We start from the raw sequence: 576716 nt of genomic DNA on the forward strand, positions 1-576716 counted from the left end.
AGTCATTAAAGAGATGGTACATGAATACACATATATAATGAGTACAGGATATGGTAGTAGGTGCCAGGCGCACAGGTTTGGGTCAAGAACTGCAATGCTGATGTTTTTTTTACACTCAACAGTTTCCCGTGTATATCAACAATGGTCCATCAACCAAAGTACATCCAGCCAACTTGACACAACTGTGGAAAGCATTGGAGTCAACATGGGCCAGCATCCCTGTGGAATACTTTTGACACCATGGGGGGGGGGGGGTGCAACTGTGTCTGTGTGTGTGTGTGTGTGTGTGTGTGTGTGTGTGTGTGTGTGTGTGTGTGTGTGTGTGTGTGTGTGTGTGTGTGTGTGTGTGTGTGTGAGAAAGTAAGCTAGCCTAATTCTTGAAACATATACCCCCAAATGTTGTATTTGACAATAGGATACATTTGACCTATCCCTGCTCCCTCTCAACACTCATTCTAACATTACACCTCTCAACTGCCTTTTTCAATTCTTGATTCTCTTTTTCTGCAGGAATCTTCTAGCATGGATGGATGAGGGAACAAAGGGGAGGAGTACAGTAGTTATCCAGTCTGCTGACTAAGGCATTTAAATAGCCTATGCTTTGCTGTCTATCTCTCTCCGTCTGCCTGCCTGACTGCCAGATTGCTGAGGGGCAACATAGTCGATGTACAGAGCCTTGCAAAAGAATTCACCCCCTTTGAGTTTTTCCTATTTTGTTGCATTACAACCTGTAATTTAAATGGATTTTTATTTGGACTTCATGTAATGGACATACACAAAATAGTCCAAATTGGTGAAGTGAAATGAAGAAAATAACTTGATAAAAAAAATATATATTTATATTAATAACGGAAAAGTGGTGCGTGCGTTTCTTTCACCCCCTTTGCTCTGGAGTCCCTAAATAAGATCTGGTGCAACCAATTACCTTCAGAAGTCACATAATTAGTAAGATTGCACACATGTGGACTTTATTTAAGTGTCACATGATCTGTCACATGATCTCTATATATACACCTGTTCTGAAAGGGCCCAGAGTCTGCAACACCACTAAGCAAGTGGTACTATGAAGACCAAGGAGCTCGCCAAACAAGTCAGGTACAAAGTTGTGGAGAAGTACAGATTAGCGTTGAGTTATAAAAAAATATCCTTAAATTTGAACATCCCACAGAGCACCATTATATCCATTATTAAAAAATGGAAAGAATATGACAACAAACCTGCCAAGAGAGGGCCGCCCACCAAAACTCACAGACCCAGCAAGGAGGGCATTAATCAGAGGCAACACAATGCCAAGGGGGGTGAATACTTTCGCAAGCAGCTGTACTTGCTAGGCAAGTCTAATTTAGTGAAGACCTTAGGTGATGATTATCATGATTCATTGCTGTCTTTACAGTTCCTGAAACATGTCAATGGTCTGATGTATGGCCTTGGCAGCAATGCTTGGCCACACACTCAGTTACCAGTGACCTATTCTGTCACATCTCATGGAAAAGAGAGCAGAACTACCCCTCCTTAAATCCATAATCATTGACAGTAAGTTTTGTGCCAAATGTTTTTTTAAATCCTGCTGATACTCTGATTTTTAGTGTGTATTGATTCCTACTAACCATCTTTGTAAGAGCTAGGTTTGTACTAGCTATACTGATGCTCATAAAAAATGTAGCTGTATAAGGTCTCACTGAAACTGGATTCCAAAGAGACATGCTATTCAAATGCCCGTGATTGCCTGATTTTACACTCTTAGCACCTTTTTTTCTATCTAGAACTGAGAAGGGTTCATCCGCTGTCCCAATAGAACCCTTGTAAGAACCCGTTTTTGTTCCAGGTAAAACCTTTCTGGTTCACATCAACGTAAAGGTCAAAATAATTAAATGGACTGCTCATAAAAAAAATTCTACCAAACAGTGATTATTAAATTATTGACTGGTCATTTCATTAGTGTGCACATGAAAGAAACACAAGTGTTTGATGCAATGCAAACCAACATTGGCTCAAAAGCAAAGGCTGTAGTTAACTTAGTTTTCTAATACATAGTTCAAACAGGGTATTACTTATAGATAAAAAAATGTAAGTATTATTTGAAAATAAAATAGAAATTAGGGATGCAAATACTGACCAAAAACAGTTACAGCACCTTTTTGGAACATTTTTGCTAATTTTTTACAAATATATTTTGCACACCTTGCTGAGTTGGTTGTGTTATCTGCATAACTGTAGTGTCTTTTTAAAATTATCATTAGGCATTATGAAAATTATAAGAGTTGAGGCCGACCAATCCAATGACAGACCAATCCAATTAAAAGCAATAGAGCTGGTTGGCAGCCATATTGGAAAATATGTACCCTATGGTTAAATCAGCAATAGCTAGGCATTATTGTGTAGATTTGACCTATCTTTATGCAAAGTTTGGTGTACTCATTATGAAGGCTTTTTGGGAAAAGAGATTACCATGTGATAGAGCACATTCGAATACTGTCCATTCTGGCTCAATATACCTCAATGTGTACATGTATGACCTTTGACCCCCACAGGTGGGCCCATAGAGACATCAAATAATAGAATGTGAACATATCAAATTCCCTTAATTTAAGATTGTTCCCTGATAAATATAATACAATTTCCGTACTCTGATCCTGTTGGCCTAACTCACTGAATAGGGGTCATAACACACAATGCAGCGATAGACACATTTAGCTACTTCCGATACATGGCTATCATACCAAAATATAACCCAGACATGGACCTTATGTAAAGGCGTTCTTCGTTTGTTGAAAGAGAGTCGGACCGAAATGCAGCATAGTGGTTACTCATGTCTTTAAATGAAAAAAAGTGACGATACATGAAATAACTTAATAAATACAAAACAACAAACGGAACGTGAAACCTAATACAGCCTATCTGGTGAACACTACACAGAGACAGGAACAATCACCCACGAAATACAAAGTGAAACTCAGGCTACCTAAATACGGTTCCCAATCAGAGGCAACGAGAATCACCTGACTCCAGATTGAGAACAGCCTCAGGCAGCCAAGCCTAACTAGACACACCCCTAAACATAGCAATCCCAAATCCTATAAAACCCCAATACGAAACCAAACACATAAACCCATGTCACACCCTGGCCTGACCAAAATATATAACGAAAACACAAAACACTATGACCAAGGCGTGACACCTTAATGAAAATCATAATTTACTTTGCCACTCCAAAGTGGACAAATATGTGAAATTTGTCTGCCTGGTTCATGGACTATCAGGGCAGTAGTGGTTGGAACAGAGTGATCTTATCCTAGTAGACATTATCAGTTTTCAGAGCGAGAACATGGATTCTCTCTTTAGATATACACACGTGTGGTTCTACATTGGGGTATGTACAATTCTATAAAATTTAAATTAATTAAATTGAATCAAAGGATACTGAAAGAAATTGCTGGATGGCAGAGTAGTTTGAATTGGGTCATATCATTGGTTATTTAATCTGTGTGAAGGCGGCATCTATACAATTGCATGATCCAACAAAGGAGCACAATCTGATTTACTTGCCTCATAGGCAGATTTCAGTGTAGCCTGGGGATGATCTGCCTCATCCTTTATGTCTTGCTTTTCTTAGTCTTCCTCCTCCCCTTCCTCCACACAATCTTTAACATTTTAAATCACCATATGCTGATCCTATTCAATTCTTCTCAATGTTTCAATAATCAATAATATATTTAATAACTTTTAATTACCTCTTTAAGGAGGGGTCTAGATCATGGTAGTGTTGAACATTTATGCATTTTTGTGTCCTTAGTTTCTACTTGGCTTTTGATGGAGACTTAAACCTCTTAATGTACATGTTTTAATTCCCCCAGAGTCTGAGGGCAGTAAACCTCCCCGCAGCGCACAACATGTGTTCCTCAGGGATATTGTATATTATGTGGACAGGAAGACTGCATCAACCCTAAACTGTACATTGACATGCAGTATGCTTAGCACTGGGAGTAAGGTTGTATTGTTATATTGGCGCGTGTGAATAGCTGTTCCTACCATTAACGGCATTTTCCCAAAACACTTGGCACTATCAATACAAACTTGACACCATGCAAACTGTAAAGTGGGCCAAGATAATATGTGCAAGTTGATGAAAGAATATTGAAAATCCTTGAAATGCCTAACCTCATCAAAATGTTGAGCAACACCTGACCTACCACTGACGTGCTGGTGGACTGACATGTTGTTTTATCTCTCTTGGGTGCTGGGCATTATATTGTAGATGCTGTTAGAGATTCCCCTGCACTTTTGTATACTTTATAGCCAATAGTTCTAAAAGTAGCATTCACGAGCTGAAAATTGCATACTAAGTCACATGTGTAGTAGTGTAAAGTACTTTAAAAATACTTTAAAGTACTACTTAAGTTGTTTTTTGGGGGTATCTGTTCTTTACTATTTATATTTTTTACAACTTTTACTTTAACTTCGCTATATTCCTAAAGAAAATAATGTACTTTCAACTGCATACATTTTCCATGACAGCCAAAAGTACTCATTATCATTTTGAATGCTTAGCAGGACAGGACAATTCTCAAATTTACACACTTAGCAAGACAAAATCCCTGGTCATCCCTACAGTCTCTGATCTGGCGGACTTACTAAACACACATGCTACATTTGTAAATGATGTTGCAGTGTAACCCTGGCTATCTGTAAATAAATGTAAAAAAAGTACAAGAGGGGCTCCCGAGTGGCGCAGTGGTCACTACAGACCCTGGTTCGTTCCCAGGCTGTATCATAACCGGACGTGATCGGGTGCACAATTGGCCAAGCGTCGTGAGGGTTTGGCCGGTGGGACTTTACTTGGCTCATCGCGCTCTAGTGACTCCTTGTGGCGGGCCCGGGCACCTGCAGGCTGACCTCGGATGTTAGGTGAAGTGTTTCCTCTGACACATTGGTGCGTCTTGCTTCCAGGTTAAGCAGGCGGGTGTTAAGCGAGGTTTGGCGGGTCATGTTTTCGGAGAATGCATGACTCTGGAGGCGAAGGTCAAGAATGGTTTGCTTAATATTATGAATTTGAAATTATTTACACTTTTGATACTTAAGTATATTTAAAACCAAATACTTTTACTCAAGTAGTATTTTGCTGGGTGACTTTTACTTTTACCATTTTCTATTAAGGTGACTTTTACTTTTACCATTTTCTATTAAGGTATCTTTACTTTTATTCAAGTATGACAATTGTGTACTTTTTCCACCGCTGCATATATGTGCTCCACGTCATTACTATCTCTCGCTCTGCTGTGTGCATCTTGCTAGCTGTCACACCAATGTTTTTATATTCTATTTAACTAGGAAAGTCAGTTAAGAACAAATTCTTATTTACAATGACGACCTACCCCGGCAAAACCCAGACGACACAGGGCCAATTGTGCGCCACCCTATGGGATTTCCAATCACGGCCGGATGTGATACAGCCTGGATTCAAACCAGGTACTGCAGTGACGCCTCTTGCACTGAGATGCAGTGCCTTAGACCGCTGCGCCACTCAGGTGAGGGGTTGAAGCTTATTGGCTGAAACTCTGCTTGGGGTCTGGTCCATGTGGGAGTAAATGTCGAGAAAATGGTGCCGTACAGCCTCCAGAAAACAGTTGATTTCAAACTAGGGAAATCATCGCGAATTGAGGTAAGACAGTAATTCTCATATTATGCATGTATGAATATCACACATCCAGCCCTCAGCGGTAGGTTTAAAAAAGACCTAATATTCACCAAAGTTCCAGAGCATGTCTAACTGGCATTTTGGTCTCTTCTGAAACACAAGAGTAAATTATATCATACATAGGACTGGTGGAGTTGTCACACATGCAGCTAACAAAAATATATGGAATTGTCTGCTCTACCCAAAATTACAACCAACCAATTGCAGCATTACCACAAAAATTGAAGGGGGAAAAGTAAGGAACTTTTCTGTCAGCCCCGCATTAAAGATATTAAAAAATTGTGATGAATAAAACAATATTCCAGTATAATTTAAGTACCCAAAAATTGACAGCTGTGCCGTATAGATTGCAAAATAGTTTCAACGAGATTTGTGGTGTACTGATTCCATGGCACATGGTTTATGAAGTGATATACAAAACGACTTCAAATTCAAAACATCAAATTTTTCTATTATAATACAACATAATTGCAACCAATATAATGTTATACAGTTGAAGTCGGAGGTTTACATACACCTTAACCAACTACATTTAAACTCTGTTTTTCACAATTCCTGACATTTAATCCAAGTAAAATTCCCTGGTCAGTTAGGATCACCACGTTATTTTAAGAATGTGAAATGTCAGCATAATAATGGAGTGATTTATTTCAGGTTTTATTTCTTTCATCACATTCCCAGTGGGTCAGAAGTTTACATGCACTCAAATAGTATTTGGTAGCATTGCCTTTAAATTGTGTAACTTGGGTCAAACGTTTTGGGTAGCCTTCCATAAGTTGGGGCAATTTTTGTCCCATTCCTCCTGACAGAGCTGGTGTAACTGAGTCAGGTTCGTAGGCCTCCTTGCTCGCATACGCGTTTTCAGTTCTGCCTTACAAATTTTCTATAGGATTGAGGTCAGGGCTTTGATGGCCACTCCAATACATTGACTTAGTTGTCCTTAAGCCATTTTTCCACAACTTTGGAAGTATGCTTGGGGTCATTGTCCATTTGGAAGACCCATTTGCAACCAAGCTTCAACTTCCTGACTGATGTCTTGAGATGTTGCTTCAATATATCCACATAACTTTCCAGCCTCATGATGACATCTATTTTGTTAAGTGCACCAGTCCTTCCTGCAACAAAGCACCCGCACAACATAATGCTGCCACTCCTGTGCTTCACGGTTGGGATGGTGTTCTTCGTCTTGCAAGCCTCCCCCTTTTCCTCCAAACATAACGGTAGTCATTATGGCCAAACAGTTCTATTTTTGTTTCATCAGAACAGAGGACATTTCTCCAAAAAGTATGATTTTTGTCCGAATGTGCAGTTGCAAACCATAGTCTGGCTTTTTTATGGCGGTTTTGGAGCAGTGGCTTCTTCCTTGCTGAGCGGCCTTTCAGGTTGTCGATATAGGGACTCGTTTTACTGTGGATATAGATACTTTTGTACCCGTTTCCTCCAGCATCATCACAAGGCCCTTTGTTGTTCAGGGATTGATTCACACTTTTCACACCAAAGTACGTTCATCTCTCGGAGACAGAACGTGTCTCCTTTCTAAGCAGTATGATGGCTGAGTGGTCCCATGGTGTTTGTACAGATGAACGTGGTACCTTCAGGCATTTGGAAATTGCTCCCAAGGATGTACTAACTAACTAATTTAGTTATTAATTAACATTTTTTTTTTCTAAAGCCTTGTCTGAGTTCTTTTGATTTTCCCATGATGGCAAGCAAAGAGGCACTGAGTTTGAAGGTAGGCCTTAAATTACATCCACAGGTACACCACCAATTGACTCAAATGATGTCAATTAGTCTATCAGAAGCTTCTAAAGCCGTTTTCTGGAATTTTCTCATGCGCAAAGTAGATGTCCTAACCGACTTGCCAAAACTATATTTTAGTAACAAGGAATTTGTGGAGTGGTTGAAAAACGAGTTTTAATGACTCCAACCTAAGTTTATGTAAACTTCTGACTTCAACTGTATATATCTGGGATACAACCTTCCCAGCTCTGTAGATTTTGCTGTAAAGAGTCATCAGATAATTTATTTTGGTACTGTCCATATGTAGCTTGTTTTTGGTCACAGGCCCAGGAATGGCTGTAGAATTTCAACATTTACCTGGAGCTAATGCTGCAAATAGTAATACTGGGTGATTTGAAAAGTCAAATCGATCAATTATATAATAGTTTTAGCAAAAATGTTTCTTTCACTTACAATATGTAGAAACTGAGAATAGAAAGGTTCAGAACTTTTGAAGCATCACAGCACATTTGAAAAATGTATGGCAAATAGAAATCCAATATGGTGTTAATATTTAGATGGGAGGAGCTGAAGGGTGGGACTAATAACAAGATAACAAATGTATATAGATTCTGAACTTATGTACAGTTGAAATTTCAATTTGCTATATATTTTAGAGACACTAAGTGTATGGTGACTGTATGCAAATGAGGCCTGTGACCATATTGGTCCCATGGCACATCTCTGAATAACAATTTTCCCCTACAATTTTGTTCTTTCATATGTTCTTCAATAAAACATAAAGCCATAAACAAGCTGGTAGTCATTACAGTATATAGCGGGAAGCTTCATTTGATTTGGTATGTGCACTGTCGACGCTCCAAAGCCATGATGTCTGTCATGTTCAGTTGTCTGTATAGCTGCTGTGTGGAAATAGTGTTGAGATATTCGGTTGGCACAGTGTGCGCTTTGAGCACAATGTTTGAAAATATATAATTGTTGTAGATTACCATAATACAATCCTACAGTGCCTTCAGAAATTATTCACACACCTTGACAGTTTCCACATTTTGTTGTGTTACACTGTAAAAATAGAAAGTCTCTAAACACCACCATTGTGTGCTGCAACAATGGAAAGTAGTGCACCTAAACTGAGAGATTTTCTTTGGAGGGTGCTTTAATGTAAACCCAATGTCAGTGTTTTAATTCACAGAATGTGATTTAAAACATACATTAAGTGCCTTGAAACACCCAAATATGGGGCTTCAACCTGAATATTGGTGTTTTTATTGTGTAGTGAAAACACTGAGTGTTTCAGTGCATGTAAAAGGCAGCATAGGACACAACTGTTTCTCACAATGGTTTAGAAATGCAAATAGACTAAATATTAATTGATGATTAGGGCCTATTTTGTGGAATTCCACCTTTATATATTTTCAATGCTTTATTTAGACAGCTTATTAACAGGAGGTGGTAAGATGGTGCATTTCATTGCAATTTTACCCACTCAGCCACACAAAAAAAACAATATTGCTGGGTGAATTGAAATTGACTCACTTAATAAAAATAAATGCATGTTGTGCAGAGCCTGTGGTCTAGCGGTAACACACCCTGTTAAGACATGTCACCCCTCTCCCCACCGAACACCAGGGTTAAATTCCCCACTCCAACCCTTCAATCTGTTTCTCCCACCCCCTCTACATCCCATTTCCAACCCTTCAATCTATACCCCCTCTATATCCCCTTTCATAACTGTCTCAAAGTGTCAAAATACCCCCCAACTATATATATATATTTAAGTATGCAAGTCCTTTCAATGATTTGTTCATTTCATTTTCACAAAATAATCTTGGAATAAATCTGACAATATGTTTATTTTAATATTAGTATTAAGCCTTTTGTGCCATGAGGTGTAATGGATATCAAAACCGTCAGGCAAATTTACATTCAATGAGGACAGAACCTATTCCCACATTCATGACTGTCAATGGAAGAGGCATGTGCAGAATCCACAGTTCTAACCTCCAGTTAGTGTTGGTGGTTTGAACACTGAGCTTGACAATACCTGCCAAAATGATAAAATACATAACTATTGTAAACATTAAGACACTAGACAGGATTCAAAACATAATGGTGTTTAGAAGCTTTAGAGAGGAAGCTTCTCTTTTGGTGCCGTTATCTAATTCTGCATTAATCGGGACGGTTGTTGCTAATGTGACTAGAATGACATTGTATACAACAGCTAACTTTCCGGGACACAGACATGTCTTATATGGGCAGAAAGCTTACATTCTTGTTGATCTAACTGCAGTGTCCAATGTACAGTGAAGAACTACCATGCTATTGTTTGAGGAACAAAAAACATATCACCATAACTGGGTTGATACATTCACCTCTGAAGGTAAATACTGTACTCGCATTCAGTTATCTTTCTCTGATTTTTGTCATCCTGAGGGTCCCAGATATAAAAAGTGTCATATTTTATCAAACAACAATTTTTTTTTTGTTCAAACGTAGGAACTGGGGTCTACAGTTTGACCCCACTGCTGTCTCTGGTTCCAAACCCAACCCACCCGGCCATCAAGATGTGTGAAAGTTAGTGTATTAGCTAATGATCCATCATGTATGATATTTCTGGGAGTGTGTAAACAAAAAAAAATATTACCATAGTATTTTGGTATGTTCTCTATGGTTATGTACTTGTAAATGTATCAATTGACCAATTTGGCACATTTGTGCAAACTCCTGGCAGACTTGATACAAAATATTGTGCAAAAATGTCATTCTTAACTGGATCAGTCTGAAACATTGCACATACTACTGCCATCTGGTGGCCAAAATCTAAATTACACCTAGACTCCTATCTGAAAGTATGACCATCCTCTTGCATTTCAAAGATGAAGGGGAAAAAAAGATGCATGTTTTTTTTTTTTGTATGATCTTTTACCAGATCTAATGTGTTACTCTCCAACATTAATTTCAGATTTCCACAAACTTCAGTGTTTTCCTTCAAATGGTGTCAATATGCATATCCTTGCTTCAGGTCCTGAGCTACAGGCAGTTCGATTTGGGTATGTCATTATAGGTGAGAATTTAAAAAAAGGGTATGATCCATAACAGGTACTCGATACACAAATAGTGCTTGCAATATTTTCTGTTAGTGCTCATAGCCCCTGGAAAGTTGTTGCACAACACTTGATTAAGTGATGTTACAACACCATGTTATGTTTCAAAACATCTCAGAATTACGTGTTTCAATACAGAATTCGGCTCCTTTAAGTTGGTGGCAGCTCAGTTGCCACTAGTTTTGGTGATATAGAGCACTTCATTTTAAGTGTACAGCTTGAATTTAAAATAGTTTAAATTGGTCACTGGCCTGTCTATACACAATAGCCCATTTTAAAGGTGTCAAAAAGTATGAAAAGTATTGTCAAGTATTCAAACCTAAATAAGTTCAGAAGTAAAAATATGCTTAACAAGTCACAATTTACATGGACTCACTCTGTGTGCAATAATAGTGTTTAACATGATTGTTGAATGACTACCTCATCTCTGTATCCCACACATCCCTCAGTCGAGCAGTGAATTTCAAACACAGATTCAACTACGAAGACCAGAGAGGATTTCCAGTGACTGGCAAAGAAGGCCATGTATTGGTATTAAAAGCAGCCATTGAATATCCCTTTGAGCATGGTTAAGTTATTAATTACACTTTGGATGGTGTACCAATACACCCAGTCACTACAAAAGGTACAGAATTAAAAATATTCCAAAACATTTTGTTTCCAACAAGGCACTAAATTAATACTGCAAAAAGCAATTCACTTTTTGTCCTGAATACAAAGTGTTATGTTTGGGGAAAATCCAATACAACACATTTGAGTACCACTCTCCATATTTTCAAGCATATTGGTATTTGGATCATGTTAAAGGGTATGCTTGTAATAGTCGAGGACTGGGGAGTTTTTTTAATACAAGTAATGGAGCTTTGCACAGCCAAAATCCCAGAGGAAAACCTGACTGTCTGCTTTCCACAAGACAATAGGGAGATTAATTCACCTTTCAGCAGGACAACAACTTAAAACACATGCCCGACTCTACACTAGTTACCAAGAAAACAGTGAATGTTCCTGAGTGGCCAAGATAGTTTGACTTAAATCTACTTGAACATCTATAGCAAGACCTGGAAATGGTTTGTCTACCAATGATCAACAACCAATTTGACAGAACTTGAACTATTTTGAAAATGATAATTGGTAAATGTTGCACAATCCAGGTGTGGAAAGCTCTTAGACTGAAACACAGCTATAATCGCTGCCAAAGGTGCTTCTACAAAGAATTGACTCGGGTGTGTGAATACTAACTGTATGTACTGTAAATTTGATATTCTAGTTTTAATATTTGCAAACATTTCTAAAAACAGGTTTTCAGTTTGTCTTTATGGTGTGTAGATGGGTGAGGGGAAAAAAAGTTAATTTAATCCATTTTAAATTCAGGCTTTAACACAGCAAAATGTGAAGTCAACAGGTATGAATACCTTCTGAAGGTATTCTATTTGACAGCAGGCATTATATAATCTTATCTTTATACATTCTACGAAACAATAATTTGCCAATTCAGTATGAGTAAATGCATAAGGCGCAACATTCACTGGGGATGGTGGATCAGGTCCCCCCACCCCACCACCACATTCTGAAATTGCATTTTTGCTATTTTTATTATTTTAGGCATATGTGATGCAGCTCACTTGCCAGCCATGGTTCCAGCAATTTAGCTCCCTATAGGCAATATCAAATGTGCAAAAATAAGTTCAATAGTTAAAATTACCAGAGATTCTCACATGGCCCTTATATTAAGCTATCTGTATTACTGGGCTATATCAGGCAACATGCTAGATGTAGTTTGAAGAGAGCAGAGTAGGAGAGACTTGAACTATTTTTATACCCTACCTTTTAGGAGTGGAAAGATTTTCAGATGGAGAAATATGGGTGCTCAATATTTAGGCCTATTTCTAGGCAATGTAGTAAACTATTTAGGAAGTACATTTCCTTTTGAAAGATAACTACCCTGTTCTTCTGCACCCAAACATAGGCAATAGCCTACTCCTATTTAATTGAGACCACATGTGCACCTGATCTTGCAGCTTTGGCTACTGAACTTGAAGCAGCAAGAATGATGACAACACTTTTTTTTAACGTTTTGCATAGGCCTAGAGGGTATAGCCTACCTTTTTAGGGGGAGGTTTTGCAGTCCGAGACAAATGAGTAATAAATACTTATTGAAAATTAAAAGGCGCCTTCAACTTTTCAATTATGTTTTTTGATTGCACTTTGATCGCACGTTCGTTGAGCGCCCTCCACTTTCAATTATTAATATTTATTTACACACTGTAGTAAACTAGTCTAATCATACACTGCTCAAAAAAAGGGAACACATCCTAGATCTAAATGAATGAAATATTCTTATTAAATACTTTTTTCTTTACATAGTTGAATGTGCTGACAACAAAATCACACAATTTTCAATGGAAATCAAATGTATCAACCCATGGAGGTCTGGATTTGGAGTCGCACTCAAAATTAAAGTGGAAAACCACACTACAGGCGGATCCAACTTTGACGTAAAGTCCTTAAAACAAGTCAAAATGAGGCTCAGTAGTGTTTGTGGCCTCCACATGCCTGTATGTATGACTTGGAATGCTCCTGATGAGGTAGAGGATGGTCTCCTGAGGGCCTGAGGGCCTCCCAGACCTGGACTAAAGCATCCGCCAACTCCTGGACAGTCTGTGGTGCAACGTGGCGTTGGTGGATGGAGCGATACATGATGTCCCAGATGTGCTCAATTGGATTCAGGTCTGGGGAACGGCGGGCCAGTTCCTCTTGCAGGAACTGCTGACACACTCCAGCCACATGAGATCTAGCATTGTCTTGCATTAGGAGGAACCCAGGGCCAACCGCACCAGCATATGGTCTCACAAGGGGTCTGGGGATCTCATCTTGGTACCTAATGGCAGTCAGGCTACCTCTGGTGAGCACATGGAGGGCTGTGCAGCCCCCCCCAAAGAAATGCCACCCCACACCATGACTGACCCACCGCCAAACCGGTCATGCTGGAGGATGTTGCAGGCAGCAGAACGTTCTCCATGGCGTCTCCAGACTCTGTCACGTCTGTCACATGTGCTCAGTGTGAACCTGCTTTTATCTGTGAAGAGCACAGGGCGCCAGTGGCGAGTTTGCCAATCTTGGTGTTCTCTGGCAAATGCCAAACGTCCTGCACTGTGTTGGGCTGTAAGCACCACACCCGCCTGTGGACGTCAGGCCCTCATACCACCCTCATGAAGTCTGTTTCTGACCGTTTGAGCAGACACATGCACATTTGTGGCCTGCTGGAGGTCATTTTGCAGGGCTCTGGCAGTGCTCCTCCTTGCAAAAAGGTGGAGGTAGCGGTCCGACTGCTGGGTTATTGCCCTCCTACGGCCTCCTGCACGTCTCCTGATGTACTGGCCTGTCTCCTGGTAGCGCCTCCATGCTCTGGACACTACGCTAACAGACACAGCAAACCTTCTTGCCACAGCTCGCATTGATGTGCCATCCTGGATGAGCTGCACTACCTGAGCCACTTGTGTGGGTTGTAGACTCCGTCTCGTGCTACCACTAGAGTGAAAGTACCGCCAGCATTCGAAAGTGACCAAAACGTCAGCCAGGAAGCATAGGAACTGAGAAGTGGTCTGTGGTCACCACCTGCAGAACCACTCCTTTATTGGGGGTGTCTTGCTAATAGCCTGTAATTTCCACATGTTGTCTATACCATTTGCATAACAGCATGTGACATTTATTGTCAATCAGTGTTGCTTCCTAAATGGACAGTTTGATTTCACAGAAGTGTGATTGACTTGGAGTTAGATTGTGTTGTTTAAGTGTTCCCTTTTATTTTTTTTTGAGCAGTGTATTTACGTTAATTTAATGTTTAAGTTAATTGCCACATGATTCTCCACCCATGTAGGCAGCCCACAGTATTTCATTGAGACCACACATACTAGGTGTACTTGATTTCACACCCAACTAGGAGAGGTAGGCTACTGAAGTTAGTGTGTAAATAATGCGAAAATGTGTGCTTTTAATACAATAGGTAGGCTAATGCATACAAAACAGAAAAAGGATTGTTTCCAAATAATCTATGGGACAACAAATATTTTCATCCAAAAGTTGTTTTTCTGACCGCTCGCAGCATGAGAAATTCTGACCGCTCTGCAATGATCTGTCGGACCTGCAGGCATCCCACGGGAATGCAGCCCTCTAGTGCACAGTCAGTACGCAACACTATGTTCATCATGTCTTAGCAGGATCAATGTTGACAGGGGTCCCAGCGGGGTCAGACAGCCAGGAAAGACCAGTCTACAAAGCTCAGGTGAATTTTGCAGTATATTAACAATATCAGTGGATGATACAAAGTTCCATCTTGAGTAGATGGGTAGACCTACTGTAGCTACAGGACAGCAGCTTAAAGCTACAGTCTGAGATCTGGGAATAATGGTCACTTCAATTATTGAACCATTGATTTATATTATTGTATAATACAATGTATAAATGTACACCAAGGTAATTCTTTTTCATGATTCATCTAAAGAGGATCAAATGGTGATTAAGGTCAGGCAGCCTGGGAAGACCAGTCTGACGGAGCAGAGGTGAATTTTTGCAGATACACACTTTATTCTCTCTGCGGCTAACACTGAAGAAGCCAGATAATATTTTAAGGCAGTCTGACAAACCTCAAGTTAACTTCCAAACTGTATCAAGGGTTGATAACAGCTTTTCCTGATGACACAAAACATGTAAAACAAAAATGTGAGGAAGTCCTCGTAGAAGCTATTGATGATGAATGGATACCGATGTTTGACTGCCCAGTCATGTTTATCATAAATTACTGCAGTTTAAGACCATCCATAGAACATAATTTATGCAAGTGAAGCTGAATTACATGCACTCAGAAATGTCATTCCTCTACTGGAGGTGTAAAACACAAGGGGACATATTTACATTTGTTATGGTCTGGTGAAGGCTGGCTGAATTCTGGATAAGAGTATGTTCAGCATGTGTACAGATTCTCCCTGCTTTTGTAAATAAAGACAATCAAAAGTTTTAGTAGTTCATTCGTTAGGCTATTGGTGAAAGGTGCAACACATTTATTTAATTACCTTTTGATCCAGCTCTGTCTTAAAGACTGGAACTTAGAGAGAGAGAAAGAGAGAGGAATCCTGACTGGCTGCTGCAGGCTATGAAGGTCTAATAAAATGGCCTCTGCTCTGTTACCATCCACATGGACATGTTTACTCTCCCTGGAGAGAATAAAGTTGTACCCCCCCCCCCCCCCAAAAAGCTGTATGTTAGGTAGAGTTGAGCTGTAGATGATCATATTTAATAATGATCTTACCTAGCTTTATGATGGACATTTTTCTACTTTTTGTTCTAAATGGAGACCGCATATTGGATTGTGAAATGATTGCACATTTTTTTTCTAGTGGATTGCAACCTTAAGATGGTGTGAGACATGTGGTCCGTGAGGCAAGCTATGCTGATACAACTGAGGAATACGCTGGGTCTGGTGTTATCAAAGTGTGCATGGATCTTCAACCAATTTAGTTACATGTAAGTCACTGAGCTGGCTCTGATTGGCATATGTCCACATTATTAACAAAGTAATCCAGCTCAAGGTGGCACATGAGAAAGCAGGTAGTTTAATGAAATCTGTCGCTTTGAAGCCACATTGTGCAAATTAATGAGGCAGTGCAATCAAAAACTAGATTTTCCGGTTTTATATTTCCACAATATGTGGAACACTGAAATTGGGAAGATTATAATAATGAACTTTTAGTGTAAGTTCTGTTTGAAAAGACCACTTGAAATTTCAGCTTGTTTGGCTGGGTGTTTAAAAAAATATGTTTTGATGTCAGCAGGCAGTATAAGTTGATAGCAAAGAGTTTGCCCTCCTTTCTGCCAAGAAGAGCTTGTTTTCAGGTTACATAACTCTCCCATTAGGCTCCTCCAATTAGGCTCCTCTCTGACCACTCAGTGACAGTCCTAGCTAAATTATAGCTCCTTAACTTGAGAAATTGCATTTTGCTATCTTTTTCTTTTTGGCCATTTTAGTTGAAAACAATGACAGTAAGTAAGGTACTTAATTGTTACCTAGAAATTATTTGATATTGGGATAAAAACAGCTGCATTGGACATTTAACTGAGGTATAGCTTAGTCTAGCTTTTCCCTGTGGAATACAAATGGGATGAGCCCATATAGCATGAAATAAACCAGATACATCTGACTAATGGAACAGACAGAACCAGAGTCTTCACTTGAAGAGTAAAGGAAAGCACAAAGTCCAATCCAAGCTTAAAAGCCAGTGGTTGGGCATGGTCTTGAATTGCTGTGTATCATTTAGTAATTTTCCTCTCTAAAGTGCCAAAACATTTGCTTCAGTAGCCCTAGATACAGTAGTTATCTGACTTGTATATTATGCTGCCACGGGGACTTCAATACGGGGAGAAACTGATGTTCTTTCATGCACCTGGCATGTTTAAGTCCCTTGGCAGCAGAGTATAAGATAACAACATTGCCTAGCTGATTGGAGACCAATGGTGGACAGCTGTCATCTCACAGGCACATCTTGACATGAAATTGGACTATAGTATCTTCTGTCAGCAGGGCCTCGAGTCAAGAGGGCTGGGAGCGTCACTTATGCAACAACAAGAGGGCTAGCGAAATGGTCTGTTACACAAGATACATCTATGCTCCAATCTCAAAAGTTCACCTTATCAAAAGTGACTTTCCTCTCTGTGGTGATGAAGTTATGTTGTGCTGTCTAAAGAAATAGAATACATTGTGTAAACTTCACTTACCAATGTTGGCTACATAGGTCATTTGAAATGGAAGGGTATTTGACGGGTGTGATATCAAACAAATCAGATAATTATGTAATATTTATATTAATAGTTAATGATTATATACTTAACACTAATACACTTTGTTTCTATTAAATGTCTGTGTGAACTGAGAGGAGCCAAAAAACCTACAGCTGGCATTCCATAGATAAGATGTGGTGGGTATCACCGAGATAGAGAGCCTGGAGGACAGCACAAAGGCCTCAGTATTCCTAATTTATCCTGGCATCTGGGAAACTACACCAGAGGCAGATGACCACAGGATGAACCCAAAGTGGCTTATGGTGCCCCTAATCTATATGGGAGGGGTGGAACGACGCATTCTTGGTATCAGCTATATAACAACTGCGTTGTCTGTAAAGGTTGGGCTGTTCAGCCCAACAGTCAAGACTGTTGAGTTGACTGGTTTCATTATTGCAATAATTCATGGATTACATAAAGATGATTGTTTGAATGAAATGACCAATTCTCTCCCAGTACTGAATTTCCACAACATAGGTTATTCTGCCCAATGCATTCAGAAGATGACAGGAACACACAGTACCCATCTGTGCTTTAGCCAACATGTTGGTCATAGTTGTCCTAACACTCTTGCTTTAAGGCATCTGCAGCAGCTATATTTAAATGTTGGTGCTTCAGTCTATGTATGCATCGAAGATCAAATGATGTTGCCCTCAGCTTGTTGACTTAAGTCAGGGATGGGCAACTCTAGTCCTCGGGGGGCCTGAATGGGGTCACACTTTTTCCCCAGCTAACACAGCTGACTCCAATGATCAACTAATCATGATCTTCAGTTTACAATGCAATTAGTTTAATCAGCTGTGTTTGTTAGGGATGGGGGAAAAGTGAGACACCCCCCCGGCTGCCGGGGACTGGAGTTGCCCATCCCTGATTTAAGTGGCTGTTGACTCACAAGAAATGTCTTTCTACCCAAGGCCTGTTTAGCTGTTTTTGCAATCTCCTGCTTTGACACTGATAAGAGAATCACAAGGAAAGTACAGACAATGTTTTCAAAGGAAACAACACTATATGAATGAATAGTTACACTACTGCACCATAATCAATAATTGAATTTCCTATTCCGGCTGCAGTGTGCATCTCTACAGTAATGTAAAACAAACTCAAAAGTCCACCATGTGACTATATAAAAAGTATATGGCACCCATGTGAAGGGTGCATGCTCTTGGTACTAAACCAAAATAAATCAAGTAATCTTAGAAATGTATAATTTAAACATGATCAGTCTTCAGGATGTCATATAATCAAAGTTCAACTACTTCCAAGCTAATAACTCTGTTCCCACCCTTGGTAAATTTGTCTTACTGTGTGAACTATAATGAACAAAAATATAAGTGTAACATGTAAAGTATTGGACCCATGTTTCATGAGCAGAAATATAAGATCCCAGAAATGTTCCATAATCACAAACAAACATATTTCTCTCAGATTTTGTGCACAAGTGTGTTTACTTCCCTGTTAGTGAGAATTTCCCCTTTGCCAAGATAATCCATCCACCTGACAGGTGCGGCATTTCAAGAAGCTGATTAAACAGCATGATTGTTACAAGTGCACCTTGTGCTGGGGACAAAAGGCTACAATAAAAGGCAAATGTGCAGTTTTGTCACTCAACACAATGCCACAGATGTCTCAAGTGTTGAGGGAGCGTGCAATTGGCATGTTGACTGCAGGAATGTCCACCAGAGCTGTTGCCAGAGAATGTAATGTTCAGTTCTCCACCATAAGCTGCCTTCATCTTTTTAGAGAATTTGGAAGTACGTCCAACCGGCCTAAAAACGCAGACCAGGTGTAACCACTCCAGCCCAGAACATCCAAATCTGGCTTCTTCACCTGCGGTATCGTCTGAGACCAGCCACGTAGACAGCTGATGAAACCGTGGGTGTGCATAACTGAAGAATTTCTGCAGAAACTGTCAGAAACCATCTCCGGGAAGATCATCTGCATGCTTGTCATCCTCAGCAGGGTCTTGACCTGACTGCAGTTCGGCGTCGTAACTGACTTCAGTGGGTAAAAGCTCACCTTCGAGTCTGAAATTCTCAAGTGGAATTTACAAACTTTTGAAGCCTTTCTAAACCTTGAATACACCACAAGTTAGCAACAACAGGGTGATCAAAGGAAAATCCTACATCTGTATAGAGATGAATTTATGATAAGATACAGACCTAAGGGGATCTGGTTGGTAAAGCCAACCTAATACCATGCCATGAATCAGCCTTGTCAGCTCACGTTTTATTTTTCACTCTTAAAATCTGTTTTCAATTTGTTCCATGGTGAGTGTTTTGTGAAGATTTGTCTAGTGTTGGCATGCTTGATGCCATACTTTTCAATATCCTTGTTTTGATGTATTTTTCTATCTGTTCTTGATTCAGTAAGGAAAAGATCAGTAAGAGAAGTAATCCCAGCCAAGAACAGTTGTATTGAATGCTATACTGTCTGTATTTCAAATGATCTTTGAGGGGTTATACACTCGGGTTACATAATTGATGCAGCATGTGGGAGTCTGAGGTGGTGAATGTCATATAAAGTATTTAACCATCGTTGTATTGCTGTCTTCACACCAATGTCCCACTGAGACACATCTGCCCTCCAGCTGGTGTCAGGAATAATATCTACAGTTGAAGTCAGATGTTCACATAAACTGGAGTTGAATGTATTTGGCTAAAGTGTTTCACATTTCCTGACATTTAATCCTAGTAAAAATTCCCTGTCTTAGGTCAGTTCGGATCACAACTTTATTTTAAGAATGTGAAATGTCAGAATAATAGTGGAGTGATTTTATTTCAGGTTTAATTTATTTCATCACATTCCCAGTGGGTCAGAAGTTTACATGCACTCAATTAGTATTTGGTAGCATTGCCTTTTAAATTGTGTAACATTGGTCAAACATTTCGGGTAGCCTTCCACAAGCTTCTCACAATATGTTGGGTCAATTTTTGTCCCTTTTCTCCTGACAGAGCTGGTGTAACTGAGTCCGGTTTGTAGGCCTCCTTGCTCGCACACAATTCTACAGTTCTGCCCACAAATTTTCTATAGGATTGAGGTCAGGGCTTTGTGATGGCCACTCCAATACCTTGACATTGTCCTTAAGCCATTTTGACACAACTTTGGAAGTATGCTTGGGGCCATTGTCCATTTAGAAGACCCATTTGCAACCAAGCTTTAACTGATGTCTTGAGATGTTGCTTCAATATATCCACATAATTTTCCAGCCTCATGATGCCATCTTTTTTGTGAAGTGCACCAGGCCCTCCTGCAGCAAAGCACCCGCACAACATGATGCTTGCCGTGCTTCATGGTTGGGATGGTGTCTTCAGCTTGCAAGCATCCCCCTTTTTCCTCCAAACAGAACGAGGGTCATTATGTCCAAACAGTTCTATTTTTGTTTCATCAGAAGGACATTTCTCCAAAAAGTACGGTCTTTGTCCCCATGTGCAGTTGCAAACCATAGTCTGACATTTTTATGGCGGTTTTGGAGCAGTGGCTTCTTCCTTGCTTAGCAGCCTTTCAGGTTATGTCGATTTATAGGGAATTGTTTTACTGTGGATAGATACTTTTGTTTCCTCCAGCATCTTCACAAGGTCCTTTGCTGTTCTGGGATTGATTTCTATTTTCGCTTAAAAGTACATTCATCTCTAGGAGACAGAATGTGTCTCCTTCCTGAGCGGTATAATGGCTGCGTGGTCCTATGGTGTTTATACTTGCGTACTATTGTTTGTACAGATGAATGTGGTACCTTCAGGTGTTTGGAAATTGCTCCCAAGGATGAACCAGACGTGGAGGTCTACAATTTGTTTTCTGAGGTCTTGGCTGATTTCTTTTGATTTTCCCATGATGTCAGGTACTGAGTTTGAAGGTAGGCCTTGAACTATATCCACAGGTACACCTCAAATGATGTCCATTAGCCTATCAGATGCTTCTAAAGCCATGAACTTGCACAAAGTAGATGTCCTAACTGACTTGACAAAACTATAGTTGGTTAACAATACATTTGTGGAGTGTATGTTAACTTCCAACTTCAACTGTATGTCCTTCACAGAGAGAGAGGAAGAACAAGAGCCTGTTCAATGCTCATACATACCAAATGGAACTCTGTCATTTAGCAGATGCTTTTAGCCAAAGCGACGTAGTCATGTGTGCATACATTTTATTTATGGGTAGTCCCGGTAATCAAACCCACTATCCTGACATGGCAAGCGCCAAAGCCATGCTCTACCAACTGAGCTACAAAGGACCTTTCAAAGCATACCTCATTTTTTAAACCTTTTTATTTAACTTGGCAAGTAAGAACAAATTCTTATTTTACAATGACTGCATACACCGGCTAAACCCTCCCCTATCCCGGACAACAGTGGGCCAATTTTGCGCCACCCTATTGAACTCTTGATCATGGCTGGTTGAAACACAGCCCGGGATCAAACCAGGGTCTGTAGTGACACCTCAAGCACTGAGATGCAGTGCCTTAGACCGCTATACCACTCGGGAGCCCAAATATACAATGCTGAAAATGTGTTTTTAATATAATGTACTGTTCTGATACTTCTAGATGGAGAGAAATCCCAAAGCCTGTAGCACTATCAATCATCCCATTGTAGAGATTCTTAGAATGAAAAACAACTCACCATGTTGCGATTGTCGCTTGGATTTATGTACTGGCACATTGTTTTCACAATTCTTCATGTTTCTGCCAGCTTACTATGCCCAGAAAAAAAGTCCTCTACATGTACAACAACAATAAAATGCATAAAAATGCCCAGAGTTGATAAGCCAATACTTATCAGAGGCCCATGAGGGGGACCTTGGTGCCAATAAACGTCAACCCACACAGGTTGACGTTTATTGGCATTAGTCTTGTCCTGGAGGCAGAGCTGAGCAATTTCCACTCGATGGGCCAGCTGCAAAGTCAAAATTTAAAACAAATTAGATTTTTGGTCTTATTTGAAGGTTAGAGTTAAGCATAAGGTGAGCAATGTGGTTAGGGTTACATTTAAAATAATATTTTATGACTTTGTAGCTGTGCCAGCTTGTGAGTATCCTGCAGAGCTGCCTCCAGTACACGAGGCATCCCAATAAATGCCAACCTGCAGGTCTTTAGGTCTCTCCATGACAGAGGGATTACTTAGTCTGTCTGATCATAGCAAATGCAGCACAACTAAATCATGAGGTGGTTGTAAACAATGCCCCACTTCTGAACACAGGGACAGCTCAGTTCACGGCACACATACCAAAAACCTAGACCTGAATTTATATACAGTGAAATGTAGTGAGATGTTGCACATTAAGTCCTAGATTCAATCAGAACGAGCTAACCGGCGATAGGCAACATCCTCATAGCTGATGTTTTGTCAGGGGTGTTGGAGCTGTCAAATTGGTGAGCAGCTGCTCTTGTGGTCATTGTCACAAAGCCATACCCGTCCCACTTGCGTTACAAGTTCAGAAAGAGAAAGTGTAGACTAGCTTTTATATAGAAATAATGATGCTGAATTTGAAATCCTTATGTTGAATGATTTTCAATCAGCCTAATCGATTACACATTTCGATTTCACATTTCAGCGTTCGGACTTGTAAACAAGGCTGCATTTAAAAAAAATTATAATCCGTTCGGTCAATGGCAATGTCTGCTTAGGTATAGCCTAATGCCGGGGGAGCTTCTTGTGAATTTGACAGGTCTAATGTAGTTCAGCCGCTATGCGGATGTCGGCTAGTGTGGATCTGATGTAATCTAGCTCTAAAAGTATCACACAAGCGCCAACAATGCAGTCTCAGTTATTTTACTCCAATAAGTCAACTGACTATGCTAATACAATGCAAATACTGATTTACTTGGTTATGACATGTTAGACTGTTTAGCTTGAGTGACTACAGCATTACTACACAGGTAGAAGAGAAACTTAGGTAAGAACTGGTGTTAGGTAATACCTTAACTCACTGATGTACCGCCCCACAGAACCCGCACGGCAGGGGGGCTGACTCATCTCTGAATGAAAATGTTCCCCTACAAAGCCTTTTTTATATTTTCTTCAACAACAAGCAAAGCCTTAAGCTAACCGATACTGATTACAGTATATGGAATTTATATGAAATTTGATTGGGTACTGTATATGCACTGTCAAAGCCATTATGTCTGTCATGTTCAGTTGTCTGTATAGCTGTTGTGTGGAAATAGTGTTTAGATACTAAGTTGGCACGAGTGCTTTGAGCACGATGTATGAAAGTGCCTTCAGAAAGTATTCACACCCCTTGAATTTTCCCACATTTTGTGTTACAGCTTGAAATTAAAATGGATTCATTTGAGTTTTTTGTTTGTTTTTTGTTGTCACTGGCCATAATGTCAAAGTGGAATTTGTTTTCTGAGAACATTCACAAATTAATTCAAAATAAAAAGTTAATGTCCAAAACATGCACCCTGTTTGCAACAAGGCGCTAAAGTAAATCTTGCAAAGAATGTGGCAAATTAACTTTCTGTCCTGAATAAAAAGTCTTACAGTATGTTTGGGGCAAATCAAATATAATGCCTAATCAAATGTCAATCTTGATATTTTGAAGCATGGTGGTGTCTGCATCATGTTATTGGTATGTTTGTTGTCAGCCAATACTTTTTTCTAAAAAAAAATTGCATAAAAATAAATGGAATAGAGAAGCACAGGGAAAACCTGGTTCAGTCTGCTTTCCAAGAGACACTGGGAGACAAATTCACCTTTCAGCAGAACAATAACCTAAAACACAACACACACTGAAGTTGCCTACCAAGATGACATTGAATGTTCCTGAGTGGCCTCGTTACAGTTATGACTTATCGTCTTGACAATCTATGACAAGACTTGATGATGCCTATCAAGAAACGATCAACAACCAACTAGTCAGAGCTTGAAGAATTAAAAAAATAAAATGTGTGCTTGCTAGCTGGTTTTAAAGTATTTATGGTTTTGACAAGATCTGAAAATTGTAATGTTTTAGTGTTTGTAGCTGAAATGGTTATAGAGCGGTAGCATTTAACAATTATATCACCGTTATTTCTGGAATTAAATCAATGAAGTTATGATTGTATATTTTATATAGGTTTTAAAGAATGTGAAGTTAGGACCTCATGAACATGTGAAAGTTGGTTTGGTGTCTCTAGCTTGAACAGTTCAATAGTTGCTGTTGGCACCTTATTATGTAAATGTAGGCTAATTTAAAGTTAGAAATGATAAAAGTTGTAAAAATTGTGAAGTTAGGTTAGCCTGAACATAACAATGGGTTTGATGTCTCTAGCTTGAGCGGTTCAATAGTTATTTTATGCTAATGTTTACAGCTATAGTCTATACACTTTTATTTAAAGAATTTCAAGATGGGATAGCCTGAACATGAGAAAGTTGTAGCCTGTAGTTTTTAATGTAGGCAAAAAACGTATTTATGTGCCAAAAATAACCTCACTCAATGTCAACAAAATGAAGGAGCTGATCGTGGACTTCATGAGACTGCGTCAACGAGGCCGCAGTGGTGAAGGTGAAAAGCTTCAAGTTCTTTGGTGTACACATCACTGACCATCTGAAATAGTCCACCCACACGTGCATTAAAATGTGGAAAAAGTCAAGCGGTCTGAATACTTTCCAAGGGCACTGCGGTCATGGGTGAACAGGGAGTACAAGAGGAGTACAATGCATTTGGAAAGTATTCGGACCCCTTGACATTTTCCACATTTTGATGCACCTGCCTGTGTGGCTCCACTCCGCCAGGGCCCTCACCACCTCCTTGGAGGCTGTCTCGTTGTTGATTATCAGGCCTACCACTGTTGTGTTGTCTGCAAACTTGATGATTGGGTTGGAGGTGTGTGTGGCCACGCAGTCATGGGTGAACAAGGAGTACAGGAGGCCCCTGTGTTGAGGATCAGCATAGTGAAGTTGTTGCCTACCTTCACCATTTGTGGGTGGGCCTTCAGGAAGTCCAGGACCCAGTTGCACAGAGCGGGGCTCAGACCCTGGGCTCCGAGCTTGAAGGGTACTATGGTTGTCACAAATGTTCCTTCCCAATGATAACAATCACTAGCCTTGACCAATTCCCCCTAGGTTGTAAAGCTAGGCTTAATAAGAATTAGGCAAAGTCCCAGATATATGCAAAAGATTGGTTCTTTGTTCAGAGAACGTTCTGAAGTCAAAAATGCAAACAGTAATTTTATAACCCCCACATATATACTCCCCCCCCCCCCCCCCCCCCTTATTTTCTACCAGCCTTGGCAGTTTCACGCCGTTCCGCTCCTCCCTAGATTAGAGGCCTTGGATGGGCCCTCTTTCCGGTTGTCAGCTTTTTCAGAGCCATAACCAGGTCATGTGTAGTCTACCAGCCTCTGTTTTCTCAACCACACATTTCTTCCTCATAACCTGTCCCACACATACAGTGGGGCAAAAAGTGTTTAGTCAGCCACCAATTGTGCAAGTTCTCCCACTCAAAAAGATGAGAGGCCTGTAATGTATCATAGGTACACTTCAACTATGACTGACAAAATGAGACATTTTTCCAGAAAATCACATTGTAGGATTTTTTATGAATTTATTTGCAAATTATGGTGGAAAATAAGTATTCGGTCACCTACAAACAAGCAAGATTTCTAGCTCACAGACCCGTAACTACTTCTTTAAGAGGCTCCTCTGTCCTCCACTTGTTACCTGTATTAATGCCACCTGTTTGAACTTGTTATCAGTATAAAAGACACCTGTCCACAACCTCAAAAGGTCACACTCCAAACTCCACTATGGCCAAGACCAAAGAGCTGTCAAAGGACACCAGAAACAAAATTGTAGACCTGCACCAGGCTGGGAAGACTGAATCTGCAATAGGTAAGCAGCTTGGTTTGAAGAAATCAACTGTGGGAGCAATTATTAGGAAATGGAAGACATATCAGACCACTGATAATCTCCCTTGATCTGGGGCTCCACGCAAGATCTCACCCCATGGGGTCAAAATGATCACAAGAACGGTGAGCAAAAATCCCAGAACCACACGAGGGGACCTAGTGAATGACCTGCAGAGAGCTGGGACCAAAGTAACAAAGCCTACCATCAGTAACACACTACGCCGCCAGGGACTCAAATCCTGCAGTGCCAGACGTGTCCCCCTGCTTAAGCCAGTACATGTCCAGGCCCATCTGAAGTTTGCTAGAGAGCAATTTGGATGATCCAGAAGAAGATTGGGAGAATGTCATATGGTCAGATGAAACCAAAATATAACTTTTTTGGTAAAAACTCAACTCGCCGTGTTTGGAGGACATAGAATGCTGAGTTGCATCCAAAGAACACCATACCTACTGTGAAGCATGGGGGTGGAAACAGCAGTCATCTGCCGCAGTCATCCCCCTCTTCAAAGGGGGAGACACCCTGGACCCAAACTGTTACAGACCTATATCCATCCTGCCCTGCCTATCTAAGATCTTCGAAAGCCATGTCAACAAACAGGTCACTGACCATCTCGAATCCCACCGTACCTTCTCCGCTGTGCAATCTGGTTTCCGAGCCGGCCACGGGTGCACCTCAGCCACGCTCAAGGTACTAAACGATATCATAACCGCCATTGATAAAAGACAGTACTCTGCAGCAGTCTTCATCGACCTTGCCAAGGCTTTCGACTCTGTCAATCACCATATTCTTATCGGCAGACTCCGTAGCCTCGGTTTTTCGGATGACTGCCTTGCCTGGTTCACCAATGACTTTGCAGACAGAGTTCAGTGTGTCAAATCGGAGGGCATGCTGTCCGGTCCTCTGGCAGTCTCTATGCGGGTGCCACAGGGTTCAATCCTCGGGCCGACTCTTTTCTCTGTATATATCAATGATGTTGCTCTTGCTGCGGGTGATTCCCTGATCCACCTCTACGCAGACGACACCATTCTATATACTTCCGGCCCGTCCTTGGACACTGTGCTATCTAACCTCCAAACGAGCTTCAATGCCATACAACACTCCTTCCGTGGCCTCCAACTGCTCTTAAACGCTAGTAAAACCAAATGCATGCTTTTCAACCGTTCGCTGCCTGCACCCGACCTTGAATATGTGGACATCTATAAGTACCTAGGTGTCTGGCTAGACTGTAAACTCTCCTTCCAGACTCATATCAAACATCTCCAATCTAAAATCAAATCTAGAGTCGGCTTTCTATTCCGCAACAAAGCCTCCTTCACTCACGCCGCCAAACTTACCCTAGTAAAACTGACTATCCTACCGATCCTCGACTTCGCGATGTCATCTACAAAATTGCTTCCAACACTCTACTCAGCAAACTGGATGCAGTTTATCACAGTGCCATCCGTTTTGTCACTAAAGCACCTTATACCACCCACCACTGCGACTTGTATGCTCTAGTCGGCTGGCCCTCGCTACATATTCGTCGCCAGACCCACTGGCTCCAGGTCATCTACAAGTCCATGCTAGGTAAAGCTCCGCCTTATCGAAGTTCACTGGTCACGATGGCAACACCCATCCGTAGCACGAGCTCCAGCAGGTGTATCTCACTGATCATCCCTAAAGCCAACACCTCATTTGGCCGCCTTTCGTTCCAGTTCTCTGCTGCCTGTGACTGGAACGAATTGCAAAAATCGCTGAAGTTGGAGACTTTTATCTCCCTCACCAACATCAAACATCTGCTATCTGAGCAGTTAACCGATCGCTGCAGCTGTACATAGTCTATCGGTAAATAGCCCACCCATTTTTACCTACCTCATCCCCATACTGTTTTTATTTATTTACTTTTCTGCTCTTTTGCACATCAATATCTCTACCTGTACATGACCATCTGATCATTTATCACTCCAGTGTTATTAATCTGCAAAATGTTAATTATTCGCCTACCTCCTCATGCCTTTTGCACACAATGTATATAGACTCCCCTTTTTTTCTACTGTGTTATTGACTTGTTAATTGTTTACTCCATGTGTAACTCTGTTGTCTGTTCACACTGCTATGCTTTATCTTGGCCAGGTCGCAGTTGCAAATGAGAACTTGTTCTCAACTAGCCTACCTGGTTAAATAAAGGTGAAATAAAAAATAAAATAAAAATGCTTTGGGGCTGTTTTTCTGCAAAGGGACCAGGACGACTGATCCGTGTAAAGGAAAGAATGAATGGGGCCATGTATTGTGAACTTTTGAGTGAAAACCTCCTTCCATCAGCAAGGGCATTGAAGATAAAACGTGGCTGGGGCTTTCAGCATGACAATGATCCCAAACACACCGCCCGGGCAACGAAGGAGTGGCTTTGTAAGAAGCATTTCAAGGTCCTGGAGTGGCCTAGCCAGTCTCCAGATCTCAACCCCATAGAACATCTTTGGAGGGATTTGAAAGTCTGTGTTGCCCAGCAATAGCCCCAAAACATCACCGCTCTAGAGGAGATCTGCATGGAGGAATGGGCCAAAATACCAGCAACAGACTTCCAGAAAACGTTTGACCTGTCATTGCCAACAAAGGTTATATAACAAAGTATTGATAAACTTTTGTTATTGACCAAATACTTATTTTCCACCATAATTTGCAAATTTATTAAAAATCCTACAATCTGATTTTCTGGATTTATTTTTCTTCTCATTTTGTCTATCATAGTTAGTGTACCTATGATAAATTACAGGCCTCATATTTTTAAGTGGGAGAACTTGCACAATTGGTGGCTGTCTAAATACTTTTTTCCCCCACTGTACATTATTGGATTATAGTCTTAGAATTGTAATACATTTCACACCATTAAATACGTTTCGGGGTGGAATTCTTTAGTCATTACTTTAAACATATACATTTATTTATCAATGGTGTTGAAAGTGTAGTCAATGAACAGCTTTCTTACATAGGTATTCCTCTTGTCCAGACGGGAAAGGGTAGTGTGCAGTGCGATGGCGATTGTATCTGTGGATGTAGGATATTCTAAAGTTAGTCTTGCAACTTAATTACCAAGGAAAAGGACCATTTTGTAAAGCTACCACTGTACTCCTATTTTCATTCAAACCCATGTTAATATATGCACATTTACATATAGTTCCAAGCATACATAGTATTAAATATCATATTTAATATTTAAATTGGACCAGTCTGAACATCTCAACGTTGGTTTCGTTTTGATAGCTTAAATAAGAGAAGGGGGGGTTGCCATTGAAATGCATTGGGAGCTCACTTAAATATTGTTATAGTTCAAAAAGTATAAATGCTATCTAAAATATGTTCCTAATTTAACCTCTAGAGAAGAATAAGACTATGCAGGAAATTTTGCATGCACACCTAAAAAAATATTGTACAATCCAGGTGTGCAAAGGACTCACAGCTGTAATCACTTTTAAATGTGATTCTAACATGTATTTACTCAAGGGTGTGAATACTTATGTAAATGAGAGATTTCTGGATTTCATTTTCGGTAAAACATTTTATAATTCAAGAAACATGCTTTCACTTTGTCATAATGGGGTATTGTGTGTAGCTGGGTGAGAAATTAAAATATATTTTAATACATTTTTAATTCAGGCTGTAACAACAAAATTAGGAATAAGACAAGTGGTATGAATATCTTCTGAAGGTAATGTATATACTTTGGTTGTCTTAATAATCTCCTCCATTCACTCCCATACCTTACCTATGAAACATACTGTAGGCTACGTTAAGTCTCTAAACATTGGCCCTCTCATATTCTGAATGCTTTCATATCAAAACAAATACCATACAGAAGCCATTTTAAACAGGGCATGACAATCTCCTGGCATATGATAAATGTAGCATCCCACAGACTGATAGTTTGGATCACTGCTGTGTTCTGCATCCACTCGGGTCATTATTGCACGTTCAGGTTTAAGATTGGCAGGAGCAGTCTATTTTCTTTTGTGGCTGTAGGGTTATTATCAGGGTTGATTTTAGTGTGGCACTGTGTCAGGCCATCTAATGTACCGCAGGCCCTGCAGAACTTCCTGCTGCTGTTTGGATACTGGCTGGTGATGCACCAGGTCTATCTGCTGCAACGGGCAGCTTGGATGCATCTGCAATATCTGTCCACTTGCTACAAGGCATCATCTTCTGTGGCATAGTTCCTGTCCTTGGCTTCTTTGAAATGTTGAAGTTCTGTCAATCATGTGCTCATTGCACACACAAACCTGGGAAAGTATGGTCAAGGACCAATCTGTTAGATCTACTCCAAATTGCTGATATCTCATGCATTTATTCCACAACAGTGAGATGGGTGCAATGATAATAATCTGAGCTGTACATAAATAAATACGAATCCACAAGAAGTACTGTACATAAGAAAATATGTACAATTTAAAGCTCGTCAATATGTATTTGGCATGACAAGTACGATGTCTTGTTAATTGCAATTCCACAGTGAAGTGGTCCTGAACACCAACAGATCAAATGTCCTATATCAGAACATCAGAGGGAATATTGATTCCACATGTTCAGAATACATTAGATATAGAGTGCCTAGTGAAAGTCTCCACACCCCTTAGTCTTCACATTTTGCTGCCTTATAATTAAGGTCTCTGTTCAATATGTATCGTTGAAGCGTTACAGATTGTGCATTATAAATGTAAAGGAAATTTCCGATTGAGCCGACATTTGCAACGTTTACCTTGAACGCAGTCTCAGCAAACACAGGAACATTGCCTTTAAATTTCAATTGGGCTTTAGGGCTGAACTTTCACGCTCAGCTTGAAGTCATTAAATCAAATGTATGCTGCCACAACAACACCTGAAAATACAGAGGATCAACAAAATTGCAATCACTCCACATTAATAGCCTGTATGACAGTGATAAAGCCTGCTTAAGAAAATCCACTACAAATCATCCATTATGTTTGTAACAAGGCCATTAAGTAATAGTATAAGACAACACTGCAAATACCATTTTTTGCCTAAATTAAAAACTACGGGCTTGGGTCAAATCCAATATAACACAACAGAATGAAACCATCTGTATTTTCAAGTATTGTGGTGGCAACATGTTATGGGTATGCTTGTCACCAGCAGGGACTGGGGAGTTGGTCAGGATGAACAACACCCCACAGGGCAGACATCCCAACAAAAATTAGCTTGAGAATCGGTGACAAGGTTTACATATTGCTATCCATTATTTATTTCCAACCAAATTTACTGAGCTTGAGATTTTTTTACAAAACCCATGGATAATTGTTGCCCTAAGAGTTATGCAAAGTTTGTAGAATATTATTCAATGTGATGCACAGCTGTAATGACTGCCAAATTTGCCAAGTATTAACTCTGTGGTGTGAAGACCTATTAATCAAGACATCTTTGTTTTTTATGTAAAATGAATTAGGATTTATTTTGTCATTTTTTCTTTCACTTTCAAAATGTGGCGTAGGTTTAAAAATGTTTTTTTTATTGGCACTGCTCAACTAACCTGATGATCCACTTGTTCTATATCAAGCCGTGAAGTATGATATCTTCAACAACAACAGGTGATTTAAAGACTAGACATTTGAGAAGGTAAAATCAACAGCAATTTCTCATAAATTAAGATATAGTGCTCTAAACCCTTGAAAGTGTCAACATGTCAACTCTAGTCTTCCCAAATCCAACATATTTAAAGTCATGTTCATTCACCTGTAAATGACTATTTTTGCTTAGTAAGCTTACAGTATATTTAAATTGGTAGCCTTGCAGCCTTGGTCTATGTTAGTAGAAGTACAAACATTTCTACAGTGCCTTCATAAGTTATTCACACCCCTGGACTTTTTGTACTTGTTGTTGTGTTACTGCCTACATTTTTGTTGTTGACTAACCTACACACAATACCCCATAATGTGAAAGTGGAATTATGTTTTTCAAAATGTTTAAATCAAATTTATTTATATAGCCCTTTGTACATCAGCTGATATCTCAAAGTGCTGTACAGAAACCCAGCCTAAAACCCCAAACAGCAAGCAATGCAGGTGTAGAAGCACGGTGGCTAGGAAAAACTCCCTAGAAAGGCCGAAGCCTGGTTCCTCTCTAGGTTATGTGGGGTGGCCAGTCCTCTTCTGGCTGTGCCGGGTGGAGATTATAACAGAACATGGCCAAGATGTTCAAATGTTCATAAATGACCAGAATGGTCAAATAATAATAATCACAGGCAGAACAGTTGAAACTAGAACAGCAGCACGGCCAGGTGGACTGGGGACAGCAAGGAGTCATCATGTCAGGTAGTCCTGAGGCATGGTCCTAGGGCTCAGGTCCTCCGAGAGAGAGAAGGAAATAGAGAATTAGAGAGGGCATACCTAAATTCACACAGGACACCGGATAGGACAGGAGAAGTACTCCAGATATAACAAACTGACCCTAGCCTCCTGACACAACTACTGCAGCATAAATACTGGAGGCTGAGACAGGAGGGGTCAGGAGACACTGTGGCCCCATCCAAGGACACCCCCGGACAGGGCCAAACAGGAAGGATATAACCCCACCCACTTTGCCAAAGCACAGCCCCCACACCACTAGAGGGATGTCTTCAACCACCAACTTACCATCCTGAGACAAGGCCGAGTATAGCCCACAAAGATGTCCACCACGGCACAACCCAAGGGGGGGCGCCAACCCAGACAGGAAGATCACATCAGTGACTCAGCCCACTCAAGTGACGCACCCCGCCTAGGGACGGTATGAAAGACCCCTAAGTTTACAAGTTTTATTTATTTATTTATTTTCTGAAATGGCTTGAGTCAATAAGTATTCAACCCCTTTGCTATGCTAAGCCTAAATAAGTTCATGAGTTAAAAATAGCTTACCAAGTAACAAGTTACATGGGCTCACTCTGTGTGCCATACTAGTAGTTTAACATTATTTTTTTGAGGACTACCTCATCCCTGTACCACACATGTACAATTATCTGTAAGGTCCCTTAGTCGACCAGTGAATTTCTAAGACCGATTCAACCATAAAGACCAGGGGAGGTTTTCCAATGCTTTGCAAAGAAGGGCACCTATTGGTAGATGGGTAAAAAAAACGGACATTAAATATCTCTTTGAGCATGGTGAACTTATTAATAACACTTTGGATGGGGTATCAATGCACCCATTCACTACAAAGATACAGGCGTCCTTCCTAACTCAGTTGCCGGAGAGGATGGAAACCGCTCAGGGGTTTCACCATGAGGCCAATGGTAACTTTAAAACAGTTAAACTCTAATGGCTGTGATAGAACTGAGGATGGATCATCAACATTGTAGTTACTCTACAATACTAACCTAACTGACAGTTTTAAAGAAGGAAGCTTGTACAGAATAAAAATATTCCAAAACATGCATCCTGTTTGTAACAAAGCACTGAAGTAATAATGCAGAAAATGTGGCAAAGCAATTCACTTTTTGTCCCGAATACAGTGTTATGTTTGGGGCAAATCTGATACAACACATTACTGAGTACCACTCTTCATATTTTCAAGGATAGGGATGGCTGCATCATGTAATGGCTATGCTTGTAATCGTTAAGGACTGGGGAGTTTTTCAGGATAAAAATAAATGAAATGGTTCCAAGTGAATGTTCTTGATTGGCTGAGATACAGTTTTCACTTAAATCTACTTAAAAATATATGGCAAGACCAATAAATGGTTGTCTAACAATGATCAACAACCAATTTGACAGAGCTTGAATAATTATTTTAAGAATTGTGGGCAAATGTTGCACGTTCCTGCTGTAGAACGCTCTTCGAGATTTAACCAGAAAGACTCACAGGGATGTGGGATGTGGGATCAGGGATGTGAATATGAGAAAATTAGCAAACATATCTAAAAACATGTTTTCGCTTTGTCATTATGGGGTAGTGTGTGTGTGTGTGTGTGTGTGTGTGTGTGTGTGTGTGTGTAGATTGCAAAGAGAAAATAGATGCCATCCATTTTGAATTCAGGCTAACAACAAAATGTTAAATAAGTCAAGGGGTATGAATACTTTCTGACGGCACTGTATATAAAAGTAAAGGACTTTTTATATTGCAACATTTGAGTTGTTACTGTGTATATTACAGTAAGCCTGATCAAGATCTCACAGATCTCCTGACATCAAACCCCGCAACATAGAATTTATCCAGTTGAATTGAATGACTGTAGGCAGTATTTGTTCTGTATATACTGTATATTCATTTATGGGAAAGGAATTAATTTAGTTGCAAAGAGTGTGGAATTCAATGAATGCAATGCATGAAGGTTGAATAACTGAAATGTTATCACTAAAAGGATGTTTGATTCAACTATTAAAAATACCAATACCATACTTTCAATTCATGACCTTGCTCTCCATGCCTAATTACGCACATGAAGCAGTGGAGGCTCCTCAGAGGAGGAAGGGGAGGATCATCATCCTCATTGAATTTCATTCAAAATTGTGACACATTTAAAAAGATGTCATTTTTAGATAAGTGTACAAAATATATTCACTTCACTAACTGATTAAAACACTGTTTTGCAATGAAGGTCCACAGTAGCCTCAACAGCACTCTATAGAGTAGCACCATGGTGTGCTAGTCAGCTAGCTTCCGTCCACCTCTGGGTAATTTGACTTCAATACACAACCTAGGAGGGTCATGGTTCTTACCCCTTTCCATAGACTTACACAGAATGTATGACAACTCCCGGAGGACATCCTCCAACCTATCAGAACTCTTGCAGGATGAACTGACATGTTGTCCACCCAATTAAAGGATCAGACAATGAATCTAGTACTGCAAGCAGGAGCTACAGTGAGACACCAGGACAATAGTTTAACAGTTTTGAACAAATTAATTTCTTCAAAAATGGAGGAGCAAGCGAGAAAGACGGCGAGGGAGATTGTCTTTTTTTCCCCCCTTTCATTTACTTAGCTAGCAAATGCAGCTACTGTAGCTAGTTTAGTCTACTCAAAACACCCGGTTCATGTTAGCTAGCTGGCTTTGATTATCCAACACTTCCAAGGTAAGCTTTTGATCTTACTAATTTACTGCCACCAGGGCCCGCTGGTATAACTACTAAACTGCTCACTGGCTGTACACTGTACAGCATGATTGTAGCTGGTTTACTAACAAGTTACTTCTATTAGCTACGTTGACTATGACTGTCATGCCCTGATCTGTTTCACCTGTCCTTGTGCTTATTAAACATTGTTACTTCAACACAGTCTGCATTTGGGTCTTATCTGAAACATGATAGTGATGTTACTTTAGCTAATATGGTGACAATGATGTAGGCTGTGTGTAGCAGTTATGATATGAAGGTTTGAACTGTAAAGATTTTTTCACCTGGTCACAGACAGCTGATGTGTTGATCTCGGTAGTCCACAAGTGAATGGAAAAGGTGAGAGGAGGAGAGCGCATAGATACGTGAATGAATACAATAAGCTGTTTACAGTTGAAGTCGGAAGTTTACATACACTTAGTTTTTGGAGTCATTAAAACTCGTTTTTCAGCCACTCCACAAATGTATTGTTAACTTCTTGGATATAGGGGGCGCTCTTTTAATTCATGGATAAAAAAACGTGCCCGTTTTAAGCGCAATATTTTGTCACGAAAAGATGCTCGACTATGCATATATTTGGCAGCTTTGGAAAGAAAACACTCTAAGGTTTCCAAAACTGCAAAGATATTATCTGTGAGTGCCACAGAACTCCAACATGATACTTCAACCAGGAAATGGGCAGAATTTTCAAAGCTCTGTTTTCTATTGTCTCCTTATATGGCTGTGAATGCGCCGGGAATGAGCCTGCTCTTCCTATCGTTTCTCCAAGGTGTCTGCAGCATTGTGACGTATTTGTAGGCATATCATTGGAAGATTGCTAGCTAATGTTCAGTGTCATTATCCTCGCAAGGTGAAGTAATATAAAATATTGAAAACAGGGATACCAATAGTTTAAAAAAAAGTGTAACCTGAAATCTATTTATTTGAGCAATTGTATAATATAATAATTTAAAAAAACATTAGGAACACCTTCCTAATATTGCACCCCTCTTTTGCCCTCAGAACAGCCTCAATTAGTTGGGACTTGTACTCTACACAGTGTCAAAAGGATTCCTCAGGGATGCTGGCCCATGTTGACTCCAATGCTTCCCACAGTGTCAAGTTGGCTGGATGTCCTGTGGGTCATGTACCATTCTTATTACACACGGGAAACTGTTGAGTGTGGAAAAACCCAGCACTGTTGCAGTTCTTGACACACTCAAACCGATTCGCCTGGCACCTACTGCCATACCCCATTCACTTAAATCTGTTGTCTTGCCCATTCTTTTGTTTTGCCCATTCACCCAATGAATGGCACACATACACAATCTGAATATTCTTTTTAACCCATTACAGTCTAAGCCATGTCTAAGACGGGGGATGAGGGGGGGGGGTTCTACTAAACTATATGGAATTGTTTTAAGGAAGTCAGAACAAAGATCATTTTGCTGTTAAGACCCCTTAACAGCAAAAAGACCCCTTGAGGTATCCGCTACGGAGCCGCAGTCAAACGACCACCCCTCATCACTCTCAAACGCTCCCTAAAACACTTCTGTGAGCAGGCCTTTCTAATCGACCTGGCCCGGGTATCCTGGAAGGACATTGACCTCATCCCGTCAGTTGAGGATGCCTGGTCATTCTTTAAAAGCACCTCCTCCCAGCTGCCCACTGCACTGAGGCTAGGTAACACGGTCACCACCGATAAATCCATGATTATCGAAAACTTCAATAAGCATTTCTCAACGGCTGGCCATGCCTTCCGCCTGGCTACTCCAACCTCGGCCAACAGCTCCGCCCCCCCCCCCCCCCGCAGCTCCTCGCCCAACAGCTCCGCCCCCCCCCCCCCCCGCAGCTCCTCGCCCAAGCCTCTCCAGGTTCTCCTTTACCCAAATCCAGATAGCAGATGTTCTGAAAGAGCTGCAAAACCTGGACCCGTACAAATCAGCTGGGCTTGACAATCTGGACCCTCTATTTCTGAAACTATCCGCCGCCATTGTCGCAACCCCTATTACCAGCCTGTTCAACCTCTCTTTCATATCGTCTGAGATCCCCAAGGATTGGAATGCTGCCGCAGTCATCCCCCTCTTCAAAGGGGGAGACACCCTGGACCCAAACTGTTACAGACCTATATCCATCCTGCCCTGCCTATCTAAGGTCTTCGAAAGCCAAGTCAACAAACAGGTCACTGACCATCTCGAATCCCACCGTACCTTCTCCGCTGTGCAATCTGGTTTCCGAGCCGGTCACGGGTGCACCTCAGCCACACTCAAGGTACTAAACGATATCATAACCGCCATCGATAAAAGACAGTACTGTGCAGCCGTCTTCATCGACCTTGCCAAGGCTTTCGACTCTGTCAATCACCATATTCTTATCGGCAGACTCAGTAGCCTCGGTTTTTCGGATGACTGCCTTGCCTGGTTCACCAATGACTTTGCAGACAGAGTTCAGTGTGTCAAATCGGAGGGCATGCTGTCCGGTCCTCTGGCAGTCTCTATGGGGGTGCCACAGGGTTCAATTCTCGGGCCGACTCTTTTCTCTGTATATATCAATGATGTTGCTCTTGCTGCGGGCAATTCCCTGATCCACCTCTACGCAGACGACACGATTCTATATACTTTCGGCCCGTCATTGGACACTGTGCTATCTAACCTCCAAACGAGCTTCAATGCCATACAACACTCCTTCCGTGGCCTCCAACTGCTTTTAAACGCTAGTAAAACCAAATGCATGCTTTTCAACCGATCGCTGCCTGCACCCGCATGCCCGACTAGCATCACCACCCTGGATGGTTCTGACCTTGAATATGTGGACATCTATAAGTACCTAGGTGTCTGGCAAGACTGCAAACTCTCCTTCCAGACTCATATCAAACATCTCCAATCGAAAATCAAATCAAGAGTCGGCTTTCTATTCCGCAACAAAGCCTCCTTCACTCACGCCGCCAAGCTTACCCTAGTAAAACTGACTATCCTACCGATCCTCGACTTCGCGATGTCATCTACAAAATGGCTTCCAACACTCTACTCAGCAAACTGGATGCAGTCTATCACAGTGCCATCCGTTTTGTCACTAAAGCACCTTATACCACCCACCACTGTGACTTGTATGCTCTAGTCGGCTGGCCCTCGCTACATATTCGTCGCCAGACCCACTGGCTCCAGGTCATCTACAAGTCCATTCTAGGTAAAGCTCCGCCTTATCTCAGTTCACTGGTCACGATGGCAACACCCATCCGTAGCACGCGCTCCAGCAGGTGTATCTCACTGATCATCCCTAAAGCCAACACCTCATTTGGCCGCCTTTCGTTCCAGTACTCTGCTGCCTGTGACTGGAACGAATTGCAAAAAAAAAAAAAAAAAACGCTGAAGTTGGAGACTTTTATCTCCCTCACCAACTTCAAACATCAGCTATCTGAGCAGCTAACCGATCGCTGCAGCTGTACATAGTCTAATGGTAAATAGCCCACCCATTTTCACCTACCTCATCCCAATACTGTTTTTATTTATTTACTTTTCTGCTCTTTTGCACACCAATATCTCTACCTGTACATGACCATCTGATCATTTATCACTCCAGTGTTAATCTGCAAAATTGTAATTATTCGCCTACCTCCTCATGCCTTTTGCACACATTGTATATAGACTCCCCCTTTTTTTCTACTGTGTTATTGACTAGTTAATTGTATACTCCATGTGTAACTCTGTGTTGTCTGTTCACACTGCTATGCTTTATCTTGGCCAGGTCGCAGTTGCAAATGAGAACTTGTTCTCAACTAGCCTACCTGGTTAAATAAAGGTTAAATAAAAATAAAAATCCAAAAAATATTAAATGATTTGCTGAAAGAAATTTGGCCTTACTGCTATTAGCCCATAAAATCGCATTGAATAACAGATTCACTACATTGAACAACAGATAGTTCCCCAACAAAATCTAAAGGAAGTTTGTTCTGAAGTGTCTGTCCTATATCTAAGAGTTATAAGAAAGATCAGGAAATTGTTTTGTACATGTATTTAATACCTTATTTTGGGCACTAAACTGTCTGCACATATGCTGTACTTCCATAAAAACAAATAACTGGTACAGGAGGACCTTTTCTGACAAGTCTTGTGAGGCCTGTATGCAAAACAACCGTCATGTTCGTGGGAGTCTCAACTTTCCACAGAGGGGTCATATTCGTGTGTAGCCCCAGCTGTTCGGACGATACAGACAGACGTTGGTAGATCGGCTGTACCGCCATCAGATGAGTTCCAATTATAGGCATCGTAGAGGAAAACTGAGAACCCCATTGTGTTTGTTAGGCATCTTTCCATAGAGAGGTCATAGTTTGCAGGCCAAACCATTCAAACGATAGACAATTTTGTGAGAAAATTGATTTTCGGGATGCCTAATGGTCTGACAAACATCGCTCTAGCACTGTCACCTTTCGGAAGTGCGACATTGGCAGATGAGGTGGATTGAGACGCATCCAAAACAGATATCTTTAGCTTAAACTCACAGATTTTAATGGATTTTTTAAAATTAGATTTCCACAGTGGAGCGTACATCAACTCTAAGTAACCTGTCTCCTCCCCTTCATCTACACGGATTTAACAAGTGACATCAATAACGGATCATAGCTTTCACCTGCATTCACCTGGTCAGTCTGTCATGGAAAGAGCAGGTGTAACTCAGTATTTGTATTTCGTTTATACAGTCTTTTTTGCTCATCTTTATCAAGGGTGTCAATAATTATGGACCTGACTATATATCTACATTATTCTATGTTTAATCCATCTGTAATAGCCCCTCTATTCTCTGAGTGCATTCTTAGATGTGGAGCCTAATTGAAAGAGAAATTGGGTCAGTTCAATTAACTCAACCCTGTCAGCATCCAAACAATCCCAGAGAAAAATGATGCCGGAGATGGCCGCCGTTTTACGCTCTCCAAACCAATTGTGCTATTATGTGTTTCTTTTCGCGATATTTGTAAATTATTTTGTACATACAGTTTCTGCAACCGTATCTCACATAAGAAAAGAGCTTCTGGATATCAGGACAGCGATCACTCACCTTGGATTAGACAAAGATTTCTTCAACAACAACAAGCAGGACTCGCACAATATTCTCCAAACACCCCACAGGGAAGACATCCCAATTATTCTCAAAAGGAAGCAATGCGGAGGACGAAGAGCCGGATGCCTCGTCCGGACCCGCAGAAGGCAACTAGGAAAGCTGCCGTTACCGTCAATATTACTCGCCAACGTGCAATCATTGGACAATTAACTAGACGAGGTACGACAACAAATATCCTACCAACTGGACATCAAAAACTGTAATATCCTATGCCTCATGGAATCGTGGCTGAATGACGACATGGGTATTTCGCTAGCGGGATACACGCTGCACTAGCAGGATAGAACAGCACATGGTAAAACGAGGGGGGGGGGGGTCTGTGCATATTTGTAAACAGCAGCTGGTGCACGAAATCTAAGGAAGTCTCTCTAGATTTTGCTCGCCTGAAGTAGAGAAGATTGTGATAAACTGCAGGCCACACTACTTGCCCTAGAGTTCTCAGCTATACTTTTCATGGCTGTTTATTTACCACCACAGACAGATGCTGGCACTAAGACCGCACTCAGTCAGCTGTATAAGGAAAAAAGCAAACAGGAAACCTCTCAACCAGGGACGGCGCTCCTAGTGACCGGAGACTTTAATGCAGGGAAACTTTAATGCAGGGAAACTTAAATCAGTTCTACCAAATCTCTATCAACATGTTAAATGTGCAACCAGAGGGAAAAAATTCTAGATCACTTGTACTCCACACACAGCGACGCGTACAAAGCTCTCCCTCGCCCTCCATTTGGTAAATCCGTCCACAACTCTATCCTCTTGATACCTGCTTACAAGCAAAAATTAAAGCAGGAAGCACAAGTGACTCGGTCTATAAAAAAAATGGTCAGATGAAGCAGATGCTAAACTACAGGACTGCTTTGCTATTACAGACTGGAACATGTTCTGGGATTCTTCCGATGACATTGTGGAATACATCACATTAGTCACTGGCTTTATCAATAAGTGCATTGAGGACGTCGTCCCCACAGTGACTGTACGTACATACCCCAACCAGAAGCTATGGATTACAGGCAACATTCGCACAGAGCAAAAGGGTTGAGCTGCCACTTTCAAGGTGCGGGACACTAACCCGGAAGCTTACAAGAAATCCCGCTATGCCCTGCGACAAACCATCAAAGAGGCAAAGCGTCAATACATGGCTAAGATTGAAGCGGCTCCGACGCTCGTCGGATGTGGCTGGGCTTGCAAACTATTACAGACTACAAATGGAATCACAGTCACGAGCTGTCCAGTGACACGAGCCTACCAGTCTTGCTAAATCACTTCTATGCTCGCTTTGAGGCAAGCAACACTGAGGCATGCATGAGAGCATCAGCTGTTCCGGACGACTGTGTGATCATGCTCTCCGTAGCCAACGTGTATGTTGACCTGTTTAAAGGTCTTACTCACAAGGCTGCGTGGCCAGACGGATGACCAGGATGTGTGCTCCGGTCATGTGCTGACCAACTGGCAGGTGTCTTCACTGACATTTTCAACATGTCCCTAATTGAGTCTGTAATACCAACATGCTTCAAGCAGACCACCACAGTCCCTGTGCTCAAGAACACAAAGGCCTGCCTTAATGACTACAGACCCGTAGCACTCACGTCCGTAGCCATGAAGTGCTTTGAAAGGCTGGTAATGGCTCACATCAACAACATTATCCCAGAAACCCTAGACCCACTCTAATTTGCCCACTGCCCAAACAGATACACAGATGATGCAATCTCTATTGCACTCCAAACTGCCCTTTCCCACCTGGACAAAAGGAACACCTATGTGAGAATGCTGTTCATTGACTACAGCTCAGCGTTCAACACCATAGTACCCTCAAAGCTCATCACCAAGCTAAGGAACTTGGGACTAAACACCTCCCTCTGCAACTGGATCCTGGACTTCCTGATAGGCCGCCCCCAGGTGGTGAGGGTAGGTAGCAACACATCTGCTACGCTGATCCTCAACACTGGAGCTCCCCAGGGGTGCATGCTCAGTACCCTCCTGTACTCCCTGTTCACCCACGACTGCATGGCCAGGCACGACTCCAACACCATTGTTTGCTGACGACACAACAGTGGTAGGCCTGATCACCGACAACGACGAGACAGCCTATAGGGAGGAGGTCAGAGACCTAGCCGGGTGGTGCCAGAATAACAACCTATCCCTCAATGTAACCAAGACTAAGGAGGTGATTGTGGACTACAGGAAAAGGAGCACCGAGCATGTCCCCATTCTCATCGACGGGGCTGTACTGGATTAGGTTGAGAGCTTCAAATTCCTTGGTGTCCACGTCAACAACAAACTAGATTGGTCCAAACACACCAAGACAGTCGTGAAGAGGGCACGACAAAGCCTATTCCCCCTCAGGAAATTAAAAAGATTTGGCATGGGTCCTGAGATCCTCAAAAGGTTCTACAGCTGCAACAACGAGAGCATCCTGACAGGTTGCATCACTGCCTGGTACGGAAATTGCTCGGCCTCCGAATGCAAAGTACAGCCCAGTACATCACTGGGGCAAAGCTGCCTGCCATCCAGGACCTCTACACCAGGCGGTGTCAGAGGAAGGCCCTAAAAATTGTCAGACCCCAGCCGCCCCAGTCAGACTGTTCGCTCTACTACCACATGGCAAGCGGTACCGGAGTGCCAAGTCTAGGACAAAAAGGCTTCTCAAAGGTTTTTACCCCCAAGCCATAAGACTCCTGAACAGGTAACCAAATGGTTACCCGGACTAATTTGCATGGTATGCCCCCCCCCATTCCTCTTTCACCCTGCTGCTACTCTCTGTTTATCTTATATGCATAGTCACTTTGACTATACATTCATGTACATACTACCTAAATTGGCCCAACCAACCAGTGCTCCCTCACATTGGCTAACCGGGCTATCTGCATACCTACATGTACATACTACCTCAATAAGCCTGACTAACAGGTGTCTGTATAAAGCCTTGCTACTCTTATTTTCAAATGTCTTTTTACTGTTTTATTTCTCTACTTACCTACACACACACACCAACACCTTTTTTTCCCGCACCATTGGTTAGAGCCTGTAAGTAAGCATTTCACTGTTGTATTTGGTGCACGTGACAAACTTTGATTTGATTTGAACAATCCCACTTTCACACACACACACACACACACACACACAAACACACACACATACACACATACATACATACAAATGTCTGCAAATGCCTTTTGGATCCTACTCCTACAAGCAGATAACACAGTCCTGAAATAAGACCTTTGGCAGTTGTTCAAGATAATCATTACTGTGTTCCTTCTACCCCCTCTCATTCTCATAATTTTTTCACATTTCAAGATATTTTAATATGTGCTAGCCCAAAAATGTTAATTTGAATTCTTTCCAGACATGTCATAAAACGTGTACCATCCTGTTTGTGATAAAGACAATTTACTTTAAGAGATGTTCCCAAAGGAGCAGCTTAATTATTATCACCAAGATGATTATATTATATTATTATGAAGATATTATTTGGTATGTGCTCTCTCTGGCAGCTTACATACAATACTTTTAGAACCAGGCTTACACAACTCTCTAGTCCAGGGATGGGCAACATTGAAAGGGAAGGGGGCCACACAAAAACTGAACTCATCATGAGCAGCTGCAGTGGCTCTCGGATCAGCATACTCACGTGCCCAAACATGCAGCCCCAGCCTTTTGCCCCCCCATCACACCTTGTGAGCAAAATATTTTAGCAGTCTTGAGAGTGGAGAGAAACATTTGAGTTAATTTCTTGCAATTCAACACATTTTGCCAGGGGCCATAGAGAAAATGGTGCAGCTTTAAAGCAAGTTGCTGCAATTCTACACATTTTGTAGAAATGTATATTTGGGATGTTTTGGATACTTTAAACCCTTTGGATGTTTTGGATACTATAAACATTGTATGATTACTTAAAGTAAAATAGTTTATTTCCCAAGATAATTTTACAATGTTAGCTAGAATGCCCAATGTAAAAACGCTAGCTCAAACTTCCCTGACCTAAGTGTCAGCTGACCATTCAGGATAACATAATACAGATCAATGAAATTAGACTGTTTTAGACAGAATAATTGAGTAGCTAGTTAGTATAGAGTTGTAATTAACAATGTAGTTGAATACAAGTGGGTCGGCATTTCATTTTGTCTACAAGTAGCCGTACGCCAGAGTCAATGTTCAGAGGTTCACACTTTTCTTCTGATTTTGATTGATCAGTGGGGAGACCTAGTGGCCAAAATGACATGAAAAGGGATCAAATACACTATATACAAAAGGTATGTGGACACCCCTTCAAATTTGTGGAATCGGCTAATTTAGCAACACCCGTTGCTGACGGGTGTATAAAATCGAGCATACAGCTATGCAATCTCCATAGACAAAGTATGTGAAAACCTGCTCGTCGAACATCTCATTACAAAATCATGGGCATTTATATGGAGTTGGTCCCCCCCCACTGCTATAACAGCCCACTCTTCTGGGAAGGCTTTCCAATAGATGTTGGAACATTGCTGCGGGGACTTGCTTCCATGCAGCCACAAGAGCATTAGAGAGGTCAGGCAATGATGTTTGGCGATTAGGCCTGGCTCACAGTCGGCGTTCCAATTCATTTCAAAGGAGTTTGATGGAGTTAAGTCCTTCCACACCGATCTCAAAAAACTATTTCTATATGGACCTCTGCATGGGGGCATTGTCATCCTGAAACTGGAAATGGCCTTCCCCAAGCTGTTGTCACAAAGTTGGAACAGCCTCAGACCATTATTACTCCTCCACCAAACTTTACAGTTGGCACTATGCATTGGGACAAGTAGAGTTCTCCTGGCATCCGCCAAACCGTCGGACTCCCAGATGGTGTGGGGGAAATTCTAAAGAGTCTGTACATTCTTCTAACAACAACTTTATTATGACATTTGCAAAAATGGAGCAAAGAACAATCACTCAAACTGGTTCAGAGTTCAAAGCCCAACAAACAGAGTTGGCTCTATGCCGATTTGAAAACTCATGAGGTCACATACTGCGGTCGCACCCAAACGGCTCTTAAATCTGTATGCTCTCAGATTTAGGACTAAGTCACACAAGACAAGTTTGTATCAGTAAAGAATACTAGCATATAGCAATGCACAATTATTTTAAGAAAACTCCATAGTATGTCTAATTAAACAGCATAGTACGTAATTACTTTCCTCCACAATGGTGAACCGTGATTAATCACTCCAGAGAACGTATTTCCACTGCTCCAGAGTCCACCACTACAGCTGATGCTTGGCATTGCGCATGGTGATTTTAGGAATTTACACGCTATGCGCTTCATTACTCAGTGGTCCCGTTCTGTGAGCCTACCACTTTGCGGCTGAGCCATTGTTGCTCCTAGACATTTCCACTTCATAATAACAGCACGTACAGTTGATCGGAGCAGCTCTACAGGGCAGAGATTTGACGAACTGACTTATTGGAAAGGTGGCATCCTACCGGACATGAGTTGGGCTTGGTTGCTCATGGTGACATGTGGTAGAACTTCCTGCGAACTTCAAAATGGGTGTCTACCCTCAGACCAAGAAGGAAGGATGGTTAGGGTGGTTGAAGTCTGACAATGTTTAGGGCCTTTCTCTGACACCGCCTGGTATAGAGGTGTTGGATGGCAGGAAGATTGGCCCAGTGATGTACTGGGCCATACGCACTACCCTCTGGAGGGCGAGCAGTTGCCATACCAGGCAGTGACGTAATCGCTCAGGATGCTCTCGGTGGTGCAGCTCTAAAAATTGAGTATATGAGGACCCATGCCAAATCTTTTCAGTCTCCTGATGGGGAATAGGCTTTGTAGTGCCCTCTTCACAAATGTCTTGGTGTGTTTGGACCATGTTAGAACTTAAAGCTCTCAACCTGCTCCACTACAGCACTGTCGATGAGAATGGGGGATGGTCGGTTCTCCTTTTACTGTAGTCCATAATCATCTCCTTTGTCTTGATCATGTTGAGGGATAGGTTGTTATCCTGGCACCACACGGCCAATCATTGAAAGTCAATATATAAATAAATAAAAGAAATAAAATTTAAAAAAAGAGTTCTTAACAGGGCGTGATTTTTTTTTTACCCTCGCAGGTGTCGTTTCCTTCAGACATGAGCTCGTCATCAGAGCAGATTTTGAGCACGTTAACCAGCATCTGTCACCTCCTTCCTATAGGCTGTCTCATCATTGTCGGTGATCAGGCCTACCACTGTTGTCGTCAGCAAACTTAATGGTGTTGGAGTCGTGCCTGGTGAACAGGGAGTACAGGAGGGTACTGAGCATGCACCCCTGAGGGGAGCCCGTGTTGAGGATCAGTGTGGCATATGTGTTGTTACCTACCCTCACCACCTGGGGGCGGCCTGTCAGGAAGTCCAGGATCCAGTTGCAGAGGGAGGTGTTTAGTCCCAAGTTCCTTAGCTTGGTGATGAGCTTTGAGGGCGCTATGGTGTTGAACGCTGAGCTGTAGTCAATGAACAGCATTCTCACATAGGTGTTCCTTTTGTCCAGGTGGGAAAGGGCAGTGTGGAGAGATTGCATCATCTGTGGATCTGTTGAGTCGGTATACAAATTGGATTGGGCCTAGGGTTTCTGGGATAATGGTGTGAGCCATTACCAGCCTTTCAAAGCACTTCATGGCTACCGATATGAGTGCTACCGGTTGGTAGTCATTTAGGCATGTTACCTTAGTGTTCTTGGGCACAGGGACTATGGTGGTTTGTGTTGGTTCTGTTTTTCTGTACTCCGTTTTATTTACTTAACAAATAAGGAACACTCAATGTGCACTTATAAATCATAATTTTAATCAAAATACAGCTGTAGACAGAAGTCATATCAAACATGAGTTCTGCCCCATAGGAAAAGTCCAAGTTGATTTTATCATGCTTGAAGTCAACCCCCGATGTCACTGCATACGTCATTACCGGCTACTCATCAGATCAAGCCCATGCATACACAGCTATACTAACTTGCAAGAGATATAATAGTTCCCTACCTACGTCCCCGATATCGCTGTCTTTTTCACATGCAAATGACTGGGATTTGTGCCTTGTCAGGTGTCTGAAGTAAATCCTTCACGTCCAACTCGTTAAAGAAATAAATCTGTGTCCAGTACGAAGTGAGTAATCGCTGTCCTGATATCCATAAGCTCTTTCCGTCATAAGAGACAGTGGCAGAAACATTATGTACAAAATAAGTTAAAATAACGCAAAGAACACTCATTTGGTTTCAAACTCTGATCATCTTATTGCAGAGTACTTTGTAAAAGTTTCACCCAGCTGTTTTTAGAGAAGTTTGAATTGCAAGGCATGCTATACATGTAGGATATAATCTTAACTTTTTCAGTTGGACTTTTCTTTAATGGATTTGACGAAGATTCATATTTAAACCATTCAAATTCAATTCCGCATTTCAGACTCAAAGCAATAGCTAACTATAATCTAATATTAGCATGATTTATGCGAAGAAGAAGAACATTATACGTCTTTTCCGAGATAATTAAAATGTTTTCTGTAATATTATATAGCTTTAAAATCATGACATTAAGTACTTTTGAGGAAAATGGGCATGTTTCGACGCATTCCCTGACTTTTAGAAGGGATTGCGGGACTATTTGCTTAGCAACTGAGTGACGCAGCATTTCTGAAGGACACATATCCCACAGTATCCCACAGTATGGCATTAAGCCAAATAATCCTACAATAGATAGCCTGGTCCTTGTCAAACCCCATTCAAAAGGGTCGGTCTATAGACTGCATGATGTGCTACAGGCCCACATAGAGGTATCCACAGACACTATTAAAAGGGCTTGTGAACAAGAACTTGGTTCAGAAATCTCAGATGAGGACTGGGTAGAAGGTCTCAGGAATATAAACCACAGTTCAGTGAATGCCAGACACAACCTTGTACAGTTTAAACAACTTCTTCAGGGAAAGGCCTTTTTTCTGAATTTCCGCCTGACTGACATGCCCAAAGTAAATTGCCTGTTACTTAGGCCCAGAAGCCAGTATATGCAAATAATTGGTAGCATTGGATTGGAAACACTTTGATGTTTCTAAAACTGTTAAAATAATGTCTGAGGCTATAAGAGAATTGATATGGCAGGTGAAAATCTGAAGAAAATCCGACCAGAAAAAAAATCCGACCAAAAAACATATTTAGCTCCCAGGCTCTTATAATGGGTTCCTATTATTTCTATGTAAATCCATCTTCCAGATAGCAATTCCTATGGCTCTACTAGATGTCAACAGTCTTTTATTCAAGGTTTCAGGCTTGTTCTTTGAAAAACTAACAAGTATTTGGCGTTTTTGTACTCCTTTGTCTGCATGTTGAATGAGTGGATTACTGAAATCGATGGTGCCAACTAAAGACTTTGGGATATAAAGAAGGATTTTATCTAAGAAAAAGACCATTCATGTTGTAGCTGGGACCCTTGGGATTTCAAACCGAGGAAGGTCTTCAAAAGTACAAGCATTTGTGTAAGTTTATCATAGACTAGCATAGCATTATGCCTTGCTAGCAGCAGGCAACCTTGTCACGAAAATCAGAAAAGCAATCAAATTAAATCGTTTACATTTGAACTTGTTTTCACTCACGAGACTCCCAGGTAGATAGCCAAAGTTCATTTTTTCCCAGAAGATTATTTTTGTAGGTGAAATAGCTCCGTTTGTTCTTCACGTTTGGCTGGGAAATCGCCCGGAAATTGGAGTCAATACAACGCCGAAAAATATTCCAAATTAGCTCCATAATATCGACAGAAACATGGCAAACGTTGTTTATAATCAAACCTCAAGGTGTTTTTCTAATATCTATTCGATAATATATCCGTCGGGACAATTCGTTTTTCGGTAGGACCGATTTGGAGTAATGGCTTACCTCTGTATTTTACGTGAAAATCTCTCGGAGCCACCATGTGACCACTTATGCAATGTGGCCGCCTACAGCTATTCTTCAACAGAAATGCGTAAAACTACGTCACAATGCTGTAGACACCTTGGGGAATATGTAGAAAGCGTAAGCTCGTTGATAGCACATTCATAGCTGAATAGGGACTCATTGGAATGCAGCTTTTTCAAAACCTGGGGCACTTCCGGATTGGATTTTTCTCAGGCTTTTGCCTGCAACATCAGTTCTGTTTTACTCACAGACAATATCTTTAGTTTTGGAAACGTTAGTGTTTTCTATCCAAAGCTGTCAATTATAGCATCTTGTCCTGACAAAATATCACGTTTAAAACGGGAACGTTTCTTTTCCAAAAATGAAAATACTGCCCCCTAGTACGAACAGGTTAATGAACATGACCCAGGACAAGCATCATGATCCCACTATTTATAAGGGCAACGCCTATGGACTCTATGTGCCATTAGCACAAATATGCTATTGTTCCTGAGTATTATCATTAAAATGTAATTTGCTAATGGGAATAGGTCAAATAGATTAGTATCAGATTCACAGATTCACTCTAAGGATCAGAGGGATCCCCCTCTCCATTCAGCAGGGGCATCCTTCCAGTTCTCTGCTGCCAATGACTGGAACGAACTACAAAAATCTCAAACTGGAAACACTTCTCCCTCACTAGCTTTAAGCACCAGCTGTCAGAGCAGCTCACAGATTACTGCACCTGTACATAGCCCATCTATAATTTAGCCCAAACAACTACCTCTTTCCCTACTGTATTTATTTTGCTCCTTTGCACCCCATTATTTTCATTTCTACTTTGCACATTCTGCCATTGCAAATCTACCATTCCAGTGTTTTACTTGCTATATTGTATTTACTTTGCCACCATGGCCTTTTTTTGCCTTTACCTCCCTTATCTCGCCTCATTTGCTCACATCGTACAGTGGGGCAAAAAAGTATTTAGTCAGCCACCAATTGTGCAAGTTCTCCCACTTAAAAAGATGAGAGGCCTGTAATCATCCTGTAATCATCATAGGTACATTTAAACTATGACAGACAAAGTGAGAAAAAAATCCAGAAAATCACATTGTAGGATTTTTAATGAATTTATTTGCAAATTAGGATGGAAAATAAGTATTTGGTCACCTACAAACAAGCTCTGACAGACCTGCTCTCACAGACCTGTAACTTCTTCTTTGAGGCTCCCCTGTTCTCCACTCGTTACCTGTGGCACCTGTTTGAACTTGTTATCAGTATAAAAGACACCTGTCCACAACCTCAGTCACGCTCCAAACTCTACCATGGCCAAGACCAAAGAGCTGTCAAAGGACACCAGAAACAAAATTGTAGACCTGCACCAGGCTGGGAAGACTGAATCTGCAATAGGTAAGCTGCTTGGTTTGAAGAAATCAACTGTGGCAGCAATTATTAGGAAATGGAAGACATACAAGACCACTGATAATCTCCCTCGATCTGGGGCTCCACGCAAGATCTCACCCCGTGGGGTCAAAATGACCACAAGAACGGTGAGCAAAAAGAACCAGAACCACACAGGGGGGCCTAGTGAATGACCTGCAGAGAGCTGGGACCAAAGTAACAAAGCCTACCATCAGTAACACACTACGCCACCAGGGACTCAAATCCTGCAGTGCCAGACGTGTCCCCCTGCTTAAGCCAGTACATGTCCAGGCCCGTCTGAAGTTTGCTAGAGAGCATTTGGATGATCCAGAAGAAGATTGAGAATGTCATATGGTCAGATGAAACCAAAATAACATCATGTGGAAATATCATGCTTTGGGGCTGTTTTTCTGCAAAGGGACCAGGACGACTGATCCGTGTAAAGGAAAGAATGAATGGGCCATGTATCGTGAGCTTTTGAGTGAAAACCTCCTTCCATCAGCAAGGGCATTGAAGATGAAACGTGGCTGGGTCTTTCAGCATAACAATGATCCCAAACACACCGCCCGGGCAACGGAGTGTCTTCGTAAGAAGCATTTCAAGGTCCTGGAGTGGCCTAGCCAGTCTCCAGATCTCAACCCCATAGAAAATCTTTGGAGGGAGTTGAAAGTCCGTGTTGCCCAGCAACAGCCCCAAAACATCACTGCTCTAGAGGAGATATGCATGGAGGAATGGGCCAAAATACCAGCAACAGTGTGTGAAAACCTTGTGAAGACTTACAGAAAACATTTGACCTCTGTCATTGCCAACAAAAGATATATAACAAAGTATTGATAAACTTATTTTCCACCATAATTTGCAAATAAATTAATAAAAAAATCCTACAATGTGATTTTTCTGGATTTTTTTTCTAATTTTGTAGTTGAAGTGTACTTATGATGAAAATTACAGGCTTCATCTTTTTAAGTGGAAGAACTTGCACAATTGGTGGTTGACTAAATACTTTTTTGCCCCACTTTACGTACTAAAAATGTACTGTTGGTGCTGTCCTGGGTCCTGAAGCTACTAGTATCAAACCAATGAGAAAGCTTTTGAGCTGAGGGCATGTGAAGGTCATTGATTGTATTTGAATACATTCATTGTATTTGTCACATGCTACGTAAACAGGTATTTTAAATTTCACCAAGAGTGAAATTCTTCCTAAGGACCCTTCCCAACAATGCAAATAGAAATAGTGTGTCTATGTTGTCAAAAATGCTCTGACTCCAATTGTTAAAAATAGACCAGCTCTGAATATAAGGATGTTACTTTGTCATTTGACTAGGATTGTCTCAAAGCATTTTGCATACAAAACCATAATAACTATAGCTGTCCCAATGTCCTTTTTATGTACGATATCCAAGATTTAGGAAATTGTAGTTAGCAATCAAGAATGTTCTAACACGTTTTATTACCCAGTAAAATATAATTATTGGCTAGTTGGATTGTGGGTCTACCCCATTCATATACCAATGAGCCTTTTTAAATTGTGATATTTCCCTTAATTTGCACAAAATAAGAATGACTAACATTTCCCTCTGGTCCTGCAATTGATCATCAATGTTCATACTAAGACAGGAGTAAATGTTTCCAAAAACCCTTGATGAAATTGGTGGAGAAATGAGTCGAGTAGAATTTGCTGAAGTTTGAAAATGGCAGACAGACTTAATTTGGGAAGCATCTGCATTTGCACCAGGTTTGGGCACAATTACATTTAAATTCCAGTAAATTGAGGAAGGAAACATAATACCAATTCCAAGCGTTCTTAATTTAACCCTTGTGTGGTGTTCGGGTCTGTGTGACCCATTTTCAATGTTTACTAAAATAAAAAAATTATACAATAAATGATTTTGTCAACCTGAGACTCATTGGCCTTGGCTCATTTTCTGTGAAGAACACAACCCTACACAATTATATTACATATGTGGTGTTGCAGGTCCACTGGACCCGAGGGTAATAAGTGTGTGTGTGTAGGAGAAAACAAGTAAAAATTAAGATAAAAGGTTTGCTATGTGCCTTCATTGTCTTCCTCCTCCCTGGGCCTGCTGTTTCAACATATCACATCTCCCTCGTTTCCCTTTGTGTGTGGGAAACTACACAATGTCATTACAATACATTATTTCGATACATTGTAAAGAAATCTATATTTTCCCACACTCTACCCCAGCCAGGTGCAAATTGGGGGAGATGGACACAAGAAATAAATAGCTTTGCATGTGTGGCATCTTTCCATAATCAATCAGTATGGAAAAAATAATCTATGCTCAGAGGGCCTTAAATTATTTTTGCAGAGAGAGAAGCTATATCATCCATTTTGGAAGATGATCAATTTTAAGAATGAGGATCATGGCTCTGTTAATTCAAAGTCTAACAGTGAGTTGGAAGAAGATGAGATTGAACATCAGCCAGCCCCAGGACCAGCCCGTCAGCAGCCAGCCCCAGGACCACCCCGTCAGCAGCCAGCCCCAGGACCAGCCTGTCAGCAACTAGCTCAACAGCAGCCTGCAGCAGGAGAAATATGCATGTCAAAAAATTGTGAAATTGAATGGTCTTCTTGCCACCTCAGCTGTTGAATACATGAAACAGGCCTATCAATTCCTCTAGGTTTGTGTTCATGGCCAACATGTCCCGAGGGTCAATAAGTGCCAAAGGCAAAAATGTGGTACTCATGAGTACGCTGAGGGGGGGGGGGGGGGGGGGGGGGGGGTGTATTACGCCACTCAAAAATACAACGCCATGAAAAAGGCACGGGGACAAAGTCCAGAACAAACACATATAGAAAATACACAGGGATGCAACCCAAAGAAAAGAGCGAGGTTTAAACCTTTAACAATTATACGGGATGAGACCCGTAATAACAAGTGCACAATGCACGTAGCGCGTTAGCTGAAACAACAAAGCACAGGTACTCACAAGAATAACAGATATGGGAACAACAACCGAAAAGGACAATGGGGGAACAGAGGGCACATATATAACATACTAATCAGGGGGAATTGGGAACCAGGTGTGAGTAATGAGACAAGACAGTCCGGGGTTGGTGGTAATGAATCCAGTTCAGTGACGCCTCGAAAGCCGGTTACGTAGACCTCCGGAGCTGGTGAATGGAATGAGCAGCAGTACTGGGGGATCCGTGACAATACCGACATGTTCTTCCTCATAATCAGAAAAAGTGTAGCATCACCAGAATCTTATCCTCATCTCTCTGGAAACAAAATCATTAAAAAAAAAAGATTAAATATGACTTATGCGATTCTTGGCAATGAAACTATGGCCGAATGCCTGTTCTTGAAGTGAGAGAGAGCCCCTATGGCTTTCCCTGACCATGATGAATATCTTCATTCAGACTGATTAATATATAATTATTACACATCCACACAGAAACATGTACAGATGGTCAGTTAAAGAAGAACACATTATGGCTAAAATGAACTGCCTTAAAATTAAACAATTTCAAGTGGATATCATGGATATTCATCTATGGTTTATATTAAGGCTAAATACACATTGTTTAGATTTTTTGGGGGGGATATTTATTTATTGGTGTGCCAGTTAAAGGGTTAAATTATTCTGGACAGATACCTCTACAGACTTATTAGTGTATATTTCATTGATAGAATCCCCAGATTTAAATTGACTCTCATGGTCTTGGAATGTCAAATGCAATAGAATGTATGTAAATATGTTTTTTCTTCATTTTATGCTCTTTTTACTTTCATGAGGTCATGGTGGGGCGGCAGCGAAGCCTAGTGGTTAGAGCGTTGGACTAATAACCGGAAGGTTATAATAACCGGAAGGTTGCGAGTTCAAACCCCCGAGCTGACAAGGTACAAATCTGTCGTTCTGCCCCTGAACAGGCAGTTAACCCACTGTTCCCAGGCTGTCATTGAAAATAAGAATATGTTCTTAACTGACTTGCCTGGTTAAATAAAGGTTAAAAAAAAAAAGTTTTGTGTAATCACTTTCGGGTTGCAATTCCACTGCAATCTATCCCCTATAGCCTAAAACAGCAAGCAATGCAGATGTAGGAGCACAGTGGCTAGGAACAACTCCCTGGAAAGGCAGGAACCTGGGAAGAAGCCTACAGAGGAACAAGGCTCTGAGGGGTGGCCAGTCCTCTTCTGGTTGTGCCGGGTGGAGATTATAAGAGTACATGGCCATTTAGGCTAAATTGTTCTTCAAGATGTTCAAATGTTAATAGATGACTAGCAGGGTCAAATAATAATCACAGTGGTTATTGAGGGTGCAACAGGTCAGCACAGGGCATTCAGAGGTCGAGACAGCAAGTGCGGTAGAGGAAGAGACAGAGAGATATGGAAAGTCGAAAACAATTTCTCATTGCAAGGAATCCGCAATATTTCATCCCTGGCCTAGGTTAGGTCAAATGTGATCTCATACGTCTTCCTTCACATAGAAACTGTAATCTCTATGAACCACTTATCGATTGAACAGAGACTATACACCCCTAGGTGAAAGTATAGCGGCATTTCCTTCGAATGCAGTAGGTTCCAGTATCACCTTACACACCAATTTTCCCACATCTAAAACAGGGAGCTATCTCCTTTCGCTTTGTTGGTTTTACGCTACGTTACTTTGTCTTATCTTGGCCATTGAAACTATAGGTAAGTAGGTGAAACTATAGGTAGACAGACTGGGGACAGCAAAGAGTCATCATGTCAGGTAGTCCTGAGGCATGGTCCTAGGGCTCAGGTCCTCCGAGAGAGAGAAAGAAATAGAGAAAGAGAGAATTAGAGAGAGCATACTTAAATTCACACAGGACACCGGAGAAGACAGGAGAAGTACTCCAGATATAACAGACTGACCCTAGCCCCCCAACACCTAAACTACTGCAGCATAAATACTGGAGGCTGAGACAGGAGGGGTCAGGAGACACTGTGGCCCCATCCGATGATACCCCCGGACAGGGCCAAACAGGCAGGATATAACCCCACCCACTTTGCCAAGCACAGCTCCCACACCACTAGAGGGATATCTTCAACCACCAACTTACCATCCTGATACAAGGCTGAGTATAGTACACAAAGATCTCCCCCACGGCACAACCCAAGAGGGAGCGCCAACCCAGACAGGAAGATCACATCAGTGACTCAACACTCAAGTGACGCACCCCGCCTAGGGATGGCATGGAAGAGCACCAGTAAGCCAGTGACTCAGCCCCTGTAATAGGGTTATTTGCAGAGAATCCCAGTGGAGAGAGGGGAACCGGCCAGGCAGAGACAGCAAGGGTGGTTCGTTGCTCCAGAGCCTTTCTGTTCACCTTCACACTCCTGGGCCAGACTACACTCAATCATGACCCACTGAAGAGATGAGTCTTCAGTTAAGACTTAAAGGTTGAGACCGAGTCTGCGTCTTTCACATGGGTAGGCAGACCATTCCATAAAAATGGAGCTCTATAGGAGAAATCCCTGCCTCCAGCTGTTTGCTTAGACATTCTAGGGACAATTAGGATGCCTGCGTCTTGTGACCGTAGCGTACGTGTAGGTATGTACGGCAGGACCAAATTGGAAAGATAGGTAGGAGCAAGCCCATGTAATGCTTTGTAGGTTGTCAGTAAATCCTTGAAATCAGCCCTTGCCTTAACAGGAAGCCAGTGTAGGGAGGCTAGCACTGGAGTGATATGATACAATTTTGGGGTTCTAGTCAGGATTCTAGCAGCCGTATTTAGCACTAACTGAAGTTTATTTAGTGCTTTATCAAGGTAGCCGGAAGGTAGAGCATTGCAGTAGTCTAACCTAGAAGTAACAAAAGCATGGATTAATTTTTCTGCATCATTTGGACAGAAAGTTTCTGATTTTTGAATGTTACATTGATGGAAAAAAGCTGTCCTTGAAACAGTCTTGATATGTTCGTCAAAAGAGAGATCAGGGTCCAGAGTAACGCAGAGGTCCTTCACAGTTTTATTTGAGACAACAGAAAATCCCTTTGTTTCTTGGGACCTGGAACAAGCATCTCTGTTTTGTCCGAGTTTAAAAGTAGAAAGCCATCCACTTCCTTATTTCTGAAACACAGACTTCTAGCGAGGGCAATTTTGGGGCTTCACCATGTTTCATTGAAATGTACAGCTGTGTGTCATCCGCATAGCAGTGAAAGTTAACATTATGTTTTCGAATGACATCCCCAAGAGGTAAAATATATAGTGAAAACCATAGTGGTCCTAAAACGGAACCTTGAGGTACATTGAAATGTACAGTTGATTTGTCAGAGGCCGAACCATTCACAGAGACAAACTGATATATTTCCGACAGATAAGATCTAAACCAGACCAGAACTTGTCCGTGTAGACCAATTTGGGTTTCCAATCTCTCCAAAAGAATATGGTGATCAAAGGTATCAAAAGCAGGACTAAGGTCTAGGAGCACAAGAACCGATGCAGAGCCTCGGTCTGACACCATTAAAAGGTAATTTACCACCTTCACAAGTGCAGTCTCAGTGCTATGATGGGGTCTAAAACCAGACTGAAGCATTTCGTATACATTGTTTGTCTTCAGGAAGGCGGTGAGTTGCTGTGCAACAGCTTTTTCTAAAAATGTTGAGAGGAATGGAAGATACGATTATAGGCAGATAGTTTTTTATATTTTCTGGGTCAAGGTTTGGCTTTTTCAAGAGAGGCTTAATTACTGCCACTTTTAGTGAGTTTGGTACACATCCGGTGGATAGAGAGCCGTTTATTATGTTCAACATAGGAGGGCCAAGCACAGGAAGCAGCTCTTTCAGTAGTTTAGTTGGTATAGGGTCCAGTATGCAGCTTGAAGGTTTAGAGGCCATGATTATTTTCATCATTGTGCCAAGAGAACTAGTACTAAAACACTTGAGTGTCTCTCTTGATCCTAGGTCCTGGCAGAGTTGTGCAGACTCAGGACAACTGAGCTTTGGAGGAATACGCAGATTTAAAGAGGAGTCCATAATTTGCTTTCTAATGATCATGATCTTTTCCACAAAGAGATTCATGAATTTATTACTGCTGAAGTGAAAGCCATCCTCTCTTGGGGAATGCTGCTTTTTAGTTAGCTTTGCGACAGTATCAACAATAAATGTTGGATTGTTCTTATTTTCCTCAATTATGTTGGAAAAATATGATGATCGAGCAGCAGTGAGGGCTCTTCGGTACTGTCTTTCCAAGCTAGTCGGAAGACTTCCAGTTTGGTGTGCAACTGCATCTAGGGTTTTGTGCAAGGTTAAATTGAATTCCTCAGTTAGGTGGTGAACTGATTTTTGTTCTCTGACGTCCTTGTAGGCAGAGGGAGTCTGGAAGGGCATCAAGGAATCTTTGGGTTGTCTGAGAATTTATAGCACGACTTTTGATGCTCCTTGGTTGGTCTAAGCAGATTATTTGTTGCGATTGCAAACATAATAAAATGGTGGTCCGATAGTCCAGGATTATGAGGAAAAACATTAAGATCCACAACATTTATTCCATGGGACAAAACTAGATCCAGAGTATGACCGTGACAGTGAGTAGGTCCAGAGACATGTTGGACAAAACCCACTGAGTCGATGATGGCTCCGAAAGCCTTTTGGAGTGGGTCTGTGGACTTTTCCATGTGAATATTAAAATCACCAAATATTAGAATATTATCTGCTATGACTACAAAGTCTGATAGGAGTTCAGGGAACTCAGTGAGTAACACTGTATATGGCCCAGGAGGCCTGTAAACAGTAGCTATAAAAAGTGATTGAGTAGGCTGCATAGATTTCATGACTAGAAGCTCAAAAGACGAAAACGTATTTTTTTTGTAAATTGAAATTTGCTATCGTAAATGTTAGCAACACCTCCACCTTTGCGGGATGCACGGGGGATATGGTCACTAGTGTAACCAGGAGGGGAGGCCTCATTTAACACAGTAAATACATCAGCCATGTTTCAGTCAGGCCAGTCACATCAAGATTATGATCAGTGATTAGTTAATTGCCCGGCGCCAGTGTGGCGGCAGCGTAGCCTAGTGGTTAGAGCATTGGGCTAGTAACCGGAAGGTTGTGAGTTCAAACCCCCGAGCTGACAAGGTACAAATCTGTCGTTCTGCCCCTGAACAGGCAGTTAACCCACTGTTCCCAGGCCGTCATTGAAAATAAGAATGTGTTCTTAACTGACTTGCCTGGTTAAATAAAGGTAAAATTAAAAAATAAATAAAAAAATTGACTATAACTGCCTTTGAAGTGAGGGATCTAACATTAAGTAGCCCTATTTTGAGATGTGATGTATCACGATCTCTTTCAATAATGGCAGGAATGGAGGAGGTCTTTATCCTAGTGAGATTGCTAAGGCGAACACCGTCATGTTTAGTTTTGCCCAACCTAGGTCGAGGCACAGACACGGTCTCAATGGGGATAGCTGAGCTGACTACATTGACTGTGCTAGTGTCAGATTCCACTAAGCTGGCAGGCTGGCTAACAGCCTGCTGGCTGGCCTGCACCCTATTTCATTGTGGAGCTAGAGGATTTAGATCCCTCTCTATGTTGGTAGATAAGATGAGAGCACCCCTCCAGCAGGCCAGGCTTGGTCCTGTTTGTGGGTGAGTCCCAGAAAGAGGGCCAATTATCTATAAATTCTGTCTTTTGGGATGGGCAGAAAACAGTTTTCAACCAGCGATTGAGTTATGAGACTCTGCTGTAGAGCTCATCACTCCCCCTAACTGGGAGGGTGCCAGAGACAATTACTCGATGCTGACACATCTTTCTAGGGTATCTTAGATTACTTCACTCCCGTCTATAATACACATCTTCTATGAACTATTTTCTAAAATGGCACTACACACTTCCCCGGATAATAATTAATTGGTCACGGAACTTAACACCTTGTATTTAGAACCGATACCATAGCGTCTGCAAATTTATTACTGGAGAATACGGATGACTTATTTCCACCAATATCCCTGTTATTGATAACACACATCACCAAATTTATTCACACTTGTCTTCCTATTTCCACATAATCTGCCATGGTTCACCACCCCAACAGGGCACAAAACTACCCTCCCATTCACACACACACTTACACCCTGCGCTTTTACGGCTGCTGCAACTGGGCCCTTTGTCCTCTCGTTAAAGGTTTAGCAGGGAACCAATCCCACCCAGAATTTACCCCCTAGAACTTACCCAATGCAGGTTCCAGCCTGCTCGCGTTTATCTTCCGGGACTCACCCTATTCTTAATGTAGTCACTATTGCCCCCCACTATCCCAACCACAATTTACTCCCTAGGACTTACCCCACAGGTACTGCTAGTACTATAAAGTAAATGGTGAATTCCTAGTAGGTTGGTTCCTGCTCGAGTTTATCTTCCGGGACTTACTCTATACTTATAGTACTAGCAGGAACCAACCTACTAGGGATTTACCCCCTAGGATTTACCCTACAGGTACCAGCCTGTACGAGTTTACCTTCCGGGACTTACCATTTACCGTAAAGCTACGACCAGTCGTTTTACAATGAGCCTATCGAATTAAACTCAGGCTCTCCAGATCTGTATCCCATAATTTGTTCAGCCTACGATTCTCATCTCCCCAAGATGTCAAAATGAATGGAAACCGATATAGGAACTAGCCTACCTTGTTTGTTGCCAGCTCTGCTCCACTGATCTGGACTCTTTTATTTGACTACAAATCGTGGTGAACCCTGCTCGCAGCCACAACTGTTAGGTTCTAATTTCAGAGACAATAACTCAGACACTAGAGAAGTTTAACCAAATTTAATTCTTCCCAAAGGGCAAATGGAATAGAGAACAGGTGGAAATGATAGGCAATTAGCAAGACACCCACAATAAAGGAGTGGTTCTGCAGGTGGGGACCACAGACCACTTCTCAGTTCCTATGCTTCCTGGCTGATGTTTTGGTCACTTTTGAATGCTGGCGGTGCTTTCACTCTAGTGGTAGCATGAGATGGAGTCTACAACCCACACAAGTGGCTCAGGTAGTGCAGCTCATCCAGGATGGCACATCAATGTGAGCTGTGGCAAGGTTTGCTGTGTCTGTCAGCGTAGTGTCCAGAGCATGGAGGCGCTACCAGGAGACAGGCCAGTACATCAGGAAATGTGGAGGAGGCCGTAGGAGGGCAACAACCCAGCAGCAGGACCTCTACCTCCGCCTTTGTGCAAGGAGGAGCAGGAGGAGCACTGCCAGAGCCCTGCAAAATGACCTCCAGCAGGCCACAAATGTGCATGTGTCTGCTCAAACGGTCAGAAACAGACTCCATGAGGGTGGTATGAGGGCCCGACGTCCACAGGTGGGGGTTGTGCTTACAACACAACACCGTGCAGGATGTTTGGCATTTGCCAGAGAACACCAAGATTGGCAAATTCGCCACTGGCGCCCTGTGCTCTTCACAGATGAAAGCAGATTCACACTGAGAACATGTGACAGACGTGACACAGTCTGGAGACGCCGTGGAGAACGTTCTGCTGCCTGCAACATCCTCCAGCATGCCCGGTTTGGCGGTGGGTCAGTCATGGTGTGGGGTGGCATTTCTTTGGGGAGCCACACAGCCCTCCATGTGCTCGCCAGAGGTAGCCTGACTGCCATTAGGTACCGAGATGAGATCCTCAGACCCCTTGTGAGACCATATGCTGGTGCGGTTGACCCTGGGTTCCTCCTAATGCAAGACAATGCTAGACCTCATGTGGCTGGAGTGTGTCAGCAGTTCCTGCAAGAGGAAGGCATTGATGCTATGGACTGGCTCGCCCGTTCCCCAGACCTGAATCCAATTGAGCACATCTGGGACATCATGTCTCGCTCCATCCACCAATGCCACGTTGCACCACAGACTGTCCAGGAGTTGGCGGATGCTTTAGTCCAGGTCTGGGAGGAGATCCCTCAGGAGACCATCCGCCACCTCATCAGGAGCATGCCCAGGTGTTGTAGGGAGGTCATACAGGCACGTGGACGCCATACACACTACTGAGCCCCATTTTGACTTGTTTTAAGGACATTACATCAAAGTTGGATCAGCCTATAGTGTGGTTTTCCACTTTAATTTTGAGTGCGACTCCAAATCCAGACCAGATGGGTTGATAAATTTGATTTACAATGATACTTTTTGTGTGATTTTGTTGTCAGCACATTCAACTATGTAAAGAAAAAAGTATTTAATAAGAATATTTCATTCATTCAGATCTACAGTAGGATGTGTTATTTTAGTGTTCCCTTTATTTTTTTGAGCAGTGTATATACCCCACTTTGGACACTCCAATCCTTACATCTTATGGTTCGACAGGAAGAGGGTAACTGGATACTAAACCATTATTACTCCATTCAGGGGATCTGACCTGACCTCCTGACCTCAACCACTCCTTAGCCTAATCCACAGATGTCCATCCGCTCCCCTATAGCAATCCTGTGATCTCCTCTTGTCCACCCAGCACAGTCCACAGCCACTCAGTCTTTCTACAGATCTCACTCCTTTATATACTATGCGTCTGATCTACCAATGTTCAAAGTTTAGCCCGAATCCAACAATATTAAAAAGTTCTACCCGATGACATCATCAAAAGTGAAAACATTTTAAAAACAGTACTATAAGATCACAGTTATTTTGGAAGCAGGAAAATTCCTTCATTTGGGCTAGAAACTCATTGCAGGTTTTGAAAATCACAGTTTTTTTCAGATTTTAATCCTACTGTGTAATGTCACAGTGAAGCATTTAAAAAAAAATCAAATCAAATGTATTTATAAAGCTATTTGTACATCAGCAGATGTTGCAAACTGCTTATACAGAAATCCAGCCTAAAACCCCAAACAGCAAGCAATGCAGATGTAGGAGCACAGTGGCTAGGAAAAACTCCCTGGAAAGGCAGGAACCTGGGAAGAAGCCTACAGAGGAACAAGGCTCTGGGGGGTGGCCAGTCCTCTTCCGGTTGTGCCGGGTGGAGGTTATAAGAGTACATGGCCATTTAGGCTAAATTGTTCTTCAAGATGTTCAAATGTTCATAGATGACTAGCAGGGTCAAATAATAATCACAGTGGTTATTGAGGGTGAAACAGGTCAGCACAGGGTCAGTTGGCTTTTCATAGCCGAGCATTCAGAGGTTGAGATGGCAAGTGCGGTAGAGGGAGAGAGAGAGAGATATGGAGAGTCGAAAACAACAGGTTCGGGACAAGGAAGCACATCCAATAAACAGGTCAGGGTTCCATAGCCGCAGGCAGAACATTTGAAAGCACAACCAGGTGGACTGGGGACAGTCAGGAATCATCAAGCCAAGTTGTCCTGACGCATGGTCCTATGGCTCAGGTCCTCCGGGACGGGAGGGAGAGAGGGAGAATTAGAGGGAGCATACTTAAATTCACACAAGAAACCTGATAAGAGAGGAGAATTACACCAGATATAACTGACTGACCCTAGCCCCTCGGCACAGACTATTACATCATAGTTACTGGAGGCTGAGACAAGGGGGGATCGGGGACACTGTGGCCCCGTCCGACAATAACCCCGAACAGGGCCAACCAGGCAGGATATTACCCCACCAACTTTGCCAAAGCACAGCCCCCACACCAATAGAGGGATATCAACAGACCACCAACTTTCTACCTTTAGACAAGGCTGAGTATAGCCCACGAAGATCTCCTCCACCGCACAATCCCAAGGGGGTACAAAACCGGACAAGAAGATCACATCAGTGACTCAACCCACTCAAGTGACGCACCCCTCCTAGGGACGGCATGGAAGAGCACTAGTAAGCCAGGGACTCAGCCCCTGTAATAGGGTCAGAGGCAGTGTCTACTGTCTACATATGTGACAACAGCACTTTTCTGTGATCTGTGGTTGGTACGTCGTGGTTCGAGGCTCCAGGTTTTTGCAACTTTTCTTCTGGTCTTTTTAACCACAGATCACAGAAAAGCGCTGTTTTCACATATGTAGACAGTAGACACTGGTTTGGTGCTGGAGAGAATGAATATTAGGTTGAAAATTGGTGCAATAGCACTTTAAGAGCAACAGACTGGCTTTCTAATGTGATTTTATCATTGAGTGTTCTTCAGTTAAACCCTGTCTGTAGCCTACATCAGTTGAAGACACAGGCAAACAATAATAATAATTGTTCAACATGGGACAAGAGGAACATCTCCTCTCTGCACAAACTCCTGGTCATTACGAGTTATGAGTGCCCTTTATATGAAAGTTTGTTCAACATTTGAAGAGCTGTCTGACCTGTACTGAAATTTTAGTGATGGCATTGGTAAGAAAATAGTTACACTATTGCCCCCTGTTGATTTTATATTGTAATTACATACACTAATGCACTTTCTAAGCACTCAATAACTACCTGTTCACTGAAAAGTGTTGTCTGAAATAGTACATACCAAGCTGAATATTAATAGTTTATTTTTTTCATTTTTAAAAATCCCAGCCCCCGTCCCCGCAGGAGGCCTTTTGCCTTTTGGTAGGCCGTCATTGTAAATAAGAATTTGTTCTTAACTGACTTGCCTAGTTAAAGTGACGGATTTGGTAAGAAAATAGTTACACTATTGTCACGCCCTGACCTGAGTATTCTTTGTTTTCTTTATATATTTTGGTTAGGTCAGGGTGTGACGAGGGTGGTATGTGTTTTTGTCTCATCTAGGGTTTTTGTACTGTCTAGGGGTTTTGTAGATTTATGGGGTTGTTTACTATCTAGGTGTTTATGTAGGTCTATGGTTGCCTAGATTGGTTCTCAATTAGAGGCAGGTGTTTATCGTTGTCTCTGATTGGGAACCATTTAGGCAGCCATCCTCTTTTGGTATTTTGTGGGTTATTGTCTATGTTATACGTTAGCACATTGTTTCTTTAGCAGTCACGTTTGTCTTGTTTATTTGTTTATTTGTTTATTTGTCTATTTGTTTATTTGTTTATTTGTTTGTTTGTTTGTTTGTTTGTGTGTTCTTCATTTTTTTTCCCGTCATTTAATAAAGAATGGATTTACACCACGCTGCGCTTTGGTCACGATCTTCGTATGGAGTAGACAACTATTGCCCCCTGTTGATTTTATATTGTTCAATAAAAAAGTTCAATAAAAATACAAAAATAAATGTTTATTGGTTTATGGATGGAATAACCACCCATCTGTTTTATAATTCAATGTTGAATGACCTCCAAATTCTCTTAGGCAGGTTTTTGAGATATCAATAGACAGCAAACCAAAATACAAAAAAAACTGTTGAGCAATTAATATTGAGGGGAATGGGAATCCGATATATGGTTTATAATTTACAAGCTCTAGATAAGTCAGTGAGCACTAGAGACGTGGCTAACTGCATCACATCATACATATTCTTTACTCAAGCACTAAATTATTAAACTAGGGTTAGGGTTAGGGTTGGGTTTGAGGCTAGGGTTAGGGTTGAAACCGGATGTGGACATTAAGCTACAGTAAAGGTGTGGCGTCAGTGTGTGTGTGTGTTGGGTTGTCAGAACTATGTATGAATGTGTGTGTAGAGTCCAGTGTGTGTGCACAGAGTCAATGCAGGTAGTCTGAGTGGCCATTTGATTAGCTATTTAGCCGTCTCATGGCTTGAGGGTAGAAGCTGCCTGTGTGCCGTTTCTGTGACTTCTGTTGCACTGACAGCTTCCACTCTTGTTTGCGGCATAATTGAGTGGGGAAAGTTATTGAAGCCATCAAAACCATAGAAAATCTTGGTGGCAGAACTCTGCAAAGGCCTGAAAAGTAGCTGCATAAATATAGGGACAAAATTGGCAACACTGATTGTTTTCCTGTCTCCTGCTGGTCATTATCCTTTCTCTTACCGGGACAGTTATACCTACATTTAACCCAGTACCTCTTTCGCCCAATGAATATTCGCCTTTGTGTAATGATTGAACTCCCACCGCTTGTGGGACATTTATTTTGAAGGCACGTATAAATATCAACTGCACGAGGACAGAGAGTGACTGACAGGCTGACACACACATCACAGTTATAAGTAGTTAGCTAGCTAGAAATTGTGCAAAAATGTGTTTTTCAAAGAAAAGAAAAGTAGACAATGAATGTAGGGTGTCCAGCAAGAGTGGACATCGAAATATGTCTTTATTGAGGTATCAAGGAAAGCTGTGTGCTTTGGGTTCAAAGAGAGCATTGTCTTGACAGACAACAACTTGTCTCGACACATCCAGACGAAGCATGCAGAGAAATATAGAAATGTGTCTTCTGAGCAGAGGACAAGTGCATCAAAATAGTTTATTTCTCAGACTTTTCACAAAACTGCATACAGCAAACAACGGAATTGCGAGAGCTAGCTATGTACTGTCCCACAAAATTGCTAAACATAACAAGCTGTTGTTGTCAGCTAAACATAACAGGCTATAACAGCTGAAAGACAAGGTAAAGGATTTCACCTATTTCTCCTTGGCCCTGGATGAGAGCAGTGATGCATGTGACACGGCGCAGTTGTTGATATTCTTACGAGGCATAACCCCAGACTTTTAAATTACAGAGGAGCTTGCTTCAATGCAGTCAATGAAGAGCACAGCCACAGGGAAACATTTATTGGAGGAGGTTAATAAGTGTGAGACAAAGCTGGGACTGAGTTTTGAAAAGTTATCCAGTGTGACCACTGATGGGTGCCCAAACTTGACAGGAACATTTTTTGGCCTTTTGAAAAGGATACAAGATCAAGTAGCTGAGCTCGACCCAGATCAGAAAAATATTTTCCTGCATTGCATTATTCATCAGGAGGTGCTCTGTAAATGTGTACTGAAAATGAGCCATGCTGTTGATAGTCACTAAAGTGGTAAACTTCATAAGAGCAAAATCTTTAAACCACAGGCAGTTTGTCTCACTGTTGGAAGAGACAGAGTTGGGTCACGCACACAAATGTGAGATGGCTGAATTTGGGGAAGTGGCTTAAAAGGGTGTGGGACCTGAAGTCAGAGATTGCTGAGTTTTTTCAAATGAAAGGAAAATATGTGGATTTCCCTCAACTGCAACACAATATGAATGGTTGGCTGATTTTGCCTTCACTGTGGACATCATGGCTCTCATGAATGAACTGAATTCCAAACTACAAAGGAAGGGCCTTTTTGCACATTAGGTCAACAGCCTTGTCAAAGCCTTCAAGGGAAAATTCCTCCTCCTGGCCTACCTGCCAAGTAGAAGCCAACAATGTCACACACCTTCCGACACTACTAGTCTGTTCCCTATCAGATGACCAGTGGGAGAAGTATACATCACTACTAGTCTGTTCCCTATCAGATGACCAGCGGGAGAAGTATACATCACTACTAGTCTGTTCCCTATCAGATGACCAGTGGGAGAAGTATACATCACTACTAGTCTGTTCCCTATCAGATGACCAGTGGGAGAAGAATACATCACTACTAGTCTGTTCCCTATCAGATGACCTTCTGACACTACTAGTCTGTTCCCTATCAGATGACCAGTGGGAGAAGTATACATCACTACTAGTCTGTTCCCTATCAGATGACCAGCGGGAGAAGTATACATCACTACTAGTCTGTTCCCTATCAGATGACCAGTGGGAGAAGTATACATCGCTGCTGCGTGCTTTGAACAGTGAGTTTTCTCGTCGTTTTGAGGATTTCAAAGTGTTGGAAAATGACATGCTGTTGGTTTACTCTCCTTTCACCTTCAACGCTCTCACTGACCTGCAACTTGAGCTTATCGATCTTGAGTCTGATGCAGTGATTGGAGAACAATTCAAAACAATGTCACTGACGAGGTTCTATGCATCTCTCAATGAACGAAACTTTCCAAAGATTAGGAGTCATGCTCAGAAGATGTTTGTACTGTTTGGGTCCACCTATGTATGTGAACAGACATTTTCAGTGATGAAATATAACAAGTCAAGGCACAGGTCATCTCTTACCGACTCTCACATCTCAGCAATCCTGTGCATAGCAATGTCAGAAACTATACCTGACTGCACAACTCCAGTCAATGCCCGTCAGAGACTTCACTCCTCACACTGATTGAGTAGTTTAAATGTAATGTTGAGCTCTCTCTCTTTCTTGTGTTTTTGTGCATACCCATTAACAATAGTTCTGTCCATGGTACTGAATGCACTGTGTACTTTCCCTCCATGTAGTTCATTGCATATTTAATAATGAAAATACCTACCAAAAGGAGAATATGGATGTGATTTATTTCTGTATTTCTGTTAAAAAGTAAAATAAGTAGCATATCTGGATGTGATTTACAGTAGGTATATCTGTCAACACAGTCATACACATGATGTGTAATCCTGTAATATGATTCTGGCCCGCAAAAATATATTCTAATGTGGCCCTCCATGGAAAATAATTGCCCAGGCCTGATCTACATTGATTGAAGTGGATTTAACAAGTGACATCAATAAGGGATCATAGCTTTCACCTGGATTCACCTGTTCAGTTTATGCCATGGAAAGGGAAGTTCTTCATGTTTTGTATACTCAGTGTATATTCCTGGAATTGTTATACTATAAATGACTCTCAAAAGATTTAGGCTTATTTCATAGAGATAAATATCCATATCTAGATGAATATTACCCGTTTTAGCATGGACATTGCTGTTGAGGGCTTCCACCATTTAAAAGTAGTCAACTGGGTGGGGATTTCTATGGGTTAGGACTTGAGAGTGATTATTGTCAAATTGGGTTGCCTATGTGTTGTAAATGGCTTTAAGCTACAAATGCCATGTAGTTGGCACAGCAGATGATGGCACTGCCCATGCTGTCACAGAATGGCATCTCTATGGTTGGGATGCCCTCTACTGTATGTTTATTTACTCACCTTTTATCATCAAAAAAATTCTGCATGTAAATATTAACTACCAAACACACACCGATCCTCAGTTAGATCCTGATGGTAAAGGCCGGTTTCACTACCTGTCTGCATGCCTGCCTTTCTAATTGACTTATCAATACCCCAGGAGTAGTGTACATTAATTGTAGGGTTAGGGTCAATTATGTATTATGTAGCTCATTGGTTAGGGTCAGTGTACATTAATTCCAGACAGAGATGTCTCCATCTGCTAGACGCTGGCTTCATTACAACTCCAATAAGGCTGGTGAACAGTCTATTCTGTTGGCATGGTTCGCCTCTTATTTCCACTTACATTCAATTAATTCCCACACTTGGAGTATAAGATGGGACACATAAATAGGATTTAGGCCTGGATTCAATCAGATTGAGTGGTAACCCTTGTTAGTCGACAAACGCATAGCGTTTAATTGCTTTTGTTTTTGGAGTGTCGGAGGTGTAATTGCGTTAGAGCTGTCAAATCCACAATCCGCCCCTAGCGATATCTTTTGCGGATATTGCCATTTGATGCACCGAGTCGCCTTAGTAGAAATCCCATTCAGCTGTTACAAATTCGAACACTGGCATGTGTGATGTAATCTACAGCACGAGTATGAAACAAAAAAAGTATGAAATGTATTCAGTACTTTAAGTCGCTCAACATAAGAGTGTCTGCTAAATGACTAGAATGTAAATGTAAAATAATTAGGCTGATATAAATCCCTATTATTTACATGCATTATTTTTTATTTGAGTGTAATATATTTTTTTAAAGGCTACACTTTCTCGATCTGAACTTCTCGTGCGGCTGGTGTGGTTTCGGGTGTGGTTTCACGACCATGAACGCAAGAGCAGCCGGTCACAGATTTGACAGCTCTAACACACCTTCTAAACAAAAGCAATGAAAAGCTTGTTGGCTAACGCAATTTACTGCGGATCTTAACCAAGGCCTGTATCAGGTAGGCCTAGGCAACCTGTGTCGTGTATAAAAAGAGACCGACAATACAGAGGCAGACAGAAATGACAGCCCATTACAAGCGGTACATTTTATTATGGGATAACAGCACATAAAACACATCTTAAATCGATGTGTCCAATGCACTTTTAATAAAGGTAATATTAAAGGTACAGTTTCTAAGTACAATATAACAACATTCATATTAGAATGGAAAGTATTTAAAAGACAACATTACATTTCTTATTTTTCTTTACAGCTGTATTTACAAAATGAATCAAAATACTTATTTCCATATTTAAGAATCAGACAAGAAGGAGCAAAACTACTTTTGTGAATAGACTACCTGCTAAAGAGAGTTCAGAAGAGCTGGATAAAAAGGTACATGATCATCTGTTCCCATCGTAAGATCAGTAGCAAACATGTGATTTAAAAATTTGTGACAACCACACACTGGTTTCGTCTTTTTTTTTCCCACAGTTCATACTTCTTTCGCATGAAGCAATATCCCACCCACACACCACCCTCATATTAAGTTACCCCAACCCCTTGAGCTCACATTAAACACAGAACATTAAAGAAATTCAGATGTGTTGTATGCATATTTTGCATACACATATGAATAGTTGAAATACAATGCATTAGTCAATTTTCTGTTCTCAATAAAGAAATCAAAATGTTATGATCATAAAACAAAGTGAAAAACATCTATGTGGATTGTCCATTCTTTTGTAAAATCCAGAACCTGGTTCAGCAGGTCATCTTTTATGCAATATTGTCAGCCAGAATGTAAATCATCGATTTGACCATTTTGCATTACACCCTTCCCAGTTACGCTACTCAGATAAGAGGGAGAAACTTATTTCTATTAACTCTAATATATATCATGGTGCCTTAAATAAACTAGGAAATGATCTAGTACTTATAATGACAGAATATGAAAAACATTGAAACACATGAGTGACAGAGTTCACCTACTTGTGCAAATACATTGTCAGTTGAGTACATGTTTGGAAAACAAAACAAATTGTACCATTTATGCATCATGTAACACTGAGAGGCACTCAGTGTAGTACATTGTGTATTATTGCAAGCATATACTGGCTACAGAGTGAAAAGAAAAAGGTTCAATAAACTTGTAGCCTCTAATGGAGATATTTTTCATGTACATTTTTAATAACAGCACAACTGTGGTGCCAAAGTTCTAAGCTGGTCTCAAGAAACTAATGTTTCAGGGCAGTCTAACTTTGAAATCAAGAAGCTATAAAATGACCATGTTAAATGGACAATTGCACAGTACTTTTAAGTAAAGTACTACACAGCTAAAAGGTAAATACTCAGCATTTGCCAGTATGACCAGCTCCAGCTTCAGCAAGTGGTTTTTACAATCAGAACAAATAAAAACACAATACTGCTGTTTCAGCCTGCAGATGATTTTTTTTCAGAAATCAGAAAAGCAACCTTAAATAACCTGTTAATTAGCAGATACTGGATTCACTAATCATTTTAAAGTGAGAAGGAAATAAGAGCCTTATCCCAGGACTAGCACACTGATACAGGTACTGGCTGGGTAAATTTACCACTATCATAATCATTATCATGATTATTTATTGAGTCCTAATATCAAATAATGCACCAATACTCAATGAAATGAATGAACTAATAGGGTTGCCTAGTCTAGGAATCAGGACATTGTCCACAAGCACCACACATCAGAATAACACGAAATAAATGTTGGCACACCCTACCGCTATCAAACGAATTCTAAAGGAGAGAAGCATACTAGAAACAGAGATATTGTACAGCATGGTGTATTTGATAAACTGATACATATTTGCACTGAGTAGGCCTTAGTAGCAGTATATTCTTCTTACCTATACAGAATGAAGTTACAAAGTTACCTTTATACATGTGATCAATAATTAACATTAAATATTGTGGATTAAAAGCAGATGATGAGGGAGAGAGAAAGAGAGAGAAATGAATATATACAGGCCAGGCCATATGTGGTTGTTACCCTCCACCTGGGAACAGAACCAGTCAAATATACAGACGAAACAAAAACAACCAGAACAAAATAACACAAATTAAAACCAAAAGTGATAAATTAGAGGTGTATTTACATGCAGATGTCCAAAGCCTAAGCACAAAATAACAAATAATACACCACATATATTATTGCTTGACATTCGTTTATGGCTAGAAGTTTTTTTTTTTTCTCAATTTTTTGATATATATTTTTTTACTATATTCTAAAATGTTTTGTTATCTTAAAACTGTATCAGATGTGCTTTGGAAGATGAGAGTATTGTTAAAATGCTATGAAATTGACTGATAGATCTGGGTAACACTTCAAAACTCCAAAAGACGGCACAGTTGTAAACATGACATTACACCTATCATTACAATCTATATTCTATGGCAAATAAATAGGAGTCCCATGCCTCAGGCAGTCAAAGGATCAACATAACACATATGACAAGCAGAATGGTGAGTTGTTTGCTGTCTCTTTTCATAACAATTATTCTGCACTGAACACATACGACTGAGTGGTTAGTCATTTGCCCCAGTGCGCTTTGAAGGACTATAAATTGTATAGAGGCATTATGTCATGCTTATAACACTTAAGCGCTACACGGGATGGATCAATCTGAGTGTTACCGAAACCTTTCAAATCCAGGGAACACTAAGCCTTTCAGGCTCCTCATCCACATAACCCTGTTCCTCTTAGTTTATTAAAAAGCCTTGTCTGGGGTGTCTTATGCACACAGTGAGTAAACAAACACACTTACACACACGCACACTATTGCTTGTTTACACGAGTGCCACAGAGAGCAGAGACAGAAGGAGCATAAGGTGTTATTTACATTGATAGACTAGCAGACTCAGTGATCCTTTGCTAAACATGTCTCAAATGACAGCATGCATGATGACTTATCCTCCCACACCATGTGGGTGCAGAGATGTTTGTTGAAAGAGTCACAGACACAAAGGATCCAATGCCTCTGATTTATCCCCTTTGTCTAATCAATACTGCTAACAAACTGTACACGGAACATAGACAAGAAGGACATAACAACACAGTGAACAGAAAGTGGTAAGAAATGACTGCTTTTTTGTTCTGGGTTGATGCTGCAATTGCTTGACAAAGAGACCTTTAATTTAGGACCAGTTTGATCGATATAGAGACAGAGAATGACATCTGTGTTTCGGGAAATGGGATTCCACTCTAGTGGCTTCCCGGCAGAAACCCGTACTAGTTGCACAAAGCTACCACATAGTTCTTGGCTGAGAATATGCTGCTTCCCCTGTCTGTCTGTCTTTTTGTGTCTGTCTGTTAACTCCCTGAGCATCCATATCTCTCCCACTGGGCCACAGGCCAGGCCCACTGTCACCTGGATTGTCAGTCACTGGTTGAGACAGACTGGGTTTCACTGGTTAGTAGTCTGAGGCTACTGGTTTTCACCTAGACCAATACAGAGATTATTACTTAGGTACAGCAGTAATACAGCCTAAAGAAGAAATATTTAATATTGCGTAAGTATATTTGGTTTATCTAACAAAGAGGGTAATCATAAGTTGGTGACATTGACCCTGGTGACACCATTTTAGTCCAAATGTAGTATGTTATTATTGGAATTGTATGCAATATAAATAAACTGCATATCAAATAAAACATATTCTGTATGGCCAATGGGAAAACTGACTGTAAAAAATGGGAAATAAAGTTTGTGTTTATTATGAGCTTGACTTCTAGGGCATAGTTAGAATTTCTGGTGCTTAGCCAACAGCTCCTTAAGTACTGTCCATCAGCAATGGGAAATATGACTCAGCAATGAATTCTACATGTTCTTCTTAACCACTTATTATCGAACATCCCTGAACAACACATGAACTCTACCAAATGAGGACCAACAACACAACAGGAACAATTTCAAACAGAAAGCGTGAAATAACTCTTCCCTGAGGGGTGACAGCACAAGACTTTCTGTCTTGTACAAATTGCACAGCAGAGGAATCATGGTGTGCAAACAGAAAAACAAACCAAACCACTATGGTAAGGGTTGTGTCAAAACTGTAGCCATGCTGTGTTGGGTAATCTAAAGGGATATCAGGATTATAATGGGAATTCTATACAAGCCACCACTGAGTTTTTTTGGAATGTCAGATCAATCCATTCTATATTATGGACAGGTAGACGGCAACGCAGGAGCAGAAACTACTGTATGGCACATCCAGGTTTTCTTTTCTACCGCTTCTCTACCACACTGACAAGAAAGACACACAAAAAAAAACAGAACCAACGACAACGAAGCATTGACGATAGCACTTGTTCTACCATTGTCATGTTTCTTTCCTAGTCATACACTACAAACAACAGCTTCTCTAATTATTGCGGGAATATAGTAAGTGCTACCTGACTTCTCTTTCTCTCCCCCTCTCTTTCATGAGTTTAATTCACTATACATGTTACAAAAATAGAAGCTTTACTACCAGACAAGGCTTTGAATATTACAATTCCTTCTTCCCCCTTTCCTTTTCTGTCCCATAACAAATGTCATAGCTGGGCTGAGGCCTTAGGGAAGAGACAGTCACAATCACTCTAACAAGATAACAAGATGGATCAACAGCTGGTCAGAGAGGGCTGTGTGTGGGCCGCTCTCTCATAGGCATTATATTTCTGAAGACCTCCATCACCTGGCCTGCTGTGTCGCTACTCTCCACTAGATGGAGACGTTGGACTGAGTACAAACGAGCAAACAGCTTGAGTACAAGGTCCATGTGTGCTTTTGTTTGAGATTGTATGCATGTGTGTCGGGGGTGTTATGCTAATAAGTGATGGGGTGAATGTGACCTGCCTGCCTCTCCAGACCATACCATGCTAGCCATCTCACAGGCAAACCCAAACTAACCAAACTAACCCAACCTAAACAAACCAACCCCCACCCAGACCAGCAGTGTCTGCAGCTCTAAGGACAAGCCTCTGTGACCATGGTTCAACTGGTATTTCTTGTGCACATGCAACACATCACTAGGTAATATACATGTCTTAAATTAAAGAAAGGTGCAAATAAAAGTGCCTTATCAATTCAACAATTAAGAAGTCAGACTACTAATTTCATACTGTTATTTAAAATAGAATCTATAAACATGACTTTTTTTTGTATAGTAAGTACTTATGACCGTATACCCTGTAGTATATTATAAAACAGGTGGGATGGACCCTTATCGTTGTGGCGGTGCCCAATGTTTCTCCAGGGCATCTGTCCACACAAGGTTCAATAGCAGATGGCCTTGCATGATTTCACTAAGCAACCATGATGGATGGAGTCTTTGACAGCTAAAATCATTGCGTTTTGACTAGAATTACCAGAATTCTACTTTTCTTTTTAGACGATTGTCCATAGAGAGGTGCCGTTTACATTGCCACGCAGACGGAGCATCTCTCAAAGTCACTGCGAGTTTTCATTCTAAGCACTGCATTCCAAACATACAACTGAACACAGGAGAACAGGGGCTGAACTTGACCAGGACATGCACATTAGCAGCAATACATTTCCATTAGGAGATTCTAACGTGATCTTTACCAAGGATTAATGGAGGGTACACATGCCCAGACAGCTATCTTCATTAGGGTATATGATACAGTATAGATTTAATAACAAATAAATATTGACATGGATCTGTTTTCCAATGCAATAAGACATTGGACATTGGAGCTCCAGAGGGGAGGTGGAGAGCCAGATCATTGGTGCTGAGGGGATTTTCAGGTTAGGCATGTGCATAGCCAAATTCAATAAATTCAATAAATTCAAATTCAATATCATTTTCTCTATACAGTCAATTCTAATCAGTGTGAGACATCCTGGGAACATGCTGGAATGATGTGCATGAGAGAGTCAAGTTCATCCAGAGAGAAAGCATTGTCTCCAACTTCTCTTCATGTCCCTGGGGCTTAGAGTCCCACCTGGGTTCCAAACAGAGACAACTAATCCCAATGAAATAAATGGAGAGAATCAAACACCCACAACCCTCCCCTCAAGAAAAAAAAGAAAGAAAAGTGTGCAGCGTGCCGGCCGTCCTGGTATGTGCAGGGCACCGTTAAAGTGTCTCAGATTCATGCTCCCCATGACATTCCCCACGGTGGCCACGCTGGCACCTGGCCAGGCTGCTGGCTACCCGTCAACGGGCATGGACTGCTCAAAGTCCGATCCAAAGAGCTCCTTATATAAGGGGGGGAAGTGGGCACGCACAATGTCTGGGTATATTGCTTTGAAAGCCGTCAGCTTCTCTGTATGCCTGCTGCACAGCGCTCGCAGTGTTGACACCTTGCATATCAACTGCGTTGGGGAAAGAAAAGAGACAGGCTGTTATTTAGATACACAGTAAGTCAAGGACATGGAGATCTCATGAAAATCTCTTCATTCACTGTCACAAACTGACCGGTAAATACTTATACAGGCACACACCAGGGGGACATCATGACACCTCACCTTGTGGCGCTTGTACACCTTTCTTACATACAGTATCTGAGTATCTCTGCTCCAAAAATCTGATGCCAACTCTGAAATGTACTACTTGATTTAAAATAATGTTTGTTCAATAGTGGATAACTGCTTTAGTAGAGATACGTTCTATATACGGTCCTTCTGTGAGATGACAGAAAGATGTAGTGGATGAGAGTGGGTGTGTAGACAGACAGTGGGTGTACCTTGGTGAGTATGCCGTCCTCTCTGTGGTTCTTCTGCAGGACATGCTGCAGTGCCAGCTGGATCTTCTGCTGGAGTTTCTCCACCTTCACCTTCTCCTGGAGCCAGGACCGGTCTACGCAGAGAAGAAACACACCCGTTATCATCACTACAAGGTTTTCTGAATCTACTGTGGGATAAAGGTGTAATACTCAGTAAGACAGCAATCAGTAATACTGATGAGTGAGCTCTGTGTCTAATTGAGGAACATGCTGGATGGATGGTTTTCAATGGAAGTTTGTTTAGAGTAGTTTCAGGGTAAGAAGGTAAATAAGAGACCCTGCAGTGTGTATATGCATGTCCCCCCCCGCCCCGCTTGTGTTTGTACTGCCAGTGACACCTACCTGCAGACATCAACACGAATGCGGAGAACAGGGCAATCTCATCCTCAGACAGGTGCATAGAACACAAGTTCTTCCCAAACTCGAAGACGGAGCTGATCAAGTCGTCACAGCCTGCCACAGCAAAGGATACAGACACAGAGAGATGGTTGGGGATGAGGATGAGGCAGTCTCACTCTTGATCTTTATTGGGAGAAAGGCACACAGGCAGAGAGAGGAGGTGCAGTGCACTGACAGCACAGGGGAGCGTCTGAGGCGGAACTGGCAATGCTTTTACTGACTTTTCCCTCCCAGACTAGTCACATTCTGGCAGTTTCGTGGCATTACGCAACCCAGAATGAGGTCACTAATGAGTCTTTTAGTTAGATCAATTATTGAGGATTGTGGGAGACAGGCTGATGCCAGTGCAGCTCTGGAACCCCATCGCTCTGCCTCCCCAGGCCCGAGCCTCTTCTCTATCTGGAGCAGTGTCTGACTGACTGTCTTACTGACTGACTGTCTGACTGACTGACACTGGAAGGCTTGTAATGGAGGTCACACTCATGACACTGAATAGCACAGCATTGTTACTCTTCTGTCTTGCACACACGCACAATTGTGCATACACAACACACACACACAGATCTGTTTAGGCTTTCATACTACACTTTCACACTGCCGCAAGGACACATTCATTTCCTCCAACGGCATTTGGATGCAAGGGAAAATACACTGTGGAGTGTCTTAGGCATGACAATGGCATTCAAAAGCAAATGCTATTTGCTTACACCTGCCATATTCTATGGCGCTTTCAATGATGGTTTTGATATAACTCTCCCAAAAAGCAAACTGGATTTCTTTATTCCATCTTAACAGGAGCCATATGCAGCAGCAGTGGCTCAGTAACAACTCTATTCTGCCATATGTATCCACTGGGGAGAGGAGAGATCCAGGTGAGGCAAGGATGAGTTCTCAGTGTTAGCTTCCTGGACCTCAGAACATTGTGGAGGGACATAAAGAGATACGACCAACTTTGACTGTTATATAAAGCAATGCATGCTTACACAAACACACACACGTGCACGCCCCAATGCACTGCACACACGTGCACGCCCCAATGCACCGCACACACGTGCACGCCCCAATGCACCGCACACACGTGCACAGGATTGAACATTTGGAGCACTTACCTAATGACTTAAACACATCAGGCCCAGCATACTTTCCATCGAAATAGACTGTGTTGTTTTGAGAGTCGAAGGCACGGCACATTCTCACAAACACAACCTCCAAAGAGCCTGCAGAGACAGAAATAACATCATGCTAAACCTGGGTTCTTCTCTTCTACAGATCCAGTTAGAGTTGCCAGTCAGGCATCACTATAGGCCCAACACATCATACGCACTATTTTGTGTTTTCTCCTCTGTCATTTATGTGTTATACCCCCTATTCCTTTTAAACAGAAACCCACGACATGGAACAAGTCATATCATTCCATTTATACACATCTTTCTCTCCCCCTATAAGAAAGGATGTTGAAACATGATGCTGTATACTGCTGCGCTGTGTGGGACTGGATCAGAGGATAAAAGAGATGTAATAGAAGCTGTTACTGCGCTTTATGAGGCGGCACTGGTTTAAAATGTCACGGTAGACAAGGGATCTCTGTCACCATTTCATTATTACTATTGTGTGTGTGTGTGTGTGTGTGTGTGGTCAACGTGGCATCTAGCTAGTGTCTCAGCTCAGGTAAAACTGTAGTCCCTCTAATGCAGGGTTCCCCAACTGGCAGCCCATGGGTGATTTGATTTGTTCTCCCAAGTTTTCTGAATGAAAAGATATAAAATAACGTTACAAGTGTATTTATTTTTGTATCATTATTTTCTTGTTGCACATAAAAAAACAGCAAATCATCTCCAAGTGATTTTAATTCTGGAAATCTGTTCCAAGGTATTCCCACGCATAATAGAGAGATAAACTGTATGTGATCGTATACAAATGTAAGCAAGGTTTGAAATGATTATGTTTTAGTCAAGTATTATATCTGTTTGGGCTTCTTGCGATCAATTTACAGTTTACAAATGATTTGTAATTATGTTCCGGCCCCCTGACCATCCGTTCAATAAGAACTTGTTGATGTTCCCTGCTCTAATGCCGATAAGCCTGTGTCCTGTTATACAGCGGAGGGACAGGAACAGAGGGACAGAGGGAGGAGGCAGGCAGGGTGGAGTCTCCTGGCTTTGTGAAACACAGTCAGTCTGTGAAGGAGGCTTTGTGAAGTCAGGTCAGCTACGCCCTTGTGACAACGCCTGAGGGGGAGACGGGAGTTTGAGGGGTGGTGGGGGAGAGACGGCGGTGAGCCGTGTTGACGGGCTGTCATACCTGCTTTCAGCAGCACTATCTGATCGTTCTGACACAGCTCCATGAAGCCGTCGATCCGCTTGGCAAACTCCACCACGTACTGGATGGCCTCTGTGATTTTGATAGCACACAGCTGCCACATGACCTCTCGGGGCTAGAGGGACGGAAAGAGAAAAGGGTTATCTGCTGTAGAACAGATGGGATTAGCTCTGTTGTGTTTGTAGAACAGTGAGGCAGGTAAAGCAGTTCTAGTGTGAGTACTGCTTTGTGGTAGTGATAGTGGTGATGCTGGTGGACGTGTAGTGTACTGTCCAGTACCTTGGTCTGGTAGCTCTCCATCTCCTCCTGCAGGAAGGCCTGCCAGGTCATCTGCTGCAGCTCCTCTCTCAGGTACTGACACGTCTCCATGTGAGACTTGGAGATGTTCTGGGCCAGGTGCTCTGCAACACAACCAAACAGCACAGCACAACACAGCACATCACAACAGTGTCAGACCTGAACGCTGCTCAAGGGGAATGGGAGGAGCTCACATATGAACTATGCCACATGAAAATATGATTTATTTACAAAGCTTCAACTAGGAGGTGGAGAGCTTGGGCTTTATTTGACTGGGAAGACGCTTGTTGACATTTCCTTTTACTGCCTCCAGGAAGCTCCCAGCTGAAGGTTCTGCCAAACCCAATCTAGTTATGCACGGGGAGGAGGGGCGGGCGGCTGCACAATATTACTCATTGAAACAAAGGTCACATTTGCTCAGAGAGAAATATTGAGTATAAGAATTTAAATGGTTTTGAAAACACATCTGTTAAAAGGAGTTCCAAGGCACAGGGGAGCCTAAAAAAATGATTTCCCCAGACGCGTGCCCTGCTGGATCCTGATTGGCCCTAATTAATGGAAACTAATTACAAAAAAGAGGCTCTTTTAATGAGTGTTGGAGATGAGTCTCCAACCGCCTGCTATTTTAAGCAACCTTTGTGTCATTTGCCCCACGGTTGAGTTGTTCTCCCTCCTCCTCCCCCTTCTCCTCTCCCATCTCCCCCTTGCTCCTCACCTAGCTCAGCCATGGACACAGTGGGGGATGTCTCTCCGTTGGTAAAGGAGCAGTAGGGGAAGAAGCCTGAGCCGGGGGCGAAGTCGCAGATGGGCTCGGGCTTGATGCCGTTGATGTCCAGGCCGGACTGGTCAGGGGAGGGCTGGATGTCCAGGTAGAAGCTGCTGACTGCTGAGTCGGGCTTGCTGCCGTCGGGGGTGTGGCCATCCATGTAGCCACTGAGGTCGTCGTGGAGCTCTGTGAGGCCATTGGCCGAGAGGCCGTAGGTGGGTGTGAGTGGCTCGGCCTCGCCGGGCTGCTGCTGGTGGTCACGCTGCGCCTGCTGCAGCCGGTGTTTCTGCACCTCCGCATACAGGCTGTCCCGCTGCTTCTTCGACATGCGCCCAAATTTCACCGCTGTAGGTGAGAGAGAGAGGGAGGGAGAGAGGGAGGGAGGGAGGGAGGGAGGGAGGGAGGGAGGGAGGGAGGGGGAGAGAGAGAGAGAGAGAGAGGGAGGGAGAGAGGGAGGGAGGGAGGGAGGGAGGGAGGGAGGGAGGGAGGGAGGGAGGGAGAGAGAGAGAGAGAGAGAGAGAGAGAGAGGGAGGGAGAGAGGGAGGGAGGGAGGGAGGGAGGGAGGGAGGGAGGGAGGGAGGGAGGGAGGGAGGGAGGGAGGGAGGGAGGGAGGGAGGGAGGGAGGGAGGGAGGGAGGGAGGGAGGGAGGGAGGGATGGAGGGAGGGAGGGAGGGAGAGAAGGAGGGAGGGAAGGATGGAGGGATGGAGGGAGGGAGAGAGGGAGAGAGGGAGAGAGGGAGGGATGGAGGGAGGGAGGGAGGGAGGGAGAGAGGGAGAGAGGGAGGGAGGGAGGGAGAGAAGGAGGGAGGGAGGGAGGGATGGAGGGAGGGAGAGAGGGAGAGAGGGAGAGAGGGAGGGATGGAGGGAGAGAGGGAGAGAGGGAGGGATGGAGGGAGGGAGGGAGGGAGGGTCTCTCCTTTACTACTGACACATTGACATAACACTCACCTGTGACTCCAGTTTAGCCTCTCTATAACAGGTAAGATTTGTGATTTCAGGAAGTATTAGTGGAGCAATCAGCATTATGAAACCTTCAACACTAACATCCTACTTGCATGAGAACTACCCCGGGAGAGCAACCTACACAACCTACACAGCTTACAGGCCACTCAGACACGAGACAGTTTGTTTAATAGAGCCCTGCACACTAAACAGAGCTGGTCCTGAGAGTGAGCCGCCTCAGCTCAGAGTTCTGGGGTCTGGCAGAGTGTCAGATGGCCCGTGTGTGGACAGAGTAGAAGTAAGCGGAGCAGAGGGGAGCGCGGGCAGATGGACTCTGGTGTGCTGAGTAAATGCAGGAGTCACCTTGGCCTGTCCTGATTGTGTGTTCGTGGTCTGTGTGTGTGTGTGTTTGCGTGTGTGCTTGCGTGTGTGCATGTGTGTGTGTGTCCATGTGTGTGAGCAGCGGAAAAGCTCTAAAGGCCTGGCCTGATTACAGGCTCCTCTGATCCCTCCAGCCCAGCCCAACCCAATTCAGCCCAGCAGGAGGTCCCTTCTCCCCCATAGACACTCACCTGTGTGCTTCCATTACTGCGCCTCAGCTGCACCAGTCCAGCACTAATGACACCTCCTAACGACCCTCTGTTCATCAACCCTACTTTCTGTCACACCTGCCAACTTACTGCACAGCCACGCCAGTTACTGGTGGAAATTACACAGACAGTGACGTCTGTCTAGTCCACACTTCCCTACTCTAGCCACTCTGGTGTTTATGATATAACAATCTGTCACATCTATCTTTCAATAAAAAAAATATCATAGAACAATTGGATTATCTACCCATAATGCCCTATTCACTTGCATGTGTTGTCCTGTCTTGCAAGTGTGTCTGTCCCCTCCCCTCTTGTTGACGGTGGTACGTACCGTCCCTTGACATGCCCACTGCCAGACATTTCTGCAGCCGGCAGTGCTGGCACCGGTTGCGGCTGGTGCGGTCGATCAGGCAGTTCTTCTGACGGGGGCATGAGTAAGCCGCATTGCTCTGCTGACTCCTCCTGAAGAAGCCCTAAGACAGGAGAGCGAGAGGGAGTGGAGACAACCATGCTTACAATATGAACCACAGTGGTACTGCTGTATCCAATGACTGATAGGCTTTTATTTCTCTAAACGTTGCGTTTAACTGGGTTCTTATTGACAGTATTCATCACTATTGAGGGTATTGTTGTTGAAATAATGTAGAATACTGAACTGCCATTGTGTTGCAGGCTATTGTGTTCTAGTGTCAGTTGTATAGAGAGCTATGTCGTTTTATTGAAGGGGTGGTGTGTTTTAACAATCTTTATTGCAGGGGGTAGTGTGTTTGGGTATGATCATAATTGTAGACAGTATTTTCTATAGTTTGTGTAATTAGTGTTGATTAATAACAGGGCTCCAACACGTGCAGTGCTAAAAGATGTCATACACACACCGATTGGAATCCTCATCCTTTGACTTAATGAATTGATTCCAGCACATCATTAACATGCCCCACTCCACTTCTCCATACACATATGTCTTAATTATCTGCTCATTGGCTGTTTAATTACAAGAAAACAGCTGACAGCTGCCGAGTTTCTTTATAATGGCAGCCATTACAGGAGCCAGGCTAGAACTGCTGGTGACAAGCAGCACTCTTTAATAATGCTGTGATTTATGGTCCAAACTCTTGTACTCGCACATATCATTAAATGCCTCTCTGCCTGGAGTAATTAGCAATCATTAAAGATACATTTCAGCAGTTTATTCTTTAGCGTTTTGTTTCTCCAAGGCAGCTAGCTCTTGTCTGAGGGAGCGAGATAGAGAGAGAGAGAGAGACTCTGAGGAGCAGCTGAAAGAGCTTCTGTCTCTCTGTAATAAAGGTGCCTGTTGGAAGAATATTAATGACTCGCCTAGTGACAAGCACAGGAACACAGAATACACTAGAAGCACAAAATAAATCCCCTCACTGTGAATGGCTGGTATATTTGAAACAGTACAAAATCGTGCTTCGTTAAAAGCAGCATACTGTAACAGCCCAAAATCCTCAAAAAGTCTAAGCACTTCTTTTGCTGATTTTATTTGAAGGAAAAGCAAGCTGCAGCAGAAGCAGAAACACTGAAGCAGCATGTCCCTGAGAGGGAGAGTCTGTACAAAGCAGAAACACTGAAGCAGCATGTCCCTGAGAGGGAGAGTCTGTACAAAGCAGAAACACTGAAGCAGCATGTCCCTGAGAGGGAGAGTCTGTACAAAGCAGAAACACTGAAGCAGCATGTCCCTGAGAGGGAGAGTCTGTACAAAGCAGAATCACTGAAGCAGCATGTCCCTGAGAGGGAGAGTCTGTACAAAGCAGAAACACTGAAGCAGCATGTCCCTGAGAGGGAGAGTCTGTACAAAGCAGAAACACTGAAGCAGCATGTCCCTGAGAGGGAGAGTCTGTACAAAGCAGAAACACTGAAGCAGCATGTCCCTGAGAGGGAGAGTCTGTACAAAGCAGAAACACTGAAGCAGCATCTCCCTGAGAGGGAGAGTCTGTACAAAGCAGAAACACTGAAGCAGCATGTCCCTGAGAGGGAGAGTCTGTACAAAGCAGAGGAGTCACTTTGTCCTGCTAAAAGTGGAGCTCTGTGATGTCCTCTGTATGGCTTGACCACTTTAATGATGATGCTCTCTGTGAGTTTACACTTTATCGTCTCTCGAAAGATCGTTTCAAAAGTTAGACAACATGTTCAAATGTATTTCCTTGTAAGTTCGACTTTTTCTGCTTCCTGTCCCCCCACCCCACCCCAACACCCACATGTTAGTTCTCTAGGTGCTTACCTTACAGCCCTCACATGTTATCACACCGTAATGGATGCCTGATGATTTGTCTCCACAGATCTTGCAGGGAATTATTTCGATTTGAGCTGGAGAGAAGAAAAGAAAAAAATCAAAATTTTGCTGTCACAGTAAAACGCCTTCAGTATGTTTAGCATGTTGGTACATGAAAGAGCACTGCGCATCAAAAACATCTCATCCAGTGGCTTTGACTCCTCACTTCCACACAACATTAAATGAATATTTACTGAGTCGTGCATGAAGGAGGCCATTTTGAATCTTCACTGAGTCACCAGCCAACCACTGTAAACACAGTGTCGATTTACATTGCAGGCACAAATGACGCAGACTACCACTCACCCACATAACTGAACTTATTCCCCAGTGGAGAAAATTACTTAATGTTATCTCTTTAACTTCAAAACCCTCCATACCCAGCAGAAAACCCAGTATGGCCACAAAGAATGATAACCTTCCTATTGGGATGATGAGTAGCTATATGAGGCCCGGTGAGGTGGGAGTGGATGAAGGCTGTCACTTCAGACAGTAGTAAAGTGCAGTAGAGTTCAGTGAGGTCGATAGTGTTCCGCTGCTGACAGGCCTGTGGGTGATTTAGTGGGCATAGAGGACACAGTCATGGGGGGGGGGACAGGTCTCATCCATCCCGGCCCCCTGCACAGGAGCAGAGCAGCAGGCCACAGGGCAGCGGAACACAGAGGTATCTCAGACACAGAACCCCCAGCCTGTCCTACAGCTCTCATGCTTTATCACTGCAGCCTCTGACACAACGTCTCTCTCTGCCTCCACACTAGATCTCTATCTATAACCCAGCTCTCCTCCACAGTGCTAGCATCCCAGATTGCCATTGTTACAGTGACCTACACTGAGAAAAGATTACAGTGGGTTCTTTCCCTGCTCTATAGTGGCTCCTTACCCAAATGCACATACAGTATAGCCAATCAGAGCAGAGAGCACTATCAAACAGCCTACTCTTACTAGTGCTGAAAATGTATAATTTTACTCATGACCCATTCTAAACATCTAAAACCAGCTACATGTACTACATCCATTATAGTATGGCAAGGTATTACATCAGTCTCTCCCCTAGCTTTATACACCAGGCCTAGAGTCTGTCATATAGGCCAGAGTAGATAGAAGCTCTGTACTACTTTAGTACACCTTCACATCCAATCCCTTCAAATTAATTTGATCATATCAAATGGGTTCCATCCAGAGGACTCAGAGCCCATTTAATCAGCTGCCTGGGAGCGTCTGTTGTGTCATGTGGATAATGTCGGTGTCCCTGAAGCGTGCCCAAGGGAGGGCCGCTGTTCCACCAACCCTTTACCACTATACACACTGTCCCTCCATTCAAGAATCTCTGTTAGCTGGCTCTGTTAGCACTGCAGAAGTCAACAAGACCTCACCCCTAGATGCAGAATTAGCCTACATTTCAGTCAAATGAACAAAGACAGCAGTGGCACACACACCAGTCAGTTATCATATGGAAAACACCTCGGATGACTTGGTATCCTGCTGTTCAATAGGGGATAATGCCCATAGTCTGCCTAGACTACAGGGAAAACAAACCAAGAGCCAGGTTTTGACACGCTTGCTGAGAGGGTTACTTTATAAATGATCATTATTAATTTCTGCATTGTGTCGAGACGGTTGTCATTTTGGTTATCTCTGTTTGAACACTGGCATTATGGGCAGTGCACTCCATTGTTTGTTTTTGTGCTCTCCCTGCATGAGCATTAGCGGTGCAGTGTGTTGCGACTCCTTTAACATTTTCAGCCTCATTACAAACATAATTTGTTCTGACATGCACTCACAACAAGTGAAGCGTGCTGTAATTAAGGCTGGCTGGGGTTGTGGTGGAGAAACAAGACTGTATTGGTGGGCGCCGGCCACTGGGTGGCAGTGCAGGGCTGTCACTCTGACTGTGTCTGTAGCTGCATCCTCTCCTCTGAGCCCAGCTTCCAGCTCCCAACTTCCAGCCCTCTCGCTTTCCCACGGGCTCCAGGCTCTGAGCTCCAGGCTTAGATTGCTGCCCAGGGTAGCTGCTGAGATGCCTTCATCTCCCCTGAAGAGGCAGGGCTGGCTGGATGCTCGCTCAGGCCTGACAGAGGCTGTGCCACATCAGGTGAATGCAGAGGGAGTGGAAACGCAGGGCTGGGCACACACTGATGAGGATGGCTCACAAAGCCCTATCTGCAGCAGTGAGGCCCTGAATGCACACAGCCTCACCAGACAACACTACTACACAAGCCTCTGAATGCTCGGTGCACTCAACAGTAAAAAAGGGTTTGTCTCCAGTCTAACTGTGGTAGGCTTTGTGGTTTGCTATGTAAAAGAAGAATCACAGTGAAATAAGCTGCTTTCTGGTATAGATTCATGAGGAATAAATACAGAATAATAACAGCATGAAGATCAAATAAGCCATTAAGTCACCTAAGCCATGGGTTCACGTCAATATTTGTAGCAAGCTGCCATCTTGAATGGCTGGTCCTGGGGCTCCCAGTCAGACTACAATTCGGATAGTGTGAGTGGTTTAAAATTAATTCACACAGGGGGCGATGGTCAAACAGAAAGGCCTTGTGCCTAAGTACTTCAGATCTGGAAGTCAATAGCTATTGACAGAAGCCATGGTGTTAACTGCCATTGTGAAGCTCGCTGCTGGCTCTGTGTCTGGGCTTGACCAGCGCTGCTCACTGCTGATGATCACATTCACAGCGCCTGCCTGTCTCCATGCCTCTCTGCCTGCCGTGCTCCCTCCCTCCCTGCCTGCCTGCCTCCCTGCCTGCCTGCCTGCCTGCCAGCCCTGCCTGCTCTGTTTAGGACATCAAAGCCAGGCACAGTGAGACGGTCAGCCATGCTAAAGCCCAACTCAGCAGCCTCCCATTCCTCATAGCGCTGTGAGATTGCCTCCACACACAGGCCACATCAAAGAGAGGGGGGACCTGCTGACGCACACAGATAATGTACTGTGAATCATACGGCAGCATTCACAAAATACCCATCTACAGAAAGAATGAAAAAGGTAATGACAACTTCTGGTGTGGGTGGCTTTCAACTTTCACAATGGCTAGCGCACGGTGAGAGGACTGTGTAGTAGCCAGGCTCATGTAGTAGTGAAGCCTAGGTTTGTCATACGCCACAACTTGTTAGAGATGCTGTCTGTGTCCATCGCTGTGCAGTTCAAGGACACTGATTCACATCACATAAATGCCCTTTGGAGACTGAGGATGTCAAGCCCTCTCTGTGTCCACCTCTGCCCTTCACTGTGTACCAAACCACCCTGAGATCAAACCCCACACGAAGATAACACTGAACTTATTAATCCCAGGAAATGAACAGAAAACTGTTTACAAAATGAAACAAAGGTTTTGCCTTCCACATGCTAACTGCTCCCCGGGACCCTGTCATAGCGTACTGCGTTCTGTAGCTAGCGCTTTAGACCTGACATAAGCACCACAAAGACAGTTGTTGTCAGAGTGAGCATTTTCACCTGCGCCTCACAAATATGCTATAGTTTCATTTGTACCTGGAGAGCGTCGTTCAGGAGGGAGGAAAAGCCTGGTGTTGACTAAATATATTGAAGGTATATCAATTATGTAAAAAGGTTGATCCTTTAATGGTGAAAAGCTGATGTGTATTATTCATGTTACAACGCTACTCATTGGAGACAGATTGTTATCTACAGTTTAGTAGTGAACGTGCTCCACATCATCTGAGGCACAGAAAACAACCATAAGCAGTTTTTTATTTTCTAATGGTAAAGCCTTTTCCGAATGGCATTCTTCACACCCACATGATCCCAGATCTTACTCAAGTAAGGTTTTTTGAATTTGTGCTATACAATTGAAATAGCGGTAGGAATATGTGCAGGGCAGTGCAAATACATAAACAAACCACTACAGAGGCTCTCCAAGTTATTCCTACTGCACACTCAGATTTTCCTGGACAACTGGACTACTGACATGACGTTTAGAGGATTAGGATGCTGCCTTACATTACAGACACAAACTGAGGATGAAAGCTTAACCCATTACTGGGCTGTGGCACAGCTTCTAGATCATTTCTCACGGATGACTACGTCTACTACAAGGGTGTTACATACAGAGTAATACATTATACAACATATCTCTGAGTGATGGAAGACCTCATAGAGTAAGGTGTAATGTCTCCATCTGTCTCTTCATTGGACACAACATCTGTGCCTTCTAACACCATTAGATGGACATTCTTTTTTTCAGTGCATATTTGTGGTAAGAGGCAGAAAATGTAAGACTGCAGTTGTAGTGGTGGGCATGTTTTAAGGGTATGGATGTGGTTCTGGGAGGGGGGGGGGGGTTGCCTGTAAGTTGACAGCTGTCAGTGCCCAAATGATGCAAACCAGTGTGCTCATGTTGGAGATTATGTAAGTGATTGGACAGCAATGCTGCGCCTGTACAGGTCGGCATTATGGGCAGATTAGCAATGGCTCTCCAATCCAACAAACAGGGACAAATAACACAACAACAACTAGGCAAATGTTGGAAAATAACACTTGAATACACACAGGGCTCCAATGCAGAAATATGTTAGTAGAATCTCTATCTAGATACAGTTTACACCGGCAAAATACCATTGGTACGACGGGTCAGTCGACTAGCTGGCAAGTGCACAGTAAGTCACATTTTTATATCGTAGTTTCCCCACATTTTGACTGCAAGATTAATTTCCCCCTTTGGCAATGGAGATCAGCTGTAGTTTGATAAAGATAGTCTATGCTAAATTGAAACCCATGATAGTCAGACAGACAGCCAAACAAGAGCTAGAATCAGATCCTGTCTCTTTTCATCTGCCAAGGCGCTGCTGTCATGTTGGTGTCTAACGGAACAGAACGAGCACTTTTTTATTCCCAATTGCACAGCAGAAGAAAGGTTATTTGAATGTCAGTGGCAAAGGACAGCAGTGGTACAGAGCACAGACAGAATAGTATAAATGTGTTATTTGTTTAGGGACTGGAGCCTGTTGGCTTATTACCATGAGTCTGTCCTCGTGACATTTCTACTTCAGTGCAGCTCAGAGATATCAGATTCAGATATTCACCTGCAGAGGAAAAGCCAGTATCATAATTTTAAAGCGCCTCTGTCCGTTCAACACACAAACCGGCCAACAATATTTAGACCATGATGACTAGAACAGAGAAAAGCAGAATTTAGGCATTATTAATGTCTCTATGCTGCCTCATGCTAATTCCTCTCCATCAACTAATAGCCTAAGCTATGATCCTCATCACTCAAGATATTCTACTTTCAGTGGAACCGCTCTGAGCTTCCCTATTATGCCTGTATAGCACTGCAAACTGAAATGACTTTGCTAAAACCCAGGTCTGGACGATAGCCCTGGGCTGCTTTTGGGATGAACTCATGCGTGTGTCTCTGTGTTTGTTTGTGTGTGAGGCCATTAATATTTCAACACCGCCCAACTCGAGATGCCTGTACAACACAGCAGCACTTCTCTGCCTCTGTTTTTACCTGACTGCCTTATTGAAATGCATTCTGACACCCTCAATGCGGGGGAGCAGAAGAGGGAAAGAGTATTCCCAAACCACAGCACGAGACATCTCTCTCCATGTCTTTTACTCCGCCAGAGGAACAGTAATTTGGGATTTAATTTATGTGTTGTTATGGCAAAGATTGACGAGCTTCCTGACTGGGAGTCTGTGTGTTGCACTCTGGGGGAAACAACAAAAGCCTTGGTTTACAGAGCAGACGAGTGCCGTGAAGTGGAGAATGTGTGGTGGCGCTCTCCTCCCGTCCCCGGCACGGCCCGCCCTCCTCCACCTGAGCTCCCTCTCTCTTTCTCTCTCTTTCCTCTCTCTCCCCCTCGCCTCCCCCTTCCTCTGATCAGTGACAGGTGAAGCTGGGCCCTGGTACAGGGGACTCCAGTGCCACAGGGCATGCCCCCTCTCCCTCTTTCACTGTGTATCTGGGTCCCAGTCCCAGAGGAGGACAGGAATAGGAGGGAGAGAGAGCCACACTGCATGCTCTGCTCTGATGCCACAACACAGTCAATCTGGAGACTGCTGCACGCACTTATGTATTAATTCTGATTCTGCCTGCTCTGCCCCTGATCCCAGTTAGTCATAGTGAGCCGTGAGAGATGGGAGGCAAACAATTTGCAACAGTTAAATGGAATGAAATGAATCTTCATTTAAAAAAGCAAATGTTTACACGCTTTTAGAACACACGGTGTGTACTTAGTCATCTCTCATACAACACTGAATGTAGAGTGTTTATTCTGTTGGCAGATACATACTGAAACATGGCACTGGACTGGAGTGGAACTCAAAATCCCAGAGGACCAGAAGATAGACTGCTTCAGGAGCCATCCGTTCGAAAGCTGTTTAAATTCAGAGCTATGGGAGCTATGCGTCTTCTCTCCTGCTCCGGCTTACAAAGTTTTGTTGGCCACTTGAGCTGAGCAGGCTGTGGTTAAAGGCTTGATTGAGGCTTGTCATCAGCACAGTGCTCTTAGTTAAGAACCTCTCTACCTCCATATCCCTGGAGGCCAGGCCAACATACTGGCATCGGAATACACAGAGACATATAAGGAATGAAAGCTTCAAAACATCCAGTGCAATTATACAGTGAGAATTTTACATAACAACAAAGAAAGTTGTTCCATTGCACAGGGGAATTCACCACTGTCACGCCGTACCACTTCCTTTCTCCTGCAATTGCTGCATTAATATGCATTTCTGTAAGAAGCTTGACTGCTGCTGGGCTTCATTGAATATGATCCTTACTATAAACTCTATTCTTCACAGACAGATGTAAAGTTATGTATGACAACATACAGCAGACTGACATCCAGACAACACCCTGTGGGTGCTGCGTGTGTGCTAATAATGTGGTACATTTGGATATTACATCTATGTGGAACGTGTGTGGTACTGAACCTACGTGTGGGGTACTGAATATGTGTGTGGGACATGTGTGTAGTGTGTGTGTGTGTGTGTGTGTGTGTGTGTGTGTGTGTGTGTGTGTGTGTGTGTGTGTGTGTGTGTGTGTGTGTGTGTGTGTGTGTGTGCGCGTGGAGGGAACATGTGTATAAATCCTGTCTGCTGGGACATGCCCATGGCAGACGGTGTGTGAGAGGCTACTGTCCCTCCGTGGGGGTGGAGGGGGGAGGCTGGAGGTCCCGGCTCAAGCTGATGCCCAGGGTCAGTGGGTGAAGGGCACAGAGCCAGAACACACATGGAGAGCAGGCAGGGAGATTACTTCAGCTGACAGTAATTGTCCCTCTGTGCGCTCCTTAGGAAAACCTGTTTCCACACACTGACTAACTTCCACAGATTGGCTCCAGATAGCAATCATCAGCTTGAGGGAAGCTCCACATGAGCCAGAAGTAATGGAAGGGATACTGTATTGTAGGCAGGGGTATAAGGCTAACGTAGCGAAACACTTGGTCCATACCATCTACACACAATATAATAGTAATTCCCAAGCATATGAACAGGGATGCCTTTCCCTCTGACCCTCAGCTAAACATCATGGTGGCCTTGTGTGTCAAGACATGAATCAAACAGCAACCACTGAGTATGTCACAGTCCTTCCTCACTATAATATCAGCTTACACAACATGTCCTGTGGATTGTACTGTGCAGCACAGTGTGATGTACCTCACGGCTAGCTATCATTCTGTTGCTAGAGGGATGTTTATGGATGCAGCAGAAAATACTGAATTATAAGAAGTTTTGAAGATAATAGAATTCATACATTGTGACAGAAAACACTTGTTGAAATTCAATTGGGAATGATACAGATACAATAGATGTGCTGCTGAATAAGTGGTTGCTTTGAATGACTTCCTTTTAGAGAATGTTGTCAGAGTGCTTTCACAATGGATGTCATTATATTTATGTCCGAGCCTCCATTACACAACAGTTAATAATTGTAGTAGACTGACTAGTATCATTACACCACCTCCGCCACTCTGTTTGAAGGTCCTGTGTTCTCATCAGCACGGAAAGAGAAGGCAAGGACAGGCAAGATGAATTACATCAACGGCCAGGTGATACTTCCAGGGACGTGCGATTGAGACAAATGGGCTTGATACATTAGCGGGGATACTAAGTCCTGTCCCCCACAGATCCAAGGGAGATAGAGCTGAAACTAGAGGCACCCAACCTTTCCAGGGATCAGCGGTGTCACGGAGCCTCAGAAAGAGAGCTTTTTCAAACACTGGAACCAGTCACTGTCTCACTACATTTTCACGTGGCAGTTTTGTCTTCCACCGTGCAAGCCCTATTCAGATAACTTGACTTGATTCTCTCCTGCAGGTGCAGAGAGTGAAATGGAAAGTGTGTGAGAGCGAGAGACATTACTGTTCCGTTCAGGAAACCCTTCGCTTTTAGTGTCTTACACTGTGAACACTTCCATCACACATCATTTATCTTTAATGACACTAAATGTGCAAAATGATTTGACTCCCAAACACTTGATTGCCATAATGTTAAATATTTATTTCTGATCAAATTTGCAAGGCACATTAAAAATCTATTTATTTATTCAATTTTCCTGCTGGTAGTATTAATCTGTCTGATTAAAGCCAAATTAATTCATATGAATGTGAATGTAGTCCTTATCATTGTAGAAACTACTTTTATAATGCTGTAAAACTACCATTTATTATCAGGGAGATACTGTATCCTATTGGATTCATTACCATTAAACAATGTTATTTTTTTTTAAATACACATTCCTGGGCGTGCAGAAGTACTATTTATTTTCCCCCCATTCCCTGCAGAGGACCTGCACCACAACAGTAGTTCTATGCTCTTTCCCAGTTGAGCCATGCTGTAAGAAACACATTCCTAGATAACCGAGGAGTGTGACAACTCGTCTGCTACCACACAAAGGTCAGACTGCTTAAAGCGTGTGAGGCACAGTCCCGCTGCACCACTGTTTTCATAGCCCTATAAACACTGGTCTGGTTTTGTTCAACATGGCAGGATTAAGCAGCCATGCAAAAAGCATCCTTCTCACCTTGCACACTTTGTTTGTAGAAGGGGGGCAGAGCAGAGCATTCACTGCCTAACTGCCTGCTACCTTAAGGTGAACCTGCTTCGGTGACTGTCAAGGAATGTACCATGGAGCTTAATCCCAGGCAAATAAAGAAGCGCTATGATTAATGATGGCATAAACACATCCCAAAAGCCCTGGAATAATAATCAGCTCTTCAGCCCATTCTGTTCCGATGCAAAGTCAGCACACTGGGCACAGACGTCAAATCAACGACTATTCCACATTGGTTCAAAGTAATTTAATTGAAATGATGTGGAAACAATGTTGATTGAACCAGTGTGTGTCGAGTGGGGGCTGACAGACAATAAATCCCTCCCCACCCCACCACCTCGCATCGCCTCAACCAGGAAGCCACCATGCTTTGTTGCTTCATCAACACCAGGAAGCGGTCAATACTTTCCACTGGAGAAGCAGGATACACTGTACAGGGTAGACTGGGAGAGAACTACTGAGCTGGAGACAGACAGGGACTTCCACAATAATACAGTGGCTCTCCTCTCCTCCCCCTCCTACCAGAGCCTGCCAAGGCCACAGCTGGCCCTCAGAGCAAGGCCCACAGCGCTTGCCTGTCACACCCACTAATGAAGACAGGACGGTTTGTCATGAAGCTTCTTTTCTAACACAATCCTGACGAGTCTGTCAACCTTTTTTTCATTACAAGTTCTCAGAAGACAGGAAGACCCGTGCAAAAACAGACCCGTGCAAGACCCATGCAAAAACAGTTTAGTTGACGTCAGGAAAGAGAAAAAAATCTTAGCGCTGGTATATACAGCAATAAATCACAGGTCCAAACCAAACAAGGCCAGTAAAACATCATCAGGAGCATGCTCCTGCCCCCAGGTCCATGTGTCCCTGTCATCTCTATGGAATGTGCAGCTTAACAGTTGGTTCCCCCAAGACAACCCCGTCTCTGATTAGGTCTCTTACAGTATAAAGGGAATCAGGGAAGTGAGGAGTCAGGTCTGATACAGGCAGAGAGGGGAGTGGAGAGAGAGGGGAGGATAAGAAGTCGGGGTCCAGGCCAGGGTGGGAGAGCGTGGGACATGGAGCTGGGGTGGGAGGGCTCCCTCTCCAGGAGGCTGCTCGCCAGCATGAGCACAGAAACAACCCCCCTTGCCTAATGAGGGGTGAAGTGGAGCCCCCTGTGGGACCCCCCCAGGCACATTCATTAGGACATGAAAAAGCATTTCCCGAGGCAGAGCAGGCACCCGCTTCGTCCTGGACATGTTTAATTTAGGGCCATGTGAAGAGAGGCCAGAATGGCCATGTCCGATCTACAAGGCCAGGGGAGGGGCTGCTGAGCCTGAGGAGGAGAGAGTACTTTACTGCAGTGGTTCCCAAACTGTGGGTCGGGACCCACTTGTGGGTCGCGGGATGACATTTTCTGTGCACACACACATATATATATATATATATATATATATATATATATATATATACAGTACCAGTCAAAAGTTTGAACACCTACTCATTCCAGGGTTTTTCTTTATTTTTACCATTTTCTACATTGTAGAATAATAGTGAAGACATCAAAACTATGAAATAACACACATGGAATCATGTAGTAACCAAAAAAGTGTTAAACAAATCAAAATATATTTTATATTTGAGATTCTTTAAAGTAGCCACCCTTGACCTTGATGACAGCTTTTGGCATTCCCTCAGCCATATTAATGAGGAATGGTTTTCCAACAGTCTTGAATGAGTTCCCACATATGCTGAGCACTAGTTGGCTGCTTTTCCTTCATTCTGTGGTCCAACTGATCCCAATCCATCTCAATTGGGTTGAGGTCGGGGGATTGTGGAGGTCCGGTGACCTGATGCAGCATTCCATCACTCTCCTTGGTCAAGTAGCACTTACACAGCCTGGAGGTGTGTTGGGTCATTGTCCTGTTGAAAAACAAATGATAGTCCCACTAAGCGCAAACCAGATCGGTTGGCGTATCGCTGCAGAATGCTGTGGAAGCCATGCTGATTAAGTGTGCCTTGAATTCTAAATAAATCACTGACAGTGTCACCAGCAAAGCACCATCACACCTCCTCCTCCATGCTTCACAGTGGTGACCACACATGCAGAGATCATCTGTTAACCTACTTTGCATCTCACAAAGACACAGATATAAAATTTGGGCGGATATGATGAAACTGGCTCTCATGATGACCGCCACAGGAAAGGAAGACCCAAAGTTACTTCTGCTGCAGAGGATAAGTTCATTAGAGTTACCAGCCTCAGAAATTGCAGCCCAAATAAATGATTCACAGTGACAGACATGGTTGATTTACAAAAGATAGCCCTATTTGGTAAAATACCATGTCCATATTATGGCAAGAACAGCTCAAACAAGCAAAGAAAAATGACAGTCCATCATTACTTTAAGACATGAAGGTCAGTTAATTCGGAAATTTCAAGAACTTTTAAAGTTTCTTCAAGTGCAGTAGCAAAAACCATCAAGCGCTATGATGAAACTGGCTCTCATGAGGACCGCAACAGGAAAAAAAGACCCAAAGTTGCTGTTCATTAGAGTTAACTGCACCTCATATTGCAGCCCAAATACATTCTTCACAGAGTTCAAGTAACCGACACATCTCAACATCAACTGTTCAGAGGAGACAGCGTGAATCAGGCCTTCATGGTCGAATTGCTGCAAAGAAACCACTACTAAAGGACACCAATAAGAAGAACAGACTTGCTTGGGCTAAGAAACACAAGCAATGGACAGTAAACCGTTGGAAATCTGTCTTTTTGGTTCCAACCGCCGTGTCTTTGTGAGCTTCAGAGTAGGTGAACAGATGATCTCCGCATGTGTGGTTCCCACCGTGAAGTATGGAGGAGGAGGTGTGATGGTGTGGGGGTGGTTTGCTGGTGACACTGTCTGTAATTTATTTAGAATTTAAGGCACACTTAACCAGCATAGCTACCACAGCATTCTGCAGCGATACACCATCCCATCTGGTGTGTGCTTAGTGAGACAATAATTTGTTTTTCAACAGACTGTGTAATGGTTTTTTGACCAAGAAGGAGAATGACGGAGTGCTGCATCAGATGACCTGGCCTCCACAATCACCCGACCTCATCCCAATTGAGATGGTTTGGGATGAGTTTGACCGCAGATTGAAGGAAAAGCAGCCAACAAGCGTTCAGCATATGTGGGAACTCATTCATGACTGTTGGAAAAGCATTCCCGGTGAAGCTGCTTGAGAGAATGCCAAGAGTGTGCAAAGCTGTCATCAAGGCAAAGGTTGGCACCTTTGAAGACTATAAAATCTCAAATCTAACTTGATTTGTTTAACACCTTTTTGTCTACTACATGATTCCATATGTGTTATTACATAGTTTTAATGTCTTCACTATTATTCTACAATGTAGAAAATAGTAAAAATAAAACAAAACCCTTGAATGAGTAGGTGTGTCCAAACTTTTGACTGGTACTATATATAGAACGAAAAACTGGTAGAAAAACACTTTCAGTGTAAACTTAAATGACTAAAACCAAATAGAAAGTATGTAGAAAACATAATGTACCTATGTATATATATGTTGTATAATAGCCTATAGTCTTTGAGAACTTACAATCAACAAAATAAAAGCTAGACAATCAGGCCCCCATTTATTTTGTTATAATATTTAAGGATAAGATCACAGCATTAGTCAAAATGCGTAGAATTGCAGGAAATCCGCTAAAAACTATCATTTTTCTCAGCTCCATTAAAAAATGTACAGAAATGCAGAAAAATGTGCTTTAAAAGTGCAACATTTAATTTCAACTCCATGGCAAAATATTTAGAATTGCAGAACATTTGCTTTAAAACTTCAACATTTTCTCTCCACTGCAAAGATTATATTTTTTACTTTTTTTACGCTCAACTCTTATGGTCGGTTGTGACTCAAAAGACACCTCAATTGGTGGGTCACGAAGCAAAAAAGTATAGGAACCCCTGCTCCTTAATAAATTCTCCTACTGATAGTTAAAAGCGGAAAGAGGTTGTAAGGGTTAACAGCATGCCAAGCCTATAATGGTCAGATAACTACATTAAACAGGAAGTCAAGTACATAAAACAATATAAAATCAAATTATCCACTGTATGGCTGTATGAGGTAACCTCAACTAAGAGGGTGTTTTTAAATTCAGTTTAATTCATTGCATTTTGTTGCATGTTTCTGTTATCGCCTCTCATGCTCAAGGCAAAAATAATAGATTCATTTAGCTAGTGGTGGTTAGTGGAATGGAACTAGGGATTATGATAATGCAGCTTCAAGGTCTGCTGGTAGAATAGTAACAAGCATTTTGTTACACTACAGGAACTCGCAAATACAATCAAGGTATAATATTCTAAGATATCATATAAAACAAATTCTATATCTGTAAAATCTCAATGCTTTGTGAACAAAATAGAGAAGGCACAGCTTCAGTCCATTAACACTCCAACACATAAGGAGAAGAGGGGCATTACAGGGTATCACTCCATGCGACATAAAATACATCCTTCTTATCGCTTATCCCTGTTCCTTATGAATCATCTTATTTATTAAGACTGTCTCCTTGCCTTGTTAGATATGTAGAACCAATCTCCCATAATTAGCAACTGCTAACCTTTGGGATGCTAATCCCCCGTGAATTCTGGATTTGTACATCAAAGCAAGACTCTCCCATATAGCTGGTGCTTGAAATTACAGTCGATTTCAAACCTGCAATTATTTGTATAGCATGGATGCAAACAGCCTCCTCTTTTATGTCTCCCAGAATCCCGTGGGTTTGCAGTAAAAAAAAAAAAAATCCTTAATCCACTCCAGTGGAATCCAAATATAGAGTTAACACTGGATTCCAAAATTCATATGTGCACGTAAAGTAGAAAAAGCTTCCTCTTTTGCATCGTAAAGATTTGATTTCTTTGGTGGCTTAGATGCATCCCATAAAAAGCAGGCAATTGCTATGGGGATAAAATCATTGCCAATTGTCAGCTGTCCTTTTCCCAGGCATTCATTGAAAGTTAATTAAACAATCAATGTCTGCCCCTATGTCTAATGTACTGGCTTGTCCAGGGCTGTGTTAATGGCGTGCTAGCTCTGATGTTTAGATGCTGCTGCTATTTGAGCCCTGTCTCATTCAAGGTCAGGCTAAATCCATTGAGTTGGGAAGGTAGAGATTATACAAAGAGGGAAAACATCTGAGAGAGCCCCCCCCCCCCACCCCACACACACACTCACACACTCACACACTCACACACAGGAAGCGGGAGAAGGCATCTTTGAAAATCCACAGAGAAGGTGCCTCCAGCGTAAATCTTCCCTAATGAGAGACATGAGTAACACATGTGTCAAAGATGTGCACCAAAAGAGAGAGGTGGGCTTTCATTCTGTTGATCTAACACATTTCTCCTTCTATCACATCAATGTCGTATGTTGTTGTGGATAGGTGTCATAGACTACATCCAAAAAGTGGATTGGATCAGGCCCATACTCAGTCAAATGTATTTGAGTATACAGTGAAATCCAGACATGTTTATCCTTTACATTATAACATTTTCTGACATCCACTGGGGCTTAAAGATATTCTCAGGTACTTTTGTATACTTTTTAGCCAGTAGTTCTGAAAGTAGCACTCACAAGACAAAAATTGTCCCTGAAAATTGCGTACTACACTACATCACATACTGAATATGCAGATATGTGCTACACGTCATTGCTCTCTCTCGCGCTCTGCTATGTGTGCATCATGTGCCTCTTGCTAGCTGTCACTCAAATGGTGAGGAGCTGAATCTCATTGGTTGAACTCGAATTGCTAGGGACTGGACCACATGGGGGAAAATGTAAGGAAAATGGCACAGCACAGTTTCCAGAAAAACTGTGTCTTTCAAACTATGGATTTCGTGGCTAACTGAGAGAACCATAGAACCATAATTCTGCTCATAGATTATGCATGTATGAACTACACATTGACACATCCAGCCCAAAGCAGGAGGTTTAAAAATTACTTAGTAGTTGCCAAAGTTCTGAACCATGTCTTTAAGGTATTTACATGCACGATCAAAACAAGGATATGCATCACAAAGGTGAAACAGGAATCAGAATAATGGAAATATACTGAACCAAATTATAAATTTAACATGTAAAGTGTTGGTCCCAAGTTCATGAACTGAAAAAAATCAAATGTATGCACACATTTGTTTTACATCCTTTTCGTGAGCATATTTTACAAAGATAATCCATCCACCTGACAGGTGTGGCATATCAAGAAGCTGATTAAACAGCATGATCATTACACAGGTGCATCTTGTGCTGGGGACAATAAAAGGCCACTCTAAAATGTGCAGTTTTATCAAACAACGCAATGCCACAGAGCGTGCAATTGGCATGCTGACTGCAGGAATGTCCACCAGAGTTATGGCCAGAGAATCTAATGTTAATTTCTCTACCATAAGCCGCCTCCAACGTTGTTTCGGAGAACTTGGCAGTACGTCCAACTGGCCTCACAACCGCAGACCACGTGTAACCACACCAGCCCAGGACCTCCACATCTGGCTTCTTCAAGTGAAGAATTTCTGTACAAACTGTTAAAAACTGTCTCAGAGAAGCTCATCCGCGTGCTCGTTGTCCTCACCAAGGTTTTGAGCAGACTGCAGTTCAGCGTTGTAACCGACTTCAGTGGGCAAAGGCTCAACTTTCATGGCCACTGGGACTGGAGAAACATGCACTTCATGGATGAATCCTGGTATCAACTGTACTGTGCAGACGGCAGATAGCTTGTATGGTGTCGTGTGGGAGAGTGGTTTGCTGATGTCAACGTTGTGCACAGAGTGCCCCATGGTGGCAGTGGGGTTATGATATGGGCAGGCATAGGCTACAGACAACAAACACATTTGCATTTTATTGATGACAATTTGAATGCACAGAGATACCGTGATGAGATCCTTAGGCCCATTGTCCTGCCATTCATCCGCCACCATCACCTCATGTTTCAGCATGATAATCCATGTCACAAGGATCTGTACACAATTCCTGGAAGCTGAAAATGTCTCAGTTCTTCCATGGCCTGCATATTCACCAAATATGTTTTCCATAGAGCAAGTTTGGGATGCACTTGTTGGCTTATGCCAAACCATCTCAATTGGGTTGAGGTCGGGTGATTGTGGAGGCCAGGTCATCTGATGCAGCACTACATCAATCTCCGTGGTAAAATAGCCCTTTCACAGTCTGGAGGTGTGTTTCGGGTAATTGTCCTGTTGAAAACAAATGATAGTCCCACTAAGTGCAAAACAGATGTGATGGCATATCGCTGCAGAATGCTTTTGGTAGCCATGCTGGTTAAGTGTGCCTTGAATCAGACCAAAAGACTTCCACTGGTCTAATGTCTATTGCTTGTGTTTCTTGGCACAAGCAAGTCTCTTCTTATTATTGGTGTCCTCTAGTTGGGGTTTCTTTTCAGCAATTCGACCATGAAGGTCTGATTCACACAGTCTCCTCTGAACAGTTGATGTTGAGATGTGTCAGTTACTTGAACTCCGTGAAGCATTTATTTGGGCTGCAATCTGAGGTGCAGCTAACTCTAATGAACTTATCTTCTGCAGCAGAGGTAACTTTGGGTCTTATTTTCCTGTGGCGGTCCTCATGAGAGCCAGTTTCATCACAGAGCTTGATGGTTTTTGAGACTGCACTTTCAAAGTTCATGTCATAAAGTAATGATGGACTGTCGTTTCTCTTTGTTTATTTGAGCTATTCTTGCCATAATATGGACTTGGTATTTTACCAAATAGGGATATCTTCTGTATATCAACCCTACCTTGTCAGAACACAACTGATTGGCTCAAACCCATTAAGGAAATAAATTATTTTAACCTATTCACACTTACCAACACACGGGTGTGATCATTCTACAGTGGCCCCTGTAGCGTACGATCAAACCGGTGTGATTACAACGTGTATTTAGAACGTCTAGTTTCGAATGACTCAACAATCAGCATTTGTGCTGGCCACACAGTTTTTCAGAAACATTTTGCACAAACACCTTCCTTACAAAGTTATGTCCAAAATGTGAGCAGTTTATTTTTGGATGCAATTTTCAGACATTCACAGAAGTAGCTGCAGCATAAGATAATCATCCAAACCAGAAAATATTAGGCTACATTTGTCCGAGCGCTAACTGAGGAAAGATTGATGTAACACAAGCGGTCATATTTGTATAACTCTCGGCTGACATAAACTACAATATGAATTAGCTAATAGCAATTACTATTTATAATTAATCACATCACAGGTGAGCTCACCATTGATCAAAATAATTGAGAAAAACAAATGGAAACTAATTCGAAGATGGGTAGCTTGTGCCACCGTCATGCTTGTTTTTTTCTCATCAACCAAAGATAATAAGAGGAGACAAAATTAGTTTGGTCTATTTATAGTATGCATGTTGAAGGGGGTGTGTCGTCTACGATCATCCACTTCCCTTAATTCACTTCTGGAAGTTTACCCGAAAGATGAGTGAACCATTTCTTCACCTCATTATAACATATTTGGTCTGGCAGATTACGTGACACCCAGAATGCATTGTATAATGCCAACAAGCATACATAACTGGCAAATAGCTTAGCTCATTATAATCAGTACAACCTTCAAAAAAGTATTTTACACACATCATAGGTGTCCATTACAATACATGCAATATTCGGAATGCATTATTTGTGACCAGTAATTGAAAACGTGAATAAAAGTGTAAATACATGATGCTCCATACATACATACTGTATGCGCCTACAGTAGAAATGACAACACAATATACAGAAAATAAGGAGCTTACTTTGATAGGAACACACACATGTCCAAAGTTATTATGTGTAAGGAAAACAACAAGGAAGGCAAAGCGAGCGCCAATAACAAAATGTTCCAATTCTAGCAAGACTGCGCAAATATATGCATACTTGATATGCACAATCAAGAGAGAAGTTCATCCGGGTCAGTAAAGCCCAAACATAAATTGTCCGCAATGCTGAAATGGACTACTTCTATGTGAATTAATGAGGAGGCGGAACACACCTCAATTCAAACTGTTGTTAGTAAATCCATTGATAACTTGAAACATAGCCTATAGATAATTAGCAGGCAGCGCATGTTAACTGTCCTTGTAACGCTTGTCATCTGGGGAAGGAGGTGAGGACCAAGGTGCAGCGTGGTAAGTTTTCATATTTTACATATTTTAATGAACACTGAAAACAAACAAATAAACAACCAACGAACAGTCCTGTAAGGTGCAAACCAACACTAAACAGAAAATAACCACCCACAAAAGACAATGGAAAACAGGCTACCTAAATATAGTTCTCAATCAGGGACAACGATTGACAGCTGCCTGTGATTGAGAACCATACCAGGCCAAAAACAGAAATAGAAAATCATAGACAAACTAACATAGACAACCCACCCAACTCACGCCCTGACCATACTAAAACAAAAGTCAAAACAAAGGAACTAAGGTCAGAACGTGACAGTCCTGTTGCGTAATAATCACATTTTGGAACAGTGAGTGCGTTCTGACATCACGTGCATAAAACAACTCACACTGGGGGCGACCGTTAGAGATATTTGGAGCTGACGTGTGAAAAGGTTAACAAGGCACACCTGTTAATTGAAATACATTCCAGGTGACTACCTCATGAAGCTGGTTGAGAGAATGCCAAGAGTGTGCAAAGCTGTCAAAGGGTGGCTACTTTGAAGAATCTCAAATATAAAATACATTTGGATTTGTTTCACACTTTTTTGGTTACTACATGATTCCATATGTGTTATTTCATAGTTTTGATGTCTCCACTATTATTCTACATTGTAGAAAATAGTAAAAATGAAGAAAAACCCTGGAATGAGTAGATGTGTCCAAACCTTTGACTGGTACTATATGTGCAATGATATCAGATTTATAGTCAGATAAAAAGGTTACATATGAAACACTCTGAGTACTGGCTTTGAGCGATAGCAATAACCTTGCATGTAGCGAAACAATGATTTATGCACCTTGGCTTGGGCAGAGCACAGTAATGTAAATGGGTATGGTGACTGGGCGGCTGCTACCTGACTGTAAGATTGATGGAGGAGACTCAGAGAAAAGACTCTCGGAACTAAATTGCTTCATCTGTTTACTATTCCATCTGGAGTTTATGAAAAAGACAGACAAACAGAGGCTGATATATTGCCCTCGTGTCACGGTATGGCAGGAGCATTCACACACAGATTCATCTCTCACTTTAGAAGCCAAATGATACGTCTAATTTGCTGCGAGCACAGTTATTTTTAACTTCTCCAGCTGTCAGATAATGGAGCTTGACTGTCAGCGCTGGTGTGTATGTTAAAAGGTTGCAAACTCTTTTCAATTTACCGTTCCCTTTGAGCGAATTACAATACGCACATTCCATTAGTTTGGCTGATTGACGTTCCTTTTCCCTTATCAAAACCAAAGGGAGATTAAAAAGAGAGTTGACTAGATGGAAATGGAGACTTCCAAACAGCTATCTGAATTTAGCTTTGACATGCCTTGCCAATAATTACAATGCCTTGAATATTTCTCAGAAATCACTTGGAAGAACAGGCTGTTTCTTTGCTTATTAATTGGATAGAATAATGTATTTTCCAGACTAGTTCTGAATAATCAAGCATTCTAATGCTACGAAGGCCTTGGGTCCTTACTATTCAATGCCTTGTGCTGTTCACAGGTTTTAATGGTAGGTCCTCTACAGTTGACCTTCTTGACCAATGTGAAGACCTGACAGATTTAAACACGCATAGAAATTACAAATCTTGATTGTAATAGCTAATAGGGCTGACCCTAATTTGTCGACTGGTCGATTGTTTGCTCGATTGGCTGCTTTTTGTTTTAGCCAATATATATAAAAAATGTTATGGCATATGAGACACCTGTCTGATTCGCGCCCATCTTACTGAACTGATCCATTGCAGAGGCTGAGACTAATCTATTGCGGAGGCTGTGTAGATGGCACAGTCCAAGAAGAAGGGGAGTGTGGCTAAAATACACAATGCAAGTTTCTCTCCTGCCAATTTGTGCACATTCATTGCTCATAACTTAATTGTGTGAATTGTTTGCCTTGATCGTTAGTGTCTATCAATTCCCCATTACATATATCACCAGTAGTAGCTTACATTTACCGTCAATTCCTATCATTTCTAAACTACAATGTTTGTTTGTGGTAATTTATGTTAAAGTATTCAATATATTATTATTCCAAACGTTTACCCTTCTCATTGTCAAAGGGTACACTGTGTTTGCAGAGCACTCAACTATGCTACACTTGCGAGAAACAAGTCTTGGTTTATTTCATTCCATTTACGAGTTTTGTCAATTTAGTCACTGTCTTTAGTTTGGGGCGTTACTGTCAATGTTGAGTAAGGACGCACACCTGATTACGCATAGAAGTAGGCCTATAGGCTACCTGGCATGCGCGCAAATATAGGCATATAAAGAAGACCATTTCTCCCTTTCGATAACCACTCAGCATGAAAGGGGAAAATGTCATGCTCTGATCCAGTGGAAACGTCATAAAATATGTCTACCTGATGAGCACTAATCCCTTGCGCAAAATAGCCTACAGCTGTGTATGTCCCAGCTCACTGGTGTGGGAAACTGAGGGCCCAGAATATTTCATACAATGTTGCAAGTTAGCTAGTGCTAGCTTTAGGCTGGACCTAAATTGATAGTTAATAATGTTTCAAGTTCGTTGCAGACAGGCCATGCATAGCCAATGTGATTTATAGAATATTTATTTCCATCAGGATATTTTCTATCTGCAGGCTGCAATGTTTTTATTTGTTGGCTTTATGTAGGCAATTTTTACATAGTTGGAAATATAATTAACTTTTTAGATTTGTATCATTTTCATTTAGAGTTGGATAAAAAATGTATTAACCACGTGACAATGATTTTGATATACGAAGACGTTATTATAAGTTAAATTGTTCCACGAAAATGTGCATATGAAAACTATAACTGGCACACAGATGGGTAGACATTTTAAGATACATTGGCATTTCACATGACAAAGGTTGCTGTCTCCTCCTGTAGCCTATTACCGGCAACTTCAGGAGAATCTGGGAAAGCCAGCAGGAGCAGGAGGAGAATGGTCAGGTTAAGGTTTCTCTCTTTTGGTTATCTTGATCCATGGCTCCCTCTTGAGTCATTCGTGTCATATTTCATCAAACAGCATCAGACAAGCATATAGTTGATTTTATTAAAACACAGGGGGGGTGTCTATATATGGAAAAATACACTTTTAAACATTTTGACCAATCGATTGGTCGAAAGAACAGACGACTTTCGGTCTACCAAGATTTTTTTTAGTTGGGAACAGCCCTAATAGATATGTTAGGCAAAGACAACAGGACAACACAAATATGTCCCTTATGGCCCTGCAAGTATTTTAAAAAGCAACAGAGGCTATAAAACGTTGACTCTTTCAAAAGGTCAGTTATATAACATCCAGTCAAACTGTCATTAATCACTCCATCCAATGGCATTGTGAAGTTGTGGCAGCTAGGGCCAGGGGTCTAATTGATGTAATCTAGATGAGCACTAATGGATCCTGTAGCCTCAGCTCATCAGATAACAGTGTAAATCACAGGCCTCTGAGTGGGTGTGGAGGTAAGGCTACATTCACAGGCAGTGCCCAACTGACAGCTACATTTACATGGCCCGGAATTGATTAGGTTGTGGTAAGACATTGGCTTATTATGTCCTTACAACCATAACAAGATAACATAACAAGGAGGGTGGGGGGGATCTAGCCTACTCGCAACACAGTACATCAAACCGCTAAACACGGAGCTCCCATGAGAGAATTTCCCACTGTCCTAATAACCACGTGACCTGACCTCTATTGTTTGCCCACTAAAGAGAACTGCAGCAGGTTATGTAAATGCAGCGAGCGACAGGCACATAAGGGAACTGGGTCTGATCACTAGGCCAGGCCTGGAATAGTCGCCCGCCTGCCTGGGCATCCTGGTCTCTGAAAATAAGCCTAGCATGTCGAGGCCCTGACACACCATGACAGGGATTAGGCCTAAACTGGCCATTCGGGTAAAACAAGATAAATACCAAACTCAGCCACAACACCGGGATTTCCACCCCTCAGCTAAGGTGAACATACCTGGGCTCGGGTTCACCTCTGTACAATGATGTCCTAACCTGTATGTCTAACAGCGAACTACAGGGGTTAGCAAACAGATTACTTTCAGTGGATGTTCCATCAGAGGCTAAAGCAGGCCAAGAAGGAGAATTTCTGGAGCTATAGTTCACCATGACAACACGACTAAAAAATATTGTAGCATCATATGGCAAACCTTACTCGTATCGTATACACTACATATAATGCAAGTCTCGTCTTGCTGCAGCTGGGCCAAAGTCAAGTCATATACTGTGTGTGCAGTACTTCATTGATTGGATTCAGATCCTATGACCTCACATTAAAAGCATACTTATGCCAATGATTTTGTACTTTTTAATTCTGAGAGAGAATAAGAATCATGTGTTTGTGTTCATCGATCATGTAAATGCAAGACATAAGTGTGCCAAGACGATTTCATAACAAATTATTCTTGTTAAATCATATTTGGATGTTTGCTGCAGCCAACTAGCTGGAACAGCCTTTCTGTCACACCCTGAACTGCTTCACCTGTCTTTGTGCTTGTCTCCACCCCCCTCCAGGTGTTGCCCATCTTCCCCATTATCCCCAGTGTATTTATACCTGTGTTCCCTGTTTGTCTGTTGCCAGTGTTTTTCCCCTTGCTCCTGTCTGTTTCTAGTTCCTGTTTTCTAGTTTTCCCGGTTTTTACCATTCTGCCTGCCCCGACCCTGAGACTGCCTGCCGTTCTGTACCTTTTGAAATCTGATCTTGATTACCGACCTCTGCCTGCCCTAGACCTGTCATTTTTCCTGCCCCCTGTTCTAGTAATAAACTTCTGTTACTTCGACACTGTCTGCATCTGGGTCTTCCCTAAAACGTGATAGTACGAACTGGCCATGACTGACCCAGCAGACTCGTACCAGCTCCGCAACGCCATCTCCTCCCAAGGAGCCACCATTGGATGGCACGAGGAGTTGCTTCGTGGTCTTATGGAAGGGTTCTAGACCTTAGCCAAATGCCATGACCGTGCGTTGAACACATTGCTGGTGCGATTCCGCGGGTTGTCTGTTAGGCAGCCTACCACGACGGTAACCTCCCAGTCCCTCAGTAACCCAGCTGTTAGCAGCACTGCCTCCCCATCCACCCCAGTTTCCTGGGAACCCTGCTTACCTCCCCGGATGCTTCGATGGAGAGTCGGGCACCTGACGTTTCTCGCTCAGTGTTCCCACATCATCGAGGTTTGCCCTCCTCCTTCCCCGCGAACCGCTCTAAGATAGCGTACCTCATCACGCTAATGTCAGGGAGGGCCTCTCGCCTGGGCTATGGCAGTATGGGAACAACAGTCGGCCGTACGCTTCAAATCAAATCAAATCAAATCAAATGTATTTATATAGCCCTTCGTACATCAGCTGATATCTCAAAGTGCTGTACAGAAACCCAGCCTAAAACCCCAAACAGCAAGCAATGCAGGTGTAGAAGCACGGAGGAGGAGTCTGAAGGAGTTCATGGCGGAGGTAAAAGGAGTTTTTGATGCCCCATTGTACGACTATGGGAACGAAGGAAGGAGAGAAGATTCGATTTCACTCGCCCGCCCAAGGATTCCACCTCGCCTCCGAGGCATCCCGGAAGTCCCCAACGGCTCCGTTGCCGAGAGGACCCGAGGCTACCCAAGTTCCCCAGAGAATCTCCGAAGTCTGCCGATTCACCTCTTCCCGAGCAAATGCAACTAGTCAGAGCTAATCTGTCTCCAGCCAAACGGCTATGCCTGTATAGCCAGACTACTGGTCATTTCGTCTCCACCAGTCCACTAAAAGACCAGGCTCACCGGTAGGAGCGAGTACTATGGTGGGCCATACAGAGAACTTTTCCTCTTCCCTTACTTGCACCCCTTTTCATTCCATTTTGTTGTGGGGGAACAAGCCGAAATCTCTCCGGGTACTCATCGACTCTGGGGCCGATGACAGCTTTATGGACGCTACCCTGGCGTCCGAGCTTGCCATCCCCACTCGGCCCCTCTCCATTCCCATGGATGTTAGAGTGCTGGACGGGAGCTCTATAGGCTGGGTCATCCACAATACCACCCCCATCAACCTACGTGTGTCAGGGAACCACAGCGAGACCATCCAATTCCTGCTAAGCCTGTTGAGGCTAGGGGGCAGCATTTTCACTTTTGGATGAAAGGCGTGCCCAGAGTAAATGGCCTCCTACTCTTTCCCAGATGGGAATATATGCATATTATTATTACTGTTGGATAGAAAACACTATGAAGTTTCTAAAACTCTTTGAATTATGTCTGTGAGTATAACAGAACTTATTTGGCAGACAAAAACCTGAGAAGAAATCCAAACAGGAAGTGAGAACTCAATTTAGATAACACTGCCATTGGATGTCCACCTTAGATATGGATGAGCATGCACTTCCTAGGGCTTCCACAATATGTCACCATCTTTACATTCTGGTTGTATGATTCTACTATAAAGGTGGGGCTCATAATAGCTCTTTGAGTGGGTGGTCTGGCAGAAAGCCTCGGTCTCATTACGCGCGGTCACGAGAGAGTGTCCTCACGTTCCTCTGCTTTTCTTCAGACAATGGAACCTTATGGCTGATTAATGTTTAAAACATCCTAAATATGAATTGCATACATCATTTGACTTGTTTCCACGACCTGTAACGGAACTTTTTGAGTTTTTGTCTGGAGGAATTGCTCGTGCTTTTGGAGGATTGAATGCTGGGCTGAACAAGCTAACAACAAGTGGCTAAATTATGGGCTTTTTGGAACTTTATGGAACAAATCAGTAATTTATTGTCGAACTGGGATTCCTGGAACTGCCTTCTGATGAAGATATTCAAAGGTAAGTGAATATTTATAGTGTTTTTTGTAGCTTCTGTTGACTCCAAAATGGCAGCTATTTCTTTGGGTTCTGAGCGCCGTTCTCAAATTATTCTTTTTCCGTAAAGTTTTTTTTCAAATGTGACACAGCGGTTGCATAGAGGATACATGTTTCTTTAATTCTGTGAATAACACTTGCATCTTTATCAATGTTTATTGTGAGTATTTCGGCAAAATCCCCGGATGTTTTGGAATCAAAACAGTACTGCACGTAACGCGCCAATGTAAACTGAGATTTATATATATATATATATATATATATATATATATATATGCACATTATCGAACAAAACACACAATACATGTATAACATGATGTCCTATGAGTGTCATCTGATGGAGATAATCAAAGGTTAGTGATTCATTTTATCTATATTTATGCTTTTGTGACTGTGAAATATCGCTGTGTGTGTTTTTGAATTTGGTGGTCATCTAACATAAATATATGTTGTGTTTTCGCTGTAAAACATTTTAAAAATCGGACACGATGGGTAGATTAACAAGATGTTTATCTTTCATTTGCTGTATTGGACTTGTTAATGTGTGAAAGTTAAATATTTCTAAAGAATCTTTATTTTCAGCTGAATGGGAGGGGGTGTTCCCTTTAGGGAACTCCTTCTGCCCCCCTAGCCCCAACAGGTTTCTCCTCAAGTTCCTGTGGTATTGCGACACAATCCCCTTATTGACTGGTCTGCTGGTGCCATCATGGGCTGGAGCCCGTTCTGCCACGCTCATTGCCTGAAGTCAGCGCAGCCTGCCACGGGACGTCTTCCTGGGGGCTCGGAAGTCGCCTCGGACCTTTCCTGCGGAGTACCAGGACCTCCAGGAGGTGTTCAATAAGGCCCGGCCACTTCGCTTCCACCACACCGACTCTATGACTGCGGGATTGACTTCTGCCCTGGGGACAACTGTACTCTCTGTCGGGTGAGGAGACCAAGGCTATGGAGACCTACATTGAGGACTCCCTAGCTGCAGCGTTCATCCATCTTTCTGCCTTCCCCACCGGGGCAGGGTTTTGTCCTTCTTCTCCACAAAGAAGACCTCTGCGCCGGCGGGGGAGGCCTGTGCATCGACTACCGGGGCCTCAACGACATCATGGTGAAGACCCGCTACCAATTACCACTCATCTCCTTGGCCTTCGAGCCGCTTCAGGGGGCCACCATGTTCTCCAAGCTAGACCTACGGAATGCCTACCACCTGGTGTGGATACGTTCTGTACCTTTTGGACTCTGATCTGGATTACCGACCTCTGCCCCCTGTTCTAGTAATACACTTTTGTTACTTCGACACTGTCTGCATCTGGGTCTTCCCTAAAACATGATACTTTCTTAGAAAATGTATGAAATAGTCTTACTTGTAAACTCAATTAAATAGCCTTAATAACTTTTTTCTCTAGCCAAGATATCACTGTACAGTATTTACTGAGACAATGGCATTGTAAAATGTCCCTATTTCAGGACCCTGTTTTTCAAAGATAATTCGTAAAAATCCAAATAACTTCACAGATCTTTATTGGGATATGTTTTGTATTGCGTCAGACAACAACATTGATGAATACGCTGATTCGGTGTGCGAGTTCATTAGAACGTGCGTTGAAGATGTTGTTCCCATAGCAACGATTAAAACATTCCCAAACCAGAAACTGTGGATTAATGGCAGCATTCGCGTGAAACTGAAAGCGCAAACCACTGCTTTTAATCAGGGCAAGGTGACCGGAAATATGACCGAATACAAACAGTGTAGCTATTCCCTCCGCAAGGCAATCAAACAAGCTAAGCGTCAGTATAGAGACAAAGTAGAATCTCAATTCAACGGCTCAGACACAAGAGGAATGTGGCAGGGTCTACAGTCAATCACGGATTACAAAAAGAAAACCAGCCCCGTCACGGACCCGGATGTCTTGCTCCCAGGCAGACTAAATAACTTTTTTGCCCGCTTTGAGGACAATACAGTGCCACTGACACGGCCTGCAACCAAAACATGCGGCCTCTCCTTCACTGCAGCCGACGTGAGTAAAACATTTAAACGTGTTAACCCTCACAAGGCTGCAGGCCCAGACGGCATCCCCAGCCGCGCCCTCAGAGCATGCGCAGACCAGCTGGCTGGTGTGTTTACGGACATATTCAATCAATCCCTATCCCAGTCTGCTGTTCCCACATGCTTCAAGAGGGCCACCTTTGTTCCTGTTCCCAAGAAAGCTAAGGTAACTGAGCTAAACGACTACCGACCCGTAGCACTCACTTCCGTCATCATGAAGGACCATATCACCTCCACCCTACCTGACACCCTAGACCCACTCCAATTTGCTTACCGCCCAAATAGGTCCACAGACGATGCAATCTCAACCACACTGCACACTGCCCTAACCCATCTGGACAAGAGTAATACCTATGTGAGAATGCTGTTCATCGACTACAGCTCGGCATTTAACACCATAGTACCCTCCAAGCTCGTCATCAAGCTCGAGACCCTGGGTCTCGACCCCGCCCTGTGCAACTGGGTACTGGACTTCCTGACGGGCCGCCCCCAGGTGGTGATGGTAGGTAACAACATCTCCACCCCGCTGATCCTCAACACTGGGGCCCCACAAGGCTGCGTTCTGAGCCCTCTCCTGTACTCCCTGTTCACCCACGACTGCGTGGACACGCACGCCTCCAACTCAATCATCAAGTTTGCGGACGACACAACAGTGGTAGGCTTGATTACCAACAACGACGAGACGGCCTACAGGGAGGAGGTGAGGGCCCTCGGAGTGTGGTGTCAGGAAAATAACCTCACGCTCAACGTCAACAAAACTAAGGAGATGATTGTGGACTTCAGGAAACAGCAGAGGGAACACCCCCCTATCCACATCGATGGAACAGTAGTGGAGAGGGTAGCAAGTTTTAAGTTCCTCGGCATACACATCATAGACAAACTGAATTTGTCCACCCACACGGACAGCATCGTGAAGAAGGCGCAGCAGCGCCTCTTCAACCTCAGCAGGCTGAAGAAATTCGGCTTGTCACCAAAAGCACTCACAAACTTCTACAGATGCACAATCAAGAGCATCCTGGCAGGCTGTATCACCGCCTGGTACGACAACTGCTCCGCCCACAACCATAAGGCTCTCCAGAGGGTAGTGAGGTCTGCACAACGCATCACCGGGGACAAACTACCTGCCCTCCAGGACACCTACACCATCCGATGTTACAGGAAGGCCATAAAGATCATCAAGGACAACAACCACCCGAGCCACTGCCTGTTCAGGTGCATCAAAGCTGGGACCGAGAGACTGAAAAACAGCTTCTATCTCAAGGCCATCAGACTGTTAAACAGCCACTTACAGGCGGTAGGCAATTAAGGTCACAGTTATGGAAACTTAGGACACTAAAGAGGCTTTTCTACTGACTCTGAAAAACACCAAAAGAAAGATGTCCATGGTCCCTGCTCATCTGCGTGAACGTGCATTAGGCATGTTGCAAGGAGGCATGAGGACTGCAGATGTGGCCAGGGCAATAAATTGCCATGTCCGTACTGTGAGATGCCTAAGACAGTGCTACAGGGAGACAGAACAGACAGCTGATCATCCTAGCAGTGGCAGACCACGTGCAACAACACATGCACAGGATCGATATATCCGAACATCACACCTGCGGGACAGGTACAGGATGGCAACAACAACTGCCTGAGTTACACCAGGATTGCACAATCCCTCCATCAGTGCTAAGACTGTCCGCAATAGGCTGAGAGAGGCTGGACTAAGAGCTTATAGGCCTGTTGTAAGGCAGGTCCTCACCAGACATCACCAGCAACAATGTCGCCTATGGGCACAAACCTACCTTCACTGGACCAGACAGGACTGGCAAAAAGTGTGCTTTTGTCTCACCAGGGGTGATGGATTTGGAGGTGGAGGGTCCATCATGGTCTGAGGCGGTTTGTCACAGCATCATCGGACTGAGCTTGTTGTCATTGCAGGCAATCTCAATGCTGTGCATTACAGGGAAGACATCATCCTCCCTCATGTGGTACCCTTCCTGCAGGCTCATCCTGACATGACCCTCCAGCATGACAATGCCACCAGCCATACTGCTCGTTCTGTGTGTGATTTCCTGCAAGACAGGAATGTCAGTGTTTTGCCATGGCCAGTGAATAGCCCGAATCTCAATGCCATTGAGCACATCTGGGACCTGTTGGATCGGAGGGTGAGGGCTAGGGCCATTCCCCCCCAGAAATGTCTGGGAACTTGCAGGTGTCTTGGTGGAAGAGTGGGGTAACATCTCACAGCAAGAACTGGCATATCTGGTTCAGTCCAAGAGGAGGAAATGCACTGCAGTACTTAATGCAGCTGGTGGCCACACCAGATACTGAATGTTACTTTTGATTTTGTAGCTTCTGTTGACTCCAAAATGGCAGCTATTTCTTTGGGTTCTGAGCGCCGTTCTCAAATTATTCTTTTTCCGTAAAGTTTTTTTTCAAATGTGACACAGCGGTTGCATAGAGGATACATGTTTCTTTAATTCTGTGAATAACACTTGCATCTTTACCAATGTTTATTGTGAGTATTTCGGCAAAATCCCCGGATGTTTTGGAATCAAAACAGTACTGCACGTAACGCGCCAATGTAAACTGAGATTTATATATATATATATATATATATATATATATATATGCACATTATCGAACAAAACACACAATACATGTATAACATGATGTCCTATGAGTGTCATCTGATGGAGATAATCAAAGGTTAGTGATTCATTTTATCTATATTTATGCTTTTGTGACTGTGAAATATCGCTGTGTGTGTTTTTGAATTTGGTGGTCATCTAACATAAATATATGTTGTGTTTTCGCTGTAAAACATTTAAAAAATCGGACACGATGGGTAGATTAACAAGATGTTTATCTTTCATTTGCTGTATTGGACTTGTTAATGTGTGAAAGTTAAATATTTCTAAAGAATCTTTATTTTCAGCTGAATGGGAGGGGGTGTTCCCTTTAGGGAACTCCTTCTGCCCCCCTAGCCCCAACAGGTTTCTCCTCAAGTTCCTGTGGTATTGCGACACAATCCCCTTATTGACTGGTCTGCTGGTGCCATCAGAACAGACAGCTGATCATCCTAGCAGTGGCAGACCACGTGCAACAACACATGCACAGGATCGATATATCCGAACATCACACCTGCGGGACAGGTACAGGATGGCAACAACAACTGCCTGAGTTACACCAGGATTGCACAATCCCTCCATCAGTGCTAAGACTGTCCGCAATAGGCTGAGAGAGGCTGGACTAAGAGCTTATAGGCCTGTTGTAAGGCAGGTCCTCACCAGACATCACCAGCAACAATGTCGCCTATGGGCACAAACCTACCTTCACTGGACCAGACAGGACTGGCAAAAAGTGTGCTTTTGTCTCACCAGGGGTGATGGATTTGGAGGTGGAGGGTCCATCATGGTCTGAGGCGGTTTGTCACAGCATCATCGGACTGAGCTTGTTGTCATTGCAGGCAATCTCAATGCTGTGCATTACAGGGAAGACATCATCCTCCCTCATGTGGTACCCTTCCTGCAGGCTCATCCTGACATGACCCTCCAGCATGACAATGCCACCAGCCATACTGCTCGTTCTGTGTGTGATTTCCTGCAAGACAGGAATGTCAGTGTTTTGCCATGGCCAGTGAATAGCCCGAATCTCAATGCCATTGAGCACATCTGGGACCTGTTGGATCGGAGGGTGAGGGCTAGGGCCATTCCCCCCCAGAAATGTCTGGGAACTTGCAGGTGTCTTGGTGGAAGAGTGGGGTAACATCTCACAGCAAGAACTGGCATATCTGGTTCAGTCCAAGAGGAGGAAATGCACTGCAGTACTTAATGCAGCTGGTGGCCACACCAGATACTGAATGTTACTTTTGATTTTGTAGCTTCTGTTGACTCCAAAATGGCAGCTATTTCTTTGGGTTCTGAGCGCCGTTCTCAAATTATTCTTTTTCCGTAAAGTTTTTTTTCAAATGTGACACAGCGGTTGCATAGAGGATACATGTTTCTTTAATTCTGTGAATAACACTTGCATCTTTACCAATGTTTATTGTGAGTATTTCGGCAAAATCCCCGGATGTTTTGGAATCAAAACAGTACTGCACGTAACGCGCCAATGTAAACTGAGATTTATATATATATATATATATATATATATATATATATGCACATTATCGAACAAAACACACAATACATGTATAACATGATGTCCTATGAGTGTCATCTGATGGAGATAATCAAAGGTTAGTGATTCATTTTATCTATATTTATGCTTTTGTGACTGTGAAATATCGCTGTGTGTGTTTTTGAATTTGGTGGTCATCTAACATAAATATATGTTGTGTTTTCGCTGTAAAACATTTTAAAAATCGGACACGATGGGTAGATTAACAAGATGTTTATCTTTCATTTGCTGTATTGGACTTGTTAATGTGTGAAAGTTAAATATTTCTAAAGAATCTTTATTTTCAGCTGAATGGGAGGGGGTGTTCCCTTTAGGGAACTCCTTCTGCCCCCCTAGCCCCAACAGGTTTCTCCTCAAGTTCCTGTGGTATTGCGACACAATCCCCTTATTGACTGGTCTGCTGGTGCCATCATGGGCTGGAGCCCGTTCTGCCACGCTCATTGCCTGAAGTCAGCGCAGCCTGCCACGGGACGTCTTCCTGGGGGCTCGGAAGTCGCCTCGGACCTTTCCTGCGGAGTACCAGGACCTCCAGGAGGTGTTCAATAAGGCCCGGCCACTTCGCTTCCACCACACCGACTCTATGACTGCGGGATTGACTTCTGCCCTGGGGACAACTGTACTCTCTGTCGGGTGAGGAGACCAAGGCTATGGAGACCTACATTGAGGACTCCCTAGCTGCAGCGTTCATCCATCTTTCTGCCTTCCCCACCGGGGCAGGGTTTTGTCCTTCTTCTCCACAAAGAAGACCTCTGCGCCGGCGGGGGAGGCCTGTGCATCGACTACCGGGGCCTCAACGACATCATGGTGAAGACCCGCTACCAATTACCACTCATCTCCTTGGCCTTCGAGCCGCTTCAGGGGGCCACCATGTTCTCCAAGCTAGACCTACGGAATGCCTACCACCTGGTGTGGATACGTTCTGTACCTTTTGGACTCTGATCTGGATTACCGACCTCTGCCCCCTGTTCTAGTAATACACTTTTGTTACTTCGACACTGTCTGCATCTGGGTCTTCCCTAAAACATGATACTTTCTTAGAAAATGTATGAAATAGTCTTACTTGTAAACTCAATTAAATAGCCTTAATAACTTTTTTCTCTAGCCAAGATATCACTGTACAGTATTTACTGAGACAATGGCATTGTAAAATGTCCCTATTTCAGGACCCTGTTTTTCAAAGATAATTCGTAAAAATCCAAATAACTTCACAGATCTTTATTGGGATATGTTTTGTATTGCGTCAGACAACAACATTGATGAATACGCTGATTCGGTGTGCGAGTTCATTAGAACGTGCGTTGAAGATGTCGTTCCCATAGCAACGATTAAAACATTCCCAAACCAGAAACTGTGGATTAATGGCAGCATTCGCGTGAAACTGAAAGCGCAAACCACTGCTTTTAATCAGGGCAAGGTGACCGGAAATATGACCGAATACAAACAGTGTAGCTATTCCCTCCGCAAGGCAATCAAACAAGCTAAGCGTCAGTATAGAGACAAAGTAGAATCTCAATTCAACGGCTCAGACACAAGAGGAATGTGGCAGGGTCTACAGTCAATCACGGATTACAAAAAGAAAACCAGCCCCGTCACGGACCCGGATGTCTTGCTCCCAGGCAGACTAAATAACTTTTTTGCCCGCTTTGAGGACAATACAGTGCCACTGACACGGCCTGCAACCAAAACATGCGGCCTCTCCTTCACTGCAGCCGACGTGAGTAAAACATTTAAACGTGTTAACCCTCACAAGGCTGCAGGCCCAGACGGCATCCCCAGCCGCGCCCTCAGAGCATGCGCAGACCAGCTGGCTGGTGTGTTTACGGACATATTCAATCAATCCCTATCCCAGTCTGCTGTTCCCACATGCTTCAAGAGGGCCACCTTTGTTCCTGTTCCCAAGAAAGCTAAGGTAACTGAGCTAAACGACTACCGACCCGTAGCACTCACTTCCGTCATCATGAAGGACCATATCACCTCCACCCTACCTGACACCCTAGACCCACTCCAATTTGCTTACCGCCCAAATAGGTCCACAGACGATGCAATCTCAACCACACTGCACACTGCCCTAACCCATCTGGACAAGAGTAATACCTATGTGAGAATGCTGTTCATCGACTACAGCTCGGCATTTAACACCATAGTACCCTCCAAGCTCGTCATCAAGCTCGAGACCCTGGGTCTCGACCCCGCCCTGTGCAACTGGGTACTGGACTTCCTGACGGGCCGCCCCCAGGTGGTGATGGTAGGTAACAACATCTCCACCCCGCTGATCCTCAACACTGGGGCCCCACAAGGCTGCGTTCTGAGCCCTCTCCTGTACTCCCTGTTCACCCACGACTGCGTGGACACGCACGCCTCCAACTCAATCATCAAGTTTGCGGACGACACAACAGTGGTAGGCTTGATTACCAACAACGACGAGACGGCCTACAGGGAGGAGGTGAGGGCCCTCGGAGTGTGGTGTCAGGAAAATAACCTCACGCTCAACGTCAACAAAACTAAGGAGATGATTGTGGACTTCAGGAAACAGCAGAGGGAACACCCCCCTATCCACATCGATGGAACAGTAGTGGAGAGGGTAGCAAGTTTTAAGTTCCTCGGCATACACATCATAGACAAACTGAATTTGTCCACCCACACGGACAGCATCGTGAAGAAGGCGCAGCAGCGCCTCTTCAACCTCAGCAGGCTGAAGAAATTCGGCTTGTCACCAAAAGCACTCACAAACTTCTACAGATGCACAATCAAGAGCATCCTGGCAGGCTGTATCACCGCCTGGTACGACAACTGCTCCGCCCACAACCATAAGGCTCTCCAGAGGGTAGTGAGGTCTGCACAACGCATCACCGGGGACAAACTACCTGCCCTCCAGGACACCTACACCATCCGATGTTACAGGAAGGCCATAAAGATCATCAAGGACAACAACCACCCGAGCCACTGCCTGTTCAGGTGCATCAAAGCTGGGACCGAGAGACTGAAAAACAGCTTCTATCTCAAGGCCATCAGACTGTTAAACAGCCACTTACAGGCGGTAGGCAATTAAGGTCACAGTTATGGAAACTTAGGACACTAAAGAGGCTTTTCTACTGACTCTGAAAAACACCAAAAGAAAGATGTCCATGGTCCCTGCTCATCTGCGTGAACGTGCATTAGGCATGTTGCAAGGAGGCATGAGGACTGCAGATGTGGCCAGGGCAATAAATTGCCATGTCCGTACTGTGAGATGCCTAAGACAGTGCTACAGGGAGACAGAACAGACAGCTGATCATCCTAGCAGTGGCAGACCACGTGCAACAACACATGCACAGGATCGATATATCCGAACATCACACCTGCGGGACAGGTACAGGATGGCAACAACAACTGCCTGAGTTACACCAGGATTGCACAATCCCTCCATCAGTGCTAAGACTGTCCGCAATAGGCTGAGAGAGGCTGGACTAAGAGCTTATAGGCCTGTTGTAAGGCAGGTCCTCACCAGACATCACCAGCAACAATGTCGCCTATGGGCACAAACCTACCTTCACTGGACCAGACAGGACTGGCAAAAAGTGTGCTTTTGTCTCACCAGGGGTGATGGTCGGATTCGCATTTATCGTCGAAGGAATGTGCGTTACACCGAGGCCTGTACTCTGGAGCGGGATCGATTTGGAGGTGGAGGGTCCATCATGGTCTGAGGCGGTTTGTCACAGCATCATCGGACTGAGCTTGTTGTCATTGCAGGCAATCTCAACGCTGTGCATTACAGGGAAGACATCATCCTCCCTCATGTGGTACCCTTCCTGCAGGCTCATCCTGACATGACCCTCCAGCATGACAATGCCACCAGCCATACTGCTCGTTCTGTGTGTGATTTCCTGCAAGACAGGAATGTCAGTGTTTTGCCATGGCCAGTGAATAGCCCGAATCTCAATGCCATTGAGCACATCTGGGACCTGTTGGATCGGAGGGTGAGGGCTAGGGCCATTCCCCCCCAGAAATGTCTGGGAACTTGCAGGTGTCTTGGTGGAAGAGTGGGGTAACATCTCACAGCAAGAACTGGCATATCTGGTTCAGTCCAAGAGGAGGAAATGCACTGCAGTACTTAATGCAGCTGGTGGCCACACCAGATACTGAATGTTACTTTTGATTTTGTAGCTTCTGTTGACTCCAAAATGGCAGCTATTTCTTTGGGTTCTGAGCGCCGTTCTCAAATTATTCTTTTTCCGTAAAGTTTTTTTTCAAATGTGACACAGCGGTTGCATAGAGGATACATGTTTCTTTAATTCTGTGAATAACACTTGCATCTTTACCAATGTTTATTGTGAGTATTTCGGCAAAATCCCCGGATGTTTTGGAATCAAAACAGTACTGCACGTAACGCGCCAATGTAAACTGAGATTTATATATATATATATATATATATATATATATGCACATTATCGAACAAAACACACAATACATGTATAACATGATGTCCTATGAGTGTCATCTGATGGAGATAATCAAAGGTTAGTGATTCATTTTATCTATATTTATGCTTTTGTGACTGTGAAATATCGCTGTGTGTGTTTTTGAATTTGGTGGTCATCTAACATAAATATATGTTGTGTTTTCGCTGTAAAACATTTAAAAAATCGGACACGATGGGTAGATTAACAAGATGTTTATCTTTCATTTGCTGTATTGGACTTGTTAATGTGTGAAAGTTAAATATTTCTAAAGAATCTTTATTTTCAGCTGAATGGGAGGGGGTGTTCCCTTTAGGGAACTCCTTCTGCCCCCCTAGCCCCAACAGGTTTCTCCTCAAGTTCCTGTGGTATTGCGACACAATCCCCTTATTGACTGGTCTGCTGGTGCCATCAGAACAGACAGCTGATCATCCTAGCAGTGGCAGACCACGTGCAACAACACATGCACAGGATCGATATATCCGAACATCACACCTGCGGGACAGGTACAGGATGGCAACAACAACTGCCTGAGTTACACCAGGATTGCACAATCCCTCCATCAGTGCTAAGACTGTCCGCAATAGGCTGAGAGAGGCTGGACTAAGAGCTTATAGGCCTGTTGTAAGGCAGGTCCTCACCAGACATCACCAGCAACAATGTCGCCTATGGGCACAAACCTACCTTCACTGGACCAGACAGGACTGGCAAAAAGTGTGCTTTTGTCTCACCAGGGGTGATGGATTTGGAGGTGGAGGGTCCATCATGGTCTGAGGCGGTTTGTCACAGCATCATCGGACTGAGCTTGTTGTCATTGCAGGCAATCTCAATGCTGTGCATTACAGGGAAGACATCATCCTCCCTCATGTGGTACCCTTCCTGCAGGCTCATCCTGACATGACCCTCCAGCATGACAATGCCACCAGCCATACTGCTCGTTCTGTGTGTGATTTCCTGCAAGACAGGAATGTCAGTGTTTTGCCATGGCCAGTGAATAGCCCGAATCTCAATGCCATTGAGCACATCTGGGACCTGTTGGATCGGAGGGTGAGGGCTAGGGCCATTCCCCCCCAGAAATGTCTGGGAACTTGCAGGTGTCTTGGTGGAAGAGTGGGGTAACATCTCACAGCAAGAACTGGCATATCTGGTTCAGTCCAAGAGGAGGAAATGCACTGCAGTACTTAATGCAGCTGGTGGCCACACCAGATACTGAATGTTACTTTTGATTTTGTAGCTTCTGTTGACTCCAAAATGGCAGCTATTTCTTTGGGTTCTGAGCGCCGTTCTCAAATTATTCTTTTTCCGTAAAGTTTTTTTTCAAATGTGACACAGCGGTTGCATAGAGGATACATGTTTCTTTAATTCTGTGAATAACACTTGCATCTTTACCAATGTTTATTGTGAGTATTTCGGCAAAATCCCCGGATGTTTTGGAATCAAAACAGTACTGCACGTAACGCGCCAATGTAAACTGAGATTTATATATATATATATATATATATATATATATATATGCACATTATCGAACAAAACACACAATACATGTATAACATGATGTCCTATGAGTGTCATCTGATGGAGATAATCAAAGGTTAGTGATTCATTTTATCTATATTTATGCTTTTGTGACTGTGAAATATCGCTGTGTGTGTTTTTGAATTTGGTGGTCATCTAACATAAATATATGTTGTGTTTTCGCTGTAAAACATTTAAAAAATCGGACACGATGGGTAGATTAACAAGATGTTTATCTTTCATTTGCTGTATTGGACTTGTTAATGTGTGAAAGTTAAATATTTCTAAAGAATCTTTATTTTCAGCTGAATGGGAGGGGGTGTTCCCTTTAGGGAACTCCTTCTGCCCCCCTAGCCCCAACAGGTTTCTCCTCAAGTTCCTGTGGTATTGCGACACAATCCCCTTATTGACTGGTCTGCTGGTGCCATCATGGGCTGGAGCCCGTTCTGCCACGCTCATTGCCTGAAGTCAGCGCAGCCTGCCACGGGACGTCTTCCTGGGGGCTCGGAAGTCGCCTCGGACCTTTCCTGCGGAGTACCAGGACCTCCAGGAGGTGTTCAATAAGGCCCGGCCACTTCGCTTCCACCACACCGACTCTATGACTGCGGGATTGACTTCTGCCCTGGGGACAACTGTACTCTCTGTCGGGTGAGGAGACCAAGGCTATGGAGACCTACATTGAGGACTCCCTAGCTGCAGCGTTCATCCATCTTTCTGCCTTCCCCACCGGGGCAGGGTTTTGTCCTTCTTCTCCACAAAGAAGACCTCTGCGCCGGCGGGGGAGGCCTGTGCATCGACTACCGGGGCCTCAACGACATCATGGTGAAGACCCGCTACCAATTACCACTCATCTCCTTGGCCTTCGAGCCGCTTCAGGGGGCCACCATGTTCTCCAAGCTAGACCTACGGAATGCCTACCACCTGGTGTGGATACGTTCTGTACCTTTTGGACTCTGATCTGGATTACCGACCTCTGCCCCCTGTTCTAGTAATACACTTTTGTTACTTCGACACTGTCTGCATCTGGGTCTTCCCTAAAACATGATACTTTCTTAGAAAATGTATGAAATAGTCTTACTTGTAAACTCAATTAAATAGCCTTAATAACTTTTTTCTCTAGCCAAGATATCACTGTACAGTATTTACTGAGACAATGGCATTGTAAAATGTCCCTATTTCAGGACCCTGTTTTTCAAAGATAATTCGTAAAAATCCAAATAACTTCACAGATCTTTATTGGGATATGTTTTGTATTGCGTCAGACAACAACATTGATGAATACGCTGATTCGGTGTGCGAGTTCATTAGAACGTGCGTTGAAGATGTCGTTCCCATAGCAACGATTAAAACATTCCCAAACCAGAAACTGTGGATTAATGGCAGCATTCGCGTGAAACTGAAAGCGCAAACCACTGCTTTTAATCAGGGCAAGGTGACCGGAAATATGACCGAATACAAACAGTGTAGCTATTCCCTCCGCAAGGCAATCAAACAAGCTAAGCGTCAGTATAGAGACAAAGTAGAATCTCAATTCAACGGCTCAGACACAAGAGGAATGTGGCAGGGTCTACAGTCAATCACGGATTACAAAAAGAAAACCAGCCCCGTCACGGACCCGGATGTCTTGCTCCCAGGCAGACTAAATAACTTTTTTGCCCGCTTTGAGGACAATACAGTGCCACTGACACGGCCTGCAACCAAAACATGCGGCCTCTCCTTCACTGCAGCCGACGTGAGTAAAACATTTAAACGTGTTAACCCTCACAAGGCTGCAGGCCCAGACGGCATCCCCAGCCGCGCCCTCAGAGCATGCGCAGACCAGCTGGCTGGTGTGTTTACGGACATATTCAATCAATCCCTATCCCAGTCTGCTGTTCCCACATGCTTCAAGAGGGCCACCTTTGTTCCTGTTCCCAAGAAAGCTAAGGTAACTGAGCTAAACGACTACCGACCCGTAGCACTCACTTCCGTCATCATGAAGGACCATATCACCTCCACCCTACCTGACACCCTAGACCCACTCCAATTTGCTTACCGCCCAAATAGGTCCACAGACGATGCAATCTCAACCACACTGCACACTGCCCTAACCCATCTGGACAAGAGTAATACCTATGTGAGAATGCTGTTCATCGACTACAGCTCGGCATTTAACACCATAGTACCCTCCAAGCTCGTCATCAAGCTCGAGACCCTGGGTCTCGACCCCGCCCTGTGCAACTGGGTACTGGACTTCCTGACGGGCCGCCCCCAGGTGGTGATGGTAGGTAACAACATCTCCACCCCGCTGATCCTCAACACTGGGGCCCCACAAGGCTGCGTTCTGAGCCCTCTCCTGTACTCCCTGTTCACCCACGACTGCGTGGACACGCACGCCTCCAACTCAATCATCAAGTTTGCGGACGACACAACAGTGGTAGGCTTGATTACCAACAACGACGAGACGGCCTACAGGGAGGAGGTGAGGGCCCTCGGAGTGTGGTGTCAGGAAAATAACCTCACGCTCAACGTCAACAAAACTAAGGAGATGATTGTGGACTTCAGGAAACAGCAGAGGGAACACCCCCCTATCCACATCGATGGAACAGTAGTGGAGAGGGTAGCAAGTTTTAAGTTCCTCGGCATACACATCATAGACAAACTGAATTTGTCCACCCACACGGACAGCATCGTGAAGAAGGCGCAGCAGCGCCTCTTCAACCTCAGCAGGCTGAAGAAATTCGGCTTGTCACCAAAAGCACTCACAAACTTCTACAGATGCACAATCAAGAGCATCCTGGCAGGCTGTATCACCGCCTGGTACGACAACTGCTCCGCCCACAACCATAAGGCTCTCCAGAGGGTAGTGAGGTCTGCACAACGCATCACCGGGGACAAACTACCTGCCCTCCAGGACACCTACACCATCCGATGTTACAGGAAGGCCATAAAGATCATCAAGGACAACAACCACCCGAGCCACTGCCTGTTCAGGTGCATCAAAGCTGGGACCGAGAGACTGAAAAACAGCTTCTATCTCAAGGCCATCAGACTGTTAAACAGCCACTTACAGGCGGTAGGCAATTAAGGTCACAGTTATGGAAACTTAGGACACTAAAGAGGCTTTTCTACTGACTCTGAAAAACACCAAAAGAAAGATGTCCATGGTCCCTGCTCATCTGCGTGAACGTGCATTAGGCATGTTGCAAGGAGGCATGAGGACTGCAGATGTGGCCAGGGCAATAAATTGCCATGTCCGTACTGTGAGATGCCTAAGACAGTGCTACAGGGAGACAGAACAGACAGCTGATCATCCTAGCAGTGGCAGACCACGTGCAACAACACATGCACAGGATCGATATATCCGAACATCACACCTGCGGGACAGGTACAGGATGGCAACAACAACTGCCTGAGTTACACCAGGATTGCACAATCCCTCCATCAGTGCTAAGACTGTCCGCAATAGGCTGAGAGAGGCTGGACTAAGAGCTTATAGGCCTGTTGTAAGGCAGGTCCTCACCAGACATCACCAGCAACAATGTCGCCTATGGGCACAAACCTACCTTCACTGGACCAGACAGGACTGGCAAAAAGTGTGCTTTTGTCTCACCAGGGGTGATGGTCGGATTCGCATTTATCGTCGAAGGAATGTGCGTTACACCGAGGCCTGTACTCTGGAGCGGGATCGATTTGGAGGTGGAGGGTCCATCATGGTCTGAGGCGGTTTGTCACAGCATCATCGGACTGAGCTTGTTGTCATTGCAGGCAATCTCAACGCTGTGCATTACAGGGAAGACATCATCCTCCCTCATGTGGTACCCTTCCTGCAGGCTCATCCTGACATGACCCTCCAGCATGACAATGCCACCAGCCATACTGCTCGTTCTGTGTGTGATTTCCTGCAAGACAGGAATGTCAGTGTTTTGCCATGGCCAGTGAATAGCCCGAATCTCAATGCCATTGAGCACATCTGGGACCTGTTGGATCGGAGGGTGAGGGCTAGGGCCATTCCCCCCCAGAAATGTCTGGGAACTTGCAGGTGTCTTGGTGGAAGAGTGGGGTAACATCTCACAGCAAGAACTGGCATATCTGGTTCAGTCCAAGAGGAGGAAATGCACTGCAGTACTTAATGCAGCTGGTGGCCACACCAGATACTGAATGTTACTTTTGATTTTGACCCCCCTTTGTTCTGGGACACATTATTCCAATTCTGTTAATCACATGTCTCAGTTGTTGAATCTTGTTATGTTCACACAAATATTTACACATGTTAAATTTGCTGAAAATAAATGCAGTTGACAGTGAGAGGACGTTTATTTCTCTACCTGTTTGTTAAGATTTCCACACATTACGGCACATTGCCAATTGGCCAGCTCTGTCCTGTATTGTTAATAAGCCTGCGTATTGGCAGGATCTATTTTCTCACCTCATATGGCAGCAAGTCAACATACTCAGGTGCCAACGGCTTATTACTCTTTAAGGTTTACATGAGTACGGACTAATGGTGGTGGGACCATATTTGGGATCCAATGCTCAGGGGAAACCCAGTCCATCTCTACAACCTCCCTACATGCTCCCTCAGTGAGACCAGGCTTCTGGCTTAGTGCTGCTCAACATGTAACACCAGACCCTTCATAATTCTAAGCAAACCACAAACACGAAGAGCAAGAAAGTTAATGTATCTTTCTCTCTCTCTCTCTCTGAAGAACACATCATATCATTTCCAGTCAGAGGCTGTACTGGTGGCATGACTGGCATCCCATTGTAAAATAACACATGGCTCGGGGAGTTTTCTAAAAAGCCGTGGCAATTCTTCTCCTTGCTAGTTAAATTACAGAAGAGGTCGTGGCGGGGGACTCCTGCACTGCTCCAAGTCAACGGCAACAATTCTCCTGCCGTGTTTGTCAACATGGCTGCCTTGTGTAATTGGCATAATTGTCAGGTTAGAGCCGGGAACAAACGGGGCGTCCTCTTGGCGAGCGAGGAGCAGTGTCATTAAAGGGCCGCGTTTCTGGAGGCGCTCCCGGGGACATATATACGAGCATGTTGGAAAGACAGCTCGCCTGATAAAATGGCTGCCTCTTATCTCTGCTATGCATATGAAAGGCTTATGCCTTCTCCATGACAGATTCTACGCCTCGTCACCGTGGGATTTGCCCAGATACATGAGAACAGAAGCAGTGAGAAAAAAAACATAGCCCCATCTTACCACTGTCAACATCCAAATTGGTGTGTGTCTGTGTACGGAGGCTACTCTTGTGTGAATGAGAGAATTAAATACAGAGAGGGGGAGTTTTAAAGACATTCCCTCTAAAATCCTTTGTAGTTAAAGTTGAAGTCAGAAGTTTACATACACTTAGGTTGGAGTCATTAAAACTCTTTATTCAACCAATCCACACATTTCTTGTCAACAAACTACAGTTTTGGCAAGTCGTTTAGGACATCTACTTTGTGCCTGACACAAGTACTTTTTCCAACAATTGTTTACAGACAGATTATTTCAGGTATAATTCACTGTATCACAATTCCAGTGGGTCAGAAGTTTACATACACTAAGTTGACAGTTCCTTTAAACAGCTTGGAAAATTCCAGAAAAGGATGTCATGGCTTTAGAAGCTTTTGATAGGCTAATTGACATCATTTGAGTCAATTGGAGATGTACCTGTGCATGTATTTCAAGGCCTACCTTCAAACTAAGTGCCTTTTTGCTTGACATCATGGGAAAATCTAAAGAAATCTGCCAAGAGCAACAAAAAAAATGGTAGACCTCCACAAGTCTGGTTCATTCTTGGGAGTAATTTCCAAATGCTTGAAGGTACCACGTTCATCTGCACAAACAATATTACGCAAGTATAAACTCTTTGGTGCGAAAAGTGCAAATCAATCCCAGAACAGCAGGAGACAGGTACAAAAGTATCTATATCCACAGTAAAATGAGTCCAATATCGGCATAACCTGAAAGGCTGGTCAGCAAGGAAGAAGCCACTGCTCCAAAACTGCCATAAAAAAGCCAGACTACAGTTTGCAACTGCACATGGGGACAAAGATCATACTTTTTGTCCTCTGGTCCACTGGCCTCTGGTCTGAAGAAACAAATTGAACTGTTTGGCCATAATGACCACCGTTATGTTTGGAGGAAAAAGGGGGAGGCTTGCAAGCCGAAGAATACCATCCCAACCGTGAAGCACGGGGGTGGCATCATCATGTTGTCGGGGTGCTTTGCTGCAGGAGGGACTGATGGCATCATCCAAAATAGATGGCATCATGAGGATGGAAAATTATGTGGATATATTAAAGCAACATCAGTCAGGAAGTTAAAGCTTGGTCTCAAATGGGTCTTCCAAATGGACAATGACCCCAAGCATACATCCAAAGTTGTGGCAAAATGGCATAAGGACAAAAAAGTCAATATATTGGAGTGGCCATCACAAAGCCCTGACCTCAATTGCATAGAATATTTGTGGGCAGAACTGAAAAAGCATGTGCGAGCAAGGAGGCCTACAAACCTGACTCAGTTACACCAGCTCTGTCAGGAGCAATGGGCCAATATTCACCCAACTTATTGTGGGAAGCTTGTGGAAGGCTACACAAAATGCTTGACCCAAGATAAACAATTTAAAGGCGATGCTTCCAAATACTAATTGAGTGAATGTAAACATCTGACCCAACGGGAATGTGATGAAATAAATCATTCTCTCTACTATTATTCTGACATTTCACATTCTTAAAATAAAGTGGTGATCATAACTGACCTAAGACAGGTAATTTCTACTAGGACTAAATGTCAGCAATTGAGAAAAACTGAGTTTAAGTGTATTTGGCTAAGGTGTATGTAAACTTCTGACTTCAACTGTATATTAAGTGGATAACAAAATATGTGTTCATCTTATCCTTTACTTTGCAGCAATTTAGACAACATTTTCAGCACGGAGAACTTTGCAAACCAAGAACGAGCTTCAATTTTGTCCATAATCTGTGGTGAATAATACATATGATAATTATTTAGTAAGTATAATTATCATGATGAGGTGGGCCATTCTGAAAGCTAATCACTTGTATCTTCACTGCTTGGTAGCTTAGCACGCTTATTAATCTGTCAACACTCATAACGATGATTTTTTTTTCTCCAATTGCTCTTTTACTCCCAAAATAAACAGGATGGCTCTTTTGAGTTACAGCTGTATAATTTGTTGGTGTAGCAAAGGCATTTATCTATACATTTATTTTCAATTTGAGGTAAGCTGCAGTCATGAAAGCTAAATCACTAGCAGGGAGAAGATTATTATAATTACTTAGCAGCTGTCGCACACGCAGCATGAGCCGTGTGAGTACAGGATATGTCAGAATATAGTTCAAGTAGCAAGGCAAACGTTATTTTGTTGAATTGTTCAATATCCACACACTGAGGCCCAGGTATGAGCGTCTCAAACCAGTTTAGCCATCACAGCACTACTTAGACATAAACGGGTATCCATAGGCTGCTGGGTATATAGAGAGCTCTTCTGAGCTCCTGACAGAACAGCAAAGCATTCACTCACAAATTGTTTGAATAATGAAAAATGACTTCCATCATTTAAGGAAGCCTTTACTTTGTCTCCCTCTATGAGGCTTGAGGCTTCAACCAACAGATTGATCTTGGGATCTCCAGTGTACAGTACCAGATTGTGTAATATAACCTACAGGAAATTAGGCTTTCTTTCACTGGAACATGACCAACAAGATAGAGAATGAGCATTAAGCCAGACTAATGTTGGCCAGTCCCTGATCATAAGGTCAGGTTTAGACCACTAGAAGAATAGATGGGTGTGGGAAAGTAATGAAAATCCAGTACTGGACTATATTCCTCTTCAAATCGGAGACGAAAACTGGGATTTTTCTAGGGGTGAGAACTGCGATACGATATTGTAACGATACTTAGGTGCAGTTCTCCCACTTAAAAATATGAGAGAGGCCTGTAATTTCCATCATAGGTACACTTCAACTATGACAGACAAAATGAGAAAAAAAAATCCTGAAAATCACACTGTAGGATTTTTAATGAATTTATTTGCAAATTATGGTGGAAAATAAGTATTTGGTCAATAACAAAAGTTTAGCGCAATACTTTGTTATATACCCTTTGTTGGCCATGACAGAGGTCAAACATTTTCTGTAAGTCTTCAAGGTTTTCACACACTGTTGCTGGTATTTTGGCCCATTCCTCCATGCAGATCTCCTCTAGAGCAGTGATGTTTTGGGGCTGTTGCTGGGCAACACGGACTTTCAACTCCCTCCAAAGATGTTCTATGGGGTTGAGATCTGGAGACTGGCTAGGCCACTCCAGGACCTTGAAATGCTTCTTACGAAGGCACTCCTTCGTTGCCCAGGCGGTGTGTTTGGGATCATTGTCATGCTGAAAGACCCAGCCACGTTTCATCTTCAATGCCCTTGCTGATGGAAGGAGGTTTTCACCCATTCATTCTTTCCTTTACACGGATCAGTCGTCCTGGTCCCTTTGCAGAAAAACTGCCCAAAAGCATGATGTTTCCACCCCCATGCTTCACAGTAGGTATGGTGTTCTTTGGATGCAACTCAGCATTCTTTGTCCTCCAAACACGACGAGTTGAGTTTTTACCAAAAAGTTCTATTTTGGTTTCATCTGACCATATGACATTCTCCCAATCTTCTTCTGGATCATCCAAATGCTCTGTAGTAAACTTCAGACGGGCCTGGACATGTACTGGCTTAAGCAGGGGGACACGTCTGACACTGCAGGATTTGAGTCCCTGGCGGCGTAGTGTGTTACTGATGGTAGGCTTTGTTACTTTGGTCCCAGCTCTTTGCAGGTCATTCACTAGGTCCCCCCGTGTGGTTCTGGGATTTTTGCTCACCGTTCTTGTGATCATTTTGACCCCATGGGGTGAGATCTTGCGTGGAGCCCCAGATCGAGGGAGATTATCAGTGGTCTTGTATGTCTTCCATTTCCTAATAATTGCTCCCACAGTTGATTTCTTCAGACCAAGCTGCTTACCTATTGCAGATTCAGTCTTCCCAGCCTGGTGCAGGTCTACAATTTTGTTTCTGGTGTCCTTTGACAGCTCTTTGGTCTTGGCAATAGTGGAGTTTGGAGTGTGACTGTTTGAGGTTGTGGACAGGTGTCTTTTATACTGATAAAAAGTTCAAACAGGTGCCATTAATACAGGTAACGAGTGGAGGACAGAGGAGCCTGTTAAAGAAGAAGTTACAGGTCTGTGAGAGCCAGAAATATTGCTTGTTTGTAGGTGACCAAATACTTATTTTCCACCATAATTTGCAAATAAATTCATAAAAAATCCTACAATGTGATTTTCTGGATTTTTTTTCTCATTTTGTCTGTCATAGTTGAAGTGTACCTATGATGAAAATTACAGGCGGGAGAACTTGCACAATTGGTGGCTGACTAAATACTTTTTTGCCCCACTGTATGTCTGCTGCAGAAAGACAATTAGTTTTGATCAGTCATGGATATAAAAGTACTTAAAACATGTTGGCTCTCTATTTTAAAAAGAAGATGGAAAACAAGCTATTGGAAGAAAAATACTAGCGTTTGGCACAGGTACAGCCAACTAGCACTAGCTAATGTTACCTAGCAAAAAAAATGATACTGAGTCAAACCATTAATATAATATCGTCTGAAATAATATTGTGATAAGTAACTGTAATGATTTTTCCCCCATCACTAGATGTGTCCATTGAAGATATGTCTGAATGAGAACATAATGACAGCATGTCTGTGTCTCTGGGGTTTTCCTCTACCATTTGCTTTAGTGCCTGAATTCCCCTGACGGCCATGTTTATGGCTGCAGTGCCATCAGAGTGCTGAACGGGCCCTGGGACGCTCCCCTCAATCATTACTGCTCCCAACAGAACGACATGGGGGAGACACTGGTAGGGCTTAGGCATATACAGTTGAAGTCAGAAGTTTACATACACCTTAGCCAAATACATTTATACTCAGTTTATCACAATTCCTGACATTTAATCCTGGTAAACATTCCCTGTCTTAGGTCAGTTAGGATCACCACTTTCTTTTAAGAATGTGAAATGTCAGAATAATAGTAGAGAGTGATTTCAGCTTTATTTCTTTCATCACATTCCCAGTGGGTCAGACGTTTACATACACTCAATTAGTATTTGGTAGCATTGCCTTTAAATTGTTTAACTTGGGTCAAACGTTTCAGGTAGACTTCCACAAGCTTCCCACAATAAGTTGGGTGAATTTTGGCACATTCCTCCTGACAGAGCTGGTGTAACTGAGTCAGGTTTGTAGGCCTCCTTGCTGGCACACGCTTTTTCAGTTCTGCCCACACATTTTCTATAGGATTGAGGTCAGGGCTTTGTGATGGCCACTCCAATATCTTGACTTTGTTGTCCTTAAGCCATTTTGCCATGCATTGGTCATTATGGCCAAACAGTCCTATCTTTGTTTCATCAGACCAGAGTTTCCTCCAGCATCTTCACAAGGTCCTTTGCTGTTGCTCTAGGATTGTTTTGCACTTTTCGCACCAAATTACGTTCATCTCTAGGAGACAGAACGCGTCTCCTTCCTGAGCGGTATGACGGCTGCGTGGTCCCATGGAGTTTATACTTGCGTACTATTGTTTGTACAGAGAAACTTGGTACCTTCAGGCGTTTGGAAATTGCTCCCAAGGATGAACCAGATTGTGGAGGTCTACAATGTTTTTTTTTCTGAGGTCTTGGCTGATTTCTTTAGATTTTCCCATGATGTCAAGTAAAGAGGCACTGAGTTGAAGGTAGGCCTTGAAATACATCCACAGGTACACCTCCAATTGACTCAAATGATGTCATTTAGCCTATCAGAAGCTTCTAAAGCCATGACATCCTTTTCCAAGCTGTTTAAAGACACATTCAACTTAGTGTATGTAAACTTCTGACCCACTGGAATTGTGATACAGTGAATTATAAGTGAAATAACCGATCTGTAAACAATTGTTTGAAAAATTACTTGTGTCATGCACAAAGTAGATGTCCTAACCGACTTGACACAACTATAGTTTGTTAACAAGACATTTGTGGAGTGGTTAAAAAACGAGTTTTAATGACTCCAACCTAAGTGTATGTAAACTTCTGACTTCACCAGTACTTCCATCACAGGCTCACATTAACCAGGCTCTCTGCTTAACAAACAGGTCCTTTCAATATTCATTTGAAAGTAGACATTTAAAGAAATGTTCCGCTAGGCTTCGATCGGCTTTCTTGATCCACTTTAATAATGTTTACATATCTTACATTACTCATCTCATACTGTATCTCATACCATCTATAGCATCTTGCCTATGCCGCTCGTCCATCACACATCCATATATTTATATGTACATATTCTTATTCCATCCCTTTAGACATGTGTGTATTAGGTAGTTGTTGTGGAATTGTTAGATTACTTGTTAGATATTACTGCACTGTCGGAACTAGAATCACAAGCATTTCGCTACACTCGCATTAACAACTGCTAATCATGTGTATGTGACCAATAACATTTTATTTGATGTCACTGTTAGGTCAATTACAGCAGAGAGCCACTCTGCTTTCATCATCCAATCCTTGACCAGTAAGGGTGAAACAGCCTACAAACAACAGTTTTTCTTCTAGCCTGCCACTTCACACTTACCTAGCGCACATACTGTATTTGATTACAGCTGAGAACTGAGCAGCTTGGCTGGCAGTTCAACAGTGGGGGGAGGTGAGGTGACCTGATGGAGCTGGGGATAAGATACAGTGTCACGACTTCCGCCGAAGTTGGCTCCCCTGCCTGTTCGGGTGGTGCTCGGCGGTCGTCGTCACCATCCTACTAGCCACTACCGATCCCTTTTTCATTTGTCTGTTGGTTTTGTCTTATTAGTTTCACCTGTGTGTATTTTAGTTTAATTTAGCGTCCTTATATATAGTAGGTTGTCCCGCCCTTGTTTTGTGCGGGATTGTTTTTGTTACTCTGTTGTATGGCGGTTTTCGTGTGGTTATTCTCCGGACTATTTTGGTCCTGTGTTTGGGCTGGTCTATTGTATGCGCCCTGTGTGTTGGCGTGACCGTTTTTGTGCGCCGGAGAATAAATTGACAATCTACTGAAACCTGCTCTCTGCGCCTGATTCCACCCACCACTCCTAGTAAATCGTGACATACAGTGCCTTCAGAAAGTATTCATACCCCTTGACCTATTCCACATTTTGTTGTGTTAAAGCAAATTCAAAATTGATAAAATATATTTTTTAAATCTCACCCACAAGTGGCCTACAATGACTCAGTGAACCCAATTACAGAGTCAAGTTACAGGTGCTTCTCTCAACATAGTGGAACAACTGAGGAGTGCTTCTCACCGGCTCCAGTCTGACAGAGAACAGCCGTAATCTGAGCCTGAGCTACAAGCTCTCTCCTCTCCCAAATCACTATCCACCTCATGTTCATGTGCTCCAGCCAGGTTTAGTCAGGGTGGTGAGTTTTGTTAAATATATACCATGCGTGACATTACCTTCTAGGAGCTGCATTTTTCAAATAAAGAAAGTATTTTCACTCCGGCAGCTGCAGGCGTTTACCGACAGGAGTTCATGTAGCTGCCAGGAAATGAGGCTGTGCTGCTCCAAATCAAGATCAGATACATCTCCAGACCTTATCTCTGCTATCACACGTTGTGTCTGCTCTTATCCATTGAGTTTCAGACCAGTGGAGCCACTCTCTCCTTGTGGCCAGGCCTCAGATCTATCCTCTGATTGAGAGTGCCAATTAAATGGCTTGTGATGGGTTGGAATAAACAGCTGCATAATAGGTTGTTGGAACTGGTGGACCTTTGACCACAATAGCCACCATTTTCACACAAAAGGGATGACCCTCCCACATAGACTGTACTGTATGGAGCATTCCCATACAACACCTCAGCATCTCTCCCACGCATATAGTATATTTTGCCAACCTACCAAGAGCATGGATAGCTCTCCCAGGGAGACCCATTGGTGAGGTTGCATTCACAAAACCTTACAGTTTTTCCACACCTACACACAAGCAACAACGTGTAATGCAATGCATAATGCTGTTCAGAGATCCTGCCAGGAATGAGGTAAAAGCAAAGACTTAGCCATACTAAGCTCTCATTCCACTTCCCATCAAAATGCTTCCTTTAACGCAGGAACAAAGTAGCTAGACTCCAAGGGAACATTACAGACAACTGTCAGTGACTGCTACTCTGACCACACATTCCCTATGTCAGAACCTGCAGGAAGGGAAAATGTGCAATATTCTGATAATAATATTCCGTGCACAGTAATGCAACTCAGGACACTTCCCTACTGGCCAGAAGGAGGGGAAATGAGAACAGGTAATTATCAAATGGCCTGAAGGCGAGAAATGATAGAGATTGCAGCGAGCGGGGATATTTAGCCCTGCTAATGAAGGCCCATGTTTAGGGAGCACCCAGGCAGAAGGGAGGAGGGGGAGCCTCACTGTGTACAGACAGGAGGCAGGTCCTGATAAGACCGTGTTACATAATGCGGTGGTCAGACCCAGCCTGCCTTTCTGTCTGTTTAGACTGCAGCTCACTGTCCTTATACTTTATATCCCTTTATACGCATTCACACACTTAGCATTGACTGGACACAGTGGAGGCTGCTGAGGGGAGGACAGCTCATAGTAATGGCTGGAATGGAGTGAATGGAATGGCATTAAACGTATGATGTATTTAATACCATTCCATTAACTCCGCTCCAGCCCTTGCCATGAGCCCGTTCCCCTCAATTTAGGTGCCACCAACCTCCTGTGCTGGACAAATGGAGATGGGTTAACATTGGCTGTGAGGAGTAAAAGGTGGAAAAATGTACCAACAGTATCAATAATCAATATAAAATTAGCTAAACAAGTTAAATACATAATTATTATTAATATTCAGTAATGTAAATCTGATTAAAGTAAATTCCTCCATTGACTGTTGAACAGAGAGGTGGTTATCAAACTAAATTAGCTAAACATTTTAATGGATCTTATGGAAGTGAATACCATGTTCAGTCAAATTCATTGTCTTGTCATCCACTTACCACTTCCAATGTTCAGTTTGAGTAATAGCATTGAGAAGTTACTGTTAACATGCCTGTGAATGTTTTGGAGAGACAGTCTGTCCGTCTGCCGGCCCGGTCCACTTAACCCCACAGAGAGGTCTCTATGGTCGCCCGTCTCTACAGCAGTACTTAAGCGGTGAAAAATGAAAGTGAGAGATTTCTTATTTTGTATATGCAGCACTTCCCCCTGACGAATATGAAATGTTAAACATGTCATTAGGATTCACATGCATTCCCTTGCCAGATTTGCTTGCAGACATCAGAATTGCTAAATTTGATGATTAGCCCAAGAAGCAGGGCTGCTTGGTCTGTGAGGGAATTAATGGAAAAAGGAGTCTGATTTGTCTAGATAACCTTGAACCCCCAAAGCCCAGCTTCCTGTGGATGTGCGCATTTCAATCAGCAATTTTTGGATCATGTTAATCTGAGCCTGTCTCTGTCCGTCTATCCGTCCGCTGCAGCCTGTGTAATAGCCTAGCTACCTCTTACCTGCCTTTATTATGACCTACGATACCCGCCAATCAGAATCACAACCTGACTGCCACACATTGTCAGTAAACCATTCCCTTTATCTGTAATGTAAAAGGAACCAATATAACAGAATGGCTTCAGAGCAAATAGATTAACAATACAATTACTTTGAAAACTAAAGTGGTCAAATCTTAATTCTATGCAACATACTTTTACAGTACAGCTCCTCTTCTAAATAATTAGCTCCAGCTGGAGATAAGGGATTGTGGACACATCGTCAGACATGCTAAGGAATAAAGCGCTTGACAGGGCAATGACTCAGCAGAGATGTGAAATTACAAATTGGCCAGGGTAAGCAGTTTAGCTTTGATAGTGATTTGACTGGACTGACTGTTCAGTCCTACAGTATAGGGCTAGTCATGGATACATGTATATTCACAGACACAGGTGTCCCCCCCCCCCCCCCCACATTAGGGCATTAGGGGCGGCGCCCCACTTGTGATTGGTCCCAAAAATATTAAAAGACGTTCAACAAATATATAGAAATAGTCCTAATATTCTAGATGTCAAGGTGTCATTAACAGCAGTGTGTTTCCAGTCATGTTACAGTATATATGATGAGGAGAAGCTGAATGTGAGTAGTGGGTTCTGTTACAGGTCCATCATGAGAGCTGGCCTCCTGCTATTAAAACAATCAGATTGGAGATCTATCATTGGACGGGAGGGATGGAGCGACGGGGGTGGAGCACTCACTGTTTCCTGTCACAGCCTCAGCAGTGCACAGACACTCTTCTTGCACACCGCCATCTTTCACCCAGCCTCACACTTGCCCGCCCGCCGTGCCCGGCCAGTGCACGCCGCAGACAACACATCTATCTGCTCCCCATAGGGCTGCTTGGCACTGAGGCCTGTTCAAAAGAGACACAAAACCTAGTGGCTTCTCTCACATAGTGTACTGCAAGCACATGCTACTGAGTACCAACACACACACGCACAACGTTCACTTTTCACATAATTAAATGCTTCATTTAAAATCAGGCTTTGATGATTTCTCTAGTAACACCTTGTCATGGCGCGCGGCTAGGCTTGAGGGAGAGGGTGGTAATTGCATCCCTGTAGAATGGCTGGTTAACTGGGAGGATATGCAGAGCAGTAGGGATTTTCCACACAGCATAGGTCCACTGCTTTCCTTTCTCCAAAACACTCACAATACCCAGGGTGGGTATACACAAGAATGTAGTGTGTGTGTGTGTGTGTGTGTGTGTGTGTGTGTGTGTGTGTGTGTGTGTGTTCATGACGAGAATGTCAGTGTCTCTCTGTGTGTGTGTGTGTGTGCGTGTGTGAGTTCCAAGCATAAGCGAACAATTTAACAGGCTAATGTGTGACCACAACCAAATGTGTTTCATGATGTTTTCCCCAACTGAAAATACCACCTCCAATATTTTAAGCCTCCAGGCCTGATTTGACTCCAACCTGAAGATGCTGCATTTGTCTTTGAAAGGGAATAGAGCGATGGATAGATGCAGCAAAACAGATGGATATGTTGGATGCTTGCTGGAATTATAAATGGCATAATATGATCCCAAATGACCTTCAGGAAATATTCTCCTATCACAGGAGTACACAGTGAGTCCTCCACATCCATATTGTAGTGAGACAACAAACATGGGTCAATGGAGAAACACTCAGCTGTCATTACTGTAATACTCAGCTGGCATTGCGCTCTTCTATTTCGCTCAAAGGCGCTGCAGATATCCAATCACATTAAACACAATCATATGTTCCAGGAATAGATTTGAGATTCATGCAGCAAACACACTAATTCCATAAAACCCAATTTGTTTCCTCCACAAAGGGAGCAATACACTGAAATTAATCTGCAGAAAGCCTTTCCTGTAGTTAAAAATAAATAAAGGTCTCATCATTTGAGGCTTGTATATCTTTGTAGTCGCTCAAGGGATATGCTTTTGTGACATGAAAACTATCTTATGAGTACACATCTATAACATCCATAACATTTCTGTTGCAATGGATAACATTCAGTGTACAATAAAACCTAACTCTCCCTGGATTGCCTTGAAGTGATCCTGAAGTATTAAAATAGGCATATTTTCGGAGTTTCTCCAAGAGAGAGTGAATAGATAATAAAAAAACAGTATTTTACTCCATAACCTACAAATCGATGTGTCGCAGGAGGTCTATGTTTTGAATGTAATCATCCTAAACAATTTTCTACAAGTATGATACCGCACTGAACAGCAATACTACCAGGTAATTGTGATATAACAGCTGTAACCATATAAGTGAATGTTTGCCTTTATGTGAGTGCAATGTGCAATGAGTGCAAAGTTTGTTCAGTTCTTAGATATATATCAGATGGTTTGGATGAATGTGCAGCTTGTGTTTTTTTGGCGAATCAATTTCATTTGTCCAGAAATATTTGACTATAAAACATCCGCATCCCTACTGTTAGGCTTGAGAACGTAATAGCGGTAGTTAAGCTTTGATAAAATCCAGCATGTCTTTACAGAGCTCCATCTGAGGGAGAAAATTATCAAACATATCTTCTCACAGACTCACACTCTTCAAGAGAATAAGTGAATAAATTATTTGTATGATTTCTTTGCATCCATACACACACTGTATATACCCTGTTTAATTACCATAGGAGACGCTAATGAGATAAATAATATGAACGGAGACAATAGCCCAGCGTGTTTACTTAAGATTGCTCAAGCTTGGGAAAAACAAATCCCTCATGTATAAATTACAATAATCCCAGAACCAGAGAATCAAGAAACAACATTTTCCACCTTTAGATCAAAGTAAAGCACCATCTAATCAATGCGTATTAAATGTGTCAAAGATCAAAACAGAGTTCTCATCCTTGAATTGCCCATTGAGCTGGTATCATATCCCAAAGTACAGAACTTTGCCACAGATCATCAGTCTGATCATTGTCTATGGTCTATTTCAGGGAGACCAAACTGGGGACAGTTTGTTTTGTCCTGCCAGAAGGTTCCAGAAAAAAAAGAAGGAAAACGATTCTAGTCAAGTGAATGCGGCCCTTAGTTCATAGAACCGCGGTTACATGAGTAACCTCCGATATCCGCTTAACCTTTTGACGCATAAAGATATTATCAACTGGTTACCAATGTAATTAGAGCAGTACAAATACATGTTTTGTCATACCCGTGGCATACAGTCTGATATACCACGGCTATCAGACAATCAGCATTCAGGGCTCGAACCACCGAGTTTATGAATATTAATAACGGCCCTTACAAAGCGAGTTATTTTTGCACGCGGTACCATAATTCAATGCTGCTGTTCTAGAACTTGGTTGTTGAATTTTGCCGCTATTCTCTGCACCCCTCACTGCATCAAGACGGCATTTTATGCTTCATATTAGGCTTTACAAATCTGTATTTTTTAACCACTCAATCTCTTATTCTTCCTGCCTATAGTAGTAGATGCGAGTATCTAAAGTATTATTGATAATTATTTAATTATCATTATCATCTATATTACATGTATTATTATCTGAAAGAGGCTTTGGTATTAGCCCGTGAGAAAGGGCGGGAAACTGCAGGAGCTGAAACCGCTGTGATTGATACAATAGTGGGGAATAGCATATATTACATATGCTGACCATGGGAAAAGCTGGCATCCTAAATACTTTATGTTTGTTTTTTAAATTAATTTAATTTATTCATCCCCGGGGAAAAAACTAGGCTACAGCAGTGCATACATTTTAACATCAAGTCAACCTTATATCAACACTGGACATGTAGCTTACAGATGCCTGCCTCGTCGCCAAGTGAGGAAGATATTTCGCAATCATCAAATTTGGTGAGTATTATGGCTTGGGTAGGTTTTAGCCTGGTCGAGGCAGAGGAGAGTGAGCAACAAAATGAGGTAGTTTGTGTGGATGATCAGATTGAATGGTGTGTGCGTGTAATCAGCTACAGTACCAGTCCAAAAGTTTGGACACACCTACTCATTCCAGGGTTTCTTTATTTTTTACTATTTTCTACATTATAGAATAATAGTGAAGACATCAACACTTAGAAATAACACATATGGAATCATGTAGTAACCAAAAAAGTGTAAAACAAATCAAAATATATTTATATTTAAGATTCTTCAAAATAGCTACCCTTTGCCTTGATGACAGCTTTGCACACTCTTGGCAGTATCTCAACCAGCTTCATGAGGTAGTCACCTGGAATCCATTTCAATTAACAGGTGTGCCTTGTTAAAAGTTAATTTGTGGAATTTCTTTCCTTCTTAATGTGTTTGAGCCACCATCAGTTGTGTTGTGACAAGGTAGTTGTGGTATACAGAATATAGCCCTATTTGGGGGGAAAAGACCATAGTCCATATTATGGCAAGAACAGCTCAAATAAGCAACGAGAAACAACAGTCCATCATTACTTTAAGACATGAAGGTCAGTAAATATGGAAAATGTAAAGAACTTTGAAAGTTTCTTGAAGTGTAGTCGCAAAAACCATCAAGCGCTATGATGAAATTGGCTTTCATGAGGACTGCAACAGGAAAGGAAGAGCCAGCGTTACCTCTGCTGCAGAGGATAAGTTCATTAGAGTTAACTTCACTTTAGATTGCAGACCAAATAATGTCTTGACAGAGTAACAGACACATCTCAACATCAACTGTTCAGAGGAGACTGTGAGAATCACGTCTTCATGGTCAAATTTCTGCATAGAAACCAGTACTAACGGACACCAATAAGAAGAAGAGACTTCCTTGGACCAAGAAACACAAACAATGGACATTAGACCGGTGGAAATCTGTCCTACATTGGCCATATACCACAAACTACCAAGGTGCTTTTTTCAGGGCTCGAACCACCCGGTTTATAAATCTAATTATAAACCGGGTGGTTTGACCCCTGAATGCTGATTGGCTGAAAGCTGTGGTGTATTTACAAAAAAAATACTTTTTACTGTTCTAATTACATTGGTAACCATTTATAATAGCAAAAATGCAACTCGGTAGTTTGTGGTATATGGCCAATGTACCATGGCTAAGGGCTGTATCCAGGCAATATGCATTGCGTCGTGCCTAAGAACAGCACTTAGCCATGGTATATTGGCCATACCACACCCTTCGTGCCCTATTGCTTAAATAAATATCTATTTGCCAGCACGCGACCCACCACTATATTTTGAACCAGCAAACCCAACAATGTGAGCACCCCTGGTCTATGTGATAGCACAGGTTAACTGCTAAAACAATGCATGTTGCTTTAATGGTAAGTAATGGTAGCAATTAAGAGGCCAGTAAGGTTTCCAAAATATGCAGAGGAATTTCATGTAATTTGATAGTGCAACATTTTTTTTTTTCGACAGGCAGTTAAGCAAGAAAGAAAATAATCTCACACATGCAATCACAGCTCACAAATAAATAAATATCTTTCTCTCAGACACAGACTCCATAAAACCACATGCCCCCTACCACACGAGCAGCAGAAGCCAAGTGAACACATCCCTCTCTCGATGTCTCTCACGCACTCAGTGAAAAAAAACACACAGGCCCTCCCACACCCCCCATGTTTGTGTCTTGGAGGCTGTCTGTGGTTAGGGCTCACACACGGAACATGTTGTGTCTCTCTCATCACAGCAGTGGATCTGCCGAAACATTTCATTTACCAAAGGAAGCCGAGCACAGACGATAGCCATTTGTTCCGTGAGCACTGTTGGTGTCTCATCTGCTCCTCTGTTAACCTTAGTTTGGAGCACAAATATAGTCATCGCAACATAAGCTTTAAATTAGCTTTCAAGTGTGAAGGGATGTATGAATACATGAACGCAGGAAGGTTCTCTAGTGTGTGTGTTTCCTAGTGATCATACAATATACTGCTCTGCTGATCCATACAGTAGTATATACACAATACATATATTATATTCTAAGTCTAGTGGATAACAGATGACGTAGTAAAATTGTGGGTAAAGTGCTTAACAGTGGGAAGTCATTAGAGTGCAGCAGTGGGCTGCACAGCTTTGATAATAATTGAGAACACTGTTTGGGCAGATTCCTCCTCAGTCCCCCTAAAGTCACACATGAAAGGCATTGACTAATACAGCCATCAGCGCAGGGGAAACAGGACCAAACCATGCATCGCTCCACTCCCCTCCAACTATTGACAAAAACAAAACTTGAAGAAGACAGCTGCTGATTTGTAACTTGGCGACAAACCCCTTCAAGCAAATAAAGCAGTCATGCCAGTTTTTCTGAAAGAAAAAAATCCATTAGTTTCACTGCTGCCAAGGTCAATTAAACAGCTGGAAAATTTTGCCTAATATAGAGTTCAAATAAAATCCCCCAAAACACGTTATCTTAAGCAATTTATTTCAATTCATCTGATGCTTCTATTCCCTGTATTGGTGTCTGGGAGCTTTGCCCAAATTGGTCTCCTCCTATAAGAGGGTGATCATAAGCACATCCTGGGACTTTGAGGGAGGGACTGTGCTGACGCTGCTGTTGTTCAAGGGGCTGGGCCGGGCAGGGATGCAGCAGCCGGGGAGCCAGGCAGACAAGGACCTGCGCTCAGCACATGGAGCGCTCTCATCCAGGAACAAGGAGAGCCCAGGGGAACAAATACAACTACACCCCCCCAAAAAACGATTTCAAAACAACAACAACAAAACAACAACCCAAAAAGCCTCTTGAGCCAGCGCTGGGTGATTGCCAGCTGCACTCCAGATTACCAGGTTCTGAGAGAGCCTTTTTGCAATCTCTCTGAGATGTATCATCTCCAGCTCCTTATATTAATCAGTTCAGCTGGAGAGGGATGGATGGCGACATGCAAACTGCTCAGCACGACGCGAATGAACTCATAATCAGCAATCAGATATTCTATGTAGCCGGTGGGGGTGGGATGGGGTGGGGGGCTCAACTCAGAAAGGTCAAGGGCCTCTCCACTGCCAGCCTACCACCATCCACCCTCTCTCTCTCCCTCCCTCACCCACATTGGCCCTGTCCGAATAGCCATACTAGTGTACTACATACTTAAATTGCAGGTATGTACTCATCATCGCATACTATTTATAACATAATGTTTAGTGAAAGTTAGCCTTTTAGCTAAAGTAAAGGCACGGCAGGCTGCAAAAACAGAGTGTTTTTAAAGATGTACGATTATTTGACAATTTTAAGGACAACAAAAAACGTCTTATATTTGATCACTGCAGGAGACTATTTGCTCATCTTCTTTGCCATCATACATTTGTTTTTTTGTTTACTTTGAGAGAACTATCAAATCTCGAAGCACTCCTTTAATCCGGTTTAAATGCATTGCGGGTGTAAAATTCCCCAAAAGTCTACAATTCATACATACTACATGAGAAGCCGAAATGAGTATGACATCTGGGGATTTAAAGCATACTACATTTTTGAAAATGTCACATACTATAAAACGGCCTACTATTTAGAATGCTAGTATGGGTATTTGGACACGACCACTGTCTCTGTGTGATTCCTCATGTGTTGACCACACTGCTCCACTCACTGTATAGTAGAGGAGGTCAAGGCAAAAACACTGGAATGTTTATTTGATGCCATTATAAGTGAACCAAACAAATCTGTGAGGTCAAAAGATCTATGCAATTTACATCACACTGGTTTGAATACAATGGGCTAATTTACAAATAGAAAAAAAGGAGGCAATAAATTATTGGCTTGGATGAAGAGGTATTTTTTCAATAGCATTCTGCTCCTGAATATGTCCTGTGTTTTCAAACTACAGCATATTTTAAATCCTTTCATCTAGTAATTAGTACTGAAGCAAGCAGCATTTACTTTAATTCCAACAAATATATGTGCATAAAAATCAAATATAAGTGGTCTGTTGCAACAAGGCTGTTTTCCAATGTTATTTATGATGATCATAATAAGATGCATTTCACACAGCTTAGGTTGGAGAAGTCGTTCCTAAAGCCCATAACCTTGAGAGATACTTTCACTCTAAGGCTTGCATGGGCCTCTATCAGGCATTCCTCCATTATCTGCTCCATTCTGCTGTGTTGTGGCAACACATGACCAGAGTCAGGACAGAGGCTCTCAGATGGGGAGGGCCCACATGTCACAGTTTCATCCTGTTTCTTTCCATTACCTGCATGTGATGTGAAGTACCCCGCTGGGACAGCACCCCCTAGTGCTGCGGAGTACTACTCCACCTGAGTGGTTGTGTTTCTCTACACGCTGAAGGACATGCAGGTGCCTGATCAGAGCTCAATGATGCCATTCCACAAGTAGCCCCCCTGAAGGCCTCTTTAGGGACATCTAATCAAACTGCTCACTCAGTTCCCTCTCTTTTGTAATCACGTTGTGTCACGGTATGCCTGTTGCGACGATCTTTGTTCAATTGTTTTTTATGCCTGTTCCCTGATTTCATCAACATTCCAGTCACTACTCATTTATCATCTCTCATTCCCTCCCTGGATCCATGTATGAGCTATAGCAGTTCTCCATGGAGAGGAGATGCATGCCCCAGCATGTCCCACCTCTAACCTCTGGCATGAGGTACCCCTGCCTCCCTTATCGGGGTAATCTAGTGTAGCTAGCTGTAACATGCACATAACACAACATAACAGTGCTGAGTAGAACAGGGTGGTGATCCAGTCAGAAGGGCCTTGCTTATGTTATGTGTGTGTTATTTCTTACATTATTAGCCCAGAACATTTTTGTGTTGTTACATACAGCCGGAAATAACTTTTGGATATAAGAGTGGCAGTCACTCACCAGCATTACGACTAGGAATACGACTTTCCCAAATTGGATCCTTTGTTCGTACCCCCCAGGGAAATTGAATTTATCCCAGAGGCTGCTCTGAGACGCCATCAGCGGAGAAGAGGTATTGGGAGTGGACTTCTAGTTTGACTCAGGAGGTGTGCACACCATCCACTGCTTCCAAGTATATTACTCGCTAATGTTCAGTCTCTGGACAATGAAGTAGATGATCTCAGGGCGAGGATCTCCTTCCAGAGAGACATCAGGGACTGTATCATACTCTTTCACAGAATCATTGCTCTCTCCAGATATACTGTCCCCGTCCACAAAGCCAGCTGGGTTCTCAGTACATCGCATAGATAGGAATAAAGAACTCTCTGGGAAGAAGAAAGACAGGTGTGTATGTTTCATGATTAACTACTCATGGTGTGATTGTGATAACGTACAGAAACTCAGGTCCTTTTGTTCACCCGACCTTGAATACCTTACAATCAAATTCAGACCGTATTAACTCCCAAGAGAATTCTCTTCAGTTATAGTCACATCCGTGTATATTCCCCCTCAAGCCGATAACACAGCGGCACTCAAGGAACTACACTGGACTTTGTGCAAATTGGAAAGCTGCTTAAACACTTGACCACCACTACTCCAACTTCCAGGATGCCTACAAGCCCACCCTCACTCCCTCCCGCCCTCCCTTCGACAAATCAGATCATTACTCCATTTTGTTCATCCCTTCCTATAGGCAGAAACTCAAACAGGAAGTACCCATGCTACGGTCTATTCAATGCTGGTCTGACCAATTGGAATCCATGCTTCAAGATTGTTTTGATCTCTCAGACTGGGATATGTCTGCGTGATATGTCTGTGTGTAGCCTCTGAGAATAACATCTATGTATACACTGACATGGTGATTGAGTTCATCAGAAAGTGTTATTCCCACTGTGACTATTAGAACCTAACCAAATCAGAAACCGTGGATAGATGGCAGCATACGCGCAAAACTGAAAGCGCAAACCACCGCATTTAACCATGGCAAGGTGACTGGAAATATGGTCAAATACAAACAGTGTAGTTATGCCCTCCGTAAGGCAATCAAACAGGCAAGAGACAAAGTGGAGTCGCAATTCAATGACTCAGATGCGAGACGTATGTGGCAGGGTCTACAGACAATCATGGATAACAAAGGGAAACCAGCCATGTGACGGACACCGACGTCTTGCTCCCAGAGAAGCTAAACACCTTCTTCACCCGCTTTGAGGTTAACACAGTGCCACCAATGCAGCCCACTCCCAAGGACTGTGGGCTCTTGTTCTCTGCAGTCGACATGAGTAAGACATTTAAATGTGTTAACCCTCGCAAGGCTTCCGGCCCAAACGGCATCCCTCGCTGCGTCCTCAGAGCATGCGCAGACCAGCTGGCTGGAGTTTTTATGGACATATTCAATCTCTCCTTATCCCTGTCTGCTGTTCCTGTACCCAAGAAAGCAAAGGTAACTGAACTAAATGATTATCACCCCGTAGGACTCACTTCTGTTATCATGAAGTGCTTTGAGAGTCTAGTTAAGGATCATATCACCTCTACCTTACCTGACACCCTAGACCCACTTCATTTTGCATACCACCCTAATAGATCCACAGACGATGCTATCGCCATCGCACTGCACACTGTCCTATCCCACCTGCTGTTAATTGATTACAGCTCAGCCTTCAATACCATAGTACCCTCCAAGCTCATCATGGCTTGGGGCCCTGGTTCTGAACCCCGCCCTGGGCAACTGGGTCCTGGACTTCCTGACGGGCCGCCCCCAGGTGGAACATAGAAAACAACAACTCAGCTTCACTGATCCTCAACACAGGGGTCCCACAAGGGTGCATACTCAGCCCCCTCCTGTACTTCCTGCTCACCCATGACTGCTTGGCCACATATGCCTCCAACTCAATCATCAAGTTTGCATACAAAACACAACAGTTGTAGGATAAATTACCAACAATGATGAGACAGCCTACAGGGAGGAGGTGAGGGCCCTGACGGAGTAGTGCCAGGAAAATAACCTCTCCCTCAACATCAACAAAACGAAGGGCATGATTGTGGAAACAGCAGAGAGAGCACACCCCTATTCACATCGATGGGGCCGCAGTGGAGAAGATTAAAAAATTCAAGTTCCTCGGCGTGCACATCACCGACGATCTGAAATGGTCCAACTACACAGACAGTGTGGCGAAGAAGGCGCAACAGTGCCTCTTCAATCTCAGGAGGCTGAAGAACTTCGGCTTGGGCCCTAAGACCCTTAAAAACTTTTACAGGTGCACAATTGAGAGCATCCAGTCGGGCTGTATCACCGCCTGGTACGCCAACTGCACAGCCCTCAACCGCAGGGTTCTCCAGAGGGTGGTGCAGTCTGACCAATAATTTGATTTGATTTGATCACCGGGGCCACACTGCCTGCCCTCCAGGACACCTACAGCACCCGATGTCACAGGAAGGCCAAAAAGATCATCAAGGACAACAACCACCCGAGGCACAGCCTGTTCACCCCGCTACCATCCATAAGGCGAGGTCAGTACAGGTGCATCAAAGCTGGGGTCGAGAGACTGAAAAACAGCTTCTATCTCAAGGCCAGCAGACTGTGAAATAGCCATCTCTAACCGGCTACCACCCAGTTACTCAACCCTGCACCTTAGAGGCTAATGCCCTATATACATAGACATGGAATCACTGGTCACTTTAATAATGGAAGACTAATCACTTTAATAATGTTTACATACTGCTTTACTCACTTCATATGTATGTACAGTATTTTAGTCAATACCACGCCGACATTGCTCGTCCTAATATTTATGTACTTCTTAACTTCATTCTTTTACTTTAGATTTGTGTGTATTGTTGTGAATTGTTAGATATTACTGCACTGTTGGAGCTATGAAGACAAGCATTTCGCTACACCCACAATAACATCTGCCAAATATGTGTATGGGACCAACAGGATTTGATTTGATGTCACTCTTAGGTCAATTACAGCAGAGAACCCCTCTGCTTCCATCAGCCAAGCCTTGACAGATACGGGTGAAACAGCCCACAAACAACAGTTTCTCTTCTAGCCTGCCACTTCACACTTACCTAGCGCACATATTGTATTTGATTACAGCTGAGAACTGAGCAGCTTGGTTTGTCAGAGAAAAGCAGTTCAACAGTGGGGTGAGGTGAGGGGACCTGATGGAGCTGGGGATAAGGTACAGTGCCTTCAGAAATTATTCATACCCCTTGACTTATTCCATATTTTGTTGTGTTACAGCAAATTCAAAATTTATAAAATATATATTTTTAATTTCACCCATCTACACACGCACATTTCTGGGGAAGGGTATAAAACAATTTCTAGTGTTTAACGTTTCCAAGAGCACAGTGGTCTCCATCATTCGGAATTGGAAAAATATGGAACTACCCAGACTCTGCCTAGAGCTGGCCATCCGACCAAACTGAGTAAGGGGCCACACAAGATGCAAGATGAACCTTGGTCAGGAAGGTGATAAAGACGCCAATGACCACTCTGACAGAACTTCAGAGTTCCTTGGCTGAGATGGGAGAATGGTCTCTACAGCACTTCACCAATTTGGGCATTATGGGAGAGTGGCCAGATGGAAGCCACACCTGAGAAAAAGGCAGGACAGCACACCGGGAATTCACAAAAAGGCATGTGAAAGACTATAAGATCAATAGGCAAAAGAGTATGTGGTCTGATGAGAGAAAAATGTAACTCTGGCCTGAATTCAAAGCGCTATGTCTGGAGAAAACAAGGGACAGCTGATCACCCGTCTAACAACATCCCTGGTCCTGTGTGGCTCACTTGGTAGAGCATGGCACTTGCAACGCCAGGGTTCACTGACTACTCTAAGTCGCTCTGGATAAGAGTGTCTGCTAGATGACTAAAATGTAAAACTTGAAGCATGGTAGCAGCATCATGCAATGGGGATGCTTTTCAGGGACTGGGAGGCTGGAGGGATCAATGAATGGAGCCAAATAAAGACAAATCCTTGATGAGAACCTGCTTCAGAGTGCAAACAACCTTAGAAAGTAAATCTTTGTCCTAGTCTAACAGGACAATGACCCCAAGCACATAGCCAATGCAACCCTGGAATGGCTTCAGAACAAGAATGTGACAGTCCTTGAGTGGCCCAGACTTTAATCCCATAGAAAATCTGTTCACCAAAATACTCAAGGAAGAATGGGAGAAAATCCCTAAATCCTGATGTGCAAAGCTGATACAGACATACCCAAGAGGACTCAAAGATGTAGTTGCCGCCAAAGGTGCTTCTACTAAGTATTGACTCTGGGGTGTGAATACTTATGCAAATTTGATATTTCTGTATTTCATATTGACTTCTTTTGCAAACAATTCTAAAAACAAATGTTCACTTTGTAATTATGGGGTATTGTGTGTAGATGGGTGAGAAACAAATGTATTTAATCCAGATTGAATTCAGTCTGTTAAACAACAAAATGTAGAATAAATCATATGAATACTTTCTGAAGGCACTGTATCTGACATGGAGGAAGAGAGACTAGAGAGGTTTGTCTCTGGCCTTTTTTAATGGGTTTATTTACTGCAGCATTGGAGAGGAGCACAAAGGTAGCTAGCAGGGGAAACAGCTGAACAGTGCAGGAGGCTCTGGGGAGGGATGTATTAACTCTATCTCTCGAGTCCCTCACCTACACATCTCTATACCCCCATCTCTCCATCTCCCTCCCCCTTCTCTCTCAAAGCAACCCCGGTGCCAACACCTCTCTCCTTATGTGTCTTTATTCCTCAGCATTTGAGTCAGACAAAACGCAAAATCAATAATGCTTTTTCTTCCCCATTTCCTCTTTGATGCAACTTCAAAAGGCCAGTGGACAGCCCTCTAGAGATCTGTGGAGAAAAAAAGGCAATGCTACAAGACACGCACAGAATAAAAGTACTCAGAAAACCATTCCCCTCTTCAATCTGTTAAATCGCTCTTAACTTCTTTGCCCCGGCAGGAGGAGCTTGGGAGGACACTGCAGGTGCAGGAGAGTGCCAGCAAAGAAGTCAGAGAAACACACCATGGATGTAATATCAGATCAATAACATACAGTATAGATCATAAAATGACTGTGTTGAAATTATATCCATTGTGAAAATGTATGCATATCATGGACATGGTGTGATTCACATCCAGACAACAGGTCAATGGATACTGAGACTACAGATAAACACTGATACTGCATACAGAGCTGTCTCTATCTAAAGGCCCTTTGAAGACTGACAGCAACTGCTCTTAGTGCACAATCCACTGGCTACTCTCAATACACTTCTCTAATATCTCTCTCTCTCGCTCTCTCTCTCTCGCTCTCTCTCTAAGCTGAAAAACAAACATTTCTCTAAATGTATGTGTAAAATGATCTATTTCTGTATGTGAATGTTGAGGTGGAGTGATTGAGTGGTGCAGGACCAGGTGGACCTGTACTGAGTGTTATGAGGTGTGTGGAGGGAGGGAGTATTACAGCACCTTTGTAGGGTAGGCACTCCTAAATGCTATAGGACGGGAAGACACTTCAAATAATCCATATGTGTGTGCACTTAAATACAGAGTGAGAGTTAAAGCAGAAAATGACCTCTTACATTAGAGCTATCTGCTCAGCAGGGAACTGTCAAATCAGAAATGGGATAATATTGTAATACTACAGTATATCCTGAGTTATCGACTTCATGAGCCACTGTGTTTGTATGAGACCACACCTTGATTAAAAATAAGGCAGGAGAGTGTGATCTGATATAACCTCAAGTTAGTGAGTGAGTTAATCTGTCAGGAGTGTGAGGTGTGACTAACATTGCCAATCTGTCAGGCATACTCAAGTGCTAGAGTGGAGGGCATATCATGGCACAGTGTAGCCATAGCCACAGCCATAGCATACGGCAGGGTACAGGGTAGGAGTATAAGTTCGGGGTTCTGCCCTGTGTTAGGCTCAATCTCCTTCCTGCAGTCTCCTCTATCACTCCAAACTGCACATCCCTGTCCTCAGAGTCTCTATGGAGCTAAATAAAAAATCCATGCTCTCAATGGGCAATCAATATCTCATTAACCAGTCCGTCCACACGCGGCCAGGCAGCCAGGATGTGTGTCGGTCAGTCGGTCGGTCTCACAGCGCGTTCCAGACAGCGGCACACCTCACACTCTTTAATAACCTGTGGAAATGCGACTCCGCGCCCTCACCCAAGGCATTGTGCAGGAAGAGATCTGAGCATACATGGCTCCTAAACACACCAAATTTCTCTCTAAGAGACTGCTGTTAGCTTACTAACTACTCTTACATTGCCATTAGTAATAATGGATGGCTGGATGGGCTCTGAGAATACGAAGTCGAACTCAAAATATTTTTCATAAACACATAGGCGATTTAATATAGTAACATTAAAACCAATGAGGTAAATTATACTATAAAAATACATTATAGTATAAAAGGAGATTATGTTTTGAGATTTTATTTTATTTTGATTATAACACATTTTTAGGATTAGGTAAAAAAAAATGATGATCAGTCTCTCTTGTCATGGTGAGACTATTCAGACAATATTATGTAAATGTTTGTTGATCTGATATGAATGAAAAACGGGACTTTGTAAGAAACATCATTCTTACCTGGTCACTCTTATTTTCAACCCTCACTTTTGGGCAAACATTTGCCTTCACGTTGATCTGTTTTGATTTTAGACTGGCTTTCTGTGTTCTCAGTCCCTAACTGGATAATAGCCAATCTTGTTAACCTCTGCTGTGATGCTGGAACCCTGCAGCACACAGCGGTAGTCCAGAGCACTTCACCCGCTTGCTGATAGGAAGAGACAAAGAGCACCAAAGCTACAGCAAATATTTACTGCCTTATTAACATGGAATTTATCTGTACGTTTTCTCCATCCCCTGAACAATGTTTACAGTCTAGTAGACACTCGTGGTAAATCACATAGTTATGCACTGTCTGTATGCAAAACAGAAGCTTCATATTCATATCTTGATGACAGGTTAATTATAGTAGATGAAACACACTTTATTTTTTTCTGTCTTTTGGTACATCAAACGTCTTTCTTTAATTATGTAATTAATATTTTGAATTTTCATCTTAATTGTGCTGAGTAGGCTGGCTAATTTGCATGGGGTAATGAGAGGGATGTTTCCATTACAGGTAATTAGGTACTTGTGAGGCAGTGGTGTGGCTGTGCGACTGGAAAGAGAAAGAGAGAAAGAGAGAGAGAGAGAGAGAGAGAGAGAGAGAGAGAGAGAGAGAGAGAGAGAGAGAGAGAGAGAGAGAGAGAGAGAGCGAGGAGAGAGAGAGGAGCAGCGACCCCCCCTCTTCCATCAATGGAGGAGCGCGTCCTCCATCATACGGCCATCCTCCATCGGATCGGTTCAGCGATGGACCAAATGATGGAGAGAATGGAGCGATGGGAGAGGAGTGATCTCCCGACTTCACCCCCAGCTCCTCCACTGACGATGCAACCCACTTCTCCTCCGGCGCCATCCGGTCCCAGCGCGTTGCGTCTCGCGCCCCCGAGGGAGTACGATGGAGCGGCAGCTGGGTGCCAGGGGATTTTGCTCCAGCTCGAGCTATACCTGGCTACCGTTCGTCCGACTCCCTCGGGTGATGAGAGTGTGAGCCTCCTCGTCTCCTGACGGGTAGAGCCCTGGAATAGGCCAACACAGTCTGGAACGGCCCAGACTCGGCTCGGGAACACTACCCGGAGTTCACCCGCCGTTTTCAGGCCGTGTTCGACCACCCTCCAGAGGGCCGAGCGGCGGGTGAACGACTGTTTCACCTCAGACAGGAGACGAGGGGCGCGCAGGACTTCACGTTGGAGTTCCGGACCTAGGCCGCTGGTGCGGGGTGGAATGACAGGGCCTTGATGGACCTCTACCGGTGCAGCCTCCGGGAGGACGTCCGCAGGGAGCTAGCTTGTCGGGACACCACACTCTCCCTCGACGAACTTATAGACTTGTCGATCCGGCTGGACAACCTGCTAGCTGCCCGCAGGCGTTCAGAAGGGGTCCTGTCAGTTCCACCTCCCAGCCCTCCTGCTCAAACTCCGATGGAGTTAGGAGGCGCTGCATCAAGGGGGCCTGGAGGAGGAGGCTCCTCCTGCACCCACTGTGGTCGGAGAGGACACACTTCCGACCGGTGCTGGAGGAGCTCGTCTGGGAGTCGAGATGGCAGGCGGAACACTTCTCGGTCACCCCAGGTGAGTCAACACCAAACTCACCCAGAGCTCACTGTTGGTCACATGTTTTTATTAATTTCTTTCCCTGTGTTTTCTCCCTCTCTCCAGCGCTAGTCGATTCAGGGGCAGCTGGGAGTTTTGAGGATCGCAGACTCACCCGTAGGTTGGGAATTCCGTTGGTGCCGATAGATCCGCCCTTCCCCGTGCACTCCTTAGACAGCCGACCGTTAGGGTCAGGGCTGGTCGGGGAGGCCACGGTTCCACTGGACATGGTAACGCAGGGGGATTATAGGGAGCGGATCAGTTTCTTCCTTATCGATTCACCTGCGTTTCCAGTGGTGCTGGGGGTTCCCTGGCTGGCCAGTCACAATCCCCAAATTTCCTGGAAACAGGGGGCTCTCCAGGGGTGGTCAGAGGAGTGTTCAGGTAGGTGTATAGGAGTTTCCATCGGTACCACGTCGGTGGAGAGTCCAGACCAGGTTTCCACGGTGCGCATTCCCTCAGAATATGCCGATTTGGCTATCGCTTTTTGTAAGAAAAGGGCGACCAAATTACCACCCCATCGACGGGGGGATTGCGTGATAAACCTCCAGGAGAAAGCTGCACTTCCCAGGAGTCACATGTACCCATTGTCACAGGAGGAGACGTTGGCAGGGGTACATTCGGTCCTCCATGTCAACCGTCTCCTCTTTTTTGTGAAAAAAAGGAGGGAGGTCTGCATCCGTGCATTGATTATCGAGGTCTCAATTCTATCACAGTGGGGTTTAGTTATCTGCTACCTCTCATCGCTACGGCGGTGGAATCATTCCACGGAGTGTGTTTCTTCACAAAACTGGACCTCAGGAGTGTGTATAATCTGGTGCATATTCGGGAGGGAGATGAGTGGAAAACAGCATTTAGTACCACATCTGGCCACTATGAGTACCTCTTCATACCGTATGGGTTAAAGAATGCTCCAGCCATCTTTCAATCCTTTGTAGATGAGATTCTCAGGGACCTGCACGGGCAGGGTGTGGTTGTGTATATTGATGACATCCTGATCTATTCCGCCACACGTGCCGCTCATGTCTCCCTGGTGCGCAAGGTACTTGGGCGACTGATGGAGCATGACCTATACATCAAGGCTGAGAAATGTGTGTTCTCCAAATGAGCCGTTTCCTTCCTGGGTTATCGCATTTCCACCTGGGGGGTGGTGATGGAGTGTTACCGCGTTAACGCCGTGCGTAATTGGACGACTCCGACCACGGTAAAGGAGGTGCAGCGGTTTTTAGGGTTTGCCAATTACTACCGGAGGTTTATCCGGGGTTTTGGCCAGGTGGCAGCTCCTATTACCTCACTGCTGAAGGGGGGGCCGGTGCGTTTATGGTGGTCTGCCGAGGCGGACGGAGCTTTCAACCGGTTGAAGGAGCTGTTTACTGACGCTCCCGTGTTGGCACATCCGGGCCTCTCTTTGGCGTTCATAGTGGAGGTGGACGCGTCAGAGGCTGGGTTTGGAGCCGTGCTATCACAGCGCTCGGACACGCCACCGAAGCTCCGCCCCTGAGCGAAACTATGATGTGGGGGACCGGGAGTTGTTGGCTGTGGTGAAAGCCCTGAAGGTGTGGAGACACTGGCTTGAGGGGGCTTTGCACCCTTTCCTCATCTGGACTGACCACCACAATCTGGAGTATATCCGGGCGGCGAGCAGACTGAATCCTCATCAGGCTAGGTGGGCCATGTCCTTTACCAGATTTAGATTCACGATCTCTTATAGACCAGGATCCCTCATCACTAAGGCCGACACGCTGTCCCGTCTCTATGACACTGAGGACCGGTCCATCGATCCTACTCCCCTCCTTCCAGCCTCTAGGCTGGTGGCACCGGTGGTATGGGAGGTGGACACGGACATCGAGCAGGCGTTACGCTTGGAACCTGCGCTTTCACAGTGTCCTACCAGTCTTAGGTATGTGCCGCTTGGTGTCCGTGATCAATTGATTTGGTGGGCCCACACACTACCCTCTTCAGGTCATCCAGGTATTGCGAGGACAGTGCGGGATCTTAGGGGGAAGTACTGGTGGCCTACCTTAGCTAAGGACGTGAGGCTCTATGTATCCTCCTGTTCGGTGTGCGCTCAGAGTAATGCTCCTAGGCACCTGCCTAGAGGGAAGCTACAGCCCCTCCCTGTTCCACAACGGCCCTGGTCTCATCTGTCGGTGGACTTCCTTACCGATCTTTCCCCCGTCTCAGGGGAACACTATGATCCTGGTCATTGTAGACCGGTTTTCTAAGTCCTCCCATCTCCTCCCATTGCCTGGTCTCCCTACGGCCCTACAGACTGTGGAGGCCCTATTTACCCACGTCTTCCGGCACTACGGGGTGCCGGAGGACATAGTTTCTGATTGAGGTCCCCAGTTCACGTCCCGAGTTTGGAGGGCGTTTACGGGGCGTCTGGGGGTCTCGGTCAGCCTGACCTCTGGTTACCACCCCGAGAGTAATGGGCAGGTGGAGAGAGTTAACCAGGAGGTGGGTCGTATTGCCAGGACCGGCCAGGAGAATGGGCGGGGTACGTCCCAAGGGCGGAGGTGGCACAGGACTCACTCCCCCACTCCTCCACGAACATGTCACCATTCCAATGCGTGCTGGGCTACCAGCCGGTCCTGGCTCCGTGGCATCAGAGTCAGACCGAAGCTCCTGCGGTGGAGGAGTGGGTGCAGCGCTCTAGGGAGACCTGGATGGCAGTCCAGGAATCTCTCAAGCAAGCTGGTGGATGGCAGAAGAAGAGCGCTGACCACCACTGCAGTGAGGCCCCTGTGTTCGCACCAGGGGACAGGGTCTGGCTCTCGACCCGAAACCTGCCCCTCCACCTGCCCTGCCGGAAGCTGGGGCCGCAGTGTGTGGGGCCATTTAAAGTCCTGAGGATAAACGAGGTGTGTTATAGATTACAACTCCCTTCTTACTATCGTATTAATCAACTCGTTTCATGTGTCTCTCCTCAGGCCGGTGGTAGCTGGTCCCCTACAAGAAGGTGAGGTGCCGGAGGTCCCTCTGCCTCCTCTGGACATCGAGGGGTCCCCGGCGTACACGCTACGAGCTTTTCAGGTCCCCCCGGGTGAGGGGCCTGCAGTACCTCGTGGACTGGGAGGGGTACGGTCCGGAGGAGAGGTGCTGGGTACTGGTGGGGGACATTCTGGATCCATCACTACTAAGGGATTTCCATCGCCTCCATCCGGATCACCCTGCGCCCCACCCTCCGGGTCGCCCTTGAGGCCAGGGTCGGCGCGCTGCAGGGGCCGCGAGTCAGGAGGGGGGTACTGTCACAAATCCCGCCGAAGGTGGTTCCTCTTCCTGTTCGGGCAGCGCTCGGCGGTCGTCGTTGCCGGTCTACTAGCTGCCACCGATAGCCTTTTCTGTTTCAGTTAGTTTTGTCTGATGTGTTACACCTGTTTCTTGTTTGGGTTTTGATTTGGGCTATTTAAACCAGGTATGCCCACCTGCTTTGTGCGGGCTTGTTTTTCTGTTCATGTGGTGTGTATTCTCGTGGACTATTTTCTCCGGACTGTTTGGTCCTGCTTTTGGGCTGGTTTAAGTGATGTGCCTTAGTGTTTGGCGTTACCGTTACTTGTTGTTCTGGATTAAAAGATCACGATTGAACTACCTCTGTTCTCTGCGCCTGACTTCTCCACCCACTACTCCTAGAAGCCGTGACAATAAAGGATATGAAATCATATTTTTTATTCTTTCAAATGTATTTCAGAATATAGACACTCCAAAGTATAAAGCGTATAATGACAACAAGATGTTGTCTGTACCATATTGTTAGGGTCTTACAGGAGGCATGTATAGGTCGAAAAAGGGCCTAACATTACCACTTTCATCATGATGTAACAATCAAATAAGTATCTATTTGGAAAGGCTTCAAATCCTCAAAAACCTATTCCAGCTCATTGATGTATTGTGATACGATTTAACTGAATAATGACACTATTGGTTAAAGGATCCAATGCAGACCTGCCCGTACACAGTAATTAATACATCTTGATTCAATGCAGACCTACCCTTACACTGTAATGAATACATCTTGATTCAAGGCAGACCTACCCTTGTACAGAAATAAATACATCTTGATTGAATGCAGACCTACCCTTACACAGTAATAAATACATCTCGATTGAATGCAGACCTACCCTTAAACAGTAATAAATAGATATTGATTGAATGCATACCTACCCTTAAACAGTAATAAATAGATATTGATTGAATGCAGACCTACCCTTAAACAGTAATAAATAGATCTTGATTGAATGCAGACCTACCCTTAAACAGTAATAAATCTTGAAAAGATCTTGAAAAATAACGGAAATTGCATCTGGAATAAAAGGGTAAAAAATGTATTTGATTTTGCACAGCTACACCAATAAAGAAATATATTTCTACATTTTCCATCTTCAAAATAAGTCTATATAAAAGGGTATTGGGTTAGAGGGCTGATCTTTCAAATCTGCCTCAGTGTCACAAAATGTCAATCTCCCACAATTTCACACATCTCTGTCAACTACGTAATCTCACTCTATCACAGGAATTTCACACATTGTGATCAAGTGCGCGGTCAAAACTTCACACAACTGTCCCTCTCGGGAAAGAGAGGTCAAGATCATATTCTCAGAATTGTCAAGTCTCAGTGTAATATATATTTTTTTAAAGAATGTAGTGGAAAATGCAAAAACGTTTCCACACAATATATGTATTAGAAATGCAGTGATTGGTGAGGATGTATTGTAGCATCTAACACACAATGACAGCTGCCTGAGCTTCACAGTGACTATTTTCTGTGTGTTTGTGTGTATGTGTAAGAGCACGTAATGCTTGGGTATGCATATGTGTATATGCAAGAATGTGTGTGTGTGTGTATGTGTGTATGTGTGTGTGTGTGTGTGTGTGTGTGTGTGTGTGTGTGTGTGTGTGTGTGTGTGTGTGTGTGTGTGTGTGTGTGTGTGTGTGTGTGTGTGTGTGTGTGTGTGTGTGTGTGTGTGTGTGTGTGTGTGTGTGTGTGTGTGTGTGTGTGTGTGAAAATGGATGTGAATGCATTGTTCGTGACCCACAAGGTGATGGTGTGTGTGCCTGCATGTGTATTTGTGCATGCATACATGAGTTTGTGTGTGTGACTGTATGATGGTGGGGGTGGGAGAACTGGGATTAATCATGCAGGATCACGACACTGAGACTGGGAGGAGGACCCAGCATTGCTCCCATGGCCATGCTTGTATACCCAACTCCCAAAAATAGGTCAGTGGAACACAAGAAACACAGCAGTATCAACTCAAAGAATCCTAGTCTGCCAGTTGCGCCAGCCAGTGCCTTGTCGCCCCGTCTGTAAGCCACGTTCAACACTACCAGTCTGCCATGCAACTCTCCCCTCCGAACAGACAAACACGTCCTCTGGAATGGAACAGAATTAATACCCAAGGATAAAGAACTGCTAAAGGGACCCCTGAACCCCCCTGAAACCCCCGTCCCGTCCATCCCCTCCCCTCGTCCACCCCCCTATGTCTACCCTTCAAAACTTGTAATTGTCGCAAGAGCTGGAGGGCTGTATTTCTCATCAGAAAGAGATCAGTGCTATAGTATGACCACACTGACTCTAATTTATTAAACACACACCAGCACAGAGAAAGCACACATAACAGATACCATGAGAGTAACAGTCCTATCCACTTAAGAGAAACATCCCAACACACACGTCTTATCATCTGTTTTGAATTTCTAACTTGGTTTCCTCCCAGAATAGATTTTTTTCCCACAGCTTAATTCCCTGGTAATAAACACATTCTGAGGCAGTCTCTCTCTCTCTCTCTCTCTTTGCAGGAAACTGAAATGGAGAGTTGGCAGGCAGTGAATAGAGAGAAGCTTCACTTCCCTACTTGTTACTCTAGCTGCCTATTGCACCGTGGAAACAGCATGCATGCATTCTGCTCTTACCTTTCATAGCTGAAATCACAAAATACATCATTAAGCTCCGAGTCCATAAGAGAGCACTATCACCAGCGCAAAGCCCTCCACTGCTGTCTCAGCAGCAGCTGGCCAGCACAGCTCTGTCTCTCAGCCTCCGAGCATGAACACACGAGAATCCATGTGACTGTGACATCAGCACTCATGTCCGCCTGTTCCCACCCCCTGCCTTTGATTGGCAAAGCAGGCAGCCAGTGGGGGCGCTGAGAGCTCAGGCGCTGTTTGCATTGCTAAGGCTTGTCTGAGGGCTCGCTAGACACAGCACACTTTCACTATCTTGTCTGGCTTATCGTTTAGTGCCAGGATAAAGTCATAACAATTTCTCTGCCAGAAACAAAAATTCCATTCCCTTTTTTGCTTTCATAATGTAAGGAAAATAGGAAAACTAAGGAAAGAGAAGAAAAAAGTTCAAGAGAGACTCGAATAGAGAAAAAAGGGAAGATAAAATAAGTAGACGAATACATTCAATGAGAATGAGGGAAGGAGATAATATAGAAAACAGAGAGCAAAAGGGAGATAATCTAGAGAGGCTGTCTAATTCCCTGTGGCTCAGTGATAACAGAAGTCCTCTCTTCATCTTCTCTAGATGGTACTACTCATTCTGCCTCCAGATGTCTACCTGCAGAGCAGAGGGGGGGCCTTACAGAGCCCAGACGGACGAGTGGAGGACGGATGAGTGGAGGTTCAGCCCATCCCCTGACCTCTCCACAGGACTCAAACACCTCTCACCTCCTCTCCCCCTCTCCCACGGCTCACACACGCAAGCTCTGGCAGGTGAGAAAGGGGAGATAGTGACGAAAGGGTTTGGCTGATCCCCTCCACCCCACAGTGACTAGCGGATGAGTTTCTCTCTATTGTTTTCTCTCACCCTCTCTCACCCTCTCTCTCTCTTGCCCTCTCTCTCTCGCTCCTCTGATAATCTGTTCAGACCCCTTACCAGCTGGCACTATCTGACACAATATTCTGTTCATAGTGCCATCCGGCTCTGGCCAATAACCGGGTTCATTTTGAATTTCCATATCATCCCTTCTCAAGAAATATTCAAAATACTTCAATGCATTATTTAGACATCTTTCATGCTAATAGTTTGGACTGGCAGTTTTACCAAATTAATTAGTTCCATGTGTATATGTCTACAGCCAACTTGTCCTATTGGTACTGCTGCAGGAAGGGTATACTGTGTATACAGTAGGGATCACGACCTATGATACATCAAGTATGCAAATACCTCCTGCCCATGACGCCATAAATCTAGCAAATGAACGTGTTTCATTACGACCTCTACATGATCCATTAGAGAAACTATAAACACATTAGCTCCTGTTATGTCAACACGGGTCTGTCACTGCACACAATCTAATGAACAAAATATAATTCAGCTGTAGATATCATCAAATGAAGCGTGTCATGGTTACAAACGAGTGAACGTGATGAGGTGGTAAACACATTTAATTCCCCCGTCACACTGAAACCTAGTGTCTCTCAGGTTGGATAACCACAATACCCTGTGTTGCTCTCTATATAAGTCAGTCTGCTGGCCCACGCAGAGCCAGCTTAAACTGTCACTTTCAGCACAGAAAACACTGTGGTGTGGTTGCCTTGGCTGTGTGCTACTAGTTGCTACAGTATTATTTTAGTATTACTAAAATCAGGAGCCATCTCACTGCTGTTGTTGTGAGGTCCTTGTTTATAAAACAGCATGGCTTTGGCCCCTGGGTGGCCAGGCCCCACTGTGACCTCACATACACTCTCTCCTGGCTGCACTCTGCTCTGCACTTTCTTCCCAGACTTTCAGATGACTGCAGATAATAACAGTTTAGTCTAAAGGCTGCTTATCTCTGAGGAAAGGAACATCTACACTACACTACACTGTCTGTGTGTGAAAGAGAGAGTGGGAAGGATAGAGTAGAGTTTGTTTGTGTGCATTGTGTCTGTATGTTTACTGTACGTGAATCTGTATGACTTTTGTAAAACCTTGGTTGAGGACAATGTGTGAAAGCACCCACCGGGCATCATTGACACAATAAGGATCAGACAAGCTAAATGCCTTCTATGCTCTCTTCAAGGCAAGCAACACTGAACCATGCATGAGAGCACGAGCTGTTTCAGATGACTGTGTGATCACTCTCTCCGTACCCGATGTGAGTAAGACCTTTAAACAGGTTAACATTCACAAGGCCGTAGGGCCAGACTGATTACCAAGTTGGCAAGTGTGTTCACAGATATTTTCAACCTCTCCCTGACCAAGCATGTAATATCTACATGTTTCAAGCAGACCAACATAGTCCCTGTGCCCAAGAATGCCAATGTAACCTGCCGGGGCGGCAGGGTAGCCTAGTGGTAAGAGCGTTGGACTAGAAACCAAAAGGTTGCAAGTTCAAATCCCCGAACTGACAAGGTACAAATCTGTCTTTCTGCCACTGAACAGGCAGTTATCCCACTGTCCCTAGGCCGTCATTGAAAATAAGAATTTGTTCTTAACTGACTTGCCTAGTTGAATATAAATAAATAAAATGACTATTGCTCTGTAGCACTCACATTTGTAGCCATGAAATGCTTTAAATGGCAGGTCATGGCTCACATCAACACCATCATCCCATCCCTGGAGGCATACCACCTCAACAGACCCACAGATTATGTCATCTCTATTGGACACCACATTGCCCTCTCCCACCTGGACAAGAGGAACATGTGAGAATGCTGTGCATTGACTTTAGCTCAGCATTTAACACCGTAGTGCCCTCCAAGCTCATCACTTAGTTAAGGACCCTGGAACTGAACTTCTCTCTCCACAATTGGATTCGGGACTTCCTGATGGGCCGCCCCCAGGTGGCGAGGGTAGGCAAAAACCCATCCGCCTTTGCTGGCCGTCCACATGGGGGCCCCTCAGGGATGCATGCTTAGTCCTTTCCTGTACTCCCTGTTCACCCACACAACATTGTGGCCGTGCACGACTACAACACCATCATTAAGTTTGCTGACGACACCACGGTGGTAGGCCTGATCAACATCGACGATAAGACCCTATTTGGCTGTAATATTATCACCTCTCGAAGAGCATACTCACAACTACAAATGTCTGATTATTCCATGCAAAATAATTGAGCACATTTGCACAGTGGCAGCAGGTAGCCTAGTGGTTAGAGGGCTGGGACAGTAACTGAAAGGTTGCTGGATCAAATCCCTGAGCTGACAAGGTAAAAATCTGTCATTCTGAGCAAGGCAGCTAACTCACACCTCCCTGGGTGCCGTGGATGTCAATAATGGCAGCACCCTGGACCTCTCTGATTCAGAGGGGTTGGGTTAAATGTGGAAGATTCAGTTACACAACTGACAAGGTATTGCATTTAGCTCTATCATCAGAGTTATACAGCAAATAACTAACATGCTTTCAGGAGCCGTAGATATCAATTGATAGTGTCCTGTAATTCCAGATTTGTGAGGGTGCCACCAGATGAATGTAAATTGTTAAGGTAAATTGTTAATGCTATTTCTGACTTTCGTAACACTCTCCTTGGCTGGTAAATGGCTGTATGGGTTTCTGTGGCTAGGTGCTGACCTAACATAATCGCAAAGTGTGCTTTCTCCGTAAAGCAATTTTGAAATCTGACACAGTGATTGCATTAAGGAGAAGTTTATCTTTATTCGTATGTTTAACACTTGTATCGTTTATCAATGTTTATGATGAGTATTTCTGTAATTTGATGTGGCTCTCTGCACTTTCACCGGATGTTTGTTTGAGACAATACCTATGTAAACTGCGATTTTTGGATATAAATATGAACGTTATCGAACAAAACATACATGTATTGTGTAACATGAAGTCCTATGAGTGCCATCTGATGAAGATCATAAAAGTTTAGTGATTAATGTAATCGCTATGTCTGACTTCTGAGCCCTCTCCTTGGCTGGAATGGTGGTGGCATGGTTTTCTGTGACTAGGTGCTGACCTAACATAATCGCATGGTGTGCTTAAGCAGTAAAGCCTTTTTGAAATCTGACACTGTGGTTGGATTTACAAGAAGTTTACCTTTAAAATGGTGGATAATACTTGTATGTTTGAGGAATTTAAATTATGGGATTTCTGTTGCTTTGAATTTGGCGCCCTGCAATTTCACTGGCTGTTGTCGAGGTGGGACGCTAGCGTAGCGGAGCAGGTCGAGAGCTTCAAGTTCCTCGGTGTCCACATCACTAAGGATCTATCATGGTCCACCAACACAGTCTTGAAGAGGGCAGGACAACGCCTCTTCCTTCTCAGGAGGCAGAAAAGATTTGTCATTGGCCCTCGGATCCTCAAAAAGTTATACAGTTGTACCATTAAGAGCACCTTGACTGGCTGCATTACTGCCTTGTATGGCAACTGCTTGGCATCTGACCGCAAGGCGCTGCAGAGTGTAGTGTGTACAGCCAAGTACATCACTGGAGTTCAGCTCCCTGCCATCCAGGAACGCTACACCAGGCAGTGTCAGGGGAAGGCCCTAAAAATTGTCAGACTCCAACCACACAAGTCTTAGACTGTTCTCTCTGCTACCTCACAGCAAGTGACACCGATGCACCAAGTGTGGAACCAACAGGACCCTGACTAGATTCTACCCCCAAGCCATAAAACTGTGAAGCATTTTTTTATTATTTTGGCTCTATACTCTGTATGTAGCACATGGGGATGTGTGAAACTTTCTCTCAGCCTTAAGTGTCCCGCTTGTGTCGCCTCATTAGCTACCTATTGAGGTGGCACGATCGGCTAAGACACTTGAGGAGGGCGGTCACGTGTGTTTGCGAGGCAGAGGTCCAGAGTTTGCGCCAGGTATGGGCTGAATCGTGAGAAAGTGGTATTCGCTAAGCAAGCAGAGTGACATCCTTTACAGTGGTGCCTAGTGACTCAGATCTACAGTTGTGCTCAGCTCAATGCCGGTGTCGCTGTTGAGTAAATTTGAGAGGTGAATGTAACACATGGGGATGTGTGAAACTTCTGTGTCCTGCTTGCATTGCCTCATTAGCTACTAAGCTGTGTGACGTACTGTACATTAATGTGGATTCTACCATAATTACGGGTAATCCTGAATGAATCGCGAATAATGATGAGTGAGAAAGTTAGACGCACAAATATCATAATCCCAAGACATGCTACCCTCTTACCATTACAATAACAGGGGAGGTTAGCATTTGGAGGGGAGGTATGATATTTTTGCGTTTAACTTTCTCACTCATCCTTATTAACGATTCATTCAGGATTATCTGTAATCATGGTAGCACCTACATTCATGTAGAAGTGTTTAGAAACATTCTATTCTTATTTACAATAAAAGTGACTCCAAAAATGACACAATACATTATTTACCATTAATTTCTATTGGGCACAAAATTCTGAAACACAACCAAAACAAACAGAAAATGCATCCAATAAATGTTTAGAGTCATAAGTTTGATGTAGTAATTGTGTGCTGTGAATTTGAGATCAAATACTTAACTTTTTATTGCTTTAATACACATACGTATAAGTGAATTTGTACCAAAACCTTTGCGCCCGTAAAATGGGGGGACTATGTACAAAAGTGTTGTAATTTCTAAATGGTCCACCCGATATGGATACAAATACCCTCATTGTCAATGTTTGATTTCAAATTCAAACTGTTGAAGTATAGAGCCAAAAGAAGACACCATGTTTCACTGTCCCAATAATTACAGAGGGCACTGTAGTTAGTCTGGGTAGCTATGTGGTTAACTATTTAACTATCTGCATTGACCCTTTTTGCACAAACCTTTTTTACTCATCACGTACACTGCTGCTACTGTTTACTATCTATACTGTTGCCTCGTGACTTTATTCCCAGTTATGTGTGCATATCTACCTAAATTATCTTGTACTCCTGCACATCAACTCTGTACTGGTGGCCCGTGAATATAGTTAGTTAGTGAATATAGCTAGTTATTCTTACTACTTTTCTATTACTTCTCTATTTTCCTTCTCTCTGCATTGTTGGTAAAGGCCCGTAATCAGAATTTCACTGTTAGTCTACACCTGTTGTTTACAAAGCATGTAACATATACTATTCTATTTGATTTGACTGTCAAAGCATACAAGCCACAATGCATCCTGAAAGTGTCACACTATACTGTAATAATCTGTCTCAATGCAGGTTTTCTGGATAAAGCTTCTGCATCCTAGGCACAGTGAGAAGAGCAGACATACTGGACCAGCTGACTTACAGCTACAAGTCAGGAAATACCTGGTGTTTCTGAGGACAGCTGCTGCCAGAAATGCCACTTCCTCTGTATGCACAATGATGGAATGCTCCCCTGACTACAGCCCATTCACAATGACAGTATGCCAATACTGAGGTGTTGCTGAACTCATTACCACATTGCTTAAATTACAAAACAACTGACAGTTAATGTCTTTATATGAATGTGGTGATGTAATGTAAGATCAATGATGTCTGTAATCCATGAACTATGCAATGGTACACTGATGTCATTGGTTTACCTTGTCTTTTGTGTGTTATACCACCTCTTCACGTTATGACATTGAATATCCTCCACGGTTATAGTCAATAAATATCCCAGGTGATGTGACTCTTTGATCTCTATTCAGTTCCATCTGGAGATGGACTAGTACCCATCATTTCTTGTTTACTGAACCTATCCCAAATCAGAGGGGTAAAAATTAGCAATGACTCCTTGATGTGTGTGCAGAGCCAGTGTCCGTTTTTCCACAGATAACCAGCTCTTGATGCAGTCAAGAGCTGACCTGGGCTGAGCCGGACTGCAGTGGGTCCACACTCACTGCCTCTCTGCATAAACACCGGCCCAGTCAAGTGTCTTGCGCTCCTCTGTGATTAATTCTAGCAAATGTATTTATTGTAAACAAGCCCTGTGGGATGGAATTCAATTGAGAGGAGACTCGGAGCCTCCACTGGTGCCCTGGAGGAGAGGACAAGAGCCGATAATGGCCTCATTAGCAGTCTGTCAGTAGCCATCCCACATCCCACGCCTTCCCTCACTGCCTGGCTGGGCTGGCTGACTTGGGACGCAGCTGACCCATGTTAACTACAACAGTACCACGCCACTGCCCTAACACTCCACACCACAGAGCATAGAGAGCATAGAGAGCATAGGGACTAAGTGCTCATCATCCTCTGTCTCCCAGGATTACAACACATATCAGAGATACAGATACAACGACGAATGGTGAATAATCCATACAGCGACATGGACGATGTGGAGGGGAATGTGTATGTGTGTATTGCCAGCCCCCAGCTGAAGTGGAATTAACAAGATCCAACAAACACCCAATGAAAACAATACAGATCAATTTAATATAAATTCCAAGCAGTGGAGGGCATAATATCAAACCATAACAGCACCGACCCATACGAGACAATCATAAACCAATTTAGAGCCATTTCAGGCAATTTCCTGCGGCTTCCACTTGTGGGGAAGACTTCAATAAATCACACAGACAACAAAAGGAATATCTATTTCAGGGAAAATAGGAGACTATTGGGGTTCTTTCTGTGGGGTGGGAGCAGAGCATTTAAAGAGGGGTTTGGAGAATTTAGAAACATACATCTATGCCGCCATGCCTGTGGAGGAGTGTCATGGTATAATGTATACCTAGAGAAAATGCTGTGGAAACATTATTGGTAATGGACTTTCCATTGAGCATGGTGGGCTGTGCGGTGTGGACTGAGTCAGGTGGCTGTAGAGGAGAGTGGTGGTGGTGGGCTGCTGACTGACTGACTGACTCACAGTGACAGTGTGATCAGTGGACTCTCCATTAGTGACTGTATAATGCTCTCCATATGAGGAGCACCAGGCCAAGCCAGTATCAGCCACAGCCCAGCTCACAAACCCACCCCATATTTATAGAGCAGTAAGGCCACACAGACGAAAGACAAAAGCCTCAGTAAAATGACATGTAAGAGCTGGTCCACCATTACTACAACTGCATGGGGAGGTGCATTAGGTTACGCCATAACTGACATTATAACTGTATACACATAGTCACTACAGTCTATTTACTATAATGTGGGCGAATAAAACAGCTACAACCTCTGGTACTAGGTCTACTAAGAATGTCTGCTAAATGACTCAAATGTAAATGACTCAAATGTAAAATGTACTATCACCATCATTTATAAAGTATAGCTACAAAATGCTATTTGGTCTCCATGCTCATCCAATCTCTGAGAACAATCATACATTCCATATATTTAAGTCAATTACATGAATTTGATTTAGATTTTACAACACAAAGCTCTTATGTGTTAAATAAGGATGATAAGAGAAGAGTTACGACATCTACCACAGAAGAGGGTTCAGTGGACTTGAAAAGATGTGCGTCATGATGGAAATAAACTATGGAAATGTCAAAAGACCAAGATTTTTTTTAAATGTTGTGAAGGGAAGTACATGTCTGCTCTAAATTAAATGAGGACCCTTCCAGGTATTAAAGAATACGGGGACATTTGGCAGTAAACAATTTGATAAGCAGTAAACTCCTCTAATTGAAAACATCCGATGCCCCCCAGCAGCTAGTTTGTAGTGGTTTGACGTTGTTGTTGTTGTCATCGCTCTGTTCAGTTTAATAGAACTGGGATGCCATGATGATCTCTTTGTCTTTGGGCATTTCTTATTTTGTAATATGAGTAATGTGAGAAGGAGACAAAATGTGTTTACAAGATGCAGAATAGGATCGGCTCCTCATTTGATCACGATGGGTCAAAACAATAACTCATCTCTGTGAAAGGTATTTGATTATGGATTACAAGGAGGTTGCTATTAGAATAGAAAAAGTAAATGTATCAGTAAATCAATTAAACAGAATTGTGCCCACTTCAGATGCACAGTAAATTCATGAAGATCATGACAAAAAGGAAAGAAAGCTGCCTTTGAGCTGTAGAAGCATATTCGATAGCACTGACAACACGTCCAACAAATATGAATACACATCAAATTGTACAATCATGTGTCCCGAGTCCCTTTTGCACAGAGCTGCCTGTGGGGATAGAGGGGGAAGCCATATTAGGCTTGACAGAGAGGCAGCATGAGAAGAGGGAGAAGGAGAGATTATAGGAGGCATTGCAGCCATGCAAGAGGCTTAGCCTGCCTAGGCGGGAGGCGGAACCCTGTGAATTCAAATGAACTGGCAAGACTCCCCAAAACCAGCCTTTCCATCTCCAGCAGGACAGAGTGGAAGGTGATTAGGCACTCTGCACCCCTCTGTAACTCTTCCACGACAAACCAAATAGAGCAGGTCATTTTCCCTGTGATAATTATGTCCATAACCAGTCATGAGGGATTGGTAATGGACCTGCTTATTCTTCATGTGCTGCAGAGGCGCCGGCTAAGGCTGTCGTGGGGAAAAGCATGATTACGTTTATTTAGCTGTTGTTGAGGGGTGACTCTTGTAAGAGCAGCGGTGGCTGGTGTAAAGGCCAGCAGGGGAACTTGGCCTTTGCGGGGAAGTTAACGAATTAACTTCATTATTGAGGCACATACCAGAGAGACCCCCTGGAGTGTGTGATGCATTACCTAGTGTCAAACCGACACACTCCCCCAACATCTCCAATGTAGAGCAACATCAACTCTGGGGGAGGTAGGCATGTAAACTAAAATAGTTAACCTTCTGACTTGAAAGGAAGAACAAAAAAAGTGCAACAAACAAGCATGTTCACAGAAATGGTTTCTATATATTTCTGTTTCAAACAGAAATTCAATGAGCTCCTGAGTGAAGCAAAATGTGTATCCCTGCTTGTAAATTAGAAAGTGCACTAATGGTTTTCTGTCTTAATTCACCAAGCCCTTCTCTCTGGATACACAACGATGAATAATGAGGGAAGCCTGCTCCTGTGACTGCTCTGTACAGAACACCTCTGACGAAAACTGTTTTAGCCTTAAAATAACAATGTTCTGTGTTTATTAAAAAGAACTCTGCTCAAGCATGAAAGTAACTTCTCCAAAGTTCACAGCACTCTATAAAACCAGCGACCCACCAGAGGGACTAACTTTTAAGAAGGAGGGAGATCTTCAGGCTTTGGATGAACACCGCACTTAGTCTTCCCCCTTCTGTTGGGCCTTGCTGGAGTTTCTCCATGGAGCACGGCGGATCTAGCAGTAGCACTTAAAGCCGGTGCGCTCTGAACACTTGTACTCTTGACTTATGAGGATGCCATGGGTGCGGTGGATTGATTCATCACAGGGTGTGCTCCTCCTGCACTCTTGCACATTAGTAATGTGGTCCGCAGAGGAGGAGGCCTGTCACTACTCTGTACCTGGACCCCACGAACAAGGTAGGTCAACAGGAGACGTCAGCGCACTGGCCCACTTTTAGTCTTTCACAGCACCTTTAAGTTTCCACGGGCTCCACCAGCCCAGAGCATGGAGAGACAGACATGCTGAGCTGGGCATGGGCTGTACATACAGGACAATCCACAGACATCAGGCTTGATATGAGCAATAGGTTATTTATGAGTTATTTATGAGTTAAATGTGTGATTTAACTTCTATCTTCATTTTTTGTATCATATAATAATTGAAAGTCGGTCCAGCAACATAACAACAAAGGAATGAGTGTGCCTCAAAGAAGACATACTTGTAAGTGAGATATTGTGCCCTCCAAACCAACACAGGCCTGAGGGAATTTCATCAGAAGGCTGGGTAGTCTTGTTATGAGCACCAAGCACATGATCATCTGTTCTTCTTTCATATAATATAGAGCCACTTTAAGTCAGTATAAGCTTTTGACCTGAATACTGCAGGTAATGCAAGTTAAACACCTACTTCTGTATTCATGTTTGTCATTTTACTAGTGAAGATTAGGTAAAAAAAAGGCTATTTGAAACCAAAACACAGGATTAAAGGATAATGCTGCTATGTGTCTTCTGAGTCGACCTTGATTCTGTAATCAAGCACTATACTGTAACAGCATGTTTCTCTCACTCTTATAGTCAATACACTTTCTGTACAGCTGCTCACTTAGACTTAATGGCAAACACTTGATGGTACAATTCTGGCTGAGGGAGAAAACTATTTTGACCAGATTTTCTTTTAATTCATTTTTATTTCACCTTTATTTAACCAGGTAAGCTAGTTGAGAACAAGTTCTCATTTACAACTGCGACCTGGCCAAGATAAAGCAAAGCAGTTCGACACATACAACAACACAGTGTTACACATGGAATAAACAAACATTCTGCCAATAATACAGTAGAAAAGGTCTATATACAGCATGTGCAAATGATGGCAGGTAAGGCAATAAATAGGCCATGGTGGCGAAGTAATACAATATAGCAATTAAACACTGGAATGGTAGATGTGCAGAAGATGAATGTGCAAGTAGAGATACTGGGGTGCAACGGAGCAAGATAAATAAATAAATACAGTATGAGGATGAGGTAGTTGGATGGGCTATTTACAGATGGGCTATGTACAGGTGCAGTGATCTGTGAGCTGCTCTGACAGCTGGTGCTTAAAGCTAGTGAGGGAGATATGTGTCTCTAGCTTCAGTGATTTTTGCAGTTCGTTCCAGTCATTGGCAGCAGAGAACTGGAAGGAAAGACGGATAAAATATGATAATAGATAAAATATGTTTATGATATAAATTTGGAATTCAAGTACATATCATTTTGTTTTTTGTTTTTATTATTATTTTAATGTTCATCAATATTTGAAGGTGTTACCTTAGCTATAAAGAGAAAAGAAAACAAAGTGAAAGTAGGAACCTCACACAAAGACAGGCAGCGTTGTCTTTAGTCTGTCTCTAGGCGAATAATCACTAGTGAATTGATTTGAATTACGCAGACTCTGACTTTAATGACCGTGGGGTGAGAAATGAAGTTGATCTTTAAAGTGAACAAACCTGCAGTCAGCCACGGCATCATTAAGGAGACTGCCACTTAATCAGAGAGAGGACACAAATTTAGCAGGAAGCTAACTATGCAGGAGGTGCCCTCGACCTATTACAACGCATCATAACATCGCATATGAACAGGTGGGTTATACAGCACACATCTCTCAGCCACCCTTATTTTACTGACTCCCTCTCTTGCACAGTTTTCATTTTTTCACCCCCCTGCCGCAGACACAGTAGAATAAGAACCTTCCTTTGATGTCTGGGATCCCATAATGCTGAGGCATTGAAATCCACATGCTAGTTATCTGTGGAATCTTAATGATCACGGCTAACAACACTGCATAAAAGCACCCAAACACATTAATAGCACCAGAATAGCACCAGATTTCTAATGAAAGTAATCCAATACAATGTTCACATGTGATCAACACACACTAGAATGTATAGATCACAAAGAGTGTTTTTCTTGTCAATAGATGTGTTGCCTTTCTGTATCGCCATGTCTTAACTGAATAAAAGTCTGCTCTATATTTCAGCTTCCTATTGCATTATGCTATAGTGTATTTCCTTTTAAATAGCAGCAGTTTGATCCCTAAAATAAAAACAGATAATATTGCCTCTTCAAATCCCCATTACTTCTATGCAGTGTTATTTTTTTGGTCTTCTTCTGCTAAATAAACAATCACAACTATGACAATGAACATCTTAGTCAGCATAGTTTATTCAACAATATTACATCTGAATAATTCAGGAATTAAATTATATATGTTAATTCTGGGCCAAATGATTCAAACCTGATATCATTGCATCTGCATTTTCATAGTTATTATATATAATTGCAAATCTCACAATAGAATACTTCTGGATATTGTCAATTTAGTACTACAATTACTTTCATATTTTTCCAGGTGTTCCATAGAGAATGGAGGCAGGAAAGACCTTATTAATGTTAGCCTGTGTGTGGTCTGTGAGTGGGAGAGGTGTAGTAGCCTGCCTCTTCTCCATCTCTTCTCCCGAAGTTAATGATGGCACAAGGACATTTAATTATGGCACCCATCTTAAAGCTTCCCCGTCAGCATCACTCAGGATCATATCCGGAGGAGCTCTATGACCTCCTCTTCTGTCACCCTCCATGAATCAAAGCTTTCATTACATGCTGACACTCTTGTCCTGTATTGGCTGGACGACGTGCACCCTGGGAAAGTGATGAGGCAGATAACCTGCTCTCATGCAAGGCCGGTCTCTGTGGCATGGTCATTGCGTGACAGTCTGCCCTACCCTGTCCTGCCCTGCCAGCCATGCCAGCCTGCCTACCCCACTCCACCTCGCCATGCCATCTCAGCAACCCCTCAGCCCCTCACCTGCGATGGCAGGCAGCCTGCCGAAGAGAAATCGCCCACAGCAGATGGGGAAAGTTATTTTAGCTGGCTCGTCCGAGCATTGTGTCCTTGTCACATGTCACTTACTCTTGTTTTCTGGTCTGACACGACTTCAAGACAGGGCCTTTCAGGTTGGGGTGAGACACAAAGAGACAGGGTGAGGAAGAGCTGACGAAGCCTCTCTTCTCCTCTCCTCTCCTCGCTCCGGCTCAGGCACTCACAAAGACACAGCACTGGAGAGGAACCAGATTAAAGCCCCACAAAGACATCCCCCCCCAGCCCTACAAAGGCAGTCCTCCAGCCCCAGAAAACGCTGTCGGAACCCCCTACCAGTCCCCCACAGCTCCCCATGTCTCTCTTCCTTTCACACACACAGTGGACCCAGAAGGTGATAAAGAACCCAATCCATTCTGAGAAACTTATGCAAAGAAAGTGCATTTTCCAAAGGCCATTTGCAATTTTACAAAATAGCAGACATAATGCTTTTACTGAAAAATGAGGACCTGTCATATTGTGTGGGAGGAAAAATTGAGAAAAATAATGCTGGCCTGGTTAACGACAAATAGATAGCTCTATTGATTTCCTTTTTCGAGCGGCTGTCCATCCCTCACTGTGGTGATTATACTGACCTATTTCACCAAAAAATATCTGTCTATTGTGGATTAAACCAAACTGTCCAAAAATAAAATATTGTTTTCACGGAACAAAGAAATAGACTAAAGTGAAATATAATATATTGTAAAGAAGAAGAAAAGATGGTGAGTGTCAATTTGAAAAGACAAAAACTGCAAGTTTGAGGTTTGAATAAGTGTTCAGCAGCAGAACAGGCTTCTCTTGGTTCGGGTACTCGACCGACACCCAGCAGTATTGGTACCAATTTAAATCAATAATAACATAATATTTAATTCTCAAATCTATTTTATAACATAAAAAGTATTCAGTAAATGCTTGCATATTATATGCAAACAAACAAATATTTAATGAATTGTAAGAATATTTGCATTTGCGATTAATTGTTTATTTCAAAACAAAGTACAATATAAATCTATGAAGTCATGTCATCATTTTTTGTTTGTGTTTTCCTCTCTGAGTCTGAGTACTGCTGTATGTGATGTAGCAGTACTCAGGGTTGTGTCTGTCACTAGTGACTAGTAGTATCTCACTGTGTAGCTGTGGGACTCTGCCTGCCTGAACTTCATTATCAGCCCCAGCTAAACAATGTACGTGTGTACTGGATGCACTCCCACATGAGTGCAACTAACAAATCCCTTCAGAGCTGAATCAAGGCAACAATATGATGAAATACCTTCAAACAAACACTGAGCGGGGAACATTGAGCTATGCAGAGAAGACTCACTCTGCCTCAGGCTATTCCACAGGAGTATGTCTGTTGCCAAGCAAAATTAGATAGCAACTGGGACATATTATTCTTCCAAATTGGCAGCGTACAGCATGATTAAGGACCATACAGCTCATGTTCGATTAACCACAAATATTTATGCTCAGGGTAGCAATAAATAACCCCTCTCAGCAAAGAATAATTGGATCTGACATGTCATAATAACAAGTACAGCAGATGTTTAACATGGGGTGGTATCCATCACCTAATCATGTCAAACACACCAGGAGTGGTGTGTAAATAGGTGCTAGTAGTTTATTTTTATTTCAACTTTATTTAACTAGACAAGTCAGTTGAGAACAAATTCTTATTTTCAATGGCGGCCTACCGAGGAACAGTGGGTTAACTGCCTTGTTCAGGGGCAGAACAACAGATTATTACCTTGTCAGCTCATGGATTCAATCCAGCAACCTTTTAGTTTCTGGCTCTAACCACTAGGCTACCTGCTGCCCCAGTAGTACATCTGCTTAATGTTAAAACACACAATTTGAATACAATAGACCAACCATTTCAAAGGTATTAGCTACATGAACAAAAATATAAAACTATAATAGCATATGGATATCATTGTTAAATCGTAAAAGCTCCATATTATGATCGATTTAATGATACCACGCTATTTTCCAGACAGTTTTCAGATCTATTGGGTGTGCTGTGATGTCTAAATCATGTGGTTGAGTTGAACAGAGCAGGTAAATAAATGAAGATGAAGGGACGAGGCCATGTTTCTCAATACGTGGGGGCTGCCTGTCGTGCCAATGGAGATAAATACACCCTAGAGCACACTCAGTGTATTTATGAGTCTGAGCTATATAGTATGTAGCCTTCTCCTCTACTCTCCTTTCTTCTCTTACATTTGACATTTTAGTCATTTAGCAGACACTCTTATCCAGAGCGACTTCTCCTCTCCTATGCGTCTCTTATATGTCCCCTCTCCTCCATCTCCTTTCTACATCTGTGATACTGTCTACCTCTGGCCATTCGATACAAAAAATACCTAGGGCGTATCTCAATACCAGTACTTTCGTTAAAAATAGTAGGCATGTCGGGTATGCAAAAATAGAATGTTTTGAATGTCTGGATGTCATACTCATTTAGTTTTTTCATCTAGTACAATTTGCTGCATGCTGTTGAGGATGAGAAATGTATTTTCAGACCCACGTGTGTTTGACAACAGTTGATAATCAGCTGATAATTTAATAAGGGGGCACGCTACCAAAATGGACGAATGGCGGGAAACAATGCAATTGCGCATTAGATTATGCATTCTCAGTATGCACTGTATTGGAAAACTGTAATGTATACAGTAATTTGGGGCATTATCAACAGTAAAATACTGTGTAATGTTTTACTGCAGCATACTGTAATTTATCGGGCATTGTGGGAAAATGATGTGGATGGGGAAAGAATTGCTGTACTTGGAATGGTACCAAAATTAAACAACACAGAACCGTACAGTATTTTTGGAGCCCCAAAACATTTTGACCACTAGTGGGTCAGGGTTGGGCTCAATTCGAATTGAAGGCAAGAAGTAAACTAAAATGACAATCCAATAATTAAAAAAGGACATTTATTTTCAATGACTTCTCAATATACTGAAAAGTAGAAGCTATTTATTTCAAAAGTTTTTACATTTCTGAATTTTAAATTTAAATCACTTCCTGAATTGACTGCCTTCAATACGTATTTGAAATCAACCCTGTACCGGCTGCATGGTATTGTTGTTTGTGGCTCATTAAAGGGAAACTTCACCGCTCCTCTTTGTCACTTTATATGTCCATTAATATGGTATTAACATATCATATGTGTCATAAAATCATCCCTACATGCAAATACAGGCATTAATGCAACAGGCCATACATACATTTCCTGGATGTAAGCAAACCACATTATCCAGAATTCATAGCGATATCAGGACGTAGTACTGCTCCGGTGGATCCAGTTCATGTGGAAAAAATATCAAAATGCCTGTGTTTGTAGCCAGCACTTTCAGCCAGAGGATTTTGAAACTGATGGGGTTGCCAGGTTGTCGAACGTTGAAAAGTGATGCTATTCCACAGATTTTCCCCTTCACTTCAAAGAGGAAGGCCAAGGAAGGCATTCGATCAGCCAACATCAGTCTACTGGACCGTATCTAACAGTTGGCCAGCTAGCTAAACAACTACTGCAGAGGCTGTTCTATTTTGAGTCCTATCCCATCAACATAAAGCTCAGCACCAGGAACTAGTGTAAGTCACCTTTGCTAAAACTTTCCATGACTCCAAGATGAGAAAATAAATCTACTGGAGCTAGGCATGAACATGGTCCGTGTCTTGTTGTCATAGCTGTTGTGTTTAAAAGTAAGCTACACCTTCTACTGTAGTCTTCTCTGTATTATGGAGGCTTAGTTGATTGTTCATGCAAAGCTTGAAGTCTAAATTTAAGAAAAGGAGGCATTAGGTGTGTGGCGGCAGGGTAGCCTAGTGGTTAGAGCATTGGACTAGCAACCGAAAGGTTGCAAGTTCAAATCCCCGAGCTGACAAGGTAAAAACGACAAAATATGTCATTCTGCCCCTGAACAGGCAGTTAACCCACTGTTCCTAGGCCGTCATTGAAAATAAGAATTTGTTCTTAACTGACTTGCCTAGTAAAATAAAGGTAAAATAAAAAAATGTAACTGACTGGTGTCTCTTGGTGGTGGGCAATGTTTGTGAAGGTTAGTATGCCTGATCTATGGACATGAGGAGGGTGGGTAGATAAAGTATAGTTCCTTGAAAAAAAAAAAAGTAGTAAAATGTTGGCTAATCACTGACTACTGTGTGTTCTATTGATTCATCCTGCTGCTGATGACCTGGACACCAGCTTTAGTAGTACAGAACCTATAGGCCCATTGGATGAAAGCTTTCAGTCGGAAACGAGTTCAAGTACAACATCATCTGACTCTGAAACAAGCCAGGACAGACTAAAAGCCCAATACCCTCTTCAGAACACAAAATTCAAGACAAAGTTTATTTGCTCTGGATGCAGGAACAGTTATGGCTATGTACATACAAAAAAATATATTCTACTAACGCCTATAATAAATGCTATGGTTCTACAAAGGAAATACTTGCATATGGTATTGGTGGGGAGTCGACTCCTTGCTTGTCAACTCCCATATCTGGGTGCCAATCTCCTAAGATTCAGTATTTTTGCAACGGAAGAAGTTGCCGTAGTCTACTTCAAGAACACAAGCTCTCACATCTTTCACAGCAGAGAAAGAGGAGCGAGCTAGCGAGGAACAGAGAGAGATGGGAGGGTGAGCCAGGCAAAGGTAGGCATGTCGGCCACCAGGCAGACAGTCAAAACCGTGCATCGGTAATCAAAAGTTCACTCATGACCACCAGATGCATCAAACTCCGCGTTCCGGTGTAATTCATTCATTCATGGAGCAGTCCGCAACGCTATGTTGGGGATGCCACACTAGGCTGCGGTGTATTGTGTACTGCATGTGTTCAATATTTTCAACTTGTGAGTTACTTTACCGTGCTCTAGCTTTTAGCTAGCTGAAAAGCAAAGTACCTGAGCATCAAGTATGTGCGAAAAATGCAGGCTAAACATCTGGCAAAGAAAATTCATATGGATCTGGTGGACATTGGAGGTGAAGTAGGGGCAATCAATGAGCACGCTGAGCTATTCTACATGAAACAGACCGGAGACCAAACACACACTAGCGTTTTTCATAGTGCAGAGAAAGAGCAGGCGAGCCAGCGAAGGACAGAGAGGATCAGGGCAGGCAGACAGACAGACAGTCAGAACTGTGCACATAGCCTATATTTTGGTATCTGCATCTCGCAATGTCTTGTCTAGCAATGCCTCGTAAATTCACCAAAATTAGGCTATCAATTAGTATGGTTTCTTCATAGTGCCAGTGAATTAAAGTTGAACATCGCCAAATGCATCAATTTAATTATGCCTAAAGCTTATTTAATGAAACCCTGCCTGGCTGTTGATGTCCTCTCCAACCCTATTCTTGAAGAGCTACCTTCCTGTAGGTTTTCGCTCCAACCCCAGTTGTAAATAGCCTGACTCTGCTTATCAACCAGCTAATTATTGACTCAGATGTGCTAGATTAGGGTTGGAGTGAAAGCCTACTGGATGGTATCTCTCCATGAACAGGGTTGGAGAACCGTGTCCTTGGCAATAGATCGCAAAGCAGGCCAACCCAGCTAAACTTTTTGAAAATGACAAGTTCACTTTCTCATCAATAAACACATCTCAAGTGCAAATACGGTTCAAAGACTCAAATCAGCAGGATCAGCAGCATTGTTATTAGGAAGAACATCGTCTACCATGGATTGCTAAAGTAATGACTGTGATCACACTTCATACATTTAAACATTATGGGGACACCTATACTTTTGGCAGCCAAGCAAGCATGAGTTATCAGTGTAGCAGTAGCCTATTATTGTCTAGGAAGGATGTTGACATATCTTCACGACTACAATAAAAGCCTACATGCTTCCGCCATAAGAGTCAATTCAATTAAAAAATATATGAATAACAGGGTTTGGAAAAATTATTCCTGTGTGAATCGTCCTCTGGAATACCGCACATGCTTGGATAACAATTACAAAAACAATGTCTCTAGTAATACCCACCCGAATAGGGCTATAACATGGCAAAGAATAGGCTTAACATCGTAAGTGGCGCCCAATCATCCCATGGGATCCGTCAAGGCTACACAGCCTATATTCTAGTTCCTACACATCACCTTCTATATTCAAACAAAATAGGCATTTTATTGGCTAAGTTGATGAGCAAATTGGCAGCATCATGCTCATGTCAGTCCTCTAGAATGCATATGTAGTCTTCCTAGTAGGACTCTGCAATAATGAGTTTATGTGTACGTGCGTGCGTATCCATTTCAGAGTGTTTTGGGACTCGAGCAAGAGTCAACTTCTTCGACTCCAACCAAAGGTGTCAGAGTCGAGCAAGAGTCGACTCCTTTCAACTCTAACCACAGGATTCGGAGTCGACTCCAAAAATCCTGGAGTTGTGCACCACTACCATGGTGTGTTTGGGTGGTGCAGTAAGGTGTTCGCGGTCCCTTTGATACAAGGGGAGATTGTTCTTATGAGACCTTTCACATTTAATTTTGAGAGTAATCAACTTCTTTGTATCCAAGCGGTATTGTTTGTGAAAGAAAGACAAAAAAACACTATTAGACATTTATGGGCAATCATTGTGTACTGTCTGTATTCTTACTGCAGCATGGTGTAGAACAAGGCTGCCCAACCCTGTTCATGGAGATCTACCGTCCTGTAGGCTGTAGTCTTTACAAAGACAGGGACAATTTGTCAACCTAGACAACCTACAATGTCCTAACAGATAGAAACATTATTGAGACAAGTTCAATGGCTCTGTTGAACAAGGACAACCATATCTACTAGGTGCTAGTCTGATCACGCAATCGGCGAAACACAAAGGCCACAATAATTGCTACAAAACATGACTCATTTTTAGATCAGACTGCATGCTCAATACTGCTATATTGTATAATTATGTATGGAACACTTCTCGTCACTCAGAATTATGTAGGGAGACTGGAAAAACACCCTAAATAGTGTATTTCGGTGAAGATTTTCTTTAACATATTTTGAGGTGGGCCTTGTAAGTAGCTATATTTGTTGCAGCCATTAGTGAGAAGGCTGTACCAGTTTAACTCATATGTGTTTATGGTGCCTTCTCAATTTAAAATGTATAGGGGACAGATTGGAGTGACAGCAAGTCTTAAACGATAATGGTTGAGTCTTTTTTTGGACTTTAGCCGCTGCCAGTTTGGAATCCTTTGGCCTCTAGAAGTGTAAGGGATATAAAACGCCAAATATTATTTGATATGCTGTAATGTACAAACACATTAACTAGAAGCCAAACTGCATGCACCAATGCCCAGTAATTACATTGAAATACTGGGAAAAATACAAACCTCTTCTCCCTTCAATGAATTGAGTTCATTTATTTATTCCTTCATTACGATTAACCTTTTTACAGTATAATCCAGTACATTTTATGGTATTGTACTGTGTGTCATTACACAGTACTTGCATTGCTACTGTATTAAGATTACAGTAGGTATACTGCAAGATGAAATACAGAAACATACTTGCCAATGAGCTACCTGTTAATTGCTGTCAAATTCACAGGAACCCCTTTACAGTGTGGGTGAGCCTAGTATGTTTATTTTCTGCTTACTGAATTAGTTTACACAAAACAGAACATTCTAAATAGTATGTAGTGCGATTAATACACAATGTAGTTTTAACAAGTAGTAGGCAAGACAGATTTTGGACATGTCCATACTTTAACCTGCTGAAAATATCAAATTACTGTCAACAGTGTTATCCAAGCGTACTGTACTTACAGTAAAACAGAGTTATCCAAATCAAGTTTGACAAAATATCCACACACAATTAATTTAGAGAAATCAATGGAGTCAGACATTTTGCATCTGTCTTGCCTACTACCTGCTAAAACAACATACATAGTGTACTAATCACACTACATATTACAATACAAGACATGCATTTGCTTACACCTTAACAATGTTTTAACATTTCATATTACCCGCAAACAGTAGCCTTTAGCTAGGTGTACATTTTCTGGAGATTATTCTGGGATTAGCGTTACTCATTGTATATTTATTATAACTTTTGTTATTAAGTGTTTTACTTTTCTATTAATTCTCTATTTACTTTCCTCTACATTGTTGGAAAGGGTTCATTACGTAAGTCTGTTGGTTACGAAGCATGTGACAAATAACATTTGATTTGATTTGATTAACCATAATTAATAAGGAAATCTCTCTGAGGAGAGGAATAGCAACATTGCTAGACAAGCTATGTGTGCTCTCTGGCCTATCAGAGCTGTGAGATAATACACTGCTCAAAAAAATAAAGGGAACACTTAAACAACACAATGTAACTCCAAGTCAATCACACTTCTGTGAAATCAAACTGTCCACTTAGGAAGCAACACTGATTGACAATAAATTTCACATGCTGTTGGAAATGGAATAGACAACAGTTGGAAATTATAGGCAATTAGCAAGACACCCCCAATAAAGGAGTGGTTCTGCAGGTGATAACCACAGACCACTTCTCAGTTCCTATGCTTCCTGGCTGATGTTTTGGTCACTTTTGAATGCTGGCGGTGCTTTCACTCTAGTGGTAGCATGAGACGGAGTCTACAACCCACACAAGTGGCTCAGGTAGCGCAGCTCATCCAGGATGGCACATCACTGCGAGCTGTGGCAAGAAGGTTTGCTGTGTCTGTCAGCGTAGTGTCCAGAGCATGGAGGCGCTACCAGGAGACAGGCCAGTACATCAGGAGATGTGGAGGAGGACCAACCCAGCAGCAGGACCGCTTCCTCCGCCTTTGTGCAAGGAGGAGCAGGAGGAGCACTGCCAGAACCCTGCAAAATGTGTGTGCTTACAGCCCAACACCGTGCAGGACGTTTGGCATTTGCCAGAGAACACCAAGATTGGCAAATTCGCCACTGGCGCCCTGTGCTCTTCACAGATGAAAGCAGGTTCACACTGAGCACATGTGACAGACGTGACAGTCTGGAGACGCCGTGGAGAACGTTCTGCTGCCTGCAACATCCTCCAGCATGACCGGTTTGGCGGTGGGTCAGTCATGGTGTGGGGTGTCATTTCTTTGGGGAGCCGCACAGCCCTCCATGTGCTCGCCAGAGGTAGCCTGACTGCCATTAGGTACCGAGATGAGATCCTCAGACCCCTTGTGAGACCATATGCTGGTGCGGTTGGCCCTGGGTTCCTCCTAATGCAAGACAATGCTAGACCTCATGTGGCTGGAGTGTGTCAGCAGTTCCTGCAAGAGGAAGGCATTGATGCTATGGACTGGCCCGCCCGTCCCCCAGACCTGAATCCAATTGAGCACATCTGGGACATCATGTCTCGCTCCATCCACCAACGCCACGTTGCACCACAGACTGTCCAGGAGTTGGCAGATGCTTTAGTCCAGGTCTGGGAGGAGATCCCTCAGGAGACCCTCCGCCACCTCATCAGGAGCATGCCCAGGCTTTGTAGGGAGGTCATACAGGCACGTGGAGGCCACACACACTACTGAACCTCATTTTGACTGGTTTTAAGGATATTACATCAAAGTTGGATCAGCCTGTAGTCTGGTTTTCCACTTTAATTTTGAGTGTGACTCCAAATCCAGACCTTCATGGGTTGATAAATTTCATTTCCATTGATCATTTTTGTGTGATTTTGTTGTCAGCACATTCAACTATGTAAAGAAAAAAGTATTTAATAAGAATATTTCATTCATTCAGATCTAGGATGTGTTATTTTAGGGTTCCCTTTATTTTTTGAGCAGTGTATATACTGAACAAAAATATAAACGCAACAGGCAACAATTTCAAAGATTTTGCTGAGTTACAAATCATAAACTCACAAAAAAAGTCATGTCCCTTTTTCAGGACCCTGTCTTTCGAAGATAAAAAATCCAAATAACTTCACAGATCTTCATTGTAAATGGTTTAAACACTGTTTCCCATGCTTGTTCAATGAACCATACTTTTTTTGTGAGTTTATGATTTGTAACTCAGCAAAATCTTTGAAATTGTTGCATGTTGCGTTTATATTTTTGTTCAGTATATACACTGCTCAAAAAACAATTCATGAACATGCATCTGTGGAACAGTCGTTAAGAAACTAACAGCAACAATTAAGATCACAGTTATGAAAACTTAGGACACTAAAGAGGCCTTTCTACTGACTCTGAAAAATACCAAAATGAAAGATGCCCAGGGTCCCTGCTCATCTGCGTGCACGTGCCTTAGGCATGCTGCAAGGAGGCATGAGGACATCAGATGTGTCCAGGGCAATAAATTGCGATGTCTGTACTGTGACACACCAAAGACAGTGCTACAAGGAGACAGTGGCAGACCACGTGTAACAACACCTGCACAGGATCGGTACATCTGAACATCACACCTGCGGGACAGGTACAGGATGGCAACAACAACTGCCCGAGTTACACCTGGAAAGCACAATCCCTCCATCAGTGCTCAGACTGTCCGCAATAGAATGAGAGAGGCTGGACTTAGGCCTGTTGTAAGGCAGGTCCTTACCAGACATCACCGGCAAAAACGTCACCTATGGGCACCAAACCCACCATCACTGGACCAGACAGGACTGGCAAAAAGTGCTCTTCACTGGCGAGTCGCGGTTTTGTCTCACCAGGGGTGATGGTAGGATTTGCGTTTATCGACAAAGAAATTAACGTTACACTGGGACCTGTTGGATCGGAGGGTGAGGGCTAGGGTCATTCCCCCCAGAAAAGTTTGGGATCTTGCAGGTGCCTTGTTGGAAGATCTTGTGCCTGTTGGTCCCAGATACCTTTAAAAAAAGGTAGGGGTGTGGTTTAGAAAACTAGTCAGTATCTGCTGTGACCAACATTTGCCTCATGCAGCGTGACACATCTCCTTCGCATAGTGTTGATCAGGATGTTGATTGTGGACTGTGGAATGTTGTCCCACTCCTCTTCAATGGTTGTGCAAAGTTTATGGATATTGGCGGGAACTGGAACAGTCTATCGTACACGTCGATCCAAGGCATCCCAAACATGCCCAATTTGTGACATGTCTGGTGAGTATGCAGGCCATGGAAGAACTGGGATATTTTCAGCTTCCGGGAACTGTGTACAGATCCTTGCTAGAGTATCACGCTGAAAGGTGATGACGGCAGATGAATGGTACGACAATGTGCCTCAGGATCTCATCACAGTATCTCTGTGGATTCAAATTGCCATAAAATGCATTTGTGTTCATTGTCCGTAGCTTATGCCTGCCCATACCATAACCCCACCGCCAACATGGGGCACTCTGTTCACAATGTTGACATCAGCAAACCGCTCGTCTACATGACGCCACAGACGTGGTCTGCGCCATACACGTGGTCTGCGGCTTATGGTAGAGAAATGAACATTAAATTCTTTGGAAACAGCTCTGGTGGACATTCCTGCAGTCAGCATGCCAATTGCACACTCCCTCAAAACTTGAGACATCTGTGACAAAACGGCATGCTGTTTAATCAGCTTCTTGATAGATGTCAGGTTGATGGATTATATTGGCAAAGAAGAAATACTCACTAACAGGGATGTAAACAACTTGGTGTACAACATCTGAGAGAAATACATTTTTTGTGCGTATGGAAAATTTCTGCTCACTTCACATGGCACCAACACTTTACAATGTATTTACACTTTACAAAATATTTTTGTTCAGTGTAGATCTGATTACAGATTTTCAGGTCTGCTTCAGTCTTCTGATGAGAGATTAGAGGTGAGAAAGCTTATCTGTCTGTGTAATCAGCTGGTCCACCTGATCCACAGGTCTACACCCTCTCCCTCAAAACATTTTAACACAAACTTACTCAACTCACAGGTAGACAATAGGACTCTCTTCTGGAGGTTGTGAGAAAATATGGTAGCTGGTGGCGCTCCTCAGGTCCTCCTCAGGTTTCATTTTAATGCCAATATTATAGGCTACAGTAAATATATGTTTAATTGGCCACCAAATTAACTGCAAATAATATACATTGACTTTCACTACTTATTTTTAAACCACTTCTGTAAACCACTTTTGCTTTTGAATATCTCAACATTTACAGTTCATTTTCCCACATTTTGTTGAGTTGGTGGGATAAAAAATGGATTTAAGTCATTTTTTTGTACACGATCTAAACAAAATAGTGGGAGAAAAATTCTAACGTGTAAAAAAACCTAAATAAACACGAATATATCTTGATTACATACAGTTGAAGTCGGAAGTTTACATACACCTTAGCCAAATACATTTGAACTCGTTTTTCACAATTCCTGACATTCAGTCCTAGCAAAAAGTCATTGTCTTAGGTCAGTTAGGACCCCACTTTATTTTAAGAATGTGAAATGTCAGAATAATAGTAGATTTATTTCAGCTTTTGTTTCTTTCCTCACATTCCCAGTGGGTTAGAAGCTTACATACAGTTAATTAGTATTTGGTAGCACTGCTTTTAAATTGTTTAAAACTTGTTGACGCTACTCTTCCCGGTAGCGGGATAATTGTCATCAGCAACCGCTGAATAGCATAGCGCCACAGTCAAATAATATTACTAAAAGATATTCATATTCATGAAATCACAAGTGTAATTTAGGAAAACACAGTTTAGCCTTTTGTTAATCCACCTGTCGTGTCAGATTTTTTAATTATGCTTTACAGCGAAAGCAATCCAAGCGTTTGTGTAAGTTTATCGATAGCGTAACATAACATTATGTACACTAAGCATTATGTAGCTAGGTCACGAAAATCAGAAAAGCAATCAAAAAATGTGTTTACCTTTGATGATCTTCGGATGTTTTCACTCACGAGACTCCTAGTTACACAACAAATGTTCCTTTTGTGCCATAAAGATTATTTTTATACCCAAAATACTGACGTTTGTTTGTCGCGTTATGTTCAGAAATCCACAGGAAAGAGCGGTCATGACAACGCAGACACAGAAACATGTCAAACGTTTTTTATAATCAATCTTCAGGTTAGTTAAAAAATATATATTCGATAATATATCAACCGAGTGTGTAGGTTTTTCAATAACAGCGGGAGGAACAATGGCGACTTTACTCTTTGCGCAAAACTCACTCTGAGAGCCCCCACCTATCCACTTATGCAATGTGATCCTTCACGCTAATTTTTTCAAAATAAAAGCCTGAAACTATGTCTAAAGACTGTTGACACCTTAGGGAAGCCATAGAAAAAGGAACCCGGTTGATTTCCCGTTACATGGAGGATAGGCATGCATAGGAACAGAGAGGTTTCAAAATAAGAGGCAGTTCCTGATTGGATTTTCCTCAGGCTTTCGCCTGCAATATCAGTTCTGTAATACTAACAGACAATATATTTTTTTACAGTTTTAGGAACTTTAGAGTGTTTTCTATCCTAATCTGACAATTATATGCATATTCTAGATTCTGGGGCTGAGAAATAGGCAGTTTCAAATGGGTACGTTTTTTAGCCAAAAACAAAAATACTGCCCCCTAGGTTTAACTTGGGTCAAACTTTTCGGGTAGCCTTCCACAAGCTTCCCACAATGAATTCCGGTCCATTCCTCCTGACAGAGCTAGTGTAACTGAGTCAGGTTTGTATGTCTCCTTGCTCGCACACGCTTTTTCAGGTCTGCCCAGAAATGTTCTATGGGATTGAGGTCAGGGCTTTGTGAGGGCCACTCCAATACCTTGACTTTGTTGTCATTAAGCCATTTTGACACAACTTTGGAAGTATGCTTGGGGTCATTGTCCATTTGGAAGACCCATTTTCCACTAAGCTTTAACTTCCTGACTGATGTCTTGAGAAGTTGCTTCAATAAATCCACATAATTTTCCATCCTCATCTATTTTGTGAAGTGCACCAGTCCCTCCTGCAGCAAAGCACCCCCACAACATGATGCTGCCACCCCCGTGCTTCATGGTTGGGATGGTGTTCTTCGGCTTGCAAGCCTCCCCTTTTGTCCTCCAAACATAACGATGGTCATTATTGCCAAACAGTTCCATTTTTGTTTCATCAGACCAGAGGACATTTCTCCAAAAAGTACAATCTTCGTCCCCATGTGCAGTTGCAAACCGTAGTCTGGCATTTTTATAGTGGTGTTGGAGCAGTGGCTTCTTCCTTGCTGAGCGCCCTATCAGGTTATGTCAATATAGGACTTGTTTAACTGTGGATATAGATACTTTTGTACCTGTTTCCTCCAGCATCTTCACAAGGTCCTTTGCTGTTGCTCGCACCAAAGTACATTCATCTCTAGGAAACAGAACGCGTCTCCTACCTGAGCGGTATGATGGCTGCGCGGTCCCATGGTGTTTATACCTGCGTACTATTGTTTGTACAGATGAGCGTGGATGAATACGACGTGTGGAGGTCTACAATTTTTTTTCTTTTGATTTTCAAATGATGTCAAGCAAAAAGGCACTTAGTTTGAAGGTAGGCCTTGAAATACAGTGCCTTGCGAAAGTATTCGGCCCCATTGAACTTTGCGACCTTTTGCCACATTTCAGGCTTCAAACATAAAGATATAAAACTGTATTTTTTTGTGAAGAATCAACAACAAGTGGGACACAATCATGAAGAGGAACGACATTTATTGGATATTTCAAACTTTTTTAACAAATCAAAAACTGAAAAATTGGGCGTGCAAAATTATTCAGCCCCTTTACTTTCAGTGCAGCAAACTCTCTCCAGAAGTTCAGTGAGGATCTCTGAATGATCCAATGTTGACCTAAATGACTAATGATGATAAATACAATCAACCTGTGTGTAATCAAGTCTCCGTATAAATGCACCTGCACTGTGATAGTCTCAGAGGTCCGTTAAAAGCACAGAGAGCATCATGAAGAACAAGGAACACACCACGCAGGTCCGAGATACTGTTGTGAAGAAGTTTAAAGCCGGATTTGGATACAAAAAGATTTACCAAGCTTTAAACATCCCAAGGAGCACTGTGCAAGCGATAATATTGAAATGGAAGGAGTATCAGACCACTGCAAATCTACCAAGACCTGGCCGGCCCTATAAACTTTCAGCTCATACAAGGAGAAGACTGATCAGAGATGCAGCCAAGAGGCCCATGATCACTCTGGATGAACTGCAGAGATCTACAGCTGAGGTGAGAGACTCTGTCCATAGGACAACAATCAGTCGTATATTGTACAAATCTGGCCTTTATGGAAGAGTGGCAAGAAGAAAGCCATTTCTTAAAGATATGCATAAAAAGTGTTGTTTAAAGTTTGCCACAAGCCACCTGGGAGACACACCAAACATGTGGAAGAAGGTGCTCTGGTCAGATGAAACCAAAATTGAACTTTTTGGCAACAATGCAAAATGTTATGTTTGGCGTAAAAGCAACACAGCTCATCACACCATCCCCACTGTCAAACATGGTGGTGGCAGCATCATGGTTTGGGCCTGCTTTTCTTCAGCAGGGACAGGGAAGATGGTTAAAATTGATGGGAAGATGGATGGAGCCAAATACAGGACCATTCTGGAAGAAAACCTGATGGAGTCTGCAAAAGACCTGAGACTGGGACGGAGATTTGTCTTCCAACAAGACAATGATCCAAAACATAAAGCAAAATCTACAATGGAATGGTTCAAAAATAAACATATCCAGGTGTTAGAATGGCCAAGTCAAAGTCCAGACCTGAATCCAATCGAGAATCTGTGGAAAGAACTGAAAACTGCTGTTCACAAATGCTCTCCATCCAACCTCACTGAGCTCGAGCTGTTTTGCAAAAAGGAATGGGAAAAAATGTCAGTCTCTCGATGTGCAAAACTGATAGAGACATACCCCAAGCGACTTACAGCTGTAATCGCAGCAAAAGGTGGCGCTACAAAGTATTAACTTAAGGGGGCTGAATAATTTTGCACGCCCAATTTTTCAGTTTTTGATTTGTTAAAAAAGTTTGAAATATCCAATAAATGTCGTTCCACTTCATGATTGTGTCCCACTTGTTGTTGATTCTTCACAAAAAATACAGTTTTATATCTTTATGTTTGAAGCCTGAAATGTGGCAAAAGGTCGCAAAGTTCAAGGGGGCCGAATACTTTCGCAAGGCACTGTACATCCACAGGTACACATCTAATTGACTCAAATGATGCCAATTAGCCTATCAGAAGCTTCTAAAGCCATGACATCCTTTTCCAAGCTGTTTAAAGACACATTCAACTCAGTGTATGTAAACTTCTGAACCACTGGAATTGTGATACATTGAATTGTAAGTGAAATAATCTGTCTGTAAACAATTGTTGGAAAACGTACTTGTGTCATGCACAAAGTAGATGTCCTAACCGACTTGCCAAAACTATAGTTTGCTAACAAGTAATTTGTGGAGTGGTTGAAAAACGAGTCTTAATGACTCCAACCTAAGTGTTTGTAAACTTCCGACTTTAACTGTACGTATTCAATCCCCTGAGTCAATATATGTTAGAACCACATTTGACAGCCATTACAGCTATATATATATATATATATATATATATATATATATTTCTGGGTAAGTATAAGAACTTTGCACACCTGGATTGTACAATATTTGCACACTATTCTTTTAAAAAAATCTTCAAGCTCTGTCCAGTTGGTTGTTGAAACAATGATAGACAGACATTTTCAAGTTTGCCATTGATTTTCAAGCCGATGTAAGTCAAAACTGTAACTATGCCACTCAAGAACATTCCATATCGTCTTGGTAAGCAACTCCTTATTGTCCTGCTGAAAGTTGAATTTGTCTCCCAGTGTCTGTTGGAAAGCAGACTGAACTAGGTTCTTCTCTAGGATTTTACATGTGCTTAGCTTTATTCAAATTATTTTTATTCTAAAATACTCCATTGTCCTTGCCGATGACAAGCATACCCATGACATGATGCAGCCACCACCATGCTTGAAAATATGAAGAGTGGTACTCAGTGATGTGTTGTGTTGGATTTCTGAAGGCACTGTTATTGTTTATCATGAGTATAAATACAGCTGCCAAACTTCACAATTTTTGGGCCCTTCTACAGCCCACTCTGCCTTGCAGTAGGACCAAATAAACACATTCTCTATAAAGCTGTCAGCGAAAATGTACAGAAAACCATACTTGATTCCTTACTGAGAATTATAGCTTTATGGTTAAAGTTATATGGCCTGCTGGAGTTGGACCACCCCAAATGGTGGATGGAGGTAGAGGCTCTAGCCCAGGCCTGTACATTTACTCTCATTCTTTTACAGTCTGAATGCTGAGAGACTATGATGGTCAGCAGCACATGAAATGTCCATTACCATCCAAAATACTTCACTTCATAGGGTGGAGTGCCCAGACGTATAGGAGAGAGGAGAATTCGTTTTGGATAAGAGCATCTGCTAAATGACTAAAATGTAAAATCTAAATGTAAATGGAGGAGGAAAGTGGAGGAGAGGAACGTCTGCCAGTGAACAGCTGCCCCTGTAATTTATATTGATGATGGGACTGGCTGGCGTGGCGGTCTGGCAGGGAGCTTCCAGGGGTTTGATCACTCAGGCAGGAAAAGAGGAGAGAGATAAGATAGAGGGATGGGCTCTGTCTTTGGGCTCTCTGGGCTGAATGGATGGGGAGGGAGGTTTCTCCCTGAGTCTGCTCAGCTGAGACCACAGAGACACTCAACACTGGCCAGTCTGGCCCTGCAGGAGACGCAATAGGAGAGCCCAGTCTGACTGAAGTGATGGTAGTCAGGGTGTAGTTGTAGCTGGAGAGACATAAATAGTGCCCTAGTATAGCCAGCCTTAAACCACCATGTTGGGTGGAGCTACTCTATATCCACCTCATTATGACTACTCCAGCCAGAAGTACTAGAGCTCCTCTTCTAATCCACCAGATCTTCCATCACAGTGTCCGTGACCATTAACTGTCCTTTGAATCATTCCCTGTGCATACACATCTTTTGACTCAGGACTATCGCCTCTTCCTGACTGCACTGCATATCAATCAGCGACTTGTTAAAGCGCTTTACTTTGATTTCTTGACACGGATCAGATTTGAATATTTCTAATTGAAATGAAAGTGTGCAGTCCAGTCTCTGCCCAGGGCTTTGAACCCAGACTCCTAAATCATGCTCTTTGATTTGAGGCCCCTTCCGGTGTAGAGGTGCTTAGCTCTGGTCTAATTAAGACAGCAGTGGGTTATCGGATAAATGGTCAAAGGACTCTGTTTTACCTTACAGAGGAGAAGAGGTTGAATATCAAACACACACACTTCAAACAAACACTCCATTCATCCCTCTGGCCAGGCAAATAGCTTAACATAAACATCTACCTGACCTTAACGTTATTTTCAGAGACAGAATTTATGTGACTGCTTCACTCAGGTAGGGCTGGCTAGAGGACCAGCTAGTGCAGGCCAAAGACCACTTTTTTTGTGTTTTACAGGGAGTGATCTAACCCTGAGACAGTCAGTCCACTTTTACAGAGTATCCCTACGGTCTTCCCTCTCCACAAGTTTCATCGTGATGAACAGAGTGAGAGTATAACCTTCAGAGCGCGACTCTCCCACATATACACACACAGATGGAAACATGCGCGCGCACGCACACACACACACACACACACACACACACACAAAACACACACACACACTACAGTTTTTAGATGCATTTATGTTTTTGTATACATTTATGTCATATCTACAGTCTTCAACTGAACAGTTCTCTAGGAAACCATCATTTTTCAACATAAATATTGTGTGGCTTCAGGTAAGAGGCAGAGAATCTCTGAGATTGCCTACTGTTGGCATTTACATAGCATTCATAGCACCATGCTGTGTCACAAACCATTCCTGTATCTCTGTATTTCTCTGATAGCATCTCTCTTTCAGAAATGCACAGCACTTGTAGTTAACCCAGCCTCTAAAGGTTTCAAACAAACCACATCCTTGTATTTTTTTAAGTTGCAAGCCTTGCAGAGAACAAAGAGGAGCTTCAGCAAACTGTCTGGCTGGGATATCAGAGCATGATTTCAGACAGTCATATGACTACATATCATTTCAATATCCTCTCTGCCGTTATTAAAATATTCTCTCCAGTTCTGCACACAGATAGGAAATAATGAAGAATTGCAATAATAAAGAAAAGTTGACTTGGGAAAATGTCAAAGTACGAGGTCATGTTGCTGTTGGAGGTCAATGTGTGATGAGAATATTACAGTACATACAGTAGTAATATAAAAACACAATCATTGAATCTCTTTTCATCCTAAGTATAAGGTATACTGCTGTGTCTGATTTGAAAATAGGTGGTTTTATAAAAGCAGGCCAGTAGCTAATATGTTATGTTGTTGTATTCCATAGTTTTGCAATAATGTGGGCTAATGTCCATATTTCAATCATTTTGGTATTAATTTCAAACCAGAAGTGGAATCAGATGGTTTGTACTCACAGGTATGTGTCTTCTTTGTTACTGAAATACCTGAAAAATAAAGGGAAACAGACTTGTTAGAACCACATTAAATCTGAACATTGAGGACAGTCATACAATATCCCTGTGCCTATATAACGGGGGTCAGTGTGCTGCTAAAAGCTCAGCTTCCTCCACTGCCCAATACTGGGCTCGAACCAGTGATCCTCTGCTTCGCCACACATGTGACCGCCCTTCTTAACAACGTTCTAATGGTTAAAGCCACCCAAAAGGTACCTCTTGGATCGCTCCATCCGCAACGTTTCAAGCTAGCTGTGGAGTGAGCTTATGTTACGTTCTTAACTCCGTTACACCTAATAACACCTAACGCCACATGGCTGTGTTGCTATGTGACTGTGCTGCTGTGGCCCTGTGGTTCTCCTGTCTCTTGGCTAGGTCACAGAGATTATAGAGGTCCCATGCAGGCTCAGGGCAGTGGTGTGACTGGCCCACCTACAGCCCTCCTACTGAAAAACGCATAGCAACAACCCTGGCAAGGTTGCTCAAACCCCACGGACAGCATCCAGATCATGATTTATTTTGTATTTTTTTCTAGAATATAAATCTGCACAAACACTGTAATGCCCCCATGTGTGACCTCACAGGGCCTATAGTCTGTACATGAGTAAGTCTGTTCCCCAGAGCGGAAGACAGGACGGCGGCGCTGTGACTTCACTCTGAGTCAGACCTGTGTTTCTGAGGGTGAGGCAGAGAGGGAGCGGTACTGGCAGTCCTCAGCCTTCCCCCCTTCGGGTGTCAACTCATCGTATGAGCCTCCCTGGCTCCAGATTTGTCTCCGGCTGCAGCCCCTCTCGTCTGCAGCGTGGGCCTAATGCCCTGAGAGTCCGACGAGGGCCAGCGCACAGCCAACCATGGGCCCCAGCGGGCTCCGATGCTCATGCTTTGCAGGGCGAAAGAACACTAATAGATCCCACTTGTCATGCGGAAGCAATGGCTAATTTTTCTACAGCTTGCATCTGAAACTCAGGGGATGGCGGGCTGACATGATTCAATAATTCTCCGGCAACTGGCCGGAGATAACAATGTTTCAGACATGTTTGAGGGGAAACGAGTCAAAGAGCAACGAGGGGGAAAACAAATACTGTAAGCTTGTCAACTCTCTGTACACAGACACACATTGGATATCAGGTCCATTGAGCAGAAAGAGAGAGGGGAAACAGCAACCTAGAGGCCATGTCTCTGTGATCAGGCTATAGCATTGTTCCAGTGCTCACGGCCAAAGTAATTGTCCAACTGAGTCATTACACAAGAATAATAAACAATTGGTAATCCTCCTTTAATTCCAGGTCTCAATCAACTAAGGGTATTCAGTGTTAGCCTCAGAGGCCATGAGGGAGTAGTAGCGTCAAGGTGTTGTAAGAGCAGCCAGACTTAGACCTCTAACACCATGTAAGGAACCTCTCTGGTTTCATGTTGGGGATATACAGTATCAGGGGCTTTTTCCTGGCTTCTCTTCAGATCTTACAAACTCTATTATAGACACATAAAACAGACATTTTGAGACTTTGTAAATCGGGCTCTGGTTATTGTTAGACATACGATACTAAAGCATGAGTTGTACTCTAGCTATTTCAATGAAAATGCACAACACAATTTCACACTTCGAATGTAAGGAAATTGGTGGAAAAAGCATGGCTGAGTCACATTCTTTCCATTAGATCACAATATTAAATCAGCTCGCTGTTCCGTAAAAGTCTGAAATGTATCTCAACATTTTGCTTCCCCCAGAAAAAGCAATAGACCAGATACAACTAAAGAATGAACATTGTGAACCCTTAGATAAGGGGATTGAAACTAAGAAGTCCAGTAAGAGCAGATTTTGTTCTCTTTCAGTTCCTAATTCTCTGAATATGGCTGAGGTCCAGCAACTAGTAGTGGTCCGTGTGACTTAATCCCTGCTCTCCCTGTTTCTCCTTACACTGCACAAGTGGTTCTCAAACTGGGGGCTCGCGATAAGATTTTGGGGGGTCGCGAGTTCGAAACTGAATGATGAATATACATATTTTAATAGGCTACATATACAATTTGTATTTTATCTGTATACCTTTGCCTAATCTATCTGGTTATTAACATAGTCCTATGTTATTGCACAAAATTATTCTCTCAATAAACATCTCATCTGTGCTTCAGAGCCAAAAAGTTGTGTGGCTTGACTGTTCATCAGCATTGGTTTGCAAAGGCAGGTGAGCCCATATCCAGATTAGTGACCGAAAAGCACTGGTTTCATTTTATCCAGTTCTGCCTGCCAAGAACAGTATGTTTATATTATCCAAATAAAATACAGTTTAGCAATCTGCTACAGATGCATCTTTGCCAGAAACTGGCAATTGAATTGATAATTTTCACATTTCAGATATGCCTAGTCTGGGTCGCTACTGGATATATGTCTGACTATATTCTGATGAATTTGTTATGATATTTGTGAGGTAGAAAAAGGATACAGATAGACCATGCTTTCCAACCTCTGCTGTATACAGGTAGGCTATATGATCCTGCTTGATCTGGACTTCAGAGAAATGACATATCCGTAGTTGATATTGGTTGCTAACATAAATTACTTTCAGCTCAAAATGCAGGTGTAAAACAGAGGTAATTTCTATATATTGCATTCAGAAAATGCATCACCGTTTATGGCTGTATTGACAGGCTACATTTGCATAACATTGGTGCTTTTGCGAGCACGGGAGTTGGGAGCTTTGACACTCCTTTTTAGGGGTCGCGGGTCAAAAAGTTTGAAAGAATTGCACTAAAACATACCACACTACACTACATTATACTACCCTACATTTTACAGTACTACCCTACACTACACTACATCATACATTACACACCTACATTACACTATCCTATACTACACTACAATACATTATACTACCCTACGCTACTCCACATTATAAACTGGGTGGGTCGAGCCCTGAATGCTGATTGGCTGACAGCAGTGGTATATCAGAATGCATATCACGGGTATCACCAAACATGTATTTTAACTGCTCTAATTATGTTGGCAACCAGTTTATAATAGCAATACGGCACCTCAGGGGTTTGTGGTATATAGGCAATATCCAGGCACTCCGCTTTAAGTCGTGCATAAGAACAGCCCTTAGCTGTAGTATATTGGCCATAAACCACGCCCCCTCATGTCTTATTGCTTAATTATACTACACTACATTATACTACATTAGACTACATTACATTATACTAAACTACATTATACAATACTACATTATACTAGACTACAATATGCTACATTATAAAACATTACACTATATTACTCTACATTACACTACCCTACAGTCCTCTACACTACATTACACTACATTATATTACACAAAATTATACTACACAACATCATACTACATTACATTAAACTACACTACATTATTTTACACTTTGCTACACTACACTAAATTATATGGCACTACATTATACTACACTACATTATATTACTCTACACTACATTATACTGCACTACAATACATTACATTACACTACACTACATTATATTACTTGTACACTACATTATACTACACTACATTACACTACACTATACTACACCACACTATACTACACCACATTATACTACACAACATTACACAACACTACATTATACTACACAACAATATACTACACTATATTACACTACTACATTATACTACACTACATTATATTACACTGCACTACATTATAATACAGAACATTATACTACACTACATTAATTTACAATGCACTACATTATACTACACTACACTGCATTATACTACACTACATTACACTACATTATATTACCCTACACTACATTATACTACATCACATTATATTACATTACACTAAACAACATTACATTATACTACACTACCCTATACCTCATAATTTAAAAACATGTTTTATTTCACCTTTATTTAACCAGGTAGGCCAGTTGAGAACAAGTTCTCATTTACAACCTCATTTACAACCTGGCCAAGATGAAGCAAATCAGTGCGACACAAACAACACAGAGTTATACATGGGATAAACAAACGTACAGTCAATAACACAATAGAAAGATCTATATACAGTGTGTGCAAATGTAGTAAGATTAGGGAGGTAAGGCAACAAATAGGCCATAGTGGTAAAACAATGATGAGGTAGTTGGATGGGCTATTTACAGATGGGCTGTGTACAGGTGCAATGATCGGTAAGCTGCTCTGACAGCTGATGTTTAAAGTTAGTGAGGGAGATATAAGACTCAAGCTTCAGTGATTTTTGCAATCGGTTCCAGTCATTGACAGCAGAGAACTGGAAGGAAAGATGGCAAAAGTAGGAGTTGGCTTTGGGGATGACCAGTGAAATATATCTGCTGGAGCGCGTGCTACGGATGGGTGCTGCTATGGTGACCAGTGAACTGAGATAAGGCGGGGCTTTACCTAGCAAAGACTTATAGATGACCTGGAGCCAGTGGGTTTGGAGACGAATATGAAGCGAGGGCCAGCCAACGAGAGCATACAGGTTCTAGTGGTGGGTAGTATTTTGGGCTTTGGTGACAAAACGGATGGCACTACATCCAATTTGCTGAGTAGAGTGTTGGAGGCTATTTTGTAAATCGCCGAAGTCAAGGATCAGTAGGATAGTCAGTTTTACAAAGGTATTTTTGGCAGCATGAGTGAAGGAAGCTTTATATTACACTACACTACACTAGATTACATTATACTACACTACAGTACACTACACAACATTATACTTCCCTACACAACATTATACTACACTACCCTATACTACATGAAAGTACACTAAACTCCATTATATTATATTATATTACACTGCACTATATTATATTACACTACACTACCATACACTACATTATACTACAATACATGGCAGTACACTACATTATACTACCTACTGTACATTATACTACCCTACACAACATTAATACTACACTAACCTACACTACCCTATATTACACTACATTAAATTACATTACATTACACTACATTATACTATACTACACTACCTTACTACACTACATTATATTGCACTAAACTACATTATATTATACTACACTACATTATACTGCACTACATTACATTACACTACCCTACATTATACTACATTATACTACACTACAATATTACATTACATTACACTACACTACACTACCCAACATTATACCTCACTACCTTACACTAAACTACCGTACACTTAATTTTACTACACTACATTACACTAGCCTACACTACACTACCCTACACTACACTACCCTACAATGCACTGCACTACTATGCACTGCACTACACTACACTGTATGTCAGCCCCATCTGAATCCTGCCGGCTCAGTCCTATCAGCTATCAGTCTTCCATCCTCCTCAAATCACAAACAGCCATTATGTCAATGTCACTAAGAGATATGAAAATCGTTACACCAAAGATTTACTTGGACATAGAGGAGGAAATCATTACTGTCAAAACAGTTACAGGCTCGCTTAGAAAAATGGCCTGTTGTTAGGCAGGGGAGGGGAGAGGAGGAAGGGGTGGAAAGCTTGCCCACTTCCTCTATGTGTCATTCAGAGCACTCTGATTGGAGGTGGCACGGGGGAAGGGGCCACAGAGCCAATGAGTGAATCAGGCTGTGGGAGGGGAGGGTGGGGCTAGGCTCTGGGCACTGACATTGGTGATGCCTGCCAGTGTATGTCTACTCTACTGGATGGCAGGTTCAGAGGTTACTTTGTAGGTGAGTCTCTCCTTGGCAGACAGACAATCTAACACAACAAGCTTGCCGTTAAAAGACCAAAGTAGGGTGTATACAAATCAATGGCCATTACATTGATGTTCCCTTTAGCCAATACATTTTATTAGCGTTTCATTTTGTTAAATGAAACTTCCCTCATTTGACTACTGAATTTTCTAGTAGAGATTACCATTTGTCACAATGGAAGGAGGGGACAGCTGTCACCTGGAAGTCTTTGATCATTCTGATTCCACCTCAGAGTGGTAAACATTCACAGCACACATTCTGCTCCTCAACATGTTCTCTCCAGTCTCTTCTCATGAGAATCGTCCCCTCATCAAATCTGAAAGGAGACCGTGTGCAGACGGCTGGAGGTTAACCTCCACCACATCTATCTGCAGGGGGGCACACATCCTGTAAACATGCCACTGAAACAGGAGTGAAGCGGGCAGGGGAGCGGGCTGGGGCCAGGCATCGGAGTGGTGCTTCTCCAGCACTGCAGCTCAAAGTGACAGCACTGTAATGAAGTCTGAGGCACGCGACAGGCCGTACGTCATAATTTCAGGTTCCTTAAAGCTTGACAGGGAATGATTATCATGGATGGTTATTGTCACCCTCCCTCCCTGGGAGACGCCGGTGCGCTCAGGGGTTGTTGCACCGTGACATTCAAAGTTACAGTCTCCTTCATATAATGGAGCTGTCCTCTCAGCACGCTAATGGGAGCGATTCATTTAACCTGTGCCAGAAACACACAGACGAGGAAGTTCCTAATGCGAGGCCCCTCCCGTGGGGACGTCACACTCTCCCCCTGGCTGCTCCCTGCCTTCCTGCTGCTTGATTCATTGACTGGAGCTCCTCACTTATCATCATTCACTGCTCAGTCTGGGGAGACATGGAGACACTCTTCCTCCAGTCCGCTTCCCGCTCTGCTCAGCACGCCTACGCTCCACGCCCAACACGCACAAGGACACGGCTAGCACGGATCAGACCAGGCCAAACCAGCACAGCAGTCCCAGATACAGGAGGCCCCACACACTGGTGTCAGGTAGGGAGTAGCTGTATTCTCCTGGAATCATGGGCTATTGGATACAGGTACTCAAAGCCCAGAGTCCATTACTAGGGCCCTCTTATCTAATACACATCGAAACTGTAGATACCATTCACTTTCAAAGTAGTTTACTTCCATACAGAGAAAAGAGTACAATATACTGATTTGAGTTCCCAATACAATGAATAATTACATACCATACACAATTCGCTGTAAAAGCTCAATTAGGGAGATCAGTGCAGTGTTCTAACTTTGGCAGGCTTTAGGAAGGCTAAGTTTCATACACAAAGTAATTCCAATAAGCGTCCCTTCTGCAGTGACACACTTAGCCTTATTATACTGGTATAAACTATAAATGCAAAAATGTAATGATTAAAAAAGCATAATGATTCTAATCAGCTGCCCCCTAATATACTAAAACACTTAATCCATGGAGAGGCCAACTATCTGGGGAGGCGTAAGAGAAAAATGACTTCTCTGTCTCTAGGCGCTGTTATTTCTGGTCATTTCTAATTGGTTTTAACTAAAAGCAACCACTCAGAGAACTCAACAGGTTACTCCAATGCATCGCTATGGAATTATCTGCAAATAGAAGATTTACATCCAAATTAGTTTTAGAGGACACCACAATTGTCTTTCAAGAGAAGAGAGGAAAAAGAGGGAGAAAAAAACAAACCTATATTTCTCCATATATTTCTCTTTAATATATTTCTCTAAGCCTGAATATCTGAAATTATTAGTGACCCACTGATCACCAGATAGAGTCCTTGCAGACTCTTTTCTCTCTACAGTATTTTTGCCAGACTCCTGTACAGTTCTCCCCCAGGGTAGTTCTGCTTTATTGGTCCTGTGAGTCTCCAGGTGAACCCTCAGTGCTGTGTGTTTGGAGCTGTGTGGTGGCTCGTGAATTATACATAGTGGCAGAGGAATAGACGTGGCCCAGGAGGGCCACGGGAACAGCAGGCATGGCTGGGAGGCAGATTGAACACTCTGACAGAATTTTAATTGTACCGCAGGGAGTGGAGCGATAAGCGCTATTGTTATTGGTGAGAAGCCGCAGCCCAGGTTCCCTCAGCTGAGTGCTTAAACAAATGGTGAGCGTCGCCAAACAGTCCCGTAACGCTGCCGCAACGTTCCCGGACTTAACGAGGGATCGTGTGGCAATTTTGTTGGAGGCCATTGTGTGGAGGAAGGTTCAGAACATCAACGCAATATTAATATTTACAATGATAGTAAATAAGTTGTGAATCTTTAAGACCGTAGCTGACTGCCAGGTAATGTTTCCTAACACTCTCAGAGGAACAATAAAGGTGAGCAGTTTCAAGAAAAGGAAAATACTTGAAGATTTAAAAAAAAAAAATCTAATCAAATCAAATGTTATTCGGTCGCATACACATATCTAGTAGATGTTATCGCAGGTGTAGCGAAATGCTTTTAAAAATGAACAACTTCCTTTTCATTAAAAAAAAAAGTCTGGCATTTTGTTCAATGTTTCTGTGTGATGCTCTGTTGAGTGGTGCAGGGGAAAAGCCAAATGACAGTGTTTCTCCTGCTTTGAAATGCTTTTCTTTGATCCTGCCTGTAATGTAACTCCCCTCTGAGAGCTGGTCCCTGGAGGCCAGCGGATACAGGAAGCCCCTCAGCGCTGGTCAAAGTGAGGCCAGGGGCACAACACAGGCAGGCTTCTCTGTGTTTGGACTATCTGAGCAGGCAGTTCCCAGCTCTCAGTAATCTCCCTGGGATCCAGCCTGAACCACATATGAAACCCAATACCATCTCAGCCTGAACCATAAATATAGCCCTTACAGACCACCCTGATGCACTGTACTGTACACCAGCCTGCACTGACCACTACTGGGTGTGTTAATAGGCTCACACAAAACAACACAGTTGGACTCCATGGATTCTGGAGAACATACTTCCTCGCAAGGATAAAAATAATGTCTATGACAAACAAACATTACAGTAGTAAATGTATGCTTTTATTTATCGAATTATATGGCGCCAAGGGTCACCCATACTAACTTGAAACTACATACTACATACACTTGAAACTACATACTGATCTCGATGAGAAGAAAATAAATATTGGGGAGGTTCTCTTCTGCACTGCTCAACCAATCCAGTAAATGTGGAGGAGGAGTTACAATGGAGGAGGAACATCCGGTGGATCGTGAATTATACATGACTCGGGAGAGTCTAGAGCAGAACTGGACATGAGAGAGGAAACAGAATGTCCGTCAGTCTGAGGGTTAGAGGCTGTGACCTCTGACCTAGGTTCCTGCTAGAATGTACTTTCTTTCTGTGAAACACACACAGTACAATCAATTCTTCAGCCTTTTAACAGGAATACCTAGAATAGGAAGACCTTGAGATCGTCGAGAGAATGGAACTGAACGGTGGCCAGAAAAGTTAAGCGAGCAAAGGGCTCATACACTTTTCGCTATAGCCAATCTCCTCCCATTCTAACCGGAAAGGAAAGTCAACATGATTACACATTCCTGCATCACCTCAGAAAGGTTACAGAAGGAAGTTCTCCCAGGTTCAAGCTGAGACCCAGAAAACCCAACCGTTCCCTGAGGATAAGACCTTATTAATTCAGAAGTTCAGAATTAACTGAATCCTACACATGTAGCAATGTAATACATATATTTTATTCATACTGGAGTTAATCATATCGCAGTCATTAAATGTCAAACTTGCAATACTAGATCATTTTTTGCAATGTGCTCCCTTGGGCTAACCTATTCAGTAGGCATAGAAAAATAACTAACAAAGGAGATAAAGCTCTCCGATCACCCTTTTCAAAGCTTTGGGTTCTTCTCTGTGTGGTCTGCTGTTGTTGTGCATGTGCAGCACTAAAGATGTCTCGCCACACAGACATCTCTACAGGAAACCACAAAAGCAGTTCACATGCTATTAGACTGTGTTTCCCAGAGGTCTATATCACTATCACAGATATCATGCTGCTAGACTGCGTTTCCCAGAGGTCTATATCACTATCACAGATATCATGCTTCTAGTGAGGTGCTCATCAGACTGACCTGTCACAATCCTGATAAGAATCTAGTCTCTGGACTTCTCACCTGTCATGTCCAACATGTTTTATCTTCAATTCTACCCCTACAAAACTCTTTCCATCCAATTTTTACAAGTCAAGATAGGCCTACAGGACTATATCTACAACATGTTGTACACAAAGGAACTGATGTGTGCACTGATAATCTGTCCCATGACAAGTAGTTAACAGAGCTGTCTAGCAGGTACCTATTTCAAAATGACACATTAAGGAGGCAAAGAAAACCACTGAAGATTTTTCAAAACGACATACATGTCATACCGTCAATCTTATCTACATTCGTGGCCAAAAGTTTTGAGAATGACACAAATATTCATTTTCACAAAGTCTGCTGCCTCAGTTTGTATGATGGCAATTTGCATATACTCCAGAATGTTATGAAGGGTGATCAGATGAAATACAATTAATTGCAAAGTCCCTCTTTGCCATGCAAATTAACTGAATCCCCAAAAACATTTCCATTGCATTTCAGCCCTGCCACAAAAGGACCAGCTGACATCATGTCAGTGATTCTCTCGTTAACACAGGGGTGAGTGTTGACGAGGACAAGGCTGGAGTTCACTCTGTCATGCTGATTGAGTTTGAATAACAGACTGGAAGCTTCAAATGGAGGGTGGTGCTTGGAATCACTGTTCTTCCTCTGTCAACCATGGTTACCTCCAAGGAAACACGTGCCGTCATCATTGCTTTGCACAAAAAGGGCTTCACAGGCAAGGATATTGCTGCCAGTAAGATTGCACCTAAATCAACCATTTATCAGATCATCAAGAACTTCAAGAAGAGCAGTTCAATTGTTGTGAAGAAGGCTTCAGGGTGCCCAAGAAAGTCCAGCAAGAACACAACACATACTCCGAGAGCAACTTCTCCCAACCATCCAGGAAAAGTTTGGTGACGAACAATGCCTTTTCCAGCATGATGGAGCAACTTGCCATAAGGCAAAAGTGACAACTAAGTGGCTCGGGGAACAAAACATCGATATTTTGGGTCCATAGCCAGGAAACTCCCCAGACCTTAATCCCATTGAGAACTTGTGGTCAACCCTCAAGAGGCGGGTCGACAAACAAAACCCCACAAATTCTGACAAACTCCAAGCATTGATTATGCAAGAATGGGCTGCCATCAGTCAGGATGTGGCCTAGAAGTTAATTGACAGCATGCCAGGGCGGATGGCAGAGGTCTTGAAAAACTCTCTTTGCATCAACTTCATGTAACTGTCAATAAAAGCCTTTGACACTTATGAAATGCTTGTAATTATACTTCAGTATTCCATAGTAACATCTGACAAAAATATCTCAAGACACTGAAGCAGCAAACTTTGTGAGAATTAATATTTGTGTCATTATCAAAACTTTTGGCCACGACTGTAGTATTGGGTAGGTCATGTGGAGGAACTCTGGTCCATAAGTATAAATGCTGAGCAAATAGGCACGTGTCTACTGAGTCCATTGAGAAGCTTCTTGTTACTTATGTGTCCTCCCAGGTCTCAGAAGAGTGGACGGAAGTGTGTGCTGATAAGGACTTGTGTGTAATTATTCAGAAGGGAGAGAGCTGGCCAATAATGCAAACTGGCCTTCTGAAGCCTCCCATGTAATAACACATCCTGGGAGATGAATTACATGGCCGTCAATACTCTAATTAATATCCTGCTCTTATTGAACACTCTCTGCTGCTTCAAACAGGGAGCGGCAGCAGCGTGAGAGTTGTCTGAAGGTTTGTGAGCAGCACTGGAGAAGAGAGAGAGAGAAAGACAGAGAGAAAGACAGAGAGACAGGGCGAGAGAGAGAGAGAAATAGAGAGAGAGAAAAATAGAGCGAGAGAGAGAATTAAAACAACAGCAGATGTAAGCTCACTACACTTGCTGCTACAGCAAATCACTGCAGTCATGGCTGGCATTTAGTGCGCCATCTATTTTTCATGTATTTCATAATTAAAACCTGCGCGTTCTGCAAGCTCTCCATGTTCCATCCAGATCAAAGGTAGTCCTATTAACAGGGAGTTCATCACAGGAGCCACTCTTCCATTTCCAGGCAACAGAGCCGTGCTTAAAGCACAAATATCCTGTAATTACACACGTGTGATAAGGGGAAAGCTATGGAGCTGGACTATGATTAATACAAATCACAGTTCCCTCTCTGTTTTTCAAAGCTACCACAACATAGGACTTTACACACACGACTACTTTATAAACCATCCACGGGAGATACAGAGCTGGATGAAAGACTGAATACATATTTCACACTGCTACAGTAGCGGTGGTGTAGATGAATGCTGCTTCAGTGTGCTGCGTCTTTACCACGTAAATCTAATGAGAGGACGGGACTGTAGAAAGTCACACACAGCAGAGACGAGACACAGCGCTTCCTTACTGTGAGGAGAGGGGAAGTTAGCCTCTTTCCAATTGTGTAATCAACGGAATGGGCTGTGCTTATTTATTTGTCCCATTGACTCCTAAGTAACACAAGCCCACAGGGCTTTCCGTCTGCCTGTGACACTCTTTCCACCACAGAGAATCAGCTGACTAACACAGGAACACAATCACCTCTCCTGCAAAATGAAGCCTGCTCAGATTAGTGTTAGTCCTATAATAGTTACCATATTATAATACTAACTAGTAGTGATTTCAGTATCACTGTCATCATTTACAAATATTTCATCCTATCCATGCAGATATATCACAGTGCAAACTGCAAAAATATGCCATGAACAACAAACAAACTACGGGTCACTTGACTACGGGTCATATTTTTTAATTTTTTAATTTTTAATTTTACCTTTATTTAACTAGGCAAGTCAGTTAAGAACAAATTCTTATTTTCAATGACGGCCTAGGAACAGTGGGTTAACTGCCTGTTGAGGGGCAGAACGACAGGTTTGTACCTTGTCAGCTCGGGGGTTTGAACTTGCAACCTTCCGGTTACTAGTCCAACGCTCTAACCGCTCTAATGCCATTATAAGGTCCTACATTTCCTTTATTCCTTCATTCCTACAATATCAGTCAAAAGTTTGGACACACCTACTCATTCAATTAATTTTTTACTATTTTCTACATTGTAAAACAACAGTGAAGACATCAAAACAATGAAATCATGTAGTAACCAAAAAAGTGTTAAACAAATCATCTGCTTGAAGATAGCTTTGCACGCTCTTGGCATTCTCTCAACCATGAGGAATGCTTTTGCGGAGATCATCCGTTCACCTACTCTGTATCTCACAAAGACAGGGTGGTTGGAACCAAAAATCACAAATTTGGACTCATCAGACCAAAGTTCAGATTTCCACCGGTCTAATGTCCATCGCTCGTGTTTCTTGGCCCAAGCAAGTCTCTTCTTGTTATTGGTGTCCATTAGTAGTGGTTTCTTTGTAGCAATTTGACCATGTAGGCCTGATTCAGGCTATATCACATCCAATCGTGATTGGGAGTCCCATAGGGCGGCGCACAATTGACCCAGTGTCGTCTGGCTTTGGCCGGGGTAGGACGTCATTGTAAGTATTAATGTGTTCTAAAAAAACGTGCCTAGTTAAATAAAGGTAACGTGTCCTCTGAACAGATGTGTCTGTTACTTGAACTCTGTGAATACTTTATTTGGGCTGCAATTTCTGAGGCTGGTAACTCTAATGAACTTATCCTCTGCAGCAGAGGTAACTCTGGGTCTTCTTTTCCTGTGGCGGTCCTCATGAGAGCCAGTTTCGTCAAAATTCTTGACATTTTCCATATTGACTGACCTTCATGTTTTAAAGTAATGATGGACTGTTGTTTCTCTTTGCTTATTTGATCTGTTCTTGCTATAATATGTAGTTTTGATGTCTTCACTATTGTTCTACAATTTAGAAAATAGCAAAAAATAAAGAAAAACAGTGTGCCCAAACTTTTGACTTGTACTGTACGTCGGTAATTTAGTTGTTTATGCCTTCTAAATGAACCAGCCCCAGTGTGGAGCCCAATTAACAGTAGAACACAGCCAGCTACCTTCCTTTGGGCTGGCCAGGTCAACCACAGTTCACACCATTGTCCCACACTAACAACTGTAGAAGGTAACAGGAAGGGCTGCTGGTTTATTGAGTAGAATGACAATCCTAATATCCATGCACTGGCTTCCTCTGTAAGCAATGAAAACAGAGTAACCGGAAGGCCAGTAACATAATATGTCAAAGGCCAGGGACAGTTACAGGACAGGTTACTGAGAGAACAGTAGCCAGATTGAGCATTAGCACCCAATATATGGGACCGTCATCACACTGCCCCCCACCTATTAAATATCAGATTGGACCAATACACATCAATGATGATGATGCTAGTCAGACAGACTTGACAGCAGGTCAACCTTTTAACCTTCCCAATGGTGTTTCAAACACTTCCTGGATTTCTGGCCCATGACAGCATTTCAGCCACACTGGACAATATTTTCTCATTATTGTAGCAGATACAAGATGAATTGAATGTGCTCAAAGACACACTGACAGAGATGTGCCGCACAAGCATATGCATGAGTGAAAAAATAATAATATGGACGCATGTGCACAAGCATGGGCTCATGAATGCATGCATACAGACATCACCCATCACATTCAGACAGCCTACATACACAAAGCACTTAAGAGAATGCAGAAAGCATAAGGGGACCGGAGTGAAACCTGGGACATGTCTACATTATAGCAGCTCTGGCCATACCATCTCAGCAATATATAAGAGTAGTAGCCATGGCGATCAGTAATAATTCATGACAAAGTCTATAAGCATTCCATTAGGTGCAAGCAGCTGTCATAAACATCTTAATTAATTTACAAAGCAGGCAACTAGGGAATTATGGCAACGTAGAAATCAGCTTCCTGCTGCCGCTCCATAGCACTGGAACAGATCGGGCTTTTACATTTTTAAACGTGCCTTTCATGTTCTCTAGAGCACGAAAAAGCCTTTGAACAGTCAGCTTGTTAGGAGATGCACCTAGCAGCCCAGTACCTTGGGATCATCCCACTATTCTTTTCATACAGTGACAGGAGGTTGTGGGTTCACTGTGCTACTCGGGCTCTACACAAGGGCTCTTTATTCCTCTGTTTCTGTGTCTGCTGTCCACCAGGATCCCTCTTCCTTTTCTTACTGTTGTTCACTGACTGCTGCTGTTTTCCCTTGTTTGCATTTTCCTGCTTAATCTTCTCCCTCTCCCCCTTCCCTCTCCCCCTCCCCTATCCCCCCCACTCCCCCCCTCCCTCTCTTTCCCTCCCTCTCCCCTCTCCCCCCCTCTCTCTCTTTCCCTCCCTCTCCCCCTCTCTCCTTCTTCAGATCCATATGATTTCAAGCCTGGGGAACAGGAATATCTGTTCTGTGTCTTGTTTCACATTAAGGGTCTCAGTGTGTTGGGAGAAAAACAAGAGCTACAATCTATAGCAAGATTATGAGGTTCATACTGTCACTGTGTCAGTGTCCACTGTATGGAGGCATTTATTAAAGGTACAATGCAACCGTTTTCATCTGAATATCAAATCCTTTCTGGGTAACAATTAAGTACCTTACAGTGATTGTTTTCAATTAAAATAGCTTCTTAGTAAAGAGCTATTTCTCAAGCAAGAATTTTGCTAAGACTGTCTGGGAGTGGTCTGAATGGGGAGGAGAAAACTGAAAAGTAGTTTGGAACTCTCTTTCTTATTGGTCAATTAACTAACTAACTGCCTGGTCTTTTTAAACAGCTCTTACACTATCAGAGTATTACTCCAACCTAATCTAAAACACTGGGCCTTTAACATTTTGGCGAATGTCTCATTTGTCTGTTGTTGTTGTTTTTTTTTCATTTAAAATGTCCTGTTCTCTTAATCTCCTATTAAGATAGTCACAGGTTCACATTCTCAGTAAAACATTGGTCGCTGAAAATCTGAGCCATTTATTTTGTGTTAAGTGTGCCAGTGGGTAACATGCCTAATAAATAAAGACAATTAGTCCGATTTCAAGACTAAAAACAATGATTTTAGATCCTCAAAACAACAGCTGCTTTTGTACAAATCATGTAAATGTCCTCCTGAGGATATCTGCAGGGACTGTCTGGGGAAAATGGCTACAGTGGTGTGTGTGTGCGTGCGTGTGTGCGTGGTGGGATAGGGAAAAAAAGTCCTCTTACCGGGAAAAAGGCTGGATTAGGCTGGAAACTCTAATGTGTGTGTGTGGGGGGAGTTTAAGACAGATTGAGAATGACAATATCAGCTGTTTGTGACATAAAGTAGGGCTGACCCATCACTTTGAAGTGAGGCCATCAGCTGTTTTCCCATGCAGCTAAGTTGCTGTGCCATAGAAACAGTACTCTCCATTTTTTTTTTAAACTAATGATGAAAAATGTTACCAAATTTCACATCAATATACTGACCAAAGAAATGAACCAACTAACAGAGATTCACGATGTCTATGGCTACCAATTGAACCCCATATATTCCCCATGCAATGACTACTACTCATTTACATGCTGCAGTACATTTTGTGAGTGATGTTTTGGAGTAGTTTCCATACACTGGAGTTTGTTTACGCCTCATCATTTATTCATTCTCTATTCTGTATTAAGTTGGCTTCTACTATTTAGTGACTATCATTTAATTTCACAGGGATATTCACAGCACTTTATGCTTTATTCAACTATTAGAACCCAATACAGTGGAAATGTTTTATATAACTCACTCATTACTATGCATTACTTCACATATACCCTATACCTCTGCATTGCTGGTTGCCATATTTAGTCAAATTTGTGAAATAGACACATAAACAGATGGTTTCTGGGCCTGTCCTCTGGAGGAGTAGTGGCATGATGATGTGTGTGAGTGCGTGTGTGTGAGTACTGTGTGTATGCCCGCCTCTCACCCCTCTGGAGAAACCGTGCCATCTCTTGACATGTTTTTGGGGGAAGGGCAGTTATATATTTTTTTGTGCTGGGAGGCTGTCAAGATGGCTCAGCATCAGGCCCTGGCACAGTGACACACTGACCTACAACCACCAAGGAGAACTTAGCTTAGTCTGCATGAAAGAGGGAGAAATAAATAAGAACTATTGATTTGAGTAAGGGAAGCATTTTAAACAGCATTAGTCATCATGGCTGTGTGTGTGTGTGTCTGTGTGCGTGTGTACCTCACAGAGCTGCTGCTAGCTCTTTAATTATTTCTCAGGATCCAGACTAACTCAGCGCAGCACTGCGTGAAGAGTGCTTATTGATTTTGTCTGTGCAGACAGCCAGGACACACTTACTTCATGGCAACTCAGTGAGCAGGTGGCAGAAGGGGAAGACAGAGATGGTGCTTATCTTCTATCAGGTGTCAATGTGAGAGAGACACTACAGCTCCTTTGGTAAAAGAGATGAACTCTGCATCAGCGATATGCCACTCACACCATGAAGATGTGGGGGCGGGTGTTCGGGAGTGGGAGGGTCATGTGACTGATTTTTGTCACACTCATGAGTGGCATATGTTATGACAAACCAACAGACTCTAAGAAGTCCCTCCCATGGGAAGTCTATAGCCTATCTGTGTAGAGAGGAAGAGAGGCCTGGGTACAGTTACAGACTGGCTTGTGAGTGATCTCTGCAGTGTGAAGTTCCGTGTCAGTGCTAGTTGTTGTGGCAGACTGGGGCTTAAGTGGTCAGGCATGTTCTTCACACTGTAAAATGAGCTATTTCAATGTATTTCCTGCCCACAAAAACAACTTTCAGAATCAAAACACGATCTAAAACCAAAAACAACACAAAGCCACAATCGAACTGAGAGAAAAACCAATCCAACTTGCTTTGCTTGGTGGATTTAATTCACTGACTGTAGTAATGATGATGGGATATTATTTTTCTGCCTCAACCGACACGCAAATAAGAAATGTAAATATGTCTAAATGTTTAGAATAAACATGAGTGTGTTGACTACTGAGGCTTTGTGATTGTGGTTGTCTGGATGTTATAGAGCTGTCTGATAATCCTCTCAGAGCACTGACGTTCTAGAGTTGTGCTGTGCTATGGGCATATTGTTATTTTATGAGTGGAGCTGAACAGAGCCAGAGCCCTGTCTAAGCTGAGAGAGACAATTCCCTGCATGGCTACACAGTACACAGACATTGCATTTAGAAACAGGTCTTAACTAGATAACGGCTGCAGTGGTGAACCTACTCACTCTCCAATGCATGCCATCTCCATGCACGGAAAACCAGGGTTAAAAATGCATTTGGTGGAGGGGAGATGGAGGGTTAGGCTCAGTGGAGACCTGGTGAGTGGAGTGCTGCTACTGTATGCCTCATCACGGCTGCCTCCTCTGCGCTCCACTTACATCATCTACACAACTAGCGAGGGGAGGCGAGAACGGCAGGGGGCAGAGCCACAGGGAGCTCACGTCCAATCGCATTTGGCCATGTGGAGAGACAAAAACGGCAGTATGAGAGGAGCGAGGAGCTCCAGCCGCAGCCATTTGTGATGGCTACGCGTTGAGACGCCTCTTCGACGCACTGATAGACGAGGAGAGCGATAGCTAGTCCCCCACTATTTACAGAGCCAGGCTGAATGTAGATGCAGCAGACGAGGCATGGAGTGCCAGTACATTAGACGTGCACTGATCCAAGACCATGGCATGGTTATTTATTAATTAGCTGAGCTTAGCTAACTGCCTGCTTAGATGAGCTGCTAAACCCACTTGCATTTTACCCATGGTTGTAGCTTCAGCCCCAGTCCCAAGACAGCTACATTTTTTTTGACGTAATGCAGGGCTTAATATAATATAGCCTAGTAGCTTTTTGTAATATAGTAGCTTTTTGTTCCTCAAATTGTCTTCAATTCAAATTCAAATTCAATTTCATACAGTAATAGCAAAAATCTGAGTCCTTGATGTTTCTATTTCCCCAAAGATCACAATATTCTAAAACCTGAAACAAGTTCAATATAAAAATACAGTTAGCAGACTGTCTGTTGTAATACAGCCAACTGTAAATCCAACGGTACACACACTTGGCAGCAAAATGTAGCATCATTACATTGTATCTGTAGAATATAATAATTGGCATAGTATATAAAAACAAAGAACATTCACACATATCTCCTCACAGCATTGTATTGTTGTGAGTAAATACACTCCAACATAACATGCCTTTCATGTTTTACTTTTTGAGTTCAATGGCACCCCAATACTGTGCACTGACAATATATTTTTATTTTGTGTGTGCCAATTTGAACACCTCACAGTTGGGGTGTCAGCACATTGAAATGGTGTATAGAAACACATCCTTTTAACAGAGAAGAAACACATCTCCCCAGTGAATCCCCCTCTTGTCTTCTCCAGTGTGTTTTTGGCAGGCCGGGTAATACACAGGAAATAGCTGGCACATACAGTAACCCTTTCTGTACCTGAGCACAAAGGCAGCAGAGCTTTGGAACACATCTTAGCCTGGAGTTTGGGCTTAGGAAACAAATGGCTAGGATTTCACATCAGTGAGAGTGAGATGGGGGTTAGACTTTCCATTTGCTTATTTTGTTGATGCAGGCTTTATAGTCTGAAGTGTTTTGGTGATTTGTTTCATTACTTCAGAAATAATTTAGGGAAGTGCCACGGAAAGGCAGTCAAAACTTCTGGAAGCATTTAGGAAACTGGCAGTGAGCAGGGAGGTGGAATGTCGATGTGGTCATTACCAGGCAGTTTCTTTCATCATTCCGGAGACAACCTCGCACATACGCTCTGTTTCAATGTCTTCTCCAGCACTGAGCTGAGAGAGCCTAAGCCACTTGGACAGTTCATTTAGGATAACGCCATGATGAGAAAGAGGAGAAGTTCCTGTGCATATGCCAAATCATGTCTGATAAATGTAGCCATCCTAAATGCTGCCTTCAACTAAAAAGGCATTTTCGAGTTGAGATGCAAAAATGTCAGCCAAGACACAACACAAGTGATTATTTTCATAACCTGCCGAAACAATCTGAAACATATTAATTATAATTATTTCATGAATTCAAATGAAAAACACAAAGAAGGAAAATTCACATAAAAAGACGGAATACAAATTATCTGGGAGATTTTTTCCTTCCTTCAGTCTTCGGAAAAGAGAAACGCATTTCTGCCTTCATCTCTAAATTGGATGCAATATATTGCCTCTCCAAAGCTCATTTTTCACTGGCTTGCAGGATCCATAGGCCACGGCAGGAAATGTGTATCTGCCTGCTTCCCCTGGCCTCGGGTGCTAATATGTGGAGACTGGCCCTGGGTTATGGAGCCCAACCAATAGAAGAGGAGGTAGAGGGACAGAGGAAAGAATCAATCCCTAATCGCTGAGAAGAAGGGGGTAGGTGGGAACGGAGGACATGAGTAGGAGAGAAGAGAGAAAAGAGAGAGAGAAAGAGGAGAAAGACGAGAGTGTTTACCAGCAGACATTTGGGCGATGTCAGCTGACTGCCAGCAGCGCTCCAGGATGTAAGGGGGAGAAGTGGAGTTATATAACGACAATGTTAAATCAATCTGCACACACACAGAGACAGCGAGAGAGGGAGAGAGAGAGAAACATAGACAGAGAGAGAGGGAGAGGGAAACATACTGTAGACAGAGAGACAGGGAGAGCAAGAGAGCGAGAGAGAGAGAGAGAGAGAGAGAGAGAGAGAGAAGGAAGAAAAACAGAGGAGGATAGAGAGATAGGAGGAAGAAAAACAGTGGGGGAGAGATGACTGGACTAGACAGATCGGAAAAAAGAGGACAACAAAAGCAACAGGGACAGCATTGACAATAAAATCAAAGAGAGCCTTACCCCAGAAGGGCAACAGGGAGAGGTGTGTGGACTAGGCAACTGGAAGGAGATCTCATGTGAATAGTTCAATATGCATGATGGGGTGCATCCAGTTCAGTGCATCCATCATGTATGCATTATCTTGGCACTTTGTCCAATGTAAGCAATGCTTGTATGCTCCTGAAGTCACATGGCTGCCTGTGTACCTCTGAGCAGCAAAGCTCTTGGGTGCTGTCCAAGCAGGCAGAATGATGTTTCAGATCAGCCAAGCCTCATAGCTAGCCAATACCCACTGAGTCCACTAACAGCCTTTAAAAGTCTGCTCAACGCCATAGAGCCCACCCAGATACTATCTTAGAACAGCAATGAGTTATTGGGCGGCAGGTAGCCTAGTGGTTAGAGTGTTGAGCCAGTAACCGAAAGGTTGCTAGATTGAATCCCCTAGCTGACTGTAAAAAATCTGTCATTCTGCCCCTGAACAAGGCAGTTAACCCACTGTTCCTAGGCTGTCATTGTAAATAGGAATTTGTTCCTAACTGACTTGCCTGGTGAAATAAAAAAATAACCCGTCTATGTCATAATACTGTCATTGTAAAAATATATTTTATACTCATTATTTCATTTAATTTTATAATGACAACAAGAGAGTCTGATTTGTAATATCTCATAATATCTCTCCATCTCCACACATACGCGCTGCTCACACACAAACCCACACACCCACCCACTCACACTTTAAGCACAGTTAGCTCAAGGTGCATTCTGTTCTGTGACCTTGCTGTTACACTTGTACGGAACAATGAATAACTATCACATTTCTTTGGCTGACAGCTGACACCAAGAGGCCCAGGTGATATACGAGACATGACAAGTGATTCTAATTAAATGTAGAGATGGTGGATGTAAAGTGGCAGGAAGGGAACACATCCTGTCCAGGCTGAGAGTGCTGGGCGGACCAGAATGCACTGCTCCAGATGAGATGAGCGGGGCTGTCAGTGAGGGCTGCCTCAACCTCAGCTGTCCCCTAAACCTGGGCTCTACTCCCTTGGGCAACCGACAGGTTTCAGCTGGAGGGGAAAAGGCACACCACAAACCTCCTGCCCTTCCACAACAACAAACACATGACACACTGTGAGGCATCACCGATGCAAAGCGAATACCAGGATCATGTGCATTTGTCACATTGTTGATTATTAACAAGGTACAAAGCACAGTGGTCTGACTGTATCCCAAGCCCGGGTGAAACCTGTCATGGACTACGGAGGAGACACAACGGCAGACACAGTCAACATGAAATGGTAAGAAAGACGCCCCACTGTTCAAACTGCCTCCCCATGTCCCTTCACCACCCAGGTCGGGCTGGGAATAAAGAGGCAGACATGGAAAGTGTTTTTCCGAGACAGAAGCATTTGTTTTGTCAGGAGACGACTCAGCGGTACTCAGGGTAACATGAGTGTGTCAGTGTGTGACACAGGACTGCACTTTCCAGAGGACATTCAGGTGGCCTTCAGCCACCCAATCAGACCCCAAAGGACAGCCACACCACATCGGTTAGCCCCCGACCCCCCTGGAACGACTTTGGTCCCCAGTGTCACGGTCAGCCGGCTGACAGCCAATCTGGATCCTCCACTCGTCTCTGTCGTCAGTTCGGGGAACGCCAGATGGCGTCCGCTCAGAAGAGAAGGAGCAGTAGTCTGTCATAAACCCATCTAGATATGCGGCCAGAAAATATGTGTTTGATAATACAAAGTCATGCCTCGCTGCTTTCTGTTCTCTCCTGCAAAGTCTGGTTTGCAACCTGTCTGTTTTTCCATTATGGCAGCAGCATCATGTCTGGAACATGGAAAGGCCTTCTCTCATATTTGAACACACTGGACAGTGAGGGGTGTAACACTGTACAGAACAGTATTGGGTGTAGACTGTCCAGAACAGTAAGAGGTGTAACATTTGTTGGATAAATTGGAGAAGTGACAGACATTACCTCTCCCCTTACTAATCCACTGTAATGAATGTAATTGGCAGAAAGACAGAGGCACGGCAACTAGTGGAAGGTTTTAAACAAACACCTCTAAAAAATGGGTAACACTGAAAGCAGTGACCTTAGACTACACTGGTCAGAAATGACACATTCGTGGAAACTTCCGTGTTTTCCTGTTCCTCCACCAGAAACATGGAGATCAGCAGCAGAATAAAGAAAGAAAGAGGTCCTTGCATCCAGTTTCTCCCCCACATATTACAGTATTAACATAAGAGGTATTCCAACAGGCTGTGTGCCAACAGAGCTGACTGAATCAGAGGAGAAAACATGACATAACAAACAATCAGGGAAATACCATGTTACTGGCATTGGATCTAAAGGTCTTCTGAAAACACATCAGGATTAGTTTACTGACTACTAGCAATCAACGTGTCCCATTGCCTTGTTAATTGAGACTCACAACAGAAATACAGGTATACTTGAATTGAGGGGATTTGCTAGAACGGAGGCGGATTCATTTCTGCTTTATTATCCCCAAACTTGTGTGGTGAAATGAAAAGAAAGGACACAGCAGGAGGCTTGGAGGCCTTGATAAATAGAGAAAAAGGGACTTGTTTTTCCTTTAGTTACAATGTGATGATATCTGTTTAACAAGGGCAAAAGGCCCTGAGATTAAATCACATTTCAAGTGTCTTGCAGCCCTTTTCTTAGCACTTTTCATATCCTGCCTCTGCTGTCTTTTTATGGGGCTTGCTATTGGTTGACCTCAGTCCATTCCCTCTCGCTGACCCTGAGCTACCAGACCCTGCTACTGGCCCCGCCCCCTGCCCAGCCCACAATCCCTCTATTTTGGGTGCTTCACAAAGCCGCTGATGTGATTAGAGAGGATGATGATTACAGTTACATAACAGCATCAAATACATTTACGGCCTGAACACAGCACAGTGGCAGCAGGAAATCACTGAGGCTCTCAAATCTCTCTTTCTCTCTTGGTTGCTCCTGTGCGCCCTCTCCCTCCCCCGCTCCCTCCCTGCACCTAAAACCCTCTACTCCCAGTGCACACATACACCCCCCCCCCCCCTTCTCAATTAAAGTCACATCAAAGGATTAAGGTGAACTAGGTCAGTGGAGCATTTCTGGGGGAAAAATGAAACAACCCTCGTCAGATGTCACCGTGGCAACATTGTACACTGACAGAGGGGAGGACCCAGACCCGGACCAGGAGAGAGTCATGGGAGAGCTGAGGGTGGAGCAGCAGAATGATCTCACTCTCCCTGGGCCAGGCCCAGGCCTCCTCTACTCTCCGGCCCTCCCCACCCTGCTGCTGCTGCAGTGCAGCTCACAGGAAGGCCCCCTGGGGGGAGCCTGGGGCGCTGGGCACTGATGGTGGCAGAGTTGGATGACCTCTATAGAGCAGCTCCTCTCAACTCACTCACCCCCATAGATCCTCTTCAAATGCAGGATTAGAGCGGTGCTCGTGGCCATGAGAGGCCCATGGCTCCGGTGCCAACAGCAGACAGAGGCTGTGCAGGTAGAGACAGCAGAGACAGTGTAGTCTTGTTGTAAGGCAGTTTCAGAAGTGGCCTCCATGCTGTGTGATGGAGATTTTGCAGGGAGCTGAGCAGGGAGGGCTTTCCCCGGACGGACAGCCAGCCAGCCAGACAGACACAGAGAGACATGGTGATCTGGAGACAGAAAGGGCTCTATACTATTGTACTGTAAAGTACAGTATGTTGGTGTGTTCCTTACCTAGTGCTCAGCCTGAGATTTAGACAAGCTGATGTAAGGCGTGGTCAGGTCAGGAGAGCCAAGCTGCAGCCCCACCACAGTCAGAAGGATTTGCAGCACCATGTCTAATTCTCCCTGATGACAAAAGGGCCTTAGAGCAGGTCATGAAATAATTCCTTTTGACATAATACAGTCCAAAGACTTCCCCATCTTGAGCTCATAATTCATAAGTCTTTCTCACTCTCTCACATCGGAAAGAAAAGGCTGTTTTCATATGCATACTGAGGTGTATGTAAACCATGGCAGTGTAGCACAAGCCTCTGTTGGGTCATTTCCTTGAACCTTGTTTGTTTTTCTTGTCTTTCCATTATCACTGAAAAGATCTTATTGATGATTTTTCTTATTTTGTCCAATAACCATTATGGGACAACTAATACAAATATTGTAGTATCAGTCTTGATGAAGCATGAAACAAAGCATATAAATCAATGCATTCTGCTGCAAAGAATGAGCAGACTCTCTTTTCACTTTAATGAAGTAAACAACAGTGCTTTGGTAAGTTATGGTTCGCTCATCCATGCTTATAATTCCATATTGGAATAGTTGAAGACGGCTCAGTGAGTGTGTTTATTCCATTATTCTATTCAGAGCGAGGTGCCCAATAAACATTTATCTGGGATTCAACTAAAGCCCATAGAAAGGCCGTGGTCACAAAGAGGATAGGTCTGTTTTCTATATAATATTTCCTCTTGCAGATGGATGAAGCCCAATTCTGACAAACGTGAATCATAAAGGACACACATCCATGAACAGTAAGACCTGTGCTCTATAGCTGTGCTCTATACCTGTGCTCTATAGCTGTGCTCTATACCTGTGATCTATATCTGTGATCTATAGCTGTGATCTATATCTGTGATCTATAGCTGTGATCTATAGCTGTGCTCTATAGATGTGCTCTTCTAATCAACTCCAGTTTATTCTATTGAACATCTCTCAACACACGTTGTGTGCATACGTTATTAACTAAATGAAAGTAAATGGCTTCTCTCTAGTGCAGGGGTATGCAGTATTATATAGCATTATTAGTATTATAACAATGTTAGAATGATTGCCAGATGATGATATAATCAGCTTCAGATGGGAGAGAAAAAGACACTGACAGACGACGGCTGACTGGTCTGGTGGTTGAAATCAAAAGCTGTTGATCCTGAAACATTGACTACTGATGAAGACAGGTAGGGGATGTCAACACTATTAAGGCAATGCCAAGGCAGTGGTTTTAGCTTGAACCCATCTCTTATTACTGCCTCCGTAATGAGCCTATCATAACATATCGTAGCCATCGTTTCAAGTATACCTGGGCAGCAATCGAGACGCCTCTATGTGCTGTGTAACAGTTTACACATCAGGAATTCCAACTGTTACCAGATAAGAAGGCAAGTGGAACAAACATGATCAGTTGCGAGACCAAACGGAGGAGTTCATGGTTTAAACCAGCCAGGGAGCCCATTCGTCTTGCCTATCACGCCACAGGAGAAATGACAAGTTGTGAGGCAGATCTCTTAGATTAAAGCTGTCAAAGACAACTAAGTCAATATCTATGGAGAACACAGATAGGTCTGCTGGGCCTGTTTATATTATAATATATAATGAGGTAAAAGGCCTGGTAAGCATGACACAGACATATAGTCCTAATATACACTGAGTATACCAAACATGAATAACACCTGCTCTTTCCATGACATCGACTGACCAGGTGAATCCAGGAGAAACCTATGACCCCTTGTTGATGTCACCTGTTAAATCCACTTCAATCAGTGTAGATGAAGGGGAGGAGACAGGTTTAAAAAAGATTGTTAAGCCTTGAGACAATTGAGAGATGGATTGCGTATCTGTGCCATTGAGAGGGTGAATGTGTGAGACAAAATATTTAAGTGCCTTTGAACGGGGTATGGCAGTAGTTGCCAGGCTCACCGGTTTGAGTCAAGAACTGCAGCACTGTTGGGTTTTTCACAGCCAACAGTTTCCCGTGTGTATCAAGAATCTATCAAGAATGATCCACCAGCCAAAGTACAAACCTGTGAGAAGCATTGGAGTCAACATGGGCCTACATCCCTGTGGAACGCTTTCGACACCTTGTACACCGAATTGAGGCTGTTCTGAGGGCAAAAGGGGGTGTAACTCAATATTAGGAAGGTGTTCCTTATGTTTCGTACACTCTGTGTAACTCTGCCTTGTTCCTCAAAATACAAGGTGGTTTTAGGCTCAAGCATTTAGATGGATTCTTTCATTCATCCTTTGAACAATTGTCTTAAAAATAACATAAATGCCTTTTGAGAATAAATTAACATCGTAAAAGCGTATTACAACTGTTTCCATTTAAAGGCATGTAAGAGTCGTCTGTCTAGACTGTAGTTTGACAATATTCAATTCAGAGGTCTGCCCAGAGCATCCACGGTGGTACACTACACAGGACAAATGACCAAGACTCACAAGAAAGGACTCTGTAAGAATCTCTAGAGTGGCTCAATTCTGTGTAACACTTGTCGAAAATGTAGATATTATTTAGAAGGAGAAAAAAATAATGAAGGGATAAATATTGCTGGCAAGACTAAACCAATCTGGCCCTTTTGGGAAATGGCTGTGACCGTGTGAAATTCCACGGCCTCATTGCTGGGGGAAGAATGTAAAAAATATATATACAAAAAAAAGGGATGAAATCAGCTGTAATCTATGCATTGTGAAGGCAAAAGACAGGTTAGTCAGATTTACGTCATTATTTGTTTGGCCTTTCCTTTTTCCTATCCCACAAACCCTCCTTCCTGCTTCCTCTTTCAGCCGAGCCTTTAGGAAATGAATCGGTTTACATTCGGTTCCTTATTTAAATGAAGTAGACAGGAGGCGGGAGGGTATTTTAATCACTTATATAAATATTTACATTCACATGGGCTGACCCCTGGAATAGACTATTACTTCATCTCTCTCACCCAAAGGCCCCCACCTCACATCCAGACACGCTTATTTACCTCCGCCACTCAGCCATTCAATAAAATTCCTCCCAGCCCAGAGACATTAGCATAGCCACGCATAGCTCCACGGGCCAGACTGAGACTATTCCAGCACCACTTTGTTCTCGGCTTTGTTCTGAGGGGACACATATAAATGCCTGCTATGTAAGACTCGTGAGCGGAGTATGGGGGGGTAGTGTGGGCTCACTGGAGAAACTGGCAGGTCTTCTGCGCCTTCCCTCAAATGCTTTGACAGGGAGTAATACATTGATCATAGCATTGGGGTGTGTTGCCGACCTTGAGATTTCCAGCTTAAGTGCCTGCCTGCTGGGCAGTGGAGCGCTGGAGGAAGAGGAGCGAAAGTGGTTATCGCATCGCTAAACTGCACCGTCTAGGGTTATGCTGGGAAAGCAATGCATGTCGGTGATCAGGGATGGATCTCAGAAGAGACAGGGCTCCTGCATCTTTAATTGTTCAGAGGAGCTGAGCCTCATCACAATTATAGAGCATTCAGAAAGACTCCAAACTCATTTAGCTCTCCCCATTAGGGAACAGGATTCCACTAAACACAAATTCCAATTTTGCCGCCTGCGGCAAAAGACCTTAAAAAAAAGATTAATAAGATAAGATATTTAAGAATATCCAAAAGAAGGAATAAAATATTTGTTATTGTAAGTTAAACATATATCAATGTGTCAGTAAAGTGCTGGGGAGAAGGGAGGAGGTGTAGGGGAGGAGTGGGACAATGTGTTGGCATGTTGGAGACAATCGGACAACACCCCAAATTACTCTCCATTCCATGGCTCAGTATTTCATAAATGTGTCTTCCTAAACATGGCTGTGAATGAAAATGTATGCCCACCAGAGACCAACCTATACACAGAGCAATACACCTAGTATTCCTAATGAACCCCCTGCTCTTCCTCCCCCAGTACCTCTAATCTACTTTCCCTGTGCTTGATGAGGAGAATTACAGCTCTAAATGAAACACGTTCATCCAATGAGAACCGTATCATGCATGAGACGCATGATTGAAGAACCAATAACTCATTAAAATAACAAAACACAAATGAATTAAAGCAATGTTCTACACCGCACTTGTCACAGATTAAACACATAAACAATTTGTAATTCTAATCAGGAGAATAAGTGTACAAGCCTGAGGATGGTGGCATTCTTGGAATATTAACCCAGTGAAAACAATAGGGCCTTAGAGTGATATTCTGGCTGTTGATAATAGAGGCTTCTGGATGACCTCGCACAATAGGTCCCTGGATAGGTGTCCCAGGCCACCTGCAGTAAGTGCAACTCAGAGTGCAGTGAAATGCCATTGCTAACCCTCAGTAAGACGCAGCAGCTCACCATGGTAGCCAGTGTGAAGGACTGGTGTGACCAGGTCCAGCTAGCATGGTGTGCCGAGAGCCTCCCTATACACCCAACCTCACACTTTAGTCAATGCACAGGTGCAGATCAGCCCAACTCCATCTCTCTCCCCTTTCAATCTCTCTATTGATGCTGTCAAGGGCCATGAAGGTGTAGAAATATTTAGGCTAAAGCAAGCACACCATTGTTTTACCTTCCAACAGTGTACATTTATTTTATTTTTTTTACCTTTATTTATACAGGTTTTTTCTCATTGAGATAATATCTCTTTTCCAAGAGAGACCTGGTCCAATAGCAGCAGGGGGAACAACGTTTCAGACAAAAACAACTTACATACACTAACACAACATTAAACAAAACTATAAACACACATACATTACAACAATTACATATTACATTAAAAACACAAACATCTTGACTAAAAACAGCTGTCCTAAAGACAATTACACTCTTCTATGACATATATATCGATCAAGTGTTTAAACTCCACCAACGAAACTAGATCATCACATTTTAAAATGTTCAGGAGAGAATTCCAGGACCACGGTGCTAAGTAACTAAAACTATTTCTACCATGACCTGTTCTAATTTTTGGTACTGTTAGAAGCAAATCAGAATGGGACCGTAATTGATATTTATTTACTGACCTGACTAAAAAAGAACAGAAATAAAATAAATAAAATAAAATATAGCCTTGTCAATCAGTGTATACCAGTGTTTAAGCCTACGCAAGGTCAATGACGACCAGCCAACAGTGCTGTAGAGATCACAATGATGTGTTAGACGTTTCTTTTGTAATGAACCTGAGGGCTGCATGACACACTGAATCTCTCAGGTTAGTGGCTGAGGCCTGCATATATATATATATATATAACATCACTCAAATCTAAAACCGACAGTAATGTACATCGTACCAGCTCCTTCCTGGCCTCAAAAGAAAAACAAGCCTTATGCCGGTAATAAAATCCTATTTTCAGCTTGAGCTTCCTTATCAAGTTCTCTACATGCACAGTGAAGCTCAGCTTATCATCAAACCACACACCCAAATATTTGTACACTTTAACTTGCTCTATAGTATGTCCAGCCAATGTAGCAATGACATTTGAAAATACCATGCATTTTGTTTTACCCGAATTTAGAATCAGCTTTAAATCATACATATTCTGTTGTATGATGTTAAATGCTCTTTGGGCATTTTCAAAAGCTAAAGATAAACTTCTACCACTTGAATAAAGAACAGTATCATCTGCATAAAAATGAACATCCGCTGTTTCAATAAGATCCCCAATGTTGTTGATATAGAAAATGAACAACAGTGGGCCCAAAACAGAACCTTGCGGAACACCTGACTCACCTGACTATGGACTCAGATTTACACCCATCCACCATTACACATTGTGTATGATTTGATAGGTTATTTATAAACCAATCTAGAGCATGACCAGTAATTCCACAACATTTTAACCTTAGCACTAACACAGCATGGTCCACGGTGTCAAAAGCCTTTGACAAATCAATAAAAACAGACACACAATGTAACTTCTCATCAAGAGCACAGTGGATGTCATTTAAAACCTTACTGTTCACTGTCAGAAGATAACATGTTTACAGATAAGTCTTTATCCTTATTTTGTTAACTGATAGTTGCTGACTGGAGGGTATTTTTCAGCAGATTACAAGTTCAAAAACAATTTTAAGGGCTAAGGGTTCAGCATGTGACTCTCCTAGTACTGGGAAAAATATTGGAGCATAAATATTTTACCTGAAACATTGTAGTGTACCTTCACTGGCCCTGTTTAGTTAGATGGTGTCAATCCTCGTTTACAGTGCCTAGTCTACACTCCCATTGCACAGTATTTACATGTTGCTGCTTTAAAATTACATCTAAAATGGATTCAATTGGATTTAAATGGATGAAAACCTTGGGATAGATTTTTTTTCAGCAGGACAATTATACAAATTGTAATGCTAAACAGCACCAGAATGAAAATCTGAGACGATTTGAATATTTCTGTCCATCAATGAATCCCAACCAAATGTACTGAGCTTGAGCAATTTTGACAACAAAAAAAAAATATATGTTGCCCTAAGAGTTGATAGAATGTTATTCAAAATGACACACAGTTGTTGTTAACTCTGGGTGGTGAAGACATACGCAAACAATACATCTTCATTTTTTATTTGTTATTCATTTGTAAAATGTTCTTTTTTTCACTTTGAAAATGAGGAGTAGGTTGTGAAGATCAGTGGGAAAATAATCAAATCTAATTTTCAGGCAGCAAAATGTGAAGACTTACAGTAGCAAGGGGTGTGTAGACTTTCACTAGGCAGTGTAGGTAAGACATACTGAAGAAAACCGTCACCACTATGCACCTGTAGAGGGCATTGTACAGCATAACCAGAGAACTGTGTCCCTGTAACATACAGCACATGCCTCCTAGTGTGGAAGACAGAGAGGGTGACTCTACTGTACAGTTTGTCACCATGAGTCTCTCTCAGTGTAATCTACCCCCCTCAATATGTCTCTTTAGTAATCATGATCACATACAAGAGGGGGGAAATCAACATAATTTCCTTAATTCCAGCACATCTGCTTCACATCTGACCAGCAGTCATACCGACAGATTTGGTAAGGATTTCTTCCCCTGCTGTGTAGAATGTAAACAGGCCGTTTGTAGCACGTTGTTAACTTAAACGATATGTGAGCCTCTGGGCAGAGTTGGCCCTGTGGCTGGGCTGAGCTGGGCTGGACTCAGGAGAGATTGTTCTCCTGGATCATGTCAGCTGTACCTAGAATGCCTGGTCTCAGACCAGCTCTGGGACCCAGAGCAAACAAAGGCTGGGATCACTTGGCAGCATGGAGTGTGCACTCGAGAGCTAAGGTTGCATAACGCTGCTGCCCACTTCAAGACTCCTCTTAATGAGGAGTGAGCCTTTCAATTCTACTCACAATGAAGAGGGGGTGAAACGAGAGAGAAAAAGACGACTGTAGGAATCCAATTTGTTTTTTTCCCATTTGAGATAGAGTTGTCGTTTCTAAGCAGATCACTATGGAATGCTGTTAATCCTCTACTAAAGTTAGTAAGTGGTTGTTTGAGACCTCTCTCATTCAGCTGGTATTCTGGCTCTCATCCACAGGATTGGCATAATTTATAAGAGTAAACATTGTGCCTGGCGACAGGTATCAAAGCTGCATAGACCAGCAGCTCCTGAAATCACACAGATACTTCAATACATGGCATGTAGTCATCTATCTCCTTCTCCTTAGAGGCAACTGAACCAACCCCCTATTAAAATGGATAATACCCAGCGGGCCAACTACTGTTGTCTATACACCTCCTTTCACAGCCAGACTTACGCTGCAGCTAAAAAAGGGAGACAGCCGAGCCTATTTAGGCATAGGTGTGCCGACACTGAGTGACACATAAACTACGCCCACGTGTACAGTATAAGTGAATAAATAACGTAGCTAGTTGTGTGGTGCCCTTCCTACGTACTTTAAAAGGTGCCGAGAGGGATTTCGTAGGTATACTTCTTTGTGAGGTCTCTCCTCTATCACCCTGCTTTGTGTGCCTGAGGGGTGGGTTTAAGAGGTGGTGTATTATCTATGGATCTTGCCAGCGCACTCTCTGGGATAATGTTCTTATTGGACGTGATCCACCAGCTGCAGAATTCATGCTGTCTTTGCTCAGAAAAGCAGAGGGGTGGAGGTGTCGGGTTCGTTTTTCTCCCTCAGACTAAAAAATTGAAAAGATAGCAAAGGGTTTCGGAAAAAGTATTCAATCTGCTCAAAGAATCAACACAACAAAGCAATGTATAATTCAAATGGAAGTTCATAGGACACTGTATTAAGTGTAAACTAACTGAATTACTAGTTAGACTGAAATATTTTATAAAGGGGAAGGATTTCAATAAAGACATTGAAACTGTGGCTACATGAGTCTAACACTGAGCCTGCTCTACAGTATGCACCTGTTCCACAGTGGTCCAGACAGACAGACAGACAGACAGACAGACAGACAGACGTCACATGAACCAAAAAGAGATCTTGAAATCTGGTGTATAATATAACCCAGAGGGATAAACAGTGCCATAACAGCATTATAACGTAACAAAAAACGATAATAGAGTGAGTGTCCACTGTATGAGCATACTCTATGTACTATGTACACAACTTCAGCAGTCAAAAAAATTACTACACAGGCAGCACCAGGAATGTACTGTATCTTGCTTTAAGACATTAAACTTCTCATTACACCGGCATCGGCCCCACAGCATCAAATCTAAGAATATTTTGAAGAAGAAATGGAATGGTCTATGAAAGCTTCAGGTGACAACAACAGACTATATCAGCCCCCAAAGATCTGATGAGGTCTATCTCAGGTGACAACAACAGATTCTATCAGCCCCCAAAGATCGGATGAGGTCTATAAGCCTCCAAAGATCTGATGAGGTCTATCAGTCCCCAAAGATCTGATGAGGTCTATCTTTTGCCCAGTGGCTCGCAATGTGGGGATCCATTTCAATCTGGAGAGGTGATAAAGAGTCAACAATGTGCAGTAAATACACCATGTCATGTCTGAAATGAACTGGGGAGAAATGATTTAAGCTTGAAATGTACACAGACTGTATTAATGCAGTCCTTACTCTCAGTCTTTTGGCACAGTAATATCAACACTTTATGTAATATCTACCGTGTCTATATTCAGTTTCGATCAGGGGTGAAAGTAGATGTAATTTCTTCCTGGTACGAGAAGTGCTTGAGCATGCACCAAAACATGTACAGTATGGGTCTAATCATGGAATTACACGTAGAATCCCTATTAATTCAATATGATCTCGGTGGGTCTAGTCATAAAAATGTGTCACTTACATTTAGAAATGTATTGCCTTTTATTCTGGCATATACCAAACCAGTCATGATGTTTTCATCTGATTGTCAAACAGTCACTTCAAAGCGCTCCTTTACTAGTCTACCCGTGCACATTCATCCACTCGCAACATATTTCCAGCCTCCAAACAGTGGTGAATGGAAAGAGACATCTGTTACACAAAACACTAATTTGGCAATTGTCATTAAGCCAGAATGTTTGTGTCCTCTGCTGTCCACGCTCGGTGTCGGACACTCATCTCTGGCTTGGCAAAATTTAAGAGCGTTTGCTATACCACCCATTTTCAAGTCCATTTGCTGATGTTTAATGCCTCTGACATGCGGTAATGATAAATAGTGGTGTAATAGTCTACAGTTTTCTTGGCATTTTTTATTTTTTTTACTAGGCAAGTCAGTTAAGAACAAATTCTTATTTACAATGACTGTCTAGGAACAGTGGGTTAACTGCATGTTCAGGGGCAGAACGACAGATTTGTACCTTGTCAGCTTGGGGATTCGAACTTGCAACCTTTCGGTTACTAGTCCAACGCTCTAAACACTAGGCTACCCTGCAGCCCCGGGGTGGTGTACCCCCACTATTTATTTTGCAGAGACACTGTACTAGACCTTACCACCTTACTTTCACCCCTGGTTTAGATATATGCTCCAAGAGGAGTGAACTATTTATTATACACACTTACAACCCTTTATAACAATATATTAATAAAACCTGTTTGAGGGCAGTTTCAATTCCCAATTCTCAATTAGTTAATCTAAATGAGGCAGTGTCATTTTATAAAACAAATGTGTTCTTTAACAAACAGAAATAGCAGGGAGACAGTGATGCCAGAGCCAGCCTGTTTGCCAGACTGAGGTGATTGACTGTGTTATCTCTGTGGCCGGCTGTGTAGCACCCTGTCCACTGGGTTGGTTCTTGCAACTCTATAGCTCTGGGTCTTTCCTTTACCTCGGCACGGCAGCCAGTCAGCAGTACAGTCACTACCCCGAGCAGAACACCGCAGAGCTTCTTCTCTACACTCTAATTGCCTCCATTACTGTATCTGCAGTCAGATAAAATGCTAATTTCACAGCACATTAATTTCTCCGGGCTGAACAATAAGCAACACAAAGCCCAGGCTGGCTGTCGTTTTCTGGGAAATCGTGTCTACAGCGCTGGGCTCCTTCACAACAGAGGAGGAGTGAGAACGCCATTATGCACAGGTCAATGAAATGAAGGAAAAATCCATTGATTCAACATTTGAAAACAAAACAGAGAAGCGGCAGAGGGGCATGGTGATTTATCAGCCTCAGACGGCCATGGCAGCCAGGTCTAGAGAGGAGAGCCTGGGAGAAGACTGGATAGGAGAGCAGGGGAGAGGACTGGAGAAGAGAGCAGGGAAGAGGACTGGAGAGGAGAGCAGGGGAGAGGACTGGATAGGAGAGCAGGGGAGAGGACTAGAGAGGAGAGCAGGGGAGAGAACTAGAGAGGAGAGCAGGGGAGATGACTGGAGAGGAGAGCAGGGGAGAGGAGAGGAGAGCAGGGGAGAGGGCTGGAGAGGAGAGCAGGGGAGAGGGCTGGAGAGGAAAGCAGGGGAGAGGGCTGGAGAGGAGAGCAGGGGAGATGACTGGAGAGGAGAGCAGGGGAGATGACTGGAGAGGAGAGCAGGGGAGATGACTGAGAAGGAGATTAGGGGAGAGAACTGGAGAGGAGAGTAGGGCAAAGACTGGAGAGGAAAGCAGGGGAGATGACTGAAGAGGAGAATAAGGGAGACAACTGGAGAGGAGAGCAGGGGAGAGAACTAGAGAGGAGAGCAGGGGAGAGAACTGGAGAGGAGAGCAGGGGAGGGGATTGAGGCTGGGGCTAGAGCTGAGCACATGAGACGTACGGCAGGCCACTCTAGGTCTGCTGCTGCTCACACTAGCCTCTCAGTCTGTGTAGTCAATTACAGAATCTTTTAACCTCTATCTAATTTGTAAATATTTGTGTTCTTACATTATTAATGTTGGTAACAACATGCACATTTGCATGATATCATTTCACATTGAGCTCATGTGGAGATAAAATAATATATATTCTTATATCATCATTTTTGCCTTCAGGGTTTCATTGACCATCCAATATTTTTCTTGCTTAATAGAACCCGTCCAAGTACGTCAACCTAATGTTCTCATATTGCATGCATGGCTTAATGCACCCTCCTCCTCCCTCCCTCCAGCACCACCAACTGTCTATGGATTAGCAAATCCACATCCCACTTCACGAATCAAAACGTTTAACATAATAGCTTCCGTCCTCTAATAGCTACACAACACATTTCATTTATTCAGCCATAGTTTTTTAATAAGTAATTATCAAATTCTGCTTAATTCTATTCTACCCTCTAGCATAGCAAGAGCACTGTAGGCTACTGTACAGTTAACTCCATGCATAATGTCTGTGTGCCACGAGCAGTGTGAATCTTCCTGAAAGAGGCAGATTTCAGCCCTGGAGAGAAGAGAGGAGAGGGGTTGGACCCTCCACTTTGTGATAAGCTCTTCATGTGAAGCGCACTGGAGGGCACTCAAGAGTGTGCAGTGTGCAGCCGCAGCAGCAATATAAACAAGTGATGTCACACACCTTTCATCAACACTGTGATGATAAACTTAGGATGTGGGTTTTATTCATGTCACACCTCTTTGAGTGGCAGATTCCTCCAACATCACAGCGGATGAAAGAAGTAAAAGGCTGGGACTGTGTCTCCAATGAGGACCATATGCAGGCACTTAGGAGAGAGCCACCTCTTTGAAGTTCAACCCAGCAGTTTGTCATCCCCCCATGTGTATTGTGTCAAGACTATCACAGAAAACAGGAACCAAAGGTAGAAAGAAAGGGAATGTTTTATGGAACTATTGTTAAGCATGTACTGAGTTTAAATGGCAGGACAACGGCAGATTTTTACCATTCTGGGGAATGGAGGAATAAACAGCCCTTAAAACACATCTGAAATGTCACAGACTACAAATTGCAAAAACCTATTGTGTAATTTAGCCTATTTAAACACAAAATGTATGTTTCAAGTGAGAATTAGGTAAGTCTGATGCAAAAACAAAAAGGAAATGATTGCCTACTTCACCCCAATTTGTATAACATTTTTTTTTAAAGTAGTGTGTAGTTTCAGTAGTTAGCTACACCGCTACATGGCATCAGACTCGCCTGGACTCCATCACCTCCTTGATTACCGGCCCTTTATATGTAACTCCCTTTGGTTCCTTCCCCAGGAGTCATTGTTTCTGTTTCAGTTTCATGTCTGTGCGTTGTTCATGTTTCTTATTTTGTATTATGTTTCGTTCATTTATTCAATGTATTTACTCCCTGAACTTGCTTCCCGACTCTCAGCGCACACGTTACAGAATGACGCATCACCAAAGGGAAGCATCAGAGGGTGTTTTTAGTTTTTTTGTGTTGGAGGTGATGTTGAATCCAGGTGTCTGAACCGTAACTACCTGGGAGGCCTCAGCCGGTCAAGTTTCTGCGCCTCAGTGGAAACTTGACTCAGTGCGTTTTGTCCAACATGTCTCTGGACCCACTCACTGTCACAGTCATACTCTGGACCTAGTTTTGTCCCATGGAATAAATGTTGTGGATCTTAATGTTTTTCCTCATAATCCTGGACTATCGGACCACCCTTTTATTACGTTTGCAATTGCAACAAATAATCTGCTCAGACCCCAACCAAGGAACATCAAAAGTTGTGCTATAAATTCACAGACAACACAAAGATTCCTTGATGTCCTTCCAGATTCCCTCTGTCTACCCAAGGACGCCAGAGGACAAAAATCAGTTAACCACCTAACTGAGGAACTCAATTTAACCTTGCGCAATACCCTAGATGCAGTTGCACCCCTAAAAACATTTCTCATAAGAAACTAGCTCCCCGGTACACAGAAAATACCCGAGCTCTGAAGCAAGCTTCCAGAAAATTGGAACGGAAATGGCGCCACACCAAACTGTAAGTCTTCCGACTAGCTTGGAAAGACAGTACCGTGCAGTACCGAAGAGCCCGTACTGTTGCTCGATCATCCTATTTTTCTAACTTAATTGAGGAAAATAAGAACAATCCAAAATTCCTTTTTGATACTGTCGCAAAGCTAACTAAAAAGCAGCATTCCCCAAGAGAGGATGGCTTTCACTTTAGCAGTGATAAATTCATGAACTTCTTTGAGGAAAAGATCATGATTATTAGAAAGCAAATTACGGACTCCTCTTTAAATCTGCGTATTCCTTCAAAGCTCAGTTGTCCTGAGTCTGCACAACTATGCCAGGACCTAGGATCAAGAGAGACGCTCAAGTGTTTTAGTACTATATCTCTTGACACAATGATGAAAATAATCATGGCCTCTAAACCTTCAAGCTGCATACTGGACCCTATTCCAACTAAACTACTGAAAGAGCTGCTTCCTGTGCTTGGCCCTCCTATGTTGAACATAATAAACAGCTCTCTATCCACCGGATGTGTACCAAACTCACTAAAAGTGGCAGTAATAAAGCCACTCTTGAAAAAGCCTAACCTTGACCCAGAAAATATAAAAAAACTATTGGCCTATATAGAATCTTCCATTCCTCTCAAATTTTTTTGAAAAGACTGTTACGCAGCAACTCACTGCCTTCCTGAAGACAAACAATGTATATGAAATGCTTCAGTCTGGTTTTAGACCCCATCATAGCACTGAGACTGCACTTGTGAAGGTGGTAAATTATCTATTAATGGCATCAGACCGAGGTTCTGCATCTGTCCTCGTGCTCCTAGACCTTAGTGCTGCTTTTGATACCATCAATCACCACATTCTTTTGGAGAGATTGGAAACCCAAATTGGTCTACACGGACAAGTTCTGGCCTGCGTTTAGATCTTATCTGTCGGAAAGATATCAGTTTGTCTCTGTGAATGGTTTGTCCTCTGATAAATCAATTGTAAATTTCGGTGTTCCTCAAGGTTCCGTTTTAGGACCACTATTGTTTTCACAATATATTTTACCTCTTGGGGATATCATTTGAAAACATAATGTTATCTTTCACTGCTATGCGGATGACACACAGCTGTACATTTCAATGAAACATGGTGAAGCCCCAAAATTGCCCCCGCTAGAAGCATGTGTTTCAGACATAAGGAAGTGGATGGCTGCAAACGTTCTACTTTTAAACTCGGACAAAACAGAGATGCTTGTTCTATGTAACATTGCAAAAATCAGAAACTTTCTGTCCAAAAATGATGCAGAAAAATGTATCCATGCTTTTGTCACTTCTAGGTTAGACTACTGCAATGCTCTACTTTCCGGCTACCCGGATAAAGCACTAAATAAACTTCAGTTAGTGCTAAATACGGCTGCTAGAATCCTGACTAGAACCCCAAAATTTGATCATATTACTCCAGTGCTAGCCTCCCTACACTGGCTTCCTGTCAAAGCAAGGGCTGATTTCAAGGTTTTACTGCTAACCTACAAAGGATTACATGGGCTTGCTCCTACCCATCTCTCTGATTTGGTCCTGCCGTACATACCAACATGTACGCTACGGTCACAAGACGCAGGCCTCCTAATTGTCCCTAGAATTTCTAAGCAAACAGCTGGAGGCAGGGCTTTCTCCTACAGAGCTCCATTTTTATGGAACGGTCTGCCTACCCATGTCAGAGACGTAAACTCGGTCTCAACCTTTAAGTCTTTACTGAAGACTCACCTCTTCAGTGGGTCATATGATTGAGTGTAGTCTGGCCCAGGAGTGGGAAGGTGAACGGAAAGGCTCTGGAGCAACGAACCACCCTTGCTGTCTCTGCCTGGCCGGTTCCCCTCTTTCCACTGGGATTCTCTGCCTCTAACCCTATTACAGGGGCTGAGTCACTGGCTTACTGGGGCTCTCTCATACCGTCCCTGGGAGGGGTGCGTCACCTGAGTGGGTTGAGTCACTGATGTGGTCATCCTGTCTGGGTTGGCGCCCCCCTTGGGTTGTGCCGTGGCGGAGATCTTTGTGGGCTATACTCAGCCTTGTCTCAGGATGGTACGTTGGTGGTTGAATATATCCCTCTAGTGGTGTGGGGGCTGTGCTTTGGCAAAGTGGGTGGGGTTATATCCTTCCTGTTTGGCCCTGTTCGGGGGTGTCATCGGATGGGGCCACAGTGTCTCCTGACCCCTCCTGTCTCAGCCTCCAGTATTTATGCTGCAGTAGTTTATGTGTCGGGGGGCTAGGGTCAGTTTGTTATATCTGGAGTACTTCTCCTGTCCTATTCGGTGTCCTGTCTGAATTTAATTGTGCTCTCTCTAATTCTCTCTTTCTCTCTTTCTTTCTCTCGGAAGACCTGAGCCCTAGGACCATGCCTCAGGACTACCTGACATGATGACTCCTTGCTGTCCCCAGTCCACCTGGCCGTGCTGCTGCTCCAGTTTCAACTGTTCTGCCTTATTATTATTGGACCATGCTGGTAATTTATGAACATTTGAACATCTTGGCCATGTTCTGTTATAATCTCCACCCGGCACAGCCAGAAGAGGACTGGCCACCCCACATAGCCTGGTTCCTCTCTAGGTTTCTTCCTAGGTTTTGGCCTTTCTAGGGAGTTTTTCCTAGCCACCGTGCTTCTACACCTGCATTGCTTGCTGTTTGGGGTATTAGGCTGGGTTTCTGTACAGCACTTTGAGATATCAGCTGATGTACGAAGGGCTATATAAATACATTTGATTTGATTTGATTTGAGGTGACCGGTCCGCTCCGGATCCCAGGGATCGTCCGTTTGTTTGGCATCCTGCGGCTGGAGCTGAACGCCCCGGGGGTTTGGGTACCGTCATGTATGCTCTCTCTCCGGCGCTCTAGTTCGCCATGCTTCTGCGTGTCCGCCAGACTGACAGGTTTCCCACGTATCAGCAGAGATGACCGGTCCGTTCCTGATCCCCGGGATCGTAATTTAGGTCGGTGTCCTGCGGCCGGAGCCGCGTGTCGGGGAGGGGTTACTGTCACGTGTGCTCCCTCTCCGGCCTCTAGGTCACCAGGCTGCTCATTATGGCGCAGACCTGTCACTATCGTTACACGCACCTGCGCATCATCAGACTCACCTGGACTCCATCACCTCCTTGATTACTTGCCCTTTATAAGTCACTCCCTTTGGTTCCTTCCCCAGGCTTCATTGTTTGTGTTTCTTGTTATGTATTATGTTTTGTTCGTTCATTCATTAAATGTATTCACTCTCTGAACTTGCTTCTCGACTCCTAGCACACACGTTACAAGCATTGCAGTACCGGACAATATTAAGTCTGCCCAAATGTGCAGAATTGGTCAATTGATACATATTCAAGTGCATAACTATAAAGATTGAGAACATACAAAAATAATATGGTAATACAAAATGTTAGTTTACACACTCCCAAGAATGTCATACATGATGGATCATTGGCTTATATACTAACTTTCACACATCTAGATGGCCGGGCTGGGTGGGTGTGGAGCCAGAGAGAGCAGGGGTTTAAACTGTAGAACCCAGCTCCTACATTTGAAACAAAAAAAGTACTTTATCAAACAAAACTATGCTACATTTTACAAATCAGAGCAAGATTACTGAATGTAAGTACAATATTTACAATATTTTGATGTAATATGCCAGGGAGATACAGTTGAAGTCGGAAGTTTACATATTAGCAAAGGCTAGCTTTTTCAAGCAGAAATTCGCATCCTATATCTCCAAACTCTAAAAAGTTTTGGGACACTGTAAAGTCCATGGAGAACAAGAGCACCTCCTCCCAGCTGCCCACTGCACTGAGGCTAGGTAACATGGTCATCACTGATAAATCAATGATAATCTAAAATTTCAATAAGCATTTCTCAACTCTTCCCACCCCAAAGCTGTAAACACGGGCACCCTCATAGCTATCATCCTAACCAACTTGCCCTCTAAATACACCTCTGCTGTTTTCAACCAAGATCTCAGGGATCACTGCCTCATTGCCTGCATCCGTAATGGGTCAGCGGTCAAACGACCTCCACTCATCACTGTCAAACGCTCCCTGAAACACTTCAGCAAGCAGGCATTTCTAATCGGCCTGGCCGCGGTATCCTGGAAGGATATTGATCTCATCCCAGCAGTAGAGGATGCCTGGTTATTTAAAAAAAATGCCTTTCTCACCATCTGAAATAAGCATGCCCCATTCAAGAAATTTAGTAAGAGGAACAGATATAGCCCTTGGTTCTCTCCAGACCTGACTGCCCTTAACCAACACAAAAACATCCGATGGCGTTCTGCATTAGCATCGAACAGCCCCTGTGATATGCAACTTTTCAGGGAAGCTAGAAACCAATATACACAGGCAGTTAGAAAAGCCAAGGCTAGCTTTTTCAAGCAGAAATTTGCTTCCAGCAACACTAACTCAAAAAAGTTCTGGGACACTGTAAAGTCCATGGAGAATAAGAACACCTCCTCCCAGCTGCCCACTGCACTGAAGATAGGAAACACTGTCACCACTGATAAATCCACCATAATTGAGAATTTCAATAAGCATTTTTCTACGGCTGGCCATGCTTTCCACCTGGCTACTCCTACCCCGGTCAACAGCACTGCACCCCCCACAGCAACTCGCCCAAGCCTTCCCCATTTCTCCTTCTCCCAAATCCGTTCAGCTGATGTTCTGAAAGAGCTGCAAAATCTGGACCCCTACAAATCAGCCGGGCTAGACAATCTGGACCCTTTCTTTCTAAAATGATCTGCCGAAATTGTTGCCACCCCTATACCTAGCCTGTTCAACCTCTCTTTCGTGTCGTCTGAGATTCCCAAAGATTGAAAAGCAGCTGCGGTCATCCCCCTCTTCAAAGGGGGGGGACACTCTTGACCCAAACTGCTACAGATCTATATCTATCCTACCATGCCTTTCTAAGGTCTTCGAAAGCCAAGTCAACAAACAGATCTCTGGAGATCAGATCTCACCATACCTTCTCTGCTATGCAATCTGGTTTCAGAGCTGGTCATGGGTGCACCTCAGCCACGCTCAAGGTCCTAAACGATATCTTAACCGCCATCGATAAGAAACATTACTGTGCAGCTGTATTCATTGATCTGGCCAAGGCTTTCGACTCTGTCAATCACCACATCCTCATCGGCAGACCCGACAGCCTTGGTTTCTCAAATGATTGCCTCGCCTGGTTCACCAACTACTTCTCTGAGTTCAGTGTGTCAAATCGGAGGGTCTGCTGTCCGGACCTCTGGCAGTCTCTTTGGGGGTGCCACAGGGTTCAATTCTTGGACCGACTCTCTTCTCTGTATACATCAATGAGGTCACTCTTGCTGCTGGTGAGTCTCTGATCCACCTCTACGCAGATGACACCATTCTGTATACTTTTGGCCCTTCTTTGGACACTGTGTTAACAACCCTCCAGGCAAGCTTCAATGCCATACAACTCTCCTTCCGTGGCCTCCAATTGCTCTTAAAAACAAGTAAAACTAAATGCATGCTCTTCAACTGATCGCTACCTGCACCTGCCCGCCTGTCCAACATCACTACTCTGGACGGCTCTGACTTAGAATACATGGACAACTACAAATACTTAGGTGTCTGGTTAGACTGTAAACTCTCCTTCCAGACCCATATCAAACATCTCCAATCCAAAGTTATATCTAGAATTGGCTTCCTATTTCGCAACAAAGCATCCTTCACTCATGCTGCCAAACATACCCTTGTAAAACTGACCATCCTACCAATCCTCGACTTCGGCGATGTAATTTACAATATAGCCTCCAATACCTTACTCCATAAATTGAATGCAGTCTATCACAGTACCATCCGTTTTGTCACCAAAGCCCCATATAGTACCCACCATTGCGACCTGTACGCTCTCGTTGGCTGGCCCTCGTTTCATACTCGTCGCCAAACCCACTGGCTCCATGTCATCTACAAGACCCTGCTAGGTAAAGTCCCCCCTTATCTCAGCTCGCTGGTCACCATAGCATCTCCCACCTGTAGCACATGCTCCAGCAGGTACTGTATATCTCTCTAGTCACCCCCAATACCAATTCTTTCTTTGGCCGCCTCTCCTTCCAGTTCTCTGCTGCCAATGACTGGAACGAACTACAAAAATCTCTGAAACTGGAAACACTTATCTCCCTCACTAGCTTTAAGCACCAACTGTCAGAGCAGCTCACAGATTACTGCACCTGTACATAGCCCACCTATAATTTAGCCCAAACAACTACCTCTTTCCCTACTGTATTTAATTAATACATTTTGCTCCTTTGCACCCCATTATTTTTATTTCTACTTTGCACATTCTTCCATTGCAAATCTACCATTCCAGTGTTTTACTTGCTATATTGGATTTACTTTGACACCATGGACTTTTTTTTGCCTTTACCTCCCTTATCTCACCTCATTTGCTCACATCGTATATAGACTTGTTTATACTGTATTATTGACTGTATGTTTGTTTTACTCCATGTGTAACTCTGTGTCGTTGTATGTGTCGAACTGCTTTGCTTTATCTTGGCCAGGTCGCAATTGTGAATGAGAACTTGTTCTCAACTTGCCTACCTGGTTAAATAAAGGTGAAAAAAAGGTTTGTAGGCCTCCTTGCTCGCACACGCTTTTTCAGTTCTGCCCACAAATTTTCTGTAGGAATGAGGTCAGGGTTTTGTGGTGGACACTCCAATACCTTGACTTTGTTGTCCTTAAGCCATTTTGCCACAACTTTGGATGTATGCTTGGGGTCATTGTCCATTTGGAAGACCCATTTACAATCAAGCTTTAGCTTCCTGACTGATGAGATGTTGCTTCAATATATCCACATAATTTTCCTCTCTCATGATGCCATCTATTTTTGAAGTGCACCAGTCCCTCCTGCAGCAAAGCACCCCCATAATATGATGCTGCCACACCCGTGCTTCACGGTTGGGATGGTGTTCTTTGGCTTGCAAGCCTCTCCCTTTTTCTCAAAAGATAACAACGGTCATTATGGCCAATTCTATTTTTGTTTCATCAGACCAGAGGACATTTCTTCAAAAAGTAAGATATTTTTGGAGAAATGTTGCAAACCGTTACAAACCGTAGTTGCAAACCGTAGTCTGGTGGTTTTATGGCGGTTTTGGAGCAGTGGCATCTTCCTAGCTGAGCGGCCTTTCAGATTATGTCGATATAGGACTCGTTTTACCGTGGATATAGATACTTTTGTACCTGTTTCCTCCAGCATCTTCACAAGGTCCTTTACTGTTGTTCTGGGATTGATTTGCACTTTTCGCACCAAAGTACGTTCATCTCTAGGAGACACGTGTCTCCTTCCTGAGCGGTATGACAGCTGCGTGGTCCTGTGGTGTTTATACTTACGTACTATTGTTTGTACAGATGAAAATGGCACTTTCAGGCATTTGGAATTTGCTTCCAAGGATGAACCAGACTTGTGGAGGTCTACAACTTCTTTTCAGAGGTCTTTCTGATTTCTTTTGATTTTCCCATGATGTCAAGCATAGAGGCAGGTAGGCCTTGAAATACATCCACAGGTACACCTTCAACTGACTCAAATTATGTCAATTAGCCTATCAAAAGCTTCTAAAGCCAAGACATAATTTTCTGGAATATTCCAAGCTGTTTAAAGGCACAGTCAACTTAGTGTATCTAAACTTCTGACCCACTGGAATTGTGATACAGTGAACTATAAGTGAAATAATCTGTCTGTAAACAATTGTTGGAAATATTACTTGTGTCATGCACAAAGTAGATGTCCTAACCAACTTGACAAAACTATAGTTTGTTAACAAGAAATTTGTGGAGTGGATGAAAAACGGGTTTAATTGACTCCAACCTAAGTGTATGTAAACTTCTGACTTCAACTGTATGTATATTGTAGCTAAAAAAGTAATACTAAGTGTATGATGTGTGATCTACCAAGAACCCGATGGTCACTTTGACAGAGCTCTGGAGTTCCTCTGTGGAGATGGGAGAACCTTAAAGAAGGACAACCATCTATGCATCATTTCATCAATCAGGCCTTTATGGTAGAGTGGCCAGACGGAAGCCACTCCTCAGTAAAAGACACATGACATCCCGCTTGGAGTTTGTCAAAAGGCACCTAAAGACTCTCACACGGAACCCAAACCAGCTGCGTGCGTGCGCCATCATACGCCATCATGCATAAATGTATTTTTTCCACCCACACCAAACGCGATCACGACACGCAGGTTAAAATATCAAAACAAACTCTGAACCAATTACATTAATTTGGGGACAGGACGAAAAGCATTAAACATTTATGGCAATTTAGCGAGCTAGCTTGCACTTGCTAGCTAATTTGTCCTATTTAGCTATCTTGCTGTTGCTAGCTAATTTGTCCTGGGATATAAACATTGAGTTGTTATTTTACCTAAAATGCACAAGGTTCTCTACTCCGACAATTAATCCACACATAAAACGGTCAACTGAATTATTTCTAGTCATCTCTCCTCCTCCCAGGCTTTTCTTCTCTTGACTTCAAATTGCGATTGGCAACTTTCATAAATTAGGTGCATTACCGCCACTGAGATCCTTGATGAAAACCTTTTCCAGAGCCCTCAGGACCTCAGACTGGGGGGAAAACATTCACCTTCCAACAGGACAACGATCCTAAACACAAAGCCAAGACAACACAGGAGGGGCTTCGGTACAAGTCTCTGAATATCCTTGAGTGGCCCAGAAAGAGCCCGGACTTGATAGTTGTGCAGTGACGCTCCCCATCCAATCTGACAGAGCTTGAGAGGATCTGCAGAGAATAATAGAAGAAACCCCCCAAATACAGGTGTGCCAAGCTTGTAGCGTCATACCCAAAAAGACTCGAGGAGGTAATCGCTGCCAAATGTGCTTCAACAAAGTACTGCGTAATTTGTAATAATTTAGCAAAAATGTATAAAAACCTGTTTTTGCTTTGTCATTACGGGGTATTGTGTGTAGATTGACAAGGATATTTTTTTTTACATCTATTTTAGAATAAGGCTGTAAGGTAACAAAATGTGGGAAAAGGGGTCTGTATACTTTCCCGAATGCAGTATAGGACTTTGCTGGCATGTATCTAAAAAAAGTGGTTGAGTTTGATCCACCAGATTTACGTGCTAAAATCGCCACTGGTGATCTTATGTGAAGTTAATGTGATAACATGTAAAATAACATGTGATAACATGCAACTACACATATGAAAACGTGATCACATGTGAAGTGTTCCAAAAACACATTTTGACATTAACCCAGTTGTTCTGGGTCTGCACTGGCACAGGCTCCTGCCTGTTTCCATTCAGACTTTCAGAGGCCTGTTGTGGAGCTGACAGACTGAACACGCCTATGCTGGCTGGGGACTGGGTGGGGTGGGAGAGAGGGAGGCTGTTGGAAGAAGGGAAAAGAGGAAGGAGACTTGGCCACAGGGCCACAGGCAGTGTGTGGGACAATGAATAGGCTGCCTCTGATGCACCCAGTGTGAATCAATACATTTACATTTTAGTAAACGCTCTTATCCAGAGCGACTTACTAGAGAAATTAGTGTTAAGTGCCTTGCTAAAGGGGACATTGACAGATTTTTCACCTCGTCAGTTTGGGGATTCAAACCAACAACCTTTCGGTTACTGGCCCAACTATCTTAACCGCCAGGTTTGGGTTAAGTCCCTTGCTCAAGGGAATATTGACAGATCTTTCACCTAGTCAGTTCAGGGATTCAAACTATCGACCTTTCGGTTACTGGCCCAACTCTCCTAACCGCCAGGTTACCTGCCGCCCATGTCAGTATGAGCTCTGCTAACAGCTTCAATAAGGGTGGAGGTGTTTATCTGCTTGTGTTTATCAAAAAAGGGGGAAGTGGTAGATTGATTTCTGAACCAAAGATACCTCTCAATCTTTGTAGGAGTGATGCATGGCAGGTGGAATGACATGATGCATACTTACCCTTCTTTAATTAAACCGTTACTGCAGCGTGTGGCGAGTTACTGGGAATTACATAATGCACTTCAATCCCACAGGACAGGGAGAGAGGGAAGGAGGGAGGGGGTTTAAGTCCCTTTCATCTTTTCATCTCCAGAGTTAGGAACTGGAAGAAGACTGTAGTTAGCTCTCTCTCGCTCTCGCAGCGCCCTGTTTCTACCGCCTTTAGAGGGGCTCACGAGATCTGCATTAAAATGCCTGTGGAAGCCTCAAGCCCCCAATCCCCAGCGCTAAATGCAGGAATTTCTAAGAATCACAGTTCAAACAGAAACACTCAGCTGTCTGCTCTCACATTTCCACAAGATGTCCCTAGACAGGGGCTCCAAAGACTAGGGTTGGGCACGGCTGCCTACAGTGGGTGCTTCAACATACAGTACACTGGATTGTGTGAACTGCTCCAGCAAATGGTTATATATTTGTGTCTGTGTCTGACGATGAGGGGCAAGGGTTGATTTGGATATTGTAGATCCATCATTGTATGAGAAACAAAACAAATAAATCACTTTGTTGGAAGCAAGAGACTAAAGTTGAGGTCAAATACTGTATGAATTATGTTGCTGCTACCACGGTCCCACAGGGAGCAATTATTGTGTGAGTAATCAAAAAGAAACACAATGCCACAGAAACCTGATGAGGAAAAATAAGTTGTCAGGGACCGGAAATGCAAGCATGTGTTTGTGTTTATGAATGTATTTCTCTCATGTCTTGCAGAAGAATCCAGATGTCGTACCTCGTCATAAACATGCACTGAATAGATGTGTCACTACAAGCCCAGGTCATATATCATGGCTTGGGAGCTAGGAATCTTCACTGAGACAGTCACACTACATACCACTATTGTCCTCACACTACTATAAAAAAAATGGTACAAGCCACAGGAAGGGCACGTGCACAAGTACATAGATATATTATTCCATATCTTCAGTGTGATGGAATGTTTTCCCTCACAGCCAAGGCAGGAGAGTGTATAACTATTGTCATTCACATACAGACAAATCCAACCGAGACACACTCAGATTTGGGAGCCATCAGTCAAACCCAGAGAGACAGACCACTCAGAGCCTCCTCACTGAGGAGGCCCGTCTATGTCAAGTGGACGGGGGGAAATCATCACATGAAATAGGCCCTATTCTCTGGCTGCAATCACAGGGGCCCTCATATGATCATGGCAATATAGCAATCAAGCAAGGGCTTTTGTGTGTGTGTGCGTGTGTCAGCTCTACCGGGGCAGGCTTCCTCCACTCCAGCAGTGTTTGCTGAAATAAATCCTGCATCTCCAGCCGTGCCAGATACCAGACGCTGTCCTTGCCAGCTGTCTGCCACGCCGCATTGACTGCTGTCGGACGCACTGTGCTCAGCTCCTTGTTTTTACAACAGTACCGGCGTGGACGCCTGGCACAGCTGTTTCCTGGGTCCCCATGGCAGCTTAAAAAAGGCAATAAATCAATCTAGGCACTCAATACAGGCGGGAAATTGACCAATTAAAGTGTCCCAAGATGCTTATGTTCAGGCAGTCAATTTGATAAATTGTCCATCTATTTATAACAACACTGTCTCTCTGTGAGAAAAATCCACTCTTTGGATCCAGTCCATTAGTGTTTTTATCTGGTAAAAGATACAGCCTTCTGCGATTCCACTCCTTAATCACAAATCAACGATCCTGATTCAGCCATAGTCCTAGCATGGCCGTGGTGCCGACAGTACAATATGCCAATGTTGGCAGTACATTTTTTGTTGTTCACATTGCACAGATCAGCCTCATTAAAATACTCCTGACCAGGTAGTAGTGTTGCTTTCTTATGTTTGGCTTGTGCCTGTTTCTAAGTTTGTAGATAGCTAATGTTAGCTAACTAGCAAGTTGTACTAAGGTTGTTGCTAACTACTTCAAATTTGTAGTAAGCCCTTGTTTATACTAGCCAGATGGCCATAACTGGATAACTAGCTTAGCTAGCAATGTCCCAGCAAACAGGGGACATCCTGAGAACATTCTGCGATGTTCCCATTGGGTCCCTTAAGGGTTTCGGCACAACATTATCCCTCTGACGTTCTGAGAATGTTCTAAGAACGTAGCGTAATGGTCCCAAGGGAACGTTCTCTAGGGGACTTTTGTAGTTCCCTGTAAGTTCCGTGGACTCTACAGAGGACCATGTCAGGACCTTTTTAGGACATTCTCAGGACATTCATTTTACTAGTCCATAGGACGTTGTGTGATGGACCCAAAGGAACATTCTCTGGGGGACCTTTGTCTAGTGCCCTGTAAGTTTCCAGGATGTCATAGAGGACCATGTCAGGACATTTTAAGGATGTTCTAAGCACATTCATTTTACTAGCCCTTATGACGTCGCTTGATGGTCCCAAAGGAATGTTTTCTGGGAGAACTTTTTCTAGCTCTTTGTAAGTTCCCAGGATATCACTGAGGACCATGTCATGAAATCAGCCATTGATACAAACATGGTGGCATAGCAGTAAGATCAGAATGCAGTGAACTAAGAGGTTGTGAGTGTAAATCACAGGTGAGGACATGTTAAATCATAATTACTGTAGGAGTCAGTGTGTCAAATATGAAAGTTGAAAACACTGTATGTGATAAGCACTGTTTGTGTGTGGTTATCCCTATCAAAAGGCAAAGCGCTGTGACTGGATTACCAATCATGCTCTTGATGGGCTTGGCTTTAATTAATCTGATGACTGTAATTTATTGAATCAACTAACTACGTTTAATTGTTACCCGATTAAATTAATCATGTAACAATTAACTCATTTGGAATTTGGGGCACCACAGAAGAAGTCGTTTAACGAGTTACCATCTCCTGAATTAAACTCAAGATTATATGTCTAAGATATATTGTTAACAGTTATTTATTAATCATTACCTCATATCATTCTCATTCTGAATGTCGCAGACTTCTTGAATGGGCAAGAACCCCAGCCTTTTCTGATTATTCAGTTCTACACAAATTGATTGAATTATGTATTTACTAACTAAATAATAACACAGAATACACATACATACTTACATGACACAAAAGTCCCTAGTGGACTGACAAGATATGACGGCTTATTACACAGAGATGGAGAAGGGGGTGGGAGAAATAGAGAGATAGGAGAAAAAGGGACATTTATCATACATTTGAAAACTACGCTCACATTAACCATATACCTTACAAATGAGTCGCTGCCAATTTAGTAAGAAATGCAATGTATTTACGCGTAGATGTCTTTGTTCGTCATCTCTCTGTTGAAACCAATAGATTATTCTATGGGGAATGGCTCGATGGGTGTAAGGCTCTGGTTGTCCACCAGAGGTCACAATATCCCTCTTCTTAGTTGTCCAGCTTTGTAGTGTTCAAATAGAACAGATCTCCAGATGCACAAATGGTTGTCTGAGATGGGATTTCCTTCCTTCCCACCTCGTGTCTTTAGTCAAAGTTCTAGGACCACTTTTTCATGCCCAGCTGCATACTGGCAATGTCATGGTCTAGTCTAACTTCTTCACCTCATGTGGAGATTCAAAGTTCTAACCATTTTCAGCATTGGAAGCCACAGCTTCACGTTGTCTGGTCTTAGAGTTTAACGTTTAGCTCAAGTTTCACATCTGCTGGTCTGGTATGTTAATTGTTAACGAGTCCTTTTAAGCACTCTTATCGAAAAGCGCTGTTCCATAACACTGACACGCTCTTCTGACTTCATTTGGAGCGTGGCTTAGTTAATATGCAAAGGACATGAAAAACCATTATCTCATTGGGAAACCAAAGTCATATTACTATCTTAACAAAAATAGTTGCATCATTCTTCATATTGTATTAACATCATATTGGATGGAACCTTGACAGCTAGAATGTGTTTCCTTACTAAGTTACAGTATTTGGTTCATACAGTTTTTAATAACATCACAAAATGAAAAGAAATATGACATGATTACTCTTTAGATCCCCACTTACCATTCTTACCATTCCTATCTTAGAAATATTGTTCCAATATTCACTTATTTTGGACATTATAGTTTTGGCGGCAAAAGTTTCCTGGTGCACAAAGGCATTCCTTTGGTTGATACCTAAGAGCAGGAGAGGGTTCTCTGCTGAATAAGATTTATGATTGGCGCGAGGTGTCATAAAACCGGCCTAGCCCCCCCCCCTGTCCTCTGCTGTAGGAGAGAGGGGGGTCTGGCTATCCGTCAGCCATTTGCCAAGCTGATCTGAGGCCTTGGATCCTTGACCAGGAGAGTCATGACATGTGTAATGAAACTAGGGTGTGCGTGCCCTGGGTAAAATGGTCCACGGGACCATGACACAACATCCCAAGAAATTCCTAACAACGTCCTCAACACATCCCTGGGACTAACTGGGAACGTCCTAAAAATGTTTGTGCAAACTCTTGCTTTTACCTCGATTTACAGCTACAGATTGGTCATATTTTATTGTTACTGCTATGAGTGTTGTTCTTTGGCTGGGCATAATACAGAGGCACCATTTCAATGTTATTCCTCCTGCCTTTCAGATACTTTACACCCAAAAAAACAACCAGGGACAAAATTAACTCTGAAACATGTAAAGTACTACAGGTGTGCAGGCATCTGTTTGCAATCTGTCCGTGAGCTGTTCTTTTTCATGCTCTGTCTAAAAAGCATTTATTGGTGCCTTATGCATTAGCAAGGCTGAACATTATCCTCATTCCCTTGTTCTTCTACTGATTATCAATCTCTAGACAACAATCAAATAACAGGCTGGATGCACCTGCACGGCTGTGTCTCCATATGCCGATCTCATAACAGCTATTAGTTAGCTTTCCTCCAGATCCCATCACTGTTTGATCAATGCTCAGGCTAGAGTGAGCAAGACTGGAGTGGAGGTCATAGATCATGACTAGGGAGTGGAGAGGTGAATGGTGGTTTTACACTGCCATGGGCTAAATGTGGTAATACCTCATTAGAGAAACTCCATAGCGTACTCTCCTGACTATATGCAAAATAATAATCTAAGCAGATGCACAGTGCTCCTCCCTCATGTTATTCAAAGCAGAACTCCTGATCATCATTATCATACACAGTAGTCTGAATTATAGACTTGCCTGCAGACCCAACGGGGCATATAGCAGGCCTACCATACATATTACAGTACCTTTCTTTCTCCCTCCAACCCAGTTGACTGAATGTCATATACAGTATGTACACATTCTGGAAGGTGAACATTCTGAGAAAATATATTCTGTTCCTAAACTGTCACACTTGTCCACGGGAATAAATATGAATTTTAAGGAATAAATAGGAATAGGACTAAACAGTCGTGAGGTCTGGTGGACTAGACTAGAGGGTTTTCAGTGAGTGCTGTGTCATGCTGTGAGCCCTGGGGAGGCCCCTGGAGTGAGAGGGAAAAACCCCACTTGTCCTGTGACTCACAGCCCTCGCCTCTCCTCTGCATGGCTGCACACACCTTTTCACTGCAGCTCCCCGCCCATTGATTGATCTGAGCCCCAGCTCCATTGGATCCACTGTTCCTCTACTACCACTACAGCACCCATCTGTTCACACACCCTTATCAAGACAACAGCTTTAACCCGAGTAGATGAGTTACTAGAACAATGTACTCTTTGGGACAGATCCAACTAAAAGTCATTTACGACTGTCATCTATAACCGTAATTATATCTGAGTGAACCCTTCACAAACAGAGCGCAGCAGACACAGCTTTGGTTTAATTTGGAATAAAATATTTTATTTAAAAAAAGGCTGTTTGGATGCATTCCTACCACCTAATTGCCACATAATTACATATATTTAAATACTACAATAGTTGGAGTTCAAACACTTCCATTTTGATGCTATCAATTACCTCTTTATTCGTCAATTTCAGCCCCTTAAATATTAATATGATTCCATAATGAGGCTGAGTGGTCGGAATCACTCACTGTCCCTTAAGGCAGCTCTGCTGTGGACCACGAGAGCACAGGCCTTGTCTGATGAATATAATCAGCACATTAAACTACACTTCACCACTCATTCCCGTCTGGTTAAATATTTTGTCTTCTTCTATGTCTGGGGAGAACAGTGAAAGGCTTGGAGCCCAATCTGCAGGTGCCTACTTTAATAACCACATTTTCATCGGTTCTGTTTGTGTACAACACTGCCAAGACAAATTAAAACATGCCTCTGCGTTTTTAAGTGTGTGTGTGTGCATCCAAGCATGTATGTGTTGACTCTGAATTGCCCTACAAGTACAGTTTAGTGTAGAGGACACCACATTTGACATTTAACAAGAAGCTAAAGCTGCTTAAACAATTACCAGCAGACAAAACTGTCATTTTGTGCCTGATTCTTACAGGGATTCCTCCTTGTCTCCTATTGGCCTAGAGCTGCAGCTCCTCGCGCTTACAAATGAGCCCTGTGATAAATTCTGAGGGGTCAATGGTTTACAAGCAGAAGGAGGACCTTTTAATTACTGCCTGATGAGGGCTGAAAAGAGACACTCCTCAGTTGACTGCAGCCAGCCAGTAAGAAATTTGTCATTTAAGATCATTGACATTATTGCATTTCAAAAAGCAATTTCCTCAAATTGCTGAAGAAGTTTCTAAAATCAGACATCCAATTAGAATGTGATTTTTGTGGGTGGAATTAGAGGAGTCACTGTGCTATCAGGACTGTTTGGGGTGCAGACAACCCCGACTCATCTCCAGTGAGAAGCTTTCATGTGTAGGACCCCATATCACGCAACCCTCACAATCTAATTAGCTGCTCTCAAATGGTAGAAGAGTGGTTTTGAAGTGCTGCTGTAAACGGCAGGAGATAAGTTGCTTCTGTTATTGCTACATTTATCGACAGATCCTCCCTTTTAAGTGTCATGTGAATATGAGCGACCATGCGACCAACTCTTCGCTACTAAGACAGAAAGTTTATACAATGTGAAATTTGCACCATATTTAACACCATCACAGGGAAAAATAAATCAGTATACTTTGCATACAACTTTTGACAGGACCTTGTATCATTTCTATAGTACTGCGAACTCATGATACTCCATAACCTTTTACAGATGTAGGATCTTAATTTGATCACTCTTTTGTTGCTGAGAATTTTCTTGCACAGCAGAAAATGTAAATGTGTATTGTATTCCAGGTTTAAAAATGCTTCTAAAGACTGTAATTTTCCCTTAAAAAATGTCAGACTTGATTTGATCTAACGAAAAACATATCAACCCCTACAAAAAATTTCCATTACTTATAATCCACATAATAATTCATATTTCCTGTTGCGGCAGGATTATTTTCCTGCTGTAGCAAACTGGTTCAAATTAAGATCCTACATCTGTACGTCCTTTAGCGAAACGCAGTGACTGCAGAATCATGCACATTCACAAATACAATAGTCACACAAACACTCACTCACAGTCATAGACAGACACACACACACACACACACACACACACACACACACACACACACACACACACACACATACACAGTAAGTCTAGGCAACCAGTGAACCATGAAACATCTTTATCTCTCTCTGTTCCCATAGCAACGAGTGAAATCATATTCCCCTTACAACTTTGTTCCCCACTCAAAAATGTTACCATCTGCTAAAAACATATAGAGAAAAGCGAGCCAAAGAGAAAAGTTATGTGATGAATATTTCAGAGGGCCTGCGCTGGCGGCTGCAGGCTTTATGGTCCCTGGCCAACAGCTTCCCAGGGGACAAAAAACTGCCACCTCCTTCCCCTCCATAGATAAAGCTCACAGGGATGTTCTCTTTGGTGAGAAGGCTGTTTACTGGCAGTTCCATAGGGTCTTATTCTTTTACCGGGCTTTATGTCTCTCTTTCCATTGTATGTATTTCCTGACACATGAGAAACCCAGATCATTTTATGGAGTGCTATACAAGGTCATATTGTTCTGAGCACTGTAACACTCTTTATGGCCATGGACCCTTACAGTAAAAAACCTTCAATCTACAGTCTAGAGCTGCATGTTCCACCACCACCAGAAATCCTCAGACACAGCAGTGAAGACCGCTCTCCTCTCCTGCCCACTCTGGACCTGTGCCAGAGAGCTTCACATGGGCTGAAACCCCATTGTGTTCCAGTGAGTTTCCTCCTGGTGCAATACATCATGTGCGGACAGAACACTGCCCAGGAATAAAAGGGACAACTGAGGCCGTATATTAAGTACAAAAGCATCCAATCCATAAATGTCAGCATTAATAGCCAGGCCAGCAATTACATTTTTCATCTACAATGAGGCCAATTAGAAGAGTTGAAATGAGCTGTTGGAAAGATGCCCATTCTTTATGGCCGTGTCACAAGACACAGCCACATTATTTATTCCCCCCGCTGCCCCCTCACCTGCCAGAATTTATGGCTTACAACAACCTCATTATCGTGGTTAATCTGGATTATTATATATGTTCCTCCTCTCCTGACCAACATCAACAGTTTGTGGAGCATATGTGGCAAGTCTGTGGTCTTCTGCTGACCTTGTGTCTAACATTACTCTGGAGGACTGAGACTCCGCACAACAGATGGGCCAGACGAAGTCCAAGCACTGGGTTCAGGGGAGTAAAACAACACAGGAAAAATATACTGTACATCACTTCCAACACATTGTTTGATTTAGATTTCTGGGAGCAAAATTTTGTTTGGTTTTACGAGGCTAAGACGTGACATGCGGTCCAAAGGAAATGTTTGTCTTTTTTGTTGCAAAGTGTAATGAGAACTTATGTTCAACCACAGACATGTAACACGCACTATGGTGCATTTCTGAGGTTAGTTTTCTTCAGTGTGGTTTCTGGAATGTACAGTATGTACTTATACTTTTTCAGCCCAGTTTACTGCAGAAACTTGACTCAAAGTGCATTTCTGAGTGCAGTTAAATCACCATCCAATATATTCTAGAAATTATTTTGTTGACATATAATCTAGAGAATTATAATACATCGAGCAAACGTGTGAAATCCTTTAGTTGTAAATTGTCATCATCAAACTTTTACAATAAATTGTTTATTTGACCAGAAACTGGTAAATGTAAAATGTTCAATATGATAACAGAATGGCTGAAGATTGTATAAGGTCACAACATCATGCTGTGGAGGAGCCTGTGTGGTATATTTTGCATTGGGTTTGCTTTCAATCTTGCCTTTGTCCTTCTCAATGATTGAATATAAATGTACAGGTGCAGGACAAAGGTAACCACTCAGCAATTGCTGCAACTGCTTTCAATTGCACCTGTTGAATGCCTGTTTGCTTTTTTCATCCTACACTTTCTCTCTACTTTGAAAGTCTCATCAACAGACAAACTGGCAGGGACATACGTTGCAGGTAAACCAGACATGTGTGACTGGACACTCTGTCAAGCAAATGAGAACAGGTGTTCACATTAAGGTTGCAAAGAGAGGGTACATTACTGGAAATGTTTGACGTTTACCAGTAAACTAACAAAATGTTGGTATCGTTCAAGGATTTTACGTAATCTATCACAAGACATCTAGTGGCCCTTTTGGGTAATTCAGATTATCACAGGCGTCTAATCATCTCTGGCCCTCCCTACAGGGAGGAGGTGAGGGCCCTCGGAGTGTGGTGTCAGGAAAATAACCTCACACTCAACGTCAACAAAACTAAGGAGATGATTGTGGACTTCAGGAAACAGCAGAGGGAACACCCCCCTATCCACATCGATGGAACAGTAGTGGAGAGGGTAGCAAGTTTTAAGTTCCTCGGCATACACATCACAGACAAACTGAATTGGTCCACTCACACAGACAGCAACGTGAAGAAGGCGCAGCAGCGCCTCTTCAACCTCAGGAGGCTGAAGAAATTCGGCTTGTCACCAAAAGCACTCACAAACTTCTACAGATGCACAATCGAGAGCATCCTTGCGGGCTGTATCACCGCCTGGTACGGCAACTGCTCCGCCCTCAACCGTAAGGCTCTCCAGAGGGTAGTGAGGTCTGCACAACGCATCACCAGGGGCAAACTACCTGTCCTCCAGGACACCTACACCACCCGATGTTACAGGAAGGCCATAAAGATCATCAAGGACATCAACCACCCGAGCCACTGCCTGTTCACCCCGCTATCATCCAGAAGGCGAGGTCAGTACAGGTGCATCAAAGCTGGGACCGAGAGACTGAAAAACAGCTTCTATCTCAAGGCCATCAGACTGTTAAACAGCCACCACTAACATTGAGTGGCTGCTGCCAACACACTGACACTGACTCAACTCCAGCCACTTTAATAATGGGAATTGATGGGAAATGATGTAAATATATCACTAGCCACTTGAAACAATGCTACCTTATATAATGTTACTTACCCTACATTATTAATCTCATATGCATACGTATATACTGTACTCTATATCATCGACTGTATCCTTATGTAATACATGTATCACTAGCCACTTTAACTATGCCACTTTGTTTACATACTCATCTCATATGTATATACTGTACTCGATACCATCTACTGTATCTTGCCTATGCTGCTCTGTACCATCACTCATTCATATATCCTTATGTACGTATTCTTTATCCCCTTACACTGTGTATAAGACAGTAGTTTTGGAATTGTTAGTTAGATTACTTATTGGTTATTACTGCATTGTCGGAACTAGAAGCACAAGCATTTCGCTACACTCGCATTAACATCTGCTAACCATGTGTATGTGACAAATAAAATTTGATTTGATTTGATTTGATGTGACATTATCACATGTAAAATATATGAAATAATAAATAAGATGATTTGAAAATAATAGAATGACAAAGCTGTAAAACATTATCCTAAATATAAAACATCGGATTAGTGAATACAATTGGTGTTTAATAGGGTTTCAGAATAAAATATCCTTTCAAATTTTAATTTGACTATGTCACTATGCATTTGTTGTCAATGTTTTGATGCAAAACTGGTGGCAGTTGTGAACACAGTCAATAGTTGGAAGAGTTTGAGAGTTAATAGAAAATAATACCATTGTTGATTTGATCCTTTTTTTCATTAATTAGGCAATTTTTTCTTGAACCATATCTACTGGAAACTCATGGACAATATGGACACAGATATAATAAATTAATAATATATATGAATCATTGTTTAAAAGTTTTTAAAGTATAAACTACCAAAGTTAGGCTAGACTGCCATAGATTTAACATTTTAGTAGACGCTCTTATCCAGAGCAACTTACAGTAGTGAGTGCATCCATTTTCATACAATTTTTTTCATTTTCGTACTGGTCCCCTGTGGGAATTAAACCCACAACCCTGTTGTTGCAAGCGCCATGCTTTACCAACTGAGCCACATGGGTCCATTTTGTTATAATTACCAAAATTCCTGAACATTCCGGTAACTTTGGGAAATTACCGATAGCTTTGCAACCCTAGTTCACATACTTAACATGTACAAAATATAGTACGCAAAGGGAGGATGGTGGATGCGTAATATTGGTTCAAACATAAATCCTGCATCTTGTCCTCACTGTGTGACTAGATCCCTAGACTTAAAGGGATAGTTTGCCCAAATTTCAAATTGACATATCAGTTTACTTGCCCTGTAATTATTCTATGGACAACATATGACATCAATCAAGTTTCTCTGCGACTGTTTTCACATGTTAATGTAATAGCATTTGTGTCACAAATCCCATTCTAGTCACAAATCCCATTCATGGGACCGATATTAGCATTGTTCGCGCATCATGTTCAAAACATCTTTAATTAAGTTACTTTTTGGGCTTCACAATCATTATTAGATACTTTCGGATTATTTAAACATGATGCACAAAACAATGCAAAAATTGGTCCCATAACTTGAATGAGATTTGTGCCACAAATGCTAAAACGTTAGCATGTGGAAACAGTGCCAGGGAAACTAAACCAAAGCATTGATTGCTGTAACATCTTGTCCATAGACTGCTTACATGGTAAGGAAACCAATGTGTCATTTTGTAATTTTGAGTGAACTATCCCTTTAAGTCCAAACTTTCCTCCCCTATCCCCTCTACCTCCCTATTGTAGCTTACATAGCCCAGGAAAGAGGAGGTGGCATGGGGGGGGGGTTTAATTTGGCACTTGTGGCCCCATGAGGAGACAGCTTTGCCTGTTAAATAATCAAAAATAGAGTCAAAATGCCCCATTTGGAACAGCGTGTTTCCTAATGTAAAAGTGGTAGGTGGCATATTTCAAGTGGGCTTTGATTGATCCCCAGCTGTTTGGGAAATTGTCCCTCTTCCCTGAATTGAGGTCAGAGTGATAAGCATTGTGGGCACCTCCTCTAGGTGTGCTTCTCACATGCCCTCATCCAGGTGTGTGTGGCACCGCTGAGGTAGAATCACCCTAGCCACATGCACTTTACTGAGAGTCTCTCTGCGAGAGCACAAACTCAGTGGCAAGAAGGTGAATAAGACAACTTGAAAACAAGGCTTAAATAATAAGCAAGCTTAATCATAAAGGTAGGCTAATTGTTAGTACGAATTTACTAATAAAATATTAATAAATTACACAAACCATTATGAATGAACTATATGTTATAATTACAATGATCAAATTGAAATTGTAAAAAATGTCACCTTTGCTTTGTATTTACATAAAGCGTACCATATATCAGGCATTTCAAAGCTGGTTAAGTCACCTAACATATTGTCTTAACTCATACTCCTAAACAGTGTAAAACACTACTGCGTGGTTACATTTTCTACATTTTCCTTGAGAAAATAATCTGATGATTGAAGATGTTGTCTTGATGTATTTTCCAATCACTTATAATTTAGAGGAACATTTTCAATATGAGATGAGATTTTTACCTGTACCCTAGATCCACTAAATATGACTGCCATTTTCTGGTACGAGGAGCCAACTGAAGTATCCTGAGTTTCATCTGAGTTTGTAGGATTCATTGTTTCCTTAAGGCCTAAATACACCATGAGAGTTTTAGACAAAGTTAATCAAAGAACAAAGGAATTCTGCCATGAAAGGCAAATGCCATTTACACCAAGCAGCATTAGCACCAGTGGCAGCTGTTATTTTTTTTTTCTATTTCAGTTATTTTTCCAACCTGGAGGATAATCAAAGCCTTCCACAAAAGTAGGGGGGACAGTGACAGAGAAATGAAATAAAAGCTACATGAGCAGTCATACATTTCTAATGGAACTCTTTTAATCTTGAAAGGGAGACTTTCAATAGTGAATTAGTCTTTTTTGTATTCCTTTAATGCTTCCCAGAGAAATATGCAAATCTCTAGCTAATGGTAACAGCAGTGACAAAGGAGCAAGTTCTACTCTGCTAGTCTGTGCTATCCAACCAGGGGTCCTCTATGTGGCCAGCATAATGAACTGCCTGCAGCCTAACAGAGCAGAGCTGGGCCTTCTGGAACCACTCATTAATGAAGACATCTGGATGGCCTCCACAAGACACAACTCTATCTTCTCCTAGCCAACACTTTAGTCAAGGCTTTGGTCAAAGATTCACTTCACAAGGTTGTAATTTTAACCAGGGTATTGAACGGATTCATGAACTATTAGTGTATTGAAACGGTTTGGAATATTTTTTCTTTCCATTTGTCCTTTCATATTTCTAGTCCTGGTTTTTGAGTGTGTGTTGCTAATGATACAATTGTTACTATAGTTACAGTATTTTAGTCATGGAATTAATGTTATTCTGAATTTCAGGAGCCTGGCAGATCCCTGGCAGTTTGTGTTTTAAAATGTAGAATTTGGGGATGGAGCTTTTGGAAAGGAGCAATATCACTGTAATTTACAATAGCTTCTACCTAATAGCATTTTCAATATTGAGACATTTTGGTGGAAAGAATAGTATCATATTATAGTATCATATTTTACAGTCTATAATTCTCAAATGAAAAACATTTGAAAGCTGAACGCAAATGTGTGCATGTGTAGGAACTAAATGTTGTAACAAATTGATAAAAAATATGCTTCAATGTAGCAGTACATATTTGCAAAAATAGGCACATAACTAGCGTCATATCAGTTTGGAGTTTCAGAGCTCAAAATAATGTAGGAATTATACACTGGCAAGGGGCAATATTATTGTTCACTGAAGTAAAGCTATATTGTAAGTTATGGATAGTCATGCAAAATAACACTTTCGATACATCATAATTATTGAAAGATCAATATCAAATACTGTACTAATGCAGGGAGAGACTTCAATATTCTGTTTCATATCCGTAACTGTATCCATCATTAGGGTGGCAGATAGTCTGACGTTTAAGATCTTTAGAGCAGTAACAGAAAGGTCACTGGTTTGAATCCCTGAGCCAACTAGGTGAAAAATCTGTTGATGTGTCTTAACCCTAATTACTCTCGATGTGCGCGTTCGCTAAATTACAAAAACAATATTTAAACCAAAGTCATGAGAAATGATGAAAATACATTGAAATAAGCATTACAAATCCATACTTTTTAATTTTGGGGGCTGGCTGGCTGGGTAGAAACGTGGTTAACTAGTAGAGGCTGAGATAATCCTTTTATCTAGATCCCTGCTGGAGGGTATACCAAACACTCCCTGATTAAAAATGGAAACGTGGGCAACCAACAGTTTAAGAATCATGGGCTCTAAACAGATAAGGTGGAACGTCGTGTTGCTATGGCAGTGCATATGGAATGACTTACCACACTGTTCACCCTGTCTAATATATTCACATTTATGAAATATTTCATAAGTAGCATAGCAAATGCTAAATATAAAATCCCACGGAGATGCTCTACCCTTTCGCAGTTGGAGTTGTGGAGAAATTGTTCTCAAGCTACAGTGCTTTTGATTTCTTCATCTTCCTTCTCCTCTATAAGGGAAAGCCCTGCGAAAATGTTCCAGCTCTCCACACTGCCAGATAGAACCAGTGAACAAAAGAGGTGATTTGATCTGTTCATGTGGGAAATCAGATCCCCGTCTGAGATGTATCCAATGCGCTCCAGGATACTGTTAAGCAACGGCCACAAATAAAGGACAATTATCACATAGAAATGCAGAGAGGGAGGGCTTATATAAGGAATAGAAACATGTAAATTGTCCATTAGATAAATCAGAACTCTCCAACAGAGAGAGTGGGAACACCATATACTGTAGCAACCAAGTAAAATAAATGCAAAAAGGTATTACTAGTCACGGTGTGTGTATTATCAGAACTGCCTCCTACAAAGCACACACAGTGAGGTATAGCAGAGGACACATTCCCCCCTCGCTCAATCTGGTGTGACAGAGCAGGACAACTGCACGGCCCTTTTCTCCTGTCAATACTCCCAGCATCCATTTTCACCTGGCTGATACCTTTTACTGGTCAAGGGATGAATAAATCACACTTAGTGTTCTCCCCTGGTACTTTGACTAAAAAAAAACATCTCAACATGAAGGAGGACTGCAGTGTTTCCCTGTCATCACTGCCCCTGAGGTACGGTGAAACATTTCCGCCCATAAAATATCATTTTTCAAATAACCTTATTTCTCTTGTAATCTATCCGCCACAATGGATGGCTTCTGGGATGCGTTTAATTTCATCTGAACACAAACAATCTTTCAAAGGATTTAATAACAGTTACACAAATTAGCTTCATTAATAAGCTACTAATAGAATAATAGTGCTGCCATCTTATGCAGCTCAACAACAGTAAAGGTGTGAGGCAGGAAAAAACCCATCTGGGACTATTGTCTCTGAGCACTCCGAGCTTCATTAACAGAATGCTCCAGAATGCACACATACAATTAAAATATGCTGATCACTTTCTCATTGTTTACACTGTAGTTATCCATACCCTATTTTTGCACATGCAGTGACACATAATGTATTATGTAAATAAGCAAAGGCAATCACAAAGAAGTCAATTAGGTATAGATGATACTCACCAATATTAATTTGATCATACAATAACGGTCTGAAGTCAAATTGGTAAAACCGTGAGATCTTGTTGGCCCACTTACAGTACATGCTCTGGCATTCATAAGCAGCCCTATAAAAGAACTGTCAATTAATAATCATATCAATGGATGGAATCAGTGAATGAATGGCTGCAGCAATGTTCTGACAGGCACAACTAGCGCTGCATAACAAATTTGGCACAATAAGACAAAATAACAATGAAGTCATTCACACGTTTAAACGACTTAGGGCTCTATTTTAATCTTAACGCAGGCGGTAGTGCTATAGGTTCAGGGGTGTGTCAGAAATATTTTTGCCATTTTCCCTAAGGTCTGAGTTTTGAAGAATATAAAGTTGTGGGTTTGTCTAGGCTTGGCCCCTCACTGGCCAAACAGAATGCACTCCATGGCTAAATATGTGGTGTATTTACGGTACTCCAATTCCAATTCCAATGTTAGTCCGTTCTAGTTTGTTAAATGGCTTACAGAAACGAAATAACTAAATGTAGACCTATCCCATCTTTGCTAAATAGGTTCATTTGAATTCATTTGCATTCCACATTGTTCTAAGTATTTGTATGGCTTCAATAGCATTCACACGGACATAGGGGCTAGGCCTACTGTAAATTGCATTATGGCTGAGCATGGACATAGGGGCTAGGCCTACTGTAAATTGCATTATGGCTGAGCATGGACATACCAAACATTGTAAAAAAGCAAGATTCAATTCATTATTGATAAGGCATGAAAATAAATGTATAATTGTAATCAAATTCTAAACAAAACAAAGACATGTTTTAAACAGGCACCATAATTCCTCCCCATGGACATGTAATACTAAAACAACGCCGTTTATGAAGGGTTTTACACACATCCAAACTTTTCACAGTAGCTGGACAAAGATCCAATATAAAGAGAAAGGGAGAATGTCTACTAACCTTTATACTGCTCCCAAATAGGCCTATGGTTTATGAACATAATTGGAATCATCTTACAGATCAGATCACATTCACAAATCTCCAGAAATTCAAGCGCTCCACAGACTATGTCACCATAAAACCAGGAAGATGAATCATTCTAATACGTTTACAGGTTACAGATAACTTCTAAATACGAGGTTCACCGGTATTCACCAAGGTTCTCATCTCTCGTTTCATGATGGGCATGGGCACGTAGCCTACATCATGGAGGGGGTTTTAGGCACGTCCAAAACGGGACCTGCAATGCTAAAGTAATGTGGACCTGTCTACAGTGCATAGATAAAAAGGGAATGTCAGCTCACTGTTTTGTTCCTCTCAAACTTTATATTTTATTAAAGCTTTGGTGATTAAGATTAAGATTAAGATTTACTTCCAAGCGGTTTCAGGAGCCAAACCCTTTATCGACAGTCTTGACTACTTTGCGATTCCATTCGGCAGGCGAATAAAAGCCTTCGTTGAGAGGAGGCGGAGGTTATTCTTGTTTTTTAATCAAATCAAATCAAATGGGAAGAAAAATAAGTATACAGGCACCAAAAGCACATTAGGCTACTCTTGTTCCATGTGCATATGGCCAGTGTGCGTCATGGCTGGACAGGCTGCGTTTCCGCTGTCAAAGTTCATGGCATAACCAACTGTGTTACCACTAAAACCAGCTTTTGGTTGGTTTTAAATATCCATATCAGTGCTGTGAGCTGAATTAGACAGGTAAATTGCCGAACCTGTTATTAGGGCTGGAAAATGCCAGAGCGGCAGTTTTTACACGGTGAATTGCAAACTAACGTGCGTTTGACACTAGCGCTGCCTTAACACATGCTGAAAATTGCGCCCTTTGCATCTTGTTTGAACGACTTTGTTTATTTTTTTTAACTAAGTAATTTAAACAAGATACAAAATCATTAAAATAAAATACTAAGTCTTTTGATTGAGATAATTCCAAGAGTAATTTATAAAAAAAGATTTGCCTTGGGCTTCAGGGCTTGTATACAACTTATTCCCCTTCAGCAAAAAAATATCTATATTTTCAAAGAAAGTTCACAAATAAAAATGACAAAAAGTGATGGATTTTAGTAAAGAAAACAGTAGTTAATTAATGATGAATTAGAGATGAGGTGAAGCATCATAAATTCAGACAACAAGGGGTTGTCTAGCCGATGAAAAACAGCACTCCTGGATCTGATCTGCCTGTACCTGTGTGTATCTTTCAAAAGCTCCCTGACACTTTATCTTTTCCATCTCGCTAGATTACACCTCCAGGGTTCAGGTGGGAATCAATCATTGCTATTATTACCTGAAGTCACAACATGCATCTATCACCGCTAAGGTTACCATAACCTCAATATTAGCCGAGAAAAGCCTCTCTAATAAACAGCAGAACGGATGGCCCGGGTGGTGGGATTTCATCTTCCTTTCACTTTTAATAAGGTACTCTGAGGAATAAAGATTACAGGCCATATTTAGCATGCAGAACAAATCAGCCTCTTCCTCCCCTCCCCTCTTTATTGTAGTTAGTCATTAGGATCTAGGCTGGGGTTTCTAGTTCTAGTGGAAAGAGGCATTCCCTGGTTCAACAGCTAACCAGCCACGCTGCCTGTCTAACTGCCTGCTACCTGCCCGCTCTGCTTAGTTCTCCTGCTACAGTATCGTATCGCCTGCAACGTCTGTTAATAAGGCTGGGTGTATGGAAACAAAGTGGTGTGGCTCATCATGCCCAGCTAGACCAGTGGGAATCACAGCACTGTAAACCGTGAGGGCATGACTGGTTCAAGATGATTCTCCTCTTTAATAATCCATTATTACACAATAAAGTATGTGTAAAACAAGATGCAGAGAAAAGGGGGCAATAGGTTAAAATGGCTAAGGATTAAGAGAATTTGGTCAAGTAGGAATCTCAGACAGCATCAGTGCAGGAGTTGACACAAGGTCATGTTTACACACAGCACCCCCTAACATGAATCATTCATTTTCGTTCAAATGAATATCAACAGCCAAATAAATTACCATCACTGCAGCCAGAGTATCCATAATATACCTTCAATTACACTATCATTAGGGCATCAACTCTGATAATAAATTCTAAGAAATTAAGTTTGAATATATTCTAAGGAATTTTCACTTTGAAACCAGTCTTGTTATTCCCCTGAACCTCCAACAACAACACTCATTACAGTGGCTTGAAAACCAGAAGTGGAGACATGTAAATATTTAAAGCTCCCACAAATATATAAATATTCATTCAGGAATTATTTGATGCACTAAATAAATAATCCCTTGTTAAATAAATGACAGCCTAAATAAAATTTTAAAAACAGGATCTGGGGAAATGGAGAATTAGACAGGGACGGATTCTGGCAAGAGGAGAAGGAGAGAAGGGATAATGTCAGCTACCACCCCATTTGAATTCCTAATGGCAGACATGCAAACGCACTGAGCTAATTAAAGCCCAGCAACCAATTAGATGAGCTTTAGCTGCAACTTTAGGGGGAGGTACCGTGGCAGAACCTCATAGGGGAATATCGATATCTGTTCAGAAGGTGGAGCAGAGGAGAGAAGCCACCGAAAAAACACATCTCTGATGCCGCTACTACTGCCCAACGGTGAAAGGGATAGCAGTTAACAGTTCTATGGGTTTTTCTTTCCAGACGTTGCTGGATAAACATGACCCCTTTCCATAGTGCCATGTGGCAGTGACTCACTGAGGATGTGGAGCAGTAGAGGAGGGAGGAAAACCCAATCTATTCAGGAGTAATTCAGTAGCAATATAGTATCTCCTATAGCCTTCTGCTACGCTGTTGCTTCAGCGTGAAACTATTAGCCTATATCAAACTAAAGATTGGGACATGCATTAAAAATATAATACACATAGCCAACGTCTGGGTGATGTTCTCATCAAAAACCTGATTGATACATATAGATCCTATATAATACCTGTCTGCTGTTTGTGCTAAACCTATCCTCTACTGACAGGACAGGAAGTAATCTTATGTCTGGCCTGGGACCATTCTCCTCTCTGTCTATCTTTCTCTCTCTGCTCTCTGAAGGGACAGGCATTTATGCTGCCTGAGCCTGTCCTATCACACACTGTGCGACAGGAACAAGGCTTTTGTGATGGCCATGATTTGTCTTTTGTGTTCCCAGGTAGAATTAAGATGAAATTCTACAGGCAGTCATTGTGTTCCGATCTTCAGAACACTCCAAAAATATGTTAGGTTTTGAAGGGGTGAAATGAAGCCTGCGGGGCCTTGGCAGGCCTTGCTCTGTTGGGAAATACACTGGGGAAATACAATGGGAACAATTTTGTCCTCAGTTTTTTTTTTACACTCCACTATACCTTAGTCAGTCCTGCCTACTTAGACTTTTTTAAAGGCCCACTGTTGTCAAACATATGATTTTCCTCAGTTTTTTATACATTTCCACACTATAGGTTGAAATACTGTAATACTGTGAAAACTATGATAATGCCCTTTTATTGTAAGAGCTGTTTGAAAACACATTTCTGCCCGTTTGGGTGGGATGGAGTTCAAGTCGACCGCTGTACTGCAGGCATTGTTTGCAGAAAAAAGGATTCCCTATTATATAGTAGTAAAGGGGAAAAATGGGTTCAATCTTTGTGTAAATAAATACACTTTTCGAAGACAATCATGGTACCAATATTTGCTTCTACTGTACCAGATGTATGCTTCTATTGCACCTATTGCACCAGATTATTCAAAAATTGGAAGTTCTAAGGATAATTTAGTAGCATATGGCAGCCTGCAGTAGTGTAAACTGCATGTTATCGCTACATAAATCTCCCACAGACCACTCCCACAGACCACTCCCAGACAGTCCTAGCAAAATTCTCACTTGAGAAACTGCTCTTTTGCGAAGAAGCTATTTTTGTTTCTTTTTGAAATGTTTAATTGAAAACAATCACATCAAGGTACTTAATCATTACCCAGAAATGATTTGATATTGGCATTGGACCTTAACAGAGCATTATTGTCTCGCTACATGTTCTCTGCCTCTATTTTCCAGTGGGTTTCTGAGAAGAAAGATGACAGCAGCCATTTTGCCAGAGTCTGCCAGACCCTTAGGGTATATCAGCCCCATCCCTCAAAGTGTTCCATATGCAAATAAAGTTTGGGATGGCGGCTTTCAGATGTGATAATTATGGATTTATTTGTAAGCTGTCACTTCTCTTAATGCTCAGGGATATCAAAATAAGTTCAAATAGAAGCATCAGAGAGGATCACATTTGCTGGAGTACGACAGATTCAAAGAACACGCGAAACCCATGACGCTGAAGGTCTGTCAATAAGCAGTCTTTTAGACAGCAATGTGCAACTGAGACCTTCATTGCATACAACCTGGTTTGAAAAGTGCCGCTAAATATATTCAGATTTTCCACATTTTGTTAGTTATTCCAACATCAAGGCACTTTTATCAACGGGTGACATACTAACAAAGACAGAGAACACATCCCCCCCATATGGACTGTGTAATAGAGTACAAGTCACATTCTCTTTGATAAAAATATACAGGAATATCTGTTTACATTTTCACATTGTGGAGAGGGTCGGATTGTGCTCAGTGTTGATTTGTAAGAAACCTTTCTGACATATGTTTTTAATATCCTGTTTCCCTTGAAAATCGGACCATGGCTACCATTCAGTATCACTACAGGAGAATATCATTGAACAAACGTGAAGATAGCACAATATATTTATGTCCATGCACAAAAGGAGGGAGAAGAGCAACTACTTGAGACCTGACACTTGCATTTAAAAGGACAACAAAGCACCTCGTAGTGATGAGAGGAGCGCTATAGTTCCACGTGGAATGGCTCTCCTCAACAGAGGAGAGAGAGAGAGAGAGAGAGAGAGAGAGAGAAAGAAAGAAAGAAAGAAATAGGGAGAAAGAAATATAGAGAGATGTTCCCAGCTTTGGCAGCAGGGGAGGTCAGGGTATTGTGTCTACTGCCTACCTGAGACTGCCTCCCTGATGGAACTTAATGGCTGTGCCTGGAGAGTGCTATGTCCCGCCTGCAAAATGTTCAAACATTGGCCTGTCCTCTTCTAGGAGAGTTCTCTGTCACTGTATAACTGCACATTAAGGGATGATAAAAACCGATGGAATCTACCCATCCATCTTGATTTTCCTGTGTTAGCGGGTGGGACAGTATTAGACCAGAATACCTGCCCCTCGGTGGAAGAACACTGGAACTGTAGCTCTGCTCTGTGTGACTGCCTTGCAACGGTTGCAGAGGAAGAGACTGCCTAGCTAACACATCGGAAGGAAACAAATACCAAATGCAGGATTGTGAGGCCTTTTTACTCATTTTCTTTAACATAAATATGGTAATTTTGTTAGACACAAATATGTTATTTTGTTAAGACACAAATACAATCATCTGTTGATGTTGACTGACATACAGTTATAATATGTAGTTCACGTACCTTGCTTGTTCGTGAGTCCACCTACACAGAAGTACATATTTGGTCAATGATATGAGTGTACGTTTAGAAAGTGAGCGACATCTATTTTTAAATAACTCAATGAGTGTTCTGGATTATGAGACAGGCATTATGACACTTACCTTTTGTACATGATCAGGTTGATGAAGCAGCGAGGCACAGCACACATCATCACCAAACAAAAACAGAGAAAGGAGAAACACATTAATAATGTGGACATACAATAGCACCAACAGTGACAATTCAAGCAAAATATTATTTTACATTGCTTTTGGAACTCTCTCTATTTCAGTGGTCCCTGGTGTACTGTAATTTATGACTGGTTGAATGACAATAGACTACATTTTAATAGTGGATCTGTTTGGGGAGTAGAGTCAGCCCTTCGCTGGTTGCAGGTTGTGGTGAAATAAAGTACAGCACTTAAAAAGCACAGCATCATTTGTTTTGCAGGTTCTTTACCTACAGTATAAGCCTTTACTAAAACTCAGACACACGCTCAATGGGTAACCTTCACAGTAATACCAAGGTGCTACTTCACAGTGACACTTTGCCTGCCTCAAAGCACACTCACTCACTCACACTCTCTAGCTCCAGCACACAAGATAGCATCTGATGAGTCGTGCGATCTAATTGAAGTGTAGATTACTATCACTTGTGTGCTTGCCAGCTCAAAATAATACAAAATCATGGAGGGAGAAGATAGGAATGTTGGTCCACTGTGGTACAGCACAGTAGCTGTCCAGACTGACGCAATCTGCCTGTCTCTGGAAGACACCCTGGTGCTTAGAAAGAGAATGGCCCCCTCTGCAGTCCAGCTGGGGGGTGAGTCATCTGTGACAGACAGGTCCAGACATGTCCCTCTCTCACAGAGACACTGAGGACTTGGTGTTGAGAGACATAAAGTGTTGGAGGATGTGGGCCAGCGTCACTGAGAGCTGACTGGCAGCTGTGACGGGAGTGACATGTCAGCAGTAGGGTAGTAGGGGACCCTGGCTGGATGAGCCTAAGCACTTACAGTTCAAGGACATAGACACATGAAGAGACTTAGAGCCTGGCAAACTATACAAACAAACATGATCCTGCTCTGCTCCTGTGGATCCCCAGGATGGGATGGGATATGTCTGGAATTACACTAGAAATCTGCAATTATGCAGAGATAGTTGACATACAATACAGGACATACAAATCAAATCAAATGTTATTTGTCACATGCGCCGAATACAACAGGTGTGCTTACATACAAGCCCTTAACCAACAATGCAGTTTAAAGAAAAATAAGAGTCAAGTAAAAAATAGCTAAGTAAAAATAAAAAATAAATTAAATATATAAATATATATAAAGAGCAGCAGTAAAATAACATTAGTGAGGCTCCCGAGTGGTGCAGTGGTCTAAGACACTGCATCTTAGTGCAAGAGATGTCACTGCAGTACCTAGTTCAAATCCAGGCTGCCTCACATCCGGCTGTGATTGGGAGTCCCATAGGGTGGCGCACAATTGGCCCAGTGTAGTCAGGTTTTGGCAGGGATAGGCTGTCATTGTAAATAAAATTTGTTCTTAACTGACCTGCCTATTTCACTAAAGGTTACACATATACAGGGGGTACCGGATACAGTCAATGTGCAGGGGCAAGTGTAACATTGACCTGCTGTAACAAACCCTTGGTGGAGAAAGGAATTCTAAGACCAATCAACAGAAATAGAGTGGGAGATGATGAGAGAAAGAGACAAATAGAGATAGAGAAAAATAGATAAAGCACCAGAAAGGGGAAAAAATGATCAGGTTGAAGTGAAGGAATAAAGTCTGTCAGTACTCTCAGGAAGGAAGGCCTCATTACTGTACCTCGTGGGCACTCACTCCAGTTGGCCTTTGAAGTTCTTTGGGGTACACCCTTCCATGAAACGAGCATCGTTAATCCACTTGTTAATCAAGTGTGTTCCCGAGCTCATGTCTGAAGTGCCCCTTTCCTCCTTGGGAAATCCAAAGCTTTGAAAGGAGATTGTAGATCAAAAGAGAGGGGATATTTTATCTTATAGACTATTCAGTCAGAGCAACATAATACTGCTTGTAGCAAATCCTACATTTGTGTACACAAGCTCATAATGCAATTTCACATCATGGAATGAATAGGCCTACTGAATTAATATTAAAGAAAGCATTCATGTAATTGCAAACAGATCTTGCAGCTATGTTCTTCTCGATTCCGTAAAGGACTGAATGAACAGTGCATTCAGTCCTTTACAATACAAACCTCAAGATGATTAAAGCACATCTCCTTGGACTAAAAGAATACACAGGAGAAGATTAAAATAAAAACCCTTTCAGGTTTTGAAAGAGGGAGCTTATGTGAGAGAGGGGCTGGGATGGGATGGGTGGGGGCCGTCGTCTCATGGTTGTCTTCCCCGTTTCTCTGCCCGCCCCTGACGAGAGTATTCTCTCACTTTTCTCCCCAGCAAACAGGAAACAGTCAGACAGATGTGAGAATAGGACGCCTCCTCTCGTCTCCTATCTCCTCCCAGCCCTGTGGGCTGCTGCGAGGCAGTGCCATGAAGGCCTAGCGCAGTGACTCCCCCCGCTGCGCCTACAACTCTCCTTTTCAGTTCAATTAATGAGCCATAAATAACCCAATGAAGGTGTCAACAAAGAGTGCAATTTATCATGGCTTTCACCACTGCACTTCATGTGAGGAGAATCCTCATCCGCTCAGCCAAATAGAGACAACAACGTAATAAAAATATTTATTCAGTAGCCGAACACTCCAACCTCAAATTTATCTTGAGCAGAGTGATCTTCACAGGTGCGGTGATTTGACAAATATGTTGGGAATCGTGGGCCTGCTCCTATTGTTAGGGTATCACAGACAGACTGGAAATACATTTGGTTAAGAGCGAGCGACAATATACTCACTAGGCTCCTGTGAGGCTGCCAAGGAGCCGGTGTTAAAGGCACTTCTTTCTGTCGGGGACTACTCTGCTACTCCGCACTGTAGATCATAAGGGCAGTTGTCTCCCTCAACAACAAAAAAACTAAAATAATGGGGAATTTCTGTTTAGTCCTATAGAGTTGGTATAAGCTGCGGGAAGAATGACTTTATCAGTGTGTCCCACAAATGTCACCTTGAGTAAACTATATGGAGGAAAAATATACAGTACTGAATAATATACAGTAGCCTGTGAATTGAAGGGCTGCTAGAAGCAAGCTGCAATCAGAGGTAGTATGGTGTAGTGCTTCTGAGAAAAGAGGAAAACTTATTGAATAATATATGACAGCTGGGTTTTTTGAATACAACATTAAAAGTGATGACATGAGTACAAACGCAGCTATGCTTCATCTTAGAACCCCAAATCAAAACCTAAGGCTTAAAAGCAATGTTAAACAGCCTATCTTCACAGTGAGATCATTTGCAGGGAAAAAATAAGCAGTGGCTGCTGAATACATGTGAATACAAGCATTTTCAGCCTTGAAGCTAAGCCGGAACTTGAGTGCATATGAATCCTGCTAAACCAATTAATGGTTCCTGTTAACCCACTCATCTTTGGAGAGGATTGTCTTTCTAAATAACACAGGAACACGTCCCCTCTCAAGCAAACAGCCCACACACACTCTGACAAAGACTTGCAGATTTTCACTTGAATCTGGGGGCTTTTTCTTACACATCTCAAGCACACTCTTCAACTCACAGATCTTGCGTAACATCCCCAATACGGAAAGCCTTTGTCTCGGTATCGATTGAATCCCTTAATCTGAACGCCTCCATACACCAGACACTTTGATGGTTTGTGATACAGTGCATTCGGAATGTATTATTCTACCTTTATTTCAACAAGGAACACAGACTGAGACCAAGATCTCTTTTACAGCTGGGCCCTGCGTATGCATGTTTACACATACAGTTTAGGTACAATGATTAAGAAACTACACAAGACAAACAAAACAATCACACATACTGTACAACAACAAAAATACAGCAGCAGATTGTTACATTTACACACAGGTTATTCCCCTAACAGCACAAGAACTTGCATTACCCGAAGCAGTTACAAGCAATACAAAAATCTAAATCCTCCAATAAATGTTTCAAATGAGCAAGTATTCAGACACCTTGACTTATTCCACATTTTGTTGTTACAGCCTTATTCCAAAATTGATTAAATTGTTTTCCCCCCTCATCAATCTACACACAATACCCCTTAATGACAAAGCAAAAACACGGTTTATATTTAAAAAAATGAAATATATTTACGTAAGTATTCAGAACCTTTAGTATTTTGTTGAAGCACCTTTGGCAGTGATTACATCCTCGAATCTTCTTGGTTGTGACGCTACAAGCTTGGCATCACTCTATTTGGGGGGTTACTCCCATTCTTCTCTGCAGATCCATTCAAGCTCTGTCAGTTTAGATGGGGAGCAGTGCTGCACATCTATTTTCAGGTTTCTCCAGAGATGTTAGATTGGGTTCAAGCCCAGGCTCTGGCTGGGCCACTCAAGGACATTCAGAGACTTGTCCCGAAGCCATTCCTGCGTTGTCTTGGCTTTGTGCTTAGGGTCGTTGTCATGTTGGAAGGTGAACGTGTGCCCCAGGATGAGGTCCTGAGCGCTCTGGAGCAGGATTTCATCAAGGATCTCTCTGTACTTTCCTTCGTTAATCTTTCCCTTTATCCTGATTAGTCTCCCAGTCCCTGCCTCTGAAAAATATCCCCACAGCATGATGCTGCCACCACCATGCTTCACCGTAGGGATGGTGCCAGGTTTCCTCCAGAGGTGACATTTGGCATTCAGGCCAAATAATTCAATCTTGGTTTCATCAGACCAGAGAATCTTTTTTCTCATGGTCTGAGAGTTGGGCTGTCATATGCCTTTTACTGAGGAGTGGCTTCCGTCTGGCCACTCTACCATAAAAGCCTGATTGGTCGAGTGCTGCAGAGATGGTTGACCTTCTGGAAGGTTCTCCCACCTCCACAAAGGACCTATGGTGCCCTGTCAGAATGACCATCAGGTACTTGGTCACCTCCCTAACCAATGCCCTTTTCGCCCGATCGCTCAGGTTGGCCGGGTAACCAGTTCTAGGAAGAGTCTTGGTGTTTCCAAACTTCTTCCATTTAAGAATGATGGAGTTCACTGTGTTCTTGGGGACCTTCAATTCTGCAGAAATGTTTTGGTACACTTTCCCAGATCTGTGCCTCGACACAATCCTGTCTCAGAGCTCTACGGACAATTCCTTCGACCTCAAGGCTTGGTTTTTGCTCTGTCAACTGTGGGACCTTATATAGACAGATGTGTACCTTTCCAAATCATGTTCAATTCATTTAATTTATGACAGGTAGACTCCAATCAAGTTGTAAAAACATCTCAAGGATGATCAATGGAAACATGATGCACCTGAGCTCAATTTCGAGTCTCATAGCAAAAGGTCTGAAAACGTATGTAAAAAAAGTATTTATGTTTTTTATTTTTAATACGTTTGAAAACCTGTTTTCGCAATGTCATTATGGGGTATAGTATGCAGATTGTGTGACGGAAAAAATTAGTTAATCCATTTTAGAACAAGGCTATAACGTAACAAAATGTGGAAAAAGTCAAGGGGTCTGAAAACTTTTTATTTATTTTTACAATTACATTATTAACTAACTATGCCAAAGGGATATTAAAGGGAAAATCCACACAAAACATTTTTTGTATTTTTTTCATTGGTCCATTGTTGATACAGTCCCAAAAGGTTTTGTATATCAGCAGTCAAGTTTTCTAGGTTGTTTCATTTTTTTTAATTTAACCTTTATTTAACCAGGTAGGCTAGTTGAGAACAAGTTCTCATTTACAACTGTGACATTGCCAAGATAAAGCAAAGCAGTGCGACACATACAACAACACAGAGTTACACATGGAATAAACAAACATACAGTCAATAATACAGTAGAAAAAGTCTATATACAGAGTGTGCAAATGAGGTAAGATAAAGGAGGTAAGGCAATAAATAGGCCATGGTGGCGAAGTAATTACAATATACCAATTAAACACTGGAGTGACAGATGTGCAGAAGATGAATGTGTTAATAGAGATACTGGGGTGCAAAGGAGCAAGATAAATAAATAGCCCTGTTTTTAGCCTGGATAATACTCGCTAGACTACCAGTATCGGACTGTCTCTCCACAACAACGCCGGATTCCTGCCGTAATCCCTGGACCACTACTTCTGATCTTCACAGCTAGCTTGCAGCTAGCTAGCTCACAGCTTGCAGCTACCGTGGCACCCAGTACCGAAGCTATCCCTGAGGCCCACCTCCCAGCCTACTCAACTGTTCACCCAAACCCCACTCATACACGGCTAGAGCCCAATACTCCACCGGATCCTTGCTGTAAACTCTGGACCTTGGCACCGGATCACCGCTGCTACCGATTGGCTATAGTGGTGAACACCACTGCCACGAAGCTAGCACCAGTTAGCCATGAGCCAGGCGCATCTCCCGGCTAGCAAACTAAATTCTACAATACCTCTTTCGCCATCTGGCTTGGATTCTCTGTCGACACGGCGCCCCGCCGCACCACCACGACTGGTCTGCCGACGAATACTCCAGTGGCGGCTTCCCTGTTCCATCTACTGCTGCCCCCTGGACACTATGATCACTTGGCTACATAGCTGACGCCTGCTGGACTGTCCATTAATCACGGAACTCCATCCAGTGTTATTTTTTATCTGTTGGCAACAGCCACGAACTCAGGCTCTGTGTGTAGTTAATCCAACCCTCTCTGCCTAGTCATCACCATTTTACGTGCTGTTGTTGTGTTAGCTGATTAGCTGTTGTTGTCTCACCTGTTGTTTTAACTAGCTCTCCCAATCAACACCTGCAATTACTTTATGCCTCGCTGTATGTCTCTCTCAAATGTCAATATGGCTTGTATACTGTTGTTCAGGTTAGTTATCATTGTTTTAGTTTACAATGGAGCCCCTAGTTCCACTCTTCATACCTCTGATACCTCCTTTTCCCACCTCCCACCGGTGACCTCACCCATTACAACCAGCATGTTCAGAGATACAACTTCTCTTATCATCACCCTGTGCCTGGGCTTACCTCCGCTGTACCCGCACCCCACCATACCCCTGTCTGAGCATTATGACCTGAATATATTCTACCACGCCCAGATATCTGCACCTTTAATTCTTTGTCCCCAATGCTCTAGGCGACCAGTTTTGATAGCCTTTAGCCGCACCCTCATCCTACTCCTCCTCTGTTCCGCGGGTGATGTGGAGGTAAACCCAGGCCCTGCATGTCCCCAGGCACCCTCATTTGTTGACTTCTGTGATCAAAAAAGCCTTGGTTTCATGCATGTCAACATTAGAAGCCTCCTCCCTAAGTTTGTTTTACTCACTGCTTTAGCACACTCTGCCAACCCTGATGTCCTTGCCGTGTCTGAATCCTGGCTTAGGAAGGCCACCAAAAATTCTGAGATTTCCATACCCAACTATAATTTTTTTTGTAAAGATAGAACTGCCAAAGGGGGAGGAGTTGCAGTCTACTGCAGAGATAGCCTGCAAAGTAATACTTTCCAGGTCCATACCCAAACAGTTCGAACTTCTAATTTTAAAAATGTATCTCTCCAGAAATAAGTCTCTCACTGTTGCCGCCTGCTACCGACCCCAATCAGTTGTCTCCAAGGTGGCATAGCAGTTCAGACGTCTTTTGTCCTCGTCTTGTCGTGTCCTGTATATATATATATTTACAACTTTTTCACATACATTTTATTTTTATTTTCCATCAACTCATCTTCAAAACACTCTCCTGCAACCCGCCTCACCAATGTATATTTATAAAAAAGTATTATTTACCTCAGATCTGTAATCCTCCAAGAAGCTAGCCAGAAACTCCAAGAAGCTAGCCTGAAACTAGCCAGAAGCTAATCCAGAAGCTAGTTCAGAAGCTAGTTAGCTCCTTTACTGGCAAATCGTTAATATTCAGCTAACCACGGTTTGTGGTCATCAGCTATCCTTTAGCTCGAAAATCTATCGCCAGTTCTGTACGGCGCAGCGCGGCTCGGAACGGAACATACCGGACCAATTTTTCTCTCCATGTCCCTGGACATTCATACCCGGATCTCACAGCTAGCTAGCTGCTATCCGTGTGACCATCGGAGCTAGCAAGCTCCGTCAATCACTCCTGAGTTCCATCAATCACACCTGGGCTGCAGTCACCTATCCGGACCCGTTTTACTGCCTTCGCGGAGCCCCACCGGGCCTTCACAACTGGACTGCCGACGTTATCTACCCGAAGGAGTTATTCGGCCGGCTCCTCCGTCGCGACGTTACCTGAACGCCCATCTGCGGCCTGCTAACCGTTAGCTGTCTTACCGGCTGCTATCTGAATAGACAATCGGACAATTTTTTAATTATTATTTTTTTTAATTATTTTTTTAATTATTATTATTATATTTTCTTCTTGGGCCTCTATAACTATATCTATTGTTTTTATTTTTGTTGTTGTTGTGTGATTTGGATTAATCCCCTCTACCACACGGAACCCCACTAATCTACTGACGGAACGTAAGGGGTGGCTAACAGACCTCCATCCTATGCTAGCTTGCTACCGATGCCCTGGCTAGCTGTCTAAATCACCAACCAACCTCTCCACTCACCGGACCCTTTTGATCACTCGACTAAGCATGCCTATCCTTAATGTCAATATGTCTTGTCCATTTCTGTTCTGGTTAGTGTTTATTGGCTTATTTCACTGTAGAGCCTCTAGTCCTGCTCACTATACCTTATCCAACCTATTAGTTCCACCACCCACACATGCAATGACATCTCCTGGTTTCAACGATGTTTCTAGAGACAATATCTCTCTCTTCATCACTCAATACCTAGGTTTACCTCCACTGTATTCACATCCTGCCATACATTTGTCTGTACATTATACCTTGATGCTATTTTATCGCCCCCAGAAACCTCCTTTTACTCTATGTTCCAGACGTTCTAGACGACCAATTCTCATAGCTTTTAGCCGTACCCTTATTCTACTCCTCCTATGTTCCTCTGGCGATGTAGAGGTGAATCCAGGCCCTGCAGTGCCTAGCTCCACTCCTATTCCCCAGGCGCTCTCTTTTGACGACTTCTGTAACCGTAATAGCCTTGGTTTCATGCATGTTAACATTAGAAGCCTCCTCCCTAAGTTTGTTCTATTCACTGCTTTAGCACACTCTGCCAACCCGGATGTTCTAGCTGTGTCTGAATCCTGGCTTAGGAAGACCACCAAAAATTCTGAAGTTTTAATTCCAAACTACAACATTTTCAGACAAGATAGAACTGCCAAAGGGGGCGGTGTTGCAATCTACTGCAAAGATAGCCTGCAGAGTTCTGTCCTACTATCCAGGTCTGTACCCAAACAATTTGAACTTCTACTTTTAAAAATCCACCTCTCTAAAAACAAGTCTCTCACCGTTGCCGCCTGCTATAGACCACCCTCTGCCCCCAGCTGTGCTCTGGACACCATATGTGAACTGATTGCCCCCCATCTATCTTCAGAGTTCGTGCTGCTAGGCGACCTAAACTGGAACATGCTTAACACCCCAGCCATCCTACAATCTAAACTTGATGCCCTCAATCTCACACAAATAATCAATGAACCTACCAGGTACCTCCCCAAAACCTTAAACACGGGCACCCTCATAGATATCATCCTAACCAACTTCCCCTCTAAATACACCTCTGCTGTCTTCAACCAAGATCTCAGCGATCACTGCCTCATTGCCTGCATCCGTAATGGGTCAGCGGTCAAACGACCTCCACTCATCACTGTAAAACGCTCCCTGAAACACTTCTGCGAGCAGGCCTTTCTAATCGACCTGGCCGGGGTATCCTGGAAGGATATTGATCTCATCCCGTCAGTAGAGGATGCCTGGATATTTTTTTTAAATGCCTTCCTAACCATCTTAAATAAACATGCCCCATTCAAGAAATTTAGAACCAGGAACAGATATAGCCCTTGGTTCTCCCCAGACCTGACTGCCCTTAACCAACACAAAAACATCCTATGGCGTTCTGCATTAGCATCGAACAGCCCCCGTGATATGCAGCTGTTCAGGGAAGCTAGAAATCATTATACACAGGCAGTTAGAAAAGCCAAGGCTAGCTTTTTCAAGCAGAAATTTGCTTCCTGCAACACTAACTCAAAAAAGTTCTGGGACACTGTAAAGTCCATGGAGAATAAGAACACCTCCTCCCAGCTGCCCACTGCACTGAAGATAGGAAACACTGTCACCACTGATAAATCCACCATAATTGAGAATTTCAATAAGCATTTTTCTACGGCTGGCCATGCTTTCCACCTGGCTACTCCTACCCCGGACAACAGCACTGCACCCCCAACAGCAACTCGCCCAAGCCTTCCCCATTTCTCCTTCTCCCAAATCCATTCAGCTGATGTTCTGAAAGAGCTGCAAAATCTGGACCCCTACAAATCAGCCGGGCTAGACAATCTGGACCCTTTCTTTCTAAAATTATCTGCCGAAATTGTTGCCACCCCTATTACTAGCCTGTTCAACCTCTCTTTCGTGTCGTCTGAGATTCCCAAAGATTGGAAAGCAGCTGCGGTCATCCCCCTCTTCAAAGGGGGGGACACTCTTGACCCAAACTGCTACAGACCTATATCTATCCTACCGTGCCTTTCTAAGGTCTTCGAAAGCCAAGTCAACAAACAGATTACCGACCATTTCGAATCTCACCATACCTTCTCTGCTATGCAATCTGGTTTCAGAGCTGGTCATGGGTGCACCTCAGCCACGCTCAAGGTCCTAAACGATATCTTAACCGCCATCGATAAGAAACATTACTGTGCAGCCGTATTCATTGATCTGGCCAAGGCTTTCGACTCTGTCAATCACCATATCCTCATCGGCAGACTCGACAGCCTTGGTTTCTCAAATGATTGCCTCGCCTGGTTCACCAACTACTTCTCTGATGGAGTTCAGTGTGTCAAGTCGGAGGGTCTGCTGTCCGGACCTCTGGCAGTCTCTATGGGGGTGCCACAGGGTTCAATTCTTGGACCGACTCTCTTCTCTGTATACATCAATGAGGTCGCTCTTGCTGCTGGTGAGTCCCTGATCCACCTCTACGCAGACGACACCATTCTGTATACTTCCGGCCCTTCTTTGGACACTGTGTTAACAACCCTCCAGGCAAGCTTCAATGCCATACAACTCTCCTTCCGTGGCCTCCAATTGCTCTTAAATACAAGTAAAACTAAATGCATGCTCTTCAACCGATCGCTACCTGCACCTACCCGCCTGTCCAACATCACTACTCTGGACGGCTCTGACTTAGAATACGTGGACAACTACAAATACTTAGGTGTCTGGTTAGACTGTAAACTCTCCTTCCAGACCCATATCAAACATCTCCAATCCAAAGTTAAATCTAGAATTGGCTTCCTATTTCGCAACAAAGCATCCTTCACTCATGCTGCCAAACATACCCTTGTAAAACTGACCATCCTACCAATCCTCGACTTTGGCGATGTCATTTACAAAATAGCCTCCAATACCCTACTCAACAAATTGGATGCAGTCTATCACAGTGCAATCCGTTTTATCACCAAAGCCCCATATACTACCCACCATTGCGACCTGTACGCTCTCGTTGGCTGGCCCTCGCTTCATACTCGTCGCCAAACCCACTGGCTCCATGTCATCTACAAGACCCTGCTAGGTAAAGTCCCCCCTTATCTCAGCTCGCTGGTCACCATAGCATCTCCCACCTGTAGCACACGCTCCAGCAGGTATATCTCTCTAGTCACCCCCAAGACCAATTCTTTCTTTGGCCGCCTCTCCTTCCAGTTCTCTGCTGCCAATGACTGGAACGAACTACAAAAATCTCTGAAACTGGAAACACTTATCTCCCTCACTAGCTTTAAGCACCAACTGTCAGAGCAGCTCACAGATTACTGCACCTGTACATAGCCCACCTAAAATTTAGCCCAAACAACTACCTCTTTCCCAACTGTATTTAATTTTTATTTATTTTTTTATTTTGCTCCTTTGCACCCCATTATTTTTTTTATTTCTACTTTGCACATTCTTCCATTGCAAAACTACCATTCCAGTATTTTACTTGCTATATTGTATTTACTTTGCCATCATGGCCTTTTTTGCCTTTACCTCCCTTCTCACCTCATTTGCTCACATTGTATATAGACTTGTTTATACTGCATTATTGACTGTATGTTTGTTTTTACTCCATGTGTAACTCTGTGTCGTTTTATCTGTCGAACTGCTTTGCTTTATCTTGGCCAGGTCGCAATTGTAAATGAGAACTTGTTCTCAACTTGCCTACCTGGTTAAATAAAGGTAAAATAAATAAATAAATAAATAAAAGTTCCCAGCTGTGCCCTGGACACCATTTGTGAATTGATCGCCCCCCATCTAGCTTCAGAGTTTGTTCTGTTAGGTGACCTAAACTGGGATATGCTTAACACCCCGGCAGTCCTACAATCTAAGCTAGATGCCCTCAATCTCACACAAATCTTCAAGGAACCCACCAGGTACAACCCTAAATCTGTAAACAAGGGCACCCTCATAGACGTTATTCTGACCAATTGGCCCTCCAAATACACCTCCACTGTCTTCAATCAGGATCTCAGCGATCACTGCCTCATTGCCTGTATCAAACGACCACCCCTCATCACTGTCAAACGCTCCCTAAAACACTTCTAAGAGCAGGCCTTTCTAATCGACCTGGCCCGGGTATCCTGGAAGGATATTGACCTCATCCCGTCAGTTGAGGATGCATGGTCATTCTTTAAAAGTAACTTCCTCACCATCTTAGATAAGCATGCTCCGTTCAAAAAATGCAGAACTATGAACAGATATAGCCCTTGGTTCACTCCAGACCTGACTGCCCTCGACCAGCACAAAAACATCCTGTGGCGGACTGCAATAGCATCGAATAGTCCCCGCGATATGCAACTGTTCAGGGAAGTCCGGAACCAATACACGCAGTCAGTCAGGAAAGCAAAGGCCAGCTTTTTCAAGCAGAAATTTGCATCCTGTAGCTCTAACTCCAAAAAGTTCTGGGACACTGTAAAGTCCATGGAGAACAACAGCACCTCCTCCCAGCTGCCCACTGCACAGAGGCTAGGTAACACGGTCACCACCGATAAATCCATGATAATCGAAAACTTCAACAAACATTTCTCAATGGCTGGCCATGCCTTCCTCCTGGCTACTCCAACCTCGGCCAACAGCTCCCCCCCCCCGCAGCTACTCGCCCAAGCCTCCCCAGCTTCTCCTTTACCCAAATCCAGATAGCAGATGTTCTGAAAGAGCTGCAAAACCTGGACCCCTCCAAATCAGCTGGGCTTGACAATCTGGACCCTCTATTTCTGAAACTATCCGCCGCCATTGTTGCAACCCCTATTACAAGCCTGTTCAACCTCTCTTTCATATCGTTTGAGATCCCCAAGGATTGGAAAGCTGCCACGGTCATTCCCCTCTTCAAAGGGGGAGACACCCTGGACCCAAACTATTACAGACCTATATCCATCCTGCCCTGCCTATCTAAGGTCTTCGAAAGCCAAGTCAACAAACAGATCACTGACCATCTCGAATCCCACCGTACCTTCTCCGCTGTGCAATCTGGTTTCCTAGCCGGTCACGGGTGCACCTCAGCCATGCTCAAGGTAATAAACGATATCATAACCGCCATCGATAAAAGACAGTACTGTGCAGCCATCTTCATTGACCTGGCCAAGGCTTTTGACTCACCATATTCTTATCGGCAGACTCAGTAGCCTCGGTTTTTCTAATGACTGCCTTGCCTGGTTCACCAACTACTTTGCAGACAGAGTTCAGTGTGTCAAATCTCTGCCTGCACCCGCACTCCCGACTAGCATCACCACCCTGGATGGTTCCGACCTAGAATATGTGGACATCTATAAGTACCTAGGTGTCTGGCTAGACTGTAAACTCTCCTTCCAGACTCATATCAAACATCTCCAATCTAAAATCAAATCTAGAATCGGCTTCCTATTTCGCAACAAAGCCTCCTTCACTCATGCCGCCAAACTTACCCTAGTAAAACTGACTATGCTACCGATCCTCGACTTCGGCGATGTCATTTACAAAATAGCTTCCAATACTCTACTCAGCAAACTGGATGCAGTTTATCACAGTGCCATCCGTTTTGTTACTAAAGCACCTTATACCACCCACCACAGCAACCTGTATGCTCTAGTCGGCTGGCCCTCGCTACATATTCGTCGCCAGACCCACTGGCTCCAGGTCATCTACAAGTCCATGCTAGGTAAAGCTCCGCCTTATCTCAGTTCACTGGTCAAAATGGCAACACCCACCTGTAGCACGCGCTCCAGCAGGTGTATCTCACTGATCATCCCTAAAGCCAACACCTCATTTGGCCGCCTTTCCTTCCAGTTCTCTGCTGCCTGTGACTGGAACGAATGGCAAAAATCACTGAAGTTGGAGACTTTTAACTCCCTCACCAACTTTAAACATCTGCTATCTGAGCAGCTAACCGATCGCTGCAGCTGTACATAGTCCATCGGTAAATAGCCCACCCAATTTACCTACCTCATCCCCATACTGTTTTTATTTATTTACTTTTCTGCTCTTTTGCACACCAGTATCTCTACCTGCACATGACCATCTGATCATTTATCACTCCAGTGTTAATCTGCTAAATTGTAATTATTCGCATACCTCATGCCTTCTGCACACAATGTATATAGACTCTTAAATTATTATTATTTAAAAAAAGATATACTGTGTTATTGACTTGTTTATTGTTTACTCCATGTGTAACTCTGTGTTGTTGTCTGTTCACACTGCTATGCTTTATCTTGGCCAGGTCATAGTTGTAAATGAGAACTTGATCTCAACTAGCCTACCTGGTTAAATAAAGGTGAAATAAAATTTAAAAAACGAGTATGAAGCGAGGGCCAGCCAACGAGAGCGTACAGGTCGCAGTGGTGGGTAGTATATGGGGCTTTGGTGACAAAACAGATGGCACTGTGATAGACTGCATCCAATTTGTTGAGTGTGGAGGCTATTTTGTAAATTTTTCGGTGGTGATAGTGTTTCCTAGCCTCAGTGCAGTGGGCAGCTGGGAGGAGGTGCACTTATTCTCCATGGACTTTACAGTGTCCCAGTACTTTTTTAAGTTTGTGCTACAAGATGCAAATTTTTGCTTGAAAAAGCTAGCCTTGGCTTTCCTAACTGCCTGTGTATATTGGTTTCTAACTTCCCTGAAAAGTTGCATATCACGGGGGCTATTCGATGCTAATGCAGAACGCCACAGGGTGTTTTTGTGCTGGTCAAGGGCTGGATAGAACCAAGGGCTATATCTGTTCCTGGTTCTACATTTTTTGAATGGGGCATGCTTATTTAAGATGGTGAGGAAGGCACTTTTGAAGAATAACTAGGCATCCTCTACTGACGAGATGAGGTCAATATCCTTCCAGGATACCCGGGCCAGGTCGATTAGAAAGGCCTGCTCGCTCAAGTGTTTTAGGGAGCATTTGACAGTGATGAGGGGTGGTCGTTTGACCGCAGACCTATTACAGATGCAGGCAATGAGGCAGTGATCGCTGAGATCTTGGTTGAAAACAGCAGAGGTGTATTTGGAGGGCAAGTCGGTTAGGATGATATCTATGAGGGTGCCTGTGTTTACAGCTTTGGGGTTGGACCTGGTAGGTTCATTGATAATTTGTGTGAGATTAAGGGCATCAAGCTTAGATTGTAGGATGGCCAGGGTGTTAAGCATGTCCCAGTTTAGGTCACCTAGCAGCACGAGCTCTGAAGATATTAGACTTTCAAGAACCAAAGTGTCACTGGCCACATCATAATGATGATGGGTTACTGGCACGACTAGAGAACCGAGATAAATAACATTTCCCAAAATCACGCTTACATTTTCTCTTATCGAGCGCCAAGCACTGGCATCGCAAGAGCAGGCTTGTCAGTCAGTGGCAGACAGGCCTCACACCTTATCACAAGGGCACTCAGCATCTCTGGAGCTGTGGCGTGCTCTAGGCCTGGAGCCTGGTCTGTGGCTGGTGCTGAAGGAGATGGGATGGGGATGGGTTTTGGGCTTATGGCAGAGCACCCACCACCACTATCTCCATCCCCTCCCACACGACTACTGCTCCAGCCAGCCAGCCTCCATCGGAAGCAAATACAGAAAAGAAATGAATAATTAAGGTTGATAATGAACTCTTCATTAAATAGTGATTCCGAATAAAAATGTGAGGTACATAAATAAGGAAATAATAGAGAGGCTAAAAGATGGACATTTTGAGTGGGTTTTGGGTGAGGGAGCACATTTTTAGACCATGGGCAAAAAAAACTGATCAGACAGACAGATGGACAGAGGGCTGTTTACAGTATGTGTCAGAGCATAGACTGATGACGATCTTGAGGAGCTGACTACAGAGTTTCAATACCAGAAGTAGGGATGTCAAATGTTCAGCATATACTGCACAGACACGATGGACCCTCTAGTCTAGAGCACCCGGTTAATTGTGCTTAGGAGCATTTTTAAACTGAAGTAGAAATAAATAGATGTCATTATTGTAAAAATGTGTGAGTGTGCTACATGTACTATCATCATATATTAAAATATTGAATAACTTCAACATATGTAATTACTGTATGTTATATTACCCTTATTACCCTATGGTGGACAAAACATGTTACTACATTGCACAAGCTTGCACTTTCACCACGTAACATTATACCTCTGACTAGAGATGTGTTTAAATCGATTGCTTAAAACAGATCAATATCTTTGGTTTAGTACCCATGTTTATGTCATAAGTGCCAGTCCGTAGTGGACTGTCATTTTCAGACCATGGAGGCTGGAAAGAATTCTGGCGCTCTTCTCATAAACGTCTCTGGCCTCACATGAATTAATGGATTTGTGGGTTAAGAAATCATTCAAATGAAAGCAAACCCCTGTCACGAAATTAATTAGATTCACTGAAATTATTATTGGCCATCTACCGAAATCATTTTCTCACAGCGATATAAGTTGATCTTCTCATCGATTGACCGAAGTTCATTGAGATGTGTTTGTTAGAAGACATGATAAAATTCAGATGAAAACTTCTTTATCGATTCATACAAAGTAGCGAAGAGAGTAGAGAGAAATTACCAAATCCTAAAAATGTAAGGATTAAATTAAAAGGTAGAAAGAATGCATACTTTCGACTTAAATCTGCTTCAAAATCTAAAGCGAGACCTGAAAATGGTTGCCTAGCAATTATCAACAACCAATTTGACAGAGCTTGAAGAATTTTTAAAAGAATAATGGTCAAATGTTGCACAATCCAGCTGTGGAAAGCTCAGAGACTTAGCCAGAAAGACTCACAGCTGTAATTGCTGCCAAATGTGATTCTAACATGTATTGGCTAAGGTGGTTGAATACTTATCTAATCAAGATATATTAGTGTTATATTTTTCAATATTCTTTTCAAAATTCTTCAAGCTCTTGGTTGTTGGTTGTTGATCATTGCTAGGCAACAATTTTCAGGTCTTGCCATAGATTCTGAAGCAGATTTAAGTCAAAAGTGTGCATTCTTATCTACCTTTTTCATTGACAAAAAAGAACAATTAAATCAATTTTTTTCCCAATTTGTAACACAACAAAATGTGGATAAAGTCAACGGGTGTGAATACTTTCTGAAGATGTGTTCCCGTCCATTCTTAGAGCATCCATCCAGAGGGTCTGTTCTCATGGGTATCACCACTCAGAACTCTGTTCAAGCAGCTGGCTCAGTTTCATTAACTTGTTCACGTGTGAGTTCCAAATATCTCTAATGGTCGCCCCAGCATGAGATTTATTTACACGTGTGATGTCAGAATGCACTCACAGTTCCAAAATGTGAATGTTATGCAACAGGATGGTTAACCCGCGCTGGCCCCAAACCAAGGCACCCTGCCTGCTAATTATCAATAGGCTACATTCCAACTTGTCAATTTCAAATAATTTTCAAAAAGTTTTATTTTTTAACAACAGTTTGAATCGATTTTGTGTTCCGCCTCCTCATTAATTCACATACTAGAAGTAGCCCAATTCACTGTTGCGGACAATTTATGTTTGAGGCTTTACTGAGCCGGACAAACTTCTCTCTTGGATGAGAGCCCAAGAACTTCCCCAGTGTTTCCCCAGATCAAGTATGCAGACATTTACGCATCTCCAGTCAGAACAGAACCTCCACAAACTCTTTCCCCCTGCTACATCTTCCAGCTGGCGCCCGCATTGCCTTTCATTGTAGTTTTCCTTATTAATAATAACTTTGGACATGTGTGTTTTCCTATCAAAGTAAATGCCTTACTACGCTATCATTATAGTTTCTGTATATATCGTGTCGTCTTTTCTACTGTAGCACACTGTATATATGTATGGAGCATAATGTATTTACTGTTTTAATTTTTGTGACTGTTTTGTGATTTGTCAAAAACTGTAAACGACGGTAAACGACGGTTCTTGTATACACTGTAACAAGTAGATTGAAGATTTGTAATATGCTGAAAAATGGCCAAACTAAGTAAATATTTTTGGGGAAATGGGCACAGCCATCATTGACGTTTAAATCAAATTAAATGTTATTTGTCACGTGCCAAATACAACAGGTGAAATGCTTACTTACGAGCCCTTAACCAACAATTCAGTATTACATTAAAAAAAAAATGTAAGTAAGAAATAAGAATAACAAATAATTAAAGAGCAGCAGTAAATAACAATAGCGGGGCTATATACAGGGGTACCGGTACAGAGTCAATACGTCAATGTGTGGGGACACCGATGTCGAGGTAATTGAGGTAATTATGTACATGTAGGTAGAGTTAAAGTGGCCATGCATAGATAATGACAGAGAGTAGCAGCAGCATAGGGGTGGGGGGCAATGCAAATAGTCTGGATAGCCATTTGATTAGATGTTCAGGTGTCATATCGCTTGGGGGTAGAAGCTGTTTAGAAGCCTCTTGGACCTAGACTTGGCACTCCGGTAGTGCTCGCCATGCAGTAGCAGAGAGAAGAGTCCATGACTAGGGTGGCTGGAGTCTTTGGGCCTTCCCCTGACACCGCCTGGTATAGACGTCCTGGATGGCAGGAAGCTTGACCCCAGTGATGTACTGGACCGTACGAACTACCCTCTGTAGTGCCTTGCAGTCGGAGGCGAGCAGTTGCCATAACAGGCAGTGATGCAACCCGTCAGGATACTCTCGATGGTGCAGCTGTAAAACCTTTTGAGGATCTGAGGACCCATGCCAAATCTTTTCAGTCTCCTACAGGGGAATAGGTTTTGTCGTGCCCTCTTCACAACTGTCTTGGTGTGCTTGGCTGCTACTCTCAGTCATTTTACTTTGTTTATTTGTGTTTTATAGTGAATGGCATTCTGGGATTAGGGAGTTTCGCTTGTCAAACAAACAAACATGGCTACCATCATAAAGAATTAAGCTGTTAGCTTAGCTGACACGCATCTATTTTCTAAACAATATTACATTTCTCCCTTCTGCTCACCAGACACATTGTACACAGTAAAATAGTCTAGCTGTTAGGTGGCTAACTTAAAACGTTGTTATGTCAGCGCAACCTGTTTATGGAATGAGTTCGGCTGTGGATGTGGAAGTTCGCATTTATCTTTCACAAAACAGTACACATTTTTTTATGCTTTTCAGGCAACAATGTTGTTTAGACGCATTTGTTGCAGCTAGTGATGCACCAATATGACATTTTTGTCCGTTACCGATATCCAATATTTTCCTTGCCAAAGTAAAACGATACCGATACCAGATAACATTTTTAGCAGCCTTTTAAGCATTCTAGTACAGTTAAATAGTTAACAAACACACATGGACGCAGTGGTCTAAGGCACTGCATCTCAGTGCAAGAGGCGTAACTAAAGTCCCTGGTTTGAATCCAGGCTGTATCACATCCGGTCGTGATTGGGCGTCCCATAGGCTTGCCAGTTATGACTTGCCAGTTAATTAAAGGTTACACACACACACACACACACACACACACACACACACACACACACACACACACACACACACACACACACACACACACACACCAAAAAGTTATTTTATTGGAATTTACGTATGTCCCCATTACCAGTAGAACATAATCAAAACCTATTTCTTTCACTTACTTGCTGTGCTGTTTCGTTGTCCATTTGTTCAGTCGTTTAATTCTCAACCAGAATTTCATCATACAGTGCCTTGCGAAAGTATTCGGCCCCCTTGAACTTTGCGACCTTTTGCCACATTTCAGGCTTCAAACATAAAGATATAAAACTGTATTTTTTTGTGAAGAATCTACAATAAGTGGGACACAATCATGAAGTGGAACGACATTTATTGGATATTTCAAACTTTTTTAACAAATAAAAAACTGAAAAATTGCAAAATTATTCAGCCCCCTTAAGTTAATACTTTGTAGCGCCACCTTTTGCTGCGATTACAGCTGTAAGTCGCTTGGGGTATGTCTCTATCAGTTTTGCACATCGAGAGCCCGACATTTTTTCCCATTCCTCCTTGCAAAACAGCTCGAGCTCAGTGAGGTTGGATGGAGAGCATTTGTGAACAGCAGTTTTCAGTTCTTTCCACAGATTCTCGATTGGATTCAGGTCTGGACTTTGACTTGGCCATTCTAACACCTGGATATGTTTATTTTTGAACCATTTCATTGTAGATTTTGCTTTATGTTTTGGATCATTGTCTTGTTGGAAGACAAATCTCCGTCCCAGTCTCAGGTCTTATGCAGACTCCATCAGGTTTTCTTCCAGAATGGTCCTGTATTTGGCTCCATCCATCTTCCCATCAATTTTAACCATCTTCTCTGTCCCTGCTGAAGAAAAGCAGGCCCAAACCATGATGCTGCCACCACCATGTTTGACAGTGGGGATGATGTGTTCAGGATGATGAGCTGTGTTGCTTTTACGCCAAACATAACGTTTTGCATTGTTGCCAAAATGTTCAATTTTGGTTTCATCTGACCAGAGCACCTTCTTCCACATGTTTGGTGTGTCTCCCAGGTGGCTTGTGGCAAACTTTAAACGACACTTTTTATGGATATCTTTAAGAAATGGCTTTCTTCTTGCCACTCTTCCATAAAGGCCAGATTTGTACAATATACGACTGATTGTTGTCCTATGGACAGAGTCTCTCACCTCAGCTGTAGATCTCTGCAGTTCATCCAGAGTGATCATGGGCCTCTTGGCTGCATCTCTGATCAGTCTTCTCCTTGTATGAGCTGAAAGTTTAGACGGCCAGGTCTTGGTAGATTTGCAGTGGTCTGATACTCCTTCCATTTCAATATTATCGCTTACACAGTGCTCCTTGGGATGTTTAAAGCTTGGGAAATCTTTTTGTATCCAAATCCGGCTTTAAACTTCTTCACAACAGTATCTCGGACCTGCCTGGTGTGTTCCTTGTTCTTCATGATGCTCTCTGCACTTTTAACGGGCCTCTGAGACTCTCACAGTGCAGGTGCATTTATACGGAGACTTGATTACACACAGGTGGATTGTATTCATCATCATTAGTCATTTAGGTCAACATTGGATCATTCAGAGATCCTCACTGAACTTCTGGAGAGAGTTTGCTGCACTGAAAGTAAAGGGGCTGAATAATTTTGCACGCCCAATTTTTCCGTTTTTGATTTGTTAAAAAAGTTTGAAATATCCAATAAATGTCGTTCCACTTAATGATTGTGTCCCACTTGTTGTTGATTCTTCACAACAAAATACAGTTTTATATCTTTATGTTTGAAGCCTGAAATGTGGCAAAAGGTCGCAAAGTTCAAGGGGGCCGAATACTTTCGCAAGGCACTGTACCTGTCAAGCAGTGAAGTTTCAGCTCTGTCTGTCCGTGGCCTCTCTTCCTCGGTGCGCACTGTCTCTGTGTCCTTTTCCATCTTGTGTATGTAACATTTCACGTAAACCGGGTTTCTTGTCTGCATCGAAGTAGCGGTCCTTGTACATAGCATAGTGGCGACACAGTAAAGAGAGAATGCTACCGATTTGCTTGTTCACAGCCTCTGCAGTTTTGTTGAACAGCCGTTTCAATGCCATGACAGAGGGTATCACGTCTGCTGCAGGTGTAGTTGATGAGTTTATTTCTTGAGTAAGTTGTGCGAATGGAGCTTGCAGGTATTTCCAATCTTCAAACATGTTCTCAAATGCAATTGAAATGGCAGCAGCGGTATGACAACCAGCACATTCATGAGCATGCATTATGACTTTTCTCAGTAAGAAATCCTCGATGACCCACTGTGCTGTCAGACTCAGCATGCTCATGGGGCTGATATCGCTAGTCCAAATGTCAGTCATGAAGCTAATAGCAGTGACGCCATTACTGTGTAACTCCGGTAGGGCAACATCTGAAAAATAGCGCACTTGGTAGTGTGTACCGGTGCCCGACCAGTCGGCAAAAGCCAACATCACCCACGACAGAGAACGGTTGATTGTCAAGGGCAATGAATTCGATTATCTTGCGTTAATGGATTTCACCTTTGTATTGTCTCGCTGAAATGTACTTACTCTTTCAATTGACTGCTCAACTTGTTGACAGCTCGATCCACACAGCAGACATTGTGGGCTAGTTTAGGAATGCTGTGCTGCACGTGTAGCGTAACATTTTACGTGGCGTCATTACGTCATATACCTATGTTATATTGGTATGCACGTTCAGCTTTGACATCAGTTTTGCACATCGGCGTTAAACTAGACATCGGGGCGATACCGATGTTGTCATTTTTAGCTAATATCGTCCAATTCCGATATGTTCACCCAAATATTGTGGATCCCTAGCTGCAGCATACCGTACGTTCTGTTGACGTTCTGTTTCTACTGTTACAATCACATAATTATGATGGTTCCCTGCAGAGAACACTCAACAATGATCACAAATATGTGATTGTATGTGTCAAAAGATTAACAACTGCTCTCGAGTGGGTCAGGGGTCTAAGGCACTGCACCGCAGTGCTTTAGGCGTCACTACAGACACCCTGATTCGATTCCAGGCTGTATCACAACCAGCCGTGATTGGGAGTCCCATAGTGCGGCGCACAATTGGCCCAGCTTTGTCCGGGTTTGGCCGGTGTAGGCCGTTACTGTAAATAAGAATTTGTTCTTAACTGAGTTGCCTAGTTAAGGTTAAATTAAAATGTTTTTTCCTGTCCAGAAAGGCATGCATTCAGTTGTTGTCGTATGAAAGGAAAATACCTTTCCCTTCTTCATGCAGTTGACTGAACTGTTGAATCAAATCACAATCAACAAGTTGGAGTGTGGGGTGATGTTTTCCGGGGAGAAAAAAAGACAGGGATTGTATCTGGGGCTCTTGGCGGACGTGCTGTGGGGGTGAGGCAATAAGTGGGTGTGTACAGACGCATTGGCAGATCATGTTTGAGTCAGAGGACCACATCCTCCTAAGCCTCTCTGAGTCACAGCAGAGCTCATAGAGAAGAGCTTCAGACATGTCTTTCTACTGAGGGAGATCCTTTCCCACGTCAAACACATCATTTCTGCTACATTGGGTAAAAATATGCATGCGATTAACAATCATCAAAATTAATGGATAGTTATACTGTCAGTGCCCATGATCAATATTGTGTATGATGAATAACATGACTTACGGCGGACAAATCTATGGGATTATAAGAGACTCACAATTGTATATAAGATGCATTTTTCACCAGCGATTAATTCACTGTAGCAACACAGTCTCACACTTGTAGCTATGCAGGGAGGTGATGGATGGCTTAACAAGACATAAATTATATAACAGCGGGTAAACTCAATACACTCATTAGTTTCCAATGCTTTTATTTTCCCCAGGAGTAGCTAATTGATGCCTCCCTCTTCCGTCTCTTTGTTTTCGCCTGACAGAAACAGTGAGGTAATTCATGCTTGACTGCCACACTGGCACGGAACACAAAACACCTCCGCAGCGCTTGCCCTAACTGCACAGATCAAATGGAAACCTGGGTACAATTTGAATTATAATACTAGGATTTTATTTGATGGACATAGTAATATTTTCACAAGTCCTTGCTTTTGATGTTTGTATAATGTATGGAAATATTTAACTTCCACCCCATTGTGAAACTGGTAAGATACTATTAAACAAAGCAATAAAACAAATAAAGCTGTAATTTACCTAAGCTAATTCCAGTATGTCAGTGATCCAGAAGGTTCACGTGCTGAAAGTGAGACAGAGATCTCTACAGAAACATAGAGATAAACACTGTCAGCTCACCTCCTGGCAGAGACTAGCCATGAGACTAGTGCCAGAGACCATGAAAAGGTGGAAATTCCAATGGATACATTTTTTTAAATTCCATGCATAATACAGTTAGCCACTGTAGTAAAACATACAGATCACATAATTGTGTGTTTGTCCCATAGTGCTGAGCGTTCAACCAAAATGTCGGTTATTTTTCGTTTTTTAAACAACTAAATTGACTGAGGTTGGTTCCCCATGTATTTTGGGGGGTTTTCTGTGAACTCAATTCATAGTTTCTGTAGAAATCAAGTTGTAGTTTCAAACAGGCCATTCTACATAGTTTAGCGTATAAAATGTGGTAATTAACTACAATGACCATAATCCATTGTGCACGCACCTATTTGTCCAGTCTGCGTGGAGTACTGAGCTGTAATAAGAAAGGTGACAAGCAGACATGAGACTGAGAGAAGACAGAACCCGCAATATAGAGGGGATGGAAAGTAGTTGATTCTACCTGAAAATACATGATCTAAGTGATTGATAGTTGGTATTCAACAGTCATAAAATATGCCTTATTTACTTTGAATAGCTACAAAATAGTGATTTTGTCAGACAGCATAGGCAGCAACTCTATAGAGATGAGACTTGGAAATAAATAATAAAGTCATAATAAAATCATCAAATAAAACAAATATTTTATTAAGTTAAGTAATGTGAATAAATTATGTTTAATAAGTAATAAGCAGTAATGGGCAGTCACTACCATTCTTGTTTTGTTTTTAACGTGTATTAATTGTTTTATTCTGTGTTGTTATAGCATTCAGCCCACATTATGCATAGTGCATTAAATGTCCCAAAAAAATATTAAAACCAAAATCAAAATCCGTGATAAAGGTTTATATAATTGAATCGAAACCGAACCGACCTCAAAAAGCTCTAATAGCACAGCAATATTGTCCCGTGTCTGAGTAAGCCCTTTTCTCTGCCGATTTCTGAGTTATGTTGTGGTTGCTACTGCTGATCCTGGTACAATAACTTCCTCATGAATCCCATCCTAAATGTTGACACAAAGTTGTGTCATAACTTGTCTCCTTGTATGTTTTGTATGTACTGTATCTAAACATGATGGCCAAAAGTATGTGCACACCTGCTCGTCGAACATCTCAAAATCTTCTGAGAAAGCTTTCTACTAGATGTTGGAACAAAGCTGCGGGGACTTGCTTCCGTTCAGCAACAACAGCATTAGTGAGGTCGATCACTGATGTTGAGCGATTAGGCCTGGCTCGCTGTCGACGTTCCAATTCATCCCAAAGGTGTTCGATGGGGTTGAGGTCAGGGCTCTGTGGAGGCCAGTCAAGTTCTTCCATGCCGATCTCAACAAACCATTTCTGTATGGACCTTGCTTTGTGCACGGGGGCATTGTCATGATGAAACAGGAAAGGGCCTTCCCCAAACTGTTGCCACAAAGTTGGGGGCGGCAGGTAGCCTAGTGGTTAGAGTGTTGGGCCAGTAACCGAAAGGTTGTTGGATTGAATCCCTGAGCTGACAAGGTAAAAAAAACTGTTGTTCTGCCCCTGAACACAGCAGTTAACCCACTGTTCCCTGGTAGGCTGTCTTTGTAAATAAGAAATTGTTCTTAATCTTGAAGCTATGGGGGCGCTATTTCATTATTGGATAAAAAAACGTGCCCGTTTTAAGCGCAATATTTTGTCACGAAAAGATGCTCGGCTATGCATATAATTGACAGCTTTGGAAAGAAAACACTCTGACGTTTCCAAAACGGCAAAGATATTATCTGTGAGTGCCAGAGAACTCATGCTACAGGCGAAACCAAGATGAAACTTCAAACAGGAAATGAGCAGAATTTTTGAGGCTCTGTTTTCCATTGTCTCCTTATATGGCTGTGAATGTGCCATGAACGAGCTTAAGCTTTCTGCCGTTTGCCCAAGGTGTCTGCAGCATTGTGACGTATTTGTAGGCATATCATTGGAAGATTGGCCATAAGAGACTACATTTACCTGGTGTCCGCCCGGTGTCCTTTGTCTAAATTGGTGCGTAATCTTCAGCTGCAGGCATTTTCCCATGGGATTCAGAGGAGAAAGCACACTTCCACGAACGATATATAAACGAAGAGATATGTGAAAAACACCTTGAGGATTGATTCTAAACAACGTTTGCCATGTTTCAGTCGATATTATGGAGTTAATTTGGAAAAAAGTTTGGCGTTTTGATGACTGAATTTTCGTTTTTTTTGGGTAGCCAAACGTGACGCACCAAACGGAGCGATTTCTCCTAAACAAATAATCTTTCAGGAAAAACTGAACATTTTCTATCTAACTGAGAGTCTCCTCATTGAAAACATCCGAAGTTCTTCAAAGGTAAATGATTTTATTTGAATACTTTTCTGTTTTTTGTGAAAATGTTGCCTGCTGAATGCTAACGCTAAATGTTAACGCTAAATGCTACGCTAGCTATCAATACTGTTACACAAATGCTTGTTTTGCTATGGTTGAGAAGCATATTTTGAAAATCTGAGATGACAGTGTTGTTAACAAAAGGCTAAGCTTGAGAGCTAGCACATTTATTTCATTTCATTTGCGATTTTCATGAATAGTTAACGTTGTGTTATGCTAATGAGCTTGCGAATAGAATTACACTCCTGGATACAGGTTTTTTTCGTAGCTAAACGTGATGAACAAAACGGAGCGATTTCTCCTAAACAAATAATCTTTCAGGAAAAACTGAACATTTGCTATCTAACTGAGAGTCTCCTCATTGAAAACATCCGAAGTTCTTCAAAGGTAAATGATTTTATTTGAATGCTTTTCTGGTTTTTGTGAAAATGTTGCCTGCTGAATGCTAACGCTAAATGTTAACGCTAAATGCTACGCTAGCTATCAATACTGTTACACAAATGCTTGTTTTGCTATGGTTGAGAAGCATATTTTGAAAATCTGAGATGACAGTGTTGTTAACAAAAGGCTAAGCTTGAGAGCTAGCACATTTATTTCATTTCATTTGCGTTTTTCATGAATAGTTAACGTGGTGTTATGCTAATGAGCTTGCGAATAGAATTACACTCCTGGACAAAGGTTTTTTTCATAGCTAAACGTGATGAACAAAACGGAGCGATTTCTCCTAAACAAATAATCTTTCAGGAAAAACTGAACATTTGCTATCTAACTGAGAGTCTCCTCATTGAAAACATCCGAAGTTCTTCAAAGGTAAATGATTTTATTTGAATGCTTTTCTGGTTTTTGTGAAAATGTTGCCTGCTGAATGCTAACGCTAAATGCTACGCTAGCTATCAATACTGTTACACAAATGCTTGTTTTGCTATGGTTGAGAAGCATATTTTGAAAATCTGAGATGACAGTGTTGTTAACAAAAGGCTAAGCTTGAGAGCTAGCATATTTATTTCATTTCATTTGCGATTTTCATGAATAGTTAACGTTGCGTTATGGTAATGGGCTTGAGGCTGTAGTCACGATCCCGGATCCGGGATGGCTCGACGCTGTTCTTAACTGACTTGCCTAGCTAAAAAAAGGTTACATGAATAAAAATTTATAAAATGTTGGATGCACAGAATCGTCTAGGATGTCATTGTATGCTGTAGGGTTAAGATTTCCCCTTCACTAAAACAGCCCCAGACCATTTTTCCTCCTTCACCAAACTTTACAGTTGGCACTCGGCATTCAGGCAGGTAGTGTTCTCCTGGCATTCGCCAAACCCAGGTTTGTCCGTCGGACTGCCAGATGTTGAACTGTGATTCATCAAACCAGAGAACGCATTTCCACGGCTCCAGAGTCCAATGGCAGCGAGCTTTACACCACTCCTGCCGAAGCCTGGCATTGCGCATGGTGATCTTAGGCTTGTGTGTTGCTGCTGGGCCATGGAAACCCCTTTCATGAAGCTGCCGATGAACAGTTATTGTGCTGACGTTGCTTCCAGAGGCAGTTTGGAACTCGGTAGTGAGTGTTGCAACCGAGGACAGACAAGTTTTATGCGATACACACTTCAGCACTCGGCAGTCCCGTTCTCTGAGCTTGTTTTTCCAACCACATCGTGGCTGTGCCCTTGTCATTACCCTGCTTTTCTTATAATGTACAAATCGCAGTGAACTATGACAATGTTTCCATGATTCAAGTTGGGTTGTGTGTGAAACTTGCTGACGTCTAGTTAACACGATGTGAAAGCTATGTAATGTAATAATGTAATGTAATATCTCAGGAATGGTAAAATATGTTCAGCACATAAGCAAGCTGCAGATTTAATTAGACATAGTAACTTGTTGTTTTATTCAGTAACTATAGCTATAGGCTCTTCTCTCCTCCATTATGCTTTCCTTTACCGTGGTGGGCCTCATTCCATTCTCTACAATGAAGTGATCCTCTGCAATCCTCCACATGTGAATAGACAAGACAGAGGAGCCTTTCACATGCTTCTGAGCATACATTGAAGTCGTAAGTTTACATACCCTTAGGTTGGAGTCATTAAAACTCATTTTTCAACCACACCACACATTTCTTGTTAACAAACTATAGCTTTGGCAAGTCGGTTAGGACATCTACTTTGTGCATGACACAAGTCATTTCTCCAACAACTGTTGACAGAGATTATTTCACTTATAATTCACTGTATCACAATTCCAGTGGGTCAGAAGTTTACATACACTGTGCCTTTACTGTGCCTTTAAACATCTTGGAGAATTCCAGAAAATGATGTCATTGCTTTAGAAGCTTCTGAAAGGCTAATTGACATCATTTGAGTCAATTGGAGTTGTACCTGTGGATGTATTTCAAGGCCTACCTTCAAACTCAGTGTCTCTTTACTTGACATCATGGGGAAATCAAAAGAAATCAGCCAAGACCTCAGAAAAAAATGGTAGACCTCCACATGTCTGGTTCATCCTTGGGAACAATTTCCAAATGCCTGAAGGTACCACGTTCATCTATACAAACAATAGTACACAAGTATAAACACCATGGGACCACGCAGCCGTCATACCGTTCAGGAAGGAGACGCATTCTGTCTCCTAGAGATGAATGTACTTTGGTGCGAAAAGTGCAAATCAATCCCAGAACAACAGCAAAGGACAAAAGTATCTATATTCACAGTAAAACAAGTCCTATATCGACATAACCTGAAAGGCCACTCAGCAAGGAAGATGCCACTGCTCCAAAACCGCCATAAAACCGCCAGACTATGGTTTGCAACTGCACATGGGGACAAAGATCGTACTTCTTGGAGAAATGTACTCTGGTCTGATGAAACAAAAATAGAACGGTTTAATGACCATCGTTATGTTTTGAGGAAAAAGGGGGAGGCTTGCAAGGCGAAGAACAACCATCCCAACCGTGTAGTACGGGGGTGGCAGCATCATGTTGTGGGGGTGCTTTGCTGCAGGAGGGACTGGTGCACTTCACAAAATGGATGGCATCATGAGGATGGAAAATTACGTGGATATATTGAAGCAACATCTCAAGACATCAGTCAGGAAGTTAAAGCTTAGTGGAAAATGGGACTTCCAAATGGACAATGACCCCAAGCATACTTCCAAAGTTGTGGCAAAATGGCTTAAGGACAACAAAGTCAAGGTATTGGAGTGGCCATCACAAAGCCCTGACCTCAATCCTATAGAACATTTGTGGGCAGAACTTAAAAAGCGTGTGCGAGCAAGGAGGCCTACAAACCTGACTCAGTTACACCAGCTCTGTCAGGAGGAATGGGCCAAAATCCACCCAACTTATTGTGGGAAGCTTATGGAAGACTACCTGAAACGTTTGACCCAAGTTAAACAATTATAAAGGCAATGCTACAAAATACTAATTGAGTGTATGTAAACTTCTGACCCACTGGAAATGTGATGAAAGAAATAAAAGCTGAAATAAATCCTTCTCTCTACTATTATTCTGACATTTCACATTCTTAAAATAAAGTGGTGATCCTAACTGACCTAAGACAGGGAATTGCGCGTGCAGGACAGAGGAATAGCAATTCTTCCACTATTGTTCTAAATGCAATCACCGTCTTCATACTCATCATTCAGATCATTGAAATTCAATTTTGAAGTCTGTGCACAATTATCAGTTTCTATTTGGTTTATGTCACCCATTCATTATCAGTTAGAGACAGATTAGTGCCTTGGGACCCAAAAGCATAATCAGTGCTCTAACTCCCCCTTGCGCTGCACTGGAGAAATTAAGTAGTGACACAGGGTATCGTACTGAACCACAAATTACCTCTAAGTCCCGCATCACAATCTCTTTTAGTTGAGCAACTACTGTACAACTCAGCTGCCGTAGAGGAAGGAAACCTCCCAGGGATTTCACCATGAGGCCAATGGTAGGCCTCATGGTGAAAGTTACAGAGTTTAATGGCTGTGATAGGAGAAAACTAAGGATGGATCAACATTGTAGTTACTCAACACTACTAAGCTAATTTACAGAGTGAAAATAAGGAAGCCTGTACAGAATAAAAATATTACAAAACATGCATCCTGTTTGCAACAAGGAACTAAAGTAATACTGCAAAAAAATGTGAAAAATAAATTAACTTTTTGTCCTGAATACAAAGTGTTATGTTTGGAACAAATCCAATAGAACACATTACTGAGTACCACTCTCCATATTTTCAAGCATAGTTAAGGACTGGGGAGTTTTTCAGGCTAAAAATAAATGGAATGGAGCCAAGCACAGGCAAAATCTTACAGGAAAACCTGATAGAGTCTGCTTTCCACCAGACACTGGGAGATGAGTTCACCTTTTTGGTAGGGCAATAACCTCAGGGGGTTGAATACTTATTTAATCAAGATGTAGGGAAATATATATATCCAAATATTATATTCTTTCTTCCACTTTGACATTACACTATTTTGTGAACATCATTGTCACAAAATGACAAATCCACTTTAATCCCACTTTCGAACATAACAAAATGTGGAAAAAGTCAAGGGGTGTGAATACTGAAGGCGTATTGACAGTCATTGCCAATTTCCTTGTTTTACTACAGACTGCCCTCAGCTTTACTGAGTGTGAGGACGGTCTCCTCTAAAACTTTCCATGTGATACGTACCATTTGACATTCATTTTTCAGGGAAGACATCTGACGCCCAGTCTACTACTAGTGATCAATATCTCATCTGGGGAAATAAATTGCAGCTGTTTGTCTTTCATCTTAGAGGAAATGTATAAGCACTGTGACAACACCGTGGAAGCATTAATCAAATAATAAAATAATGATTTGGGGGAGAAGAAAAGAAGCGGAACCCACTCTGATATTCACTGTGACCTAGTGCTGTTGACATGATGCATCTTGTATCACATCTTGTTGCTGCTGTGCAGTTAGGGAAACTTGAGCAGAGATCAGCTCCTCTCTTTGTCAGAAACCAAGGCGATGAATTGGATATCTAAGAAAAGATAGAGTTCCCCTGTGTACATTGTGAATAATATGCTGTAACATGTATGGATGTTATATACTTGTACCTTTGACCTTCCTCTATCTGACAGTAAAGAACTATTTTTCCATTTATTCTCAGCCCTTGTCTTTGCAATTACCGTGTCCCAATCTCGCCTTGTCCCTGCAGTCACCCACAATACCCAGAAGGATCGGCAGTCTTTCTTCTGGTGTACCAATTACCGTCCCTATCTTCTTAAACAAAAAGTTTGGTGTAAGATATTAGAAAATGTCAAATTCAGGTTATATTTCACTTTAGTCAAAAGGGTACATGGTGCACTCCAGAAACACTATCTTTACAGCAGCTGCATAAAGCATGAACCCTGTGGTTCACCACTGCTGGCTGGGCCTAAAAAGACAGTACAGTGTTTACTGTAAGCAAGGCGTTTACAGAGGGCCTACATGACCAAATGAGCTGAGAATGATCTCTATATTACAGAAAATAAATTAATGTATTCTATGTCTGTATAATATTCATAATCACTAACTGAATGTATTAACAATAGCTTGTTAATCATGTAAAAACAATTGATATATCACTATTTGTAAAGGCAAAAAATTAAGAAGCAAGGGAATTCATGACATTATCAATCATTCTTTAATTTAACTTTTCTGTTCTATATCATGGTATTTTCTTAAATAAGAATGTGTTAAGTACTCAGGTAATCTAGTCCTGCTCTCCCTGACTGATGTGAATGAACTGTGGGTTCTTATCACGGTCCTGCAGGACAGGCTAATCTACTCCCAGACATCCACCTGCATGCCTGGCATGCTTAGCTAGAGCTGATGATGAACATTTTCCAGCATGGTAAAGCACTGTCATTCATCCACTGATTCTCTCAATTAAAAGTTAGCTCACACCTCAGCTTCAGCATAACAGTTGTTAACTATGAATAAACAGTGAATTAATTATATACAGAAAAACACAACTTTAATATTTCAATAAAAGTGAAAATGAAGTTGAAAAAAATGCACTTCTGTGTTTTTGCAGGTCTGGTATATCTAGTGAGGCTCCATGTTTTGAGCCACAGTGTAGCCTGGTAAATTGCTCTCAACCTTATGCCAAAAGAACAATTAGCATTCCAGTACCATATTCATTGGAATAAATACACCAGCAATAGGGAAATACTGTAACGGCCGTCGTCGGTGGAAGAAGGTGCAGCGTGGTAAGTGTTCATGATTTTTTATATAATCAAAACTGAACACTAAACAAAATAACAACTAGAAAGAACAAACAAACTAAACAGTCCTGTCTAGTGATGACACACAAAACAGAAAATAAACACCCACGGAACACAGGTGGAAAAAGCTACCTAAGTATGATTCTCAATCAGAGACAACTAACGACACCTGCCTCTGATTGAGAACCATAGTAGGCCAAACTCAAAAACTAACATAGAAAAACAAACAAAGACTGCCCACCCCAACTCACGCCCTGACCATACTAAAACAAAGACAAAACAAAGGAACTAAGGTCCGAACGTGACAAATACCCAGTGCCGACCCATCAAAACAGGTGGGTCGGCTGAGCCCCATCTGTTTTGAGCCCCACATTTTTATCCCAACATTTGTTGGGGGGGCTTGCCTGTTTTGCATGTTATTTTGGCATTAATACATGTCACATATCAGTTTGCAAACAATGTAAAAATATATATATAATTGAGTTAATAAAGCCGCATACAAACATGGTCTCTTTTTGTTTTCTTGAGTAAGGCAGCTCCAACATGCAGGTGTTTCAGCCCAGCTCAGTGCTTTCTGTGGTATGGGGCAAGCCAGCAGAAAATACGGAGTGTTGCGCCGAGATTGGCTCAGTGTTCTGTCACTCATGGGGACAGTACGTCACAGCCAAGTCTAAGGGTAGACTTCGAAAATTCTAGCCCCTTTGGTGCTGCCATAGAGTTACATTAGAAGTGCCCATCCAAGACGGCACAAGGTCATTGGCCACAGATAAAATGACAGTAGCTTTGATTTACAGTAGCTTTCTACTGGCAAATTATTTTTAATCCTCGTCATATGAAGGGAAATTATAGATAAAACGTATTGGTGCTCATCGGCCATTGGACATAAACATTACACAAGGATGGAAATTGCAAATTCAACAAAAAGTGGTTTGGAAGGAATCCGTCACAGTGGCTATGTGGTCCCACATCTGGGATTAAGGGGCTCTTTTCCAAGTTAAAATGATAAACATTCAACATTGGCAATGTTATCAATAAAGCATGATTTGTGCCGCGCTCAAAACAACTGTTAACTCAGAACTGCCAAAACTTGACTTCAGTGAGTTTAAGATAACTGGGGATTCCGGAAAAACAAGGTCCGACAGGGAAATATGTTTTTATAAGGTCATCCAACTCGGAATTGTGAGTCAGGAGCTCGGGCATCTTTCTAGAGCTACGACTTGAAGATCAATGACCTCATCATGATTAAATCTTGAATTTTTTTCAGTTTCCAGTTGTCTTGAAAGCACCATAAATCCATAGAATGCCAGACTTTGATGACAAAATTTGCCCATGAATGACCGCCGTGCCACCTTCCTGTTCAAGTGATCACAGCACAACAAGGTGAGTCCAAGAATGTATTATATGCTACAGCATAAATTATGTAATATGCCAGGGAGATATGTATACTGTAGCTAAGACAGTAATACTAAGTGTATGTTGAGTAGTAAGCTGTTAATAGCCCAAGTGCCTCACCCTAATAATGTGGTATATTTACCCCTCTTCACATGTAGCCTATAACCTGTTTTGAGAAATGTAATCATAACATTTTGTAAGAGCTTTCATTGTCTTTTTATTTGCCCCATTTATTATCCTATGGTTCTGACTTGGTGTACAGGGAGAACACTTTAAGAACGGCCCATGTTCTGAATTCTTTCGCTGTACATTTTAAAAGTGCTAAACAAATAGTTATATTGACTATGTCCGTCCTAGCTCATGAATGTCTTAATTTAAATTATGGATAGCCTCTTATCTGATTGTCGTTCCATTGTGCCATAGTTTGTACATCTCAATTATCATTAGAAACCATGTTTGTTTAAGCAAGTCAGCCATATCAGATAAGTTTTTTAAAAGGCAGTAAATGAGGCTGAGTGAACTGTTTCACTGCCAGACAAGGCTCTGCTGACAGCCAGGTGTAGCAGTGGTAAGATGTTGGGACTGCTGTTGGGACAGCTTTATGTAGGCCCGAACCGTTTGCTGGCACCGTTTGTCACTGTGCACTTCATGTATTGTTTAGTGTTGTCTTGTGTAGTGGCTTTACTGGCATGCATCCCACTTTTTTAAACTTTTTGCCCCACCAAGATTTACATGCTAAAATTGCAACTGGAAATACCTATACAAAAAGCTTTGTTAAATAACACCAAACCAAAAGCACCAACAGTCTGCGTGCAAACACTTGACAACCAATTTAGTTTCATCCCTCCAAGTCTCTGTGATCAAATGGAAAAGTCTTGTGACGTCTCAACATTCCCCACCCAGTTCCAGTCGTAACGGTTTCCCGATGATTACATCAGTTTCTCCTTTTCCTCCACATCTCATCGTTTGATTACAGATACTGACAAAGCAGAGTGTCGCAGATGACTTTGGTTAAAGTGTTGTGTTTCTAAAAATAGGTATTTTCCAAGACTCACACATCTATGCAATGTCTCATTTCAAATGAAAAGCCTTGTTGATGAGGTCACTTCCCATGGTGAAACCCAAACTAGCTTGGAGGGGAACTGTGATCGCAGTCTTATGAAAGGAAAAGAGCTGTGTTTCAAAGAAAACTTTCAGTCAGCCAGTGGAACCGACAAATGGTGATCAGACATCGGCTTTCTACTAATTTACCTACTTACTGTTTATTCAGGCTAGACAAGTACAGTCCAAGAAAGTTGGAGTTGCAAAGAAACAAAACAGGATGGACAACGGTATTGTCGGTAGTCAAGGGTCTGGAATGAATATACTTCCATTGTAATTTTGTAGTCGGGGTTTTAAACTTCACTAACTCACTGAGACCCAATATCCTGTTTTGGCTGCGACATAGTTTATTTAACCTTTAACCCCCCATGTAATTTGTCAAGGAGAAAATGAACGATATCCCGGCGGCCAACTACCAAACCAGGACAGCATGGATGAAAAGGGAATGTGAGCTGAGCTACTGAGGGTCTACCCCAGATAAGTGTACTCCAAAGTCAAGGTGGACAGATGGTGCTGGGGGTGTATTAGCATCTTCATTTCTCAGGTGAAATCATGCAAACAAAACAACTGTCCTTTTTATAAATCCCACTTCCCTCAAAGGAATGCTGGATTTTACCCAATTTCAAACACAATCCAAACAGATTAGCAAATTCCTTTAGGTGAGTGCGATGCGGTGAGGTTCATTACATAGACAATACCCATTGTCATTTTTTATTCAGCGATACCTTCACATCTCACCATAGAACAAAGACTTCCTACTACCTGACCTCTCCTAACAGAGAATTACTCTGTAACATCACAGATTGCACAATCAATTAGACAGGGTAGAAAATGTCTTAAGGGGACGTTCCAGGGTGAAGACACTCAAACACGACAGAAGAATTAAGCTTGTTTCAGACGGATTTCAACTTTATTAATTACCGCCATCCCTCCACCCTACTGAATCTGTTTTTCTCCCACAACACAGAGGCAGGATTTACATATTGCAGGTAAACTGGGGAATATAGAATGCAGATCCATTTAAACCTCTAGGGAGCTAATTAGTTACAATTAAGTTTCTGCTTCACTTGTTGTACAGGATTATTTAGTAAACACCTACAGAATGTATCAAACTTGGCCTTTTCCCTGAACTTACAAAACATACCACCTTCTTCCCATTGAAAAGTTGCCTGGTGTTGATTTTACATTATGAATTCATATTTGAGGGTCCTGTACTGTTGTGTGTTATTGGCATCAAAGCAAATGAAATCCCACTAAAGAAAAAGCTGTGCATCCCCATTGTATTTAAATGCCAAAACACTGTGATAGATGACAAATGAACAGTGCAACCCGCCAGTGTTGAGACATGATGTGTCTGGTGTGGTTATTAAAGAGGGTAACACATATAGTGCATTGTATCACCATGGGTTAATTGCATGTTGACTTCATTAACCTTGATCCTCAGTATTAAAATCCTGCCACTTATTATCCCACACACTACAGTATGGTGGACCATTAGAAACCAACAAAGGAGACAATGTCACATAATACAAGACGAGTCTGAATGTGGCGTTTCAGCCCAGACCCAATCACAGGTGTGTCCACTGGCTTCCTCCTGTCATCACACATCAGAATGACTGTGTGTGTTGTGTGTTACGCTGTCCTACACAATGTGTCACTTCCTGCTACACTGCACCCAGAGTGACAAGCAGAAATATTCCAACTGTCCTGTCACTGAGGACTCCGGAGGACCACAACATACACAAACAAAAGAGAGGAAGCAAGATGGAGACAGCACTATGCCCAAACATGAAATGTGCACTCTACCAAAGACAGGACAATGGACTACAAGAAAGGTTTTTAATATAAGTGAAAATATATTACTCACACTGTTTGGTGTATTATTCTCGTGAGTCATACAAAGTTACATTCAATGCTGCATTGACACACATAAGAAATTATGCAGCACTAACTCATCCAAGGTGAACAAGTTTTGAAATGAATTTGAACAAAGCTACAGTAACACAGATCACATGAAAAGAAGATTGCAACTGCAAGCCTATTGCAAAAGGTTGCATCATTCAAAGTGAGATATGCTGTTTATACTAAGAGACTTTTCCCCCAATGGAATAATAGATCTAGACAATGCTTCATCTGACACTAAGCACCTATTCAGTACCACACCAGATCCAGTCTCCAGCTGGCTACAGCTGGGATGTACTACAGTGCATGGCATGATCCTATAAGTGGTATGATCTTTGAGACCATGTTTAAGAACATACACATACACACACGGATGAGCACAGACTCATTTGTAGACTACTTATGTTTTGTGACTACAAAACGTCAATCAGTCCGTTTACGTACAGTACATACAGTGAAATTGCTGGAGTAAAAAACAGTATTTCTGTAATACAATTTGCATTTTGAAGGAAAAAAGTGAAATGTTTTTGGTAGGAATTTGGGTAGCACCGGTAAAATGAAGCAGAACATGTCTGTAAATAGTTCTGTTGGTTCCTCTCACCTCAGGACAGAACAAGATACATTCTGTTTTTCTAACTTTAGTCTGGGTGTGGAGAGGAAGAACTGAGGTGAGTTTCTAAAATGTTCTTTATTATGGTTTGCAAATACTGTTGTTGGTTAGAAATGTTTGCCAACTTTAAAAAATAAATAGGTCCTACAAGGGATGTATAAAAAAATGGTAAAGTAATGGATGGAAATATAAGAGGAAGAAATAATTATAGGAATGTGCTTTTGTTACTGTAACAGTCTATTAAATTGACTTAAATACTGCATTTACTTGCAATTGATTTACTTGATTAACTCAAATGAACTGTGTAGGATGAGGATCATTTGGCATTCTTTGTCATTGTGATTTGGAGGTACAGTAGAGCTTACATATAAGCAATGCCAAGATTGCTATGAGTAAGACATCAAATCCTGCCACTGGAGAAAACCACACACAAAGTTAAATATCCTCAAGTACAACCACATTACCAGTCATACTAAGGACCTCCTGGTGTGCAGATATCTAAAATATGTCACAGGAAACAACTCTGCCTGATGCCAAAGACGCTCATTTCCTGCGAGGCAGTGCCAGGGCAGACTTAGTCTGACTGACAGACAGACAGAAACAACAGTGAAAACTCTCCCAAAAACCAACAGAGTGAGAAAAATGAGTGTGAAACTTTCATTGTCCTACACCTTCCCTCCGCACAGATGCGCAGCTGAGCCAGTGCAGCTGGCTGGCTGACAAATGGGAAAAAATAGTCCAATTTGAGCTGGTCGTTAGCAGTCGGAGCGCCGCATTCCAGATAAATGAGCGGCTGCCTCAGGTATGGCAGCAGATCTTCCTGAAGCATTCCTGGGAGACCGGTCCGTACCATAGCAGCCCCTTCGCCATGCCTTCGATCCGACAGCTCTGGCCCGACACTACAGCAAAGGTGACCTTGCAGCTCCGCTGCTGCCGGCCGACTTGCTTTTACACTTACGACCCCGCACAACCCCCCCCCCCCCCCTTTCCCCTTGGTCTCAATTTCTCTTTTTGTAATCCCCACTTAAAGAGACAGTGTGGTGGTTCTTATGTCATTAACTTCCCCTTTATACTACTTTTTAGAGAGTGAGAGGTGAGGGGCGGCTCACACTAAACTCCATCTGGTCTCATTCTTGGTGAAGGGTGGAGAGCACACTACATTTAAAGTGTCTATGAAGGGTTGAGCTGAGTCAAACACTTACTCTGGCATTTGGACTCCTCTGACACTCCCCTTGTTTATGCTATAAAAAGTATGCGTGTGTGTGTGTGTGTGTGTGTGCATGCATACGTGCGTGTGTCAATTAGCTAATTAGCTTCTGTATACCCACTGTGTCCTTGTAGGATCACAATATTGTCAATGCCACTCTAGTTCTGTAAGTTCTGCAAGAGGCCTCTGAAGCAGACCAAACAAACAAACACAGACATGCTTGATCCCACGTGTTTTCCTCTGTATTTTGCCGTTGGTTGGAGAAGCCATGTTGTAAAGGCAACATTTAGACTACACAAGATATAGGAAATAGCTAGGAAAGCGACTTCGACAGGGTTCAGATGCCCTCGATGAACTTCCATAAGGGCTAATATGAACAAGCTGTAAAAAATGACTGCATACTGTACATGACTGTTTATGGCCTAACGAGCTGTTCATTTAATGAGGTTTAGGTTAATCTACTACCTGCGCATGGCTCCTAGTTAGAATAACTGCGTTTTCAATGCCTTTTTCAACACGTCAAAGTCACTGTCCAAGCAACTACATCCTTTCAACTTCATAAATCATGATGACGTGTGATTTATATATGTATAGCTGTCTACATAGGCCTATTTCTAGTTTTGTTTGTTAAATGCAAAGCTCATTTGTAATTGTGTCTCCTTGCAGCAATACTAATAACCCCTGCATAAAAATGTAGAATTGCATTTCTACTTCTTTGATAAATAAATGAATCGTGATGGAGTGAATTTGATCTATTATTGCCTAAAGGTCAGAACCTATTAAATGTGTTTTCCCCCGTTACCATTGATTATCTGTTGCCCTGTACGTGATCTCATTTGCTGTGGTAAAACACGCTGCAAAACATCCAAGGAATTAGTAATATTGTATTTATATTCATAGTTCTTTCCTTCTCTAAACTAATATTCTCCCTCGCAGCAGCAATCCTATGCTCCTATGTATGTATGCATGAATGTATGATACAGAGTGAATTTGTGCAGAATGTACTAAAGTACAGTGTGTTCAATTAAACATGCATTGTAGAGCAGTAAAAGTGTCCCCATTGGTGGGGCCCCTTCATCTAAATACAAATATATGATAGCTTTTAGAATGTTGAATATTCTCAAACCTTTTATCTAAACTAAAGAATCAAGAATACCAGAGACAGTGAGTCTTGCCAAATACAGGGAGTAACGTAAAAGTCAAAACAGAGCTGATCTTGCTTAAATTACTATCCAGAATGACCAGAACATTTTCCACTTCCCCTTTTCAATCAACCTCTTTATACATTTGTTCATAGTTGGGGGTATTTTTACACCTTCTGTTAGGCAAAGCAGTCTCTCCCTGCATGGTGCAGAGAGGGATGCTGCTCTGAGAGAGAGGGAGGTAGCGGTAGGGATGGGGTACTTAAAGTGAGGGGGTAGAGATAGGGGTAGGGGTGGGATCCACCTGTCACAGTGGGGAGAGAGGGATCCTCTGGAACCAGCTCAGTCACCTCAATGCTACAATAAGAGTGTAGATGCTGTCAGACATGGATAGCTAAGCCTCCCCGGCCATCCCAACCAGTCCCTCCCCATCATACAAATAAGCCAGCGCGGTTCTCTGTTGGACAGGCCTGCACATAATAAATGAGGATGGTTCTTCATAGGGGAAATTAAGGAATCGCACCACACGTTAAGAAATACAAGGATTTATTATGTTTTCTTTATCTCTCTCTCTCCCGTGGAAAGTTGAGGAGCAGCAGTGCTAGCACAGGATGAAAACATCTGGATCATGACCTTTCCTCAGGCACACTGAGACAAATTAAAAGCAGACATCTGAAGTAACAGAGGAGTCCTTCCAACCCACTCTGAGCACAGCTCCAAAGTTTTCTACTTGTTTTAACTCACAGCACAGGGGACAGGCTTCTAGAACCGAACCCATGGCCTAATTATTGATTATATCAGTTAACTAAATCAACACATACGTTTACTATTCAACCCTTTCCTTTATATCTATTCTACTATATTATGCCTACAATTACACAGACTTTTGCCATAGACAGTGGATTCCTCAATAAGACCTCTGTCTTCCTTGATTTCAGTAGTACAACATTAGAGGGGCATTCAACACATAGTGAAAATAGTAGAGGTCCATAAAAACAAATCTACAGCCTGTCAGCACACTTACATAAAATCCACTTTGGATCGCATGACAAGTTTTATGTCCAATACGTTTTAAGGAGCAACAGGCTATCTAAGCTGCTATTTCAAAGCCAATTAGATGTCCTGATGAAACTCTGACAGTTGGACACCGCAGGACCAAACATCCTCCATGAGACCTGGAGTCTTCGTCTGGAATATTATTCTAGAATGTCTGTCTGTGTTCCACTGTCTGTTATTTAGATTCAGTTACCATCCTGGTCCATCTCTGTTATTTAGATTCAGTTACCATCCTGGTCCATCTCTGTTATTTAGATTCAGTTACCATCCTGGTCCATCTCTGTTATTTAGATTCAGTTACCATCCTGGTCCATCTCTGTTATTTAGATTCAGTTACCATCCTGGTCCATCTCTGTTATTTAGATTCAGTTACCATCCTGGTCCATCTCTGTTATTTAGATTCAGTTACCATCCTGGTCCATCTCTGTTATTTAGATTCAGTTACCATCCTGGTCCATCTCTGTTATTTAGATTCAGTTACCATCCTGGTCCATCTCTGTTATTTAGATTCAGTTACCATCCTGGTCCATCTCTGTTATTTAGATTCAGTTACCATCCTGGTCCATCTCTGTTATTTAGATTCAGTTACCATCCTGGTCCATCTATGTTATTTAGATTCAGTTACCATCCTGGTCCATCTCTGTTATTTAGATTCAGTTACCATCCTGGTCCATCTCTGTTATTTAGATTCAGTTACCATCCTGGTCCATCTCTGTTATTTAGATTCAGTTACCATCCTGGTCCATCTCTGTTATTTAGATTCAGTTACCATCCTGGTCCATCTCTGTTATTTAGATTCAGTTACCATCCTGGTCCATCTCTGTTATTTAGATTCAGTTACCATCCTGGTCCATCTCTGTTATTTAGATTCAGTTACCATCCTGGTCCATCTATGTTATTTAGATTCAGTTACCATCCTGGTCCATCTATGTTATTTAGATTCAGTTACCATCCTGGTCCATCTCTGTCAAAACAACAGGAGCTTAATAGCAAGGATTTGCTTGACCAGATCGAGCTGTGATTTGAACTAACTAGACTGCGAAATAAGTCCTCTTTCACAGTGTGTAATTGCTGAGAAGGACCAAGAGGTAGAGAAATAACTGCTTAGATTAGAAACAAGTGTTCAGTTTGGCTTGACTCAAATATAATTAACAGAGGAGACTGAAGGACTTTCTATGTTTTTACTCTGTAATAGAGCATGCACATTCAGATTTGATCTTTATTTAACTAGGCAAGTCAGTTAAGAACAAATTCTTATTCTCAATGACAGCCTAGGAACAGTGGGTTAACTGCCTGTTCAGGGGCAGAAAGACAGATTTGTACCTTGTCAGCTCAGGGATTTGAACTTGCAACCTTCCGGTTACTAGTCCGAAGCTCTAACCAATAGGCTACCCTGCCTATGCAATTTCCAGTGGCATTAAACTGAAGTAATTGAGTTGAGTCCAAATGAGTTAGCATCATGAAATGTCTTGGGAAACTTTTGGATGCTTGTTGTACAGTAATTGAAATATGGTCCACATACTCTCTTTAGGGCCTGGAGAAGATCTCTGGTAGTTTAGGCCTTACCTCATTTTGTCTGCTCACAAATAACACTGCATCTGTTAAGTGTGCTGTTGTATTTTTACTATGTACACCAAAGGGACAATGATTTATAATCTGAATGTTGTAGCTGATTCACATTACACCATTCACACTGTAGTCTATGTGCCCTAAAATATGTTTCTTACCTGGAGTCACAAGGGAGAGGCCACCAGCAGCAGGACAAAAACAAAGGGAAAAGAGAAGGGGAAAAGTTATGATTAGATGTTGGTTCAGAGTAAAAACATATATGGAGGTACAACTTCACAGTTTTGAAATGTCAATATTATTCTGAAAATCATTCCTGACTAGCCACAGATGTTACTGAAGATAGAGGAGATTCCACGCGGTGTGGTCTGTACACCTGAGTGGTCTACATCACGTTCCTAATTGGAGACTAATGATAGGGGGGAAGAACCAGGCCAAGGTGTGATATTTCACTATAATCTACAGAGGCGAGTTCAATCTCAAAATGCAACAATCTATAACACCTTTACATTTAAATGGTTGCTATCCCAACACATTGCCTACTTTCCTTAAAATCTCTGCATTTAAATATAATGCAGAAGTCCACATTTTGTGGATTACTACTGCCATTGCAAAGCTAAAAGCAAACGGAATGGAAAACAGTGAGGGACATTAAAAACAAGTGTTGGCAGTGCCTTCTTCCTTCCTCTCACAACCATGGCCCAAACACTGGCTGGGCAGGCAATGAACACTGCACACCACCACATAAGACAAGGGAATACTACTGCTTGAAGTCCAGTGTATTCACTGAGGGTGTACTGTAAGTCAGTTATTGTACGGTTTGTTGAAGCATAATAGAGAGGGGATCCACACACAGCCCAGCCCAGCCAGTCTCCCTCCCTGTGTATGAGAGCCAGCCCTCACCAATGGATGAATACTGATGTGTCTGACTGATTGCCATGTCAGTGGGATCGAATTTGAAAGGTGGACAGTGATGAATGTCTTTCCTCCACTTACTGGTGTATGATGTATTATGAATCCCCATCTGATCAGAGAGGCTGATGAGGCACTCTGCAGAGGAGGGGCATCCATGTCCAACGCACCCTGTCATTGGTTATATAAATGACTGCACCTCCACGCTTTCATTTTCCACCACACAGGTCACAGGCGGGCTAATAGGGCCACCAGTAATAGGGGATGACTGACTTCAGCTGGGGCCGACCTGCATTCTGATGGGCTGTGAATATGACAAAGCCTCTTAATACAGCGTCTGAACCATGCTCTCTGTCAGACACCAGTCTAATTGTCAGAGACACACCGTCAGCACGCGGATAGCGCTATCGGCTGCCCAACAGCCACTGTGATCATCTGTCTGTGTGCATCTCGGCTTTTCACAAGAAAATAAGGTGTGTTCACTTCAGTTCTCTCGCAGACAGAAGCCAGAGAAAAGGACCCTTATCGTTAATACCTGTCAGAGACAAAAACCCAGGTTTGAAGACTATTGCTTTGATCTGTGGCTACTGGATAGATGTGGTGTTTTGATGCTGACATCATGTTTCCAGCCATAAAGCTGAAGGACTGAAACCTTGCTATTAGCCTGTAGGACAGAGAGAGGCCTCCCTGCCTGGCTGGTGCTGGGCAGTGTTTTGTTCTCTCCCCAGGAAAACAGCATGGATAATTGTGGCTCTGCTGAGGGAGCAGTGTTTCCTAAGCTCCTTCTTTGTTTACAGATGTAGGATCTTAATTTGATCACTCTTTGCTGCTGAGAATTTTCCTGCAAAGTTTGAAATGCAAACTTGTAGTGTATTTGAGTTTTCAAATGGCTTCTAAAGGTAGAAATGTCCACTTCCATTTCCGACTTGAATACCCTAAGAGAAAATGTATCAACCCCTTCAAAAAGTAATTATAATCCACGTAATAATTCACATTTCCTGTTGATGCAGGATTATTTTCCTGCTGTAGCAAACTGGTGCAAATTAAGATCCTACATATGTAAGAGTCCAACAGGAGAGCCATCTCTGACACACCCAGGTCTCCTGAGCACCATCAGCCACACATTTTAATGTGCTGAAGCAATATTGGCTGAGCTAGAGAAATAAAAGATCCATGCCCCCAGCTGGCTCCACGTGGGCCCTAACCAGTTTATGACCATCGTAATTGAGCCATTTTCACATCAGCACCTGTTTTTGTCAGATCAGGAACTGCTCTCTCAGTCTCAGCTGAGATTTGCTTCTCTCAGCTCACAGTAGCCGGTATCAACACTGTATACTGGAAAGTCAGTGTTACCTATTCACAGAAACCCAGACACTAATATACAGTACACCCTGGGCAGCATTCAGAAGAACAGCAAAAAATATCTCCTGAAAATGCAAAACAGGATCTATGGTTATTTCTGTTGTAGATAAGACAAAACACAAGTACAAAATATGACAGTGATTAAGACCTGCTTTTTGATATACAGAGTCTACGTCTACTTGTGCTTCCACATACACTGTTTTGAATGACTTTGACTTTTAACCAGGCATTAAGTCTGCATTATTAAGCATGGAACTCATTTGTAAAAATCAGCATGTAAATGATGCGGCAGGCGGCCGTGTTGACCAGGCAGTGAAGGAGAGGGGAGCCATCTTTAATGCATTCGGAAAACACACTGCAGGATAACTTTCATTGGAGAGTTTACATGGACCAAGCTGGCTTAATAAGCACTCAGTATGCAGAGGAGGCCTTTATTAAACTAGTGGATAATAGGTGAAAAAGGCTTTGGTGAAAAAGGACCTCTTCCAATGAGCCATTAATTAGTGGTGAAGGAGGTGAACGGCATGTTCAAAAGCTGATGATTCTTCATTAGTTATATGAGGAGGACTGCACACTGGTCAAAGGCTGTTTCCACAGCAGCCCAATTCTGATCTTTTTTTTACTCTTTGCTCTGAAAAAGATCTGGTGTGAAAATCGAATGTGTTTCGTCAAAAGACCAAATACTGGTAAAAAAAAAGATCTGAATTGGGCTGCCTGTGTAAACGTAGCCTTAGAGACACAGAATGATCCATTCCAAACTGTCCACCACAATGATGCCACCGCCTGCAGGGCATCATTGTCATCAGATCAGTCTAGCTCTACGTGACGAGCAGTACAGACTGATGTCCAGGCCATGCTATCATGGTGTCATTTTCACCGCTCACAGGCCATCAGTCTTCTTTGTCACAGCACTGCACTGCACAGGGCTTCATAGCGTAGCTAGTTAACTATCCTCCTATTGTGCCATATCAGAGTGGTGTAATTAGTATAGAGGACGTGAATAGATTTCAGGAGAAGACTGCATGTGATCTAATTAGCATTGTATCAAAGCAGTATATCAAAGTTGTATCAAATGTGCTTTTGTTTAATATTTCATTAATCTTTGGAGGGTTTGCTGTAAGAATTGTTCAAGTCATTAAACTTACTTGAAGACACTAAATTAACCAGAATGTTAAGCACTTGACTGACATAGCCTTACAAGATGCTGAATGTGCATGGTGGAGGTTTGTGGCTGTCTTTGGGGGGGATTGTGAAATGTAGGACATCAAAGGGGAATTGTTGCTGTTAAAACGGGCCGACCACTGCTGTTGTTTATAGTAAATGGCAACACTGTCCAACGCCTGACAAATAAACTGAGAAGTGGGGAAAATATGTTAGAAACGTCTATGAATTGGTCCATAATTAAACCACTCAGTCCTTGTTGAGTGTACTGTGTTGTTTACTACAACACAGTACACTCAACAAGGACTGAGTGATTTTGTAGTTGTGAAAATATGCCTCTTTTATTTACGGACAGTCGATTCAGACAACCAATTTGGGGAAAAAACACAAACAAACTTCCATTACAAGTGGGTACTTTCGTTCATGTCTGGAATAGAAGAATAGAATAGAAACCGTTTTCCTTGGAAGGTTTTGTTATTGGCTTTTCCATACAACCTGTAACAAACAGCGGATGTGTTCTTTAACATTACCAATATTCAGCAAAAATGACATTGCAAAAACTAGAGACAAATGATGTTTGAGGAAAAGCAGGCCTTGATGGCAAACTTCCGAGCACTAGTCTGTGACAGGTATGGCAAGACAAAAGACAAGAGCAGTGAAGTAGAAAAGAGGAAGAAGAGGAGCGTTCTATAGGGAAGGAGACAGGCTGCTCTGAGCTCAGTCTATTATTTCATGCTCATGCAAACATGAATACACACTCAAACATGAATACACACACACACACACACACACACACACACACACACACACACACACACACACACACACACACACACACACACACACACACACACACACACACACACACACACACACACACACACACACGCCACCAGCTCCACAGTTAGACCCTCATCTTTTTCCTTATTTATTTATTTTCTTCCTGTCATAAAAACACTGATAACTGTGAACAAGAGCAAAAGGAAGAAAGTAAGAAAACAACAGAGATATAGTCATTTACAGGCAGTCTATTTTCAGTCAGGGACAGCTCCTTTCCCTGTTACTGAATTAATCAAATCCAAAGGACATCATCTTCAAACTCAACATCCCCCTAAAGGCGAGCATCTCATTCCGTATGCAGCCGAGGAAACTTCACAACATCCTAAAAATACTGGCACTCCTGGAAGAGAGGTGCTCTACCAGTTGGAAGGGAAGCATGAGTAACTACCAAGCTCATGGAAATAGACATTGTGATTAGATGCAAAAGCTCCACTTTCATAAACAGCATTAGTTCTTGTTAGACATCGCACTCCTCCTACAGATGCAAGGCCTCTCTGTTTTGCCGAGCAAGGAAGAAAGGCATTGTGTGTGTTTTTTCCCAGGCTCTCTCTCTCTTTCCTCCTATGTTAAACACAACTGGGCACGATGTTCCTGTCAAACAGGTGTTTCTACTGGGTTTACATACAGTCCATGTTTGCCGACTTGTTGCTGTCTTTGGTAACAAGGTGTGAATGCTGACCAGAGAGAAGGATTCATTCTGTTACCAAAATCACATCAGCTGGGAGCGAATGAGGTTTTCTCCTGGCTATATAGGTGTCCTGTGGTCACATAGTAGGTGTCCAATAAAAAGGGAAATGTTTATTGAAAATGTATCCTGAAATGTGTGATTTGGGAATCATTTGATTAGCATTTGATATCATGAATGTTCGCTCAATATGTTTGCTCAATAAAATCTGATTTTAAACATAACCCTAACCTTAACCGCACTGCTAATCACTCCTAATGTCCAACTCTAAACATAAATTCAGACCATAAAGTTATTTTTTTAATGAATTTTCACAATATAGCCAATTTAAATTTAGCAGCTTGGAAAATCGCCAAGTTCTGCCTCCAGGAAATGACTCATGACAATAAACGTCAACCTGCGTGTCTACAGGGACTTTACTACTTACGTGGCAGTTCTCCAGAACTTACTCCTGGACGGAAAAACACTTCCCAGCTACGGGGAGAGTGTTGTTCCTTTGTTTTCTGTCCACCATGATGGTGAGTTGGGCTGGAGTTGCCATGGATACAAACAATATGACACAACCTGTATTTCAATTTCAAAAGGTAATGGGAGCAGACATTTAGCATTCTATCACTCACTGTCTGTCAGCGGCAGTTATCAACGTATCTCTCTTACTGTCAGATAGTCACACCCTGGACTCCCTGCGTATTACTCTGCCGCTACAAATCAACAAAACAACCAATTAGATTTCTCAGCATTTTTATAAGACCAAGGAAGTTTTCAGCATGTGCCGTGTCATGACTACAATATGCCTAACAGACGACCAGAACATCACACAAGGTTGGACTACACAATGTAGATCATATCTATTGGGTATCGATTTTGGATCAAAATATGTTGCATCAACATTGTGTAACAGAGTTAAGAACGTACCCGTAAGCTCACTCCACAGCTAACCAATTGGATCCTTTTGTATAGCTCAATTGGTTGGTATGTTGTCAAGGAGAGCTAACAAGGCAGAGGTCCTGGGTTCGAGACTCATTTCAATCTACGACAAGAGGCACCAGAAGGAAGAGGTACTTTCTAAGCAAGCAGCGTGACATCTGTTAATTGCAGTAGGAACAAACAGTTTGGCCAGCTCAATGTCTATGACTGGGACATAATACTGACTAGATGCTTTGTTGTCAGTTATCTTGAGAGAGCCAAGTGAAAAACAAATCAAAGAGCTGTTGAAGGTGCGTGTCTCGTTTAGTAAATTGTACTGCCAAGGTTTTTAGTCAGTTCTTTTAACAAAACGAGTGCCCTGCATAGCAAAAATATAAACATTTACATTTTAGCAGACACTCTTATCCAGAGTGACTTACAGGAGCAATTAGGGTTAAATTCCTTGTTCAAGGACATATTGAAAGTCAGCTCAGGGATTGGAACAGGCAACCTTTCGGTTACTGGCCCAACGCTCTTAAGCACTAGGCTCCCTGCTGCCTGTGGGCTAGACAATTCTGGGCTTGACAATTCTGGGCTTGACAATTCTTAAAATACTGCACTGTATCACCACACTGGTTCCATTTCCAGTGTAGTCAGATCATAAAGTAAATAAATGCTTGCCCTCCACTGGATAGCATACTGCTATTCTCAGACCCATATGCATGGAGTCATTTTGTGTGCACAGCTTTAGTAAAATGAAGTGTACAGTATATAAAGTAATAACATGCAAGATCTACTCTCTGCACCATGAATGAGTCTGTCCTGCCGTGGGGAGCCGGTGACATGATTGTGATTGGACGAGACACTCAGAATCCAGATCAAAGCAATCTCTAGTGTTTTGGCCCCCAGCGCAGTGTAGAGCAGGCGTGCACACACACAAACACACACGCACACTCTCCCTCTCCCATACACACTGCAGAGCATGGGTCTGGCTTTGACAGTGAGGGGCGGAGCAGGCAGTAGCAGCTGAATGGGAGCATGAGGTCCTTGTAGTGCCTTCTATCTGACCTTGCCTGAGACACCAGTAGAGCAGAGCAGTGCCGTGGTTGGGGTTGTAGCTATGTGCCGTGGCTGTGTTTGCGCAGTGTCTGTGCAGGGCCGAACAGCTCCCTCTTGCTCTCCCTCCTCCTGACAGGCCCATATAATTAGAGAGGGCTGAAAGCTGAACGGGACATGGTTACAAGAATTTGGTACTTATTTCATACTTTCCAATGGTAACAGACAAATTGACATTTGCATTCCCGCCAGCCCGTAAATGGCAGCCTCTGTTTAATTGCCTTCATATCATATGGCTAATCCAAATTAAGCATGCCCACAAAATACGATATTCCATTTCATTTGAATGGCTGGTGATTCCACCAAATCTTTCCTTTTCTTCTGAGTGTGCTTGAAATACCAAGACATCTGAATGGCTTAGAAAAATACCCCAATTTTTTGGTGAAGCTGTTTGCACAAGACAATATCATATTGGCCGATGCACGAGTGATGATTTTGAATGTGGTATTGAAGTGGTTTAGTGGCTTAGAGAAAAGTACACTTGAGTAGGAAAAACATGGTTAATTAAACCAGATGCTCTATTGTGTAACTAATGGCAGCATTCTTGCTCAAAGCCAACAGAGCAGAAATGACTGTGTAATATCAGAAGAATGATAGAATTATCTTCATGCCATAATTCATACAGCTCTCTTCATGTCTGAAGCTTTATCATCTCAGCAGTAGTTGGTTACATTTCCATCACCATAATCATGTGACGGAGGAATTAGAGCTGTCTTCATTAAAATATCAGCTATAGTCCTTTTCTCTGTACTCTACAGCTGAAATGCATTTAGGATGTCTCATGTCCACTGTGTACAAAACATTACGAACACCTTCCTAATATTGAGTTGCACCCCCACCACCTTTGCCCTCAGAGCAGGCTCAATTCGTTGGGGAATGGACTCTACAAGGTGTCAAAAGCCTTCCACAGGGATGCTAGCCCATGTTGACTCCAATGCTTCCAACAGTTGTGTGTCAAGTTGGCTTGATGTCCTTTGTGAGGTGGACCATTCTTGATACACACAGGAAACTGTTGAGTGTGAAAAACCCAGCAGTGCTGCAGTTGACACAAACCTGTGTGCCTGGTACTTACTTCCGTAGGTAGTTTATTTTAGTTAAATACTTTCTTAACACTTGTTTTTCTTAAAACTGCATTTGTTGTTAAGGGCTATATTCAGCACATGTAACAAGTCAAATTTGATTTGATTTTATACCCCGTTCAAAGGCACTTAAATATTGTATCTTACACATACACCCTCTGAATGGCACACATACACAATCCATGTCTCAATTGTCTCAAGGCTTAACAATCCTTCTTTAACCTGCCTCCTCCCCTTCATCTATACTGTTTGAAGTGGATTTAACAAGTGACATCAATAAGGGATCATAGCGTTCACCTGGTCAGTCCATGTCATGGAAAGAGCAGGTGTACATAATGTTTTGTACACTCCGTGTATAACACCATGTTTGAACTTGCTATTGCTATGTATTTGTTTTACCCTGCAATATTCACTCTAGTCATGTAAAGCAAATGTACATTAAGGTCATTTTTATATATATATATATATATATATATATTTTTTTTTTTACATATGATCGTCATCAAATTTAAAGCTAGAGTCCTTAATTGAAACAATAACAAAGTGGTTACCCTTCCTCTGTTTTTTTTGGTAAATGTTTTGGGTAAAAAGCTGAAGGATGGGCCTGGAGAAATGTAACCACTTTCAAATTGATAGACAAAGCTATGGATGCAAGGACTGACCAGCCATGATAACACAATTATAGTTTTAACCATGTTTTGGGGCTACAGTATATAGTTTTTGTTTATATTTACATTGTTTACAAACACTGGAGTAAAACAAGCGTATATGTTGGGTTCTGATGGGGTACGACAGTTGAACTAAGCTCATGAGGCATATTCTTCATAGAATCAATGGGTACATATCATTAATGTAGAAGTCCAAAAATGGATGTAGCAATTAAGAATTCTAGCTTTAACAGCCAATATGTTTTATGTAACTGACCAATAAAAGCTGGAACTGTGTGTATGTTGTGGAATAACAGGAGAGAGCGTTTTCAGACCCTGGACTGTAATGTACAGTAGCTTTTGTCAGCACTGACGGCAGCCCTACAGGCGATAACGGGGACCTTTCTTCTCCTCATAGAGGGCTGGCGCTGTCACCGAGGGAGTGCTACTACTCCTCAAAAAGAGACAGGGCCTTCAAGTCTGAAACTACCTCCTTTCTCCCACTCTTCATTCTCTCTGAGTCGTATATGTGATTCCCACAGGCTGCTGTAGATTTATGTGCTAAAATGTGTCGGTGGTGTTCACGCAAACCTCATTTCACTGCACCAAAGTCTTTGCTGCCTTTTCAACCTATGCCGCCTCCTGATGGAGTTTCCTGGTGTTGGAACTCTTGTGCATACTCAATGACAACACTCAATGAGATGGTATCCTTCACATTGGCCTGTGTCCTTGCGACAGATAACCATACATTTTATATTGACTCTACCACTCTAAGTGTGAAAGAGATGACAGAGGGAGCAGGGTGTTCAGCAGAGGCGCATCAGTGGCCCTTGGGTCTGAGACTATGTGGGCTCAGACCACACCATAACACCTCCAGCGTAGTCAGACAGCTCAAGAAAAATATCCATAATTGCAAGAGAGAAGAGGGCGGGGGCTTATGAATCTCGATCTACATTGTGAGGTGGTTGGATCTCCGCCCCCCATGATCTGGAAGAGGTAGGATCTGTTTGGGTGGAGGAAGGGGCCGTGCGCCAGGCTGAGGTCTGCCTTGCTCTGAGAGGGTGACTCAGTTTTGTCAGCTTGGGTTCAAGTCAGGACATGCTCTCCAGCAGCTGGCTCTACAGGAGCTGTTGCACAACAGCAGGGAAAAGAGAAAGAAGGGCCAAGCTCCTGTCCAATGAGGAGGCACCTCAGGCAAATACACGGCTGAAGTTCAGTTCACCATGGACCAGACTTAATAGAACATCTCACAGGGCCAAAGAGCAGGTGCTGCCGCCGTACATGAAAATGTGAGAGAGTAAGGTTCTTTAACGTCCACAATACTAATCCCTTGAGAAAGCATACGGAAAAGAACCAGGAAGGAGGCTGTTTAATAAATTGCCTTCACAGGTATAAAATCTCATGTACAGTATGTTGCCATTTAATGGACAGTTAACAGTGATATCTTTAACTACCCAGCATTAACTCACCATATTTCATAGATGATACTGGTCTCAGCCAGAAAGGCTTATCTAGTGAGTTGGTGCATTAGAGTAGCAGCAGCTGAAACCCATCTGCTCCAGCCAGCAGAAGAACTGGCTGCCTTAACAAGTAGGCGAACTGTCATTGAGGATTAATGCTCTACCTTAAACCTGAGTTAATAATAAATGGTCTGTTTACTTGTTCAAGGGGGAGGCCATATATAACAGCCCTCAAAACCCCTCTAAGTGCCCAAAATATAAATTCTGGTTAAGTGGGGACCTGCCTGCTTTGTGGCCTCCTGTTCCCCAATCATTACTAACAAAACAAGAGTTTTTATCCCATTTACAAATAGGAAAAGATCAGATTACATGCAAATATGCAGGGCTATAGACAGGATGCTCCAACATGCTGGACAGTGTCCCATCAGTGAACCTCAGCCAGGTTCAGAAGAGGGTAAAGGCATCAAGATGAAAAAAAATAATACTCTTGTTTGTAGATGTCCATGTATCCATCCATTCTGACATCAAAATGAATATCAAAAACCTGTGTGTAACATACTCTACCATAGTATATTAGATCCAGTGCCCTGTTGACCACTGGCACTCCAACAGAGCATGCAGCTTTCTAGAAAATCCCACCAAAGGTTTGCACAGAAAGCCGAGGGCGGCTTCAAAACTGCCGACATGCATCGCCCTCTCAGCTGCTGATATATGCAAGAAAATATGTGAAAGAAACCCCTAGGAAGGAGTCAAAGAAGTGTCTTACTTTCCCCTCTCTCTCTGTGGTGCTCCTGGACCTAGAGGGATGCATTAGCCCACAGTGGGGATTTAACTAATGAGCCTCTCTCCACTGGGGGCATCTCAAGACAGGCTCTCTCCTACAATTGGTTCCAAAGGGTTTAAAAGAGCTGGTCGCGAGATTATAAGGTAATACAATGGATGGAAGAGATGTGGTGGAGGGATAACGCTTCACAATATTTGCTACAAATTATTGCTGGCCATAACTACACTATTGACTCTACATTTTGTCAACAGCATTGAAAATAGTGTGATTGATGTAGAGGCAATAGGATATGGATAAAATAAAGATTTTAGTAGAGAGAAAACAATCCATATAAATGTACAGTATATAAAAACATTTTGTAATCCAATTATTTGTATTTATTAATAATAATTCTCAGCAAACATGAAGTTACAAAAAATGGGCTCCTACAAGATACTGTAGCTTCCATGCGCAGGTCCAAACATGCAAACAAAACCTGCTGTAATCCTTCCAATGTGTAGGCATAGGATTCTCCTGGCTGTTCTTGTAACATGTACAGCTGACAAAGAGCTTATCACCTAGGATTACTGCCTGGCTTTAAAGATGTTTTTGGCACAGCACCAAAGAGCAGGGTGTGGAACCTTACAAATCTCTCTCTCCCTAAACCTCGCTTGTCGTTGCACCGTGACATGACTGAGTGGTTACCATCAGCACAGGTTGGATTACTGTAACACTGACTGGCTATGTTTATGTCCGCACTCCATACCACCCGTCCCGGCCTTATGTTGAAAGAACATGCATCATTTGCCTTACATCCCAAACACATTTACTATGTAATCAAGAGTGGAAATCTGCCAGAATGTGTTTAATCAAAACCGTGATAAAAAATAAATAATCTGAGGCAGTGAGTTTGTCATCATTGAACAATTACTGTACAAGTCTGCCAAGTCTCGAAGGTAACATGGGTGTGTACCCCGGCAAAAAGACGTCCAATTCAATAGCAACTGACTGTGTTTTCCTGACAACCATTCATAAATAAACCACTTAAACATTGAGTCACTCATACTGTGCGTAGACTGGAGATGTGGAGCTACTCCACTATAAACGTGTCTTAATGTATCATCCAGGCAAGCTGAGCAAGGAGTTAGTCAGACTCTTTCAACAGAGTGAGTCCATTGTCAGTCAGAAAACGTTAACAACCATTTCTCCAACAAAGTCTTATGCCTGGAATAACTGAAGAAAAGATTTTCTCTAAATTATTATAATTTCTCCTCGCCAGTTTTCTCAGAATACCTCGTTCCTGGAAATGCGACCATGGGTCGACCATTAGCATATACTGAGCGGTGAGCGTAAATATCACCCTGAGTCCCTAATTCTCCAAGGGCTATCTGCTGGCATAAATCATTAAGACAGATGCTCCTCTGAGATGCTCACAAGGTGCTAATATACATCTTGCGCCAAAATGCATTTGATTTCACTTGCTCTCTGCTCCATCTTTATCAACATGCATAACAAGCTGGGTTATGCTTGAATGTAACCCCTTGTTATGATGAATTGCATTGTTCTCGGACGGATCAGACACCATATCTAAGATGTGGCGTAGTCGGTAAACACTGATGGCAAAATAGCACATAATTTATTTAATTATGCACCTTTAATCCTGAGATTGATAAACAAACCAAGTTAATTCTGTATAGTGTGTGTGGTTAGGTGAGCTTTGCATCTGAGACAGACTGAGTGATGTATGGAGGATCCATTTTGAGGGAGCCATTGTTCTCCCACTAATCCAGGCTCAGCTCTGTAACCAACGAGCACACAGTAGGTTTCAATGCACCAAGAAAACCTATTCTCTCCAGCTCGTTCCTTTGTTTACTTTTTTCAACCAAATATCATCAACGGGCAGAGAAAGTAGGTCTACGATTGAAATATGAGCTGTGTCTGAAGAAATACATTGTGACTAGCCAATTAAGTTTGGGCTTTTTTCTCCTCGTTTTTGGCAGGCTCTTGTCTACTGCCAGGAGGCATGCGGTGGCAGCGCTGTGACTCTAGTGTCAGAGAGCACATAAAAGACAAGGGGCTTGCTCTACCTTTGAACGGGGAATGGGATTGGAGGGAGCGCCAGCTCTCTGCAGGCAAGGCTCAGGCTGATCAGAGGCTGCCCAGCGCTGCTACTGCAGCAGACACAGGCACAAACACTCATACTACAGACCCTTTCAAAGGCCCTGTCTACCCACTACTGTTAGCCTGCACACTGAGAGCACACGCTCCATGACAGAGGGAAACTGAGACTGTATGCTGAAGAACAGCCCCCTGCAGAGATAGGGCAACTCTCACAATGGAATAAAGCTCCTGATTCCACAAACAGTCTCCATAGCATCCTAAATACTATGTGTCCCTCAATGGCATATGTGTGGAAATATGTCCAGTAGACCATCAATCAGACAATGGTTCTGCAAGAGTGGAGTCAAATTATAGAGGAAACATGTGCACGACATGTTATGAGTGCATTTACAGCAGACACCTCATGCACACCTGTGTGGCTGCGTTGTGCAATGGGAATCAGAGAGCAGAGTTAAAATCCAGCTAGCTCTGACCTGTGCCCAAAGTTTCATTAAATTAAAACTAGCGTTGTGTTTTTTCTCCTTCTTCCACACAAAATATTAATTACATTATTTATAGTTCACAGTTGCCCAGTTAATTGTTCAGCAGTGGAGGATTTGACAGTCAGGGGCCCAGCTGAAGCCTGGGAGATGAACACAGGATGGGCGTGTGACGGGGGGTTGGGGTAGGGGGTCTAATACATTTCTACTGTCACTGGACTGTAAAGCCCAGATGGGACCCCCATGCGTTGCCTGATCTGCGTTGCACTGAGGCATACCACCTTCCCCTCTGTCCACCTCCTACTGTATCATCCTCCCCCAGCAAGCTTCCACGTTGCTTTCTTCCAGCATATGAGCACCTTTTATCATTTCTTCTCTTTGTGGCAAACAGGACGCTTTCTCCAAGGAAATTCATATTTCAATGATCAGTTTGGTTTGATGGTGTTTCCATACTAATGAATAATTATAAAGTGATTCCACCATGTTTTATATCCAGTGGCAAAGAAGAATATCCAAATATTCCTAAATGAGCATATTTTTTCATTATCTAGAAAATTATCTGACAAAATGTATGTGGGTGAGACAGTTTGTTACCACGGACGATTATCAGGTTAACCAGAGAGAGAATAAACACGAGCTGGCGATTTTGTTGCTTCGTAATCTCTCAGCCCCCTACAGTATATCTGTGTAACAAATGCAGTGTGGACTCCCTAGCTTACAATAAAAGGGCCATGTTCTGGCTGCATCCCTCCAATTAAACTGATAATTATGCAGATGTGGCCTTTACTGAGTCAGCGAGTGGGCAGCAGCAGCAAGGGGTTCCTACGGGGCAGCTAGGTCTACTGCCGCACACACACTGTCTACTACCACACACCATAAACTAACCATCCTAGACACACACACTGTCTACCACACACCATAAACTAACCATCCTAGACACACACACTGTCTACCACACACCATAAACTAACCATCCTAGACACACACACTGTCTACCACACACCATAAACTAACCATCCTAGACACACACACTGTCTACCACACACCATAAACTAACCATCCTAGACACACACACTGTCTACTACCACACAACATACACTAACCATCCCGACACACACACTGTCTACTACCACACACCATAAACTAACCATCCTAGACACACACACTGTCTACCACACACCATAAACTAACCATCCTAGACACACACACTGTCTACTACCACACAACATACACTAACCATCCCGACACACACACTGTCTACTACCACACACCATAAACTAACCATCCTAGACATACACACTGTCTACCACACACCATAAACTAACCATCCTAGACACACACACTGTCTACTACCACACAACATACACTAACCATCCCGACACACACACTGTCTACTACCACGCACCATAAACTAACCATCCTAGATACACACACTGTCTACTACCACACACCATAAACTAACCATCCTAGACATACATACTGTCTACCACACACCATAAACTAACCATCCTAGACACACACACTGTCTACCACATACCATAAACTAACAAACCATCTCAGACACACAAACTGTCTACTACCACACACCATAAACTAACTAACCATCCCAGACACACACACTGTCTACCACACACCATAAACTAACTAACCATCCCAGACACACAAACTGTCCACTACCACACACCATAAACTAACTAACCATCCCAGACACGCAAACGGTCTACTACCACACACCATAAACTAACCATCCCAGACACACACCCTGCACCTTTAATTTTTGGAAACAAGAAACATTCAAGCATAATGTCAATCACCACGAGGAGGAAATGAGAGGCCCTGTCGACTATACTCATGATTACATTTAAATGTCACTAAACAGGTCCAACTCTACCCTATGGATAGTATCAATCCTTGGGTGATGTGGCTGGTTTGCAAATTACTTTCAGAGATTCCAGTAACTCAACATACACAAAAAGTATCTGTGTGTAGGAGCAATGTATGATTTTGTTGAAGTTATTTAGCTGCCTTGTTCATAACACAATTTAATGTGTGTAAGAAGGTTTAAAATTACACTTAGAGGTATATCACCTGACAAGATTATTACAATTGATCATGGATAAAGGCATTCTCATTAGTATTGACTGCTATAGTTCCTAAGAAGTCCTGCCAGAGTGAGGAATCAGAGAAGGATTCCAAGCTCTTTAATATGCAAGCCACTACAAAATGCTAATGCCAGAGACAAAGCAGCTCGCTGACAGGATTTCGATATGGGGGTTGTTAAGAGTCAGAGACGGAGAGCCGGATGCTTCAGTGCTCTAATCCCACCTGCCTATCTCATGCACTGGGGGAGAGCAGAGATAGGCTGGCCCTAAGGAAGTTGAATATCTGCATCTGTTTGACCACATCTCGTCCCCCCTACATGAGCAGTGGAGCCTACGTGGCAGCCATGCTGGCAGCAGTGTGCCAGGGCTGGGGCCAGGGGAGAGCAGGATTAAACCAGGCTCTCCATGCAGGCTTCACTGAAACTTTCAAAAGGCATGGATACTGGCCACATTAGTAGCCATCTGTAAAAGTTTGTGAGGGTTTTAGATGACAAGCCAAATTTCTTTAGCCTCCTGAGGTTGAAGAGGTGCTGTTGCGCCTTTTTCACCACACTTTCTGTGTGAGTGGATCGTTTCAGTTTGTCAGTGATGTGTACAACGAGGAACTTAAAACCTTCCACCTTCTCCACTGCTGTGCCGCCGATGTGGATAGGGGGTGGTGCTCCCTCTGCTGTTTCCTGAAGTCCACAATCATCTCCTTTGTTTTGTTGACGTTGAGTGAGAGGTTATTTTCCTGACACCACACTCCGAGAGCCCTCACCTCCTCCCTGTAGGCTGTCTCGTTGCTGTTGGTAATCAAGCCTACTACTGTTATGTCGTCCGCAAACTTAATGATTGAGATGGAGGTGTGCATGGCCACGCAGTCATGGGTGAACAGGGAGTACAGGAGGGGGCTGAGCACGCACCCTTGTGGGGCCCCAATGTTGAGGATCAGCGAAGTGGGGATGTTGTTTACTACGAAGTGGAGATGTTGTTTCCTATGTGTGCCATTCAGAGGGTGAATGGCAAGACAAAGAATGTAAGTACCTTTGAACGGGTATGGTAGTGAGTTCTTTTTGCACGCGGTACCAGAATTCTATGCTGCTGTTCTACAATGTGATTGTTACATGTGATTGTTACATTGTTACAACATTTTCAGTCGGGAGTCGGGATGAGACAGACAGGTAGGCAGCTTTTTCTCAGCCAGTCAAAATCCTGAATCAGCATAATTTTTTTATTGATATACTGTATACAAAGACATCAATAGACAATTAAAACAGCTAGTGCAGCTAGTTTGCATTATTTTCAGCAACAGTTTGAAGTGATTTTGTTAGCTGTGTTGTTGGATAGCTCTCGAATACCAGTGTCCTGACAAGAGAGAGCACATGTTCTATGCCAGGCAAAATCGCATATCATTAGCTCATTGTTAAGGATGCATCCAAATAAATCTCACTAGAAACCAGCTTAAACAAATTCAAATGCAGCTACTTTGATATGATTCTGGCTGGACTATTTGATGTGCCTGTAAGTTAGCCATAGTTGGCTAGCTAGCAAGCAAGCAAGGGATAAGAAAGTTTCCACCCAGTATGGCAATGGAACATCCATAGATATAAAACAGATTTTAAAAAATGAACGACTGGGTCGCTTCTTTGGCAACCTAACCGATAGAACGAACAACCAGCCGACTTGGGTAGCTACCCTAGATTTGTGTCGGGACTATATCTTGTGGAAGGATGAAATAGTATGAATAAATTCATCTAAATAAAGTTAAGGAAAATATGTCAATCTTTATTTTAATATTTTGGTAGCCTCTTGTATAAAAGTGATAATCTCCTCGAAGCCAGTGTATGGAGGATATATTGGTACAGTTTGTCGTCCCTCGACGCTAACAATACCCATGCCAATATACAGTACGTCCAGGAAGTATTCAGACCCCTTGACTTTTTCCACATTTTGTTTAAGTTGCAGCCTTATTCTAAAATGGATTCAATATTTTTTTCTCATCAACCTACACAAAATACCTCTTAATGACAAAGCAGAAACAGGTTTTTTGAAATTTTTGCAAATCTATAAAAAATATGAAACAGAAATAACTTAATTGCATAAGAATTCAGACCCTTCGTTATGAGACTCGAAATTGAGCTCAGGTGCATCCTGTTTAAATTGATCATCCTTGAGATGTTTCTACAACCTGATTGGAGTCCACCTGTGGTAAATTCAATTGATTCTACACGATTTGGAAAGGCACACACCTGTCTATATAAGGTCCCGCAGTTGACAGTACATGTCAGAGCAAAAATCAAGCCATGAGGTCGAAGGAATTGTCCGTAGAGCTCCGAGACAGGATTGTCCCGAGAAACAGATCTGGGGAAGGATAGCAAAAAAATTCTGCAGCATTGAAGGTCCCCAAGAACACAAAGGCCTCCATCATTCTTAAATGGAATATTTGGAACCACCAAACTGAGCAATCGGGGGAGAAGGGCCTTAGTCAGGGAGGTGAACAAGAACCTGATGGTCACTCTGACAGAGCTCCAGAGTTCCTCTGTGGAGATGGGAGAACCTTCCAGAAGGACAACCATCTTTGCAGCACTCCACCAATCAGTGGCCAGATGGAAGCCACTCCTCAGTAAAAGGCAGATGACAGCCCGCTTGGTGTTTGCCAAAAGGCACCTGAAGACTCTCAGGCCATAAGAACCAAGATTGAAATTTTTGGCCTGAATGCCAAGTGTCAAGTCTGAAGGAAACCTGGCACCCATCCCTACGGTGAAGCATGGTGGTGGCAGCATCATGCTGTGGTGATGTTTTTCAGCAACAGGGAGACTATTCAGGATTGAGGTAATAGATTAATAGTGCAAAGAACAGAGAGATCCTTGATAAAAACATGCTCCAGAGCGCTCAGGACCTCAGACTGGGGCGAATGTTCACATTCCAACAGGACAACGACCCTAAGCACACAGCCTAGACAAAACAGAAGTGGCTTGGGGAGTCAGGTGTGCCAAGCTTGTAGCATCCTACCCAAGAAGACTCGAGGCTGTAATCGCTGCCAAAGGTTTGATTCAACAAAGTACGAGTAAAGAGTCTGAATACTTTAACAAAATATAAATTGCCAAAAATTCTAAAACCAGGTTATTGCTTTGTCAGTATGGGTTATTGTGTGAAGATTTATGAGGATGTTTTTATATACTGTAAGAAATTGTGAATAAAGTCAAGGTGTCTGAATACTTTCTGAATACACTGTATCCTCCAAAGTCTTCTAGGGCATTATCAATTATAATAATGTATATACTACATGTATTATTGTCTGAGAGGCTTTGCTATTAGCCTGTCTAAGGGGCTGCGCTTGTGAGACAGGGAGGGAAACTGGAGGTACTAAATCCAGTGTTTGTGATACAATATTGGCGAACAAACAAAGTGGGAGTGGCGTATAGCATATATTACATATTCCGACCATGGGTCAGCAAAAACAGCAGCAAAAGCTGGCATCCTAAATACTTTTTGTTCATTTTTTAAATGTATTTAATTGATTCTCCCCTGGAAAAACTAGGCTACAGCAGTGCGTACATTTTATCATCATGTCAACCTATTATCAACACTGGACATGTAGCTTACAGATACCTGCTTTGTCGCCAAGTGAGGAAGATATTTCGCAATCATCAAATTTGGTGAGTATTATGGCTTGGATAGGTTTTAGCCTGGTCGAGGCAGAGGAGAGTGAGCAACAAAATGAGGTAGTTTGTGTGGATGATCAGATTGAATGGTGTGTGCGTGTAATCAGCTATATTGTGTGGAGAGACTGTGGCATGAGTGAGGCTAGGTTCTAGATGTAACGGGTTATTGTAAACTATTGAGCTAGACAGGATTGTCTAGGTTTATGCTTTGGCGTCATCCAATGTTCCAAAATGTTTGCGTTAATGAGCAGGTCTGCTGAGCTCAATTTGAACATTGTGAAAATTCTGTGCAACTTCCAGCGCACATTTACTATGAACTGTGACGCTGTACCCACTTTAAGTTACAGTTTTAACAGTGGCCATGTAGGCTATTGTGGTCATAATTTGATCATAATGTTGTCTGTTTCCGTGTTGGCTCCCTATTTGTTATGGACTATGAGCCGGTTTGTAACATCAGATTATTCAAGCCTGTCTCAAAATACAACACTGCCCCTTTAAGAAAATAAACAAAGCTTGCTGTCTACAAATGTATATGTTTTGTGCTCTTGTAGGAAGCAATCATTCCCCTATTACTGACTACAAATGATCTATAACTGGGCTAATAACTCACTAACCCACTGAACAAAATGTGCACTCATGGCTACATGCAGCTCTCGCTTTGATCTCAAAACAAGTGCATCTACTCACGACCGCTCATGCTGTACACAGTCCAGTACAAAGTGAATGTCACTGATCCGCATATGGTCTTGTTGCATTTAGGCCTACTGAAGCTCTGATTGTTTATGCAACACCAGTCTGTGTTGTGTAAGGGCTGAGTAGTGCATGTCAATGCAACAGAATCCTACTCTGATGCATTCTACCTACAACAAAATGACTTGCATAGTTAATTTTGTTTCGGTATGTTGCATTAAAGGTGTCTAATATTGCGTTGATTCGATCACAATTGCCACAGTAAAGAGAAACTTATGCAAAATTTTAAACAGTACTGTAGAAATTAGGTTTGAGCGGTAAGCTATATGCCCAATACATTATCACTGCATATTGGCTTTGCTTGAATTGGCTTGAAAATGCATTGGTAGACTATAAGCACTACAAAAAACAATTACCGACAAGGACATGGGGGGGAACAGAGGGTTAAATACACAACATGTAATTGATGAAATTGGAAACAGGTGTGATGGAAGACTAGAAAAAAACAATGGAAAATTAAAAGTGGATCAGCGATGGATAGAAGGTCGGTGACTTCGACCGCCGAACGCCGCCCGAACAAGGAGAGGGAACAACTTCGGCAGAAGTCGTGACACGCATTTTCTAGTACAGCCATTATTGAAGGTACTTGAGGTCACGAGAAAATCTGGACATGGCCTTATGTAAAGAATTAGGCACTTTCCCATGTTTACTACAGTTTGTATTGTAGGCTATGTGTACTTGTCAGACTGCAAAGTTGCCTGATAAACAAATGCAGGTGACTTGCATCTTCAAAATGCTTTTAATTCTTTATTATCCAAATGTAAAAGCATATACTGTACAGTACTGTATTTCATCATCAGCATCTTTATGCTTTCGTGAATAAAATAATGCTAAAAACACTCTTTCAAAATGCAGATGTTGATTTAGTTATGGATCCAGGGTTATATTTTGACCATTATAAATATTATTTGGGCTTTTATTCAGATTACAATCGCTTACTGTCGTTTTTTTTAAACAAAATATTATCAAAATATTATCCAAAATATCGTTATTCAGCAGCGTTTCGTGCTGCTCTGAGACAAGCATGGAGAAACTAAAATGTGAAATTATATTCAATTAAATTCTTAAGACATACAGTATGTGTTGACTGAATATAAGCAACTGATGTCTGCTAAATAATCAAGTTAGGTTTCTCCAGAAATAAATCATTCTAAATAACAAACTGTCTTTCTTTACAAATTAGTGAGAATGTCTCACCGCATGTTCAAGAATTGCCTTTTTCCAGCTCACTCTAGGTTAAATGAAAATGAAATCTCCAAAATATCATTACTTTAAAAAATAATAGAATTAAATTGTATTAGTTATATGCGCCGAATACAACAGGTGTAGACCTTACAGTGAAATGCTTACGTACGAGCCCTTAAACAACAGTGAAGTTTTTTTTAAATACGGAGAAGAATAAGAGTAAAGTAACAAGTAATTAAAGAGCAGCAGTAAAAAAAAAATATATATATATAGGGGGTTGCCGGTACATAGTCAATGTGCAGGGGCACTGGTTAGTTGAGGTAGTATGTACATGTAGGTTGAGTTAATTAAAGTGACTATGCATAGATGACGAGAAAGAGTGGCAGTGGTGTGGAGGGTGGGGGGGCAATGCAAATAGTCTGGGTAGTCATTTGATTAGAAGTTCAGGAGTCTTATGGCTTGGGGTAGAAGCTGGTTAGAAACTTCTTTGACCTAGATTAGGTTAGTTGAGGTAATTGAGGTAATATGTACATGAAGGTAGAGTTAAAGTGACTATGCATAGATAATAAACAGAGAGTAGCAGCAGCGTAAAGGGGGGGGGGCAATGCAAATAGTCTGGGTAGCCATTTGATTAGCTGTACAGGAGTCTTATGGCTTCAGGGTAGAATCTGTTAAGAAGCCTCAGGGACCTAGACTTGGCGCTCCGGCACCGCTTGCCAATGTGGTAGCAGAGAGAATCTATGACTAGGGTGGCTGGAGTCTTTGACAATTTTTAGGGGCTTCCTCTGGCACCGCCTGGTATAGAGGTCCTGGATGGCAAGAAGCAATCAGTCAGAATGCTCTCGATGTTGCAGCTGTAGAACCTTTTGAGGATCTGAGGACCCATGCCAAATCTTTTCAGTCTCCTGAGGGGGAATAGGTTTTGCCGTGCTCGCTTCACGGCTGTCATGGTGTGCTTGGACCATGTTAGTTTGTGGGTGATGTGGACACCAAGGAACTTGAAGCTCTCAACCTGCTACACTGCAGCCCAGTCAATGAGAATGGGGGCGTGCTCAGTCCTCTTTTTCCTGTTGTCCACAATCATCTCCTTTATCTTGATCACATTGAGGGAGAGGTTGTTGTCCTGGCACAATACGGCCAAGTCTCTGACCTCATCCCTATAGGCTGTCACGTTGTTGTTGGTGATCAGGCCTACCACTGTTGTGTCATCTTCAGATGTAATGATGGTGTTGGAGTCGTGCCTGGACGCGCAGTCATGAGTGAACAGGGAGTACAGGAGGGGGCTGAGCAGCGTGGCAGATGTGTTGTTACCTACCCTTACCACTTGGGAGTGGCACATCAGGAAGTCCAGAATCTAGTTGCAGAGGGAAGTGTTTAGTCCCAGGGTCCTTAGCTAATTGATGAGCTTTGAGGGCACTATGGTGTTGATCGCTGAGCTGTCCAGGTGGGAAAGGGCAGTGTGGAGTGGAATAGAGACTGCATCATCTGTGGATCTGTTGGGGCGGTATGCAAATTGGAGTAGGTCTAGGGTTTCTGGGATGATGGTGTTGATGTGAGCCATGACCAGCCTTTCAAAGCACTTAATGGCTACAGACGTGAGTGCTCCGAGCCGGTAGTCATTTAGGCAGGTTAACTTACTGTTCTTGGGCACAGGCACTATGGTGGTCTGCTTCAAACATGTTTGTATTACAGACTCGGACAGGGACAGGGGGAGGTTACAGACTCGGACAGGGAGAGGTTGAAAATTTCAGTGAAGACACTTGTTAGTTGGTCAGCGCATGCTTGCAGTACACGTCCTGGTAATCCGTATGGCCCTGCGACCTTGTGAATGTTGACCTGTCTAAAGGTCTTACTCACATCGGCTGCGGAGAACATGATCACACAGTCTTCCGGTACAGCTAGTGCTCTCATGCATGTTTAAGTGTCATTTGCCTCGAAGCGAGCATAGAAGTAGTTTAGCTTGTCTGGTAGGCTCATGTCACTGGGCGGCTCTCAGCTGAGCTTCCCTTTGTAGTCTGTAAAGGTTTGCAGGCCATGCCACATCCAACGAGAGACAGAGCCGGTGTAGTACGACTCGATCTTAGTCCTGTATTGATGCATTTCCTGTTTTATGGTTCGTCGGCGGGCATACCGGGATTTCTTATAAGCTCCTTGAAAGCGACAGCTCTAGCCTTCAGCTCAGTGTAGATGCTGCATGTAATCCATGGCTTCTGGTTGGGGTATGTACGTACGGTCACTGTGGGGACAATGTCATCGATGCACTTATTGATGAAGCCAATGACCGATGTGGTGTACTCTTCAATGCCATTGGAGGAATCCCGGAACATATTTCAGTCTGTGCTATCAAAACAGTCCTGTAGCTTAGCATCTGCTTCATCTGACCACTTTTTTTATTGATCTTGTTACTGGTGCCTCCTGCTTTAATGTTTGCTAGTTAGCAGGAATCAGGAGGATGAAATTATGGTCAGACTTGCCAAATGGAGGGCGAGGCAGAGCTTTGTATGCATCTCTGTGTGTGGAGTATAGGTGGTCCAGAGTTATTTTCCCTCTGGTTACACGTTTAAAATGCTGATAGAAATTCGGTAAAACTGATTTAAGTTTCCGTGCATTAAAGTCCCCGGCTACTAGGAGTGCCGCCTCTGGGTGAGCGTTTTCTTGTTTGCTTATGGCGGAATACAGCTTGTGCACCAGCTGTTGTTTACAAAAATACATAGACCGTCGCCCCTTGTCTTACCAGATGCCGCTGTTCAAACCTGCCGGTACATCGTGCAACCAGCCAGCTGTATGTTGATATTGTCGTCGTTCAGCCACGACTCCGTGAAGCATAAGATGTTACAGTTTTTAATGTCCTGTTGGTAGTTTAATCTTCCCAATAACACATCCATTTTATTGTCCAAAGATTGAATGTTTGCTAGGAGAATTTAGGGGAGTGGGGGTTTAGTCGATCGCCTCCGACTTCTCAGAAGGCGCCGCTCTCCGGCCTCTCTTTCTCCGCCTCCTCCTCACGCAGATCACTGGGGTCCGGGTCTGTTCACGAGGGAGCCGTATATCCTGCACCTCGGGCTCGTCACAGGCGTGAAAGAAGAACAAATATTTTGCTAGTCTGTAGTGAGTAATCGTTGTCCTGATGTCTAGAAGTTATTTTCGGTACTAAGAGACGGTAGCGGCAACATTATGTACAAAAATAGTAAGAAAATATGTTACAAACAATGCAGATAAACAAACAAAAAACTCAATCAATTGGGGGCACGTAAAACGTCTGCCTTCTGCTCCGGCACCATCTTACAAAGTGCTTATTATTATTATTAATTAATTTAGAATTGTATAAAAGCGCCTTAGATATTCTCACAGATCCTAATGGAAAATGCCCCTTAGATATTAATATAGAATCCTCTAATCCTCTAATCGAATTATTGGCGAAGAGTCAGGTCATTGCAAAAAATATTTGTTGATATACTGTAGTGGTTACACTACAATATTGGTTACACTACAATTAGGGTGTGGAAATGTTATGCCCCTTAGATATTAATTTAGAATACACCAATCCTCTTATGCTGTAGCTTATTCCCGACCGTCATGTTGTACAGCTCAATATTTTCCATTCCATCCTAACGGAAACGCTAAGGGTTTTGTTTTTCTCTGAAAAGAAACACCATAATATTAATCAAATTAATTAAGCCAAATTTCTTAAAATCAATCCCATGTACTTTGTTACTATCAAATGCTTCTCAAAGATGCCCTCTGGTGGTCAAACTAGCACTAACTTGCATTAATGTTATGTTATGTGTAGACTGGTTGGTTTATGGAAAGAGTTTGGCTGTGGATGTGTTCCGTGTGATGCTTGGATGATGAAGTTCACATTTATCTTTTACAATAAAAGGTGTCCATCAGTACAAAACCTTGTTTAGATGCTTTAAAAACAACAATGCTGTTTAAACACGTTTGTTGCATCATACGTTCTGTTGCTACTGTTCCAATCAAATATTTGCGATGGTATGCTGCAGGGACCACTCAACAATGATCACAAATATGTGATCGTACATGTCAAAAGGTTAAAACAGAATAATATGCCCCAACAACATTAGACAACTCTATTGAAAACCCAAACTCAAATTGCTGAAAAATGTTAATTAAATTAATGAGAGAAGAGTCAGATTAACTGATTCCTAAAATAGAAGTGTAGATGGCACTATTTTGCTTAGTGCAGAGTAGTGTTGTTACAATACCAGCATTTTGAATTCGATACTGATAGCAGGTTTAGTATCACAATACTCGATACCAAAACAACACTCAATAACAAAACAATACTGGATAAAAATAATTTTAAAAGTGTATTATTATCTAAAGTCACAGAATAACCACTGGGCTTTATTTAAAAAAAATATTGAACTGGCATATCAACTAAAATAACAAATAGAATATATTTTATTGAATAATACACAAAAATATGAACGCAACATGAAACAATTTCTAATATTTTTCTGACTTCATTAGGGCCTATTCTATGGATTTCACATGACTGGTCACAGACACCTTTTAAAAAGGTAGGGGCGTGGATCAGAAAACCAGTCAGTATCTGGCGTGAACACCATTTGTCTCATGTAGCACATCACATCTCCTTCACATAGAGTTGATCAGACTGTTGATTGTGGCCTGTGGAATGTTGTCCCGCTCCTCTTCAATGGCTGTGCAAAGTTGATGGATATTGGCGGGAACTGGAACACAATGTTGTACACGTTGATCCACAGCATCCCAAACCTGCTCAATGGGTGACATGTCGGGTGAGTATGTAGACCATGGAAGAACAGGGCCATTTTCAGCTTCCAGGAATTGTGTACCGATCCTTGCGACATGGAGCCGTGCATTATCATGCTAAAACATGAGGTGATGGCGGCAGATGAATGGCACGACAATGGGCCTCAGGGTCTTGTCACAATATCTCTGTGCATATAAAATGCCATCAATAAAATGCAATTGTGTTCGTTGTCCGGAGCTTATGCCTGCCCATACCATAACCGCGCCGCCACCATTGGGCATTCTGTTCACAACGTTGACATCAGCAAACCGCTTGCAAACCCGAGTGGTGCAGCGGTCTAGGCACTGCATCTCAGTGCCTGGTTCAGGGACTGGTTCAGCGACTGGCCTTGATTGGGAGTCCCATAGAGCGGCGCACAATTGGCCCAGCGTTGTCCAGGTTTGGCCAGGGTAGGCCTTCATTGTAAATAAGAATTTGTTCTCAACGGACTTGTAGTTTAAAAGTTAGTTAAAAAAGGTTAAATAAATAAAACATGATGCAATACACGTGGTCTGCGGTTGTGAGGCTGGTTGGATGTACTGACAAATTATCTAAAACGACGTTGCAGGCAGCTTATGGTAGAGACACTAACATTCAGTTCTCTGGCAAGAGCTCTGGTGGACATTCCTGCAGTCAACATGCCAATTACACGCTCCCTAAAAACTTGAGATATCTGTGGCATTGTGTTGTGTGACAAAACTGCACATTTTAGAGTGTCCTTTTATTGTCCCCAGCACCTGTGTAATGATCATACTGTTTAATCAGATGATGAGAAATGAGAAATGCTTACTAACAGGGATGTAAACAAATCTGTGCACAGAATTTCCGAGAAATAAGCTTTTTGTGCGTATGGAATATTTCTGGGATCTTTTTTTTCAGCCTATGAAACATGGGACCAACACCTCACATGTTGCGTTTATATTTTTTATCAGTATATATTCCATTTCTTTCACAAATAAAACACCATATTAAATAAGAGAAGAATATATTATATTTTCTCATGCAAAAACATATCTGAAAATAATTTTACAATTACATCTAAATTGTTTAAAACATGTAATTTTATACAATTTCACACAGTTAATTTGCTATCTATGTAATGAGTATGATGGTAGACAGAGTGCTGGTTGCAAGTGCAGGGCACTGCAGGTGTTTATTTAGTAAAGGACCACAGGAGGAGGCAGGTAACAGGGTCAGGCAGGAGGTCATACACAAGAAATCCAAAAAGGTAACAAAACAGGCAGGGAAAAAGGCTAATAATGTAGTCCGGGAGATGAGGCAAGAGGTTGAAGACAGCAAATCTGATAGGCAAAAGTACCTGTACATTGTTAGTGAGGATGGCCCAAACTACAATACACAGGAGGACTAATATGGACATAAACAGCCCCTCCAAATAGACTGCATCAAAACAAACAATACCTCACAATGATGGGGTACAAAGAGCTGAACTAAATAGTGTGTGTAAATGACATACAGGTGTGTGAACAGGTGATCAGAATTCAGGTGATTGGGATCTGGAGAGTGAGCTGCGTTCAGGGGATCTATGTGTTTGAGAGTGTGAGCTGGAAAGTGGGCTGGAAAGTGAGCTGCGTTCAGCGGATCTATGTGTTTGAGAGTGAGAGTTGGAAGCAGACGTTACAATCTATGGCCATAATATGGGGTCAAATTGCATTCATTAGACCTATGATTCAATATTCATTACAGCTAAATAATTATATGTATTAAATGAATAGTTTAGTTCCAAAACGACATAAAAAAACATTTTGAAGTTCATTTCTGAAGTTTCTATATTGCAGTAGTCTACACACCATAGAACTACAATGGATTTGACACATACTACGATTCCCAGCATGCATTTCAACTCCAAGGGGGCATTGCTCCATCCAGGGCTGCTGGTTGGCTCATGGCCAAACAAACGCAAAGTGATCTAAATATATTGCTGTCATAGGGAAGTTATGAGTGCATTTCACATTACTTTTGGGTAGTAATGCTCACTTGTATTTCATGCTGATTATATCTTTGTCACACAAAAATAATTTAAATATAGGTGCTAGAAGAAAAACGTTGCAATGCAAATGTCCTGTGTAAAATAGTTGTTTATATCGTTTTGCAACTAAACCTCTCTTGGACTGTACTGCTTTGTAGCACCTTTTGCATAGTTGTTTGGTGGACTGGCCCTCGTCATTTGCTCTGTGAGCAAAGTATTCCCATAGTTAGCTTCTGGATACAGTTTTGTCCACAAGCTGCAGGTGTAGAGGTATGATGTTTTTGTCAGAAGAAGCCATGCGGTCTACATTTTCTCTCTTCTCTCACTTTCTTCTCATGCGCAATCACAAGTAGCCACTAGCCTGGCTAGCGTACTACTGACCTATTGAGAAGATTCAGACAAATTACTGGACAGACTCTATCCTCTCAATCCGTATGTGACGTGAGACACATTTCACAGAAGTCCAGAAAGTAACACAAATTCTAGTCCCAAACCGTTTTTCATGTTCTGGTATTGAAAAAGTACTGAAGTTTCAGTATACCGTGCAACGCTAGCAGAGAGATGTATTATTGTGGCCTACGGAATGGCGCAGCAGTCTAAGTAACTGCATCGCAGTGCTAGAGGCATCACTACAGATCCGGGTTCGATCCCGGGCTGTGTCGCAGCCGGCTGCGACCAGGAGACCCATGAGGCGGCGCACAATTGGCCTAGCGTCTTCCGGGTTAGGGGAGAGTCTGGCCGGCTGGGATGTCCTTGTTCTATCTTGCTCTAGCGACTGCTTGTGGCGGCTGGTCGTATGCATGCTGACTTCAGGTCGCCAGCTGTATGGGATTTCCTCTGACACATGCGGCTAGCTTCAGGGTTAAGCGAGGAGTGTGTCAAGAAGAACTGCAGGTTGGTGGGTCGTGTTTCGGAGGACGCATGGCTCTCGAACCTTCGCCTCTCCTGAGTCTGTACGGGAGTTGCAGCGATGGGACAAGACTAACTACCAATTGTCTAAGACTAACTACCAACAGTCCGGGGGTGTCATCGGATGGGGCCACAGTGTCTCCTGACCCCTCCTGTCTCAGCCTCCAGTATTTATGCTGCAGTAGTTTATGTGTCCGGGGGCTAGGGTCAGTTTGTTATATCTGGAGTACTTCTCCTGTCCTATTCGGTGTCCTGTGTGAATTTAAGTGTGCTCTCTCTAATTCTCTCTTTCTCTCTTTCTTTCTCTCTCTCGGAGGACCTGAGCCCTAGGACCATGCCTCAGGACTACCTGACATGATGACTCCTTGCTGTCCCCAGTCCACCTGGCCGTGCTGCTGCTCCAGTTTCAACTGTTCTGCCTTATTATTATTGGACCATGCTGGTCATTTATGAACATTTGAACATCTTGGCCATGTTCTGTTATAATCTCCACCCGGCACAGCCAGAAGAGGACTGGCACCCCACATAGCCTGGTTCCTCTCTAGGTTTCTTCCTAGGTTTTGGCCTTTCTAGGGAGTTTTTCCTAGCCACCGTGCTTCTACACCTGCATTGCTTGCGGTTTGGGGTTTTAGGCTGGGTTTCTGTACAGCACTTTGAGATATCAGCTGATGTACGAAGGGCTATATAAATATATTTGATTTGATTTGGATATCATGGGGAGAAAAAGGGGTAAAAAACAAATGTATAAACAATTGATGCATTATAGATAATGAATGAGACCTGGGACCATCACATGACAAAAACCTCCAGAGGTCCATGACAAAAAGTCCCAAGAACATTCAGAGGACCATGACACAACGTCCCAAGAACATCCTAAAAATGTCCTCGGGGATGCTCCCGGGACCAACCGGGAACGAGACACAAAACCGGGACCTATAAAAAGGTCCCCCAGAAATCATTACCTTGGGACCATCATGCAACATCCTAAGGACTAGTAAAATGAAAGTCCAGAACAACGTCCTAAAAAGGTCCTGACATGGTCCTCAGTGACGTCCTGGGAACTTACAGGGAACTAAACAAAGGTCCCCCAGATAACGTTCCCTTGAGACCATCACGCGACATGGGAACATCACCGAATGTCCTCAGGACGTACCATGTTTGCTGAGTAGGCAGTGTGATTCTAGGAAGCTTTTCATTTCACACCTAATAACATCTGACATCCCCTCCCCCTTCAAAGCAGCGTTCACTGTGTGTCTACTAGAGGTCGACCGATTAATCGGAATGGCCGATTAATTAGGGCCGATTTCAAGTTTTCATAACAATCGGAAATCGGTATTTTTGGGCGCCGATTTCCGAATATTTAAAAAAAATATATATATACCTTTTATTTAACTGGGCAAGTCAGTTAAGAACACATTCTTATTTTCAATGACGGCCTAGGAACTGTGGGTTAACTGCCTTGTTCAGGGGCAGAACGACATATTTTCACCTTGTCAGCTCAGGGGTTTCAATCTTGCAACCGCACAGTTAACTAGTCCAACGCTCTAACCATTGCACTCCACGAGTAGCCTGCCTGTTACGCGAATGCAGTAGAAGCCAAGGTAAGTTGCTAGCTAGCATTAAACTTATCTAATAAAAAACAATCAATCATAATCACTAGTTATAACTACTAATCCAGTTTAGCAGGCAATATTAACCAGGTGAAATTGTGTCATTTCTCTTGCGTTCATTGCACGCAGAGTCAGGGTATATGCAACTGGACTGCCTGGCTCATTGCGAACTAATTTGCCAGAATTTTACGTAATTATGACATACATTGAAGGTTGTGCAATGTAACAAGAATATTTAGACTTAGGGATGCCACGTATTTCACTGAAATAATAAACGTTTTGTTCTGGAAATTATAGTTTCCGGATTCGATCATATTGATGACCAAAGGCTCGTATTTCTGCGTGTTATTATGTTATAATTAAGTCTGATTTGATAGAGCAGTCTGACAGAGCAGCAGCAGGCCCATAATAATTTGTGCGTTTTGCCAGCAGCTCTTTGCAAGCACAGCACTGTTTATGACTTCAAGCCTATCAGCCTAATGGCTGGTGTAACCAATGTGAAATGGCTAGCTAGTTAGCTGGGTGTGCGCTAATACTGTTTCAAACGTCACTCGCTTTTAGATTTGGAGTAGTTATTCCCCTTGCGCTGCAAGGGCTGCGGCTTTTGTGGAGCGATGGGTAACGATGTTTCAAGTGTGGCTGTTGTCGATGTGTTCTTGGATCGAGCCCAGGTAGGGGCGAGGAGGGGATGGAAGCTATACTGTTACACTGGCAATACTATAGTGCCTATAAGAACACCCAATAGTCAAAGGTATATGAAATACAAATGGTATAGAGAGAAATAGTCCTATAAATACTATATTAACTACAACCTAAAACCTCTTACCTTGGAATATTGAAGTCTCATGTTAAAAGGAACCACCAACTTTCATATGTTCTCAGGTTCTGAGCAAGGAACTTAAACGTTAGCTTTTTTACATGGCACATATTTTACATGGCACACATTTTTACATGGCACATATGACTTTCTTCTCCAACACTTTGTTTTTGCATTATTTGAAACAAATTGAACACGTTTCATTATTTATTTGAGGCTAAATTGATTTTATTTATGTTTTATATTAAGTTAAAATAAGTGTTAATTCATTATTGTTGTAATTGTCATTATTACAATTTTTTTAAATTAAAAAATTGGCCGATTAATCAGTATCGGCTTTTTTGGTCCTCCAATAATCGGTATCGGTATCGGCGTTGAAAGAAATCATAATCGGTCGACCTCTAGTGTCTACTGTACCATACAATATCTCTGCTGGGTCTCCTTTCCTTTCTGCTGCAATTCCATCATCATCCTATTAACCTTTTACTGGGCTAAATCAGTCAAACAGAGTGTTTCTTGGTAGTCTTGAACAAATCTACTTTGAAAAAAAGTATACACCTCATACACATGGTTATGGGCTTAAAAAGAAGACAGCTGTACCATGTCAGATATAGAATGGAAATGTACTACATTTTTGAGTTTGTATCCCAATATTACACTTTAGATACATCACAGAAGACTGAAATATAACAAATCCGTTTGACTTAGAAAAACAGATTTTCAGCTTGTTTTTTAAAATAATGTTGATTAATTATGAAAAATATGAATAACATTCCACCCATGAGGCCTCTAGATAATTTGACTGCATGAAAGGGCTACGCGGAAACAGACATAAAAAAGCAGTCCTCCTCACAGTGAAGACAAGTCTGAACTCAGCCATGAAGACATCTAAAAGAGAAGGACAACACCAGTGTAACAGTTCTACTGGAGGTCAAATGTAGGTAGATACACATTCATATTATATCTACATTATGCCTAACTCAATCATGTTTGACAGGTACATTGCTTTGTATTTACCTTCTTTTGTGAGAGTATGTGGCTTGTATTCCTCTGTAACTAAATGTCTGCACAATGCTTACACAATGCTTACACATCTAAACAGACTGACTGACCAACTGACTGACTCAGAGGCTAATGCAGCGCCTCAGAAAAGAGGAGTGAGGCAGGCCAGGAAATGGAGGGTGAGGTGATACATGACCACAGCCTCTCCAATACCTTTGAACCATTGCTCTCATTGAAGATCCCAGTAATGCACAGCCAGAGCAAGGCCCTGTTAATGTGAGCACTACACTTCTAGAGGCAATCTAAGACACCAATTACCCAGAGTTTTAAAGCCTCTAATTGTGGCCCTTCAGTCTGAATATGTTATTGCCACTTTGGATTCAGAAATGAAGACAGCATGTTCAGAAGAAGTGCAGCATCGCGGCTTCCTCTTCAAGGGATGTGTGGTGTTAATAGCAGGCTTGATTCTCAGGCTTTGGTTGGAAGAGAGTCCTCTTCCTGAACCAGTACCTCCTGGAGTGATAATCCTTATTTTGTTGCAGTGGCTTATTACAATGATAGTGGCAAACTTTGCATTTAACCACAGGCCCTGCTTGATGGGAGAAAAACCCTCTGGAGTTTTGTGTCAAGACTGCAGTATATCAGGAACCTGCCTATCATTTGTTGAGAATTATCACAATTGAGTTAAGATGAAAAGTACACACTGACAATAATGTAAACTAAACTAAATACTAATGTGCAGTATGCATTTAGTATGCACACTAAAGTAAATACAACTTTTTTGTAAACTAATATTTACTTCAGTGAATGTAATTTTACAGTTTTGAAAGGAACTCAAACACTGTCTGTGGTGTTCTAGCTAGATTGCTGGCTCCTTTATGTGGTAGCTATACTAGCCTAGTCTTGGTTGATGTGAGAGAGCCAATACATTACTGAAATCAGAAAAGATGACATAGAAGGTTGACCAGGAGACATACACTACCGTTCAAGAGTTTGGGGTCACTTACACATTTTCTTGTTTTTGAATGAAATGCACATTTTTTGTCCATTAAAATGATCGGAAATACAGTGGAGACATTGTTAATGTTGTTAACGACTATTGTAGCTGGAAACGGCTGAAGTTTTATGGAATATCTACATAGGCGTACAGAGGCCCATTATCAGCAACTATCACTTCTGGGTTCCAATGGCACGTTGTGTTAGCTAATCCAAGTTTATCATTTTAAAAGGCTAATTGGTCATTAGAAAACCCTTTTGCAATTATGTTAGCAGAGCTGAAAACTGTTGTGCTGATTAAAGAAGAAATGAAACTGGCCTTCTTTAGACTAGTTGTGTATCTGGAGCATCAGCATTTGTGGGTTCGGTTACAGGCTCAAAATGGCCAGAAATAAGTACTTTCCTCCGAAACTCATTAGTCTATTCTTGTTCTGAGAAATGAAGGCTATTCCATGAGAGAAATTGCCAAGAAACTGAAGATCTCGTACAACGCTGTGTACTACTCCCTTCACAGAACAGCGCAAACTGTCTGTAACCAGAATAGAAAGAGGAGTGGGAGGCCCCAGTGCACAACTGAGCAATAGGACAAGTACAATTAGAGTGTCTAATTCGAGAAACAGATGCCTCACAATTCCTCAACTGGTAGCTTCATGAAATAGTACCTGCAAAACACCAGTCTCAACATCAACAGTGAAGAGGCGACTCCGGGATACTGGCATTCTAGGCAGAGTTGCAAAGAAAAAGCCATATCTCAGACAGGCCAATAAAAAGAAAAGATTAAGATGGGCAAAAGAACACAGACACTGGACAGAGGAACTCTGCCTAGAATGCCAGCATCCCGGAGAAGCCTATGCATTGTTGATGGTGAGCCTGATGTTTTGCGGGTACTATTTAATGAAGCTGCCAGTTGAGGACTTGTGAGGTGTCTCTTTCTCAAACTAGACACTAATGTACTTGTCCTCTTGCTCAGTTGTGCACCAGGGCCTCCCACTTTCTATTCTGGTTAAAGTCAGTTTGCGCTCTGTAAAGGGAGTAGTACACAGCGTTGTATGAGATCTTCAGTTTCTTGGCAATTTCTCGCATGGAATAGCCTTCATTTTTCAGAACAAGAAAAGACTGACGAGTTTCAGAAGAAAGTTCTTCGTTTCTGCCATTTTGAGCCTGTAATCGAACCCACAAATGCTGATGCTCCCGATACTCAACTAGTCTAAAGAAGGACAGTTTTATTGCTTCTTTAATCAGTTTTCAGCTGTGCTAATATAATTGCAAAAGGGTTTTCTAATGATCAATTAGCCTTTTAAAATTATAAACTTGGATTAGCTTACACAACGTACAATTGGATCACAGGAGTGATGGTTACTGATAATGTGCCTCTGTACGCCTATGTAGATATTCCATTTCAAATCTGCCGTTTCCAGCTACAATTGTCATTTACAACATTAACAATGTCTATACTGTATTTCTGATCAATTTGATGTTATTTTAATGGACCAAAAAATATATTTTCTTTCAAAAACAAGGAAATTTGTAAGTGACCCCAAATTTTTGAAGAGTAGTGTATATTAGAAAGATTCAGGTGGGGAGAAATCTGAATTCTCGAAAATCAGAGTGCTAATGAATTTCGTGGGACTTAAGTTGCTGCATGTCTACAGCAGTCAGATATGAATCCAGGATATATCTAATGCTCTGGTGTGGGTCACACTGAGATTTCCACAACTCTACATCCAAAAACAGCCACCAGACTCTCATTAGGCTCCCCATGCTGAAGAACATGAATAATGCAGTATACTCAGAACACTGGCCAGCGTCTGTACATTCAACACTGTGTTTGATCTTGTCAAGTTTATCTCACATTTTTGAATTTATTCTGCAGCATTTAACTAAGCAAGTTCCCCCGAATGCACACAAGGGTGTCGCAGGCAGTCACTGCTATTTGATGGGTATAAATATGAGAGCTTTTGAAGACTAACCCAAAAGACTAATGCAGGCTATAAACTATTGCAATGGGTTTATCAGCTAATGAGAATCCAGCCCTGGTCTTTGGCATCATAAACATTTTACCAAATATATTCCAAAAATCCTGGAAAAGCGTCTTGGTATTTCTCCTTGTGTACTGTAATTCGTCTCATTACTAGAAGGAGCTGAAAAAACAAACTTTGAAGCACTGAGTGTACTGAACCATGTGTCAAAAAGGTGATAGTTGGTATCAGTAATATCAGTCCTCAAAAGAGTCTGTTTACTGGGGCATTACAAAGACATAGAGGTATGTACACAGTATGTACACTACAGGTGGTGTGAATAAATGACGCATAAACAGAGAAAATATACAGGCTACAGTATACAGGTTTGTTGCTTTATCTGTCCTGTGACATAGTATACTTCTCTACAGAATACTGCAGGTTGTCTGTGGCATGCTGGACCATTTAGGAGGAATAGTCCAGCTGTTAACAGTGATGACAGCCATAGAGCAGCACCTCCTATCACTCACAAAACACTCCCAGTATGTTTAGAAATGCACTCAATGTGTGGTCAAACTGACATCAACACTTTGATGTCCTGTCCAACAGTCAAGTTGAACAAATAACCAAACTGCATCATGATGCATGCCTGATGGGAAACTGCAAACCTTGGTAAAAAAGACACAATCCTGCTCAGACCTGGGTTGCACCTGGGCTCATTTAGGGAGCGAGACTAGTGGTAAAAAAAAAAAATATGCTAATCCCAAAACAAAATCCCTCTGTGAAAAAATATTTAAGGATTTCATCCAAAATATGTGTTGCATTGGAAGCTTATGATTGAGTTGACCAGTTTATCTAATATGTGTGGTAGTGCTCTTTAACTTACTGACCACTAAGGTACTTCACATCAAAACCCCAGGATGGCAGTAGAAATTGAGTTCTGAATGGTCTAAGAAACTGATCACAGAGGACAGCAGTTAATCCCAAACCATCATGTTACGACCCAATTGATTTGAAAAGACTTGAGCAAAAAGGGCGAAATGTAGGCAAGTCAAGCTTAGCTTTACTGAAGGTCAGGGTAGCCTACTTGCAGTGTGGGCAATCTTCCCCTTAAGTCATTTAGCTTCCATTTCCACTTCTGATGTCACAAAAAGTGGACCCTGTAAAACGGATAAGCTTAGCATTGGCCGGAGCTAAAAATAATAAGCCTTAGATGTTAAGAGACCAGGGTTTGTTCTCCCAAGTCATTAGCTGAGATACCCGGTACTGACTTGTATTCCCTGAGAGGAGTAGTGGAGGAATGGTGCACCAGTTGTTCTTGACTTCAAAGTCATTCTAAAGAGTTTGGTTTTCGTACCAAAACAGCACAATTCAAGGGAAAACACCAAGTAGTTTCCTACTTTCCATTACATACAATACTTTCACACAAATCAGGTAACAAATTCCCTTTTCAATGAAATGCTAAAATAGCCTTGTAAATAATACTGCTATTGTTTCTATCAGTTAACACTATAATAAAGACCATCCAAAGAAACTTTCTCTGCTGAGGTGACGAGCTGCATCAGCTTCGAGTAGATAACAAAATCTTCAGTACACGCCGGGAGATTCTGATACTATCATTGCCCCTGTGACAACAACTGATGATCTCAACTTCTATTAACAAATACTCACCCAATAACTCAATTACAGTAAACAAGAATAATTCACATTTGTTTCCAGCGGATAATCAAACTGGATTAAGCCGATAAAGGCACTCAGTGCCCCCTGATACTGAGGTATACAGCACCACTGAACGTATTAACTAATACTATATGCCTAGTCTGACACTTAAGCCATCTTCTCCTTACTTGACTCTACAGTGGGTTAGTTGATCATTTAAAAAAAAACACTCAGCCCTCCCCATTGAAGGCAATGAAGTTAAAAAGTTAGAGGCTACAAAAGTGATGTATGTGACAGAGGCATTTTATCATGTGTTGTACCAGCTCCAGGATACTGTAGCGAGTGTTAGCCAGGGACCCGGAGGAGCTTCTGTACTGTATCTCCATGATAAACTCATCTGCCATGATTTATTAACTAGTGGATCACACCGCTCTGCTCTCACTTCCCTTCCCCAACACACACTTAGAATGTCTGGTACATAAGGAGACTTTCCACAGGGACACTCAAAGTCATTAGTAGCACCTCCAAACTTTCTAGACAAACTTTCGACACAAAATCTAAAACTTTTTGCCACCGTGTACTCATTTAAAACATTGTTTAGAACACATTGATATTGTCTGAAACTTTTCCAAGGGACATTTTGTGACTTTGCAGTATTCAGACACAAATATGAACTTGTGCAATTCCCGACCAAATGGCAGATCACTTTTCATGGTAATAACGTAAAACGTAACTAATGCCACCCTGAAAAATTATTGTTCTACATACTGCTACCTCAGCATAATCTCAATAATTTTTGTAAGTCATTATTGCCTCCTTAGTTCTATGATACAGGTATATCTTCTCCCATCAGTTTGACGGTCCAGTCTCCTGGTGTCCCCTAAAGTGACCTTGCAGTGTGTTGGTGAGGCTATAGAGTTTAGCAGCTGTCTTCTCACATCGCTCCTGTCCTGGTCTCTAGTGGTCCACAGCAGAGTGCAGCGCTGGCACTGGACTGCACAAAGAATGCTGGCATCATTTCATTCTTTGAACCTCCATCTGCCACCAATCTGACCAAGGGGCTACTTCTTATTTTAGACCATCTATTCACATCCTCATCACTGTGTCCGTGTCCGCTCGCCTCACAGACCCCCACCACCCCACACCCCTGTCCCATTTACACCCCCAACCTCCCTCCCTCCCATCCACTCTTCAATTGCGAACTTTGGTTCCCATGGCGAGGCTCGGCTGCACTCTATGAAGTAGACTAGAGGCATCATAGTGTCCTTCCCAAAACTTTGCCAGGTCTAAAGGATGGCTGCTTTGCTCAGTCTAATGGACAGAGGGGCAGCTTTGTTCTTGAGCACTCTCTCACACTGCAATTTAGAGGAAATCCCTGGCAGCTAGTAAAAGAGAAACACTCAATCGTACAGATCACATTGTAATGTGCTGCAGGGTGAAGTATATAAATTATGTAATAAACGCAATAGCCCAAACACTCTTGCATCTCCAATATCTCTATCACGATTTGCCTGTTGGAGAGCACAGTATGACTGCAGAAGATAATTTATTATAAATTGTAATCTAAGCATTGTCACGCTGTTATTGCAAAGACATATTTTCATTAAGATGTTTGTGCTCAAATTAAAATCTATGTGGACCTATAATGCCTACATTGCCTGATTTGAGGACTTGTTTTTCTCTTTATTAAAAATTCTAAGTAAGGCATTTTTGAATGTACTGTATACACACTATGGCAGTCAGCAGTAAAACACACACTGCTCCATTACGGCTGTGGATTTGTTTAAACATGCATCACACTTTTATTACTAGACCTAGTGTAGCAGCTTGACAGCCCAGGCTGAGACCACAACATTCTATAATGATGGATGGCTTTCATGTTAAAGATATCTATGCAACCCCAAAATAAATACAGTCTAAGTGACATCTATGTATTATCAAGGGGAAACGGTGGATCATAATTGACTGCATATGTAGTAGCCTGGCTGAGATCTGGCGTGCAGCTGACAGCTCTTCACAGGCTGTGTATTTTACATCAGATATAAAGAATGTGCCTCTATAGGATCAAAACCACAGAAAATATCAAAACTTCTGGTGTGCAACATGCTACACAGTAGCAGATATTTCATGTGTTGTCTATTGCTTTACATTACATACATATTTTGTGGAACAATTGCTTTTTGATTATCTCCTGGTGATTTTGACAAAGGTTTTTGTTTGTACATCCAGCATTAGGAATTAATTAAGCTCTTTTTAAAGATAGTCTGTGTCCTATTGCATTTATACGCTAGGATAGAAAACTGCTTCCTGTGAATTTATAAAGAGAGCTAAAAGCTGTGATGAGCTGACAGCTTCTGAAGGGTGTGCATCAACATTGTTGCCTGGGCCACCCTACCGTACCTTCCTTGCCCGTCCAAATAAAATTTCGAAATATTGATAATTTATTTGACAGAAGCGCGCTGACAGAACGACGCATCAATCTCAGTTAAAGCATCCGAACGAGCGAAACAGCGCCCCTCTGTCTCAGTATACGTAAACTATGTCTGATGCTGTCTGGACCAAAAGAGTATGGCATGTCGTACTATTTCTGTCCAGACAGCATCAAACAGATTGGATACATACTGCTGTCACGGCTGTTGACGGATGAGGACCAAGGAGCAGCGTACATTTTCTCATTTATTCGAAATGACGCTGACAAAACAATAAACAATACAAAACAAAACAAACCAAACCGTGAAGCTTAAGGCTATGTGCCATCAAACAACGTTAACCTCCCACAAACACAGGTGGGGAAAAGGGTATCTAAGTATGGTTCCCAATCAGAGACAACGATAGACAGCTGTCCCTGACTGAGAACCATAACCGGCCAAAACATAGAAATAGAAAATCATAGAAACAGAAAACATAGAATGCCCACCCCAACTCACGCGCTGACCAAACAAAAATAGAGACATAAAAAGGATCTCTAAGGTCAGGGCGTGACAACTGCAAAGAGGGGTGCTGTTTCGCTAGCCCGGATGCTTTCTACGGTGATATAGTTTAGCAGAGAGGAAAAGGCTCACTCTCGCCAAAATCTGTCCAGTGGGAAGGCAGACCTATGCTTGTCGCCTGCCTTCCCACATTTGGGACAAAGACTCCCATTGTTAGGGAGGAGACATGAGCATCTCGTCATTATATACAGATCTCTGTTTCATCCTCTTGCGCATTGGAAAGGAAAGTCGTCAGGTGCACAGTGCACTGTTAGGATGCTGGATTGCCCTAAATTGATGTTTCGCTAAAATTATACAATTATTCCTTTCTAAATAAAATCATTCAAAATACTTCACCAGGGAGCGTGAATTAGCCACAGAGGATCATTAGCTTCTTAAAAATAATAACTGTGGATTGTTTCAAATCACGTGTGTTTGGGAAGCCCGCAATTTGGGTAGTGGCAATAGGTCTAGCTGATTGAGTTGCAGCTGTCAGTGAAAAGCATCTAAAATATGTGTGAAGATAATGTGTATTGAGTATAAAAAAATGCTTAATCAAGAAGGGCATTGTCTTAATTCACCACATAAAACACAAATTTTTTCTTCACCTCACAAATACAGATACATTCTTTTACATATATTGCGAATTAGTATTCTTAAAATATTTACGACACTCCCGACTCGATAATCACCAAGCCTTGGTGTGAAAGAGCAAAATCTCGTGATCTGAAGATCCCATATATCCAGTGGAAACGTCATAAAAAACAGCTTTCTGTCCAGAGCTCACTGGTGTAGGAATCTTTGAGGGCCTGAGATTGGATTAGTTGATACAATGTTACGGGACCGACCCTGTGATGATTTGATACAATGTTAAACTTCACTAGCAATAGGCTATTTCTATGTTATATTATCTAATCTCTTTAGCCGGCAATGGATCACAGCGTATCAATGTGTCCATATGGCAGAGGCTAGTGCTCTCACCATAGTTGAATTTTTACTTATAGATTTTGAACATTTACGATTAACCACTTGACAATGATTTTGAGAATCCTAACTGGCATGCAGAATGGTAGAAATGGTAGGATAAATTGTAAGCTTCCCCAAACTTGAAACTGACAAGCTGCCTGTGGCTTTACTATTACACCCATTAAAAAGATGTGAGCAAGCACGTACACACATAGGAGGTACCATGAAGAAACGGGCACATCCAACTGATTCGTTCTGGCGCTGGGTCTGGAGTCAAGTCAAGCAGCGAAAGATTTGCAAAGAATTGTTTCTCTCCTGCTAGATGATCTGTACTGTGGGGAGAAGTCCATCTCAGGCCATTACTGTACCAGAACTGTTGAATTAGTCTTTTCACTGGTTCTACAGTACTCTCAAAAGGTGGGACTGACTTCACTGTAATCTTGGCATCACTATATCATTAGGGCATCTATTAACATATTAGACTGATACTTTGAGAGTGTACTATTTTATGTTGGGCCATGTGCCTAATCAAAGTCAGCATTAATGTCACTACTGTTAAAAGTAATTATTTCTTATTAACAATACTTTGGAGCAGACATTGCAGTGTAATTGAGGAAATATTTAGGAATGTTGACACTACAGTGCATTTGCTGTGAGGTCAATAAAAAGAAAAGGGTTGAGAACACTAAACAAAAGTGCACAACTTCTTTATGTTGGATTGCATTTTTCAGAGCAATGTTAGAGAGTAAACCAACAGTTTGTTTTTTGGGGACAAAAGTAAAGTCCTCATCCTCAAGGGAGGGTAAATGTTCCTGTGCCTCATACCGGTGACCCTCTCATCTTGAACCGTTGGCCTCCACACTTCTGTTCCCACTGTGTCCCCCAGCTGCACTGAGCTGTTATATTGTCGTCACTTTCTAGCAGTTACACAGAAGACAAAAAAGGCAGGACATCTGAATTGTTCTGTGCATTGAGATTACTCCCCAGAGTGAGGGCTGTAACCCCAGATGGTTATGTTGGAATTTAAAGGAGTGCAGATTAATAAATCATAATCATCCAACCCAGAACTCCTCAGTCACCTTTATTGTTGTATCTAACACCCGTATTCCCCGCGGGCTGGGACAATGAGGCATTTAAGATCTCCGCTGCTGAGGAAAGGGAAAACAAACAGGTGGCGTAAACCTCGACGGTCCAGGTTGTCTTGCGCTACGCACCGCGTCGAGCCTCCCTGACTCCGTCCTATCAAAGCAGGTTGTGAGACCTTGCCACGGCGCTTCACTAGTCCCTCTCCATGTGCGCTTAACGGCTGGGACCAACGGTCCAAGTCCATATTGACTGGCATGAAGGCTGAGTTTAGTTCTCACACTACTAATGCACAACACTGATGTGCTGCTATTGATTTGTTCTTGGTAACGCTTGTGTTTCTAATCGACAAAGAAGATTATAACATAATCATAACACAAAAAAAATGTTCAGAGTTAATTTGAAAAATCTCCTTAATTATTCATGGATTTAGTAAATATCCCATATTAAAGAGGATGAAAAAAAATGATGGTATTGTATAAGGATTGGCCATATACCTTGTAAATATAGAAAACTATCGATTAAGCTCTCAACGGATGTGAGAAAGTGAATAGGTGTGAGAGAATATGGTTAGTGTTCTGAGAATGTGGACTGCCTTTACCGATCAGTGCTGTAGAGCAGCGCTTGGAGGTGCCGGCCGGGGCGTCAGTGAGATGCCGTCTGCTTCAAGGACACTGAAGATCCCAAGGTACTTGTTGAAGAGGAGGAATATTATTAACCCCAGTGGCATAGACTTCCATTTCTTCCAATTTCACAGGCAAAACCATCAAACCATTATATTACAACATTTCTTTGAATGAAAGCTAATTTGACTTGGGAAAAATTGTTCCATGTAAGGTTAAAACAATGCCACAACAATGGCGGAAATAGGGCATTGTAAAAATAACTAGATGGGGAGAAAACTTTCGCAACACAAACTGTACTTTGTTTCTAGGGCAGTGTACACCAGCCTGACTAGACACTTGTCTTCACTTTACTTCGAAGAACAGCGAGATGAGAGTTGATAGTGAGATGCACAACTTGATTTAGATTTTAGCTTTGACATTCATAATCTTTTGGGCAACTTTGAAAAAGACCTTGAAAATGTCAAAAGAAATGTCACCTCTCTGCCTCATTAAAGCTATGATATTACATCACATTGGACAACTTGGAGCCCTGGGATGAAACCGTGTACTACTCTATGTTAGAGGATATAGGGGTGATAGTAATAGAGTGAGTCTGTTCAAACTCAGGAGGAGTAGAAGAGTGTGCCTTTCCTCTTGTCTTTGCTGTATAGGACATGGCATTATGACAATATTCTGACTGCCATCCTCAGTGACACAAGACTCCTGAGCTCCACTATAATTAACCCTGGCCAGGCTCCAGGCCAGGTAGTGGAGGCACTAGGCAGGCTAGAGTATAGGGGCCGGGTGGGCGGCTGACGGGGCGGCTGCCAGCGTGCCTGCCAGACGGCATCCATTCCCAGAGCCTGGAGTTGATCCTGCACGGGAGACGTTTTGACACTCTCTACCGCATGCCTACACAGTGGACTCAGTAGAGCGCCCCAGCCAACAAACCCATCTGTGGAAGTCATTATTAGATCATCACTAAATGACTCAAGCAGGGCCCTCAACTCTCTGCAACTCTTTCTCTGCACAATTCACTCACATTCAGTCTATCCTTCCTACGCTACCATCATACTGAGACTTCCCTATTTTTATGTTCATACCTTAGTGACATAATGAATGTCATAACTTCATCTAGAGTAGCTCAATCTCAATGGCAGATGTCCTCTGTCCAAAGGCTAGAATATAGGCAAAAATAGGTTAACCACTAGGATGGAAATTAAAGAAGGAAATATTAGTATTGATTGTTTGATTTGCATAGAACTGATTAAGTCCATACTGTTGTTAAAATAAAACAGAATAAATCCATTCACTGTGTCACAAAATCTGAGCTTTATTTTGCCTGGTATTTTCTTAAAAGGGCCCCTAAGACTTCTAACATTCTAGATATCATATAAGTCATCCTGGGATAAAGAGAATACATAAGCCACTCATTGTCTTCAGTTTGACCAGGTGCTTGGCACATACAACCCGCACTGGCTCTGCCAAGAACTGCTGGCTCGCACACAACACCGCAAATATATCCTTTCTCTCTGTGCTGCGAAAAGATTTATAGAGGAGAGGACTTAGTCTAGATGGGCATAAAGCAACCCAAGAATACCAGTATGTTTCATCAAAACATAGGATGAAGCATAATATTGTTTGAATTAGGCATACATTAAGAAAAAAATCGGAACTGCGGTAGAAAATGTCATTATTCTCACTCCTACCACTTTTTCTATGTTATATGGCAGTTACGATCTTCATTCTTCCAGCATAGATAAGTCAAATGTATCACACATGCCACAGCACTTAGGTATCTAAGTAAGCACAATCCAGCAGACAGCTCCATATAGTGTAGTCTTCATAGTTTGTTTTATTTCATAGCAATCATGATTTAGTAGTGAACTTCATGGTTAACCTGTTCATCGTGGAATGCGAGACAGCAGTCACTTAATATTTAATTTGTCTGCAAAATCCAATATTGAGGAAAGATGAGGCCTTTTCATAATTATACTGAAAGTTTTCAAGAGATGAACTTGCTGTTTCTCTTTCATAGGGAACTTTAAACAAACGCTCCTCTTTGATCTTCGCTTCCCTTTCAAAATGATTGATTCATGAACGGATTGATGCACAGACCTGGGGTGTAATGCACTATTTCTTTCATGTGGCTAACACAATCTAAACAACATGATCACACCGTTTTGCTCAGTTTTTCTTTCACTAAACTCGTTCCAGCACAATAGATAAGGGCTTAGAAATTCAATTAGGTGGTAGAAAACAAGATAATAATACAAATCCTAGAAAACACACAGCAGTTTACTGTAGAACTCAGCTACGCTGCTGCACTTCTCTTACTTATTAGCACTACAAGAGCCGAATTAAAACGTTCTGACAAGCAGACCGGCCTGCTGCAGATTTCTCCCTTGCTTTATCCCCTTCTTAAGTAATGAGATTGCAGACAAACAATTAGAATCACCTAGTCATATGATTACGTTTCTGGGGCTGACAATTTTGCTGGTGATTTGATTTCCATGTTTGCTCTTAGTTGACTGAAGAAGTACTATTCAAATTGTAGCAATCTAAAGTTACAGTATAATGACAACACATGTTCTGTTCCTCATCATATGACTGCATTACATATTCCCAATGCCTATAAAAGCTCAAATAAATAAATAAATAGGGACTATGTAATTAGTCCTAACCCTGACAACCCCCTTAAGGATGTTGGTCCTTGTCTTATCTTCCCATTTGAATTCCAAGGACTTTCTTTCTGTCAGGCCTACAAGCAGCTACAAAGAGCATAAGAGGATTTTAATATATATTTAAAATATTCAGCTAATCTATACTGGCCTCAGACTTTCACAGCAATTTAAAGTACATTTTTCTTAAGCTTCTATTAGGTTAATGTTCAAATACACACAATTAATAAAAACAAGGTGAGATCTGAGAGCAATTAATGGATCGTGTTTAAGGAGTAGCAGCAATGCACACCAAACAGCCTTATTTCTACAGGTCCAGGGGATGGACCTCATGGCAGTGTGGATGAACTCCTCCTTCGCTCATAGAGTTTCTGGTCCACTCTCCTGTCAGAACCTTCTTTGCATCTCATTGCCAGTGTCACCTCTTCAGTTCTTTCCTGACTTTCAGCATCAACATTTCTAAGCCAACTTGGTAACCTTAGCTCAGGCTCCCTGTCTAGATATTGACACTCTAATTTAGACGAAACGCCATATTTAGACTTTTCAGGTGATGCTTTTACTCGCCTCTCCTGCTTTTACGAGCAACTGACATAAATCATACAAAAAATAACACATTATTGAAACCGGAGTGTCATCAAGGTTCAAACTGAATCCAAATGTATCCAAATGCACTCTCAGAGTCAGCTGGGCACAAAATACCCTTCTGTTCCCACTGTCACCTCATGGTACCTTCACGCTATGTGGACAGATCTGTGAGGGACGGGGAGGGGGAGAGAGTGGGGTTCCAGGAGGTGAGGCTGAGGAGGATGGATAAATTAGCCAAACCACTTAGGTGATTTCAACTAAAATTAGCAGTGCTGCCTGTGGGCCCCATACATTTTCCAACTTACTCAAACTCTGACATGCATGGGGAACTTTTTCCCTCTGCTGCCCCCCCCCCCTCCCTCCCCTCCCACCTCGTTCCTCTATACTGCACTCCAATCAGGCCTTCGCTCAGCAATCTCACTAGAGAAGGAAGACATCCTAAAAGAAAGACACACCCTAAAAGAAAGACTCCCCCTGGTTTCTCTTCTTGCAATGCCACCATGGCCATCTTCACTCTGTACTTGAGCAACAGTTAAATGAAGAAATTCTTATTGAGAACTCAATCGACATAGCATTGAGATTTTTATTTATTTAAGAAAGCAGTATTTTAATACTTGATCAAATGACACAGAACGTACTCAATTGAGTGCCTTTTTTCAGGCTTCAAACTGATCTTTGTGTTCTCTCTCACAGGTGTTCATGGTTTATGTTGACACACAATGATCTGGTAGCAGAGAGACCACATGATTTCAATAAGCTGAATTGGATATGAATTACTATATTTTCCTTTTAAAGCAAATCTTATACAAATACAGCACAGCACAGCAACTGGAATCCCATGTTTCTATGTATATACTGTATATGTGATACTGCTGAAAGCAGGATATATCAACAGAAAGAACATTGCTCTAACAATGAAATTGATTCAATGGAAAGGTTTGTCCAGCCTGTACAGGATGAATACACAATTTCCTTCTTATTCAGATGACATATGGGGCATCATTTATCTACACCTGGTCCCCCCCCCCCCGGCACCTTTTTTTCTCTCCATACCAAATGGCCAAATGGCCTGTCTACATACACTGACATACAGGTGGCCCATCCACCCTGGAATATCGAATTCACATTTTATGCTTAGTGAGTGTCAATTCTCTCTCCGGACAGCATTTACTAAGGTTCTGCATCCCACATGGTGTTTCTGGTAAACCAATTAACGAGAAATTAGATAGAATGATGCATTTAGTCTATGTGAACAAATTATACCTGTCCAACACACTCAGTAGAAGGAAACTGCAATTCAAACTAGTACAGTACACAATATTACACAGACATTCAATCTCTTGTACCTACCATTACCAACATTCCTGTGTTGTCAACAAGTCATTCTACAAAAATGTCATGTTACAATGTTATGTTACTGGACATGGTTTACATTTCAACAGTTCTGTCTCCATGTGTTTCTGAGATCATAAAATACTCATCTCTAGATTTGTGATCATGGTTAATTGCTTACAGTAGTAGACACTGCAGGCGGAACACTGCATTTTGTTGTCAGACAGCAACTCATCAGCAAAGATGACAAACGTACTGAAACAGAGCATACAGAGCGTAAACACACACACACACACACACACACACACACACACACACACACACACACACACACACACACACACACACACACACACACACACACAGCAAGAGCCCAAACAAAGAAACCCTTAAAGAATACTGCCCTGACTCACTCCTACATGTAATCAGACATGCAAACATGCATAAAAAAGTGACTGCTCATATTTGCTGCCTGAGTGATCATCCAGGCCCATAAACTCTGAGCAGATGAAGATTAAGCCATTTCATAGGACGACGTAGACTGCTCAGACCAGCCAAGCACACTAAATTGACCTATTCCTTAATCGCTTATAATGAAGACAATGTAAGCCTTGAGTGCCAGAGAGACCCAGAGCACTAGCACAGCCTTCACACAGCCTCTGACTGGCTGCTACACAATTGAAAAAAAGCAGAGATGGTGAAATCTAAATCGAAACAGTGAATTTTAAATCACCTCTCTGACAGAATAACTTTCCCCCAACAGGATCCCTATAATTTGTCAATTTCATGGGAATAGCATTCCAATTAAAGCGTCATATCCAAATTAATTTCATTAGATTAAAATCTGCCTGGCGTGGTTGGCTGGTGAGAGACGTTTAACAAAACAAAAACAAAAAATGCAGTTCTATAATTGTATCCAACCAATAGCTTTTCATCTTTCTATGTACCAGAAGATCATCCTCAGAATTTAAAATAGCCATTGTTCAATCTGAAATACAAACTGCCAAGCGGCAAGAAGGCAAGGCTAATTGTGCATTCACAATACACTACAGTGCACAATTGACAGTTTTTGCACATTTGATTTTAACTTCTTCGAGATAGGGGACGCTCTTTTAATTTTTGGATAAAAAACTTTCCCGTTTTAAACAAGATATTTTGTCACGAAAAGATGCTCGACTATGCATGTAATTGACAGCTTTGGAAAGAAAAAACTCTGACGTTTCCAAAACTGCAAAGATATTATCTGTGAGTGCCCCAGAACTAATGCTACAGGCAAAACCAAGATGAGATTTCATACAGGAAATGGTCCAGATTTTGAATGCCCTGTGTTCCAATGTCTCCTTATATGGCTGTGAATGTGCCAGGAATGAGCCTGCACTTTCTGTCGTTTCCCCAAGGTGTCTGCAGCATTGTGGCGTATTTGTAGGCATATCATTGGAAGATTGACCATAAGAGACTACATTTACCAGGTGTCCGCCCGTGTCCTCCGCGTTCAGGTCCATTCGCGTTCCATTTTCTTCAGAGGAGAAACCAAACTGCCACTAATGATTTATCATCGATAGATATGTGAAAAACACCTTGAGGATTGATTCTAAACAACGTTTGCCATGTTTCTGTCGATATTATGGAGTTAATTTGGAAAAAAAGTTTGCGTTGTAATGACTTAATTTTCGGGGTTTTTCTTACCCAAACGTGATGAAGAAAACGGAGCGATTTGTCCTACACAAATAATCTTTTTGGAAAAACTGAACATTTGCTATCTAACTGAGAGTCTCCTCATTGAAAACATCTAAAGTTCTTCAAAGGTAAATGATTTTATTTGAATGCTTTTCTTGTTTTTGTGAAAATGTTGCCTGCTGAATGCTAAGGTTAAATGCTATGCTAGGCTATCAATACTGTTACACAAATGCTTGTTTAGCTAAGGTTCAAAAGCATATTTAGAAAATCTGAGATGACAGTGTTGTTAACAAAAGGCTAAGCTTACGAGCTAATATATTTATTTCATTTCATTTGCGATTTTCATGAATAGTTAACGTTGCGTTATGCTAATGAGCTTGCGCGATAATTACACTCCTGGATACAGGTTTTTTTCGTGGCCAAACGTGATGAAGAAAACGGAGCGATTTGTCCTACACAAATAATATTTTTGGAAAAACTGAACATTTGCTATCTAACTGAGAGTCTCCTCATTGAAAACATCTGAAGTTCTTCGAAGGTAAATGATTTTATTTGAATGCTTTTCTTGTTTTTGTGAAAATGTTGCATGCTGAATGCTAAGGTTAAATGCTATGCTAGGCTATCAATACTCTTACACAAATGCTTGTTTAGCTATGGTTCAAATCTGAGATGACAGTGTTGTTAACAAAAGGCTAAGCTTGAGAGCTAATATATTTATTTTATTTTATTTGCGATTTTCTTGAATAGTTATGCTAATGAGCTTGAGGCTATAAATAGGATCCCGGATCCGGGATTGCTCGTCGCAACAAAATATGATATACTTGGATGATATGTTAAAACACTGTTTACCATCGTATTTCATAGTTTTGATGTCTTCAATATTATTCTACAATGTAGAAAATAGTCAAAATAAACAAAAACCCTTCAATGAGTAGGTATTTCCAAACTTTTGACTGGTACTGTATATACAGTATACACATATCTACCTCAATTACCTCAGTACTGGTACCTGGTGTATATAGCCAAGTTAGCGTTACTCTTTGTGTATTTATTCCCTGTGTTATTATTTTTCTAATATATATTATTTTTCTCTCTGCATTGTTGGGAAGGGCCCGACAAGCATATCCATAACATGATGCAGCCACCACCATGCTTGAAAATATGGAGAGTGGTACTCAGTGATGTGTTGTGTTGGATTTGATCCAAACATAACATTTTGTATTCAGGACAAAAAGTAAATTTCTCTGCCACGTTTTTTGCAGTATTACTTATGTGCCTTATTGCAAACAGGATGCATGTTTAGGATTTTTTTTTAAATTCTGTACAGTTTCTTCTTTTCACTCTGTCCATTAGGTTAGTATTGTGGAGTAACTACAACGTTGTTGATCCATCCTCAGTTTTCTCCTATCACAGCCATTAAACTATGTAACTATTGTAAAATCACCATTGGCCTCATGCTGAAATCCCTGAGCGGTTTCCTTCCTCTCTGGCAACTGAATTAGGAAAGACACCTGTATCTTTGTAGTGACTATAACTACACCATGCTCAAAGGGATATTCAGTGCCTGCTTTTTTTTTACCCATCTACCAATAGGTGCCCTTCTTATTGAGGGATTGGAAAACCTCCCAGGTCTTTGTGGTTGAATGTGCTTGAAATTCACTACTCGACCTTACAGATAATTGCATGTGTGGGGAACAGAGATGGGGTAATCATTCAAAAATCATGTTAACCACTATTATTGCACACAGAGTGAGTCCATGCAACTTATTATGTGACTTTTTAAGCACATTTTTACTCTGGAATGTATTTTAGGCTTGCCATAACAAAGGGGATGAATACTTATTGAATCAAGACATTTCAGCTTTTCATTTTTCAATTAATTTGTCAAATTAAAAAAAAGATGTCTAAAAACTAAATTACACTTTGACTTTGTGGGTTATCAATTTTATCCATTTTAAATGCAGGCTATAGCACAGCAAAATGTGGAAAAAGTCAAGGGTGTGAATACTTTCTGAAGGCACTATGTTCTTATGGGACTAGTATATTCAGGGCCAATTTGCTCTTTCATTCCTTCATCTAGCAGACCTGTACAGGCCTGTGTTTTGTCAGCTCCAGCTGAGAGGCAGCCTTGGGATACCACTGAGACAGAGGGTCAGCTTAAATTAAAACCTTTTGATCACACCACTGTTCAACATCACAGCCGGCCTCTTTTTTCTTGTTATTATGCAACTGCTAACATCTGTTACTTCTTCCCAGGCTTCATGTTCGGCCTAAGAGCTGCAATGTTATGCAATAGGTTAGAGCAAGAGCTTAAATCAGCATCAAACCTAAGCTGAGCAACACACAGCAAGGACCAGCCAAGACAGGCTGAGACAGACAGGCAGTACTGTATAGGAATCTAGCCAGCCATTAATAACCAAATAATGGAACACAAGGACTTTTTCTCTCCCCAGGTGAAATAACTTCACCCATGAATATGAATTCATTTTGTTTCAACATCCATTTTCTTTTGGGCCGGAACTGGTCAAATGTATGCAGACAAACGTTCTCATGTCTTCGGGGAATGACCAGCGGAGGACATTTCTCAGGGAATTGGCCAATGTTTTTTATGCTGCATAATATTTCCAGCAGCAAACGTATGCCTATTGTTTGGAGCTGACAAGGTGCTACACGGAAGCAGATCGGCTGTTATATCAAATTCGCCATTACGACCTCCGTCCTAGTTTCAAGAAGGAAAAAAGAGGGAGAGTGAAAGAAAGAAAGAAAGAGAGGGGGTGAAGACAAGAGAAGTTAGAGAAAGGAGACTTCCAAGGACGCATCGAATTTCCTAATGGAGTCTCCAGAAGGAAGGAAGCAGAGCTGGTGATAGTAACGAGGAGGGAAGGAAGAACAGCTTATCTCTCTGGAGGGAGAGGCCTCGCACCACTCTTAGCTATACAGTACAGAGAGGACAGGCTTTCTTTATATTATTCCACAGGCTGGATAAATAGACCATCTACATGTTCTACATATCGAAAATGAAGCTAATATGAAGTAACTTCAAGACTTACTTGGTTGATTTAAAAATGAAAAAGGGATTCATAGCAGTTCATACTAGCATTAAAAAATGTCAACAATGTTTGGCAAAATAAACTGGGTAGTTTAATGCCCACTGAGATGTTCATTTTGTCATTTTAGGCTGGTGTACATCTCTGACCTATGAAAGATTTATAGCAATTGAGAAATATACTGTCAAGAGGGCTCAGTTCACAAAAGGCAGCTACTTATTTTCCTACTAAACGACTTCTGCCTCTGACAAAACAGCTACACATACTCATTCGCTGAAGAAAATGTAATCAGACAGACCTCTACTGTTGCCAAACAACTGTTCATTCCTAGATAAATTGTGCATGAGGAGATACAGAGATTGTTTTCTGCATGGGATATTCTTTTATTATTGGGCAACTGAATTACGGGGATAAATGAACACTTAATAGAGACAAAAAATATGCTTCCTAACTCACAATCAGTTATTTTGTCCTGCCTGATTTGCCGTAGGAAGTAATAATATTGTGAAAAATACTTTTCCATATGCCTACAGCCATCATCAAAAAACATTTTTACTCTTCATTGGTAAATCATCAACTTTTATTTGAAAGTGAAACAAATGGCATGTGGGCCTCTTGGCGGACCGTCGAGTGGGCAGAGCAGCAAAGACAGGCAGCCTGACGAATTCTCAGCCAAGCCAAGCTGGAGGGAGGTAAAAGACACTCCTCCTCAAACAACCCTGTCGGTTTTCAAAGAAACCGCCATTAGTAAGTCCTCATCAAGCGGGACCAGGGGCCCGTTCCCCCACAGGGCCAAGGAGATCGGCTGGCCACAATGCGTCTCTGGGAGGAGGAGGAGGAGGAGGAGGGGGAGGACTACAGAGATGAGTCCTGCCTGTACCCAGTGGTGTCTCAGAGCAGAGTCAAGCCGCACAGCCCAGGCTTGCTCAATTCCCAGCCCAACTGTCACTGCTGGCACAGGGCTCAGGCCCTTCAAGCACATAATCTGTGCTCGTATGGCTGTTAACCACTATACCCCCCAGCCCTGAACATATCCCCTGCCATAGCATTGTTGTCTTTCTGGGCCTTGTCCTCTCTTATCATCAATCCATACAAGGATAGAGGGAGACCATGTTATATCTTAAATCGAGAGAACTCCATTTCTGAAGTGATATAATAAATATTGAGTAATACTATACAGGCCAAAATGTACTGATCATTTTTGGAGATGTTACTTATTCATAAACAGTCTATCAGTATCTACGTAGAGGAGTGAGATGACTACCTGAAACTCTGCAAAGTATGCCGCTTGCTGCTGAGGAGGAGCCGAGGAGGATGTGCGTAGTGTAGCGGTGGTGTGGTGTGAGAAGGTGAGTGAGCTGAATGAGACTTGAGGCGGAGGATCACTGCATTAATCTCACTGAACACTGAGGGGACTGAGGCAGCACTCTGCCGTGTTGCATGCAGCCTGGAGACTCCCACTGATGCACATCTCTCCTGATGACAGAGCGATAATGTCACATGAGTCCAGGTAAGCGAAAAATAGCAGCCTGGTTGATGCCCAGCCGGCTGCTTTAATTGGGTAAAACAAAGTAATTTGAGAGCAGCGTGGGGGGTACGTGGGGCCACGAGGGGGTAAATGATGGGACAGAAGGTCACTGCTTCTTTTTTACTCTGTCGTATGCCATCCACCAACACTCCCAGCATGCTCTACAGTTAATATTGAGATCTATTATATGGCAGCCTTTCACCATCTGCTTCACACACTGAGATCTCATGCTACACCGCTTGTTATTCCATAAAAGGACTTATCTTTTTCTGTGTACTGAACAATATAAAACATGACATAGAGCTCAGTAATAGCAGGCAATGTTTGACTGGGTTGTGGTATAATAAAAACACATGACCAACCACAGCTACAGATCAAATTTCCATTGAGATCATCTCAAAAGCACCCATAATATTAGTCCACTTCTATGTGCCTGTATTTACATAGACAGAGGTAAGCAAAGGTCATACATATCCACACCATATACCCCAGACTTGCGTTACTCAATAAACTACACAAACACATCACCCCCAATAGGACCCCACTCATACCTATATATCAATTTGAGAGGTGGGCTGAAGTGATGCCTCTCTGCAACCTGCTTGGTCTATCACTAATAAAGAATTCAGGAGATATTTTCTGCTTTTCAGGTGAAATAGCAGTGTTGTGGTTTTCAAGGGAGGCATTCCAAGAATCCTGTCAGGGTCAAAACAAGATGCCATAGATCCTTTGGGCAGGCAGGGCAGGACGGAATTGTGCAGCATCAAACTGTGAAGATAACAGTGCAATGGGATAATCACAGCGGTGCCTCAGGTGTACTGTACTGTACACACAGAGGCCTCAGCACCGACCGACCGACAGCTTCCACATTCCCATAGTCAATAAGGGCCTCTCAGAGGTTTCATACAGCAGATACTACTACTGTATACAGAGCTCAATTACTGTAACGCTACGATAGCTGAAAGAGACTGGCATGTGGTAGCTTTTTGTCTGTGTGTGCTGGTGCATGATGCACTTCTGTTATAGGAATGGCTCTCTTGCCTGTGTGGGTTTTGTCCCAGGTGCAGCTGATGCAGGGATCATGAGGTGCGAAGTGCTCAGGGCTATGTTGGCACAAGTGTCCTGGGATCATCTCTGAATTTGTTCCTGCACTTGCATTAAGTGGAGGAATGGTTCACCTAAGTCTAGTCTGCTGTGTGTCTGAGGGCCAGTGGAGCTACATGCTAAGCTAACTCCCTGCAGGCAGAATCAGGTGTTCTGTCTGACTGGGGAGACCGCCATCAATCTCTCCTGTCCATACTCCTGCCTGGATTCAAATCAGGATATACATCTGTGCCGATGAAAGGAATAGGTCAGCCAGATGCTTATTGTATATTTGTCCCTGTTTTAAACTTCTGTCTTTTTAGTAATCTGGAAATCAATGCTGTATATTGTGCCCTGAGCCACTAGGAGGCAGGGAAAGAAAGAGTCAGAGAATTGGAGAGGGACAGAGCGAGAGAGAGAGAGAGAGAGAGGAGAACCCTATGTTGACCAGTGGAGGCTGCTGAGGGGAGGACGTCTCATAATAATGGCGGAATGGAGTGCATGGAATGCTATCAAGCACATGGAAACCACGTGTTTGATACCATTCCATTTATTCCGTTCCATCCATTACTATGAGCTATCCTCCCCTGAGCAGCCTCCACTGATGTTGACACTTGGTCTGCCTGATGATAATCTGATGTGTGAGTGATGGCTGGGAGTTTGAAAGGCACTTTGTCCAATTAGAAATGTGCAGCAAATTTCCACCTGTCCCTGACAGAGATGAAGTGGCTCTTTGAGAAGACACTGTGGCACAGTGCCAGGTAAGAGAGCCCAACAAACTGCTTGTGGAGCAAGTTGCAATTAATGAGCATGGCAAGCCACCCTTGTTTAATGCAAAATGACACATAATGAATATTCCCTCACAATTAAAAACAGATTTTGACATTAGCCTATTTTATTTATCAACGCACAAGGCCTGAACAAACTATATCCGACGGACCGTATTAGTTGGTCAGAAAGAAAGAAAAGTTTACTGAATAACCTGATGGAAATGACTGTGAAGTTGTTTGGATGTACAGTAGTGAAATCTGAAACTCATCAAGTGGAACTAGCTATGACTGTTCTTCCTCTCCTGCTTACAATATATTAGCTAAATAGAACAACATGTATGCGATAAAAAGGTGAGGATTAAATGTCTGTAAAAGAGATCCCTATCGGTTTTACGAGATGATTTGAAATACAAATAAACATGTCATCTGTGTTCCAAGGAGATGACATAAACTCATTCAAATAGTGTGATATTGTGTCCGGATCAATGCAATGAAAATCCACACAGATACTCAACACTTTCTCTGCAGGGTTCTTAAAGATAAGGGTTTCCTCCTAATCTACCACCTACTGCATGTGTGATAAAGGTCAGGCCTCAAATGACCTTCAGTACAGAACAGAGATTTAGGATGTGTTGAGTTTTTCCATTCAAATCATTATTTATATAAAACTGAATCTAAAATCCCTGTTGAGATAACCATAGGACTCTGAGGGCACTCCGTCGTAATATCTCACTCTCAACAGAGGAACATTGACCCAGGACTTCCATCTTCCTATTTCTGCATATCTATTTCAGTCCGTCACTTAAAAATAGCCTTTTAATAACCCGACATGCTGTTCATTATTGCTAATCTATTTTTACTACATTAGGAAAATAAAGTAGCAAATATTGATCGATAAGACAGATCAACTTTTGTCAGAGGATGTGAACATGATTGGTGTTGCAAACATGGTGAAGAGTGAGTCCAACTTTCAATCACTGTCTACTACAGATCTGCACAGCAGCTTTGATGGAGCCTCATGCTGTAGCAGCACCCACTCTATCTTAATGCACCTCCTACAGCAATCAATCCACACAGGCAATAATCAAAAATGAATTAGTGGCTTATTCATATTCAAAATCTGTTTTTTTAAATAACAAAGGGACAAATTTCCTCTTTATTCTTTCTGAGAAAGATGATACTTTTTGGGATTATGAAAATGTAGCAATTTGGAGAAGAATTATTGTCAACATAAGTGGAGCATTAGAATCAGTTCTGTTCAATGTCATGGTCTTGCAGTAAATGGATGGAGTGCATAAGAAACTGAAGCCTGGTTGTATGTTTACAGTGGCTTATATCAAAAGCAGTGTTTCTCTATGAAATGTATGTAAACGGTCTAGAAACTTGCAGATTGCCTTGGAAAAAACAAGTGCACATTAATGTCCACTCTCACAATTAGGATGTAGGCCTTATGGAGGAAGCCTGAAGGTCAATAAGGACACAACATGTCCTTGGACAATATGCCCCCAACTACTGGGTGATATTTAAATAAGAATAAGCTAATAGTTTCACATACAATGTGATTCAATATGATGAATACGTATGGGTATTGTTTAACAACTGAAGTCCATTGGCCTTCTGTAATTGGTGAAAAAGCTGGAGAGATGGGTTACAATATTAATAATTAGTTGGTTCTGCACTCTAAAAAATTCTGTCCAACCTTGCCAGATTTTAATCAAACACTGAAAATAGTAGCTGATTGTAATCGGCACTCAGAAGTCACCAGGGGTGTTTGAAGAATTTGTCAAGCCTGAGAGTAGAGCTAATTCGATTATGTGGCAGCATTACCTGGAGGGAATGGATCTATATCTCTCTCTTTTTATTTAGCTACGAGATTAGGTTTCGCTTGTTACTCCAATATAATATACTCAAGCCAATGGAAATGATACTGATTTTCAAGTTGGGTTATCTTTTTGTTTCAAAAAGTGTTTTGTTTATTATAAATAAACTTTGTTTAAATGTGTAATACTCAAGTGTCTACTTGACAAAAGTGAACCAAAGGCACACCGGAGTTAGTCACATTAATTAATTAAAGGCCGAAACAATTTAATTAGAGGAAATTATACACATGATTTGGCCCTTGTCACCTAATCCCTTCTCAATGTAAAATGAACTTGTTGGATAAAAAAGTTTAACTATTTTTCTGATGTTAAATATATTTTGCATCACTACATTTCAAATATTATCCTAATCTTTTTTTTGCTCTTTCTCTACAAGTAATACTTATTTTACATACTGTCTACCGTGCACAAACACAATACATACAACATAGTGACATACTAAAGAAGCAACATATTTATAGTTTGGTTTCAAGGATCTTGGGAGTTCGCATTATCCTAAACCTGCACAAATAAAGTGCAGCAAATACACAAACCTACAAACACACAGAACACAATATGCAAAGAAGCAACTAAACTGGTCTATTAGGACAAATAAAATGTTAAGTCAAGTCCGCAAATTGCCTACTTTTTGATGCCCCTTTTGACTTTCCATACTTGCTTTAACAACCATTTTGTAATGGGACATATGAGGATGAACAACTGATTGGCTCAAATTCATTAAGGAGGAAAGACATTTCACTTTTAACAAGGCACACCTGTTAATTGAAATGAATTCCAGGTGACTACCTCATGAAGCTGGTTGAGAGAATACCAAGAGTGGGCAAAGCTGTCACCAAGGAAAAAGATGGCTACTTTGAAGAATCTCAAATATAAAATACATTTTGATTTGTTTGACACTTTTTTGGTTAGCACATGATTCCATATGTGTTATTTCATAGTTGTGATGTCTTCACTATTATAGTAAAAATAAAGAAAAATCCTGGAATGATTAGGTGTATCCAAACTTTTGACCGGTACTGTAGTCCTTACAACACGGCTGCCACGAGAGCATTTTCACCAACAGTAAGCAAGAAGAAGAAAAAATAGGTAAGGCACTCTGGGGGTGTTCTGCGCAAATAGCACCGGTTTTACACTGTTACCTCTTGCTGGGAAAGGCTCTATGGCTCTCTGCCCTGCTCTCAAGTGTTCAACACATGTTGGTGCTCCACTCCCTGCATTAGGAATAATTTATGGGACTTTGTTTGAACATGTTTAGTGCATGTATGTTCAATTGATGTAGAACTGATGACAGGATAAGTGTGATTATGGTGCAATTGTACAATGGTACAGCTTCACAAACTGCACAAAGACTTAATTACTTTCAGGTGAGAGGAATGTGAGTGTTGATCAATGTTGGCTTGTTCACTGATCATAGGCACTTAAAAAAACTCACTGAACGAAAGCTCACCTACCTGCTCAACTTCTGTACACCCTCCAGACTAGTGGAGCTGCTTAGGGTTTGGCGCTGGATGTAACATAAGAATTCTACTGAGTTATCCCTTACTCCCTACTCATCACCTCCCTCTACCATGAGGCCTCCTCAGAGAGGCCCACTTCATAACACAGCCCTGAAGGGCCATCCTATACAGCAGCACTGCGTAGGTCACAGTGTGCAGCATTAAATATAGACTCCTTTAACACCCTCCAATAATGCATCTGGAGTATTTCAGTTCATTACTATTCAAAAACATACTATCTCAGATATTAACTTCAGTAAATGGGCCACAGATCTGAGCTGTCGCTCACCGCCGGAGATTTCACATCAAATCTGCTTCTAGTCACCAGCCGAGACTTCCTTGCCAGCCCTAGTTGAGCCACTGGTGATGCGCACTCCAAAATAAACTGTCCCACAAGGACAAAACTTTCAGTAAAGTTTGAATGTCAATAAACTATGTTTTGTTGATAAAGTAAATTGGGGCAAGCGGTGGATTAACTTTATCTTAATACATTTTAGAATTGACACAAATGATCAAACTTCATAGATTGACATGTTCTGACCTAGCTTTTACCCCTCAAATAACATATTATGTTTGCACCAAGTAGGCCAACAGGTTAAATCCTTTAGATATCAAACACTAACAGCTTTCAAATACGTGTGAACTTTGGAGCTATAACTCCAGATGTTAAGGCTCAATGATAATTATGAGGTCAAATTTTAAGAGCATTCCTGAGTGAAGGTAATAGCATGGTGAGCATCGTATCCATGATACTGTATGTCTGGCATGACTGGCAGGGGGAGACCAACAGTGCAAACTACTGTAGCTTCACGCCAGGGATTATTACCTGCAGAACTTCTTTCACATGGTTTGTCACGCCCTGACTGTAGATTGCGGTGTATGTTTCTATTTTTAGTTTGGTCAGGGTGTGATGTGGGTGGGTATTCTATGTTGTAGGCCTAGGTTTCCTTTTCTATGTGTTTGGCCTGGTATGGTTCTCAATCAGAGGCAGCTGTCTATCGTTGTCTCTGATTGAGAGCCATACTTAGGTAGCCTGTTTTCCCATTTTGAGTTGTGGGTGACTATTTTCCGTTACAGTGTTTTCACCATACGGGACTGTTTCGGTTTTCCTTTATTCTTTTGTTCATTTGTATTCGGTGTTCAGTTTATTAAATTTACCACATGAACACTTACAACACTGCGTTTTGGTCTACTCCTTCTTCTACCAACGACAGCCTTTACATGGTTCTTGCTAGTGTCTTCAACACAGACATACCACAATACAAAGAACAGTAGTGGACACGACTAGTATACAATGCCCTAATGATTCAATCTTTGTAAGATCTCCATATGAGCAAAAATACAAGACACTTGCGTCTATGTGTGGAATCTCAATGTGGAATATAATATTTATTTTTTGCACTAGCACTCGACGGCTGTACATGTGCCAAAACGCCGATATTTTCCATCCTATAGCGTGGTCTACATCTTCTTTTTAAATAGTGAACGAATGTTTTCAGCACTTTTACACTGAACAAAAATATAAACGCAACAGGTAAAGTGTTCGTCTCATGTTTCATGAGCTGAAATAAAACATCCCAGAAATGTTCCATACGCACAAAATGCTTATATCTTTAACATTTGCTTATATTTTTGCACACATTTGTTTACATCCCTGTTAGTGAGCATTTTTTCTTTGCCAAGATAAACCATCCACCTGATTGGTGTGGCATATCCAGAAGTTGATTATTAAACAGCATGATCATTACAACGGTACACTTTGTACTGGGGACAATAAAAGGCCAATTTAAAATGTGCAGTTTTGTCACACAACACAATGCCACAGATATCTCATGTTTTCAGGGAGCGTGCAATTCGTATGTTGACTGCATGAATGTCCACCAGAGTTGTTGCCAGGGAATTTAATGTTGATTTCCCTACCATAAACTGCCTCCAACATCATTTTAGAGAATTTGGTAGTACGTCCAACCAGCCTCACAACCGCAGACCACGTGTAACCACGCCGGACCAGGACCTCCATTTTTTGGGGAAAAACAAATTCTGATAGTCTGTGCCTGGCTACCCAGTAGGTGGGCCTTGCTGCCAAGTGGGTGGGCCTATGCCCTCCAAAGCCCACCCATGGCTGCACCACTGCACAGTCATGTGAAATCCATAGATTTGGGCCTAATTATTTATTTCAATTGACTGATTTTCTATATATGAACTGTAACTCAATAAAATCTTTGAAAGTGTTGCATGATGTGTTTATATTGTTGTTCCGTATATTTCCCTGACTGATCAAAACACATTTTGTCATCGCTCAGTTTTCTTTCTGCAGCAGACATACATACAGTGGCAATATGTTTGGGAAATGTTAATCGCAGTATCGAATCGCAATACATATCTTATTGGCAATTCCCGGGCCTAGATCACATGGAATTTGACCTTTGACACTAATAAAAATAAAAATAAATAAAAATATGACTCATCTTGAACTGAGATGCAGTGCCTTAGACCACTGTGCCACTCCTTTACTTAGATTACTTTTATCAAACTGTGTTTTTTGGGGCAGAAATTACTTCTCGAACATTTGAACTTTCATGTGCCTTGATAACAAACTTGTATGCCATCTGTAAATACGAATACAATTGTTAAAATTACAGTTGAAGTCAGAAGTTTATATACACTTAGGTTGGAGTCAATAAACTCGTTTTTCAACCACTTCACAAATTTCTTGTTAACAAACTATAGTTTTGGCAAGTCAGTTAGGACATCTACTTTGTGCATGTGCAATTTTTCCAACAATTGTTTACACAGGACCCTGTAATATGCTGGAGGAAAAAGGTACAAAAGTATTTATATCTACAGTAAAACAAGTCCTATAATCGACATAACCTGAAAGGCCGCTCAACAAGAAAGAAGCCACTGCTCCAAAACCGCCATAAAAAAGCCAGACTACGGTTTGCAACTGCACATGGGGACAAAGATCATACTTTTTTGAGAAATGTCCTCTGGTCTGGTGAAACAAAAATAGAACTGTTTGGCCATAATGACCATGGTTATGTTTGGAGGAAAAAGGGGGAGGCTTGCAAGCTGAAGAACAGCATCCCAAGCTTGAAGCACGGGGGTGGCAGCATCATGTTGTGGGGGTGCTGTGCTTCACAAAATAGATGGCATCATGAGGCTGGAAAATTATGTGGCCATCACAAAGCCCTGACCTCAATCCCATGGAAGAATTGTGGGCAGAACTGAAAAATCATGTGCGAGCAAGGAGGCATTAAATGTCAGGAATTGACCCAAGTTAAACAATTTAAAGGCAATGCTACCAAATACTAATTGAGTGTATGTAAACTTCTGACCCACTGGGAATGTGATGAAAGAAATAAAAGCTGAAATAAATCACTCTCTACTATTATTCTGACATTTCACATTCTTAAAATAAAGTGGTGATCCTAACTGACCTTTTACTAGGATTAAATGTCAGGAATTGTGAAAAACAGAGTTTAAATGTATTTGGCTAAGGTGTATGTAAACTTCCGACTTCAACTGTAAGAGCCCATTTGGTTCAAGCATGTGCGAGCAAGGAGGCATACAAACCTGACTCAGTTACACCAGCTCTGTCAGGAAGAATGGGCCAAAATTCACCCAACTTATTTTGGGTAGCTTGTGGAAGGCTACCCAAAACATTTGACCCAAGTTAAACAATTTAAAGGCAATGCTACCAAATACTAATTGAGTGTATGTAAACTTCTGACACACTGGGAATGTGATGAAAGAAATAAAAGCTGAAATAAATCACTCTCTACTATTATTCTGACATTTCACATTCTTAAAATAAAGTGGTGATCCTAACTGAGCTTTTACTAGGATTAAATGTCAGGAATTGACCCAAGTTAAACAATTTAAAGGCAATGCTACCAAATACTAATTGAGTGTATGTAAACTTCTGACCCACTGGGAATGTGATGAAAGAAATAAAAGCTGAAATAAATCACTCTCTACTATTATTCTGACATTTCACATTCTTAAAATAAAGTGGTGATCCTAACTGACCTTTTACTAGGATTAAATGTCAGGAATTGTGAAAAACAGAGTTTAAATGTATTTGGCTAAGGTGTATGTAAACTTCCGACTTCAACTGTAAGAGCCCATTTGGTTCAAGCATGTGCGAGCAAGGAGGCATACAAACCTGACTCAGTTACACCAGCTCTGTCAGGAAGAATGGGCCAAAATTCACCCAACTTATTTTGGGTAGCTTGTGGAAGGCTACCCAAAACATTTGACCCAAGTTAAACAATTTAAAGGCAATGCTACCAAATACTAATTGAGTGTATGTAAACTTCTGACACACTGGGAATGTGATGAAAGAAATAAAAGCTGAAATAAATCACTCTCTACTATTATTCTGACATTTCACATTCTTAAAATAAAGTGGTGATCCTAACTGAGCTTTTACTAGGATTAAATGTCAGGAATTGACCCAAGTTAAACAATTTAAAGGCAATGCTACCAAATACTAATTGAGTGTATGTAAACTTCTGACCCACTGGGAATGTGATGAAAGAAATAAAAGCTGAAATAAATCACTCTCTACTATTATTCTGACATTTCACATTCTTAAAATAAAGTGGTGATCCTAACTGACCTTTTACTAGGATTAAATGTCAGGAATTGTGAAAAACAGAGTTTAAATGTATTTGGCTAAGGTGTATGTAATCTTCCGACTTCAACTGTAAGAGCCCATTTGGTTCAAACACGGAAAAAGGGAGGAACCTTCCCACTAGCTATGATTGGCTGAGATAATGGATGGGCTAGACTTGCTGAGAGATGAGTGCAGATTGGTCTGCCATGTAGCACGCTTCTTTCTATAACATGATCTGGTCAGTATATGTAGGTAATCCTTTCTAATGCAGATTTCTTGAAAGATTACACAAAGAACTGCAAGTTTTGAAGTCAGTGGAATGCCCGGTGGAAGCATAGTATGATAGCTAAGGAGATGGAGAAATGTTGGGCTTTCGATTGCAAATATGCGGAGGGAATCATACAGGAGGCTGTTGCATAAAACACCTGTCTCCGGATTACATCTTCAAACTAAGGGCATCCATGGTATCCATGACAAAGACGGAAAAGTGTTCATTCATACGTATATAAGGATAAGAGAGTTTAGCTAGCTACATTTTCAGATATTATTTGTTTCTAATTTTGTCAGAAAGTAGTTTTCAATGCCATTTAAAGCGTACTGTTATCTAGCTAGCTAATGTTAACTGTCTGGCTTGCTCTCGAGCTAACATTACATGTATGATCTGTGTAGTAATATTATTTGTATCTCAGAGCCATTTGCATTGCTAGTTATAGCCTAATGTTACTTAGCTAGCTAACATTGAACATAGTTGCTTAGCTTTAGCTATGTGTAGATTCATGCAGGGTTGTAACATTATGAGCTATGCTTAATTGTTTAGCTAGCTAGCTACATGTCTAAACAAAAGACTCCACTATGCAATTAACCATTTCACTGTAATGTTTACACCTTCTGTATCCTGTGCATGTGACAAATAAAATTAGATTTTATTTGATATAGTCTGTGTTTACGAGAGACAGTAATGTGAACAACAACATGACCTGCACCAAAGTCAAATTAAGATATAATGTTAGGCCAATGAGACAGTATTCATGATCTCCGGTAGAATGCCCTGCTTTTATTTCATCACACTCAAAACCATAAGCTATTTTCTGTAATTAGCTCGCCATTAACTTGTAAATAATGATATTGTTGTGAGCTAATTTTTCTGTAATAATGAATACAAAGTTAAGATGTTGTCAGCTATATGATTATGGTCATTATTTGAACTGGCTAGCCAGCTAAGTTAACGTTAGCTAGCTAGAAAATATTGTTTAGAAAGTTTATTTTAGTTGCCTGGTTTGCTAGATTGACATATACTGAATTCATTTTTAAACAGATGGGTTTATTGGTATTAAAATACACCAGTTATGCTATTTTGGACCACCAGGCTGCTGATATCATGCAGCCTGTCGTTTTTGTGTTTATACGAACGGCAAGTTTGATGTCGGACGACAATAGAATGTTCTTCAAAAGTTAGCTGGCTTGCTTGCTAGCTAACATTGAGACATAAAAATGGTATCCATGAGTTCATCTGACTCTGGGGATAAAAGGTGTGTGTGTGTGTTTCTGTTCAACCAAACAAGATTTTCTGGTTTATCTTCAAGAAGACTCTGCGTTCCAGATACGTGGACGTTTGCTCCAAAACCGCCATAAAAAAAGCCAGACTACGGTTTGCAACTGAACATGGGGACAAAGATCACACTTTTTGGAGAAATGTCCTCTGGTCTGATGAAACAAAAATAGAACTGTTTGGCCATAATGACCATCATTATGTTTGGAGGAAAAAGGGGGTGGCTTACAAGCTGAAGATCACCATCCCAAAAGTGAAGCATAGGGGTGTTAGCATCATGTTGTGGGGGTGCTTTGCCGCAGGAGGGACTGGTTCACTTCACAAAATAGATGGCATCATGAGGGTGGAAAATTATGTGGATATATTTTAGCAACGTCACAAGACATCAGTCAGGAAGTTAAAGCTTGGTCGCAAATGGGTATCCCAAATGGACAATGACCCCAAGCATACTTGTTGTTGCAAAATGGCTTAAGGATAACAAAGTCAAGGTATTGGAGTGGCCATCACAAAGCCCTGACCTCAATCCTACAGAAAATTGCTGTGAAGAACTGAAAAGTGTGTGCGAGCAAGGAGGGCTACAAACCTGACTCAGTTACACCAGCTCTGTCAGGAGGAATGGGCCAAAATTCACCCAACTTATTGTGGGAAGCTTGTGGAAGACTACCTGAAACGTTTGACCCAAGTTAAACAATTTAAAGGCAATGCTACCAAATACTAATTAAGTGTATGTAAACGTCTGACCCACTGGGAACGTGATGAAAGAAATAAAAGCTGAAATAAATAATTCTCTCTACTAAAAACTGAGTTTAAATGTATTTGGCTAAGGTGTATGTAAACTTCTGAATTCAACTGTATATTTTTCTGCATACCTCTTGAGCTGTCTGCATCCTACTGACTGGTGGTTCTTTTTTTAAAGCTTGAAAACCCTAGTTGATATTTTCCCAAAGATTAGAAGACAACTAAATATAATTTATCATGGTTTGCTATGTTATTATATTTTTTCAAATGTTTTTTGTTTGAAAAACATTTACTAAATAGTTTTTGCAATTTGTATTTTATTTTCAGATTTTGTTTACTATAATAACCTTGGTGGGACGACATCGTCAAGGCACTTATTAATGAAGCCGGTGACTGATGTGTTAAACTCCTCAATGTTATCGGATGACAGTATTCCAGTCTGTGCTAGCTGAACAGCCCTTTTTGACTTTTTGCTTGTAACCAGGAATCAGGAGGATAGCGTCATGGTCAGATTTGCCAAAGGGAGGGTAAGGGATAGCTTTGTATGAGTTTCTGTGTGTGGAGTAAAGGTAACATAGAATTTTGTCACCTCTAGTTGGACAGGTGACATTATGGTTAAAATGAGGTCAAACGGATTTCAGTTTCCCTGCATTAAAATAGACGTCCATGAGAAGTGCCGCCTCTGGGTGTAAATGTTCTTGTTTGCCCTATACAGCTTAAGTTCAGTCTTAGTGCCAGCATCGGTTTGTGGTGGTAAATAGACAGCTATGAAAAATAGGTCATAAATAGTATGGTATGTAGCTTATCATGAGGTATTCAGGCGAGCAAAAACTTGAGACTTCCTTAACAAAGAGACACACCCTCCCCCCTCATCTTACCGACCGGTTTTCTGCCGACCGGTTTTCACAATGCATGGAAAAGCCAGGGAGATGTACATTATCCATGTCCTTGTTCAGCCATGACTCCAACGGAGCACGTCCAGTTTGTTCTCTAGTGACTGTACGTTCGCCAACAGAATGGAGGGTAGAGGAGCTTTATTGCATGCTAACGTAGCCTAGTCAGGATGCCAGCTCGTCTGCCTCTTTTGCGTCGTCGCTTCCTCTTTCGAGTCCCGGGGATCAGGGCCAAAGTAAGCAGAACATCCAGAACTAACAGGAACGTGAAAAGCTTCTACCCCCAAGCCATAAGACTGATAAACAAGACTTCTAAAAAGATAATAAAATGGCTACCCACTGCTGCTACTGTCTATTATCTATCTTGTTGCTTAGTCACTTTAACCCTACCTACTGTATATGCTACCTCAATGACATCGTACCTCTGCACATTGACTCGGTACTGGTACTCCCTGTATATATGCAAAATTAAAGGAGAGCCACACACTCTAGGAGCTCAGATGCAATAATTAATAACATCATAATAACATAATATCCATCGTTTCGACAGACAAGCTGTCTTCATAAGGGTATAATGACAAACACTGGGGGGTGACTAGTTTATATCGTTTCAAAGGACACACACAGGTGTCTGTAATCATGGCTGGGTGTGGCCTCATATCATTGGTTAATTCTCAGATATAAAAAATAACATACAAAAAAACATGTTGCGTGTGTCCTTTGACACTACATAAACTAGTCACCCCGCAGTGTTTGTCATTATACCCTGATGAAGACAGCTTGTCTGTCTAAACGTTGGATATTAGGTTATTCAATTATTGAATCTGAGCTCCTAGTGTGTGGTTCTATTCCGCTAGCCAGCACCTCTCCTAAACAGGTGTGTGTTTATTTTGCCTCTAGACTCCCTGTATATAGCCATGTTATTTTTACTCATTGTTGTTATTTGTTATTCACTGTGTATTTATGCCATGTGTACTATTCATATTTTTGCATAAATGTGTCTGCATTGTTGAAAGAGGACCCGTAAGTAAGCTTTTCACTGTTAGTCTACACCTATTGTTTACGAAGCAAGTGACAAATGAAATATGATTCTATTTCTTGGGGAAATACTGTGCATATAGAGACACTTCACAATCAAATGTGCGTCATCCATACATTTAGAATTTTTGTTTTCACTTATGTCTTTAAAGTCTGACTAACACTTTCCATATTTAAACAACTTTGTGTCAGCATTTACCTCAGCATTTACCTCAGTACATACGTTAAATGGACATGTCTTGAACTGTGAACTTTGTATAGGCTAACCCTGACCCTTACCCTGTTTAACAACACAATTTAGCCCTCCAGCTGATACAAAACATGACATGTAGCCAACAACAAGACAGAGGAGTGTGAGGTGTCCCAAGCTAAGTATTAACAACAGGGAGAGACAGAGCCCATTATTACGTCAAGGGCTGTCTGCCAAAAAGAAAGACACACAAACGAGTTGCTCTCCAGGATGTGCATTGACTGTCTGCATGGCGGCTACCTGCTGCTTGGCCCTCCTCAGCGAGCAGAGAACTGTAATCCCTGGTATTTGAGAATGTCATAGCGTCACGAACGCTGCTGTCCAATGGAGTAGTGTGAGGACCGTGCCAGCTCCAGGCTCACAGGATTTGTGAAGAACCTTGTTTAGAGGCCTCCGCTTCCCTTTGCCTCATCCGTCTTCTGTCAGCACAGAGTAAACACATGCCAACCACTCCAGCCCACAGCGCTGCCTCCGTCTGCACAAATAGAACCAATCGGCAGGCTGTGTTGGTGAAGTCCTCTTAAGTGTCTAGAAAGGACTGTTGGAGAGTTTAGTTTGGACTAGCAATATCCGGCCAAAGAAAACTACACAAGTAATGGCACCTATGTTACAAGTGCTGTATATAACTTCAGCCTGCATGACAGACAGGGAACAGCTAACAAAGTTTGAGATAAGTGGTAAGGCAACCTGCACAATCGCCTACTCTTGTGTGATATGGTATGTTGAAGTGTGTGCAATACGTATGAGCATTTTTTAAATGTTTTAATTTCACCTTTATTTAACCAGGTAGGCCTGTTGAGAACAAGTTCTCATGTACAACTGCGGCCTGGCCAAGATAAACGCAAAGCAGTGCAAAAAAAACAACAACACAGAGTTACACATAAACAAACATACAGTATCACTGTCCTACTGAACAATACACCTGCTAGAGTGAGCCTGTTTGCCCTTCACCAAATGACAGCTTTCATAATGTTGCAGTAAGGTAAAAACATGAAAGAAAATTAATTTATCTGCCATGCCAACTGATAAATTATATGGGAAGTCCTGCACTGATGGCAGGTCAGCAGTCTTACCACTATCTTTCCATGGTGGGAAAATGATGTTAAAACAGCACAGCACACTCTGAATATTAAAATCAAGTTTCTAGCCTCAGATACAAGCCTGCACCACAGTAATCCCAGTGTCAATAATGCACTACTCTACTCTTAACTGTTCATTCAAGGCAGTCTCCATAGTGTGATTATGTACAGCATATACAAACAGATGCACAACAGCATAGCTGAGGCTCGTTTAGGGTTAGAAAAGGCAGGAATGAGGCCCTTCAGAGCTTCAGCTTCCCTGTGTAATTCTGAGGCTTCATCCCAACCTACACAGAGGCCGTCAACTTACATAACAAGCCATTAATATTGATTGTTTCCAAATTTGCTCCCCACAAACTGAGGGATCCTGCAATATGAAAATAACACCCTTTCTTCTTTCCACTAATGATATCCACAGACCTTCAAGGCCCGTTCTCTGACCCACTCAAGTCTTCCAGCACAGCTTCTGCTGAAGTAAGCCTTTTCTACTTAAAGGGTATTAGTGCTCAGGGTTAAAACAGTATGTGCATTCTCAGAAATTCCAATACACTGGGTGTGAAAACGGAAAGTGTTCTTCAGTAAGCGTCTGCAGTATTTCAGATGTTGTTTTTTGAGTATATCCTAAAATGCAGTGTCTAAACCCAGCACTGTAATCCTGGAAATGCTTTACATTTTTATTGTTTCACATTGTTGAGTAATCTCATACTGGATTGTGCCACCAACACATAGCAATTATAAATATTTGTAATAATTTCATGCACTGCGGGGAAAATACATGTATCATACTGTATCAAGGTTCAATAAAAAAAATCTGTTTCAGTTTCTACAAAAGCAAAGTTTAAAGGGTTGCACACATCGCACCGAATGTGGATCTCCCGTTCATAAAATCTGTTTGCACATGGTTCGCAAGTACTCTCGGCAGGCAAACTCTACTGGTGTGTTCAAGCACTTAAAGAGCAACTGCCCCTAAAAAGCAACTTCTAATTTTGAAAAATTACTTATGTGGCATAAATATGAGTCAGATACATGTATTCTATTCAAAATTGACTACAAAGTGTAAATAGGATAGCTTTGGTCATCAAGTCAATCTCGTCCAAAACTGATCTTTGCGAGACAATGGGAAAAAAGGGTATGTCATGGAATGAAGGGTACCGTAACAGTTTTACTTGGTTTGGGTTTATTTAAATCCTACCCACATGCCCACAGCTAGCTGCACCCAAGTAATCATCAATTCGGAGCGCAGCTGCACATGACCCGATCGTAATGCCCATGGTCAATTTGGTTTGACATTCGATATCCCTATGGGGATCGACACTAGGGACCGTCAGTGAATTACACAATGTACAAGGGACAATATCACCAGCCGGCTGAAGCTAATTGGCAAAAGCTAGCCTAGGCGACTTCAAGACACAATTACTTGTTACACTATTTTAAGTTATCTAGAAGGGTGAGTGACTGTAACTGTGTACCGTTTTGGCAGATTGCATGTACAAACGCTTGCCACGTGCAAACACACACACACAATAGACACCCATATTAAACCACCCCCCAAGACAACTCTCGTTTGGCTTCAGATATAGTCGCTACATTTCTTAATGACCAAGCCAAAAAAACGAGGCCAAATCAAAAAGTTCAGCCTCCCTGGAAAACAGATAATCAAAGAAATCGCACAAGTTTTGATAACAAACATATATTACTTCATGATTTCATCATATTTGTTACAATTATCTCAAAAGAAACAGCTGGAGAAGAAGAATACAGTAACATCATTAATTGTAGGTTACAAGTAGGCCTGTTATTAAAAACTTGAAAATGTGCTACAGGAGAACTTTTGCCAGCATGCCATACATATTCAAGTTAACTAAATGCCTTCTGGAAGAGGTTTGTCCCACTGAACATTAATACTCCCCCCCCCCCCCCCCCATTCAAAATTCCACAACAAAGCAAAAAAAACTTTTCCCCCCTTTCTTTCTCTCCAGACACTTTAATCCTATGCATACATTGGTGGGGGTGAATATGGGTCAGCAGGTTAAAAGTGTCTAGGAGCCTGACTTCATAAAACAGCCGTCAGATGAACAAGGCTGGGACCGAAATGCCTTCCTAACTACCTGCCTTTGAAATGCCTTCATAACTATCTGCCTTTGCCTGTTATTACATAACTGAGCACTGGCTGGGATCTACTAAATTTAAACAATCTCGTGTTCATGACAAAACATCGTACTCTTCTGCAGCTGGAATACTAAGTGATAAAAAAAAACATTACACTTGTCTTGAACTGTGGAGTCAAGAACGCATCTACAAAGTGAAATATATGTAATGATTTTCGCTCTCTCTCTTTGCGCGCCTCTGTTTATTGCTACCTGTTACATAACCAGCTTACCTTCCACATTCACCATATTAGACTCTAAATATACCGCTTCCGCAGAGGAAATGTGCTCATGCAAACCACAGCGCGATGAATACATTTACATGTAAAATATGTAATTTAGTGTCATAGTAGTATATGAACAAACTGTACTTTGGAGTATTATAGTCTGGAAATATTTCCATTGAACTTGGATGAGTTGAATGGAAGCAGTCTAGAGGGGGTGTGGCTAAACAATGTCTGTAGCCTACTGTACAACACGCACGGTACTCAATCTCACATATTCTTAAGAAATGTATACGGGACCAACACAATCATAGACTTGATTTGATAAGTGACCACAACGTCTATCATGTCAATCATCAGGCAGTTGTCATCTCTTCATGTCCACTACAATGTATCAGAGCTAGCGCGCGCTCGCAAGGGAAGGAAAATCAAATTCCTGCTGCTGATTTGTCTATTTCACAAACACACAAAATTACAGACTATGTTTTCTGTAAATCACTTGCAAATAAATACGACCATAAAATACACGTCCCTTTAGAAGTTGAAGGGGCTGGTGTTCAATATCTTACAGTTTCCCAAAGTTAATTAATATTTAGTAACCTACCATTGTGTAGTATAGCCTAATAAACGTGAAGAACGATAATATTGCGTCGTTGGTGTTCTTGTATTTTAAGGGAATTTTAGGTCCTAATCGACCTGTGTAATTGACTATCCTAACTATAATTGTTCTATTCACAGAGTAATTTGTCTCCCAATGACACATACGACAATGGTTGGATCTCTGTCAGTTGTGCTTGAACACAAGGGCAACACAGAAGCAACTCGCTCATCATAATAAATTTGGCCACTTTACAAATGCAGCGCAATAAGAATGAATCTGTTCCAGTTGGTTTTTACACTATTCAGGTGACGTTATAGACCATTTTTGAGACCTCTATAATTCAAGTTCTCCGTGCAAAGAATTCATTTTGAAGTTTGAGGCATCAATTCGGTAATCAATCAATATTTCTCGTGTTGAGAGATGTCAGCCGCTTACCTCTGTTGGTACTTGAACAGGTCTGCCTTCGAACAGGGGCTGGATGGTCCGCTTTTCGGAGCGTCTCTAGGTTTACCGGGGTTTCCCTGGCCGGTGTAGCCGGCTCAGAGGCGCTGTTGCCCGGGTCGCTTGCTGGATCTGGAGGGGACTCCATGTTGAATTTCAGATTTACTGTTAAACTATTGCAAGGAATTTCACGAAAAGTCTCTATGATTTGTGAGCCGCGAGAGTCCGTCTAGCTATCTATTTTAGAGTAGAAGTAGAACTACGAAATGAAAAAATGCGAGTGTATCTAGAGGTGGGTGTGAAGATTTGATTGTCCATCGGCAGCGCTAGAGAGAGCTTCAGTCATGCAACTGAAAAGGGAAAGGTTGTCAATTTCCGATTAATAGATGTGCAGTAGTGCCTGCGAGTTTATTTCATGGGAATGGCAGTTTGTTGCAGCCAGCTAACGCTTGTATCGAGTTTATCATCCCAATATTCATTTCACATGATAAACTCTGATTGTAGGCTATAGTCTCCCATCAGTCTGTTCAAAATCATTAATAGCCACTTCGAGAAATCTGCACAATCCTGTTCAGTGTTTAAAAGCCTGTCCATCTGTGTAAAAGACTGCTTACAACTTCAACATCCCATAACATTATAGCCTATTTTTAATTTACTGACAATTTTACAAAATCAACATTGACAATTAATATGCCTAGGCTTATGCAACGACAATCAACTCTAGAGAGAAAATAAAGAGAACACGTCCATGCCTGCACAGTCGATGCTATTCAGCTCTTTTTTTTGCTCTCATCACCACCACCAGCACCCCCATCATCATCATCTATATTTTACGGTTTACAGTGTAAAAGCTCAGAGACTCGTGCATAATTGGTAGCACTGGAATTATTTATGCAGCTTTCAAGAAATTCCTCCAAATGTATAGAGCTGAGATAGGCCACCAAAAAGTGATTATATGAACATAAGTCTCTATGTCAATGTGATGATCATGAGGAGGATGGGGATGATGACATTGAGGAGATGCTGATGAGGATGCTGCTAATGACAATGCTGCTGCTGATTATTATATATTTTTTTTTTATAAAAAATGTTGGGGCTCAGAACATATGGCTGTATTTCTCTCAGTATATTAAGCTTATCTGAAACGGACCCTCAAGCCGCTGATCAAAGCTGCTGGAGCCTGTCTGCTTTCTTTTTTTCATTTCTCTCCAAATCGTCTCGCTAAAGATCATATGCATTAAAACCAGGCAGAATACACGAAAATGCATGCGTATATTTGAGAATAGGTATGTCTGCGCTTACGTGGTAGTAGGCTACACCGGGCATCGCATTACATTCCCGCTTGGGCTTGCGTGCATACGTTGCTTGTGTTGTAATTACAAACACTTGGGCACATTCCGCTGCCCATTCCGTAAGCCTACTCTTGCCGCGTTCAGAACAACTGGGAACGCGGAAATATCAGACTTCAGTGCATTCACGACAACTGGGAACTGCTGAAAATAAGATCTCAGACTGGGGAAAAAACGTTTTGAAAGTCGGAAACTCAGCATAGGAGTGTATTCATGTATGCAAATGAAAGCCACGCTTCCCCCCAAAAAGTATCTTTCCTCTCTCTGTGTTTCATAATTTCCCTTCAACTCACAAGAAGCTGAATGTACAGTGCCTTGCGAAAGTATTCGGCCCCCTTGAATTTTGCGACCTTTTGCCACATTTCAGGCTTCAAACATAAAGATATAAAACTGTATTTTTTTGTGAAGAATCAACAACAAGTGGGACACAATCATGAAGTGGAACGACATTTATTGGATATTTCAAACTTTCTTAACAAATCAAAAACTGAAAAATTGGGCGTGCAAAATTATTCAGCCCCCTTAAGTTAATACTTTGTAGCGCCACCTTTTGCTGCGATTACAGCTGTAAGTCGCTTGGGGTATGTCTCTATCAGTTTTGCACATCGAGAGACTGAAATTTTTTCACATTCCTCCTTGCAAAACAGCTCGAGCTCAGTGAGGTTGGATGGAGAGCATTTGTGAACAGCAGTTTTCAGTTCTTTCCACAGATTCTCGATTGGATTCAGGTCTGGACTTTGACTTGGCCATTCTAACACCTGGATATGTTTATTTTTGAACCATTCCATTGTAGATGTTCCTTTATGTTTTGGATCATTGTCTTGTTGGAAGACAAATCTCCGTCCCAGTCTCAGGTCTTTTGCAGACTCCATCAGGTTTTCTTCCAGAATGGTCCTGTATTTGGCTCCATTCATCTTCCCATCAATTTTAACCATCTTCCCTGTCCCTGCTGAATAAAAGCAGGCCCAAACCATGATGCTGCCACCACCATGTTTGACAGTGGGGATGGTAGGGTCAGGGTGATGAGCTGTGTTGCTTTTACGCCAAACATAACGTTTTGCATTGTTGCCAAAAAGTTCAATTTTGGTTTCATCTGACCAGAGCACCTTCTTCCACATGTTTGGTGTGTCTCCCAGGTGGCTTGTGGCAAACTTTAAACAACACTTTTTATGGATATCTTTAAGAAATGGATTTCTTCATGCCACTCTTCCATAAAGGCCAGATTTGTGCAATATACGACTGATTGTTGTCCTATGGACAGAGTCTCCGCTGTAGATCTCTGCAGTTCATCCAGAGTGATCATGGGCCTCTTGGCTGCATCTCTGATCAGTCTTCTCCTTGTATGAGCTGAAAGTTTAGAGGGACAGCCAGGTCTTGGTAGATTTGCAGTGGTCTGATACTCCTTCCATTTCAATATTATCGCTTGCACAGTGCTCCTTGGGATGTTTAAAGCTTGGGAAATCTTTTTGTATCCAAATCCGGCTTTAAACTTCTTCACAACAGTATCTCGGACCTGCCTGGTGTGTTCCTTGTTCTTCATGATGCTCTCTGCGCTTTTAACGGACCTCTGAGACTATCACAGTGCAGGTGCATTTATACGGAGACTTGATTACACACAGGTGGATTGTATTTATCATCATTAGTCATTTAGGTCAACATTGGATCATTCAGAGATCCCCATTGAACTTCTGGAGAGAGTTTGCTGCACTGAAAGTAAAGGGGCTGAATAATTTTGCACGCCCAATTTTTCCGTTTTTTATTTGTTAAAAAAGTTTGAATTATCCAATAAATGTCGTTCCACTTCATGATTGTGTCCCACTTGTTGTTGATTCTTCACAAAAAAATACAGTTTTATATCTTTATGTTTGAAGCCTGAAATGTGGCAAAAGGTCGCAAAGTTCAAGGGGGCCAAATACTTTCGCAAGGCACTGTATCTCACCAGAGAAGGCATAAAAGCGAGCGAAACAGCTTCCCTCTGTATGTGTAGCCCATCTGTCTGGTCAAAAAGAGTATGATATTGTTGCCTCCCTTCGCATTGAATGCAAGGGAAGCCAGAGAGCATTTGACCTTCCTTGATGAAAAAAAAAATACAATAATAGCAATCAACGTTCAGCTAAACTGAGTGAGCTCAACTGTAAATGGTCCTGGCACACGCCCAAAAAAGTTCAAATAGAAGCCAGTTTGGATTTGGCTTCACACCAATCACACAGATAGAACAATGAGCTTGCCAATCACATCACATCAAAAGACAATCGTAATTGACCGAAAAAAAACTTGAATTGTTGCATCTTGCTGTGTTGTTGTCCTCCGGGGGTTAGCTAGCTAAAATTGTCCCTTAGCCATGGGTGGAGATAGGGATTTGGACTTGTGGTTTTACAAAATTTTCCGTACTGGCCAATGATTATAATGGCGATTCTGATCCAACCATTAATTCATACATTGTGCTTCAGGCCTGAGATGATGGAAGTTCAATATGTAGCTAGACGGAGAAGGCTAATGTTAACTAGCTGGCTAATCGTTGCCCATGAAAGGAAGTTAGAATAGCGAGCAAACATTTTAGCCAGTTAGCCTAGGACAACAAAAACTAAAAGTGTGTACTGTATGACAGAGTCATAGACCGTTTCGTCAACATGAAAGAGAGGAGGGTGGCATTGGCGTTTCTCTACAAGTAGGGTGAGTTAACATGTTTTTCCTACTAATGCACACACGCACTCTCTCACACACACACGCACTCTCACACACACACACACACACACACACACACACACACACACACACACACACACACACACACACACACACACACACACACACACACACACACACACACACACACACACACACACACACACACACACACAGAAATCAGTACCATGGACAGCCACGTTATATTTAGCTTCTGTCAATTGGACTAAATCATTTTTTCAATGTTTTAGTTGTCACTGTATTAGACTAAGCATAGGAGATTTGACAATGTTGAAACGTTGAAGTTGAAATGGTGCTGGAATAGTGGAGGCAGCTCCTGTTTCTTTGTGACTTGCGGTAACTCTCTGGTGTTGTAAATCAAAGTTGTTTAGTAGTTTGAAAATGTCAGAAACATTAACTTGATTGACCATGCTGTGGGTCATGTGACTGTTTGTTACATGCAATATGCTTTGTGGACTCCACCAGACAGATGTTGCACTCTGGTTTTGTAATAAAACAAAGGTGTGGTTAAATTTAAATTTATTCTGCCACTATGTCTTTTTAGTCTCAACCTATATACACTATATATATGTAACGGATGTGAACCGGCTAGCTTAGTTAGCGGTGGTGCACGCTAAATAGCATTTCAATCGGTGACGTCACTTGCTCTGAGACCTTGAAGTAGTAGTTCCCCTTGCCCTGCAAGGGCCGCGGCTTTTGTGGAGCGATGGGTAACAATGCTTCGTGGGTGACTGTTGTTGATGTATGCAGAGGGTCCCTGGTTCAGGCCCGGGTATTTCTTTTATTTCTTTTTTACCTTTATTTAACCAGGCAAGTCAGTTAAGAACAAATTCTTATTTTCAATGACGGCCTAGGAACAGTGGGTTAACTGCCTGTTCAGGGTCAGAATGACAGATTTGTACCTTGTCAGCTCGGGGTTTTGAACTTGCAGACTTCCGGTTACTAGTCCACTGCTCTAACCACTAGGCTACCCTGAGGGGATGGTCTAAAGTTATACTGTTACATATACAGAGTGTGTGAACACCACTTCAAATTAGTGGATTTGGCTATTTCAGCCACACCTGTTGCTGACAGGAGTAAAAATCGAGCACACAGCCATGCAATCTCCATGGACAAACATTGGCCATAGAATGGCCTTACTGAAGAGCTAAGTGACTTTTAATGTGGGCACCGTCATAGGATGCCACCTTTCCAACAAGTCAGTTCATCACATTTCTGCCCTGCTAGAGCTGCCCCGGTCAAGTGCTGTTATTGTGAAGTGGAAACATCTGGGAGCAACAATGGCTCAGCCGCAAAGTGGTAGGCCACACAAGCTCACAGATAGGGACCGCCGTGTGCTGAAGTGCGTAAAGTGTTAAAATTGTCAGTCCTTGGTTGCAACACTCACTACCAAGTTCCAAACGGCCTCTGGAAGCAACGTCAACAAAATAACTGTTCGTCGGGAGCTTCATGAAACGGGTTTCAATGGCAGAGCAGCCGCACACAAGCCCAAGACAGACGAATCTGGGTTTGGTGCATGCCAGGAGAACACTACCTGCCCCAATGCATAGTGCCAACTCTAAAGTTTGGAGAAGGAATAATGGTCTGGGGCTGTTTTTCATGGTTTGGGCTAGGCACCTTAGTTCCAGTGAAGCTAATGCTTAACACTACAGCATACAATGACATTCTAGATGATTCTGTGTTTCCAATTTTGTGGCAACAGTTTGTGGAAGGCCCTTTCCTGATTCAAAATGACAATACCCCTGTGCATAAAGCGAGGTCCATACAGAAATGGTTTGTTGAGATCGATGTGGAAGAACTTGATCCCATCGTACACCTTTGGGATGAATTGGAATGCCGACTGCAAGCCAGGCCTAATCGCCCAAACTCACTAATACTCTTGTGGCTGAATGGAGGCATGTTCCCACAGCAATGTTCCATCATTTAGTAGAAAGCCTTCTCAGAAGAGTGGATGGAGGCTGTTATAGCAGCAAAGGGGGTGACCAACTCCATATTAATGCCCATGATTTTCAAATTAAATGTTTGACAAGCAGTTGTCCACATACTTTTTGTCATGTGGTGTATCACAGTGGCAAACAATCCAATTATGGCTTTTTTTCCTGGCTTGGCTTCCCCAGCGATTTTACCCACACACTGCTACTAAAACTCAGGCATCTTTCTAGAGTTCAGATTTTCTAAACTGAAGATCACTGACGTCATGAATTTACACCTTTTTTTGTTGTTGTACCCAGTTGTCTTGAAAGCATCATCAGGCGAGGCAACGCATCAACCAATGGCAAACTCATGCTGAGTTCATAGCCCCAAAAAGTTGCTCCAAAGATAGTGGATGAATGAAGATTGTTCACTCAGGCCATTTACCATTGGAATTATTTTGTCAGTTCCTGACTTTTTTCTCAATTTCCGCCTGAATGACGTGCCCAAAGTAAACTGCCTGTTGCTCAGGCCCTAAAGCCAGGATATGCATATAATTGGTTCCATTGGAAGGAAAACACTTTAAAGTTTGTAGAAATGTTAAAGTAATTTAGGAGAATATAACACAATAGATGTGGTAGGAGAAAATCGAAAGAAAAACCAAACTTTTTTGTTTTGTTTGAGAGACCATCCTCTTACAATGGGAAGTATTTATAAGGACATAGATCCCTGGATACAATTCCTATGGCTTCCACAGGGTATCAGCAGTCTACGTTCAAGGTTTCAGGCTTGTAACTTCAAAAACAAATAAGAAATATCAGGTTTAGTACCGGGACACAGTCTTGGAAATTCGTGTTTGCGCACCATGAAGACAGGACACACCTGCTAAAATCCTATTTTTCCTATTGAACATACTTCTTTCCGTAAGAAATATTATAGTTTGATTACATTTTAGGGTATCTGAGGAGTAAATAGAAATGTATTTTGACTTGTTGATACACATTTTCTGATTATTTTCTCTGCATGTTGAATGAGTGGATTACTCAAATCAATGGCGAAAACTAAACAGACATTTTGGGATATAAAGAAGGATTTATCTAACAAAACGTCACAAATTGTTTAATATCCATAATTTTTATGATTATTTATTTGATTTGCGTGCCCTCCAGTTTCACAGGAAGTTGTACTGCTAGCGGGACGCCTAGCCCTAAATTATCTAACCCTGTAATTTCTCTGTGCCAAATTAGAAAAAAAGTTACCAATGTTTGAGTTTTTATGTAAGAATAACAATAGGTTTCACAGCTTCGCTGTCAACACCTAATAATAATATTATAAGTAATAATAATAATTGTCCTGTTGTTCATACAGAAAAACAGCTGCAAAGCTCCATAGCAGAGATTGGAATATCTGTCCGTAGGACCACTTTAAGCCGTACACTCCACAGAGCTGGGCTTTACGGAAGAGTGTCCAGAAAAAAGCCATTGCTTAAAGAAAAAAAAAAAAAAACATGTTTGGTGTTCGCCAAAAGGCATGTGGGAGACTCCCCAAACATATGGAAGAAGGTCAGATGAAACAAAAATTTAGCTTTTTGGTCATCAAGGAAAATGCTATGTCTGGCGCAAATCCAACACCTCTCATCACACCCACAGTGAAGCATGGTGGTAGCAGCATCATGCTGTGGGGATGTTTTTCATCGGGAGGGACTTGGAAACTGGTCAGAATTGAAGAAATTATGGATGGTGCTAAATCCAGGGAAATCCTTGAGGGAAACTATTTCAGTCTTCCAGAGATTTAAGACTGGGGCGGAGGTTCACCTTCCAGCAAGACAAGGACCCTAAGCATACTGCTAAAGCAACACTTGAGTGGTTTAAGGGGAAACATATAAATGTCTTGGAATGGCCTAGTCAAAGCCCAGACCTCAATCCAATTGAGAATCTGTGGTGTGACTTAAAGATTGCTGTACACCAGCTGAACCCATCCACCTTGAAGGAGCTGGAGCAGTTTCCCCCCCCCAAAAAAAATCCCACTGGCTAGAAGTGGCAAGCTTATACAGGCATACCCCAAGAGACTTGCAGCTGTAATTGCTGAGAAAGGTGGCTCTACAAAGTATTGATTTTCTGGGGGGTGAATAGTTATGCACGCTCATGTTTTCCATTTTTTGTCTTATTTCTTGTTTATTTCACAATAAAAACTATTTAGCATCGTCAAAATGGTAGGCATGTTGTCTAAATCAAATGATACAAAAATTTATTAAAATCCATTTTAATTCCAGGTGGTAAGGCACCAAAATAGGAAAAATGCCAAGGGAGGTAAATACTTTCGCAAGCCACTGTATGTAGCACTACCTAGCTTGGTTGCTAGCTTGTTAGCATCCATGAGGGTGAGGCTATTGTGGTAGATGAGTGCCATTTGTATAGTTTAAATGGCCAATATGGGAGAGCCACCGCCTTATGTGTAACTCTGTGTTGTCTGTTCACACTGCTATGCTTTATCTTGGCCAGGTCACAGTTGCAAATGAGAACTTGTTCTCAACTAGCCTACCTGGTTAAATAAAGGTGAAATAAAATAAAAAAATAAAAAATTAGTGCTATCCAGGAACCTTGTGACATCCCTACCCTAAACCCTGACTATAACCGATACCCTTACTATAACCCTTACCTAACTCTAACCTTAAACATTTTACATTTCAACTTCAATTGGGTGATGTCATAGTTGGGACATCCCAAGGATTCCATTTAGACTTTTCCTGAAACTAGAGGCCATAACCCCTACAGGAGTTATTCTAACTGCAATAGCTATTACAGTGAAAGAATACCATGCTATTGTTTGAGGAGAGTGCACAGTTATGAACTTGAAAATGTATCAATAAACCAATTAGGCACATTTGGGCAGACTTGAAACAATATTTTGAACAGAAATGCAATGTTTCATTGGATCGTCTAAAACATTGCACATACACTGCTGCCATCTAGTGGCCAAAATGGTGCCTAATCTGGAATAATGCATTGTGACCTTTCTCTTGCATTTCAAAGAGGCAAGATATCTAATGTGTTATATTCTCCTACATTAATTTAACATTTCCACAAACTTCTAAGTGTTTCCTTTCAAATGCTATCAAGAATATGCATATCCTTGCTTCAGGTCCTGAGCTACAGGCAGTTAGATTTGGGTATGTCATTTTAGGCGTAAATTGAAAAAAAGGGTCTGATCCTTAAGAGGAAGTAACTTGGTTAACAAAGAATGGCACCGATTGACCTATAGGTTGCACTGTTATAAACAGTCTCAATTAATAAGCGCTCATGTCCACTGTCCTGTTTGCCCTAGGGACTTGAAACGTTGTATGTACAGTATGTATAGTTTGTATGTAAACCTTTTAGGGCCGTCACAGACATTACCATGATGAACCATATTAAGTTTGGCATTTATATCTAAATAAAATAAGGAAACTATTAACAATAAACTTTGACTATGTAACGCTAATAAAAAATATTTTCATGGACCAAAAGTCAAATTCACTGCAAATTGAGTCTTTGGACTCATCACAATAGTCCCTCAAGAGTTCGAGAAAATAAGATTGATGCATTCAAAGATGGCCACCAGTAGATGCACATAAGCTAATTTGCTAAAATCTGCAAAAACAAATATTCTAAAATGGCTGAATGTCAATTTAAACCATTGTAAATCCACTTCACAGTCACCTATCAACTTGAAACATGTATTTTTCTTGTAAATTAGCAGATGCTCGTATCCAGAGTGACTTATTGTTAAGCGGAGCGACACAGGGGAACCCAAGAGCAGACTCAGATGAGGAAACAGGGATGAATGAATCAAAATATTTATTGTACAGAGGGAGATATGGAGTGCAGATCTGGGGAAGCTCGGATGAGTTGCAGAAAAACCAGATGTGGAGACTGAGGTTGGAGTTAGCTGAGTAGAACAGGGTAAACAGGTATTGAGGGGAATCCAAGGTAGTGGTGGTGAGTAAAATCCAGAGCAAGGTAGTTGGGTGGTAAGATATGGAACAGGAGACAGGATCCAGAGACAGAGCGGTAACTGCAATGAGAGGATAAATGGTGTCCGGCAGGGAAACAGGCACAGCAGAGTATCAGGATCTTGAATAATCATAAATGGCTAGAATCATGAACTGACCGAGCATAGATTACAATGTGGTAGAGTGGAAGTGGCAGGACTGAGTATTTGTAGAGGTCTTGATTATGGAACGAGTTGCAGCTGGTAGGGATCTGCTCTGACTCCCGCACACCTGTCTCCAACCACACAGTCACACAGAGAGAGAGAGAGAGAGAGAGAGAGAGAGTGTACAGGGGGAGTAACTGCAGGTCAAGAAGACACTGGATGAACACCAGAGGGCGTAGCAGGAGAAGATGTGACACTTATAGGAGCAATTAGGGTTAAGTACCTTGGCCCAGCACTCTTAATCGCTAGGCCCCCTGCCGCCCTAGAAAGCAGATTGTAATACATCCGCAATAAATCAGATTGACTCCAGATTGATCAAGTAGACTTGTCTCATGCAAACATCAACATTTGATTTAAATTATGCAGACGAACAAGTGAAATATCACGATTAGTACTGTATATCTGTATAATCACATATTGTTGTCATATTATGTGGTCTGAACATAGTGAAACCACATACTGGTTGAATCAACATTGTTTCCATGTCCTTTCAATGAAATTACGTTGAACCAATGTGGAATAGACGTTGAATTGACGTCTGTGCCCGGTGGACTGCTGCTTGCGCAGTCAGCATATTATAGCTGTAAAAGTGTATTGAAATATTTTGGAATGCTAATGTGGAGTGTACCAACTGAGATTTAAATAATTTACACAAACAGATTGACAAAACAAAGACCCAGAATTCAAAGATGACTGCAATATACTAACGCTGAAAATATTTCACAAATCTTAACATAAACCATTAGTCAAATTGACCACAGAATTGGTATATAAACTCAATGCATTAAATAATTACTTTAAGAATGATTAACTGCTGCATTTAAAGATAACCAACCTGCAGTACTGGACTAAACTTCACTTGCGTCCCCCTTGTGGTATTGAGAGATAAACATGGTAGTGCTTTCACTGATTGCACATAAAGGTAGATATAGTAGTTCCTACATGATAGATTGCTTTCTTTGTTATCCACCTGATCTTGTGTCATTTCTGTCATCCTGTGAACTCTGTTCATTGCTGCTCGCAGCTACAGTACCAGTCAAAAGTTTGGACACACGTACTCATTCCAGGGTTTTTCTTTATTTTTACTATTTTCTACATTGTAGAATAATAGTGAAGACATAAAAACGTTGAAATAACATACATGAAATCATGTAGTAACCAAAGAAGTGTCAAACTAATCTAAATATATTTGAGATTCTTCAAAGTAGCCACCCTTTGCCTTGATGACAGCTTTGTACACTATTGGCATTCTCTCAACCAGCTTAACCTGGAATTCTTTTCCACATATGCTGAGCACTTGTTGGCTGATTTGTTGCCTGATTTGTTTGACACTTTTTTGGCTACTACATGATTCCATATGTGTTATTTCCTAGTTTGATGTTGATATGATGATAATGGGCTCCCGAGTGGCACAGCGGTCTAAGGCACTGCATCTCAGTGCAAGAGGTGTCACTATAGTCCCTGGTTTGAATCCAGACTGTATCTCATCCGGCTGTGATTGGGAGTCTCATAGGGCGGCGCGCAATTGGCCCAGCGTCGTCCGGGTTTGGCCGGGGTAGGCCGTCATTGTAAGTAAGAATTTGTTCTTAACTGACTTGCCTAGTTAAATAAAGGTTAAATAAAATCAAAAAATAACTTGATCAAGTTCAGGTATAAATCCAAATTTGCCATTATGATGCAGGTAAATCATATGTCCTTACTTTTCTGTCACATCACAGGCTCTTGGGATGACTATTAAACTAGAAATTAGATTGGTGTCACAGTGCCATGATTTGATTGATTTTTAAATCTACCTATGTGAGTCTTGTTCAGCTGTTCTCTCTTCTCACAAGGCTTCCAGACTGTGTTTACCCTGATGATGGCCCCCAGCCAAATGAAATATGAGATCAAACTTCAAACCATAGCCAGACTTCAAGGCGTTTCTTTCATACCCTCTTACGCTGCTACCTCATTTTCACAATAAGGAATCAAGTTTGACATGCAGAGTAACATTTATTTGATATTGTTTATTTCAGGGGGGAAACATTTGCCCATTGTGCATTGCATTGAGATGACAAGGGTTGTTATTCCAGTTTGTAGATTTGCACTCAAATAGTCAGCAAATCAAGTATAAATATCAAGATGGGATATCTCTAGGCTTTCTCATAACCAACACACTATAGGCATAACAACCATGCAACAAATCTATAGTACCCCACAGTAGAGGTGTCATAATACCCATAAAACCTAGCAGTCAAACAAAGAAATGGTTCTAATTGTTATTCCACCATTAATTTTCCCAGGGGCCTGTGTTTCGTGTAGGCTTACCCTGGCATGACGTTTATGATAACCATGTAAATATCTCTCAGACAAGGTGACTTTTGTCAATATATTCGGCTCTATTTACTCTCAGATTCAAAAATACTTATTAGCGTCAAAGAAGACATCATGCAAAACTGCAAATCCCTACAAGCTCCTGCACGTCATCTCTAACTGACATCTTTGCTAACAGGTATTGTGTCAGCTTGCACAAGACAGTTCACAATTTTTTAAGTACTACATTTAGCTAACATTAGATAGTTAATCGAGAGATTCTTACCTTTGCCTCGATCTACAGTCTCGTCCAGATCATCATGGCATTTGTAGTTCCTTATGATAGCCACATTAGCAACTAATTAAGATTTATTTTGGGGGGGGGTAATAACAGGCGAATATATGGATAAAAGCCACCTTGTCCTAGAGCGGTTTACACTGTTATCAAAATGTCACGCCAGAGTAAGCCTACACAAAACACAGCCCTTATTTAAGTGTTTCTAAAATCCCCTATGGGAAAAATGAATGGTGGAAAGAAGATTAGAATCATTTCACTGTTTGACCGCTAGGTTTTATGGGTGTTATGACTCATACTGTGGTACTCTATAACAACCATCGTGCACTATATTGTGGTGCAGTGGGGTTCAACAAAGTCTATGCTAGGAGATAGCATTGTGTGATGTTCATTTAGAAAAGAGAGAGTATGTTTTTGTTTCATATTTGTCTGCACTGATGTACTGTGGATTTTGTTTCATATTGTAATAAACAAAGACAAAGCACTGCTATTTGCAATATCAACTGCTATGGTGGGTCTGAAGGTAAGTTTTGTGTTGCCTAATGTAACTACAAACCATATATATTTAATCAGCAAATCACTTTCAATTTGCTCAGTGGAGTAAGAGTGCATCATTCATTCTCCAATCGATAATTGTTAGCAACATTATTTTAATTGTTATTATATTCAAAACGGCCTGTACATGCTTCTGTACCAGTATGTGTGTAGTTTGATGGAGTGGGTACTGCTGCTTGTATGCATTGTTTAGATGGATACAGCTTTGGAAGTATAGATTATCTTTACAGAATTTGTTTTTGAATACTGTGTCATGTAATTGTAGAAATTCCAACCGGGACTGCATATTGAGGGTGGGGCAACATGTTTGATGAACTACAAAGTTACATCAACTGGATACAAACAAATAAAAAGAGTCTGCCTCTGATTGGCTTGCTATTACTTAACCAATTTCCTCTCTTTAATCGGAGGGACCTATAATCACCATTTCCATTTAGCCTTTCTATCTAAAATGATCTGCCGAAATTGTTGCAACCCCTATTACTAGACTGTTCAACCTCTCTTCGTGTCGTCTGATTCCCAAAGATTGGAAAGCACCTGCGGTCATCCCCTTCTTCAAAGGGGGGGGCACTCTTGACCCAAACTGCTACAGACCTATATCTATCCTACCTGCCTTTCTAAGTCAACAAACAGATTACCGACCATTTCGAATCCCACCATACCTTCTCCGCTATGCAATCTGGTTTCAGAGCTGGTCATGGGTGCACCTCAGCCACGCTCAAGGTCCTAAACGATATCTTAACCGCCATCGATAAGAAACAATACTGTGCAGCCGTATTCATTGATCTGGCCAAGGCTTTCGACTCTGTCAATCACCACATCCTCATCGGCAGACTCGATAGCCTTGGTTTCTCAAATGATTGCATCGCCTGGTTCACCAACTACTTCTCTGATAGAGTACAGTGTGTCAAATCGGAGGGCATGTTGTCCGGGCCTCTGGCAGTTTCTATGGGGATGCCTCAAGGTTCAATTCTTGGACCGACTCTCTTCTCTGTATACATCAATGATGTCGCTCTTGCTCCTGGTGAGTCTCTGATCCACCTCTACGCAGACGACACCATTCTGTATACTTCTGGCCCTTCTTTGGACACTGTGTTAACAACCCTCCAGACGAGCTTCAATGCCATACAACTCTCTTTCCGTGGCCTCCAACATCACTACTCTGGACGGTTCTGACTTAGAATATGTGGACAATTACAAATACCTAGGTGTCTGGTTAGACTGTAAACTCTCCTTCCAGACTCACATCAAACGTCTCCAATGCAAAGTTAAATCTAGAATTGGCTTCCTATTTTGCAAACAAAGCATCCTTCACTCATGCTGCCAAACATACCCTTGTAAAACTGACCATCCTACCGATCCTCGACTTTGGCGATGTCATTTACAAAATAACCTCCAATACCCTACTCAATAAACTGGATGCAGTCTATAACAGTGCCATTTGTCTTGTCACCAAAGCCCCATATAGTACCCACCACTGCGACCTGTACGCTCTCGTTGGCTGGCCCTCGCTTCATACTCGTCGCCAAACCCACTGGCTCCAGGTCATCTACAAGACCCTGCTAGGTAAAGTCCCCCATTATCTCAGCTCACTGGTCACCATAGCAGCACCCACCTGTAGCACACGCTCCAGCAGGTATACAGTGGGGAGAAGTATTTGATCAAATAAATAAAATGCAAATTAATTACTTAAAAATCATACAATGTGATTTTCTGGATTTTTGTTTTAGATTCCGTCTCTCACAGTTGAAGTGTACCTATGATAAAAATGACAGAACTCTACATGCTTTGTAAGTAGGAAAACCTGCAAAATCATCAGTGTATCAAATACTTGTTCTTCCCACTGTATCTCTCTGGTCACCCCCAAAACCAATTCTTCCTTTGGCCACCTCTCCTTCCAGTTCTCTGCTGCCAATGACTGGAACGAACTACAAAAATCTCTGAAACTGGAAGCACTTATCTCCCTCACTAGCTTTAAGCACCAGCTGTCAGAGCAGCTCACAGATTACTGCACCTGTACATAGCCCATCTATAATTTAGCCCAAACAACTTCCTCTCCCTCTATTGTATTTATTTATTTATTTTGCTCCTTTGCACCCCCTTATTTCGATCTCTGCTTTGCACATTCTTCCACTGCAAATCTACCTTTCCAGTGTTTTACTTGCTACATTGTATTTACTTCGCCACCATAGCCTTTTTTTGCCTTTACCTCCCTTATCTTACCTCATTTGCTCACATTGTATATAGACTTATTTTTCTACTGTATTATTGACTGTATGTTTGTTTTACTCCATGTGTAACTTGGTGTTGTTGTATGTGTCGAACTGCTTTGCTTTATCTTGGCCAGGTTGCAATTGTAAACTTGCCTACCTGGTTAAATAAAGGTGATTTAAAAATAATTATTATTCATCACAATCATCAGCTATTACCATTGCCTTTTGTATACAATAAAATGTATCTTTCAAAAATATTGTTTTATTCAAGATATCTGCTAGATCACAGTTCCAGTGTTTCCCCAGCACTGGAACACTGGAACTGTGATCTTATGAAGGTTTGACTAAAAGTAAGTAGCCAACGGAGAAAAAAATAAACAACAACAAAAATGGTCTTATCTTGATTTGTGTCAAATAAGAATTTCACAATAATGCTCCCTAATTTGTTTAGAGTGTCTCTCGACAGAGACTGACCTCACACCAAATCATACCTTATGTGAGTCATTCTACTTTATTGGCAAATACATTTATGGTAATTTGCATGGCTTAGCCCCGAGTCTCAAGTTTGAAAAAATGTGTGATAACTTCCAGTTGAACTCCTGTCAACCTAAGGCTACAATGCATGCCAAAGGCCAAACACTTCCATCACTAATATACTTTATTTTCATTGTTTAATGTCACTCAATCAAAAGTGACGTTGTCTATATTAGGCATATATTAGGCATTATGCAACAGCTAGTTTTGGTTTTGATATGCCAAATGGGATGGGGGGAATTCAGTCAGAACTCGTTACAGATTAGGTTTAATTGAAATTCACTGACAAGTCATATAGCCTTTAGTGTCACTTCAACATGAACGGGTGTATTTAGAGGTCTCTCTAACCACAACAATAGAGAATCAATGCTACTAACAAAATACTAGTTAACAAACCACATTTGATTAATCTGTCATTTCAGAGCAAATATCATAGAATATATGGACAGCTGGAAATGAAATGATCTACACCAAAGCAGTTGATACAAACTGCATATACTCCCTCATATCAGGATAATTGCAGAATATCCAAAAGTGAAATAGAAAAACATTGTTACTTTGGTCATGTAAGAGATTCATTTGTTAGTATTAAAAAGCTAACGATTTGAAGCTCAAAGCTCTGCATGATCTAACCATAAGGACATTGTGGAAAGAAGATATTTTCAGGGAAAGGAAGAAAGAATCTCTCACTGGCCTGAGATTAGGCCAAACCACTCTCCTTCTGCTCAGCCTGGTGTCCTCCAAAATTCATAACCTCATGACCCACTGCAATGTAACCCCGTGAACCTTACTCCAACATCTCTCTCCTTCCCAAGTTCAATAGGCAAACCAAGAAAACTTGAATTTGAAGGTGCTGTATATACATGAGGGTAATCTGAGGCTCGCCCCCCCCCCCCCCCACGAGTATGCACGCAAGCACAGATGGACACATGCACATCCTCTCCACCCCCTGTTTAAACAAAAGATGCAAGGACGAGTTTGATGCTGCTGGTTTAATTTTTGAGTTCTAATGAATTATGCCGCTGTCATCGACTGGAGCAGGGGAAGGATGTGGCGGATGTGAGGCGGGCAGTGCTACATGGCTGCCTCTCTCCCTGTGTTTAAAAATGATTGATTAAGCTGACACCAGCTCAGGGGTGCACCACTGCTCTATTTTTCTCCCTCATTATGTGAGGCAATATTTCAAATCAGGAGAACACCGGAGGAAGACACTAGAGACACTAGACAGGACACCCTTCAGATATAAAGTTTATCAGACAATAGAATAGCCTCTGAGACTGAAGAACTCTCTTTTTCAGAATGTCTTGGGAGTGCCTGTTTTTGTTAAAAAATTACTTATTTACTAGTCCCATCGGTCCATCAATAACGCCTCTCCAGTGAACTTGACTTTGGGCAGTTTTCATCTCATTCCAGTAGTAACTGATCTTTCTTTGCCATGGAAAATGTGGGTTATTTCCTTGTGCCTTTATTAAAACATATTGATCAATTGAAGGTGTAAAGATTCAACCAATGGTTCAAGAGATTAAATCCAAACCCAAATCAAAAACAACTGTACAGAAAATATCCTCTGCAATGTGTAATATGTCAGTAGTGGGATTCTTTACAAAATCGGACATCAGAATGGTTCCCCTCCAAACATAGATGCACGACAAATAATTTTCCTCTTGATGATTTAGTGCAGTGTGAAGTGCCAGGCCTTAATGAAAGAGACATATTAATGATGTTTCACTTATTCATGTGTAGGAAATGAAGGCACGGCAGCGGATTGAAACAGTTGACAGAATAAAGACCCAGCGTTGGGGGAATGATTGTATTTATGATTTCAATCTGACAAATCGTGGTATCAGGAGAGAGGCAGAGTGACACATTTGTGGCAGTTCAAAGTGTTAAATGATGTGATATATGGTGGAGTACTCTGGCACGGGGCACGTACACTCAGACATTCAGTACAGTACAGGATGAATGTGCTGGGCCTCCTGGGTGCACAAGACATCAGAGAGTTCTGTCAACTCTAATCTCACAGGAGACAACTATGCAGTCAAAGGTTTGTGAATTTTAACATGAAAATATGATACACAACCAACACAGCATGCACTGTATAGTATATACTGTTTCAGAATAACGGAGATATGTCAAGGATGATGTATAGACTATCATAGTTATCTGTATATGGAACTTTGTGTCTCCCTCCTTTGAATGAAACAACTCTACTGAACAGCACCACCTAGCAGCATCTTGACAATAGCAAATCATTGAATTTACTATAAAGAAATGTTTAGATTTGATTTTATAAGTGCTTCTGTACAGGCAGCTAGCTTTTACATTCCTGACAGTCAGACTTAATATGAGTGCCATAGGCAAACTCAGAAACAACCAACAAAACAAGTGAATTCATAATATGTGGTTATATATACTATGTATGTAATTGAATGGAAATCTTTTTTTTTTATATGATGTCATGATGACAGTAAAACGTGATAAACATTCTACATTAAAGGACTACTGTAGCTGCTGTTGGTAATTATTATTTCCCATCCATACAACCCATAACTACTGTCCATACAAACACAGACATGCAAAGTAAATTGCTTAACATTACATAGTCAATGTGTATCCTAAAGACATGAAAAACTACAAAGGAAAACAAATTCTCTGGTCATAAATCCTCTTTGTGTGAAAAAAGATAGAATTGTCAGGTTATGGCCAACTCTTTTCTGTCAGAGTTAGAATTGACTCATGGCATGTGTGTAGAGTTCATATGACTAGGGACCGGAGTGATTTTCTCAGTTAAAATCAGGAGGTGAAAAATGGTGTGGTTATTTGTACCTGACAGAAGTTAAGAGCTTCTCCCTGAGGCCCACTCACTCCCTGCTGACCGTAAGGCTGCCTTCTCCTCTCCTTCAGCATCAGCTCACCTTGTGAGAGCACACTTTCCCACTGGCTGCTGGGATGGACTACTATCCTCTAACTTTACACTACTCTGGCTCTGGAGTTTAGCTAGTTGTCCTTGTGGGTTGTTGCTGTCCTTATGGGTTGTTGCTTTATATGTGTTTGTATAGGGGTGTGTGTGCCAATGACAGTGAAAGTTGTGTGTGTGTGTGTGTGTACATTTGTCTGTGCCTACATATTTCGAATCAGAGGCAGAGGCATAGAGACATGGCATTGACAGGAGATGAAAGCTTAATATCTGGATATATCTGGTTAGTCGGTAAATAGTCTTCAACCTTGTGCTTTTTTTCCTGCTATAATTTAAATAAAGTTGGGATTAAAAAAAAGTTTACTATCAACGTCACATCATTTTTTGCGACCAACTTTTTATTTAGTTAATCCTTCTTTCAGAAGGGGGGGTTACAGGTACAGGTATATCATTCAAAGTCATATTCATACAGATATATTCATGTATATTTACCTGTGGGACGCCACAAAAAAACATCAGAAATGTATACAAAGATAAAGAACACTATCAACATTTTTGAAATACTTTTTCTGCAGGGCAAAAACTAACAAAAAAAAGTATTCCTCTCCAACCCATTCCCCCCCAGTTCCCAACGTCATATCATCAACCCACCCGCGACCTCTCTCCCACCTGAAACCGATGTTTACCAGCTTGCCATTAGAACCTGTACATATACTGATGTCCGGTTTAATTGATTTGAGTGTTATGTTGAAGTTTTTGGCAATGGTTTTATCAAAAGAAGGAAATATACACTCACAGGACAGTTATTAGGAAACATTCCACAGGGATGTTGGTCCATGCTGATGCGATTGAATCACGTAGATGCTGCAGATTAGACACCGGTAAATTCCTGCTGCGAGCAGCCCTTTCCATCTTATCCTAAAGATGCTCTATTGGGTTTGGGGACTGACCAGGCCACTCAAGTAAACTGAACTCGCTGTCCTGTTTCAGGCAATGTTTTTCCACTCCTCAATAGTCCAGTGTTGGTGATTGCATGCCCTCTGGAGCCACTTGAACTTGTTTTTAGCTGAAATGTGGAATCCAGGGTGGTCATCTGCTGCAATAGCCCATCCAAGACAAGGATCGGCGAGTTGTGCATTCTGAGATGTCGTTTTGCACACCACTGTTGTATTACGCTGTTATTTGACTGTTTGTGGCCCACCTGTTAGCTTGCATGATTCTTGCCGTTCTCCTTCGACCTCTCTCATCAACAAGCTCTTTTCACCTACAGGAATATCACTGACTGGATGTCTATTGTTTTCCCCACCTTTCTCTGTAAACCCTAAACACTGACTTGCGTGAAAAGCCCAGGGAGTTTCTGAGATACTGCATCTGGTGCACCCGGCACCAACAATCATACCACGCTCAACATCGCTTAGGTCACTTGTTTTGCCCATTCTAACGTTAAATCGCACAGTAACTGAATGTCTCGATGCCTGTCAGCCTGCTTTATATAGAAAGCCACGTAACTCACTGTCTGTAGGAGCGATCCATTTTTGTGAATGGGTGGTGTACCTAATATATTGGCATGTGAGTATATATATTCCTAAATATTTTAAATGAGAAACAATTGGCATTCCTTAAGTAGTGATGGGGTCCTATGTCAGTTTCTTAAGAGGCAGTAGGGTAGGTCTGGTTAGATTTATTTTTTTACTTGAGATGGAGCTGAATTTGTCTATGATCTTCAAAGCATTTGGGAGAGATTGGGCTACACTGGATTCACACCCCTTGACTTTTTCCACATTTTGTTGCGTTACAAGCTGAATTTAAAACGTATTAAATGTATTACATTTTGTGTCACTGGCCTACACACAATATCCCATAATGTAAATGTGAAATTGTGTTTCTTTAAATTTTTACAAATGAATTAAAAATGAAAAGCTGCAACGTCTTGAGTCAGTAAGTATTCAACCCCTTTTTTATTGCAAGACTAAATTACCACAGGAGTAAAACTATGTTTAATAAGTCACATAATAGGTTGCTTGTACTCTGTGTGCAATAATAACATGATTTTTGAAGGACTACCTCATCTCTGTACCCCACACATAAAGATAATTGTAAGATCCCTCAGGTCGAGCAGTGCATTTCAAATGCAGATTCAACCACAAAGACCAGGGAGGTTTTCCAGTGCCTCTCAAAGAAGTGCACCTACTGGTAGATGGGTAAAAAAAAGACAACAGTCGTTGAATATCCATTTAAGCACGGTGAAGGTATTCATTACACTTTGGATCGTGTATCTATGCACCCAGTCACTACAGAGATATAGGTGTCCTTCCTAACTCAGTTGCGGAGAGGAAAGAAACCTCTCAGGGATTTCAACATGAGGCCAATGGTGACTTTGTAACTGTTTCAATAGAGTTTAATGGCTGTGATAGGAGAAAATTGAGGCTGGATCAACAACATTGTAGTTACAATCCTAACCTAAATGACAGAGTTAAAAAAGGAAGCCTGTACATAATAAAAATATTCCAAAGCATGCATCCTGTTTGCAATGAGAAATTAACTCTGTCCTGAATACAAAGTCCTATGTCTGGGCCAAATCCAACACAACACATCACGGAGTACCACTATTCATATTTACAAGCATGGCGGTGGCTGCATCATGTTATGGGTATGCTTGTCATCCGTAAAGACTAGGGAATTTTTTTAGGATATAAAGAAACTGAATAGAGCTAAGCATAGGCAATGTCCTAGAGCAAAACCTGATTCAGTCTGCTTTCCAACAGACACTGTCACGCCCTGGTCTTAGTATTTTGTGTTTTCTTGATTTATTTGGTCAGGCCAGGGTGTGACATGGGTTTATTTTGTGGTGTGTTTTGTGTATGGGGTTTTTTCGTAGGTTTTGGGATTGTGGCTTAGTGGGGTGTTCTAGCAAAGTCTATGGTTGCCTGAGGCGGTTCTCAATCAGAGGCAGGTGATTCTCGTTGTCTCTGATTGGGAACCATATTTAGGCAGCCATATTCTTTGAGTGTTTCGTGGGTGATTGTCCTTATGTTCCTGTCTCTGTGTTAGTTTGCACCAGTTTAGGCTGTTTCGGTTTTCACGTTACGTTTATTGTTTTTGTATTGTTCGTGTTCATCGTCATTAAAGATGTATCGAATTAACCACGCTGCATTTTGGTCCGACTCTCTTTCGACAGAAGAAAACCGTAACAGAATCACCCACCACACCAGGACCAAGCGCCGTGGTGACAGGCAGCGGCAGCAGGAGCAACCAAGGTTGGAATATACGACTTGGGAGGAAATAGACAGGTGGGCGGTCGACCCAGAGAGAGTGCCGGAGCCCGCCTGGGATTCGCTGGAGCAGTGCGAAGAGGGCTATAGGAGACTGGAGTTGAAGAGACAAGCACGGCGGCGCAGAAGGAAGCCCGAGAGTCAGCCCCAAAAATGTCTTGGGGGGGGGGGGGGGGGGGGGGGGGGGCGGGGGGGGGGCTCAGGGAGAGTGTGGCAGAGTCAGGGTTCAGACCTGAGCCAACTCCCCCTGTTTACCGTAAGGAGCCATGGATGTTATTGGAGATATCGGCGAAGCTGAGGGCTGAGTCTGAGAGAGTTGAGGAATTATTGGACAGAATGGAGGAGAGTGCATGGATGGGAGATGAGGAGACACTCGAGGAGGTGTTAATAGAATTGGAGGAGAGTGAAGAGAGAGAGCAGTTGATTTGGCGTAGTATGCAAGATATTCGCCCGACGGAGCGTGTTGGGGATTTGATGGCACCTGGGTCAGCGCTCCATACTCGTCCTGAGGTGCGTGTTAGTCGGCTGGTGAAGATTGTGCCAGCCTCACGCACCAGGCCTCCTGTGCACCTCCCTAGCCTTGCACGTCCTGTGCCAGTCCTGCTCTCAGGCTCTCCAGTACGCCTTCACGGTCCGGTCCATCCTGTGCCACCTTCACACACCAGTCCTCCGGTGGCAGCTCCCCGCACCAGGCTTCCTGTGTGTGTCCTCGGCCCAGTACCACCAGTGCCAGCACCACGCACCAGGCCTTCAGTGCGCCTCGCCTGTTCAGCGCTGCCAGAGCCTTCCTCCTCTCCAGCGCTGCCGGAGTCTCCCGCCTGTCTAGCGCTATCAGAGCCTTCCTCCTCTCCAGCGCTGCCGGAGTCTCCTGCCTGTTCAGCGCAGCCAGAGCTGCCAGTCTGCATGGAGCAGCCAGAGCTGCCAGTCTGCATGGAGCAGCCAGAGCTGCCAGTCTGCATGGAGCAGCCAGAGCTGCCAGTCTGCATGGAGCTGCCAGAGCTGCATGGAGCTGCCAGAGCTGCCAGTCTGCATGGAGCAGCCAGAGCAGCTAGAGCCGCCAGTCAGCCAGGATCTTCCAGATCCACCAGTCAGCCAGGATCCGTCAGCTAGCCAGGATCTTCCAGATCCGCCAGTCAGCCAGGATCCGCCAGTCAGCCAGGATCTGCCAGAACCACCAGCTAGCCAGGATCTGCCAGAGCCAACTACCTGCCTGAGCTTCCTCTCAGTACTGGGCTTCCTCTCAGTACTGGGCTTCCTCTCAGTGCTGAGCTTCCCCTCAGTGCCGAGCTTCCCCTCAGTGCCGAGCTTCCCCTCAGTGCCGAGCTTCCCCTCAGTCCCGAGCTGCTACCTCAGTCCCGAGCTGCCCCTCAGTCCAGTGGGGTCCTTGGTGAGGGTTATTAGGCCAAGGTCGGCGGCGAGGGTCGCCAATCAATGGACGCGTTACAGGGGGACTAAGACGTGGTTGGAGTGGGGTCCACGTCCCGAGCCGCCACCGTGGACAGACGCCCACCCGGACCCTCCCTTATGGGTTTTAGTGTGCGGCCGGGAGTCCGCACCTTGGGGCGGGGGTTCTGTCACGCCCTGATCTTAATATTTTGTGTTTTCTTTAATTATTTGGTCAGGCCAGGGTGTGACATTGGTTTATTTTGTGGTGTGTTTTGTGTATGGGGGTTTTTTGTAGGTTTTGGGATTGTGGCTTAGTGGGGTGTTCTAGCAAAGTCTATGGTTGCCTGAGGCGGTTCTCAATCAGAGACAGGTGATTCTCGTTGTCTCTGATTGGGAACCATATTTAGGCAGCCATATTCTTTGAGTGTTTTCGTGGGTGATTGTCCTTATGTTCCTGTCTCTGTGTTAGTTTGCACCAGTTTAGGCTGTTTCGGTTTTCACGTTACGTTTATTGTTTTTGTATTGTTCGTGTTCATCGTCATTAAAGATGTATCGAATTAACCACGCTGCATTTTGGTCCGACTCTCTTTCGACGGAAGAAAACCGTAACACACTGGGAGAGAAATTCACCTTTCAGAAGGACAATAGCCTGAAACACAAGGCCAAATATACATTGGAGTTGCTTACCAAGATGACATTTAATATTCCTGTGGGGCCTAGTTACAGTTGACTTAAATCGGTTTGAACATCTATGGCAAGACTTGAAAATGGCTGTCTAGCTATGATCAACAACCAACTTGACAAAGCATGAAACATTTAAAAAATTATCATTTTAAAAAGACTCACAGCTGTAATCATTGCCAAAGGTGATTTTAACATGTATTGACTCAGGTGTGTGAATACTTATGTAAATGAGATATTTCTGATATTTCATTTTCAATACATTTGCAAACATTTAAAAAACATGTTATCAATTTGTTATTATTGGCTGTTGTGTGTAGATGATTGAAAAATAATATTTCATCCATTTTGAATTCAGACTGTAACACAACAAAATGTGGAATAAGTCAAGGGGTATGAATACTTTCTGAAGGCACTGTAGATTAAGTAAGATGACATGATCTATAGAATTGAGAGATATCGGTGTAATTTGATTCGATTGTTGAACTGCTTGGGCCAGGGCCTCCATAGACAATAAAAATAGCAGAGGTGAGATGGCGTCACCTTGCCTGCTACTTCTACTTATTATGTTATTACTGTAGCTGAGGGATTGGCATATAGTATTTGAATCATATTCATGTAATTGGAGCCAAGTCGCACATGTTCCAACACCAACAAAAGATATGACCATTCTAGTCTATCAATAAGCTTTTTCTGCTTCGAGAGAGAACTGCCCAAGGAGCTTTGGTTCTGATGAAGCATGTAAGACATGTAATAGATGGAGGTTATCTGAGGATAATCGTTTTTTTAACAAACCTGCTTTGGTCTGGATGTATCAATTTGGGTAAGTACCTTTTGAAACAGGATGACAGAATTTTTAAAAATAGTTTAATATCTGTGATTATCAAAGATAGAGGGTGATAATGAAAGCACTGGGTGGCATCCTCACTTTTTTTTTTTATAAAAATGAAATTAGTGCTGTGTTAATCATTTCAAGTAATAGTTGAGCTACTGTAATTGGATCCAAAATGTTAAATAGACCCCAAGAGGAATACCATCACAACCAGGTGATCTGCCTTTATTCATGTTATCCAAAACCCTTTTCAGTTCACATTTCATTTTAAATATGTTGAAATGTTGACATTCCCATCAAAATACCATGTTCTGAGATGTAATGTTTGTTGGGGATGTATGAATTAGTTGAGAGACCGGCATCCTACTGCTCTGCTTCATACTGTAGTAGTTTCTCCTCATTACACTAATGACCCAGAGAATCCACTTCACCATGAATATTTTCATCATTTGAAGAACTGGAAGAACATTTCATCTCCATTTTGGTTTCCATGATAAGTGATATGATAGGACACTGGAATGAGAGAGCACAAAATGTAATTTCATAAAATTTTACATTCATGCAAGAAAGATGAAAAGGAAAAAGCCTTAGATTTATAGTGGCGTATATACCATAGGACTATGTGCAGTTGCCACATCCACATGTAGAGGCCACAGGAGGTTGGTGGCACCTTAATTGGGGAGGACTGGATCGTGATAATGGCTGGAGTGGAATGGATGGAATGGTAGCAAATACATCAAACACATGGTTTGAATTTGTTTGATGCCATTCCATTCACTCTGTTCCAGCCATTATTATGAGCAATCCTCCCCTCAGCAGGATCCACTGGTAGAGATGGTAGGATTGGGCATTACATATCATACATATTATTTCATGGTCTTTTTATTTTTGTTAACTTTTACACCCTTTTTCGTGATATCCAATTTTGTAGTTACGATCTTGTCTCATCACTGCAACTCCCCTACGGACTCAGGAGAGGCGAAGGTGGAGAGCCATGCGTCCTCCGAATCACGACCCTGCCAAGCCGCACTGCTTCTTGACACACTGCTCACTTAACCTGGATGCCAGCCGCAACCATGTATCGGAGAAGAAAACCTTCCAACTGACGACCGAAGTCAGCCTGCAGGCCCCCGGCCCTCCACAAGAAAACCATGGTTTTCCCAGTCACAGCCGGCTGTGACCTAGCCTGGGATAGAACCCCTGTAGTGGCGTCTCAGCCTTAGACCGCTGCGCTACTCGGGAGGCCCCATTTCATTGTCTTTTAAAAGAGTCCTAATGCAAAAGCCACTGGTATGCTGTAGCAGCTCCTTTCTATATTCACAAAGGAGAAAGCACAATGCTCAGCTGCCTATACTAACAGCTCCTGATGAAAACAAGACAGCAGCAAACTGTCTGCCCAATGCTATCTGACAACTCCAGCCCATCAGACAGTACTGTGCGGTCTCTGATGTTTGGGGGCTTGCTAATTTAGCCTTTAGCTCCATGGTACCGTAAATCACAACACTCAGGAAGACAAATGTCAGAACCCATGTTGCCAGACTGTCTTTGAGCAGAATATTCCTTTAATTGGGTGTGCAGGGACACCTTTTTCTTCCTTTTCCTCTCTCTCGCTGTCTCTCTCTCTGCCTCTCTCAGTCTTCCCCTCACTCTCTCTCCATGTTAACAAAAGGCTTAGAGATGAAAAAGGCAGCATCAACCCATCCCTACTTTGTGCCATTATAGAACAGACACACTGGGGGTAAAGAGGTGTGATGCTGAACTTCAAGGAGAGCTTTATATAACTCTCTTTTTAGTCTCAGTGTTTCATGTTTATTTTACTTCTGCTTCCACCCCTGACATCTGATTGACACTGCTTCCTGTCACTACAACTGTTATTTATCGAACCAGCTCATATGGAATCCAATGATAGCTTCTGGATATATTTGTATGAGTTTAGGAAAATGTGCAAAGAATCAAAAAGTTCTCCAGTGTCTGAGAAGGGAGTAGCATCTCATCAGAGCTGTGATTTCAACACTTCCCCTTTGCCTGCTCTCACATACTCTAAACTTCACCAGTTGTCCCTTTTCAGGATTAGAAGAAGTGACTTCTAAATGCGTAATCCCGTTCATACAAGCTGGTTAGCATAGCTAGCATACAGAAATTAGTAGTGCTAGTCAAGTTAGTTTTTAACTGTAATGCAGTTGATGGGTTAAGATGACATGAACATGGGTTGGGGTTGACATCCATACAAGCATTTATACTCAGATTTTCACATCAACATAGTGTTAAATACACATATAAACAATAGCCTAAATGTAGACTAATTTTGCTGGGGGACAATGAGGAGATTCAGGATCTTTCCCCCACATGTTTCCATGGCAATTCAATTGTTTTGGTCAAGTTCGATTGACCTCTTTACTGCATCTACTGTATAATAGAACCCATTGAAGAACCCCTTTTGGGTTCCATGTAGAACCCTTTCCACAGAGGGTTCTACATGGATCCAAAAAGAGTTCTACCTAGAAACAAAAAGGGTTCTACCTGGAACCAAAAAGGGTTATCCTATGAGGACAGCCACAGAACCATTTTGGAACCTGTTTTTCTAAGAGTGTAGAGATTCAAAGGTCTAAACACAAAACTGCTTCTCACACAGAATTCCTCACTGAGGATCCTCTGGGCTACAGAGGCAGGTTGAAATGTCCACATTCAGATAAAACAGTCTCCTTTCATGATAAATAGTGCCTTTGTACTTAATTTCATAGTCATTTTACAGTGCCTTGCGAAAGTATTCGGCCCCCTTGAACTTTGCGACCTTTTGCCACATTTCAGGCTTCAAACATAAAGATATAAAACTGTATTTTTTTGTGAAGAATCAACAACAAGTGGGACACAATCATGAAGTGGAACGACATTTATTGGATATTTCAAACTTTTTTAACAAATCAAAAACTGAAAAATTGGGCGTGCAAAATTATTCAGCCCCCTTAAGTTAATACTTTGTAGCGCCACCTTTTGCTGCGATTACAGCTGTAAGTCGCTTGGGGTATGTCTCTATCAGTTTTGCACATCGAGAGAAAACCTTGCAAAACAGCTCGAGCTCAGTGAGGTTGGATGGAGAGCATTTGTGAACAGCAGTTTTCAGTTCTTTCCACAGATTCTCGATTGGATTCAGGTCTGGACTTTGACTTGGCCATTCTAACACCTGGATATGTTTATTTTTGAACCATTCCATTGTAGATGTTGCTTTATGTTTTGGATCATTGTCTTGTTGGAAGACAAATCTCCGTCCCTGTCTCAGGTCTTTTGCAGACTCCATCAGGTTTTCCAGAATGGTCCTGTATTTGGCTCCATCCATCTTCCTATCAATTTTAACCATCTTCCCTGTCCCTGCTGAAGAAAAGCAGGCCCAAACCATGATGCTGCCACCACCATGTTTGACAGTGGGGATGGTGTGGTCAGGGTGATGAGCTGTGTTGCTTTTACACCAAACATAACGTTTTGCATTGTTGCCAAAAAGTTCAATTTTGGTTTCATCTGACCAGAGCACCTTCTTCCACATGTTTGGTGTGTCTCCCAGGTGGCTTGTGGCAAACTTTAAACAACACTTTTTATGGATATCTTTAAGAAATGGCTTTCTTGCCACTCTTCCATAAAGGCCAGATTTGTGCAATATACGACTGATTGTTGTCCTATGGACAGAGTCTCCCACCTCAGCTGTAGATCTCTGCAGTTCATCCAGAGTGATCATGGGCCTCTTGGCTGCATCTCTGATCAGTCTTCTCCTTGTATGAGCTGAAAGTTTAGAGGGACGGCCAGGTCTTGGTAGATTTGCAGTGGTCTGATACTCCTTCCATTTCAATATTATCGCTTGCACAGTGCTCCTTGGGATGTTTAAAGCTTGGGAAATCTTTTTGTATCCAAATCCGGCTTTAAACTTCTTTACAACAGTATCTCGGACCTGCCTGGTGTGTTCCTTGTTCTTCATGATGCTCTCTGCGCTTTTAACGGACCTCTGAGACTATCACAGTGCAGGTGCATTTATACGGAGACTTGATTACACACAGGTGGATTGTATTTATCATCATTAGTCATTTAGGTCAACATTGGATCATTCAGAGATCCTCACTGAACTTCTGGAGAGAGTTTGCTGCACGGAAAGTAAAGGGGCTGAATAATTTTGCACGCCCAATTTTTCAGTTTTTGATTTGTTAAAAAAGTTTGAAATATCCAATAAATGTCGTTCCACTTCATGATTGTGTCCCACTTGTTGTTGATTCTTCACAAAAAAATAAAGTTTTATATCTTTATGTTCGAAGCCTGAAATGTGGCAAAAGTTCGCAAAGTTCAAGGGGGCCGAATACTTTCGCAAGGCACTGTATATGTCCATTGCAACTTAATCCTGGCTATTTTGCAAATAAAATCCATGAAGCTCACATTTAGAACCCAGAAATAAAATAGACACCTGTACTTTGTTGAAAGTCGATCCCCATGCGTTTCCTCAGAAAGAGCTTCTGATCTCAGTTAGTTTAATCCAACCCAGGCCTGGAGTAGCAGACAGTGGGGAGCGGAGCAGTGGGCCCTGAGCCATACAGTACAGCTCTGTTACACCAATGGTCTGAGCTGGACATTTACAGTCTTCGACAAAGAGGACCTGGACCCAGTTCAATATCTCAGCCTAATATCGGGCCCATGTCCAGCACACATGCACGTATTCCTGTTCCCTTCAGTAATGACATAAGTGTGTTCCTTCTGTCCACATGGAGTCCACAATGTACATTTGAATTAATCCAATAAGTCTGATCAATACTGGAAGACATTTGTAATAGTTCTTATATTTCCAACCGGATACGTAGAATACCTAATTAAACTAGTAAATTATGATGAACTGTAATATGTTGCAATAGCTGATAGAGCAGAGACACAACATTATTAAAGATCTGATGACCTGATAAACCTATTAAACACCTGATTTAAAAAATGAAAAGATTAATTGTATTGCATACATGGAAGAACTTGTACTTTCTCTCTACCAAGCCAATCATAATCAAATGACGCACTCAACAGAAACATTTCTTATAGAAAATATTTTTTTGAAAGTGTTTGGGAGCCTTGAAAGAAAGTGCCTCGGTTTCACATAGACCAAAAGAGAGACCCTGTAAAGACAAGTACAGGAAAACAAAAGCTAAAGCCAGTTTTCCCCAAGGTTCTCTAAAGCCTGAACTGTTCACAGTAATGTTTGTCTTCGACAACAAAACAAGTCACTTTTCTTTCCTCCGTTTTGTCTCCCCCAGTCAGACCCCATGGTGAGCAGCAGCCACCTTTTATTGATCAACACAAAGTCCCAAATAAATGAGCGGAGAATGAGAGCTATGCTCCAGGGAGTTCAGGGGAACCTAAGCTTCATGGGCTCCCATCAATTTTAATCACTCCCCTAATGAAGAGGCTCTCTGCTGGGCATCCATAACTCACCGCGGCAGAGCTACCTCTACCTCCACTGGTTAAATCCAATCATTTTTAAACAGCTCCCTCCGCTTCTCTAGTCTAATGCCCTTTTCAAAATAAACAATGCATTCACTAATGGAGTCGAGAAAGTAGTATAGATATGAATAGGACAATTCTTATTGGACAAATGGAATGTAAGCAGGACAGATAGGATTTATCAAGTTGGCTCTCTGATCTTTGTGCATCAATATTTATTTTGGTCCAGACTCTAGTGTATGATTGTTTAACAATGGGATTGCAGTGAATGCATGGTTTTATCATGGCTCTGCATTACATCTGAATTACAATCACATCAGATCTGTTCGGTTCTAATTCTCAGAGTAAAAACTCAACGAAAGCTATGAAAGCTCAAACCAAGTTTATTCTTCCCAGAGGGTCAAAACAGCTGCATTAGACAAAGACATGTTTACAATAGTTGTGGTATATGTAACCCACTTCAGGTGGAGTCTCCTCCTTTTCGCTAAACATTGTATCTTTATTGCTGGGCAGGAAACTAAGTGATACGGGCAATAACTGTTCTTTTCCCTTAGCGTGACCTGACCTGTCCTCGACCCCCTTCATCACTAATCCATGGCTCTCTCCCCTTATCAATGCCTGCCACATGTGATCACTTTCCCGACACTCAGTACATTCCAAGCTTAATTGCACCCACCATATACCTTCGTCCTACAGATAACCATTAACCTCTGGTGTAGCCCCTCGGCTATGGCACCCCTCAGGTCTCTATTACAACTAATGATTAATAACATTTAATGTTTGGAAATCCAAACCTATCAGATCTTTTCACATCAGATATTTTTCAGAGCTGATCGGTTAAAATACCTGTTTTTTGTTTATGTTTATTTAACTAGGCAAGTTAATTAAGAACAAATTCTTATTTACAATGATGACCTACCCCGGCGAAACCCGAACAACGCTGGGCCAATTGCGCACCGCCCTATGGGACTCCCAACCATGACTGGATGTGATGCAGCCTGGATTCAAAACAAGATCCCACCAACTACAGTTGGAAAAAAGGCCCTGCGCCACTCGGGAGCCCAGTTAGTGAAACTAATATCAGAATTGTGCTGCCTGTGTAAACACAGCCTTGGCAGACTATGAAACTTTAAGTACACCTCTGTGCTTTGTAACTGAAATTAAAATGTCCCCTAATGCAGAGTAACAACAATGAACATAATAAAATAATTGTTTATGAACCAATCAATTACAGCACGCAGGTATTTGATTTGAGTGGCCTTTGTTGTTGTTTAGTGTACAGATCAAGGTATTGTAACGACGTTCTTCGTTTGAAGGAGAGTCGGACCGAAATGCAGCGTGGTGGTTAATCATGATCTTTAATGAAAATAATGACGGAACGATACATGAAATAACTGATAAATACAAAAACAACAAACGGAACGTGAAACCTAATTACAGCCTATCTGGTGAAACTACACAGAGACAGGAACAATCACCCACGAAATACAAAGTGAAACTCAGGCTACCTAAATACGGTTCCCAATCCGAGACAACGAGAATCACCTGACTCTGATTGAGAACCGCCTCAGGCAGCCAAGCCTATACTAGACACACCCCTAATCAACCACAATCCCAATGCCTACAAAAACCCCAATAAGACAATACAATAACCCCATGTCACACCCTGGCCTGAACAAATAATTAAAGAAAACACAAAATACTAAGACCAAGGCGTGACAGGTATGCAATATACCACATAAGTTCAGTTAATTGGGTAATGACAAGCCTTATTGTTTCAAATGTATACTTCCATTGAGAACTGAAAATGTCAATGATCTACAATATCTCTGTCACACCCTGACCGTAGAGATCCTTTTTATTCTCTGTTTGGTTAGGGTGTGACTAGGGTGGCAATCTATGTTTTCTATTTCTTTGTTGGCCGGGTATGTTTCCTAATCAGAGGCAGCTATCTATCGTTGTCTCTGATTGGAGATCATACTTAGGCAGCCTTTTTTCCACCTGTAGTTGGTGGGATCTTGTTTTTGGTACTGTGCTGTTTAGTCCTACTAGATGTTACTTTTCGTATTATTATTTTTATTCGGTGTTCATGTAATAAATTAAAATGTATGCCTACCACGCTGCACCTTGGTTCGATCCTTCCATCGACGAACATAACAGAAGATCCCACCACAACTGGACCAAGCAGCATGCCCGGGAGGAGATGGCATCCTGGTCTTTGGAGGAGATTGAGGAGAGAATATCCTGGACTTGGGAGGAAGTCTTGGAGAGATGCGAAGGCCTGCCATGGAAGCAGACGGAAGCAGCGAAGGAGCAACAACGACAACACCGGTGTTCGCGACCACGATGGAAGCCCAAGTGGCACACGGGGGGGTTGGCAGAGCCAGGGTTTAAACCAGAGCCAACTCCCCGTATTCACCATGGGGAGCGTGTGACCGGGCAGGCACCATGTTTTGCCGTGATAGGCACTGTGTCTCCAATGCGCATCCACAGCCCTGTGCATGCTGTGCCAGCTCCCCACACTTGCCGTGCGAAAGTGGGCATCTGTCCAGGATGCGTTGTGCCAGCTCTATGCTCCAGACCTCCAGTGCGCCTCCACGGCCCAGTATATCCTGCTCCGGCCATACGTACTGTCTCCAGTGCACCTTCACATCCCAGTGCGTCCTGTGCCAGCTCCATGCACCCGGACTCCAGTGCGTGTCTCCGGCCTGGTACGTCCTGCGCCTGCTCCACGCACGAAGCCTCCAGCGAGGATCCATGGCCCGGAGCCTCCAGCGAGGATCCATGGCCCGGAGCCTCCAGCGAGGATCCATGGCCCGGAGCCTCCAGCGAGGATCCATGGCCCGGAGCCTCCAGCGAGGATCCATGGCCCGGAGCCTCCAGCGAGGGTTCCCAGTCCGGAGCCACCAGCGAGTTTTTTTTTCGGTGTTCATTTAATAAATTAAAATGTAAGCCTACCACGCTGCACCTTGGTTCGATCCTTCCATCGACGACCGTAACAATGTCATTAAATCTAACCTTCCGATGTCAACAAATCTAACTTTCCGAAGTCAACAGATCTAACTTGTAAAATCCTGGCCTTCTTGGGGAGACACTCCACACAGCAATCTCTTCTCTCAGCCCTCCAAGTTTGTTAAAAGTTATTGAAACTTCAACACTGTGAACTAGTGTATCACACACTCATATTTTACTTCTAGTGACGTTTCAAAATCTTTCTCCAGCATCTGCTCCTCTCACTGTGGGTAAGGGGGAAAATCCATCACCCTCCCCCAGGGTTTGCATAAGCCTCTCAAAGAGGTGGTGTGGGGCTAGTGGGCTATTTGCTGCCACGTCCTGGGATTTGCCCTGTCTTCTCATCTTTGATATGTGAGTACTCCACTCTTTAGTCTGGTGTGGGTGTCTTGGTCAGGGCTTAGATTTTATCCATGGTTCTGACAGAGGCACTAGGTGGTCAAGTCAGACCACACACTTAGAAACTTTCAGGGACATAGTCTACTTTAATGTTTAATTGTCATGGAACATTTATATGGACATTGATGTCAATGAAGCCATACATGACATGGATTTATCACGCTTATTTTGGGAAAATGAAAGACTTATATACCATCCATGCTGCGCCACCCAAAATATGTTCCATCCTTTCTGAATGAGACCACTGCTGTCTTTTCTTTTTCAATCCAAAACATCCCCTGTTGTGTGGATCTTTTTTTTTAAACTTCAATAAAAACACACTTGACCGGCATACACTGGGGATCCTCTCCTCTCAACTGGAACACATTAAGTTCACTGTGATAAACAGCTTGCTCAGAGACTCTAAGTTGAACATTGATGTTTGATCTTTCATTTGTGGTCTCACACATGGGGCGCTCTTTTGTGTGTGTTGTTGTAGCCCGTAGGCACAGTGGGCTCTGTGTGCAGGCCAGACAGGGGCACTGGGCCAAGCGGACAGAGAGATACAGAGCTCTCATCTCTAAAGCTGGCTTGACCCTCTCATACAGTCATACAGGGGGAGTGTGTGACCAGGGCCAACACAGCTGTTTAGACACAGGGTCTGGGAGAATGGGAAGACGGGAGGCAGAAAGATGGGAGGGGGAAACGACTCAATATGCAATCAGGCAAAGCTGTTCTGTGTGCTGCAGTTTTTGTCAGATTTAGAAAGAAACTGCAATCCACACTGGGTTTTGAATATTTCCTTCCATGCATGGCACAAGTTCACGTCAGAGTGTGAACGCAAAATAACTTCTGGTAACTAGTCACCATAAAATACATTTTACTCAGGTACGCTACCATACAGTATCTGTACTACTCTTAGCTATTCTGTAAAACGTTACTCAAAGAGCCAAGGAAAATATAATGACTGCAGGTATAACTGATGAATGAGTTCTTACAGCAGAACTCTCTCTGTTAAGTGTGTTCCTTATTATCGATCAAACTGAACAACCTGATGGAACTGAGTGAAAGTCACCTTGATATAATTCTGGCAATCAATCATTTCCAAACCGCTCTTTGTTGTGGTTGGCAGTGCCATTAGCATGTTTGGGGAAGGAACGCATACAGGGTCTATAGTGATTAGCACGATGAAGGACCTTGTTTACCTATATTCCCTCTATTGGCTATTATTTCTGCTCTTCTTCACTAATTTCCCATGGATGGTTGATCTCCGATAATACAGTATTCCCATTAAAATGGATAGTCCCTCCCTCTATCTCTTGCTCTGTGTGTGTGGGTGTGTGGGTTGTGTGCGCATGTGTTTGTGTATTTTAAGCCTTCTCTGCTCAAACCAGTTGTATCATAATAGGGAAATCTACCATGAAATTAGTCAAAAATTACAATCTTAGAAGCTCAGAGATTGCCTAAGCTTTCTTTACTAAATCCTGGCGCTATCAATAACCAGTTCAGGAAGCTGGCATCACTTATTTGACATGGGTCATCTTTTCTTCAAATCTCACAGCCAATTCATGTATCTTGGAATTCATTGTCTGTCATAGAAAAAGTATCTCCTTTTATAGGTAAGAAACAATATAGAAATTCCTTCACTCATCCAGAAAATATGCACCATTCGTTTATACAGTACACCAGGCTTCATCAACCGTACAAAACAGCACCTGTACAATATCCACCTGGATGTAATGCTTTGTGGTCATGGTCATTGACTTCTCCATACACTGGAGCATTGTCTGTCTTCCTGCCAGCCTTCACTATGACAGCATGAGGAAACAACTTGCTGAACACCTGGTCTGGGATCAGGGTGCATCAAACTTGGCCTTTGGTCTCAGTTAGGCTGCAGTGGGAGTGGAACCTATGGTTTCCTGAAGTAGTTTGTGTGTGTTGGAGACATATGGCTGTACCTGGTGTTATGTAATCCCAGCCTTCACCATCTGCCTGGAGGCCCAGGCGTTCAGAGCCTGCCAGACTCCCTCTCAATCCAACACCACCGGAGCTCTGTCATTCAGGGCTTTTTAATCTAGCCACCATTCTTTGCCTTGTTCCACTTACCCAACATTAATGTGTACAAATAAGCTGTATTAGTGTTACCTGCAGGCTCCCACTCCTATTGGCTCAATGCTGGAAGGAGAAAAGAAGCTGTTAAATGTGTGTGAGAGAGAGAGAGCTGGGTCTTGTGGTGCCCACAGTTTGTTGACAGGAGGGCCCAGTGCAAGGTGGGAGTTATTGGAAAATAAATAATAAATCACCTCACCTCAGTGACAGGGAGTGTCCTTCGCAGTGCACATCTCCTGTGTGGCTGTCGACCAGCCTGCGTTCCTCTGATTGCTTCCCATCGTAATGCACATGCTTATATCATAGAAAGTATGTGAAATTATAATGGACCTATATATTTAAAAAATAACTGCCCTTTATCTGGCCTGCAAATTGATTTTGACAAACAAAATCGGTCCCCAAAAATTTTGAATTTCAAAATCCCACTGTGGCCCTCAAGCCAAAAAGTTTGCCCAGCCCTGCTCTAATGAGTACTCATGCATCCCACCAAGGATGCATCATTATGGAGCTAGACTAGAGTGAGTGAGAAATGGATAAGGTGCTCCTATGGCCTGAATAACATCCTGACCTTTCTTACTGTGAGACGCTGCTGTGAGTTCTCCACAAGCTCTTTCCATTTCCCATAAGGCACTTTGACTTGGGCGGTTCATACTCAGAGGTGATTTAGCAGACTACCTCTCACTTCAGGACATCAAAATCAGAATTTATTGAAGGACTCAAAACAACCTGGGTGGCATTACAGCTAAAGCCAAGACAGGTTTATAGTCAGAGGCAAAAGTCTGAAAAAGCCATGAACAATTTCCCCTTTACAGAGAACATGGAGACAGTCTGGTGGCTTTTGTAAATATTGAGTGGAGGGGTGTTCCAGTAACATGGTCTGCACATTCATCTGTGGAGAGAAGAGTACAAAGATGAGCACCCATGAGGATTCAGGGAGAGAGGATCTGTGTTTGATCACCCATCAGGTGTCAGCCATGTTTCGGTTGTTAAAAACACAGGAGAGGCTGCCGCTCACACTTGTTTGTGCCGAGCACATTTCTTCAAAGCCCCTCCACAGCTCTGTAGCGCCTCATTTAAATAGAACGTTTGTTTCAGCTGGTAGCGTTGGTGGAGCTCCTGTTGACACAGGACATTTTCCCCATGAAAACACATCACGGTTTCCTCTCCTCTGTGTTTGCGTTAATGAAGGTGATTAATGACAACATCTAAGATCCAAAGGCTATCAAACGATTTGTGGCGCTCTGAAAATCCATCCTAATTTTTACACATTGCTACATATAATAACAGAGCCTACTGTAGATGGGGAAATAAAACGCATCACATGCATGTTAAGGAAAGCCTGAATCTACAGAATTGACAAGAAATCCAGGAACTTAACATGCTCTCCTTATATCAGACGTGTAATTATCCCTGAATTTAGCCAGTAGCCTTTTACATAGAATGTATTTGGCATACATGTACATATTTTAACATCACTAAGATATACACTCTGTGATAATTCTTGAGTTGAGGTTGCTGTCAGGCTTTTGTAAGTATATGGAACGTACTGTCTTACCCCATGCACACAGACAGCTTTAAGTTTTAAAGTAATAAAAAAATAAAGAATTAAATGTATTCCTGCATACTACGAGATGGTAAATGTTAGTGCCTACTGCATCACACTCCATATCACTTCGCCCCATATGAAAAAATAGTTTGCTATTTTGGAACCCCCTGGCAGCCATAGTGGATCACCACAGACCCAGAGCTCATTTATCTTTTGTCAGAGATGAAGCCAAACTAACGCCATCTCCTGAAGCCGCTAAAGAATGAGGGACATAGGGAGGGTAAAAATAAACCTGGAGCTCAGGTAACTACACAGAGCAGTCACTCCACAAGTAATGGGTGGCTTCTTAAAAGTGGAACTCTCTCTCTCTCACTCTGCCAGAGAATGTTGTTTTGTCTCCAAGAAACTTAATTTAAGCTCTTTGCTTGTCTTCATTTACAGGGATACAACAGAGCTTCATTAAAAATAATGGAATAATTGTTTGACGAGCTGAAACATGTTGGATGATTATTCAAAAATTCGGTAAGCAGCTTACCTGTAACGGCAGATTTCCTCCTCTTCGTCTGAAGAGGAGTAAGGATCGGACCAAGATGCGGCGTGGTAAGTGTTCATGACAATTTTAATAAGAAAAGCACTGAACACTATGGAAACCAATAAACGAATACGTGAAATAACCAAACCGAAACAGTACCGTGCGGTGACAAACACTCACACAGAAACAAACACCCACAAACCAACAGTGAAACCCAGGCTGCCTAAATATGGTTCTCAATCAGGGACAACGATAAACAGCTGCCTCTGATTGAGAACCATATCAGGCCAAACACAGAAATAGAAAAAACATAGAAACACAAACATAGACTGCCCACCCCAACTCACACCCTGACCATACTAAATAAAGACAAAACAAAGGAAATAATGGTCAGAACGTGACATTACCATTGGCACGGATAGGGAAAAAGTAAACAAGACTTTACCAGACCGCATTAGACGATGCAAATCCAATATTGATGAACATGCAAAATTATCATGTGGACATTGGGTAACATTTCTTTAAAATGTTTGACATTATGATGATAGTAAAATACTATAATTTCATAATTTGATTGAAAACAGATGAGTAAGGGGTTTGAGGGGCACATAAGGGTAAATACATATGGTAGCTTGGAAATGTCAGTCAGTGTCAGTGTGCCACAAATCACTCTGCTCCCCCTACATCACCACCATGAATATACAACCCATGTGACTTCCCATCCCTTCAAGCTCTGTGTCTAGAAACAGGATTGAACAGGCCTGTATTATGATAAGCACTAGCCATGAGAATAATACATCACATTGACAAGGCAATGATGGGTCATACTCCAAATGAGCGGTCTGTGGATCCTAACTCTGAGCCACGTCTTGGTGACAACCACGTATCTCTGATACAGAAGACCCTGCTGTGGCTGACTCTCTGGCTCCCTTTCTCCTTGTCTGTCTCTATCTCCACACTCCAGGGCAGCTCCAGCCCAGAGTCAGAGCCAGGTCCTGGGGAGGGGGATAAACACCCTGCCCCCATGCACACACAGCCAGTGTGACTACTGTCACTGGGGAAACACACCATGACTAAAGAAAGGCCCCACTATGATTGTTTCTCCATGCCTGATGTGGCCTGATGATGGCTCATCCCTAGTCTGGAGATGAGACCCTGATGAAATGTCAGGAGTCAAACAGCATCAAATGAGAAATCGACAGACAAGCGCTGCATATGATGGAACATTAGATGTCTTGGTCTTCGAATGTCTCTTCACAGGTGGTAATATGGTGGTTCTGGTTCTGTGTGTATTCTCTATCCATCCTGCATTATGCCTGAACCCAAAACCATAAAGCCCAACACTGGATACTCATCCAAACAGGGTCGGAAGTTCAGCTGTTTCAGAACACATAGAGTTGTCACATTTATGCAGCAAACCACCAACAACAGTTAACTAGATATACACGGAAGGTAAACAAAACATTAAGGACACCTGCTCTTTCCATGACATAGACTGACCAGATGAATCCAGGTGAAAGCTGTGATCCCTTATTGAGGTTACTTGTTAAATCCACTTCAATCAATGTACCTGAAGGGGAGGAAACAGGTTAGAATAAGAATAATTTTAAAGCCTTGAGACAATTGAGATGTGGATTGTGAATGTGTGACGTTCAGAGGGTTAATGATTTAAAGATTTAAGTGCCTTTGAACAGGTTATTGTAGTCAACATGGGCCAGCATCCCTGTGGAATGCTTTCGACACCTTGTACTGTAGAGTCTGTGCCCCGACTAATTGAGGCTGTTCTGAGGACAATATTAGGAAGGTGTTCCTAACGTTTGGTATACTCAGTATACATTACAAGTAATATGAAATATTAAATTATTGGGGATGAAAATGTATTGTTTTATGAAATGGTTAGCTAAGTGACATCTAAGCTAAGTGACTGCTCTGACAGCTGATGCTGTCAGAGCAGCTTACCGACCACTGCACCTGTACACAGCCTTTTACTGCACCTGTAAATAGCCCACCCAACTACCTCATCCCCATGTTGTTATTTATTTTTTGCTCATTTGCACCCCAGAGTCTCTACTTGCATATTTATCTTCTGCACATCTATCACTCCAGTGTTTATTGCTAAATTGTAATTATTTTGCCACTATGGCCTATTTATTGCCTTACCTCCCTAATCTTACTACATTTGCCCACACTGTATATAGACTTTCCAATTTTGTTATTGACTGTACGTTTGTTTATCCAATGTGTTGTTGTTTGTGTCGCACTGCTTTGCTTTATCTTGGCCAGGTCGCAGTTGTAAATGAGAACTTGTTCTCAACTGGCTTACCTGGTTAAATAAAGGTGTTTGAGAGGCCAACCAAAACTGTTCCCAGTAAGTAAAGATTCCATACCATTTGCAGTGCACATCTTCTGACTTGTCTTTTAATCAACCACCCAAAAATACATCTTTGTTGGTGCGACCCTGGCCAGCCAGGCAGCACTCGCTAAGTTTATCTTCGGAAAATAGATCAACAGTGCTTTAATATGTTTCCCCTGTAATGGTCTCCTTTCCCATTGCACTAGGCCCGTTTTTAGTTATTTGCTGCTGGGCATGGCTTCTAAATATAATCTGAATTCCAGTTTGACTATCTCGCTTAGCAGCCTTAATTTGAAGGCAGGCTATCCTCAGCCTGGGAATGTCAATGGCAGTTCATTTGCACAGGCTGCTTTGCATTGCCTTTGTACTCAGTAATACAGAGCACAGAATTCCTAGTGAAGTTTTAGTAGAAACGCTTGGCATGCTATTCCCTTTGTGTCATGCAAAAAAGCCCTCTGCTCTGGCCGTATTCCCATTGTTTGGTCATCTATTTAGTTAGGTTTTACTGATGACTTGATTATGAGTAGTGAGGCACCAATTACTTTCATAACAACAGCAATGAGCTGTGATAGTATCACAATTCTCCTTTGGGGTAACACAGTTTTTGGTAACACAGTTGTTACAATACACAATTAAATACACAAAGTGATTCATTAAGTGCACACTTCTTATGGTCAAATACAACTAAAATAGTGTATCATAGCCAATAATGTATTTTTTCAAGAATGAATTTAAACACAAAAATCCTACTCTTGCTATATTAATAATAAAACATGAGCTTTCAGGCAGCAGGCACAGAGAGGGCCCCTAATTGAGTTCATAATTAGCAGAGCTTGTGGGTAGGCAAAATGACTTATCAGGCCACGGACAAGTATGTGACCAGTGGGTCCTTGAAAAGGCCTTTGAACAATCATTATCAAACACTTGATATTACAGGCTCGGAAAATGGTGGGCTGCTCCATGGGAGGTCAAATTAAATTCATGTGAAAGTAAAATACCTAACAATTACAGAATTATGAGAAATATTCTAAAACAGTGGAGAGGCAGTATGGATTAATCCTGCAATTTCAGTCAAGGTAGACAGGGGTATACTGCATGATGTCTGCACTCATTACCACTACCTTTATCTCATCTTTGAAGTTCCACAAAATTGCTATTAATATATAATGTAGGAGATATAACAATATAGCTGATTCCTTTAGTACAAAAATGTAAGAATAACGCGAGAACAAGTACTTCTTTTCGCAATATGATTATCTTCATAAGGCAGGAATTCTATGATGAGAGGGGAACAGTCTGCATTTTTCTTTGCAGATTTGCATTACAGCTTCTGCATCGCAGTGTAAGAGTATTTACTAAAAAAGGCACCGAGAGATAGAGAGATGGATGTGGATATGGAGAGATTGAGATGGAAAGATAGAGATGGAAAGAAACAGAGTTGGGGAGATTGAGATGGCTGCCCAGTCATTTGGCACTTAGATCCAGCTGGGTTATGTGAAGGAGCTGGCTGCCTAATGAGCCTGTGTTACCCCAGAGAGTTCACTCCTCTCACCCCACACTGTAGGGGGAAGGACTCTATACACTCAACTCCATGCCTATCACATGCCTGGCCTCTCCAACACACAGCAGGGAGCTGATACTAACATAACCAATCTGTGACATGTTCACTTGTTCATGCCATACACAGTCAGTGGCAGTAATCGAGATATATGTAGTTATCATACACATAACTTGCAATGAACCATGTACAGCATAATTTGCTGTATGTCATCTGTATGTCAGATCATATGTGAAGTGTATTTGCCTCTGCTGGGTAACTAACAGATTTCACAATACAAATACCCTTATATCATTCACTATAATGACCACCTGGTCAGGTCGTGATGGACAGTCACAATTTGTTTAACAAAACAATTTTTTTTTTTTGGGGGGGGGGTAGTTTTTAATATTGAGTGCTTGTCCACAGGGCCTGTCTAGCCTTCTTAAGCTTGTAAAAACCTTGCCTAATGGCCTTTGCTTTGTGAGGCCACAGTCAAGGTTCAACCTCTGCAGAGGAGTAGTCCCAAGACAGTTGTAAATTCCAATAAAAGATTCCCACCAAAGTGAGCGTGACTGAGTTATTCTGTTAAAGAGGGAGGGGGACCTAGCTCCAGTGGGCCCTCTTTCCATTACCATAGCACCCCAGTACCTAAAGGCCTAGCCCCTCTCTGTTGGGTAAATGTTTACCCTACCATAAGAAATAAAGATGAATACAGAGGCCAGCATCGGCATGGGCAGGGAGATAATGAGGTACTATTACCCTGGCCTCCCTGTCTCGGACCGAGCCAGCTCTCATTATAACTGAGGTGATGGGGAGGAGAGTCTAATGCAGTCAGTCAGGAAGATTTGCTCTCTTCCAGAGAGAGGTTTCCTTCACACTAAAAGAGAGAGGATGAAATCAACAGTGAAAATATTTGAACAGTCTATTCAAACACCTTGTGGATGGAGTGTAGGCAGGCGGCAGAGAGCAGTTGTTGAGAATAGAAGATGAGGAGATGGCTAAGACACTCAGGCAGTTTCATTTGGGTTTTGTCATGGGCTGCCAAAGTGCCTTTGATTTACTGAGGCTGCTATTGATAATTAATTGTATCATCTGTTTCCTCTCCCATTCAAGCCAAGAAAAGTGAACCCAAACTGCTCTTCAGAAGCCTGGGTACAATTCACACCATCATAGAGGGTGATTGGACTTGAGCTGGCTGGATGTGCATGTCAACAGATGGCAGTTATAACTTCAACACTTTCAATCTCAATCCCAGGGAGAAAACTCACTCTTATGACACAAGAATTTAGGCAAGTTATGGCGACAACAGTGCCTTCAGAAAATATTCAGACCCCTTTACTTTTCTATTATTTTTATTTTATTTTGTTGTGTTGCAGACTGAACTTAAAATGGATTAAATTGAGCTTTTGTGTCACTGGCCTACGCACAATACCCCATAATGTCAAAGTGGAATTATGTTTTTAGATTTTTTTTGCAATTAACTAAAAATGAAAAGATGAAATGTCTTGAGTCAATAAGTATTCAAACCTTATTTTATGGCAAACCTAAATAAGTTCAGGAGTAAATCTTTGCTTATCAAGTCAAATAATAAGTTGTATGGACTCACTCCATGTGTGCAAGAATACTGTTTAACATGATTTTTGACTGACTACCTCAACTCTGTACCCCACATATACAATTATTTGTAAGGTCTCAGTCGAGCAATGATTATCACGACTTCTTCCGAAGTCGGTTCCTCTCCTTGTTCGGGCAGCGTTCGGCGGTCGACGTCACCGGTCTTCTAGCCATCGCCGATCCATATTTCATTTTCCATTTGTTTTGTCTTGTTTTCCCACACACCTGGTTTTCATTCCCTCACTACATGTTGTGTATTTAAACCCTCTGTTCCCCCATGTCTTTGTGTGGTATTGTTTGTTGTAAGTGCTTGTGCACATTGTTGTCTGGTGCGGGTTTTGTACTCATTCTTTATTATTCTGGATGACGGTGGTTATATATATATATATATATAGATTAAACTGCTCCGGTTATTACCCAGTTCTGCTCTCCTGCGTCTGACTTCGCTGCCACCAGTTACGTACCCCCTTACAGAATACCACACCCGAATATGGAGTCAGCAGGAGCAGGTGCCCCTGGTATGGGGGTCGAGGAGCGCGTCCAGGAACACACAGCGATGCCCCACCATCTCGGCGCCGCCATGGACCGCGTCGTCCAAGCTATGGACCGCTGGGAGAGACGGAGAGCTCCTCCAGCACCTCCACCAGCGGAACAGGGGTCTCCACTACTCGCTCCCATTGCTCCCAGTTCCAGTGGGATTCGCCTCACCCTCCCCGGGGAATACGATGGGATGGCTGCCCACTGCCAGGGTTTTCTGCTGCAGTTGGAGTTACACCTGGCAACCATCCACCAGGCTCCTTCGGCCGTGAAAGGGTGTCCACCCTCATCTCATGCCTCTCTGGGAGAGCCCTGGAGTGGGCCAATGCCATGTGGGTGGAAGGAGATGCGGTGCTGGACCACTTTGAGGAGTTCACCCACCCGAGGGTGGTCTTTGACCACCCGCCCGAGGGTAGAGCGGCGGGTGAACGTCTTTTCCATCACTTTGGACTTTCGGACCCTGGCTGCCGGGGCAGGATGGAATGAAAGGGCCCTGATCGACCACTATCGCTGCAGTTTGTCGCGAGGACGTCCGTCGAGAGTTGGCCTGTAGGGACACGTCACCTTTGACCAGCTGGTGGACCTGTCCATTCGGCTGGATAACCTGCTGGCTACCCGCGGACGTCCAGATCGGGGTCTGTCGGTTCCATCCCCCAGCACCATGGCTCCAATGCCCATGGAGCTGGGAGGTGCTGCGCTCAGGGAATCCGGAGGAGGTTCCGTCTTGTGCACCATCTGTGGCCGCAGAGGTCACACTGCCGGTCGGTGCCGGGTTGGTTCCTCTGGAGGTCGAGGCAGCAGGCAGGGCACTCTGGCGTCACCCCAGGTGAGAAGGTACCATTCTCACCCAGAGCCCTCTGTTGCACACATGTTTTTGTTCATTACTTTTCCTGAGTTTTCCCCGCGGCTGGGAATTTCATTGACAGATCATTTGCCCATTGTTTAGGGATCCCCATCATTCCTGTGGCTATGCCCTTCCCAGTTCACGCCTTAGATAGTCGCACATTAGGGTCAGGGTTGATTAGGGAGGCCACTGCTCCTCTGGGCATGGTGATGCAGGGGGGTCACATGGAGAGAATCAGTCTCTTTCTCATTGACTCTCCTGCGATTCCATGGTGCTAGGCCTACCCTGGTTAGCTTGACCCCACTGTTTCATGGCAACGGAGTGCACTCACGGGTTGGTCGCGAGAGAGCTAGGGGAGGTGTTTAGGGGTTTCCGTAGGTGCTACTACCGTGGAAAGTCCAGACCAGGTCTCCACAGTGCGCATCCCCCCGAATATGCCGATTTGATTTCTCGCCTTCTCCAAAAAGAAGGCGACTCATCTACCACCCCATCGACGGGGGGATTGTGTGATAAATCTCCTGGTAGACGCCGCACTTCTCAGGAGTCACGTGTATCCCCTGTCACAGGCGGAGACGGTGGCTATGGAAACATTTGTCTCCGAATCTCTGCGTCAGGGGTACATTCGGTCCTCCACTTCACCCGCCTCCTCAAGTTCCTTTTCTGTGCCCGTGCATTGACTAACGAGGCCTAAATCAGATAACTGTGAGGTACAGTTATCCGCTACCTCTTATCGCCACCTCGATTGAGTCAATGCACGGGGCATGCTTTTTCACCAAACTTGATCTCAGGAGTGCTTACAACCTGGTGTGTATCCGGGAGGGAGAAGATTGTAAGACGGCGTTCAGTACGACCTCAGGGCATTATGAGTACCTCGTCATGCCATACGGGTTGATGAATGCTCCATCAGTCTTCCAAGCCTTTGTAGACAAGATTTTCAGGGACCTGCACAGGCAGGGCGTAGTGGTATATTTGGATGACATTCTGATATACTCCGCTACACGCGCCGAGCATGTGTCCCTGGTGCGCAAGGTGCTTTGTCAACTGTTGGAGCATGACCTGTACGCCAAGGCCGAGAAATGCCTGTTATTTCAACAGTCCGTCTCCTTCCTAGGGTACCACATTTCCACCTCAAGAGTTGAGATGGAGAGTGACCGGATCTCAATCATGCGTAATTGGCCGACTCCCACCACGGTAAAGGAGGTGTAGCGGTTTCTAGGGTTTTCCAACTACTACCGGAGGTTTATACGGGGTTTAGGTCAGGTAGCGGCTCCCATTACCTCACTGCTGATGGGGGGACCGGTATGTTTGCAGTGGTCGGCTGAGGCGGACAGGGCTTTTGGTCACCTGAGGGCTCTGTTTACCTCGGCTCCTGTGCTGGCCCATCCGGATCCCTCTTTGGCATTCATAATAGAGGTGGATGAGTCCGAGGCTGGGATAGGAGCCGTGCTCTCTCAGTGCTCGGGCACGCCACCGAAGCTCCGCCCCTGTGCCTTTTTCTCGAGGAAGCTCAGCCTGGCGGAGCAAAACTATGACATGGGGGACCGGGAGCTGTTGGCTGTCATCAAGGCTTTGAGGGCGTGCAGACATTGGCTTGAGGGGGCTGAACACCCTTTTCTCATCTGGACTGTCCACCGCAATCTGGAGCACATCCGGCCTGGCGAGGAGACTGAACCTTCGCCAGGCAAGGTGGGCCATGTTTTTCACTCGTTTTGTTTTCACCCTAACTTACAGACCAGGTTCCCAGAACGTGAAGGCAGATGCACTGTCCCGGCTGTATGACACAGAGGAGCGGCCCATGGATCAGTACGGGTCTGGCTCTCGACCCTCCACCTGCCCCTACACCTGCTCTGCCGGAAGCTGGGTCCGCGGTTTGTGGAGCCATTTAAAGTCTTAAGGAGACTGAACGAGGTTAGTTACAGTTTACAGCTTCCCCCAGATTACCGTATTCATCTACCCTGATTGATTTGCTATTGACAAATGTTCCACATAAATATTCTGCGGTTGGTGTTTTTTTTGTAATGATTTAAGTGACCATTGTGCTGTTAGAAATACTAAGGTTCCTAAGACAAACCCACGTTCTATTCATAAGAGAAATTTGAAGTGTTTTAATGAGCAGGCTTTCTTTCATGATTTGTTTTATTTTGACTGGAGCAAGATTGAGCTTATCCCTGATGTGGAAACTGCCCGGAAATTTTTTCACTATGTTTTCTTCTCCAAATAGTAAACAAACATGCCCAATTCCGCAGGTTCAGGGTGTAACTGTCGTCGTCGTCTGATGAGGAAGAATCGGACCAAAGCACAGCGTGGTAAGTGTTCATGACGTTATTTAACTGAACACTGACACAAAAATAACAAAGTGCAAAACGAAACCGAAACAGTCCTGTCAGGTGCAGAACAATAAACAGAAAACAACTACCATAAAACATAGGTGGGAAAAAGCTACCTAAGTATGGTTCCCAATCAGAGACAACGATAGTCAGCTGTCGCTGATTGAGAACCATACCCGGCCGAAACAAAGAAATACAAAACATAGAAAAAGGAACAGAATGCCCACCAAAATCACGCCCTGACCAAACCAAAATAGAGACATAAAAAGCTCTCTAAGGTCAGGGCGTGACACAGGGTTAAAGGGCGGGATAATCCATGGTTTTCGTCTGAGCTGTCTTGTATTATTCACAACATCATCTAGCCTGGGCTAAAGCAAGGAAATCATGTTCTGATGCTGATTGGCTTTTTTTTAGGCAGTTACGAAACAAGTGTTCTTTTCTTCTCAGGAAGGCCAAGTCTGAATATTGTATGTCTGTTACCACTGATAACCTGAATGACCCTCAAAGGTTTTGGAAGGCTGTTAAGTATATGTCTGGTAACAGTAATGTTAATGAATTACCGTTGCATATGACAAAACTGAAATGCTGAATTGTTTCAATGAGCACTTTGTATCATCTGGTAGGCTGTTTGATTCAATGTCATCTGTCTCTGTACAACCCTGTGTGGATGAACCAGTGAGAGCTGGTCAAACTTTTAGCTTTTTGCCATTTTCAGTGCAGGTAGTACATAAAGCCCTGAAATCCTTAGATCAGAGAAATTCTGCAGGTCCTGATCTTTTGGATCCCTGCTTTTTAAATCTGGCAGCTGATTTCATAGCTGAACCACTTACATATCTGCTCAATCTAACCCTGGAATGTAATGAAATTCTGAAAATCTGGAAATCAGCATTTGTCCTACCACTTTTAAAGGGGGGAGATCCAACTCTATATTTAATTATAGGTCAATCTCAAAGCTGTCACCCCTGGTGAAAATACTTGAAATCCTTGTGAGTGAACAGCTAAAATTGTTTTTATTTACTAACTCTATTTTATCAATATACCAATCGGACTTCAGGAAGAAGCATAGCACATTACAGCAGCCATGAAGGTTTTAAATGATATCACTGAAGCTCTTGACAAAAAACAACACTGTGTCTCACTTTTTATTGATCTCTCTAAGGCTTTTGATACAGTTGATCATGCTATACTAAGGCAGAGATTGTCGAGTGTAGGTCTTTCAGAGCATGCAGTTGCATGGTTTGCTAACTATCTGACTGATAGAACTCAGTGCACTCAATTTGATGGGCTTATGTCTGTTAAATTGTCTGTCTTTAATGGTGTGTTCCAAGGCTCTGTACTCGGTCCTCTCTTATTCACTATTTATATAAATGATTTAGACAAAAATGTCCAAAACTCAATTTATATGCTGATGATACTGTTATTTACTGTTGTGCCTCGTCTCTTACAAAAGCTTTCCAGAGCTTGCAAACTGCTTTTCATACTGTTCAACATACCTTGTGTCAATTGAAGCTTAGCCTCAATACTGACAAAACTAAACGAATGGTGTTTTCTAAAGCAAGAAATAGACCGCTGAACCTTTCACCTATTACTACCAGTCAGGCAGGGCAAGGAGATTGAGGTTGTAACCTCATATATCTTGGAATTTTAATTGATGACGGCCTCTCTTTTAAATTGCATATTCAACAACTTACAAAACAATTGAAGCTGAAATTGGGATTTTATTTTAGGAATAAGGCCTGTTTTTCTTTTGAAGCCAGAAGGAGGCTAGTATCAGCTACATTTAGTTTAGTTTGGTCCAAATCCAACACAACACATTACTAAAGTACGACTCTTTATATTTTTAAGCATGGAGGGTGGCTGCATCATGTTATGTGTATGCTTGACATCGGCAAAGACTAGGGAGGTTTTTAGGATATAAATAAATGGAATAGAGCTAAGCACAGGCAAAATCCTAGAGGAAGACCTGGTTCAGTCTCCTTTCCAACAGACAATGGGAGACAATCACCTTTCAGACGGAACATAACCTAAAATACAAGGCCAAATAAACACTGGAGTTCCTTACCAAGACAACATTGAATGTTCCTGAGTGGCCTAGTTACAGTTTTGACTTAAATCGTCTTGAAAATCTATGGCAAGAACTGAAAATAGCTGTCTAGAAATGATCAACAACCAATTTGAAAGAGCTTGAACATAAAAAAAAAAAATGATTGGCAAGTATTGTACAATCCAGGTGTGCAAAGCTCTTAGAGTCTTACCCAGAAAGACACACAGCTGTAATCGCTGCCAGAGGTGATTCTAACATGTATTGACTCAGGGGTGTGCATACTTATGTCAATGAGATAATTCTGTCTTTTATTTATTTTTATTTGCGAACATTTCTAAAAACATGTTTTCACTTTGTCATTATCCGAAATTGTGTGTAGATGTGTGAGAAGTTTCTTTTTATCCATTAAGAATCCAGGCTGTAACACAACAACATGTGGAATAAGTCAAGGGGTATGAATACTTTCTGAAGGCACTGTACTTCTGTGGATTTCACTGATTTGAACATACAGTATATAAACTTGAGGTTAAGATACCAGTGTTTCCCTTAGGATGTTTTTCAACAGCGGTGGCAAAGGTAGTGGGGGGTGGGGTGTGGTTGTCCTTTGCTGCAGGGGTCTGGGTTCATGCCCCACGGGTGATTCTTTTATAGAATGACTGCGAGAAGGCTACTTCTGGTGACTTTCTAAAAATACATTATACTCCAAAATGCATGAAAATAAAATTATGTTGACACCATCTGAAATATAACTGATGCATGCCACTGCACTGTAGGGAGATGATGAGGAGCAAGTGGTGGCTGTGTGATTCTAGCTCTCATTTGTGCCACTGCTTACAAATATGCCACAAATACAAATATGGGTCATTCTTGAATTCAGGAGGTAAATGCTGTCCCTTGACTTTGGCACGATGTAAAAACACTTTAAAATTACAAAAACATGACAAATAATACATTTTCAATTTTATTCAACTGTAATTTTATAAGAATACATGTAGAAGTCCTTTATACTGCAAACCATCTATTTGTATGCATTGTAGAAACTACTGAGGGGTAGCAAATTGGCTTGTACTCCTGGTGATGTGTAAAGGTGTAGTGACATGTTTTGGCAATTTAGAGATATATATATATATATAAATGCAACATGCAACAATTTCAAAGATTTTACTGAGTTACAGTTCATATGAGGAAATCAATAAATTGAAATAAATAAATTAGGCCCGATTCTATGGATTTGACTGGGAATACAGATATGCATCTGTTGGTCACAGATACCTTAAAAAAGGTAGAGAAGCGTGGATCAGAAAACCAGTCAGTATCTGATGTGAACGCCATTTGCCTTATGCAGTGGGACACATCTCCTTCGTATATAGTTGATCAGGTTGTTGATTGTGGCCTGTGGAATGTTGTCCCACTCCACTTCAATGGCTGTGCAAAGTTGCTGGATATTGGCGGGAACTGGAACACGCTGTCATACAGATCGATCCATTTTAGAGTGGCCTTTTATTGTCTCCAGCACAAGTTACACCTGTGTAATGATCATGCTGTTTAATCAATAGAAACAATAACAAAGCGGGCACCCCACCCCTAGTTTGGTAAAAAGCTGAGGGATGGGACTGGAGAAATGTAATTCAAATTCATAGGCAGAGCTATGGATGCAAGGACTGACCATCCATGATATAACAATTATAGCTTTAACCATGTTTTGAAGCTATATAAATCAAATCAAATTGTATTTGTCACATGCGCCAAATACATCAGGTCGTAGACCTTACCGTGAAATGCTTACTTACAAGCCCTTTACCAACAATGCAGTTCAATAAATAGTTAATAAAATATTTACTAAATAAAATCAAGTGTAGCAGACTAAACTGCAGACTAAACTGCTTGGTGTAACCCTAGATTGAAAACTGACATGGTCAAAACATATTGATTTAACAGTTGCTAAGATGGAGAGAGGTCTGTCCGTGACAAAGCACTATTCTGATTTCTTGACATCACAATCGACAAAACAAGTCCTCATGCCCTAGTTTTATCCCACCTCTACTACGGCCCAGTTATATGGTCAAGTGCTGCAAAAAAAAAGGTAATAGGCAAATTCCAGTTGGCCCAGAACAGAGGAGCACGTAAAGCCCTTAAAAGTGCACGATGGGCTAACATCAACAACATGCACGTGAATCTCTCCTGGCTCAAAGTAGAGGAGAGATTGACTGCCTCACTACTTTGTGAGAGGTACTGTATTGACGTGTTGAAAGTACCAAACTGTCTGTTCAATCAGTTAACACACAGCTCAGTCAACCATACATATCCCACAAGACATTCTACCAGAGGTCTCTTCACAGTCCCCAAGTCCAGAACAGAGGCTAAGATATGCACAGTACTATATAGAGCCATGACTATATGGAACTCTCTCCCACCTCCGGTATCTCAAGCTAGCAATAAAATCGGATAAAGAAACCTGATAAAATCAGCACAACAAAATCAGCACAACACGGAGACACACACACATGCACTCTAACACACACACACACACACACACACACACACACACACACACTGCACACACCACACATTATTCTAAGTAATGTAATGTAGTATTGTAAAATTGTAACGTAATAATGGATAAATGCATATTTGTATGTAAATTGTAATGTAATAATGGCGCAAAGTACATTTGTATGATGCACAATGTTTTGTATTATGTAATGCTTTATTCTGTTTGGACCCTAGGATGAGTCACTGCTGCCTTGGCAACAGCTAATTGGGAACCTAATAAAATACTAAATATAAATCATGGTAAAAAAAATAAAAATCGTTAAGCTACAATATAATTTAATTTATAAAGGGACCATATACATTTCAAATTAAAATAAATCTAGAAAGATTAACTAAAAAAATGAATTTCCAAAATCTTGCACTATCCCTTTAAAAGCAAGTCTCCACAGAAATATATGTATATTTTTAAAAGGCAGCAACAATTTAGAATATATGAATATGGAGGAAACACTGAATTCAGCCTCAAGCAGAATATTCAATTTAATAGCTGACATAACAAGTATTTCTTTTGATTTGACCTGTCATTAATTCAGCTCATCAAATATGGTTTTTATCACTGCTTCCTTTATCAACCATGGTTATGGATGTTCATGACTTGAAAGTTTCGGTCTCACTGCTTCTTCACACTAATACAGCTAGCTCCCTTACGTGTCCACAGAGTGGGTGATATCTACAGCAGACTACATGGCCGTATATAGGAACTTACTTTTATCTCAATAATTCATCATCTTGGAGGAATGCTGAATAATTTAACTGAACTTGGAGGCCTTTTAGCTCAGTGCAGCTTTGCATGTGGCTGATGGATCTATGGTATTCCATACACATTACAGGGGGAGAGGGGAAACATAGTGCTAAGCTGTGTTTCAGTTTTCACTGCTCACTCATTGATCAATTATTCAGCCAGAGCCTCTGACTGTGACCTGAGTTCTGAGAAGACATAGCCCCAAGTCTTCCCAGCCAGACGTGTCCATGACAGCCTTTGCTCCTCTCATTCTATGCCATTTCATGCTCCATCCAGCGTGTTCTTATATCATATAAAACACACTTGAACTCTTGAAAAAGACACCCTTTTGTGTTCAGTTGCCATGGATATTGGTTAAAATGTTGCTGTAACTGTCTTTCATCTGGTAAATGAGACGGAATGGTGGAGCAGCATGGTAAAAAAAATGCATGTAAAATGACGGAGCAGTATGGGCACTCCAGGGCAGCTCTGTTGTTATTCTTCCCTCTTCTCCCCTCTCTCGTCTGAGGAGAGGAGGCGGATAATGGGGAGGGGGGGATTCTCTCTCCAAGTGCTGGGGGGTCCCCCTGTCTGAGTCGGGTTTCATCACATGGACCTACTCATGAGTGCTGGGCTAAATTTAATCAAAGGCATTATTCCAGACGAAAACCCAGTGTAGCCACTCTGATCCTTGGCTGTGAGTGGGCTAATTAACACAAACGAAAAAGTTGGGTTTCCACAGAAGCCTTTAAAAAAAAATATATATTTGTATTTTTTAACAATAGGGGATCTTCAGTGTGTGCTCTGTCTGGAGAGCATATACTGTAGGTAGCCCAAGATTCACACACTAATGTAGTTGAAAAAATTTGACTAAATTCTAGCCTCAGAAAATCCCTAATGCAACCATTAAAATGCATAAGCTACTGCACATTTTTTAAATGTAACTAGGCAAGTCAGTTAAGAACAATGATGGCCTACTTCAGCCAAACCCTAACCCGGATGACGTTGGGCCAATTGCACGCCGCCCTCCCGATCATCACCGGTTGTGGCACAGCCTGGAATCAAACCAGGGTGTCTGTTGTGACACCTCTAGCACTGAGATGCAGTGCCTTAGACCGCTGCGTCACTCAGGAGCCCTAGGCCTAAATTGTTAGTTATAAATCCATGAGGACATTAAAGGTTATTTTGTAGACATTGGTTTCATACATCACACTTGTGTGAGACAGAGGACTTAAACAAGAGAATGAGGTTTCCAGGTCTGTACAAGGTTATCATTTGATGTTCAAAGATAAGATGTTATTTATGTACAGTAGCTCTTGCTTTAGGTGAAGAACAGTGAGTTCTGAGGATGTAGAGATTGTTCACGTCTCCTTGAAAGTTTAGCATGACACATGGGACGAAAGTGAAGATCGCTTGTTATTAAGAATCAACCCTTGGGAGTTAGTCGACTATTGTTCAAGCTCAAATGAAGCCAGGCTAGCGATTGAGGCCAAGTGACATCCCTTTCTGCTCCTGAATCAGAATAACCTGATATACAACCGTTTAGGGGTCAAGCTGAGCTTTCTCTGATATGATTTATGAAATAGTAGCTCACTAACAGCTGCAGGGAAGAATACATGTCAGACAACACTGCTTTGTTAGAAAAACACAGTTTGATACCATTAGATAGATGGATTTGAAGTAGACCAGGCTTCCTGACACGAGGAGAGCATGTTTTAGACAGAGGTGTTTAATCTTCATCCTGAGTTGTAGGCTACTCACGTCCCCAGAGTTCCTTGTTTTCCTGTATTGATTCAAATCTGCCCTATCCACCTTCCTGCTCTAAGAAAAACTCCTTCAAAGAAGGCTCAGTGGGTTCATTCAATGAAGAAGAACTTGCCCATGTCTTTGTTCCAGTGGTTGCCTTCCTTGTTCTAGTGCAAGTAGAGCATGTTTCAATATTGGTCAGAAAAATCTCACTATGACTTCTGTACCTATGTGTCCAGTCATTTGCCAAGGTGCCAGATCATGCGGCTGAAGGTGGCATGACCTTCCAAAGACAGGAACAACTTTTACCATCATTATTTTCTGCCCCCTGTGCTCCAGTCTAACTCAAAGCAAAGGAAACAGGGGATTACTTTGGAAATGAGCTGTGCCATATCTTTAACACAGACTGTCTGAGGACTGGATAGCTTACCTCTTATCTGTTCTTGCTGTTGCCGGAGCTGATTAAAATTATTTGAACACATTCACAGGGCCGTATCTGTGGGTATGTTCTACAAAGGTAAGATGGCAACAACCACTTAATTTGTTATTTAGGCTTTATTCTGAGGTGTTTATTCCCCGGGGAATTAATTCTATCCAGAGGCTCCTTCCTTCTCTCCTTTCCTGAGACTCGTTCCCCCTGTGAGGTGATTTAATGCTATTCTCTTGGCAATAAAGAACTGAAGAGCACGACCACAAATACACTGAATACATTATCTTTACTTTTTTTTGCTCACCCAAGGAAGGTTATTCTATCATGTAAATTACTTCTGTGCGCCAACATACTGTATTCTCAGGTTTTTATTCCATAGACATCAAATTATTTTTGGTCATGCCAGGTGGCTTATAGTGATTCAACGTTGCCAAATTGAATGAAAACAATGCTCTTTTGTTGAATACAATAGTATGAGAACTGTTTGTGGCATAAATTCAATATATTAGTGTTGGTCAAGAAAAATACTATATTCCAAATACTACTGAAGTATTACTTTGTCATGATACAACTCGGCCTTATATCTGTATGTCATTATTCCACAAATAAGATTACAGCAAAGAGATGCTTATTGTACAATAACTGCTATATAAAAAATTGGCTTCCTGTTTCTGTAAAGGTCATTCACACTGATTTAAAAGACAGAAATATCTATAACATTTGGAATTTCAAAGAAATATAAGGAATAGCCTTTCTTAAACTTGCTGTGCTGGAGTTTTTTTCATAGTTGCTGGTTTCTCAGTGCTGTAAGTCCTTTTGAAAGACACTATTGAGGTAAGAGTGTATTTTCCTTCAACACAGTGAATACATTTTCTATACTCAACAAAAGGGCTGTAAATTGAGTTACCTGTGTGGTTTATGACCAGGCCTTTGTTGGGTGATACAGTATTTGCTCTCAGGGCTTGGTGGTTTACACACTGCCTTGAGCTTCAGCTCACCATCTGTGGCAGCCAAGGGGACAACTGTTGCTCACTAAATTAGCCAGCTCCATCATCCTGATGCCTCAGTAGAGGACCTGAGCTCTTTGTGACCTTTCTCTTCCCCTCAACCAAGCCCTCTTCTCCACTAATATAGATGCAAAGCAAACTCAACTAGGTCAAGCACCAGGTATAAATCTTCCTTGGCAAGGCGCAGCGGCGTTTTCCAGGCATGCGCCGCAGGCCGGTGTGACGGACTGTGAGAGGAGGCGCGGCTCAGGCTGGAGGCGGGCACACCATAGCCTCTGCCAGTGGGCTGGGACCAGCTTGCTACTAGCCGAAGGGCTTGCCTCCCGCGAGTTGACCAGTTGGCTGCTAGTGTTTCTGAAAGCTGATATTTGTTATCACAATTGGGCTGAGTATGCATTTATAGCACTCTGTAGCAGTGCTCAACACAACTTAAAAAGTTGCCAGATAACTTACTGTACGTTTATGGCCCTGAATGCCTTTTGAAGGATTAAATGTATATGTTATGATTTTCTAACCGTTAATATCCAAGAATAAGGTAAGGTCAAGGGCATAAATTCACTGCTTTTACTATTCGTACAAGAAAATTACCCAGACATGGTTAATCATAAAGAGCTATGAGTTGTATTTACTGCCCGATTTAATGCTACACCAATGGAATTTGACCTTTGACATTGGACCTTTTACTCTAGCCACACAGGTTATTTTTAATACGTCTGTAAACCATTTCTGTTGATATTAAAGTCATTACTATTTTTCTTCTCGACATGACTTGAATACAAACCCCATACAGTGATTGATTAAAAACAAATAAATGAATGACCTGATTCCACCAAAGAAGTAGTGTACATGGCGTAATGGCCCATGGGTCAAAAAGCTAGTCCACCTTGCCGTGGACAGTATTTACAGGGGCATACAACGCATTCGGAAAGTATTCAGACCCCTTGACTTTTCCACATTTTATCATGTTACAGCCTTATTCTATTTTTTTTTAATCTACACACATAATGAAAAAGCAAAAACCGTATAAAAATACAAAACTGATATCACAATTACATAAGTATTCAGACCCTTTACTCAGTACTTTGTTGAAGCACCATTGGCAGCGATTACAGCCTCGAGTCTTCTTGGGTATGACGCTACAAGCTTGACACACCTGTATTTGGGGAGTTTCTGTCCCATTCTTCTCTGCAGATCCTCTCAAACTCTGTCAAGTTGGATGGGGAGCGACACTGCACAGCTATTTTTAGGTCTCTGCAGAGATATTTGATCAGGTTCAAGTTCGGGCTTTGGCTGGGCCACTCAAGGACATTCAGAGACTTGTCCTGAAGCCACTTGTGTGTTTACTTGGCTGTGTGCTCAGGGTCGTTGCCCTGTTGGAAGGTGAAACGACGCCCGAGTCTGAGGTCCTGAGCGCTCTGGAGCAGGTTTTCATCAAGGATCTTTCTGTACTTTGCTCTGTTAATCTTTCCCTTGATCCTGACTAGTCTCCCAGTCCCTGCCGCTGAAAAGCATCCCCACAGCATGATGCTGCCACCACCATGCTTCAATATAGGGATGGTGTCAGATTTCCTCCAGACGTAACACTTGGCATTCAGGCCAAAGAGTTCAATCTTGGTTTCATCAGACCATAAAATCTTGTTTCTCATGGTCTGAGACCTTCTCATGGTCTGAGGTGCCTTTTGCCAAACTCCAAGCGGGCTGTCATTTGCCTTTTACTGAGGAGTGGCTTCCGTCTGGTCCCTCTACCATAAACGCCTGATTGGTGGAGTGCTGCAGAGATGTAACCTTCTGTAAGGTTCTCCCATCTCCACAGAGGAACTCTAGAGCTCTGTCAGAGTGACCATCGGGTTTTTGGTCACCTACCTGACCAAGGCCCTTCTCCCCGATTGCTCAGTTTGGCCAGGCGGTCAGCTCTTGGAGGTTCCAAACTTCTTTGGTTTAAGAATGATGGAGGCCACTGTGTTCTTGGGGACCTTCAATGCTGCAGAAAGTTTTTGGTACCCTTCCCCGGTCCCTCAACACAATCCTGTCTCAGAGCTCTAAGAACAATTAATTTGACCTCATGGCTTGATTTTTGCTCTGACAACTGTGGGACCTTATATAGAGTGACGTGTTCAGAGAGGGGTGTGACATCTACCATTCAAGTCAATGACAACAACAAGTGGGGCATTGACAGAGAATTAGAGACAGAGAAACAGACAGTTGTAAAACTGAATGCCATCAACTGAAATGTGTCTTTCGCATATAACCCAACCCCTCTGAATCAGAGAGGTTAGGGGGGCCTTAATCGACATCCATGTCTTCGGCACCCGGGGAATAGTGGGTTATCTGCGTTTCTCAGGGGCAGAACGATAGATTTTTACCTTGTCAGCTCGTGGATTCAATCCAGCAACTTTTTGGTTACTGGCCCAGCGTTCTAACCATTAGGATACCTGCAGCCCCAGGTGTGTGCCTTTACAAATCATGTCAAATCAATTGAATTTACCACAGGTGGACTCCAATCAAGTTGTAGAAACATCTCAAAGATGATCAATGGAAACAGGATGCACCTGAGCTCAATTTCGAGTTACAAAGCAAAGGGTCTGAATACTTATGTAAATAAGGTATTTCTGTTTTTTATTTTTAATACATTTGCAACAAAAAAATTGCTTTGTCATTATGGGGTATTGTGTGCAGATTGATGAGAGAAAACAATATTTGATCAATTTTAGAGTAAGGCTATAACGTAACAAAGTGTGGAAAAGTGAAGGGGTCTGTTTACTTTCTGAATGCATTGTATGTTGACATGATTTAAAGTGACATTTGCTGAGACAGTTGTTTTCTTTTATGCATCACTTTTAAGAGTGGCCTTAAAGCACAGTGTTGATGGAACGTTCCATTGGCAATCCACAGGGGTGTCACTGCAGAGTGTGTCATGGGCTGATGCCCATCTACCCCACATCTCTAATGCATAGCCTAGCATTCACCAACTGCCCAGACACCTGTGACAAATACATTCTTTCTTTTGAGCTCTCCCAGTTACATAAGCACTACAATGGCCCCTGGGTTTTATGAGCTAATGCTTGCTGAGAGCTGCCTATCTTCACTTACAGTTGTGCCCTCTCCTGCTGCCTTTCTCTCAGAGCCTGGGCCTGGTTAGAGTGGCCCTTCAGGAGCACTGCGCCTCAAAGCCACCACTAGAAGCACAGGGTCACAAGGCTGACCCACTGACTGTCTGATGTAAGGCACATTTCTCTCTGTAACAAGCAGCTAAAAATGGTATCTTTTTATCAACTGATTGTCTGGTCTAATGTAATCATGGAACATATCAGAAATAACCCTGGGGATGAAAACCACACCAAGAAGACATTTAGCATAGAACAAAAGGTTGTTTTCACTGTGATTACACTTAAAGGCAACTTCAAATGAAAAATAGATTATACTATGCCCCACTGGCATGGCTCAGTCATGTCTGTCCTAATGATGATTGACCTACAGGACAGACCACGGTTATGACCACCCATGACTGTCACGGGCGTCTGAAGTAGATGACCAAGGTGCAGCGTGGTGAGCGTACATTTACATTTATTTAAGATAAATGTCTCCAAGAAAACAACCATGAAGCTCAACAGGGCTAAGTGCCACAAACAAAGTTAACTTCCCACACAGAAAGGAGGGAAAAGGGCTACCTATGTATGGTTCCCAATCAGAGACAACGATAGACAGCTGTCCCTGATTGAGAACCATACCAGGCCAAAACATAGAAACACAAAATCATAGAAAACAACACAGAATGCCCACCCCAAATCACACCCGTACCAAACCAAATAGGGACATAAAAAGGCTCTCTAAGGTCAGGGCGTGACAATGACGGACAACAGACAACAGAACAGCTAGGCGATTTATCAAATCAAATGTTATTTGTCACATGCTTCATAAAAAACAGGTGTAGACTGCCAATGAATTGCTTACTTTTCCAACAATGCAGAGAGAAAAATATAAAAATAATAGAAAGATGATAACACAAGGAATAAATAAAGAATGGCTATATACACGGGATACCAGTACAGAGTTGATGTGCATGGGTACGAGGTAATTGAGGTAGATATGTACAGTACATATACAGGTGAAGTCGGAAGTTTACATACACTTTGGTTGGAGTCATTAAAACTTGTTTTTCAACCACTCCACAAATTTCTTGTTAATCAACTATAGTTTTGGCAAGTCGGTTAGGACATCTACTTTGTGCATGACACAAGGAATTTTCCCAATAATTGTTAACAGACAAATAATTTCACTTATTCACTGTACCACAATTCCAGTGGGTCAGAAGTTTACATACACTGAGTTGACTGTGCTTTTAAACAGTTTGGTAAATTCCAGAGAATGGCTTTAAAAGCTTCTGATTGGCTAATTGACATATTTGAGTCAATTGGAGGTGTACCTATGGATGTATTTCAAGGCCTACCTTCAATCTCAGTGCCTCTTTGCTTGACATCATGGGGAAATCAAAAGAAATCAGCCAAGACCTGAGAAAAAAATTGTAGACCTCCACAAGTCTGGTTCATCCTTGGGAGTAATTTCCAAATGCCTGAAGGTACCACGTTCATCTGTACAAACAATAGTATGCAAGTATAAACACCACGGGACCACACAGCTGTCATACCGCACAGGAAGGAGACGCGTTTTGTGCAAAGTGCAGATCAATCCCAGAACAACAGCAAAGTACCTTGTGAAGATGCTGGAGGAAACAGGTACAAAAGTATCTATATCCACAGTAAAACGAATCCTATAAATCGACATAACCTGAAAGGCCGCTCAGCAAGGAAGAAGCCACTGCTCCAAAACCGCCATAAAACCGCCAGACTACGGTTTGCAACTGCACATGGGGACAAAGACCGTACTTTTTGGAGAAATGTCCTCTGGTCTGATGAAACAAAAATAAAAATGCTTGGCCATAATGACCATTGTTATGTTTGGAGGGAAAAGGAGGAGGCTTGCAAGCCAAAGAACACCATCCCAAACGTGAAGCTCGGGGGTGGCAGCATCATGTTGTGGGGGTGCTTTACCGCAGGAGACACTGGTGCATTTCACAAAATAGATGGTATCATGAGGATGGTAATTATGTGGATATACTGAAGCAACATCTCAAGACATCAGTCAGCAAGTTAAGGCTTGGTCACAAATGGGTCTTCCAAATCGACAATGACCCCAAGCATACTTCCAAAGTTGTGGCAAAATGGCTTAAGGACAACAAAGTCAAGGTATTGGAGTGGCCAGCACAAAGCCCTGACCTCAATCCCATAGAAATGTTGTGGGCAGAACTTAAAAAGTGTGTGCAAGGAGGCCTACAAACCTGACTCAGTTACAACAGCTCTGTCAGGAGGAATGACCAAAATTCACCAAACTTATTGTGGGAAGCTTGTGGAAGGCTACCCAAAATGTTTTTTAAACAATGGAAGGCTACCTGAAACATTTGACCCAAGTTAAACAATTTAAAGGCAATGCTACCAAATACTAATTGAGTGTTTGCAAACTTCTGACCCACTGGGAATGTGACGAAAGAAATAAAAGCTGAAATAAATCACTCTCTACCATTATTCTGACATTTCACATTCTTAAAATAAAGTGGTGATCCTAACTGACCTAAAGACAGGGAATTTTAATTAGTATTAAATGTCAGGAATTGTGAAAAACCGAGTTTAAATGTAGTTGGCTAAGGTGTACGTAAACTTCCGACTTCAACTGTAGGTAGGGGTAAAGTGACTAGGCAACAGGATAGATAATAAGTAGTCGCAGTAGCGAATGTGATGAGTCAAACTAGTTTTCCAAACTCGACCCTGGGGACCTAAAGGGGTCCTTTTTTTAAATGATCAAAGATTGATCATTACTCTATTTTTTAAATCAGCTGTGCAGTGCTAGGGCAAAAACCAAAATGTGCCCCCCTTGGGGTCCCCAGAACCAAGATTGGGAAATGCTGAGTTAATGCAAGGGGGGTCAATGTAGATTGTCCAGGAGGCTATTTAGCAGTCTTATGGCTTGGGAGTAGACACTGTTCAGGGTCCTGTTGGTTCCAGACTTGGAGCAAGCACTGTCTCATCCAACGAGCATCAGAGCCGGCATAGTAGGATTCGATCTTTGTCCTGTATTGACGCTTTGCCTTTTTGATGGCTCATCAGAGGTCGTAGCGGGATTTACTATAAGCGTCCTGATTAGTGTCCAGCTCATTGATGGCCACAGCTCTAGCCTTTAGCTCAGTGCGGATGTTGCCTGTAATCCATGGTTTCTGGTTGGGATGTGTACGTACGCTTATGGTGGGGATGACATCATCAATGCTGTTATTAATGAAGCCAGTGACTGATGTGGTAAACTCCTCAATGTTATTGGATGAAGCATCCACTTCATTAGTCCACTTCTGTATTGAGCATTTCACTGGTACTTCCTGTTTGAGCTTGTAAGCAGGAATCAGGAGGATAGAGTTGTGGTCAGATTTGCCAAAGGGACTGTAGATGTGGGAGATCTGAAAAAACGAGAGGGATCTGAAGATACATCAAGCAAAGATGAAGTGTGCACTATCCAATAGTTATGTGCAACACACAGGACAACCTGATTAGACAGAGGAGAGCCCGGGCCAGAATCTCCATGCGCATGACAAAAGGGGTGTTGACTGCAACATCACTGATGCACAATGGGAGACAGAGGACCAACAGGAGAGGGATGGCACACAACAGACAAGACTATCTGTGCAGAACATCAACACAGGAGAGACCAGGAAGGAACCTGTGAAATGGGCTGGTGCATCAGTAAAGAATGATTGGGAGATGTCTGACCGAAACGTGGATCAAGCGCTGGAAGTAACCCTCGCAGGAGGTGTATGGAAGAAAATCCGAGCCAAGTCAACTATCATCTGTAGCATGGGGGCTGACCACTATGGAAAGAAAGAAAAAAATACCAACACCAAAACCCCAAGACAAAACACACCACAATACAAAAACCCCATGCCACACCCTGGCCTGACCAAATACATAAAGATAAGCACAAAATACTTCGACCAGGGCGTGACAGAACCCCCCCCCCCCTAAGGTGTGGACTCCCGAACGCACCTCAAAATAATAGGGAGGGTCCGGGTGGGCGTCTGTCCATGGTGGCGGCGCCGGCGCGGGACGTGGACCCCACTCAGTCAATGTCTTAGTCCCCTCTCCCTTCGTCCCTGGATAGTCCACCCTCGCCGCCGAACATGGTCTAGTAGTCCTCACCCAGAACCCCACTGGACTGAGGAGCAGATCGGGACTGAAGGACAGCTCGGGACTGAGGCAGCTCGGGACTGAGGGGAAGCTCGGGAGTGAGAGAAAGCTCAGGAGTGAGAGAAAGCTCAGGAGTGAGAGGAAGCTCAGGAGTGAGAGGAAGCTCAGGAGTGAGAGGAAGCTCAGGAGTGAGAGGAAGCTCAGGAGTGAGAGGAAGCTCAGGAGTGAGAGGAAGCTCAGGAGTGAGAGGAAGCTCAGGCAGGTAGATAGATCTACCAGATCCTGGCTGGCTGGTGGTTTCAGCAGATCCTGGCTGACTGGCAGATCCTGGCTGACTGGCGGATCTGGCAGATCCTGGCCGACTGGCAGATCCTGGCTGACTGGCAGATCTGGAAGAGTCTGGTTGACTGGCAGATCTGGAAGAGTCTGGTTGACTGGCAGATCTGGAAGAGTCTGGTTGACTGGCAGATCTGGAAGAGTCTGGTTGACTGGCAGATCTGGAAGAGTCTGGTTGACTGGCAGATCTGGAAGAATCTGGTTGACTGGCAGATCTGGAAGAATCTGGTTGACTGGCAGATCTGGAAGAGTCTGGTTGACTGGCAGATCTGGAAGAGTCTGGCTGACTGGCGGATCTGGAAGAGTCTGGCTGACTGGCGGATCTGGAAGAGTCTGGCTGACTGGCGGATCTGGAAGAGTCTGGCTGACTGGAGGATCTGGAAGAGTCTGGCTGACTGGCGGATCTGGAAGAGTCTGGCTGACTGGAGGATCTGGAAGAGTCTGGCTGACTGGCGGATCCTGGCAGACTGAAAGATCTGGCTGCTCCATGCTGACTGGCGGCTCTGGCTGCTCCACGCTGACTGGCGGCTCTGGCTGCTCCATGTAGGCTGACAGCTCTGGCGGCTCCGTGCAGACTGGCAGCTCCTTGCAGACTGGCAGCTCCTTGCAGACTGACAGCTCCTTGCAGACTGGCAGCTCCGTGCAGACTGGCAGCTCCTTGCAGACTGACAGCTCCTTGCAGACTGACAGCTCCTTGCAGACTGACAGCTCCGTGCAGACTGACAGCTCCTTGCAGACTGGCAGCTCCTTGCAGACTGGCAGCTCGGGCTGCTTTATGCAGACTGACAGCTCTGGCTGCTCCATGCAGACTGACATCTCTGGCTGCTCCATGCAGACTGACAGCTCTGGCTGCTCCATGCAGACTGACAGCTCTGGCTGCTCCATGCAGGCTGACAGCTCTGGCTGCGCTGAACAGGTGGGAGACTCCAGCAGCGCTGTAGAGGAGAAAGGCTCTGGCAGCGCTGGAGAGGAGGATGGGCCGGAGAGACAGCCTGGTGTGGGGGGCTGCCACCGGAGGGCTGGTGCGTGTAGGTGGTGACGGATAGACCGGGCCGTGCAGGCGCACTGGAGCTCTTGAGCACCGAGCCCGTCCAACCTTACCTGGTTGAATGCTCTCGGTCGCCCTGCCAGTGCGGCGAGGTGGAATAGCCCGCACTGGGCTATGCAGGCGAACCGGAGACACCGAGCGCAAGGCTGGTGCCATGTAAGCCGGCCCAAGGAGACGCACTGGGGACCAGATGCGTAGAGCCAGCTTCATGGCATTTGGCTCGACGCTCAATCTAGCCCGGCCGATACGCGGAGCTGGAATATACCGCACCGGGCTGTGCACCCGCACTGGGGACGCCATGCGCTCCACAGCATAACACGGTGCCTGCCCGGTCTCTCTAGCCCCCCGGTAAGCACAGGGAGTTTGCGCAGGTCTCCTACCTGGCATAGCCATACTCCCTGTGAGCCCCCCCCCCCCAAGAAATGTTTGGGGCTGACTCTCAGGCTTCCATCCGCGTCACCGTGCTGCCTCCTCATACCAGCGCCTCTCCGCTTTTACCGCCTCTAGTTCTTCCTTGGGGCGGCGATATTCTCCTGGCTGAGCCCAGGGTCCTCTTCCTTCCAATTCCTCCAAATAGTGCAGCCTCTCCCACTGCAGCTGCTGCTCCTGCTGCTGCTGCCTCTGTTGCCTCTGTTGCCTCTCCTGTGGCTCCTGCCTGTTGACACGCCGCTTGGTCCGTTGGTGGTGGGTGATTCTGTTACGGTTTTCTAGTGGTGAAGGAGAGTCGGACCAAAATGTGGCGTGTAGATTGAGATTCATGTTTAATAAAACAAAGAAACACGAACTTACAAAAACCATAAACGTAATCGAAACAGCCTATACATGTCAACTAACACAGCGACAGGAACAAAGACACTAAGGACAATCACCCACACCAAGCTCAAAGAATATGGCTGCCTAAATATGGTTCCCAATCAGAAACAACGATAAACACCTGCGTCTGATTGAGAACCACTCCAGACAGCCATAGACTTAGCTAGATACCCCACTAAGCTACAATCCCAATACCAACACCAAAACCCCAAGACAAAACACACCACAATACAAAAACCCCATGCCACACCCTGGCCTGACCAAATACATAAAGATAAACACAAAATACTTCGACCAGGGCGTGACAACCAGGGCCTAATGGTATTCCATGCAAGGTGTACAAATACTGCAAGAGGCTCAGGAGGAGACTCTGGAGGCTGCTGATTCATTACAAAGAAGAAACTACACAAACATGATGAAATTCCGAACCATCAGGAAATCTTCTTTGGAATCCTGGCGAAGAGGTTGACAACATTCATGTTGGACAACAACTACATTGACACATCCGTACAAAAGGGTGGAGTTCAAGAAGTGTCTGGCTGCCTTGAACACACAAGCATTATCTCAAAGATCATTGAGGACGCAAACCAGAATCATGGAGACCTGGCAGTCCTGTGGCTAGACCTAACCAAGGTAGTGAAACGACACTCAAGACCTACCATGTTCATGCAAGATTCCAGAAGCTCCTCTATTGCTACTTTGACAACATCAGGATGCTCTTCACAAGCCAAGACTTTACCACCATATATCGTAAATATCGTGACCTGGTGCACTATCTCAGTAATTCTGTTTTCTGCATAGATGAATCTCCTTGTGAAATCAACAGAAAAGCTCAGACGCAGTTCATTACTGGCAAGTGGCATCCAGCAGGCTCCAGTCAGAGCATTCATGGACAATGTGTTAGTCACAGCTAAGTCAGTTCCGTAACGCAGATGGATTTTGGAAGATATGGAAGAGTTTACCAAATGGACCAGAAAATAGTTAAAGCCGGTAAAGTCAAGAAGTCTAGTTCTGAAAAAGGGACGCTAACGATTCAAGATCGAAGAGGAGGCCATCACAACCTTCAGAGAGAAACATGTGAAGAGCCTGGCGAAGTGGTACAGGGCCAAGCTCAATGACAAAGACAGTGTGAAGGAGATGCTTTTACAAGCCAACATGTGGAGGACAACTCTGGAGAAGAGATGCCTACCAGCAAGTTTAAGGCATGGGGCTACCAACACAGGGTACTTCCCAGACTCCTCTGGCCACTGCTTGTCTTTGAAGTACCTCTTTTATCAGTAGAGGCGCTTGAGATGAAAACTAACAACTTCCTTAGGAGATGGCTGGTGATCCCAATAATTTTTTGCTCCATCAGCCTGTACAGCACATGCAGCCAGCTGCAGCTGCCAATTACATACAGTATGTGGTAGAGGACTACAAGGCAACAAAAGCAAGTCAGGCTATGATGCTGTGGAACAGCAAGGATGACCGAGTTTTCCAGGCAGAGATCAAGTGGTTAGCCAGCAGAGTGGAGGAATGGCTGCAACACACTGACATTGTTGAGTCAATCAACCAAGGCAGGCTGGGTCTGGGAGGCACAACAAGGTCAAGCTGGAAGAAAGCGCTGTGGCATGGTGCAGAGGGAGGTCCGAAAGGCTGAGGAAGAAAGCAGGCATGTCAGAGCAGTAGCCATGAAAAAAACAGGGCAGCTGGATATGATGACAGAGTGTGCGAAAGAGGGCACTCACCTGGCAAGACATCTGGAACATGGAAGGGAAGTGGATTAAGTTTCTGATTTGCTCTGTGTACAATGTTTTGCCCACACCAACAAATCTTCACAACTTGGGGCTGGCAGAGAGCCAATGCGGAAGACCAGGCAACCTGGAGCACATGTTCTCCTCCTAGGTCTAACAAATGGAAAATGCAGGTAGCGTCATGACCAAATACTGACTCAATTGACTGCGGGACTGGAGCAGGCAAGGAGAAAGATGAAAAAACTCACCCAGGGCCCCTGTTTCATCCACTTCCTCAGGTCAGGAGACAGCACAGAAAAAGGGAATTGGAGCAAAGGGATCCTTGCCACAGCAGGCGACTGGGAAATGCTGACAGACCTCAAGAAGCAGCTCAGATTCCCAGCAGAGACAAGCCTCGGACCAGAAATACCTTATTTACATAAGTATTTAGACCCTTTGCTAAATTGAGATGCAGGTGCATCCTGCATTGAGAAAATAAATTGAGAGCAGGTGCATCCTGTTTCCATTGATCATCCCTGAGATGTTTCTACAACTTGATTGGAGTCCACCTGTTGTAAATTCAATTGATTGGACATGATCTGGAAAGGAACACGCCTGTATATACAGTATAAGGTCCCACAGTTGACAGTACATGGCAGAGCAAAAACCAAGCCATGAGGTTGAAGAAATTGTCCGTAGAGCTCCGAGACAGGATTGTGTCTGCAGCATGGAAGGTCCCCAATAACACAGTGGCCTCCATCATTCTTAAATCGAAGAACTTTGGAAACACCAAGACTCTTCCTGGAGCTGGCCACCCGGCCAAACTGAGCAATCAGGGGAGTACTGAGTACTGAGTAAAGGGTCTGAATACTTATGTAAATGTGATATTTCAGTTTTGTATTTTTAATACATTTCTAAAACCCAGTTTTACTTTGTCATTATGGTGTATTGTGTGTACATTGATGTGGATAATTATGCTTTAATCCATTTAAGAATAAGGCTGTAATATAATAAAATGTGGAAAAAGTCAAGGGGTCTGAATACTTTCCCGAATGCACTGTATTCTTTTGTTGGCACAAAACTACCTCCATACTTCCCATATTTTTTTTTTGCGATACCGGGTTACCTTCAGACAAGTCCCATGATACTTGTGGGGGGGGGGTCATATTAGAGTCATATTAGTTTGCAGGCCAAACCGTTTGGACGCTACAGATGTTTTCGTGAGAAGACCGACTATTGGAACAGACCTCACTGTAGCTCAGCCGCCTTCCACTACAGATGTGGCAGACCGACATAGGCTGATGTGTTTGATTGAGACACAGCTCATGCTAGATATCTCTAGGTTAAACTGCTGTATTTTGATGGGGATTTGTTCATTACCTTACTCAGATTGAGGCACGAGTGTCAATAGAATCTTAAGCAATAATTATGGTGTAGCCTGTAGTTTTTAGGCTGATGACTATTGTGTAGTCTGTAGTTTTTTTGGACCGGTGTTCATTGTGTAAGTTCTGTTCGTATATTCAGTTTGTTTATTGTCTGTCTGTATATTCTGTTTATTGTGGCAGCACCCTTTCATTGAGGCAAATTCCTATAGATGCAAATGTGCTTGGCGAATAAACGTGTTTCTGGTTCGGAGTGCCTTGAAGGAGGAAGATGGAGTAGCAATTGCAGTGCCATCCGTTTCACAGAAGACACAGGGTGGCGAATACCTGTCAGGTATTTTATATATGCTAAAGCATTATTTCTGCGTAAGGGAAAATAAAAGAGAATAAATAAATACCATCAATATCATATCTCTTTCTTTGTAGTTTGCAATTACCTTCAAATTGGAGCGTTGACACAAATAAGTACAACCAGCCAGGCTCCAGAGGTTGAGGAGACTGAACAGAGGTGGTTGTGGTTCCTGAGCAAGTATAACAAATTGAGTGTTGTATAGAGTTGGTAGGGCTGGAGCTGCAGGCCCAGGCAGGGGGTGATAAATCCACCTGTGTGAAAGCTTGTATCAGACAGACCCAGGCCACTGCCAGATAAATTGGCCAGCCCATGCCCTGATTGAGAGAGGCGTCCCTTTGGGCATTCCTTCTGCTGAGAGTTATATGTCCAGCATTGTCCCTCGCAGGTTGGAGCAGAGCTTCAGGATAAGTCTAAGCTAAATGAAACGCTAATGCACTAAGTTTCCCATCATAAATGTCCATAATTCATATCCACTCATTTGCTTGAGAGTACACTGCAGGGTCGCTCGAAAGGGGAAATTCTAATCAACAGCGGCATGTAGTAGAAACCTAATAGTGAGAATTAATCAGCAAACAATAACGTTAATTAGGAGTCTATCAGGATTATTTGTTGAATGTCCAATGATAAATACTGAATGTATTTTTGTCAAAATGTTCACTGCCTCGTTAGCCTTGTCGGGCACCAGCCACGTCTAGCACCAGCATTCCATTTTCCTCTGTGCTTCAATGCAATAATATCAGTCATTATTACATGTTGTGCATTTCAAAGAAATCCTCTCTCGCAGTCATGTCATTTTCATTAATAGTGCTTGAATCTACATTTAGTGTACAGAACAATAAGGACACCTTCCTAATATTGTGTTGCAAAGGCACTGAATTATTTTGCCTTTCCTATTCACCCTCTGAATGACACATACACAATCCATATCTCAGAAGTCTCAAGGATTAAAAATCCTTCTTTAACATGTATCCTCCCCTTCATATACACTGATTGAAGTAGATTTAACAAGTGACATCAAGAAGGGATCATAGCTTTCACCTGGATTCACCTGGTCAGCCTATGTCATGGAAAGAGCAGGTGTCCTTAAAGTTTCGTACACTCAGTGTATGTTGAATGACTTAGGACGCCCGAAGGTACTGAGGCCATTCTCTTTTTGTTCCTGGTTAAATGATTCCCTCCAGTTGGTTTTTGTTTTTGCTCTCAACTACTCAGTCAAAAGTATTTTGCTTTCTACCAAATAGGTCTCACTTGGATTGTGGAGTAGATGTTACTTTTGATGTGTTGTTGTTTTCTCAGACCAAAGGCTGTTGGTATCATATACTATCTCACACTCTCACATCCAATAAAGCAAATTCTCTGCTTAGTTGGTTACAATGGAAATTCAACTCAATTCTAATTTCTCTCACGCCGTGGTGTATGATCTTGCAGCTTTGCTCATTTTCAAATACAAATTATTTCTCAAAAGCTTTTCTCCTTTTAATATGGACAGAAAATATCATCCTGAAAATTCATAATCTAGGAAAAAAGCAGTAACAGTCATTTGTGTTTTAGGATACAATCTAGGCTGGAGTACAGGGTTTGTACTGTTAGTGTTTAGAATACATAAATAGTGCGGACACCAGGTGCTCCTAAAGATGTAGAACATTATTCCCTGCAGTTTGATGAATTGGTCTACTAAAGAGGGTATTCATCCAAAAATTGATACAGCATGCATTATGTGACGCCTAGACCTGACAAGGTTTCATAGATACATATTCTTTATCAGTCTTCATGTTTTTTTCTGTCTTGTTCTAAAAGTTTATCACAAGGTGTTTATTTACTTTTAAAAGGGTATCTTTCACTTTTACTTCATATTGTGCACAGTATTGTATTGTAAAAACTTTACCAGTATTATGCTGTCTTTTGATTTTCTAAAAGTTGAGTCAATATGTACAGTTCATTTCATGCTGTTAAATTTTACATTTGCAGTGCCATCAATTTGAGGCATTTCTCATTTGAATAAATCATTAGGAATTCGTTTTAAATATGCAATATAATATATCTTTATTATTAATCCTCTTTGTTATATTTTCATTTGCAAAATACAATTTCAGGGAGAAAAATATATTTACATCCAAGCGCAATACAGCATAGACAGCAAAGATGAGAAGCTTGTGCACTCCTTAAAATGCTACTCCACTTGGCTAGACCTTCAACTTTTCAGTGTTTGGATATCTTTATAATCACACAAAAATTATATTGAACAAAAGAGGCATAGAAATAAATGAAATATTACAGAAACCTTACAGTGCCGTTGTCCTGTGACTGAGAAAACACAATTCAGTTCATTGTCTATCTGAGAAAAAAGAAAAAGAATCCTCAAAGGGGGCTTTTGCCCAAGGTAAGACACAGGTGGATGGAGCCCGGAGCAGGGTCACAGTAAAGATTTATACTAGGTACAAAGTAAAGAGCAGAAGAAAAATGGCTGTTCATGTAGAGTCTCAGTGAAGCGAGTGAAACAGCTGTTCACGGGGGGAAGAAGTGGTCAGGTAAGACAGGCCTGGAAATAATAATCACAGGCCCATCTGCTGACCTGAGACTGTATGGCCCCAGGGCTTCCGACACAGGCCCTCCGTATGGAGCACAGCACAGCCCCAACCCCAGGAAGCCTGGCCGGCGCCGCGCTAGGCTGCTGACACTGCCACATGCTCCTGTTCTTTAGCTGCATGCACACTCCCTCTATCTCCCTCTCCGCTCACTGTGTCACTGCTACAATATGTAGAATCACTGACTCTCTGCCATATAATGAAATAATGCACTACAGTCCATGTCCATGTAAAGAAGTAGGCCTATCTGAACTAATAAAACAATGTTATGCAGCCTTTTGGAGAACAATGAGTGATTTCAAGTGGGTGTGTGTATCATTACAACTACTGTTATCTGTAAGTAGAGGTGATAAGTTACTGAATTAAGATTAATTCAAAGAAACAGATCGATTAGATATGTACACAGTGTCCATCAGCTCTAAACAAAATGACCAAAACATGTTTGGGAGCCCATCTCTTCAGCAGCCAAAATAGCTTAATTAAAAAATGTATTTCATGCTGAATAGCACTACAATATGACATGTTAATGTAACACAGGATTAATATACATTTATCGTATCAGTCTGCATATGATGATTTCCTGCCTGCATATTCTTAATGGTGTCTTCAGGAGCAAATCAATATTGTGTGATAATTGAGCGATGAGGAGGGTAAGGAGTGTGAAAAGCCTCATTAGAATAATACCCGATGAAAACAAAGGGCCTATCAAACATGAAGGAAGGCTGGGGCTCTTGAAGATGAATAGCACCGGCCAGAGCCATCGCACACTCACTGAACTCCGACTCCAACTTTCTTTTTTCCCTTTGAACTCACTTAACAGACCATATTGACAGCCTGGTTTGCCTGTTCATTACAACTACAACTCTACAGAATGGCTTGAGAGATCCTCTTTTTAGAAACCCCATGCTGCGAAGAGACGATCTCGTGATCATTCTAACAACTAACGCCACTGCTGATGGGTGTCAGGGTAAAATTGGACATATAGTTCAAGGAACATACACCATCAATACATCACACCCACAGCATAGAGAATCAGTCAATTTCCACACACTATAATGCAAAAATGTGCTGCCTGTTTGTGCTGCCATAAAGACATAGTTCAGATGAGTTCCACATGTTCCACACATATTTTCCTCAGTTGATTTGGAAGGGTAAGAATCGCCCATATTAATATATGTAGCATTATGAATAAGGCTTGTGAAATCAATAACTTGTTAACCTCGGATAACATTCATATACTGGCCATCTCTGAAACTCACTTAGATAATTCCTTTGATGATACATCAGTAGCAATACAAGGATATAACATCTACAGAAAGAACAGGAATGCCTATGGGGGAGGTGTTGCTGTATATGTTCAGAGCCATATTCCTGTAAAGCTTATTGAGGTTCTCATGTCAAATGGTGTTGAAGTGTTGTGATTGCAAGTTCACCTACCTTATCTAAAGCCTCTTCTTTTGGGGTGCTGCTATAGGCCACCAATTGACAACAGTCAATATTTGGATAATATGTGTGCAATGATTGATAATGTGTGTAATCTTCACAGAGGTCTATTTTCTGGGCGATCTTAACATTGACTGGTTAGCAACTAGCTGTCCTCTCAAGAGGAAGGTTTATAACTGTGACTAATGCCTGTAATATGACCCAGGTTATCACGCAACCAACTGCATACCAATAGTGTTGGATCTATGACATTCACTTGTATTGATCATAACTTCTCTAATGCAGCAGAGCTTTGCTCAGTTCCCATTGGCTGTAGTGACCATAACATTATGGCAATAACAAAGAAAGCCAAAGTGCCAAAGTTTGGGCCTAAAGGAATTATTTTGTTGAAGATGTAAATATGTATGTTGGTCTGATGTATATGAAGAAGTGATTCCAAATGCAGCACTGGAAGTATTGGTAAAATTATTCATGGTAATTGTTGACAAGCATGCACCTGTTAAGAAACTAACGGTGAGAACTGTTAGAGCCACCTGAATTGATTATGAATTGAAAAAATATGTCGTTCAAAGATATTATGCAAAAACGGTGGCAAACAAGTCAGGCTGCTCAGCTGAAACTTTGTGACTAAACTTAACAAAAATAATAATAAATTACCAAACCAATATAAATGACATAAAACACAATGGAGAAATAATTTGGAGTACCTTACCTTAAATTATATCATGAGCAGAAAACCCAATTCACCTCCATTGTTCAATGAAGTTGATAGCCTTTTGATTTGGCTGATTATTTCAATGACTTTTTCAACAGTAAAGTGGAAAAACTCAGAAGTGAAATGACAACAATAAACAGTGAATGCTCATATTTGTATAAAATATCTAATAATCGAAAGGAAGGATTTCTGTTTTGAATGTGGTCTAGTTAGTATGGGAGAGGTGGGAAAACTATTGATATCCATCAATAATGATAAGCCACCAGGTATAAACAACATTGATTGGAAGCTATTGAGAATGGTAGCAGACTGTATTGCCACCACTATTTTATACAGTGCCTTGCGAAAGTATTCGGCCCCCTTGAACTTTGGGAACTTTTGCCACATTTCAGGCTTCAAACATAAAGATATAAAACTGTCTTTTTTTGTGAAGAATCAACAAGAAGTGGGACACAATCATGAAGTGGAACGACATTTATTGGATATTTCAAACTTTTTTAACAAATCAAAAACAGAAAAATTGGGCGTGCAAAATTATTCAGCCCCCTTAAGTTAATACTTTGTAGCGCCACCTTTTGCTGCGATTACAGCTGTAAGTCGCTTGGGGTATGTCTCTATCAGTTTTGCACATCGAGAGACTGACATTTTTTCCCATTCCTCCTTGCAAAACAGCTCGAGCTCAGTGAGGTTGGTTGGAGAGCATTTACAGCAGTTTTCAGTTCTTTCCACAGATTCTCGATTGGATTCAGGTCTGGACTTTGACTTGGCCATTCTAACACCTGGATATGTTTATTTCTGAACCATTCCATTGTAGATTTTGCTTTATGTTTTGGATCATTGTCTTGTTGGAAGACAAATCTCCGTCCCAGTCTCAGGTCTTTTGCAGACTCCATCAGGTTTTCTTCCAGACTGGTCCTGTATTTGGCTCCATTCATCTTCCAATCAATTTTAACCATCTTCCCTGTCCCTGCTGAAGAAAAGCAGGCCCAAACCATGATGCTGCCACCACCATGTTTGACAGTGGGGATGGTGTGTTCAGGGTGATGAGCTGTGTTGCTTTTACGCCAAACATAACGTTTTGCATTGTTGCCAAAAAGTTCAATTTTGGTTTCATCTGACCAGAGCACCTTCTTCCACATGTTTGGTGTGTCTCCCAGGTGGCTTGTGGCAAACTTTAAACAACACTTTTTTATGGATATCTTTAAGAAATGGCTTTCTTCTTGCCACTCTTCCATAAAGGCCAGATTTGTGCAATATACGACTGATTGTTGTCCTATGGACAGAGTCTCCCACCTCAGCTGTAGATCTCTGCAGTTCATCCAGAGTGATCATGGGCCTCTTGGCTGCATCTCTGATCAGTCTTCTCCTTGTTTGAGCTGAAAGTTTAGAGGGACGGCCAGGTCTTGGTAGATTTGCAGTGGTCTGATACTCCTTCCATTTCAATATTATCGCTTGCACAGTGCTCCTTTGGATGTTTAAAGCTTGGGAAATATTTTTGTATCCAAATCCGGCTTTAAACTTCTTCACAACAGTATCTCGGACCTGCCTGGTGTGTTCCTTGTTCTTCATGATGCTCTCTGCGCTTTTAACGGACCTCTGAGACTATCACAGTGCAGGTGCATTTATACGGAGACTTGATTACACACAGGTGGATTGTATTTCATCATCATCATTAGTCATTTAGGTCAACATTGGATCATTCAGAGTTCCTCACTGAACTTTTGGAGAGAGTTTGCTGCACTGAAAGTAAAGGGGCTGAATAATTTTGCACACACAATTTTTCAGTTTTTGATTTGTTAAAAAAGTTTGAAATATCCAATAAATGTCGTTCCACTTCATTATTGTGTCCCACTTGTTGTTGATTCTTCACAAAAAAATAAAGTTTTATATCTTTATGTTTGAAGCCTGAAATGTGGCAAAAGGTCGCAAAGTTCAAGGCACTGTATATCTTTAACCAAAGCCTAAAGGAATGTGTGTGTCCACAGGCGTGGAAGGAAGCTAAAGTAATTTTACTGCCTAAAAATAGTAAAGCACCCATTACTGGCTCTAACAGCTGCCCAATCAGTTTTCTGTCTGTTCTTAATAAAATTATTGGGAGAATTCTGTTTGACCAAATACAATGCTTTTTTTCAGAGAACAAGTTAACTGCTTACTTTTATCACTGTACTGCACTGACTTAGATGACTGATAATGGTTTAAAATTAATGAATAATAAGATGATAGTTGGAGCTGTTTTGTTAGATTCCAGTGCAGCCTTTGATGTTATTGATCATAAACTGTTATTGAAAAACTCACTTGCTCTTGCTTTACATCACCTGCCAACAGATGGTTGGGGAGATATTTATCAAATAGAACCTAGAGAAGCTTCTCTAATATCAGATATGTACAGTGCGGTGTCAATCAGGGCAGTTGCCCTGAGCCGTTACTCTTCTCTATTTTCACAAATGATTTGAAACTGGTCTTACACAAAGCTAGAACGACTATCTATACGGATGATTCCACACTCTGCATGTCAGCACACAAAGCCAGTGAGCACACTGAAATGAAAAATAAGGAGTTACAGTCAATATCAGAATGGGTGATTATTAATAAACTGGTCTTGAATACATCTCAAAAGAAAAGCATTGTATTTGGTTCAAAATGTTCTCTAAGACCTAAACCTCAACTGGAGTTGTGCATAAAGGGTGTGACCATTGAGCAAGTTGAGGAAGCTAAACTCCTAGGAGTAACATTGGATGGTCAATTATCATGGTCAAGTCAAATTGACAAAGTTGTTGTGAAGATGGTATGTCTGTTATTAAAATATATAGGTGAGGTGGGAGACTCTGTCCATAGGACAACAATCAGTCGTATATTGCACAAATATATTAATATATTTACACAAAAATCAACTGTACTAGTTGTCTTGATCTTGATCGCTGTCTGGTAATAGGGTCAAGTGAAGCAAGGGAAGACTTATAAAAGTGGCAGTTTGCTCAAAACAGAGCCTTGCCCTTAACTGCACATACAGAACTAACGTCAACAACATGCATGCCAGTCTTTCCTAGTTGAGGGTGAACTGTTTCTCTTCTAGTTTTTATGAGAATATTACTGTGATGGAAATTCTAGATTGTCTGCATAATCAAATAACATACAGCTCAGACACCCATACACACCACACAAGACATCACCAGCGGTCTCTTCACAGCTTCCAAGTCCAAAACGAATTCATGGCAATGCACAGTATTATACAGAGCCTTGATTGTATGGAATTACCTTCCATCTCCAATTACTCAAGCAAACAGCAATATACTGTACCTTCAAAAAATGTATAAAACATATCATGGCACAATAGGGACTGTGAAATAACACACAAACACATGCACACACAGATACACTCTGTCACACTCTAACACACACAATCCACACACACATTATCCTTTAGTTGTATTGTTTGTATATCGTTGTATTTTACATTTGTGTGACTATTCTTGTTTATCAGAATATCAGTGATTTGTTACGTAATATGTTTTTGTTTTTGTGTGGAGCCCCGGAAGAATAGCTGGTGCTTCGGCAAAAGCTAATGGCAATCTGTAAAAAACCAATGAACAAACAAATAAAGTTCAAAGCTTACCAATAATGTTGCATAGTGTGTCTACACATGTGCCTGCGCACAAGCAAACCCACACCCACACCCACACCCACCCACACCCACACACAAATCATTGCTCTCTGACATGCAATCAAAGCACTTAACACAAAGAAACCTATAATGTATCATGAATAACCCGTAAACAGATTAACATCACCACCACGACACATTATTGCTGACATCTTGAAATGATTTGTTTTATGCACAGTGGCTCTTTAAGTTCGCAGGCAGGCTGTCAGTGATGATAGTATTGATGTAAATGGTGGAGAATAAGAAAACAACAACTTTGCTGAGGTTCCGACTTTGAAATGAAAGGGGAACTTCTAAAAGCAAAGGCAAATTTTAATTGTATCGATTCAGCCTTACAAATGTACAATTCTCTGGAAAAGTGTGCAAGTCAGCAGAGTATCTGTCTCCTCAGCCAAGGGGTGCAGGCTTGTTTTGTAAAACTTTGTACCAGATAGACACCACACAATCACAGGCAAGAAGCTTCGTTTTTCCTGATCCAACACAATACAAGAAAGTTCTGTGACAGGAAAAGTGCACATTGTTCAAAGCTCTGTTTGAATATGATCAGCATTGCAGAATGCAAATAGAAAGATAAACATTAGTTCTGTGCTGGCAATTTCTTGACATTTTAAGGGGGTAAGGAAGCTTGACGAGGCAGGGAATATACTGTATTTGTTTTTAATGTTAATAGCTGATGTTATTTTTTTGTTGTATTTTTTTACCCAGTTTTCATGGTATCCAATTGGTAGTTACAGTCTTGTCTCATCGCTGCAACTCCCATACAGACTCGGGAGAGGCGAAGGTTGAGAGCCGTGAGTCCTCCGAAACACAACCCAACCAAGCCACACTGCTTCTTGACACAATGACCACTTACCCCGGAAGCCAGCGGCACTATTGTGTCAGAGGAAACACCGCGCACCTGGCAACTGTGTCAGCATGCACTGCACCGTCCCGCCACATGAATCACCAGTGCACGATGGGACAAGGACATCCCTGCCGGCCAACCCAGACAACGCTGGGCCAATTGTCGCTGCCCCATGGGTCTCTGGGTCGCGGCCGGCTGCAATAGATCCTGGACTCGAACCCAGAATCTCTAGTGGCACAGCTAGCACTGCGATGCAGTGCCTTAGACCACTGTGCCACTCAGGAGGCCCTAATAGCTGATTTGTAAGTAAAACATTACATTTTTTACTGGGCACATGAGTAATAATTCAAAGGAGTCCTGTCAGAAAGTACCTCTTGATAAGGAATATGACAAAAGCTGGCCAGAATTCTCCAAATTATGCCAACTTGCAGAGCTACACAACATCTCCACAACAACAATTTTCCTCATTTGTTTTATTCATTATGTTTGTTGCAACCGGAAAGAAAATTAGGCATATAAATCACATCCACTCATTCAAAATGAGGGAAAAGATTACGGATATGTAAAACCTCCTTTCTTTGGAGATAGGTTGGTCTGCCATCCTTTGAAACCACAGGAGGCTGGTGAGGGGAGGACAGCCATTAATAACGGCTGGAATAGGCTAAATAGAGTGGTATTCAACACGGATACTATTCCATTCATTCCGTTTCAGTCATTACCATGAGCCATCCTCACCAGGGTTTGACACTACGCTGAGTGTTTTCTGGTGGAAAAGCCTTTTGAAAGGTCTTGTGTGTTTAAAGACCTTACTCTGACATCTCACATAACTTTGTTAGTGCTCTTACCTTATAGCATGTAGTTCATGTCAGGAGAAATCATTAGACTTTCCCACCTTAACAACCCTTTGCCTCTGAACAGTGCTGTCAGTATCTAACATCTAACCAACACATCTAACATCTATCAGAGAAAGCAAACAGATATCAATCGCTCCTCAACCATGCACCTGTCTGATTGAAAGCCTCCTCTCCTACTCAGCCTCCTGACACAAGCCTCTCTCAATCGTGTGTGATACCTAGGCTACTCCTGTGGCGTGCTGCACTGCTCGGTCTGCTCCTGACTACCCAGGCCTACCCTGTGATCACTGTGCTGTTGCCTGTGTAAGGGATGGTAAAATTCTAAAATTACATCCGTGAATCATCATGAAAGGAAACTGGAAGCAGTTTGATACTCTGGGTTTTTTACATGATGTTTTTAATGAGCGACTGCCTTTGATAAGCAACAAATCCCTTTGAGAACGGCCTATGTAGCATGATTTGAGTCAGAAAAAGTTATTCTAGTGTCAAAATTGACTACAAAGTGTAAATCGGAGAATTTTTGTCATAAAGTCAGTCTCGTCTAAAACGGAGATTGGAACATGCATCACGGGTAAATTAATGTTAGGTTTTGATTTGACAATGTCCATTTTGCCCACTAACATGGGGTGAGCAGCTGTGGTGATTGCTCTCTATCCAATAACATAGACAGTGAGACAGACCTGCCCAGCAGCTCTGACTTTGTTTACATAAGACAACATGTTTTTTTTTACTTGAGAAATACTGCACCAAACAACTTAGTTAGAAATATATTTGCACAACTGAAACATCCTCGGCAAAAACGTCAACATTAATTACATTTTTTTTTTGTCTTAGATTCATCTTAGATTCTTAGATTCATTCTGGTTATTTTTAGGAAGTGAAATAGGCTTCTGCATCTACTGTGCCTCATGGGGGACAAACTAACCAAATGCAGAATTGGTCAGGAAACACACCTCCAAGACTGAAATCTAGTTTTTCTAGATTGGGGTGTTCAGTGGCTCTTTAACATTGCCTGGAATAGAGTTGAATTCATTGCTGATGTTGAATTAGCCTTTCCTTACTTCCATAAAGCATTCCAGGATGTATGCAACAAGCATGCCCCTTTCAAACAATACATAATTAAACCCTTGGATAACAGATGAACTAGCTGAAATCATAAGGAAATTGAATGCTTTGTGGGCTAAAGGAAGAAGGTCTGATTCAGCTGATGATTAGAAGGCTTTTAAATGCTTTCGGAATCAGGCTGTGGCTATGACTACTACCTCAAATCTACTGTTGATAATCTTAATAATCCTTCCAAATTAGTAGTAGTGAAAGGTTTAGATTGCAAAAAATATGCAAATGGTTGATTTACAGTTAAAGACTGAGAGAACCTCTAGTTTGAACTCTGTTAATCAACATTTTCTTGACACAGGCAGATTATTTTATTTTTTATTTTTTATTTAACCTTTATTTAATTTGGCAAGTCAGTTAAGAAAAAATTCTCATTTTCAATGTTGGCCTAGGAACAGTGGGTTAACTGCCTTGTTCAGGGGCAGAACGACAGATTTGTACCTTGTCAGCTCGGGGTTTCGATCTTGCATTCGGTTACAAGTCCAACGCTCTAACCACTAGGTTACCTGCCGCCCCATGATCGGGTTAAAGGTCAACATGAGCCCCCTGTAAAATTACCTGACACTCCCGAGCACTTGTCCTCCAGCTTCTCATTCTCGCCCTTCTCTGTCTCAAAGGTGCGTAGAGACCTGAAAGCAATTGATGTCAAAGAAATCCACTCAACCTGATTATCTACTTATCAAAATTATTTAAAGACATCATTGCTCCCCTTTTAACATGCATCTTTAACCTCACCCTAGAATGTAATGAAATCCTACAGTTGTGGAAATCAACATTTGTCCTACCACTTTTGAAAGGAGGTGATCCCACTCTACTGAATAACTATCGGCCCATATCTGAATCGTTTGTTCTGGCAAAGGTATTGAATCCCTAGTCAATAAGAAGCTTAAGGCCTACCTCCAGGAAAGCAATACTTTGAGTGGTATGCAATCAGGTTTCAGGTCTAGTCACAGCACTGTCAAAGCAAAGGTTTTGAATGATATCCACTATTTCCTGAATAAGAAGCTGCATTGTGTATCGGTATTCATAGACTTGTCAAGGTGTTTGACACTGTGGATAATACCGTCTTGGTGCAGAGATTGTAGTGTATTTGATACCATAGATAATGGAGCCGGAGGTGAGCATTGCCATTTTACGGTCTCCTAACCAATTGTATTATTGTGTGTGTTTTTTTGCATTATTTGTAACTTATTTTGTACACAATGTTACTGCCAATGTCTCTTATGACCAAAAAGAGCAACTAGATATCAAGACAGCGATTACTTACATCGTACTGGACAAAGATTTTTTCTTTAACGAGTCGGACGTGAGGGATTTACTTCAGACACCCGACAAGGCCCAAATCCCTGTGATTCACATGAGAAAGAGACGGAGATACCGGGGATCTAGGTCGGGGTGCCTTGTAAGGATCCGACTGTGAGTGGGTAATCTGCTTCTACCATCAGTTCTATTAGCCAACGTACAGTCATTGGATAATACAATAGATGAGCTACGATCACGAATATCCTACCAACTGGACATTTAAAAACTGTAATATCTTATGTTGTTCCACCGAGTCGTGGCTGAACGATGACATGAATAACATACAGCTGGCATAGTTTACGCTGCATCGGCAAGATAGAACAGCCGCCTCTGGTAAGACAAGGGGTGTATATTTGTAAACAACAGCTGGTGCACAAAGTCTAATAGTAAGGAAGACTCTAGGTTTTGCTTGCCTGAGGTAGAGTATCTCATGATAAGCTGTAGATGACACTATTTACAAAGAGAGTTTTCATCTACATCTATTTACCACCACAAACCGATGCTGACACGAAGACCGCACTCAGTGAGCTGTATACGGCCATAAGCAAGCAGGAAAACGCTCATCCAGCGGCGGGGCTCCTTGAGGCCAGGGACTTTAATCCAGGGAAACTTAAATCCGTTTTACATCATTTCTACCAGTATGTTAAAGGTGCAACCAGAGGAAAAAATCTCTAGACTACCTTTACTCCACACACAGAAACGCGTACAATTCCTGCTAAAAAGCAAAAACTAAAGCAGGAAGCACCAGTGACTCGGTCAATAAAGAAGTGGTCAGATGACGCAGATGCTAAGCTACAGGACTGTAATGCTGGAATATGTTCCAGGATTCTTCTGATGGCATTGAGGAGTACACCACATCAGTCACTGGCTTCATAAATAAGTGCATTGATGACATCGTCCCCACAGTGACTGTACGTACAACCAGAAGCCATGGATTACAGGCAACATCCGCACTGAGCTATAGGGTAGAGCTGCCGCATTCAAGGAGCGGGACTCTAACCCAGAAGATTATAAGAAATCCCGCTATGCCCTCCAACGAACCATCAAACAGGCAAAGCATCAATACAGGACTAAGATTGAATCGTACTACACCGACTGCAAACAATAGTACACCGACTGCAAACGACTGCAAACAATTACTGACTACAAAGGGAAGCACAACCACGAGCTGCCCAGTGACACAAGCCTACCAGACAAGCTAAATTACTTCTATGCTTGCTTCGAGGCAAGCAACACTGAAGCATGCCCGAGAGCATCATCTGTTCCGGACGACTGTGGGATCACGCTCTCTGCAGCCGATGTAAGACCTTTAAACAGGTCAACATTCACAAGGCCGCAGGGCCAGACGGATTACCAGGATGTGTACTCCGAGAATGTGCTGACCAACTGGCAAGTGTCTTCACTGACATTTTCAACCTGTCCCTGACTGAGTCTGTAGTACCAACATGTTTCAAGCAGACCAACATAGTCCCTATGCCCAAGAACACTAAGGTAACCTGCTTAAATGACTACCAACCCGTCTATAGCCATGAAGTTCTTTGAAAGGCTGGTCATGGCTCACATCAACACCATTATCCCAGAAACCCTAGACCTACTCGAATTTGCATACCACACCAACAGATCCAGGGATGATACAGTCTCTATTGCACTCCACACTGCCCTTTCTCACCTAGATAAAAGGAACACCTATGTGAGAATGCTATTCATTGACTCCAGCTCAGCGTTCAACACCGTAGTGCCCACAATGCTCATCACTAAGCTAAGGATCCTGGAACTAAACACCTCCCTCTGGAACTGGATCCTGGACTTCCTGTGGGGCCGCCCCCAGGTGGTAAGAGTAGGTAACAACTCATCTGCCATCTGCCATGGGGCGACGCATCATCCATCATCCGTGGGGCTACGAACAATTGGCCTAGCGTCGTCCGGGTTAGGGAGGGTTTGGCCGGTAGGGATATCCTTGTCTCATTACGCACCAGCGACTCCTGTGGCGGGCCGGGCGCAGTGCGCTCTAACCAAGGTAGCCAGGTGCACAGTGTTTCCTCCGACACATTGGTGCGGCTGGCTTCCGGGTTGGAGGCAAGCTGTGTTAAGAAGCAGTGAGGCTTGGTTGGGTTGTGTTTCGGAGGATGCAAGGCTTTCGACCTTCGTCTCTCCCGAGCCCGTATGGGAGTTGTAGCGATGAGACAAGATAGTAATTACTAAAAATTGGATACCAGGAAATTGGGGAGAAAAGGGGGTAAAATTGTGTTAAAAAAAACAACAACAAAAACACAACTCATCTGCCACGTTGATCCTCAATACAAGGGCCCCTCAGCGTGCTTAGTCCCCTCCTGTACTCACTGTTCACTCATGACTGCACGACTCCAACACCATCATTAAGTTTGCAGATGACACAACAGTGGTAGGACCGATCACCGACAACGATGAGACAGCTTATAGGGAGGTGGTCAGAGACCTGTTCGTGTGGTGGATAACAACCTCTTCCTCAACGTGATCAAGACAAAGGAGATGATTGTGGACTACAGGAAAAGGAGGTCCGAGCATGCCCCCATTCTCATTGACGGGGCTGTAGTGGATTAACAAACTATCATGGTCCAAACACACCAAGACAGTCGTGAAGAGGCCAAAGCCTATTCCCCCTCAGGAGACTGAAAAGATTTGGCATGGGTCCTCAGATCCTCAAAAAGTAGTGCGTAGTAGTGGGTAATGAGTACGGCACAGTACATCAATGAGGCCAAGCTTCCTGCTAGCCAGGACCTCTATACCAGGCTGTGTCAGAGGAAGGCCCTAAAAATAGTCAAAGACTCCAACCACCCTAGTGATCAAATCAAATCAAATCAAATCAAATCAAATTTTATTTGTCACATACACATGGTTAGCAGATGTTAATGCGAGTGTAGTGAAATGCTTGTGCTTCTAGTTCCGACAATGCCGTAATAACCAACGAGTAATCTAACCTAACAATTCTACAACTACTACCTTATACACACAAGTGTAAAGGGATAAAGAATATGTACATAAAGATATATGAATGAGTGATGGTACAGAATGGCATAGGCAAGATGCAGTAGATGGTATCGAGTACAGTATATACATATGAGATGGGTAATGTAGGGTATGTAAACAAAGTGGCATAGTTTAAAGTGGCTAGTGATACATGTATTACATAAAGATGCAGTAGATGATATAGAGTACAGTATATACATATACATATAAGATTAGTAATGTAGGGTATGTAAACATTATATTAAGTGGCATTGTTTAAAGTGACTAGTAATACATTTTTTACATCAATTTCCATCAATTCCCATTATTAAAGTGGCTGGAGTTGAGTCAGTATGTTGGCAGCAGCCACTCAATGTTAGTGGTGGCTGTTTAACAGTCTGATGGCCTTGAGATAGAAGCTGTTTTTCAGTCTGCTTTGATGCACCTGTACTTACCTCGCCTTCTGGATGATAGCGGGGTGAACAGGCAGTGGCTCGGATGGTTGTTGTCCTTAATGATCTTTATGGCCTTCCTGTGACATCGGGTGGTGTAGGTGTCCTGGAGGGCAGGTAGTTTGCCCCCGGTGATGCGTTGTGCAGACCTCACTACCCTCTGGAGAGCCTTACGGTTGTGGGTGGAGCAGTTGCCGTACCAGGCGGTGATACAGCCCGACAGGATGCTCTCGATTGTGCATCTGTAGAAGTTTGTGAGTGCTTTTGGTGACAAGCCAAATATCTTCAGCCTCCTGAGTTTGAAGAGGCGCTGCTGTGCCTTCTTCACAACGCTGTCTGTGTGGGTGGACCAATTCAGTTTGTCCGTGATATGTACGCCGAGGAACTTAAAACTTACTACCCTCTCCACTACTGGGTGCTCCCTCTGCGGTTTCCTGAAGTCCACAATCATCTCCTTTGTTTTGTTGACGTTGTCATAGTGATAGACTGTTCACTCTGCTACCGCATGACAAGCGTTACCGGCATTACCGGAGCGCCAAGTCTAGGTCCAAAAGGCTTCTTAACAGCTTCTACCCCCAAGCCATAAGCCTCCTGAACAGCTAATCAAATGGCTACTCAGACTATTTGCATTTCCCCCCTCTCCTCTTTTACGCTGCTGCTACTCTCTGTTTATTATCTTTACATAGTCACTTTAACTCTACCTACATGTACATATTACCTCAATTACCTCGACTAACCTGTGTCCAGGGTAAAAATGTTCAATAAGGTACAGTATTCTGCAAACAGAATTACAATACAGAAAGGTTCTTGTTCTTTGTTTAAGTTCTGCAAAGCTTATGTTGTAACATGTTGTTAACAGTAACAAACAAGTTGTGAGCAAGTTATCTGGGCACACAGTAGCCTATCGAACATAGTCAGTAGCAATGCGTGGGTATAATCACCAGGGAAGCCATATTTCAACCTGTGTTGTGATAATTGTGTTGTTTGGTTTCTAACTTTTTAGATCATATGCCTTGACACCGTGATATACCGTGCATTTTGAAAGTATTCAGACCCCTTGACTTTTTCCACATTTTGTTACATTACAGCCTTATTCTAAAATTAAATGCTCATCAATCTACAGTCAATAACCATAATGACAAAGCAAAAACTGATTTATTTAAAAATTTGTGCAAATTTATCAAATAGAAAAATCTGAACAATCATATTTACATAAGTATTCAGACCCTTAATTAAGTACTTTGTTGAAGCACCTTCGGCAGCGATTACAGCCTCAAATCTTCTTGGGTATGACACTACAAGCTTGGCACACCTGTATTTGGGGAGTTTCTCTCATTCTTCTCTGCAGATCAAGCTCTGTCGGATGGAGAGTGTCACTGCACAGCTATTTTCAGGTCTCTCCAGAGATGTTGGATCGGGTTCAAGTCTGGGATCTGGCTGAGCCACTCAAGGACATTCAGAGACTTGTCCTGAAGCCACTCTTGCATTGTCTTGGATGTGCTTTGAGTCGTTGTCCTGTTGGAAGATTAACCTTTGCCCCAGTCTGAGGTCCTGAGCACTCTGGAGCAGGTTTTCATCAAGGATCTCTCTGTACTTTGCGCCGCTCATCTTTCCCTCGACACTGACTAGTTGCCCAGTCCCTGACTCTGAAAACATCCCCACTCATGATGCTGCCACCACCATGCTTCACCATAGAAATGGTGTTAGGTTTCCTCCAGACGTGATGCTTGACATTCAGGGCAAAGAGTTCAATCTTGGTTTCATCAGACCAGAGAATCTTATTGTTGTTATTGTTCATGAGTACTTTAGGTGCCTTTTGGCAAACTCCAAGCGTGCTGTCATGTGCTTTTTACAGAGGAGTGGCTTCTGTCTGGTCACTCTACCCTAAAGGCCTGATTGGTGGAGTGCTGCAGAGATGGTTGTCCTTCTGGAGGTTTTCACATCTCCACAGAAAAACTCTGGAGCTCTGTCAGAGTGACCATCGGGTTCTTGGTCACCTCCCCTACAAAACTGTACCTGGCCAAATTATTAAATAGCCTGCAAAAAAAAAGTATTTATTTTATGCCCTGAAAAAATATTTTGGGGGAACTCAAAAAGTGGTAGTGCCAGTATGCATATCAGGGAGCCAAATGTACGGTACGGTTCACGAAGTTCACCAAAAAGAGCCGTTCAAAAAGAATTACCCATCACTTTGGCTATTAAAAAACCTCAAACAGCTTTCAACATCATTCAACAACGTCTGTACGATTTGAAGCTTGTTCTGAATTCCTCTAAAGCTAAATGCATGGTATTTTTGAATACTAAACACTCTGAAAACCATGCAATTTCTACCTTGGAAGGACATTCTATAGAGCATGTCAAAATGTATAAATATCTGGGAGTTTGGGTGGATAAGAAGTTACGCTTCACCTAGAGAACCTGTAGAGAACCTTGTAAGGAAACTCAAGCTGCGTATTGGGTTTTATTACCGGCACAAAGCTTGTTTTTCCTTTGCCGCCAGAAAATAGTTGTTTAGTTGTACTTGTCTCTCTGTGTTGAACTATGGTGATACCATTTAAACAATGCAGTTTAAAAAAATAAGACTAAGAATAAGAAATAAAAGTAACAAGTGATTAAAGAGCAGCAGTACAATAACAATAACGAGACTATGTACATGGGGGTATGCACCGGTTAGTTGAGGTAATATGTACATGTAGGTAGAGTTATTAAAGCGACTATGCATAGATGATAACAACAGAGAGTAGCAGCGGTGTAAAAGAGGGGAGTGGGTGGTAGCCATTTTATTAGATGTTCAGTAGTCTTATGGCTTGAGAGTAGAAGCTGTTTAGAAGCCTCTTGGACCTAGACTTGGCGCTCCGGTACCGCTTGCCGTAGCAGAGAGCACAGTCTTTGACTAGGGTGGCTGGAGTCTTTGACAATTTTTAGGGCCTTCCTCTGACATCGGCTGGTGTAGAGGTCCTGGATGGCAGGAAGCTTGCCCCAGTGATGTACTAGTGCGTATGCACTACCCTCTGTAGTGGCCGAGCAGTTGCCATACCAGGCAGTGATGCAACCAGGATGCTCTCAATGGTGCAGCTGTAGAACATTTTGAGGATCTGAGGAACCCTGCCAAATCTTTTCAGTCTCCTGAGGGGGAATAGGTTTTGTCGTGCCCTCTTCACAACTGTCTTGGTGTGCTTGGACCATGTTAGTTTGTTGGTGATGTGGACACCAAGAAACTTGAAGCTCTCAACCTGCTACACTGCAGCCCCGTCGATGAGAATGGGGGCGTGCTTGGTCCTCTTTTTCCTGTAGTCCACAATCATCTCCTTTGTCTTGTCTTTATGTGCAAGCCTAAAGCTCTACACTGAAGGCTCTTGACTCTGTGTATCATGCAGCCTTCATTTTGTCACCAATTAGAAGCGTCTAACTCACCATTGTGATCTCTACAGTGCTGTTGGGTGGACATCACTAGCAACACGCAGGCTCAAACACGGGTACATTCTTATTTACAAGGCCAGTTTAGGAAAACAGACATTTTCTCTATCCTCTCTTCTAGCTCGAAATGAAAACTCATACAAGCTCTGATCTCAATCTTGTTTCATGCTGACAGTCCCGAAAATTTGAACAAAACATTGAAAAGTGTCCTTTCATTCCTCAGCCCCATGGTCTTTGAATTCCCTCCAAGCCAAAGTAAAACCCCAGGACCTGGTGTCCACTGGAGGAGTTCAAAGGACAAATAGATGAACAGGTTGTTGAGACGTATTTGTTTCTAGTTGTCACTCGATGTCCCTAGTTTGCTTTTCCTTATGTAAGGAATGTATGTGTTGTTTTACTTCACACACACCACACACACGCCTGCACACATACACACACACAAACACACACACACGCCTGCACACATACACACACACATACACACACACAAACACACACACATGCCTGCACACATACACACACACAAACACACACACACGCCTGCACACACACACACACACGCCTGCACACACACACCTGCACACACACACCTGCACACACACACACACACACACACACACACACACACGCACACACACGCACACACACACACACACACACACACACACACACACACACACACACACACACGCACACACACGCACACACACGCACACACACACACACACACACACACACACACACACACACACACACACACACACACACACACACACACACATCCAGTGTTTGTTTAATGTTGTATTTGTGCTGTTGCCAGTGTTTTCTGTCTGTGTTGTCAGTTTTGTCTTATATTGTTTTTTGTGTGATTGTTTTATATCCAAGCCCCCCTCCCCACAGGAGGCCTTTTGCCTCTTGCCAAGCTGTAATTGTAAATAAGAATTTGTTAATTGACTTGCCTGGTTAAATAAAGGTTAAATAAATAAAATGGCATTGTAGTGCTGTACTGTTCGTAAAACACACTGTATTTACCACATCATCAGTATTGCTGTTATCGCTTCTATTTATCTTAACACAAGGCCGGCACAGCTTCTGTTGACTTTATACATTAAGTCCACCCCTATGGATATTACTTCAGACATGAATGCACACCTACAATCTGTGCACTCCTCAGCTGTGATTATTATTATCCTGTGTGTGTGTGTGTGTGTGTGTGTGTGTGTGTGTGTGTGTGTGTGTGTGTGTGTGTGTGTGTGTGTGTGTGTGTGTGTACCCACAGCCCATCAGAGCACATAAGGAATCCTTATGTTGACATGTGCAGTGGATGACAAACCGAGTCTGATGGGAATGGTCATTTCCCAGGTAAGGCGGACCCAGATTGAGGGATGGTCTCTGTGTGGCTGTCAGAGGATGTTACCAGAAAACCACAAGGCCCTAACGATGATCCCATTTGATACACAGATGACATTCCTTCCCCTGCTGTGACTACAAAGGCTAATTTCTCTACACTGACATCCTTTGCCGTGTGGGTGTTCTTCAAGTCAAACCATCCACTTTAATGGAGAGATATATTCAAACCTGGAATTTATTTGTTGAAAGAACATACTGTATCATTGCAATAGTATTTATTTATTTTTTATAACATTTCTTGACCCCTTTTTTTCTTCTTCAATTTCGATTGGTAGCTACAGTCTTGTCTCATCACTGCAATTCCCCTACGGACTCGGGAGAAGGGAGAGTCGAGTGCCGTGCGTCCTCGAAACATGAACCTGCCAAGCCCACTGCTTCTTGACACACTGCTCGCTTAATCCGGAAGCCAGCTGCACCAATGTGTCGGAGGAAACAACGTCCAACTGGCAACCGAGGTCAGCTTGCAGGCGCCCGGCACGCATCAAGGAGACGCTAGAGCGCGATGGGACAAGGAAATTCCGGCCGGCCAAATCCTCCCCTAACCCCAAAAAGGCTAGGGCAATTGTGTGCCGCCTCATAGGTCTCCCGGTAACGGCCGGCTGTGACACAGCCTGGGATCGATCCCAGGTCTCTAGTGACACCTCAAGCACTGTGATGCAGTGCCTTAGACCTCTGTGCCACTCGGGAAGCCCCCTTGAGATTTTATTATCTGTGCTTCCATCTATTTAAAGCAGAAATCAAAGCATAGATATTGTAGGTGTCGAATGAATTACAGTAATAATGAAACTACCACGGAAATATTGGCGTAAAGCCGCTATGACAATGTTGTTACAACGTTATCTCTTAAGGATCGGACACTTTTTTTCAATTTTTTGCCTAAAATGACATACCCAAATCTAACTGCCTGTAGCTCTGGACCTGAAGCAAGGATATGCATAGTTTTGATACCATTTGAAAGGAAGCACTTTAAAGTTTGTAGAAATGTGAAATTAATTTATTAATTTATTTGTATTTATTTTTTATTTAACTGGGCAAGTCAGTAAGAACAAATTCTTATTTACAATGTCGGTCTACCAAAAGGCAAAATTCCTCATGCGTGGACTGGGACAAAACGCACATCACAACAAGAGAGACAACACAACACTACAAAAATGGAGACCTAAGACAACAACATAGCAAGGCAGCAACACATGACAACACAGCATGGTAGCAACACAACATAACAACAACATGGTAGCAACACAACATGGTAGCAGCACAAAACACAGTACAAACATTATTGGGCACAGACAACAGCACAAAGGGCAAGAAGGTAGAGAAGACAATACATCACACAAAGCAACCACAACTGTCAGTAAGAGTGTCCCGAATGAAGAGATTGAGATAAAACTGTCCAGTTTGAGTGTTTGTTGCAGCTCATTCCAGTCGCTAGCTGCAGCGAACTGAAAAGTGGAGCAACCCAGGGATGTGTGTGCTTTGGGGACATTTAGCAGAATGTAACTGGAAGAACGGGTGTTGTAGGATGTATGGGATGAGGGCTGCAGTAGATATCTCAGGTAGGGGGGAGTGAGGCCTAAGAGGGTTTTATAAATAACCATCAACCAGTGGGTCTTGTGATGGGTATACAGAGATGACCAGTTTACAGAGGGGTATAGATTGCAGTGATGTGTCCTATAAGGACCATTGGTGGCAAATTGATGGCTGAATGGTAAAGAACATCTAGGCGATCGAGAGCACCCTTGCCTGCCGATCTATAAATTACGTCTCAGTAATCTAGCATGGGTAAAATGGTCATCTGAATCAGGGTTAGTTTGGCAGCTGGGGTGAAAGAGGAGTGATTTGATATGTGCCGAGAGATGGACAGTGCACCATCTAGCGATACTCCCAAGTACTTGTAGGAGGCAACTACCTCAAGCTCTAAACCCTCAGAGGTAGTACTCACACCTGTGGGGAGAGGGGCATTCTTCTTACCAAACCACATTACCTTTGTTTTGGAGGTGTTCAGAACAAGGTTGCGGGTAAAGAAACTTGTTGGAAACTAAGAAAGCTTTGTTGGAGGGCATTTAACACAAAATCTGGGATGGGGCCAGCTGAGTATAAGACCTGCATGTATCACCTGCATATAAATGGATGAGAGAGCTTCCTACTGCCTGAGCTATGTTGTTGATGTAAATTGAGAAGAGCATGGGGCCTGGGATCGAGCCCTGGGGTACTCCCTTGGTGACAGGCAGTGGCTGAGAAGCAGATTTTCTGACTTTATACACTGCACTCTTTGAGAGAGGTAGTTAGCAAACCAGGCCAAAGATTCCTCAGAGACACCAATACACCTTAGCCGGCCCACAAGAATGGAATGGTCTACCATATCAAAAGCTTTGGTAATTGAGGACCTTTAAGGTTGCAGTGACACATCCATAACCTGTGGTTGTTACCTCAGTAACAACCACATCGTCAACATTAAAGGGACATGGGCAGCTGTGAGGAGGAGGGTTTATTCTCCAGGTATTTAACCGTTTTCCAGAATTTCTTGGTGTTAGACCCAATGAGATAGAACTGCTCCTTAAAGTAACTAACTTTGGCCTCCCAGATCAGGCTATCTGGGAGGCCAAAGTTAGTTACTTTAAGGAGTGCACTTATTTCTTATTCTCATTTGCCTAAACGATAGCCAGTCAGCCTGAGTATGCGTGTGCCAAGCCTTTTTCCAAATGCAATTCTTGAGGTGGAGTAACTCTGCAAGATCATGGTCGAAACAGGGGCTGAACATGTTTTTAATTCTCATTCTCTTTATGGGGGAGTGTTTGTTAACAATAACACTGAAAATATTAAAAAAGAAGGTCCAAGCGTCTTCGACAGAGGGGATCAAGCTGATTCTATACCATTTTACAGAGCCAGTTCATGAAGGAAGGCGTGCTCATTAATGTTTTTTTAGTAAGCATCTATGACAAATCAGGACAGGTCATTTCACTGAGCAGACATTACGAACACAGTCTGTAAAACAGTGATCACTAGGGTCATTACAGAAAACACCAGACTGATACCTATCAGGATTATCTGTGAGGATAACATCGAGGAGAGTAGCCTTTTCTGGGTGTTTGGAGTCATACCTTGTGGAATTGGGAAGAATCTGAGAAAGATTTAGGGGGTCCAATTACTTTAGGACATGGTCAGGTGGTTTAAAAATGTCCCAGTTTTGATCACAAGTTCAGACTTAGTGTGAAGGGCCAGGAGAGAGCTTCGGACAGGTAGGGTACAGGCCGGTGCTGATGGAGGACATTAGCACTCAGCAACAGTCAACAAAGAGCTATTTGACAGTTTAATGCTTAAAACCAGCAAATCAAATCATTTGGGGACAGACTTGGTGGAGACAACCAAGCACTGAAGGTGAACCTTGGTAAATATTTACACTTGGATGTCATAATGTAAGAGAATATAACACATTAGATCTGGTAAAAGATAATACAAATAAAAAACGTTTTCAATAGATTTTTTTGTTCCATCCTTTTGAAATGCAGTAGAATGGCCACTAAATCACTTAGGAGTCTAGGTACAATTTAGATTTTGGCCGCTATATGGCAGTGGTGTATGTGCAAGGAGGTATGGCTGAGGATTTATGCTGCAGTAGTTTATGTGGGGGCTAGGGTCAGTTTGTTATATCTGGAGTACTTCTCCTGTCCTATCCGGTGTCCTGTGTGAATTTAAGTATGCTCTCTCTAATTCTTTCTTTCGTTCTCTCAGAGGACCTGAGCCCTAGGACCTGACATGATGACTCCTTGCTGTCCCCAGTCCACCTGGCCGTGCTGCTGTCCCCAGTCCACCTGGCCATACTGCTGCTCCAGTTTCAACTGTTCTGCCTGTGATTATTATTATTTGACCATGCTGGTCATTTATGAACATTTGAACATCTTGGCCATGTTCTGTTATAATCTCCACCCGGCACAGCCAGAAGAGGACTGGCCACCCCACATAGCCTGGTTCCTCTCTAGGTTTCTTCCTAGGTTTTGGCCTTTCTAGGGAGTTTTTCCGAGCCACCGTGCTTCTACACCTGCATTGCTTGTGGTTTGGGGTTTTAGGCTGGGTTTCTGTACAGCACTTTGAGATATCAGCTGATGTACGAAGGGCTATATAAATAAATGTGATTTGATGTGAATTTTTTTAGACTGATCCAATGAACCATTGCACTACTGTTCAAAATGTTGTAAAGTCTTCCCAAATGTACTGAGGTGGTCAGTTGATACATTTTCAAGAACATGACTATAGAGAACATATGACAATGATATGGTAATAAAAAATGTAAGTTTACACACCTCCAGGAATGTCATAAATTATGGATAATTAGTTTCGCTACAGAAAAGACACTAACCTTCATACATCTGGATGGGGGAGGACTTAACACGAGTTCAAACTGTAGAACCCAGTTCCAACATTTGAATATAAAAATGCATTTTATCAAACAAAGCTATGCTACATTTTATCTCTGGGACCCTCATGATGACAAGTCAGAGCAAAATTACTGAATGTAAGTACATTATTTACCTTCAGAGGGAATGTATCAAGCTAGTTGCAGTGATAAACTTTTTCGTTGTTGTGCACTATCCTCAACAATAGCATGGCATTTTTTCCACTGTAATAGCTACTGTAAATTGGACAGTGCAGTTAGATTAACAATAAGTTAAGCTTTCTGCCCATATAAGACACGTCTATGTCCTGGGAAATGTTATTGTTCCTAACAACATCATGCTAATGACATTAGCACACGTTAGCTCATCCTTCCCGCGAGGGGGACACCGATCCCATAGAGGTTTTAAACACAGACGCATGGCATTTTTTCCACTGTAATAGCTACTGTAAATTGGACAGTGCAGTTAGATTAACAATAAGTTAAGCTTTCTGCCCATATAAGACACGTCTATGTCCTGGGAAATGTTATTGTTGCTAACAACATCATGCCACTGACATTAGCACACGTTAGCTCATCCTTCCCGCGAGGGGGACACCGATCCCATAGAGGTTTTAAACACAGACTTGGACCTCACACCCACTCCACTGAATAGCAGGCTAGTGATTGCTTTGCAATACTTGCAGTTAGCCACTGATTCCTTCCAAACCACTAATTATTGAATTTACGATTTCCAACTTGTTGTGTAATGTTTATGTCCAATGTCTGAGGCTTTTTATCTTTAATTTCTTTTCAGAATTTCTCTTCATATGATAAGGCTTGAAAGGATTTGACAGTGGATTGTCGACTTGATTCATGATGATGACTGCTAGCTTGCTAGCTAAGATTTTGAAAGTATGATGTTGACGTAACATGATTTGACGTAATTGTATTTGTCGCCAATGACCTTGAGCCTTCTTGGATTGGCACTTCTAATGTAACTCTATGGTACCATCCAAGGGGCTTGAATTTTCGAGCTCTACCTGTAGATTTTCACGGTGACTTAGTGTCCCCATGAGTGACAGAACACTGAGCCAATCACGACGCAACTAGAGACTATACCAACCCTTATGCTTCGTATTTTCCGCTGGCTGCACTACCACGACAGAAAGCACTGAGCTAGGCTGAAACACCTGGATTTTGGAGCTGCCTTATTCAAGAAAGCAAATAAGAGACCATGTTTGTACAGTATGTGGCTTTATTAACTCAATGTTTTATTTTATATTTGTACATTGTTTGCAAGCTGATATGTGACACGTATTAATGCCAAAATAACGTGCAAAACGGGTTATTTAATTCATTAAAAAAATATATATATCTTCTAAACAGGCGGGGATCAAAACAGGTGGGGGTCAAAACAGGTGGGGGTCTTTTCCACATGACCTGAATGACGGGTCGCCACTGCTTGAAAGTTCATCTTCAGAGGTTACGGTTGTTCTAGTCTGATGATGCTACAGTTTATAGCTTGCAACCAGAACACTGGTCACATCGGAGGATTTCAGCACATTGCTTGAACCATGGCCTCTGAAAGCGTCATTAATTGCATCTGTGATTTTGCTCTTCTATTCCACTGTACATTTCAAGCAGCCGGGCTGGGAGACAGAGGGTGGTGAATTAACATCAGGCAGCAGGGCTGGGAGACAGAGGGTGGTGAATAAACGTCAGGCAGCCGTGCTGAGAGATCGAGGGTGGTGAATTAACGTCAGGCAGCTGGGCTGGGAGACAGAGGGTGGTGAATTAACGTCAGGCAGCCGGGCTGGGAGACAGAGGGTGTTGAATTAACGTCAGGCAGCCGGGCTGGGAGACAGAGGGTGGTGAATTAACGTCAGGCAGCCGGGCTGGGCGATAGAGGGTGGTGAATTAACGTCAGGCAGCCGGGCTGGGAGACAGAGGGTGGTGAATTAACATCAGGCAGCAGGGCTGGGAGACAGAGGGTGGTGAATTAACGTCAGGCAGCCGTGCTGAGAGATCGAGGGTGGTGAATTAACGTCAGGCAGCTGGGCTGGGAGACAGAGGGTGGTGAATTAACGTCAGGCAGCCGGGCTGGGAGACAGAGGGTGTTGAATTAACGTCAGGCAGCCGGGCTGGGAGACAGAGGGTGGTGAATTAACATCAGGCAGCCGGGCTGGGCGATAGAGGGTGGTGAATTAACGTCAGGCAGCCGGGCTGGGAGACAGAGGGTGGTGAATTAACGTCAGGCAGCCGGGCGGGGTAAGGATTGTGCTTGTTGAAGCCTTGACAATGCTTTGTACTGAATGATTGTTCTCCAGACAGCTGACTGAGGTACGGCAGGCAGGCGCACACAGAGTTGTTTGAAAGCCCAAAAGGATATGCCGGCTGCATCATCAAAGTCCAGCAAGCCTTCCATGTGTCAGCGAGAGATTAAGCTCTTCTAGAAAGGGCAACGCCTCTGATCACTCCATTCAATCGATGGGATTTTAAAAAAGGGATAAAAGATCAGGCATTGTGCATCTCAGTGCTGTGCAATGACTGGAGAGGAGGATTAAGGCATGTTGGAGCTGTTATCTGTGGCAGACACCATCAATCACAAGTTCCCTCCACTTCTTAGCTAAAGTTGATATTAGCCTAAATAGGACACATCTGTTTGTTGCTGCAGATTCCCACTCTAATTAATTATCAGGTTGTTTTATTTTTAGGCGCTGGTTTTTATTTGTTGCTGCTCTACTCCGTATATGTGTGCATAATGTAAATTGCACCATGCCTTTGTCCACAGTGAGGGGCACATACTGTTTTTGGAGCACACACAGAAACACACACAATAAACATGCAAATATGAATGTCACTGTGGAAACAAACTTTGGTCTGAAAACCTGCTTAAACCTCATTCGCCTGTCAGTGTTATCATCTCAGAATGTATTTCACAGGAGATTCACTCTGTTGGATAATAGTATATTTTCTCTACTTTTCAAGAGAGATTGAGCTGATTCCCCAGGAGCTGAGTTCAAGGGCAGGTCTCTGTAACCCAGGGAGACACCAAGACCTTGGAATCAGACAGCGGAAACAGCTGAGGACGTTTTCATGCCTGGATTGCCTAACCCTGTGCCCTGTTCAGGTAGTGCTGTTGCCTCAGTTCCGGCACTTGGACTGTCCTTGGTACCTCAACCTCTGAAGGTTCCCCTCACTGCTAATGATTCTGCCATTCCTCCACTAGCATCAGAACAGCAGTTGCTTGGGTTATGGAGTAACAACTCACCTGATGATCTGAACCCCAGAGATGTGATTTTCTCCTCACTTCCGTGTGCTCTCCATTCCCCTATCACTGGCCTCTTTCACCCATCATGTCACACAGTGGGATATAATTGCTTAAAGCCCCTACCTCGCCATGTTCTCCTATTATTAGCATGGCGTTTAAAGCTCTGTCCCTGGTCAGATGGCCAATGCTTGAGGGCAATGTGGCACACTGCATGGGCACAAAAGGTAGCCAAACAATGTCAATAGAGGACCAGGTGCCACTGTCCGCAGTAATACAATGTGGCCACCATACACTATTGAGGGTGACTGCGCACACTAATAGATCTATGGCTGGTGGTTGTAAGGCACCATACTCCTAATAATCCCCCCATGGACATGAGATCTGCTCATGCGAGCTGTCAGGACAGCTGTTAGTCTAGAGCAGTGGTGTCAAACATACGGCCCGGGTCCAATCCAGCCCACAGGTGGTTTAATTTAAAAATGTACAATTAAATATCAACATTTTTACAAACTCAATATACTTTACAATGCCTAAAAACCAAATCAAAACTATGAAGTAATGATAATAGACCTACAGCATACAGTTTCTTGACTGTGTCCAGCTTAATAATCACCTAAATGAAAGCTAGACAGTCAGGGAGCATAGAAAATTCCCAAAACGATGGAGGGATTTTTGCTAATTTTGACGGCGAGGAACTATAACCAATTTTAAGTGTGGCCCTCCGGACCTCGTTGGAAGACAGAGTGTGGCCCGCGGGGCAAAATGAATTTGACACCCCTGGTCTAGAGGAACCTGGTGCCCTTGACTGATTCATGTTCTGAAACGCCCTATGACAGAGATAGAGGGGAAATGAGACAGCATCCACGTAAAGAAACAAGAGGAAAGAGTGCATTCTGGGTTGTTTCTATAATGATGTTTTGGAGCTGAGCAGCAAGGGATGAATTTGATGTTTCTTTATCCTCGTTACGCTCATTATTTATTGTACTTGTACTTGGGAGAACTGCTCTCAGTGCAGTCCTGAATAGAGCAAACATATTGTTGTTCAGCACATCTTTCAATGTTAATATAATGTAGGAGTATTTCGCCTTTTCATGCAACTGCCTTTCATGTATTTCCCTAGTTTACTACAGAACCAAAATCAGCATCATCACAGTATAAATCCTTCTCTGCTCTACTGCAAACAAAAACATGTTTACAGGTTAATACAGTGGCCTAATATGCAGACTTTTATCTGGATGTCTGCAACCATGGTATTCCGAATGTTACACAACAATTATTTCTATAGATGTAATATCTTAATTTGAGCCAATTTGCTACAGCAGGAAATCATTCCTGCAGCAACAGGAAATGTGAATTATTATGTGGATTATAATTCATGGACATTTTTGTAGAGGTGGACACATTTTTCATAAATGGATATTACAAACTTCAGAAGCATTTTTAAACCTCAAATACACACATTTGAAATGTCCTGCACTACAGGGAAGTTCTCCTGCAACAGGGTGATCAAATTAAGGACCTACATTTGTAACACCTAATATTGAATAAGGATAGAGGCTGCAGCTGTTATGTCTTTACGGCTGAATTTTACAACACTTTTACTGAAGAAATGTTTGTGTGTTTGATTATTATGTTCCTACTGTAACTGTGGCTGAAACCCCCATTGGCTCTAAAGGTAGATGTGGGGGAGGAAGAGGCTTTCATGGTCAGGGCCAAGGTGTCCCTACAGCAGAGCAGCAGCCATGGCCCTGGATAAGAGCAACGGTCCCAAGTCTCTTTACTTACAGCCCGCTGGAGCAGGAGGTCGGCACCCACCTGAACCCTCGCCTGCTCCGCGGGTAGTGGGGCACAGTCCAACACAGCACAGCCGACCCCCTTTGAACTCTACCAACACATAGTCTATGAGACACTATCCAATCATCTCAGGGACCACTCCCAGGCACTCTGCTAACAGGAACACATCCTTCTCTACACCCCGGAGTGATAGAGAGAGGTATACAAACAAACAAAAACATAGGGCCTACACATACACATAGTCAAACATATAACATGTACACAGCTGCTCTCTTATGCACACATACACATGCAAACACACACACATACACACACACACACACATGAATTCACAAATGCAGAGCCATTCAAATACAGAAAACATCTATTTTTATGTTATTTCAAACAGTTATTTCAACTTATCACTTATTTGTGTTTCATGTGCAGCCAGGTATAGACAGACAGCTTAAGTTTGGTCAATATCTCCATCTTGTGGACACATGGCATGTTTCATAGTTCAGGGTGCTCAGCTGTGGAGACAATAATAATCACACAGTTTCCAAACCCAGAGGCTCAACATCGGAAGACTTCCGCTAGGTCAAACAGGCCAGGGTTTGGGGTTTGAGAAGTCAATGAGAGAAGTGAAAAATTCTTCCTTAGTTGTTAATTTTCTCATTATCTAAAGGCACAACCTCGACTCGAGCCGATGTCTTAAGTAGCTGAACATGGTATTACTCTAACCTTGTGAAAGTGACAAACTGCCACATTTTAATTTTCATCAAAAACAATTTTCTATCGAAGAAGTGTCTTTGATTTGACGGCCTGCATATGCGCAGTTCGGCACAAGGCGCAAGTTAGACCCGATGACGTGTTCCTATGCATAAGCTTAGCTAGCCAACGTCACCATGACATTGCCTACAAGTGTGATCAGGGATTTCTATTGGAGAAGAAGTTTTAGCCTATCTTCATACTGTACTGTCTTTGCTAATCGTGTAGATGGACACAGGGTCAGCTGGGATCAAAGCACTGCAAAGCATTCTATTATCAAATTATGCATCTAATGTAATTCATTATGCTCTATTATATGGATCCTATGAGAAGATACATAAGCAGATGTGACCATAGAATAGGTCAAGGTATGAACCTAGAAATAATAATAACATTAAAATGATTGGGCTCTAATAACATTGAAATTGTGATGGAAAAGTATGTAGTAAACAAGAGCCTCTCAAGTGTGAAGTCATTTGTCCATATCCACACCTTCTCAGGGTCAAAGAGGAAGTGGGATGACTTTATCATGAATGTCACTTTCTTTTTGGTCGGTTAGTCAAGCCCCTCTCTTGGATTGGCTTCTCGGATGACAGCGCAGGTGAACCCCTCAGAGATACAGTCCCTCTCTCTCTGCTGTAGCTCTCTCTCCAAAACAGTCCTACTTTTTAATATGCAACATCTGTGCCGGGAGAGCCATCCAAAATGGCTGCTCCTTGGAGGATGACGGCAGAGTCTGCTCAGACTTGGACTGGAGCATTTGGTACTGCAAGGTTCTGCACAGATGTTAGCATTCACAATGTCACTTTGTCCTTAGCTCCAACGCCCGGGGAGGTCTATTTTGGGGGGCGGTGGGGTTTGTACCTATACTTCGCAATGAAATCACTTCATCTCCAACTCTGGTATTAATGATCCAAAACATGGCTTGTTCACCTGAGCTTGGACTGGCCTCAGACCAGCCAGGTGGTGAAGAGGTCATCCTTGAAGGAAACCGTTTGACTCTGTTTGAGAGCTTGGAATAATAACATTGAAATTGTTGTCTCTGTAGCTGTTTCTGCTACATTTGTAAAGAAACCTGAGCTCAGTAGCATAGACTGTGTTTACGCTCCTCCTGCTCAGAGAATTAAGAATATTTCTAAACAAAAAAGCCATAACCTAAAGGTTCCTTGTCATCTGGATTATTCAACCAATTTCCAAATGAGACAGAAAACAGTGATACAGAGAAAGAGAGAGAGAGAGAGAGAGAGAGAGGGAGAGAGAGAGAGAGAGAGAGAGAGAGAGAGAGAGAAGGAGAATGAAAGAATGAACGAGAGTGGAAGGCAGATGAGAGAGGGCCGAGTAGTAAGCTTAATGCATTGCTTACAAAAAGAAGACATTCATATTTAATGCTAATCATTAAGGCTGGGTTTGAGCATGGAAGACGCTTCTGTTATATTCCCACACCCCTTGAGCCAAATCCTTGTGACAGCCCTCTACTACATCCACGCAAATTATCCGCATGAGCTCTGGCGAACAAAAACAGCCCAGTGCGGGGGAAGCGAGCGAGGCTCAGCCGCAGCTCTGCTCCTGTGATGGGGAGACACGTCAATTTGTATCAGCTTTAGCCCTCCAACTCACATCATCTAGTGGAGAAGAACAAGACCGCTCCAAAGACACAAAGAGAGGCTACAGTACAACAACCAGCCGGCCGTCAGAGCCCAACCTACAACCTTGTGTTGAAGGGATAAGAGAGGTAATCATTTAAAACACAAAGCCACTTTAGGTACATTGGTTAGTGAAATGCCAGGCTCTCTAAAATCCAGTGATTTGCCTTAGGACTGGGAGGTGCCTATTTGTGTGGCATGTACACGACACTGAGTCACTTAGATTTTCCAATGGAAATCTGTTTTGCAAGGAAGAGTCAAATACAAGCATTTTCTAGTACAGGTACTTACAGAAACTATCAGAACATCACACTCTTTTAGAGGTTACAAAATGAAATAGAAAATACCTGAGGGGAGGATAGTTCAACTCTTATCCCCAATTCCATCCATGACAACCATTTACTACCCTCAGTTACTGCCTGGCAATCCTCAGGCCAGTATGACAAGAGGAATCCGATATCCAACAGGGTACCAGTCCACCCCCTAGTGGACACAGCTGAACCTGGAGGACCTAGAATTTACGGAGGGCATCCTGCATCTACTCCACTGTAGGCTGTATTCACCAGACTAGTATAGAAAGAGCTCAGGGCTCTGTTTAGAAAGTACCTTTGCCTCTGGCCTCTTTCTCAAGGATATACACTGATGCTCAAGGAGACTTGAAAAATTGAGTTTCACCTAAATAAACCTGTCTTCCAAGATGCATGCACTCCAAGCCAAAATTGGCCTATTTAAAGCCATATTCTGTACATAGACATCCTTGAATAATATTGACTTGCAAAGTATGCTGAGGACAGGGAGCTAGCCAGTCTATGTTGGTTCAACGTAAGACACAGAGTGATGCAGGTGAATGGAGCTTTGAATGGAAAGTTAAGTTATGTATTTTTTACATACATGCTGCTTCCATTGCACCCTATTATTCCAAGAAAGTCACTGCCAAAATGGGCTTGTGTGCATTGAGTACAAATACACTATATATACAAAGGTATGTGGACACCCCTTCAAATTAGTGGTCAAGGCTATTTCAGTCATACCTGTTGCTGACAGACAGGTGTATCAAGCACACAGCCATGTAATCTCCATAGTCAACCATTAGGCAGCAGAATGGCCCTACTGAAGAGCTCAGTGACTTTCAACGTGGCACCGTTATTGGATGCCACCTTCCCAACAAGTCAGTTCGTCAAATTTCTTCCCTGCTAGAGTTGCCCCGGTCAACTGTAAGTGCTGTTATTGTGAAGTAGAAATGTCTAGGAGCAACAACGACTCAGCCGTGAAGTTGTAGGACACACAAGCTCACAGAACAGGACCACCGAGTGCTGAAGCACATTGCGCGGAAAAATCATCTGTCCTTGGTTACAACACTCACTACCGAGTTCCAAACTGCCACTGGAAGCAACTTCAGCACAAGAGCTGTTCTTCGGGAGCTTCATAAAAAGGGTTTCCATGGCAGAGCAGCCGCACACAAGCCTAGATCATCATGCGCAATGCCAAACGTTGGCTGGAGTGGTGTAAAGCAGAAATAATTCTGTCACAGTAGAAAAAAAGGGGGGGGGGAACTTCATATTAATGCCAATGATTTTGGAATGAGATGTTTGACGAGCAGGTGTCCACATACTTTTGGTCATGTAATGTATATATAATGAAATGTGACATATCTGTACAGCACATGGGCCTACATAACTCTAACATATACATTCTACAAAACCATAATATGTTAATGACCAATTATTGTAAGTGCATAACTGCCTAACTGCCTGAATGTGGGATAGCCTACTTCAAAACAAACTGTGAAAATTGCAAATGGTAGATAATCAAATCTCTCTGTCAACACATTTGTGCCTACAAATCTAGAATAACAATGTATTTGCAGATGCATATATGATAGAATTATAACAATTAGTAAAAACAAATACAGATATTTTTTAAACAAATACATATTCATATCATCTATAATAAATGCCTATTTGGGTCATGAATCAATTATGCCAGCTAAATGGTTGTGATCTATTTAAATGCAAGCCCTTAAGATGACAAACAATATCCTTCAGAGTGGAAGATAAGAGACTTAGATGCAAAATCCTAATTCATTGGCAATTTAAGATGTCCTCAGGAAGCGTGGCTTTACCTACAATATTATTCCTTCTTTAAAAATGCTCTCCTCTATTGTTGTAATGGTGGTAGTTACTAATTCATTGACACTCAAATTGATGCTGCAGTGCCTCTAGTACATATTATATTTTTTGGATTGATTGATTTAACATTTCTTTAACTAGGCAAGTCAGTTAAGAACAAATTCATATTTACAATGAAGGCCTACCAAAAGGCAAAAGGCTTCCTGCGGGGACGAGGGCTGGGAAATTTAAAAAAACATAAATATAGGACAAAACACACATCACGACAGGAAAGACAACACAACACTACATAAAGAGAGACCTAAGACAACAACATAGCAAGGCAGCAACATATGACAACACAGCATGGTAGCAACACAACATAACAACAACATGGTAGCAACACAACATGGTAGCAGCATAAAACATGGTGCAAACATTATTGGGCACAGACAACAGCACAAAGGGCAAGAATGTAGAGACAACAATACATCACACAAAGCAGCCACAACTGTCAGTAAGAGTGTCCTGAATGAAGAGATTGAGATAAAAACTGTCCAGTTTGAGTGTTTGTTGCAGCTCGTTCCAGTCGCTAGCTGCAGCGAACTGAAAAGAGGAGCGACCCAGGGATGTGTGTGCTTTGGGGATATTTAACAGAATGTGACTGGCAGAACAGGTGTTGTTTGTGGAGAATGAGGGCTGCAGTAGATGTCTCAGATAGGGGGGAGTGAGGCCTAAGAGGGTTTTATAAATAAACATCAACAAGTTGGTCTTGCGACGGGTAAACAGAGATGACCAGTTTACAGATGTGTATAGAGTACAGTGGTGTCCTATAAGGAGCATTGGTGGCAAATCTGATGGCCAAATGGTAAAGAACATGTATCCGTTCGAGAGCACCCTTACCTGTTGATCTATAAATTACGTGTCCGTAATCTAGCATGGGTAGGATTGTCATCTGAATCAGGGTTAGTATGCCAGCTGGGGTGGGTGAAAGAAGGGCGATTGTGATTGAGGAAACCAAGTCTAGATTTAAGTTTAGCCTACAGCTTTGATAAAAGGACACTGTACCGTCTAGCCATAATCCCAAGAACTTGTATGAGGTGACTACCTCAAGCTCTAAACACTCAAAGGTAGTACTCACATCTGTGGGGAGAGGGGCATTCTTCTTACCAAACCACAGAACCTATTTTGTAGGTGTTCAGAACAAGGCTAAAGGGTAGAGAAAGCTTGTTGGACACTAAGAAAGCTTTGTTGGAGAGCATTTAACACTAAATCTGGGCAGGTGCCAGCTGAGTATAAGTCTGTATCATCTGCATATAAATGGATGAGAGAGCTTCCTACTGCCTGAGCTATGATGTTGATGTAAATTGAGAAGAGCGTGGGGCCTAGTATCGAGCCTTGGGGTACTCCCTTGGTGACAGGCAGTGACTGAGACAACAGATTTTCTGACTTTAGACACTGCACTCTGTGAGAGAGGTAGTTAGCAAACCAGGACACAGACCCCTCAGAGACACCAATACTCCTTAGCCGGCCCACAAGAATTTAATGGTCTACCATATCAAAAGTTTTGGCCAAGTCAATAAAAATAGCAGCACAATATTGCTTAGAATCAAGGGCAATGGTGACATCATTGAGGACCTTTAAGGTTGCAGTGACACATCCATAACCTGAGCGGAAAACCAGATTGCATACGCGAGAGACTACTATAGACATCAAGAAAACCAGTCAGTTGATTATTGACAAGTTTTTCCAAGACTTTTGATAAACAGGGCAAAATAGAATTACGCCTATAACAGTTAGGATCAGCTTGATCTCCCCTTTAAATAAAGGACGAACCGTGGCTGCCTTCCAAGCAGAGAGAACCTCCCCAGAAAGGAGAGACAGGTTAAGAAGGTTGGAGATAGGCTTGGCGATGATAGGGGCAGCAACCTTTAAAGAAGAAAAGGTCTAAATTATCTGACACAGATGGTTTTATGAAGCTCCTTTAGCACCTCGGACTCAGTGACTGCCTGCAGGGAGAAACTTTGTAGCGGGGCAGGGGAAAAAGAGGGAGAAGCATCGGGGATAGTTGCATTAGAAGGGATGGGAGATGAGGAAATGTTGGACGGGCAAAGAGGTATTGCTGAGTCAAATAGTAATCCTGACTTAATGAAGTGGTGATTAAAGAGCTCAGCCATGTGCTTCTTGTCAGTAACAACCACATCATCAACATTAAGGGACATGGGCAGCTGTGAGGAGGAGGGTTTATTCTCCAGGTATTTAACCGTTTTCCAAAACGTCTTGGTGTTAGACCCAATGAGAGAGAACTGCTCCTTAAAGTAACTAACTTTGGCCTCCCGGATAGCCTGAGTGCACTTATTTCTCATTTGCCTGAACGAGAGCCAGTCAGCCTGAGGATGCGTGTGCCAAGCCTTTTGCCAAATGTAATTTTTGAGGTGAACCAGGGGCTGAAGCTGTTTGTAATTCGCATTTTCTTTATAGGGGCGTGTTTGTAAACAATACCACTGAAAATATTAAAAAAGAAGGTCCAAGCGTCTTCGACAGAGTGGATCAAGCTGATTCTATACCATTTTACAGAGTCCAGTTCATGAAGGAAGGCTTGCTCATGAAAGTTTTTTAGCAAGCATCTATGACAAACCAGGAAGGGTCGTTTCACTGAGCAGTCATTACGAACACAGGCTGTAAAACATTGATCACTAAGGCACTGGTTCTCAATCCTGGTCCTGGGGACCCAAAGGGGTGCACATTTTTGTTTTGGACCAATTCCAAATATCAACTCATCAAAAGGCTTTGAAGATTTAAATCAGGTGTGTAGTGCTAGGGCAAAAACAAAAATGTTACCCTTTTGGGTCCCCAGAACCAGGAATAAGAACCACTGTACTAGGGTCATTACAGAAAACACCAGATTGATACCTATCAGGATTATTTGTGAGGATAACATCTAGGAGAGCAGCCTATTCTGGGTGTTTGGAGTCATACCTTGTGGGATTGGTAATAATCAGAGAAACATTTAGGGAGTCCCATTGCTTTAGGACTTGGTGGTTTATGCATGTCCCAGTTTAGGTCACCTAGCAGGACAAATTCAGACTTAGTGTAAGGGGCCAGGAGAGAGTTGAGGACAGGTAGGGTACAGGCCGGTGCTGATGGAGGACAATCGCACCCAGCAACAGTCAACAAAACACAAAACAGTGTTCAAAACACTCAAAAATTCAAAAATTCAAAAATTCAAAAATTCAAAACACTCTTCCATAACCTAACATAACATCTAATGACCAACACATCTGGATTGGAGCTGTGAACCCAGACTTCCAATTGATCCATTTTAGGTAACAAGCTTCTAGTGTTAATGTGCAGAAAACCCAGGCTTTTACGAGAGCAGAAATCAATGAAGCAGATATGAGAGCACAAGTCAGAATTGGGGCTAGCAACAGTAGATCGGCCAGGGTGTACATGCACATTTCCAGATATCATCAACAGTAATACAATCAAGGCACCGCATAGGACAGGGAGAGCTCTGCAGTGCTGATGTATGACATCTGAATGTGCATCAGATGGTAACAAGATCATATTGTACAGAAATTTCATCAGGTAACATGAATACAAAGCCAGCGAGAGGTGGTTAGAATAGAATGCAAGGCCAAAAGTCTGTGTAACCAATAGGGAGTCACAGTCCCGAGTGTGGGAACAAACAGTCTGTCCCACGGTTGGGTGAAGAAAGTTTGTAGTCAACAAAGCATGCAGGAGTCATGAGGCAAATAGCAAAATGCACAAGGAAAAAATAAAATATATAACGACTTGGGGCTAGCCGTTGTAAATTCAGAGTCACACCCTAACAGTGTGTGTGTGCTGGAGGTGAGCGAAAGCTCGGGAGAGAGGGGTGAGTGTGATGGGGGTACCTGTACCAGACAGGGTGAGACAGGCCAAAGCAGACGGTGAACAGATCGCCAGGTGGAATCCAAGCAGCACTGCAGCAGGCAACGGGAGTAGGTGTCACACCAACTTGGGAGAAGCTTTTATTTCTGGAGGCAGATTTCTTGTAGACAATGCCAGTCTTTGAACAGCAGGAGGGGGCTTCAAAGACTCCTGCCACTTGTTGGGCCCAAAGGCCTCGACACCTTTTACTTCACACCTCAGTGCTAATTGAAGTTGTCTCTGGTCTGTCCTTGCAAGCCTGGCAGCTCAGCTCCAGGTTGGATGGTGTCATCAGGTCTCTGCTGTTTGCTTGCTAGAGCACCCTCCTTAAAGCTTGGAAAAAGGAAACCCTTGTAGCAGTAATCTCTCCAGCTAATTTTGGTGCGAAGGCTTTGCTGTGGAAGGTAACATCCTGCATATGTCCTTGCTGAAAAATCCAAGTTCATCTAACCACAAATCTATCCTTTTGTAAAAAAAAATTTTTAAAACATGTTGAAAAATGTGAGAGCTAACATGCAGCTGTGTCTCTGCTGACTGAATAATATTCAGGCATTTTCTAGCATAAGAATCACAAAATTCAAGCTTCTACAGTACCATATGTATAATCAGTGAAAATGCCTCAAATTCGCATTTATATTATTCGCAAATAATATACAGGACCAGTCAAAAGTTTGGACACACCTGCTTTTTCAAGTTTTTTTTTCGTTATTTGTACTATTTTCTACATTGTAGAATAATAGTGAAGACATCACAACTATGAAATACAAATTTGACTGGTACTGTATATATATATATATACACAGTTGAAGTCAGAAGTTTACATACACTTTAGCCAAATACATTTAACTCAGTTTTTCAAAATTCCTGACATTTAATCAGAGTAAAAATTCCCTCTCTAAAACGGAACCCAAATCGTCTGCGTGCGTGCGCCATCTTGCGCAATTGTGCATACATTTATTTGGTCCCCCCACACCAAACGCGATCACGACACGCAGGTTAAAATATCAAAACAAACTCTGAACCAATTATATTAATTTGGGAACTGTCACGCCCTGACCTTAGAGATCCTTTTTACGTCTCTATTTTGGTTTGGTCAGGGCGTGAGATGGGGTGGACATTATATGTTTTGTGTTTCTATGATTTTCTATTTCTATGTTTTGGCCGGGTATGATTCTCAATCAGGGACAGCTGTCTATCGTTGTCTCTGATTGGGAACCATACTTAGGTACCCTTTTTCCCACCTTTGTTTGTAGGAAGTTGACTTTTGTTTATGGCACATAGCCTGTAGCTTCACAGTTTTGTTTTAAATAAAGTAAAATGTATGATCACCACGCTGCACCTTGGTCCTCATCCGTCAACAGCCGTGACAGGAACAGGTCGAAAAGCATTAAACATTTATGGCAATTTAGCTAGTTAGCTTGCACTTGCTAGCTAATTTGTCCTATTTACCTAGCTTGCTGTTGCTAGCTAATTTGTCCTGGGATATAAACATAAAGTTGTTATTTTACCTGAAATGCACAAGGTCCTCTATGCCGCAATTAATCCACACATAAAACAGTCAACCGAATTGTTTCTAGTCATCTCTCTTCCTTCCAGGCTTTTTCTTCTCTTGACTTTATATTGCGATTGGCAACTTTCATAAATTAGGTGCTTTACCGCCACTGACCTCGTTCGTCTTTCAGTCACCCAAGTGGGTATAACCAATGAGGAGATGGCACGTGGGTACCTGCTTCTACAAAACAATGAGGAGATGGAGGAGGCAGGACTCTGCGTCAGAAATAGAACTGACTCTATTTTAGCCCTAGGCAACGCAGATGCTCGTTGGCGTGCGCGAGCAGTGTGGGTGCAATAATTGAATAACAGATTTCTAAATATATTTTGCAATGCTCGCGCACGTGAAGCGAGCGGTGTGGTCAGCCTGTTAGGTCAGTTAGGATCACCACTTTATTTTAAGAATGTGATATGTCAGAATAATATTAGAGAGAAAGATTTAATTTGGCTTGTATTTCTTCCATCACATTGCCAGTGGGTCAGAAGTTAACATAAACTCAATTAGTATTTGGTAGCATTTTCTTTAAATTGTTTAACTTGGGTCAAACATTTCGGGTAGCCTTCCACAAGTGATTTTTGGCCCATTCCTCCAGACAGAGCTGGTGTAACTGAGTCAGGTTTGTAGGCCTCCTTGCTCGCACAGGCTTCTTCAGTTCTGTCCTTACAAATGTTCTATGGGGTTGAGGTCAGGGCTTTGTGATGGCTACTCCAATACCTTGACTTTGTTATCCTTAAGCCATTTTGCCACTAGTTTGCAAGTATGCTTGGGGTCATTGTCCATTTGGAAGACCCATTTGCGACCAAGCTTTAACTTCCTGACTGTTGTCTTCAGATGTTGCGTCAATATATCCACATAATTTTCCATCCTCATGATACATCTATTTTGTGAAGTGCACCAGTCCCTCCTGCAGCAAAGCACCCCCACAACATGATGCTGCCACCCCCGTGCTTCACGGTTGGGATGGTAATTCTTTGACTTGCAAGCCTCCCCCTTTTTCCTCCAAACATAACGATTGTCATTAGAGCCAAACAGTTCTATTTTTGTTTCATCAGGCCAGAGGACATTTCTCCAAAAAGTACGATCTTTGTCCCCATGTGCAGTTGCAAACCGTAGTCTGGCTTTTTTATGGTGGTTTTTGAGCAGTGCCTTCTTCCTTGCTGAATGTCCTTTCATGTTATGTAGACAGGATTTGTTTTACTGTGGATATAGATACTTTTGTACCTGTTTCCTCTAGCATCTTCACAAGGTCCTTTACTGTTGTTCTGGGATTGATTTGCACTTTTCGCACCAAAGTACGTTCATCTCTAAGAGACAGAAAGCGTCTCCTTCCTGAGCGGTGTGACGGCTGTGTGGTCCCATGGTATTTACAGTATGCTTGCGTACTATTGTTTGTAAAGATGAACGTGGTACCTTCAGGCGTTTGGAAATTGCTCCCAAGGATGAACACAACTTGTGGAGGTCTACATTTTTTTCTGAGGTCTTGGCTTTTCCCATGTTAAGCAAAGAGTCACTGAGTTTGAAGGTAGGCCTTGAAATATATTCACAGGTCCATTTCCAATTGACTCAAATGATGTCAATTAGCCTATCAGAAGCTTCTAAAGCCATGATATTTTCCAAGCTGTTTTAAGGCACAGTCAACTTAGTGTATGTAAACTTCTGACCCACTGGAATTATGATACAATTAATTATAAGTGAAATAATCTGTCTGTAAACAATTGCTGGAAAAATTCCTTGTGTCATGCACGAAGTAGATGTCCTAACCGACTTGCCAAAACTAGTTTGTTAACAAGAAATTTGTGGAGTAGTTGAAAAACAAGTTTTAATGACTCCAACCTAAGTGTATGTAAACTTCCGACTTCAACTGTATATATGACATATGTCTTTACATCATTATAGTGGTTTCAAAAAATCCCAATAGCTCTGGTTAAGACACTCACACATACACGCAAAGGCCCGCACAGGCACGCAGGCAGGCAGACACACAGCATATCTGCAAGTAGTCTGTCTACAGCATAGCTTTTTGCTGGAACCACTCTGAACAGCAGAGCACAATATTCATATTCATGTGATATTTGCCGTAAGGCAATTGTGTCTCCTAAAATAGCATAGGGAGAGAAGGTCTCACACAGTGAATTCACGTGTGTGTGTGTGTGTGTTTGTGTGTGTGTGTGTGTGTGTGTGTGTGTGTGTGTGTGTGTGTGTGTGTGTGTGTGTGTGTGTGTGTGTGTGTGTGTGTGTGTGTGTGTGTGTGTGTGTTTTGGTGCCTGAGTGATGGAGCAAATGGAGCAGCTGCATCCCCACTTTCAAAATAGGGGAGGAAAACGTATGTTTTTTCACTTTTTTTCACTTTAATATTATCATGATCTATTGGGTAATTTGTCATTTTCAATTATTAGTTATGATTTGAGCTAGCATGTATCAAAATAGATATATCCATTTTTATATGATTTAATAATTAACAGATTGGATGTTGCACCCCTCTGTATCAAATATACAGTATACACGGCAGAGACAAGTTCATTTAAAACATGTTCATGGTGACAGCACTTCAGACATAGGTGCCAAAAAATGTCCATGTTGGAAGAAAAGCGGAACGGTCAATTAATGTGCTTGATGAGAATACACTTTTTTCATGATTGTTCTTTTCATAACTATTCTGTTTCTTCTCTTTTTGTTGTCAAATATGTAATGACAACTTAAAAAAAAGAGAGAGTAGAGAGTAGTCAATTCAAAATCTATTCCACGTTGATTCAATGTAATTTCGTTGAAACGATTTGGAAACAACGTTGATTCCACCAGTGTGTGCCCAGTGGGCTAGTCCTGTACCTGCAGGCTACAGATTTGTTCAAATGTTAAACCCTTTCATTTTCTCTCATCTTAAAAAGGCTAGAGTCTCAAGGTAGGCTACAGTGGAAGGATTTTTTTTATATGTGTGTTTGTAGCCCTTTCCTGATGTCAAATGACGAAATCACCCTCAAATACGTTTTCAATATAATTTTTCTGAACAATTGTCAATTTTAAATGCTAAAGTTAGCATATTGAAGTTGACAGTTCTTGTTCAATGCCCTTCCAGATAACACTGCTATATTGATGAAGAAAATGATTAAAATATCAATCTTAAAGTTCATCATATATCTCTGGAAAGCTGTTCATTTGTGAGGTAATTAGATAAACAAGTCCTTGACCTATTGAATCTGTATTATCATTTTTATCTCTTTAAACTGCCGTCAGAAAACAACTTATGTCAGGTCATGACATTACCTTTAAATGATATATAATTGATTATGCTTTTAATTAATATCCCTGTTCATCATCCACATCTACCATATGAGCATCACCACTAATGTTGTACCATTATCTTAGAATGCTGGAAGACGTCTGTAGAATTTCGTGGAAACAATTAGCCGGCCTCCACCCACATTAGACTGCTGCCCTACTCTGCATTCAGAAAGTATTCAGACCCATTGACTTTTTCCACATTTTGTTACAGCATTTTGTTACAATCTACACACAATACCGCTTAATGTCAAAACAAAAACAGGGGTCTGAATACTTTCGGAATAATGCACTATAATTACTTTAATAATGGAATCAAATTGTATTTGTCACATACACGTGTTTAGCAGATGTTATTGTGGGTGTAGCAAAATGCTTGTGTTTCTTGCTCCAACAGTGCAGTAATGTCTAACAAGTAATATCTAACAATTTCACAACAATACACACAGTATACACAAATCTAAAGTAAAGGAATGGAATTAAGAATATCTAAATATTTGGGCGAGCAGTGTCAGCGCAGCATAGACTAAGATACAGTGGAAAAGGATAGAATACAGTACATATGAGATGAGTAATGCAAAATACGTAAACATTATTAAAGTGGGCGGCTACCGCCTAGTGGTTAGAGAGTTGGACTAGTAACCGAAAAGTTGCAAGATCGAATCCCCGAGCTGACAAGGTAAAAATCTGTCGTTCTGCCCCTGGGCAAGGCAGGTAACCCACTGTTCCTAGGCCTTCATTGAAAATAAGAATTTGTTCTTAAGTGACTTGCCAAATTAAATAAAGGTAAAATAAAAAGTGACTAGTGTTCCATTATTAAAGTGGCCAGTGATTTCAAGTCTATGCATATAGGGCAGCAGCCTCTAATGTGCTAGTGATGGCTATTTAACAGTCTGATTGCCTTGAGATAGAAGCTGTTGCTCGGTCCCAGCTTTGATGCACCTGTACTGACCTTACCTTCTGGATGATAGCGGGGTGAACAGGCAGTAGCTTGGGTGGTTGTTGTCCTTAATTATATTTTTGGCCTTCCTGTGACATCGGGTGCTGTATGTGTTCTGGAGGGCAGGGAGTTTGCCCCCAGTGATGTGTTGGGCAGACCGCACCACCCTCTTTAGTTTAGTTTATTAATTTGACCATTTAAAAAAACAAGCACGCATAAAACTTGAAAAAGCCATACATGCACATTAATAAAATCGAGGATAACACACAATAAAGTATTTCTGAAAGTCTTTCACACAATAAAGTCTTTCCCAATAAAGTAGTGGTTCTGCAGGTGGTAACCACAGACCACTTCTCAGTTCCTATGCTTCCTGGCTGATGTTTTGGTCACTTTCGAATGCTGGCGGTGCTTTCACTCTAGTGGTAGCATGAGACGGAGTCTACAACCCACACAAGTGACTCAGGTAGTGCAGCTCATCCAGGATGGAACATCAATGCGAGCTGTGGCAAGAAGGTTTGCTGTGTCTGTCAGCTTAGTGTCCAGAGCATGGAGGCGCTACCAGGAGACAGGCCAGTACATCAGGAGACGTGGAGGAGGCCGTAGGAGGGCATCAACCCAGCAGCAGGACCGCTACCTCTGCCTTTGTGCAAGGAGGAGCAGGAGGAGCACTGCCAGAGGCCTGCAAAATTACCTCCAGCAGGCCACAAATGTGCATGTGTCTGCTCAAACGGTCAGAAACAGACTCCATGAGGGTGGTATGAGGGCCCAATGTCCACAGGTGGGGGTTGTGCTTACAGCCCAACAGGACGTTTGACATTTGCCAGAGAACACCAAGATTGGCAAATTCGCCACTGGTGCCCTGTGCTCTTCACAGATGAAAGCAGGTTCACACTGAGCACATGTGACAGACGTGACAGAGTCTGAAGACGCCGTGCGGAACGTTCTGCTGCCTGCAACATCCTCCAGCATGACCGGTTTGGCTGTGGTTCAGTCATGGTGTGAGGTGGCATTTCTTTGGGGGGCCGCACAGCCCTCCATGTGCTCGCCCGAGGTAGCCTGACTGCCATTAGGTACCGAGATGAGATCCTCAGACCCCTTGTGAGACCATATGCTGGTGCGGTTGGCCCTGGGTTCCTCCTAATGCAAGACAATGTTAGACCTCATGTGGCTGGAGTGTGTCAGCAGTTCCTGCAAGAGGAAGGCATTGATGCTATGGACTGGCCCGCCCGTTCTCCAGACCTGAATCCAATTGAGCACATCTGGGACATCATGTCTCGCTCCATCCACCAACGCCACGTTGCACCACAGACTGTCCAGGAGTTGGCGGATGCTTTAGTCCAGGTCTGGGAGGAGACCCCTCAGGAGACCATCCGCCACCTCATCAGGAGCATGCCCAGGCGTTATAAGGAGGTCATACAGGCACGTGGGGGCCACACACACTACTGAGCCTAATTTTGACTTGTTTTAAGGACATTACATCAATGTTGGATCAGCCTGTAGTGTGTTTTTCCACTTTAATTTTGAGTGTGACTCCAAATCCAGACCTCCATGGGTTGATAAATTTGATTTCCATTTTGTTGTCAGCACATTCAACTATGTAAAGAAAAAAGTATTTATTAAGAATATTTCATTCATTCAGATCTAGGATGTGTTATTTTAGTGTTCCCTTAATTTTTTGGAGCAGTATATATATATATATATATATATATATATATATATATATATATACATACTCCGGACACCAACATTAATCGTCCTAATATTTATATATTTCTTAATTCCATTCTTTTACTTATAGATCTGTGTGTATTGTTGGATCTAGGAACACAAGCACTTCGTTACACCTGCAATAACATCTGCTAAATATCTGTATGCGACCAATAAAATTTGATTTAATGTCATTTAAATTTGAATATTTAATCTCAACTGACTCCTATCCTTTTTTTATAATCATTTTTTAAAATAAAAACATATTCTTCCATTCTCTTAACGTTGGAGTATGATTTGACTTAAAGTATTTAAGTAATAGCTTCTTCAATATAAGTGACGTAAAGAATATTGTCCAATCCATTTGGTATCTCACCGCTCCCCCATTTGCCATGTCTTAAAATATGCAGATAGACAGATTAAAAGTAAACTGACATTTTAAAACTTTTTGTCAGCCAGCTTTCAAACTTTGCCCATAACTTTTTGACTTTATAGCACTCGCAGAAAGCATGAATTATTGAATCATAGTTTTTTTGTTTTACACTTAAAGTGGAACTTATAGCATTTTAGCAACATGAAATATAAAATATGTTTATATACACCCCAGGAAGAATATGACATCTGTTTTTACATTTTCTGACAAGCAAGCACTTAGATATGGTAATTTTCACATTTTCATAAATTCTTAGAATATTAAGGAATGATGTATAGTAAGGCATTTGTTAAAATGATCAATTTGTTAAAGTTAACAATATAGAATGGGAAAGCAGCTGTGCTTTTGGACAGTTAATAGACACCGCAGTAAATAAAACCTAATAAAAACATCTGTCTTGTCCAGGACCAGTCTAGGCAGTGAGCCATAGCCAATCAGAGCGACAGTAGGCCTGTATGCAAATAAGCTATTTGCCTCATGGGCCTTTCATCATTCACTTTGAACTGGACTGTGTGTTTACAGGCAGTAGCAACAGTGCAACTTTAGATTATTAGAACGCATTCGCCAAAAAATGCACCTGAATGGATTTCTGCAAATATGTAAATACCACGGGAGTCCTCCTAATTCTGGGAACTTCCCGGTCCTATTGGGGAATAGTAGCCTGCTCGTCTTTCTGCTGCTTGCCTGCCAATGCATAATTGTCCCCACCCACATTTTGACAACAGAATGAGAAATTCCCTGCCTGCCCGCCCATTTGGTCAATGCCAAATACATTTGACTGACAACTAAGAGATATGCTAACTGTGGATAAAAGTTTATCAAGTTCAGCATACCTAGCTAGCAAAGCGATTCACATTTCCTGGTAGCTAACCAAATAAATAAATCAAATTTATTTAGCCAATGTCACAAAGTGTCACAAAGTGACAAAGTGTCACAAAGTGACAAAGCCAATGTCACAAAGTGCCTTACAGAAACCCAGCCTAAAATCCCAAACTGCAAGGAATGCAGATGTAGAAGCACGGTTGCTAGGAAAAACTCCCTAGAAAGACAGGAACCTAGGAAGAAACCTAGTGAGGAACCAGGCTCTGAGTGGTGGCCAGTTCTCTTCTGGCTGTGCATGGTGGAGATTATAACAGTACATGGCCAAGATGTTCAAACTTTCATAGATGACCAGCTGGGTCAAATAATAATAATCACAGTGGTTGTAGAGGGTGCAACAGGTCAGCGCCTCAGGAGTAAATGTCAGTTGGCTTTCATAGCCGATCATTAGAGACAGCAGGTATGGAGTCGAAATATGGTATGGAGTCGAAAACAGCAGGTCCGGAACATGGTAGCACGTTTGGTGAACAGGTCAGGGTTCCATAGCCACAGGCAGAACAGTTTAAACTAGAGCAGTATCAGGTGGACTGGGGTGGACTGGGGACAGCAGGTGGAATGGGGACAGCAAGGAGTCATCAGGCCAGGTAGTCCTGAAGCATGGTCCTAGGGCTCAGGTCCTCCGAGAGAAAGAGAGAGTTAGAGGGAGAATACTTAAATTCACACAGGACACCGGATAAGACCAAAGAAATACTCCAGATATAACAGACTGATCCTAGACCACCGACACATAACCTATTGCAGCATAAATATTGGAGGCTGAGACAGGAGGGGTCGGGAAACACTGTGGCCGCTGTCCGACGATATCCCCTGACAGGGCCAACCAGGCAGGATATAACCCCACCCACTTTGCCAAAGCACAGCTCCCACACCACTAGAGAGATATCTTCAAGCCACCAACTTACTATTCTGAGACAAGGCAGAGTATAACCCACATAGATCTCCCCCACGGCACGAACCTGAGGGTGGCGCCAACCCGGACAGGAAGATCACGTCAGTGACTCAACCCACTCAAGTGATGCACCCCTCCTAGGGACGGCATGGAAGAGCACGGGGTAAGCCAGTGACTCAGCCCCCGTAATAGGATTTAGAGGCAGAAAATTCAAATGACACCTGCATCTCTAGTTATAGCCACCGAAAAACGATATAAGGGGAAAAAGTCATCACTCACCCATTCCTCCAATGAAATGTGTTGAGTGTTGGGCTAGTAACCAAAAGGTTGCAATTTCGAATCCCCGAGCTGACAAGGTACAAATCTGTCATTCTGCCCCTGAACAAGGCAGTTAACCCACTGTTCCAAGGCAGTCATTGAAAATAAGAATTTGTTCTTAACTGACTTGCCTAGTTAAATAAAGAAAAAAGTAAAAAATATCCTCCCAGCACCTAGCTAACATTAGGCTCAATGTTTTTAGCTTGCTAAATCACATTAAAAGGCTACATAATTAGATTTGCTAGCCCAGGGTTGTTAAATTCAATCAGCGCACGGGCCATATTGAAAAAAAACACAACGAGTTCGCGGGCCAGACATAGCCTATTTGTTTTTACAAAAAAAGTGCAACTGCGACCCAAACTGCCATTGTTTTATTTGAAAAAATGTGGCCCTTTATAGTGTCCACTTATGTACATAGGATGCTTTTGCTGCTATGGCTGCTGATGTGCATAATATGCTGCGACCCTAATCAAAATGTATATAACAACTCCAAATGACAAAAACTACACACAACTACACACAAAACCCCATAATGACAAAGCAAAAACCGGGTTTTAAACATTTTTGTAAATGTATTAAAAATAACACAATTACATAACTATTCAGACCCTTTACTCAGTACTTTCTTGAAGAACATTTGGCAGCGATTTTAACCTCGAGTCTTGGCACACCGGTATTTGGTGAGTTTCTCACATTCTTCTCTGCAGATCCTCTCAAGCTCTGTCAGGTTGGATGGGGAGAGTCGCTGCACAGCTATTTTCAGGTCTCTCCAGAGATGCAAGTCCGGGCTCTGGCTGGGCCACTCAAGGACATTCAAAGACTTGTCGCGAAGCCACTCCTGCGTTGTCTCGGCTGTGTGCTTAGGATTGTTGTCCTGTTGGAAGGTGAACCTTTGCCCCAGTCTGAGGTCCTGAGCGCTCTGGAGCAGGTTTTCATCAAGGATCTCTCTGTACTTCGCTCCGTTCGTCTTTTCCTCGAGTCTGACTCGTCTCCCAGTTCTTGCCGCTGAAAAACATCCCCACAGAATGATGCTACCACCACCATGCTTCACCATATGGATGGTGCCAGGTTTCCTCCAGACGTGACACTTGGCATTCAGGCATCTTGGCATCTTGTTTCTCATGGTCTGAGAGTCATTTAGGTGCCTTTTGGCAAACTTCAAGCGGGCTATCATGTGCTTTTTATTGAGGAATGGCTGCAGAGTGCTGCAGAGCTGGTTGTCCATCTGGAAGGTTCTTCCATCTACACAGAGGAACTCTGGAGCTCTGTCAGAGTAACCTTCGGGTTCTTGGTTACCTCCCTGACCAAGGACCTTCTCCCCCGATTGCTCAGTTTGGCTAGGCAGTCAGCTCTAGGAAGAGGCATGGTGTTTCCAAACTTCTCCCATTTAAGAATGATATAGGCCACTGTTTTCTTGGAGACCTTCAATGCTGCAGAAAGTTTTTGGTATCCTTCCCCAGATCTGTGCCTCGACACAATCCTGTCTCTGAGCTCTACGGACAATTCCTTCGACCTCATGGCTTGACATTTGCTCTGACATGCACTGTCAATTGTGGGACCTTATATAGGAGGGCCTGTTGTCCGGGTCTCTGGCAGTCTCCACAGGGTTCGATTCTTGGGCCGAATCTCTTCTCTGTATACATCAATGATGTCGCTCTTGCTGCTGGTGAGTCTCTGATCCACCTCTATGCAGACGACACCATTCTGTATACTTCTGGCCCTTCTTTGGAAACTGTGTTAACAACCCTCCAGACTAGCTTCAATGCCATACAACTCTCCTTCCGTGGCCTCCAACTGCTCTTAAATACAAGTCAAACTAAATGCATGCTTAGTTTTGCTATACTCGCTACATTTCTCTACACTCACATTAACATCAGCTAACCATGTGTATGTGACAAATACAAATTTGATTTGATGCTTTTCAACCGATCGCTGTCTGCACCTGCCCGCCCGTCCAACATCACTACTCTGGACGGTTCTGACTTAGAATATGTGGACAACTACAAATACCTAGGTGTACTGGTTAGACTGTAAACTCTCCTTCCAGACTCACATCAAACATCTCCAATCCAAAGTTAAATCTAGAATTGGCTTCCTATTTCACAAAAACAAGGCATCCTTCACTCATGCTGCCAAACATACCCTCGTAAAACTGACCATCCTACCGATCCTCTACTTCGGCGATGTCATTTACAAAATAGCCTCCAATACGCTACTCAATAAATTCGATCCAGTCTATCACACTGCCATCCGTTTTTCACCAAAGACCCATATACTACACGCCTTTGTGACCTGTACGCTCTCGTTGGCTGGCCCTCGCTTCTTACTCGTCGCCAAACCCACTGGCTCCATGTCATCTACAAGACCCTGCTAGGTTAAGTCCCCCCTTATCTCAGCTCGCTGGTCACCATAGCATCAACCACCTGTAGCACGCGCTCCAGCAGGTATATCTCTCTGGTCACCCCCAAAACCAATTCCTCCTTTGGCCACCTCTCCTTCCAGTTCTCTGCTGCCAGGGACTGGAACGAACTTCAAAAATCTCTGAAACTGGAAACACTTATCTCCCTCACTAGCTTTAAGCACCAGCTGTCAGAGCAGCTCACAGATTACTGCACCTGTACATAGCCCATCTATAATTTAGCCCAAACAACTACCACTTCCCCTACTGTATGTATTTATTTTGCTCCTTTGCACCCCATTATTTCTATTTCTAATTTGCTAATTTTTCCACTGCAAATCTACCATTCCAGTGTTTTACTTGCTATATTGTATTTACTTCGCCACCACTGCCTTTTTTTAACCGTTACCTCCCTTAATCCCAACTAATTTGCTCACATTGTATATAGACTTATTTTCTATTGTATTATTGACTGTATGTTTGTTTTACTCCATGTGTAATAGACAGGTGTGTGCCTTTCCAAATCATCTCCAAGCAATTGAATTTACCACAGCTGGAGTCCAATCATCTTGTAGAAACATCTCAAGGATCAATGGAAACAGGATGCACCTGAGCTCAATTTTGAGCCTCATACCAAAGGGTCTGAATACTTACACAAATTACATATTTATGTTTTTTATTTGTAATACATTTGCAAAAGCTTTTAAAAACCTGTTTTCACTTTGTCATTATGGGGTATTGTGTATAGATTTATGATATTTTTTATTTATTTAATCCATTTTAGAATAAGACTGTAACATAACAAAATGTGGAAAAAGTGAAGGGGTATGAATACTTTACGAATGCACTGTATGTGTTAGCAATAACTTGTTGTTTCCTGACATTTTTGTCATAGGGTAAAATCCCTATGGGAAAAATGAATGGGAAGGTGTGATGAAAAAAGAGTGATAACACAGAGAAAGCTGCCATTGCTGCACTGCTATCACATATCTTCAAACTCTAGGGACATAGACCTTCAAGAAAATCACTATGAAACATTGTCTGCCCAGTTGAGCCTGACCAACCCCCCTGGCTCATGGACAGTTCCCCAAATGGTGGCCTGCGGGCCGAATTTGGCCCAAGGGTTATTTTATATGGCTTCGGAGCAAAATGTTTATTGTATGGTTAACATTTTTTTCTCTGTATTTTTTCTTTGATTGTTGGACATAAAAGACCAAGTGATTTTAATTTTGAAAATCTTTTCCAAAGTATTCCCACGCATAATAGAGTGATCATATGTGATCATATACAAATGTAAGCAAGGTTTGAAATTATTGTTTTAGTCAAATATTATATCTGTTTCGGCTTCTTGGGATCAATTTGAAGTCACAAATTAATCATTTGTAATTATGTTCCGAACCCCTGACCTTCTGCTCAAGAAAAAAAAAAACTGCCCACAGCTGAATCTAGTCTGTGATCTCTGGACTATAGGATATCTAGCTAAATATTTCTGTCCATAGAAATATGGAATACTAACCAGGAGAGGGCAGCATACACCAAGCTGCTGCTACTGCGGGAAACTTGCTGACCACACATGGACCATACATGAATGATGCATTCAGTAAAAATAAACTTGTAGAAATACCATTGATTTGGAAAACAGAATAGCTTAATGCAAATCAATGTTTAAACAAAGTGTACACATTATGCTAATATGGTCACCAAAACCAAAAGCATTGGCATCAAAACTCAAATGGTTTTTGAAGCCACGTAAATGTAAGATTGTATCTCTTCCTAATTCCATTAGCCTGAAATAACATTTCAATTACCATGCTCGTATGCATTCTCACACTAATGGTGCAACAGATCACTCCAAGGTCTCTACAGGTCATTTCCGACCAGCAGACAAAAGAACCTGCATGCCTGAAGCCATACTTTGAACCACACACGCATCCGTAATAAACTGCATGGAAACTGCAGCAGTCTTGTTGCAGTGAGTGAACAGCAGGAAGATATATCGGGTTGGGAGATCAGCCATGAGGTCCAGGTAGTAACAGTGACTTTGTACCGGCCACCGGGATGCTCCTCAGAATGATGCACTGCGACAAGCAGTGAGGCAATGGCTTCATGCATGTACTATTAGGATACCTCAACAAGGGCACTAATTCATAAGCTGTGAACCTAATGACATGATGTCATACAATAAGTGGCACAGTAGTGTCAACGTACAGTATATGGGCCAATCTATACAACAAACAATGAGTTGTTTGATGATCTGTCATATCTTTTGTATCTCACTAATGTACCTGTGTATCATCCTTTTTTTGCCAACAGAACCATTTGACCCAATTTCTTTTGATAGCCAAACTGAGTCAGTAATACAACTGCTGTAACTATATTGATTCAGCTGTAATGTACTTTAGTTGTGGGGCATGGCTTGTCACGTCAAGTTCATTGACTACATCAACCAAACCTGAAATGCTGAGGCTATGAGATAGTTTCCTTATACAGGCACAATGTAATTGCAATGAGGAAAAAGGAAGAGCTAGGGATCAAGGGTTATCACCCAAGCACACCGCTGCTTTACACTATAATGGCAGTGTGGACCTCATTCCATTGAGCAGTGGCTTGGTTGTGACAAAGCACTCTGTGGGTGTGTTTCCACTGCCAGGGAACATGTTTTTCCCTAATTAGCTTAGGTTTAGACAGCATGTGTGGCAATTACAGACAAACTGCCACACAGGCATGCTGTAATTAAGTCAGAAATGCCTGTTGAGATGCCAGCAGCTTCCCAATGCTGTGAGATTCCTGCTTCCATGGGACCAGCTCCATGGTTTTCCACCCTCAAGATAGACAGAATGTCAGCTCTGATTAAATCAAAAGAGACGTGAACAAACACCCCCGAACAGTGAAGGCTTTGTAAAGCACCTTCCGTACCATGCTTTTAAATAGAAGCCCTGACCTTGATGAGTGAAATCCATTACACAAACACATTTATTCAGTATTGGGTGAAGGAATCACACTTTCACACTAATACAGGCACATGCATACTGTCAGGTATAAAAAGACACACACCAGTGACCACTCACATGTATGTCCATATGCACCCTCACAGACAATGAAAAAACAAATGCACATCCATAAGAGCTGAACTTTTTGGCCTTTGAATCTGGCATCAACATGATATCAAACACAGAAACCCAACAGAAGACAATGTGTGTCTCTGTGGCGATTTTAGTATGTAAATTTTGGTGGGGCAAAAAATATTTTGGGGGGAGATGCATGCCAGCAAAGCCACTACACAACACAACACTAAACTATACATTAATTGAACTATAATGGTGACAAACGGTGCCCACAAATTGTTAGGACCAAATGTACAAATTATAGCATATGGGGACGACGAGCGGATAAGAGGTCATCCGTAATTTCGATTAATTAATGAGCGAGCTAGAACAAACGGAGTCAATATAACTATTTGTTTAGCACTTTTGAAATGTACAGCGACAGAATTCAGAACATGTGCCATTCTTACAGTATTCTCCCTGTACACCTAGTGAGAACCGTAGGATAAATAAAGGGGGCATATAAGCAAACTATGAAGGCTCTGACAATATTCAATGATTACATTTTTCTAAAACAGGCTATAGGCTACATGTGCACCACCAAGTCAGAACAGTACGCTAAGTGAGAGGGGGAAAGGGACCAAATTATTAGGGTGAGGCACAACATACAGTACGCTTAGTATTACTTTCTTAGCTACAGTATACATATGTCCCTGGCATATTACGTAATTTATGCAGCAGCATACAATACATGCTTGGACTCACCTTGTTGAGCTGTGCTCACTTGAACAATAAGGTGGTGGTGCGGTCCTTGTGGGCAAACTTTGTCATCAATGTCTGGCATTCTCCGGATTTATAGTGCTTTCAAGACAACTGGGAACTCGGAAAAAAACAAGGTTGAATCATGACATCAGTGTTCTTCAGGTCAGAGCTCTTGTAGGAGGCCGGAGTTCCGGGCTTGGAATTCCAAGTTGGATAACCGTTTAAAACGTATTTTCCCAGTCGGAGCTCATTATTTCAGAGTTCCCAGTTGTCTTGAAAGCACTATTTTCTAGTTTTCTAGTTGTGAAAGTGGCAGAAGTCATGCTGGATTGACAGCATGGCCAATGTATTCAACCTTTTCTGGCCCACGGTGTTTAATGTTTATCCTTTTAAGCTTGGAAAAGAGACCCTTAAACACAGACTTTGACCACACACTCTCTCCACTGAATAGCAGGCTAGTGATTGCTTTGCAAAGCGTGCAGTCAGCCACTGATTCCTTCTAAACCACTCATTGTTGAATTTGTGATTTCCAACTGTTGTGTAATGTTCATGTCCAATGGCCGATGAACACCGATACGTTTTCTTTATAATTCCTCTTCAAAATGTATCTTCGTATAACAAGGATTGAAAAGGATTTGCCAATAGATTGTCCACTTGATTCATGATGATGACTGCTTGCTAACATTTCGAAAGTATGATGTTGATGTCAGTCCAATCAAAGCTACTGTAGATATAACATGATTTGACGTTATTTTATCTGTGGCCAATGACCTTGAGCCTTCTTGGACGGGCAAATCTAATGTAACTCTATGGCAGCACCCAAGGGGATTACATTTTTAGGCTGAAACACCTGCATTTCTTAGGTTTCTTACTCAAGAAAGCAAAAAATGGTTTATTTATATGCTGCTTTTTTAACTTTACATTGTTTGCAAACTGATTAATTCCAAAAACAACATGCTGTAAACACCTGCCCTCGCCACTGTGTGTATGTATATACACATAAAAAAATATATTAGGGATTGGAAATAATACAGACAATTACATTGATGTAGAAGCCACAATCTATCTGCAATATTAAAGCTGATCTACCCCCTAAAATATATATATATATATATAAAATCCAATGCTGTGTAAAAACCTGTCATGTTCTGTGAAAAGTAGAGCAAATCAAGTGTATTATTGAACAATAACATAGCTGACTGACCCTAAGACCAGAATTGTGATGTTATTGTATTGCAAGTACACTATGTCATGGATCCCACAGCTGTTTGACCAAAGAATATAGTAATTAAAAAGGTCCTTAGTAAATGGATGGGCAATGCACTCTCTCCTTGGCCTTTAGTGAAATTAGTATTCATCCACCACTGACCTATGTTTTGACTAACGTTACCTCTGAGTCTCATTAGCATGGTGTAACCACTCAGAGGAGCCCTCTCTGTAATACAAGACTGCGTGGGTGCACACAGCCCAACAGAAAAATAATAAGGCTTCGCTCATGTGTTTGAAAAAAACTCTGGTAGCGACAAAAGGATAGGTTTTGTCTATTTTTGACATATTTGACAGGTTAGGATTTCTGTAAACATGTAAGTTCTCAGTGAGTTATGAAAAAGAACAAGCTGCACTCTCATGACCACATACGAAATAAACATAGCCATAAAATCATTGCATGGATCATTGCACTAAACACAGTTTGAACTCACTACAGCAGTGATAGCTGGCAGCGCTGAGTTCTGATCTGAATCTCTGCTCTCCAGCCAGCATGCAAATATAAACCATACTGCCTGAGTGATGAAAGACTGATGCACAATCCAAAGCCCAGCTATCTGTGCTGGGTTTTCATCATCAAAATAGAACCAATGGAAAAAAATGTTTTAGTATTGGCCCAACAGGTAGAACAGCTGGCATGAAACACTTGATTTCCAAGCTATTGAGAAAAGTACCAAGGCTTTGTGAGTAGTGTTATCCAACTGCTTGCAAGTAATTTTAAGGCATACCTAACAACCTTACAGGACTAAATGACATACAGTAAGTAGTCTGCCATGAATTATCGAAGAGTAAGGAGGAGTGTAAAGACAGGATTCTCTCTATGCAGGGAGGGCTTTATTGATAACACATCCAGAAGAGTTCAAGCAAAGCCTTCAAAGCTAAGGGCTGTAGAACAATTGTAAAACATGACACTGCAATTCATTTTTACCTACAGTGCATTCGGAAATATTCAGACTAGGTAACCAAGAACCCGAAGGTTACTCTGACAGAGCTCCAGAGTTCCTTTGTGTAGATGGGAGAACCTTCCAGAAGGATAACCATCTCTGCAGCACTCCACCAATCAGGCCATTATGGTAGAGTGGCCAAATGGAAGCCACTTCTCAGTAAAAGGCACATGACAGCCCCCTTGGAGTTTGCCAAAAGGCACCTAAAGGACTCTCAAACCATGAGAAACAAGATTCTCTAGACTGATGTAACCAAGTTTTGCCAAGCGTCACCAAGTGAATGCTAAGTGCCATGTCTGGAGGAAACCTGGTACCATGCCTACAGTGAAGCATGGTGGTGGCAGCATCATGCTGTGGGGATGTTTTTCAGCAGCAGGGACTGGGGGACGAGTCAGGATCGAGGGCAAGAATAACGGAGCAAAGTACAGAGAGATCCTTGATGAAAACCTGCTCCAGAGCGCATAGGACCTCAGACTGGGGCAAAGGTTCACCTTCCAACAGGACACCGACCCTAAGCACACAGCCAAGACAACGCAGGAGTGGGCCATGTGAGTGGCCCAGCCAGAGCCTGGACTTGAACCCGATCCAACATCTCTGGAGTGACCTGAATATAGCTGTGCAGTAATGATCCCCATCCAACCTGACATATGTATAAGGAAAAGGACAGTCTGTAAATGAAAGTTGGGCAGTGCACATTAAATCACATCATCCAAGTCTTATGAATGGGATACTTCTAAGCTAGGTATCAGATCTTATACAACTATTAAGACAATGTTTTGATAACAACCATCAAAAACATAATCTCTGTTAAGAAACTTGGATAAATGTAAAAAGACAAGTTCATGTCAAGGACAAAAACTTGTAACATTTTTCTTGAACTAACACAGCGTCTCACAGAATAGTCCTCTGTGGTTTGGAGGTCGAGAAGTGGATTCCAGTAAGTGGGACAGTTAAGATGACACAGACAGAGACCTAGATGTGTCTCACTTATTCTGCTGCTTCTGCCTCTCAGGGGACTGGATCAAAAGCTGCTGCCTCACCAATAGATTACCTGTAGGCAGAACATATTACTGATTGATAGGGCTGTACTTCAGTTTGAACCCCAAAAAAGTGTACTTTATTTATGAATTAGTCAGTCAGTTCAACATTAACAATGCTATGTCACAAAAATGTGAATGAATCCCACAGTGGTCCATAGCCTCGCTGGGAGGAATGTCTGTGAGTTTTTTAAAGTGGAATCATAGATTTAAAAAAAGAATGAATGAGAGCAGTCATTCTCCAACATGTTAACATTTCAATCAAGAGATGACAACTATCTCTTGACTAATTCGATACAATTCTGATTCATATTTGGAGAAGGAACCACATGCCCTCTTAGGTTGGGGAGATACAGTATGATGGGGAGTTTTGGTGCACCAGATTAAAAGCAGGCAGGAACAGGCATTATCTGTGTACGTGTCTAAATAAAAGGATATTGCACATGAAAGGCAGGATCTCCATGGTTTCCCCTTGGAGCTAGGCTTCGTTGCCATGGGAGCAAAAGGAGCCTTTGCAAGAGGGAAAAACACAGAAAGACAATGTGCTTGTCCCCCAGTCCAGAATTAATTACTTTATTGCCATTTCTTACATTATCCTTGATCTTTTAGTTGCTGGTCATTGTTTGTGAATTTCGCAATTGAAAATAAATTACGCCTGAAATTTTTATATGCATTTGAATATATTATGCATAAAAATACATGAATATTGTTTCACCTATAGGCATGAGAATGAAGACATGAGATATGGAGGAAAAAAGTAGATAAGTTGCTGTAAACCAAATCTACCGATTTAGGAAAAGTGATCACCACCACAGTTCCCTCCACCAGAGCACACCAGATCACCCAACCAGCTCACATGATCCACTTACACGTCAGAGCTCTGTTGTCACACAGCGAGTCACTGTTTGCTCTCTACTTAATGGATATTAAGATAATATTGCGTAAGCCCATGAAATACAATCAACCTAGCAGGAAGGCAGCAGGCACCTTGCTCTATAGCATAAGTAGAATGGACCCTCAAACATACTGAAGGAATCAGGTCCTATTAGGTTGACTGAAAATTCTGTTTGTGGACAAAATTGCATATTATGAATGCATTTATGGTGCCCTCACTCACTTCATTGTGTATTCTATGACTTCCTATTAGCATGTATAATGTGAACAGCCAATGTATTTGGAAAGAGCTGTGTGGCAAAGTAGGGTGTTCCTGTTTATATAAGTTAGATCCATCTGAGAAGTCCAAGCTAGCTTTGTCTGTGGTTGTTATGTCAGTTCCATACAGGGCCTGATTGAGATGGCTATGGGCAATTTCATGGTAACAGAGTGATGCTGAGACTAAGATTTAACAATGTCCACAGAAATTGTTACAAAAACACATTTGCTTGAAGAACAGTGCAGATGCAAAGTTTTGCAACAGAATGACGGTTTGTGCTACAGTATTTGTGCCGTTAGTCTGTTACCAAACTTTGCATCTGCACTGTTCTTCAGATAAAAGTGTTTTTGTCAAATGTTCAGTGGACATTGTTAAAAGTAGTCTGTGTGAATAGTGTTAAATGGTTTGATTAACTTTGCAATCATTGGTTTTTGTGTGACATACATTTTAAAGTTAAAAACCTAAGTCTCAGCATCACTGTGTTATGGTGGAATTGCCCCTATATAATGCAGCAGGGCAGGTGCAGAAGGTTCCAGACACAGCCAATACATGCCAGTCCAACATGCTTCAAGCAGCTTCCTTGACCCTACTGTACCTTCTGCTGACCACATAACGAGCTAGGTCAGAGGTCACCACGTTGTATTGTATCAAAGGCTATTTCTTCCTTTTCTAAAATATATCTGACTGTATACAATATCTGTCGCTAGTAGCTGAAGAATAATGAGATTGTCTGCGCTGCCTTAGCTGAATGAGACCGCTCTTACTTATTGTGTATATGGCATTTCATTCTCCCCCATATGTATCGTAGTGAACTGAACTACATACAGTTGAAGTCGGAAGTTTACATACACTTTAGCAAAATACATTTAAACTCAGTTTTTCACAATTCCTGTAATTTAATCCTAGTAAATATGCCCTGTCTTAGGTCAGTTAGGATCACCACTTTATATTAAGAATGTGAAATGTCAGAATAATAGTAGAGAGAATTATTTAATTCAGCTTTTATTTCTTTCATCACATTCCCAGTGGGTCAGAAGTTAACATACACTCAATTAGTATTTTTTTAGCATTGCCTTTAAATTGTTTAACTTGGGTCAAACGTTTCGGGTAAGCTTCCCACAATAAATTGGGTGAATTTTGGCCCATTCCTCCTGACAGAGCTGGTGTAACTGAGTCAGTTTTGTAGGCCTCCTTGCTTGCACATGCTTTTTCAGTTCTGCCCACAAATGTTCTAGGTGATTGAGGTCAGGGCTTTGTGATGGCCACTTCAATACATTGACTTTGTTTTCCTTAAGCCATTTTTCCACAACTTTGGAAGTATGCTTGGGGTCATTGTCCATTTGGAAGACCCATTTGCAACCAAGTATTAACTTCCTGACTGATGTGATGTTGCTTCAATATATCCACATAATTGTCCATCCTCATGGTGCCATCTATTTTGTGAAGTGCACCAGTCCCTCCTGCAGCAAAGCACCCCCACAACATGATGCTGCTACCCCCATTATTCATGGTTGGGGTGGTGTTCTTCGGCTTGCAAGCTTGCCCTTTTTCCTCCAAACATAACGATGGTCATTATGGCCAAACAGTTCTCTTTGTTTCATCAGACCAGAGGACATTTTTCCAAAAAGTATGATCTTTGTCCCCATGTGCAGTTGCAAACCATAGTCTGGCTTTTTTATGTCGGTTTTGGAGCAGTGGCTTCTTTCTTGCTGAGCGGTCTTTCAGGTTATGTTGATTATAGGACTTGTTTTACTGTGTAAATAGATACTTTTGTACCTGTTTCCTCCAGTATCTTCACACGGTCCTTTGCTGTTGTTCTGGGATTGATTTGCACTTTTTGCACCAAAGTACGTTCATCTCTAGGAGACAGAACGCGTCTCCTTCCTGAGAGGTATGACGGCTGCACGGTCCCATGGTGTTTATACTTGCGTACTGTTGTTTGTACAGATGAATGTGGTACCTTCAGGCATTTGGAAATTGCTCCCAAGGATGAACCAGACTTCTGGAAGTCTACAATGTTTTTTCTGAGGTCTTGGCTGATTTCTTTAGATTTTCCCATGATGTCAAGCAAAGAGGCACTGAGTTTGAAGGTAGGCCTTGAAATACATCCATAGGTACACCTCCAATTGGCTCAAATGATGTCAATTCGCCTATCAGAAGCTTATAAAGCCATGACATAATTTTCTGGAATTTTCCTGTTTAAAAGCATAGCTGTTTAAAAGCATAGTCAACTTAGTGTATGTAAACTTCTGACCCACTGCAATTGTGATACATTTCATTATAAATGAAATAATCTGTCTGTAAATAATTGTTGGAAAAATTCCTTGTGTCATGCACAAAGTAGATGTCCTAACCGACTTGCCAAAACTGTAGTTTTGTTAACAAGAAATGTGTGGAGTTGTTGAAAAACAAGTTATAATGACTCCAACCTAAGTGTATTTAAACCTCCGACTTCAACTGTATGACTGACATACTGAATCTGTATATAGCTGAATGCCACATAAGACCTGAGGTTTGCGATAGTCCAAGGTTCATCAAAGGAATTGGATCATTTGAGGTCTCCTGAAGAATCATTTTTTACTATAAAATAAAAATAAAATGTTGTATGTTTTGTAAGGCTTCCATCAGTTCTGTGACACTGGAACAATCAATAAACAAGAGTTAAATTTAGTGTATCTGCTCTGTCTATGTAATCATGTCATAAACCTAAAAGAATGAATCGTCAATCCCCTCAACACTAACTCGACACAGCTCATACCATACAAATTTTGGTTAGCTAAATCCTCATTCAGAACACACATGCTATCTCCTGTCTCTCCAGATGCAAATTAATTATTGGAGTGCCCCCCCAAATTAGCATCACTGCGGGCTGGCACGCTGTAGGTCCTCAGGCAGGCATTAGTGTGCGGTGACGTGGTACAGGCTCCGATGGCCACTCTGCATGACTGATCGTGTTTCAGCTCACATGACGTGACGCAGGACCCTGACGCTCCTCTAATATTTATACCCCAGTAATTACTTCCAATGACTTAGCCTGAATCTGGGCCCATGGATGGACGTTGGAAACCTTGATTTAGCCTGATTGTATCATAAACAGAGGGCCTACCTCTAACTCATGATAACAGTTATATCAGTGTGATTAAATTATCACCTCTAATCTTTTTTTTTGTCACTAGCTAAAAATAGTGATTTTGTTTTTATTCACGATTTAATACATTTGGATTTGGATCAGTTTTGGGTTAAATCTGCTTCTGTTACCACTGTACTACTCAAGGGCATGGGAGATCAAAATCGAGCAAGAGAGATTAAGTTGTCGTTACATGATGCTGTGAAAGTCAGTTTAGTACCTCCTAGACCAGGAGTGGACCGTATTCCATCAATATAAAAAATAAATTGAGCCAAAACAGAGAAATGGAGATGGAGCAGCAGCTTCAGCACCCTGTGACAGGGAAGGTTAGGGAGTCACAGAGATAATCAAAACGATTGTTGTGGATCACCTTTTTTTAAATGTAGAAAAACTGACATAGGATGTACCATTATCACTGTACTCAAGGTAAAAAATAATCAAATCCTTCTCACTCTCAGATAAATAAACTGTACTGCTATGTTTTATACAGTTAAATGTAATAAATATGATACATTTGTGACATTAACATTAAAAACATTTTTACAAAAATGATTCAATGCAGTGATATGAGATCTGTATTTAAAACATTTAGATTTTATATTTTTGTCATTTAGCAGATGCTCTTATCCAAAGCAATTTACAGTGAATGCATTCATCTTAAGATAACTAGGTGAGACAACCATATATCAAATAAAGGATATGAACATTACATTCCAGCTACACAATGGATATATAGCTTTTTTAATTAAGAAATGCATGAAGGTACCCATAAGCAATCATTTATGGTGAAAAATAAACTTCTACATGTATTCCCATGGCAATCCTATGTTAATAAATAACCTAAATAAATAAATGTTAATAAAATGATGTCATTATTATCATCTCTCATCTCAACGCTAAATTTAAACCACCATATTTATTTGGCTTGGACATACAGTACCAGTCAAAAGTTTGGACACAATTACTCATTAACAGATTTTTCTTTATATCTACTATTTTATACATTGTAGAATAATAGTGAAGACATCAAAACTCTGAAATAACACATATTGAATCACGAAGTAACCAAAAAAGTGTTAAACCAATCAAAATATATTTTATATTTGAGATTCTTCAAAATAGCTACCCTTTGCCTTGATGACAGCTTTGCACACTCTTGGCATTCTCTCGATCAGCTTCAGCTGGAATGCTTTTTCAACAGTATTGAAGGAGTTCCCACATACACGTATGCTGAGCACTTGTTGGCTGCTTTTACTTCACTCTGCGGTCCGACTCATCCCACACCATCTCAATTGGGTTGAGGTCTGGTGATTATGGAGGCAAGGTCATCTGATGTAGCACTTTGAATGTATTAATCTAATGTAATTTATCAGAATTCCAGTAAAGCCTAATTTTACCCTTCCCTAGTGAGATTACAAATTCTTTGAAAGTAAAACTTGGAACCAAAACATGTTATGTCACTGCAGTCTGCTTTCAGTGTCCAATTCCAAAGTACAGTATATTTCCAAGGAAGTATTATTTATTATACAATGGGTGGGTGTAATCCTGAATGCTGATTGGTTGATTGGTGTATATTCCGCAAGTACCACTGGCTAGATCTGTGATGTTAAAATGCCTATTTACTCTGTTCCATCTGACTGCCCAATACACTGTCTCATCAGCCCAGCCAGGCATTTTATAAAATTGATCTCCACTATAAAAAGCATCTAGACATTATCTCACATTACTTTGAGACTAACATTTAGTTTTCAACAGCGGAGATTTGTATAAACCTTGACTATCCGACATTTTCAACATTGTTCCAATATTCAAATTCTATCTCCAACTGTCCCATAGTAAGGAACATGTTGGGAGTCGGGACGAGACATGCAGGCAGGTAGCGTTTCTCAGCCAGTCAAAATCATGAATCAGCCTACATAATTTTTATGGATATATCCAATGAAATGTAAATTGAAAAAAGGTAAAATGAAATGAAGTGCAGCTAGTTTGCGGTCTTTCCAGCCTCAGTTTGAAGTGATTGTGTCAGCTGACTAGATCCTCTAAAGAACAGTGTCCGGACGAGTGAGCACATTTTCTATGTCAGACAAAATCATGCCTCATTAGCTCCTTTTATGGATGTGTCCAAATAAATGTCACTAGAAAACAGTTTAAACAAATGCAAGTGCAGCCACTATGTTGCTATTCTGGCGTGACTGTAAGTTACCCGTAGTTGGCTAGCTAGCAAGCAAGGGAAAAGAACGTTGCCAGCCAGTATGGCAATGAAACATTTAGAAGAAACGACTGATACAGAACAAAAAGACTGAACGACTGTGTCGCATCTCTGGCAAACTAACTGATAGAATGAATGACCAGCCGGCTTGGGTAGCATCCCTAGATTTGTGTTGGGACTATTATCTTGTGGAAGGATTAATAAGTATGAAAAAATTAATCAAGATAATGTTTTTAATGCAAATATGTCAATTATTATTTTAATATGTTGGTAACCCGCTGTATAAAAGTGATAATGCCCTCAAATCTGTTGTTTGAAGGACTTCATCTCGGATCTCATCTCTAACAACACCCGTGCTAATATATCCTCCAAACACTGACTTCTCTGGCATTATCATTTAAGTGGAATATATTTTGGCAAGATTAACAAAGTCTGATCAAACAGCATTTACGATAAGAAAGTAACACAGTATGGCTCTTTGTCTTCAAAGTCTTACAACAAGAGGTGAGGCTCTAAAATAGAAATGTGAGATAAGGAAGAGGAAGGAACTAGCGTGTGATTTCTGGCATGAAAAACAATCTTCCATATCACAAAAAATAAGTAACCATAAATAGAGTTGGTCCTACACTTGCCCTGGAAATGTACTGTAAAGGTCCAATGAAAGAACACCAAGTTCTTGATGAAAAGATAAGAATATCCTTACTACTTAACTTACTACAGTACATACAGTAACAGTGTTTATAAAAAGTAGGCCTACTTCTGAGGATAGTTACATATGAATTATGTAGTGTGCATTCGGAAAGTATTCAGACCCCCTGACTTTTTCCACATTTTATTACGTTACAGCCTTATTCTAATTGATTAATTGATTAAATAATTGTTTTCCCTCATCAATCTACACACAATACACCATAATGACAAAGAAAAGACAGATTTTTTGACATTTTAGGAAAATTATGAAAAAATAAAAACATACATATCTTATTTACATAAGTATTCAGACCCTTTGCTTTGAGACTCGAAAATTTTGCTCAGGTCCATCCTGTTTCCATTGATCACCCTTGAGATGTTTCTACAAGTTGATTGGAGTCTACTCGTGGTAAATTCAATTGATTGGACATGATTTGAAAAGGCACACACCTATCTACAGTGCCTTCGGGAAAATATTCAGAACAATTTACTTTTCCACATTTTGTTACATTACAGCCTTGTTCAAAAATCTATTAAAAAAAAGAGTAGACCGGCACAAGCCTGTCTATATACAGTTGACAGTGCATGTTAGTGCAAAAACCAAGCCATGAGGTCAAAGGAATTGTCCGTAGAGCTCCAAGACAGGATGGTGTCGAGGCACAGATCTGGGGAAGGGTAGCAAAACATGTCTGCAGCATTGAAGTTCCCCAAGAACACAGTGGCATCCATCATTCTTAAATGGAAGAGGTTTGAAACCACCAAGACTCTTCCTAGTGTTGGGCGCCCGGCCAAACTGAGCAATGGGGGAGATGGGCCTTGGTCAGGGAGGTGACCAAGAACACAATGGTCACTCTGACGGAGTGCTAGAGTTCCTCTGTGGAGATGGGAGAACCTTCCAGAAGGACAACCATCTCTACAGCACTCCACCAATTAGGCCTTTATTGTAGAGTGGCCAGATGGAAGCCACTCCTCAGGAAAAGGCACATTACAAGCCGCTTGGAATTTGCCAAAACACACCTAAAGGACTCTCAGACAATTAGAATCAAGATTCTCTGGTCTGATGAAACCAAGATTGAACTCTTTGGACTGAATGCCAAGCGTCACGTCTAGAGGAAACCTGGCACCATCCCTACGGTGAATTATGGTGGTGGCAGCATCATGCTGTGGGGATGTTTTTCAGCGGCAGGGACTGGGAGATTAGTCAGGATAGAGGGAAAGATTAACGGAGAAAAGTACAGAGAGATCCTTGATGAAAAACTGCTACAACGCACTCAGGACCTCAGACTGGGGTGACGGTTCACCTTCCAAGAGAACAATGACCCTAAGTACACAGCCAAGACAACACAGGAGTGGCTTCGGGACAAATGTGATATTTCCATTCGTTTTTTTTGTACATTTGCTATAATTTCTTAAAACCTGTTTAGTCACTATCGGATATTGTGTATAGATGGATGAGAGAATTTTTTTTAATATACATTTTAGAATAAGGCTGTAAACAAAACAAAAATGGAAAAAGTAAATGGGTCTGAATAATTTCCGAATGCACTGTACCTCGTGATACCCAAGTCTGTCCCATTTGAGTGAAGCAGGTCAAACATGATGTCATATAACTAAATATAGATGTAGGAATATACCATGGAGACATTATTACATGGAGGTATTGAGTCCCACTACCTCACCCTCATTTGTGTTCACTAAAGTATCAGGTTAACACAGGAAAGGAATACATTGACGTGGAATATCCATAAACAACAATCACATATGCCAGCTTTAGAAAATCTACCTTTTCTTAATGGCATATGCAGTGATATTTCTGGAACATCTAATCAGCTGTGACCTAAAGCACACAGTAAACCATTACCCTTTATTCTTTCAAACATATTGATGTTTATTCTTATACTCCAATTGTTCTGTCCATCTACTAATCTGTTAGTGTCATGGTAGAATCTAGGTTTGTTTGCTGTGTCTATTGATCGAGATACAAAATGTTTTTTTTGTGACAATGGATTATAGACAGTGTAATTACAACAGAGGGGTTGCTAAGCAGCTTTGGTACAACTCCCAAACCCAGACCAATCATTCAGTAGTGATGGGTGGAAAAAAATCGATACAGTTGCATATCGCAATATTATGACACAAACTGTTCACACCCCTCTTGTTGGTGGAGAGAATTTTGCAGATTTGAAGCTTATTTCCTGCAATTCTACACATTCTGTAATGGGGTGCAAAGAAAATATTGCACTTCTAAAGCAAGTTTTCTTGCAATTCTATACATTTTGCCATGTCTAATGTACATTCATGTGATATTTGAGTGACAAAAAAATTACAAGTTGATCTGGATGTTTCTGACAAGTTATAAATTGCTCTCAATGACTTAAGTGATGATGCACTACCTACTTTTGAAATTGCACCTTGAGCATTCTACTATTACTACTATCAAGAGTTAAAAAATATAAACCTATCATTGGATGGCCAGCTGAGTCAACAGCCGATACAAAGCTATCCATCATTATCTGTCCCTACACAGGGTCTAGAGACAAAGCCAGCCCCCACGAGTATTGTTAAAATTTCGGTTGGATGTGGGATTGGGTGGGTGTATGTGTCAGAAATTGAGGCTTTCTTATGAAAAAGCCCATGTACTAAAAGGCTACAAGGACACAATCACGCAGTGCTATCTGAACAATTACAAGGACAGGGATTGCAGGTCTTTGTGGCAAGCTTCAATCTGCAATGTAAATTATGGTGATTCATGATTTTTTTCTGTGGGCACTGAAAGCACTATTGAAGCCTTCACATTAGGTTGATTATTCATCCTTTGTCAATGAAAACATTTGTGAATCTGCCTTTAGTCCTGTTATACACCTGGAGCAGGGCATCACTATAATATTTTTGGTTGCTTCAATGTCATTTTTAGATGTAAATGTTGCTTAATTATTCTACAATTATTCTATCACCTATTGCTAATCGCATATTATCAGAGTTCCCAGGCTCTGAGAAAAGCCCAGCAGTTATATCTAGTGATGGAGGATGGTTTTAAGGCTGGGTCTTAACTGCTGAAAACAGCAGGATGTGCCTCCCTCCCCGAGGTTTACTTTATTCAGCGATTTCGAGCACTCTTCAGGAGGGTACACATCGACTTATACTGTATGCAGAAAAATCACAGTCTATTTTATACTGTTACTGTAAGTAGGAAAACCATAGTATGTTGTATACAGCATGCAAGAAAACCACAGTATGTTGTATACTGTTACTGTATGCAGGAAAACCCCCGTATGTTTTATACTGTTACTGTAAGCAGGAAAACCATAGTATGTTGTATACAGCATGCAAGAAAACCACAGTATGTTGTAAACTGTTACTGTATGCAGGAAAACCCCCGTATGTTTTATACTGTTACTGTAAGCAGGAAAACCATAGTATGTTGTATACAGCATGCAAGAAAACCACAGTATGTTGTATACTGTTACTGTATGCAGGAAAACCCCCGTATGTTTTATACTGTTACTGTATGCAGGAAAACCACAGTATGTTGTAAACTGTTACTGTATGCAGGAAAACCCCCGTATGTTTTATACTGTTACTGTAAGCAAGAAAACCACAGTATGTTGTATACTGTTACTGTATGCAGGAAAACCCCCGTATGTTTTATACTGTTACTGTAAGCAGGAAAACCACAGTATGTTGTAAACTGTTACTGTATGCAGGAAAACCCCCGTATGTTTTATACTGTTACTGTAAGCAGGAAAACCACAGTATGTTGTAAACTGTTACTGTATGCAGGAAAGTCCAGTATGTTGTATACTGCTACTGTATGCAGGAAAATCACAGTACGTTGTATACTGTTACGGTATGCAGGAAAATAACAGTATGTTTATTTTATGCAGAAAGACCACAGTATGTTGTATACTTTATCCAGGAAAATCACAGTATACAGTACAAGCAATCTGGCCTGCAAGATTGAGAGCTGGCCTCTAGCTCTTGGGGATACCAGCTCCTGTCCCTATGCTGAGGTATAATATATGCCATTTACCAGACACTTTTATCCAAAGTGTTTCAGTAAAATGGGTATACATTTCCATATGGGTGGCCCCAGAGAGGATCGAACCCACGATAATGAGTGAAATGACCTTGGGAAGCAGAAAGAGAGCATGGGGTAGTAAACACTAAGCGTCATTCCAGATGTTTCCACTGTATGAATACCCAGATGGTAGAGGACTGTTGTAGTGGTACTAATTAAGGGGCACATGGTAATGGCATGTGCTTTAGTACAGTGCAACTTGAGATCAACGTCTTTGTGCCCTGGACATTTACATACTGTATCTACCAAGTTGTGTTATCCCAGAATACACAATTTGTACAAAAAAAGGGGGCAGCATCTCAACTAAAAGATGGGTGGTATTTTCAGTTTTTCATTTTCAGACGCCTTTCACAAACTAACACTCTCACTTTACATTTTTTTTCTTACTAGCTCTGACTTTGCTGAAATCTACTTTACTGGGGAAAAATGTATTTGACTGTGATATGTGGTTGTCCCACCTAGATACCTTAAGATGAATACACAAACTGTAAGTCGCTCTGAATAAAAGTGTCTGCTAAATGTCTCAAATGTAAATGTAAATGATTAACTCATAGCTTTATGATGAATTGGGTTTTTAGAAGGTCATTGCGAACTGGTCATTAGCACCGTCTGAAATTCTACCCGTTTCTGGTCACCACTGATATACTGATTCCTGCAAAGGTCATTAGGAAATGACAGGTATAAAGGAAATAAGAGAAGGCAAGACTCTCACATCGGCACATGAGACGGGCATGTTTTACAACTTCCCCTGCTGAGAAAGAGGCACATTGGGAGGGTGGCCTAAGTGTAGACAAAAATAGATAGTCATCCAGAGATGTAATGTTTCTGAATGATGGATAGTAAGAGGAATCTAGAGTGATTATTGCCAGTATGCAAAAAATATATAGGCCTACAACATGTTGGTTGTGTACAATGTGATATCTCGTATAAGGAAGACCTTTCAGTCTTCTGTCACCATATTAAAACATGAATGCTTGCAACAGATCTACTCCATGGCTGCCCTTTTAGATACAAAAGATAAGGAAACAGATCTTTTTAATAAAGGATTTATTAGATACAGTATAAAATCTCTGCTCACAGTATAAAAGTGATAATAAATACAATTTAAATAAATAAGACAAATTATTTAAGTTATAAAGTGATAATGCTTGTGAGCGGAAGTTCAACGTCCCCCAGAATGTAGTCTCTTTTCATAGTGGACATTTTATTGACAATTTTAAATCTCAGGGAGCGTTGGCAGAGGTCCTCCTCTGAGATGGCATCAAAGAAGAAGTCCTCATTGAAGATAGGGTTACGACTCTTCCTGATGACTGTGCTACGCTGCTTCTGGACCTTTCCAGGCACCAGGGAAAGGCTGACACTGCAGTTGATACTCTTGGGGTCCACCGAGTGAGTGTATAGTCCCTCAGCACTGATGAGCCGCACCCGCAGCCTCTGGTTATCAGGACAGTACTCTGCAGAGAGGCGCAGGGTGCCGTCCTTCCCTATAGGAACCATGCTCTCCCTCATCACCCTTTCCCTGTGCAGAACCAAGTCTATGGGGAAGATGGTAGGAGGAGCCAGACCGAAGCTTGGTGGAAGGCCTTCTACCAGTCCATCTGACGCCCTCCTCATGAAATTGGGACTATTGTCTGTGGAGCTGCCCTCGTCTGTTGACAGGGAGTTGTTTCTGGACACCACAGTCTTCCTGATGTTTCTGGAAAGAAGCCTTTCATGACTCAGTGTTTTGAAGAGGGAAGACTTCGGTGGGGACCTGCTCAGCATTGGGGAGCTGAAAGGGGAGGACTCAGCTGAGGAGGTTGTGTCACTGTCCAGTGTGCCCTGTCTGTTGAGTGTATAACCTCTGGGCGAGAGTCTGGAGGTCAGGGTGTGAAGACTGAAGGAGGAAGGGGAGGAGGATGGGGAGGTAGAGGGGGAGACTCTGGAGCAAGTGTTGGACCTGCTCCTGGGGAGCAGCAGAGGTATGCCACAGGAGCCAGGGTCGTTGTGGAACAGGGACTCCTTCCTCCTGGTGTGGGGGCTCTCCAGCAGGGTACAGAAACCATAGCAAGTCTGGGCTTTGGCCATGTGGGGCAAGGAGAGTGCTGCCTGGCTTTGAGGGTCTGCGTTGGTGGTCTCCTCATCACTACAGTCATAAGGGCTCTCGTCCACATTCTCTACCTGGATGATGTGTGGGCTGATAAGCTTTCGTGTTGGGGCCTCCCTCTTAGGGCTCCCCCTCTCAGATTCACACAGGGACACTCTGATGATGGGGGCCTGGCGGCTATGCTCTGTACCTTTCAGCTCCTGGAAGGATGGGATCTTAGGAGGGATGCAAAACTCTGGGATAGTGTCTGGGGTGATAATATTAGGACACAGGGAAAGTCTCTTGTGTTTCTCAGCTTTCTCTCCAAACATATCTCCGATCCTGAAGCTGTATTCCGTTGAGGGGAGAGGCAGGTTGGTTCTCTCCACGGACACACGGATCTTCTCCACCACCCACATGAGTTCTCTGATAGGGCTTGGTAACTGGAACAGTAAAAGGAAATCCTCATTAGACAACACAAATGGAAACAAATCACAGCTAATCAAAAAGCCTGTTTTCAAAAACTAGTTAAATACAAGTTTTTCTTCACAAATTAAAAAATAATTCAACATTGTATTGAAAACATTAAGAAAAGGTCAATTATTTTCAAGTCATGATTATGATGTGATGCTTACCTGGTGTAAATGAGATGTCAGTAAATCCAACACTGTGTCCTTACAGACCGGCTTGTGAGATAGATAACGATGGTAGTAGTCAAAGTCTCTAAGTAGCAGGCTCAGAATCTCTCTTGTTAAGACCAGCTCCTCTGTAAGCGACTGACTGAAAGAGCTGCCAGGCTGTTTAAATATGACCTGGTGGTGGGGAGGAGACCAGGACGACTTCCACACACCCTTCAGTGCTCTGACAGGAACCTCCCCTTGGCCACCCGTTCCCATGGAGACACCCAAGCCACAACACAACGCTCCGTGCCCACAGCAGGGGGAAAGGTCAGCCAGATAAGCCAACTGAACTACTTTGAAAATGAACATATGTATCTGACCAAAGGAAAACATGTTCATTGGTTTGTTTGATTTTCCATTTATGCAGATGAGAGGGGGACGTAACCTTGGGTTGTTTACTCGAATAAAGTGAAATGATAAGATTATGGCTGAAGCCTGTTGGTGACCCTAGGTTGGCAGTACTTGAAATGCTGCGACAACATTGGCTTCTGATGAATAGAATGTGGATCAAACCTCTCTAAATCAACCAATGAACTGTGACCAACTGTTAAAAATAGCTTAAGTGTAAGGATGTTGCAAAGACACACTGAAATCGCAATATTTTCCATTATCTTTTAGGGATTTTGAATGCAATGCACTTGAATAGTATTATAAATTCACATCACTTGAATACTTAATAGCTGTCTATACGTATGTTCTATGCTGGTACCCACTCTACTGTTGCCTATGTATAATGACTGATATTGACAAGAGGATTACAACCAGACTAGTTGAGCAACTTTGAAAACACAATGCTGCTTTGAAGACAAAACGGAGCACGTTCTCACATTATTTTAGACACCTTGAAATGAAAACACAAGTATAATAGGTCTACACTCCACACAAAACAACCTGTCTTAATCCATGCCAACGATACCCTCTTGTGGTGGGAGAAGGATCAGCTTTTCTATTTTAAAAAAAACGATTCTATTTTGGACAGTGAAAAAAGAGGAGTGCCAGTGGAGCAGAGGCATGGACACCTCTAATACTTTACCCATAGATCACGGATGAATCAGGAAATATCTGGAGTTCATTGTCACATCAATATCATTTCTTTCAACAACTCAATCCAAACAAAAATCATGTCACACCTCACAGTAAAAGTCATGGTGTTCAGTTCATGAGTCATATGGTAAATTGACATGGTGTAGGTTGATTAACGTACAGTATAAAGCTACAGTACCACTTGGATGTTCTGTTTGACATTCCTTTGGGTTTCATTTAGAAAAAGCTCAGTAATGGCCAAAGTTCAAGTTGAACATCTTAGTAACCCTGTGCAACCACACAATTGGACAGATGGTGATATCATACATAATGTTATCTCAAGAGAAAACATTGAAAGAGTGGAAGTTCTCAGAAATTTAGTTTTTAATGGTTCAAACTAATGGTTATTTCACCAGCACATTTTACACAGATTTCAGATAGTGGTGGAAAAAAAGAGAGAGTTGATCAAATGAAGTCAACATCCCATATGATCTGTTCAGATTTACTTCTGAGTTTATAAGCCTTTAATTTTCAAAGTCTCATCCTATTCGATTTTCTTCCCCTGAACTGAGGTTAAGGAGGGTTTTTTGACACAGAAACTGAAGTGCGTGACCAGTTGTCTTATTAGCTTAACCAAATGTATGTGACCCTTGCCCTAATGAGCTGGACATGACAATAATCATCCAGTGCTGCCATGTAATGAGGTACATGTGTTTAAGGTTCACCTCAAAACATATGCCATCCACTTCAAACAGGAGGTCACATTTCAGTAGGATGATGTATTCCCCCTTCACTGGGTAGATCTCAATTGCATAATCCTTGCATCAAATCCTTGCATCCTCTCTCCTCCAATTGGTTTTGAGATGGAGGCGAGTAGAGGAGAGAGGACATGAGGAGGATGCAATTGAAATCATCCCAGAGTGTGTAGCAGGCTGTCAGTCACCAGGTGGTGTATGTGTTAATTCACTGCAGTCAACAGAGGGCAGCATATAGGTATGTAGCAATCATACATTTGCCTTGGATTTGACTGATCAAATTGAGAACCTGGCTGTTATGCCTTCTATTACCCAGTTTCAAATAGACTCCAAGCCGGTTGTAATTCCAAACTTCCAATACACTAGTAAACCTAACATAAGGATTGTAGATCCGAAGTCATGTGGTCACTGATGGACTTAACATTAGGCAGAAAAGGCAATTACCTCAGGCCTCACATCATCAAGGGGCCTCGTGAGCTGAACATAATAAAAATAATATAATAAAAATAATAATAGTTTAAAACCACTTGAGGCCCCCCCCATGCTCCGCATGAGGCATAATAAATAAATAATAATAAAAATCCCCATCAACATCCGTCTGTTTAAGCTAGAGATTTCTGCTAGAGATATCTGTCGGCCTTCCGCATCTGCTGTGGAAGGTGTCTAAGCTACAGCAGTGTTTGTCAAACCAGGAGACATCTCAAAAAAATCATTCTTCTCACGAAGACGCCCATTGCGTGTATACGGTTTGGAAAGATGAGTCTCTCACGAACACGATGATGTTCTCCGTTTTGATCTACAACTCCCACAAGTTTCACAGGACTGGACTGAATGTAACCAAATACCGGGCCAAAAATGTTATGGAAGTAAATAGGGCATTTTCACGTAAAGGTATATGGGTAATTCCACTGTAAAAATTACATATTTATTCTCCTGAGCTGTCTTATATATCTCTCAGATATAGGACAGACACTTCAAAATCTACTTCCTTTTGATTACATTTTTGACTTTGTTTTTCCATTCATCTGTTATTCAATGCATTTCAATAGGCTAATATAGCAGTAAGGCTACATATTTTTTTTTTTTTAAATGACCTAAAATTCCAAATCGAATAGCTAAATGATCCTTGGTATGACCATCCTAAAACAATTCCATATGTTAGCTTAGTAGAAACCCAGCCCCGGGCTCTTAAACTCTAGGGCAGTGGTATTCAAAGTCGGGGTCGAGACCCCTAGTGGAATCGTGAGGGAATTGCAGTGGGATCGCCAAAATTAAGAGTACTATTGTTTGGGACAATATACGTTTTGAGAAAGATAATGAGAAAATGTTAATTTTATTGACAAGATGTCTTTATGGGTTTCTTTTAATTTTGATAATAGATTAAAATGTAATGAAAGGTTAGTTGTTGATGTAAAAATCTAAATGTACAGATTTGAAGGTTGTGTCATTAGATTTGGGTTGGGGTGGGGTCGCGAGAAATTCTTAGGTAAAAAATGGGGTTCCCAGAAATTCTGGTGAAAAAAATGGGGCCCCCGCTGAAAGACTTTGAATACCACTGCTCTATGGGGATAAAGTAAGCATTTCTTTAGTCATTGTCGTCATGGCAGTGGCAGAGGAGCTGTACAGTATGTGTAGCCCATGTATCTGATGCTGTCTAGCAAAAAAAATAATATGGCATATCACTCTTTTTGGCCAGAGAGCATCAAATACACGGGCTACATATAGTAAGCGTGAGGGGCGTTGTTTCGCTCACTCGGATACTCTCTCCAGTGAGGAACGTTGGAGGGTGCACAGTGCACTGTTCGGATGCTGGAATTATTTTGGAAGTACTGATTCTTTTTGAAGTGATTTGTTTGACACTCAGATGAAAACATAATAACTGGTTGTGTTCATGGCACATTAAAGGGGAATACATTTTACAGTTAAATTACATGTCTTTAATATAAAACCCATAAAAAAGGTGGTCGCTAACTTTCTTTGCTTCTCTGTAATGTATTCTTCACAGCCCAGAGCTACAGCTACCTCCTGTGGAGGAAGCAAAATGAGTTCAGAGGTGGAAAAGAACATCTTCAAATACAGCTGAATATCCTTTTCATCATGTTTTAAAGTGTCTATGATAAGTGATAGGCCATGGCTAAGCCAACTTGCAGTTGGACAGTTTTTACTTCAGATGTAGGATCGTAATTTGAGCCAGTTTGCTACAGCTGGAAAATAATCCTGCAGCAACTGCAGCAAAAGGAAACGTGAATTATAATTAATTACATTTACAATTACATTATTTGGTGGGGTTGCTACATTTTTCATTAGGGCAATTCAAGTCTGACATTTTAAAGTGGAAATTACAAACTTTAGAAGCCTTTTTAAACCTTGAATATACTACAAATTTGCATTTCTTACTGTGCAGGAAAATTCTCTGAAAACAAAATAGTGATCTAATTAAGATCCTACATCTGCAGGCTACACAAGTGGAATAGGGATTGTGTAATCCATCACCGCCACTTGAGTGCGCAGCATTTCCAAATGTGCTAATCCTCCTCCAATAATCCCACTACTGTTTTTGTTTTACTTCCTCGATAGATGGCTCATCTGTTAATTTCCTCTTCACTTCTCTTCCCTGTAGTTCCTTATACTGTCCCTATCTTCCTTGACTCTGTTGTCTATCTCTCTCTGCTCTCTCTAGGTCTCCATTCAATTCTGAATGTAACTAAATGTAATCAAAATTATAATCTACGTTATCCCCAAAAGTAAGTATTTATCATGAGAAGGCCATAAACAATAACTAGAATGCTGCATACTCCAATAAAGGTTGACATCTCACCTTTCTGGTAAAATAGTTATAAATTGCTGAAGCGTAGTCACTTTTGAGGACACAAGCTCAAGTACACAGTACAAATATGATAAAAAAAAGTATTTCCTGTTCAACAAAACTGTATGAATAAGGCTTGAAATGACTGATATTTTTTCTAAATATAGTATAATCAATTTGTAAAATGACTAACTATAAGATTTCACCTTCCTCATAACTGTAAAACACATATTTGTATATTTAGTTTTAGAGAAAATGTGCATATTTTCTAAAGTTCTCTCTTCATGAAAATGTGTGCCCCCATCGCTGTGAACAATTAATTGGTATATACAGCCTGAAACTAATGACTGCAAAATCTTGTAAATGTTCCTTATAAGCCAGAATGTTGAATAACATTTAATTTTAACTTATTCTACCGGTTGTCTGTGCGGTTTATCCTTGAGACAATATATCCACAGGAATGTATTGTTTACCAGACTTTTTCTCTGATCCACCTCTATGCAGATGACACCATTCTGTATACTTCTGGCCCTTCTTTGGACACTGTGTTAACTAACCTCCAGACAAGCTTCAATGCCATACAACTCTCCTTCTGTGTCCTCCGACTGCTCTTAAATGCAAGTGAAACTAAATACATGCTCTTCAACCGATCGCTGCTCGCACCTGCCAGCCCACCTAGCATCACTACTCTGAACGGTTCTGACTTAGAATATGTGGACAACTACAAATACCTAGGTGTCTGGTTAGACTGGAAACTCTTCTTCCAGACTCATATTAAGCATCTCCAATCCAAAATTGGCTTCCTATTTCACAACAAAGCATCCTTCACTCATGCTGCCAAATATACCCTCGTAAAACTGAATATCCTACCGATCCTTGAATTCGGCAATGTCATTGACAAAATAGCCTCCCACACTCGACTCAGCAAATTGGATGCTGTCTATCACAGTGCCATCCATTTTGTCACCAAAGCCCCATATACTACTCACCACTACGACCTGTTTGCTCTCGTTGGCTGGCCCTCGCTTCATATTCGTCGCCAAACCCACTGGCTCCAGGTCATCTATAAGTCCTTGCTAGGTAAAGTCCCGCCTTATCTCAGCTAACTGGTCACCATAGCAGCACCCACCCATAGCACACGCTCCAGCAGGTATATTTCAATGGTTACCCCCAAAGCCAATTCCTCCTTTGGCCGCCTTTCCTTCCAGTTCTCTGCTGCCAATGACTGGAACAAATTGCAAAAATCACTGAAGCTGGAGACCCATATCTCCCTCACTATCTTTAAGTATCAGCTATCAGAGCAGCTTACAGATCATTGCACCTGTACATAGCCTCCTGTAAATAGCCCATCCAACAACCTCATCCCCATATTGTTATTTATTTATTTTATTTATATATTAATATTATTTTCTCCTTTGCACCCCAGTATCTCTACTTGCACATTCATCTTCTGCACATCTGTCACTACAGTGTTTATTTGCGAAATTGTAATTATTTTGCAAACACGGCCTATTTATTGCCTTACCTCCCTAATCTTACTTCATTTACACACACTGTATATATACTTTTCTATTGTGTTATTGACTGTACGTTTGTTTATTCCATGTGTAACTCTGTTGTTGTTAGTGTCACACTGCTTTGCGTTATCTTGGCCAGGTCGCAGTTGTAAATGAGAACTTGTTCTCAACTGGCTTACCTGGTTAAATAAAGGTGAAATAAAAAATACCTTTAAAAAAAATACTGTATGTGGGAATGTCTTATGTCTGTCCTACATGTAGTGTTGGTACATGGAATATTCCTCAACTGCATATATCATGAATTGCTATTGTAAAAAGAAGTATTATGTTTAACAACTGACATTTTCAGATATTATTTTGACAAACACACTTTGGTGCATACAATTCATTCTCTATTGTCATAGATTTGGTGGGCACTGTCATCTGGGATCTTTGTGATATGACTTTCTTTAAGCACGTATTGATGAAACTGTCACGTAATATATTTTTCTTGAAGTCTACAAACGCTCTACATTTATTCACTCTGTAATAGGGTTGGATCCTATATGCTACTTTTATTAGTGTCCTGTAAATGTTTCAGTGCTTATAATTTAGGCTGTGTGTAGAATGGGGCATGAGGGAAATTACCTCTACTTATAAATTACTACTAGATTACAGTGATAAGGAAAACAGCATACAACTTCGGCCTGTGTATTCATTTGCCTATAACTAATCACAATTCCATTATGTCAGTGGACATACTGAACCTTGTTTGAAGTCATTAGGACACATGACCAAGGAGCTATTGACATTATACATTTTCAAAAATTCATGTAAAAACGTGTGAGATGAAAATTGACAAACTAAAGGGTGTGCAAAATATAAGGGTATTCAGTGGACGTTCTGAACCTTGTTTGAGTCCAGTAGGTCATATGATCAATGAGCTATTGAAATTGAAAAAATGCTAATAAATATTTTTAAATAGTGCGAGATGTAAATCGACAAAAATAAATGTGTGCAATGTGTGTCCCCTTATATGTAGCACCCCTTTGTAATTTCCCATCAGGCGTTATTGTCTTTGTTTAGGTTCTCATGTCCAGATGTTTTGCTTGTTTTTGTATCATTACATGTTCATTTATATTAAACTCTCCAACGGCACCTGCTTCCTAACACCCTCTTTCTCCATTACACCACCCTTTGCCTTGATGACAGCTTGCACGCTCTTGGCATTCTCTCAACCAGTTTGGTAATCACCTGGAATGCATTTCAATTAACGTGTGTGCCTTGTTAAAAGTTCATTTGTGGAATTTCTTTCCTTCTTAATGCGTTTGAGCCAAGCAGTTGTGTTGTGACAAGGTAGGGGTGGTATAGAGAAGATAGCCCTATTTAATAAAAGACCAAATCCATATTATGGCAAGAACAGCTCAAATAAGCAAAGAGAAACAACAGTCCATTATTACTTTAAGACATGAAGGTCAGTCAAAATGGAAAATTTCAAGAACTTTGAAAGTGCAGTCGCAAAAACACTCAAGTGCTATGATGAAACTGGTTCTCATGGGGACTGTCACAGGAACAGAAGACCCAGAGTTACCCCCGCTGCAGAGGATACGTTCATAAATTGCACCCCAAATAAATGCTTCACAGAGTTCAAGTAACATACACATCTCAACATCAACTGTTTAGAGGAGACTGCGTGAATAAGCCCTTCATGGTCAAATTGCTGTGTCGTGTCTTTGGGTCTGCCGGATTAAGTGATTTGACATGTTATTCTATAAAATAATTTCTCCGTAATTAATATTACCTGATTGAGCTAATCATGTAAATGTAATTAACTAGAGAGTCGGGCACCGCAAAATAATATTTATAGAGCTGTTATCTTCCGAATAAACTCTTAAAGGCCTAGTAATATTTTACATCAATAGCAGTCAATATTAATCGTCACTTAATTCAGTCTCATCTGAAAGTTGTAAATTCTTAGTTATCTGCACAAACCCTGGCTAACAAGTTGAATCAGCAATACAAAATTGGGTTTAATTATTTATTTACTAAATACCTAACTAATCATACAGAATTACACATACACATAATTAAATCATAACTTGATTACAAATGACGTCATAAAGGAAAACGTCCCTAGCGGGCGTTACAGATATGACAGCTTGTTACACAAAAGAAAAGGGGCTGGGTTTGAGTGAAAGAGCGGGAAGACTGAGGAACAAAGGGTGAAGCTGTGCAATCGTAAATACAGTATATTGTGCATTCTAAATTATCGCCCATTTGGAAAAGGAAAATGCAATAAATATTTACTCTGAGCTGCGCTTCGGTAGGTTGGGGGTAGATGGAAGGCTGTGATGCCCAACCGAGTTCTTCGTCCTTTGAAGAATGTCTCTGCTGATAAATTTAATATGTTGTTGTATCACTTTTGTAGTGAATAAGAGTTCAAAGTGCATACCATTCGCAACCAAAGCTCACGCTGATGTTGGCTTCGTTCTGTAGTTATTATCTGAACCATTCTGACATCGGCCAGTCGTCCTCACGTCCTCGGAACAGGAGGTTATATTGTCGTCAAGGGCTTATATAGGAAGGGAGAGGAGGGTGTGTTTGAAAAGTTTTATGGCCCATGTCCTTTCACAGGGACAGGCCACTGATTGAGCAGAGCCCTATCTTATGAAAACCCAAATCTCACATTTTAGAAGCTAAAATCACATTTCATCCCATCACAAATAATTTCATAATCAAACATTTAAATTGAACAACAATTCCATGTGAATCCGAAAACTCTGATGTGTAGACTTTCCACTGTAGAGTTTATGTCATCTTATCATTGATGAGAATGTCTCAGATGACAACCGAACTGACATCATATTCATTAAGTACCACCGCATATGTTCAATTGGTCGCATTACCGGAATATAGTTCATTTCCCCCCACCTTCTGATGTTCCCAGAATCTCTATGTTAACCAAGGGTTTTTCAAATGTAACATCAGTAGGGTAGAGAGAGGAAAAAGGGGGGAATAGGTATTTATGACTGTCATAAACCTAACCCCAGGCCAATGTCATGACAGCTGCAAAGAAAGTTCCAACCACCATGTCTTTGTTAGATGCAGAGTAGGTGAACGGATGATCTGGGTTGTGCTTAGTGGGTCTATTATTTGTTTTTAAACATGACCCAACACAACTCCAGGCTGTGTAAGGGCTATTTGACGAAGGAGATTGATGGAGTGCTGCATCAGATGACCTGGCCTCCATAATCACCCGACCTCAACCCAATTGAGATGGTTTGGGATTAGTTGAACCGCAGAGTGAAGGAAAAGCAGCCAACAAGTGCTCAGCATATGTGGGAACTCCTTCATGACTGTTGGAAAAGCATTCCAGGTGAAGCTGGTTGAGAGAATGCCAAGAGTATGCAAAGCAGTCATCAAGGCAAAGGGTGGTAACACTTTTTTGGTTACTACATGATTTCATATGTGTTATTTCATAGTTTTATGTCTTCACTCTTATTCTACAATGTAGAAAATAGTAAAACAATAAAGAAAATGAGTGAGTAGGTGTGTACAAACTTTTGCCTGGTACTCTATATTCGAACAAAGCACACTATCACAAATAGGGTTTCACCATTTATTGAGTATGGAGACAAATAGCAAAGGTATGTCAGGCACTATTTGAAGTATCTAAATATGGTGTAACCTACCAATCAAAATACAGTGTCTTCGGAAAGTATTCAGACGCCTTGACTTTTTCCACATTTTGTTACGTTACAGCCTTTTCTAAAATGGATTAAATAAATGAAAATTCCTCAGCAAAATACATACAATACCCCATAATGACAAAGGGAAAACAGTTTTTTAGAATTCTTGCAAATGTATTCAACATAAAAAAATATATACCTTATTTACATGAGTATTCAAACCCTTTGCTATGAGATTCGAAATTGAACTCCGGTGCATCCTGTTTCCATTAAACATGCTTGAGATGTTTTTAAAACTTGATTTGAGTCCACCTGTGGTAAATTTAATTGATTGAATATGATTTGGAAAAGCACACACCTGTCTATATAAGGTCCCACAGTTGACAGTGCATGTCAGAGGAAAAATCAAGCCGTGAGATCTGGGGAAGGGTAACAAAAAATGTCTGCACCCATTGAATGTCCCCAAGAACACAGTGGCCTCATCATTCTTAAATGGAAGAAGTTTGGCCAAACTGAGCAACCGGGGGAGAAGGGCCTTGGTCAGGGAGGTGACCAATAACCCCATGGTCACTCTGACAGAGCTCTAGAGTTCCTCTGTGGAGATGGGAGAACATTCCAGAAGGACAACCATCTCTGCAGCACTCCACTAATCAGGCCTTTATGGTATAGTGACCAGACAGAAGCCACTCCTCAGTAAAAGGCACATGACATCCTGCTTGGAGTTTTCCAAAAGGCACCTAAAGACTCAGATGATGAGAAACAAGATTCTCTGATCTGAAGGACCCAAGATTGAACTCGTTGGCCTGAATGCTAAGCATCACGTCTGGAAGAAACCTGGCACCATTCCTACAGTGAAGCATGGTGGTGGCAGCATCATTCTGTGGGGATATTTTTTAGTGGCAGGGACTGGGAGACTAGTCAGGATCGAAACAAAGATGAACAGAGCAAAGTAAAGATAGTTCCTTGATAAAAACCTGCTCCAGAGCGCTCAGGACCTCAGACCGGGTTAAAGGTTCACCTTCCAACAGGAGAACGACCCTAAGCAGAAGAAAATTCAGGAGTGGCTTCGGGACAAGTCTCTGAATGTCCTTGAGTGGCCCAGTCAGAGCCCGGACTTGAACCCGATCTAACATCTCTGAAGAGACCTGAAAATAGCTGTGCAGCTACGCTCCCCATCCAATCTGACAAAGCTTGAGAGGTTCTGCAGAGAAGAATTGGAGAAACCCAAAGTATAGGTGTGCCAAGCTTGTAGCATCATACCCAAGACGACTTGAGGTTGTAATCGCTGCCTAAGGTGCTTCAACAAAGTACTGAGTAAAGGGTCTTACAAATTATGTAAATGTAATATTTCAGTTTTCTTTATTTGATAAAAAAAACAGCTAAAAAACAGCTTTTGCTTTGTCATTATGCAGTATTGTGTGTACATTGATGAGAATATTTTTTTAAATCAATTTTAGGAAAAGGCTGTAACCTAGCAAAATGTGGAAAAAGTCAAGGGGTCTGAATACTTTCCGAAGGCACTGTATATTGTTACGGTTTTCTTCCTTCGAAAGAGAGTCGGACCAAAATGCAGCGTGGTAAGTTAGATACATGTTTAATGAACGAATAAACACGAAATACAAAACAACAAACGGAACGTGAAAACCTATACAGCCTATCTGGTGAAATACAAAACACTAAGACAGGAACAATCACCCACAAAACACACAGTGAAACCCAGGCTACCTAAATATGGTTGCCAATCAGAGACAACGAGAATCACCTGACTCTGATTGAGAACCGCCCCAGGCAGCCATAGACTCTGCTAGAAAAACCCCACTAAGCCACAATCCCAAAACCTATGAAAACCCCCATACATAAACACAACACAAAATAAACCCATGTCACACCCTGGCCTTGTCACGCCTTGGTCATTGTATTTTGTGTTTTCGTTATATGTTTGGTCAGGCCAGGGTGTGACATGGGTTTATATGTTGTGGTGCGTATAGTTTTTTTTGTATTATTGGGATTACGGCTGAGTAGGGGTGTTGCATAGGTTTGGCTGCCTGAGGCGGTTCTCAATCAGAGTCAGGTGATTCACGTTGTCTCTGATTGGGAACCGTATTTAGATAGCCTGGGTTTCGCTTTGTATTTCGTGGGTGATTGTTCCTGTCTCTGTGTAGTTTCACCAGATAGGCTGTAATTAGGGTTTGTATTTTTGTATAGTTATTTCATGTGTCACTTTTTCCATTAAAATCATGAGTAACCACCACGCTGCATTTCGGTCCTCTCTTTCTACAAACGAAGAACGCCGTTACAGGCACAGGAGACAAGCTGAATAGCTCTTATCCTAGTAATCTCTGCCTCCTTCACCCTTATAGGACATTCTGGGAACTCATGTGCACGCTTCCCACCACAATTGGGACATTCCACGTCATCATCTTCGGCAACAAAATAATTGCTCAAGTCATGCTCTTTGTAAACAATTGACACATAACCAAATGCTTTGCAGTTGGAACACTGCAGTAACCTACTCTTACGCTTACTAGACAGTGTTTTAACTGTGATTTTAGCTCTCTTTATCTGTCTTTAAGCCACTGTAGTCCATCCAGTATTCTCATCACCTTCATCCTCACTCTCATCTTTTCTAGCGCCTTGACAGTAGAATGGCCTTACAGAAGAGCTCAGTGACTTTCAACGTCATAGGATGCCACCTTTCCAACAAGTCAGTTGGTCAAATGTCTGCCCTGCTAGAGCTGCCGCGGGCAACTGTAAGTGCTGTTTTGTGATGTGGAAAGAGCTAGGAGTAACAACGGCTCAGCCACGAAATGGTAGGCCTCACAAGCTCACAGAACCGGACTGCCGAGTGTTGAAGCATGTAGCGCGTAAAAATCGTCTGTCCTCAGTTGAAACACTCACTGCCAAGTGCCAAACTGCCTCTGGAAGCAACATCAGCACAATAACCGTTTGGTGAAGCTTCATGAAATTGGTTTCCATGGCCGAGCGGCCGTACACAAGCATAAGATCACCATATGCAAAGCTAAGCGTCGGCGCCTACCTGCCTGAACGCACAGTGCCAACTATAACATTTGGTGGAGGATGAATAATAGTCTGGGGCTGTTTTTCATATTTTGGGCTAGACCCCTTAGTTCCAGTGAAAGGAAATCTTAACACTACAGCATAAAATGATATTCTAGACGATTCTGTGCTTCCAACTTTGTGGCAGCAGTTTGGGGAAGGCCCTTTCCTGTTTCAGCATGACAATGCCCCCGTGCACAAAGCGATGGTCCATGCAGAAAAAAGTTTGTTGAGAGCGGTGTGGAAGAACTTGACTGGCCTGCACAGAGCTCTGACCTCAACCCCATTGAACGGCCTTTGGGATAAATTGGAACGCCAACTGCGAGCCAGACCTAATCTCCCAACATCAGTGCCCGACCTCACCAATGCTCTTGTGGCTGAATGTAAGTCCCTGCAGCAATGTTCCAACATCTAGGGGAAAGCCTTCCCAGAGGAGTGGAGGCTGTTATAACAGCAAAGGGGGGACCAACTCCATATTAATGCCCATGATTTTGGAATGAGATGCTCGATGAGCAGGTGTCCACATACTTTTGGTCATGTAGTGTATGTTCAGGATAGGGGGACTGAGGCACACTCTCAACGAATCATTCAAAGGGTCTTCTAACACATGCACAATGTTATTGATTGGTGTGCCTCAAGAAAGCTAAGGTAACTGAGCTAAACGACTTCCGTCATCATGAAGTGCTTTGAGAGACTAGTCAAGGATCATATCACCTCCACCCTACCTGACACCCTAGACCCACTCCAATTGAATTACCGCCCCAATAGGTCCACAGACGACGCAATCGCAATCATACTGCACACTGCCCTAACCCATCAGGACAAGAGGAATACCTATGTAAGAATGATGTTCATCGACTACAGCTCAGCATTTAACACCATAGTACCCTCCAAACCTTCATTAAGCTTGAGACCCAGGGTCTCGACCCCGCCCTGTGCAACTGGATCCTGGACTTAATGACGGGACGCCCCCAGGTGGTGAGTGTAGGAAACAACATCTCCACCCCGCTGATCCTCAACACTGGGGCCCCACAAGGGTGCGTTCTCAGCCCTCTCCTGTACTCCTCCCTGTTCACCCATGACTGCGTGACCATGCATGCCTCAAACTCAATCATTAAGTTTGCAGACGACACTACAGTGGTAGGCTTGATTACCAACAACGACGACATGGCCTACAGGGAGGAAGTGAGGGCCCTCGGAGTGTGGTGTCAGGAAAATAAACTCACACTCTACATCAACAAAACAAAGGAGATGATCGTGGACTTCAGGAAACAGCAGAGGGAGCACCCCCCTATCCACATCGACGGGACAGTAGTGGAGAAGGTGGAAAGTTTTAAGTTCTTCAGCGTACACATCATGGACAAACTGAAATGGTCCACCCACACAGACAGCGTAGTGAAGAAGGTGCAACAGTGCCTCTTCAACGTCAGGAGGCTGAAGAAATTTGGCTTGTCACCAAAAACACTCACAAACCTTTACAGGTGCACAATTGAGAGCATCCTAGTGGGCTGTATCACCGCCTGGTACGGCAACTGCTCTGCCCACAACCGTAAGGCTCTCCAGAGGGTAGTGAGGTCTGCACAATGCATCACCGGGGGCAAACTACCTGCCCTCCAGGACACCTGCACCACCCGATGTCACAGGAAGGCCAAAAAGACCATCAAGGACAACAACCACCCGAGCCACTGCCTGTTTACCCAGCTATCATCCAGAAGGCGAGGTCAGTACAGTAAAGCTGGGACAGAGAGACTGAAAAACAGCTTCTATCTCAAGGCCATCAGACTGTTAAACAGCCATCACTAACATTGAGTGGCTGCTGCCAACATACTGACTCAAATCTCTAGCCATTTAATAATTCAAAATTGGATGTAATAAATGTATCACTAGTCACTTTAAACAATGCCACTTTATATAATGTTTACATACCCTACATTACTCATCTCATACTGTGCTCTATACCATCTACTGCATTTTGTCTATGCCGTTCGGCCATCGCTCATCCATAATATATGTACATATTATATTCATTACTTTACACTTGTGTGTCTAAGGTAGTTGTTGTGAAATTGTTAGATTACTTGTTAGATATTACTGCATGGTCGGAAATAGAAGGACAAGCATTCCGCTACACTCGCATTAACATCTGCTAACCATGTGTATGTGACCAATACAATTTTATTTGATTTGTGTGGCACTTTGTCTAATATTAATGTATGTTGATTATTGGTTGTGTATTGGTAAATAGGAATACTGAAGGCCTAAATATTTACGGGAGATATTTTGAGATGATTACTGTATATTATGTAGTATTTATCATTGATATCGGCTACTTATCTGTTATGAGGTTTTATGAAACGTACCCGTTGTTTAAACAGATGGCATTGCCCAGGGAATCGATAATAGCCCTTATGATCTCTTAATTATTATTAATCATACATTCAAAATGTGTGCTTACATTTTGTTTGTTTTTACTCGAAGGTTAGTGATTCTCTGTCTTTCTCCCCCTCTCCCTCCCTCACACACACTCACACAAATACACACACATGTAGTTATTGCTGTACAATTAGTGCTACTGAATATGCGCCAAGTTCTTTGGTATATAGGGCTATAGGTCTACATATACTGCATTAATGTCAGCCTACTGTATTGAAAAGACAGGCTGGAAATGTGTTGCGTGCGACGCGCTTCCTCATTTCTGCGCACAGAAATCGGTCAATTTTTCTTTTCGGTCGTTTACGATTCCACAAAACTAGGAGGGGCTTGATACGGTGGAGGCAGGACTGCTACTGCTTACACTGTGATTGTGTGTACATCCACTTCAATCCGCATGCATTAACGATTGACAGATTTCAGGTAGGATTTAAGCTTTTTTTTATCGTTCCAATGTGTTTTTAACACTGATGTTTTAGGTTAGTATGTGTCTTTGTATCTTTTATTAGGCTAGTATTTATTCACTTGTTTTCACTTAGGCTAGTGTGTTAATTTCATATGTCGTTTGCCCATAATTGAATGATGGTTGATTTCATTGCACCTGCAAACACGTAGGCTATTTAATATGGGGAAATTGTATTACTTAATTAAACATAATTGCCTATATTGAGTAAATATTTGGACTATAGTTTCCAGAACCTTATCTTGCTAATGAGACATTCAGTCCGTTATCTGAAGGATGTGCGAACTTGTGAGGCAATCCCCTATTGACCGGTGTTACATTGTAACGTTTGATATTATGTAGGCTACATTGTATATTCCACAGTCACTGCTGTCATATTTTAATGGTATGTCCTAAACCTATCAATGCCACGGTCATGTTCCCAAAACTAATAGAATTAGGCTACTGTAGCCTAACCGAAAATGTCAAGCCACTAACGTTACCCCACTACTCTACTACTAGCCTACAGTACATCAAGACAACCATTTCCCAGATGATGAGATTGAGCTGTAACCTAATAAATGTTGTCCATGGGCTATTTAGAGCATCATTGATTAAAATGAGAACCGGGGGAAAAAATGTACATTTTGGGTGTTTTACTTTAGCCTACATGTAGGTACATTGCACGATAACTATAAACGACGAGCCTCCCTCCCCCTCATTGCCCTACATAAGCCAATAGCTTACATTATAAGCCTATGATGCTGAGTGCATGTTGGAAGCAGCAAACTGTTTGCGATTCCTGCTACTCCTGCCTTCTTGTTCATGTAGTTGCAGAGCTGAGTTGGGTCCAGATTTAGTCACAGAAGGCTACGAGTTAGAGTCCTTCAACCATCGCCAGTGACACTGCATGGTAATACAGCTGCACTGCATTTTAAAGACATCGTAGTAGCAGGTGTCCAAAGGCGCATCCCAAGATATGGTCATAATAGCGGTCCAAATTGACCAGTCAAAGATCGTATTTATATTTTTCTAGACTCATTTGGAGTGGTAAGAGGACACACAATAGCATGCGCCAAATATCATGACATGGTATTCGAGACTACTTGGTCATGCATATGCATAACTTGGTCAGACATCAAATACATTTCAATTTAAAGTGTGATCTTGTGGTCAGCTTTTGTCAACAGACACACTGCTTAATAGTCGATTTGCCTAAGGCATTCTGCTCCACCGCAAGCTTACTTGTTAGGTAGCCTATATGTGTACCATTCATTTGAGTCATGTGACAAGTTTTGTGCTAACTGGTATCCTTGGGACATCCTTAACCCTCCCCTAACTTTAACCCTTACCGTAACCATTTGAAAGTTCAACTTTAATGGCGGTAGGGACATCCCAAGGACCTGAACAGCATGGAACCCCATCTGACATGCTTAATTCCAAATTGACCCCTCACCCCAGAGGCATTCCTGTAGATCTGAAAGGATTGCTTATGTGTAATGGCAAGATTTCGACTCAGCCAATCAGATGGCAAGTTGAATAAAGTTTATATGAGCATATCACATTTTGTGTCAAATGAAAGCTAATTTATATTTTTGGGAAATAAAGGCATAGATATGTTTTTCATCCATTTTACACCCTAAAGATTAGGAATAAGCAAAGGCTTTGATTGCTGGTCACACATATAAAAGGGTTCTTAAAAAACATATTTATCATTTATATTTAGTTTTGCAGAAAATATTCTGCTTTCTATAAGTTTAAGAGATATTGCTTCATTGTCATTCTGTCACCAAAACCCCACATATCTTTAAAATGTTTTCACATTTATCTTCCTCATGAGGAGGGAGGATTATGTAAATTCACAGAATTAACAAGTTAAGGTAGACCTACCAAGTAGATCATGTTTTTACTGATAACAATTTTGTTTATGAATTATAAAGTGATTAATACGCATCACTCTGTTACCAAATCGGTAATAGATTGACTGAAAAATAAGTAACAGAATTACTGCAATTGAATTGGCCATAATGGGAAATCATAGTAGTCGCAAACCAGAGTTGCAGTTGAGCACAGTAGAATACAGTCAAAAGTAGAGGTCGGTACAGTAGAAATACAGTACAGTAGTGCACATATTAGTAGGCAGTATACTGTAATATACTCTACTGGACACTACTGTGCTCTTCTGTACTGAACTATACTCTATTTTTTTTCTTTACTCTACTCTGTGCTCTGCTGTACTCTACTTTTTGTGCTGTACTGCACTATACTCTACTCCACTATACTGTACAACAGGTGTAGACTTTAGCGTGAAATGCTTACTTACAAGCCCTTAACCAACAATACAGTTCAAGAAATAGAGTTAAGAAATAAATATTTACTAAATAAAGTAAAACATGAAATAAAAAGTAACACAATAAAATAACAACAAGGCTGTATACAGGGGGTATCGGTTCCGAGTCAATATGCAGGGGTACAGGTTAGTGAAGTTAATTTGTACATGTAGGTAGGGGTAAAGTGACTATGCATAGATAATAAACAGGGAGTAGCAGCAGTGTCAAAACAGAATGTAAATAGTTCGGGTGGCCATTTTATTAATTGTTCGGCAGTCTTGTGGCTTTGGGGTAGAAGCTGTTAAGGAGCCTTTTGGACCTAGACTTGGCGCTCCGGGGCCTCTTGCCGTGCTGTAGCAGAGAGAACAGTCTATTACTTTGGTGACTGGAGCCTTTAACAATGTTTGGGGCCTTCCTCTGACACCGCCTAATATATAGGTCCTGGATGGCAGGAAGTTCGGCCCCATTGATGTACTGGGTCGTACGCACTACCCTCTAGCGCCTTAGTCAGATGCTGAATAGTTGCCATACCAGGTGGTGATGCTCTCAATGGAGGAGCTGTAGAACCTTTTGAGGATCCATGCCAAATATTTTCATTCACCTGAAGGGGAAAAGGTGTTGTTGTGCCCTCTTCACGACTGTCTTGGTGTGTTTGGATCATGATAGTTTCGTTGGTGACGTGGAAACCAAGGAACTTGAATCTCTCGACCTGCTCCACTACAGCCTTGTTGATGTTAATGGGGGCCTGTTCGGACCTCCTTTTCCTGTAGTCCACGATCAGCTACTTTGTCTTGCTAACATTGAAGGAGAGGTTGTTGTCCTGGCACCACACTGCCAGGTTTCTGACCACCTCCCTATAGGCTGTTTATTCATTGTCGGTGATCAGGCCTACCACTGTTGTGTCTTCGGCAAACTTAATTATAGTGTTGGAGTCGTGATTGGCCACGCAGCCGTGGGTGAACAGGGAGTACAGGAGGGGACTCAACACACACCCATGAGGGGCACCAGTGTTGCGGATCAGCGTGGCAGATGTGTTGTTGCCTACCCTTACCACCTGGGGGTGGCCTGTCAGGAAGACCAGTTGCAGATAGAGGTGTTTAGTTCCAGGGTCCTTAGCTTAGTGAGTACTATGCTGTTGAACGCTGCGCTGTAGTCAATGAACACCATTCTCACATACATGTTTCTTTTGTCCAGGTGGGAAAGGGGAGTGTGATTGCATCATCTGTGGATCTGTTGGGGGGGGGGTATGTGAATTGGGGCGGCAGCGTAGCCTAGTGGTTAGAGCATTGGACTAGTAACCGGAAGGTTGCAAGTTCAAACCCCCGAGCTGACAAGGTACAAATCTGTCGTTCTGCCCCTGAACAGGCAGTTAACCCATTGTTCCCAGGCCGTCATTGAAAATAAGAATATGTTCTTAACTGACTTGCCTGGTTAAATAAAGGTCAAATAAAAAAATAAAAAATTAAAATGACCAGCCTTTCAAAGCACTTAATGGCTACTAACGTGCTTGCTACGGGTGGTAGTCATTTAGGCAGGTTACTTTCGCTTTCTTGGGCACAAGGACTATGGTGGTCTGCTTGAAACCCACAACCTTGTGAATGTTCACCTGTTTTAAAGGTCTCGCTCACATCGGCTCCAGAGAGCGTGATCACACAGCCGTCCGGAACAGCTCGTGCTCTCATGCATGCTTCTGGTAGGTTCCTGTCACTAGGCAGCTCACTGTTGGGTTTCGCTTTGTAGTCCGTAATGCAAGCCCTGCCACATCCGACGAGCGTCAGAGCGTCAGAGTGTAGTAGGATTCAGTCTTAGTCCTGTATTGATGCTTTGCCTGTTTGATGGTTCTTCTGAGGGCATAGCGGGATTTGTTATAAGCATCCGGATTAGTGTCCCACTCATTGAAAGCGGCAGCTCTAGCATTTAGCTCGGTGCGGATGTTGCCTATAATCCATGGCTTCTGGTTGGGATATGCACGCCCAGACACCAGCTGTTATTGTACTGAACTATAATCTACTCTTTTTTTACTGCACTTTACTGAGCTGTACTGTACTAGACTGTACTGTACTGTGCTCTACTGTGATGTGATGTTAAAACTTGAGAAAAATGGATGTCGATAATTGATACCGATTTTGTCCTATCTGAACCAACCAAATTTGCTCTTGTTTGGGGGCTGAACTCATTAGAATAATAGCCCGTGTGTGGAATAATAAACATGGAAAGGAGAATATTAAAATTTTCTACCTTTTTGTCTACATATTCAGGATACATCACCATGAAGAGAATGACATTCATAACCATGCATTTCTGTATAGTACAGATCATTGACCCATGATGTCATTCTGTTACCATCATTCTGTTACCGGGTGTTGAGCCACTTCACTTACTGTAGTTCAATAACCAAAACATATTTTTCAAACATCTTTCTGCAGACATCTTTGAATCTGAATGCGGAGTAGATATTTAAGAGTTTTTGGAGAATGTGGTCACATAAAAAAACTGATGGAGATTTTATTGTCATTTTGTTACCTTTGCATCTGCAATGTTCCTCAAGTAGATGCGTTTCAGGAAAATGTTCAGTGGCAATTGTTAAAAGTAGACTTCTGCATATCGGTGTATGGTTTATCAATCACTGGTTTTTGGTTGGCAATGGTTTTTAAATCAAAAAGTGAGTCTCAGTGTCAATCTGTTAACGTGGAATTGCCTATATTGCCCTATCAAACTCTTTCAGAGCTTCATTTTTTTTTTATTACAAAATTTTACAGAATTTCATGACATCCAATTGGTAGTTACAGTCTTGTCCCATCGCTGCAACTCCCGTATGGACTCGGGAAATGTGAAGGTCGAGAGCCATGCGTCCTCCAAAACAAGACCCTAAAGTATTTCTGCAAAGCTGTCATCAAGACAAAGGGTGGCTACTTTGAAGAATCTCAAATAAATATATTTTGATTTGTTGATTCCATATGTGTTATTTCATAGTTTTAATATCTTCACTATTATTCTACAATATAGAACAAATAAATAAAAAGACTGGAATGAGTAGGTGGGTCCAAATGTTTGACTGCTACTGTGTGTGTAATATATATATCTTATTTTGTATTATTTATTTTGCTCAGAAAACGTAATTCAGCCCGCAGGCCACCAGTTGGGGCACCCTGCACTAGAGACTGTGTGCCAAAATCAGACTTAAAGTGCACTGTAGGAATTTGCATAGAGTAATGATATTTGAATGACATGTACTGTTTGAAGAACAGGATAGTAAAGGCAAGCGAATGTCAACAAAAAAAACTGGATCATGCTTAACACCCCAGCCATCCTACAATCTCAGCTTGATGCCCTCAATCTCACACAAATTATGATTGAACCTACCAGGTACCACCCCAAAGCCGTAAACACGGGCAGCCTCATAGATATAATCCTAACCAACTTGCCCTCTAAATACACCTCTGCTGTTTTCAACCAAGATCTCAGCAATCACTGCCTCATTGCCTGCATCCGTAATGGGTCAGCGGTCAAACGACCTCCACACTTCACTGTCAAACGCTACCTGAAACACTTCAGCAAGCCGGCCTTTCTAATCAACCTGGCCGCGGTATCCTGGAAGGGTATTGATCTCATCCCGTCAGTAGAGGATGCCTGGCAATTTTTTTTTTAAATGCCTTCCTCACCATCTTAAATAAGCATGCCCCATTCAAGAAATTTAGAACCAGGAACAGATATAGCCCTTGGTTCTCTCCAGACCTGACTGCCCTTAACCAACACAAAAACATCCTATGGCGTTCTGTATTAGCATCTAACAGCCCCCGTGATATGCAACTTTTCAGGGAAGCTAGAAACCAATATACACAGGTAGTTAGAAAAGCCAAGGCTAGCTTTTTCAAGCTCAAAAAACTAAAAAAACTTCTGGGACACTGTAAAGTCCATGGAGAATAAGAACACCTCCTCCCAGCTGCCCACTGCACTGAGGATAGGAAACACTGTCACCACCAATAAATCCACTATAATTGCGAATTTCAACAAGCATTTTTCTACGGCTGGTTATGCTTTCCACCTGGCTACCACTACCCCGGTCAACAGCACTGCGCCCCCCACAGCAACTCGCCCAAGCCTTCCCCATTTCTCCTTCTCCCAAATCCAGTCAGCTGATGTTCTGAAAGAGCTGCAAAATCTGGACCCCTACAAATCAGACAATCTGGACCCTTTCTTTCTAAAATTATCTGCTGAAATTGTTGCAACCCCTATTACTAGCCTGTTCAACCTCTCTTTCGTGTCGTCTGAGATTCCCAAAGATTGGAAAGCAGTTGAGGTCATCCCCCTCTTCAAAAGGGGGGACACTCTTGACCTAAACTTCTACAGACCTATATCTAACCTACCCTGCCTTTTTAAGGTCTTCGAAAGACAAGTCAACAAACAGATTACCGACCATTTCGAATCCCACCATACCTTCTACGCTATGCAATCTGGTTTCAGAGCTGGTTATGGGTGCACGTCAGCCACGCTCAAGATATCCTAAATGATATCTTAACCGCCATCGATAAGAAACAATACTGTGCAGCCGTATTCATTGACCTGGCCAAGGCTTTCGACTCTGTCAATCACCACATCCTCATCGGCAGACTCGATAGCCTTGGTTTCTCAAATGATTGCCACTCCTGGTTCACCAACTACTTCTCTGATAGAGTTCAGTGTGTCAAATCGGAGGCCTGTTGTCCAGGCCTCTGGCAGTCTCTATGGGGGTGCCACAGGGTTCAATTATTGGACCGACTCTCTTCTCTGTATACATCAATGATGTTGCTCTTACTGCTGGTGAGTCTCTGATCCACCTCTACCCAGATGACACCATTCTGTATACTTCTGGCCCTTCTTTGGACACTGTGTTAACAACCCTCCAGACGAGCTTCAATGCCATACAACTCTCCTTCTGTGGCCTCCAATTGCTCTTAAATACAAGTAAAACTAAATGCATGCTCTTCAACCGATCACTGCCTGCACCTGCCCGTCCGTCGAACATCACTACTCTGGACGTTTCTGACTTGGAATATGTGGACAACTACAAATACCTAGGTGTCTGGTTAGACTGTAATCTCTCCTTCCAGACCCACATCAAACATCTCCAATCCAAAGTTAAATCTAGAATTGGCTTCCTATTTCGCAACGAAGCATCCATCACTCATGATGCCAAACATACCCTTGTAAAACTGACCATCCTACCGATCCTCGACTTGTCATTTACAAAATAGCCTCCAATACCCTACTCAATAAATTGGATGCAGTCTATCACAGTGCCATCCTTTTTGTCACCAAAGCCCCATATGCTACCCAACACTGTGACCTGTACGATCTCGTTAGCTGGCCCTCGCTTCATACTCGTCGTCAAACCCACTGGCTCCAGGTCATCTACAGTACCCTGCTAGGTAAAGTCCCCCCTTATCTCAGCTCGCTGGTCACAATAGCAGCACCCACCTGTAGCACGCGCTCCAGCAGGTATATCTCTCTGGTCAAATCCAATTATTCCTTTGGCCGCCTCTCCTTCCAGTTCTCTGCTGCCAATGACTGGAATGAACTACAAAAATCTCTGAAACTGGAAACACTTATCTCCCTCACTAGCTTTAAGCACCATGTGTAACTCTGTGTTGTATGTGTCGAACTGCTTTGCTTTATCTTGGCCAGGTCGCAATTGTAGATGAGAACTTGTTCTCAACTTGCCTACCTGGTTAAATAAAGATGAAATAATACACGTTTTTAAAAACAGTGTTCAGGTGTTATGCATCCATGCTAAACTGTTCCAGTGTTAGCCCTTGGCCAGTCCATGTTCATAGCTAGAGTGGGTTCTCCCCATGATCCTACAGTACAGAGCATCTGTGCTCCATCAGTCTGCCATGTACCCAGTTATAATTATCTCACATTACCACAAGGGTTGTAAGTTCAGATAGAGCATGCACTTGCCAACGGCAACTAATAAAATCCTATACAGTTAATCTAACATCACCTCATGGAAAACACAGAGGGGAATTTAGCAGCTTCCGATTCAGTGGTTACATCTGCAGGAAGACCAGAGGTTACAATATCAGCAGCACTGTACCACTTTTAAAACTGAGGTACACAGCATATTTCTGGATCCTTCCAACAGAGTTAGGTAGTCAGATCCATGTGGGTGGCTCGCTCACAGGTAGAAACTCTGTTCTTTACTACTGGATGGCTTTCACCATATTCTATCACTTGTTGATTTAGTCGTCACAATATGCAAGATATAGGCCTACCTACAGTAGTACAGTAGATTACCTGGCTTAGACAATTAACAAGTGAAGTCATCCTTTCTCTGTCATGTGTGCAGTATCAGATTATATTTGACATACACTCAGTACAGTCAATACACACTGAAACCTGATATCAGGTCAGACAGTATGGGTTATTACAGTTTATGTTTACCTCTTATTGCCATTTCCCCATCTGTATCGCCATCTAGCTGGAGTAATTAAACTTCAGCTCTCTCGTTAATGGTTTACATTGACTTTGCCTGATCAGAAGCCACCCATTTAAGAGGCCATTACGGTTGTGTTTACACATGCAGCCCAATTCTGATGATTATCAAAAGACCAATAAGTGGAAACAATCTGAATTGGGCTGCCTGTATAAACACAGCCTATGAAAATTACTCTGGATTATGGGAAGCTATTAAGGTCCTTGTTAAACAAGCTCCAATTCATGCAAAATTGCCCTCTGTGTAAATTATTCAACTTGTAGGTTTATTGTATTTTGTGGAATTACTAGTACTTGAGATCCCATTTGGGACTCTGCAAAAATGTCATGGGAAACGGCACAGTGATCCATGTTAGAGAAATATTGTCTTTACATTTTAATTTGGGCAAATTAATGCATTTTGTGGCATGTGTTTTAGATAAACAGGTGCTAATGACAGTGTCATGAACTATGCTACTCTCTCTTCATCACTCATGATCAAAAGGCTTTAATAAATCCAATTAATTACCCATGTGTTTACTCCCTTAAAGAAGGCCTCTGCTCCAGCAGAGCCATTCTGATTCTCATTGGCTATTTCCCGGGTCATAGAGGAAGGACAGGATCCCATCAGGCAAACATATTTGAAGCTCAATGTAAGTTTGAGGAGAAATATGTGGGACAAGGCTAATGTGCTTAGACATCAATAGGAGAGTTTTTTTATTTGTTGTTGTTGCAAAAATAATATGTAGATCTGTGAAAAAAGCTGTCAAAAAAATAAATATCATCATAGTGACAAAGGTCACTCAGTCAAAGGTTCATTAGAAACAGTCAGTCGTTCTTGATCTACTGCACAGTGCCAGTGAAGAGGACAAGCTGCTGTTAACAGTGTGTGAGAGAAGGCCTATGTTTTCCCTGTCATCCGTTAGAAAGTAGTTTTCCTCCCAGCTGTTGCAGTTGCTCCGTCACTAACATAGCATTCCTGGACGGAATTCCCCAGGAAATGTTTAGTCAGAGGTTTGGGAAGTAAGGGATTGGGGAAGTGAGGGTTTTGGAGTCATCAGAGAGTGTGTGGGAGTTGGAAACTGCAACACACCCTGTGCTACTGTAGCTCTGACCCTGCCTTTGTGTTTTCTCTTTTCAACTGAAATAGATGTGCTACGTGCTGCTTACTGCTCTCTATATGGCCACAGCATACCAGACTCTGTAGGGCATGCCTGTTTTTTAAGGAACACAGGGTAGCTATCTTATTTTTTTCTTCTTGGGTTAAACAATATGTATTTCTAGCATGGTGGATGGGTTTAGCGATGACTAACAGTGGGTACTATGAACTATCCCTTTGATCCAGTGGCAGTGAAAGGATTGGAGAGTAGGTTTATGTTTTTTGAATTAAGTTAAGTCTGTATGGATGTTTGCTTGGGTGGTTGTTGGGGGGGTCTGTGTGTGTTCAGGTTAAATAGCAAGACATTATTTTACTTAGACAGTGAGAGACAGTTAATGTTTCTTTGGTTCGATATTGTTCTATCCACTAGATTTAGATTATGGTGCATAATGCCATGTTACTTTTCTATGGCATTTTCTAGAATGATCTATGCATGTTGACTGGAATGGAGTAAGTGAACTCGCCTTGTCTCCTGGGAGGAATGAACTGAGTGGGGCTCATTGTTGGAATAATTCCCTCAAATACACATTTTCCAGAATCACTTCCCTCACTTGCTCTCTCACACTGTGTCACAGCTTTTTTTTCCAGGGGAAGTCCTGGTCTTTTACAGAGTTAAAGGACAAGTACAGTAGAAAGAATGTTCCTGTGATTAAGAGGTCACTCTCTCGCTCTACACAACAGCTGAGCAATCCACCTCCACTTTCACTCTTACTTAGATATTATTGATGATGCATAGCTACAGTCAAATGGAACACAACATCTTGCTACCGGAGGCTGAGATGTTAGAGAGACAAGGGACTGTTTCTGAACACTACTGATGTGTGGTTGATTTTCCTGGCACTTTACTGCAGCGGAAGCATCACTCAGGTGGGTGCTACGCTGTCGGCAATGGAGGATCAGCTACCTACAGAGGAGCGGCTGCTATGGGGGAACTGGGAGTGTCAGACAAGGCAATGGGCCCTGATGAAACCCTCTTGGCCTGTCTGACAGACTGACTTTCTCCCTGGCTGTACTGTATCATCGATGCGCCCTCCGCTCAAACCATACTCAAGCCATCATCTATAAGTCTTTGCTAGGTAAAGCCCCGCCTTATATCAGCTCACTGGTCACCATAGCAGCACCCACCCGTAGCATGCGCTCCAGCAGGTTTATTTCACTGGCCACCCCCAAAGCCAATTCCTCCTTTGGTCGCCTTTCCTTTCAGTTCTCTGGGGCCAATGACTAGAACGAATTGCAAAAATCACTGAAACTGGAGACTCATATCTCCCTCACTAACTTTAAACACCAGCTGTCAAAGCAGCTTACAGGTCACTGCACCTGTGCATATCCCATCTGTAAATAGCCCATCCAACTACCTCATCCCCATACTGTTATTTGTTTTGTTCCTTTGCACCCCAGTATCTCTACTTCCACATTCATCTTCTGCACATCTATCACTCCAGTGTTTTAATTGCTAAATTGTAATTATTTTGCCACTATGGCCTATTTATTGCCTTACCTCCCTTATCTTACCTCATTTGCACACACTGTATATAGACTTATTTTCTCTATTGTGTCATTGACTGTATGTTTGTTTATCCCATGTGTAACTCTGTTGTTTGTGTCGCACTGCTTTGTTTTATCTTGGCCAGGTCGCAGTTGTAAATGACAACTTGTTCTCAACTAGCCTACCTGGTTAAATAAAGGTGAAAAAATATATATACTGACATTTCCTAACTGCCTTAATTCCATTCTTCCATCTTTAATTTGTTGTTAATTTATGCATTATGTATTTTGTTAACAAGAACCACAATGGAAAAAAGTATCTACACTTTTTAAATGCATTTTATCCACGTGTGGTTGTATTAAGTTTTTGGTTTTTTAAATGGTCAAATAATCGTACCATATTTATATAGATTACATTTTTTTGAAAATATTTTGATGTGGCTCCGCATTTCAATAAAGACTGGGTCTTTGCTCTTCTGATTATTCTAGAGATATTTTTGAGTGGCATGACAATGAAACAGCTTCAGATGATGGTTATGAAACATGTTATCATCTGTATGTATAGCAGTGACAATAGTAATTGGAGCTGTGGTAGACTCCGCCATGACAGACATATGACAAGTAGGTCAGTAGACTGACTCCAGTGTGGTAGGGCTCAGGTCAGGGCACTGGTACGTGCCATGCTGCCAGCCTGCTCATCTATGGGTCAAACAGGGTGCCTGTCTGAGCCAGCGGCCAATGTGACAACATTTGGATATGTTCCCTCAAACGCCCTGTTTGGGTTAGTTTCCATGTTTGTGTTCTCGCAAATGTGTTCTCTCTTTGTGTAATACATTGAGGTAAAGTGGAATATAGCAGTATGTATGTATGGTATCTTGAGGTGAGCTTCTAATGTGAAAGGTCCAATTTAATATTGAAAATGGGAAAGCTTTATTCTTGTTAAGTTTCTATTCGGCCTTGGAGGATGGTTGTGAACTGAGTGAATGACTTTCTGCTAAGCATTTCTTCAGTATTGTTAATTCCTCAAGAATTTGATATTTTATAGAATTGAATACTGCAAACTGTCATTTCATTTAAACTAGGTTTATGCATGGTATTGTATGCAGTCATCATTGGTATGTATTTAAGCAATAAGGCCCGAGGGTGTATGGTATATGGCAAATATACCAGGGCTAAGGGCTGTTCTGCACGACGTAATGCGGAGTACTAGGACACAGCCCTTAGCCGTGGTATATTGGCCATATACCACAAACCTGTGAGGTGCCTTATTGCTATTATAAACTGGTTACCAACGTAATTAGAGCAGTAAAAATAAACGTTTTGTCATACCCGTGGTATACAGTCTGATATACCACGGCTTTCAGCCAATCAGCATTCAGGGTTCGAACCACCCAGTTTATATATATATATATCTCAAGGTCAGAGGGATACTTATTAACATGCTGTTAATGTGTGTGTTTGTTTGTTTATAAATATTCTGATTGTTACTAGATAGGCAATACTTATAGAGAGTTTGTCATGGGAAAAGCTTGATCAAAATATCTGATGTATTGAAAAAGAAAGGAATGCCTTTGGACTTGGTTCTGCTTCCCCTACAGGGAAATCTATTATCTGTGGTAAGGATCATGAGATGTCTTCTATTCAGCTGCATGTGAAAAGGATGAAAGTTGAAAAGTTCAACTGATGCTCCTCAGGGTTTTATATGATTGTTTACACCACTAACGATTTGAATGAGTACTATTGAGTATCTGGCCACAGAATCAATGTGGTCAGTTATGGAGCCACCAACCAGAGCACATACTGATCTACTGCACTGACAAACTGTTCACCTAACACTTGTCGGCTGCTTTTTCTTCACTCTGCTGTGAAACCATCTCAATTGCGTTGAGGTCGGGTCATTGTGGAGGCCAGGTCATCTGATGCAGCACTCCATCCCTCTTTCTTGGATATCTTCTGTATAACACCCCTACCTTGTCACAACACAACTGATGGTGGCTCAAACTGATTGGCTCAAACAAAATAACTTTCAACAAGGCACACCTGTTAATTGAAATGCATTGCAGGTAACTACCTCATGAAACTGGTTGAGAGAATGCCAAGCGTGTGCAAAGCTGTCATCAATGAGATGGTGGCTACTTTTTTGGGGTTACTACATGATTCCATATGTGTTGTTTCATAGTTTTGTCTTCACTATTATTATACAATGTAGAAAATAGTACAAATAAAGAAAAACCCTTGAATGAGTAGGTGTGTACAAACATTTGACTGGTACTGTATGTCAGAAATCCTTCCTCCAAAGGACCATTCAATGGATTACATTTAGTGAAAATCTCCCAAATCATGTTCTTGTTTCCTGAGTAATCACTAAATTTTAGCAGCAAGCTCTGTGGGGTCCTGATGGCATTGTCCCCCTTCCTACATCAGCATACTGGGAGTGCTCTGTGTTGGAAGTATCTCACGGGACCACATAGGTTCCATAGGAGTGGGATGCAAAGACTGCTGATCGAGCCACTCATCGATCAGTATTGATGAAATATCAGAGCTCAATATGTCAGACCAGTATACCTCCTCGACATAGTCAGTTAGATTTGATTCATTTTAATTAACGTAGTTCTCTCTATTCTAAATGACGTTGTCTATCAGACTGGCAAAATTTAAATACTGTATAGTTTGAAAATCATCCCACTGTTAGTGTGTCATGATGGCAGTTGGCCAATGACTTTAAATGCAGACTCACTGGACAACAGATGAGGCCAAGGGCTGGGGGAGCAGGAAGCTTGGATGGAAATAGAACGACAAATGAACCAACAACACAATTATATTGTTGTTGAACTGCACAGTTGATCTCATCTTATTTGTCTGCAGGAGACGACCCTACTGTCTATAGAGCACCACTGAAAATAATTCTGTCCTCTACATAAGGTCCTCTGTATCGTGCTGCTCACCGTGCTGCTGACCCAGTGACACCTACAGGCTCCAGCCCTCTCTCCCTCCTCTCCAGAGCCCTGTGTCTTCCCCAGGCCAGCCCAGCCAGGCAGCCACTTTCCTCTGGCCCATGGCTACAGCGTCAGAACCTTGCCTCACAGGGAGAGAGGAGCGTGGGCCGCTTTGGCAGACAGCAAATTATTTTACATTTGAGAAGGAAATGCACTTGGCTGTTAGAAGCTGTGTTCAGTGAATGCCTTGCTTTAGTCCTGTGCATTCAGCATATCATCAGTAACCTTGTCTTAAAGTCGGAGCCATTCTCAGGTTACCCACTGGGGAAATTATATCTAGTATCACATCTGTAAAAGTGACTAATGAAAGAGACCTTTTTAAATATTTATAAGCAATGAATTCACATATCATAAAAATATTACAATGTACCACCAATTTGAAACATTTGCTGTGAAATAGTATTTAATTTAGCAATAGTTTCTATTTTCTGACATTGGAGTGTTCAGCTTGTTCGTTGCTACCACTCCAGCTCTGGTTTTCATCATAGTTGTCGCCACTGTGTGGTCTTCCCTCTCTAACAAAAGAGCATGCATTGCCTTGTTTTGTGCAAGCTTTGGTCTGACAGTCACAGTACACTGAAGAGCTGGTTGGCAGCTTGTCTGTGTTGAGTACTTTGTGTTCTGTGCTTTTCTGTCTCTAATTGTGTCAACAGGACTCCTAGATAGAGCAGGAGCCCCCACAGCAGGTCTTGATTTAATTCAGCACTCCTATTCCTTATCCCCTCCATCCGTATAGCCAGAGGCTGTTAGCAGCACCACACTCCTCTCAATTGGTTGTGTAGCTGAGGAACTGGATAGAGTGTTAATTTCTAGGAACCTGCCTGTGTATTTGGTGCATCTCTGGTACAGTAGGATTAGCTGTATCATTACTGAACTATGATCTGAGTTAGAATCACAACAGCTGTTAAGGAGGTTAAGATCAGTATTGTACTATACTGTCAGTATATTGTAGGCCTATATCCACAGAAGCATGAGACTCTTCTACTCTTCTGACCAATGTAGGAGCAAGAGATGGATTATTTAGAGCTAATGTTCAACAAAGCCTGCATATCATATTACTCTACATTCTATACTGAACAATAATATAAACGCCACATGTAAAGTGTTGATCCAAGAAATGTTCGTTGCGTTTTATGTTTTTGTTCAGTGTAGAATGTAGATGTGCCTCCTATTGTGCTCCCCAATGGCTATTGTTTGTGACATTTATTTGACATGCTTGTTAGAAACTGTGCAGCTTCTATGGTAGATACTTGTTATTTATAGATGATTTATTGCATTTTAAACCATGAATACCATTATTGATTATCATCAAAACAAAACCATTTTCATTTTGACCATTTTCATCATAAAGCAGAGAGCTACTGCATTCATGCACTGTTCAGCACAATGTATTGAGCTCTATGAGCTGTGCTTTTCCACCGTGTAACATAACAGCAGACCTGTTCTGGGAAATGATGACCTCTCTAGTGTTCTTAACCTCCCAGCACAGCACCATGAACATGTCCCAATTAAATAGCTTCATCCTCAATTCCCACTGCAATCATGTCCATGCTTACACTCTGTCTCCTGTGCATCCTCTTGTGTATGATAATCTGCTCTTTCACTATGCAATATTTATGGGATGAAGCAGCCACAGCGTCGCTTTGAGCTCTTTCCACATGTCCTATATGGAAAGAGAGGAATTCGCTAGAGACACTAAAGCTCTCTGTCTATCAATTTGTTACAAGTATCTTATTTACAATGTCAGGATCTACTTACTTTGGTGCCAGATGCATTCAATAATGAGAAATTATGAAAGTAGTGGGAAAAAAAGTTAACGTTTTAGTTATATCCATCTATAAACTGGGTGGTCCAAGCCCTGAATGCTGATTGACTGACAGCTGTGGTATATCAGACCGTCTACCACGGGTATGACACAACCCGTATTTATACAGCTCTAATTACGTTGGTAACCAGTTTATAATAGCAACAAGGCCCGAGGAGGTGTGGTATACGGCCAATATATCACGGCTAAGGGCTGTGTCCATGACCTCCGTGTTGCGTTGTGCATGAGAACAGCCCTTAGCCGTGGTATATTGGCCATATACCACATCTCCTCAGACCTTATTACTTTATTATATGGTTCTGTAATGGGTAGGAAAGGTTGAATTTCAATACCTACAGTAAGACACTGACTTAGTGCAATCATACTCTCATTGTAGGGTTTTGAGAGCTGAGATGGGTACAGGGATATGTCAGGTACTATGATGGATCATGCTATTTCATCATAATTTTGATGGAAGAGATTTTTCATTTAATGTATTTTTTTGTTCATCACTGCATGCATTCAATCATGGCTTTGAATTAATCATTAGTTACATACCCCCCCCCCCCCCCCCCCTTCTCTCTTTCCCTCTGTCTCTCTTCTCAATCTTTGTAATGTACCCAAACTCAAATGCAATATTTAAAGATTATATAATAATAATAAGGACGAAAAAGAAATGAAGCTTTAAGTAAAGGGCATAAAAAGGTAAATTCAGCAACCAACCATTGCCTCACTGTAGCAGAGCAGTGTGCTAAAAACAGCATCAGTAGACATAGTGAAAATGGCATGGTGTCTGTATGGTAGCTGTCACTGTGGAGAGCCTGTTCACACAGCAGTTTACTCTGTTACTGTACCAATAAACATTACCACTGCTTTCTAATGCACAGCCTGCAATGCACAAACTACTGAGGCTGCCTGGAGGGTTTTCTCCAGAAGACAATGTCTGGGCTGTTCCATGAAATGAGTGCCTTTTGTGCACTTTTGATGTTTTAAGTACAGATTGTGTACCAATATAAAATCCTGTTATATTAAATGAAGTTCCCTTTACTATAGACGACATGGAAAATTCAATCAATTACAGTGGGGCAAAAAAGTATTTAGTCATGCGATCACCAACACTGGACAATTAAGGAGTGCAAAAACATCACCTGGTCCGATGAATCCTGGTTTCTGTTGAGTCATGCTGACGTCAGTGTCAGGTGGCGTAACGGTGTGGGGAATGTTTTTATGGAACAAAATTAGGTGCCTTCATACCAATTGAGCAACGTTTGAACGCCACACCTGTGAGAGACAAAGAGAGAAAGAGCGCGAGCTAGCTCTACTACTGACACATGGAGGAAGCTAGCTGCTGTGCTGGAGGCTTACCATCTTGTCATGCGACAACAAAGGGACCATGGCAGTTCGCTCTGTACTTTGATGGCTGCAGCATGCAATCTGTTCGCCTTCACAAGACATATTTAGTCAGTGTACCAAGTTCAGGCTTAGGTTGTCAAGGTGCCAGAACTTAGTTTTTCAAAGCTTGTGTTTACCACCTGAGGGATCTACAGTATGTCAGACTGGCTTTAATGCTCACCACCATTGCCTGTGACATTGATGTCAGTGGTCCTCTGTGTACCAGTAGCGTAGCCAGAAATCTGTTGGTGGGTGGGCCTGCAGAAATCTGGGTGGGCCAAAAGAACAGCTAACTTCCTGCAGTTCTACAGAGAGGAAAATGTGCAGTTGATTAGCTAATCACATGCTATTCGACACATTTTTGTTATGAGGCTGAGAAATGTTGAGTTAAAGCGAAAATATGTGTGTTGACTTATAAAAGCTCTGGATTATGAGCTGTCTTGTTTGCTAAATGAACAAATTAAGTAGGCAGTGACATTGTGTGTGTATATAGCCATAGAAGCACAGTGACATACAGTATCCACCAATGCAGTCAAATTCATGTGTTATTGGGGTTGTGGCTTTCAGTTAGTTCTTTTTGGTCACCCATCACATGGTGCATGGGGTGGCCAAAGTGAATGGTCATTCCAGTGCACTGCTTGCTATGAATTTTATCTGATAGTGTGTGCATGTTTAGGTAAATTCACTTTTTATTTTTTATTTTTATTTTCACTAAGGTCCCATTTGCAGTGGTGGGAACAGCACTGAAAATCTGTACTTAAATTAAATTACTGTTACTCAAGTAAAACCTCTACGGGATCGGTGTCCTTAAAACCGGTACAGTTTTTGCTCAATATGCGATAGTGTGACTAGAAAACGTTGTAAACAACAGCTAACTTTCCGGGTCATAGACATGTCTTATATGGGCAGAAAGCTTAAATGTGTGTGAATCTAACTGCAGTGTCCAATTCACAGTAACTATTACAGAAAAAAATACCAATGCTATTGTTTGAGGATAGTGCACAACAACAAAACACTATCATGGCAACTTGTTTGATACATTCACCTCTGAAGGTAAATAAGGTACTTACATTCAGTAATTTTGCTCTGATTTGTCATCCTGAGGTTCCCAGAGATAAAATTTAGTATAGTTTTGTTTGAAAAAAAATCTATTTTATATATTCAACTGTAGGAACTGGGTTCTATAGTTTAACCCCACTGCTGTCTCTGGCTCCACACCCACCCCACCCGGCCATCTAAATATGTGAAGGTTAGTGTCTTTTCTGTAGAGAAGCTAATGATCCATTCATGACATTCCTGGAAGTGTGTAAACTTACTTTTTTTTATTACCATAGGATTTGTGTATGTTCTCTAGTTATGTACTTGAAAATGTATAAATTGACCAATTTGGCACATTTGGGGAAACTCCTGGCAGACCTGATACAAAATATTATGTTGTGAGGTAATTCTTCACTGGATCAGTCTGAAACTTTGCACACACACTGCTGCCATCTTGTGGACCAAAAACATCTAAATTACACAGAATCCTATCTCAATGTATGGCCTTTCTTTTGCTTTTCAAAGATGATGGAACAAAAATAGCAATAAGGCCCGAGGAGGTGTGGTGTTTTTTTGTTTGTATTATCTTTTACTAGATCCAATGTGTTATATTCTCTACATTAATTTCAGATTTCCACAAACTTCAAAGTGTTTCCTTTCAAATGGTTTCAAGAATATGCATATCCTTGATGTTGTGCACTTGAGTGAGGACCCAAAAGCGATTTAACAAAAACAGAGTCCTTTAATGTAAAAACACAGGGAAGACTTAGATCCTCTTCAGATGTAGAAAATGGCAAAATAGACAACCCTCAGAGAGGGCGACAAATGAAACAGAAAGTCCTTCTGATATTTACAAAAGAGTCCCCTTCTTAGCAGCAGAGGAGAATAGCTGGGTTGCGGCGACAGACTGCTGGTCTCTCTGGGTAGGCGCGGGTCGTAGCGGACAGAGGTACCTGATCACACGTAGTATCAGAAGAACAGGCAGATTCCGACAGGATGGGACAAGGGTGAAGCAAACAAGACGATAGTCTGGTTCTGGCATGAGAAACTCAAACGAGAATCTGACAAAGAAAGAAGCAGGAACAGAGAGAGAAATAGAGACCTAATCAGAGGGAAAAAGGGAACAGGTGGGAAAAGGGTGAACGAGGTAGTTAGAGGAGATGAGGAACAGCTGGAGGAGGAGAGAAAGAGAAGGTAGCCTAATACGACCAGCAGAGGGACACAGAGTGAAGAGAAAGAACAGGAACAAGACATAATATGACAAGACATGACACTTGATTCAGGTCCTGAGCTACAGGCTAGTTGATGTAATTTTATGCAAAAAAATATGAGAAAAAAAGGGTCAGATTTTAAGAAATTACTCAAGTAAGGGTTAAAAAAAAGTATCCAGACAGAAAACTACTTAAGTGGTTACAAATCTTGTTTGGTCACTTTTTACAAATACAGCTGACCGTAGTCAACAACTTAGTGCAACTGATTTGACATTAATTTATTCTTTAAGCCTGCCAGCACCATCTTGTGGGCCCCAGGAAGAGTAGTGGCTGCATCATCAACAGCTAATGGGGATCCTAATAAAAAGACTAAATTGCAGGTGTCAGGTAGTCTCCAATGAAGACTGACATTAAAGTCAGTCCTTAGGCTGTCCAGTTTTCAATTACAGTCTTATTCAAAGTTGATTTTAATATCGATCAATGTGCTCAATTTAATGAAAAGGTCAATGGTACTCGAGATGTGAAATTTATTCAAAATTTCAATAGCATTAATGGAAAAAAAATGTCACTATAATTTCAAGTACATGTGATGGTGAATGCATACTGAAAAGATTTACACCAAGTGTGATGTTTCATTTTTTTCACTCAAAATTAAACATCAAGGAGGATCAGGTAAGTGTTACCACAGTCAAACTACAACTACAATATCGAAATGTCACTATCAATCATGTTACTTGTATGCAAATCGGACACATTACAGCATGGAATTAAACATAAAAATAGGTATTCGGGTAAGAATCATATAAATAAAAAATAATCAAACAGTGCAGATATCAATTGCCGTAGTCAACTCAATCATCTTTTTCCTGCCAAGGTTGTATTTACCCTCCATCCTCCTCCTCTTCCGAACAGCTCCTTTACACTTTGAACGGTGTTTTCTTTTCTTGGTTGGCCCATTTCCCCTCCCCCTCAGTTGTGCCACTACAAGAATTTTTTTATTTAAGTACATGGAACGCGTTACTTGTAGCAGGATACTACCCACCTCTGCCCATTTGGAACACTGACAAGTAGAGAGCTTTTTTTTGCTCCATCTGATTGGGTGGGCCTGGCTCCCCATTGGGTGGGCCCCGACCCATGCCTACACATGCGGCTGCTGTGTAGACTAGATCCAGTATAATGTAATATAATCTACCCCAGTGAGATGGATATGTTTGATTCCCTTCACAGCTCAGACCTGGTGCAGAGCTGAGAGGCTAATTTAATTACACCCCCCACCCCCCCTGCATCCTTCCTGTCCCATGGGAAGGCACAACTAATCATTTGGGATCTCTTTTTTCCAGGAAAGGGGGGTGAGAGTGGAAGGGGGGTGTATTTCTGCATTGAGCAGGGGGGCAGGCCCTGTGACCCTTTTTTGTTTCATTTTCAACAGAATCTCTATTTTGGGATTAGATGGTGTCTCTCCAGAAGGCTGCTAACCTACTGAACTCTAAAGCCGGGTTGGCAACAGCTGCTCCCCAGATGTGCCCAACTTCTAGTTATCTTCTCAAAGATGATTAGAAATGTAGAACTTGATAGAAAGAGACTCTTGATGTCTTTTATGGCACAGTTCCTAATGGCTCATTTCACATGTCTGTCTGAGCATGTAAATGGTGATTTTGGATATTTTGTTCAAAAGTATTATTTGAGTGTTCTGCTCAGTTTGAATATTTGACCATGTTATTTGTATTTGTTTGATTCCTTTATATGTCCTGTACCCTCTGTGGTTTAGAGAGCGGTTACAAGTACTCTACATTCTGTCCTCACTTTTAAAGGGACACATACAAAACAATTTGGAGTAACCATGATGTATTTTGCTATAATTGAGATAAAAAATACCCAGTCTGGAGTGGGTTGCCTGAAGCTGGTAAAGTTGTGGCTAAGCATCAGTCTTCTATTATTGTTGCGAACATCCTAACATTTAGCAGCAGGTATTTTCCATGTAAAAGGAGCACCAACATCTGATATCATTTCAAATTTGCTGTCAAATGAAAGCAAAGAGTCTATATTTTGGGTTAATTAAGTCATTTTCCGTCCATCCCAATGTGGAATAAACAAAGGCTTTGATTTCAGGGGTCTTGAAAGAAAATCTACTTGAAAAAGTCTTAAAAGGTATTAGAAATACATCAAAACATAATAATGTTGAGGTAAAGGCCCCTGTATATTTAGTTTTGCAGAAATGATTTGCCTTATGTAAGTTTTAGAAATATTTCCTTGTCTTATCATTCTGTAACCAAAACCCCATAGACCGCTGCGCCACTCGGAAGGTGATATAAGACATTGCAGTGCTAGAGGCGAAACTACAGACCTGGGTTCGATCCCGGGCTGTATCTCAACCGGCCTTGATCGGGAGTCCTATAGGGCGGCGCACAATTGGACCAGCATCATCCGGGTTAAGGGAGCTTTTGGCTGGGGGGGGCTTTACTTGGCTCATCGTGCTCTAGCGACTCCTTGTGGTGGGCCGGGCGCCTGCAGGCTGACACCGGTCATCAGTTGCACAGTGTTTCCTCCAACATATTGCTTCTGGGTTAAGCCAGCAGGTGTTAAAACGTGCGGTTTGGCGGGTCATGTTTCGGAGGACGCATGACTCGACCTTCGCCTCTCTCTCTCTCGAGCCCGTTGGGGAGTTGCAGCGATGAGACAAGATTGAAATTGGAGAGAAAAAGGGGGTTAAAATAAAAGGAGGAAGGATTATGAAAGTTCACAAAAGTAACACGTAAAGGTAGACCTACCATTTAGTGTTTTTACTGATAACAATTTTGTTTATGAATTATTAAGTGATTAAAACGGTAACAGATTGACCCAAAAATCTGTTGCAGAATGATTGCAATTGAATTTGCCACAATGGGAAATCATAGTAGTCACCAACAAAATGTGGTCTTGTTTGAGGGCAGAGCTCATTAGAATAATACCAGTGTGTAGAATAATAACTGAACATGCATAAGAGAATATTATGTTTTTCTACCTTTTTTTTGTACCTATTCAGGATACATCACCATGAAGAGAATGACATTCAAAATTGTGCATTTCTGTATAGAACAGATCAAGTACCCATGATGTCATTCTGTTACCGGGTGTTGATCCACTTCACTTACTGTAGTTCAATAACCAAAAGAGAGATTTTCAAACTCATATCATAGCGGACACCGCATTCTTTCTGTAGATCTCTTTCAATCTTAATTTATAGTAGATATTTAACAGTTTTAGAAAACGTGCAAACATAAAAGAGGGAGAATTTACTGTCATTCTGTTGCCAAACTTTGCACCTTCACTGTTCCTCAAGTAAATGAGTTTTAGGAATGTTTTCGGTGGCAATTATTAAAGTAAACTTCTACATATAGTTGTTGTTAAACTTCGCATTCAATGGTTTTTGGTTGGCATACATTTTAAAGTGAAAAAGAGAGTCCTCAGCATTACTATGTTTCTGCGAAATTGCCCAGTATCCACCCTGTCTGTCTGCTGTGGTTTGTTTTGGGTCCTGTCTGACCTAAATCATATTTGTTGCTGCTACATGTGTAGCAGCCATGCTAATAAAGTCACGCAGGCCCAGGGAGGTAACATTGGTTTTATTTCCTGTCTGTCTATGTTGCTCTCAGGGCACTGGGAAGGAGATCACATGGAAATATCATATCTAAATGGAGATATTAAAGAATCCTGCTATGTGTCTGGAGAGGATGTGCCGTGCCTCACAAGATGTGGAAGTTTTAAAGATATGCTCCGGGAACTTTGGCGACTACTAAGTCTTTTTTAAATCTCCCACTTTGGGCTGAATGTGTCAATGTGTAGTTCATACATGCATAATCTATGAGCAGAATTACTGTTTTACCTCAATTAGCCACGAAGCCAAATGTACCTCAATTAGCCACAGCTGGAAGCTGTGCTATGCCGTTTTCCCCCATGTGGGCCAGCCCCCAAGCAATTAAAGTTCTAGCCAATGAGCTTCAGCCCCTCGCCATTTGAGTGACAGCAGATGCACACACAGCAGAGCAAGACAGAGAGCAATGATGTGGTGCACGTATCTGCACATACAGTATGTGACAGTACGCCATTTCCTGGGACCACTTTTGGCTCATGGGCGCTACTTTCGGAACTACTGACTTAAAAGTATACACAGGGGTAACACATTACAAAAAAACTGTAACTGTAATCCGTTACGTTACCAGCAGAAATATTGTAATCAGATTAGATGATTACTTATAAATTCAGAAAAGTATTTGACACCATTCTGTTTTCTCAATGACATTGAAATCAGAATTTTAAAAAGGCGCAAATTTAAGTTTGTTCCTCCTGAGCATGTCTGACCACAAGTTCCTATGATGACACAGCAAATACGTTTGATGGGTTACAGGTTACAGATTAGGCTTTTGTAGGCTACAGTCCAAGCTATGTCTTCCAATGGTGCGACTGCTGTAGGCATCCAAAGATTATCCAGCTTGAATAAACGCTTGGAGGTAAGGATCACCTCAATGGTATGGTCTACGAGCAATATGGATATCACTTATTATTGATATCTACAGTGCCTTCGGATTGTTACTTTACAGCCTTATTCAAAAATGTATTTAATTGTTGTTTTTCTCATCAATCTACACACAATACCCTGTAACAACAAAGCAAAAACATGTTTTTAGACATTTTTGCAAATGTATTACATTTTTCTTTAAATCACATTTAAATAAGTATTCAGGTATGACGCTACAAGCTTGGCACACCTGTATTTGGAGAGTATCTCTGTCCTCTCTGCAGATCCTCTCAAGCTCAGTCAGGTTTGATGGGTAGAGTTGCTGCATAGCTATTTTCAGGTGTCTCCAGAGATGTTCGATCGGGTTCAAGTCCGGGCTCTGGCTGGACCACTCAAGGACATTCTGAGACTTGTCCCGAAGCCACTCCTGCATTGTCTTGACTGTGTGTTTAGGGTCGTTGTCCAGTTGGAAGTTGAACCTTCACCCCAGTCTGAGGTCCTGAGCACTCTGGAGCAGGTTTCCATCAAGGATCTCTCTGTACTTTGCACCATTCATCTTTCCCTCGATCCTGACTAGTCTCCCAGTCCCTGCCGCTGAAAAACATCCCCACAGCATGATGCTGCCCCCACCATGTTTCACCGAAGGGATGGTGCCAAGTTTCCTCCTGACATGATGCTTGACATTCAGGCCAAAGACCTCAATCTTGGTTTCATCAGACCAGAGAATTGTTTCTCATGGTCTAGAGTCCTTTAGGTGCCTTTTGGCAAACTTCAAGCAGGCCATCATGTACCTTTTACTGAGGAGTGGCTTCCGTCTGGCCATTCTACCATAAAGGCCTGATTGGTGGAGTGCTGCAGAGATGGTTGCCCTTCTGGAAGGTTCTCCCATCACAGAGGATCTCCGGAGCTCTGTCAGTGAACATTGGGTTCTTGGTCAGCTCCCTGACCAAGGCCCTTCTCCCCCATTGCTCAGTTTGGCCTGGCAGCCAGCTCAAGGAAGAGTCTTGGTGGTTCAAAAACATATTCCATTTAAGAATGATGGAGGCCACTGTGTTCTTGGGTACCTTCAATGCTGCAGACATTTTTTGGTACCCTTCCCGGGATCTGTGCCTCGACACTGTCTCAGAGCTCTAAGGACAATTCCTTTGACCTCATTGCTTGGTTTTTGCTCTGACATGTACTGTCAACTGTGGGACCTTTATATAGACAGGTGGGTGTGCCTTTCCAAATCAAGTTGAAGAAAGAGCTCAATTTTGTGTCTCATAGCAAAGCATACTTATGTAAATAAGGTACAGTGCCTTGCGAAAGTATTCGGCCCCCTTGAACTTTGCGACCTTTTGCCACATTTCAGGCTTCAAACATAAAGGTATAAAACTGTATTTTTTTGTGAAGAATCAACAACAAGTGGGACACAATCATGAAGTGGAACGACATTTATTGGATATTTCAAACATTAACAAATCAAAAACTGAAAAATTGGGCGTGCAAAATTATTCAGCCCCTTTACTTTCAGTGCAGCAAACTCTCTCCAGAAGTTCAGTGAGGATCTCTGAATGATCCAATGTTGACCTAAATGACTAATGATGATAAATACAATCCACCTGTGTGTAATCAAGTCTCCGTATAAATGCACCTGCACTGTGATAGTATCAGAGGTCCGTTAAAAGCGCAGAGAGCATCATGAAGAACAAGGAACACACCAGGCAGGTCCGAGATACTGTTGTGAAGACGTTTAAAGCTGAATTTGGATACAAAAAGATTTCCCAAGCTTTAAACATCCCAAGGAGCACTGTGCAAGCGATAATATTGAAATGGAAGGAGTATCAGACCACTGCAAATCTACCAAGACCTGGCCGTCCCTCTAAACTTTCAGCTCAAACAAGGAGAAGACTGATCGGAGATGCAGCCAAGAGGCCCATGATCACTCTGGATGAACTGCAGAGATCTACAGCTGAGGTGGGAGACTCTGTCCATAGGACAACAATCAGTCGTATATTGCACAAATCTGGCCTTTATGGAAGAGTGGCAAGAAGAAAGCCATTTCTTAAAGATATCCATAAAAAGTGTTTTTTAAAGTTTGCCACAAGCCACCTGGGAGACACACCAAACATGTGGAAGAAGGTGCTCTGGTCAGATGAAACCAAAATTGAACTTTTTGGCAACAATGCAAAACGTTATGTTTGGTGTAAAAGCAACACAGCACATCACCCTGAACACACCATCCCCACTGTCAAACATGGTGGTGGCAGCATCATGGTTTGGGCCTGCTTTTCTTCAGCAGGGACAGGGAAGATGGTTAAAATTGATGGGAAGATGGATGGAGCCAAATACAGGACCATTCTGGAAGAAAACCTGATGGAGTCTGCAAAAGACCTGAGACTGGGACGGAGATTTGTCTTCCAACAAGACAATGATCCAAAACATAAAGCAAAATCTACAATGGAATGGTTCAAAAATAAACATATCCAGGTGTTAGAATGGCCAAGTCAAAGTCCAGACCTGAATCCAATCGAGAATCTGTGGAAAGAACTGAAAACTGCTGTTCACAAATGCTCTCCATCCAACCTCACTGAGCTCGAGCTGTTTTGCAAGGAGGAATGGGAAAAAATTTCAGTCTCTTGATGTGCAAAACTGATAGACATACCCCAAGCGACTTACAGCTGTAATCGCAGCAAAAGGTGGCGCTACAAAGTATTAACTTAAGGGGGCTGAATAATTTTGCACGCCCAATTTTTCAGTTTTTGATTTGTTAAAAAAGTTTGAAATATCCAATAAATGTCGTTCCACTTCATGATTTTGTCCCACTTGTTGTTGATTCTTCACAAAAAAATACAGTTTTATATCTTTATGTTTGAAGCCTGAAATGTGGCAAAAGGTCGCAAAGTTCAAGGGGGCCGAATACTTTCGCAAGGCACTGTATATCACTTTTTTATTTTTTATTAATACATTTGCAAAAATGCCTAAACCTGTTTCATTATGGGGTATTGTGTGTAGATTGATAATACATTTTAGAATAAGGCTGTAATGTAACAGAATGTGGAAAAAGTTAAGAGGTCTTACTACTTTCTAAATGCACTGTATGTGTGTGGCATCAAATGCTTTGTGTTTGTGTGTTGGAGTGTCAGTGTAGTATGTCTGAGTGTGTGGTTCGAGTCCAGTGAGTGTACATCGAGCCTGTGCAAGACAGTCAGTGCAAAAAATTATAATCCAAAAGTTACGTTAATGATTACAATTTTGGACAGGTAACTAGTAGAGAGAGAGAGGGCCGGGGAAATGTTTTCCTGTACACTCTGTAATACTCTTCCTCTGGCTTGTCCAGACCTCTGGAGCGTAACCTATCCTCAGCCTTGTTAGCTACAGTTTGAAGTATGGTGTGGCAGGCTCCTCTCAGCTCCACTCGTCTGGACAATGGAGGCCATCTGATAGTGTAGGCGAATCCCTGTCAGGGATCTTTCCCCTCACAGCTATGAGCTGGGCCTCACTGAGGCCGGTCAAGTTATTATAGGCCAAAGCTAGAAACAATTAACTGCCTGTCTGTCTACCCATTCTGATGTAGCTAGTGGAAAAGGGCAGGCTTGGCAGAGCACTGCTCCAGTGGTCTCTGCGCTGATGGTGGTGGTGTCACGTACAACATTAATGGTACTGGGACACTGTAATAAATGCCACCACTGCAAATACAGTAGATAAATCATTCTCATCAAAGTGTTTTCAATGTGCTTATGCCAGCCTTTCCTAATGTGTTTCTGTCCACAAGTGCATCAGCAAGTAGTATTGAGTTTGTATTGATAAAGGCTTATCATGTGAGCCAGCTGTACATTCTGTTATAACTCTTCCTAAGCACGACATTGGATAACGTACCTATGTACTTTGATAATTCTGCAGAGTGGATGGTTTACATATGTAAATGTTATCTATATAAAAGTAAGATGGATACAACTTAAAGCAGAACTAAGCTGCTTCTCATACTCTTTCCTGCCCTGATAATGTTAGATCTCGTTCTATAATGACATCTCAATACAGGCACTCGTATGGAGAGACACAGATTATTAAGTAGAATACTATGTACCCTTACAGTAAGTTACAAAAGCCCTATGGCTTATCTATCCCCTCTCAGTATCCAAGATCCAATGACCCAATGAGACATGATGCTGTATGGCCTCGCTAACACATCCTCCTCTATTCTATACCATCATTCCCTCTGTCTGGGTTCCTCAGTTCTAAGAACGTCTTCACATTGTGCGTCCCCCTATATGTACCATTCAAACATAAGCCCTATACTATGAATTGTCAAATCTGCTCTTTTGATATTGTCATCTTTATGAATAACCCAATTGAGATATGCCATGTTTGTGATACTGTATGTCAATGGAATCTATCTATGAAACATGCATAAAGATTGCATCTCAAGGAAAAGAATGATGCAGTTACCAACATGTCGCCATTAAACTCATTGGTCTCAGTTCATACTGTAGCCTAGTTAAACCTACACTGTAAAAAAAGTCAACTTAACCAATTGCTTAATCAGCTTTATTCTGATTGGACATCAAAAGGACAAGAATGTTAGATAATGTGTTAGTTTGTTTACTCAACGAACTCTGCTCTACGTGAGATGAATTTGATTAAGCTTGTTGAGTAAAATTACTTATTCATGTTTGCTAAAATCCGCGCCCATAATCATATTTCCCAGCATGCTCTATTGCAGGTAGATTTTTAGAATTGTTTGTTGCAATTCCTGTGTTTTTGCATGTACAGTGCCTTCAGAAAGTATTCACACCCCTTTTTCACATTTTGTTGTGTTACAGACTAAATTTAAAATGGATTAAATTGACATTTTGTGTCACTTATATATACACACACAATACCCCATGATGTCAGAGTGGAATTTTTTTTGTAGAAGTTTTTATTATTTTATGAATAAAACATTTAAAGCTGAAATGTATTCAACCCCTTTTGTTATCGAAACAAAAAAATAAGTTCAGGAGTGAAAATGTGTTAGCAAATCACATAATAGGTTGCATGGACTCATTCCGTCTTTAATAATGGTGCATAACAGGATTTGTTTTATGAATGACTACTCCATCTCTCTACCCCACACATACAATTACCTATTATAAGGTCCATTAATCAAATAGTGAATTTCAAGCACAGATTCAAGACTAGGGACGTATTTCAATGCCTCGCAATGAAGGGCACCGATTGGTAATAAAACAAAAAAGCAGATGCTGAATATCCTGTTGAACGTGGTGAAGTTATTCATTACACTTTGGATGGTGTATCAATACTCCGACACTACAGATACAGGCTGTCTATCTAACTCAGTTGCCAAAGAGGAAGGACACTGCTCAGGGATTTCACCATAAAGCCAATGGTGATTTTAAAACAGGAACAGAGTTTAGTGGTGGCGATTATGAAAAGAATTAGGATGAATCAACAACATTGTATGTAGTTACTCTACAATACTAACCTAAATGACAGGAAGTCTGTACAGAAAAAAATATATTCCAAAACATACATCCAGTTTTTTAGGGCGTGGACCCTTTTTTTCTCCATTTCCGCTTCAATGACGTGCCCAAAGTAAACTGCTAGTTCCTCAGCCACTGAAGCAAGGATATGCATAACAATTTATTATAATTGCTACTATTAGAAAGAAAACACTTTGAAGTTTGTAGAAATGTTAAAATAATGTAGGAGAATATAACACAACAGATATGGTAGGAGAAAATAAGAAGAAAAAGCAACCAGAAATGTTTCTTTTTTTGAGGGGTGGCAGGGTAGCCTAGTGGTTAGAGCGTTGGACTAGCTAGAAAGGTTTCATGTTCAAATCCCTGAGCTGACAAGGTACAAATCTGTCGTTATGCCCCTGAACAGGCAGTTAACCCACTCTTCCTAGGCTGTCATTGAAAATAAGAATTTGTTCTTGCCTAGTTAAAGGTAAAGTAAAAAAATTAAAGACCATTCTCTTTTAATGGCCAGTATAAGGGCATACTGTAAATTAGCTCCCAGGATGCAATTCTTGTGGCTTCCACTGGGTGTCAGCAGTCTGTTCAAGGTTTCAGGTTTGTAACTTCCAAAACGAATAAGATATATCAGTTGTAGTACAGGGACACAGTCTTGGAAATTCGTGTTTCTGAGCGCTATGAAGACAGGACGCAGCTGCTAAAATTGGTTTCCTATTGAACATACTTCTTTCCTTAAGAAATATTATAGTTTGTTTACATTTTAGGGTATCTGCGGAGTAAATACAAATTAATTTGGACTTGTTGAAACAAAGTTTAGGAGTAGATTTTCTGATTGCTTTCTCTGCTTGTTGAACGAGTGGATTACTCAAATCGATGGCGCCAACTAAACTGACTTTTCGGGATATAAAGAAGGATTTTATCTAACAAAACATCACTATGTGTTATTGCTGGTACCACTTTGGATGACAAATCAGAGGAAGATTTTCAAAAAGTAAGTGAATATTTAATTGCTATTTGAATATAAGAAACCTGTGCCGGTGGAAAAATATTTTGATGTGGGGCTCCGTCCTCAAACAATCGCATGGCATGCTTACGCTGTAATAGCTACTGTAAATCGGACAGAGCAGTTAGATTACCAAGAAGTTAACCTTTCAACCGATATAAGACACACACACACACACACACACACATAAATAAATATGTATTTATTTATTTATTTAAATGCCTAATATCCATCATTTTAATGATTATTTATTTGAATTGTGAGCCCTCCAGTTTCACCGGAAGTTGTCCCGCTAGCGGGACGCCTAATAGATTCACTATTTGTCCTGAATACAAAGCGTTATCACTGAGCACCACTCTTCATATTTTCAAGCATGGTGGTGGCTGCATCATGTTATGGGTATGCTTGTCATCGGCAAGGACTAGTGAGGTTTTTTTTAAATAAAAGAAACAGAATACAGCTATAAGCACAGGCAATGCGTCCTCCGTAACACGACCCAGCCAAGCCGCACTGCTTCTTGTCACAATGCCTGCTTAACCCAGAAGCCAGCCGCACCAATGTGTTGGAGGAACACCATACACCAGGATTTACTAGAGCGTGATGGGACAAGGAAATCCAGGCCGACCAAATTGCTTAATCGAAACGCCTCTAATGAACCATATATGGTCAAAATCATCAATTTTAAAGCCAGTGGGGAATACAATGCCTTACCAATGGCACAACCAAAACATTTTCAGAAAACAAAAACACATAACCTATCACCTACACATTTAAGAATGGAAGCCTTTTCTGTTCACATAGTTTGGGATGTTGCTTTTATTACGATGTATATGCCGTCTATAGTTTTGTTCGTATTTGGGAACGCATTGACAGCAAAGAAACCCCTCTTGACTTCAACCTATTGTGCGATGGTGTATGGAAATGGGATGTTAGTTTAGTTTTGTGATGATTGCATCAAAAACATTTGCTCATCCAGGGATGTGAGATGCCAATCGGCAGAAAAATTAAAGGACATCAAGGACGACTAAAATCATAACAGCAATGCCAACTGTGTATGTCGGGCACTATTACATGTATGTAGGCATTTATTTGAATGAGAGTGTATATGCATGTGTACAAACACCTGCACGGCATCAGCCTCAGGCAAACCAGCATTAGCTGTAAAAACACTGCCTCTGTGTCATTCAAACATCATTTTTATTATGTTTTATCTTAGAAGGATGGCCAATCTCCAGCACAGCAACTCCACTCCCACTCGTCTCCATTTCCACATCCCAACCCTCAGCTTCCCTCAGCCCGTCTCACCTATCTCTGCTGGCCACCATCTTCGGATTTCTACGCAACATATATCTTTCAACTATGCTGTGATGTTTAACGTACAATTTCAATCTATGTAATTGAATAGAAACCACAGATTGTGAGTTGAAGATAAATACTTTTACTAAGAGTATTAGTAATTGACTGACCCGGTCTCTCCAGATCTCCTAACAGTACTATTTCTAGGGACAATTTTAGATCAATGCTATGCATTTTCAGCCATTCCTGAACCTGAGACCAGAAACAGGCTTCCTGAGGGCAATAACAAAATAAATGGTTGATTTGATTCTGTATCCTCACAACAAAATCTGCAGAGCTTCGATGATTTTATGCCCCAAATATTCAACATTTTGTTGGTGGCAAGAATTCTATATAATAATTTTAGCTGAAAAGCACAAAGTCTTGAATCTTGCGTTGTTTTTTATATCAACTCATACTCCCTGTATCATGGAATTGGTACATCAAACATCAAAAACTATTTTGCAATCTGTATGGCAGAGTTGTCAACATCCTGGTCCTCAAATGAAACTGGTATACTTTCCTATTAATGCTATTGTATTCCTGTGCCAGTTTTGATCTAATTTATTTATAAAGCCCTTCTTGCATCAGCTGATATATCAAAGTGCTGTACAGAAACGCAGCCTAAAGCCCCAAACAGCAAGCAATGCAGGTGTAGAAGCACGGTGGCTAGGAAAAACTCCCTAGAAATGCCAGAACCTAGGAAGAAACCTAGAGAGGAACCAGGCAAAGAGGGGTGGCCAGTCCTCTTCTGTCTGTGCCTGGTGGAGATTATAACAGAACATGGCCTAGATGTTCAAATGTTCATAGATGACCAGCAGGGTCAAATAATAATAATCACAGTGATTGTCGAGAGTGCAACAGGTCAGCACCTCAGGAGTAAATGTCAGTTGGCTTTTCATAGCCGATCATTCAGAGTATCTCTACCGCTCCTGCTGTCTCTAGAGAGTTGAAAACAGCAAGTCTGGGACAGGTAGCACGTCCGGTGAACAGGTCAGGGTTCCATAGCCGCAGGCAGAACAGTTGAAACTGGAGCAGCAGCACGGCCAGGTGGACTGGGGACAGCAAGGAGTCATCAGGCCAGGTAGTCCTGAGGCATGGTCCTATGGCTCAGGTCCTCCGAAAGAGAGAGAGAATTAGTTAAATTCACACAGGACACCGGATAAGACCAGAAATACTCCAGATATAACAGACTGACCCTAGCCCCCCCGACACACAAACTACTGCAGCATAAGTACTGGAGGCTGAGACAGGAGGGGTCAGGAGACACTGTGGTGCCTTCTGACGATACCCCCGGACAGGGCCAAACAGGCAGGATATAACTTGTTATGGCTGCAATCCCGATATCGGGATAAGTGTCCTAAACAACCGCTGAATAGCATAGCGCTACATACAATAAATATTACTATAAATATTTATATTCATGAAATCACAAGTTGCAATATAGGAAACACAGCTTAGCCTTTTGTTAATCCACCTGTCGTGTCAGATTTTGAAATTATGCTTTACAGTGAAAGCAATCCAAGCGTTTGTGTAAGTTTATCGATCGCACTTTTATTTTTATTTTTTTATTTCACCTTTATTTAACCAGGTAGGCTAGTTGAGAACAAGTTCTCATTTGCAACTGCGACCTGGCCAAGATAAAGCATAGCAGTGTGAGCATACAACAAAGAGTTACACATGGAGTAAACAATTAACAAGTCAATAACACAGTAGAAAACGAAGGGGGGGTCTATATACAATGTGTGCAAAAGGCATGAGGAGGTAGGCAAATAATTACAATTTTGCAGATTAACACTGGAGTGATAAAAGATCAGATGGTCATGTACAGGTAGAGATATTGGTGTGCAGAAGAGCAGAAAAGTAAATAAATAGAAACAGTACGGGGATGAGGTAGGTGAAAAGGGTGGGCTATTTACCAATAGACTATGTACAGCTGCAGCGATCGGTTAGCTGCTCAGATAGCTGATGTTTGAAGTTGGTGAGGGAGATAAAAGTCTCCAACTTCAGCGATTTTTGCAATTCGTTCCAGTCACAGGCAGCAGAGTACTGGAACGAAAGGCGGCCAAATGAGGTGTTGGCTTTAGGGATGATCAGTGAGATACACCTGCTGGAGCGCGTGCTACGGATGGGTGTTGCCATCGTGACCAGTGAGCTGAGATAAGGCGGAGCTTTACCTAGCATAGACTTGTAGATGACCTGGAGCCAGTGGGTCTGGCGACGAATATGTAGCGAGGGCCAGCCGACTAGAGCATACAAGTCGCAGTGGTGGGTGGTATAAGGTGCTTTAGTGACAAAACGGATGGCACTGTGATAGACTGCATCCAGTTTGCTGAGTAGAGTGTTGGAAGCCATTTTGTAGATGACATCGCCGAAGTCGAGGATCGGTAGGATAGTCAGTTTTACTAGGGTAAGCTTGGCGGCTTGAGTGAAGGAGGCTTTGTTGCGGAATAGAAAGCCGACTCTTGATTTGATTTTCGATTGGAGATGTTTGATACGAGTCTGGAAGGAGAGTTTGCAGTCTAGCCAGACACCTAGGTACTTATAGACGTCCACATATTCTAGGTCGGAACCATCCAGGGTGGTGATGCTAGTCGGGCATGCAGGTGCAGGCAGCGACCGGTTGAAAAGCATGCATTTGGTTTTACTAGCGTTTAAGAGCAGTTGGAGGCCACGGAAGGAGTGTTGTATGGCATTGAAGCTTGTTTGGAGGTTAGATAGCACAGTGTCCAAAGACGGGCCGAAAGTATATAGAATGGTGTCGTCTGCGTAGAGGTGGATCAGGGAATCGCCCGCAGCAAGAGCAACATCATTGATATACACAGAGAAAAGAGTCGGCCCGAGAATTGAACCCTGTGGCACCCCCATAGAGACTGCCAGAGGACCGGACAGCATGCCCTCCGATTTGACACACTGAACTCTGTCTGCAAAGTAATTGGTGAACCAGGCAAGGCAGTCATCCGAAAAACCGAGGCTACTGAGTCTGCCGATAAGAATATGGTGATTGACAGAGTCGAAAGCCTTGGCGAGGTCGATGAAGACGGCTGCACAGTACTGTCTTTTATCGATGGCGGTTATGATGTCGTTTAGTACCTTGAGTGTGGCTGAGGTGCACCCATGACCGGCTCGGAAACCAGATTGCACAGCGGAGAAGGTACGGTGGGATTCGAGATGGTCAGTGACCTGTTTGTTGACTTGGCTTTCGAAGACCTTAGATAGGCAGGGCAGGATGGATATAGGTCTGTAACAGTTTGGGTCCAGGGTGTCTCCCCCTTTGAAGAGGGGGATGACTGCGGCAGCTTTCCAATCCTTGGGGATCTCAGACGAGATGAAAGAGAGGTTGAACAGGCTGGTAATAGGGGTTGCGACAATGGTGGCAGATAGTTTCAGAAATAGAGGGTCCAGATTGTCAAGCCCAGCTGATTTGTACGGGTCCAGGTTTTGCAGCTCTTTCAGAACATCTGCTATCTGGATTTGGGTAAAGGAGAACCTGGAGAGGCTTGGGCGAGGAGCTGCGGGGGGGGCGGAGCTGTTGGCCGAGGTTGAAGTAGCCAGGCGGAAGGCATGGCCAGCCGTTGAGAAATGCTTATTGAAGTTTTCGATAATCATGGATTTATCAGTGGTGACCGTGTTACCTAGCCTCAGTGCAGTGGGCAGCTGGGAGGAGGTGCTCTTGTTCTCCATGGACTTCACAGTGTCCCAGAACTTTTTGGAGTTGGAGCTACAGGATGCAAACTTCTGCCTGAAGAAGCTGGCCTTAGCTTTCCTGACTGACTGCGTGTATTGGTTCCGGACTTCCCTGAACAGTTGCATATCACGGGGACTATTCGATGCTATTGCAGTCCGCCACAGGATGTTTTTGTGCTGGTCGAGGGCAGTCAGGTCTGGGGTGAACCAAGGGCTGTATCTGTTCTTAGTTCTGCATTTTTTGAACGGAGCATGCTTATCTAAAATGGTGAGGAAGTTACTTTTAAAGAATGACCAGGCATCCTCAACTGACGGGATGAGGTCAATGTCCTTCCAGGATACCCGGGCCAGGTCGATTAGAAAGGCCTGCTCACAGAAGTGTTTTAGGGAGCGTTTGACAGTGATGAGGGGTGGTCGTTTGACTGCGGCTCCGTAGCGGATACAGGCAATGAGGCAGTGATCGCTGAGATCCTGGTTGAAGACAGCGGAGGTGTATTTGGAGGGCCAGTTGGTCAGGATGACGTCTATGAGGGTGCCCTTGTTTACAGAGTTAGGGTTGTACCTGGTGGGTTCCCTGATGATTTGTGTGAGATTGAGGGCATCTAGCTTAGATTGTAGGACTGGCGGGGTGTTAAGCATATCCCAGTTTAGGTCACCTAACAGAACAAACTCTGAAGCTAGATGGGGGGCGATCAATTCACAAATGGTGTCCAGGGCACAGCTGGGAGCTGAGGGGGGTCGGTAGCAGGCGGCAACCGTGAGAGACTTATTTCTGGAGAGAGTAATTTTCAAAATTAGTAGTTCGAACTGTTTGGGTATGGACCTGGAAAGTATGACATTACTTTGCAGGCCATCTCTGCAGTAAACTGCAACTCCTCCCCCTTTGGCAGTTCTATCTTGACGGAAGATGTTATAGTTGGGTATGGAAATCTCTGAATTTTTGGTGGCCTTCCTGAGCCAGGATTCAGACACAGCAAGGACATCAGGGTTAGCAGAGTGTGCTAAAGCAGTGAGTAAGACAAACTTAGGGAGGAGGCTTCTGATGTTGACATGCATGAAACCAAGGCTTTTTCGAACACAGAAGTCAACAAATGAGGGTGCCTGGGGACATGCAGGGCCTGGGTTTACCTCCACATCACCCGCGGAACAGAGAAGGAGTAGTATGAGGGTGCGGCTAAAGGCTATCAAAACTGGTCGCCTAGAGCGTTGGGGACAGAGAATAAGAGGAGCAGGTTTCTGGGCATGGTAGAATATATTCAGGGCATAATGCGCAGACAGGGGTATGGTGGGGTGCGGGTACAGCGGAGGTAAGCCCAGGCACTGGGTGATGATGAGAGAGGTTGTATCTCTGGACATGCTGGTAGTAATGGGTGAGGTCACCGCATGTGTGGGAGGTGGGACAAAGGAGTTATCAGGGGTATGAAGAGTGGAACTAGGGGCTCCATTGTGAACTAAAACAATGATAACTAACCTGAACAACAGTATACAAGGCATATTGACATTTGAGAGAGACATACAGCGAGGCATACAGTAATCACAGGTGTTGAATTGGGAAAGCTAGCTAAAACAGTAGGTGAGACAACAGCTAATCAGCTAGCACAACAACAGCAGGTAAAATGGCGTAGACTAGGCAACGGGGCCAACAGATAAAACAAACAAGCAGAATGGAGTACCGTGATTTATGGACAGTCCAGCGTGCATCAGCTATGTAGCCAAGAGATCAGTGTCCAGGGGGCAGCGGTGGATGGGGAAGGGAAGCTGGACTGGCGAGTGTTATCCAGGTTAAAAAAACGAACAATGACTAAATAGCTTGTAGCTAGTTAGCTGGTTAGCTTCTGGAGGTTCTTGAGTGTGTTCTAAAAATAAATAAAAAATAATAGCGATTCCGTATCACATTGGGTGAGGCAGGTTTCCGGAAGGTATAAACAAATTAAAAGTCAAAAGAGATAGAAAGTAAATATGGGTCCGGTGGGCGTTTGGGACGCGGCGATTCAGGCGTTTAGCAGGCCTGTGCTAACAAGCTAACAGTTTGTAGGCCCGGGCTAGACAAGGTAGCAGTTAGCGGACCGGAGCTGGACAAGCTAGCAGTTAGCAGGCCGAATTAGCAAGCAGGGAGATAGCGAGGGCTAGAGAGTTAGCCTTTGGGGGACGTCGCGATGGGGTGAGTCTGTTTATTCCTCTTCATGCGGTGACATCGATAGACCGGTCGTGGGCCCGGGTATTGTAGCTCAGGAGTATGCTACGGTGGTAGCGCAGGCCGGGCTAGCTTCAAGCTAAGTGGGTGGAAACGCTAGCCAGGGGTAGTCGTCCAGGGTTGCGGTTTAGCTAGATAGCTAGTTGTGAAGATCCAGCGTATTTGGAAGCTTAGGTTTAGCAAAATGTTTTTAAAAAGGGATAGCTATGTAAAAGACGAAAAATATGTAAAAAACGAAAAATAAACAAAATATAAACAAAATATACAGGGACACGACACGACAGGACGACTTACTGCTACGCCATCTTGGATTTGCACGATGAAACATTAAGTACACTTAGCATCAGGTAGCTCGGTCACGAAAATCAGAAAAGCAATCAAATTAATCGTTTACCTTTGATGATCTTTGGATGTTTTCACTCACAAGATCCAAAATAATGCGACAAACAAACGGAGGTATGTTCAGAAATCCACAGGAAAGAGCGGTCACGACAACGCAGATAAATTCCAAATAGTTTCCATAATGTCCACAGAAACATGTCAAACATTTTTTATAATAAATCTTCAGGTTGTTTTTAAAATATATAATCGATAATATATCAACCGCAAATGTCTTTCACAGTAGGAGAGGGAAAAGCAATACCTATCCAAACTCTGTTGCGCGAGCAAAACTCATGTGACCACGTGACGCGTTATCGTTCTGGCTCATTTTTCAAAATAAAAGCCTGAAACTGTCTAAAGAATGTTGACACCTTGAGGAAGCGATAGGAAAAGGAACCTGGTTCATATCCCTTTAAATGGAGCAAAGGGAGGCTATGGAACATGGAGTTTTCAAAATAGAAGCCACTTCCTGCTTTGATTTTCCTCAGGGTTTCGCCTGCAATATCAGTTTTGTTATACTCACAGACAATATTTTGACAGTTTTGGAAACTTTAGTGTTTTGGAAACTTTAGTAAGCCAGTGACTCAGCCCCTGTAATAGGGTTAGGCAGAGACAGCAAGGGCTTTGCCCAGTGCATTTTCCGTTCACCTTCACACTCCTGGGCCAGACTACACTCAATCATAGGACCTACTGAAGAGATGTTTCTTCAATAAAGACAAAGTTTGAGACTGAGTCTGTCTCTCACATGGGTAGGCAGACCATTCCATAGAAATGGAGCTCTATAGGAAAAAGCCATGCCTTCAGCTGTTTGCTTAGAAATTCTGGGGACCGTTAGGATGCCTGCGGCTTGTGACTGTAGCGTACGTGTAGGTATCTACGGCAGGACCAAATCGGAAAGATAGGTAGGAGCAAGCCCTTGTAATGCTTTGTAGGTTAGCAGTAAAACCTTGAAATAAGCCCTTGCCTTAACAGGAAGCCAGTGTATAGAGGCTAGCACTGAAGCAATATGATCAAATGTTTTGGTTCTAGTCAAGATTCTAGCAGCCGTGTTTAGCACTAACTGAAGTTTATTTAGTGCTTTATCCAGGTAGCTGGAATAGCATTGTAGTAGTGTAACCTAGAAGTGAAAAAAGCATGAATGAATTTTTCTGCATCGTTGTTGCTCAGAAAATGTCTGATTTCTGCAATGTTACGTAGATGGATAAAAGCTGTCCTTGAAGCAGTCTTGATATGTTTGTCAAAAGAGATCAGGGTCCAGAGTAACGTCGAGGTCCTTCAGTTTTATTTGAGACGACTGTACAACCATCAAGATGAATTGTCAGATTCAACAGAATATCTCTTTGTTTCTTGGGACCTAGAACAAGCATCTTTGTTTTGTCCGAGTAGAACATTTGCAGCAATCCACTTCCTTATGTCTAAAACACAGGCTTCCAGCGAGGGAAATTTGGGGGTTTCACCATGTGTCACACCCTGACCATAGTTTACTTTGTATATTTCTATGTTTTGGTTGGTCAGGGTGTGAGCTGAGTGGGCATTCTATGTTTCATGTCTAGTTTGTCTATTTCTATGTCTGGCCTGATATGGTTCTCAATCAGAGGCAGGTGTTAGTCATTGTCTCTGATTGGGAACCATATTTAGGTAGCCTGGGTTTCACTGTGTGTTTGTGGGTGATTGTTCCTGTCTCTGTGTTTGCACCAGATAGGACTGTTTCGGTTTTCTTTACGTTCTTTGTTTTGTAGTGTTTGTATTGATTAGTGTTTTTTACGTTTGTTTATTAAACATGGATCGCAATCTACACGCCGCATTTTGGTCCGACTCTCCTTCACCACAAGAGAACCGTTACACCATGTTTCATCGAAATGTACAGCTCTGTCATCCTCATAGCAGTGAAAGTTAACATTATATTTCCGAATGACATAACCAAGAGGTAAAATATATATATATATATTATATATGTCTTCAGGAAGGCAGTGAGTTGCTGTGCAACAGCTTTTTCAAGTTTTTTTGGAGAGGAATGGGAGATTCGATATAGGCAGATAGTTTTAAAAATATTTTCTGGGTCAAGGTTTGGCTTTTTCAAGAGACGCTTTATTACTGCCACTTTTAGTGAGTTTGGTACACATCTGGTGGATAGAAAGCAATTTATTATGTTCAACATAGGAGGTCCAAGCACAGGAAGCAGCTCTTCCAGTAGTTTAGTTGGAATAGGGTCCAGTATGCAGCTTGAAGGTTTAGAGGCCATGATTATTTTCATCATTGTGTCAAGAGATATAGTACTAAAACACTTGTGTGACTCCTTTGATCCTAGGTCCTGGCAGAGATGTGCAGACTCAGGACAACTAAGCTTTGGAGGAATACGCAGATTTAAAGAGGAGTCCGTAATTTGCTTTCTAATGGTCATGATCTTTTCCGCAAAGAAGTTCATGAATTTATCACTGCTGAAGTGAAAGCCATCCTCTCTTGGATTGCTGCTTTTTAGGTCTTGTTTTAATAATATAGAAATCAGATCTTCCTGCTGAGTACCTGACAGACTACCATTTCTATAGGAGTAGTTAAAACAATAACAATGGAGCTTTGAGTATATCAAAAAAGGCTTGATATACCTCTACCGGTATGCTGTCAAAACCTGGGGCCTTTGCAGACTGAAGGGTTTAATAGACTCAAAAAGTTTGTCCTTTGTAATTTTGTCTTTGTGCTGATCATTCTGGACATTTGTTAATTTTTTTATACTATTTGGAAAGAATTCCTTACCATAATCTTCATTCAGTGGGAGAGGATGGGATGGAAAAGAGAACATCTGCCTAAATGAATTAGCTTCCTCTTTTAAAATCTAATTCGGGGAATCATAGATGACTCTTCAGTAATGAGTTTTTGCTTCTTTTTGTTAGCGTTCCTGTATTGCAGATTCAGGAAGAACTTTGTGAATTTTTCTCCATATTCCATCCAGTTTGCTTTATTTTTGTAATAGATTACATTAGATCATTCTTGAATAAGTTCAAGGTATTTTTGTTTTCCCTCTAACTTATTTTGTATCTCTGTAGTATCATTTTTATTGCTCTCTACCTGTACTATTAGTTCATGAAGTTCCCCTGTTAGTCTTGCGTCTTTAGCCAGAAACTGCTATTTTATTATTGGTGAATATAGAATTGAATAACCTCTGATGGTAAATTTAAAGGTATCCCAAACAATGAGGGTATTTGCTGAACCTATATTATACTGGAAAAATTCAGTTCTAAATAAGTTTGTCTTGTTTAAAAATAAGGTGTCCTCCAGTAAACTTTGATTAAATGTCCAATATCCCCGTCCACGTGGAAAATCTATGAGTTAGGTCTTAAACTAGGTCTTTTATCCTTGCGAAGAACTTATAAGATTGGCTCATCAGGTATAATTTCCCAAAACCAATCTGTACTTTCTGCTAAAAAGTCCCTCCTGTCTCTAAAAACGCTCTCTCTGCGAAATGCAGAGTGTGCTAAATCTTCCAACAGAGCAAGATCAGCCTCCCATCATCAGACTTTTATTGCATTTCAACAGTGGTTTTACTTTCACTAATTACTGTATTTTATATGGGTTATTACTGTATCAAATGCTCTGTTATGGTCAAATTATATATAGCCTGGCAAGATATGTTGCATGAATTCACAATGGAAATAAAATTACATTAAAAAATGATTGTATTTTACTCTCACAATTTCACACATTTTCAACATATTTTCCCCATTCTACGCTTGACAAGCAGTTCCCTTATTCCACCACTTGAATCGGAATGTACGCATGGTCATGGCTGCCCGTAAATTTACGCGCACACTTAAGCAAATGTTCAAATTGATAAATCTCACTGCACGGTAAAGATCCCACGCATGGTTTACACACAGATTTGGGCTTACTCATGATTGATAATTGAGGCCCCTGGTGTGTAAAGCTCTTAGACTTACCGGAAAAGACTCACACCTGTAATCACTGCCAAATGTGCTTCTACAAAGTATTTACAAATGGGGTGTGAATACTTATGTACAGGAGATATTTCTGTATTTCATTTGCAATAAATTTGCTACAAGTTTTCACTTTGTCATAATGGTATATTGTGTGTAGATGGTGAGGAAAAAAATCGATTTAGTCCATTTTGAATTCCATTTAACATAACAAAATCTGGAATATGTCGAGGATTATGAATAGTTTCTGAAGGCGCTTGATTAATCTTATGCTACACAAACATGAATAATATACACTACAGTTCAAAAGTTTGGGGTCACCTAGAAATGTCCTTGTTTTTGAAAGAAATGCACATTTCTTGGTCCATTAAAATAACATCATATTGATCAGAAATAGTGTAGACATTGTTAATGTTGTAAATTACTATTGTCGCTGGAAACTGCATTTTTTAAAATGGAATATCTACGTATCTACAGAGGACCATTATCAGCAACCATCACTCCTGTGTTCCAATGGCACATTGTGTTAGCTAATTCAAGTTTATAATTTTAAAAGGCTAATTGATCATTAGAAAACCCTTTTGCATACATGTTAGCACAGCTGAATTTATAGAAGCAATAAAACTGGCCTTTAGACTAGTTGAGTATCTGGGAGCATCAGCATTTGTGGGTTCGATTACAGGCTCAAAATGGCCAGAAACAAAGACCTTTCTCCTGAGACTCGTCAATCTATTCTTGTTCTGAGAAAAGAAGGCTATTCCATGCGAGAAATTGGCAAGAAACTGACGATCTTGTACAATGCTGTGTACTACTCCCTTCACAGAACAGAGCAAACCAGAATAGAAAGCGGAGTGGGAGGCCCCGGTGCACAACTGAGCAAGAGGACAAGTACATTACAGTGTCTAGTTTGAGAAACAGATGCCTCACAAGTCCTCAACTGGCAGTTTCATTAAATAGTACCCGCGGAAGGAAGTCAATGTAATTCCGCTACCCAAGAGTGGTAAAAGCTGCCTTTACTGGTTCTAACAGCAGACCTATAAGTTTGCTGCCAGCTCTTAGCAAACTGCTGGGAAAAATTGTGTTTGACCAAATACAATGCTATTTCTCTGTAAACAAATTAACAACGGACTTTCAGCATACTTATAGAGAAGGGCACTCAACATGTACTGCTCTGGCACAAATGACTGATGATTGGTTGAAAGAAATTGATAATAAGAAGATTGTGGGAGCTGTACTGTTAAGTTTCAGTGCAGCCTTTGATATTATTGACCATAACCTGTTTTTGAAAAAACTTAAGCTCTGAATCCATGATATCACAATCTATCTAATAGAACTCAAAGGGTTTTCTTTACTGAAACCGTCTCTAATGTCAAGCATGTAAAGTGTGGTGTACCACAGGGCATTTATTTGGACTTTTTTAAATTTAAATTTTATTTTACCTTTAACTAGGCAAGTAAGTTAAGAACAAATTCTTATTTTCAATAACGGCCCAGGAACAGTGGGTTAACTGCCTTGTTCAGGGGCAGAACGACAGATTTTTCCCTTGTCAGCTTGGGGATTCGATCGAAGTCCAATGCTCTAACCACTAGGCTATCTGCCGCTGGCATTAAACAAATCATGTGTGTCCATGTATGCTGATGATTCAACCATATACGCATCAGCAACCACAGCTAAGGAAGTCACTGAAACCCTTAACAAAGAGTTGCAGTTTGTTTTGGAATGGATGCCCAGTAATAAACTTGTCCTGAACATCTCTAAAACTAAGAGCATTGTATTTGGTATAAATCATTCCTTAAGTACTAGACCTCAGCTGAATCTGGTAATGAATGGTGTGGCTGTTGGAGACTAAATTACTTGACATTACCTTAGATTGTAAATTGTCATGGTCACAAAATATAGATTCAATGGTTGCAAAGATGGGGACATGTCTAGCAGAGATGCTCTGCTTTTTAGACAGCACACTCCAAAAAGCAAGTTCTGTAGGCTCTAGTTTTGTCTAATCTTGATTATTGTCCAGTCATG

At 42.2% G+C, this 576716-nt stretch overlaps 3 protein-coding genes and 1 long non-coding RNA gene across 5 annotated transcripts in view; 1 reads left to right on the forward strand and 3 right to left on the reverse strand.

Annotated features, from left to right (window-relative positions):
- Nucleotides 1-69407: 69407 nt before the first annotated feature.
- Nucleotides 69408-376115, reverse strand: roraa (RAR-related orphan receptor A, paralog a). 2 transcript variants are annotated; one of them, XM_031801701.1, is made up of 12 exons: nucleotides 375809-376115; nucleotides 260729-260749; nucleotides 190981-191010; nucleotides 83661-83746; nucleotides 81750-81891; nucleotides 79836-80231; nucleotides 79103-79224; nucleotides 78806-78938; nucleotides 77614-77721; nucleotides 76448-76558; nucleotides 76067-76179; nucleotides 69408-75695 (listed from the first exon to the last, which is right to left on the reverse strand). In XM_031801701.1, the coding sequence occupies exons 1-12, from the start codon at nucleotides 375960-375962 to the stop codon at nucleotides 75531-75533; spliced, it is 1581 nt and encodes a 526-aa protein (XP_031657561.1). In that variant the 5' UTR covers nucleotides 375963-376115; the 3' UTR covers nucleotides 69408-75530. The 2 variants fall into 2 exon arrangements, with proteins under 2 accessions (XP_031657561.1, XP_031657562.1); XM_031801702.1 differs by lacking the exons at nucleotides 190981-191010; nucleotides 260729-260749; nucleotides 375809-376115 and adding an exon at nucleotides 158354-158507.
- A 36474-nt stretch (nucleotides 376116-412589) lies between these two features.
- Nucleotides 412590-414167, reverse strand: LOC116356281 (uncharacterized). The gene is made up of 3 exons (XR_004204775.1): nucleotides 413989-414167; nucleotides 412923-413023; nucleotides 412590-412796 (listed from the first exon to the last, which is right to left on the reverse strand). It is a non-coding gene; the product is annotated as an uncharacterized LOC116356281 (long non-coding RNA).
- Nucleotides 414168-514932: 100765 nt separating this feature from the next.
- On the reverse strand, nucleotides 514933-516737 carry c2cd4a (C2 calcium dependent domain containing 4A). Its single transcript, XM_020456834.2, has 2 exons — nucleotides 516601-516737; nucleotides 514933-516408 (listed from the first exon to the last, which is right to left on the reverse strand). Exon 2 carries the CDS (start codon nucleotides 516382-516384, stop codon nucleotides 515032-515034), a length of 1353 nt encoding a protein of 450 aa, XP_020312423.1. The 5' UTR covers nucleotides 516385-516408; nucleotides 516601-516737; the 3' UTR covers nucleotides 514933-515031.
- A 15493-nt stretch (nucleotides 516738-532230) lies between these two features.
- Nucleotides 532231-576716, forward strand: part of LOC109866943 (talin-2) — a 145629-nt gene continuing 101143 nt past the window's right edge. Inside the window, exon 1 of the mRNA XM_020455870.2 lies at nucleotides 532231-532324. The gene's annotated coding sequence lies outside the window, so the exon portion shown is untranslated. The remainder of the gene's footprint in view (nucleotides 532325-576716) is intronic.

Source organism: Oncorhynchus kisutch, linkage group LG22, assembly GCF_002021735.2.
Source record: "Oncorhynchus kisutch isolate 150728-3 linkage group LG22, Okis_V2, whole genome shotgun sequence".
In the NCBI taxonomy this organism is placed as follows: Eukaryota; Metazoa; Chordata; class Actinopteri; order Salmoniformes; family Salmonidae; genus Oncorhynchus; species Oncorhynchus kisutch.

Excerpts from the sequence above, each read along its gene's own strand:
- roraa (XM_031801701.1), bottom strand. The coding sequence starts at position 375,962 with ATGGAGTCCCCTCCAGATCCAGCAAGCGACCCGGGCAACAGCGCCTCT. Across the intron at positions 83,747-190,980 it reads AACAAAGAAGACACATACCT|CTCAAATCGAAATAATTCCC; the intron begins GTGAGTACAAAC and ends TCTTCTCTCCAG. Across the intron at positions 77,722-78,805 it reads GATAGTGCTGCTGAAAGCAG|GCTCTTTGGAGGTTGTGTTT; the intron begins GTATGACAGCCC and ends CTGTCTCTGCAG.
- c2cd4a (XM_020456834.2), bottom strand. The coding sequence starts at position 516,384 with ATGTGGGTGGTGGAGAAGATCCGTGTGTCCGTGGAGAGAACCAACCTG.